General features: G+C 38.1%; 1 protein-coding gene and 1 pseudogene across 3 annotated transcripts; one reads left to right on the forward strand and one right to left on the reverse strand.

Annotated features, from left to right (window-relative positions):
* The first annotated feature begins 183,748 nt into the window (after positions 1 to 183,748).
* On the forward strand, positions 183,749 to 482,847 carry GHR (growth hormone receptor). 3 transcript variants are annotated; one of them, XM_054488655.2, is made up of 10 exons: positions 183,749 to 184,227; positions 327,228 to 327,308; positions 390,227 to 390,292; positions 449,803 to 449,932; positions 455,850 to 456,022; positions 460,739 to 460,917; positions 471,497 to 471,662; positions 473,697 to 473,787; positions 479,072 to 479,141; positions 479,476 to 482,847. In XM_054488655.2, the coding sequence occupies exons 2-10, from the start codon at positions 327,239 to 327,241 to the stop codon at positions 480,445 to 480,447; spliced, it is 1,917 nt and encodes a 638-aa protein (XP_054344630.1). In that variant the 5' UTR covers positions 183,749 to 184,227; positions 327,228 to 327,238; the 3' UTR covers positions 480,448 to 482,847. The 3 variants fall into 3 exon arrangements, with proteins under 3 accessions (XP_054344630.1, XP_063520851.1, XP_054344629.1); XM_063664781.1 differs by lacking the exon at positions 183,749 to 184,227 and adding an exon at positions 184,491 to 184,867; XM_054488654.2 differs by lacking the exon at positions 183,749 to 184,227 and adding an exon at positions 310,113 to 310,397.
* On the reverse strand, positions 227,435 to 230,920 carry LOC129036158 (SERPINE1 mRNA-binding protein 1-like; annotated as a pseudogene).
* Positions 482,848 to 517,976: the final 35,129 nt, after the last annotated feature.

A 517,976-nucleotide genomic window follows, 5' to 3' on the forward strand; every position in this document is an offset into this window, starting at 1 on the left:
AACAATTGCCAATCCACCACCAAATTCCCACTGATGACTTCACATAATATAAACATGTTATTTAATAACTGCCATGTTCAATACCTGTACAATTGCTTTTCTATATATCTTTCTTCATCCACATTTATCTATTTCCATTTGTAAACCCCTGGGCTATGAGATTTCTTTTAATGAATTGGTGCCAAACTTTGCATATGGGTACTTAATGATTTATTTATTCAGAAGTGAATTTACCTCACCATCTATTTCCATCTACTTGTTTCTTCTATCAGAAAAATATTCCTGGTGGAATTTCAGATGGGTTAGGCACTTCTGATTGTCCATGTCTAGGCATTTACCTTCACTATAGTCTGGACTCAGTGAAGTATATTGGATCCCTGTTATATGTCAGAAATTTCATCTTTTTCTCTGGTATAATACTATGTATAATGAGGCTTCCAATTCTCATTTCAAAAGAATGAGATCTCATAATTTGGATTAGAGAGCAGAATAGTTTGATTTTTAAAGAAAATTTAATTTTATCTTGTTTTGCCAGAGGCACAGGAAACTGCCAAGTTAAAAAAAAAAAAAACCTAACTAATCTTCCAGTGAGATTATTCCTCCAAATCAAAACATTCTTTTAGAATTTGGGGCAAATTTTGAAGAACCAATAAGGCCAGACGTAATCAGATGATGACTATAAGTATAAAAGTGACTGGGTTGTTGACAGGCTTTTTTAAATGTGTATTTGATTCACAACAGAAATTATTTATGAATTCAGCTCTGGAATTGTACTCTATACACACATTATTTTTTTTCTTTCTTCATTTCCTTGTTTCTTTTCTTTTATTTTTTGAATAAGCTTGTTTAAATACTTGTTGGCCTTTGAGTCCAGTAAATAAATCTTGTTCTCATTTGGAGTGCACTCAGATATACTTTACTCTTTGCTTAGAATCATTTTAGACAATAGGAACATCATCTGTGTGGTATTTGAATAAAACCCAGACCATGATAAGCATATTCCTTTATATTGTCCCAAAATCTCACCAAATACGCAGTCCTGTGATTATGTTATCTTCTGTAGTGAATCTCCTAATTTTCCCTCAGAAAAACATTTTGCAACTAGGAAGTTTGCTTCCACCTTAGAAAAATCAGTTTTAACTATTACGTTTCTGATTCTTTCCAATTACCATGAATGATAGGAACCTCACTTAATATCATCAAAATGGGGAAAACAACAACAGGAATAATTATAAATATTCTTATTATTTTAATGTGTAAAATACATAAAGATACTGTATATACACTCCGAAAATAAAAAGATACCTGTTTAAACAATGACATTAGAAGAAATTAATTGCATCTTAGAAAAATGCAACACCACAGTAGTGACCATTCCTATTAATGAAAAATAAAACTGTCTAGACAGAAGATCTTCTAGTGCTTTTAAAGGGCACCGTCTGTGAATGTAATGGGCCTGAGAAGGGAACACACTTCTGGGATGCCTGTGGGAGCCAACTTCTATAGCCCAGACCACAAAAAAAGGGGTTTCAATCAATCAGGAGTAACTCATAATGAAGCTTCATGGCCCTGATCCACGTCACGGTGCTAATCTTTTAGGCACCATCAGTTTGTGCTTTAAAGAGTCGTCCCCTGTGCAGAGGTCATTGAGGTTGTCATGGGTATCCTATTAAAATAAGAGTTAACTGCTCTGGAAGCTCCATGGATGACTGAAGGGAACTCTTTTACCACAACATTGGTTCTAGTGGTTTTAAGGGGATGAAACCTCTGTCCCCTATGTAGCAGAGGACTCACAGATGGAGGATTTAAGTGGTGTACCACTGTGCACCACTTACTGGAAGTGTCCTGTCTTTTTTTTTTTTTTTTCTTACTGGAATAGTTTCTTGTCTAGAAGGCATTTTTTTTTCTGGCTTCACTATTTTGAGTTGGGTAGCATATAGACCTATTTCTCTAGTCTTCCTGGAGATTACATGAACTAATTAATGTTCTGCAGTAAATTTCTCGTTGCTTAAACCTGCTTAAATCAGGCAGAGTAGAATTTATTGCTACTAGAACCTTGACCTATGCAATGCTCTCTCTTATGCTGCATAGTCCTGAAGTAATAACAGGAGTTTATTTAAAAAATGTGTTCCCTTTAAAGAGGGAAGATGAAAAGTGTCTGCAAAGAACTCAAAATTCAAGTAAGGAAACTAGTCAGACACAGCACTCTAGTACACATAGCAGCAAGAGAATGCCAAGGATTGTATCTTAGTCAAAACATCTGCAACAGTTATGTGCTGAACAAGGGCTAGTGTAAAAAGCATTGCACTATCTCAGGAAGCCAATAAGAAGAGAGAAGATAAAGAAAACAGAGATATCAGTATCTGATGTAAGGTAAAGAACTCTGAATTGGGAGTCAAGAGTACTGAATCACCTCTCTTAGGAATTGACTCTACTTCTGAGCCTCACTTTTCTCATTAGTTCAATGTAGTGGCTGAATTAAAGGACTGCAAAGACCCCTTTGAGCTATAAATCCCCACAATCTAAAAAGAAGGAGGTACAGCATATATCAAGGAAGACAGAGATGTAGAAATAGATGTTTCTAAATTATTTCCACAAATATTGCCATTTAATCATATACATGAAAATGTTGTGTGCATGCATATTGTAAATGTTTTCTCAATTTGAATTTTGAGAATCAGGCTAAGGAGAAAAATTGGAGGACAAGCAAAGTTGTTTTTACATCAATCATAAAATCTCACCTGTAAAAACTTATTTTTTTTTAGTTTTATTTTCCTTTTGACATGTAATCATTATACTTATTTATGAGGTACAGTAAGATATTTCAATACATGTGTACATTGCATAACAATCAATCAGGGTAATCAGCACATGCATTACTTCAAACACCTGTCATTTCTTTTTGGTAAGAACATTAAAAATCCTTTTCTAGCTATTTTGAAATATACATTATTAACTATAGTCACCCTATTGTGCAATAGAACATCAGAATTTATTCCATCTAACTATAATTTTGTATTCATTGATCAATCTCTCCTCATCCTTTCCTCCACCCTACCCTCCCCAGCCTCTGATAATCACTTTTCTACTCTCTGCTTCTATGAGATCAACTTTTTTAGATTCTACATATGAGAGAGATCATTTGATATTTGTCCTATGTTTGGCTTATTTCACTTAACATAATATCCTTTATCCATGTCATTGCAAATAAAAGGATTTCATTCTTTTTATGGCTGAATAGTATTCCATCATGTATATATTTCACTTTTCAAAGTGCATTCATCCGTTGATAGACTCTTACATTGATTCCATATCTTGGCTATTGTGAAAAGTGCTACAGTAAACATAGTAATGCAATGTCTCTTTGACGTGTTAATTCATTTCCTTTGGATATGTACCTAGTAGTGGAATTCTTGGATAATACAGTAGTTCCATTTTTAACTTTTTGAGGGGACTCCATACTGCTTCTAGTCCACAATGGCTGTACTAATTTACATTCCTACCAATAGTATATAAGAGTCCCCCTTTCTCCACATTCTCACCAGCATTTTTCATTTTTTGTTTTTTTGATAATAGCCATTCTAACCGGGGAAAAGTAATATCTCACTGTGGTTTTAATTTGAATTTCCCTGATGATGAGTGATGTTGAACATTTTCTCAAATACTTGTTGACTATTTGTATGTCTTCTTTTAGAATGCACACTTTTTAATGAGTTTATTTTCTTGCTATTGAGGAGTTTGAGTTTCTTATATATTCTGTATATTGACTGTTTGTCAAAAGCCTAATTTGCAATGCTTTTAAACTTTGTAAGTTGTCTCTTCATTCTGTTCATTGTTTTTTGCTGTGCAGAAGCTTTTTAGTTTTATCTAATCTCATTTGTCTATTTTTGCTTTTGTTGCCTGTGCTTTTGAGGTCTTACCCAAGAAATCCTTACCCAGACCAATGTCATGATCCTTAAGGAAAAAAAAAAAATCTTAACACTGCCCTTTAAGGAAAATAACTGTTCCAAACATTTGCAATAATGAAGGTATTCAACAATTTTAAACAATTGCTTGTTGAAATACTGATGGTTCATACTTAGTTATGATTACCCAGTGTAGCATCAGTGTGGCTTAAGAATTGATTTATTAGAAAGAGAAAACACCACACTCATTATATTATCTCTGTTTGTTTCCAGACTTGAGTTTTAAAACTGATAAAATTTCAGAGACATATAGGTCATTCATTCTTATAACCTGCCTGAGGCTTGAATTCCTACCATAAAACACCCTTGCCAAAAGATTGATCAATTTAAGCTTAGACACCTGTGGAAGAGAGGCCCTTCAGGAAGATTTTGTATAACCAAATCAAATTATTTCTCTCCATAGTTTTTACCTGCTAATACATACTGAATGATTTGAAATCACAAAGAATGAGAATATTAGTTCTTTCATAAGTCCGTTTTTCATGAACTTTCATATATCCTAGTGACTCTTCCCTGAATGCTTTTGAATCTGCATCTAAAACTAAATTCAAAATTCCATTTGTAGTCTTTAGAGGTTGCTGAACAGGGACTTCTTAATTTTGACATTATTAATACAACCTAATATTTTATTAAGCTTTCAAAGTACACTCATTGAGCTCACTTTTAATTGTAATAAAAATTTTTTTCAGATTTCTTAGTCTTCATTCCTCTATCTTGTAGTTATGAGATACATTTTTAACCTAAATGAAAAACTGTACATTTAATCTTATATTTATTCTAATATATTTGGTTTGCCTTTAAAATAATGTTTATAAGAAAAGATACATATATAAGACATATACAAAGAAAATCACTACAAATCACCTAAAAACAGCTACAAGGAAGCCACAATCTTAATACCCAGGAATAAGTTTATGAGATATGCTGAACATCATCCCAGATATATCTCTATGTATATGTTCAGTTGAGTAAATGAACAAGTAGATATAGCTAGGAAAAATTAATGGGAATATAATCATACTATGCATATGACTTTAAAATTAACAGTATAAAACATATTTTCTTGAACTTTAAAAAGGAAAGAAAAAATTAAAACTGAATTGTAAACTTTAAATAAATATTATTTATACAAGATATTTTTTAAGTTAAGAAAAATAAAAACTTTGAGGGATGAAAGCCATATAAATATTTTATATGTTTTTATATAGTATCAATTAAATTATTTGCTTTAAAAGACTATGGAATAGTAAAAAGATTAGTGGTCTCCAGAAAAATGAGGAAGGGAGGGCAGGACAGATAAATAGGTGGAGACAGGAGATATTTAAGACAGTAAAACTCTCATGAATGATACTATAATGGTGGGTACATGTCATTATACATTTGTCAAAACCCATATAATATATACAACACTGAGAATGAACCCTAATGTAAACTATCGGCTTTAGTTAATGATAATCTATAAATATGGGTTTATCAGTTGTAACAAATGGACCACACTAATATGAGATGTTAATTTTAGGGGAAACTGTATTTGAGGAAAGAGGTATGTGAAAACACTATTCTTCCTGCTCAATTTTTCTGTAAGCCTAAAACCTAAAGTTCATTTTTATTTGAAAAATATATTAATTAAATAAAAACTAACAAATAAATGAAAAAGGCCTAAGGTATTTTAAAAATGAAAATAATTATGTGTCATTAAGAGGATCATGCACCATTATCAAGAAGAATTCATCCCAGAGATGCAAGGCTGATTCAACATACACAAATTAATAAATGGACATAACACATTAACAGAATAAAGAATTAAAAATCATATAATCACATCAATAAATACAGAAAAAGCATTTGACAAAATTTAACATCCTTTCATGACAAAAAAAAAAAACTCCCAACAAATTAGGTATAGAAGGAATGCATCTCAACATTATAACAATCATATATAATAAACCCACAATTAAAATCAAACTCAATGGTGAATAACTGAAAGCTTTTCCCCTAGGATCAGAAACAAGACAAGAATGACCGCTTGCACCACTTCTATTTAACATGGTAGTGGAAGTCCTAGCCAGAGCAATTAAGTAATAAATAGAAATAAAAGACATCTAAATTGGAAAGGAAAAAGTGAAATTGTCTTTGCAGATAATATGATCTTATATACAGAAAACTCTAAAGGCTCCACCAAAAACTTTTACAACTGATAGATTCAATAAAGTTGCAGGATACAAAATCATAATACAAAAATCAGTAGCATTTCTAAACAATAACAATAAACTATTTAAGAAAGAAATTAAGAAAATAATCTCATTTACAACAGCATAATTAGGTTAAAATATTTAGAAATAAATTTAATCAAGGAAGTGAAAGATCTGTACATTGAAAACTATAAAATGTTGATTAAAGAAATTAAAGAAGATGCAAATAAATGGAAATACATTTCATGTTCATAGATTGGAAGAATTAATGTTAAAATATCCTATCCATACTATCCAAAGGGATCTACAGATTTAATGGAATTTCTATCAAAATCCAAGGGCAGTTTTCATAGAAATAAAAAAAAAATTCTGAAATTTGTATGAAACTACAGAAGACCCTGCATAACCAAAGCAATCTTGAGCAAGAAGAACAAAGCTAGAAGCATCACACTTTGTCTTCAAAATATAATAAAAAGTTATAGTAATAAAAACAGTATGGGACGGGCCTAAAGACAAACATACAAACCAGTGAAACACAATAGAGAGCCTAGAAATAGTCCATGTATGGTCAATTGATCTTTGATGAAGGTGCCAACAAAACACATGGGGAAAGGACAATTTCTTCAAAAGTGGTGTTGGGAAAACTGGATATCCACATGCAAAAGAATGAGATTGGGCCCTTACCTCACACCATATACAAAAATGAACTAAAAATTGATTAAAGACTTAAACATAAGACCTAAAACTGTAAAACTTCTAGTAAAAAAAAGAGGGAAAAAATTTCTTGATGTTGGCGTGGGCAATGATTTTTTTGGGTATGACCCCAAAAGCACAGGCACAAAAGCAAAAATGAACAAATGGAATTGCATCACACTAAAAGGCTTCTGCACAGCAAAAGAAATAATCAACATAGTGAAGAGACAGCCTATAAAATGAGAGAACGTATTTGGAAACAATACATCTGATAAGGGGTTAATATCCAAAATATATAAGAAACTCAAATGACTCAGTAGCAAAAAATCAGTAACATATATATATATACTAAAACTATATATATATAGTTTTAGTCCTTTTTGTGCTGCCATAAAGGAATAGCTGAGACTGGATAATTTATAAAGACGTTTATTTGGCTCATGGTTCTGCAGACTGTACAAGAAGCATGGTGCCAGCATCTGCTTCTGGTGAGGGCTTCAGGGAACCTCCAATCATGGCAGAAGGCAAAGGGGATGCAGGCATGTCACATGACAATAGAGGGTGCACGAGATGAGGTGAGGTGTCCTGCTTTTCTAAACACCAGCTCTTATGTGAACTAATGGGGCAAGAAGTCACTCATTACCCTGAAATGGCACCAAGCCGTTCATGAAGGATCCGCCCTCCTAACACAAACACCTACCACTGGACCTCACCTCCAACACTGGGGGTTGAATTTCAACATAAAATTTCGAGAGGACAAATATCCAAACTATCTATCTACCTGTCCATCTTTCTATTTATCTATGTAGAAATAATATTCCATTATATTTATATAAATTGTATGTGATCAGTCATTCCACAGTTTTTTGGGGGGATTAGTTCCAGTACTTACCATGGATACCAAAACCCATGGATGCTCAAGTACCTGATATGAAATAGTGTAGCATTTGGATATAATCTATGCACATCCTCCCATATCTTTAAATCATCTTTAGATTACTGAGAATATCTATCATAATGCATGTAGTTATTATACTGTATTTTTTAGGGAATAATGGCAAGAAAAAAGTCTGTACATCTTCAATACAGATGCAGCTTTTTTTATTCATTTGTTTGGATTTTGGTATTTTTGATCTGTGATTGGTTGAATCCATGCATACACATATATATGTATATATGTACATATACATGTATGTATATGTAGATACATATAGATATACATGTATGTATATGTAGATATGTATATGTATACATATACATATACATATCTACATATATACACACACATATGTATATATAACAAGTAATCACATTGCACAGATTATACAATCTTTTTTTAAATTATACTTTAAGTTCTGGGGTACATGTGCAGAATGTGCATGTTTATTACATAGGTCTACACGTGTCATGGTGGTTTGCTGCACCCATCAACCCGTCATCTACATTAGGCATTTCTCTTAATGCTATCCCTCCCCTAGCTCCCCAACCCTGACAGGTGTGTGATGTTCCCATCCCTGTGTCCATGTGTTTTCATTGTTCAACTCCCATTTATGAGTGACAACATGAGACGTTTGGTTTTCTGTTCCTGTGTTAGTTTGCTGAGAATGATGGTTTCGAGTTTCATCCATGTCCCTGCAAAGGACAAGAACTCATCCTTTTTTATGGATGCATAGTATTCCACGGTGTATATGTGCCACCTTTTCTTTATCCAGTCTACCATTGATGAGCATTTGGGTTGGTTACAAGTCTTTGCTACTGTGAACAGTGCTGCATTAAACATACATGTGCATGTGTCTTTATAGTAGAATGATTTATAATCCTTTGGGTATATACCCAGTAATGGGATTGCTGGGTCAAATGGTATTTCTAGTCCTAGATCCTTGAGGAATTGCCACCCTGTCTCCCACAATGGTTGAACTAATTGACATACCCACCAACAGTGTAAAAGCATTCCTATTTCTCCACATCCTCTCCAGCTCTGTTTTTTCCTGACTTTTTAATGACCGCCATTCTAACTGGTGTGAGATGGTATCTCATTGTGGTGTTAATTTGCATTTTCCTAATGACCAGTGATGATGAGCAATTTTTCATGTTTGTTGGCTGCATAAATGTCTTCTTTAGAGTAGTGTTTGTTCATACCCTTCACCCACTTTTTGATGGGGTTGTTTTTTTCTTGTAAATTTGTTTAAGTTCTTTGTAGATTCTGGATATTAGCCCTTTGTCAGATGGATAGATTGCAAAAATTTTCTCCCACTGTGTAGGTTGCCTGTTCACTCTGATGATAGTTTGTTTTGCTGTGCAGAAGCTGTTTAGTTTAATTAGATCTCATTTGTCTATTTTGGCTTTTGTTGTCATTGCCTTTGGTGTTTTAGTCATGAAGTCTTTTCCCATGCCTATGTCCTGAATGGTATTGCCTAGGTTTTCTTCTAGGGTTTTTATGTTTTTAGGTCTTATGTGTAAGTCTTTAATCCATCTTGAGTTAATTTTTGTATAAGGTGTGAGGAAGCAATCCAGTTTCAGTTTTCTGCATATGGCTAGCCAGTTTTCCCAACACCATTTATTAAATAGGGAATCCTTTCCCCATTGCTTCTTTTTGTCAGGTTTGTCAAAATCAGATGGTTGTAGATGTGTGGCATTATTTCTGTGGCCTCTGTTCTCTTCCATTGGTCTATGTATCGGTCTGTTATCTAAACCATGCTGTTTTGGTTACTGTAGCCTTTTAGTATAGCTTGAAGTCAGGTAGGGTGATGCCTTCAGCTTTGTTCTTTTTCCTTAGGATTGTCTTGGCTATGAGGGCTCTTTTTTGGTTTCATATGGATTTTAAAGTAGTTTTCTCCAAATCTGTGAAGAAAGTCAATGGTAGCTTGATGGGGATAGCATTGCATCTGTAAATTACTTTGGGCAGTATGTCCATTTTCATGATATTGATTCTACCTATCCATGAGCATGGAATACTTTTCCATTTGTTTGTGTCCTCTCTTACTTCCTTGAGCAGTGGTTTGTAGTTCTCCTTGAAGAGGTCCTTCACATCCCTTGTAAGTTAGATTCCTAGGTATTTTATTCTCTCTGTAGAAATTGTGAATGGGAGTTCACTCATGATTTGGCTCTGTTTGTCTGTTACTGGTGTACAGGAATGCTTGTGATTTTTGTGCATTGATTTTGTATCTTGAGACTTTGCTGAAGTTGCTTATCAGCTTAAGGAGATTTTGGACTGAGATGATGGGGTTTTCTGTATATACAATCATGTCATTGGCAAACAGAGACAATTTGACTTCCTCATTTCCTAATTGAATACCCTTTATTTCTTTCTCTTGCCTGATTGCCCTGGCCAGAACTTCCAATACTATGTTGAATAGGAGTGGTGAGAGAGGGCATTCTTGTCTTGTGCTGGTTTTCAAAGGGAGTGCTTCCAGTTTTTGCCCATTCATTATGATGTTGGCTGTGGGTTTGTCATAAATAGTTCTTAAGTTTTTAGCATGAAGCGCTGTTGAATTTTGTCAAAGGCCTTTTCTGCATCTATTGAGATAATCATGTGTTTTTTGTCATTGGTTCTGTTCATGTGATGGATTACATTTATTGATATACGTATGTTGAAAGAGCCTTGCATCCCAAGAATGAAGCCAACTTGCTCGTGGTGGATAAGCTTTTTGATGTGCTGCTGGATTCTGTTTACCAGCATTTTATTGAGGATTTTTGCATAGATGTTCTTCGGGGATACTGGCCTAAAATTTTCTTTTTTTGTTGTGTCTGTGTCAGGTTTTGGTATCAGGATGATGCTGGCTGTATAAAATGAGTTAGGGAGGATTCCCTCTTTTTCTATTGTTTGGAATAGTTTCAGAAGAATGGTACTGGCTCCTCTTTGTACCTCTGCTACTGAAGGAGATAGAGACATGAAAAGCCCTTCAGAAAAATCAATGAATCCAGGAGCTGGTTTTTTGAAAAATCAACAAAATAGATAGACCAGTAGCCAGATTCATAAAGAAGAAAAGAGACAAGAATCAAATAGATGCAAAAAAAAATGATAAAGGGGATATCATCACCAATCCCACGGAAATATAAACTACCATCAGAGAATACTATGACCACCTCTATGCAAATAAACTAGAAAATCTAGAAGAAATGCATAAATTCCTGGACACATACACCCTCCCAAGACTAAACGAGGAAGAAGCCGAATCCTTGAATAGACCAATAACAAGCTCTGAAATTGAAGCAGCAATTAATAGCTGACATATAAAAAAAAAAATCCAGGACCAGATGGATTCACAGCTGAATTCTACCAGAGGTATAACTTTTATTTGTCAATTATATATGTACCTCAATAAACTTCAGAAAAAAAGTTATGTGATTAGTTTCACAACTTACAATTATGTATTCTCTCTCCTTAATTCCAAATTTTTATTTCTTATTTTCTTATTTTTAAAGAATTTATTACATTTATAGTCTATTTGTTGACCATCAATGTATTAGTTCTGAGATTTCTGTTTAAATGAATTCAATGCTTTCTCTCAGGCCTTTTTCACACATTCCCAGATTGAGTTATTTATTTTAAGTTCTTTTAGTTTGTTAGATTTCATTTTCAGAAGAACTCACAGGTGTGAGTTTTCTTCATATCTTCCTTTTCTGAGAACGAAGTTTCTCTTCCTTTATGCTCACTCAACAACTTGGCTGTAAGTAAAATTTCTGGGTCACTCTCTTCCTCAAATTTGAGAACAAGTCTTGTCTTTGGGAACTGAGTGTTCCTAGAGAGAAAACTGAGCCAGCCTGATTGGTCTCACTTGAAAAACAAGTGTCCAGCTTTCTTCCTCAGTTTTTCCTGGCAAACACTGTAAAAAAAAATTATCTGTTCATTTTAGGAAAAACAAATCATATACTACAGCTCCACATATATTTCCTTTTACATTTATTAGAACATCTACTTTGAGGATAACATTATTCTTATGTTAGATATTTTTTATCTGTCAGTTATAGCATCTTTTTTCTTACAGCTTTGATTTGTCTGTTTTCTTGTAGCCTGTGACAATCTTTGGAGCTTCTAATTTTATCTTTTAATACTCTATCTCTCCAGACTGGTTTTTGTAACCTCAAGTTAGACGAACATACCTTCTATAATCTTCATCTAAGTTATGATAAACATTGGCCAAAACAGAATCTTGTTGCAAGTTTAGATACTTTGATTTTTTTAAAAAAAATTGATTCAATTACATAAATTGTACTTTAATAAATACCATATTTTTCTATCTGTTGTTTTGCAAAATGTTGTAACAATAGATTTTGTCAAATGTCTTGTGAATTTAAATTTCCATTAATTGCTTTCTCTGTTCTATTAATTAAATAATCTTATCAAATAGGATTTAATTTATTTTTGGTGACCCCCTAGTAATCTCTGCTTCTACTTCTAGGTGCTCGCAAAACATTGCTTCAATAATGTTTCTTAAAAACCTACTTAACATTGCCATCACATGTACTAATTGATGTTTTATGAGAATGACACCTAGTTTTTTAGATAATCTGAAGACATTTCTCTGTCTTCAGTCTCCTAATTATTCGCCCATTCTACAAGAAAAATGTAAAACTCAAAACTATAAAAACTCTGGAAGACAACCTAGGCAGTATCATTCTGGACATAAGAACCGGCAAAGATTTCATGATGGTGATGCCATTAGCAATTGCAACAAAAGAAAAAATTGACAAATTGTATCTAAATAACTAAAGAGCTTCTGCACAGCAAAAGAAACTATCAACAGAGTAAGCAACCTACAGAATAAGAGAAAAAGCTCAGTATCGCTGATCATTAGAGAAATGCAAATTAAAACCACAATGAGATACCATCTAGCACCAGTCAGAATGGCTACTATTAAAAAGTCAAAACAAAACAAAAAAACCATCAGATGCTGGTGAAGTTTTGGAGAAAAGGGAACACTTATACACTGTTGGGGGGAGTGTAAATTAGTTCAACCATTGTAGAAAGCAGTGTGATGATTCCTCAAAGAGCTAAAAGCAGAACTACCATTTGATCCAGCAATTCCGTTTCTGGTTATGTAAGCAAAGGAATATAAATTGTTCTATCAGAAAGACACATGCACATATATGTTCACTGTAGCATGATTCATAATAGCAGTCATGGGGTCAAACTAAATGTCCATCAATGGCAGACTGGATAAGGAAAATGTGGTCCATATATACCATTGAATACTATGCAGTCATAAAAAAGAATGAGATCATGTCTTTTGCAGAAACATGGATGGAGCTGGAGGTCATTATCCTCAGGAAACTAATTCATGAACAGTAAACCACATACCACAAGTTCTCATGTATAAGTTGAAGCTAAATGATGAGAACACATGGACAGAAAGAGGGGAGGAACAGACACCAGGGCCTACCTGAGGGTGAAGGGTGGGAGGAAGGAGACGAGCAGAAAAAATAACTATTGGGTACTAGGCTCAGTATGTGGCTGATGAAATAATCTGTACAACAAATCCCCGTGACGCAAGTTTACCTGTATAAAAAACCCACCCATGCATTCTAAAACCTAAAATAAAAGTTTTAAAAAAACAGTCTCATTTATAAGCTTGTTCTTTATTTTCTATAAACACCAATGAGGCTGGGCCAGGAAATGAAGACTCCTTATTTCCCCCTTAGCCTAAATCGATCAAATTGAAAACTCATTTTTATTAGCCATGTCATAAAAGTAAGAAGATCCAGATTTTGAATCTTCCCCTGAAAAAACATTTATCTTAACGTCTCCCAATTATCTGGTATTTCTTGTCTCCCCACTAAACTATAAGCTTTTTCATAGCAGGCATAGTTGTTTTTTTTTTTTTTATTTGTGGTGGTATTCTCAGTGCTTATCACATCACAGTGCCTGACCCATCACGAATACTCGACAGATAGTTGTTGATGAAATGAATTACTCAAGAAGTTTGGAAATATATAATATAGGCTTTTTTGGATTAGGCTAGCTGCTGACTGAACAACCACTATTGACGGACCAACTATCTAAGGCATGATTACTTTAAATAAATTATGTTCCAAGCTCTAACCAACTAACTTTCAAAATATAACTCATTTGTCTTCTGAATATTTTCTCAAATTTATTTCGGGACATTTGAATTCCCTGTTTTTTCATAATTTTTGCTTTATATTAGCCCAGGGATTGATCAGCAGTATAATAACAGAAGGGAAGAACAAGTGGCGAAGGAGAAAATGAAGAGAATCAAGACTGACTGCATTGTTTGGTGACAGAGCATTCTAACTGCACAGAACTCTATGCTAACTTTAAAGACAAAACAAAACACAAAACCAGGTTGCTAAATAGTCTCACTAGGCCATCAGACTACCTCAGATCATGGATCTTGGGTTGTGTGTGACTTTCCAACATCCAATGCTTTTTTATTTTCATGACCTTTAATCTTCGCATTGTAATACTATACAAAACACTATTGAAAAACAGGACCCTCAAACATGTATTATGAATTTGTCTCGAGAACATTCCAAATCTTCTCTTCTAGGTATTTTGAAATATACAATAAATTATTGGTAGTGTTTGAGGTAATATATATCCCAATTACCCTGATTTGATCATTTCACATAATATGTATGTATCAAACTATCATATGCACCCCATAAATGTGCATGATTATTATGTATCAATTTAAAAATAGAACCCTATATAGTATCCAGAAAATGTCTTTTGGCAAATACAAATTGTAGCAATTATTCTAAAGGTATGTAGCTGTGGGTACCACAGACATGTCTTTTTGGACTGTTGATTGAAGTCATTTGAAATCGGATTTCAGATAGACCTCACTTTGTCTAGAAACTAAGGTTGGCTTGCTGCAGACTGCCTTCCTTCTAAGAACAAGTCTTAATCTGAAACTTTCATCATTTGTAGTTTCTCAAATATTATCCACTGAATATGCAAGTTCTGAAGTACTGTCTTGACAGGTAGGAAAGAAGAAATTAAACCATAGAAAATTGAGAGCAAGTTTCCAATTTATAATAGCCTTAGCTAGAAAAAATTACTAACTGGTGGCTCAATAGAAAAGCTCCAGAACCTAACTTTTCAGTGCCATTTTAGGGTTCACTTATCTCTCAGTAGCAAATGGAAAATATGCTTCACACCCAACTTCAGACCACAGCTCCTTCTCACACAGAAACAAACTCTTCTGCTGATAATAAAACCAAATTGCTGCTGTAGATTGTTTGCTATGCAAAGTAATAAAGAACATTTTTGGAGAGTTATGAGTCCAGTGTTAAAAGCAGATCTTGTAGCCAGCCATGGAGACCCGGGAGGCCTCTTTCCAGCCCTGAAAAGCCACCTGTAGAACCTAGTGAACAGGATGGAAGTATTTGGAAATGCAACTGCAAGGAAAAGAAATAAGCCTGATGACACAACAAGGGCTCTGCGTGGGAGTGCTAAATTAATTGGAAGTGTGGAAAGCTGTAGACAGTTTGTTGAAAGGGGATGTCCACAGATCCTGCCAAAGCTGTATATTTAAAAAAGCACAGTTCAGAATAATGTTTATTATAATGATTATTATTGCTATTTTGTGTTCTGAGTAAAAAAATAAAAGCAAAACTCAGAGACAAATTTGGTGAATTATAGGTTATTCTTAAAGAAATGAAGCATTGTTTCTTTCAGACCACTTAATTTCATAGCTGCCAGGCTTGCTGGTGTGAATAAATGAGGGCCATTTACCATTCCCACATCAAGGCACCACTGGCTCCACAAGCCATTTTCTCCATAAATAGGGACTTTTCACTGCCTGAATGATCACAAATTCCAAGCAAAAGAAACCTAAAGCCTAAAGTGGAACAATAGCTACATAAGGTGACGTGCTTGCCAAGCCTTGCATATTTTAAAGCATTACATTGAAAGTGTTATGAGCCTGATGTTCTACAAATTTGCCTTGAATTGGTTAAAGTTCAGATCTTAAAATAGAAACAGTCCTTAATGTAATTTTAATTCAAACAGATACATGATGCAGGACTTAACACTCTATCCTTAAAAGTAGGTATCTCATTTCTGTTCAAACATCTATTTGTGCTAGAAAATTTACTCAACCCTTTTTTTTTTTTTAGACAAAGTCTCTGTCACCCGTGCTACAGCACAGTGACACGATCATAGCTCACTGCAGCCTTAAACACTGTAGCCTCCTGAGGAGCAGAGACTACGGGGGCACCACCACACCTGGTTAATTTTTTAAAATTATTTTTTGTAGAGACAGGGTCCCACTATGTTTTCCGTGTTGATTTCAAACTGCTCACCTCAAGCAGTTGAACCATCTTTGGCCTCCCAAAGTGCTGGGATTACAGCCATGAACCACTGGACCCGGCCTACTCTCTCTTTTTGATTGTTAGTGATTTTATTGACATTGAGCAAAATATTATTTTTATAAGCCAGGCATTCTTCTACATATTTTAGAGATAGCTCATTTGATCCTCACATCACTCTGAGGTAGATCGTAACATTATCTCCATTTTACTTAGGCACAGTGAAGTTAAGTAGCTTATCTGAGGATATGCAGCTAGTAAGGGCCAGAACTGGGATTCAAAACAGGGTGGCCTACTGTTGGTAGAGCAAAACAATATGAATAAATGCCACAATGAAGTATTGCACTCCTAGGGTTTCTCCAGGGGATGTGTGCATCAGAATCACCCTAGAGAAGCTATTTCAGGAGGTGGCCTCCAGCATTTGCAGTTGTAAAAGATCCTCAGCTGATTCAAAAGTACATCCCTCATTGAAGTGTAGTGTAGATTCTCCAAAGAGCCAATTATATTTCTCTCTTAGTTTCAGCCCCTAGCAAATTAAAATGAAAAACAAACCCAAACAAATTCTTCCAGATGATATACATCTTAATACCTATGGCTATTGAAATTTACAGACTGAGTAAATAATAATCAATTATAAGAAAGGTGAGCATGTAATTAATATTTGATTTAATAAATATTTGATTAATACTTTACAATTTTTATGCATCAATGATCTCATGTGGTTCTCACAGCAACCCTATGAGGTAGTTTGTTATCATGAATAAAGATGAAGAAAATAAGTATCAAGGACACGAAGACTTACTCATGGTTTCATAAGTAGAAGGAGAAAATGACAATTGTTTCATTATTTTAGGTAAAAATAATTTTTAATGTTTATTTCTTACAGCTTTTTAAAAATTTCTAATTACTATGTCACACTTCACTTGTAAAAACACATCGTCTCACTTATGATAAACTATTCATTGTGTTTAAGCAAACAAACAAAAAGCAGGGTGGCCTGGCCCTAGAGTCTGTGCTCCCAAGCACCAGGCATATTGCGAAAATGTGTCACCCTACACCCTTGACATGTGTTGCCACGGTAGTCTTCATATCAATATCTGTTATTGCTTTTAATGAATTCTGCAATTACATCACTGTTACATGCATATTAAACAATTCTGTAAAAAGTCTAAAAAGAAGGAACAAGCACAAAATAACAGCTTTTATTTTTTTCACACTTTTTATTTTCTTGTAGAGATTAAAGGATAGAAGCACAAAAATATTTTAGCTCAATATGATGAACAAATAAAATATACCTTTTTAATATTTATCAATTTATTTTATTAATATTAATATTCTATGCTGTGCAAACATACAGTGAATCACTTGAGAAGTAAATGTGCCCTCCTTCACCAAAGTAACTTAAACAGGGGTTTGAATAATAATTCAAGAGATGCTGTTGAAGGCATTACAGTGTTTGGTCATAAGTTGGGCTCAGTGAACTCAGAGGTTCATATGACATAATTTTTGCTGCTATAATTTTCTGGCTATACCCTCATTGGGTGGCAGGAAGCTTTCTCTCATTTATCATCTTGCTCCATATCTGTCAGTTTTGATATGTCCACTGTAACATTTTTTCATTCAGGGTGTGCTGGGATATCAGAATAAAAACAACAAACCAAAACAGATCACAAATTCCAAAAAGGTTATGGCAAATTAACAGTACCGTGTTTTGGTATTCCTTTGAACACAATAAACTAGACAGACTTCAACAATATCTTAGATTTCTCAGTTATAGCAAAACTCTTTTGCAACTCCATTTTTGGGACTTAACTGCTGTTGCTAATATGCACATCTAGATGCCTAGAAATTGTAGCGGTCTGTTTTGGAAATAGGCTCTAGTTTGGTAATTCTTCACTCGGAGTCTGAGAGACTTCAGAGTCTTTTTAATTTGCTAAACTTTGGGCAAATTATTGTCCAATTGTGTGCTCTTATTTTTGCCACCATCAGACTCTCAGAGACGAGGCTCAGAAAAGTTTGGGAATCACTGTAGTGTATTAGATTTATACAAAGATTTGATGTCAGGTTCAGCATGTCCCAGGGTAGAAAGAGCTGCTTCCAGTTACCATGGAACTTTATCTAGAAAGAGACAACTTCAGATGAATGTTTCAAGATAGTCACATTTACGATGTAGTAGGAGTGCAAGTTCAGGCCCTACTCTATAAAATTCATGGGGAAATGTGGCAAGATGAGCAAAAGAATGAAGAAAACATGTGGCCCTTGGGTCAGAAAGACTAAGTTGCCCTTAGAGGTGTGAGTGAATTTAAAAAGTTCAAGGGTAATTAGGCCAAAGGCTGAAATTCCTTTCTTTGATAGAAATATTTCTGTTAAGGAACACTAAAAATCCAACTTTCAGTTGAAATTAACCTTTGAAAAGAAGTACTTGAAAAGGGGAGTCCTGGATTCCAGCAGTAGGTTTTGATTAGGTAGTAGTAGGTTCCAGTAACTTAATTTGATTAGGTCTTATTCAAATGCTAAGATTAACTTCTAAATGCTATCACTCTAAGGCTGCTCACAAATGTAATATTTTTGTATGCTGAGGAATTAAAGAGGGATTTCAAGTCATTTTTTCTGAAGAGTAACTGAAAATAAAGGCTCATTTGTTTTCTAAATGTTCTCTAAATAGTAAATTTTGTTACTTTTAGATTTGGAAAGTATTTCTTTTTCTTGTATTTTTCACCTCTGAAAAGACTTCAGTTTGCTAGGTCTACAGTAATAATGAATGTAATTACGTTTCAAGATCTAATTTTACCTCAATGCTGTCACAGCATAGATAATGTTTCACAATCTGTTTTGATAACTAGAAACATCTTAGACTCCTTAGGACTCATGAAATGACTAAATTTTGCATAGGTGCTCATTTTACTCTGTAATGTCTACCATTGTCCATAAGTCTAAAAGAGATAATTTTGTCCAACTAAAAAGAGACATCTAGGGAAATACTCATGGGTAATTTGGTGCAGCTTTTAAAACCCAACATGATTTCATTTAACTTGGTCTCATAATTTGAGGCTTCCAATCTGTGCTTAAATCAAGATGACTAGATGGCATTTAAAAAAGGATCTGAGTCTATGATGATGCCAAAAGAATTGTGTACTGAGAGATCCAGGCATTAAGCACATCCATTCTGCAATATATAGGCGACAATCATGAAATAGAATGGCAGTGCTCAGTCCTTAAGATCCCCATGGCCACGTGACTGTAACTGGATACTAGCTGCAATAAAAATGACCTAAATGTTAAATGCCTTTACAAAGACAACCACAAGTAGCCTGGCTCAAATTTCTCTGCAGTTCCCTTGTGCCAGCTCATTCTAACATATGCTTCTTTCCTTGCCAGTTTCCCTTTGAAGTTCCAGCATCCCTTGAGGATGAGGTTACAGGGTTCCCACAGATACAAAATCAACTAAAAATATTGGTCTATCTCTTACTATAATTTAAACCTAGGAAAAAAGTTTGACTAGTCATGGGAAGAAGAAAATTAGATAGAATTACTTTTATTTCTAAATTGTCTTTACAAAATTTATATTTCAACTGGATGAGTATCCATGCCATCAGGGCATTTTCATTACACTTAAAAGAGAAGAATGTGTTGAGACCAGAAGTCAGAAAACAGCCTGGGCAGCATAGTCAGCCTGAATGTCTACAAAAATAAAAATACTATACTTAGCGGGCATGGTGATATGTGCCTGTAGTCACAGCTACTGAAGAGGCTGAGGCGGGAGGATTGCTTGAGCCTAGGAGGTCAAGATTACAGTAAACTATGTTGTGCCACTACACTCCAGCCTGGGTGACAGAGCAAAACCCTATCTTTAAATAAATAAAATAAAATAAGAGACTTAGCTCTAAAGTGAGGGAGTAGAAGGCTTAGGAGAATATTGTCTTTGGAAATGCCACTCTGATGCACCATCTGCAATCTTTAACTTTTTTCTTCTTTTAACCTGCACGCACTCAGCACGCCAGAATATTTTTCCCAGTTCTTCCTTCTCTTCCTTCTTCTCTTCTTTCTCTTCTCTCTGTTGTTCTCCTTTGCTCAAACATGGTGAAGTTTGAACAAAAGGGAAATAAGGAAACATTTCTTTCTTCAAGTCTTTGGTTTCATCTTTTACAATAAATCTTGGACAGAAGCTCTTCACAGGGCATGGATCATGTATTCCTAGAGAAGCTATTAACATTTTGGTCTCTGAAGTGCATACATGCACAGGTTCATGTATTCATGCTTTCAAATACTTTCAAATTGAGTGCCTCTCTATTTCCAGGGATACATAAGGATACATGCTGCTGCCTAAGAGGTGCACTGCCTAATATCTCTTCCATAACATGAAAACCAGGTCTTAAAATAAGGAACAAAGAACAACAAAAATAGAATTGGTATGATTGCTTATTTCCCCTCCCCTCAGATATCAAATCTCTCCATGTCAGTATCTACTACCTTGGAGTTTGGAGGACACTGAATGAATGGATGGATGGATGGATGAACGGATGGATGGATTAATGAACATTGTTGACTGAGATTCAACATCCTTGCCAGTTAATCCTGCTTCTCCCAAAAGGGAGCCTAAGCTTGTAAGAAATCGGTATAGAAAAACTCAGAGCTTTCTGATGGCATTATAAATATATATATATAGCATTATAGATATAAATATAGATATGTATGATTATACATACCTGTACAAATGTATAAACACATGTATTTTTTACAAGTGCATTTATGTATTCAGGTATATATAGGCATATATAATTGCATAATAATTTCTAATACTCGATAGTTTATGGGACCAGTTCTACTCTTTAATTTTTCAGAGTTTTAGGTGACTTTGTCTAAGAAGACAGAGTTAATGTAAAAGTTGATACTAGAGTCTGATCCCTGGGCTTAATAACACAATGTTTTTACTTCTAGTTGTGTCATCTGCATCACTTTGGACATGTTTTCTCCTTTTTGAGAGAAAGGAGAACATTCCTGGGGTCCATCTCAGGCCCCCTTAAACATATTTGAGATAAGTTAATAATTATGATTCTTCTAATTTGGCCCCAGAAAGATAGCAGCTGATTTTTTCGAAGGCATGCAGATGATGTAGAATTAGAATTTCTCATGGTGGAAGAAATGGACAATTCTTTGTCACAAAGAGAGAATATTATGCCTGGGACATTTTCACATTTTCACAAGTCTAAATAAAGCTGGTCCTTCTCAAAAGGATGTGGTGTGGAATAGGAGGAGAAATAAGTATTTGTCATATTGAGACATGAGAATTGTTGGTATCTCATAGGCTTTTTCCAACCAGCTACAAAACTTATGAAGGAAAAACTGTATAACTCTATTGAAATGTATCTATAAAGAAGTCATTTTAAAGTAAGCAAGATTTGAGGTCTTAAAGCCATCAGAGTGTTGCAATTGGCAGAAAGGTACTGAAACAGTTTGAAATCGCACACACTTACCCTGAATTCTACAGAACTACATAAAAGCTATCAAGGGTTACTTGTGCAGACTTAATCCTGAGCTACACCAATTTATTGACATCTAGGCTAAAAATAATGGAATCTGACTGCCTCACTGAATCTCAGTCACTGGACAGTGTCCTGTCCAGATATCAGGGCTCTAGCTCCTTAATTCCTAGCCAGGTCAGACTTCCTGTTTCTCCTACGTGCTACAACATGAGAGGTCAAGCAATATCAAGTTCCCAGGTGAAAACTAATGCTGATGTAAGCAGTTACATTAAAAATAGAAAGGTGCAAACATGTTTACTCTGCCTGTCCCTTGTCCATCCTCCGTAGCGTAAAGAAATCTGTCTCTCCCAGTACCTTCCTTCCTAAGCAGCCATATTTTGAATCATGCTGCTGTCCTCCTTCCCATTCGTGTTCTCACCCACTCCCAACACAATTTATTAGACCAGAGATGGCAATCTGACCCACAAGATGGCCAACTTGGAAAAACACAAGCACTCAAACACGCAAACAAATGACTGACTTAGCTAGTTAGATTCCCAGTTTGGAAAACTGAATGGAAACCAAAGAAAGAAATAGCTATTTGAAAGCAGGAAAACTATATACAAGACAGGTGGAGCACTACTTTGTGTTAATAAAAAAAAAAAAAAAAGCCTTTTTATCTCCAATATCATACACTGGCATTTTTATAGTTCATCTACTTTTTACTCTGAGTGTCCTTATAGTAAACTTTCCTTTTTTTGAGCTAGCCTGAATGGTTCCTTCTTTCCAATCCAAATATCACTGATTAAGACAATGACAAGGAAGTTATCTCCCAAAATGCATCTCATTATCCTGTGACTGAACTCTGACTCTAAGAGTGAACCTTGCAGTTCTTAAGTTCCTCCTTCTTCTTAGATTGCAGCCCTTAGAACTCCCAGAGAGACATATGTCTTCTTGTGAATACCTCTCACTCATGCTCACTGTGTGCCCCTTACTCTTGCACGACACATTGTGGAGCAAGTCTGTCTCTCTTATCCTTAACTAATATGAACCTGACATTCTATTGTCTTCATGCTCTGCCAGGCCTGAATCTTTAACATGCCTGATAGGATAACCAGTCCTATAAATGTTTTTGCTTTAGCTTTGATTCTTTGTTGCTTTACTGGGAACGGAACTTAGTTTTCCAGGTTATTCTCAAACATCAGGGACAGAGCTAGTTAGAAATTGATTTTTATAGGTCTCATCCCACAGATTTTGAATCTATAAGCCTGACATGGACCCCAGAAATCTTTTTTTATCTTGTCTTCAGGTAGTGTTGACACAAATGATTCTTGAATCAAACTTTGAGAAATACTGCTCTGGGACATTGAATCCCAAATCCAGTAGGAAACCAGTGGATTATTATAATACCCAGGAGAGTGTTTTAAATGATCTCTTTCTGGGTCACACTGTGGATGTTCTAACTAAATAGTTCTGAATACAAAGATGGAATCATAAGGTATAATTTCTCCTGTATGTCTCAGAGTGTGGACAATTTTTCTGTGCCATGCTTATTGCACACAGTCTTGCTCTTCTCTGGACATAGCGGTCACTATTTCTGGCAGAAGGCAGAGAACCTGCTCATTTGAAAGGTTCCTCAGCCCAAGACTTATAAGGTCCTGTCTTTCCCTTCTTGCAGTCGCTAATCATCATTCAAGCATGAACACTACTGCATTTAAGGGTTGTTCCTGAATTTGAAAATGTCTCACTTGGCCACATGAAAACCATTAGAACTGAATTCAACTTTCTCATTTCATGAGGTATAATTTATGAAGTGTCCATCTGGATGCTCAGAACAGTTTCTACTTAAATGCTTTTATCAACATGAATAATGTGTAATTAGTCCTGTCTGGCTTGAAAGGATACTTTAGCATTTCACAAGAGTCTCTTGGAAGGGTATTAATTTATTGTGGCTCGCTCTTCTGCACAAACATCAACGGAGCAGAAAATGTCACTGGGCAGAGGTGGATACGAAGTACTTCCTCAGAGAAGATTACATTTGTTCAAATATTGCCAATTTTTCCTTTCTTAAAGCTATTTTAAGGAAGTAACAGTACAGATTGACTTTCAAGTTTACAAAATTACAAATGGTGACAACTTTCAAAGAACACATAATTTATATGCCACTAATTTCTTACTGTGTAACCAGCTCTCAATTTTTTTTTGTATGTATCTTTCCCAAAGAAGCTCCAATATCTGGTTTCTTGAATTACAAGAGATGGAATCACCTTGGGGGTTCACGTATTCAGCCTAGGGCAGACAGAACTTCTCGGTTTCCCAGGACAGAACCAAGAATTGGGTTTAAGTTTTCATCAGACAGATCTTAAGACTTAGTTATACAGATCTTTCTTAATTTTCTTCCTTGAAATTAGAAACATTTTTCTCAACAATTAATGGTCAAAGGGAATGATCAAGAAATAGTGATTTGGGTAAAACATCTTAAATTAGTGATTCATGTTTAACAGGGGTGATGACTGAGAATTTGGTTTAGCTCACGGCAGGATTCAGCCAAATCTCAACAAGTCTGAAGAATCCAGTGGCAGGTATGACCAGACTCTAGGGAATTTGAAATGAGATTCTGAGAATTGAGAACTGCCCCAACAGAAGACTGTAGACCACTTTTATCAACACGACTTAGTTGTTTCAGAAAATCCTTTTTTCTGGGAAAGATAAGACTGTAAGCCAGTAAATCCCTTTATTGTTTACTTTAGGGCATTCCCACAGATCAGTAACAGGAGACACTAATCTGTTCACCTTAGTTATAAAGATTTGCCTCAAGACCCTAAGCTTATCTATTCTAAACTATTTTATTATTAATTTTTCCCAATCCTAATTAGTTCCTTGACTTGAAAGATCTACTGTAATCCATTTGAACCCAGATGCCATCTGACTTTCCCCTTCTGATATGCTGCTAAGACTCTGTCAAGGTACTTTTCACCCTTACTGCAGCATGTTATAATAAATGTAGCTGATTTAATGGGTTTCCTGGTGACATATTAGGTAATTTGACCATTCTTAATTCAGCATAGCTTCTATCATTTAGATAGTCCTTCCAGCATAGAACACATATTTTGACCCATAAGAGATGCTGGAAAATGAGATCTAGCTACATTAATAAAAGGAAACCCAGTTAGGTAAGCGCAGCACAACATTCTGAGAATACGGTGGTGCATAATCCAGGTGATCAGTTGATTTAATAGCAAAGCACATCAATTATCCCTCCAAATGGAGATAAGAGGATGGTATCAGACAAGTTCCCAGGTGGACAGCAAGCATAATCATCAGAAATCCACATGGTGACCAGTGAAAAGGAAAAGAGCAGGGGCTGTTGGTCTAGAATGCCTGCATCCAAATCCTGACTCTGTCATTTACTAACCATGTGACCTTACAAGTTCAATTTCATGCAGATAATTGTTGTACCTGCCTCATAGGGTGGTTATGAGATGTGTGTGTGTGTGTGTGTGTGCGTGCACATGTTCATGCACATAATAAAAAGTACTATATAATGTTTGACAGTATTTTATATTATTTATTGGAAAATATCAAATCTAAAGAAATCTTATATTTGAACAAAATAAGGAAAAAAATTAAACATTTATAAGGTATCTTGGGGTAGGGGACAACTGATAATAGTGAAGAGAAACACCATCTTTATTATTTATAAGAAGAATGAAACTCTGAAAACAATTTTCTGTAGGAACCAAAACAAGTATTTAGAAGGCTATTAAGGATCCCTCTCATGAAATGTGGCACACAGCACTCTGCTGGCTATAAGCAGCTCCTAGCAGAAAGCTACTGTCCCTACCTAGTTGAGAAGGATGGAGTAGCCATAGCATCACATAGCATATTATAAATACTGTAGAAATAAACACAGCATCTCTGGGGGATTCCAGAAGTACCTTGGAATGGGGACGATTAGGAATTCTTCAGGAAGTTGCAGACATATATTAGGGGTCAATGCCAGAAATATTTGGATACAGGTGCTTCTATAACATCATTTTTATCCAGACTGATAAGTCCTGAAAACATTTTGAGTATGCAAAGATTATCAACACATGTTTATTTAGCAGTTTTTAGTTTTAATTTGATGACTACTAACTTTCACATTTTTCATATTATATGTCATATAATTCTCACCCACTGAGGTAGTGATAATTATTATTAGAATTTACTACAGTTATTAAAATGAGAACATCGAAACTCAAAGATTGTGACAGGCGTATTTTCTTAAAATGAACACAATGCTATTTCTTGCCCCATATGCTGTCTAGGCCTTTGCCCCACTTCCTGGGGCAAGAGGTGGTGATTAGTCTCTCCCCCTTCCAGTAACTGAGCTGGCCTTTGTGGCTGCCTGGACATATAGGATGAGACAGATGTGAAACTGCATAACTCCCAAGGTGGGATCACAAAAAGCAATGTGGCTCTTCTGTAGCTCTCTCCATCTCAGCACTTGTCCTTGAAATCCAGCCACCATGTCTCAGGGAAGCCTACACCACATGAAAAGTCCACATACAAGTGTTGTAGTCAACAGCCCCAATTAAATTCTCAGTCAGTAATCATCAACTGCCAGACACATGTGTGAGAAAACCTTCAGATGTTTCCAGCTTCTAGTTTTCAAGCTGCCTCAGTTTACACCAACTATAACTATCTCCACAAAGCCCAGCCCAAATTGCAGGTTCATGAACAAAATAAATGTTTAAGCACTGTTTTGAGGTAGTTTTCTATTCATCATAAACACCTGGAACAGAGATCAAGCATTTGTATTTGAAAATCTGAGAACAATGTATTTGTAGGGGAAAAAGTATTTGTATTGAAATATAGGTCAACACAAAGTGCAGCATCTTTCTGTTATGGCTCTTCTAGCATTTACTATGCATACCATTTGTTGACACTTAGCCTATATGTGATGTGTGGTACTTGTTTATTTTTATTTTTAGGCATTTACATTTTATTTTTCCAGTTACATCATTAGTTCTTTGAGGAATAAACTGTTACTTTTTAATCACAAAATATCTGGATTAATATCTTAAATACAAAGCAGCCCTTACCCTATTTACTTTTCTATCTTTCTCATAGCATACTTAAATACATTGTATAATTTACTTATGTTTTTATTGTCTGTCTCATATCATGAGCTTCTTAAGTGCAGAAGTCTTTGTTTTGTTCACTGACATACGTCATTTAACTAAAACAGTGGCTGGAAAATAGTAGGCACTCAATATAGTTTTAATAAAAAAGTGAATAGATTAATTTTTTTCAGAAGACCTCTCTGCATCAAAATAAAGTAATAACATGCTCATCCTTGGGAAATTACTGAAAAACCTTGAATTCTTTAACTCTCAAAACCTTTACTAATTGGCTTTCAGGAGCTTGTTATTAACACCTATCTGTGTAGTTTGAAAACATCTTTTGTTATTCTGTAAGGTGAGAGTAAAAGTTTTTATAAAAATGTTCTTGGTCACAGCAATTTTTTTTTCTACACGATTAAAATAAATGTAACCCAAAAGGTGAAGAATAAGGAAAGAATGTTGAAGAAATGTTTGGAGGAGGCATGCCAAAAAACCGTATGTATCATGCCATTTTTATTTAAAGTAAATACACTAATTTTAAGTATGTATTTCATAGCTTTTTTCCCTCATTTTTCACATCATGCTGGAGATAACTCTGTTTACAAAACTTACCTGAGACACCACAGAAACTGAGTCATGATCTGGAAATAGACAAATGCAGAGACTGGGATAAATATGAAGAGAAAAGGGTGGGAGGAACTCAGCATGGATCATAGAGGGAGGGAACAAAGTAACATGGAAGTGCCCAGAACCCAAGAAGCAATGTGACTCAGTGTAGAATTCCCACTTGTAGGATGGCAGAAAGACATTTAAAAATGGAAACACAGTAACATTCATTCAAAGATGTTTGTATTTGTGAAAAGCACACCCCCTCATATGTCTCAAATCTTCATTAAAATCTGTCAGCATTTGCATAAGTCCCCATAGGGTAAGCCAGGATATTAAAGAGAGAGAGCATTTGATTACAAAGCAAGAAAATTCTCAGACTTGGTTGATTTAACAGAAGCAGGAACTGCACACTCCTTTTGGAGTCCACTGGACTTAGAGTCCACTGCATTTGGAGTCCACTGTATATGACTCCAAGAAATGTAGCCCTTGTCTCAAGGAATCCCTGGAGAGAACAGGAAAGGAGTTGAGTCTCATAAAGCATGTGTGATTGAGCTAATTCCATTTGAATTTCAAATTATAAGGTAGTGTCAGGGGCTTAGTTTTCTCTAGGTATTATACATTTCTTTCTATTTCCCTATGGCCCATGTTTTAGAAACCTAATTTTTCTATTTCCATACCCTCTACCTAAAACATTCTACACAAAATTAGCAAATCTGATATTTTTGGTAAATATCCCAACAATGGGCACAGTATTCAGTAAAATCTCATTTACCTAGGCCCCAGGTAACCATCAATTCACTTTGATTTTCTACAATTAACAATAGAAGGAAGAGAATGCTCAAAATTAAAGCTGTAGAAGCCAGAGATTTGGTTAGAAAAGTAATTTTTCCTGGCCAGGTGCAGTGGCTCATGCCTGTAATCCCAGCATTTTGGGAAGCCAAGGCGGGCAGATCACCTGAGGTCAGGAGTTTGAGACCAGCCTGGCCAATATGGTGAAATCCTCTCTCTACTAAAAATACAAAAAATTAGCCAGGCGTGGTGGCGGGTGCCTGTAATCCCAGCTACTCGGGAGGCTGAGGCAGGAAAATCGCTTGAACCCGGGGGGCGGAGGTTGCAGTGAGCAGAGGTTGCACCATTGCACTCCAGCCTGTGCAACAAGAGTGAAACTCCACCTCAAAAAAAGGAAAAAGAAAAAGAAAAGAAATTCTTTCTGCTGTATGCCAAGTCTTAGGGAAATAGTTGTAAATATGGTAAATGTGTGTTCTAGGCACATGAAGTTTACTAGCCATTGCAGAATTTGTCTATTTTGTACAACTTCAAACCTAGGATTGTACAAAATACATCCAAAATACTCCATCAATGGACCAATTAATTTTTATTTCTACTGAGACAAAAGAAAAATCATTGAATGAATTTAATGCAGAAATAGTATTTTTAAAAGCTTTAGAGACCAAGTCTCAAGCCTAACATTTCAATTTTCATTTCACTGAAGAGTCACAAAAGATAAAAATAATACGTTTAATTATTATTAGAATTGTGTAGAAAAGATAAGAATGTACCATTCTTTCAAGTTACCTCTAATTAGAAAGTTACCTTTCAAATTAAGTACTGGCCACTTAACTTGTGGACCAGTACAAAATAAAAATACAGGGATTTTGTTTAAAAAACCTTATTTAAAAATTTAAGACAGTGATAGCAGAGCATTAAGAGAGCAAATAGTCCTTCTAAGCATGGAGCCCTAATGCAAATGCAGAGCTTGCACAACCATGAAGCCAGCTCTGTCTCTAAGCTCACAATTCATTTAATCTGTTCTAGCATTGTATTTGATATTTAACAAAGCAAACACCTAACGGAGGGGAAAATCTAGCTGTAACCAAAAAGGCAAGTAAATAGTATCACCTAAGAAACTGCTATTGAGACATAAAAATAAGTGTTTTCATCCAATATTTACAACTGTTAAGTAGCCGCAAAATTCCAAAAATAAGCTTAGGAATGCATTTCATGGACATGTAGAATCTTAAGGTTTAATGGGTAATCAGTCTGCAGATACTTACTCTAAAACAAGAAGGAATTATTAAATATATCCCTAAACGCAAATGAACCTAACATATTTTACTTTGTACTAAAAAAAGAAAAATTATTTTGGAAATAGAAATTTGTCAGACAAATTCATAACACAAGAAGCCATCCTGTAAGAGAAGTTGATTGTTAACAAGCAAGGTTTCTTAATTAATTATGGGCAATTTACTGTGTAATTGGATTTAGGTAATTGCACAAAACAGACTGGAAATAAGTTGTACTTAAGTCTTTTTTTCATTTTAATTTGTGCACATTTTGTGGTTACTCCATCTATAAATAATTCATTTCCTACCACTCAGGGCTTCAGTTTCTTCATCTGAAAGATGAGAAGTTTCAGCTAATAGAGTTCTGAATGCTTTCCCAGCCCTAATTAAATTCAGCATTACTTGTTAGTAACACACTGCCTACAAATTCCTGCACTGCAGAATGTATGAAGAGTAAGCCTCTGTTTCTTAGCACAGACAGTTTATAATCCAGAAGGCAAAGTAAGCAAGGCAGTCAGAATTATAATGCAAGACAGCTGCAAAATTCTTAATCTTTTATTTTAACAAAATAATCTTACCAAAGATACACAGAAACTTTCAAGGTTTGGGAATGAGGCAAAATTAATAGGCTGGAAGCATCTAACACAAATCAGTATCCCTAAAAAATGTAGATGTACATGCCAGAGGCTTGAATGAGGTTTTCATGCTAGTTTATAGCCAGTGTTTGTGCTGTTGTGTTGTCATGCATACAAATGCCCAGAGTCAATCTTACCTTACAAGTAAGCTTCCTATATATTAGGATGTGTTGATGAAATGCATAACATGGCCACTATTTCAGAACACATTTATCACTGACTATTGCAGTAAAATGACCGTAAGACAAAACGTTGCCTTTCTTAATCCGCTTGTTTTGTACCCTGGGAAATTTTATTTGGTTGGCAGCTTTTTCAACATACATTGCTTTCATCTCACATATTTGGTCCAGCTGATTGAATCAATGATATAGGATCATCATTCATCTTTTAATAAACAATGAAAATCAGGAAGATTAAAAAGTGACAGCTTGAAACAGAGCATTAAATAGATCTGAAGTAGCAGAAATTGAGTTACCATGGTTTTAACTCTTTAAAGATTTTCAAAGGTCTCCAGTCTGGCTTTGGGGCCCCATTTCCTGGCTTGTTTAAAATGAAACCAAGGATCTTAAATGATGTGCCGGAGAGGCCAAGAGTCAGTACCTGAACCAGCTGGGCCTGTGAGCAGAGAGACAGCAAGAGACAACAAAAGCAATATATGTTCTGAAGCTTAAAAGAATTAAGAGTAGAGTTTTGATAAAAAATTAAATTCATAAAAATGTGCTTATTTGGTTTTAGGATTTGAAATGTTACATCCCCAGTTATCAACTTGAAAAATGTTGTAATATTGAATATTCTAGTTTGAGATCCCATGAAAATAGACACTGGAATAGGGAATTGTAAGCTGGTGGTTGTTGTAGAGTGTCTTAGAGAAGACAGAGAAGGAAGCAGGACTAGGCTAGGGGAGAAGTCGAACTGTGATGTCTTTGCAACAGAGGCCTCAGCCATTCCCACATGGAGTCCAGAGGCTGGTTTGGTTCTTCACATATGACCCAACTTGAAGGAAAAGGCTAGGCCTTTCTGCCCCCAGGAAGGCCTCAGCTGCAAGCAATCAGCAGGCAACACTCCTGACAGGTGGGGGTATGGGTGCCTTGGTACTAAAGAGGGGATCTGGGCCATGCATCCCTGTATCCATGATATTGTTGGGCTCTGTGTCCCTACCCAAATCTCATCTCAAATTGTAATCCCGACATGTCAAGGGAGAAATGTGTAATCCCCACATGCCAAGTGAGGGAGGTGATTGGATCATGGGGGCAATTTCCCCAGTGCTGTTCTCATGATAGTGAGTGAGTTCTCATGAGATCTGATGGTTTTATAAGCATCTGGCATTTCCCCTGCTTGCACTCACTCCTTCGTGCCACCTTGTGAAGAAGGTGCCTGCTTCCTCTTAGTCTTCTACCATGATTCTAAGTTTCCTGAGGCCTCCCCAGCCGTGTGGAACTGTGAGTCAATTAAATCTCTTTCCTTTATAAATTATGCAGTCATGGGCATTTATTTGTAGCAGTGTGAAAATGGACTAATACAATCCATTAGAGTTGTGAAAGAAAAATATCTTGGGTCCTTTCAAGCTGGGAACCGCTCAGGGCAAATCTGCCTCCTATTCTATTCAAGTCACCCCTTTGCTCACAGAGATAGATGCATTTTCTGATTGCCTTCTTTGCAAAGACTTATCAAAAACTCAAAAGAATGCAACCATCTGTCTCTTACCTACCTGTGACCTGGAAGCCCTCGATGGGGGGGCCTTGCTTTGAGCTGTCTCTGCCTTTCTGGATGGAACTAGCAAACTTCTTACATACTGATTAATGGCTCATCTCCCTAAAATGTATAAAACCAAGCTATGCTCCAACCACCGTTAGGAAACATGTTGTCAGGACTTCCTCAGGCTGTGTCACGGGCACATCCTCAACCTTGGCAAGATAAAATTTCTAAATTAACTGAGACCTGTTTCAGATTTTCTTGTTTCAGAGTTCACCCATTGCATTGTTCAGATCCACTTGCTTCATCCCATCTGGGAATTGCTCCTCTAGGATTGAGGTCAGTCTGTCTTCCTGGGAAAACTTATACAAGGAAGGTTAGTAAAATGAACTACAGCCTCCATAATTACAACTGGTCTCAGGGCTGTAAATAATACTCATCATTTTCTTGCTCAGCTACCCACTTTAGATTACTCTCACCCTCATCTAGCACCTCTGCTAGTCTGAAAGATTTATCTGAGGAGGTGACCCTGACTCTCATCCCTAAGTTTTACAGCCCCATGATCCTTTCAAAAAATTGTTTTTGCACTTGTCTATTTACTATCAAAATTAGAAGAGAAACAAGAGAAGCAATTAGCTAGTTAATCCTGGTTAGAAGAGAAGCAATTAACTAGTTAATTCTAGTTAATCATATGGATGCCAAATATATATTTTTCCCTGCCCCCATTGATTAACAACAGCCCTGTCTCTTGATGATTACAGTCAGTTATCACAATTAGGATGGTGCTTCTTCTCGCCAGCTGGTGGTCTTGGTACAAGGGGGCCAAAGTGTCCAGGGAGTACACTAGCTGTGTTTTCTCACTGAAGCCTTTTCCCTCATAGAACCGGATCCTTTGGACCAGTAGAGACTTGCAAAGAAGAAAAGCACAATTATCCAAGTGCATCTTTGAAATTAATGGTAGCACAAAGAAGGAATAAGAGGAAGGATTAGTATAGAGATTGTTTGCATATAATAATATGAGTATTAGTATAAAATAAAGTCAAAGATTGATAGAAAAGTTAAAATGATTATTTTAGCAATCCAGGCAAAAAAATGATGAAAGCCTAAAGTAGGACAGCAGCAATGTGGAAGAATGGTTGGCATTTGAGACTTTCTGAAAAGAGAATCAATGAACGGAGATAGGGGTGGGGCCGTTTTATAAGATTTGGGTAGGTAAAGGAAAATTACAGTCAAAGGGGGATTGTTCTCTGGCTGGCAGGAATGGGAGTCACAAGATGCTCAGTGGGGGAGCTTTTTTGAGCCAGGAAAAGGAATTTCACAAGGTAATGTCATCACTTAAGGCAAGGACCAGCCATTTTCACTTCTTTTGTGGTGGAATGTCATCAGTTAAGGCAAAGATTGGCCATTTTCACTTCTTTTGTGGTGGAATATCATCAGTTAAGGCAGGAACAGGCCATTTTCACTTCTTTTGTGATTCTTCAGTTACTTCAGGCCATCTGGGCATATACGTGCAGGTCACAGGGGATGCAATGGCTTAGCTTGGGCTCAGAGGCCTGACAGAGACATTTTTAAAAATGGAATAAACCAGATTCATTCGTAGAAGAAGAGTCCTAAGATAATTCCCATGATTCTAGCTTAGATTATCACAAACAAAGATGGAAGATACAGGAAAAAGAGTAGATCTGGTCCTTTATTTGGTTTGTTTTCAAGGTGGCACAGGAGACTCTTGATATTTTAGTGTCCTATGCTGATCAGCGAAAATGAGGAACCCCTTGATTCTTTGCTAGTTTCAAACTTCAGGCCTCCTTTACATGACCTACATGTGAAAGTTAGCTGTGTCTGAATTTCAGAAACCGTTAAGAAGCATAACTTCATATTTTATATCTTTTAAATTTTCTATTTAGATTACATTCCTATAGAAATTAATTTAGAGTAAAACTAACATGTCAGCACTGTGATGACTACTTCAAAATTTATATCTCTATCCTGCTTTTTCTTCCAGCTCCAACTGCATATTCCAATCTGCCTGCTGGACATTTTCTCATGGGAAGCCTGCCGGAGTCTCAAACTCAGCACATCCAAATTCAACTCAGCTTCACCTCTGCTACCTCTTCGCCTCATCTGCAAGCAGGCTGGAGCTCTTTTTCTGATAGAGAAACCACTGTCCTCTGAGTCAGGTCAGCAAACTACAGCCCACAGGCCATGTTCAGCCCACCGCCAATTGTGTGAGTAAAGTTTTATTGCGATATAACCCCACTAATTCGTTTACATATTGTCTATGGCTGTTTTAAAACAACAGTGGCAGAGGTGAATAGATGTGACAGAGGCTACAGGGCCCACAAAGCCTAAAATATTTATTATCTGAACCTTTACAGAACAAGGTTGCTGATACCCACTCAAAATCAACTAGGATTAATTTCTCAAAATTAAATTAAACTTACCACCCCCTTCTCATCCCATCAGCTCCCTGCCCCTTTCAATGTTACTACTACCAGTGTTTCTCACAATTGTCTCCCTGATTTAACCAAGTCTAACATATTTCTGGACATTCTGAAGACTGTTAACATGGTCTCCCCCAGCGATACCCTTGCAAATCTGTCCAGCTTCCCTCTCTATTCCTGGTGATGTTACAATATCTTAAAAAAAAAAAAAAAAAAAAAAAGAGAAAGAGAGAGAGATAATCAGACTAGAGGCAGGGAGGACCATTCTAGAGGCTTTGTTCAAGCTATTTTTCTACCTATTATAAGCCCCAGCTTTTAATCACTATTCTATGCTCAGCTATGACACCCTCTCTGATTTCTCCCAGTCAAGTCTGCCCTCCTTCCGCCAGACTCCGATAGTAATCCTAATCTCTCCCATAATCCTAACCTCTGCCATTTATCCCTTTTTAACTTGGGTGGCAATACTGCAGAATAAAGGCCCAAGATTTGTTATGAGTAGATTGAGTACAGTTAGTAATTCTCCTCCTTTACTGCCCAAGGGATGGTCAGCAGTCCCCTCCTTTTCCTAGGTCTTGGATTCTTCACATACAATTTGGTAACACCTTAGGAAGCAGATGAAGCTACTGTAAACTGTGAAGTGCTAAAGACATGAAAAATAACAGTGGTATGGTATTTAGTAGAGATTTATAACTGGAAGAAACACTTCAGGTCCTATAAGTTTTCAGAGTGAAAACTTTGTTGTTTATGTCCATTACTGGACTATGAGATAATGAAAGGGCAGACAGCAATTGTATTTTGTGCATTTTTATATCTTCAGCACATAGAGTACTCAGTACATGGTTATTATATCAAATTGTCCCATTGAAATGAATACAAGATCTGATCATAATAGCACTGATTATTTGTAATCCATGCACCAAAAATTATGGTTCAGCTCGTATTCTTTCTCTCTCAATAATGACTTTAGAATATTCAAGATACTCAAGGATATTCAAGTGGCATCTTAAATTATATTCTCATTGATCAAAATAATTGTGAAACTCCTCTTTTGAGTCACTTGACAAGGATGTGGCACATTTTTATAAGACTATCTTGAGTGTCAGAAAATATTCATTCTTTGAGGATGAATTTATTTTTAGGAAAATAACCAAAATGATTACAAGCCAAGTATGATTAATAAGGTGATTTATCACAATACATGATAATAAGTTAGTTAAAAATGACACTTTAGAATGAAATAATAAAAATGATGTTATTTCTTGCAAGCCTGATTGAAAGGCAAGTCCAATACAGAAACATTTAAATGTTTGAAGCAACAGAAACAACATTGCAATAAGCACTTATTTTGAAGCATTCAGGATTTCTTTGGAAGGCTAAGAACCATCTTTGTAAAACTCCAATCCACTCCTCTAGAGTCACTCATCTTTCTGCTGATGAATAATCCATGATAGCTTGCTCCAATTGGCAAAGTTGACTAGATGGAAATCATCGAGTACAGAAATTTTGTTAAGGAATCTGGTCTGGCCTAACATTGCAGAATTTTCAGATAATTTGATAGTAGGCAAATATTGACTTTGTTTTTAAGTGCATCTCTGGGCCTAATTCTCAGATCACAAACCCCTCCTCCATCGTGATTCCTATTGGTTCTCATAACCCTATCACAGTGCTAACATCATAATTTATATCTCTGTAACCAGGAGTCTCTGACATATCTCTCTGTACCTTCGAGTCTTCCAGATATTTTTCTACCTGCCCAGTCCTGACTTCTCTCTAGAGCCATACTGTCCAATACAGGAGTATAGTAGACATCCTCCCCTACAAGGATGTCTGCATCTTAATTCTCAGAATCTGTGACTACATTATGTTACATGGCAAAAGGGACTTTGCAGATGTGATTAAGGACCTTAAGATGAGGGGGAAATTATTCTGGATTATTCAAGTGGGCCTACTGTAATCATAAGCATCCTTATAAAGGAAAAAAAAGAGGCAGGAGAATTAGAATCAGAGAAAAATAATTGGGACAATGAAATCAGACATTGCAGTGATGTGGCCATGAGCCAAGGAATGCGGGCAGCCTCCAGAAGCTGAACAGTTTATCCCTGAAGTCTCTAAAAAGAGCACAGCTCTGCCAAAACCTTGATTATAGCATCATAGGACTCATTTTGGACTTCTGACCTCAGAACTGTAAGATAATATAAATGTGTTGTTTTGAGTCACTGCATCCATAATGATTTGTTATAGCAACAATGGGAAACTAATACAGGCAGCCATTGTTCTTATGGTGCTATTTAAATTTAAATAAATTATAAGTTTATAAAATTAAATTCCTCACTCTAGCTATATTTCAAGCCCTCAATAGCAACCTGTGACTGATGTCTACCATATTGGACAGCACATATCCAACAGCATTGAATTGTGCTGTTACAGAGGTCACTTTGATTTATCCCAGATATCTCACCACTACTGTAGATTTAATAAAGCTAAACCAAATGCCTCCCCTTTAATTTTAAACCTCCTTGTCAATAGTGATGTCCCAGAAGGCTATCCTAAGCAGTAGACATTATCTTGGCTCAAAAAGTTGTTTGTTTGTTTGTTTGTTTGTTTTTGAGATGGAGTCTCACTCTGTCACCCAGGCTGGAGTGCAATGGGGCGATCTCAGCTCACTGCAACCTCCGCCTCCCAGGTTCAAGCAATTCTCCCACCTCAGCCTCCTGAGTAGCTGGGATTACAGGTGCTCGCCACCACACCTGGCTAATTTTTTGTCCTTTTAGTAAAGATGGGGTTTCACTAAGTTGGCCAGGCTGGTCTTGAACTCCTGACCTCATGATCCACCCGCTTCGGCCTCCCAAAGTGTTGGGATTACAGGCATGAGCCGCCGCGCCCGGCTTGAAAAGTTATTTAATGCAGTTTTTTCAGGAATCAAATGACAGCCTCAGATAAAAGAAGGAAGAGGTGGCTCAGTTTCACTGCAAGTTGTGCTCTCATCGGCCACATGAAAAACACATTATAAAATCATAGAGAATGTTCAAGTGGGGTGGAACTTTAGAGATCTCATGAGGAACCTCTCCTAGCTTTAATTTCAAAGATTTTTCTCTTCCTTTCTATACTGCTGTAAGAGTTGGGTTGTTTGATTATTGATGTGCTGACACTGTTTTTAAAGCAGAATATGGGATCACGTTTATTTGTGATAATATATCTTGATAAAATATAAGGATACAATATTACAATATCTTGGTATCCTAAGACTAAAAGGAGACATGATGGATTTTTGATTATCCAATTATGCTCTGAGTAGAATAAAAACTGGAATAACAATTTCTGGAAGTATTTTCCACTGCATCCTACAAAAAAGGAACCTTTGTCTGATTAGAATTTCTTTGATGTGTTAGAACACTTTACATTTAAAAAAGTAGCTGAGAGCCATTAAGCAGTAGCTGAAAACCAACTAAATTTTATTCTCATTTAATATGTTTCTGCCACAGGACACTTTCTCCCCACAGTAAATACAAACCAGGAAGATTTGCTGTCTTAAGAGAAATAAGACAGTCAAATTCATTCACAAAAACTGTGTTGAACATGATGTGCTAAGCAATGGAAAATGTTCTTTGAGAGGTTATGAAATACCTGATTAAGTAAGACAATTATATAAAAAGTTTATATAAATCCATATTGTAAGCCTTATTAATACAAACATTTGTCAACACCCATGTGATTATGGAAAAAGACCATTACTGTAAGTACCTACTCCTAGTTCATCTATTTATATGTAGGTATAGCACTGTCTTGTGACCTTTAAAAATTTCTTTAGACTTTGTCACTTAAATAGTATTTTCAAATAGCATTTTCCAAACTATCGCCACATATTTATCTTACAATAAATTCATAGTTTTTTCTTTTAATGGAAATAAATGTCATTGCATCTTTGTCCTCAAATCTGTTCTCTGCACTCCTCTTGTTCCAATATGGACTATTATATACTCTGTTCCCCAGGCTTTCTTACCTTCCGGTTAAGTTTGGCCACTTAGAGGCTGTGGCAGGAGATTGGAGGGTTGGAGGAGAGGAGAAACCACACTATTTCTCTACTGCCCTCTGCTTCAGGTGACATATCTACCAGTGGCTGTGTCTTTTTCATTTCTAGTATCTAGCTACCGTGTGTTTTCCATGAGATACTCCTGAATCATTTAAATAAATGCCTACTGAAGTTTGAGTGTATTTTTATCACCAGTTATTACAATGACCTTGTCCTGGACACTTTAATTTTTTCAACGTTTAACCATACTCCAATGTATCATCAGACACTCAACGTTCTTCAGCAGGAAGTGATTTATCATTCTCTGGCCTTATAGTTAATGGCAAGAGGAAGAGTTGATTTACCCTATGAACGTCAGTTCCTGTATTTTCATAATAAGCTAATTTTTCTAACTCTGAGCTAAAAAAAAAAATGGCTCCATCTTTCATGTGTTCCCGTATCTTATAATTCCCCAATGACTCTTCATAGAAGACCATTGGAGAAAGCCTATTATAATTCATAATGGAGCTGAGGAAGAAAAATTGAAAGTCATTAAATAGCCTTAGTATAGGTCACATTAGTGGAGATGAATTTCTAAACTCTTGAAGAAAAGCATAAAACCAGTATTTTACATTGTTTTTTGTCCATATGTTTCTAGGAGCTATTAGTGCCTGGACAGGATCAATTGCCTTCAATAATTGTTTTACTACATCAGTCATAGGACTCTGCCAAAATGCTTTCACCTATAAAAAGTGATCACTAGTTGTAAGGATCCTTTTCTCAGGCCCAGGCAGGGGTGAGGCTTGAGGGACAGCATAATCCAAGTTGAAATACACATGCAGATTCCTAAGTATTTCAAGACAAAGTAGAAGACAAAGGTGGTTCCTTTGAACTAGGTGTATATCTCCTGTGGATATGATAAAAGAGATAACTGGGAGGAGACAGAAAAAGGAAAGTCTTATACGGAGCTGAAGAGTACTAACTAAAAGGACAGGAAAAAGTCTTCCGCTTCTGACTATTAGTGAGTTATCTCATTTTATATCAAGTCTCCCAACGAGAACAACTATAAATCTAAATAAAATATTTTTAAGGAAATTTGCTTGAAGGCATTAGAGACTTGGAAGGCCATGATTCCAGAAAGATGTTCAGAGAAACAAGTGCAACACCTAGCTCTGCTCTTCTTTTCTAGGTAGAGTATTTCCCCACTATTCAATGGAGATACGTTCTCAGTGGATGCCTGAAACCACAGGTAGTACTGAACTCTAAGCATACTATGTTTTTTCCTATACATACTTACCTATGACAAATTTAATTTATAAATTAGGCACAGTGAGAGATTAACAATTGAAACCAAGTGCTAGCCTGATTAAGCCTGTCCAACTTAACCCAGCTTGCCTGTTTTTAATTGCTTACTTCTAGTTGATCTTAAAACTTACAGCTAAAAGTCACATCGCCAAACAATATATAACTAAACTCCCACTAGCTTCCTTGTAGATAACATCTCTGACATACATGTATGGTAACAGTTGCTTAAAGCTATTTTTCAGGATTTTGAGGGCTGCTCTTATTCAGTTCAAACTAGTTGAAACCACTGACCTGCCAAATGGCCTGTTAAGGTGCTGAGGAGTGACCTTTTGACATCAGAAGGCCCAGAAGCCCACCCTCATATTATGCTAATGCCACTGTTTTTTGAACAAGCATCAGGGTTCTGCAAGTGTAATCAAGCTACATGTGAAGAACCACGTGGCTTGATTGCACTTGCACAACCCTGATTTTCTTACCTTTCCTACCTGCCAATAACCTTCTCCATGCTTTAGACAGCCCCATTTTTTTGTCCCATAAGTATCCTTAAGGCTTATTTTCAGAGAGGTGGATTTGAGAGCTGTTCTCCAATCTCCTTGCTTGGCAGCCTCACCAATAAACTCTCTTTCTTTTGCAAAATCTGTCATTACGGGGATTAGCTTGCTGTGTGCTGGCAGAATGAGCCTGGTTTGGCATCACAGTAACTAATAATAAAATAGAACAATTATAACCATATACTGTAATAAAAGTTACATGAATGTCTCTCTTTCTCTCTCTCTTTCTCTCCCAAAATACCCTATTGTATGTAATATTTTCAGACCATGGTTGACCATGGGTAACTGAAACTGCAAAGGGCAAAACCACAGATAAGGGGGAACTAATGCATTTGACAATTCATACATGGAACTAACAGCCTGGGAAGCTGGTGAGAGTTTGGCAGTCTCGAGGGATAGAGAAGGAAAAAAAAATTGAGGTCTGCTAAGGAGGAGAAACCCTAATAAATTATTTCAGGTTTTCAGTTGGGACTCCTAAAGAACAAAACGCAAGTAATAAAGGAAATTGACCACCTCTCTGTTGGCTCAATTAAAAACAGATGAAGTGACCTGCCCTTATCTGACTTTCTTCAAGAAGCAAAAAATTTTTTTTAATTTTTCTGGCTGGGCACAGTGGCTCACGCCTGTAATCCCAGCACTCTGGGAAGCCGAGGTGGGCATATCACGAGGTCAGGAGATTGAGACCATCCTGGCTAATATGGTGAAACCCCATCTCTACTAAAAATACAAAAAAAAAATTAGCTGGGCGTGATGGCAGGCACCTATAGTCCCAGCTAGTCAGGAAGCTGAGGTAGGAGAATGGCGTGAACCCATGAAGCGGAGCTTGCAGTGAGCCGGGACCGCACCACTGCTCTCCAGCCTGGGCGACAGAGCGAGACTTTGTCTCAAAAAAAAGAAAATTTCTGAGGAGAAAAATAATGTGATCCAGAACCTCTAATTATCTCTTCAATTTTCATACACAATGTTAAGCATACACTCAATTGCCAGGCACACAACAACACAAGGACAAATTATCTAAAATCAAGAGAAAAAAGAGATCATGAGAAAATGACTACCAATGAATAATTTCAGTAGAGAACTAGAACCTATTTTTTTAAAAGACTCAAATAGAAATACCAGAACTAAAAAAATATAATAACCCAATAGACAGTTTATAACAGAAGATCAGGCATGGCAGAAGAGAGTATTTTTCAAACTAAGATATAATCCCAGTTTATTATATTCAGACTTAAGTACAGAAAGAAAAAATGATACAAATATAGAAAGCTATTAAGAGACGTATAGGACACAGAGAGGTCTGAAATACACAATTTTAGTTCTAGTAAAAGAAGAGAGATGATGAGTAGAAGCAATATTAGGTGATGATGGCCAAACATTTTCTGAAATTAATGAAAGACGTCAAACTACAGATTCAAGAAATGCTGCAAATAAACAAGATAAATATAAACAAAATCTACCTAGGCCTATCACAGTAAAATCACTTAAAATCAAAAGAAATATCACTGGGTCAATATTTAAATGCAAATAAAGGACAGAAAAGATGTTGAATCCTATTCAATACAGTGTATATAGAAAATATCTTCTCCCATAATCTTTTCACTCTTTTAATGGTGTCTGAGTATGAGTTCTTACTTTTATGCAATTCAATTTACCAATCTTTTCCTTTTATAGTTAATGCTTTCTATATTCTGTCTAAGAAAACTTTGGTTATTATATGGTCATAAAAACATTCTCCGACCTTATAGAAGCTTTGAAGAACTAAAATTAAGTAATTTTTTAAAAATTATGTTATTATTATAATACATTAGAAAAGAAGAGTAAAGACAAGCCACCAACCCACTTTAATGAAAAGCTGCAGACCTGACCTAACTGAGATGGGGCTGGTGATAAAAGGACACTGCCAACAATGACACAATAACAAATTGTTTCTTTGATGCCCCTACCCAAACTGGTCAAGGGCAAGGGGCCTGGACTGACTACTTTCCTAGGTGTAAGCTTATTAGTGTGCTCCCCAAAATGTAAAAGCAAAATTTACTGGTCCCAGACTGCCCCTGAGAGTTTGGCAGAGGCTTTGTTTGGATGGAATTGCTACTAGACTTCTCTTTCTACTCAATTTGGCTTCATTTCCTTACCCTTCCCAGACATTGACCCCTGACAAACACTTTGTGCCTCAAAGCCCATCTCAGTGTCTACCTCAAGAGACTCTACCCTCTAACACTATTTTGCCACCTACCCCCATTTCAAAAAAAACAGAGGGCAAAAATAAAACTTACTATTCTTGGACTTTCTGCAGATTTCTCATTTTCTCTATTTTTATAAAACCATGCTTGTGTTATGCACATGTATATTCATTGCGGCACTAGCACAATAGCAAAGACTTGGAACCAAGCCAAATGTCCATCAATGATAGACTGGATTAAGAAAATGTGGCACATATACACCATGGAATACTATGCAGCCATAAAAAAGGATGAGTTCATGTCCTTTGTAGGGACATGGATGAAGCTGGAAACCATCATTCTGAGCAAACTATCGCAAGGACAGAAAACCAAACACCACATGTTCTCACTCATAGGTGGGAATCGAACAATGAGAACACTTGGACACAGGGTGGGAAACATCACACACCAGGGCCTGTCATGGGGTGGGGGGAGGGGGGAGGAATAGCATTAGGAGATATACCTAATGTAAAAGACGAGTTAATGGGTGCAGCACACCAACATGGCACATGTATACATATGTAACAAACCTGCACGTTGTGCACATGTACCCTAGAACTTAAAGTATAATAAAAAATAAAGAAATAAATACATAAAATAAGACCATGCTTGTGTTTGCTGATAGCAGTCTAATGACAGATATCACTTGTATATATGTGAGTAAAATATTTTTATGCCAATACTAACTAAAAATCTAGCAATCGTTCTTTTACACTACAGATTTGGAGAAAGAAAAACAAAATATATACATGAGCCTTTACAAATCTATATAATAAATACATAATGCAAAAGAAAACAGGCAAAATATTCATTAGATACTTCACAAAGTAGTATACCAAAAGGACAACAGATGTGAAAAGGTGACCAAAATTATTAGTCATCAATGTAAATTGAAACCACAATGTAATACCGCTAGACTCCAACAAAATAGCTAAAAGTTAAAAGTTCAACTATAACTACGTTGGTAAGGATATGGAGCAACTAAAATACTCACACAATGCTGATGGAAGTATAAATTGATTCAAACATTTTAGAAAATTATGTGGCAATATCTACTAAAACACCCCATGACCCAAGTATTCTACTACCGAGGATATACAAAACAGAAATGTGTGCATACGTTTACTAAATGACATGCACACGAATGTTCACAGTGGTTTCATTTAAAATAATGCAAAGCTGAAAAAAACTAAAATGTTCATTGACAATAGAATGGCTAAATTCAGACACAAAACAGTACATACTCTATGTTATGAACTGAATTTTGTCTCCCCAAAATTCTTGTGTTGGAGCCATACTCTCCAATGTGACTATATTTGGAGATAGGAGACAATTAAGGTTACATGAGATTATAATCCCCTAATCTAATGGGACTAGTGTCCCTGTAAGAAAAGGAAAAGATAACAGGAGTGCACATGCGCAGAGTAAAGGTCATGTGAGGACATATTGAGAAGCTGGCTGTCTTCATTCAGGCTGCTATAACAGAATACCACACATTTGAAGGTTTAAACAGCAAACATTTATTTCTTACAATTCTGGAGGCCAAAAGCCTGAGATCAGGATGCCAGCATGGTCAGGTTCTAGTGAGGGTCCTCCTCTGGGCTGCGTACTGCCAACTTTTCTTTGTATCCCCACATCGCAGAGAATGAGCCAGCACTCTGGCCTTTTCTTCTCATCAGGGCACTAATTTCATTTATGAGAGCTCCACCTTCAGAACCTAATCATCCTCCAAAGGTACATCTCAAAATACCATCACACTGGAAATTCCATTTTAACATATGAGTTTTCAGGACACAGACATTCAGACCATAACAATAGCCATCTGCAAGGTAGGAAGAGAGCACTCACCAGAAACCAACCCTGCCAGCACTTGGATCTCCAGCCTCCAGAACTGTGTGAAAATAAATTTCTGTTGTGTAAGCCACCCAGTCTCTGGTATTCTGTTATGGCAATCCAAGCAGTCTAATATACTGTATGAGTCTATTCATATATCAAGTATTTTTTAAAGTAATATATGAAATTGGAAGTGAGGTTAACTCCCTTCAAGGAAGGAAATTTATAAAGACTGTGAAAAGTCATAGTGGACTTCTGGAGTGCCGCTAATACTTTATTTCTTGGTCTTAGTGGTGGATACATGAGCACGTTTTTGTGAAAATTTTAAGGAACTTTAGATTTATGATACGTGGTGTTCATTCAATATTTAATTTAAATTTTATTTTAAAAATATACAAGAAAAGCAGACTCATTGGGTGAGGGTGGATGACGGACACCAGAAAGCTTCGGGGGAGTGGATAAAATAAAGCACCCCAATCCCCATGGGAACTGATACAAAACAGTTTCCTATACTCCTTTACTCTTCCATCTCCTTATTTTTCTCTTACTCTTCCAAGCATATGTCCCTTTAGCATAACCTACGCAAGCAGTTGTCAATGGTGTTGGTTATGAAAGGATGAGATTGGAAAAGGCAGTCACCCACCAAAGAGTGTAAGGCAAATTGGTATTTTTTAAGCATAGTAATGTTTCCAAAAACAATTTGCAAAAGTGGATGCTGTCCAGGCTGATTTAATAAACAGGGACCTCTAAATAAGTTCTCAATAAAAAAGAATTATTTTGAGAAAATACCAACTAAGAATTGATCACCATTTTGGATTCTACATGTCTTATAACGTATATGTTTTTTCTTTAGGTAAAGCTCTGGGGAGTGGCATGAGGAGCTGCTCTTTTTTCTTCTGAATGATTACAAGAAGTTTTGGCAAGAATTTTCATAGATCAGAAAAAACATGGCACATATTGTGTGTGTAAATATAAACATATGCCAGCTTCAGGAGAGCATCTGTTCTTCACACACCTCTACCTGAAGGTGCATTCAGCTTCACAGTTATCTCTAGGAACCAATTCCCTTTGAAGGCATCACTCAGCAATGTATATTTTACTGAATATTTGGGAAAAAATGGGAAAGCAGTTTTGTGTTAAATGCCATAAGCGGGCATTCAATAAACATCCCATTCAATCCATCTTTTCTGCACTCAGGCCTCCCTTGGTTTCCTACCATCCCGACATCTTCCCACCCCAATTCTTTCCCCATTTGCTGGCTAAAGGTCTTTTGTTCCATGTCCTTCCAAAAGCGCAACCTGAGACAGCTAACCCTCCTGACAGATACACAGCTTACTGGAAAATGTAGTCAAGTCTTTGCCCCACCCCCATTTATTTCTCCCCATTTTCCTACTGGCTTGACTAGCCTTCCATACCCCACTGGAGCTTTGGGTGATAAATTTTTGTCCAATGCATTACATGTATAAGCAGAAGGGTAGGAAACATCCTTTGCACACTTGCCCTGATTAACAAAAATTTAGCTTAGTATCAGGATTCCTTGGGCCTTAACTTCTCAGTGCTACACATTCCACACAAATTTGAATAACATCTGTGAAATATTTTGGGACACTTAAAAATTGTGGTTATATGAGAATACAAAGTGTCATTATTCTTCTGTCTTGCTCCCATAATTCTGGCCTAAATGAGGAAAAGCAATACAGAATTAGCTAATAAAAACACTTGGCCATAGTTAACAGTACAACATGCACACTGTGCAGGCAAAAGAATCTCCTTTTTATATGATGCTCATCTGAGAAATATCACCATCACAATTTGGCTCATATCCTTGTGATGACTCCCAAACATAGCAGTGACTAAGTTGATAAATGCTTTTCTTTTGGATAAATCAAAATGCCCTGTGACAAAATTGCTCTGGCCTAATGCAGTGCAGAGGGATCTATTTACATTCTGTGTAAACTGCCATTCTCGGAGGAAAAGTGTTCATACTTGAGTTCCTGCCATTCATCCTGTTTTGAAAATTTGGGCTGATTGCTTTCTTTGGTCCCATCTATGTACTAATTCATTACGGCAGCCCCATGTACTTGCACAGGTTATATCAAAGGCACATTTGGCTTTGTCCTGTCATTTCCATCATTTATCTATCCAGGCATTCATTCACAAAATGCTTGTTGGCTACCTATTATTTACAAGGCACCTCACAACAAGGCATCTTTATACTTTCTTACAGGGGTTATAAAGATACATAAGGTAATTCTCCATCTTCATTAAGTTCACATTTAATCAAGGAAGGTATACATACACACCAAACAACAGCAACAACAAAACAGACAACTATGAACAGTAAAGACAAAATTGAAATAGAAGAGGAGGTTGTTTCTTGCCTGAGGCAAGTACGGCAGCCAGAATAATCTTTTCAAAAAAGCACATCCAATAATGTCTGCCTTCTATCTAAATCCCTCATATGATTCTCCATGATATTAAGAAAAAAAACAAAAACAAACAAAAAGCCTAAGCACTTCAAACCAACATGCCACTTCCTAGCCAGCCTCAAGTTCTGCTCTTCTCTCTTATTCATTACACTTCAGCCGCACCAGCCTTCAACTCAAAGAGGATGTTGAACATAGATTTTTGTAAATTTGCTCACCTCTTGCCTGTCTTGTGTTTACTATGTCAAAGGGGCCCCACCTGTAACATGTCAACCCAGTGGAGTCACCATGAAAATACATTTGGTAAAAAGTTTAAATTCCTAACAGATGTCAAGGAAAGGAAGGAAGAATTTATGGCATGACTTTTGATCACACCCATAGCATTGTACTTTGGTTTTAAAGTGGAGCCCACAATAGCCCCAGAACTCAAAATTAGGAAAGAACTGTCCTGGAAAAGCATTCTCTGTTTATCTATATTTTAGAAGTTTTACCATTTTAGAAATGAAATGGTGTTTTTTATAATAACAATAGCCGCTGATTTTTTTGAGAACTTTGCTATGTATATATGGCAGTCTTTACACATATTATTTAGTTAATTCCCCCAATACCTGTGAAGTAGTGCTACTATTATCATTATCTTCTAAATGACGCAGCACACTTGAAGAGATCAATACTTTGCTTAAAAAATAATTTGTTACCTGGAGTGAGTTTTAAAAACTATACATCATTTAATACTGATAAAATAAATTTTTGTTAAACCATAGAACAGCTGGATTAGCTAAATCTTTCTGGATTGTTTATAATTCCAAGCAGCCTTTGCACCTGTGATGTACATTGAAAACCTAGAAATATAAAACTATTGTGAATGACAGTTCTTCTGTAGGCTTTGGCCTGGAGATGAGCACACAAACAAACAAACGTGGGCAAATTATTTGGATAGATAAAAACTATACCTCGGATGTTTTTTACAAATTTAATTAAATACAGGTATATATTTTGACAATTTTTAGAAAGGCTTTAGAAATCAATACTGTTATTTTAAATAATAAATAACATGACAAAAATTTAATAGTCTCTCAATTCTATCAGATCTTAACATTTCCTCAGAGTCTCCACTTGTTGAGGCCACCATTACTCAAGGTAATATGATGCAGTGAGAAAGGACACTCACATCAGGCTTTAACTGAGGCACAAATACCCTAGGTCAGAAGTCCCCAACCCCCAGGCCATGGATTGGTACCCGTCTGTCTCCCGTTAGGTACAGAGCTGCACAGCAAGAGGTGAGCAGCGGGTAAGTGAGCAAAGCTTCGTCTGTATTTACAGCTGCTCCCTGTTGCTCACATTACCACCAGAGCTCTGCCTTCTGTCAGATCAGTGGTGGCATTAGATTCTCACAGGAGCGTGAACCCTATTTTGAACTGTATATGGGAGGGATCTAGGTTGTGCACTCCTTATGAGAATCTAATGCCTGATGATCTGTCACTCTCTCCCAGCACCCCCAGATGGAACTGTCTAGTTGCAGGAAAACAAGCTCAGCACTCCCACTGAGTCTATATTATGGTAAGTTGTATAATTATTGTATTATATATTGCAATGTAATAATAATAGAAATAAATTGCACAATACATGTGATGTGCTTGAATCATCCCCAAATCATACCCCCACCCAACCAGTCTGTGGAAAAATTGTCTATAAAACTGGTCCCTGGTGCCAAAAAGATTGGGGACTGTTGCCCTAGATGTCATTTTTGTCTCATATTTACAGTGTGTAAGACTTTTTGGGGGTGCTTGAGAATCTTATTATTAAGCACTACTTAGGTGAGACCCATAAATTAGCATTTTAATCAGTATCCAGGTGAGTTAATTTAGTGACCAGGCAGAGCATCTTGAAAAATATTGTTCTAGGACATACTCAAAGTACTTCTTTGCTAAGACAAAGAAAAAAAAAATAAACCAAGCAACATCTTCTCATTTGATTAGAGGAATAGAAAAACAGGGACAGAAAGAAAAAATCCTGTCTTTGGCAGAAAAGGGTTGCCAGATTGAGCAAACAAAAATACAGGACACCCAGTTAAATGTGAATTTCAGGTAAATAGCAGCAAATGTTTTTACTATGCATATACCCTGTGCAATACTTGGGAGATACTTGTAGTAAAAAAATTATTTGTTACTTAATTAAAATTCAAATTGAACTGGGTATCTAGTTTTTTATCTGGCAAACCTATGACAGAGATTCCAATCAAGTTTTCATTCAGTGGATTTTTAAGGCTGTGCTCATGTTTGTCTAGGTCTAATTGGACATTTAAAAGGAAATGATAGCATTGTTTTATTTTTTACAAAAAATATTCAAAAAGAAACACAGAAAAACAAAAACAAAAATTCTGTGCCATTATGGGAGACATGTTGCTAGGTGCTTTCCTCCAGTTGAGTGTAGCTCAGTCTGATAAAGCATACTGAGATAGAATTCACCATCTTGCTTCATGTTACCTAGCAGATGATCTGTTTTCTGAAACAAGCTGTGCTGCCCTCCTCATCACCATGAAGATACCAAAATAAGCTCTCAAGAAAGAAGACCTTGATGCTTTTCAAATGGTAAATTTGAAATAAATTTATTTTTTGATTAAAATAAAAATCCCACCTAAACTTGATACAAGACTTTCAGCCAACTATTAAATAGTTGTAAATTCACAATTAAAGGAGAAAAGCCTCAGAAGTAGAAAATAGCTGGCAAATGTTCTGTAGCTATTGGCATGTAAGTAAACTTACTCTCCCTATCTTTAAAAATGGGGTCATGATTTGTTCTGGTCTGTGGCTTAGATACAGCAGAAAGGGTGTTGGTCGACTGTGAGAATCCAATACACTAAGACATTGTCAGGGTGGAAAAGTCTGCAAACTGAAGACCATCCCATGCTGGTTGGGGAGTGACCCTGGAGGACTCTACCCACTTAAAGTAAGATAGACCTTCGGCAATGGGGAAATGGCTACCTGCACTTTCAGGTTTCCCAGAAGCTAACTCAGGCTTCATTTCCTGATTGAACCTCCTATTCCTCTCCTTGCCAGTATGAGCAGGGAGGTAAGTGGTGGTGTTGCATGAGGACCCAATCTGGGTCCCCTGACTTCGCCCTGGCAGCATCTCACTGCTCTCACCTTGCCTGGTCCTCAGCTACCTTGCCTGGCTCAGCTCTGTTGGAAGTAACCTTCATACCCTAGCTAGTTTTACAATCACCTCCTACTCCATTTGTCTCAGAGAATCTTTGTAGATGTATTAGTTTGCTAGGGCTGTGTAACAAAATATAGAAAATGGAGTGGCTTACACAAAATAAGTTTATTGTCTCACAGTTCTGGTGACCAGAAGTCTGATATCTAACAAAACTCTGAAGAATAGTCAGATAAACAGTGGTCAGAGCCTTGTACTCCTGGTATACTCAGCAAAAATGTGGAGCGACTCTCAGGACTCACAGCAGATTGCCTCCCTCAACAAACAGTGGCAATAAGTCCTGATCCGCCTGACACAGTCCTAGATTATTATTATTGCCCATGCATAATTATTAATGTGGCCCCCTTACATTCTCAAAAGCAGGGTGGACTCAGAATTTGTGAAACCTAAAGATTATACAATGGAGGAAACTTTGAGAAAATAAAATACAATTTTGAATACAAAATGATATGCAAAAGTAAACACATGTGGGAGCAAATGAAAATTGAAGCTAGATTGCATATCCTTCTCTTAAATGATAATTTATATATTCATTGTATTTGAGGACACTCACCATGTGTCCAACACTGTGCTAAGCATTTTGTGTATGTTATTTTATCCTCATAACAACTTATGGGCAAGTATTATGATTCCCATTAAAAAAATAAAATGATGAAATTGAGGTTCAGGACTTGGAGATGAAAGCTACCCAGCTAGGCAGCACTGGAAATGGCAGCAGAAGTCTAGGTGTGCTACCATGGTTTTATCCACTATGCACTGAGGAGGGCTGAATGTGGGCAGGGTGAGTGGAAGATAGAAAGAAACAGTGACGGAGAAGGGGACAGCTGTAAAAGACATTGAAAAAGAGGAATTGAGGGAATTGGGAGCAAGCTAGGTTTAAGAGGGAAGAAAAGATTGGCAGGGTTTACTCTGAGGTTTTGAGCTTGTGGGACTGGAGAACGATGATAACTTTGACAGAAATAAAAAAGTCCAGAGAGGGAGCAATTGGGGGCAGGAGGCGGGAGAAGGGGTTGAGCTCAATTTCAAACATGGCTTGTTTGGACCTCATAATCCCAGGGTAATAGCCAGGGAGACCACAGTGCCAGCAGTCCAATAACCCACAGGCAGAGATGCAGAGGAAATGTCAAGTGTTGCAACAGACAAAGGAGAAGTTGGAAGGAAGTGAGAAACATCAGGTTTAAATTTTCCCAGGCTTGAATTTTGAGAACTTTTTCTTATAAGAAGCCATTTCAATCATGCTTACTGATGATTGATGAGAGGGTGGGGTGTGAATTATATTTGCTCACTGCTGCCTGGTTCAATTTAATCTTTGGAGATTAAATATTATCCCCCCACACTTTTTTCCCTCAAGAAATGCAAAACAAGGTAAATTACTAACTGACCAAGAAAAATAAAATGCTATTCCTTATTAACTTCCCTTAATGTCTGCCTTATTCAGTAAGAATAAAGGGAATTCTTTGTCTTATTACTTGTTTGTTGTGAGATATTGAGTGCTTACTATAATTTCTGTTCCTCATTTTTCTGGTTGTAAAAGAAGGCTGTAACCATAAGAGGATTTTGTGGATTTATGAGCATAAAACCAATTGAGCTATTTAATGTGCATTTTTGTGGAATAATTATTTAATGTGAATCCACATACATATGCTTTAAATGAACTCAAATGTGTATAAGAGGGAGAATATAGTACTAGATGGTCTCCCACAACATAAATTCTCATGCTTACCTCATGAATCTGGAACCTAAAATTACTGAGAACACATTGACATCTTGATACCTTGTAATATCTCCTCCCTGCTTTCCTACACTCACAAACACTCCTACCTTCTACTGTTGGTTGCCACAAACCCCCAGAATGAAAGCTTTCTGTATTATCTGTTCTTTATATCTGTCCTTGCTTCCTTCCAAAAGTTTAATAACTAAGATTTAAGTTCTTACTCTTCCTATTTGCTTTGTGGATACCGTGAAATACTGTAAAAGAATCACCTTGAAGAAGAATTTTTTCCAATTATTTCTTGATCACTGTTTTAATAAACCATGATCAGGTACTGATTGTTTCAGCTTTAGAGTGAATTGCCTATACATGAGAAAGAAAGACAGAAACTAATCAGTCCCAGTTGTCTTCAAGCAATGGGTCTTAGTGTAATCTCTAAAACAGCAGTACCAGTTTCACCTGCAAAACTTATTAGAAATGCAAATTCTTGAGACCCATCTAGACCGACTGCATCAGAATTTAAGGATAGATTAAGCCCAGAACTTTTGATTTTAACAAGCCCTCTAAGGTTAGGTAATTCTCATGCACACTAAAGTTTGAGAACCATTGTATTATAGTAACTGAATTTATTCAACATGGGATGGAAGACTATTCGTGACAGAGCAAAATTAATGTTCTCTGCCTTTCATCAGAAGGACTGGTTCTAAGAGGAAGGGCCTTCTCTGGGTTTTTCTTTAAAAAAAAAAAAAAAAACAGTGCCTTGCCTCTGCCATGAGCTAAGTACTTTTGGGCAAATCTATTTAATCTTTCTAGGTCTCATTTTCCTCATCTATAAAATTAGAACCTCAAACAATATAATCTCCATAATTTCCTAATAATTTATTTTCTAGATTTGAGTATATCAATCTCTTTTGTGGCTAACAGCATTTATTTGTAAGACGGCAGACAAGAGTCAGCATTATAGGGTTATATTAACATGTGCACATGGCAATGAAACCTGTATTCTTAGTCTCTAGACTAAGATCAAGCATATTTTGTGCCCCAAACAAACAAACAAGCAAACAAAACATTGAATCACATCTCTATAGCAGAGGTGAGCAACATTTTTCTGTAAAAGACTAGATAATATTTTAGGCTTGGGGGTGATTAGTCTGTGTTATTACTACTCAGCTCTGCCACTGTAACGAAAAACAGCCATAAATAATATAGAAAGGAACATGGCAAAATCCCCAGGAGACTTTACTTACGAAAACAGATGGTGGCTGAATGTGGCCCATGGGCCATAGTTTTTCCAAACGTTGCTTTATAAAGCCTCTATTTAAAAAAATAAAAATAAGAGATTTAACCACTTTGTAGTTGATTACTTAGTCATTAATCAGATATTTAATAACACATCCTCTAGTAATCCATTCACTTCTGCAATCTTCAAAAGCAACCAAACACATCTAATGTCCCTCTTTGGCTTTGCTAATGGTTGATCTGTAAACAATCAAAGTATAGTATTGACTAGGTCCAGCTTTACGCCTAATTCTCCTTTTTAATGTCCAATGGAAGAGAGTGTTCTGCTTTCATAGACATACTTTTAAATAGTTTGGGTTTACCATTCCTATTGTAACAAATATATACCCAAAGAGAAATTAATTTACCTCTGCAGCTATGGTTCCTTACAATGATCATTTTGATTGTACATTAGCCACTGGTTTACTGTACAATTCTTATCCAAAACTGCCTCTGCAGAATAGTGTGTAGGAAAAAAACAAAAACTCAATTTCTCCTATTGTATTCTCACCACACGGATTACTTCTGTGACATTTGGTCACCAAAATGTGCATGCAAATTTCTCCCCACCAGTAACCAATTCTGCAGCTGACATCAGATGAGTGTCCTGAAATTCAATTCAATTCTGACACTATCTATCTGGAGATAACATCAGATCCTACAGGTTGAGGGTACAGTCTCTAAGACTCCCCGACTTTAGATGCCAGTTACTAGTGCGAGCCTCTGGAACTTCTGGCCAACAGGCTACAAATCAGTTCTCACAACCCTCTCCTCAGGTTCCACTAATTGGCTAGAGCAGCTTACAGAACTCAGAGAAACACTTACCTGTGTCTACCAGTTCATATAAAGGCTATTACAAAGGATACAGATGAACAGTCAGACAGAAAAGATGCATAGGGTGAGCTACAAGGGAAGGGGTGCAGAGCTTCCATGACTTCTCCAGGCATACCACCCTCCAGGGATCTCATGTTCAGCTATCCAGAATCCCCTCAAACCCAGCTGTTTTGGGTTTTTGTGGAAGCTTCATTTTGTAGGCATGATTAAATAATTCATTGGCCATTGGTGATCAACTTAACCTTTAGTCCCTCTGCCCTTTCTGGAGGTTGTGGGGTGGGGCTAAAAATCCCAATTCTCTAATTATGCCTTGATCTTCCAGAAACCAGCCCCCAATCTAAACCTACCAAGAGGGTATGCCTGCCACCAATCTTCTCATTGGTACACAGAAGACACATTTATCTAATGCTTTCAGGAGCTACATGTCAGGGAACAAAGCCCAAATATATATTTCACAACATCACAGTAGGTTATTGGTACTGTCTTATCAAACTTATTGAAAGGACATCTTTTACAAGCCTCCTTTATTTTAAAACCTTCAATGAGAAATTCAATACCTGCTATTAGTGTCTTTTTCTAATTACTAGGTTAGTAAATGTGGGTAGAGAAGGAGAAAGGCCCAAGACAGTGCTTTAATTCTTAACTATGTGAAGCCATCCCAGAAACACAGCAATTGGGCTCATTTCATAAATGGAAAAGAAAAGAAAAGAAAAATACTAGTCATCTTTCCAAGTACAATAAGAAAACATGTTGGGTAATTTTGAAATTTCCCACTCTTCACTCTGGTCCCAAGTGGAAGCATATGCCAGACTAACAGCTTGAACTTATTCTGAACCTTAAGTTAGATTCATTCTAAACTTCCCTTATATTGTTATTCTCTCAATATTATTTATATTACCCTCTGTGCCCACTTATAATTAGTCCTCAGTTGAAATTTTGCAGAATACAATGCTTAAAAGAGAGCCAAGTCTTGGACTGTTGGTGTTTCCACCAACTTGATAAACATCTTGTCACTGCGTGCTGACTGAAAAACAGACACCACAAAGATAATGGTCCATTGTGTTTTAAATGGTTATAATATGCCATATTTCCAAAAAGTATATAAAATGAGAAATGGAGATGAGATTAGAATGATGTGATCGTGGCTACATACATCTTCATGTGCTAAAAGGGGCCTATGGTCCATCTTCCCCTGCATTTTATTTTCTTTACTTTTTTTTTCTTTTTTCTTTCTTTTTTTTTTTTTTTTTTTTTTTTTTTGAGACAGAGTCTCACTCTGCTGCTCAGGTTGGAGTACAGTGGTGTGATCTTGGCTCACTGAAACCTCTGCCTCCAAGGCACAAGGGATCCTCCCACCTCAGCCTCCCAAGTAGCTGGGACTATAGGTGTGTGCCACTACACCCAGCTAATTTTATAATTGTTTGCAGAGACTGGGTCTTGCCACCTTGCCGAGGCTGGTCTGGAACTCCTGGACTCAAGGAATCCTCCCACCTTAGCCTCCCAAAATGCTGGGACTACAGGCATGAGCTACCGTGCCTGACTCCCCGGCATTTTCTGATGTAAAATAATCTATTTCTTAAAGAATATTTCATTAGATAAATATATGTTATCACATTAGGGCACCACTCTTATGACATCCTTGAACCTTAATTACCTCCCAGGTATTTCTGATGAGAGCACAGGGAAGGTGGTCCAAAGGATTGTTAGGGAACTCAAAAGATCATCCCAGACTGTAGCTGGCAGAAGGTTCTAAAAAGGAGCTGTTTTGGCAGAATGGCAATATTGCTTTGCATTCAGTTAATTTGCTGCTGTTGGTATTTATAGAACTTTGTTTCAAAGCAAAAGTTAAATGGGACCCAATTAAATTCCCTGATCCGTGAAAATTCCAGTCTGTACCATACATGGGCTGAGAGAAAGCCATGTGGCAGGATATTGCAGTAGAATGCTGCCGGTATGAACTTGATCAACGAGTTTGAAGGGAATATCAGTGATGCCCACTCTAGCATGCCTTAGGATAAAAATATTAACCACTGGAGAGCACCTGGCCCAAGAATGTGATTCATGGAACTGAGGCCACAGCTCTCCACTAGGCATGGCTGAAGCTGAGGGGTAATAACTTCTTCACCTGTCAGATGTGATAAATCTAGGTGTGACCTAGACCTAGTTCCTCAGAGAGACTGAACTCCAGTGCTCCCAGCAATAACATGTTTAATAATGTACTTCCTTTTCCTCCCTGTCTCATTTTCTGCTCACCAACTGATTGCCTTTGAGATTACCCCTCAAATAAACTATTCGCTCTCAACTCTTTGTCTCAGCATCTGCTTCTGGGGGAACCCAACCTAAGACACACACTTTGGAAATCTTTTATATATTCCTACAAGCATTCAGTAAATTTGAACTGGACTTTCTTCTCTTCTTGATGTTTTATTTTTGAGGTAAACTGAGAATAAGATGGATTTTATAATCTAAAAATGGTTTTCACTAAAGGGGTCTTGAATCTCTATCCCTGAATTGTCACAAGTTGAGATAGATGTTTTGCTGCTTGAAATGGTTGTGATAAATGCTACCTGAAACTCTGGGAAAAGATTTAGATTTCCAATTTATATGACCTAGCCAGATTTGACAAATCAAAACATTAGGACCAGTCTGCTAGTCAGAATTAATTTTGGTCTTCCTACCATCCATTTACTGAATTCTATTGGCCGAAAATAAAGAGATAATCAAAATCAGGGTTAGGGGAATTATTCTGAAACACATTGAGTTTATATATGCGCCAGAGCCTCATTGACCCTTATAGTGACCTGTAAATTTAGTGAGATTATAACTTCTATTTTACAGATGAGGAAACTGAGGCTAGGACAGGTTAAGTAACTTGTCTAAAAATTACAGCCAGTGGAGCCACGTTTCTAAACCATCTCAGTCCAGGATGCAAACTCTTACCCACTAAACTGTGCTGCTTCTGCAGAGGCTCCTTAACTATCAATAGTGATAAAGCCTGTCAGTGATACGTGATGAGAACAGTCTTATATGGAAGAACCATGACATAGGGAGAACAACTTTGGACCCAGAATAAAGAAATATAGAATTTAGGGCCAGTCTGTTGTATGATAGACAAATTTTTCCATTCCTCTTGGTCTTTTTTCTTCTATGCAAAATGAAGAAGTTAGAATAAATAACTTCTAGGGTCCTTTGTGGTTATGAAATTGTACTGTTCTACCCTAAGAAGCTTCTTTTCAAATTGAGCATTAAAATTGAGCAAAAAAAATATGGTTTTATTAATATAGCATAATTGTAGTAGTCATAGATTCAGGAACCCCGCCTAAGATGTAGCACTAAGTTAAAGAGTTAAAGAACACTTCTGTTGGATTGAAATATTAGGATGACCATAGATTAACAAGAAAACTTTAGGCATAAAATGCAATTTAAATAGGCATTTAGATGGAGAAATTACCCCAATTGTCCCTAAATCAAAGAGAATTTTACATTTTAATTATTTCTATTAAACTACTCTACATTCACGTCACACTGTACTACCTACTTCAATTTTAATATTATTGAAGAGGAGATAGCTAGCTGAAAATCCAGCTGAGGGACTGAGATACTGAGGTAGAATTCAGAAGTCTCGTCACTGGGTATTCTTACTGTGGCTTCCATGTATTTTAAGGTGTTAAGAGATGAAAAACAGAAGCAACAAAAAAAATTTAACAGATGCTGATGCCCTCCCATTCTTGACCCTCCAGAGAAAAGGAAAATGCTGTCCCTAGTGAAAAAGTTAACCTGTTGTTTAAATCATATAATCCTTACCTGCACATTTCAGTTCTCTCAGAACTCAGATGTTTGAGGTTGGAATCTGGCAGCTCACAGGATTCATTAACATTAGAAATACATAGATGAGGCAGTAGGCCTGGTACAGAAAACCACATGGATAAACTTGTTTTGCTAAGAAGAATCGGGAGTACTCACATTTTTATCTTCATGTAACAATGTAGTCTTGACTTCATTTTATAGTCACAATACCATGGCCATCTCTGAATATGGAAGAATCTTTAGATGATAGGATATTAGTATTTTAGTATTTTCAGGACCTCTGGCTCACTATACCTCTGAGGATACACCAGAATGGAAGCTTGGTGTGCCAAACATTATAATCTTTTGAGAACAAGTTAAAGTAAGACAAGTAACTTGAAAAAACCAGTTGTGAAACAAATTTAGTTATAATTTTTATTTTAAGTTCAGGGGTAAAAGTGCATGTTTGTTACATAGATAAAGTTGTGTCATAGCAGTTTGTTGTACAGATTTTTTCATCACTCAGGTATTAAACCTAGTATTCATTAGTTATTTTTCCTAATCTTCTCCTCCCTCCTACCCTCTGCCCTCCAAAAGGCCCCAGTATGTGTTTTTCCACTCTTTGTGTCCATGTGTTCTCATCATTTAGCTCCCACTTACAAGTGAGAATATGCAGTATTTGATTTTTCTGTTTCTGTGTTAGTTTGCTAAGGATAATGACCTCCAGCTCCATCCATGTTCCTGCAAAGGCCATGATTTCATTCTTTTATATTATTGCATAGTATTCCATGGTGTATATGTACTACATTTTCTTTGTCTACTCTATCATTGATGGACATTTAGGTTGATTCCATGTCCTTGCTATTGTGAACAGTGGTGCAATGAATATACATATGCATGTATCTTTATAATAGAATGATTTATATTCCTTTGGGTATATACCCAGTAATGAGATTGCTGGGTGGAATGGTATTTCTGTCTTTAGGTCTTTGAGGAATCACTACACTGTCTTCCACAATTGCTGAACTAATTTACACTCTCACCAACAGTGTATAAGAATTACTTTTTCTCCACAACCTCACCAGCATCTGTTGTTTTTTGACTTTTTAATAATAGCCATTCTGACTGGTGAGGGATGCTATCTCATTGTGAATTTGATTTGCAATTTTCTAATGATCAGTGATGTCGAGCTTTTTATATATGTTTGTTTGGCCACATGTATGTCTTCTTTTGAGAATCATCTGTTTACGTCCTTTGTCCACTTTTTAATGGCATTTTTTCTTGTAAATTTAAGTTCCTTATAGATGCTGGATATTAGACCTTCATCGGATGCATAGTTTGCAAAAATTTTCTCCCATTCGGTGGGTTGTCTGTTTACTCTGTTGATAGCTTCTTTTGCTGTCCAGAAGGTCTTTAGTTTAATTGGATCCCATTTAACTTTTGCTTTGAAACAAAGTTCTATAAATACCAACAGCAGCAAATTAACTGATGGCAAAGCAATATTGCCATTCTGCCAAAGCAGCTCCATTTTAGAACCTTCTACCAGCTACAGTCTGGGATGACCTTTTGAGCTCCCTAATAATCCTTTGGATCATCTTTCCTGTGCTCTCATCAGAAATACCTGGGAGGTAATTAAGGTTCAAGGAGGTCATAAGAGTGGTGCCTTACTGTGATAAGACTATGGCTTAATAAGAAGATGAGGGGAGTAAGATCTCTTCCTCCCTTCCTGCCATGTGAGGACAGAGCAAGAAGGCACTGTCTACAAGCCAGGAAGAGGGCTCTCACCAGGAATAAAATTGGCTGGCACCTTGATCTGGGAATTCTAGCCTTCAAAACTGTAAGAAAATAAATTTCTGTTGCTTAAGGCGAAAAAAGAAAGAAATATCCTTGATACATAAAGCACACTAGCCCATCTTCAGGCACAAACAACCACAAGCAGCTTATAGCAGAAAAAATATCTGGCTTCAGCTCTCTGGTAGGTAGATCCCCCTGCTTCTCATTTCAATATGGTTTGTTCCCTATTAACCAATATATAAAACACCTTGAGAATTAAAACATCCTTTAGTAATTTATTTTCAGGACTGATTGGTATAAGCTACAATAAACAATGGACCACACATTATTTCAATGAAGAGCCAATGTTATTTTTATGTAAATTGTTTTTCAGCAACCCACTAATGAGCACATTCAGTGAATCTAGCTTGCCTACTGCCCTCTTTAAAACCTGACAAACCCACACCACTAGACACACATGTTGCCTTTTCAAATTTTCTGTTGTTTGAGAAAATTTTCCTTTCCATATATTTAAATAGGCTCCTAGGGTGGTGAATTCATTCCTTGGATTTGGCATCTTCTAGAAAAAAAAAATCCTGATAAAAATCTGAAGACTGAACAAAGACTCAGCCTAGGACAAAATGATGGCAGAGGAAGCTTCTCGTCTCCCCCATCCCCTTCAGTGCCTTTCTCCATTCTCAATGTCTTTCTCTTCTTCTGATATCCTGGTCCCCACAGCATGGAAGGGAATGATCTATGAAAGGAAAATATCTTGGTCCCCCTAAATTACTAAGGAAAACTCAAGCTGGAAACTGCTTAGAGCAAATCTGCCTCCCATTCTATCCAAAGTTATCCGTTTGCTCACTGAGATAGATGCATATCAGACTGCCTCCTTTGGAAATGCTAATCAGAAACTCAAAAGAATGCAAGGATTCCTCTCTCACCTATCTGTGACCTGGAAGCTCCCTCTCCTTTCTGCCCTTACTTCAAGATGTCCTGCCTTTCCAGACCAAACCAATGTACTTCTTACATATATTGATTGATGTCTCATGTCTCTCTAAAATATGTAAAACCAAGCTGTTCCCTGACCACCTTGGGCACATGTCATCAGGACTTCCTGAGGTTGTGTCATGGGTGCATCCTCAACTTTGGCAAAATAAACTTTCTCAAGTAAATGAGACCTGTCTCAGATTTTCTAGGTTCACAGATCTAACCAACTCTACTTTACTGTAAGGGCAGTCATTCTTACCTGGGGTGATCTTGCACTTAAGGGGACATTTGACTGTGTCTGTAGATGTTTTTGCTTGTCACAACTTGGAGGAGGGGTGCTATTGGCATCTAGTGAATAGAGAGACCAGGGATGCTACTATGCACCCCACAATCCTACAATGCAAAGAACAGAACACCATAACAAACAAAAATCCTGCTCAAAGACATTAGTGATTTACCTGGTACTTTTTTTAGAGTTTCTTCATCTTTTAAAAGGGACCTGGAGAGAGACATTATTAATCTTATAACCCTATCTCCTATAGTTTCAGATGTAAAATAGGACACATGGCCCATCAGCTTTCAGAGATTCAAACATATTCGGAGATCTCTATCACATATGCACCTGCTGGCCCCTGCAAAACACACACACACACACACACACACACGTTTTAATCTCCAGAGAGGATAGGAGCAGAGACCAACACTGGCACTTAGAACTCTTACTCTCCTCCTAAGTTCCACCTTCCAATCCAGTACCTCCTTTTGCCATGGTGGGGAAATTTTCTCTTAAAACAAAGAATTCTTCCAGAATTTGTGGTTCTACATCTCCGCGTCAGGCTATAGAAGCTTTTGAAAGTGCAAATAAGTTCAGAAATATAAAGATAACTATACACAGATAAATGGTTTCCTCTTAAATGCTTAGCTTTAGCAATGTAAGTCAGCGATTTCAAAACTGTAGCTTCTGCTATAGGTTACAGATGACTTTATAAAGAATCCAAAAATAAGGATTTGGATTTTATTTTTGTGTGTCATTTCCATTCTAATGGTCACAACAATAGAACACCTTCACCACCATTATATGGTGGGAGAAATGTAAAAGGAAAATGAATGTGGAAATGTGTGTTTTAATAACAAGATTTACTCTATAAATTTTTCTTCTACTTTGCCTATAAGCCACCACAAAGGATGCTTATCATCTAATTTCTTCCCTTCTAAGCAGGTTGAACTATGTTTCTTTCCAGAATCTGTTTCTGTAGAATGTAATGCTAAACTCACCAAGATTGTAGCAGCAAGTTCTAGATACTGGACAAAATGTTCACCTCCCTCCACTATGAGCCACCGCTGCTCATTCCTCAGTGATTCTCACACCCATCAGCTCCCCATCCCTCAGAGATCCTGGCCTCAGGAGCTCAAGAGCCTCCCTGTATGTGACTGTGACTCCACTGGCCTTCACTGACGGGGGTGAGCAAGTCACTGCTCAGATCCCAAGCCATGCCTGGTCTGACCCAGGACCAGGGCTGTATTGCCTAGTTTCCCTCAGGCTTCCAGAGACTTCCAGACACCCACTAGTTCCTGTTCAGTTGCCCATTCTCTTTATGATAAAACTGCTGTCAAAGTTTCATTTTTTCTTTAGCAAACAAAAACTGAAAAGAAGGGCATACTACTGCTTGAAACTCTTAATGGTCATCATAGAAAGGTTCCCCCTCAAAGTCCTTCTCTCTTTTTAGTTAACATCACTGAAATCAGCCTTTCCTCTTAAAGGAAATTTCAATTCTTAAACTTCACAGTCCGAGATAGAAGACTTGTACTTCCCCCCACTTCCATACACACAGTTCCTTACTTCTGCTGATTATTCTTTGGAAAGCTAAAACATTCTGTAGTAGATTTTCAAGCTAAATATTAGTATGTCCACTCCTCTAAATCAAAATGTGGCTCCTCTCTGCATATACACACCATTTCTCTCCTAGAATTGAAGTCGGGGCCTCAAGCTGCCTTGTTCCAATTCTCATGAAGGGTTTGTGATAGTCCGTGGCACCCAAGAAGCTTCAAAAAGCTGGAAGAAGCAGATGTGAAGTGGGGAAAAAGAGGTTGAATCTTTTCCTATAATTGAATTAGACATAGCACAGAACTCTCAACCCCCTCCCCGTGGGTCTGAAATTGTGAGAAAGGAAGGGTGCCCAGAGGAAAATAAAATCTTTTGATGTTAAATGATATTAAATGATACTTTAGTGATTTTGATTCTAAATGACATGTTTTCTATTTCTTTTAAGTTCTTCTCCCATAATTATTTGATACTTCTCCCACCATTTAATTATCACTAATAGCTTTCTTCATTGTACTACCCACAAAAGGAGGGCGAGCACATCTGAAAACCAAGGGATAGACTGAATTTCTGAATGGACTCCTGTTGAACACATGGCATGGAAACAAAAGTAAGAGAAGCTTTATGAGAAGAAAAGAAATTTTTGTTTGATTTGTTTGGTTTGGGGACTTTGTTTTCTGAAATTCAGAAGCTTGACTTTTCAAAGCAAGAAGAAAGCTAAAAGCTAGATTTTAGAATTTCAAAAATAAACAATAAAATGGAAGTGTTTACAGAACGATAATGTTTTCCAATCTTCACCCAAAAGAACAGTTCAATTAGAAAGTAGGAAGAGGGAAATTGGAAGAGGTGTGGCTATGATTTGGATCCTAGCAAGAGTATCCCCAAGAAATAAGGCAGAAGGATTAAACTTTTAGTTTTTCCAAATAGTTTTAATACAGATTTTGTAGGAAACAGATGTCAAAATGGAATTAGATGTGAAAGATGTTTACTGGGAAAAAAAACAATGGTGAGGGAATATAAGGAGGAGGCCAGGAGAGTTGTCTGACCATGATGAAGCCCTGAGTCCTGTGGGGGAGAGGAAAGGGAGGCAGGCAGGCAGGCAGGCAGGCAGGCAGGAAGGAAGGAAGGAAGGAAGAGAGGGAGGGAGGGAGGGAGGGAGAGAGGAAGAGGGGGGAGAGGGAGAGAGGAAGAGGGGGGAGAGGGAGAGAGGGAGGGAAGGAGGAAATTAGGGAGAAAAAGAGGGAGAAATGGAGAACATAGGCAGTAGTATGTTCTAAGATTTTGGTAAAGCCTGTATAGGGAGTCCTTGAGTCAAAATCACCCATCAGATGAGCACCATATCTCCTAGGTGATATTCAGATATCGGGGGAATCAGCCCCCAATATTTCAACATAGGTTCTTTTCTATTTTCCCTAAGTCAGCATGTCTAAGAAATAAAAGGAAAGAGTACAAAAGAGAGAAATTTTAAAGCTGGGTGTCCAGGGGAGAGACATCACATGTTGGCAGGTTCCATGATGCCCCCTGAGCTGCAAAACCAGCAAGTTTTTATTAGTGATTTTCAAAGGGAAGGGGTGTACTAATAGGGTGTATGTCACAGAGATCACATGCTTCAAAGGTAATAAAATATCACAAGGCAAATCAGCAGGACAAGGTCACAAGGCCAGGGTGAAACTAGAATTGCTGATGAAGTTTCATGTCCCACTGTGCAAGCATTGTCATTGATAAACATCTTTACAGGAAACAGGGTTCAAGAGCAGAGAACTGGTCTGACTAGAATTCATCAGGCTGGAATTTCCTAATCCTAGCAAGCCTGGGGGTGCTGCAGGAGACCAGGGCATGTTTCATCCCTGTCTACAACTGCATAAGGCAGACACTCCCAGAGCAGCCATTTTAGAGGCCTCCCCCTGGGAATGCATTCTTTTCCCAGGGCTGTTAATTATTAATATTCTTTACTGGGGAAAGAATTCAGTGATATTTCTCTTACCTGTTTTCAGCAATAAGAGAAATATGACTCTGTCCTGCCCAGCTCCCAGGTAGTCAGACCTAACGGTTATCTCCCTTGTTCCCTGAACATGGCTGTCATCCTGTCCTTTTTTCAAGGTGCCTAGATTTCATATTGTTCAAACACATATGCTTTAGGAACAATTTGTGCAGTTAATGCAATCATCACAGGGTCCTGAGGCAACAAACATCTTCAGCTTATGAAGATGATGGGATTAAGAGATTAAAATAAGGACAGGCATAGGAAATTATAAGAGTATTGATTGGGGAAGGGATAAATGTCCATGAAATCTTCACAATTTATGTTCTTCTGCCATGGCTTCAGCTGGTCCCTCCGTTCGGGGTCCCTGATTTCCCACAACATTCAGACCTTAATATTTCTGCCATGGTCACTCATTGACTGGAAGCAGCTCCTGGGAAGTGTGGCCTCACTCAAACACAGGAATGCATTTCTGAACATGGAAGCTAGAATTATCAGTCACTATATACCTCACAGTCAGATCTGAGAGGCACATTTACATGATCCACACAGAAACTCAGATGGGTTTAGTATAAATCTTACAATAGAAAGGACTTGGGCCTTGCCTCTAGCCTGGGAGACTACAAGCCTAGGAGTAAAGCCTCAAGTCCAATACAGCACCTGGGTGGTAGAGTACCAATGACAAAAAAAGCGGTTAAGCTAGATAGGCCTAGTTTGGCATAGTAGAGCATCCACAAAGCTGGCTAGGAATGAGTTACGGACCCACAGGATTTTGGTGTCAATATGAGTATGACACCAAATGACCCTGTGACCATACACAATAGCAGAAATCACTGATATTAGTCAACAATGCCAGTACACAATGTCTGAAAATCCAGTGGCACTAATCACATCTTAGTTTATATCAGAGCTCATCACCCAATGTTCAGCTAAGAAGAGAAACTACACCATGACAAAGGTCAGTGCAGACAGGACACACCTCAGTACTTGCAATGGTAGATACTACGTTAAGTGTTAGAGACAGGTAATTAAGGATGGATGCAGATACAGATACCTGAATGTGGAAGGTAGGGAGGCTAAACAAATGTTCTCGTTTGGTGCAGAACTGTATTTGTGTGTTTATGGTTTTTCTTCCTTTGACCAAAATGAGTGTTATACGATTGTTAGATGAGAATTTGATCCCATAATGTTTGGGAGGCTATTGTTAATCAGTGTCACATATGCACTTAAACCATCAGAGTACTAAGATCATTATGTTCATCTTAATTTCATTAATCAACAAACAGGGAATTCATTGCAATATTTATTTGTTTTTTCTTTTTAATTTTATTTTAAGTTCAGGGGTACATTCTTTTTTATACTAGGTATGTTTTTAATTAGGTTGAAGCTAATATAACTGAATTGTTTGTAAGTTGCTAACAGTAAACTGGTTTGATTTCAAGAAAGAAAATCTATTTCAATAAGAGTTGACTCAAGTGTTTTCAGAAGAAGCTGAGTCTTAGCTCTATTTAAGCATGATACTTTTCATCAACTGGGGAAGGATTCTGACTTTTCAGGAACTGGTATGACAACAGAAATGAATGGGAAATAGAGTGTCAGGGCTCTCTCTGGGAAGCAGAGCTAGGAAGAAATCAAGACAGCATGCCCAGCTGTAAGCATGTGTTTCCATAGGCCTCACCATTCTGGTGAGAACAAATGAGCCCAAAGAAAACTTCGCTTCTGCTGGTTCTATGCTATCCACAATTCTGGGGCCTCCATTGTCTCCCATTCAAAGCCCTGTTTCTTCAGGTAAGATTATGTCTTCTAAGACAAGCACTAATTCGTCAATTGTTATATGATACTAGTCAGTATCAGCCACCCTCTTCCTTGCATGGAAGTGCTTTGCTTAATGCTCCTAATAAAAGTGGAGTGGCAGCTTCCACTCCTGCCACCCCACCTTAGTCCCAAGGAGAAGCACAATGCTTCCGCTTGAGCTCTGTTTCTCCTCTCCTCCTTATCCACATTATAAAAAAAAAAACATTTTCTTGAAGAAAAGAATGTTAAGAATCTGTCTCTGCTAAAGCCACTGTTGCCTAGCATTGAGAGCTTGACTTTGCCTGAGCAGAGTCTTGAGCAGGTCCCAATGCAGTGAAACAGTAGTTTGTTTTTAAAGAAGCTGTGCATTCATTGTTCTCTCCAGATATTGGAGAATCATGTGGTACTCACTAGAACATGGGCCCCAGGATGGTCTGAATTGTGTTAACTATTCTCACAGGAATTTCCATATAGCAGTGTTTTTTGTTTTTATTATCTCTCCTTTCTTCATAGGACTCAGGACTATTTGAGTGGCAGGCACCACCTTAAGCTCAATTGTTTCTCTCTCAAATTCATGGCAAACTCCTCACATCAGGGTGTATCGTAGGCTCCCTTCCTTGGGGATGAGTTTTCTGCAGGTAGAAGCCTCTGAGCTCAGGCTTCCTGCTTGGAACCCCCACACATGTCCCTGTGTTCCTGAGACTAAGTGTAAACATGGGCTCCAGAAGGAAGTCTGCTCCAACTCCTTTATCCTTTCATTTGAACCCATTTAGTGGGGTTCTTCTCTAATAAATACTAAACTGTGTACAATATAAGAACAAATGAGTGATTTCTTGCCTTCAAGAAATCTATGATCTTATCACACTGAAGAGCCCTGAACATAAATGACTTCTGATCATGTGCTATGGGAGATCAGAGGAAGAAAAGATAATTTTCCATTAGAGACATCTGAGGAGATTTGTGAAAAATTTGACATTCAGGGCAGGCCATGAAAGATAGGTAGAGTTTGGATAAATGGCAACATTGTTGATGTCACCATCATCATAACTTTTCTCAAAAATATTTTTCCATGTTTAACATGGAGAAGAAGAAAGCCATGTGGGGGTATGACAGTGTTCTTTAAATATTTGAAGAGTTGTCAGCATTATAGAAGGATTCTATTTCTTTGTAGCTGCAAAGAATGGAAAAACATCACTGGATGGGAGTTATATGAAGACAGGATTCAAAAAGAACTTTTTTAAAAATCATATCTACTGTTTTTTTAAAGGCTGCCTTGGGAACTACCTTATTAAGCACATGTGACTTCTTTAGGATACCACAGAGCAGTGGTTCTCAAAATGGGGTTTCGAGGCCCAAAGGTCCCTGAGATGTTTTCAGGGCATCCAGGAGGTAAAATCAAATATAATAATAATATTGTAGTAGGCAGAATGATGCCCCTCACTCTAATGATTCTAGTTTCAATAATAAGTGAATATATTGTAATACATTACATGGCAAGGGGAATTCAGCTTGTTAATCATCTGACTTTAAGATGGATTGTACAGGTGGGCCAATGTAATCATGAAGGTCCTTAAAAGTGAAAGAAGGAAGAGGGAAGGCGAGAGATGGTGGTATAAGAAGGACTGGGCCCAACATTGCTGGCTTTGAAGATGCACAAAGGGATCATAAACCAAGGAATATTGAAGCCCTTTTGAAGCTGCAAAAAAACAGGAAAACTGATTCTCCCCAAGTCAACAGAAGAAAACAGCCCTACCAAAACCTTTATTTTAGCTCAGTGAGACCAGTTTCATATTTCTGACCTCTAGAACTTTAAGATAATAAATTTGTGTTGTTTTTAAGCCACTTTGTGGTAATTTGTTGCAGCAGCAACAGAAAACTAATACAAATACTAAGATGTTAATTTGGCTTTTTCACTCTGGTTTTCTCAGGAGTGTACAATGGGATTTTACAGGGGCTATTTGAATGCGGTAATACACCAGACTGAATTCAGAAGCAGATGTAAGAATCCAGCTGTCTTTCATTAAAAAGACATTAAAATGTTTTGTAAATATGTAAAACAGTACCACTCTTCTAACAAATTTTTGAAAAACACAGTTATTTCCTATTAAAAATATCATTTATATTGACATGTGATGGGTCCAGAATTAAATTTCTAATACGATAAATCTTCACAGTTGTAACCCACATAAACAAAAGCTCTTTGGGGATTTCAATAATTTTTAAGCATATAAAGAGGATACTGAAGCCAAAGAAGTGGGAACTACTATTATAATAGGAATGCCTAATTTTGATGGATAGTTGTGTCCTTTCTATTTCCAGGATTATAAAATTATACAACAGAGACACAGCACAATGAATTTTCATGTGAAAGATGAATAGGAAAAGTCATAAATTAAAGTGTCATGTTGACACAAGAAGACCAGAGAGATGCACCACATGCATAATTCTGAAAGGGTATTGGGGTTTGATGGGACCATGGGAAGCCCCAACACCAAGTTGTTTGAAATGAACAGCTGAGAGGTGAATGAACTGCAAATTACAGGTCACCCTTCGCGTACAAAATATAATCAACATCTTGAAGAAATGTTTTCTTGGGAACATTTAGGAGGTTCTAAAACTTTTATTCAAGAAAACTTGAGAGCTGACCATTTATTTTCAATACTTCTTTACTCAGATATAAAAATGAGTGGTCTAGTGTGGAAGATTTCAATATTTCTAAGCCAAAAGAGAATTACACTTTAATCTAAAACCATTCCAATGGATTATTAAAGCTATAGTAATGTGTTACTTGGACATAGACCATTTACAGACTACTGTAATCAGCTGAGTACCAGGAAAAACACAAAAGAAGTTTTTCAGCAGCATTTAACAACATCCAACTCACCTCCTGAATGCTTTGCTGCTTAGAAATTTCTTTCACTAGATACCCTAAATCATCTCGCTCAAGTTCAAAGTTCCACAAATCTCTAGGGCAGGGCAAAATGCTGCCAGTCTTTTTGCTAAAACATAGCAAGAGTCACCTTTGCTCCAGTTCCCAACAAGTTCCTCATCTCCATCTGAAATCACCTCAGCCTAGGCCTTATTGTCCATATAGCTATCAGGCTTTTGGTCAAAGCCATTCAACAAGTCTCTAGGAAATTCCAAACTTTCCCATATTTTCATGTCTTCTTCTGAGCCTGCCAGACTGTACCAACTTTGGCCTGTTACTCAGTTTCAAAGTTGCTTCCACATTTTCTGGTATCTTTTCAGCAATACACCACTCTTCTGGTACCAACTTACTGTATTAGTCCACTTCCATGCTACTAATAAAGACATAGCTGAGACTGGGCAATTTACAAAAGAAAGTTTTATTGGACTTAGAGTTCCATGTGGCTGGGGAGGCCACACAATCATGGTGGAAGGTGAAAGGCACATCTCACAGGGCGGTGGCAAGAGAGAGAATGAGAGCCAAGCAAAACAGTTTCCCCTTATCAAACGATCAGATCTCGTGAGACTTACTACCAGGAGAACAGTATGGGGGGAAACTGCCCCCATGATTTAATTATCTCCTACTGGTCCCTCCCACAACATGTGGGAATTATTGGAGTACAACTCAAGATGAGATTTGGGTGGGGGAAACAAGCCAAACCATATCATATCAAACAAGCCAAACCATATCAAAGTGCTGCTGATTTTTGTATGTTGATATTGTAACCTGCAAAATTCAGATTGATTACTGAATTTATCAGTTCTAACAGTTTTTTGTGAAGTCTTTAGGGTTTTTTATATATATATATATATATTTATTTATTTATATATATATTTATTTATATATTTATTTATATATATTTATTTATATATATATTTTTATATATATATATGATCATGTTATGAGCTAATAGAAACAAATTTACTTCTTTTTTTTTTTTTATAGATGCCTTTTATTTCTTTTCCTTGCCTAACTGCCCTAGCTAGAACTTCCAGAACTATGTTGAATAGAAGTTGAGAGTGAAGATTCCTGTTTGTTCCTGATTTCAGAGAAAAAGGTTTTAACTTTTCACTAGTAAGTATGATGTTATCGGTAGGTTTGTCATATATGGTCTCTATTGTGTTGAAGAAGTCATCCCTCCATATGAATGGGATCAACATTTGTGGATTTAACCAAACACAGATTGAAATATGTTTTTTAAAAGATGGTTGTATTTATAATGAACATGTATATATTTTTTCTTGTTATTATTCCCTAAACTCTACAGTATAGAGTTTAGGGAATAAACTATTTTTCAGTGTAGAGTTTAGGGAATAAAACTATTTACATAGCATTTAAATTGTATTAGATATTATAGGTAATCTAGAAATAATTTAAAGAATAAAAGAGAATGTGCATAGGTATATGCAAATACAGCACCATTTTATATAAGGGACTTGAGCATCCATGGATTTTGGTAACCTCAGGGTCCCTGGAACCAATCCTCCACAGATACCAAGGGACAACTCTATATTCCTTCTATACTTATTTTGTTGAGAGGTTCTAGTAAAATAATTGTAAACAAATAGTGAATTTTCTCAAATGTCTTTTTTTGCATCTGTGGATTTTTGTCCTTCATTTTATTAATATGGTGTATCACATTTACTGATTTATGTTGATTATCCTTGCATCCCTGGGATTAATCCCATTGATCATGGTGAATGATTTATTTATTTATTTTTATTTATTTATTTTTTTACAACTGTGAACAGTTTATTTATTTTTTTCTATACTTTGGAATATTTACATCAAAAGTAAACGGTTTATGGTAATTAAAATTTGTGATTAAAAATTTTTATTATTATTATTATTATTATTATACTTTAGGTTTTACGGTACATGTGCGCAATGTGCAGGTTAGTTACATATGTATACATGTGCCATGCTGGTGCGCTGCACCCACTAACTCGTCATCTAGCATTAGGTATATCTCCCAATGCTATCCCTCCCCCCTCCCCCCACCCCACAACAGTCCCCAGAGTGTGATGTTCCCCTTCCTGTGTCCATGTGTTCTCATTGTTCAATTCCCACCTATGAGTGAGAATATGCGGTGTTTGGTTTTTTGTTCTTGTGATAGTTTACTGAGAATGATGATTTCCCATTTCATCCATGTCCCTACAAAGGACGTGAACTCATCATTTTTTATGGCTGCATAGTATTCCATGGTGTATATGTGCCACATTTTCTTAATCCAGTCTATCATTGTTGGACATTTGGGTTGGTTCCAAGTCTTTGCTATTGTGAATAATGCCGCAATAAACATACGTGTGCATGTGTCTTTATAGCAGCATGATTTATAGTCCTTTGGGTATATACCCAGTAATGGGATGGCTGGGTCGAATGGAATTTCTAGTTCTAGATCCCTGAGGAATCGCCACACTGACTTCCACAAGGGTTGAACTAGTTTACAGTCCCACCAACAGTGTAAAAGTGTTCCTATTTCTCCACATCCTCTCCAGCACCTGTTGTTTCCTGACTTTTTAATGATTGCCATTCTAATTGGTGTGAGATGGTATCTCACTGTGGTTTTGATTTGCATTTCTCTGATGGCCAGTGATGGTGAGCATTTTTTCATGTGTTTTTTGGCTGCATAAATGTCTTCTTTTGAGAAGTGTCTGTTCATGTCGTTTGCCCACTTTTTGATGGGGTTGTTTTTTTCTTGTAAATTTGTTGGAGTTCATTGTAGATTCTGGATATTAGCCCTTTGTCAGATGATTTATTACATCTCCCTTTATAGAAGGAATTCAGAGAAAAACTATTTAAATAAGAAGCAGATTATTTTAACAAAGCTATGTTTTAAAATACTGTATTCATTTTAACTAATTTGATCTCTTTTAGAGGTAGTTCAGAAATACTTTTCTTACCAAAGACTTACAAAGCCAAAATTTCTAGAGTTCATTGAAAAGAAGGGTAAAAGCCTCCAGTAAGATGCTTTGGAGAAAAGCCAAGTAAGTGGCCCAAAGGACGCAACCTGTGCTCCACTAGAAAATGCCTCCAAGAATGAGGATAGAGCTGGGTAGGAAAATGAAAGAGGAATGCCTGGTTTCTTTCTATAAGTTTTTTTTTCTCTTTTAGTGGCTGTTTTCTCCCCTTTGGTCTCAGAAAATCATTGGTTATTTCTGAATCCTCTTTCCCCCTGCCCCCCCAAACTTCTCCCCTTCTCTCTCTTCTCTTCCTCTCCCCTTCCATCCTTTTCCTTTTATCTTCATTTTCTTCTAGAAGGCATTTCCTTTATTCTCATAAAGGAATATTATGAGAATATTATTTGTACTTTTTTTTCACTTTTTTGTTTTTCTTTTTTTTTTTAGATGGAGTCTCGCTCTGTCCGCCAGGCTGGAGTGCAGTGGCACAATCTTGGCTCACTGCAAGCTCCGCCTCCCAGGTTCACGCCATTCTCCTGCCTCAGCCTCCTGAGTAGCTGAGACTACAGGTGCCCACCACCATGCCTGGCTAATTTTTTGTACTTTTAGTAGAGACGGGGTTTCACCATGTTAGCCAGGATGGTCTCGATCTCCTGACCTCGTGATCCACTCGCCTTGGCCTCGCAAAGTGCTGGGATTACAGGCATGAACCACCACACCCGGCTTTTTCACTTACTTTTATGCCCTTTTTTTTTAATTTTTATTTTTTGAGATGGAGTCTTGCTCTGTCACCCAGGCTAGAGTGCAGTGGCTTGATCTCGGCTGACTGCAACCTTTGCCTCCCCGGTTCAAGCGATTCTCCTGTCTCAGCCTTCTGCGTAACTGGGATTACAGGCACCCACCACCACACCCAGCTAATTTTTGTATTTTTAGTAGAGATGGGTTTCGCCATGTTAGCCAGGCTGGTCTCAAACTCTTGACCTCAGGTGATCCACTTACCCCGGCCTCCCAATGTGCTGGGATTACAGGCATGAGCCATCACGCCTCAGCCTTAGGCGCTTTCATTTTTTTCTTTTCTTTGTCAAATGTCTTTTCTGCATCTGTGGATTTTGTTATTCATTTTATTAATATGGTGTATCACATTTACTGATTTATGTATGTTGAATTACCCTTGCAAATTTCTATAATTTGGCCAACTACAATTTTTAATTTAGACCAAAACACTAAAGAAATTTTAAATTGAAAAGGCTTTAAATTGTATAATAGTTCAGAAAAGAAATTGATTCAATTTTTTATTTATTTCTTTGCTTCTTATTTTAATTGTTAAGAACCTAAATGGTAAAAAATTATATATTATACAACTTCTCTTAGCCAGATAACTAGAATATATAATTAATATGATTTTTAAATTGTACTTTTAGGAAAAAAGACACGTAGAACACAAAACGCTAATAGTGAGATATTGAAGGAAACTATATCTGACTTCTAAGAATGTTTTGGTCAATATATACTATGCGAACAAATCTATTCTAATGCATCAACATCCAGAGATCACTGCTAAATACACTGGGAAATAAAGGTCTCTACAGTTAATGTGTCTGCCCTAAAATATCTCCCCATCTCTGCTGTGTGCATATATGCATGTGTAGTGACTTGCTGACTGTAGGAATATGTGTCTCTTTGTCAAAATTACATTATAATCCTAAACTTTACACTATCCCTCTCTATTTAAAAAGGATATTTCCCAACCTTACCTCTCTGAATCTACCCAGTAAAGTATTGAAACTTTTAAAAGGAAGGTGCTTCCTGGCTGGGTAATCCCCAAGTCAAAGAGAATAATGATTAATACAATTTTTCTTGTCCTCAGGGATGAACAGAAAACCAGCACACTGATGTAATACCGGTCTCATAGTTTTTATAAAAACCAAATCACTGAGGGAAAAAGACACATTAGTGAATCTAACAGTGAGTGCACAAACAGCTGTAGAAAAAATTATCACAGGTGCCAATATGAAGAGACAGGATAATTTGAGTAGGCAAGTAGTTTTTTTGTTTGTTTGTTTTTGAGATGGAGTCTCACTCTCTCGCTCAGGCAGGAGTGCACTGGCGCTATCTCGGCTCACTGCAACCTCCGCCTCCCAGGTTCAAGCAACTCTCCTGCCTCAGCCTCCTGAGTAAGCTGGGACTACAGGCACGCGCCACCATGCCTTGCTAATTTTTGTATTTTTAGTAGAGACAGGGTTTTGTGATGTTGGCCAGGCTGGTCTCGAACTCCTGATCTCAGGTGTCCCACCCGCCTCGGCCTCCCAAAGTGCTGGGATTACAGGTGTAAGCCACCGCACCCGGCCAGGAAGTAGTCTTTTTAAAGATAAAATATCAAAGTCTCTTGAGTTCGCAAATACATAACAATATATTCTTTTTTCTAATCTTTTAAAATCATTTAAATTATTAAAGCTAAAGCATAGTATTATACGTAAAACAGAGAACAAAGCTCTATTTAAAGTTGTTCTGACCCTGGGTCTTAGGATAAATTCATAGTTTTAAAGCCCATGAAATATTTGAGAATTTCTGTTTTACTGTCTTTTTCTTTTCTTTTTTTTTCATTTTTTTTTTTTTTTAGACAGAGTCTCGCTCATTGCCCAGGCTGGAGTGCAGTGGTGCAATCTCAGCTCACTGCAAGCTCCGCCTCTGGGTTCACGCCGTTCTCCTGCCTCAGCCTCCCGAGTAGCTTGGACTACAGATGCCCGCCACCACGCCCGGCTAATTTTTTGTATTTTTTTAGTAGAGACGGGGTTTCACCGCGTTAGCCAGAATGGTCTCGATCTCCTGACCTCGTGATCCACCCACCTTGGCCTCCCAAAGTGCTGGGATTACAAGCCTGAGCCACCACGCCCAGCCTACTGTCTTTTTCTATAAATATAAATCATCATGCTACTAATGTACCTGGGTTAGTCTGGGTGAGCTCAGTTGACCCAAGGCCTGCGATAAGGAGCCTAGTGTTGTAAAGGATTGGATCTGAGCCCTTTGAGGCCAGATTGCTTTTCTCTGTCCTTGCCACAGTCTGTACCATTTCCTGATACCAAAGTCAATATTATTTTCAAAGCCTAATGATTCTGCTTTATTAACCTTGAAGGGAAAAGGGCCAAATGAGGATGAGCACTTAGCTTTTAAGAGAGTCACTGCAATCATCTTTATTAAAATTTAAACTGTAACCACCTTATCAAAATTTGATTCCATTAGCCATTTATTGAGATTATGCCTTTTCTCTGAATAACCCAGGAACTATGAAAATGAGCTCCAGAGATGAAACACAAATTCAGTTAAAAACACAACAGAGGACAAGACAGGTGAAAATCCCAGAAAATGGAAAGGGGACTCAACAGTGGAATAGCTGCCTATTGTCCACAAGACACCATATACCCAGGATTAAAGGAATTCTGCAGCTCTGTCAAGTTTCTTCTCTGACATAAGACTTTGGATCCCAGAATAAAGTCTTCAGGGAGCCTTGTCCTTAGGATTTTAGGAATGGTACTACTAGTATGCAGGAAATATATTCTGTTCTTTGGCAGATTAGGGTAGTTCTACACCCAGGGAGTACCAATAATTTTTTTAAAAATCTCTAAACAGTAAAATGACACTACATAGGGGACATTGCAGCAGAGACTCCTGGCAGTCCCCCAGTCTAGTCTCTTTCTACTGAAGTTTTATATTCCGATTTTTAACTTGGCAAATGACTATACTTAAAAATGACTGCAGTTTTCAGCTTCTTTCTTTCTACCTAAGGAGGGAAATGCCGCAAAACATTTTGGTAAAATTCAACAATGTGAGGAAAAAAAGAATTCTCAGTAATTAAAAATAGACATGAACTTCCTTAATCTGGTAAATGGTATCTGCAAAAAATATTTAAAATCCTACAAGAAGCATTATAATTAGTATTAAAAATTTAGAATCTTTATCTTTGAGATGAGGAATGAGAAAAGAATTTATGTTGTCACCACTTCTAACCAACATTGCATTGGAAGGCCTAATGAGCACCATGCAATAAAAAATTTAAAAAGAAAACAAGTTGGAAAGAAAGAAAACAAAACTGCCGTTATTAACAGATAATATGATGATGTGCACAGAAAATCCAAAGACGGTAGTAACAGAGTTGATCAAAGTCCCAGAATGAAAAATCAATATACAAAATAAACTATTTCACACAACAGAATCAAACAGAAAGTGAAACCTTTAAAATACCATTTGTAAACATATGAACAAATGTAAAGTGCTTAGAATAAACCTGACAAAAGATATACGAGACTTTTACAGATTAAATTACAAAATGTTTCTTATTAAACATATTAAAATAGAATTAAATAAATGGAGAGATATAATTTGTTTATGGAAAGGAAGACTCAATATTATAAAGGGATAAATTTCCTTCAAATTGATTTATAAATTCAATCCAATCTTAATCCAAATACCAACCACTTTGTGTGTGTGTGTGTGTGTTTGTGTATGTGTATGATTTCAAAAGTTGTTTCCAAAAATGTGTATGAGAATGCAAAAGGCACTTCAAAATAAGGATAAAGGTGGAAAAATTTGAATTACCATACAGCAATATGTATTACAAAACTGTGATAATCAAGACAATGTTTATTAACAAGATACAGACAAAAAGATTAACAGAACAGAATAGATATCCAGAAACTGTGCCTTGCACGTATTATTTATAATAAAAGTGCCACCTCAGAGAATGGGGGAAGACAGAATTTTTTGTAATTTAATAGAGTTTTTTTCTTAGCAGTTTTAGGTTTACACAAAAATTGAGCAGAAAATACAGAGTTCCTATATGCTATTTCATCCAATCCCTGATTTCCTCCATTATTTATATCTTGCAATTATAACATTTCTTACAATGCTGAGCTAATGTTGATAGATTATTATTAACTGAAGTCTATAGTTTATATCAGGATTCAATCTTTTGTGTTGTATATCTTGTAAGTTTTGACAAATATATAATGATATGTGTTCATCATTACCATATTATTCTGAACAATTTCATTGTCCTGTGCTCTACCTATCATCCTTCCCTCTTTCCTGCTAGCAACCACTGGAAGCCTCTAGTCTTTTTACTAAAAGGCACATCTTTAAATAAATGGTCTCAAGATGCTTAGTTACCCATAAGTAAAAAAATAATTTTAATTCAAAGCCTTTCTCATATCAAACACAAAATCAGTGACAAATGAATTAAAGGTCTAAATGTATAAGACAAAACTGTATGTTTAAAAAAGAATGTAAGAGAATAGCTTCGTGACTTTGTGGTACAGGCGAATTTCATAAACACAATGCCAAAGTACCAACCATAGGAAAACATTGTTAATTAAAATCAAAACTATGGTTTATCAAATGACTTATTAAAAAAGTGAAAAGATAAGTCAGAAACCAGGGGAAGAAAAATATTTCCAGCAACATAACTAACAAAGAACTACCAATATGTAAACAAGATATAAAGGACTATAAATCTGTTGCAAAGATGGTAAAACCAGTATTTAACTCCAAGAGTTCAATCAGGTTCTCACACTAAATATTAGAGAAAAATCCCCTCTTACTTCAGGCAGGGAGAGAAGAAAAAGAATCATTTTTAAATACACAAAACACTCTGTTTAACAAGGTCTGCTTCTAGTAAAAACTCCTTAACCAGAGAATAACCTATCACGCATTGTAAGAGTCCAGGAAGGGAAATACCCAACTTCACTCAGCTTATTGTCCTTCCACATAAGAGAAGGACAATACCAAATACAGCCTACTCCAAGGAGAGAGAAAAAACTGAGGAACACTTATGAAGTCTACAGTCTAGAGGAATAGGCTCTCTAAAATTTAAGACCTAATCACGGGACTAGTGAATGCTTCCCCTCTCCCACACTTCATCACCACATTACTAAAGACTTCTTTACAGCAATTTCTTTTACTAAAAATCACAATTTGAAAAGAGCAAGCAGCAGAACCAGACATGGCAGGGATGCTGTAATTACCAGAATGAGAATTTAAAATAATTGTGATTAATATGCTGAAGGCACTAATGTTTAAATAGAAGAAGAGATGGGCAATGTAGGCAGAAAGATTAAGTGTTAAGAAAAAACTAAAGGAATACTATAAAGTACTGTAACAGAAATAAAAAAATGCCTTTGATGGACTAATTAGTAGACAGAGCACAGCTGAGGAAACAATCTCTAATCTTGAGGACATTTTAATAGAAACCTCTAAAACCAAAAAGCAGAGAACAAACAGTAAAGGAAAACAAAACAAAACAAAAAAAACAGAAGACCCACAGACTGTGGGATAACTGCAAAAGGCATGAAACATAAGCAATGAAAAGATCAAAAGGAAAAGAAAGAGAGAGAAACAGAAGATGAAACAATAATAACAATTGCTTCCAAATTAATGTCAGATACTAAAGCACAAATCCAGGAACCCCAGAGAACACCAAGCAGGTTAACAAAAACAAACAAACTAACGAAACACCCACAAAAACCATATACCAGAATGAGAATTTAAATTTAATTGTGATTAATATGTTAAAGTCTCCAATAGTTAAACAGAAGAGATGGACACTTTAAGCAGAATAATTAAAATTTTAAGAAAAAAAATACTAGAAATAGTAGTACTATAAAAGAAATTAAAAATGCCTTCAATAGGCTCATTAGTAGACTAGGCACAACTGAAGAAAAAATCTCATATAATTTTCAAACTACATTAAATCAAGGATAAAGAAAAAATTCTAAAAGAAGCCAGAAGAAAGAAAACACCTTATCTATCAAGGAGAAAAGATAAGAATCATATTCAACTTCTCCTCAGAAACCATGCAAGCAAGGAGAGTGAAGTAAAATATTTAAAGTGTTAAGAGAAAAAAAAACCAACCGAGAATTCTATACCGTGAAAAGTTACCTTCAAATGTTAAGAAAAAAAATACATTATTAGACAAATGACAGTTGAAGAAATTGTTGCCAGTAGAACTGCCTTGCAAGAAGTTCTTTAGAGAGAAGAAAAAAAATATGTCAGAAACACAGGTTGATCATTTTAAAAGAGAATTAAAAAAGGAAGAAGTGGAGGTCAAATAAAAAACTTCTATTTCTTATCCTGAATCAATCTAACATAATAGCTTATATAAAATACTGGCACCAATGTATTCACTTACATATGCTTATGCATATGCATATACCATATATATACTTATTTACACATATATATACACACACATTTATGTATGCATAAATGTAACTGAAATGAATGAAAGTAATGATACCAAGGATGAGAGGGAAAAATTAAAATTATTTTATTATTATAAGTTATACTATTTATAAAGTAGTATAATGTTATTTGAAAGGGGACTTGGATTAGTTATAAATGTATATTGCAAAACATAGGCCAACAAGTAAGGAAGTAAAAAATAAGTTTTAACTAATACATTAAGAAAGGACAGAAAAAATAAACATACAAAGTGCTAAATGACAATCAGAAAAAGAGTAGAAGACAAAAATAAGAGAATATAGGGACTGTTGGAAGGGCATGATTGTGTTTTGAAATGGAGGACATGAGATTTCAGAGGGGCCAGGTGTGGAATGATATGGTTTGGCTGTGTCCCCACCCAAGTCTTATCTTGAATTGTAGTTCCCATAATACTCACGTGTCATGGCAGGAACCCAGTGGGAGGTGATTGAATCATGGGGTTGGTTTCCCCAGGCTATTCTCATGATAGTGAGTTCTGATGATCTGATGGTTTTAAAAGGGGCTTCCCCCTTTGCTCAGTTCTCATTCTTCTCTTTCCTGCTGCTCTGTGAAGAAGGATGTGTTTCCTTCTCTTTCTGCCATGATTGTAAGTTTCCTGAGACCTCCCCAGCCATGCTGAACTGTGAGTCAATTAAATCTCTTTCCTTTGTGAATTACCCAGTCTTGGGTATGTCCTTGCAGCAGTGTGAGAACAGACTAATACATGTATACATTATTTCATCTAACAACATCAGAATACACATTCTTCTCAAGCTCACATTTACCAAGATAGACCACATTCTGGGCCACAAAATGCACTTTAACAAATTTAGCATAATAAAAATCTAACAATGTCTGCTCTCAGATAACAATGGAATTTAACTAGAAATTAGTAACAGAAGGATAACTGGAAATCCCAAAATGCATGGAGATTAAACAAAACACTTCTACATAACATTTGATCCAAAAAAAACTCAAGTGAAATTTTAAAAATTTTGAATTAAACATAAATGAAAGCACAACATATCAAAATAAATGGAAAGCAGTGCTTAGAGAAAAATTTATAGCATTAAATGCCTATGTTAGAAAATTTAGAAAAAATAAGATTTAAAATCAATTATCTAAAGTTTCCACCTTAAGAAACTAGGAAAGAAGCAAATGAAATCCAAAGTAACCACAAGAAAACAAATAATAGGAATTAGAGCAGAAATTAATGAAATTGAAAACAGGAAATCAGTGAAGAAAATAAAATTAAAAGCAGAAAATATTAATAAAAGCTATAAGCCTCTAGGCAGGGCTAACCAAGAAATAAAAAGAAAGGTTACAAATTACTAATATCAGAAATAAAAGAGCTGATATCACTGAAGATCCCATGGACATTAAAATGATAAAGGAATACTATGAACAATTTTAGTCTCCCAAATTTGATAACCTAGATGAAATGAACTAACTTTGAAAGATACAAACTTTTAAAATTTACACAAGAAATAGATAATCTGAATAGTCCTATGTCTACAGAAGAAGTAAAATCAATAATTAATAGCCTCCCAAAATAGAAAGCCATAGGCCCAGATGCATTCACTGGTGAATGCTACCAAATATTTAAGGAAGAAATTATACCAATTCTTTATAATCTCCTTCAAAGGACAGAAGCAGGTAGTAACTCATTGTATGAGTTACCAAAACCAGATAGACATTACAAGAAGAGAAAACTATAGACCAATATCTCTCATGAACATACGTGTAAAAATCCTCAACAAAATATTAGCAAATTGAATCGAGGAATGCATAAAAATTATACACCACAACTCAGTGGAATTTATCCCACATATACAAGGCTGTTTCAACATTCAAACATCAGTTAATGTAAAACATATCAATAGCTAAAGAAGAAAAATTGTGTGCTCATTTTAATGGATGCAGAAGAAGCATTTGACAAAATTGAACACCGATTTATGATAAAAACTGTTAGTAAACTAAAAATAGAGGGGGAACTTTGTCAACCCGATAAAAAGTATCTACAAAAAACCTACAGCCAACACCATGCTTAATGGTGAGAAATTTGAAGCTTTCCCACTAAGATTAGGTACAGACAATGATGTTCCCCCTAATTACTCCTTTTCAACATTATCCCAGAAATTCTAGCTAAAGCAATAAGACAAGAAAATAAACTGAAAGGTAGGCAGATTGAGGAGGAAGAAATACAACTTGTGCACAGATAACATGATTTTCTATGTAAAAAATCTGAAGGAAACAACAAAAAAACTTAACTAATCGCCATTATAGCAAGGTTTTAGAATACTAGATTATTATGCAAATGTCAATCACTTCTCTATATAACAGCATTGAACAATTGAAATTTAAAATAAAAAACACACTACCATGTACATTAGCATGGCAAAATAAAAAATACTTAGCTAAAAATCAAACAAAATACATACAATATCTATATGAAGAAAATTACAAAATTATGATGAAAGAAATCAAGCAAAAATATAAACGGGTATTCCATGTTTATTATGGATAGGAAGATTCAATGTTGTCAAAATAAAAGTTCTTCCCAACTTAGTTTATAGATTTAATAAAACCCCAATTAACATCTCAGCAGGTTGTTTTGTGGGTACTGACAAACCAATTCTAAAGTTTATATGAAAAGGCAGAAGACCCAGAATAGCCAATGGAGAGAGGAGAGGCTTCATGAAGACAGCTGACTAGTGGCACGTTGTACTGCCCTTTTCCACAATGAAAAGAAACAAAATAGTAAGTAGATAATCACACTTCAAATATGTCATCTAAGAGAGAACACTGGAATTCTACAGAGAAGTGACAGGAAACACCAAAGTAAGTAAGGAGTGGAAAGCTAGACAGCCTGCTCAGTCAGTACAAGCTGAGAGCCTGGATGAGCTCCCTAATGCAGGGAAGTGATAAGTGAGTGAACCTCAGCAATCATCCAAGCCACAGGAAATCTTCTAGCCTCTCATGGGGTCCAATCTGATATAGAGAGCTGCCTGGAGATTGCATAAAAATGTTTATTCAAAGAAGGAGCTCACACTGGGTCCCATATACTTCCTGAGCACTAAACAGCTACAGCAAGGTGCCAGATTGAGAGCCCACCCTTCACCAGACTGCTTCCTGCCTAGGGGCCCAACAGCCTCTGCAGCTCCACATCCCTGGAGCCCAATAAACATTCCCAACCCACAGCCTCTGCTACAGCTGCCTGCCACCTCTAGGGCTAAAGTGTGAACCATTAGCAAAGACCCTGCCGCCCCCAGCAGCAAAGCCACTACATCATTTCAAGCACCCTAAGGACAGAGTTCTCCACCCACAGCAGCCACAACAGCAAGCTGCCACAGCTGGGGCTGAAGCACAAGCAAAGTGAATGTTCTTCAGTCACCTGCATATAACTGCTGCCATTGAAAGCTACCCCACCCTCCCCAGTAGCAAGGCTGCTGTGCAGCCACTGCTACTCCCACCCAAGCATTCTACCTTGGGCCTAGAGAATGTCTTGCTCCTGCTTCCACAGCCAGGACCTGCCAGCACCAACTGGAGACTTGAGAACAGGTTCACCTGGCCCCGCTCTTTCCCCTACCCAACATGCTATATGGGGCCCTGGGAACTATCCAGCCAAACCCTTTACTGCTGGCAGCTGAGCACTCTTCCTGGGGCCTGTAGGAACTACCAAACCAGGTGCTACCACCACAGGAGGTACCCACTAAAATGTACCACCTGTGAGCCTGATGACTGTCCCACCCAGTATGTTGCAGCCACTGGCAACACCAGCACAGACCACTGGGAGCCAAAAGTTATTTCTATCACTACTATAGTTATTACCCATTCCAGATCCACTGCCCAGGGACCCAGAAACCCACCAAATTCCCCAGCCTATCTCTGCCACTGCCAGCCACCTGAGCAAATTGCCCAGAAGCTCAAATATAAGTCCCCCTGGACCCATTAACACCTGTGCATGTATACACTACCATGGGTCCCTAACACAGCCACACATGGCTCACCACTACCATACTGGGGCCCAAAGACAGACCCACCTGTCATCTCCAACTCCAGCAAAACTTCAATACAGCTTATACTAAAAATAGCACACTAAGCCACTGAGGAAACCACAGACACCACCAGTGCTCTTTACAGCCAAATAAAGCATACGAAATAATGCCTATACTACTGAATGCACCCAAAACCACAGCCAAAGTACCCTACCCAACCAACATGATAGATACCTTTTCAGCAAAAAGACCTCTCCCACAAAAGCAAATTCAAAACAACTGTTACACCACATATGCAGATATCAACATAAGGACATCAGAGATATGAAAAAAAAAAAAAAGAAAAATGACACTTACCAAAAAAAAAAAAATCCAGTAATACATTCCAATAAAAAAATAAAATCCCAAATAAATAATTCAAAGTAATGATATTAAAGAAGTTCAATAAAACACAAGAGAAAACAGAAAAACAATACCAATAAATCAGAAAAACAATTTAGGGAGAATATACATCATAAAAAGAACCAAACAAATTCTGGAACTAAAAATTTCATTAAATGAAATACAGAATACATAGGAAAGTTTCAACAATGAACTAGATCAAGCAAAAGATATAATTTCAGGATGTGAAGACAGGTATATTGAAACAACTCAGACAAAATTAAATAAAAGACTAAATGGGAATGAACAAAGCCATATGACATATGGGACACCATAAAACAACCACATGTTTAAATGTTCAGTGTCCCAGAAAGTAAAGAGAAAAAATAAAAGACTTAGAAAGCCTATTTAACAAAATAATATTTTAAAAAATGCTCAAATATAGCAAAAGATTTAGGCATTCAGATACAAGAATATCAGAGATTCTCAAACAGATACAATGAAATTATATCTTCTCCATGGTACATTATAGTCAAGTTATCAAAAGTCAAAGACAAATATAGAATTCTAAAAACTGCAAAAGAAAAGTGTCTGGTCACTTATACAGAAACCTCCGTCAGACTTTTACGGTGGATTTCTCAGAGAAATAGTACAGGCCAGAAGAGACTGAAATAATATATTCAAAGTACTGGAAGAAAAACTTGCCAGCTAAAGATACTGTATTTGTCCATTTTCACACTGCTATAAAGAACAACCTGAAACTGGGTAGTTTAAAACAAAAGAGGTTTAATTGACTCACAGTTTGGCATAGCTGGGAAGTCCTCAAGAAACTTATAATCATGGTGGAAGGTGAAGGGGAAGCAAGGTATGTCTTCTCATAGTGGCAGGAGAGAGAGAGTGCAAGGCAGGAACTGCCAAACACGTTTAAACCATCAGATTTCATGAGAACTCACTCACTGTCACTAGAACAGCATGGGGGAAATTACCCCTGTGATCCAATCACCTCCTACTAGGTCCCTTCTCTGATACATGGGGATTACAATTCGTGATGAGATTTGGGTAGGGACACAGAGCCAAGCCATATCATTTCACCCATGGCCTCTCCCAATTCTCATGTATTTTTTACATTTCAAACCAATCATGCCTTCCCAACAGCCCCCAAAAGTCTTAACTCATTCCAGCATTAACTCAAAAGTCTAAATCCAAAGTCTCATCTGAGACAAGGCAAAGTCCCTTCTGCCTATGAGCCTGTAAAATCTAAAACAAGTTAGTTACTTCCAAGATACAATGGAAGTACAGGCATTGGGTAAATGTTTCTAAATAGGAGAAATTGGACAAAATAAAGGGGCCACAAGCTCCATGCAAGCCTAAAACCTGGGCAGGCACTTATTTAATCTTAAAGCTCTAAAATAATCTTCTTTGACTCCATGTCTCACATCCAGAGCATGCTGATGCAAGAGGTGGTTCCCATGGCCTTGGGCAGCTCCACTTCTGTGGTTCTATAGGGTACCGTGTTGCTGGCTGCTTTCACAAGCTGGTATTGAGTGCCTGGGGCTTCTCCAGGTGCATGGTGCAAGCTATCAGTGGATTAACCATTCTGGGGTCTGAAGGATGGTGGTGCTCTTCTCTCAGCTCCACTAGGCAGTGCCCCAGTAGGTCTTTGTGTAGGGGCTCCAATCCCACATTGCCCCTTTGCATTGCTCTAGTAGAGGTTCTCCATGAGGGCTCTGACCCTGCAGCAGATGTCTGCCTGGACATCCAGATGTTTTCATACATCTTCTAAAATCTAGGTGGAGCTCTCAAAGCTCAACTATTGTCTTCTTTGCACCTGCAGGCCTGACACCATGTGGAAGTTGCCAAGGCTTGGGCTTGCACCCTCCCTCTGAAGCCACAGCCTAAGCTTCACCTTGGCCCCTTACAGCCACAGCTGGAGCTGGAGCAGCTGGGATGCAGGGCACCAAGTCCCAAGACTGCACAGAGCAGTGGGGTTCGGGGCCAGCCCTGCCCATGGAACAATTTTTTCCTCCTAGCCCTCCAAGCCCGTGATGTGAGGGGCTGCTAGGAAGATCTCTGACATTCCCTAGACACATTTTCCTCATTGCCTTGGCTATTAACATTTGGCTCCTTATTGCTTAAGCAAATCTCTGTAGCAGGCTGTAGCAGGCTTTAATTTCTTCCCAGGAAATGGGTTTTTCTTTTGTACCATGTGGTTAGGCTGCAAATTTTCCAAACTTTTATGCACTGCTTCCCTTTAAAATATAAGTTCCCATGTCAGGTCATTTTTTGTGAACTCATATAACCATACACTCTCAGAAAAAGGCAGGTTACCTCTTGCATGCTGCTTAGAAATTTATTCTGCTAGATACCCTAAATCATCTCTCTCAAGTTCAAAGTTTCACAGATCTCTAGTGCAGGGGCATAATGCCTCCAGTCTCTTTGCTAAAGCATAAGAAGAGTCCCCTTTGCTCCACTTCCTTATAAATTCCCCATCTTTACCTGAGGCCAACTCAGCTTGGACTTCATTGTCCATATCACTGTCAGCATTTTGGTCAAAACCATTCAACAAGTCTCTAGGAAGTTCCAAATTTTCCCACATCTTCCTATCTTCTTCTGAGCCCTCCAAACTCTTCCAACCTCTGCCTGTTACTCAGTTCCAAAGTTGCTTCCACATTTTTAGGTATCTTTATAGCAGTGCTCCAATCTCCCAGTATCAATTTTTTGTATTAGTCTGTTTTCACACTGCTACAAAGAACGACTTGAGACTGAGTAATTTAAAAAGGAAAGAGGCTTCTTTGACTCAACTCATTGCAGCAGGAGAGATAGAGCACAAGGGAGGAAATGCCAAACACTTTTAAACCATCAGATCTCATGGAAACTCACTATCATGAGAACAGCATGGAGGAAACCACCTCCATGATCCAATCACCTCCCACCAGGTACCTCTCCTGACATGTGAGAATTACAATTTGAGATGATATTTGGGTGGGGTCATGAAGCCAAATCATATCAGATACTGTAGCCAGAAAATATTCTTCATAAATAAAAGAGAAATAAAGTTTTTCCCAGATAAGCAATAGCTAAGGGAATTAATCACCAATAAGCAGTTCTACAAGAAATGCTTAAGTGAATCCTACACCTGGAAGCTAAGGGACAATATCTACAATCATGAAAATGCATGTAAGTATAAAACCCATGGGAAGAGTACACATAAATAGGAGAGAAAAAAGACTCAACTTTTACCAATACAGAAAAGACCCCAACAACAATGTTAAATAGTAAGAAAAAAAAAAAGAAACAAAGAATATTGAAAACAATCAAAAAACATCTAACAATATGATATAAAAAAAGCCTCACATATCAATAATAAACTTCAATGTAAGCAGATTAGACTGTTCACTTAAAAGAAATATATAGAAACACTGAATAGATTTTTAAAATAAAAAGAAAAGAAAAAGGCTCTAATTATATGCCGCTCACAAGAAATTCACCTTAGTAGTAAAGACACTTATAGATTGAAAGTAAAGTGATAGAAAATGATATTTCAAAACAGAAACCAAAAGTGAGCAGAAGTAGCTATACTTTGACAAACTGACTTTAAATCAAAAACAAGGGAAGTTTGTAGTGATAAATGAATACAGTAAAAAAGGTAGAAAGATTTTAAATAAACAATCAAGCTATGCATCTCAAGGAACTAGAAGAGCAAGAACAAACCAAACCCAAAGATAGCCAGCAAGGAATTATAAAGATCAGAGTAAAACTAAACAAAACAGAGACTGAAAAACAATACAAGTAATCATTGAAACAAAAAGTTGGGTGTTTGAAAAGATAAACAAAATTGATTAACCACTAGCTAAAATAACCAAGAAAAAATGAGAGAAGATACAAACAAAAAAAACTTAGAAATGGAAGAGGAGACATTATAATATAAATACCAAAGATTATCAGAGAACTATTATAAACAACTATAAAATAACAAACTGGAAAGCCTAGAGAATAAATTTCTGCACACATAAAACCTATGTAGATAAAATCAGGAGGCAATAGAAAATCTAAAAAGACCAATTATGAGTAATGACATTGAATTAGTAATAGGAAAATCTCATCCGCCCAACCCCCCAAAAAAGTCCGGGACCCAATGGCTTCATTACGGAATTCTCCCAAACTTTCAAAGAGCATATAACCTCAATTCTCCTCGAACTCTTTTAAAAAATTGAACAGAAGGGCATTCTCTCTAACTCATTCTACAAGGCCAGCATTAGCCTGATACCAAAATCAGATAAAGATGCAACACCACTAACAAAACCTACAGGCCAATACCCTGATGAACACAGACACAAGAATCCTTAACATAATGCTAGCAAACCAAATTCAAGAGCACATTAATAAACTAAAATACACCACGATCAAGTTGGATTTATCCTAGAAATTTGATGATTGTTCAACGTATGCAGATACATAAATGTGTTATATTACATCAAAATAATGAAATACAAAAACTATATGATCATCTCAATAGATGAGAAAAATCATTTGATAAAATTCAACATCCCTTTATTATAAAAACTCTCAAAAACTAGGCATTGAAGAAACATAAATCAACATAACAAAGGCCATGTATTATTACAAACCCACAGCTAACATCATACTGAATGGGGAAAAGCTGAGAGCCTTTCCTCTAACAATGAAACAAGACAAGAATGTCCACTTTCAAAACTCCTGTTCAACACAGTGCTGGAAGCCCTTTATAGAGCAACCAGGCAAGAAAAAGAAATAAAAGACATTCAAACTGGAAAAGAGGAAACTGTATTTTCTCTTTTTGCAGATAAGATGATCTTATATCTAGAAAATTCTAAAGACTTCCCAATAAATTATTAGATCTTATCAATGAATTCAGTATATTTGCAGTAAAAGCAACATACAAAAATCAGGAGCATTTCTATACACCAATTATGAACTAGCTGAAAAATAAATTAAGAAGGCAATCACATGTACAATTGCTACAAAAAAGATAATAAAATATTTAGGAATAAACTGAATGAAGGAGATAAAAGATCTCTACAAGAAAAACTACAAAATGGAACCAAACAAATGGACAGACATCTCATGTTCATGGATCAGAAGTATTACTATCATTAAAATGACCATACTGCCCAAAGCAACCCACAGATTCAATGCAATCCCTATGAAAGTGCCAATGTCATTTTTTCTCAGAAATAGAAAAAATTATATCATTCCTATGAAATCAAAAGAGAGCCCAAGTAGCCAAAGCAATCCTGAACAAAAAGAACAAAGCTGAAGGCATCAAATTACATTACTTCAAAATATATTACAAAGCTATATTAACCAAAATTGCATGATATTTGTTTTAAAACAGACATATAGGCCAATGGAATGGAATAAGGAACTCAGAAGTAAATCTACGTATTTATAGCCAACTGGTTTTCAACAAAGATACCTAGAACATACATTGGAGAAAGGATAATCTCTTCAGTAAGTGGTGCTGGAAAAACTGGATATCCATATGCAGAAGAAAGAAACTATACTCATATGTCTCATCATATACAAAAAGCAACTCAAGATAGATTAAAGACTTTAAAATAAGACCTCAAACTATTAAACCACTAGAAAAAAAAAGCATACGGGAAAAACTTCAGGACATTGGTCTAGGCAAAGATTTTACAGCCAGACCTCAAAAGCACAGGCAACAAAACAAAAATAGACAGATAAGACTATATTAAACTAAGATGCTTCTGCTTAGCAAAGGAAATGATCAATAGAGTGAAGAGATAACCTGTCGAATGGGAGAAAATACTTGAAAACTATTCATCTGACAATGTAGTAGTATTCAGCATATAAAAAGAACTTAAACAACTCAATATTAAAAAAAAGACAACCCTATTAAAAATTGGGCAAAGTACATGTACAGACATTTCTAGTCAAATGACCCACAGGTATATGAAAAAAAGGTTCAACATCATTAATCATTAGGGAAATGCAAATCAAAACCATCATGAAATACCATCTTACCCCAATTATAATGCCTATGATCAAAAAGACAAAAGATAACAAGTACTAATGAGAATGTGAAGAAAATGAAACCATTGTACACTGTTGTTGGTGGATTTTGTTCACTCTCTTTTATTCTTTTATTAATAAATGAAAGTATAAATATATTTATATAAAAGTATATAAATGAAATTATTAATCAGTACAGATGCTATGGAAAACAGTATGAATATTTCTCAAAAAAAAAAAACCCAAAAACAGAAATATCATATAATCCAGCAATCCCACTGCTGGGTATTTATCCAAGGGAAAAGAAATTAGTATATCAAAAGGATACCTTCACCCCAGTGTTTATTGAAACACTCTCCACATTTACAAAGATACTGAATCAAACTAAGTGCCAGAAAATGGATAAGTGAATAAAGAATATGTGGTACATATACACAATTAAATACTATTTAGCCATGGGAAAGAATGTTACCAAGCCATTTGCAGCAATATGGATAGAACTAGAGGTCATTATGTTAAATGAAATAAGTCAAGCATAGAAAGACAAATATCTCATGTTCTCACTCTTATGTGGGGGCTAAAAAAGTTGATCTCATGGATGTAGAGAATAAGATGATAGTTACCAAAAGCTAGGAAGGGTGTATGGGGAGGTAGTGGTAAAGAGAGGTAGGTTAATGGATACAAATATACAGTTAGATGAAAAGAATCTGTTCTAATGTTTGATGGTAACAATGTATTATACACTTCAAAGTAGCTAGAACAGAGGACTTGAAATGTACCCAATCCATAGAAATGATGAGAGCTTGAGTTGGTAGGTCCCTCAGATACCCTGACTTAATCATTACACAATCTATGCATGTAATAAAATGTCACATGTACCCCATAAATATGTACAAATACTTATATCAATAAAAATAAAATAATTAATAATATTAAAGGAGAAGAACAAAGTTGAAAGAGTGATATAATTTGAATTCACGACTTATAAAGATATGAGATAATACTGGTGAAAGCATAAATACATCAACGGAAAGCAATAGAAATCCCAGAAATAGGCATTATATAAACATGAACTTATTTTTAACAAAGGAGCAAAGGCAATACAATGAGGCAAAGATAGTCTCTTCAACAAATGACTGAAATAACTGGATGTCCACATGCAAACAAAATAAATAAATCTAGACACAGATCTTATACCTTCCACAAAAATTAACTCAAGATAAATTATACACCTAAATGTAAAATGCAAAAATATAAAACTTCTAGAAAACAACAAAGGGGAAAAACTAGAAGACCTTGGATATTGCAATTAGTTTTTAGATACAGCACCAAAGATGTAGTCCATGAAAGAAATATTTGATAAGCTGGACTTCACTGAAATTTTAAAAATTATCTGTAAAAGACACTGTTGAGAGAATGAGAAGACAAGCTATAGACTTGGGGAAAATATTTGCAATAGACACATCTGTTAGAGAACTGTGATCCAAAATATATGAAGAACTCATAAATCTCAAGAAAACAAAAGCAACCCAATTCAAAATGGGCCAAAAACCATAAGAGATACATCACCAAAAAATATATAGAAATGGTAAATAAGCCTATTAAAAGATGTCCCACATCGTGTCATCAGAGAAATGCAAATTAAAATAACAATGAGATACCACTATGTATATATCAGAATAGCCAAAATCCAGCACACTGACAACACCAAATTCTGACAAGAATGTGCACCAATAGAAACTCTCCTTTGTTGCTGGTGGAAATGCAAATTTGCACAGCAAATTTGGAAGACAATTTCACAATTTCTTACTCAACTAAATAGGATATGACCCAGTAAGAATGCCCCTTCGCATTATTTGAAAGGGGTTTAAAATTATATCTACAGAAAAACCTGCACATGTGTGTTTAAAGCAGCTTTATTTATAATTTCCAAAACTTAGAAACAACCATGATGTCCTTCAGTAGCTGAATGGGTAAATGAACTAAGGTACATCCAGATAATAGAATATTATTCATCCCTAAAAGGAAATGAGCTGTGAACCCATGAAAAGATGTGGGTTAAATATATATTACCAAGTGAAACATTCCAATCTGAAAAGGATATATTACATAGGGTTCCAACTATATGAAAATTTCCAAAGACAAAACAATGAAGACAATAAAAAGCTCAGTGGAGTGGGCAATGGGATAAATAGACAGAGCCCATAGAATTTTTGAGGCAGTGAAAATACTCTGTATAATACTCAAAAAATGGATACATGTCATTACATTTTTGTCCAGTCTGTAGAATGTACAACTAAGAGACTCAGCTCTAATGTAAACTATGGACTTTGAGTGACTATGATGTGTCAATCTAGATTGTAAAAAATGTATCAATCTGGTGGGGAATATTGATAACTGTGAAGTCTATGCATGTGTGGGGGCAGGGAATACAAGGAAAATCTGTCTCTTTCTATTTTGCTGTGAACCCAAAACATCTCTAAAAAAAAGTCTTTTTATAAAGTGAACAAAGTAATTGAAAAGTAAAAATAAATAAATAAAGTGGGGAAAATACATAAAATCTCCCCAAGTGCTTTTAAGATGAGGCAAAGTTTGATGTGTAAAAACCACCAATATACTGCTGATATTCTAGTTTTATAAAATGAGTAAAAGAGCATTTCTTCTTTTCTATTCTTGGAGCCCCTTTGTATAAATAGAATACCTGTTCTGTGAATATTTGGTCATGCCTATAAGATCATTTGGGAGTACAAATCCCCACTGATATGGATTGGCTGTGTCCCCACCTAAATCTCATCTTGAATTGTACCTCCCATAATTCCCAAGTGTTGTGGGAGGAACTGGTGGGAGATAATTGAATCATAGTGGTGGTTTCCTCCATAATCTTCTCAGGGTAGTAAATAAGTCTCCTCAGATCTGATGGTTTTATAAGGGAAAATCTCTTTCACTTGATTCTCATTCCCTTTTTGCCTGCTACCATGCTTTTTGACTTCTGACATGATTGTGAGGCCTCCCCAGCCACGTGGAACCATGAGTCCATTAAACCTCTTTTTCTTTATAAATTACCCAACCTGAGGTATGTCTTTATCAGCAGTTTGAAAATGGACTAATACAGTAAATTGGTACCAGTAGAGTGGGTGCTGCTTAAAGATACCCAAAAATGTGAAGCAACTTTGGAACTGGGTAACAAGCAGAGTGTGGAAGAGTTTGGAGGGCTCAGGAGAAGACAGAAAAATGTGAGAGTTTGAAACTTCCTAGAAACTTGGAGAGCTCAAAAGACAGAAAGATGTGTGAAAGGCTGGAATTCCTAGAGACTTGTTGAATGGCTTTGGCCAAAATACTGATAACGATATGGACAATAAAATCCAGGCTGAGATAGTCTTGGATGGAAATGAGGAACTTGTTGGGAACAGGAGTAAAGGTGACTCTTGCTTTGTTTTAGCAAAAAGACTGACATAATTTTGCCCCTGCCCTAGAGATTTGTGAAACTTTGAACTTGAGAAAGATGATTTAGGGTATCTGGTGAAAGAAATTTCTAAACAGCAAAGCAGTCAAGAGGTGACTTGGGTGCTGTTAAAAAGCATTCAGCTTTAAAAGGGAAACAGAGCATAAAAGATCAGAAAATTTGTAGCCTGATGATGCAATAGAAAAGTAAAACTGGTTTTCTGAGAAGAAATTCAAGCCAGCTGCAGAAATTTGCATAAGTAATAAGGAACCAAATGTTAATGCCAAGACAGTGGGGAAAATGTCTCCAGGGCATGTCAGAGACCTTTGTGGCAGCCCCTCCCATCACAAGCCCAGAGGCCTAGGAGGAAAAAATAGTTTTATAGGCCAGGCCCAGAAACCCCCTACTATGTGCAGCCTAGGGACTTGGTGCCCTGTGTCCCAGCAACTCTAGCCATGGCTAAAAGGGGCCAAGGTATAGCTCAAGCCATGGCTTCAAAGGGTGCAAGCTCCAAATCTTGGCATTTTCCACATGGTGTTGAATGTGTGGGTACACAGAAGTCAAGAATTGAGGTTTAGGAAACTCTGTATAGATTTCAGAGGATGGAAACACCTGGATGTCCAGGCAAATCTATATTTCATAAAGAACCTCTGCTAGGGCAGTGTGGAAGGGAAATGTGGGGTTGAAACCCCCATGCAGAGTCCCCACTGGGGCAATGCCTTGTGGAGCTGGGAGAAAAGAGCCAGCATCCTCCAGACCCCAGAATGGTAGATCTACCATTGGTAGACCTACAGTGCAGCTTTCACTGTGCACCTGGAAAAGCGGCAGACACTCAATGCCAGCCCATGAAGGTAGCCAGGAGGGAAGCTGTACCCTGCAAAAGCACAAGGGTGGAGCCGCTCAAGGCCCTGGGAACCCACCTCTTGCATCAGTGTGACCTGGATATGAGACATGGACTCAAAGGAGATAATTTTGGAGCTTCACAATTTGGCTGCACTGCTGGATTTCAAAATTGCATAGGGCCTTTACCCCTTTGTTTTGGCCTATTTCTCCCATTTGGAATGGGTGTATTTATCCAATTTCTGTATCCCCATTGTATCTAGGAAGTAACTAACTTAATTTTGATTTTACAGGCTCATAGGCAGAAGGGACTTGCCTTGTCTCAGATGAGACTTTGGACTGTGGACTTTTGAGTTAATGCTGAAATGAGTTAAGACTTTGAGGGACTGTTGGAAAGGCATGATTAGTATTGAAATGTGAAGACATGATATTTGGGAGAGGCCAGGGGCAGAATGATATGGGTTTGCCTGTGTCACCATCTAAATATCATCTTAAATTGTAGCTCCCATAATTCCCATGTGTTGTAGGAGAGACCTGGTGGGAGACAATTGAATCATGGGGTGGTTCCCCCATTGATTTGTTCTCACGGTAGTAAATAAATCTCATGAGATCTGATGGTTTTATAAGGAGAAACCCCTTTCACTTGGTTCTCAGTCCCTCTTTACCTGCCACCATGTAAGATGTGCTTTTTCCCTTCCAACATGATTGTGAGGCCTCCTCAGTCAAGTGGAACTGTGAGTCCATTAAATCTCTTTTTCTTTATAAATTACCCAGTCTTAGGTATGTCTTTATCAGCAGCATGAAAATGGATTAATATACTCACCTTAAAAAATAATGCTGTAATCACATCCTTATGAGCTGGTAGCAGGTTTTCTTTGGAATATATGTGCAGTAGCAGAGATTCTGAGTCATGAGATATTCATACACTTAATATGACTGACTTCTGCCTGCCTACTCTTTGACATGACCACTCCAGCCCACATTTCACCAGCCAGGTATGAGGGTTAGAATAGGTCCCATGGCCCTACCAATACTTGTCAGTAAAGGGCTTTTGAAATTTTACTACTCTAACAAAGTTATATCTCTATTGTTTTCACTTGCATTTATTAGACTACTAACAAAATTGAGCCTTCCCTAATATGCCTGTTAGTTTGTCAATTTTCTCTTTTACAAATTCCTTTATTCATTTTTTTCTTTGGAGTGGCTTTCATTTTTGTTGTTGTTGATCTGAAGATTGTATATTCATCTTCTGGATATTAATCCCATATTCATTTTGATTTTGCAAATATATTCATATTTTCTCATTTCAATATCGATCTATGCCTTTGACTATTTTCCAAACCTTTTTAACAGAAAACCTTGACTTTAATCAAGGTTATCAATCTTTTGCTTTAAATACTGATTAAGAAGTTCTTTTTGTCCCAATTCATTAACCACCTTTTCATTTTCTTGCTTGTTTCCTTTGCTGTGCAGAATCTCTTCAGTTTGACATAGTTCCACTTACTTATTTTTGCTTTTGCTTGCTGTGCTTTTGGTAAAAATACTCAAAAAATCTTCCAAAGGCCAATATCAAGGAGGTTTTTTCCTATGTTTTCTTTCAAGGGTTTTACAGTTTCAAGTCTATGTTTAAGTCTCTAACCCATTTTGAGTTGATTTTTGTCTATGATGTAAGAGACCAGTTTCATTCTTCTGTGTGTGGATTTCCAATTTTCCCAACAGCATTTATTAAAGAGCCTGTTCTTTCTGTATAGTGTCTTCTTATCAGCCTTGTAGAAAAGTCAAAAATTAGTTGACTGCATATACTTGAGTTTATTTCTCATCTCTCTAGTGTTGCATTGGATTGTGCATCTGTTTTTATGCCAGTACCATATTGCTTTAATTACTATTGGTTTGTAACATAATTTGAGATCAGAAAGTATGATGCTTTCAACTTTGTTGCTTTTTGTTTCTTTTTTTTTTTTTTTTTTTTTTTTTTTTTTTTTTTTTTTGAGACGGAGTCTTGCTCTGTCGCCCAGGCTGGAGTGCAGTGGCTCAATCTCGGCTCACTGCAAGCCCCGCCTCCCGGGTTCACGCCATTCTCCTGCCTCAGCCTCCTGAGTAGCTGGGACTACAGGTGCCCGCCACCGCACCCGGCTAATTTTTTGTATTTTTAGTAGAGACGGGGTTTCACCGTGGTCTCGATCTCCTGACCTCGTGATCCGCCCTCCTCGGCCTCCCAAAGTGCTGGGATTACAGGCTTGAGCCACCGCGCCCGGCCTGCTTTTTGTTTCTTAAGTTTGTTTTGGCTACTTGGAGTTTTTTGTGTTTCCATACAAATTTTAGAATTATTTTTTCTATTTCTGTGAAAAATGCCACTGGAATTTTGATAAGGATTACATTGAATCTGTATATTACTTTGCATAGTACAAACATTTTAACAATATTAATTCTTCCAGTCAACAGATGCAGGGTATCTTTCCATTTATTTGTGTCTTCTTAAATTACTTTTATGAATTTTTTATAGTTTTCAGTGTACACATTTTTTACCTCTTTGGTTAAATTTATTTCTAAGTATTTATTCTTTTTGGTGCCATGATACATAGGATTGTTTTCTTGATTTCTTTTGTATTGAAAGAAAATATTTGCAAACCATACGTCAGATAAGAGGATTCAGATAAGGGGATAATACGTAAATATATAAACAACTCATACAATTCAATAGTCTAAAATCAAATAGCCTTATTAAAAAATTGGCAAAGACCTGAATAGAAATTTTTTCCAAAGAAGACATAAAAACATCACTAATCATTAGGGAAATGCATATAGAAACCACAATGAGATATCATCACCTCATATGTGTTAGAATGGCTGTTACCAAAAAGACAAGAGATTAAAAGAGTTGGCAAGGGTGTGGAAAAAAGAGAACTGTTCTACAATGTTGGTGGGTATGTAGATTGGTGCAGTCACTGTGGAAAACAAAATGGAGGTTCCTGAAGAAATTAAAAGTAGAACTACCATATTACCCAGCAATCTCTCTTCTGGGTATATACTCAAAGGAAGTTTACCATCTTGTAAAGATATCTGCACCCCCATTTCATTGCAGCATTATTAACAATAGGCAAGATATGGAAACAATTTAAGTATCTATTGATGGATGAATGATAAAAAATTGTCAGATATACACACAGACACACATATGACTGAATATTTTTCAGCCATAGGAAAAAAATAATGCCGTTTGTGACAACATAGATCTGGAGAACATTATGCTAAGTGAAATAAGCCAGACACACAAAAATGTATGACATAATTTCACTTATATGAGGAATCTTAAAGAAAAAAACTTAAATCCTTATAAACAGAGAGTAGAGCAGTGATTTTCAGGGGTGGGGTGATGGGAGTAGCATGAGGAGATGTAGGTCAAAGGGCACAGAGTTACAGTTATATAGGGTGAATAAATCTAGAGACCTAATGTACAGGATGAGGACTCTGGATATTTCCTGAGAGTAGATTTTAGGTTCTTTTCACTTATACACACACAGACACACAAGGTAACTATGTAAGATGAGGGATATCTTAATTTCCTTGGCTGTAGTAATTATTTCACTATGCATATCAAATCATCATGTGGTACAATTTAAATAAATACAGTTTTTAAAAAGTTCTTTTTGATTCAGGGTTATAAGGATATTCTCCTATACCCTACACATAAGCTACTCATTCACCTCACAGCCATTCAAGATGATTTTGAAATAAATCCAAAACATCATATTATGAAATCCACAAATATTTTAGTATATATTTCCAAAATTGATGACTCCTGAAAAATAAATTCACAATACTGTTATTAAGCCTTAAAAAGCAATTCATTAATATCATCCAAGCAGCTTATCTTTAAACAGGAAAGATTAGGAAGTTTAGACATAGAGAGTTACAACACAGGACTCAATGTGTTAATGGCGTACAAAAAGTACAAAGGAGCTATGGGAGTTCAGGGAAAGAGGAAATGATTTTCATCACTAAAGAACAACTCACCCAGGGGAAAGAATCAATGTTTAAGAAATTTAACAACTGTTTGCTTTTGGCTTTTCTCAGAAAAGTGGTTCTGAAATAGTACACAGAAGGAAGTTTCTTTTCTACACAGAACACTTGCAGATTTTTGTGTTCTTTCTCTTTTCCCTAGTAAACAGGAAATAACAGGAAGAAGGATTCAGTTGAAGCAAAGAAGTTGTACCTTCTCACTTTTGAACAAATTCTAAGCATTCAAAGCCTCTGGATACTATATTAGAATCATCATCTTCCTAACTAAATGTACTTTCTTTTTCCTAGTTTTCAAACTTTTATCTCTAGCCATTGAGGGTATCTTTGAATTGCTTGCTTGAGCCAAGCTTCTCCAGAATTATGTATTACCAAAAGTTTGTCAATGTATTTCAGCCACCCTAGCATTTCTGAAAGATTCATTCAGGCCTTGCACTCAAATTTAGTATCTTGATATAGGTGAGAGGATCTACTTTTTTCTTATATAATTTTTGCCTTTTAGGACCTCAGAATGCATGAGGTTAAAAAAATAACCTACTCCATCAAATGATGATAATATTGGACTATAACCTATAGAACAGGGGGGAAAAAATCTATGAGTTCCTGCTGATGTAAACAAGTAAGTAAAACATATTGACACAATGCATTGGAAAAGGTACAACATCATTTCTATACTATTTTTGCACAAAATGCACAACTTCAAAGAGGAACAGTCTATAAAAATACTTACCAGTACTCCCCAAAAATGTCAAAGTTATGAAAGACAAAGAAAGACTAAGGAATTGTCACAGATTGGAAAAGACCAAAGAGATGGGACAGTTAAAGGTAACATGGGATCCTGAATTGGATCTTGAAACAGAAAATGAACATCAGGGGAAACTAGGGAAATCTGAGAAAGGTCTGTATGGTATTGTACCAATGTTAATTGTCTGGTTTGGCTAATTTTACTGTGGTTGTTTAAAATATTAACATGGCAGAAAGCTGAATAAAAGGTACATGGGCACTTTCTGCATTATTCTGCAACTTTTCTTTAAGTCAAAAATTATTTCAAGAGGGAGGCTTCCAAGGTGGCTGACTAGGAACAGCTCCAGTCTGCAGTTCCCAATGAGATGAACGCAGAAGATGGGTGATTTCTGCATTTCCAACTGAGGTACCTGGTTCATCTCATTGGGACGTGTTGTACAGTGGGTGCAGGCCACAGAGGGCAAGCTGAAGCAGGGCAGTGCATCGCTTCAACCAGGAAGCACAAGGGGTCAGGGGATTTCCCTTTCCTAGCCAAGGGAAGCCGTGACAGCCTGTACCTGGAGGAATGGTACACTCCTCCCCAATTACTGTGCTTTTCCCTCAGTGTTCACAACAGGCAGACCAGGAAATTCCCTCCCATGCCTCACTTGGTGGGTCCCAAGCCCACAGAGCCTTGCTCACTGCTAGCACAGCAGTCTGAGATTGACCTGTGATGCTGCAGCTTGGTGGAGGGAGGGGCGTCCACCATTGCTGAGGCTTGATTAGGTGGTTTTGTGTTCACAGTGTAAACAAAGAGGCCAGAAAGCTCAAACTGAGTGGAGCCTACCATAGCTCAGCAAGGCCTACTGCCTCTCCAGATTTCACCTCTGTGAGCAGGACATATCAGAACAAAAGGTAGCAGACAGCTTCAGCAGACCTAAACATCCCTGTCTGACAGCTCTGAAGATAGCAGTGGTTCTCCCAGCACGGTGTTCAAGCTCTAAGAACAGATAAACTGCCTCCTCAAGTGGGTCCCTGACCCCGTGTAGACTGACTGGGAGACACCTCCCAGTAGAGGCCGACAGACACCTCATACAGGCAGGTGCCCCTCTGGGAGGAAGCTTCCAGAGGAAGGATCAGGCAGCAATATTTGCTGTTCTGCAGCCTCCGCTGGTGATACCCAGGGAAACAGAGTGTGGAGTAGACCTCCAGCAAACTCCAACAGACCTGAAGCTGAAGGCCCTGACTGTTAAAGAAAAACTAACAAACAGAAAGGAATAGCATCACCATCAACAAAAAGCACATCCACACCAAAACCTCATCTGTAGGTTACCAACATCAAAGATCAAAGGTAGATAAAACCACAAAGATGGGGAGAAATCAGACCAGAAAAGCTGAAAATTCCAAAAACCAGAATGCCTCTCCTCCTCCAAAGGATCGCAGCTCCTCACCAGCAAAGGAACAAAACTGGATGGAGAATGAGTTTGATGAGTTGACAGAAGTAGGCTTCAGATGGTTGGTAATAACAAACTTCTCTGAGCTAAAAGAGCATGTTCTAACCCATTGCAAGGAAGCTGAAAACCTTGAAAAAATGTTAGACAAATGGCTAACTGGAATAAAGAGTGTAGAGAAGACCTTAAATAATGTGATGGAGCTGAAAACCACAGCATGAGAACTTCATGACACACGCACAAGCTTCAATAGCTGATTCGATCAAGTGGAAGAAAGGATATCAGTGACTGAAGATCAAATTAATGAAACATTGTAGATTCTGGATATTAGCCCTTTGTCAGATGAGTAGGTTGCGAAAATTTTCTCACATTTTATAGGTTGCCTGTTCACTCTGATGGTAGTTTCTTTTGCTGTGCAGAAGCTCTTTAGTTTAATTAGATCCCATTTGTCAATTTTGGCTTTTGTTGCCATTGCTTTTGGTGTTTTAGACATGAAGTCCTTGCCCATGCCTATGTCCTCAATGGTAATGCCTAGGTTTTCTTCTAGGGTTTTTATGGTTTTAGGTCTCATGTTTAAGTCTTTAATCCATCTTGAATTAATTTTTGTATAAGGTGTAAGGAAGGGATCCAGTTTCAGCTTTCTCCATATGGCTAGCCAGTTTTCCCAGCACCATTTATTAAATAGGGAATCCTTCCCCCATTGCTTGTTTTTCTCAGGTTTGTCAAAGATCAGATAGTTGTAGATATGCGGTGATATTTCTGAGGGCTCTGTTCTGTTCCATTCATCTATATCTCTGTTTTGGTACCATTACCATGCTGTTTTGGTTACTGTAGCCTTGTAGTACAGTTTGAAGTCAGGTAGTGTGATGCCTCCAGCTTTGTTCTTTTGGCTTAGGATTGACTTGGCGATACGGGCTCTTTTTTGGTTCCATATGAACTTTAAAGTAGTTTTTTCCAATTCTGTGAAGAAAGTCATTGGTAGCTTGATGGGGAAGGCATTGAATCTGTAAAACAAACAACCCCATCAAAAAGTGGGCAAAAGACATGAACAGACACTTCTCAAAAGAAGACATTTATGCAGCCAAAAAACACATGAAAAAGTGTTCACCATCACTGGCCATCAGAGGAATGAAAATCAAAACCACAATGAGATACCATCTCACACCAATTAGAATGGCAATCATTAAAAAGTCAGGAAACAACAGGTGCTGGAGAGGATGTGGAGAAACAGGAACACTTTTACACTGTTGGTGGGACTGTAAACTAGTTCAACCATTTTGGAAGTCAGTGTGGCAATTCCTCAGGGATCTAGAACTAGAAATACCATTTGACGCAGCCATCACATTACTGGGTATATACCCAAAGGACTATAAATCATGCTGCTATAAAGACACATGCACATTTATGTTTATTGCGGCATTATTCACAATAGCAAAGACTTGGAACCAACCCAAATGTCCAACAATGATAGACTGGATTAAGAAAATGTGGCATATATACACCATGGAATACTATGCAGCCATAAAAAATGATGAGTTCATGTCCTTTGTAGGGACATGGATGAAATTGGAAATCATCATTCTCAGTAAACTATCGCAAGAACAAAAAACCAAACACCGCATATTCTCACTCATAGGTGTGAATTGAACAATGAGAACACATGGACACAGGAAGGGGAACATCACACTCTGGGGACTGTTGTGGGGTGGGGGGAGGGGGGAGGGATAGCATTGGGAGATATACCTAATGCTAGATGACGAGTTAGTGGGTGCAGCGCACCAGCATGGCAAATGTATACATATGTAACTAACCTGCACATGGCACACATGTACCCTAAAACCTAAACTATAATAATAATAAATGAAAATAAAAAAAATTTATGAAACAAAGTGAGAAGACAAGATTAGAGAAAAAAAGTGAAAAGAAATGAACAAAGCCTCCAAGAAATATGGGACTATGTGAAAAGACCAAATCTATGTTTGGTTGGTGTTTCTGAAAGTGGTGGGGAGAATGGATCGAAGTTAGAGAACACTCTTCAAGATATTATCCAGGAGAACTTCCTCAACCTAGCAAGGCAGGCCAACATTCAAATTCAGGAAATACAGAGAACGCCACAAAGATACTCCTCAAGAAGAGCAACCCCAAGACACATAATCATCAGATTCACCAAGGTTGAAATGAAGGAAAAATGTTAAGGGCAGCCAGAGAGAAAAGTCGGGTTACCCACAAAGGGAAGCCCATCAGACTAACAGCAAATCTCTCCACAGAAACCCTACAAGCCAGAAGAGAGTGGGGGCCAATATTTAGCACTCTTAAACAAAAGAATTTTCAACCCAAAATCTCATATCCAGCCAAACTAAGCTTCATAAGTGAAGGAGAAATAAAATCCTTTACAAAAAAGCAAATGCTGAGAGATTTTGTCACCACCAGGCCTGCCTTAAAAGAGCTCCTGAAGGAAGCACTAAACATAGAAAGAAACAACCAGTACCAGCCACTGCAAAAGCATGACAAATTGTAAGGACCATCAACACTATGAAGAAATTGCATCAATTAATGGGCAAAATAACCAGCTAACATCATAATGACAGGATCAAATTCACACATAACAATATTAACCTTAAATGTAAATGGGCTAAATGCCCCAATTAAAAGACACAGACTGGCAAATTGGATAAAGAGTCAGGACCCACTGATGTGCTGTATTCCGGACACCCATCTCATGTGCAAAAACACACATAGGCTCAAAATAAAGGGATGGAGGAAGAACTACCAAGCAAATGGAAAACAAAAAAAGCAGGGGTTACAATCTAGTCTCTGATAAAACAGACATTAAACCAACAAAGATCAAAAGAGACAAAGACGGCCATTACATAATGGTAAAGGGATCAATTCAACAAGAAGAGCTAACTATGCTAAATATAAATGTACCCAATACAGGAACACCCAGATTCATAATGCAAGTCCTTACAGACCTACAAAGAGACTTAGACTCCCACACAATAATAATGGGAGACTTTAACACCCTATGGTCAATATTAGATCAACAAGACAGAAGTTTAACAAGGATATCCAGGACTTGAACTCAGCTCTGCACCAAGTGGACCTAATAGACATCTACAGAAGTCTCCACCCCAAATCAACAGAATATACATTCTTCTCAGCACCACATGGCACTTATTCTAAGACTGACCACATAATTGGAAGTAAAACACTCCTCAGCAAATGCAAAAGAACAGAAATCACAACAAACTGTCTCTCAGATCACAGTGCAAATCAAATTAGAACTCAGGATTAAGAAACTCACTCAAAACTGCACAACTACATGGAAACTGAACAACCTGCTCCTGAATGACTATTTGGTAAATAATGAAGTGAAGGCAGAAATAAAGATGTTCTTTGAAACCAATGAGAACAAAGACACAATGTACCAGAATCTCTGGGACACAATTAAGGCAGTGTGTAGAGGGAAATTTATAGCACTACATGCCCACAAGAGGAAGCAGGAAAGATCTAAAATCGACACCCTAACATCACAATTAAAAGAACTTGAGAAACAAGAGCAAACAAAATCAAAAGCTACAGAAGGCAAGAAATAACTAAGATCAGAGCAGACCTGAAGGAGATAGAGACACAGAAAACCCGTTGAAAAATCAATGAATCCAAGAGCTAGTTGTTTGAAAAGATCAACAAAATAGATAGACTGCTAGCAGGTGTAATAAAGAAGAAACAAGAGAAGAATCAAATATGCAATAAAAAATGATAAAGGTGATATTACCTCTGATCCCACAGAAATACAAACTACCATCAGAGAATACGATAAACACCTCTATGCAAATAAACTAGAAAATCTAGAAGAAGTGGAAAAATTCCTGGGCACATATACCCTCCCAAGACTAAACCAGGAAGAAGTTGAATCTCTGAATAGACCAATAACAGGCTCTGAAATTGAGGCAATAATTAATAGCCCAACAACCAAAGAAGTCCAGGAGCAGACGGATTCACAGCTGAATTCTACCAGAGGTACAAAGAGGAGCTGCTACCATTCCTTCTGAAACTATTCCAATTAATAGAAAAAGAGGTAACCTCCCTAACTTATTTTATGAAGCCAGGATCATCCTGATACCAAATCCTGGCAGAGACACAACAACAACAAAAAAGAGAATTTTAGGCCAATATCCCTGATGAACATTGATGTGAAAATCCTCAATTAAATACTGGCAAACTGAATCTAGCAGCACATCGAAAAGCTTACCACCATAATCAAGTCGGCTTCATCCCTGGGATGCAAGGCTGGTTCAACATACGCAAATCAATAAATGTAATCCATCACATAAACAGAGCCAATGACAAAAGCCACATGATTATCTCAATAGATGCAGAAAAGGCCTTCAACAAAATTCAACAGCCCTTCATGTTAAAAACTCTCAATAAACTAGGTATTGATGGAATGTATCTCAAAATAATAAGAGCTCTTTATGACAAACCCACAGCCAATATCATACTGAAAGGGCAAACACTGGAAGCATTCCCTTTGAAAACTGGCACAAGACAAGGATGCCCTCTCTCACTACTCCTATTCAACATAATGTTGGAAGTTCTGGCCAGGGTAATCAGGCAAGAGAAAGAAATAAACGGTATTCAAATAGGAAAAGAGGAAGTAAAATTGTCTCTGTTTGCAGATGACATGATTATATATTTAGAAAACCCCATCATCTCAGCCCAAAATCTCCTTAAGCTGATAAGAAAATTCAGCAAAGTCTCAGGATACAAAATCAATGTATAAAAATCACAAGAATTCCTATATACCAATAACAGACAGAGAGCCAAATCATGAGTGAACTCCCATTCACAATTACTACAAAGAGAATAAAATACCTAGGAATCCAACTTATAAGGGATGTGAAGGACCTCTTCAAGGAGAACTGGAAACCACTGCTCAACAAAATAAAAGAGGACATGAACAAATGGAAGATCATTCCATGCTCATGGATAGGAAGAATCCATATCATGAAAATGACCATACTGCCCAAGGTAATTTATAGATTCAATGCCATCCCCATCAAGCTACCAATGACTTTCTTCATGGAATTGGAAAAAACTACTTTAAAGTTCATATGGAATCTTAAAAGAGCCCGCATTGCCAAGACAATCCTAAGCCAAAAGAACAAAGCTGGAAGCATCATGCTACCTGACTTCAAGCTATACTACAAGGCTACAGTAACCAAAACAGCATGGTACTTGTACCAAAACAGATATATAGGCCAATGCAACAGAACAGAGTCCCCAGAAATAATACCACACATCTACAATCATCTGATCTTTGACAAACCTGACAAAAACAAGCAATGGGGAAAGGATTCCCTGTTTAATAAATGGCACTGGGAAAACTGGCTAGCCATATGTAGAAAGCTGAAACTGGATCCCTTCCTTACACACTACACAAACAGTAACTCAAGATGGATTAAAGAGTTAAATGTAATACCTAAAACCATAAAAACCCTAGAAGAAAACCTAGGCAATACCATTCAGGACACAGGCATGGGCAAAGACTTCATGACTATAACACCAAAAGCAATGGCAACAAAAGCAAAATTGACAAATGGGATCTAATTAAACTAAAGAGCTTCTGCACAGCAAAACAAACTATCATCAGAGTGAACAAGCAACCTACAGAATGGGAGAAAAATTTTGCAATCTACCCATCTGACAAAGGGCTAATATCCAGAATCTACAAAGAACTTAAACAAATTTACAAGAAAAAAAATGAACAACCCCATCAAAAAGTGGGCAAAGGGTATGAACAGACACTTCTCAAAAGAAGACATTTACGCCACCAACAGACATATGAAAAAATGCTCATCATCACTGGTCATCAGAGAAATGCAGATCAAAACCACAATCAGATACCATCTCACACCGGTTAGAATGGCGATCATTAAAAAGTCAGGAAACAACAGATGCTGGAGAAGAAGTGGAGAAATAGGAACACTTTTACACTGTTGGTGGGAGTGTAAATTAGTTCAACCATTGTGAAAGATAGTGTGGTGATTCCTCAAGGATCTAGAACTAGAAATACCACAAGACCCAGCGATCCCATTACTGGGTATATACCCAAAGTATTATAAATCATGTTACTATAGAGACACATGCACACATATGTTCACTGCAGCACTATTCACAGTAGCAAAGACTTGGCACCAATGCAAATGTCCATCAATGATAGACTGGATTAAGAAAATGTGGCACATATACACCATGGAATTCTATGCAGCCATAAAAAGGAGGAGTTCATGTCCTTTGCAGGGACATGGATGAAGCTGGAAACCATCATTCTCAGCAAACTATCACAAGGACAGAAAACCAAACACCACATCTTCTCACTTATAAGTGGGAGTTGAACAATGAGAACACATGGACGCAGGGCAGGGAGCGTCATACACAGGGGCCTGTTGTGGGGTGGGGGCCTGGGGGAGGGATAGCATTAGGAAAAATACCTAATGTAAATGACGAGTTGACGGGTACAGCAAACCAACACGGCACATCTATACCTATGTAACAAACCTGCACGTTGTGCACAGGTACCCTAGAACTTAAAGTATAATTTAAAAAAATTTTCAAAATAAAAAGTTAAACATAAAAAAAATCTGTTCCAATAATACACAAGTATACTGTGGCTTGGGTCCTCCTTACAAACATCTTACCCTTTAAATAAATACTGGGCCAGATTGTGACAGAGCAGATTTGCTACACAGAGGCCTTTTTCTTGGAGGCCCCGAAGTCTCTCCCACTATGTACTGTGTATCCCTCAGGATCAGCAATAGAAGAATAAAAGTTGGAAAAATTTTTTTATGCTTCATGAATGGCTTACAGCACCTCAAATACCTCATGGAATAATTTTTATTTGCTCTAGTTGGAGACAACAAATAATTAGAGACAACAAAAGATGGTTTTAGACATAACTGTGGACTAGAGGGAGGTTTCTATGACACATGCAGACTTCTCTTTCTGGTTCCTTATGCCTTGAGCATCTCTCCTTTACTCTTCCCTCTGTCCATGTTCTGCCTTTAATTAACAACACTCTCAAGACTCTATTCTCTGAAGTGAAATTAAAGCCAGCAGTCGTCAGAAAATTCCATTGAACATGTGCACATGTGTGCATGCATGTGTGCATCTGTATGTATGTGTGTCTCTCTGTGTGTGTGTAGTTTAGGAAGTTCTCATGGCACCAATCACCCAACTTCTATCTGTCCATTCACAGGAGAGCATGGCTGGACCTCAGCACAACTGCAATTAGGTGTTTGTACCTGCTGCTGTAGTCTCCCTTTCTGTCCCTTTTCTCCTTATATGACATCTCCCCATCTGCCTTTCCATTTTACATGACTAGCTCACCCTCTGCTACAGCAGAAGGAGATCCAATAACATTAATTATACTGACAGAGTGTCTGTCGCATTAATATAATCATCCTTTCCATTCATGGACAGCATGAACAATTTAAGCGCTCAGGAAATTGTACATCCTGCCAAAATACTAAGTCTTGCACTGACCTCAGTGAGCAAGAAATGCTCCTGGCCACACAATAATTTGGGGATGGGGATAAGTATTTTGAATCCATAGCCTTGAAACAAGATCTTTGAATTTGGAAGTTAACGAGTTAATTACTTTGAAAGTAATGAAAGTTAATGAAGTCTCCTTCCAAAGCTTGGTCCTAACTTGAACCTCTCACAGACATAGAGGAGTGTGGAAGACAATTTGGTCTGCCTCTGTGAACTGTTCAATTCAGATGTAGAAACATCCAAAGAAAGCTGTTTTGATGCTAATTGGTACTGCTTCTAGCCTTGCTCTGCTATCCTTGTTTCCAGAGACAGCAAATGTGGAAACAGCATCAGAAGATGTCCTTACGTCGTTGATTAATAAAAGAATGTTTGAGGTGAAAGGAAGATGAATATGTACATATTGATTTTTTAATAGTTCAGTTTTTAGTGTAGGCTTCTGACCTCCCTACATTTCTTCCTTATCCCACCATTGCTACAATACTGTAACTAATCTATAGCCCTTATTCAAATTTCACCAGTTTTTTCTGCTTATGTCCTTTTTTTGCTCCAGGATCCCACAATGAATGTAGTTATCATGTCTCCTTGGATCTCTTCTGATCTCCATATCCTTTGGGTTCTTTCTTTACCCCACTAAGATGGTATTTTCACTGTAGATTAAGCTGAGTTTCATTAATTGTCTTAGCCTGGCTGGGGTCAGTAGGGTCTCTTTAAAGAAGCTGCCGTTCTGCAGGTAAACATGGGTCTGAAGTGCAGAACTGCTTTGTTTCTCACACATATCCACCTAGTTTGCCTAATAGGAAACTGGCTCATATATCAAGGAAGTACTGGGGCATCAAACTACAAGCACACAGATACTTTTTAAGTCTCATGCATTCTATTTAAAATTTTTAGATATTTTATATTTTACTCAATAAATTATACATACTTATTTTAATTCAAAAAAATATTTTCCCAAATACTCTAAACAAAGTTGACATACCAGAAAGATGCACTATATTTAGTACATGGCTTGAAGTACTCATTGGCATGCTTCTGCATACTTCAGTTTGAGAAACTCTAACAGTGTTATTTTACTGTTTCAAATGTATGATACTGGATTACACAAGCCATTGTGACAAACTGCTGGTGTCCGGACATTACTTATAACACTGTTCCTATGAGTAAATGCTTTCCAAGTTACACACAACTGGCTCACAAATAAACTTTTGGCCCACAATCCATTTATATGTTGGGGACTGTTTGTACTAATATAAGATCCTTGCCACAGGATTTTTAAAAGTCATTGCAACAAATAATTCTTTTAATTTCTAAGAAAACCCACCACTTCTGCAAGTTGTATGTTGTTTTTATCTCTAGATATTGAATTGCCTTAAAGCAAAACTTCCCAGTATGGATATCTAGTTGGGAAAATAGTCTGACAACAACAAAGAGAAGATAAATGAGAAAGCAAGATTGAACATAACTCATTTACAAGAAAAGGCCTTTGATTCTGTACTTTGTCCTTCAGCTTCAGAATTCAATTTTCCTACTCAATTTTCTGCTGTTCAAATGCTGCAGTCGTTTTGTTGCTTGGATATAAACGGTGGACTCCAGCTCTGAAAGAAACAAAGTTGGTGAAAAATTTACAGGAAGCCAACTCCTTCTTTCAGTTCTTTGTCAAAGCCCTTTGTATTTTCAAAGTGATCAAAGGCACTTACAGGTGAAAAGCCGAGAGTTGTCAGTGGTGCTAGGGAGGGCGTGCTGTGGAAATGCTATCCTTTTAGGAATACAGTTTTTTCTGAAGGAGGAAGAGTGAGGGAATTGTATAAATAATCCTAGAGGCCATTGGAGTACAATTTTAACTTGTCAGCCCTATTTAAATTTGGGTCACTCTTGTTACTGGTTCTGGTTATAAAAAACCTCCCTCAGGGGGTAAGAATCCTTTCCTCTCCTCACAAGATCTTTCCTATTTCTCCTGCCTCCCCTTGTTCAGGCATCGTGCTTGGAGGAGAGCAACATCATTTATGTAGCAGCCCATTTCAAGCTTCTTTTAGATGGAGATAATTACAGATGGAAAATGTGCCACAGAAAGAGACCACCTGTGGTCAGTGCCTTACAAATGGAAATGTAAACGGTGACTTGTATGGATCACAATGCTCTGCAAAGCTTACTTCCTAAGTAATTTTAAATTCTTTTAAGATGGAACATCTCTCTCTCTTCAATTATGATTTGGGATAATCGAATATTATAAGGGAGCCTTGGGACATAGCATATTTAAAGAGACTCGCCTGTGTGCACAACTCATGCTGAAATAGAAGTAGATTAAACTCCATACCACTTATATAAAATCTCTAACCTGTGAGAGTTTATTATTTATAGTAGTGGGTCTGCAAACTACAGCCTTCAAGCTAAATCTGACTCATAATCTGTTTCTTTGTTGTTGTTTTTTTCAGCTTACTGGTTAAGAATGGTTTTTATACTTTTACGTGGTTGGAAAAAAACAAAAGAAGATAATGTTTTGTGACACATGAAAAGTATTTGAAATTCAAATTTCAGTGTACAGGAATATAGCTTTGTTGGAACATGGCAATGCCCACTCATTCATGTGTTGCTTATGGCTGGTTTTATCCTACAACTGCAGACTTCAGTAGTTGCAAGGGAGACTGTATATGGTCCTCAAAGCTTAACATATTTACTATCCGGATCTTTCTGAAAAAAACTTGCCAATCCCTGTTTCATGTTCACTGAGAATTCACTTTTTCTAGTGATGTGCTGCAACGAGGTAGGGCATTCTTGGGGCAGGAGACAAATGTTACAAAGGAGTGGGGGAAATAATCCCAGAGAAGCATGAGGGCATCGGAAGGCACACCTGCCAGCATCACAGGTTGTCTCAGCTAGGGCTGTGATTTGGTTTTCTCTGAAGAACTTCATGCCTACAGCCTATATTTTTAATAGAGGGAACTAGGACACAGCGAAAGTTGGACAAATGAGGACACAGAAAAAGAGGACAGAATAGTGGCAGCTGTAACACAGACATACATTATTTTCTGTCTCTGACTCCACTTCTCTCCCTCACTATCTTTAGTGGTCGCACTTGAGATACGAAGAGGCGGGGGAAAAAGAGGGTGGAAAGTAGGAGGGAGACGGAGGTCAGGATGGAAAGGTGGAAAGTAGGAGGAGGAGAGAGAGAATTGTAGAAAGAAAACTCAGTGTTAGAGTAACAGAGTAGAAAACAAAGCAGAAATCAAAGTGGGGAAGGTAGAGAAAAAGAGATTATGGAGTAGTGAAGAGGGCCTTCCAACTATCTATTCCTACCACAAGTTAAGCTTTCTAAAAGGAGGCCATAGAAGCTTTGTGAATTAATTGATTGACTGATGATTGATTGAAATGAAGATCAAGACACAAAAGACAGAGGATATAGAAAGGTGATAGAAGAGAGATGTGACATGAAAAATTAATTTAAAAAACTATAACGTGTTCAAAACCAGCTTTTGAATTCTTTGCAATTGCACTTTTAATTCGAATAAAAGCTTATACATGGGCCTAATATGTAGACAACATAGTTAGATAAGTTCTGGCCTGACCTCCAGCCATGCACCACCTCTCTCCCCCTACCAGGGGTTTCCACAGAGTACAGTGCAAGGACCCCCTACCCTACTTTGAAATAATAATCATCACTTCCTCACCTGGGGTTGGGGGGTCATTCTGATTTTACAGGAGGGAGTCGTTCTGAATCTAGTTACCTGAAAGAGAGAGGACGCAAACCTGTATTTGCAGTCTCTGTCCATATCGAACTTGTATAACAGTCATAAAATCGTTTACAGTTTGGTAATAACACAGATGAATTTGAAGCTCACACATTTTTAAGCTATATTGTAATTCTCACATGGAACCCGAAAACACTAAGTAAAGGGTTAAAGCATGACGCATATGAAACCGTCATAGGTGTTTTTCATGTGACGTGGGGCAATTTTTTAGGGCATCAGATATCTAGAAGAGAAGTAACATTAATTCTGAATTTTAAAACAACATTAGCAGCACGAGAACTACGTGAATAGGATTCCTTATAGCCTTAATCCATTACAAATTTGGATTTATAAAGGTGTTTGCCATAATATTCCTTTTTTTCTTTCTTTTCTTTTTCCTTTTTTTTTTTTTTCCCCAGTGGCGCGATCTCAGCTCACTGCAACCTCCGCCTCCCGGGTTCACGCCATTCTCCTGCCTCAGCGTCTCGAGTAGCTGGGACTACAGGCGCACGCCGCCTCACCCGGCTAATTTTTTTTTGTATTTTAGCAGAGACAAGGTTTCACCTTGTTGCCCAGGCTGGTTGCGAACTCCTGAGCTCAGGCAATCCGCCCGTCTCGGCCTCCCAAAATGCTGGGATTACAGGCGTGAGCCACCGCGCCCGGCCAACATTTGTTTTTCTTTGAAGAATTTTCCATCCTTGTCCACTCTGGCACACAGGTCAACTTGTTAGAAGACCAAGAGACATGGGGTTTTTTACACCCACTTTTGCCACTGTGTGGTTTGGTTCAGACCACACAAACCAAGCACGTTAGAAAACACAAATGTGCCAAGTGTGCCTGCCTCCCTCTCCATCACATTTGCAGCCCCCCTTTCCTATTTGAGCATGGAATGCCATAACCTTACGACACATCAGGACTACTTAAAAGGGCACCTAAATGTTCTAATGAAAATAAATTTGAATGTCACTCATTATTTTGCATTGAGAAATGTACTAGAAATATTTGTGGTCAAAGAGGAAGTTCTACTACCCTGAAATGTTGCCTTGGAGATGCACAGTGAGGAACAGGTAAATGAAAGATTTTCCCTCTAGTTTCATCTCTTCTCTGTGGCTAAAGGAAGTGTTATATAGAAATATCATCATCAGCTCTATCCCAAAATCAACAGAAAAAATGTTAAGGACTGGACACAGTGGCTCATGCCTATAATTCCAACACTTTGGGAGGCTTAGCAGGAGGATTGTTTGAGCCCAGGAGTTCAAGACCAACCTTGGCAACATAACAAGACCCCATCTCTACCAAAAAAAAAATAAAAATAAAAAAATTAGCAGGCGTGGTGGTGCAAGCTTGTAGTCCCAGCTACTTGGGAGGCTGGGGCAGGAGGATCTCTTGAGCCCAGGAGTTCAAGGCTGCAGTGATCTGTGATTGTGCCACTGCATGGCAGCCTGGATGAAAAAGTGAGACCCTTATCTCTAAAAATAATAATGATAATAAAGTTAAGCACAAATTACAAATTGTCTTCTATTTACATAAAGAAGACTTCTTTGTGGATCCTACTACTGCAAATATGAGTTATTCTAAAGCAAACCATACCCCTTCTGGGTAGGCAGGTTATCTTGGAAATCAACAGATGTCAGGTTAAAATAGAGAATCACAACCTCACATTGAAACCTTCATGATAGGATTAGTCAGTTCCCTTATAAGAAGAGACACAAGAGAGCTTGCTTTTTCTGTCTCTGCTCTCCTTTATGTAAGTATACAAAGAGAAGACAGCCATCTGTAAATCAGGAGGAAGGCCCTCACCAGACACTGGATCTGCTGGATTCTTGATCTTGGACTTCCCAGACTCTGGAAGTGTGAGAGTAAATGTTTATTGTTTAAGCTGCCCATTATATGATAATTTGTCACCACTGCCTGAACTAAGACAACCATCTTAACCATTTTTAAGTATACAAGTCAGTAGCATTTAAGTACATTCACATTGCTATGCAACTATCACAGCCATCCATCGCCAAAAGTCTTTTCAACTTGTAAAACTGAAATTCTGCACCCATTACACAATAATTCCCCATCCTCTCCTCCCTCATTCCTCAGGAACCCCCATTCTGACTTCTGTTTCTATGAATTTGATTACCCCACATACTTCATATAAGTGGAATCATACAGTATTTGTCTTTTTGTGACTTTATTTCCCTTAGCATAATGTCCTCAAGGTTCACCTATGTTGTAGCATCCATCGGAGTTTACTTCCTTCTCAAAGCTGAATAATATTCCATTGTATGTATACAGCACATATTATGTATCTATTCATCCATCAATTGATGCTTAGGTTGTCTCCAGCTTTTGGCTATGGTGAATAATTCTGCTATGAAAAGATATTTATAAATGTATAAATACCTTTTTGAGATGTGGGATATTTTTATCACTACTGGGCCCCAATTTCTTATTTATTTGCAAGATGAAAATATGAATTATTTCAAGTTTCTATCAGTTCTCACATTCTGTGGTCTTTTGACCTTAGATTTTGACATTAAACATGACTGTCACACACCTAAATGAGGACATATAGATACTTGGCAGTCGCTACTGAAAAACCTGATCTTTGGAGAGCTTGTGAAGTTGGTCAAGTTTGACTTGATAATCTCTCAACTGTCCTTATGTCAGTACTTTCCCACCAAGCACCTGCCCATGAACATTCTTATAGGTTCCTGGCTGCCTAAAACTTCCTGAGGTACTTTGACAGGATTTGCCTTTCCAGAGCCATACCCATGCCCACAAATATTTTTCATGTTTCTATCAATTGATAGAAATAATTAGCTACTGCCGCATAACAAACTATTCTAAAACCTAGTGGCTTATATTTTAAGACTTAAAATAATAATCAATTATTACTTCTCATGGGCCGTGGGTGGGCTGGGCAAAATTATTGAACTAGAATGATATAAGCTGATCTCAACCAGGCTCACTCATAATTCTGTAGCCAACTAGCTAATCAGCTAGGGTTGGCTGGTCTAGACTACCCTGAGCTGTTTTCATAGGTGTGGCAGGGTTTCACAAGAGCAGAAACAAAGCCTCTTAAGGCGTAAACTTGGAGCTGGCATGCTGTCATTTCTGTCACATTATTAGCAAGTAACAAGGCCAGGCTCCATCTCTTAATGAGAGACACTTTCAAAGTTACACTGCAAATACATGATCACAGAGAAGAATAGAAGAATTGGGTCATTTTTGCAACAAATATACTATTAAAACTTCATGTGTCCTCCAGTCTACTCTCAGGAAATAGCTAAGTGACAGCTCGTACTATCACACTAATCAAGACCATGAATTCCTCAAGAATTAGGATAAGTCTTTTATCTTGGTAATCTTGGTTATATAGTATAAGAGTTAAGGCAAGCCCTGAAGAAATATTTGTTGAAATGACATGAAATCCATTTACAAAGGCATTTTAATAGTTACCACAGAAAGTGTTTTTCTGACCCTTTCTTCTCTAAAAGTTAAGTAGGCAATTTAAGGATGTGCTTTATAGAACGCTATTGTGTTGATTTGGACTGTTACACATCATTGAAAGAACTAAGTCTGTGATTGTACTATACGCATATTTTTAAAAATCTTATTTAGCTTGTAACTCTTTTATACCATGAAGAGGACTCAATATTTCTTCACTAATGAGCACCAGACTGCTGTCAGTTAATAGCTGGACAAAAGCAGCTAAACTAACATGACTAGGGAATTCTCAAAGCGAAGAGGTGGAACTACTCTAAATTAACATATCATGTGGCTTTAGGTTTCTTTGGTTTCAGCCCAAAACTGGTTTTTCTTTCCTCCCTGCCCTGAATATTTTTAGAATATTTTACTCAGTGATAAAATATCTGTTGCAGTTTACTCAACATGCATCTTCTCTCCTCTTACGATAGAGCCACCTTTAAAATCTTATCCACCACTTGGCCCTTACTGCCAATGATTGGATTAATTAGGGCTTGCTATTTTGATTAAAAAAACAAAACGTCTAACAATGTGTCTTGTCTTTAACACACCAGAAATTATTCTTAAGGTCAGGTAAAACATTGAACTATTTGGAACAATTTAGTAATTCTTGGGTGATTACAGACAAAATTACTGTAAGAAACAAATAATTTAGGCAGACCATTTCCCATTAATTTTGCAAAAAGCACTTCTCTAAGTAACAATGAAGACACTGGAACAAATAGGATGTTAAAACATTTGGCCAGGAGGAGCCAAGATGGCCGAATAGGAACAGCTCCGGTCTACAGCTCCCAGCGCGAGCGACGCAGAAGATGGGTGATTTCTGCATTTCCATCTGAGGTACCGTGTTCATCTCACTAGGGAGTGCCAGACAGTGGGCGCAGGTCAGTGGGTGAGCGCACCGTGCGCCAGCTGAAGCAGGGGCGAGGCATTGCCTCACTCGGGAAGCGCAAGGGGTCAGGGAGTTCCCCTTCCAGAGGTGACAGACGGCACCTGGAAAATCGGGCCACTCCCACCCGAATACTGCGCTTTTCCGACGGGCTTAGGAAACGGTGCCCCAGGAGAGTATAGCCCGCACCTGGCTCAGAGGGTCCTACGCCCACGGAGTCTCGCTGATTGCTAGCACAGCAGTCTGAGATCAAGCAGCAAGTAGGCAGCGAGGCTGGGGGAGGGGCGCCCGCCATTGCCCAGGCTCGCTTAGGTAAACAAAGCAGCCTGGAAGCTTGAACTGGGTGGAGCCCACCACAGCTCAAGGAGGCCTGCCTGCCTCTGTAGGCTCCACCTCTGGGGGCAGGGCACAGACAAACAAAAAGACAGCAGTAACCTCTGCAGACTTAAATGTCCCTGTCTGACAGCTGTGAGGAGAGCAGTGGTTCTCCCAGCACGCAGCTGGAGATCTGAGAATGGGCTGACTGCCTCCTCAAGTGGGTCCCTGACCCCTGACCCCTGAGCAGCCTAACTGGGAGGCACCCCCCAGCAGGGGCAGACTGACACCTCACACGGCCGGCCAGGTACTCCAACAGACCTGCAGCTGAGGGTTCTGTCTGTTAGAAGGAAAACTAACAGAAAGGACATCCACACCAAAAACCCATCTGTACATCACCATCATCAAAGACCAAAAGTAGATAAAACCACAAAGATGGGGAAAAAACAGAGCAGAAAAACTGGAAACTCTAAAAACCAGAGTACCTCTCCTCCTCCAAAGGAACGCAGTTCCTCACCAGCAACGGAACAAAGCTGGACGGAGAATGACTTTGACGAGCTGAGAGAAGAAGGCTTCAGATGATCAAATTACTCCGAGCTACGGGAGGATATTCAATCCAAAGGCAAAGAAGTTGAAAACTTTGAAAAAAATTTAGAAGAATGTATAACTAGAATAACCAATACAGAGAAGTGCTTAAAGGAGCTGATGGAGCTGAAAACCAAGGCTCGAGAACTACGTGAAGAATGCAGAAGCCTCAGGAGCCGATGCGATCAAATGGAAGAAAGGGTATCAGCCCTGGAAGATGAAATGAATGAAATGAAGCGAGAAGGGAAGTTTAGAGAAAAAAGAATAAAAAGAAACGAGCAAAGCCTCCAAGAAATGTGGGACTATGTGAAAAGACCAAATCTACGTCTGATTGGTGTACCTGAAAGTGATGAGGAGAATGGAAACAAGTTGGAAAACACTCTGCAGGATATTATCCAGGAGAACTTCCCCAATCTAGCAAGGCAGGCCAACATTCAGATTCAGGAAATACAGAGAACGCCACAAAGATACTCTTCGAGAAGAGCAACTCCAAGACACATAATTGTCAGATTCACCAAAGTTGAAATGAAGGAAAAAATGTTAAGGGCAGCCAGAGAGAAAGGACGGGTTACCATCAAAGGGAAGCCCATCAGACTAACAGCGGATCTCTCGGCAGAAACCCTACAAGCCAGAAGAGAGTGGGGGCCAATATTCAACATTCTTAAAGAAAAGAATTTTCAACCCAGAATTTCATATCCTGCCAAACTAAGCTTCATAAGTGAAGGAGAAATAAAATACTTTACAGGCAAGCAAATGCTGAGAGATTTTGTCACCACCAGGCCTGCCCTAAAAGAGCTCTTGAAGGAAGCGCTAAACGTGGAAAGGCACAACCGGTACCAGCCACTGCAAAATCATACCGAAATGTAAAGACCATTGAGACTAGGAAGAGACTGCATCAACTAACGAGCAAAACATCGAGCTAACATCATAATGACAGGATCAAATTCACACATAACAATATTAACTTTAAATGTAAATGGACTAAATGGTCCAATTAAAAGACACAGACTGGCAAATTGGATAAAGACTCAAGACCCATCAGTGTGCTGTATTCAGGAAACCCATCTCACGTGCAGAGACACACATAGGTTCAAAATAAAAGGATGGAGGAAGATCTACCAAGCAAATGGAAAACAAAAAAAGGCAGGGGTTGCAATCCTAGTCTCTGATAAAACAGACTTTAAACCAACAAAGATCAAAAGAGACAAAGAAGGCCATTACATAATGGTAAAGGGATTAATTCAACAAGAAGAGCTAACTATCCTAAATATATATGCACCCAATACAGGAGCACCCAGATTCATAAAGCAAGTCCTGAGTGACCTACAAAGAGACTTAGACTCCCACACATTAATAATGGGAGACTTTAACACCCCACTGTCAACATTAGACAGATCAACGAGACAGAAAGTCAACAAGGATACCCAGGAATTGAACTCAGCTCTGCACCAAGCAGACCTAATAGACATCTACAGAACTCTCCACCCCAAATCAACAGAATATACATTTTTTTCAGCACCACACCACACCTATTCCAAAATTGACCATATCCTTGGAAGTAAAGCTCTCCTCAATAAATGTAAAAGAACAGAAATTGTAACAAACTGTCTCTCAGATCACAGTGCAATCAAGCTAGAACTCAGGATTAAGAATCTCACTCAAAACCGCTCAACTACGTGGAAACTGAACAACCTGCTCCTGAATGACTGCTGGGTACATAACGAAATAAAGGCAGAAATAAAGATGTTCGTTGAAACCAATGAGAACCAAGACACAACATACCAGAATCTCTGGGATGCATTCAAAGCAGTGTGTAGAGGGAAATTTATAGCACTAAATGCCCACAAGAGAAAGCAGGAAAGATCCAAAATTGACACCCTAACATCACAATTAAAAGAACTAGAAAAGCAAGAGCAAACACATTCAAAAGCTAGCAGAAGGCAAGAAATAACTAAAATCAAAGCAGAACTGAAGGAAATAGAGACACAAAAAACCCTTCAAAAAATAAATGAATCCAGGAGCTGGTTTTTTGAAAGGATCAACAAAATTGATAGACCGCTAGCAAGATTAATAAAGAAAAAAAGAGAGAAGAATCAAATAGATGCAATAAAAAATGATAAAGGGGATATCACCACCGATCCCACAGAAATACAAACTACCATCAGAGAATATTACAAACACCTCTATGCAAATAAACTAGAAAATCTAGAAGAAATGGATAAATTCCTCAACACATACACCCTCCCAAGACTAAACCAAGAAGAAGTTCAATCTCTGAATAGACCAATAACAGGAGCTGAAATTATGGCAATAATCAATAGCTTACCAACCAAAAAAAGTCCAGGACCAGATGGGTTCACAGCCGAATTCTACCAGAGGTACAAGGAGGAGCTGGTACCATTCCTTCTGAAACTATTCCAATCAATAGAAAAAGAGGGAATCCTCCCTAACTCATTTTATGAGGCCAGCATCATCCTGATACCAAAGCCGGGCAGAGACACAACCAAAAAAGAGAATTTTAGACCAATATCCTTGATGAACATTGATGCAAAAATCCTCAATAAAATACTGGCAAACAGAATCCAGCAGCACATCAAAAAGCTTATCCACCATGATCAAGTGGGCTTCATCCCTGGGATGCAAGGCTGGTTCAATATACGCAAATCAATAAATGTAATCCAGCATATAAACAGAACCAAAGACAAAAACCACATGATTATCTCAATAGATGCAGAAAAGGCCTTTGACAAAATTCAACAACCCTTCATGCTAAAAACTCTCAATAAATTAGGAATTGATGGGACGTATCTCAAAATAATAAGAGCTATTTATGACAAACCCACAGCCAATATCATACTGAATGGGCAAAAACTGAAAGCATTCCCTTTGAAAACTGGCACAAGACAGGGATGCCCTCTCTCGCCACTTCTATTCAACATAGTGTTGGAAGTTCTGGCCAGGGCAATTAGGCAGGAGAAGGAAATCAAGGGTATTCAATTAGGAAAAGAGGAAGTCAAATTGTCCCTGTTTGCAGATGACATGATAGTATATCTAGAAAACCCCATTGTCTCAGCCCAAAATCTCCTTAAGCTGATAAGCAACTTCAGCAAAGTCTCAGGATACAAAATCAATGTGCAAAAATCACAAGCATTCTTATACATCAATAACAGACAAACAGAGAGCCAAATCATGAGTGAACTCCCATTCACAATTGCTTCAAAGAGAATAAAATACCTAGGAATCCAACTTACAAGGGATGTGAAAGACCTCTTCAAGGAGAACTACAAACCACTGCTCAAGGAAATAAAAGAGGATACAAACAAATGGAAGAACATTCCATGCTCATGGGTAGGAAGAATCAATATCATGAAAATGGCCATCCTTCCCAAGGTAATTTACAGATTCAATGCCATCCCCATCAAGCTACCAATGACTTTCTTCACAGAATTGGAAAAAACTACTTTAAAGTTCATATGGAACCAAAAAAGAGCCCGCATCGCCAAGTCAATCCTAAGCCAAAAGAACAAAGCTGGAGGCATCACGCTACCTGACTTCAAACTATACTACAAGGCTACAGTAACCAAAACAGCATGGTACTGGTACCAAAACAGAGATATAGATCAATGGAACAGAACACAGCCGTCAGAAATAATGCCACATATCTACAACCATCTGATCTTTGACAAACCTGAGAAAAACAAGAAATGGGGAAAGGATTCCCTATTTAATAAATGGTGCTGGGAAAACTGGCTAGCCATATGTAGAAAGCTGAAACTGGATCCCTTCCTTACACCTTATACAAAAATCAATTCAAGATGGGTTAAAGACTTAAATGTTAGACCTAAAACCATAAAAACCCTAGAAGAAAACCTAGGCAATACCATTCAGGACATAGGCATGGGCAAGGACTTCATGTCTAAAACACCAAAAGCAATGGCAACAAAAGCCAAAATTGACAAATGGGATCTAATTAAACTAAAGAGCTTCTGCACAGCAAAGGAAACTACCATCAGAGTGAACAGGCAACCTACAAAATGGGAGAAAATTTTTGCAACCTACTCATCTGACAAAGGGCTAATATCCAGAATCTACAATGAACTCCAACAAATTTACAAGAAAAAAACAAACAACCCCATCAAAAAGTGGGCGAAGGACATGAACAGACACTTCTCAAAAGAAGACATTTATGCAGCCAAAAGACACATGAAAAAATGCTCACCATCACTGGCCATCAGAGAAATGCAAATCAAAACCACAATGAGATACCATCTCACACCAGTTAGAATGGCGATCATTAAAAAGTCAGGAAACAACAGGTGCTGGAGAGGATGTGGAGAAATAGGAACACTTTTACACTGTTGGTGGGGCTGTAAACTAGTTCAACCATTGTGGAAGTCAGTGTGGCGATTCCTCAGGGATCTAGAACTAGAAATTCCATTCGACCCAGCCATCCCATTACTGGGTATATACCCAAAGGACTATAAATCATGCTGCTATAAAGACACATGCACATTTTTGTTTATTGCCGCATTATTCACAATAGCAAAGACTTGGAACCAACCCAAATGTCCAACAATGATAGACTGGATTAAGAAAATGTGGCACATCTACACCATGGAATACTATGCAGCCATAAGAAATGATGAGTTCATGTCCTTTGTAGGGACATGGATGAAATTGGAAATCATCATTCTCAGTAAACTATCGCAAGAACAAAATACCAAACACCGCATATTCTCACTCATAGGTGGGAATTGAACAATGAGAACACATGGACACAGGAAGGGGAACATCACACTTCAGGGACTGTTGTGGGTTGGGGGGAGGGGGGAGGGATAACATTGGGAGATATACCTAATGCTAGATGACGAGTTGGTGGGTGCAGTGCACCAGCATGGCACATGTATACATATGTAACTTACCTGCACATTGGGCACATGTACCATAAAACCTAAAGTATAATAATAATAACAATAATAATAATTATTACAATAAAAGAAAAAAAAAGAAAAAAAAAATTAAAAAAAATTAAAAAAAAAAACAAAAAAGAAAACATTTGGCCAATATATTTTTCAATGGTGTGGTTTTGGGCATGGTCAAAACTAACTGCTGAGACTAGTATTATGTCTCTTCTGTATCCTCTGGAAAAGAGGATAGTAATAGAACTTATCTCAAAGAATATTTGTGAGGGTTAAATTATCTAATTCAAGTAAAATATTAAGTAAGTATAATGCCTGGCACATAGTAACTAATCATCACTATCAGCTGGAGTTCCGTTAATTTGCTTCACTGATTAATAATTGCTCTTACACAAAATCAACGCTTGATTCTTATTCTGAACAAATGATGACTTTATTGCATTCCAGCTGAGCATAGAGCATGGTACTATTATTAACAATAGTAATAATTATAATATCAATAATGGTATTGTGAAAAATAAAAGATCAATTTATCCAAAGTTTCTTTTTAGAAGGAACTTACCTTCTAAACAGGGATATGAAATATTACTACACCATGACCCCCCAAAAGTGAATATTTAATACCGATGAAAATTAATTATAAGTAAATATCAATATCCAAATAATGTTGATGATTCCCAAGGAGATCTAAAATTGATTGTTTACATGAAAAAAAAAGTTAAATATCTATGTCACAGTGCACACAAATAAATGCCAGATGGAAAAACAAATCTCTATGACCTTGGGTAGAAAAAATATCTTATTAAGAAACAAAAAGTGCAGGCCAAGCAGGAAAAGACTAATATATTGAATTCTTTTAAATTCAAGAACTAAAAAGAACATTTTGTGTGAAACAAATGGTGCCATAAATAAATTTTAAAAACAAATAATTGGCACAGAAAAGATAATTGTAACATAAATAACTGTCCAATAATTAGTATTCAAATATATATAAATAAATCTGCAAATGAATAAAAGAAAGTCAAACAACCTAATAGGAAACTATTGAAGAATATGAATATACAATTTACAAAACCAGAAAACTGAATAGCCACTAAACATCACAAAAAAAATGCTCTACTTCCCTGGTACAAATTAAAACAATGGCAACCTGTAACACATCATCAGGGTAGCAAAAAATATTTAAGTCTGACAAAATCAACAGTTGACAAGGAATTGAGAAAATGGGATTGCTCAGGCATTGCTAAAGGGAATAAAAATTGGCATCACCTTGAGAGTACTTTGCCATATCTAGAGATTTCTATAGCCTATCTATACCACTACCTACTATACACCCTAGAGAAAATCTCCCACATGTATAATAAGATATAATACACATAATGAGACAGGTATAGGAATATTTATAGAAGCATTGTTTATAAAAGCAAAAAAAAACTCATATTAATTATACTAGAGTCATATAATGAAATATTACATAGCATTTAAAATTAAGAACTATAACTGCATGTTTATGTATTGTTTATAAGTTACACAGCCTGAATGAGCTGCTATAACAAAATACCTTAGACTGGGTAACTTATAAACAATAGAAATTTATTATATACAGTTGAGGAGGCAAAAGGTCTAATTTTCACATGTCAGTAAATTCAGTGTCTAGTGGAGGATTGCTCTTTGTTTCAAACATTGCTCCTTCCCACTGCATCATCATGTGGAGGAAGGAAAAAACAAAACCCCTCAAGCCTGTTTCATAATGGTTCTAATCTCACACATGAGGGCAGTACCTTCATGACCTAATGGTGTCTTAAAGGCCCCACCTTTTAATACTATCACATTGGAGATTAGGTCCCATCATACGAATTTTAGGGGAGCACCAACATTAAGACCATAGCATGTATTGTATAGATCAACCTTGAAAAAATAATTCTAAATGAAAACAAATTACAAAATACTACATATAATATGACATTCACATAAAATTTAAAAACATACAGCTATATTATATAAATGAACTGTGAATGCCTGCCAACTTCAGACAAGTGGCTATATCTGGAAAAGAAGAAAGAGGAGGAAATCTGTGAGGAATTAAAAAAAAAAAACTTTAGTTTCTATAACATTTTATTTTTTTAATAAAAACCCTTAAGTAAATACAGTATGGGAGAAATTAATATTTTATATAATCTGTTTTGGATATATACACATTAAAAATAATATTTGGGAGGAGCATTTTTGGCTTTTTTGAAATATTTCATAATAAAAGGAAAGGTAAACCTTACCAATCCTTTAGGAATACTCATAAAGCCATTAATAAGCCAAAGCCCATTATGATAACATCGCACCTCTAGAGCTGTCATTCATTGGATGATTTTGATCTTACAGAAGACAACCAAGACCAAGAAGCATCTAAGTTGTCAAACCAAGCTCCAAAACTATGTGTCCAAACTCTTAATTGTTATTCTTAACAGAGATTCTCAGTTCCTTATATAAAGCTACTAAATCTTACTTTATAAGCTTGGTTAAAAGTTGTAAAAAGCAAAATATTACTAGAAAGAAATGGAGAAGAAATAAAAATATATTAAAGGGACATGAAATTATTAAAAGTTAAATGGTGGCTATTAAATATACATATATATATCTGTATATATGTATACAAATGTAAATCCATAAAGCCAATAGTAGTGTACAAAATGACACAAGAATATATGCTGGTAATGATATCAAATAATTGATAATATTTGTCATCATGCTCTGTGTACTCTAAAAATAGAGGGACATCTGCAATACATTTTAGAAAAATGCCCATCAAAAATGTTAACATTTTTTGTTTTATGGGCTTCATTTCTATTGTGTACATGGTAATAAAACATTTAACCCAAAAGTGTGACTCTAATGATGGCAATTTCAAACACAGTATAAGGTTGTCAGCTTTTTGGAGTTGTGGGACATATATTTCATCTAGATGAAGTTTGCTTCTTTTACACGTACAGCTTCCCTCAAAGTGTGACTGCAAGTAGACTATCTAAAGGACAGTGGAGGAGGATTGCTCTCAGAGAACAAAAAATAATTATAAAACTCTTTATGTACAGAAAGCATTTGTCAGCATTTTAACCCCTGAATGTCATACAATATATCTATGAATCTCAACAACAAAGATTAAACATAAATGCCATTAATATCAATTTTATAAATTTATTTTTTACCTCAAATTCTAGTTCTTAGTTTAACTGAAGTTATATATAATACACAGAGAAAATATTTTAATAAAGGAAAATGGATCCACAGATAATTTGCAAGAGATGGAAAGGAGATTATGATGATAACTTTGGTAGTGTTATAAATTATTTTTTTAAGTTAATAGGAGAAAGGCTTGCCCTCTAATGCTCATGGTTAAGAGTTTGAAGAAAGCTGTATCTCTATCAGATAATGTAAAATCTAATGAAAGATTCTAGGAAACCAATGGACTATTTTATTGATATGAAATCTCAATCTAAAACTTTTAAAAGTTTCTTCATTTTCTTTACTATAACACTCCATCGTTTGGCTGTATAATCTTCAATAATATTTGACTAATATTTCATAAATTTTAAAAAATGTATTTTATAGTCCTTCAGAATTAAATGCATAATCAACCAGTTTGCTTGCAACATGCATCTAAACCAGAATGAAGAGCCACATTCTTTGGTCTATTTCATGTTCTCTCTATCTTGATCTTAATTGCATTATTGCTAATATTAGTATATTAATTTTTTCATCTTACATTATTTATTTTAAGTGGTGCAGGAATGTGTAATAAAACACTCAAATGTATCTGCAAACAAGTTCCATTTTTATATAATGATGGTTGCTTGATGGAGGCTGAAAAAGTTGACTAGTAGGCAGAGAGGGATGACAGTGCTTGATATTCACTTGCTGGATGAAAGTCTAAAAGAAATAAGAAAAGTGAATTAAAGGTAGCAGAGTAAAAGTTGAGGTCCCATAATACACATAGATGAGATGGGTTCTAGAAATAGCCTGCCTGTATATTTTGATTAAAGAGTAAGATTTAAATATCCTGGCTGTTGAGAGAAGAAAAACTAAACACACACACACCAGTTGTTGAAAGGTGTGGAAATCTCTGCTTTAGAATTTGATATCAGTTCTGAGAGAGTGGCATCTCTTATATAATACTAGTAAGCTATACCACATAGTTTGATTCTGAACTTGGCATAGATATATGACATGGGAATAAATGTACACCTGTAAACCAGCTCATTTGATGAGGTCAAAATGAAGCCTTCTGACTAAAACTACCAGCTTTTGACCAAAGGTAAGTTGTCCTTTCCCACTAGCTTTTTATCCAGTGCTACCACCTTATTTTGATTCCTCAGTCTGGTGGACTGTGGTCATTAGTAAAATACTGTCATCAAGCAGAAATCAATGAACCCCACTTCAAGCAGTTGGACGTGAAGAATGTCTTCAGGGAGAACTACAAACCACTTCTCAAATAAGAGAGGACACAAACAAATGGAAAAAACATTCCATGCTCATAGATAGGAGCAATCATATGAAAATGGCCATACTTCCCAAAGTAATTTATAGATTCAATGCTATTCCCAGAAAGCTACCACTGATTTTCTTCACAGAACTAAAGAAAACTACTTAAAATTTCATATGGAACCAAAAAAGAGCCCACATTGCCAAGACAATCTTAAGCAAAAAGTACAAAGCTGGAGGTGTCACACTACTTGACTTCAAACTATACTGCAATGCTACAGTAACCAAAACAGCATAGTACTGGTACCAAAACAGATACATAGACCAATGGAACAGAACAGAGGCCTCAGAAGTAATGCCAAACATCTACAACCATCTTATCTTTGACAAACCTGACAAAAACAAGCAACGGGGAAAGAATTCCCTATTTAATAAATGGTGCTGGGAAAACTGGCCAGAAATATGCAGAAAACTGAAACTGGACCCCTTCCTTACACCTTACACAAAAATTAACTCAAGATGGATTAAAGACTTAAACATAAAACCATAAAAACCCTAAAAGAAAACCTAGGCAATACCATTCAAGACATAGCCATGGGCAAAGACTTCATGTCTAAAGCACCAAAAGCAATGGCAACAAAAGCCAAAATTGACAAATGGGATCTAATTAAACTAAAGAACTCCTGCTCATGAAAAGAAACTATCATCAGAGTGAACAGGCAACCTACAGAATGGGAGAAAATGTTTGCAATCTATCCATCTAAGGTCCAGAGTATACAAAGAACTTAAACAAATTTATTAGAAAAACACAGCCCCATAAAAAAGTGGGCAAAGGATATGAACAGACACTTCTCAAAAGAAGACATTTATGGGGTCAACAAACATGAAAAAACGCTCATCATCACTGGTCATTAGACAAATGCAAATCAAAACCACAATGAGATACCATCTCACGCCAGTTAGAGTAGCAATCATTAAAAAGTCTGGAAACAACAGATGTGGCAAGGATGTGGAGAAATGGGAATGCTTTTACACTGTTGGTGGGAGTGTAAATTAGTTCAACCATTGTGGAGGACAGTGTAGCATTTTCTCAAGGCTCTAGAACCAGAAATACCAATTGACCCAGCAATCCCATTACTGGGTATATACCCAAAGGATTATAAATCATTCTTCTATAAAGGCACATGCACACGTATGTTTATTGCAGCACTATTCACAACAGCAAAGACTTGCAACCAACCCAAATGCCCATCAATGATAAACTGGATAAAGAAAATGTGACACATATACACCATAGAATACTATGCAGCCATAAAAAAGGATGAGTTCATGTCCTTTGCTGGGACATGGATGAAGCTGGAAACCATCATTCTCAGCAAACTGACACAGGAACAGAAAACCAAACACTGCATGTTCTCATTCATAAGTGGGAGTTGAACAATGAGAACACATGGACACAAGGAAGGGAACATCACACACCAGGGCCTGTCAGGGGGTTGGGGATAATGGGAAGGAGAGCATTAGGACAAATACCTAATTCCATGAGGGGCTTAAAACCTAGATGATGGGTTGATGGGTGTAGCAAACCACCATGGCACATTGTATACCTACGTAACAAAACTGCACATTCTGCACATGTATCCCAGAACTTAAAGTGTAATAATAAAAAAAAATCTGAATAAAAGGATAAAAAAATGGTATTCTTAGTTACCAGATCTCAGGCATAGTAAAAGGCATGAGCCATCAGTGCAGTAAAAAGGAGACAAATAATAACCAAATAAGCTGGCTGATACTGACTCCACAGGTGAGGTCACAACAGGCATTTGGCACTAAAAAGAAATGAAGGAATAGAAATAGTGGGCAGATCTTAATATACTCTGCTAGAATGCTTTTGTAGCTACACCTATCAGTTAGAGTTTTCATAAATCCTTCTGCTTCCATTTTGGCAACTGTTCAAACATTACTATACCACCTTATCTGTTCCTCTTATACAATTGTCCCTGCAACAGAATAATCACATTCAGGACCTCATTAGCATCCCAGTAGCCAGAGCAACTAGTAGAAGAACTCTTGCATCCAAGTCTGTCTTGCTATATTCTTTATTTTACAGTAATGTCCAAACAGTTGTCAATACCTGCTATGTGGTTTACAAAGGTCAGGCATGGATGTGCCTCTTATAGATCTATCTCTAGGCTATTGCATCTGTTCCCTTGGGTCATATGATTCCTCCTTATACGTCTGAGAGACAGGCTTTTCCTGTCTCATGGCCGTAATCTCACATATATCATTTGGATAGAGCTCCTTGATAACAGGGACTATTTTTTTTATTTTGATGACAAACACCCAAGTGCTCAGGATATAGTGTTATGTGCCAGATATGTGTTTCTGAACTGATTGAAGGTAATTTCCTTCAATTACTTTAAATATTTATAAATCAGTGTTCAGTGGCTTTGTTTTCCAACCAGCTCCATTGACAGCCTTCATACTGAAATGATTAGCTATTGCTTTGGGTGTTGAATAGAAAGAACACAACTTCTAGACCATGATTATTCATTTAAGAGGGCTTAGATACAGAATTAGTGTCATGATTGATTCAGCCTTCACGTCATAAAAAAATGTCTCAGCCACATATGGATAATTCAGAATGCAGCAGGAATTCTAGAGCTGCTGAGAACCTTGGTCATGGCTTTTAGCAGAACAGAACACAAGAAGTACCTGATCTCTTGCTGGATGCTGTAAGGGTAAATGGATCTGGGAGAGTGCCACATCACATCCCTTGAGATGTTAAGATGCTTACACTCAAGGGATAAGCTAGACATTCAAATATATCTGAAGTTTGAGTAAGATTTTGAACTCCCCAAAAGCTTGACAGTTGACTGATCTATGTTCTGTAATATGAGGGGTTTTCAAAAAGTTCATGAAAGAAATGAAATTAAAAGATAAAAAGTAAAAGATATAAACTTTATTTCTCAACATAAGCTCCACAAAGTTCGAGGCACTTTAGTAAGAAATGATACCAGCCATTTGGTCCATCACTAAAGCATTGAGGATCCTAGGAATTTACTCATATCAATGCAGTCTTTTGTACATTATTAACTGAAGAAAAATGAATGTCCTTTATAGATTTTTTAAGATTAGGAAACAAAAAGAAATCAGAAGGAGGCAAATCAGGATTCTAAAATGGTTGCCTAGTAATTTCCCATAAAAAATCTCATAAAATTATCCTTGTTTGGTGAAAGGAATGAGCAGGAGCATTGTTGAGATGGAGAAAAACTCTGTTGAAAATGTAATGGGCATTTTCCTGCTAACATTTCAACTAACTTTCTCAAAACACTCTCATAATAAATAGATGTTATCATTATTTGGCCCTTGAGAAAGCCAACAAGTAAAATTCCTTGAGCATCCCACAAAACTGTTGCCATAATCTTTGCTCTTGACTGGCCCACTTTTTCTTTTACTGAACAACTTCCATCTCTTGGTAGTCATTGTTATGATTTTTCTTTCTCTTCAGGATTGTACTGGTAAAGCTATGTTTCATCAGCTTTTACAATTCTTTGAAGAAATGCTTCAGAAGCTTGATCCCACTTTTTAAAAATTTCCATTGAAAGTTCTCCTCTTGTCTGCAGCTGCTCTGGGTACAATACTTTTTGCACCCATTGAGAGGAAAGTTTGCCCAGCCTTAATTTTTCAGTCAAAGTTGTGGAAGCTGAATACATTGAGATTTCTATAGTGTTGTCTATTGTTTATTCTGTTAATTGTCATTCTTCAGTTAGGGCACAAACGAGATGACTTTTTTCCCTTACCAATCAATCTGGATGGACTGCAGCTGCAAGATTAAGCTTCAACATCATCTTGTCCCTTCTTAAATTACATTATCAGCTTGCAAACTGCTGATTCCTTTGGGGTATTGTCCCCATAAACTTTTTGTAAAGCATCAATAATTTCATCATTCTTCCACCCAAACTTCACCATGAATTTTGATGTTTGTTCTTCCTTCAATTTTGGCAGAATTCATGTCGCTCTGACGGGGGCTTTTTAAAAATTGATGTATTATACTTAGTGCCTCAAACTAGATTCTGTCCAGACATGATATAACAAGTTAGTACAAGTTTATTTTGATGCAAAAATATTTTGAGATCCATGCAAAGTTTTTTTTAATATATAATAGGTATTTTTCATGAACTTTTTGGAGACCCCTCATATAATAGGAACAAATATGCAGGTAAGAATGGGCCAGTGTTTATGGCTATTCTTACTTCTTTCCCTCCTAGATTCTCAGTCTCTATCTCATTCAGCTGCCTTAAATCATTTGAATTATCACTCATGCTTCGCCTCAACACATCCTCTATCTCTCTCTTCTTGCTCTCTTTTTTCTAAATTACCTACTAATCTATTTTGAGTAAAGTGTAAAAAACATTTTCTTCTTAATTCATCCAAACTAACATGAAAAGTTTTTAAAAGAAACTTTCAGGGAAAATAAAATCTAAGGAAACATAAAACAAAACAGTGTCCAAATATATGAGGTTCAGCCTGGTACTTGCATAAAAACAGACACATAGACCAATGGAAAAGAATAGAAAACCCAGAAACAAATCCACACACCTACAGTGAACTCATTTTTGACAAAGCTGCCAAGAACATACACTGGAAAAAAGACAATCTCTTCAATAAATAGTGCTAGGAGATCTGGAAATCTATATGCAGAAGAATGAAACTAGACCTGTATCTCTTGCCATATACAAAAATAAAATCAAAATGGATTAAATATTTAAATTTAAGACCTCAAACCATAAAACTACTATAAGAAAACATTGGAGAAAATCTCCAGAACATTGCTCTGGGCAAAAATTTCTTGAACAATACCCCACAAGCATAGGCAACCAAAGAAAACATGGACAACTGGGATCACAAAAAGTTCAAAACCTCCTGCACAGCAAAGGAAATAATCAACAAAGTGGAGACAACCCACAGAATGGGATTAAATATTTGCGAACTACCCACCTGACAAGGGATTAATAACTAGGCTTTATAAGGAGCTCAAACAATCCTATAGGAAAAAAAGCAAATAATCTGATCAAAAGATGGGCAAAATATTTGATTACTCATTTCTCAAAAGAAGATATGCAAATGGCAAACAGGCACATGAAAAGGTGCTCAATATCATTGATCATCAGAGGAATACAAATAAAACAATAATGATAAATCATCTCACCCCAGTTAAAATGGCTTATATCCAAAAGACAGGCAATAACAAATGCCGGCTAGGATGTGGAGGAAAGGGAACCCTTCTAAACAGTTGGTGAGAATGTAGATTTGTACAACCACTATGGAGATCACTTTGGAGGTTCCTCAAAAAACTAAAAATTGAGCTACTATATGATCCATGATACAGTTTTGCTGTGTCCCAACTCATATTTCATCTTGAATTGTAACTCCCACAATTCCCATGTGTCATGGGAGGAACATGGTGGGAGGTGATTGAATTACGGGGGCGGGTCTTTCCTGCACTGTTTTCATGATAGTGAATGATTCATGAGATCTAATGGTTTTACAAATGGGAGTTTCCCTACACAAGCTCTCTTGTTTTGCCTGCTGTCATCCATGTCAGACATGACTTGCTCCTCCTTGTCTTCTACCAGGATTGTGAGGCCTCCCCAGCCACGTGGAACTGTATAGTCCATTAAACCTCTTTCTTTTGTAAATTGCCCAGTTTCAGGTATGCCTTTATCAGCAGCATGAATATGGACTAATCCAGCAATCCCACTCCTCTGTATATACCCAAAAGAAAGAAAATCAACATATTAAAGAGATATCTGCACTCCTGTGTTTTTTGCAGCACTGTTTACAGTAGCTAAGATTGAAGCAACATAAGTGTCTATCAGCAGATGAATGGATAAAGAAAAAATGGGGTACTTATATGCAATGGAGTACTGTTCAGCCATTAAGAAAAAATGAGATCCAGTCATTTGCAACAACATGGATGGAGATCATTATGCTAAGTGAAATAAGCCAGAAAGACAGACATCACATGTCCTCACTTATGTGTAGGATCTAAAAATCAAAACAATTGAACTCATGGACATAGAGCATAGAAGGATGGTTATCAGAGGCTGGAAAGGGTAGTGAGGGACTTAAAGGGGAAAAGGTGGTGATGGTCAATGGGTCCAAAAAAATAGAAAGAATGAATAAGACCTACTATTTGATATCACAACAGGGTGACTATAGTCAATAATAACTGTACGTTTTAAAATAACTTAAAGAGTATAATTAGATGGTTTGCATCTCAATGGATAAATGCTTAAGGAGATGGATACTCCATTCTTCACGATGTGCTTATTTCACTTTGTATGACTGTATCAAAACATCTCATGTATCCCATGAATATATACACCTACTATGTACCTACAAAAATTAAAAACAAAAAAAAAATTTCAAAGGATGAGTTTCATAGGGCATATATTTATGAGCCAAATTTACTAAATTAAACAGGTCAGGTTGGCTGGCACCACTTGCTTTCCTCCCCACACTCAGAACATTTACCATCAAAAGAAATAACTTTAAATATGACTTACAGTGGCTATATATCCACCAAAATGAAAACAAAACCAAAAGATATAAAAAAGTCTTTTTGTAACTCCATTTACCACAAACTTCCTGAGAGACAAGGCTAACCTCACTGCCTTCCCTCCACTTAACCATCTGCCACTCACTCCTCGACCCACTGGGTTTGGCATCTGCCTCCAGGGCTCCTCTAAAGCTGCTTCCAGGAAGGTCAGCAGCAGCTTCCTGATTGCCAAATCCAATTCCCAGATCTCTTTAACTTGTTCTTTCACCTTGTTAACCAATTCTTCATTCTCAAACCTCTCTTTCCTTGGTTTCTGTAATCCTTTTAGTTAAACTTTTACCAGTGAATGTTCATGTTTGTTAGTTTCAAAATAGACTTGAAAAGACTAAAAAATAATATGAGTTTCTACCACATGTCCTTCTCCTACCTCTCCCCAAACTCCTCTCTCTCTTGCTGGTAGTGATTACCACTTATTAAATCAATCTCTTTATTTTACTCTCATTTGTACTCACTTTCCCTCTTCTTACCCCAAATTTCTTCTACTTCCATACCTCCAATTTCACTTACTGAGAAGAAAGACTTATTAATTGACTTAACAAATCCTGGTCTCTTGGCTCCCATTTCCCACTGTCTGCTGACCAACTGCATTTGCTGAATGGCATTATTCCTGCTACTATCTTGGCCTAGAGGAATAAATTGAAAGGGCAGTCTACCCATCCCATCTGCAGCCATGGCTTTTTGCATTTTAAAAGTTTACTTACCCTTTAGGGTATAATTTGAATTATAGGGCTTTGACCTCATCAGTCAGAATTCATCAGTCTTTCCTATGAACTGAAATAACCCTTGTATTTTCAGACCTCTCATGTTAGCATATCATGAAAACTAGCTCCTTTTTGCTCCCCAATATGACTGTTAGTAGATTTTAAATTCTCTGAGAACAGAAATCTATCTTGAACATGTGTTATGTAGCTTAGTACAATACCTTGCATTAATTTATTCACATATTCACTTATTTTTATCATGAAATATTTATTGAACACCTACCTGTGCTAGAAACAGTTCTGGCCATTGGAAGCACAGTGGCATATAAGACAGAAACAGTCCTGATCCTTAAGGGACTAGTCAGACAACATAGCCATATGAAAGGAAACAAGCTAATTACAGAGAGTGACAAGTGCTATGAAGAAAACAGTGTAATAAGAGAGACACTAATGTGCCAGGGGACACTCTCTATATGAAGTTTAGGAGGCCTCTCTGACAGCTCAGCTGAGGTCTAAGTGATAAGGACAAGCAAATCACAAAAAAAATCTTGAGGAATAACATTCCAGAAAAAGAGAATAACAAGAACAAGTGTCCAAGAAGAGAACGGAGAGGTAAGCAAAAAGGAAGTTAAAGGGTTTTAGTTTTTTTTTTAATGCATGCAATGGGAAAATATAGGAGGGTATTAATCAAGAACATTATGTGATCTGAATTCCAGTTTTAAAAACCTGGTTTTCAAAAACACTCTGGCTGCTATGTGAAAAAGAAACTGAAGAGCAGATGCAGGAGACTAGGTAAAAAATGGTGCAGGAGCCTAGGCAAGTATAGTGGTGGAAACTAGTATGAGCTAGGCTGGGACTGAGAAAACGGTGGAAAACAGTTGTATTTGTGATAGATTTTAGAGTTGACATCAACAAGATTTGCATTGGATAAGGTGAGGTGTGAGAGAGAATTATTACATAGTAGTTAATAAAGGTTTGTTGATTCAATGATGACTTATGTGTTCAGGTACTTCCAAGCTAAGTGATCTTGTAAAATCCTCCAAATATGGTTTAAAAATAGAAAAAAAAAAAGTTAAGCAGATGTGTATGTATGACTGCCACCAAGGGAAAAAATGGCATTTCAATGGCAACCTAAGTCCAAATATCACACCCGTCTTCCCTCCACACATACACACCACTCTCATATTTCTATATTTCTTGGAGAAAGATTTGTGCATTTTTAAGTGGACTTAAAAGGAACATAGAATGAAATCTAAGGAGAGATATATATATGTAGAGGTGTCTGACTATCTTTGGAGGTGTGGGAGGAGGATCATTTTTTGTTCCTAACAACACAAAGGACTCCAGACTTTTAAAATGATTTGACACTTTAGCCTGGAATCAATCAAAGGGTCAAACAACCATGATTACAAGAAACTCAGCTTTGACAAGTTCATAAATACACATTTTAGTAGTTCTTTAAAGTTGTGAGAAAAAAAGTTTCTCTACGAATGAACAATTTTTATGTAAGTTATATATAAACATCCTAATTGTCCCCAGCCCATCTGTTTCCACAAGTAAAAAATAAAAATACTTAGAAGGAAAGATTTTAGTGATTTGGGAAAAAAAAACCCTGAATAATAGTTCAATTCATATTAGGTTTCAGAGTGCACCAGACCTATACATATACTTCTTGCCATGTTTGCATTGACTGTTCTTATAGTAACCAATACTGCCTCCATGTATCTAAGAATGTGTATATGTAGTAAGCTAATTGAGCTTTGAGAAGTGTTTTTAAAATAATTTTTGAGTTACACAAGAGTTGCAAAATAGTAGAGTTTCTATATACCATTTCCCCACCTTTCTCTAATATATACATTTTTTATATAACCATAAAGAATTTATGAAAACTAAGAAATTAACCTTAATACAATACTATCAACTAAGGAACAGAACACATTCAGATTTTATCAGTTTCATCCACTAACTGTCCTTTTTCAGTTCCAGAATGCCACATTGCATTTAGATCAGAGATCAGAAAACCATGGTCCCAAAGGCCAAATTTGGCTCATTGTGTCTTTTTGTAAATGAAGCTTTTTTGGAACATAGCCATGGTGACTTATTTACATGTTATTTCTGACTGATTTTGCACTAAAATAATAGCAGTGAATAATTGTAAGAAAGACTGTATGGCCTACAAAGCCTAAAATATTTACTATCTGGCCTTTTACCGAAAAAGTTTACCCATCCCTGATTTAGATGTAATGTCTCCTTGATCTCCTTCAGTCTATGACCTTTCCCTAGCCTTCTCCCATATTGCATGACTTAGATTTCTTTTGATTAAATTGTGGTTACGTAGTTTCACGAAGGCCACCATGGAGAGGATGTGCTCTCCTCACTGTATTACTGATTATATTAGCCTTGATCATTTGGCCAGGGTAGAAAGTTTCTATTTTTCCTTTTGTAATTAATAGATATTTTAACAAAGATAATTTGAGATTATGCAAATATCCTGTTTTGACTAAACTTTAGCGAATGAATGTAAGCATTCATAATGGACTTTGCCTGCAGTAGTTCTTACTATGATACTCTGATGGCAATTTTTGTATTTGTTTCATTCCTTTTACATTTATTAATTGCAATTCTTCTATAAGGAAGAGTTGTCACTTTGTCTTTATTTTTAATTATGTCGGTATGCATTTATATTCATTTGTGTTGTAATCTAGTACTATCATAATTTATTTTGTTGTTCAAGTTGTTCTAAATTTGGTCATTGAGAGCTTTTATAGATTAGTTCCTGTGCCCTTTTGATATGCCACAATTTTTTGAAGACTTTATTTTAAACACCACAAGATATTCAAGCTAATTTGTGTTTTCTCTGGCTCAGTCCTGGAATAAAACAGTTCTCCAAGGAGTCCAGGTTCCTTTTATTAGGGAATGGTATTTAGAAAACAAAATCTGCATGCTAATTGTGCCCGTTTCAACTGAGGTATGACTATTCTAGCCACTCTCAGTGGATAAAGCTAATATAGTAAGCTTACATGTTTATCTGTATACATATTCTTTAAAAGACTCCATATTGATACCTCTGATATCAATCCACCTCTATAGGGCTTAATCTATTTTTTTCTTTTTCTTATTTTCAAATTCCACTTCTGACAGTGAGAAATATGGCCCTTTTTAATCAATTATATATATATACACACACACTTATTTATAAACTATAGTATAAAAATAAAGTAGTTTCAGAATTCCTAACCCATACCCCTGTGAGGGACAAAATTGCCAATTACAGTACAGTGTTTATGTACAGGTTTTTTTAATCATTAGCTTTATAGTTTGCAGTCAAAACACTGTTTCCCAAAGTTACTTGGGTCAGTCCTTTTCTTCTACCCCCTTTGGTTTAATTTTTTTGTCTGTATTATGTTGCTTAAAAGAAAGTCAAATTCCTACCTTTTGGGACACAAGACCCCAGGGCAGAGTTCTTATATATTCTATATTTCCCACCCAACCACTTAGGACTAATAACTTCACAAATTTGATTATTAGGTCATACTTGTGTTTCATTGATTAATCTTTAATTTTTTAACTTATTCAGCCAATAATGGAAAATTGAAGTGACAGCACTATGGCACAGGCATCCAGTCCCTTCAACTCTTTTTGAGTCACTTCAACTCTTTTGACTACTTAAGAAACTGCCTTGATTCTGCTAGAACTGACTCAGGCACTTCTGTGCAGACAAAGCACAAGAGGCCATAAATGACCTTTTATAGCAGATATATTCTGCTTGAGTTTTCCCTTTAACATCAATTCCTGCTCAGGTCAAGCTCAGAGAGAAGAGAAGAGAGGACATCTGAGAGACATTGTCTAACTTTTACATTTTTTTCCTGGCCCACATTCACTTCATTTATATATTGGATATGTTAACTAAAAGTAATTTTCATAATCATATAAGCTGGGGACCATGATGAATTTTAATACATCTACATTTCACATTACATTTTAGATGGAAGGGCTGCCCTAAATTTGCTTACATTTCTTTCAGTCTTTATGAGGAAACATACACAAAGCATTGGGGATTATTGTCAAGCCTCTTAGGGTTGAGACTCTTCCAGAATAAAATGAAGAACAAACCCCCTTAGAGAAGGCAACAGGCTCACCATAAGCTAAGAGAGTCATGGAATGGTATCCTGCCTTAGGGCAGAGCAGAAAAGCTAGAAAGTTTAGTTCCCCCATTAAACCTGAAGTAGGGTTAAATGAACTAGAAGAAGCTGTTTAACTTCAAGGCTGCTGTGAGATAAAGACAGCCACTGCTACATCTTACTGTGTAGAAACCTTGAAAGCATAACTCTGAGCTGTCCCCTCACTCACTTAGTGATCTGGCAGCAGGCCCATAACTAGCTCTAGGCTCAGCCCTGTACTCTGAAGAGTTTGAAAGAAATATGAGAAAGCCTTGCTTTCCAAGGACCTTAGAGACTCACCTTTACTTCCTTCATGGTCTGCCACCAGATGATAGTAACCAGAATAACCTTGATAAGGAGGTTTAACTACTCTTAAATACCTGCTGAGAAGTTAACAGTAAGTAGAAGATAAATCACTGCATATTTTTAAATTGAAATATGCATGAAAAGGAAGATAAGTCTGTGCTGCTTAGGATAGTGGAGATGGCCAGGATAAAGAAAGATGAGAAATTGAGTTATATCGCTCAATCTTTGGCAGTGTTTCTGAAGACACAGAAACCAAATGGCATGTGAATCAAAGGGCCCTAATGTTTCATTTTAAAGTGGAACCAAATCAGACACTGAAGATGAGGCAGGCAAAAATTTTCTAAGACCACAGAGCTAAGAAAGGGAAACTTGAATAACGGGCACTGTTTGAGTGTTTTAAATATATATTCAGTTGTTTGAATTACGATTGGAGCAAAACATATCAGGCTGAAGAATCTTACAGCCACAAAAAGGCTAAAGGGAAAGGAGAGGATGAGTGTTTTTTCAGAACTGCAAACTGGAACATGGGTCATCCAAACCTGATGAAACTAGGGTAACCATAATGGGCAGAGCTATAAAGGGGCAGTTAAAAAATATAGTGGATGAAAGCCAGCAGAAACCAAGATCAAGAACTGAGTGCATGACAGAGCTACGTAAATGAGTAACTTCCCTGTTCTGGGTAACAATAAAGGTTAAATCAGAGAAACTACTTTAAAAGCATACAGTAAAATTTCAGTCATCTTTCATATGCCTATAGTGAATTATGCTTTCCAAAGCACATTCACATCCCTTGACTGTGTTCTCACAACTACAGTAAGGTGTATTATCCATGTTTTACAGATAAGGAAGTTAAAGGTCATGAATGCCAAGTAGTTTATACTGTGTCACCCAGCTAGTTAGTGGCAGAAGAGGGTTGGAAATCTCTTACTCTTTTTCTCCAGTACTCTGTCTAATATATCATGCTGCATCCTCCTAGCAAACAGAGTCATCATCCACAAGCCTATTTTTGCAATCTGGGAAAAAATCTAAAAATGTTCCACAAGCCCCACATGGGCAGGCTCCTTCCAACTCTGTGCCAAATATCCCCACACCACTGTCTCAGCTGATGGCATGCACTGGACTTGCTGCAGGGCTTAGCACATGACATTCCTTCTGCCTAGAAAAGGGATCCCTCCATATTTCTCCTAGTTCATGGTGACTCCTCTTTCAGCCTAAATGTAATTTCCTTCAAGGAAGTCTCCCCTGAACTCTAAGCTGCCTTAAATATTTCTATATGATATGGTTTGGCTGTGTTCCCACCCAAATCTTATCTTGAATTCCCACATGTTGTGGGAGGGACATGGTGAGAGGTAATTGAATCATGGCGGCAAGTGTTTTCTGTGCTGTTCTTGTGATAGTGAATAAATCTCATGAGGCCTGATGGTTTTAAAAAGAGGAATTCCCCAGCACAAGTTCTCTCTCTTTGACTGCTGCCAACCATGTAAGATGTGACTTGCTCTTCCTTGCCTTCCACCATGATTGTGAGGCTTCCCCAGCCATGTGTAACTGAAGTCCAATTAAACCTCTTTCTTTGTAAATTGCCCAGTCTAGGGTATCTCTTTATCAGCATCATGAAAATGAACTAATACACTATATTATATTACTCTATAAACACTTCATAGCATAACATCGTTTTATTTTATATTTCTTTAGATCAATAATTGATCAATCATTTACTCTCCCATTAGTCTAAAAGTCTGCTTTGCTCACTTTTATATAGTAATTATTCACTAAAAAGTTGTTGTTTAAGGAAATGTCTGCTGGAATTTCTTCTCACGTGGACGGAAATTACTAATTTTCTGAAATAATTTATTCATGTTGAATATTATGTCTAGGTCACGTCCTCATGTGTGGCAATCAGCTGGTGTGGTTGCAAATATGTATCTGAATTCCCAGAGTTTTAGATTTGGTTTATATCAAGTGGATCCCAGAAGTATTCATTTTTTCATTAAGCCTCTCAGGTCTTTCTGCTATGCATAGTCCACAGACCATACTTTGAGACACACTTCCAGGGTAAAGATGTTTCCAAAGAAAATGAGTAGAAAGCTGTTCTATCTTTAGGCTAGATTCAATGAAAGACAATTGATATGAAGGATAAAGCATGGATATATACAGAGATAGAGACAGGGATAGAGACAAAGACAAAGATAGAGATAGAGATAAAGAATAGAGACATAGAAAGATAAATAAGTGATCAAAATCTAAAAGGATTCAGAACAACTCTAAAAAAGAGGCAGTTAAATCATGAATTATAACAGTATATCTTCATTGTCTCTTCAGTACAATCTGGTTTTCATGGGAATCCATGTGTACATCTGCTTGTATATTTTTGAATACATCTTCTTTCTCTAGAAAATACAAAGAGCAAGGGAAATGTAGTGGAAATTGACAAAAGGTGAGTTTTTCTGGGAGCAGTTCCAATTTGAAAGCCATATAGTGTCTTCATAGGCCAGGTGGTCTTAAAAACAACAGCAACTGCATCAACGAAAATCATATTTCTGCAGCTGAAATAGCAGGAGAAACTGAATAATTCCCTATGGAAAAAAGTGGAGGTAGTGTTCAAATTTAGTTAGTGCCTGGACATTTTGATACAGATTGCTGGGATGCATTATCCTTACTACCAGTAGCTCGACCTCAAGGTATTTCCCCAACCTATAACTTCCTGCCCAGATGGGGAAGCCTGGCTCCTATTTCCTCCTACAGATTCTCTGACTTAGTATCAATGCAAGCCCTCTTTCATTCATGAAAGAAAATGATAAAGAGATTAGAATCCTACAAAACAATCTTCCCCACCTTCTTCTCACCTCCAAGAGATCTTTTTCTGCAATTAATTTTTCAACTGATCTTAGTTATCCTAGGGTCACACAAAAAAGACTAAAGAGACTTTACTAACACATTAGTTAAATAAATAAGTTTTCTCATCTATTTTCTAAGTCTAGAAAAATTTACCTAAGTAGAAACCCATAGGATCTCTATTTCCAAGAGGCAATTCTTCACTACCATTAAAATTTTTAGTGAAAGTACCTTATTTGCTATTCTGAGCCAGGCATATCTTCCCTAGAGAGTCTATGAAGTAGTTCCTCTTTGCTATCAGATACTTTTAGAATAACTGATGAGGTAAAACATGCCTCAAAGTGAAAAGATTCATATTGAAATAATTGCTTCATACAAATGGCTAAGATTCGTTTCCAAAGCTGATATGAGTTGACTTCCCAATTGCTATTCTCTGTCAGCTCCACTATAACATCTCTATTCCTTTCCCATGATCAACAGCCATGGAATGAGTTTCACTGCTGTGGTTATAACTTTTAGACAGTGGAAATTGCTGAGCAAAGGTGTCCTTCAACAATTTCCAGTTAAAGAATTTGTTTGTTAGAACTGGTTAGGACAAACACCTTCAGTGCCAAGGTCTTATACAATGAAACTCCTTCCCATTTCCTCCCCATGAATGGCATGCAAAGGTCAAGCATTTAACCACCTCTGGAATTCCAATTGTTGAACACCATCAAATATGTTGGCAATGATCACACCATTAGGTCTTCTTCCTCTCTTTCTCTTTAGCTATCTAGATGTATCTTCACAGAGTTTTGGCATTATGTTATTTAGAACAGATAAAATATGATTTAGCTAAGAAATTAGTGTTTTAAGTTTCAGAAAGGGATTGTCTTACCAGAGGAAAGTAAATGTATTGGAAAAAATAGTCAGTTGACAACTGAACTGTAGATTACTCTCACATGTACAGGGTGGGATATTAGGAAGCGTCCCAACAGGAATTGGATGTCATATTTAAAGGAATGACTGAGAAGACTATAAAAATGGGGGAAGGGTTAAGGAAAATCCTAAGAGATGGTTTTCCTGAAGATTTTACAGGAGGAAATAAATGAGTAGAGGAAAAATGCAGAGCCTAAAACCCAAGAAGAGCTGAAAACATGGGACAAGGGTCACACTCCAGGAAGAATGAAGGGACACAGCCATTGTCAGTCCAATAGAGAAAGCCAGGGGAATAAATACTCAGGCCATTCTATCTTCATGGCCTCTAGTTGATCACCAACATCTCCCATTGGGTGAACCCAACTGGAAGCCTGAGGACAAGATAACTTCGTTGATGCAGTCCGTACAGGTCAGCTACCTGGTCTGAAAGCATGGCAGAGAAGAGTGGATACTGGTTCTGGAAGTAGAAACAAATTATCCAGGAGAAAGAAAACAATCTCTCTCTTTTTGTGTTTAGTACCCCTCTTACTAAATTCTTTACTTTACAATTTCTCCAGTGTCATAACTAAATCTTTTTACTACACACACACAGCACAAACTTAGATACTATTGGCATCTTTGGGAAGCATGCAAGTGGGCTTTTTTTTCAGAATTAAGTTTATTTTTAAAGAAAATATATTTTATATTTAACTTCATGCACAAAATCTCGATTTTACAAGAAAATTTTCTCAAATAAGTACAAGACACTTTAATATTTTGTTTAAAGTACATAAGTGGATGAATGATAAATTTGTATACTAAAAGCAGACATTAAAAGTTTGGAAATTTCAAATATTTTTATGTAGTAATGCATGTAAAATATCTAGTTTTTATAAAGTCTGAAATTTATCTTAGATTCATTTCAAAAGTGAAAATTGTTACAAGAACAAAAAAAATGGAAATTATTAATAAGTTCCACTGGCACCAGCATTCTCTCATTCACTATTTCTTGAAGTAACCAGTGATAACACCATGGTGTTTGTCCTTGCATACATTACTTCATCCTCATTAAAATGCATATATATGTAATACTTATTATCCCTCAACTTGTTTTTTGTTTTTCTTTACTTAAAAAAATGCAGCAATTCTGCAAGGTCAATAAATGTAGATGTAGTTATGAGTCCTTTTTAATAGTAGCATTATGTTTCATTGTTTCTTTGTTTGAGACAGAGTCTCATTTTGTCGCCCAGGCTGGAGTGCTGTGGGGCAATCTTGGCTCACTGCAACCTCCTCCTCTTGGATTTAAGTGATTCTCCCACCTCTGCCGCCTGAGTATCTGGGATTACCGGCTGCATCACCAGGCCTGGCTAATGTTTTGTATTTTTAGTAGAGATGGGGTTTCGTCATGTTTGCCAGGCTGGTCTTGAACTCCTGGCCTCAAGTGATCCACCCACCTCGGCCTCCCAAAGTGCTGGGATTACAGGTGTAAGCTACTGCGCCCGGCCAAGTTTCATAACGTTAATGCATTATAATTTGCTCTGCAGTTCTATTATTGATAAAGATTCAGGTGATCCCCACTCTGGCCATATATACAGAATTCTAATCAGGTTAGTGTTGTTGAAGAACCAGTTGTGTCAACACCAGAGTGTATTAGAATATTTTATCTGTCTCACTGATTTATTTGCTTTTAAGAGACTGCATAATATATTTATCAAGGCCACGTTTGAACCTAGACTTCACTATGTATCGGCTATGTGACCTTGGGCAAGCTTCGCAGTTTCTTCACATGTGAAATGGGAATAATAATAGTATCTCTCTGTAAGAGTTAAGAATTAAATGAAGCCTGGTGCAGTGCCTCACGCCTGTAATCCCAGCACTTTAGGAGGCCGAGGCGGGCGGATCATGAGGTCAGGAGATTGAGACCATCCTGGCTAACACAGTGAAACCCCATCTCTACTAAAAAATACAAAAAATTAGCCAGGAGTGGTGGTGGGTGCCTGTAGTCCCAGCTACTTGGGAGGCTGAGGCAGGAGAATGGCGTGAACCCAGAAGGTGGAGCTTGCAGTGAGCCAAGATAGCGCCACTGCACTCCAGCCTGGGCGACAGAGCGAGACTCTGTCTCAAAAAAAAAAAAAAGAAAAAAAAAAAGAATTAAATGAGTTAATGTTTGCAAAGCATTTAGAATTATTAACATAATAAGAATTACATATGGTTTGTTAAATAAATGGAAATAAATTCCAATGGCATACCTTTCTACTTCTGTTCTAGTAAACTTTTAATATCTGATAACACTAGTTTCTTTCACCAGTACTCCTTATTCTAAATTGTCTTGGCTACTCTTAGGCAATTATGCTTCCTTTCATATGTACTTTAAAATACTTTTGTCTTAACCAATTGGAATTCTGATTGGAATTGTCTTAGAATATTATGTTAATTTGGAAAAGATTAATATTTTATTATATTTTAAAAAATACTTTTGTCTTAACCCATTGGAATTCTGATTGGAATTGTCTTGGAATATCATATTAATTTGGAAAGGATTAATATTTTATGATATTAAATCTTCCATCCAAGAACACAAGTTTCATTTATTCAGGTCTGATTTTATGTTTTAAAGGTGTATTTTGTAATTTTCTTCATAAAAGTTCTGCTCCTTTCCTGCTAAATTTTCTTCCTATGCATGTTATAATTTGGGGGACTTTTGTGAATAAAATGATTTTTCATTTCTATGTGTTTTAAAATTTTTATTTATTTTGAAATAGATAATATATATACAGCTCAAAATTCAAAATGCACTCAAGAATATACAGTGAAAGCCTTCCTCTAATCCCTTTCCCTAGTTTCCTTTCTCCTGTAGTTTTTATTTTTTAAATTTTTAAATATTTATTTATTTATTTATTTATTTATTTATTTATTTTGAAATGGAGTCTCACTCGGTCGCCTAGGCTGGAGTGCAGTGGCATGATCTCAGCTCACTGCAACCTCCACCTCCTGGTTTCAAGCGATTCTCCTGCCTCAGCCTCCTGAGTAGCTGGAACTACAGCATTTTTGGTAGAGAGAGGGTTCCACCATATTGGCCAGGCTGGTCTCGATCTCCTGATCTAGTGATCTGCCAGCCTCGGCCTCCCAAAGTGCTGGGATTACAGGCGTGAGCCACCAAACCCATCACTTTCCTATGGTTTTTAAAAGGCCCTTTCACAACTTTAAAAGTAAATAGGTTTGATCTTCATATCATAGAAATGCATTACATGCAAAAACGATATATAGGGCTTTCAACCTACTGCCCTTTAATTATACTTGGATTTCAACATAGCCGTCATCTTTTGTGGTTCAATATTTTCTCTGATTTACTGAAAATGTTTGTTACTTAATGTAGGATGTTTTCATCAACTTATCTTGATGAGCAAACATCTACTCTTTGATGAGTAAACAACAGCTTGCAATGTCATTATAAAATGTCAGTGAAGGTTAGAAAGAATATAAGGTAAATAAGCAATATTTGCATCAATGTCTAAAATGGCTTTAGTGAAATGACACTACTCAAAAATTGTCACACATTCTAACTAAGAAGTGTCATGCTAGAAGAATGCTTTTTTAGGTTCCTACCTCTGCAACTCTTTTCCATAAATAGATAGGATTATTTGGCCTCATTTAAACAGAAACAGTCTTTTCCATCTTGGGACTATTCCTGTCTGAGGTTGGATATTGTATGCATTGCAGCCCCACATCTCTCTCTTCCCTAAAGCAAAACTGTCTTTCCCCACCTCTCCTAGCTAGGTTAATGCCTACACCATGTACCAGTTCCCCAGCTGGGAAACCCTGGTGATGGAAGTCCAGCTCACAGTGAGCCCAGAACCAGTAGAGACCACCAAGCACTGTGCTTTCTTCTTTATGGTGGTGAAGGCATGTTATGGCAATTTGACTTCTATTTGGTATGGAGTATCATAGCATGCTGTTGACCATGGACTCTTAAGATCTTCACTGAATAGCAGGTACCTGAATCTTCAAAAGGTTTATACACACCCTTCACAATGTGTGTATCTTCCCAGGGCTTCCAGCATATTAGTCGCCTCTTGCTCATCTTGCCCAATTAGCATATGTCATTGATAGGACAGATCTGTGTGAGGTTCTGTGGCATATCCAGGCCAGCCAGATTACTTAGATCATATGATGACAAAAATCAGACTTAACAGGGCCCTAAGGCAAAACTGCAAATGAATATTACCATCTGCTTCACATAAATGTAAACAGTTTCTGATCCTCTCTTCTGATTCAGACAGAAAAGAATGTGTTTTTTACATGAATGACTGCATATTACGTACCTGATGTCTTATTAACCTGTTCTAGCAACAATACCCTTCTTGCTACCCAAGCGCTGCACTGTACCAGGGCTATTACACAGTTTAGTTGCTGTAGTCTTTAATTATTCCCCAGGATCCAACCAGTTTCTGCTGAGGCCAGACTGGCAAAGCTAATGAAAATAAGATAGGGAACACTATCTCTGCATCTCTAAGGTTTTTAGCTGGAGACACCTAGCTCTGCTCTCTCACCCAAGTGTCATGTTTTTGGTTTACTCTTTTAACCACAGTGGGTGGCAGTTTCAGCATTTTCTGCTTGACTTTCTCCACTATGGTGACTCTTACTACATAGGCAAAGGACCAAACTGTGTGTTGGGGTTTGGAGGAGCAAAAGTGTAACTCCAATGTGAAGTATAATAACCATAACTATACATTCAGGTAATGGGGAGATAATCATAATATGCTCACTGGGAGTTGAACTTTAACCGTAATTCCAGAATTCCTTCTTGCTATTGTTGTACATGATAAGCAGCACACTTGTTGGTTGTCCCTCTCTGGAGGGACATTCCGTATGCCTCTGGAATAACACACTATCTACCAGCTCTGCAACTCCCTGTCAGTCAACCTTTCTTGGCTGCCTCTATAACTTTGCCTTTCATGATAATTTCATTATCATGGCTCCTATCAGTTAAGTGCTGCCAACTTGCTTTTATTGTTACAGGTCCCATCATTCCAATGATATTAAGCCCAGCTCTGTGACCATCTCCACTACCAGCAGGCCTGGCCTGTAAAAGAGAGCCATTACGCCCCTCACCTTCTTCTGGTAGTCTTGACTTGTGTCTTCACCAGTGCATTCTTGATGGTTTTGGTGAATGGTATGTCCTCTGGACCCTTGTGAAATATCAAATTCTGTTGGCTTTTCTGGCCTCATATAATATATCCATTCTGGTATGCCCACTTTCTGGAACCTCTTCATTCCTTTATATGTTGTCTGACAGGGCATTTTGGGCAGTTCTATTTTATTCAGCATTGGTTATTATTTCTCGCAGACCTATAAGAGACACGCTAGCAATGACTGTGATCTATCACTTGAGGCTTTGCCAGGGTGATAAATCCTGTGTCTTGAGAAACTAACCCTAAGTCAATAAATTCTTGCTTATCTAGTTTTACATTCTGGCCCCCTTGATCATGTACCCTCAACATCCCAGTGGTACTCCAATGGATTTTGCCAATACAACATAGCAAATTCCTGTAGCTCTTTCTATGGTAATCTTTTCCCTCCCTTTTCAGATCCAGCACTTCCCCAGGTAGACCTTGCCAGTTTACTGACTTAGCAGCCAGGAGAGGAGGTGGGGGGCAATTCCTAGAGGCTGGCAGGGAAGTGTAGTCATCTTTTTAATCTGTGAGGGTTCAGAGGAGTCTGCAGAGCCAGCATCCTCAGGGTTATCCATCCAAATGTCCCCATCCAGTATTTCACGGTCTCAGGTTTGCCCAAACAGGGTCTGTTAGTGTAAGAGTTCTGCCTTGGTTGAACATCCAAACACCTTTGTAGTTAAGCAACTCTAACTACCATTTACGGCTCAACTGTATCAGAAATCTCATAAGATATGGGGCTTTTTGTTATTTACCAATGAGGCACTCTGGCCCTCAAAATTAACCGGTGACTACATATTAATGGATCTCAGTTTCTCATTAGCTTTGTGCAAGGCAATTTAGTAGTAAGCAATTCGCTCTGCTATCCCCATCACCACCAATGTCTTTTAAATTCCTGAATTACTACATTTGCAAAGGCATTCCTGTCTACTAATGAGGTTTTTTCAGGTCATCACTAGTGAAATTTGTAGTGTTATACCACTACCAAGTGCCAGGTCTATCTACATCCCACATTTCACTTAGGACAGCATCCTCTTTGCCTACCAGGCAGTGAGAAAACTAGTCCCAGATTCTCATCATACCACCTGTGTGGTCAAACCACTTCTGGCACCACTTGTGTTAGCTGAGGATTTCTAAGAAGCAAATGTCAAGATGGGACTAGATATACAATAGATTTATTGGGGAAACCTGTCTTTGAGGGAAAATACAGAGAAAGCCTTAGGAGGCTGGGAGAACCATCAGACTAGGATGCATGTCTGGCCCCTATGAAGAAGAGAGGGAAGAAAAAAAAGCCAGATTGCAATGAATTTCCATGAAAGTTTCAGCAAGTCTCATAGAAAATCCTTGAGCCAAAGTCACCTGCAGAAAAGTCACACATTTCCCTGGAATAGGCCTGCCTTAGTATCTTCTTTGTGCTCAATCATTGGCTGAAAGAAGCCTGTGGGAAGTCAGACTTTAGCATGAAGGTGGTGGTTAATTCAAAGGGCAGCAACTGGAGCCTTTTATGGCCATGATAGACATGTTGTCTTATATTTTTATTACTATAAGCAATTCCGCAATTGATATCCTTATATATGTTTTCTTTTATACACATATAAGATTTATATAAGTAGTTGCAGGTTACTGGATCACAAGTTATATGCCTTTTTCATTTTACTAAACCCTTTAATGACATTCTTCAAAATAGTTGTAATAATTTAACCTCCCAGTAGCATGTAACGAAAACTTCCGTGTTTTGCCAACTCTTGATATAATACATTTCAAAACATTTAGCTGACTTTAATGGTTAAATAGTAAAATCGAATTTTTGCTTTCATTTGTATTTATCTGATGTCTAATGAAGTTGAATATCTTTTTATGTGTCTATTGGTTATTTGAGTTTTTTCTTCTGTGAATTCCTTGTTCTTGTCTTTCCCCTATTTTTATTTGGGTAGTCTTTTCCTTTTTGATCTTTAAAATCTGCTTTAATGTACTCTAGAGACTGGTCTTCTATCTGTTGTACATACTGAAAATATTTTTTCTCCAAGTTTAATGATTATCTTTTCATTCTGTTTATGGAACTATTCATTATACAGAAGGAGTAATTCTTGCTATACTCAAATCTTACTATTTTGATTTGTGCTCTTGGGACCCTGTTTTAAAAACCTTTCTCCACCAAAACATAAAGATTTACAGCTGTATTTTCTTCTAATAGCAGATTAAAAACTTGCTCTTCATGCTTAGTTCTTTCTGTCCATGTGAAACTCATTTTTTATATATGTTGGGAGGTAGAAATATAATTTCGTTCTTTGATGTGTCCAAGGTTATATTTATAATTCATGGCCATTTTCAGATTTTCAGTGAGTACTACTCTTTAAAGAGTAGTAGAAACAAGTTTGAAACAAGTGCACCACATGGGCACTCTGCAGAAAAGAATGAGTGAGAATATTTCAGATACATTTGCCTCATTTTGGAACTTCTTACATTTATAGTAAATTGTGGGGCTACAGGAAAATAAATGGGTAAATAAGCTTTAGAATATATTTATTGACAAAACAACTTCCCACTGACCTGTTAAAAGGATATTTAGCTAAGATATTAATAGCGCTAACAGTATTTAGCTGTTACTTGAATTTGATTATAAAGATAAAATTTGATATATAATTTGATTTGTAAAGATAAAATTCAAAGTTACATTTATTTGACTTTAAATCAGTTGTTTCAGAATTTATTTCAGTGTGAAATGCTAAATTATGTAAAATGGAATATGTTCAAAATATTAAACCAGTTTGTAAAAACTAAATAAACGTGAAGGTTTCCATGTAAGATTACGATGAGTTCAGCTTTTAGTCTCTTTGTTAATCGATTAAGAACTCAGTTACAAGTAAAGGGAACTCAAGTCAAGCAGTCTTGAGTCAAAAGAGGCCTTAATTGGCTCACATACCAGGACAGTCTATAGAATAGAACTTCCAGCATTCCAAAACTCAAAAGCACCAGGCCTCTAGTTTGAGATTTTGCCGCAGACTATGTCAAGTCTACTCGTAGCCTCTCTCTTCATGATTGCAAGCAGCATTGATATAGCACCTCTAACACCTTGTTCTCCCAGAAGCAGATTCTGTGGGAGAGGGCAAGGACTTCTTCCCAGAAGCTACAGCAAAAGTTTTGCAGTAACTCACTTTTTGTTTCTGAAGTAAAAGAACAAAGATTCGCTCCCCAGAGGAAAGGTGGTTTATAGTTAGAATAAAAAGGTGACTCGATGCAGGGCCTCCCGAACAAAAGGTGTTCACTATGTTCCCTCATGCTCAGATTCCCTTCAAATAACCATCTCAAATAACAATAGAGAAAAAGTCCCCTTAACCCCAGAAATTGGAGAGCGGTAATATTCCCAAGTGAGAATATTTGCAGAATTTCTCTGAATATTGTGAAGATGTGAACAGGCTGAAAAAGAGCCCACCCTAAACCTTATTTGGGAAAGGAATAACAGAACACCTGGCAGAAACCTGCTACCACTCCCTAAATCAACGAGTCAGGAGTGGAGGAGAAGTGAGAATCAGCCCAGAAGGACCCCTCCATAGTATCAGGAAGCATAATGAGTTCCAGAACCACAGAAGGTACAAAGCACACAGTTCTTATGGCCTGATTTACCCTCTCTATGGTCCATCACAACTGATGAGGAGTATCAACACCACTGCACTGGGCTCCTAATAAAGGAATCTTTTCAGGCAAAGAATGGAGATTCTGCTTTGATTAACCCCTGGACACCACAACAATCATGACAGAAATAATTCCTTACATAGGTGGAGGTTCCTATAACAACTTCATCTAGTTCTTTCTCTCCCCACTCTCCACACTTTTAGATTTCCAAAGTAGCAGTTAGCTACATAATCTCAATTTTTTCTTCTCTCTTTCTCCAGATCATAAAAAAATGAACAGAGATTTATTTACATGATCTCTGAAAAAACACATTTAAACTCCCAATTCTGACACTCATAGATCTCCCTTTATAAGCATGAGAAAAGAGTTATTAAAAAGCAACCTCTGAACATACAAAAGAACATATGCATTCAACAGAGGTTTGTTTTAATTTTCTTGAGGAATTAGCAGATGACCACCATTCCTCATAGAATTACTACAAAAAAGAAAAGTATATCAAATTCTTTATTATGTGGCATAAAGGTTCAGTAAAGTATTTTGTTCATGGACTAAGAACAGGAAATCAAAATAATCACGCTATGAGACTAAGAAAGGTTTCATGGAAATCTGATTCCTGAATTTAAAATTGTAAAGGAGGCAATGAAAAGCAGATTGGATGGATGCTATAGATTCCAGACTTCAAGCCTTGGATCAACCTAGCTACTTATTTTTTTTCTGTAACAGCACCCAAGCAATCAGGAAAAATAAAATTGTCTAAGTGGTTACACTTCAAATTGATGATTGAAGAACTCCACTTGGACACTCAATAGCATCTAACAATCCGACTACATGTTCCAAATGAATGTGGTTTCCCACTAATTGAGCTATTTCACGCCTTCACTTAGAACATTCTACATCAGCAAGACTCATGCTAAAATCAATGTAGAACAGGAAATGAGGATGCCAGTATGTAATCTGATTCCAAAGTTTAAGAGGCTGTGCAGTGGCCAAAAAACCACCATATCCCATTTGTGAGTAATTGTTATTGTTTAAGAATAAAATTTTTTTTATTTTAAAAACATTTTACATATTTTCCTTAGTGAATAATCTCACCTTATCTTTATTGAGAATATCATGAACATCAGTTTGGAAACTCCCTCATACCTTCACTTCAAACACACAAAACTGTCTGGGTTCTTACACTTTCTTCTCTCTTTTTATAGTGAAGTACATGTTCCTCTTCACATCAAAGATCAGTATCTCAATCCTTCCACCCATGCTCTGCCTTTTATTCCATCTAGTCAAATCAAGAACTTTACTTCCACAAATTTCCCCTTTCTCTCCTGCATCAATAACTTTTTTTTCTTCTGGAATATTCTCATAAGCCTAAAGACGTTCTACACTTTCTTTTATTTTTAAAAATAATTAAATAAGGTGCTTCATTTTACCATAGCTTTCACACCATTTTTCTGATTTTTATAGCAAAATGTCTCGAGTTACTTAAGCTCATTTTCTCCAGTTTCTCACCAAATTTTCATGCTTCTGCCTATGTCATCTGGCTTCTGTCCCAACCTCTCCACTGTCACTATTTTTATTGAAAATAATGATTATCTCCTTATTGTGAAACTCAAAGGATGCTTTTTTCTTCTTGCTTGACCTCGCAGCTATCCTTGGTAACAGTTGTTCACTGCCTTCTTTATGAAATCTTTCCATTCTCACGTTTTTTACATTATATTCTTTTGGTTATTTTTCTTATAATATTGACCATTCTTCTCCAGCTCCTTCACTGTCAGCTCTTGTAGGAGACCTCTCAGTGCTGAAGTTCTTCAGCAATTGAACTTGAATCATTTTCCCTTTTCTATCGGCATTCTTCCTTCAGATCTTTTCTTGCTTTAAACATCATTTATGTGTTAACAGTGCTCAAATTATATTTCTAGAACTTGTCTAATATTCCATCTTCTCAACATATCCATAAGGCATACCTGTTTTACCCCATCATTGTAAATTGTTCCATTTGCTCCAGCAAGAAGTTTTGAAATCTTTTTCCCCTTCACCCTCACATCCAATAAGTCAGCACATCTATCAGAAAAAATATACTGCTGCTGCCCTAATCCAAACCAGATCTCTCACATAGATAGTTGCAATGCCCACTAACAGGACTGCATTTTCTCTTTGGCCTTTCTACAATCCTTTCACCCTTTCTAGAGCATTCAGAACAACCCTATAAAAACATCTATCTCTTCCTGCTAATAACCCTGGAAATAGCTTTCCGTTGCACTTTAAATTCTTATCTTTATACTTATCTCATGCCATGACCATCCTTTCTTACTATGTGTCAGTCATGCAGGATGTTTTTTTTCAGTCCCAGACTATCCAAAAGTCTTTGCTTTACAGTTCTCTTTACTGAGAATATTCTTTCTTCATCTGGCTGGTTCCTGTTCGTTGTATAGTGTAAGAGTCACCTCCAGAGGGAAGTTTTCCTTTGTTCATGCTTTCTAAGTAGCTTACTGAAGGTATTCTCTATCACAGTACTCCATTTATTGACTCATAGAAAATATTAAAGTTGGCCAGGCATGGTTGCTCACGCCTGTAGTCCCAGCACTTTGGGAGGCTGAGGTGGGCAGATCACAAGGTCAGGAGATAGAGACCATCTTGGCTAACACAGTGAAACCCCATCTCTACTAAAAATACAAAAAAATTAGCTGGGCGTGGTGGCAGGCACCTGTAGTCCCAGCTACTCAGGAGGCTAAGGCAGGAGAATGGTGTAAACCCAGGAGGCGGACCTTACAATGAGCTGAGATCGCACCACTGCACTCCAGCCTGAGTGAAAGACTGAGACTCTGCCTAAAAAAAAAAAAAAAAAAATTAAAGTTGTAATTATTTAATTTATATGTTGTTTATATTACATTGTTTATTTATTTTTTCCCACTAGCCATGGAAAAGGTGCAATCCCAAAAGGAGCTGTGACATTTGGTAGAGGAATGCCACCCTCTATTCCAACCAAGTTCTGTTAGGAAGAAAGCAGGGTGAATAAACACCTCAACCTCAGTCCCCATCTCCTCTTATCTCTTTCTGTTTCCTTTTGTCAATCAGAACCAAAGAGCAAAAGAAGCTAAGCTAGGTGATGTAGACCATAGAGATCAGCATCCTAAGAAACATAACAGGACAGAGGAGGGCTGAGCAGGAATCTGAGAGGCAAATTGAGACTACCCAGGACATAGATTGAAGATAGAATGAGCTGAGTTTAATGGGAAGTCAAGAAGAAAAGTATAGTATGGAGGTTCAGTCATGGTGGTGGGAAAGATTTTAGAGGAAATAAACACAAACCTTCTTGGAAGGCCGAGATGTTTGCATAGCTTTAGTAAAAGTCTTGGCTGAAGGCAGCTGAGTTCTCTTAAAAGCTCAGGGCATGGATACATAGGAATGTAGAGGAGTTTATCTAAAGAGCTTGCTTACTCATGTGGTCCTAAAACTGACCTTTGATCACTCATGGGCAAGATGGCTCTCCCAGGGTGGGGGTGACCAGATTAATTACCCACAGGTGTGTTGACTCAAAGACAACCGTGCTAAATAAATGCCCGCAGGGTCAGCTAGTCAGGGCCGTGGCTTCTGACTCTTTACAGCACCTTCCTTGGTGTCTGTGAGTGGCTCGGACCCCTAGTTGCTCTTTCACTGAATATCAGTGTTTGAGTACGTTATTCATCCGTCGTGCAAGCTGGGGTCTGCAGAACAGACCCCCACAGTATAGAGCATTCTGTGGAAAGGGTGTGATCAAATCAACAATAGGAAAATAAAATATTTCCTGAATTGAAGAAAGGCTTGAGTCTACCAGTCAAATAACAGAAATGCAAAGGTTTGAAAATATACTTTATAGATAATATCCCTTAAAGCACTAATCAAAGATTTACCAAAGGTCTCCAAGAAAAGAGAATAAATAAACAACTCAGAAATTAGCAAAATAAATGAACTGGAAATAAGCAATAAAACTAACAAACCAGAGACTCATATTTTAGTTATTTATAAATGTTTAGAAAATTTAATGCAAATATTAAAAATAAACCCATGAATCATAAGAATCTTATAAAATAGATTCTCAATTTCAATCATAGATGATGTTAATAAGATTGAGTAATAGAATAAGAAAAGAGCAAAATTATTTTACAGGGATGTCAGTAGAAAGAATTTTATTTTTGGCATTTATAGGTAAGGAAAAAAGATCATTTTTAAAATAAAAATGATAATGCCAAACAGCTATAAATAGAAAGAAAAAAGAAAACATAATCAAATATCAGAGAGTACATAAAAATAACCTCTAAGAAGTATTAACACAGAAAGTTATAATAAGTATAACTGGGTTGACATTCTCTATTATAAAACAAAGACTAATATATTTATCACAGCTCACTAAAATTAAAATTAAAGTTCAGTAAGAGAAAGTTTTAAAATATTCTCTCAATCTGTGTTTGGGTCTGTATTAGTCTGTTTTCATGTTGCTATAAAGAAATACCTGAGACTGGGTAATTTATAAAGGAAAGAGGTTTAATTGACTCACAGTTCCACATGGCTAGGGAGGACTCAGGAAACTCACAATCATGGCAGAAGGCAAAGGGAAAGCAGGCATCTTTTTTACAAGGTGGCAGGAGAGAAGAGTGAACAAAGGCAGAACTGGTAAACACTTTTAAAACCATCAGCTCTCATGAGAACTCCCTCACTATCATGAGAACAGCATGAAGGAAACTGCCCCCATGATCCAGTTACCTCCCACCAGGTCCCTCCCTGAACACCTGAAAATTACAATTAGATTACAATTCAAGATGAGATTTCAGTGGGGACACAGGGCCAAAGCACATCATTCTGCTCCTGGCCATTCGTGAATCTCATGTCCTTACATTACTAAACACATCATGCTATTCCAGTAGTCCCCTAAAGTCTTAACTCATTCCAGCATTAACTCAAAATTCCAAGTCCAAGGTCTCATCTGAGACAAGTACAAGCCCCTTCCACCTATGAGCTTGTAAAATCAAAAATAAGTTAGTTACATCCAAGATACAATGGGGGTACAGGCATTGGTTAACTTTTCCCATTCCAAATGGGAGAAATTAGTCAAAACAAAGGGGCTACAGGGCCCATGCAAGTCTGAAATACAATAGGGAAGTCATTAAATCTTTTTTTTTTGTTATACTTTAAGTTTTAGGGTACATGTGCACAATGTGTAGGTCTGTTACATATGTATACATGTGCCATGTTGGTGTGCTGCACCCATTAACTTGTCATTTAACATTAGGTATATCTCCTAATGCTATCCCTCCCCACTCCCTCCACCCCACTACAGGCCCCAGTGTGTGATGTTCCCCTTCCTGTGACCATCTGTTCTCATTGTTCAATTCCCACCTACGAGTGAGAACATGCGGTGTTTGGTTTTTTGTCCTTGCAATGGTTTGCTGAGAATGATGGTTTCCAGCTTCATCCATGTCCCTACAAAGGACATGAACTCATCATTTTTTACGGCTTCATAGTATTCCATGGTGTATATGTGCCACATTTTCTTAATCCAGTCTATCATTGTTGGACATTTGGCTTGGTTCCAAGTCTTTGCTATTGTGAGTAGTGCCACAATAAACATAGGTGTGCATGTGTCTTTATAGCAGCAAGATTTATAATCCTTTGGGTATATACCCAGTAATGGGATGGCTGGGTCAAATGGTATTTCTAGTTCTAGATCCCTGAGGAATCGCCACACTGAGAAGTCATTAAATCTTAAATCTCCAAAATAATCTCCTTTGACTTCATGTTTCACATTTGGGCACACTAATGCAAGGGGTGGGCTCCCACAGTCTTGAGAAGCTCCTTCACAGGCTGACGTTGAGTGTCTACAGCTTGCCCAGGCACATGGTGCAAGCTGTTAGTGGATCTACCATTCTGGGGCCTAGAGGCTCTTCTCACAGCTCCACTAGGCAGTGACCTAGTGGGGACTCTGTGTGAGGACGCTGACCCAACATTTCCCTTCTGCACTGCCCTAGCAGAGATTCTCCATGAGGGCTCCACCCCTGCAGCAGACTTCTGCCTGGAAATCCAGGTGTTTCCATACATCCTCTGAAATCTAGGCAGAGGCTCCTAAACCTCAATTCCTAACATTTGTGCACCTGCAGGCTCAACACCACATGGAAGGTGCCAAAGCTTGGGCTTTCACCCTCTGAAACAATGATCTGAGCTGTACCTTGGTGCTTTTTAGCCAGGGATGGAGCTGGAGCAGCTGGGACGCAGGGCATCAAGTCCTGAGGCTGCAAAGAGCAGCGGTCCCTGGGCCCAGCCCATGAAACCATTTTTCCCTCCCAGACCTCTGGGCATGTGATGGGTGTGGCTGCCTTGAAGATTTCTGACATGCTCTGGAGATGTTTTCCTCATTGTCTTGGCTATTAACATTAGGCTCCTCATTACTTGTGCAAATTTCTGCAGAAGACTTGGATTCATTGCCAGAATTTTTTTTTTTTTTGGCTACCACATGGTCAGGCTAAAAAATTTATCTTCTGCTTCCCTTTTAAATATAAGTTCCAGTTTCAAACCATCTCTTTGTGAACACATAAAACTGAATGCTTTCAGAATAATCCAGGTCACCTCTTTAATGCTTTGCTGCTTAGAAATTTCTTCCACCATATACCCTAGATCATTTCTTTCAAGTTCAAAGTTCCACAGATATCTAGGGCAGGGACATAATGCCACCAGTCTCTTTGCTTAAGCATAGCAAAAGTCACCTTTACTCTAGTTCCCAACAAGTTCTTCATCTCCATCTGAGACTACCTGAGCGTGGATTTCATTGTCCATATCACTATCAGCATTTTGCTCAAAACCATTCAACAAGTCTCTAGGAAGTTCCAGTCTTTCCCACATCTTTCTGTATTCTTCTAGGCTCTCCAAACTGTTCCAACCTCTTCCAGTTACCCAGTTCCAAAGCCACTTCCACATTCTCCAGTATCTTACAGAAATGCCTCATTACCTCAGTACTAATTTTCTATATTGGTTCATTTTTACACTGCTATAAAGAAACTCCAGAGACTGGGTAATTTATTAAGGAAAGAAGTTTAATTGATTCACAGTTCCACATGGCTGGAGAGGCCTCAGGAAAATTACTGTCATGGAAGAAAGCAAAGGGGAAACAGGCACTTTGCACAAGGAGGTGGGAAGGAAGAGTGAATGAAGGAGTAACTGCCAAACACTTTTAAAATCATCAGTTCTCATGAGAACTCTCTCACTATCATGAGAACAGCATGGGGAAACTGCCCCCATGATCCAATCACCTCCCACCAGGTGCCTCCCTGGATACCTGGGGATTACAATTCGAAATAAGATGTGGGTGGGGAAAAAAAACCAAATCATGTCAATGTCGAAAAAGAAAATCAAACAAACCAATTACATTGCAAACACTATATTAAAATAATATATGAGACTATCCCAAACCTTTACTTAGGAGTATATTTGTAACCTAAACTTATTTTATTCTTAAAACGAAGAGAATAAAAATAAATGAATTACGCATTCAACTCCAGAATTTAGGAAAAGGAGGAGGAGAAGCATAAGGAGAGTGCAAAAACATAAAACAAACAAACAAAACAAAACAAAACAAAAACATGTCTACAGAAAGCAAGAAGGACAAAAGCAAAAAAAATACATTGGAAAATATGTTGTTTTAAAGAGAGAATGGATATGTAAATGCAATTTCTACAAACACACAGATGCACACACAGAGCTGTACTGAAAATTTTCATGAAAAATGTTTAAATGTATCATGTAATACTCTCTGATGTTATTATTGACAAATAAGCTGCATACATTTAATTTCCACGTTTGATAAGTTTTGAAATATGTATACACCCATGCAGCCATCAACACAATCAAGATGATGAAAATATCTAATGTACTCAAAAGTACCCTCATGTCTCTTTGCAATCTCTTCCCATCCCCTCTCCTTCCTCCCCCATCCACAGAGAAACACTGATCTTCTTTCTATCACTGTGGATTAGTTTTAATTTCTAGATTTTTAAAAATACAGAATCATAAAGTATGTGCTTTTTTGTTTGACTTCTATAACTATGTGTAATTACTTTGAAATCTTTCCATGTGGTTTCCTGTATCAATAGCTCATTCTTTTTTATTGCTGAGTAATATTCCATTGTATGGATACACCACAATTTATTTGCTCAATTATATGTTGATGGATATTTGTGTTGTTTCCAGTTTGAAGCTATTAGAAATATTATATTCCTGTTTAGTTTTCTATTTTTAATGTGTCCATAACCTTCTTAAACTGATGGTACAGCCACTAATGAGATATAAGCCATAGATTTAAATAGTGTCTTAAGACATAAAATGTATATCAAGTATATCAAGGAGAAGAGAGGAAAATAATAAGAGGTTATTTCTACTATGACACAGTTTAAAGATACAGTTTAAAGATCTCCTTTAGATCCACCTCTTTCTTTAAAACCTAGCAGATGAACAATATTAACAGTTCACTTTTAACATTCCTGTTAATCGGCTATTAATTCTTAAGAGGGAATTAATAGAAGTCAACATAGAACAAGAATAGAACATAAGAAGATGGGGTTGGGAAGACGAATAGGGACGGGAATGATAATAGGGATTACAGAAGGAGAGACACGTTGATGAAGGCAATTGACAAGGTGCAAAGGACAAAATTCACCTATGTGCCAATTTCATTTAAATTGTCTCCCTTGACCCTTTGACATATATGATGCAGATGCCATCTCTTTTCCTAAATTTCCTAATTTCTTTTGCTTTCACCATATAGACTGCATTCAAACAGCAGGCCTTCATTTTTGTTAATATTCCTCCCCCCAAATATCTTCACATGGTAAAAATTATCAATACAAAATGAAATGGTGGCAGTTGGTATTAGGTTCAATATATGTACAATCAGCCATCCATATCCACAGTTCTGCATCCATGGATCCAGTCAGTTGCACATTAAAAATATTCAGAAAGAAACTGAAATAATAGTAAAACAATACAAAATACAAATAAAAAACAATACAGTATAACAGCTATTTACATAGCATTTACATTGTATTGGGTATTATAAGTAATCTAGAGATTATTTGAAGTATATGGGGAGGGTGTGCACAGGTTATATATAGATACTATGCCATTTTACATAAGGGACTTGAGCATGTATGTGATGGCAGCAGCAGCCCCCCTACAGCAGCTGCTGCCATGACCCTGGCTGCAGGTGGGGAGGCGTGGCCAGGAGCAGGCCGGAGCCCCACCCTCCCAGGTGCAGCTTCAGCTATCAAAGCCATGGCTACAGACTTGGACGTCTCTGCACTCTTGGGGGCCCAGAAAGGCCCCCGAGGCCCCACAGGCTCGGAGGTATCTGTTCCTGCTGCCTGGTCTCTCACCACTCCTGGCACCTGCTCTGGTCTCAGAGCAAGGTTGGCCTGAGCCCAGGCACTGTCACAGCCTGACTGGATGTGCACATGCTTGGGGCAGCACTGACATGCCAGCCCCCTGCTGCATTGGCCCCCTCTCAACTTTGGGCATTGATATGCACAGGAGGGAGGCTGAGGGGGGCTGAGGGCAACTCGGTGCTGGCCTGCAGGCACCCCATGGTACAAACAGCCTGGGCACCATAAATGGCAGCAAGAGGCAGACAGGCTCCTGGATTGAAGGGCACAGGCCCAGTGAGCCCCACCCACAAGCCAGGGGAGGCCTGAAGCCTGGGGGCCAGGCTGAGAGCTTGTGGTGCTTTCTCTGGGTGAGCCCATGGCTGCCCATGGACCAATTGCCACACACTTCCTCCCCTCTTAAGCTCATATAAACCTCAGACTCAGCCAGACTTGGGGAGATGACAGGATGACCAGCTGTGGAGAGCAGCTACCCACCCTAGGGTCTCTTCTCTGCTGAGAGCTGAAGAGATGACGGGATGACCAGCTACAGAGAGGAGCTACCCACTTCAGGGTCGTCTCCTCTCTGCTGACAGCTGAACACTCAATGAGAAAACCTGCCTGCGGAGAGGAGCTACTCACTCCAGGGTCTCTTTTCTGCTGAGAACTGAGTACTAGTTGGGACTCCCTGCCTGCAGAGAGGAACTACCCAATGTTGGTCTCCTCTGAGCTGTTCTGTTGCTCCATAAAGGTCCTCTTTGCCTTGCTCACCCTCCACTTGTCCATGTACCTCATTCTCCTTGGCCACAGGACAAGAACTTGGGAACTGCCATAGTGGGGCCAAAAAAGCTGTAACACAAACAGCGTTAACACATGCCCCTGGCTCACCACACTGTGGGCAACAACAAAGAGAGAAGAAAAAAAGAAAAGAAGAAAGAAGGAGAGAAGAGCAGTGGCCCTTCAGGGAGCCCAGATCTAGGACCTCCTGGTGCCAGGGCTGTGACACCCTCTTTGGGGCTTTGTGGTTCCTGGCATCTCCAACCCTCCAGGTGCTACCATTTTCCCCAGTGCCAGCTGTGGAAGCTGCTTGTGGTATGCTTCGTCCAGCCACAGCCTCACAAAAAGCTGGCACCCGTGCTGACATTCCTGGCTGTGAGCAGTGGCCAGACCCCATACTTTCTAACACACCCTTCACCACTCTGTGCCTGGCTTGCCCTTGGCAGGTGCAGGGTCCAGGCCAGTAGCACGAGCTGAATGCAGCCTGCCAGGACGAGTAGGCCCTGCAGGCCTGAGCAAAACTAGGGCAAAGGCGCCACTGGCCACAGAGGTTTCTGACTGGCAAAGCGACACCCGAAGCATTCTGTAACACATGGATTTTGGTATTTGCAAGGGGTCTTGGAACCAATGCTTTGTAAATACCAAAAGATGACTGTGTATTGGCATACAATTTATAATATATGTATGATAACTAATAATAACAATAGCTTAAACAAAATAGAGTATTATTTTTCTTGCACATGAAAATGTCTGGAGTAGGCAATCGAAAGCTGATACAGTATCAGCATGGTATTAGGAAACCCTATCCCTTCTATTTTATGCCTTTCTAGCCTTAGCCTGAAATCTTTTGTTCAGAGGTAGTTTATTGGTTATCTGTGTATATGTAAGCCTATGAGGATCTGTCTGTATGTGCTCTCTCTCACTCTCTTCCTCTCTCTCTCTTTCCCTCTCTCTCTCTCTCTGTCACACACACGCACATACACACACACACGAGTATGGTGTAGTAATGTAACAGTGAAAGCACAAAAATAATTAATACAACTAACTCCATTTTTGTTTAAGGGGTCTTTACCAATCTCTGCACATAGACTAAGATAATTTTAGAGCACCGGGGTAATATGCAAAAACAGTAAATGTGTAGTTTTAAAAACTAAGTCTGGGATTAAAGGAGAAGTACGTAAACCCATAAAAACTGATACGCTATTCAGCATCTTTTTTACTGAGAGGTTCCAGTCACACATGCACACACACACTTTTAAAATTTTAATCAGATACATATTTAATGATCTACCATTTGATCACCTCCTTTCTAGAATCAGTGTTCCTTTGACCCCAAGATACCTGCAGGTATTGCCTCTTTTAATAATCACAGCATTTGTATGAAGTATACGTTATTATTTCCATTTTGAGAATAAAACAACCTCTAGCATCACTTTTTGGGTAAGTTTTTATTGAAGGATGACATACATAAAGAAATGTGAGCAAATGTTTATAATTCAATTTGTTCTTACATGCCTTTTAGCCATCATCTAGATCTGGATTTAGAACATCTTCAGCATCCCAGTAGCTTCATTTATGCCCTCTCATAGTCAATAGAGAGGTCTAGCCTACAGATGGAACCTATGAGATCCGGACAAAATCATTAAGGGAGTGTCATCATGGTAGGAGAAAAAAACATTTGAGTGCAGAAGCTCTAGGAGACAATTGATAATAAAGGAGTCTCATGCACGTACTACTTGTGAGCACCATGTTACACACAGAATAGGTTTTATTGGGAAAAATCTCACAAATGGAGACATAGCAGAGCACACATGATCCCCTAAGCTCTCATCTCCACAGGCAGGACTCCAGGAGAAGAACACCACTCCCATAGAACTCTAGTATGTGTAAGAATAGGTAGGAACACTTAGATTCCTAGGTAACCATGGAAACTTCCTCCTTAAAGAAGTGACTCTCCTAGAAGCAGCTGGTATCTGCTAGTTCTTTCAATTAGTTAATTCAGCCTTGCTAAACTACCAAAAGAGAAGAAACAAGCCTCCAGAACCATCTAGATGTCTCTCCTTGCCTAAAGAAGAAGCAGTATTAAGGAGTTGAGAGCAATCAATTATTTCAAATGCTGCTGATAGGTCAAGCAAAAGAACTGATGATTGGATTTAGTAACAGGTAGGTCATTGACCATGTAGACAAAGCCGGTTTTAATGGAGTGCTGGAGGAAATGCCTTAGTGGAATAAAATTAAGAGCAGTTGAAGAAGAGGAATTGGAAACAGTGACTATAAAGAACACTTGCAAGGAGTTTTGCTGCTAAAGGCAGAGAACAAATGGGTGACTTAGCTGGCAGGGGAAATGAGATCAAGCACAGTTTTTCTTCTTAATATAAAAAATAAAACGTTAAGTCAGCCTGCTTACAGGAATGATGCAGAAGAGAGCAAAAACTGATAGGAGGAGTAAAGGGAGACAGCAATGTCCTGAGTGAGACGACTTGGGATCTTGTGCACAAGAAGGGTGTATGACTTTAGAAAGAATAGAAAGGTTGATCTATCATAACAAGTTTGAAGACAGATTGCATGTGGAAAGATGCTGGAAGGAGGGGTTAGATGTGGTGGTTGTGGTGGTGGTGGAGAGTGGGTCCATGAAAGTTCTTCTCTGATTTCTTCAATCTTCTTAGAGAACTAAGAAGCAAGGTCACCAGCTGAAAGTGAGGATGACAAGAAGGTGTTGGACATTTGAGGGGAGATGAGAGGCATGAAATAATCATATGAAATTATATGCTATTGAAAATAATTGGTAAGCCATTCTCAGTGGGCTCACACTAGGAGTATAGTAGCATTTGTCAGAAAATTAAACAGCTAAAATCCTAAGCATTATTCACCCAGAAAAAATATGGGCATGCCTGAACTCATTACTCCCACATAGCCCAAACCTGACAGTTTTCTTCTGTAACTTAACATTTAAGATGTTGAGTTACAACATGTTTGCTATGTTTGCCTTTCATTACAATATTTCATGTTGACTATTGAGAACTATAAGCCAATTTCCTTTTAGACTCTTGACATTTTGCTATTAGTTACTGTTTAACAAGAGCCATATCAGCTGTGCAGCACCTCCAGGGAAAGGCTGGATAAGTGTGTCTCCAGCAAGATAGAAGAAAAGCTACTTGTTAGCTTGTGTCTTCTATTTCCTTTTGTTAATTCTTTGTTTCAACTAGGATGAAAAATCTAGACCTCTTTGCTTCATTTTGGTGACTGTATTAAAAGGAGACCATCTAAATCAACTGAGATAGCTCAGTGTTCCCTTACAGGCACATTTATCAAGTTAAAATCTAGGTCATCTCCCCTCATGCAGAAGACAAAAGGAAATTATATTTTCAGGTCTGTCTTGATGCGTCCATTAAAAAAAAGGAGTAATTTTTTTTTCTGTTCGTTAAAAACATGAAAGAGCCTCTATTCCAGCTGTCACTGGAACAAAATAGGAAAGACGGACTGAGCTTTTCGGATTTATTTCATTTTGATCATTCAATATGTTTTCAATAAGATGCTAGATTTGGTTTTAAAATAAATATGAAAAATGTAATGGCAGATCCATCAGGCAAAAGGTTTGGCTTGAATTCGCAGTGGATGATAACATAGGAATACCAGATGTGGAGGGAATACATGAGAAGAAGAGCAATTTTATAAGCTAAAAAGTAGTGGGCTCAGCATTTTTTAGGACTCTTAGTGCTTTGACTATTCTTCTTTTAATAATAAGTAGAGGATGAGTAGATTATTCAGCAGTAACCTATTATAGCCAAAAATTCCAGAAAACCCATATAAGGCTTCTTGTAGTCTACAATTATGCGAATGCATGCATAAAACTAAAGAGAACTCTGAGGAAGAGATGATATGATTGTGCCCCAGTGCCTCCTGGCTTATACAATAATACTCGGCCCATGTTGCATCAATTTGCTAATATAAACATGATATTGACTACATTTTATATGGTAATTATATATCTTCAAAAGGAAGATAAATTTGAGATGCCAATGATTTAAAGAGGAAAAACAATTTATATCATACTATACATAGGAGACTTTCCATCTGGAGCATTCACTGATTTTTGAACAGTTTGAAGTGACTACTGAAAGATCCAAATGAACTTTATCTCCGATATAACTTGATAGAGTTATCAGACTAGAAACTTTAGAAAGAGTGCAAGTGAAGAAATGCACATATCAGAGAACTATCACCCCCAAAACTATTTCTTGAATTAGAATTTTTAATAGGAAACACTAATTAAAACCTTGTAGGATATTTGGCTTTTTCAAACCTTTGTATAAATTCCATTGCATATATATGCATAAAATATATATAATACATGTATAATTTCTAGTGATTTATTACTTTTAGATGATAATATCTGTTTTAAGATTTATTCATGGCATTAAACTTAAATACACTTTCCAAAGGAGCCCAGGACATTCATCCCGTCATGAAACTTATAAGATTTTTATTTTCTTGCCATATATGCTCTATTTTAATGTAGAGAGAGAAATAGAAACTTAAAGTTTCAGAAGACTTGGCACACTCAAAAGCATACATGGAGGCTTGTATCCTACATTGCATATAATTACTATGTTTCCAAATTATGTTTTGGTAGGAGCTTATCCAGATTAGCTATAGAGCAAAGGAATGTTGGGGCAGGAAGTAACCCTAGAGAGGGTCAGGGCTCTAGGCCAACTGAACTTGTTTTATGAGTAAAGAAATTCTCCTGGGGAAGTTAAAGGTCATCACCAGTGTTACATTATTGTATAGCATGGTCTCTGTCTTCCGTTGTATAGTATATTTGGGAAAGTTTACCAAGCATATGTAAAGACAGACTTGGGGTCAGTCTAGTCCACATTAAAATCTCTGCTAAACTAATAGCTATGTACCTTTGAGTGTTATTCAGCTTTTCTGAAACCCAGCTCCTATATCTTAAATCAAAGATAATAAATAGCATAACACATAGAGTTGTAATAAGAATTAGTGGAGGTAATCATTGTAATAGGTCATAGCACATATAAAATACATAATAACACAGGAAATGTATAAATCTAGTATGCTAAAATTCCCAGTGGTATTGTAATAGAGAATAAAATAGTCTTCTATAAATAGCTTAACAATTAAATTTGAGTGGAGTTTTATGAAAAAATTCTTCAGACTCTTTATATTCATGAGTTTCATTAGTTGCAGACAGTTTAATATTTAATATGAGGCACTTAGGTACTCTACGTGTCTATGCAAAACCAAACCACTATGAAGGAGGTCTATGCAGATGAAACAGTGGGTGATCCTATGCACCTATTTGCAATGCAAATGAACATGATATATATTCATATACACCTGACTGAAAAAACTTGAAGTAAACTGGCCCTCTTGATTTATCCTTTTTCATTAATTGAATCTGGTAATACTAAAATCAGAACTTAACATCTTCAATGAATAGATTATCATTTTAAATACAGACAAAATATAAGAAAAACACTATATTGTACTCTTATTTGTTTGAATTTAGTCAATCTAGATGTTCAAACTCTGCATGTAAGAATTCTGAACCTGAACATCAAAGATTTTTGCAAAGGACACCCAGCGAGATGCCAACCAAGAATTATGACCAACTGGCACCAAAACAACTCTTTTTGGCTGATAGGCAAATTGTACTTGGATCAGGGAGAAAGCCAAAGCACTGAAGATTCTCTCACAGCATTCTAAACAGCAAATAGTTTTATTCTTCAGAAAAGGGGCTCCTTCCTCAAAGCCTCCTTGTAAACAAATAACCCAAAACATATACAGACAGCAATGGCTGTTACTGGAGCAAGTTTTTAAACAATATTTAAAAGTTCTTCAGGCTGGGCGCAGTGGCTCATGCCAGTAATCCCGGCACTTTGGGAGGCCAAGGTAGGTGCATCACTTGAGGTCAGGAGTTCAAGACCAGCCTCGTCAACATGGTGAAACTCCATCTCTACTAAAAATACCAAAATTAGCCATGCATGGTGGCACATGCCTGTAATCCCAGCTACTCGAGAGGCTGAGGCAAGAGAATTGCATGAACCCAGGAGGTGGAGGTTGTAGTGAGCTGAGATCGCACCACTGTACTCTAGCCCAGGCAAGAAAGCAAGACTCCATCTCAAAAAAAAAAAAAAAAAATTCTTCAAAAAGGGGCTTAAAAGTTTTAAAGAACTATTACTGCTATTGCACATTGGGATCCATTTAATTTATTGTATCATTTCAAGTCCTTTGAGAAAGAGATGTCAAAATGAATTAAATGTTTGAAGGATTTATGGGAGAAAACACCTGTGCAGGATATAGGAGAGAGAAGCAGGGGAGCCTTCATACCAAACTGCAGGTTTAGCATCTGTCTAAGGAAGAAGGAAGAAAGGATGATTGTGTACAAGGAGACTCAGACTATAATGAAGCTCTGAGAGTATCTCAATGAGATCAAGAGGGAGCACTAGAGCAAAGATTCACCTGTAGAGGAGTCCAGTGTCAGGCAGAAATGGCCCAGCTCTAGTAGCCAGTTGTTGGCTGGATGCAGCCTGCAAGAAACTGTGGCCTTGGCAAAAACATTATGAATCCAACATATTTTTGAATTGTTGTCCACTGGAGACTGTCAGCCAACCCCAGTACTTGCAGGAAGTTCTCTCGAAGGGATATGGGAGCAGTGCATCTTCATAGCTACCATAGTTGCCTCCCTAAAACACCACCCACAAGGATTCTCTAATCAGGCTACTTAGAAAGACAAGAGAGTTAAGAACAATTAAAACAGTTATATGCAGCTTTCCATATATAGCATTATATACAATACATTATAGGCAATAGTTAGGGCTCTGATGTTAATTTCCAGTTCCTATGAAATAAATTAGTAAAACCTTTGGTCCGGCATGGCTTAAAAGATTATAATTGCTTCAGCTGTGGTACAGCTCAGGTTTCTTTCTTAGCCATTTGTGGTCCAGGTTTCCTTCATGTGAGTTTCATGCAGTTATAGGCTGAAATGGATTTTCCATTGAATAATTGACCATATTACTAATACTACTAGAGAAATGATCAGTTCAACTGCGTAAAGTTCTTATCTCATAAACATTTCCATAACTATTTTCATAGTCTATTCATATAACTTTTCATACACTATTTCAATAACTTTGTGACTCCTTTATTTTGTAAAACTTAAAGATTATTCTTTGTTCTTTCTTGACAATTATTATTATGTGGGAATGGTGACTTCCCATATAAGATCTTGTGAAGTTCATGACTATTTTTCTTCTAATAATAAGTGGAGGATGAGTAGGTCATTCAACAGTAATCTATTATAGTCAAAAATTCCAGAAAACCCATACAAGGTTTCCTGTAGTCTACAGCTATGAGAATGTATGCATAAAACTAAAGAGTACTTTGAGGAGGAAATATGATTGTGTCATATGATGAGAATGATGACTTCCCATATAAGAGCCTGTGAAGTTCTCCTGTTACTTACTGAGGTGCTTCTGTTGTTCTGCACACAGAGAAGTGTAGAGCATTCAAGAAGAAACGTTATTATGTCTTCTTTGAAGTTCGCTAGGGAGCAATAATTCTAGTATTTCCTCGGTAAATCCTGTATCTAGATGAATCAACAAAGTACAGGCTGTCTCTTGAGCTAAACTTTTTACCGTGATGGTATAATCTAACCTTAACCCAGAATGTGCCAAGAATTTTGACAACTCCTCCACAGGAAAGAATGCATTCTGTTACAAGATTCCTCCCTGACTTACGCTGAGGTAATTCTCTGCCAAGCAAGCACAGAAATCAGGTGCCAGCCCTTATGAGAAATGAAAGAAATTAATCTATAATGGGAGTTGGAATAGTGACCGGCTTTATTCCACTTTGTATCCTTCCTTTCCCCAAAGTATGTGAATCAACTGGGTCTATGTGAACCTGAGAGAAGCCTTGTGAGGATTTTTAACACAACTACCATTCTCTCAGACTCATTTTTGCTTTAACCATATTAGGACATACCAAGAAAGTTGGATTAATAACAATGCCAAATTTTAATGTAAATAATTCCTATTGAAAAAAAGACTTTTAATGCTTTGCTTTGTGTGTTAATGAAAGTTATCTTTCAGTCTCAGATTGCTTCAAGGGTTTATCACAGTTCTTGGACTACACAGCTTGGTCACATTTCCTTATGCAGAGGAGAGGCGGAGAAAATGTCTAAAGCAGGCAGCCAGTTGCCTCTTTTAGTTTTTTCTTTTTGCAATACTCTCAATGACCTGTTTCTTAAACTAAACCAGAAGTATTACTTTCATCTTTATACAAATCATTGCTTTTTAAAAAGTTGTCCTTATTAAAAAGTATTAAAAAGTTGTCCTTATCACTAAAAAATCTAATAAAACTAATATAAAGAGTGAATTTATAAAGTTTTACATACTCATTGGGAAAAAAGTCAAACATTACAACAAAGTGTGTAAGAAAAAAGAGAGAGAGTGAATATTCATCTTTTTCCACTTCCCTCTTCTCCCATTTCCACCCTGTTGGGGTAACTGGATCTTTTGCCATACATTTTTATGAAAGTTCATTCGTATTTTAGTTATTTTTCTGCAACTATTTTTCTTTAACAACATATCACTGACAGCCAACTATATTAGTGAATACTTGTCAATCTCATTCTTTTAAAAGTAGTATAACATTCTGTTGTATGAACTTTTAATTTAAGTGATCTGTATTAAGGAGCATTTTAATTGTCACCAATTTTCCTCTATTACCGTTAAAACTGGAAGAAATATCTTTTTCCCTATGTCTTTGCACTTGGGTAAATGTTACTGTAGGATAATCCCAGCAGTGAAATTGATGGATCAAAGGGTAGACAGAATTTAAATTTTAATATATATTGCCAAATTGCCTTTTTAAAATGTTACTAACCATACATTTCCATAATCATATGTACGTTTATCTTTCCCCATGCACTTGTCATCACTGGGCGTTATCAATCTTTTTGATGTGTTGCATTTCCCAATTGTAAATTGCTGAAATCATTAATACCTTCAGGATATATTTTTAAAGATGGAAATGTGGTTTCACCTGCTTAAGCATTCTAAGGTTCAGCAATATTTTGATGCATATTTTATAAACCAAAAACTAAGAGGTAGAAAAAATGACTCCACTAAGCAGACGATGCCATCAGCTGCTAGGAGTAGTTTGCTATTGGGTGGTCCCCAAACTGGTAGGAATTCAAACAGTTAGTGGTGGTGATCGCAAAGTTACTTTCAATGTTACATTCTTTTCAACACTTCAAGACTGGGTTTGCTGAAGTGAAAATAGCACAGGCTTTGAAGTCATTTAGAACTAAGATCAAATTCCTGCTCTCATTCTTAATGGGTGAACTCTCTGAGCCTTAGTTTCCTCAAATGAAGAGTAGTTGTGCTCTGTCCTATCTCACAACAGAGTTAAATATAAAAACAGCTATGAGGAACAAATAGACAAATGTGCCATATAAAAATTAAATATTCATAAAAACAATGTACCATTTTAAAAAGTCAAAAGACAACAAACGTGGGACCATTTTAAAATTTGCTTCCTTCATAATAAACGTACACTTCTAAAAGTGGAATTCCTGTATAAAAGGATACACGCATTTAAGTTTATAAATATGCCAAACTGTTCTGAAAATAAGTTTTACCTGTCTATATTCTCAATTGACATTGAATAAAAATACCAAGTGTTGGTAAGAATGTAAGCAATGAAAGTTTTCTTACACTGCTGGCAGAAGCACAAATTCATACAACCACTTTTGAACATCGTTTGGCTACATATATATATATATATGTACTCAAGAAAAATGTGGACGAACAGTCTCTAAAAGACATACAACAGAATGTCCATAGGAAAACTATTTGTAATAACCAAAAATTGAAATCTACCCAAATACCCATAGATAGTAGTATTTTGCTATCAAGCTGTTGCTGTCTTCTGCATATATGTTTCTTACATATTTCACATTGTATTACTTTTCTTTTAGCTTTATTTTCAATAATGAGCATCAGATTGCCCAAAAAATGAAATTCAACTTTTTAAACAAGGATTTGATAAGTTCTTAATACACTGAATTCTATACCGGGCTCCTCAATTGAAAACCCAGCCTGAACCTCTTTTCCAAGCTGCTCTTAGACCAATATCTGCCGACTTCCAGCCCTGTTCCCACTAAAGAAATGTACAGGGGTCTCAAGGAGATCGTACTGTAAATACCGCCCACTGGCTCATGCTAGAGAATTCCCGAGCTGTCTTTCCTCCGGCTATGTCCGCATTCACCAGACAAGGAAACTTTGGATGAATGAGATGTGCCTGGCCATGGGCTGTGGTTCCTCTTCAGACCATTCTTTGTGATATCTCAGACTTTGGAGATCCTAGCTAAAGTGTGCTAGAGTTCCAAGGTGGTGGAGGGAGAGGTTGGCTAGAGCTTGGACATGTATGCTCCTATACACACATATATAGGAGACGCTTGCTGAGCACAGTGGGAGCCAAGAGTGGGGAAAGTGGCAATGATTGGGGACTAAGAATCAAACTGGGGACCAGATATCCCTGCATGACTACCTTCTGGTGCAAAATTCTGAGAGGTCTGAGAAATCTAAATTCAAACCTGTCCTTTCAGGTCATTGTGAAGGTATATTTCTCAAGGTAAGAGGATAGAACACATTGTAGCCAACAATTCGTTAGACTGACAATACTTTAAAATATTAATATTTAGACTTATGGATTTACACTATGCGGGCTTCATTTGTCCTCTGGCTGTGGCTCCCACAAATGTTAGAAGTGGGCCTACATGTGACGGTAGTAAAATGCAATAGACTTTCCTTATGTCTTTCCCTGCTACCACTACCATTAGTCTGGTTCCTAGATATTGAAAGATAATTTTAAAGTTTTTGCCAAAGACAGATGCTTGTAGGGTGGTGGCCTGAAAACACAAATTGAGCAAGATGGTAGCAGGGCTACATGGAGAGGTATGGAGTTGTTCACAGAATGCTCTTGTTTCACTGGACTATATCAATCTCGTTGTGTGACTTGGTCTAGTTGATTTTCTTCTCCAAGCCACTTTCTTACTAATAAAGAAAGGATAATCACACCTTTTTCACAGGACTACTGTGAAAAAAACCTTACATAATTTATGCGATTTGTGCTTGGAATATTGCATAGTGTTAAAAAAAATATGGTAAACACATTTTATGAAGCAAATACAATTTGGATAATCTGATTTATTTTTGTCTACAACAGCTGAAACCTATTTTACTTAGCTTTTAAATTCTTTTATAGAGGTATCACTGTTTTTTATGTGGCTAGACATCTCAGCCTTACACCTGGTTCAGAAAGTGCTCCAGAGGGCCAGTGGCTGGGAGAAAAGTGCTATTACCTTGCTAGTCATCTTGTTCCTCAATATAGCCCTTACCCTACCTAAGGAGTTTTTCCAGCTGAAATTCTCCAGTAGTTCATACCCTCACTTGACCTTTTCTAGCTTCACTGGGTAGACATTGGGTAGGCAGAGCTGGGATTTTTTCAAGCTCAAAAGGGTTCAGTGTTATTTCTCTTGGGCATCCATGATGCCCTCAGTCAAGTCTGATTAGCAAGTTACATTGAGAGTTTATTTAGTAATTGGAAAGGATCTGTGTGCTTTTTATGAAGGAAAGCTGTTATGAGAAACTTTCTCATACCTGGTCAGATTACTTTCTCATTTATATCCTTTTTTTTTTTTGCTTTTATATTTTCACTTCTTTTAAAAATTAAGAAGATAGAGGTAAAGAAAAAAATCCTACAGTATGTGAAGATAGGAAGTAGGAAAGGATTGAAATGGAAAATGAAAGAAGGGATAGACATCCCTTTATCACATTGAGGTGCCTGAATTCACTTCCTGGGAGTGTAGGCTGAATAAGTAGCACAGGTTGTTTGGAACTGGGATCCCACCACATCTAACAGACTCCAGGGCTTCTGCCATTTCCATTACTCTATGGCACCTAGCTGAAAGCTTATGGTCTTCCTCTATCTTGTGGTGACCACAATGGAATTGAATTGGATACCGGGAACAGCAATTTATGAAGGAGTTTGATAAACTGGAGCACACACCAAGGAGGTAGCCCAGGATGGTGTAGGGTCAGCAAGTCTCATTGACTTCTCATGTCAATGAGAAGTAGTGAAAACACCTGTGTGTGTTTGGTCTGGAGAAGAGGTAACTGGCAGTATGACATGTAAGTGTGTCTCATGAAACAAACAAATTTAAATTTCTAATTTTTTCCCTATGAGAGATAGAATCAGGTACAAATAATAGAATAGCAAATTCTTAGCAACATATTTTTAACAAATAATGCAGTCATGCTGCCCAGTGAGGGAATTAGTGGGTTACTCATCAGTACAATTATTCAGAAAGCAGAAATCATCTCAATGTTTCTAATTGTTTCATCATCTTTGATAGATGATTGTCTATCAGATTGGTTTTTTAAACAGGTTTCTGCATTTGGTGAGAAGGTAAAGAAAATAATGTCAATTTTTTAAAATCTCCACGCTTAAATTATTTAAAGGGGAATGTTTATTCATGAGTCTCTTTTGAGACCTGTTTTATTTTGTTCCTCTCTACCAGGTGGCTGTATCTAATCTGGCATATCCCTGGCCTGGAACTTTCCTGTGGCTGAATCCACTAAAGAGCATAAAGGAGATCAGTTTTATTTATTCCTTTGAGTTTTTATAAACTCTGAATTGAAATACCTATTTTTTGAAATTCATAAAATAAATGGTAATTTTTGTTCATTTGTTTTTGCTTTTTTTATTATACTTTAAGTTCTAAGGTACATGTGCACAACGTGCAGGTTTGTTACGTAGGTATACATGTGTCATGTTGGTTTGCTGCACCTATTAACTCGTCATTTACATTAGGTATTTCTCCTAATGCTATCCCTCCCCCATGCCCTCACCCCATGACAGGCCCCAATGTGTGATGTTCCCCACCCTGTGTCCAAGTGTTCTCATTGTCCAATTCCCACCTATGAGTGAGAACATGTGGTGTTTGGTTTTCTGCCATTGCTATAGTTTGCTCAGAATGGTTTCCAGCTTCATCCATATTCCTTCAAAGGACATGAACTCGTCCATTTTTATGGCTGCATAGTATTCCGTGTTGTATATGTGCCACATTTTCTTAATCCAGTCTATCATTGATGGACATTTGGATTGGTTCCAAGTCTTTCCTATTGTGAATAGTGCCCCAATAAACATACGTGTGCATGTGTCTTCATAGCAGCATGATTTATAATCCTTTGGGTATATACTCAGTAATGGGATGGCTGGGTCAAATGGTATTTCTAGTTCTAGATCCTTGAGGAATCACCACACTGTCTTCCACAACAGTTGAACTAGTTTACACTCCCACCAACAGTATAAAAGTGTTCCTATTTCTCTATATCCTCTCCAGCATCTGTTGTTTCCTGACTTTTTAATGATCGCCATTCTAACTGGTGTGAGATGGTATCTCATTGTGGTTTTGATTTGCATTTCTCTGATAACCAGTGGTGATGAGCATTTTTTCATGTGTCCGTTCGCTGCATAAATGTCTTCTTTTGAAAAGTGTCTGTTCTTATACTTTGCCCACTTTTTGATGGGGTTGTTTGATTTTTTCTTGTAAGTTTGTTTAAGTTCTTTGTAGATTCTGGATATTAGCCCTTTGTCAGATGGGTAGATTGCAAAATATTTCTCCCATTCATGTAGGTTGCCTGTTAACTCTGATGGTAGTTTCTTTTGCTGTGCAGAAACTCTTTAGTTTAATTAGATCCCATTTGCTAATTTTGGCTTTTGTTGCCATTGCTTTTGGTGTTTTAGTCATGAAGTCCTTGCCCATGCCTATGTCCTGAATGGTATTGCCTAGGTTTTCTTCTAGGGTTTTTATGGTTTTAGGTCTAACATTTAACTCTTTAATCCATCTTGAATTAATTTTTGTATAAGGTGTAAGAAAGGGATCCAGTCTCCGCTTTCTACATATGGCTAGCCAGTTTTCCCAGCACCATATATTAAATAGGGAATCCTTTCCCCATTTCTTGTTTTTGTCAGGTGTGTCAAAGATCAGATGGTTGTAGATGTGTGGTATTATTTCTGAGGGCTCTGTTCTGTTCCATTGGTCTATATACCTGTTTTGGTACCAGTACCATGCTGGTTTGGTTACTGTAGCCTTGTAGTATAGTTTGAAGTCAGGGTCAGGTCATGTGATGCCTCTAGCTTTGTTCTTTTGGCTTAGGATTGACTTGGCGATGCGGGCTCTTTTTTGGTTCCATATGAACTTTAAAGTACTTTTTTCCAATTCTATGAAGAAAGTCATTGGTAGCTTGATGGGGATGGCATTGAATCTATAAATTACCTTGGACAGTATGGCCATTTTCACGATATTGATTCTTCCTATCCATGGGCATGGAATGTTCTTCCATTTGTTTGTGTCCTCTTTTATTTCATTGAGCAGTGGTTTGTAGTTCTCCTTGAAGAGGTCCTTCACATCCCTTGTAAGTTGGATTCCTAGGTGTTTTATTCTCTTTGCAGTAATTGTGAATGGGAGTTCACTCATGATTTGGCTCTCTGTTTGTCTGTTATTGGTATGTAGGAATGCCTGTGAGTTTTGCACATTGATTTTTTATCCTGAGGCTTTGCTGAAGTTGCTTATCAGCTTAAGGAGATTTTGGGCTGAGACAATGGGGTTTTCTAAATATACAATCATGTCACCTGCAAACAAGGACAATTTGACTTCCTCATTTCCTAACTGAATACCCTTTATTTCTTTCTCTTGCCTGATTGCCCTGGCCAGAACTTCCAACGCTATGTTGAATAGGAGTGGTGAGAGAGGGCATCCTTGTCTTGTGCCAGTTTTCAAAGGGAATGCTTCCAGTTTTTGCCCATTCTTTATGATGTTAGCTGTGGGCTTGTCACAAATAGCTCTTATTATTTTGAGATACATTTCATCAATACCTAGTTTATTGAGAGTTTTTAGCATGAAGCGCTGTTGAATTTTGTCGAAGGCCTATTCTGCATCTATTGAGATAATCATGTGGTTTTTGTCATTGGTTCTGTTCATATGCTGGATTACGTTTATTGATTTGCGTATGTTGAACCAGCCTTGCATCCCAGGGATGAAGCCAACTTGATCTTTGTGGATAAGCTTTTTGATGTGCTGCTGCATTCAGTTTGCCAGTATTTTATTGAGGATTTTTGCATCAATGTTCATCAGGGAGACTGATCTAAAATTCTCTTTTTTTGTTGTGTCTCTGTTGAGATTTGGTATCAGGATGATGCTGGCTTCATAAAATGAGTTAGGGAGGATTCCCTCTTTTTCTATTGATTGGAATAGTTTCAGAAGGAGTGGTACCAGCTCCTCCTTGTACCTCTGGTAGAATTCGGCTGTGAATCTGTCTGGTCCTGGACTTTTTTTGTTGTTGGCCTATTAATTGTTGCCTCCATTTCAGAGCCTGTTATTGGTTTATTCAGGGATTCAACTTCTTCCCGGTTTAGTCTTGGGAGGGAGTATGTGCACAGGAATTTATGCATTTCTTCTAGATTTTCTAGTGTATTTGCATAGAGGAGTTAATAGTATTCTCTGATGTTAGTTTATTTCTGTGGGTATCAGTGTTGATGTCCCCTTTATCATTTTTTATTGTGTCTATTTGATTCTTCTCTCTTTTCTTCTTTATTATTCTTGCTAGCAGTCTATCAATTTTGTTGATCTTTTCAAAAGAACCAGCTCCTGGATTCATTGATTTTTTTAAGAGTTTTTTGTGTCTCTATCTCCTTCACAGATCCTGTGTGATCTTAGTTATTTCTTGCCTTCTGCTAGCTTTTAAATTTGTTTGCTCTTGCTTCTCTAGTTCTTTTAATTGTGATGTTAGGGTATTGATTTTAGATCTTTCCTGCTTTGTCTTGTGGGCATTCAGTGCTTTAAATTTCCCTGTACACACTGCTTTAAATGTGTCCCAGAGATTCTTGTACATTGCGTCTTTGTTCTCATTGATTTCAAAGAACATCTTTATTTCTGCCTTCATTTTGTTATTTACCCAGTAGTCATTCAGGGGCAGATTGTCCAGTTCCCAGGTAGTTGTGCAGTTTTGACTGAGTTTCTTAATCCTGAGTTCTAATTTGATTGCTCTGTGGCCTGAGAGGCAGTTTGTTGTGATTTTTGTTCTTTTACATTCGCTGACAAGTGCTTTACTTCCAACTATGTAGTCAATTTTGGACTAAGTGTGATGTGGTGCTGAGAAGAATGTATATTCTGTTGATTTGTGGTGGAGAGTTCTGTAGATGTCTATTAGGTCTGCTTGGTACAGAGCTGAGTTCAATTCCTGGACATTCTTGTTAACCTTCTGTCTTGTTGATCTGTCTAATATTGACCGTGGGATGTTAAAGTCTCTCATTATTATTGTGTGGGTGTCTAAGTCTCTTTGTAGGTCTCTAAGGACTTGCTTTATGAATCTAGGTGCTCCTGTATTGGGTGCATATATATTTAGGATAGTTAACTCTTCTTGTTGAATTGATCCCTTTACCATTATGTAATGGCCTTCTTTGTCCCTTTTGATCTTTGTTTGTTTAAAGTCTGTTTTATCAGAGACTAGGATTGCAACCCTTGCTTTTTTTGTTTTCCATTTGCTTGGCAGATCTTCCTCCATCCCTTTATTTTGAGTCTGTGTGTGTCTCTGCATGTGAGATGGGTCTCCTGAATGCAGCACACTGATGGGTCTTGACTCTTTATCTAATTTGCCAGTCCGTATCTTTTAATTAGGGCATTTTTCCCATTTACATTTAAGGTTAATATTGTCATGTGTGAATTTGATCCTGTCATTGTCATGTTAGCTGGTTATTTTGCCCATTACTTGATGCAGTTCATTTTTTGCATCAATGGTCTTTACAATTTGGCATGTTTTTGTAGTGGCTGGTATCAGTTGTTCCTTTCCATGTTTAGTGCTTCCTTCAGGAGCTCTTGTAAGACAGGCCTGATGGTGGGTAAATCTGTCAGCCTTTGCTTGTCTGTAAAGGATTTTATTTCTCCTTCACTTCTGAAGCTTAGTTTGTCTGGATATGAGATTCTGGGTTGAAAATTCTTTTCCTTAAGAATGTTGAATATTGGCCCCCCTCTCTTCTGGCTTGTAGAGTTTCTGCCAAGAGATCCACTGTTAGTCTGATGGGCTTCCCTTTGTGGGTAACCCTACCTTTCTCTCTGGCTGCCCTTAACATTTTTTCCTTCATTTCAACCTTGGTGAATCTGATGATTATGTGTCTTGGGGTTGCTCTTCTTGAGGATTATCTTTGTGGTGTTCTCTGTATTTCCTGAATTTGAATGTTGGCCTGCCTTGCTAGGTTGGGGAAGTTCTCCTGGATAACACCCTGAAGAGTGTTTTCCAATTTGGCTCCATTCTCCCCATCACTCTCAGGTACACCAATCAGATGTAGATTTGGTCTTTTCACATAGTCCCATATTTCTTGGATGCTTTGTTCATTTCTTTTTACTCTTTTTTCTCTAAACTTCTCTACTCACTTCATTTCATTCATTTGATCTTCAATCACTGAAACCTTTTCTTCCACTTGATCAAATTGGCTACTGAAACTTATGCGTGCATCATGTAGTTCTCATGCGATGGTTTTCAGTGCCAGGAGGTCATTTAAGCTCTTCTCTACACTGTTTATTCTAGTTAGCCATTCGTCTAATCCTTTTTCAAGGTTTTTAGCTTCCTCATGATGGGTTCGAACGTCGTCCTTTAGCTCGAAAAAGTTTGTTATTACTGACCTTCTGAAGCCTACTTCTCAACTCATCAAAGTTATTCTCCTTCCAGCTTTGTACTGTTGCTGGCGAGGAGCTGCAATCCTTTGGAGGAGAAGAGGCACTCTGGTTTTTAGAATTTTCAGCTTTTCTGCTCTGGTTTCTCCCCATCTTTGTGGTTTTATCTACGTTTGGTCTTTGATGTTGGTGACTACAGATGGGGTTTTTGTGTGGATGTGCTTTTTGTTGATGTTGATGCTATTCCTTTCTGTTTGTTATTCTTCTACCAGTCAGGTCCCTCAGCTGCAGGTCTGTTGGAATTTGCTGGAGATCCACTCCAGACACTGTTTGCCTGGGTATCACCAGCAGAGGCTGCAGAACAGCAAATATTGCTGCCTGATCCTTCCTCTGGAAGCTTTGTCTCAGAGGGGCACCTGGCTGTATGAGGTGTCAGTCGGCCCCTACTGGGAGGTGTCTCCCAGTTAGGCTACACGGAGGTCAGGGACCCACTTAAGGAGGCAGTCTGTCCATTCTCAGAGCTCAAACACCATGCTGGGAGAACCACTGCTCTCTTCAGAGCTGTCAGACAGGGCCATTTAAGTCTGCAGAAGTTTCTGCTGCCTTTTGTTCAGCTATGCCCTGCCCCCAGAGTTGGAGTCTACAGAGGCAAGCAGGCCTCATTGAGCTGCAGTGGGCTCCACACAGTTCAAGCTTCCCAGCCACTTTCTTTACCTACTTAAGCCTCAGCAATGGCTGACTTCCCTCCCCCAGCCAGGCTGCCATCTCTAGTTTGATGTCGGACTGCTGCACTAGCAGTGAGCATGGCTCCATGGGTGTGGGACCTGCTGAGCCAGGTACAGGAAGGAACTTCCTGGTCTGCTGGTTGTGAAAACTGAGGGAAAAGCACAGTATTTGGGCAGAAGTGTACCATTCCTCCAGGTACAGACTGTCGCGGCTTCCCTTGGCTAAGAAAGGGAAATTCCCCAACCCCTTGCTCTTCCCGGGTGAAGCAACGCCCCACCCTGCTTCAGCTCATTCTCTCTGGGCTGCACCCACTGTCCAACCAGTCCCAATGAGATGAACCAGGTACCTCAGTTGGAAATGCAGAAATCACCTGTCTTCTGCATCAATTACACAGGGAGCTGCAGACGAGAGCTGTTCCTATTTGGCCATCTTAGGTTGTTTTCCAGTAAATGGTAATTTTAAGCTTTCACCTGGCTCTGGGACCTTCTCATAAATTTTGGCTAAGAAGTCCCAGATCATGAAATAGCATTTTCCCTGTTACCTTCCAATATAGGGGGAAAGCAATAAATACTTCCCTAAGTCGTTTTTTTCTCTTCATGATTCCCTTGCCATCCTCACCCAAGGCAGTTGTGGGATGGAACTAGGGGACTAAGGTAAAGAGATTACCCTAGTCAAAGAGCTCTCACAATGTGCTCATAAGCATCACATGCTCAATTCCATGCTATGCTGAGTCCTGGGCAAGGAAGGAATTCTCAGCACTCTTATACCTGCTACCTGACATTCTTGAGCCTCTTACCCTGCTATGGTTGTCTTTAATCAGCACTTCAGTGATTTACTTATTATGTTTATTGTTCATAGTCTCTCCTAACTAGAATGCAAGCCCCATGAGGGCAGCATCTTTGTAGATGTGTCGTATAAATTTTGTTCCCTGATGCATGCTAAGTTTTTAGAACAAAGTCTGTCATAGTGTAGGCTCACCAACATTTGTATAAATGAAAGAACATGGTGAATGGGAATTCAGTGTTAGTTTAAAAAAATTCATTAAAGGGATAATGTTTTATTAGAATCTTATTAATTTTACCAGTAAACATTGTATTATTAGGGAGATATATATATATGTCATATTCATGAGATGTATATACAGAGACTTATTTTGAGAAATTTGCTCACGTAATTGTGAAAACTGAAAAGTCAAATATCTACAGGGTAAATTGGTTGCAGATTTAGGGAATAGTTGATATGCAGTTTGAGTCCAAAGGCTGCCTGCTGACAGAATTTTCTCTTGTTTGGGATAGGTCAGTTTTTTTCTCTTGATGCCTTCAACTGATCTATTGAGGCCCACCCACATTATGTAGGGCAATATGATTTACTCAAAGTCTAGCAAAATTGACACATAAAATTAACCATCTCAATGCGTCAACTTTGCTAGGGCATGGTACCCAGACATTTGGTCAAATATTATTCAAATAAATTTTGAATTTATCACAAATGATTGATATCATAATTTGATTTACAAATATCAATCTAATACTTTATTTTACAGCTGAATGATCTCAGAGAGCAAACCCTTCCTTCTATAGGCCAAGAAATGGAGTCATTGTGAGATTAGTAACTAATTTACCCAAAATCACAGAGGACCTACACAGGACCCCAAGGCTCCAGACTAACAATCCTATGTTCTTCAACTACAAATGCTATAAAACAAAACAGCTATAAAATGCTACTTTAAGTGTTTTGGCGTCTTTTGTTTTGTTTTGAGAAGAAGCTTTGGCACTTTATAGTACAACAGAGTGACCAAAGCCATGCTCTAACCTCAGATAACTGTAGATTTAGGAAGTTTATACTGTGGTGTTTTATGGTTTGGGGAGATGGCGATCAATCAGAATTATTTTCTAATTGTTTCTATTGTCTTCAAGGCAGTTTATATTTTTTGCTAAGCCCTACTGGGGATGTATAAAAAAGTGGGGAGGGTGGGCCATAATAAGGTAAAATAGGTTGGACAAGATAAGTTGGCCAATATCTGAGTAAAGACCTCAAGGAACTATAGGAGGAAGCAAATGAATATTTGAGGAAGGGTGTTTAAATCAGAGAGAAAAGCCAGCAAAAAGGCTCCAAGTTAGGAGTCTGCCTGGCCTGCTTAAGAAACAGCAGGGAGGCCGGTGTGCTGGGAGCAGAATGGATGACCCAGTGATGGGGAAATTCATGGGAGATGAGGTGTGGGGCAAAGGTACATAGCTCATGTAGGGTCTCATGGGCCATTTTGAATTTTATTCTGATTTGAATGGGGAACCATTGGAGGGTTTTGAGCTGAGGAATGACATGATATTAGTTTTAAAAGGAATGACTATGTCAACTGAATTTACACTTTGGGTTGTTGTTGGTGTTGGTTGGGGGTTAGGGGTGGGGTTTGTCAAAGCAAGGAGACCAGTTGAGTTGAGAGACTACTGCAGTAATCTGAGAAATTCTGGTGGTTCAGACCAGGTGTCTCTGGACCTCTCCAAGAAATAGACAGAGTTTTGAACGTGGAATGTGATTGGCAGAGAAGAATTAAGGATGATTTCAAAGGTTTGTGGCCTGGGTAACTGGCAGGAAGTAGTTGCCATCTACTGAGATGGAAATGTCACCCACTGTGATTGGAGTATGTTTAAGGAGAAAGAACCAGTGTTCAGATGTGGACATGTCAAGTTTCCACTTGGAGATACTCCATCCAAATGGAGACACCCAGTTGTTAGCCTGGAGCTCTGTAGAGAGGTCTGGGTTGGAGATATAAATCCAAGAGATACAAGTTTTCATTCAATTTGATTATTTATTGGACACTCTATAAACTCTATAAATACTGGGCACTAACCTAGCATTGCAGGTACAGATATTAAGAATATACAGTTTCTTCCTCAGAAATCTCTTAATTAATGAGAAAAGCAGACATATCAACAAAAACTGCAATATTTAATAAAAGAAGGTATAAAGGCCTATAAAGGTGCTGCTACAGGGAGAATTAACTAATTCCACCCTGGGGAATAGTCAGGAAGAGCTTCAGAGAGAAAGTAAACAATTGATTGGAACTTTAAGGTTAAGAAGGATTTCTCTGGGTGGACAAAGTAGGATCTTCCAAGCAGAATGGAAACCATGAGCAAATGCAGTTTCACTCTTCAGAAGGTAAATGTGCTCTGGCATGCCTTAACTTATAACAAATTAATCAACTCAATACCTGCTACATTTTCCCTCACAATTTGGAATATATAAAGAGGCACATACTACTATAGACCAATACCTGGTCATATATGAGACTGAAGGACCTTTATTTATGAGGCTTAAAAATAAAGACTGCCCTTCATGTCAGTTGCAGGTTTATGTCTAGTTCTATAATATTAACCGAGGTGTCTTTTCCTATGTTTTCTGTGCATGATGACTTTTTAAAAATCAAAGACAGAGAAGCAGCCAGAGTAGTCTAGTTTCATGGCACACAGAATGGAGGATATTGCTGAACCCAGATTTTTTTTAAAAAAAGAAGTCAATTCTTACTTTTTTAAGTATGGCCCTGAGCTCATCTCAGAGCATAAACAATAGAATTTAGAATATCTTTTATGACTCCGTCTGGCACCTCCTAAACTAGATCAAGATTCTCTAGCTCAGGGAAGAAGGGCAAAGGATGAGAAGGCACAGAGAGGATATAAACAGAGAGGTTGGTAGTGCCAGGCTCTGAAGAAGGTCCAACTTGGAAGGTCATTTCAGACAGGCGTGGAGTCAGCATTTGAGGCCTGTCTGGTCTCTACTCCTGCCAGGACTACCCTGTCAGCCAGCTTGGCATGTATGGACCACCCAGCAGGAGTTTTTCTTGACTGTGCCCTAATCTTTTACTTTCTCAAGTTTCTCTATATGGGTGCCTCCCCTTTTAAAAGCTCCAGACACAGCCAAGCACCACTATTGCTCCAGCAAAGTATTGAACCCCAGAAATCAATGGTTTGGGGAAGAGTCTTAGGGGAACTAAAAGCCTCCTTATTTTTAGATGTGATAGAACAAGAGCAGTTCAGGATCAATAACCATCCCACCCCATGATAAAACATGCCCCTTCCAGAATCTTTCCTTTTTCGTTCATTCTAGGTGTCTGTCTGGAACAGCTGGGGTATTTGAGCCACAGCTGAGCTTCTGAAAGCATTCTAAGGAACAGTTTTTCACTTATTTGATTCCTTTGAAAATAGGGGTATCTTATGTGATATCTGCTATCCCAGAGTCTTTGGTCCTCTGTTCCTTCTCAAGTCTTGGCTCCCGTGTACTACTTCAAAGCCCTATAGATATTTTATTCTAAAGAAAAGAAACTTGGTTCCTTTAAGCTGTTGTTTAAACATTTCTCTCTGGGTATAAACTTGGGTTTGTGTCTGGGAGCTCTGTTAAAAAAAAAAAAAAAAAAGTCTTTAGTAAGCCAAAGCTGTTAGAAGCTTATAAGTAAGTGACATTACAATTGACGGTCAGTAAATAGTGGAAAGATCGGATGACTAGCTACTCCTTCATATCTGAGACAACCTGGAGCTAGACTTTTGTACTCTCCGCTCAGAAAAGCATATAGCGACTCGGGGTTTGATGCTGTACAAAAATGACATGCTTATGCACAACTTTAACTTTCTGCAGCACTTTTACAACTTCTTGTGAATGAAGTAGGCAGGGCTCGCATTTGACAGATGAGCTATGACCAGCGTGAGGCAGAGTTAAAACCCTTTCCCTGGCTCAGGAACTTCAGGCTGTGGCCTGTGTCTGCTCTCCCTGCATCCCTGTCCTCTAGCAGATACCTCTCGGCTAACATGCTGAGCGTCCTTGGTAAATTACTCATTCTCTCTGTCTCCGTCTTCTAACCTCCACAATAAAGCCCTTCGTAGTTTTAACTATCTTTTCACTGTGCCCCAGTGAGCAGGAGTTTGGAACTTGATTGCTGATGGAAAAGCAATATTTGGATGGCTAAACACGCTTTCCAAGGTATCTTGCTGATCTTCCTCTCATTCCTGGAGATAGCTAACCTTTTTGTAAGTGTTTCTTTGAGTCTGTGGACTGCACTTAACGCTCTTGTAGGTCCTGCTTTCATTTGGGAACGGGCAGGCGGAGAGGAAGGAAGTGTATTGCAACTACCAATATTTTCCTCTAGGAGGAGCCGCGCAGCTCAGTTGAGAGTGACACGCACCAACTCCAGTCCCTCGCCGGGAAGACTTCATCCCAGCAACTCAGAATGCTTGGCCCCGGCGGCACTCGGCCTCTCCGCAGCAGTTCTCGAACTGGCCTCCTTGAACGTCCTCTTCCCCTTTGTTTCTGCAGCCTGGATCTGGGGGACGGCAGGCCAGGCCCGGCGTGACCCCTGGTGAACCGTGGCCGCCTTTTCCCACCCCTGCCCTCCCATCCTCCCTTCTCGTTTCACCCCGCCCCCTCTCTCCTCCCCAAGCCTGACAGCCCGCGAGCTGCCAAGCAGGGCGCAGCCATGGGAAGAGGAGGAGGGCTAGGGAGCGGCGGCGGCGGCGGCGGCGGCGGCGGCAGCAGCGGCTGCTACAGTGGCGGTGGCGGCGGCGGCTGCTGCTGAGCCCGGGCGGCGGCGGGGACCCCGGTCTGGGGCCACGCGGGCCGGAGGCCCCGGCACCATTGGCCCCAGCGCAGACGCGAACCCGCGCTCTCTGATCAGAGGCGAAGCTCGGAGGTACTGGAGTGGGGCTCCGGGAGTCTGGCTTTATTTTCCTCCTGTTGTGCCAGGGGGCCTGAGAGTGAACCCTGGGACTCTAGCTGTTTATGAAAATGGGAGGATCTGTCTTATATATTTACACGGATAATTTTTTATTCCGGATGACTTGGCTGTGCTCCCCTCCTCCTTGCGAAGAAGTTGTTTTCTGCTGGTGGGTTGTTGTAACCCAATCGTGTGTGTGTGTGTGTGTGTGTGTGTGTGTGTGTATGTGTGTGTGTGTCTGGAAGCTGGTGGGGGCGGCAGGGAGTTGCGGGCGACAGACGAACCATCCCACTCTGGCGTCTGCTCTGGCCCGCGAGTAGGGTGCGTGGAGGGGTTTACTCCGGAGACAGTTTTGTTAAAGTCATAAAAGTTTTGCTAGTGTGTTTCTGTTTGCCATCATCTGCCTGGCTGAGGCAGGAACTGCCGAGGCTGCTGCTGCTGCGCCGGGAAGGATCCCCGGCAGCGCGACTGGGAGACTGGGGAGGTCGAGCTGTGCGCGTGGACACAGCGCGCAGAGCGCGCGGTCTTTTGCGCGTTTGTGCGGGCCGCAGCCGCACATTGGCACCGATGGAACTGGGGTCAGTAGAGTGACGGCCACCAGTCCGCATGAACTAGGGTAAGTGGAAATTGTGGCGAGCCGACCTCCCCCAGCCTCTGACACACTAGTGGTTGTAAAATCAATCAGGTTTAAAGTTTTGACAGAACTGCCAGAGGCTGCGGGTCAATGGGGTGGCCGCGTGTCTAGGGAGAGGGCGCTGGCGGCGCAGAGGGTGCGGGGCAGGGTCACCCACTTGCGAGTGCGCGGGGAAGTCTATTTGGGGCGAGTGCTTTATATATAGCTCGAGGGGATGCCTACTGAGACCGAGCTGCGGGGGCTCTCGGTCTGGCGCGGACTGTGTGTCCTGAATGAGTGTACGTGTGCGCTGTGTGTGCGCGCGCGGGTGTGCGCCTGGGGAGGCGTGTCGGCGCCTGAGCCAGTAGGGTGTGCAGGGTGGAAGAGGCCACAGAGGTGCCGCCTGCCTGTTTGTGCCGCCAGGAGACCTTGGAAGGGACAGAGAAAGGTAACGGGAGGCCAAAGTGTTGGGAAGTCAGAGTAGTTTCTGCATAGGATTAAGTATTAAGGGCTTTAAAATAACTAAACGCATTGCCCTGAGTGGCTGAGGACTGAAAGTGAGGGTTTGGGGAGTTCTCAGGAGAACTGCATGGGAGGGCGTTTGGGAGGTCTAAGAGATGTGTAATATGTGTGAGTACAGAACTTCGGAGACAGACACAGGTTGGAGCCATGAATTTGAAATTTTCAGGGTGCTGCTGTCCACAGTCCAGGGACCGGCTGGTTTCAGAGGTGTTCAGGCTCCCTGGTGTGTGTGCCTGGGAAGACACTCATCTTTTCATGCAGACATGGGATATTGTGGCAGGTCAGGCTCTGTTTCCTGAGCAACTGGTGTTCCAGGCTAGTTTCCACCTGAATCACCCTAGAAGTATCTTTTTTCTGATGATAAATGTTGAAACCTTTCCAGAAATTAAAATGCTGGATAGAAACAAAATTGATGCAGCAGACAGGATTGTTGGTTCTATTTATTCAGTGATTGGGAGCTCTTTTTCCTTTTGAGAAAAGCGAAGCTCAGTGTTTCCAGATTAGATTTCAAGGAGTCTTCAGCTATTTACAGCTTCCCTTCAAATGGGCCTTTGGATGGAGCTGGAAGGATGTGTTTTGGCCTAGAGACCTTTGGAAGACATCATGTGTAGCTTAAAGGGGTTGTCCCATCTCTCATCATCTTCTTCCACCCTTATAAACTTTTTGTTTTGTATTAATCTAAGGAAAGTTGGTGTGTCAACATTTAGCTTTTTTTTTTTTATTGGAGTAAATATATCACAGTGAAATTATAGTGATGGTCTCCTGAAGCCCATGGAAAGCCAACACTTAATGGGCAAAGGTGTGAAATGAAAGTCTATAAATGCAATTACAAAGTGACGAGATGAGTGCATTCCTTTTTCAAAATGAACATAACTGTGCTCACAAAAATTTGTTTTAGCCAGGGTTTGGGCCCATGTTTTTTATTATTAGTTTTTAAACAGCAGACTCCACATCATAAACCACTTTAAAATGGATACTAGAGGCCTCCTCTATGCTATCTCTGGCACCTGCTTAAACAGATGTTTACAGTGCTTGGTAACCTATGGGATTGTCATGTTGAGTATCTTGTTAGCTCAGGACGTAATGTTTATAGCATAATATAATAAATGGAGCCACAGTTGCAGCGTGCTTCTTCCAAGTGCATGAAGCAAATCTTGCAGCAGGGAAACAAATCTTGCAGCAGGGAAACAAATCTTGCAGTTGGTCCAGCTTGGCTAGCCTTCTTTGGCTATCTCCTGGTGAGCACTGTTAATGTAAAGATAAATGTGAGTGACGTAGTGAGAAAGTGGGACAGTAGATTGTTTAGCTTAGTGAAAAAAGCATGGATTATGTTTTTTAAATCTGCTAACCTGAACATTACACTTCTCAGGTCGTACCACTGGCAAATTGCACAACTATGGGAATTTGGTTTGCTTTTAAAGAGCAATTTTTAAAAACTATGTCAATAATGAAAATAACTTATATTTCTTAATGTGTTTACATGTGTCCATACAAGCCAATACTTTTTCTTCTTTAAAAAGAACCCTATAATTTCTGTGGTGATTATTTAAATATTATGAGCATTCAAATCACCTAATCACCTTTTCAATCTTCAATTGATAAGAATTGAAGTTTGGTAAGACTGGAGTCATCCCTCAGCCAATTGTGTAAACAAGACAGTACAGAATGTCTTTCTGGAAAGTAATTTTTTTCAACCTGAAACAGATAATATAAATAATATGTCCCATAAAAGAATTACTTAAGATGATAATTACTATAGAGGTAATTATCTGGTGCATGAACCTCTATCTGTGAAAATGGTCTAGTCTATCTCTTCTTGGAAATAATCAGTTGGAAATCTCCCGTTTTCATTGGTCAGTCCATTCTAGGAAAGATTCATTTCTAGAAAGTTCTGTCTTATACTGAATCAACATTTTCTTCCATCCACTTGCCTATCCTTCAGGAGCTGACCACAATGAATCCAGTCTCTTTTCCCCGTGTTTACCATACTTGAAAACAAACATTATGCTCCTTGCTGAATCCCCTTTTGCCTACTCTTGCAGCAGTTTTTCATCCACTATAGGGTTCCACCCTCCTCTGCCTTGAACCAGATGCCCTTGATTGTACATTCTCATTGTATTAGTCTGTTCTCATGCTGCTAATAAAGACATACGTGAGACTGTGTAATTTATAAAGAAAAAGAAGTTTAATGGATTCACAGTTCCACATGGCTGGGGAGGCCTCACAATCATGGCGGAAGGTGAAGGAGGAGCAAAGACATGTCTTACATGACAGTAGGCAAGAAAGCATGTGCAGGGGAACTGCCCTTTATAGAACCATCAGATCTCATTAGACTTATTCACTGTCATGAGAACAACATGAGAAAAACCCATTTCCATGATTTAATTAACTCCTACTGGGTCCCTTCCACCACATGTGGGAATTATGAGAACTACAATTGAAGATGCCATTTGGGTGGAGACAAAGCCAAACCATATCATTCCGCTCCTAGCCCCTCCTAAATCTCATGTTCTCACATTTCAAAACCAATCATGCCTTCCCAACAGTCCTGCAAGTCTTAACTCATTTCAGCATTAACTCAAAAATCCACAGTCCAAAGTCTCACCTGAACCAAGGCAAGTCCCTTCCACCTGTGAGCCTGTAAAATCAAAAGCAAGTTAGTTACTTTCTAGATACAATGGAGGTACAGGCATTGTGTAAATATGCCCATTCCAAATGGGAGAAATTGGCCAAAACAGAGGGGCTATAGGTGCAAGTCCAAAGTCTAATAGGGCAGTCATTAAACCTTAAAGTTCTGAAATGAACTCGTTTGACTTCATGTCTCACATCCAGGTCACACTGATGCAAAATGTGGGCTCCCATGACCTTGCGCAGCTCTGCCCCTGTGGCTTTGCAGGGTACAGGCCCTCTCCTGGCTGTTTTCATGGCTGGCATTGACTGTGGCTTTTCCAGGCACATGGTGCTAACTGTCAGTGGATCTACCATTGTGGGGGCTGGGGAATGGTGGCCCTCTTCTCATAGCTCTACTAGGCAGTGACCCAGTGGGGACTCTGTGTAGAGGATCCAACCCCACATTTCTTTTCTGCATTGCCCTAGCAAGGGTTCTTTATGAGGGCTCTGCCCCTGCAGCATAACTCTGCCTGGACATCCAGGCATTTCCATCATCCTCTGAAATCTAGGTGGAAGTTCCCAAACCTCAGTTCTTGTCTTCTGTGCACCTGCAGGACCAACACCACATGGAAGCTGCCAAGACTTGGGGCTTTCGCCCTTTGCAGCTATGGCCTGAGCTGTACCTTGGCCCCTTTTAGACATGGCTGGAGGGGCTGAGACACAGGGCACCAAGTCCCTAGGCTGCACCTAGCAGGCCCAGAAAACCATTTTTTCCTCCTAGGCCTCTGGGCCCGTGACGGGAGGGGCTGCCATAAAGACCTCTGACATGTTCTGGAGACATTTTCCCTATTGTCTTGGTGACCAACATTTGGCTTCTCGTTACTTATGCAAATTTCTGCAGCAGTCTTGAATTTCTCCCCAGAAAATGGGTTTTTCTTTTCTATGGCATCATCAGCCTGCAAATTTTCCAAACTTTTATGCTCTTTTCACCTCTTGAATGCTTTGCTGCTTAGAAATTTCTTCTGCCAGATACCCTAAATAATCTCTCTCAAGTTTAAAGTTCCACAGATCTCTAGGGCAGGGGAAAAATGCCACCAGTCTCTTTGCTAAAGCATTAACAAGAGTCACCTTTGCTCCAGTTCCCAACAAGTTCCTCATCTTCATCTGAGACCACATCAGCCTGGACTTTATTGTCCATATCACTATAAGCATTTTGGTCAAATCCATTCAACAAGTCTCTAGGAAGTTCCAAACTTTCCCACATCTTCCTGTTTTCTGAGCCCTCCAAGTCTCTAGAAAGTTCCAAACTTTCCCACATTTTCCTGTCTTCCTTTGAGCCCTCCAAACTGTTCAAACCTCTGCCTGTTACCCAGTTCTAAAGTTGCTTCCACATTTTTGGGTATCTTTACAGCAGCACCAACTCTACCACCACCAACTTACTATGTTAGCCCATTCTCATGCTGCTAACAAAGACATACCGAAGACTGGGTAATTTATAAAGAAAATTAGGTTTAATGGATGCACAGTTCCACATGGCTGGGAGGCCTCTCAATCATGGCAGAAGGTGAAGGAGGAATAAGGCACTCTTACATGGTGGCAGACAATAAAGCATGTGCGGGGGAACTGCCCTTTATAAAACCATCAGATCTCATGAGACTTAATCACTATCACAAGAACAGCATGGGAAAAACTTGCCCTCTTGATTCAATTACCTCCCACTGGGTTCCTCCCATGACACGTGGCGATTATGGGAGCTAGAATTCAAGATGAGATTGGGGTGGGGACACAGCAAAACCATATTACTGACCGTCCCTCCTAATGTGTGTTTTCTAAACAAAAGATTTATAATTTGTAGTTCTGAACGTTCTATATCTATTAAGACAGTTTAATATTAATGAAATTCTTTAGCCATTTCATTACGCTCTTGATTAATTTCATACCTATGAACAAGATAACTTGTTCTTTTCAGATTATTAATCATCCATAGTCAAAGCATTTTTATAATAGCTTCAAAACGTTTTTTCATGACTGAATGTACTATAAATTTATGGAAAGTAACATACTGTGCAGGTAAATAAAATTCTATAAACAGTGCAAATAGTGCCTTAATTTCTCCTTATCAAGGAATATCAACTCCAAAATACCGGAAGTAGAATGTTCCAAAGATAAACAAGTTGAAGCTACATGCTCTAGACAGGTAGGGACTATGATGTATTTTTTTCATAGGCCTCATTGTGTCTGCTTCCATGAACATGAGTCAGTACTAGCAATCAGGCATTTATTGAAGGCTTATTCTGCCAAAGTCCCGGAGAGTATGCCATCTGGCCTTAAGTGAAGTGAAACTATATCAAATAAAGATACTTCCTTGGGCAACTGGGATTTAAGATGTACATGCAGGACATGACTAAGTCCACCATCTACTTTTTCTCAGGTGGTAAATGGCTTGCCAATGCCACAGGAAAGTCTAAAGTGTTCACACTCCATAAGCAGGTCCCATGTCCTGTTGTAGGTCTGGACAGGAGCTGGACAAAGGCCCTGTTACTCTTAGCTTACCAAGTCTTAGCTGCCTTGGAAGAAGATAGCAAATCTGGCTTATCCAGAGGAGAGGCCTGAACTGTGCATTGGGCACCTACCTGGTGTGATTGATTTCTCTTTTATGTATCTGTCTTGGGCTTCCAGCTAAATTATGAATTCCCCTTGCCACCAAGCTAAGAATCAGCCACAGCATTGTCTGCCTGCATGCACACACACACACACACACACACACACAAACATTTATGTTGGATGACGAAGACAATGTCAGTTTTTCAGCAAGTCTGAATGTGAAACAAATGACTATGTTTCTTGCTGCAGTGGGGTGGGAGGATGAGAGAGAAAAAACCAACCTGTGATATAAACTGACATCTGAGCCTACCAAAAGCCCTTTGAGAGACCTTTGATCAAGACAAGTGGATAATCATAGTCTTGTGCACTTAGATAAAATTGTCCATGCTAGTCCCGTGTGTGTGTGTGTGTGTGTGTGTGTGTGTGTATGTGTGTGTTTCTTCACTTTATCCCCAGCATTATGGTCTCAATTCATACACATTTGCTTTTTTGCTTTATTCTATTCTGATATGAAGGGAAGAAATAAACAATGATTCAGTTCCTTTTTTTACATTTCAAAAATTTGTTTCACTAGTCTCCATCTCCCAGTCCTCACCCCCCAAAATTACAACAGACCCATTGGCAAGTACTTGGACACGCAATTTTCAAACCAAAGGTTTACTTTGCTATAAGAAACTTCTAAGTTAGAATGATATAATATGAAATAATAGTAAATTAGATGTCAAGAAACTTGGGTCCTCTCCAAACTCTGCCTTTAATGGGCTTTGCATTTTTTGCCAACTATTTAACCTTCCTGGGCTTCATATTTCTTGTATGTTAAAAACAAGCAAAAAGGAGAAGTAAACAAAATGACCCCTTAGAATTATCTTCAGGGCTATTGTTTGAGTCCATTTAATTATTGAATTTTTCTCTTCTTTTAAATGTAAGCATCAAAAAATGTTTGCCTATTTTATTCTCTCATCATTAATTTTTAATCAATTAAGTAAAATAGATAAAAATTTTATCAAAACCATGCTTCTTGCTTTCATTCTAAAACAATGCAACTCATCACTATCTGATGCAGAAAGTCTTTCTGAAATAGTGTTTTTCTCTTTTGTTGTTGTTTTTTCTTTGTGCTAAAGAAAATTCATTGATGAGTACCAGGTTCTTAAAAGAAGGATGGAAAAGTCATTGTTGTTTAGTCTCAACTTCTTTCTTCAGTGCTCTTCCTACCTTTTAATATAGGCAAATAAAGCCTTAGGCCAGACACTAATTGTACTTAGTAATGATTCATAAGAAGGTAGTGATTTTGTCAGAAATTGCTGGGCTGCATACTTTTAATCAGCATCTAAACTTACCTTCAAATACTCCATTCTAAAATCAGCAGATAACTTCTTCTAAAGAGTCTTTCAGACTTCCAGATGTGTTTACTGTTTTGATTAGGGCTTTCTTCTTTTGTTGTTGATAAGACTTCAACCAGTTTTCTTTAGACTAACATTATTATATTCCCAATGAATTATACTTCTTAGGTTGTGAATTTGTTTAAAGATAAATCTATCTCCAGCTGGCTGGCTTCTAAGTAAAAAGGTATCCTAGGGAAGAAGTGCACTTCACAGGGATTCAGTACAGGTGTAGAGAATTCCCTGATAGAGAATTGGAACACATCAAGAGTTTGCTAATTGAAAAGGTACTTTTATGTACTTATCCATGGTGGACAACCTGTGTCCTAGGGAAGAAACGCATTTCACAGGGATTTAGCACAGGTGTAGAGAATTCCCTGATAGGGAACTGGAACACACCAAGATTTTGCAAACTGAACAGGTACTTTTATGTACTTATCCATGGTTGACAACCTACTGTGCTAGACATTTGCTGTAGTAACTCCTTGATTTTTTCCTCGGTTGTTTATGAAATTAAACATTTGAAGTAGCCTATTGAAAAGTCTTAAAAGAGGCATCTCCTCTATTCCTTTAGAATACAGTATATTAAACAAGTGATAAAATCCAAAGAAAAATCCTCATTCTTTTCTTGCTTTAAAAAATGCACTTTATTGTATTAAGCATTATATCTATCTTTTAAAACTTTGAATTGCCATATCAATGAAAGTAGAATGTTATCATTACAAAACAGAATCACAGATAGTTCTTTCCCTGTGCTTATTGAGAGAAAAGGTGCATAATTGATGCTATAAATCCTCATCTTGAATTTGATGATGGCTGGTGAGAAACCTCAGTCAGACATTCAATTTTGATTGCCATTGGTCAGAAAGGCAGCCTTTGTTCTTCGTCAGTATGTGGCACATGATCCTAATTCACCCTATCAGCTGCTTCTCTGCACATTTTCAAGCTATGTGATTGTTATACTAGAAAGCCTCTAAGTTGGCCAAACTAATGAAGACTAATCTGACAAAGCATATGTGAATGATAAATTGTGTAAAGACCCTGAAGATAGAGCCTCTGCAGTGGCTTCTTCCCCTGGGTGTAGAAGAAGATGCCAGAATCCCTGGGCAAGATGAAATAGATAAAGGAAAGGCATCATTTTTATACCCAGCAAATCAGAAAGATTAAAGAAAGAGAAGCAAGAATAAACAAGAACTACTACTTTCATAGTTCATTCTTTCAATGTAGCACCTTATTTCCCATAGAGACATTGGTGAAACCATGCTTTGCTTTGCCATAGAATAGGTGTTCAGTAAATATTTTGCAGGTGGCCTTAATATATAGTAAAACAGAGAGAAATATGGAAGCATTGACAAGAAGTTTGTGGATAATTTGAGGGCAAAAGGATGTGGATAGGATCAGGTTCATAATGCAAATTTGCTATTATTCTCCTTAGATTAATGACGTCACCCAAATTTCATGACCTGCTTTCCAAGGTGTATGCTGTTCACAGCCTTGGAAACACTTAGAAGTTTTTAGTACTTGGAGCAAGATGGATATATGTTTCATATTTTATCTAGGACTTAGTAGGACTTGGGAGACATATCTACTTTGCTAGATCTTAATATACTTATTATGGAGCATGACATATTAATTCTCTTTGCTTTTGTCCTACAAAGTTTAGTGTTTTAATTTATTTTTCTCAGTGCATATAGGGAGAGAATTATTTATATAATCTGAAAAGTACTTTAAAAACTACTTGGGAAAAGATGTTGAATAAATAAGTTTTTTTTTAAATTAGCCTACAGGATGTAAGTCTGGCCAGGCTAGTGGTATTTTTGGTATCATTGTGAAAAATCAAAAACAGAACATGTATTTATCAATCCATTAGTGTGTTCCCAGGACTGTGCTAGACACTAGGGACTACAAATGTAGTATAAAACATGACTCTTGACTTTAGTACCAAACATTCAAACTAGAAGGCAACACTATTAATGTACATTCATGGTGTGATTATGGAACAGTTGATGACTGTACAACTTAATGAAAAGTTCATTACAGACTATAAATGCTACATCGATTTAGAGAGAAGGACAATCTGTTTGGACTGAGGGATTGGAAGAGTGGCCTTCATGGGCAACATGGCTCCTGAGCCAGGACTTAAGATATGGTTTTTTTTTTTTTTTTTTTTTTGATAGGTAGAAAGGTTGGAGAGGTTTCATGCAAGGGGTTAGGAACTGAGGACCAGGAGGCATAGTATCTTGAGTTCACTGGGGTTACTGGTAACAGGGAGCAGGCAGAGAGTACAAGGCTGTGGATTTGTTATCCATTGGAAGCTCTTCCCATTGCTTATTATGGTCGCTGCATATAGGCTCATCCCTTGGGTAGGGCTATTGGAGTGGCCACCCTGAGCCCATTGCTGATTGGATAGTGGTGGCTGCTGTGTGGTATTTCAGCACATTTATCTTTTCTGAACATTATGTAAATTCAATCTTAAAATTTCTTTCTTAAACAATGTTCCAAGAGGCCTATTAAGGATGCCAACAATATGACTTCCATTCAAGAATATGATCTTGAATGGGCTTTACAATAGCAGAGCTGACCTGAGATTACCTCCTCTACTCCTGCTCTCAAGCCATGTGCTGATGCTGACAGTCCTGGCCCAATAGAGCCATAAGGCCTCACAGAACTTGAGATCATCTACCAATGGCTCTCAACCAAGCCACTGCCTTTCTGCTAGGTAGTGCATAGGGACATTGGGAAATACAGTTATTATAAGAACTGGAAAGAGTTGTAGGCTTTTGGCGCCTGAAGTCAGAAATGCTAAATTTCTGTGATGCCAGGGGCAGTCCTGTATAAGAAATTATTATGCCTCCTCAAATGCCAGTAGATCCCTATTGAAATATTTGAGTCTCATATCTTCACTTTATTTATAGGTGAGGAAACGGGAGACCCTGAGGAGTGACAAAACTTCCTTCTAGGATTAAACTTCACAGTCTCAGTGACAGATTTATAACTCAATTCTTTTAGTTTTCTTTCAAGAGCTCTTGTTGCAGCACCACAGTCCCTCCTATTAACATGGGCTATAACTATGGAATAGCATGTTGTTTATCTCTGTCATTTTTATGGAAGGATGATAGTTAGCTGTGTTAACTATCTGAATGGGTGGAATGTGAATTGAGATAACTGGTACTTGACCAGCAGTTCTTTCCCCTGGGAACACACACAGATTCACCTGTAAATTAGGGTTGGCAGATGCCTGTTGATATGTCAACCATAGCCAAAGCTTACAAATAGGTTGACTTTTTGGAAAGGGCATGGAGTAGGCTTTGGATTCACACAAATCTGCTTGTCTGACAGGATTTGAATACAGCCCTTCTTATCTTTACTATCTTTGTGACTCTCAGCCAATTAAACTCTCTGAGCTTTATCTGCAGAAAAACAGGTGATGATTCTTATTTCACAAGGAATGAGTCAAAACAGTGCCTGGCACATATTGGGCACTGCAGATATAAAGAATTCCCTACAGTATCTTTTTGAGAGTAAAGACTTGAAACCTTCACTTATATTATAAAAGACCCTCTTGATAACAGTTGCTATTTTTTTCTCCTCCTTTCCCCAAACAACCAAACTAGGGCTTTAATGAGTCCCTGAAGTGTTTATTTTGTTTGAACGGTTGAGATTTCCCTCCTTCAGAAGAGTTCTGCTGGGCAGAGATGAGTTTCTTTTGACTTCTCTGTCAACGTGCCTGTATTATTGTCATATAGTAAAAATGGAGATATATCTAGATGGTTATTAGCAGGTTATGAAACTTAGATTTTAAAGTCAATAATAAAAGCCATTCCTGGGTAGAGAAGTTTTTCAGAGAGATTTCTACCTTGCCAGCGATGAGAGAGCCTCCTTAGGTGAGGTGAATACTTTTGGCAAGTTAAGGGATAACACAATATATTATTTAAGTAAGTTTTTTTTATCTGGGACTAATTTCAGGTTTGCAGAAAAGTTGCAAAAATTGTAGAGGCCCTGTATATTCCTCACCTACTTTCCCATGTTAACATCCATAATAATGATGTATTTGTCAAAACTAAGAAACCAACATTAGTACAGTACTATTAACTAAAATCCAGACTTCATCCTAATTCCCCCAGAGCTTCCACTCACATCCTTTTTTCTGTTCCAGGATTCAATCCAGAAGAATGCACTGCTTTTGATTTTATGGTTTTTAAATACTGTGCATATGCTTTTTTAATTTGGGCCCTCTTATGTGTTAAACTAACTGGCCTTTGTAACCAGATAGCAAGTTCTATAACAGAAAATACAATGATGTTGAATCCAATATCATGCTGGACACAAAGTATGTTCTCCAAACTAATTAAATTTATCACAGCAACTAGAACAAAATTTTACTCAGTGTACATATGTGTAGCTGAGTCCTCATTGGTAAGCTAAGAGGTACTCATAAGAGTGGGATAACTTGGAAGAAATTTGATTTTGAATGTGTGCCCTGAACATTGGTGTAAAGCAGGACCCCCTAAATCATACATGAACTGAGTCTGTACAATGTGCCTAGCATTGTGTGTGCATATCACACTTACTCCTGATAACTGTAAGACACATAGCCTTAAGTAACTTAGCTGAGGAAATGAGACCAAGGGAAGTTAAGTTACTTGCCCAGGGATTCACAGCTAGTAACAAAGCTGAGATTAAAACATATGTTTTTCTGGCTTCAGAGCCTACACTCCTAATACTGTATTCAATTACTCCCACATTTCTCCACTTGCTTAACCCCTATTCTTGGTGTCCTTTTTCTAGGTATACAGAATTTGAAAACTCTAACTCTATATTGTCAAACTGCAGCAGACCTGGATGCATGGTATATACTTCTTTGTGAGATGGAATAAGTTTCAGCCTGGAATTTGTGGATTATTTTCAAAACCTACCTAACATCTGTAAAACATGTTATTTTTTAATATGTAGATATCCACATAAATTGACCACAAAGCTCTTCAGAAAGTCCCATAATCCAATAATAACTAAATTTTTGATACATGGCTAATAACAGGCACAGAAGCATCTCCAAAGGGCAGGACATTGATATTGTGTAATAATTTAAAGTATTTTATTATTGTATAATGTGCCTGAGTTTTGGATAGTTGACCTCTATTTCTCAGTCTTTACATAGTTACTGCTTTTTGAAGTGTTACATGAGGGATGTGGAACATTCAGTGAAACATTTGACCAATCGTTATATTTTGAGTGGCCCAGTTGAAAATTACCCTTGGTTGCCTCGGAACTGCGGGCATGATGTTCAAAAGTTGAAATTCTTGCAAATTATTTGAGCTTTGGCTCTGGGAAGATAAACAACATGAATAACTAGGTTAACCAGGGCTGAAATTTCTCTAACCTATAATTCTAAATTCAGAAAAGAATGGGCTTTAGGGTTTTTTTGTTTATTTTTGCTTTGATTACAAGTTGTTGGAAGCCTAGAGTTAGTATCTAATAACACAAATTATTGGCTCAGAATGATATCTAATTTCTAAGAAGATATGAGGAGGCAATCATGTAAAAACATGCTTTTCTTCAAAGAAGGAATAAGCTGGGATTGGCCAAAAGGTAGTCCCTTTAGAGTCAAATGTTTAGAGCATTGCATATTTTTAAAGAAGACATGTTACCTTTTAGAACATATGTAGGAAACCATTTTCTTTGCTTATATGGCTACATAAAGTTGTCATGGTTTTAAACCGTTACCTTAGATACCTTATAGAAGTAATTACAGGCACAATCTGTGAATGAAGATTTGCAAACTATGCTTCACCAAGCCTCAGGGACTATTGGATGTCCAGAGAACACAGCCATGTTGGATATCTTATGGGCCTTCAGTCCTGCAAAGTGGTGTGCTTTCATGTTTTATACACAGCAGTTCTGAGAAAATTTAAGTTGAAAAAACAGCCTCTCTTCTTCTTATTTTTATTTTTATTTATTTATTTATTTATTTATTTATTTATTTATTTATTTATTTATTTTAAACAGAGTCTTGCTCTGTCGCCAGGCTGGAGTGCAGTGGCACGAACTTGGCTCACTGCAACCTCTGCCTCCCGAGTTCAAGCGATTCTCTTGCCTCTGCCTCCCGAGTAAGTGGGACTACAGGTGCAGGCCACCATGCCCAGCTAATTTTTGTATTTTTAGTAGAGACAGAGTTTCATCATGTTGGCCAGGATGGTTTCAATCTCTTGACCTCGTGATCCGCCCGCCTTAGCCTCCCAAAGTGCTGGGATTACAGGCGTGAGCCACGGCACCTGGCGCACCTGGCCTATTTTTATCTTTTAAAGGGTCTGGCTCTGTGGCCCAGGCCTGAGTGCAGTGGTGCAATCTTGGCTCACTGCAACTTCCACCTCCTGGGCTCAAGTGATCTTCCTACCTCAGCCTCCCAATTAGCTGAGACTACAGGTGCATGCCACCACGCCCAGCTAATTTTTGTATATATATATTTTTAATAGAGACAGGGTTTAGCCAGGTTGCCCAGGCTGATCTTGAACTCCTGAGCTCAAGTGATCAGCCCACCTCAGCCTCTCCAAGTGCTGGGATTACAGGTGTGAGGCACCGTGCCGAGCCATCCTCTCTTCTGGGGAAAAAAAAAAAAAAGCAAACAAAAATGTTTAAGCCTTGTATATATTTTCTTATATTGCATAAGCTACTTTTCTGACTGCCTCTCTTTAGAAATTCCTCTGATTTCTAGAGAAAAAAAAATCACATTAGCTTTTCAGTTTCTAAATTCAGGCTTACTTTAGTAACTGCTAGATTATAAACTCTTAGAGGGCAAAGGGCTATGTATTCTCTACTTAAGGACACTCAATTAGTTTGCTTAAGCAATTACTTCTGTGTAAGTAACATTAATGAAGTGCTTACTATGATCAAGGGCTATACCAAGTCCTTTTTTATATTATTTAATCCCACACAAAACCCATGATCGACCTAATTGTACACTTGGTGAAACTATGATGTAGGGAGGTTAAATAATTTGTTCAAGAACCCACAGCTGGTAAGTCGCACAGTGTATTCAAACCCAGATCTTCCTAATTGCAAATGTGTCCAACTCCCATGCTTCTAACCACTGCCTATGTGGTGGTTCTTTGATATTCCGCCCTCCAAGAAGTGGAATTTAACTCCCCCCGTCCATTGAATGTGGGCCGAACTCAGGTGACTCATTTCTATTAAATGGAGTAAAGTGGAAGTGAAGATGTGTGGCTTTAGCGACTAGGTCATTCAAAGGTCATTCAAAGTGGCTTCTGTCTTGGTTGTTCTGTCTCTTATACCTATTGGGCATTTAATCTGGGGAAAACCAGCTGCCATGTTTTGAGCTGCTCTATGGAGAGGCTAACATGAAAAGGTACTGTGGATCCTACAGGCAGTTTCAAATGAGGACCTGAGGCCCTCAGACCAATAGCCAGTATGAAACTGAAGCCTCTTGACCACAGCCTCCATGAGAGTAATGGAATCTTGACCCCCTAGGGATGAACCACAGCCTCCATGAGAGTAAAATTCAAGATGGAGCCTTGACACCCAGTGGAGCCTCGAGATGACTGTAGTCTTCCACCAACAGCTTGATTCATGAAAGACCATCAGCCAGAGCCACCCAGCTAAGCTGCTTCTAGGCCCCTACTCCTAGAAAATAAATATTTGTTGTTTTGACTGCCAAGTGTTTGATTAATTTGTTACGCAGCAATAGATAAATAATGCAGCCTAACACTGTCCTGGTCATTTTAAAAAAAGAAATTGTTTTAATTTTACTAAATCACAAATTTTAAAACGTTGATACAGCAAGGAGTAACTTTCCAGAAAAAAATGCTGCCAAATGTAAGTAGTAAAATATTAATGTCCAAAAAACATAATAGTTACAATGACATCTCTAGGATTGAGGATTTGGTAAGTCAAAGGTCAGCTGCTTAAAAAACCCATAATTTTAAAAGGAAGGATATTAATAATAACTGCATTATTGAACATAGATAGCATTTTGAACTTTTAAGAAATCCTCATGGGAAAACTCAGGAAATATTCTGTTTGGTAAGTTATCACTCATAATCTTAAATTGTTAGGCACATGTTTGCACTTTCCATGATTTGAAGAGGAATATAAAGCAAAGTTGAATTTTAACCTCTTCGCTAGTGATTTTACTCAGCTTTTCAAAGGGGTCCTAAAAGCTCAGAGGTCAAGTCATTTCTTGGTTTGCTCTACCTGACAAATTGCATTAACTCTGCTTTATAGCCACTTGCAGTTTAATAAATGACTTGGACTTTGATTAATATCTTTAGTGCTTAAGCCCAAGAATTTGTATAAGACTTTGGGATATAGTACTGTAAATTTATCTAAAGATGGACACTGGAAGGTAGAAGGAGATATATTAGTGTTGGTTTGGGTACATGTCTAGGTACTGAATTTGGATCATCATAAGTCCTTACAGAAGATACTTGTTGACTTGCCTTTTAAAAAATATGTGAAAGTGATTTTTTAATATATTTACAAAGTGATTTAAGTGATTTAAGGAATTCATTCATGAAGTGGATATAACTAGTTCTTGTTTAGTATTCAGAATGACTGTAAAATAGAAATGCTGATTTTCCTTGCCCAGATTGTAGAACACAGATCAAACCCTCCTAGTCCTTCCCTTAAATGTTTTTTCTCCATACTGCTTATGCCCTGAGTTCTCAAAACATTTGTTATATTGAACTGGACTGGATAGTATATGCCTGACCCTGATTCTTGGGATTATGCTGCAAGGGAATATAAAGATGAATATTGATAGCCTGAGTGTGAAAATTTATCATTACTCTCATCCTCATTCATTAATTCATTTGTTCATTAACTCATAAACACACTAATTGATTCAACAGATATTTATTGAACATTTACACTTTGCCCAGCAGAGCACTGGACTAGGTGCTAGCATAGTATAATAAGCAACCCAGAAATAGCCTCTGCCTTGCTGGATTTCATAGTCTAGGATGGAGAAAGGCATTAACCAAGTATAATTTAAAATTGGTTTAAGTAATGTGAAATAAACATGTATGAGAACCTGACTCAGGCTGGGATTTGATGGTTAGGGAAAGCTTTCAAAAAAGGGGTATTTGAGATCTAAGTAAGAGAGAAAAGAAAGAGCATAATGGGTAGAGAAAAAATAGGATCCAGGAAGATACTTAGTACTTCTGAGAACTAAAAACAGTTGTCAGTGTAGTCAGAGTTCCAAGAGGGAGAAAGAACATGATCCAATAAGAAGCCAGAAAAGTAAGCAGGGACTACATCTTACACGATGATGTAGGCTGTATTTTAGTTTTTACTTATCTTAAGAGCAATAGAAAATCATTGAAGGGTTTGAAGCAGGGGAGTGACATAATCAGGTCTGCATTTTAAGGAGGTCACCTGCTCTATTCTGAAGCATGAATGGAGGAGGATGGAAAGAGATATTCAGGGAGCTGGATTATGAGTCCGTTGTAGGCCAGAGGTATTGGTAGCTTGGACCAGGGTGATGATGCTGAAGATTGAGAGGAGTTAATATATTTATAATATATTTGTGAAGTAAAGTTGACTGTACTTAGTGCTGACTTAGATAGTACTGGTGAGGGATGTCATGGTAAACTCCAAGGTACTGGGCTTCTTCAACTGAATGGAAAACACTAGAGGGAGACCAGGTAAAGGTTGAAGGAAAGTGAGCAACAGTAGTTCAGTTTGGGGATATTTTGATTTGGAGGCCTTTTTAAGACATCCTCAAGGAGACACAGTGCAGTCTTGAGTCCTGGATCAGAAGAGATACCTGAATGTATAAATTTGTAAGACAATGGTTTATGCACACTATTGAAGCCACAGAGGTAAGTGAGATCATGTACAGAGTGAAAATGGAGTGAGAGAAGAAAGCATAAGTCTGAGCCATGAGAACTCCAACATTTAAAGGCCAAGTGGAAAAGTTGACAAGAGTGTGAATTGTGACTGGGGTAGATGCTAGAGTGGCATCTCAGAGGCCAAGGAAAGAGAATCATTTAAGGTGCTGATGAGGGGTAAAGTAAGAAGGTCCTGTAAATGTCCTCTTGGATTAATGAAATTGATGTTTTGAAGGACTTTAGGGAGAATGAGTTTGTTGTAGTGATGGGGGCAGAAGCCAGAATGAAGTGTCATGGGAAATGGGTGGAAGTCTTGAAAGAGAGACAATGAATATAGATAACTCAAGATATGTGGTCAAGGGGAACAAAAAGGATAAGGCTTTAACTAGAGGAGGAAATAGAGCTAAAGGAGGAGTTTTGTTGTTGTTGTTGTTGTTTGGTTTTTTTTTCTTTTTGAGACGGAGTCTCGCCATGTCACCAAGGCTGGAGTGCAGTGGCATGATCTTGGCTCACTGCAAGCTCCGCCTCCTGGGTTCATGCCATTCTCCTGCCTCAGCCTCCTGAGTAGCTGGGACTACAGGCGCCCGCCACCATGCCCAGCTAATTTTGTATATTTTTAGTAGAGACGGGGTTTCATTGTGTTAGCCAGGATGGTCTCGATCTCCTGACCTCATGATTCACCCGCCTCAGCCTCCCAAAGTGCTGGGATTACAGGCCTGAGCCACCGACCCCGGCCAGGAGGAATATTTTTTAAAGATGGGAGACTTGAGCACATTTAAACACTGATGGGGAAGACCAGTGGGGAGGATCAGGGGTGGCCTGAAGATAGACAGAGGGTGGATAAATAATCATGTAGGATTCCTGAGAAGATAGAAGAAGTTGGATCCAGAGCACAGCAGGGGGAATTAGTTGGCCTTGGAGAGGAGCAATGATCTCTATCCTCTGTTCTAGAAGGAAGCCAAAGGTGATCTGTGCAGATGCAGAGGTGTGTTTGATGTGGTGAAGCCAAGTCAAAGGAGTTTTTGTTCGATGCCTTATATCTGCTCCAGAAAGCAGTTGAGTCACCAACTGAGAGAGGGAGAGAGAAAGGGGCTGGCATACTAGGAAAGAAAGGGGATCATTTCAGATATTTGAGGAGGACAGAGTAAGTTGGAATATGAAAGGGAGTAAATTAGTAAAATTTAGTAGGATTGCTAGTCACTGCTTGAAGGCTCAGCTGAGGCTGATGATCATGAATTCATGGTGATACTATTGTTAGAATTATTATAAAATATATGAGCCTTTTTGGAGGTGCTCAGCAGTTTACCAGACACAGAAAAACAGAGTCATCTAGGCTTAAGATTTTATCAGAGAGGTATGATGAAAAGATTGCAAAGGAGTTTAGGATATTGGCATGGGCAAAGGAGCTTCTGGAGTGATAAACCAGGAATCTAAGCCTGCTAGGGAGGGACATATAGACAGGAGAAGGAGAGTATAGAGATCTTTCTGAAGGTTAGGGGAAATTTGTAATCAAAGTGGTTGATTAAACAAGACAGAAGTATAGCAGTTAGTGATCAGCCCAGGATGCTGCACCCCAGATCAATTAAATCTGTATCTCTGGGTGTAGGGGCCATCCCAGTTTCTCAGGAGATTCCAGTGCTTTCCTTAAGGCAGAATATCGATGTAACTGTTATTAAGACTATTGTGAAAAAAGATATTAGCAATGTGAAATCAAAACAAAAACACAAACACAGATAGAAGTTAGACAAAAACAAAAAACAGAAAACACTGAAATTACACATTTTCTTTTTCACAATCAAAGTCAAATTCATGGGCCTTCTTCCCTGACTCATTCTCCCTGACATTAGAAGTCCAAAGGGAGTTAAGTTAAGTCTTTATGGGGAAGATGGTGTAATTAAGCACCAATTACCTAGGGACCAGATGCTTTGGGATTTGACTGATGAAAACAGATTAGAAGCATGGTGTACTTGTTCACTACAGTCTTTTTGGAGGGGCAACACTCTTGGCTCACTTGGCATGAGGTAGTGTCAGTCTGGCTACAAAGATTTGAATGTGGGGCTTGAGTTTCTAAAAAGGGACTGATTGGCTTTCTCTTAGCCAGGATACTCGGACTTGGTGCCTATATCATGGCTCACACTGTCTTGGAATGGTCTTGAGCCTAGTTGAAATTTGTTGAAATTACATATGAAGATTCATTAATGTATTACTTGGAACTCAGTGAGAAGGATCATCACTGCCAGATTTCCTAGTTAGGAAAACTTACCTTCATTCCTTCCAGTTAAATAGAAGACCATTGTATAGTTCATTTTGGGCTAAGTGGAGTGTTTATGAAATGTGTAGGGCTTATAGGCATAACTATTGCTAAAGAAAGCGCAGTAACGCTTGACATCCCCTCTGTTGCCCTTGTCTGTCATTCCAAAAATTTAATGTCAAGAGCATTTTTAGAGAAGATGATCACAGGATGATTCAGGTAGACATGGAGCAGGTTGTGAAAACACTGGCATGTTTCACCAATGTATTAGTCAGGGTTTCCAGAGAAACAGAACCAGTAGGGTGTGTGTGTGTGTGTGTGTGTGTGTGTGTAGATTTATTTTAAGACATTGGCTCACACAATTATGGAGACTGGCAAGTTCAAAATGTGCAAAGTGGGCTAGTAGGTTGGAGACCCAGAGAAGAGCTCATGTTGCAGGTCAAGTCCAAGTCCGCTGCAGAATTTCCCTTTGCTTGGGAGGTCAGTCTTTGGCTCTATTAAGGCATTCAACTGATTGGAGGGCAGTTTACTTTACTCAGAGTACATCATTTAAAATTTTAATATCATCTAAGAACACTCTCATAGAAACATTTAGGATAATGTTTGACAACGTATCTGGGCACCATGGGCCAGCCAAGGTGATATAGATATAGATATAGATAGATATAGATATAGATATCGATATAGATATAGATAATGGATAGATAATGGATATATAATGGTTATATAATTAACCATTACACCTGGGAAGATACAGCACTATCTTCTCTGGATTAAACAACAATAACAAAAATACTCAGTCCAATTCATGATTTGTTGAGGGTCTGTGTAGAATATAGAAATTACACTACAAGTTTGGTTTTCTTTAGGATGGTGAGCATTTTATAAAATATGTACATATAAACAGAGGCATTCTCTTGTAACACTTAGAATAGTCCTGTACACATAGAAGGCACACAGAATGTCCAGTGCCAGTGACATGAGACTTCGTAATGATGTGTTTGAAGCCAAAGCTTTGTGTAGTAAGAAGCCATGAGCAGTTAATAAATTTCCATTTGATGGCAGCTATAAATATTAACCAGAAGACTCATAACTGTGTTTTCAACTCACATACCTGGGTTGGGGCAGAAGCAATAGTTTCAGCAGCCTTTATTTATCTGTTTTTAATTCCATCTCACCATTGTTAAATTTACCTGAAATAATTGCCATTTTGACAATGCCCTCAAAAATCATCTTATTGCCTGTGGACTGATTTTCAGATTCCTGAGCCTAGTATTCAGAATCCTATATATTCCCTCAACCTATCTTTCCATGTGTATTTTCTGTTGAGCTTCAAACTGAACTACCTCTTTGCTCTCAACATATTCTATTTGTTAACTTTTGTTCATGTTATTCCCTCTAAAATGACTTTTCTCTAGTTTTTTTTCATTCTCTCATTCTTCTTGTCTTTCGAGGTGGAACTCAAATGCCACAACATCAAATGCCACAGTATCTGCTATGATCTATGATCCTTCCCCTTTCCAGCTACAAATTTCTCTTTCCTCTACCACTTCTTTGGCACATTTATTAAGACTCATGATTTCTCTCATCTAAGTCTCTTGTGCAATGTCTTACTGTATGTGGCCTGAATTCAGGATCTATGTCTACAGCCTCCCCTTTAGCCTCACTCCAGTACCTTGCAGGTGGGCAGTCCTCTGTAAACACTTGTTGAAAAAGTCAAAACACATTTTTCAAATCAGAAATAACCTAACATACAAAGCCTCATTGTCATTTTTAAATTTCATCAAAGAGCTATACATTGAATTTTTTGTGTGTTCTCTATAATACCTAGCCATGTGCTGGACAGTGGACCCACAGTGGTCATTCAGTAATCAGTAATTGATGGATTTATTCTGTATTTAACAAAATTTTCTGGATGCTTTTAGACTGAAGAAGATTGGTTTGATGACACAAGTTTCAAAAGACAATGTTATTGCTAATGCACATTACGAGGGAACTATGGTATATTTTTAAGTCCACCAAATAGAAAAATGAATCAATCACGAGTCAGATTTATTGATGGAATTGTGCCACCATCAAGTTCTAAAGTATTAGTAGTGATGTTATCAGAAAATATCCCACTCTGAGATCATCTGTAGCCAGCTTTATACTCTAAAAGAATAGTCTGAGTATGTTCTTCTGCTAGGAAAAGGGCTCAGTGGTCTAGGAATTATTGTTTTTACTTTTTTAAAGTTTATAAACTTGGCATGACTGTGCTTTTCTGTGGCTTCCAATCTCTGGTGATAAGTTTTCTCAAAATATTCCTGATTTATCCTGATGTAAATCACAACTCATAAATATCAAGAGAGACTGCCTACAGTACCATCTTCTGATTTAAAAACACATTTGAATCAATATTTACTTATATATAATACATTCTGCTGAATAAGGAAGTTCTGACTTGTTAAGCTCAGTATGCTTCGATAAGAAAGCAAAATTTTTTGTTGGGTTTTTAAAATGTATTTTAAGGTCCTTATCTCTTGGTGATAGTTCCTTACATATTGAAGTGCCAGGGAATAACTGTCCAGTAGCTGGACAAGGGAGACTCATAATATGGCAGTTAAAGCCAAAACATTAAGCAAAAACAGCTATTAATATTAACAGGCTCACTGTAGAGAGAAGCCATAGTTGTCAGGGGAGGCAGAACTGCCCAGGAAACCCATCTTTGTCCTTTTGTCTATACAGGTTGGGGCAAAAGCAGCAGTTATTTGAACTCAGCAAACCTGTGTTCCATATTGAAGGCCTGCATAAGTCAGGGACCAGGGATGTGATGAAGACCAGACATGGACTTTAGGAGCACACAGTGTAGAGATAAAACTGCACTCACAATGTAAGCTAATGGGAGGCAGGAACGATGGAAGCAGCAAAGACTCGCTACACCGGGAGGAGTTATGAGAGACTTCCCAGAAGATATGGCATCTGAGCTGATTCTTAAAAGTTCTGTAAGAGGCCAACAGGCAGAGAAAAAATGAAAAAATTCTATTAAACGGGATAGCCTATAACCATGGAGATATACCAGAGGATGATGTGTTAGGGAAATGGTAAGTACTTTAAAGTGGCTAGATCAGAGAATGTTTGAGGGCAGGTGAAAGGAAAAGTAGGCAAGGTTCTTATATTTATATCAGTGATCTTGGACTTTGTCTGGGGACCAGCAGGTAGCTGCTACCAGAATTTCTTATATCAGTAAGTAACATGATCAGATTTGTTATTTTAGCAAGACAACTTACACTATGAAGTATAGAGAGGTGTTTGGAGTGCACTGATTTAACAGTAGTGTGGAGGTGTGTTTTTTAATAATAAACCAAATGAGTAATAACATGTCTTACTCTTACATAATTAGTAAGATCTTGCCAACATCTTTGTTGGATGAAAGGAAGCCTAGTGTTTATCACCAAATCTTTTGAGATGTCAGTATAACACAACACTGTATTCCATTTTTGAAAACAGCCATCCCTATAGTGTGTGAAGAGAATACTTCAAGTGCAGACAGACAAGTGAACACAGCACTTCTTTGTCACATGCAGTCAAGAAACCAGACAAGATATTTAAGCTATGATTATTAGTATTGGCAAGGGTTCAGCTCCAGGGAAAATAGATACACTGAGTTAGTGGTGGTGATGAGATTGACACGAATAGAGTTGTATTTTCCTTTTTGTGCTGTTGCGAGGGAAATTAAGCTTTAAACATAATGAAATGGGTTCTTGTGAACAGCAAATCTGCTATTTCTTCACTTTTTATGGCTTTGTCAACAGTGATCTAAGTTTCGCTTTACTTATTTATTTTAAATTTTATTTTATTTTAATAGTTTTTGGGGAAGAGATGGTTTTTGGTTACATGAATAAGTTCTTTAGCGGTGATTTCTAAGATTGTGGTGCACCCATCACCCAAGCAGTGTACACTGTACCCAGTGTGTAGTCTTTTATCCTTCACCCCCTCCCACCCTTCTGCCTGAGTTGCCAAAGCCTATTAGATTATTCTTATGCCTTTGCATCCTCAGAGCTTAGTTCCCACTTACAAGTGAGAACATACAATATTTGGTTTTCCATTCCTGAGTTACTTCCAACTCCATCCAGGTTGCTGCAAATGCCATTATTCTGTTCCTTTTTATGACTGAGTAGTATTCCACAGTATATATATGCCACATTTTCTTTATCCACTCATTGGTTGATAGGCATTTAGGCTTGTTCCATATTTTTGCAGTTGCAAACTGTGCTGCTGTACAAATGCAGGTGCAAGTTGTGCAACTGCCTGCCTCCCTCCCTCCCTCTCTCTTTCCTTCCTTCCTTCTTTCCTTTTCTTCTTTCCTTCTTTTCTCCCTCCCTCCCTTCCTTCCTTTCTCTCTCTCTCTCTTTCTTTCTCTCTTTCTTTTCCTTTCTTTCTTCCTTCCTTCCTTCCTTCCTTCCTTCCTTCCTTCCTTCCTTCCTTCCTTTCTTTTTCTTTCTTTCTTTTCTTTTCTTTCTTTTCACTTTCTCTTGCCCTGCCACCCAGGCTGGAGTGTGGTGGCGTGATCTCAGCTCACTGCAACGTCCAACCTCCGCCTCCCAGGTTCAAGCAATTCTACTGTCTCAGCCTCTGGGATTATAGGTGCCCACCACCTTGCCTAGCTACTTTTTCTATCTTTAGTAGAGATGAGGTTTCACCACGTTGGCCCGGCTGGTCTCAAACTCCTGACCTCCAGTGATCCACCCACCTCAGTCTCCAAAAGTGTTGGGATTACAGGCATGAATCACCATGCCTGGCCCAAGTGTCTTTTTCATATAATGACTTCTTTTCCTTTGAGTAGATACCCAGTAGTGGGATTGCTGGATCGAATGGTATTTTTACTTTTAGTTCTTTAAGAAATCTCCATACTGTTTTCCATAGCAGCTGTACTAGTTTACATTCCCACCAGTAGTGTAAAAGGGTTCCCTTTTCACTACCTTCATGCCAACATCTATTATTTTTTGATTTTTTAATAACGGCCATTCTTGCAGGTGTAAGGTGATATCACATTGTGGTTTTAATTTGCATTTTCCTGATAATTAGTGATGTCAAGAATTTTTTTTCCATGTTTGTTGGCCATTTGTATATCTTCTTTTGAGAATTGTCTATTCATGTCCTTTGCCCACTTTTTGATGGGATTTTTTTTTTGTTTTTTTCTTGCTAATTTGTTTGAGTTCCTTGTAGATTCTGGATATCTTACCGATTCTGGATATCAGTCCTTTGTCAGATGCATAGTTTGCAAAGATTTTCTCCCAATCGGTGGGTTATCTGTTTACTTTTATTATTATTATTATTATTATTATTATTATTATTATTGCTGTGCAGAAGCTTTTGAATTAATTAGGTCTAATTTGTTTATTTTTATTTTTGTTGCATTTGCTTTGGGGTTCTTGCTCATGAGTTCTTTGCCTAAGCCAATGTTGAGAAGAGTTTTTTTGATGTTATCTTCTAGAATTTTAATGATTTCACGTTCTAGATTTACATCTTTGGTCCATCCTGAATTGATTTTTATATAAGGTGAGGGATGAGGATCCAGTTTCATTCTTCTAGATGGGGCTTGCCAATTATCCCAGCACCAGTTGTTGACTAGGGTGTCCTTTCCCCACTTCATGTTTTTGTTTGCTTTGTCGAAGATCAGTTGGCTGTAAGTATTTGCCTTGATTTCTGGGTTCTCTATTCTGTTCCATTGGCTTATGTGACTATTTTTATACCAGTACCATGCTGTTTTGGTGAATATGGCCTTATAGTATAGTTTGAAATCAATTAGTGTGATGCCTCCAGATTTGTTCTTTTTGCTTAGTCTTGTTTTGGCTATGTGGGCTCTTTTTTGGTTCCATATAAATTTTATGATTTTTTTTCTAGTTCTGTGAAGAATGGTGATGGTATTTTGATGGGAATTGCATTAAATTTGTAGATTGCTTTTGGCAGTATGTTCATTTTCACAATATTGATTCTACCCAGCCACAAGTGTGGGATGTGTTTCCATTTGTTTGTGTCATCTATTATTTCTTTCAGCAATACTTTGTAGTTTTCCTTGTAGAGATCTTTCAACTCCTTCGTTAAGTATATTCCTAAGTGTTTTGCAGCTGTTGTAAAAGGAATTGAGTTCTTGATTTGACTCTCAGCTTGGTCATTGTTGGTGTATAGCAATGCTACTGATTTGTGTACATTGATTTTTGATCCTGAAACTTTACTGAATTCATTTATCAGATCTAGGAGCTTTTTGGAGGAGTCTTTAGGATTTTCTAGGTATACAATCATGTCATTGGTGAACAGTGACAGTTTGACTTCCTCTTTTCTGATTTGGATGCCTTTATTTCTTTCTCTTGTCTGATCACTCTGGCTAGGACTTCTAGAACTACGTTGAATAGAAGTGGTGAAAGTGGGCATCCTTGTCTTGTTCCAGTTCTCAGGCGGAATGCTTTCAACTTTTCCCTATTCAGTATAATGTTGGCTGTGGGTTTGTCCTAGATGGTTTTTATTACTTTGAGGTATGTCCCTTCTATGCCAATTTTGTTGAGGGTTTTTGTCATAAAAGTATGCTGGATTTTGTCAAATGCTTTTTCTGTATCTAGTCAGATGATCATATGATTTTTGTTTTTAATTCTGTTTATATGGTATATCACATTTGTTGACTTGGGTATGGTAAACCTACATCCCTGGTATGAAACCACTACATCCCTGGTATGAAACCCACTTGATCATGATGTATTATCTTTTTTGAAATGCTGCTGGATTCAGTTAGCTACTATTTTGTTGAGGATTTTTGCATGTATGTTCATTAGGGATATTTGTACTTTTAGTTTTTTGTTATGTCCTTTCCTGGTTTAGGTATTAGGGTGATACTGGCTTCATAGAATGATTTACTGAGCATTTCCTCTTTTTCTATCTTCTTGAATAGTTTCAGTATCCAATTCTTCTTTAAATGTCAGATAGAATTCAGCTGTGAATCCATCTGCTCTTGGATTTTTTTATCGGCACTTTTTCTTTTTTATTACTGTTTCAGTCTCACTACTTGTTACTGGTCTGTTCAGAGTTCCTGTTTCTTCCTGATTTAATGTAGGAGGGTTGTATATTTGTAGGAATTTGTCTATCTCCTCTAGATTTTCTAGTTTGTGTGCATATAAGTGTTTATAATAGCCTTGAATGATCTTTTGTATTTCTGTGATATCGGTTGCAATATCTCTTGTTTCATTTCTTATTGAGCTTATTCGGATCTTCTCTCTTCTTGGTTAATTTCACTAATGGTTTTTCAATCAATTTTGTTTATATTTTCAAAGAACCAGCTTTTTGTTTCACTTATCTTTTGCATTTTTGTTGTTGTTGTTGTTTCAGTTTCATTTAGTTCTTCTCTTATTTGGTTATATCTTTTCTTCTGCTGGGTCTGGGTTTGTTTTTTTCTTTCTTGTTTCCATAGTTCCTTGAGGTGTGACCTTAGATTGCCTATTTGTGCTCTTTCAGACTTTTTGATTTAGGCATTTAAAACTATGAAATTTCCTCTTAGCATCACTTTTGTTGTATCCCATAGGTTTTGATAAGTTTTGTCACCATTATCATTTTGAAAGAATTTTTAATTTTCATCTTGATTTCATTGTTGACCCAAAGATCATTTAGGAGCAGATTATTTAATTTCCATGTATTTGTATAGTTTTGAAGGTTTCTTTTGGAGTTAATTTTCATTTTTATTCCGCAGTTATCTGAGAGGATACTTAATATGATTTTGATTTTCTTAAATTTATTGAGATTCGTTTAGTGGCCTATCATATGGTCTGTCTTGGAGAATGTTCCATGTGCTGGTTAAAAGAATGTATGTTCTACATTTTTAGGTAGACTGTTCTGTAAGTACCTGTTAAGTCAATTTGTTCCAGGGCATAGTTTAAGTCCATTGTTTCTTTGTTGACTTTCTATCTTGATGACATGTCTAGTGCTGTCAATGGAGTACTGAAATCCCACACTATTATTATGTTACTGTCTATCTTGTTTCTTAGGTCTAGTAGTAATTGTTTTATTAATTTGGGAGCTCCAGTGTTAGATGCATATATATTTATGATTGTGATATTTTCCTGTTGGACTAATCCTTTTATCATTATATAATGTCCCTCTTTGTCTTTTTTTTTCCCCACTGTTATTGCTTTAAAGTCTGTTTTGTCTGATATAAGAATAGTTACTCCTAAACTGGGCACAGTGGCTCACATGTGTAATCCCAGCACTTTGGGAGGCCAAGATGGGCGGATCACAAGGTCAGGAGTTCTACTAAAAATACAAAAAAATTAGCCAGGTGTGGTGGTGTGTGCCTGTAGTCCCAGCTACTCAAGAGGCTGTGGCAGGAGAGTTGCTTGAACCCAGGAAGTGGAGGTCATAGTGAGCCAACATCGCACCACTGACTCCAGCTTGGGCAACAGAGCAAGACTCCATCAAAAAAAAAAAAAAAAAAAAAAAAAAAAAGCTACTCCTGCTCACTTTTAGTTTCCATTTGTGTGGAATATCTTTTTCCACCTCTTTACCTTAAGTTTATGTGAGTCCTTATGTGGTACGTGGATCTCTTGACAACAGCAGATACTTGGTTGTTGGATTTCTCTCCATTCTGTCATTCTGTATCTTTTAAATGGAGCATTTAGGCCATTTGCTTTCAATGTTAGTATTGACATATAAGGTACTGTTCTATTCATTATGTTAGCTGTTGCCTAGATACTTTTTAAAATTATGTTATTGCTTTATAGGCCCTGTGAGATTTATGCTTTAAGAAGGTTCTGTTTGGGTATGTTTCAAGGTTTAGTTTCAAGATTTAGAACTCCTTTAAGCAGTTCTTGTAGTGCTGATTTGGCAGTGGCAAATTCCCTCAACATTTGTTAGTCTGAAAAAGACTTTATCTTTCCTTCATTTCTGAAGCTTAGTTTTGCTGGATGCAAAATTTTTGACTGACAGTTATTTTGTTTAAGGAGGCTAAAGATGGGACCCCACTCCCTTCTGGTTGGCAAGGTTTCTCTTGAGAAATCTGCTGTTAATCTGATAGGTTTTTCTTTATAGGTTACCTGATGCTTTTGTCTCACAGCTCTTGATTTTTTCCTTTGTCTTGACTTTAAATATACTGATGACTGAGTGCCTAGGTGATTATCTTTGCAATGAATTTCCCAGGAGTTCTTTGAGCTTCCTGTATTTGGATATCTAGGTCTCCAGCAAGGCCAGGGAAGTTTTCCTTAATTATTCCCTTAAATAAGTTTTCCTAACTTTTAGATTTCGCTTCTTCCTCAGGAACACCATTTATTCTTAGGTTTGACCGTTTAATATAGTCCCAAATTTCGTGGAAGCTTTGTTCATTTTTAAAAATTCTTTTTTCTTTGTCTGATTGGGTTAATTCAAAAGTCTTATCTTTGAGTTCTGAAGTTCTTTCTTCTTCTTCTTCTAGTTTGTTGCTGAAACTTTCCACTGAATTTTGTATTTCCCTAAGTGTATCTTTCATTTCCAGAAGTTGTGAATATTTTTCTTTATGATATCTATTTCTCTGGAAAAAATTTCATTCATATTCTGTATTAGTTTTTAAATTTATTTAAACTGTTTTTTGCCTTTTTCTGGTAACTCCTTGAGTAGCTTAATAATTGACCTTCTGAATTCTTTGTCTGGAAATTCAGAGATTTCTTCCTGGTTCGCATCCATTGTTGTGGAACTACAGTAATCTTTGGGGGTCTTATAGAACTCTGTTTTGTGATATTACCAGAATTACTTTTCTGGTTCCTTCTCATTTGGGTAGACTATTACTTAAAATTGTTCTTGTGGACTGTGTTTTGTTTCTTTTTAATTTCTTATTTTTTCTTTCTTAAGGATCAGACTCTAATGTTTATTTTAGCCTAATTTGAGTTTTGGTGCTTGTAGGGGTGAAGACTCTGTATGAGATCCTTAGTTATAGAATCTTCATGCACTGGTTTTCCCCAATGCTGATTTTAGTAGTTACATTCTTGGTGTATGGGTGAATTCACTGTCTCCTGTGAAGCTGGAATGGTGGGGATCCCTTGACGTTTATGTCCTTGTCTCATGGTATACAGTTTATTTACTGGTCTTTTATTTACTGAGTTGATGATTCAGCCTTCAGGACAATTGCGGAGGTATCCCCGGGCAGGAACCAGTTGTGGCTAAGGCAAGTGGGTAGATGTAATACCCAATGGTGAGCCGAGGTCACAGCCTTGATGAGGGTGGCTGGAGGAGCTCTCAATTAGGCGTGCTGAAATTTATTCAAGGTGAAGAGTGGGAGCTACCTCAGCTCCCCTGCCAGGTCAGAAAGAAAGCTATTCACCTCACAGCCTCACTCCTGTCCTAGCATTTCAGCTATTCAGATCAGACAGGCACCTCTTTTCATCTATAGGAATGTTGTTGTTCCAAGTAGGGAGGAATTGTGACTCTGCCTCTCATGCAGGCCTGAATCTGGGGTGTGCTCCCTCTTGTGGGCTATACTCACCCTGGAGTGTTCCAGAAAGGCTGTATACAGGTGTATCCATGCTGCGTTCCTGTTGGAGAAGCCCCAGCTGTGTCTGCAGTGGAGTGCCAGGGAGAACAAGGACTCCTTTTCCAAGGCCCTTCATGGTCACAGAGGCTGCCTGCCTGTTGGGGCATAGGTGCAGACTTTCCCTATTGCACCTGGCACTGCAATTGGATCTCTGCTGTGAGAAACTACCCACTAGCAGAAAGGTCTGAAACTCCTACTATTCAGATTATTTTGTCTCACATAGTGATTCCTTGATGTGGTGCTCTCCTCTTTCCCCTAGGGATGGGCTTCCTGAGAGCCAGATTGCAGTGACTGTTATTGTTCTTCTGGGTCTAGCCACCCAATGGAGTTACCAGGCTCTGGGCTGGTGCTGGTGAATGTCTGCAAAGAGACCGGTGATCTGATCAGTCTTCAGGTCTCCTAGCCATGGATACCAGCACCTGCTCTGGTGGAGGTGGCAGAATAGGGATGTAGACTCTGTGAGAATCCCTGACTGTAGATAGGTGTAGTGTGCTGGCTTTCTCAAATGCTAGTTATGCTACTATTGAAGTTGTCACGTGGACAGACTAAGGACCTCTGGTTAGCCAGGATGTTGCAGGCAGTGATATTAGCTGTTGTTTTCTCCTTCCTGGGAGCAATATTATTGTCATGAGTATGGCCTGAGTTGGCTGGCCTCCAGCCAGGAGGTGGTGTCTTTTGTGTTTGGCTGCCAAGGCAGATAGAAAAATACCATCAAGTGGGGGCAGGATTAGGCGGGTCTGAGCTGAGACTCTTCTTGGGCTAGGCTTGCCACAGCCACTATGTAGGATGGGGAGGATGGTTTTCAGGCTGATGGGGTTATGTTCCAGAGGGGATTATGGCTGCCTCTGTGGCACAGAATAGTTCACCAGGGAAGTGGAGAATAGCCAGTAGTGAAAGGCTTCACCCAGCTCCCACACAGTTGGTGAACCCAATCTCACTCCTGCAATGCTGTGTTAACAGCACCAAGTTTAGATCCACGCATGCTGCTTGTGGAACTCAGTCTTACTCCAGGCCATACGCTTCCCCACTGAGAAAGCAAGCAAGGCTTTCAGGCCACAACCCTCCCTGTCTGCCCACAAGGTTCCTGTGCTCATATCTGCTGCAGTTCCCATTCACCCACCAGATTCTGTTCACGCGGGTTCATGCCCACTCAAAATTATCACAAAATTCATTTGGAAGCTTCTTTCACCTTGTGCCCCCTCCCTAATTCTGCTGGCTGCCTCCCCTGAGGGCCCCTGTGAGACGCAGTCAGGGATGGCTTCCCTGGGTTTGAGCTGGAGACTGGGAGTGCCTACAAGACTCTTCCTGCTGCTGCTTCTACTTTTGTATTTCACGTGGCTCCCTAAATTCTGTTCCAGCTCTATGTAAGGTTAAATCCTTCTCTCATGATCTGGATTTTCAGATTCCCCAGTAAGGATGTGTGTTTGGAGGCAGGTTTTCCCCCATTCACACTTTGGGAACTCATTGCTTTTTGCCTCTCTCACAGAGTTTGCAGTAGCATGTCACTTCTTTCAAAGGATCTGTGAATTCTTTCCATTTTCCTGATATGATCCTGTGGTGGTTCTTGGAAAAAAGTTCACAGTCTGAGTCTCCACACACTGTTCTGTCCATCCAAGCAGGAGATGTATGTTAGCCCTGATTGCTATCCGCCATCTTTCTTCTGTCCCCAATCCTTCTCTTTAGATAGCTGAGATACCATCTTTTGTTTCTTCTGACTTGGTTCTATTCACTGACATTCCTCTCTATCAAGTAGATTTTTGAACTTTCATGGAAATTTATTCCCAATTTATATGGAAGTAATTCCCAGTTTATATGAAAAGCTTATAAAGTGATTCATTAACCAAGTATTTACTGAGGTGCTAAAAGTATACACTGATGCAGGAGTGGCAAGTCCTTTGCCTTCATGGAGATTACATTCTCTTGTAAATGTTGCATGATGGTCACTAGATTTAGGAATAAAAGACTCCAGCATAAAATACTGACACTTCTGCTGGAGAAATATTTTACAAACTATATATATTGAAGCCCAAACTCCGGTTTATTGGTAAAGGAGTAGCACTGACACTAGAATTTTGTCATCAACATGTTGGGATAAGAAGTCAGAAGACTTAGATCTGTGTTCTTTTTCTCCTGCTGGCTATAGGTTGCTTTAATCTCTGAGCTGCAGTTTCCTCATCTATAGAATAGGTTAGACCAGATTAGGTCTTCAACTTTGGTTGTATATTAGAATTATCTTACTCTTGACCAATTAAATTAGAAATTTTGGGCCAGGCACAGTGGCTTACGCCTGTAATCCCAGCATTTTGGGAGGCAGATACGGGCGGATCACGAGGTCAAGAGATGGAGAGCATCCTGGCCAAGATGGTGAAACCCCATCTCTACTAAAAATACAAAAATTAGCTGGGCATGGTGGTGCACGCCTGTAGTCCCAGCTACTCAGGAGGCTGAGGCAGGAGAATCGCTTGAACCTGGGAGGCAGAGGTTGCAGTGAGCCGAGATCAAGCCACTGCACTGCAGCCTGGTGACAGAGCGAGACTCCATCTCAAAATAAATAAATAAATAAAAATTAAAATTAGAAATTTCACTGGGCGGGGAGGAAGGCAGAGGTATTTTTAAAGCTCTCAGGTGATATATTTCTGTTTTAAGGTAGGACTAAAAATCATAGGACTATGTCAGAAGTTCTAATTATAAATCTATAGGTTAGTTTTCTCCAGGCATGGGTACAGTGCTTAAATGCCTTTTAAATTTGTTACCAACATAGAAAAAAAAAGGTTTCCAGCTTCTCTTGAAAAATGGAAATATTAGGCAACAGTTGGGCTTATGTTTCTGAGTGGTAAAAATTAAACAAAGTAAACGAGTCTCCATTTCATTCGTTCCTGTTGCCTTCCTGGCTCTTGAAGGCATTGTCATTTGTGAAAACTAAACTAGATGGTCTTTAAAGTCTCCAATTATTTGAATTGCTTATTTCCACAGCCAGAAAAGAGATGGTAAACAAACTATACTTTTATCTGTAAGCTAGTTAGTTTGTGAAATCAAAGGGAACTTAATCTTTGAATATGGAAAAATTCCAGGGTCCAATGGAAGAGAAACTCCATCTCATTAATAGCAGGACTCCACAGACTGCTATGGAAAAGACACCCACCCAGGGCTAAGAGGGAGGGAGGCGGAAGAGGACTTAATTCATTTTCTGGGCATTTTTAATGAAGCTTTCCCCTCTTTCATTATTTCTTATTTGGGAGCTGGATCATTAGTTGGGATGTGACTGGCTTTCCCTGGGGAGCAAAAAGGAGATTAACAGAGGTTTTGCTCGCTTCTTCCTGTGATTTACTGTGGGAAGCCTCCCAGGTTCTTCCCTTCGCTTCTCTGTGGCCTTCGTCTTCATGGTTTCTTGCTGTGTCTCTCTGAGAGCAAGTACCTGGGTGAAAAAGCCTGAGTGTGTGGTTTATTGGCAACTGCCTGGCATTGGATTTAAGTGGGTATATTTGAATTACTAGAATTTTACATTTTCTAGATTCAAAATATGCACTTGAATTTTGTAGGACCTCTTACCCAAATTGAATAATCCTTTGTGCCTTGTTAAATTTTAAAAAGTCACACTATCAACATTATGACATATGGTATATATGATGGCAATAATAAAAATAACACTTATTGTCCACTTTAATGTGCCAGCAGTGTTCCAAGTGATTTGCATAAATATCAAATTTGTTCCACACAATTATCCTATGAACTAAATGTTATTATTTCCTGGTTTATAGGTGAGGAACACAGAGGCTCAAAGCAGCTATTTGATTTCTCTTATTTCAAAATTAGGGGAACTGAGATACATTAACCTGTATAACCAGATCTTGTTAACTGTTTTTGGTAAATTCCAATATGTATTGATTTTCACAAAGACAAAGCACACCATTGCTATATTAAATATTAATTTTTTCATAGTCCCTCAAGGTGCTTACTGGCTATATTTTTATTGTCTGTTGATGTTGTTTGTACATGGTGGATTACAGAATTCCATGAACATAAAAAATCTTGACTTTATCCTAGCTTATTGCCTATTCTTACCCCCTGCAAAGTAAAAAGTTCAAAATAGCATTAGTAAGCCAAGCAAACTACTTACTAGCCACATGAACTTACTAGCCTCTCTGCCTCAGTTTCCTTGTTGGGAAATGGACAATACCTAACTCAACTCATAAGGATATTTCTAGAATCAGGTGTAATATCAAATAAAAATATATTTCATTTTTCCTAGAAGATACCCATGTATATCTTAGGTACTGATGTATTCATAGTGATGCAAAACATAAAATGTTTATTCTTTTGCATAGCAACAACTATCCATAGAGATTTTTCCACTTTAGAGATTTAATCCCATTAAAGGTTTTTAAATTGATTGGACAATGAGAATGTTTTTGTCTCTCTGAAACTGAGGCTGAAAGTTGATTTCATTCTCTCACTTGTTCCCAGCAAAAGCTCATTCCGTGCTATCACCAGCTAACTGCTGCCAGGCTCTTTTCAGTGCAGATGGACAACATGATGGAATAATTTCTCTTGCTGAAGTCATTTCTACTCTTCATTGCTGAAAGTCTGCTTATTTGTGTGCTCAGCTTCTTGAATAAGTTGGCACATTCAGTGAATCTCCCCTTGTATAGTTCATACTCACTTGTCAGTAAAAGATTTGTTGTGTGCAGGAAGGGAGTGGGGGGACAATAGCTCTTGCCTGCTAAGCAGTCTAAATTATGAGTTGAGCCTTTCATTCATTGCTTTACATGTGGTTGTATGCTTGCTATTAACTAATTGTTGCTGTTAAAAGAAAAAAACTGAAAAGAGGCATCCATATTCTCCTCAGGTCTTAGTCCCTGGGTGAGTGGGTATGTGCATAAACATATCTATACACATGTATATGTAAATACAAATTTATATACGTGTGGTATATGTGCATACTTAGTGTAACTAACGCTATATATAATTCATGCAGCAAATTCAATAAGGACAACAGTAACAAAAAGGCCAGGGAATGTAATTTTCTCCCCTGAAGACTTCAGCTGCCCAAGAAACTTATTTGTCTTTCATATTGTGGAGTAAATAAAGTTTTATTTTAAAGCAACTTTCTCAGATCTTTAAAATTTTTTTTTTTTTTTTTGATACAGGGTCTTGCTCTGTTGCCCAGGCTAGAATGCAGTGGCAAGATCATGACTCACTGCAGCCTGGAACTCCTGAGCTCAAGTGATCCTCCTGCCTCAGCCTCCTGAGTAGCTGGGACTACAGGTGCAGGCCACTGTGTCTGGCTAATTTTTTTTTCATATTTTTGGAGATGGGGTCTGGCTATGTTGCCCAGGCTGGCCTTAAACTCTTGGGGTCAAACAATCCTTCTGTCTCTGCCTCCCAAGTACCTGGGATTACAGGCATGAGCCACTCAGATCCCTTTGTGCTGCACGTATAAAACCAATATTTTAAAACTCAGAGCAATCTTTTTTAATCCTTGGAGTAACCTTATGAAGATAGTAAATAAATAATAAATGCTCTGAGATCTATAATGTCTACTACTTTAAAGATTTATTAAAAATTTGAGTTTTTATTTTCATAATTAGTATTTTATATAGTTATAGTAAATAGTATTTTATAAATGTATAAATATATTAATGTTTTTAAAATTTATTTTGGAGTTTTATGTTGGCTTCAAGATAATGTTAAGTCTTTTAAGGGTCACTTATCAATACAATTTTCAGCTTTTATTTGTTCAAACTCAAGTAATGAAAATTTCTGCTTAAAGGAGAAGGTTTTACTTCCAGCCTCTTCAGGATTAACTTGAAAGAAAATGTCATTAAACTCAAAAAGCTATACATATCACACCACCAAATACCTGCTTTCTGGCACTAATGAATTAGTTTTTTGAATGCATCCACCTTAGTAATGAATTATCTGCCTGTATATACTTCCGTTTTAAAGGATAAATGCTATTTGTTAACTGTGTTTCAGTCACAGATTTTTTACCAAACTTTGCTCCCTGGTATAAAACACAGAATGGGAATTTGCAGTATAATCGTGAAAAAAAATCAATTTGTTTCTTATATTAAGAGCCTATAAGCAAGGTAGAGATGGTTAACTGTGGAAATTGAATGATAACATCCAAGCTGAGAGCCAATTCAAGAATACAATCCCATTCTCAATAGCCACAGAAAGAATACAATACCTAGGAATACAGCTAATCAAGGAGGGGAAAGACCTCTACAACAATAATTATAAAACGTTGCTCCAAGAAATCAGAGATGACACAAAAAAATAGAAAAACATTCCATGCTTATGGGTAGGAAGAATCAATATTGTGAAAATAGCCATACCGCCCAAAGCAATTACAGATTCAGTGTATATCAAACTACCCATGACATTCTCCACAGAGGTAGACAAAAATTATTTAAAAATTCATACTGAACCAAAGAAAAGCTCAAATAGCCAAGGAAATCCAAGGCAGAAAGAACAAAGCTGGAGGCATCATGTTATCTGACTTCAAATCATACTACAAGGCTACAGTAACCAAAACAGCATGTCACTGGCACAAAAACAGACACATAGACAAATGGAACAGATTGGAGAACCCAGAAATAATGCCACACACCTACAACAATCTGATCTTTGATAAAGTTTACAAAAACAAGAAATGGGGAAAGGACTCTCTATTCAATAAATGGGGCTGGGAAGCTAGCTAGCCATATGCAGAAGATTGAAGCTGGACCCCTCCTTGCACCATATAAAAAATTAACTTGCGATAGATTAAAAACTTAAATGTAAAACCTAAAACTATAAAAAACCCTGGAAGATAACCTAGGAAATGGCATTCTCAACATAGGACCTGGCAAAGATTCCATGACAAAGATGTCATGACAAAGATGTCAAAAGCAATTGTGGTAAGCAGTTTGGTAATTTCTCAAAGAACTCAAAGTAGAATTACCATTAGACCCAATAATCCCATTACTGGATATAAACCCAAAGGAATATAAATCGTTTTACCATAAAGACACATGCATATGTATTTTCATTGTGGCACTATAACAGAGACACAATAACAAAGACATGGAACCAAACTAAATGTCCATCAATAGTAGACTGGATAAAGAAAATGTGATAGATATATACCATGGAATACCATGCAGCCATAAAAAGAAATGAGATCATGTCCTTTGCAGCAACATGGATGAAGCTGGAGGCCATTATCCTAAGTGGACTAACACAGGAACAGAAAACCAAATACCATATGTTCTCATTTATAAGTGGAAGCTAAACATTGAGTACATATGGACACAAAGAAGAGACCAACAGACACTGGGGCCTACTTGAGGGTAGAGGGAGGGAAGAGGATGAGGATTAAAAAACTACCTATCAGATACTATGCTTATTACCTGAGTGGCAAAATAATCTGTACACCAAACCCCTCTGACATGCCATTTACCTATATAACAAACCTGCATAGTACCCCTGAACGTAAAAGTTAAAAGAAAAAAAAATGATTAATGAGTATGATACTAGAACAATATTATGATGCAGGGCTATTTTTTGTGTGTTTGCTAGCTGGGCTTGAGATTTGATAAATAAGTCCCATGGTCCTAATCCACTAGTGATGATGTTCTAGCCTTTGAAATTCAAACTACCACTACTCCACTTTGAGAGAGAATGCATGAGAATTGGACCCAGCCTTGGGCTTTAGACACCATGGTTCAAATCTTGGCTCTTATCATTTTTTAGCCACGTGTTGTGGACTCAATGTTTGTGTCTCCCAGCTCCCCAAATTCACAGGTTGAAGCCCTAACCTCCAATGTGGCTGAATTTGAGATTAGGGCCTGTGAGGAGCTGGTAAAAGTTAAATGAAGTCTTAAGGATAGGTCTCCAATCCTATAGAGTTGGTGCTCTTACAAGAAGAGGAAGAGACACCCAAGTTCTCTCTCTTTGCTATATGAGGACATGGTGAGGAGTGGCCATCTGCAAGTTCAGAAGAGAGCCCTCACCAGGAAGTTAAGTGTCTGGCACCTTGATCTTGGACTTCCCAACCTCCAAAACTGTGAGAAATAATTTTTTGTTGTTTAAATCACCCAAACTGTAGTATTTTGTTATGGTAGCCCAAGCCAATTATTATACCATGTAAGCAGGTTACTTAAATTTACTAAATATGTAAGTTACTTAAAATTTCAAATCCTGGTTCTAACTTTACTAGCCATCACTTTTACTAGCTAACACATTACATTTTCTTTAACTTGCCGCATGCTTTTGCTGTGAGTTTTAAATGAAATTGCTTAAGTACTTTGCTTATCATACTGCTGATCCATAGTAGGCACTTAAAGTTAGTTTCCAGGAAGTTTGGAATGGATCTCACTTATGCAAATGGTTGACTTTGACGGTGCTTGTTCCTCTCTGGAAAGGGTTCATCTCCCATTAGAATAGTCCTATGACTGCAGTAATTTTGTATGTTAAACTTACATGTTTATCTGCAGAATGTTAAATCTGCAAACACCATCCATCAACCCAAAAGCAAAAAAGAGTGTTTCCTAGTAGTTAATAGTTGGTAGCTTAATAGGAAATCTAGAAAAAAAAATGTTTAATAATGAAGGCTATATTAATACCAAGTCTCATTTGAGTGCCTGCCAGTAAGGAAATAGTTATCTTTCACTGTTAATCCCAGTTGCCATAATTAGGGCTCTGGTGTGTTTTCTTCAAATGGTCTTCTAGGACCTAATGTAATATCATTTGAGAGGCTCAAAGAGGATCCCATATTCCCAAAGGTATCTTAGAGTCCTCAGCCGCCCAACATCCCACCATTAATCATGCTTTGCAGATAAAAATTGAAGACTCCTTGTCTCTGAATATCTGGGATATGCTTTCATTCCTAGGATGGACACTTTCCTTCTTCATCAATAAGGAAGAAAAAGGGACAGAGGTGATTTATAAGAGCAGTTCTACTGAGTGAAATGTGGGTCCTAGCAAAGGAGGACACAGCTGCCCCTTGTAATACTGGAGGGAAGGAAGGAGGCAGGCTGGCTGTACTTTGCCCTCCTCAACCCTAAACCCTGTCTGTTTACCACAGTGGACCTTTTTTCTGAACTCTGACCTCATTATTTCATTCATTATCCACATAATATTCATCAATGTTCTCCAAGGCTCTTAGAATAAATCTTTAACATTTCCCCAAAAAGTCACAAGGTCTGACACCTGCCTTCCTTTTTCCAGCTTCCTATCATAATCCTCCTTTTTGGCAGTGGCCACACTGATCTTCTTTCAGGTCCCCAAACTCAGCATTTGCTTTCCATTGTGAGCCCCTTACATCATGACTGTCAGCCCGATTGTCATTTCTTTGGGGAGGCCTTCCCTGAACCCTAGAACTGGATCGTATACCCCTATCATGTGTTTTCATAGCACCATGAATGTCTCCTTGGTGGCAGTCCCCAGCAGGAGAATTCTGTGTTTATCTGTATGGCTGTTTCATAAATGTTTGTCTTCCTCCCAATAGTCTGTCAGCACTTTGGCAGCCAGTTGTGTTTTGCTCTTGATTCTACCTCCAGCACAGAATGTCTCTTGGTATTTATGGAAGGGGACATGAAAAAAGAAAAAGTCCACTGCATAAAGATTTAATCCAGCGAGACTGAGGCCTGAACATCTAGCTTTAGGGAAGCCAGCTGCTAGCAGGTCAGACTGGTAGGGACTAGGTGAGGAGAATGGAAAAACACAGGGAATGAGCATCACTTTCTTTAAGATTTTGCCTCTGGCAGACCCCTCCAAGTAACAGATTCCAAAAAGATTGTGAATGTTCTCCCTCTGGTATGGAGTCTCCTGTCCTGTCAGAAACATGGTACCCAGAGGCCAAAGCTGCTGCATAAGCAAGTTATCATGAAACTATTCCAGGACAGGTTTCAGAAGTAGGGTCTTAAAAATGAGTATTAAATCTAATGTTCCCCCAGATACATTTCCAACCCACATATAGACACCGAATTTAACAATGAAAGTGGAAGTTACTCTGTTGAGGATTTATTTGAAATGTTGGTTTTCTTTTGTCCATCTGATACAGGTCATAGCTCTGTTTCTGTCATTAGATTGATTTTCATGTTTCTCAACACAGACTCTCTGTGAGTCAGAGATAAGTTTAATTTTTCAGCATGGCCATAGGAATGATGAAGTCATTCCTCATTAAAATGAAGCTAAGCAAAATTTAATAGTACTTGTTTAAGATTCCTCGTTTACTTCTCTACACAAAAAGAGTTGCAAGGGGAAAACAAAAACTTCCTTAATTCAAATATAGATTTAAACCACTTTGTCATAATATGTAAATGAACTATTGCTTTTTTCACCACAGGTCTGTTTTCAAATAGATAATGAGATTATATAAATAATTACCTTATATAAACATAAGGTTACTCATTATTGAAAGCAATTTTCTTTTTTTGTTTCTGGTTTATTATGGTTTAAGAGTGAGTCTTTGTTTTAGATATTTGAAAACAAAATGTGTGTGTGCATGTGCACGTGTGTGTATGTGTGTGGATATGTATATCTAGGGAGGTCCTCAAATTCAAAAATTATAATACAAGGTTGTAATGTCAGCACTTCCTATTGCATAGTTTTATAATGGGGATATATAGCTATGCATTAAAATGCATTACTGAAATGGAAAATCAGAATGTGTTAAAAATGAATTAGTAATTATATTAAGATCTGAATGGGAACCAGCATACAATGTAACTTAAGCTTCTGAAAAATAAAAAAAAATCCAGAAAATAATTAATGATAAGTTAGTTTCAGTATTACATTGATAAATATTTCAAGAATAAGCTATAAAAAATAAGGAGGTAGATTTATTATTTTAAGGTTCATACTAAAAGATTGTAATATTTACTTAACCTTTCTTTATTTAATTTAGAATAAGATTACTGTCATCTCTCTAAGCATTTATGTAATAGTGTTTTATTTACCTTTCCATTAAATATTACTGAGATAAATAAGGAGTCCTGGTGAATGAAATATAATTTAGTAAGCAGGGTTTTCTTAGGTGAAAACTAATCATGTCCTGCTATAAATGTATATTGAGAGAGAAGCTGAATAGACAAGATCCATGATTTAGTCAATGATATGACTTCAGGGAAAATGTTTTTATGCCTTATTGACCATATCTTTTAATACTTGCATTGAAAATAAAATTACATCCCAAGATTATGAGGGTTGTGAAATTTTATAATTAGATATTTAAGTCCTGAATTGATTAGCAGCAGTATAAACATAGAAATGGATTTTGGGTTAAATCTGAGAACCATTTTTTTGTACTAAAATTTGCATGCAGATGACAATGGGAAAATCAAATGTTTTCCTGGAAAATTTTCAAATGGGACAAATAGTCATCTTCCTGGAAATATGAAATAAAGGGAGTGGTAGTGGTTGGACTATAAACCTCTTTGAAGGCCTTTTAATCTTTAGCTGTAATTCATGTTTTATCATCATTGAATTTTCAAACGGAAAATACCTTAGAAATAATTTAGTGTTACCTTGTTGATATTACCAAAAAAAAAAAAAAAAAGTGCTCAGAGTCACATAACTTGATTAAGTCAGAGCTGGTACTAGATGCTCAGTCTTCTGACTTCTAATTCAGTTTGCTTTCATTATCTACTACCTGCTGCTGACTCAGAGCTCCTCAGCTATCTGCAAGTGGATGTGTTTACTGAGCATTTATGATGTACATGTACTGCTCTCAATGCGGAGGATGCAATGGTGAATGGGAGCTTACTTTCTGACTCAAAAATTAGTTTTCTCTCTTTGTGTTCTAAATGAAAGTGTCCTTTTGCTTTATCTGAGCAGAAATTTGTAAGTTTGTTTATTTTACTTTTGAAATTTTAGAGAATTGGCAGTGGGGTCATGCTATCAGAAACACATACATGCAATGCATGGATGCACTGTGTGAATGAGCTCTCTCGAAGGTGGTAGATTATGGGAAAGAAGGAAGCTCAGAAAGAGAGTGGACCAAGTCAAGAGGAAAGAGAGAAGAAACAGGCAAGTGTGGAGCAGAGGAAAAGTAGGAGGGTCATGAATCCATTCTGCAGGTGTGTGCTGAGTGACTGGAAGAAGGAAAAGAACCAAGGAAGTCTCCGCCATGTTATCTTAGTTTTGTTAAGGGTATAAAGAGATTGAAGAGGGTTTAACTAGGCCATCCTTAACCCTAGGTCATCCCTAGAGTCCCTGGCAGAACTAATAATCTAAATTATGAATGGCTGTGTGTGCACACACACAGGATGCACTTAGTAATGTCTATCATTATGAGTATCTTCTGTCTTCTCCACTACAAAGAAAGGAAAGGAATGTAACTCTCTTTCCAGATTAGAAGTAACGGGGGCATAGTAACACAAATGGATGAATTAAACTGTTTGAAATGGTGCACTGGAATATATTTATTTTGGGGCAAATCATGAAGAAATGAAAAAGGAAGAGATTCTCTTTTGAGAAAAAGTTTGTTTCCTATTGTCAATTGAGCAACTCTGTGAACATTCTAAAGATAAAGAATGATTATTCTGTAAAGTGCTGGTATTTCTGGTGCTGTGTGACAAAGTCCGGTTCCTTTTGTCTAAGTTACTTATAATAATCTTTAATGAAAAGCAGAGGGGTCCCATGGTTTGGAACGAGTATCTGAGTCAAGAGTTGACAAGTAGAATAGCTGGGCCCAGAGGCTGCTGTCGAGTTGACAAAGCCAGAACAGTACATTTGGACAGAAAGAATTTGATTTTCTTATACTGAATGTGATGATCTTGAAGAACAGATTTTTTTTTGCATGAAAATAAATCTTTATTTTCAGTTATTACCCACCAGTAAGAGAAAGTTAGGTTAAGGGTATAAGGGGATTGAAGAGATTTCTACTTTTGCCAGGTCCTTATTTTGAATAGCCTTCCACTCATCCAAAGTCATCTCTTTTGGACCCTCCTCTTTTACCTCTTCAACTTCATTCTCCTTATTTTCAGTGTCTGCCACTGGATGATGTTCTTCACCTTCAGGTGTTTCCTCAGTCACATTTGATTGATCCAAGTGACTGCAATTATATTTGTTTCTGAATGTATTTGGGGGACTCTGTTAATACATCTTTGACAATTCCCCAGTTGTGAGATCTGCTACCTCCACGTTACAGGTCCTCGTGCTTCAGGCCACTGTAATGTGAAAAAAAAGATCTATCACTTCCACTATACCTATCAAATTCACGTTTGCCACGAGAATCAAATCCATCTCCTTGGCCCATTTCACATCCACTGACCTCTCGACCTCTTCCAAGACCACCATGACCTCGAATAGGTCGGTCAATAATCTGTCTATCAACTGAAAATTCACCTCCTTCCCCTTTTCATCAAGTGGCTTTTCAAGTCTTCGTTCACAAGGTGGTCTCCTTTCTGGTCTTCTATCAGTTATTTTCCCTTCATCCTGAAGTTGTTGAGCAGGTCTTCTTCCAACTCGTCTTATTCCTTCTTCTTTTTTTGTTTTTTCTTTTTCCTCTAGGCAAGCTTTATTCTTTGATTCCTCTATCCAGGAAGGGGGCTGTTGGTTGCATCTTCCCCAAATGGAATGCAATGGGAATTGGGAGCTTGAGTTGTGTGGAGGAGGAGTTATCAATCTTAACAAATGACTATAGCTGGTGTGTGGTGTCCATCAATCCTTGAGGGCTTGGCCATGCAGACTAGGGAATGGTCAGAACAGACTCATCAGAGGTCTCCAGAGCTTTGCAATATCAAGGTTCAGGGGGTATAGATAGTAAGGAAAAAGGCCATTTCCTGTTTCTATCCATTTTTGGTATAGTAGACAGTTAAGGCTTTTTCTTTTGACTAGCTTTTAAAAAATTACTTAGGAAATGGAAAGCTTATAAACATTCATAAGTGAATTGTTGAATTGCTAGCCCAAGTGGTTTCCTTACCTAGTCACCACTTAACCAGAAACACTAGAATACACGGTTCAACCAGAATTCAACCAGGCAGTTAACCTGCCTATTGCTCAAGCAATCATCAGAGTTTTTAAAAACAAAATTAAGCAAAAAAGACCTTTCCCCAAATACAATCACTACTTTGTATGACCCGTTCCTAAGAAAGCCACATTCCATTTCAGAAAACATGACCACTTAAGGTACAGTTAAAACAAAGTCCTTGCCTTCAGGTGCTTACTTTCTGTTTTCTTTAAATTAACTTCTGAAATGTTTATCTTGTGTTTTGTGCTGCATTCCTGAAAACTGTAACTTTTAAGGACATAGGCCTCATCTTTATAAAGGAAGAAGAAAACAGCAAAGAGGTGTCTCATTTGGGAGGCAGAAGGTTATGACCAATGCTGGAAGTCTTCCTCTTCCTTACTTGTTATTCAACAAGATGGGTTTTGTGGTGTCGCGTGAGGTGTGAGTTGGAAATGAAAGCTGCACCACACTTCTTATATTCACAGGGCTTCTCCCCAGTGTGGGTTCTCTGGTGCACAGTGAGGCTCAACCTCTGTCTGAAGGCCTTCCCACACTCATTACACGTGTAAGGTTTATCTCCATTATGGATTCTCTGATGAATAAGTAGGTATGAGCTACATGTGAAGGCCTTCCCACATTCATTACACACAAAAGGAAGATCTCCACTGTGAATTCTCTGGTGGACAAAAAGGCAAGAGAGCTGACTGAAGGCTTTCCCACATTCACTGCAGTCATAAGGTTTCTCTGCAGTGTGAATTATCTGGTACATAATAAGGTGTGAACAACAACTAAAGGTTTTCCCACACTCTTTACACTCATATGGCTTCTCACCAGTATGGCTTCGCTGATGTACAATAAGATTTGCAATCTGGGTAAAGGCTTTGCCAGAATCGTTACAGGCAGAGGGCTTCTCCCCAGTGTGGTTCCTCTGGTGGACAGTATGATTTGAGCTCCCAGTAAATGTTTTCTGACACTCATTACATTTATAACATTTTTCTGTAATGTGGACTTTCTGGTGCTGAGCAAGTTGTGAGCTATAACTAAAGGCTTTCTCACATTTACTGCACCTAAAGGTTTTTTCTAAGGAGAGGTTTTTTTGATGTACAGTCAGATTTGAACTCTGAGTGAAGGCTTTCCCACATTTTGAGCAAACATAAGGTTTCTGTCCAGTGTGGATTCTCTGATACACATCAAGGTTTGCACTCTGAATGAAGGCCTTCCCACACTCATGACATTCAAAAGGTTTCTCCCCAGTGTGGATTCTCTGATGCACAGCGACGTTTGCACTCTGACTAAATCCTTTCCCACACACACTACAATGTAAAAGACTTTCGCCCAAGCTGGGTTTTTGGATTTTTAACAGTGTCAGAATTAAGGCTGTATTTTCCCACAGATTTCTTACATTTCTGGTCTTCCTCTTCTTTGAAGCTTTCAGGTAAGTGACAGTCATTCACTATCACTTATCTGAAATCTTTCCTTTCCCTCCTTATTCTCTGCCTCTTTAACATGTTTTCTTTTTCACAAGCTTCTCTTAACTCAGGTCCTTAAGGATCAGCTTTCTGGATTCTTCCTAATATGATGAGGGGGTTTTCAGCTTCCTCACATATCTCTGTTTTTGGAACCACTAACTGAAGGTTCTTGGTTTCAGCACCTTTTCTTCCTCTTCTGATCCATCAAGGCCTCTCTGACGAAACTCCCCTGGGGCCCAGACTTTGATGTTCTCAGAGTGCACTTGTTGGCTGGGTGCCTGACCTGGGAAGTTTTCTTCTTCCTCCTCCTCCTTTTTCACCTTCACTGGGCCGCATGGGCCTTAGGACCATGGCTTCTCTCAATTCTGCAGTCATCTTCTCTGCTCAGCAGGGGAACGCCTATAGCTGGGAGCTGCCCAGCAGAGGTCAAACCCCATCTAAGCTTTATGTTTCAAAAGCTTCTTCTTGAGTTTCTTCCCAGGGCCAAGATGAGTATTGCCTACGTGCACAGCTGAGAGGCCCGACCAGAGTTCACTGGCTCTGCAGCAGGAGGCTGGCGGACCGGGACCTCAGCTCCTACTGGCACGAGAACAATGACCCTTATTCCTTCTTTCTTAAGCGCCACAGACGGCTGCGTCTTCTCTTTCCTGTCAGCCACGCCAACGCTGGGGGGCAGCCGGTTCTTGCTGTCTTTCTGGGACTCCTTGCGCAGCTAGCTATTTGCCTGCCACCTTGGAGTTGGTTTGGGCCGCAGCCTGAGCTGCCGCTCTTGGCCCCAGGGACGCCGCCCCCGCCAGCTTCTTTTTTCTTGTTCTCCGCTGTCTTCAGCACCTCGAAGGGGTCCGATTCGTTGTCAAATAACTGGTCGAATCGGTTGGTGACCACGCAGCTGAAGCCTTCCTGTAACTGCCCAGGCATGATGGTTGCTCGGCCGCACATTCCTCCACGGATGGCAGCGGGCTCCGCCGAGCCAAGAGCGCGTGCTTCAGCTCTTTCCACAAATCGAAGAACAAATTTTTTGAAATCTGCCTGTAAATGTCAGGCAAGGTAAATTTCAAAATGAATTTTTAAAGTCTCTAAAATGGAGTTATGTTTAATTATGACTTTGTGACAAATTAAAAGATAGTTCTAGGTAATGTTATTCTAGAAAGAAGCTTCTCTTGTTCTGGGAAAGAGACAGTTTGGAAACTTGAGGCAAGACCCTTATTGTCTTTTATTATTTACTGCTAACAAACTGCATTCTCTCACTGTTCACTGGAATAGATGGGTCCAGGGAACTTAGGAAAGCCTAATGGGAAGTGAGAAAAGTAAATTATTTCTTATATTTTTATATGTACAAATAGTTGATAAAGGAGGAAGTGTAGTGGTGTGGTGGATCATGCATATTGGGATAGAAGAGATAGTATAATTATTAAAAATTATAGATAAGGAGATCTAGGCTTCACATTTTCACTTCTGGAATATTCCACTTTGACAGACAGTCTATTGTCTGCCTCAGCCTATCCTGGAGATGTCCTGGTGGTGGGAGAGAACCTGCTTTCTCCTTGCTGTGCTCCTACAGTTTGTCTCTGCCAGTCATGTCCAAGCCCCTTGTCTTAGTGCCTCACAAGACTTCTTCCTCTGACCAGGATTCAGGCACCTTCTCAGAACCTTCATTCCCCTGACAGCAGGACCAGCCAGTCTCCCAGACCCGGGGTAGTGCAAAAAGGAGAGCAGACTCCTCAGACCCAGAGTCCCAGGACACTTGGCCTCAATTCCTGTGACATCTATATCACCCAGACAACTGGTAAATGGAGGTGCTGGTGCCAGAACAAAAGCATAAGCTGTGTTTCTCAAGCTTGGACTTTACCTGGGCTGTTGCTTTATTTTCTAGCTGTTTACTGATTTTTAGAAGCATAAAGGTTTCTTTCTGTGAAGTTCCTAGGGACACACGGAGTGGGGACAGGTATTCCTTTTGTCTTTCAGAAAGGCATGTCAAGAGTTAGTCTCACAGTAATTTAAGTCTCACCTAAATGGGGTAAGAGTGGGGAGAAATATGTAAGTGTGTATATTTGTGTGTGTATATAAACAATATATATACTACCAACATAATTAATAATAATGTGTGTATAATATGTAAATAACATATTATATATCAATAATAAAATATTATATTATTAATATATTATGTATGTTATTATATTAATATATTATATATTGTCATAATATATATCATTATATATTATATACTATTTATTATATAATATATAATATATTATATATTATATATTTATATATCATTATATAATATATTACGTGTATTAATGTATAATATATTATCTATATAGTAAATATATGGGGGTGTGTATTTGTGTATACACACACGCACATATATATCCTGCATTGTTTGCTTAGAAGCATGCCTTGCAATTATTATCTGCTTTTTCTTCCTTCCCTTCATCTAATACACCAGAAGAATATTTGTTAGCCAAAGGTGAGAATCCAAATTAATATTTGTATTCCCAATAGATTTCCCCCAGAATCTTGGGGTATCATTTCATCAATAACAGTTATGCAGATGTTCTATTGCTGTGTCCAATGCTTGCTTCGTTCATATGAAATTAGACTTTTGGCCATTCAAAAAGCAATCAGTGCCTTCTTGTTGATTAGCACTAATCACCACAAGATCCTTCCAATAGTAAATTTTCCAGAGCAAAATTCTAAACTTACAGATTAGTTTGCCGCAGCCCCTAGCTCTACACTGTAAGGATCTTGCTTTTCCATAAGGTCCGTTTTTAAACGGAAATGTTCCCCGGGCTCTATGCAGTGCTCAGGTGTTTCTTACTCAGCTGAAGGACTAATGAATTTAGTTTGAATCTAAATTTGGAGTAAAAAATGCCACTCAGGAGAGCTGCTTCTGTGACTACATTGTCTTCCAACCTGCTTTTCCTTTTTTCCTTATTACTCCACGTCCTTGAGGAGTTTATTCCTTTATAGCTTTTGTGATCTGGCTGTAATTATTTTGAAAAAAATTTTCATTATACTGGACATTTTGGATTAAGTCCTCCAAATTTTCTTATTTGTGAGAGTACAAGTCACTATTTACACTGTGGTAAACTGCATGCAAACATCTGAGTACCTTTCTGTTCCTATCTTCAGCTGGGCCAGCACTAAGCTGGAATAGCCTGTACTTAGATGTTTTTCTGAGGAAGTATGTTTTCCTTTTCCCTCAGATTCCTGGTGCCTGGTATAGCACTTTTTTGATTTGCTCTTATTCTGGCAATAGGTCAACTGGCTTTCATGGTCCTTAACATTTCAGGTAAATAATTCCAACAGTTGTGACTAGAAGGAATCCAAATCAACTCAAGGCATCCACTCTATGTTCAAAATGCCATGTTTTGAGTGATTTGTCCTTTGGTTAGTAACTTTAAAAAATATGAGGACTGGAAGGAGAAGCTACTATTTGAGGAACTAATGGAAAATCAAGCAATTTTTGATATACTAAGATATTCACTTATGATGCAAGGAGTGTGACCATTGACCTTCCTACTTACCTAAACATTATGCTCTCAGAGCATGTGGATAGGTAGCATAGCCTAGTGGTTAACACACATAGAAAAGTTGGACTGCCTAGTTCGAATCCCAGCTTCATCACTTGCTAGCTATATAATCTTTATCAAATTAGTTAACTTTCCTGTGCCTCAGTCTGGTTTTCCTGAGGATTAAATGATTTTATATTTGTTAAGTGCCTAGAACTGTAGCTGGTCTGCAACAAGTACTATACGTCTTTGTTTAAATAATAAATAAAACGACAGTATTGTTCAGATGGAGAAACATGTGTCTTAGGCAGCTTAGGAGTTTTTCTAAAGTAACAGAATCATTTAATGGCAGAAACAACAATATTATCACTGCCCAGAACCCTAATGGAGAACTATAGCTCTTAAGGGTGATGTGGGGAGAAATACACTGATGAAAAACAACCAACATTATTAAAGACAGGATGGGAGAGAGTGGGAACTCGTCATTCATTTATCTAATGGCTTAGTCAGCAAGTAACTAATGCCTACTTTGGGCCTGGACACTATACCAACGTTGTGCAGAAAGTGATTAAAATGCAAAAGAACATTCACTTAGGCTGGGATAAACAAGAAGTCTTTTGCAAAATCTGATGATGAGCTTGTTGATGTTGAGTTGACAAACTATGGAGCAGGTCAGTGGAGGGGGGGGTTATCATAAAATTCCATCCCTTAAACATCTACAGGGAGATAATTATTTTAAGATGCTTTACTTCTGGAGATGTATGCTTTACTTCTACTTAGAGAATCTGGCTTATGTTCTCATGTTCTGGTTTTATATGTAATTGGTCATGAGCTTAATTTGAACCAAGCATTTGGCACAGTTGCCCCCAGAAGTTAACTCATTTGTGGATTGTATAAATGCTATTGCACAAAAAAGAAGTATATATATACAACTAGTCATAGTAGACCACATCTTGGTTAATGGCTTCGAGTCTAGATGAAATGTTTTAAGAGGGATATTGACAAATTAGAGAACATTAGAAGCATTTGCCAGAATACTGACAGGGCAAGAAATTATACCAAATAGTAGAAAGAGAATTAGATGCCTAAGTGGAACATGGTATATAGCCCATAAGAATTTGAAGGATTGTCATTGGTAGAATAAGATGTTATTCTTGGCTGCTTCCAGCTGAGGAGTGGTGGATGGGTGACTAAGGCCTATAAGAGAGCAAATATAAGGAAGAGTTTCTAAATATTAAAATCAATTTCCAAAGAAACAGCCTGGCCTCTAAAGGAAAGAGCTTCTTGTGATTAGATGTGTTTAGGTGGGGCCAGCTGAACAAGGTCCTGAGCTCTAGGGATTAGACTCCTTCTGCTGGATAGGAGGTACAACCAGGTCATCTCAGCGGTTCCTTGTGTTCCAAGATTCTGTTACTCTGTGATTTCATGAGTTGGATGTCACCTGCCTTAGGTTGGTTACTCTAAATAATGTTAAAAGTCAGTGTATGCCTTAAGATTGGGTGAATTGCTATGACAGAATGATTTTTACCAGAGAAACAGTTGAGTCTAAGAATGAAACTACTGCTTCTAAGTGAAAGAGGTATGAATAACCTAAAGATAATATTTTTCTCTGTAGACAGAAAGAATTTGTATTATAGGTCTGTGTTGGGTGTATAGCAGGGCATCACCAGAATTCACCCTAACTGGGTGAATTCATGGCAGTGATCAGTAGAATATGTAGTTTAACAATGAGGCCTTATCATTTCTAAGTAGTTTCTTTTTTTTTCTTTTTTTTCTTTTTGAGACAGAGTCTCACCCTGTCACCCAGAGCTTTGCCCTGGAACTCTTGGAGTGCAATGGCACGATCTCAGGTCCCTGCAACCTCTGCCTCCCAGGTTCAAACAATTCTCTTGACTCAGCCTCCCGATTTCTAAGTGGAGAGTTATGAATGGCCCAAAGATAATATTTTTCTCTATAGATAGAAATAATTTGTATGCTAGGCATGTGTTGGATATATAGCAGGACATTACCAGAATTCAGCCTAACTCGGTGAATTCATGGCAGTGAACACTGCAATATGTGGTTTAATAGTGAGGCCTTATTCTTAAGGCAAAGCTCAGAAAAGCTGATAAGCAAATTAGAAAGGTCTATTGAAAAGTGTCTGTCGGCTGGGCGCGGTGGCTCACGCCTGTAATCCCAGCACTTTGGGAGGCTGAGGCGGGTGGATCACGAGGTCAAGAGATTGAGACCATCCTGGCCAACATGGTGAAACCTCGTCTCTACTAAAAATACAAAAATTAGCTGGGCATGGTGGCATGCACCTGTAGTCCCAGCTACTCGGGAGGCTGAGGCAGGAGAATCGCTTGAACCAGGGAGGCAGAGGTTGCAATGAGCTGAGATTGTGCCACTGCACTCCAGCCTGGTGACAGAGCAAGACTTTGTCTCAAAAAAAAAAAAAAAAAAGAAAAGTGTCTGTCTGGCTAGGCGTGGTGGTTCATGCCTGTAATCCTAGCACTTTGGGAGGCCAAGGTGGGTGGATCACTTGAGGTCAGGAGTTCAAAACCAGCTTGGCCAACATGGCGAAACCTTATCTCTACTAAAAACACAAAAAATTATCAGGGTGTGGTGGTGCACACCTGTAATCCCAGCTACTTGGGAGGCTGAGGTAGAAGAATCGCTTGAACCCAGGAGGCAGAGGTAGTAGTGAGCCAAGATTTTGCCACAGCACTCCAGCCTGGGCAACAGAACAAGACTCAGTCTCTGAAAGAAAGAAAGAAAGAGAAAGAGAGAGAGAGAGAGAAAGAAAAGAAAGAAAGAAAGAGAGAAAGAAGGAAAGAAAGAAAAGTGTCTGTCTGCCAACCTGCTTCCACGAAGGCCCCTCTTCTGATTGTAGAAGTGCCTGGTTTAGGATGGCAGTGTGCTCTACCTGCTGTCTGGTGAGTAGTCAGGATTGGACTTCTATAAGACAACCTCTATGAGAGGCTTGCAAATACCTTCAGAATCAGGCAGAGGTCTTTGGCCAGTTATTTCTGAATGAAGCATATCTGCGTGTCTGTCTGACCTAAGCCTGGGAACCACGATGGAAGATACTGTTTGAACAACAACAACAACAACAAAAAGGCAGGGAACTTAAGAGAGAAATGGATTTTAGTCACTAAGAACACGAAGAGGAACATTTTGATAATATGTACTCTATACGAACAGAATGCTTATACAAGACAATCAAAGAGGAATGGGTAGTTTTCTAAAGAGTAAAACCTGTATTTTTAGGAACATATATTTGTTTACAATATATTTTTTCTTTTTTCACCCTTGATTTTTAACTATTTAATAATTTTCTACAACATTTTTTTCTTTTTTTTTTGCCCTTGTTTTTTTTTTTTTTTTTTTTTTTTTTAGACAGAGTCTTGCTCTGTTGCCCAGGCTGGAGTGCAATGGTGCTATCCTGGCTCATTGCAACTTCTGCCTCCTGGGTTTAAGTGATTCTCCTGCCTCAGCCTCCTGAGTAGCTTGGATTATAGGCACCCACCACCACACCTGGCTAATTTTTGTATTTGTAGTAGACACGGGGTTTCACCGTGTTGGCCAGGCTGGTCTGGAACTCCTGACCTCAAGGCCCACCTCAGCCTCCCAAAGTGCTGGGATTACACGCATGAGCCACCGCGCCTGGGCTGCCCTTGATTTTTAACTATTCCTCCTGTGAAAATTTAAGTCTTTCTGTGGGTTAAAGGTAACTGGTAAAGAGCACTGGATTTATGCTTGGGCTGGAATTTCCCTCTAGGTTTGGATGTAATGAAGGCAATGGAGATTTGGGTTTATAACAGAGGCAGATTTGTGAAACTATAGAAGTTGAAGCCTCAGGGTCCCTCACTTGCAGAGACCCCTTCCAAGGTCCTGGAAGGAACCCTGCTAATGTGTTATTATGGTCATTTTTTTTAATAAAAATTGCAAAACATAATGTGTTTCAGCCATGACTTGTCTTCTTCCAATTTAACTTTCCCTCCTTTCTCCTTCCCTTTCTAGTTGGGTGGCATTAAAGTGGTCATGCGCATTTTGTATTTGTAATTATGTATTTTTTTTTGTTGTTAAAAAGGACCCCCCACCAAATTGTATAAGTTTCGGGCCCTAAAAACATGGATCTTCCACTGGGTGTAGGAATGGAATGAGTAACAATTTGGAAATTGCCTGTGTAGCAGAATCAGCCAAAAGTCAGAGTCAGCAGTCAAAATGTTGTGATGGGGTGAGTGACAGTAAATTGGAATCCATAATCCCAAAAGCATTTGACAGTGGGAAAATGGGGCTTTTTTTCCCCCCTCTTTAGGGTTCATTTTAAAGAAGAATTCCATGCAAAGGATATCATGAATTGAGAAATATACATCAGATTAAATTTTTTTTTTTTTTTTCTTTTTTTTTTTTGAGACGGAGTCTTACTCTGTCGCCCAAGCTGGAGTGCAGTGGCGCGATCTCCGCTCACTGCAAGCTCCGCCTCTGGGGCTCACGCCATTCTCCTGCCTCAGCCTCCCCAGTAGCTGGGACTACAGGCACCAACCACCATGCCCGGCTAATTTTTTGTACTTTTAATAGAGACACGGTTTCACCGTGTTAGCCAGGATGGTCTGATCTCCTGACCTCGTGATTTGCCCGCCTCAGCCTCCCAAAGTGCTGGGATTACAGGCGTGAGCCACCACGCCCGACTTTTTGTTGTTGTTGTTGTTGTTGTTTCTGTTTTTTTGAGATGGAACCCTGCTCTGTCGACCAGGCTGGAGTGCAGTGGCACAATCTCGGCTCACTGCAACCTCCACTCCCGGGTTCAAGTGATTACCCTGCCTCAGCCTCCCGAGTAGCTGGGATTACAGGCACGCACCACCATGCCCGGCTAAATTTTTTGTTTTCTAGTAGAGACAGGGTTTCACCATTTTGGCCAGGATTATCTCCATCTCCTGACCTCGTGATCTGCCTGCCTTGGCCTTCCAAAGTGCTGGGATTACAGACGTGAGCCACTGCACCTGGCCTAAATTCTTTATAAAAATAGCAAATTCTTAAAAATAATGCAAATTGGTGATGAATTATGAAAATCATGATGAGAAACTCCTGAATGAAGAGAGAAATTGTTCGAAAACGATTCTCCTTTTCCTCTACTACTTTATGTAATTATAAAGCCTTTTTCTAAAGTTCCTTTCTGACACAGAAATACTGGCCAACAGAAATTCAAAGGAAAGTTGAGACTTTTGAAGTTCAGGCAATTTATATGGTGTTTCAGGTGTTACTACCTCTAATAGTCTATCAATAAAACCCCGATAGGGGATGGTCTCTCTTTTTTGCCTTCTACTCCATCTCTTCTCACACACACTTGTGATTCTTTTTCTTTTTTTTTTTTTTAATTTTATTATTATTATACTTTAAGTTTTAGGGTACATGTGCACAATGTGCAGGTTTGTTACATATGTATACATGTGCCATGTTGGTGTGCTGCACCCATTAACTCGTCATTTAGCATTAGGTATATCTCCTAATGCTATCCCTCCCCCCTCCTCCCACCCCACAACGGTCCCCAGTGTGTGATGTTCCCCTTCCTGTGTCCATGTGTTCTCATTGTTCAATTCCCACCTATGAGTGAGAACATGCAGTGTTTGGTTTTTTGTCCTTGCGATAGTTTGCTGAGAATGATGGTTTCCAGTTTCATCCATGTCTCTACAAAGGACATGAACTCATCATTTTTTATGGCTGCATAGTATTCCATAGTGTATATGTGCCACATTTTCTTAATCCAGTCTATTGTTGTTGGACATTTGGGTTGGTTCCAAGTCTTTGCTATTGTGAGTAGTGCCCCAATAAACATACATGTGCATGTGTCTTTATAGCAGCATGATTTATAATCCTTTGGGTATATACCCAGTAATGGGATGGCAGAGTCAAATGGTATTTCTAGTTCTAGATCCCTGAGGAATCACCACACTGACTTCCACAATGGTTGAACTAGTTTACAGTCCCACCAACAGTGTAAAAGTGTTCCTATTTCTCCACATCCTCGCCAGCACCTGTTGTTTCCTGACTTTTGAATGATTGCCATTCTAACTGGTGTGAGATGGTATCTCATTGTGGTTTTGATTTGCATTTCTCTAATGACCAGTGATGATGAGCATTTTTTCTTGTGTTTTGGCTGCATAAATGTCTTCTTTTGAGAAGTGTCTGTTCATATGCTTCACCCATTTTATGTTGGGATTGTTTTTTTCTTGTAAATTTGTTGGAGTTCATTGTAGATTCTGCATATTAGCCCTTTGTCAGATGAGTAGGTTGCAAAAATTTTCTCCCATTCTGTAGGTTGCCTGTTCACTCTGATGGTAGTTTCTTTTGCTGTGCAGAAGCTCTTTAGTTTAATTAGATCCCATTTGTCAATTTTGGCTTTTGTTGCCATTGCTTTTGGTGTTTTAGACATGAAGTCCTTGCCCATGCCTATGTCCTGAATGGTAATGCCTAGATTTTCTTCTAGGGTTTTTATGGTTTTAGGTCTAACATTTAAGTCTTTAATCCATCTTGAATTAATTTTTGTATAAGGTGTAAGAAAGGGATCCAGTTTCAGCTTTCTACATATGGCTAGCCAGTTTTCCCAGCACCATTTATTAAATAGGGAATCCTTTCCCCATTTCTTGTTTTTGTCAGGTTTGACAAAGATCAGATGGTTGTAGATGTGTGGTATTATTTCTGAGGGCTCTGTTCTGTTCCATTGGTCTGTATCTCTGTTTTGGTACCAGTACCATGCTGTTTTTGTTACTGTAACCTTGTATTATAGTTTGAAGTCAGGTAGCATGGTGCCTCCAGCTTTGTTCTTTTGGCTTAGGATTGACTTGGCAATGAAGGCTCTTTTTTGGTTCCATATGAACTTTAAAGTAGTTTTTTCCAATTCTATGAAGAAAGTCATTGGTAGCTTGATGGGGATGGCATTGAATCTATAAATTACCTTGGGCAGTATGGCCATTTTCACTATATTGATTCTTCCTACCCATGAGCATGGAGTGTTCCTCCATGTGTTTGTATCCTCTTTTATTTCATTGAGCAGTGGTTTGTAGTTCTCCTTGAAGAGGTCCTTCATGTCCCTTGTAAGTTGGATTCCTAAGTATTTTATTCTCTTTGAAGCAATTGTGAATGGGAGTTCACTCATGATTTGGCTCTCTGTTTGTCTGTTATTGGTGTATAAGAATGCTTGTGATTTTTGTACATTGATTTTGTGTCCTGAGACTTTGCTGAAGTTGCTTATCAGCTTAAGGAGATTTTGGGCTGAGACGATGGGGTTTTCTAGATATACAATCATGTCATCTGCAAACATCTGCTTAACAGGGACAGTTTGACTTCCTCTTTACCTAATTGAATACTCTTTATCTCCTTGTCCTGCCTGATTGCCCTGGCCAGAACTTCCAACACTATGTTGAATAGGAGAGGTGAGACAGGGCATCCCTCTCTTGTGCCAGTTTTCAAAGGGAATGCTTCCAGTTTTTGCCCATTCAGTATGATATTGGCTGTGGGTTTGCCATAGATAGCTCTTATTATTTTGAGATACGTCCCATCAATACCTAATTTATTGAGAGTTTTTAGCATGAAGAGTTGTTGAATTTTGTCAAAGGCCTTTTCTGCATCTATTGAGATAATCATGTGGTTTTTGTCTTTGGTTCTGTTTATATGCTGGATTACAATTATTGATTTGCGTATGTTGAACCAGCCTTGCATCACAGGGATGAAGCCCACTTCATCATGGTGGATAAGCTTTTTGATATGCTGCTGGATTCGGTTTGCCAGTATTTTATTGAGGATTTTTGCATCAATGTTTATCAAGGATATTGGTCTAAAATTCTCTTTTTTGGTTGTGTCTCCGCCAGGCTTTGGTATCAGGATGATGCTGGCCTCATAAAATGAGTTAGGGAGGATTCCCTCTTTTTCTATTGATTGGAATAGTTTCAGAAGGAATGGTACCAGTTCCTCCTTGTACCTCTGGTAGAATTCAGCTGTGAATCCATCTGGTCCTGGACTTTTTTTGGTTGGTAAGCTATTGATTATTGCCTCCATTTCAGAGCCTGTTATTGGTCTATTCAGAGATTCAACTTCTTCCTGGTTTAGTCTTGGGAGGATGTATTTGTTGAGGAATTTATCCATTTCTTCTAGATTTTCTAGTTTATTTGCATAGGAGTGTTTATAGTATTCTCTGATGGTAGTTTGTATTTCTGTGGGATAAGTGGTGATATCCCCTTTATCATTTTTTATTGCATCTATTTGATTCTTCTCTCTTTTCTTCTTTATTAGTCTTGCTAGCAGTCTATCAATTTTGTTGATCCTTTCAAAAAACCAGCTCCTGGATTCATTAGTTTTTTGAAGAGTTTTTTGTGTCTCTATTTCCTTCAGTTTTGCTCTGATCTTAGTTATTTCTTGCCTTCTGCTAGCTTTTGAATGTGTTTGCTCTTGCTTTTCTAGTTCTTTTAATTGTGATGTTAGGGTGTCAATTTTAGATCTTTCCTGCTTTCTCTTGTGGGCATTTAGTGCTATAAATTTCCCTCTACACACTGCTTTGAATGTGTCCCAGAGATTCTGGTACATTGTGTCTTTGTTCTTGCTGGTTTCAAGGAACATCTTTATTTCCACCTTCATTTTGTTATGTACCCAGTAGTCATTCAGGAGTAGGCTGTTCAGTTTCCATGCAGTTGAGTGGTTTTGAGTGAGTTTCTTAATCCTGAGTTCTAGTTTGATTGCACTGTGGTCTGAGAGACAGTTTGTTATAATTTGTGTTCTTTTACATTTGCTGAGGAGTGCTTTACTTCCAACCATGTGGTCAGTTTTGGAATAGGTGTGATGTGGTGCTGAAAAGAATGTATATTCTGTTGATTCGGGGTGGAGAGTTCTGTAGATGTCTATTAGGTCCTCATGGTGTAGAGCTGAGTTCAATTCCTGGGTATCCTTGTTAACTTTCTGTCTCATTGATCTGTCTAATGTTGACAGTGGGGTGTTAAAGTCTCCCATTATTATTATGTGGGAGTCTAAGTCTCTTTGTTGGTCACTAAGGACTTTCTTTATGAATCTGGGTGCTCCTGTATTGGGTGCATATATTTATTTAGGATAGTTAGCTCTTCTTGTTGAATTGATCCCTTTACCATTATGTAATGGCCTTCTTTGTCTCTTTTGATCTTTGTTGGTTTAAAGTCTGTTTTATCAGAGACTAGGATTGCAACCCCTGCATTTTTCTGTTTTCCATTTGCTTGGTAGATCTTCCTCCATCCCTTTATTTTGAGCCTATGTGTGTCTCTGCATGTGAGATGGGTTTCCTGAATACAGCACGCTGATGGGTCTTGACTCTTTATCCAATTTGCCAGCCTGTGTCTTTTAACTGGAGCATTTAGCCCATTTATATTCAAAGTTAATATTGTTATGTGTGAATTTGATCCTGTCATTATGATGTTAGCTGGCTATTTTGCTCGTTAGTTGATGCAGTTTCTTCCTAGCCTTGACGGTCTTTACAATTTGGCATGTTTTGGCAGTGGCTGGTACCGGTTGTTCCTTTCCATGTTTAGTGCTTCCTCCAGGAGCTCTTTTAGGGCAGGCCTGGTGGTGACAAAATTTCTCAGCATTTGCTTGTCTGTAAAGTATTTTATTTCTCCTTCACTTATGAAGCTTAGTTTGGCTGGATATGAAATTCTGGGTTGAAAATTCTTTTCTTTAAGATGCTGAATATTGGCCCCCACTCTCTTCTTGCTTGTAGAGTTTCTGCCGAGAGATCAGCTGTTTGTCTGATGGGCTTCCCTTTGTGGGTAACCCGACCTTTCTCTCTGGCTGCCCTTAACATTTTTTCCTTCATTTCAACTTTGGTAAATCTGACAATTATGCATCTTGGAGTTGCTCTTCTCGAGGAGTATCTTTGTGGCATTCTCTGTATTTCCTGAATCTGAATGTTGGCCTGCCTTGCTAGATTGGGGAAGTCCTCCTGGATAATATCCTGCAGAGTGTTTTCCAACTTGGTTCCATTCTCCCCGTCACTTTCAGGTACACCAATCAGACGCAGATTTGGTCTTTTCACATAGTCCCATATTTCTTGGGGGCTTTGTTCATTTCTTTTTATTCTTTTTTCTCTAAACTTCTCACTTCATTTCATTCATTTCATCTTCCATCACTGATACCCTTTCTTCCAGTTGATCTCATCAGCTACTGAGCCTTCTGCATTTGTCACATAGTTCTCGTGCCTTGGTTTTCAGCTCCATCATGTCCTTTAAGGACTTCTCTGCATTGGTTATTCTAGTTATCCATTCATCTAATTTTTTTTCAAAGTTTTTAACTTCTTTGCCATTGGTTCCAACTTCCCCCTGTAGCTCGGGGTAGTTTGATCATCTGAAGCCTTCTTCTCTCAACTCATCAAAGTCATTCTCCATCCAGCTTTGTTCCATTGCTGGTGAGGAGCTGTGTTCCTTTGGAAAAGGAGAGGCGCTCTGATTTTTAGAGTTTCCAGTTTTTCTGCTCTGTTTTCTCCCCATCTTTGTGGTTTTATCTACCTTTGGTCTTTGATGATGGTGACCTACAGATGGGTTTCTGGTGTGGATGTCCTTCCTGTTCATTAATTTTCCTTCTAACAGACAGGACCCTCAGCTGCAGGTCTGTTGGAGTTTGCTAGAGGTCCATTCCAGATGCTGTTTGCCTGGGTATCAGCAGCGGTGGCTGCAGAACAGCGGATATTGGTGAATCGCAAGTGCTGCTGCCCGATCGTTCCTCTGGAAGTTTTGTCTCAGAGGAGTACCCGGCCGTGTGAAGTGTCAGTCTGCCCCTACTGGGGGGTGCCTCCCAGTTAGGCTACTCGGAGGTCAGGCACCCACTTGAGGAGGCAGTCTGCCCGTTCTCAGATCTCAAGCTGCGTGCTGGGAGAACCACTACTCTCTTCAAAGCTGTCAGAGAGGGACATTTAAGTCTGCAAAGATTACTGCTGTCTTTTTGTTTGTCTGTGCCCTGCCCCCAGACGTGGAGCCTACAGAGGCAGGCAGGCCTCCTTAAGCTGTGGTGGGCTCCACCCAGTTCGAGATTCTGGGCCGCTTTGTTTATCTAATCAAGTCTCGGTAATCGTGGGCACCCCTCCCCCAGCCTCGCTGCCACCTTGCAGTTTGATCTCAGACTGCCATGCTAGCAACGAGCGAGACTCTGTGGGCGTAGCACCCTCTGAGCCAGGTGCGGGATATAATCTCCTGGTGTGCCATTTTTTAAGCCTGTTGGGAAAGCACAGTATTAGGGTGGGAGTGACCCAATTTTCCAGGTGCTGTCTGTCACCCCTTTCTTTGACTAAGAAATAGAATTCCCTGACCCCTTGCACTTCCTGGGTGAAACGATGCCTCGCCCTGCTTCAGCTTGCACACAGTGCGCTGCACCCACTGTCCTGAACCCACTATCTGGCACACCCCAGTGAGATGAACCTGGTATCTCAGTTGGAAATGCAGAAATCACCTGTCTTCTGTGTCACTCATGCTGGGAGCCATAGACCGGAGTTGTTCCTATTCGGCCATCTTGGCTCCTCCCCCAGATCACACACTTGTGATTCTTGCTAGCATTCACACTTACTCTCTCTTTGTTTATTTATTTTTTGAGACAGGGTCTCACTTTGTCATCCAGGCTGGAATGCAGTGGCGCCATCTCAGCTCGCTGCAGCCTCCACCTCTGGAGCTCAAGGGATTCCAGTATCTAGGACTACAGACGTGTACCACCACCCCTGGCTAATTTTTGTATTTTTTGTAGAGCCGGGGTTTTGCCGTGTTGCCCAGGCTGGTCTCTAACACGTGGGATCAAGCAGTCTGCCCACCTTGGCCTCCCAAGGTGCTGAAATTACAGGTATGAGCCTCCATGGCTGGGCACTTACTCTCTTTGTAATTATCAGCTTGCAAATGAGAAATCTGCCCAAGGAGCCTGAGCTTGGTGAATACAAGTTCATTTCAGCCCCATTGGTGAGTTTATGATTCTATGAGACTTTAAAGATGTATTTTATTTGGACATGTTAAAAAAAAAAAAAAACTGTGTTTTTCTTCTTAACATCCAAAATAATTATTTTATTGGTGTTGATAATTATTATTGAGGAATAGGGAAGTCATGCATGTTATCAACCATTTCCTAAATGATACCTAGTTAACATGTTAGGGGAGGGAATTGAATCTGAAAGTGATGCCCATTTAGTGAATCCAAGTGATGTAGCAAGAGTTGAGAAAAACTTATAAAGGGACCTCTTAGCCCATGTCCATAACATTGTCATTAACATAAAGATAGGTTGCCAGAGAAAGGGTAACTGTATGGTCAGTTTAGCCAGATCTGAACTCTCAAAAACCAAGCACTCTCATTCTGTTAGGGTGAAGTCAGAGAAAAGAACCTTCACAAGGTTTGAAAACACAGTTGTAACATACTGGGCTGTGTTCCAGGGCTAGCATTTGACTCAGATTTTTATCTTGTGCTTAGAACCAGCCTACTGTTGTCTCTGTGCAGAGAGAGCACTAAGTAGGTACTTAATAATACTTGCTGGCCAGCACATAGCTCTGTGCAGAACGAGCACTAAGTAATAATGCTTGCTGGCCAGCACATGGATGGATCATGCTTATAAGTGTGTATCATAAAACACTTTGCCTTGAGGAAATTGTTTCCTTTTTAGAGTTTTCACACTGTGGACATCCTTAAAAAGCCCAGAAAATGCATCTTTATGGATTGACATGTGACTCCTTACATGTGAAGTTAGAACCCAGTGAAATGCTGTTCTTTGGACTAAACTTTCAAGACTCATGTGTGTGGTGTCTAATTCATTAACTAAAAATATGATTCATACTTTATTTTATGTAGGACCACAGGTATCCATATATCCACCACTAGGATATTCTTTAAATCTGGTAGTTTGGAAGATTTCCAGACATTGTAAACAGTAAATGCATCAGAAATAAGCGTTTTCCAGAAGAGGGAGGTATGAAATTGTAATAATCAGCCTGTTGCTTAGTCCTGGAAATGTGAAATCAGATCAAAATGAAAAAGATGCTTTCCTTGCATTCTCTTCCAGAAATATGCAGCCTGCTGCTCTTTTGTCTTCAGTGTGACCATGCTGCCCTGAGGAGAGCCCAGAACTGTTTTTAAATTCAAAAGGACAACTGCTTTCTGCTCACTCAGGTCCACTGAAGCATGCTCCAAGACAGGAAAAAGGTGCTTAGCAGGGGCTCTTTGATAGAGATTCAATATATGAATTTTACTTTGAGAATAAAAAGTTCACCCACTTTTAAAAGGTTAATCAAAAGCTCATTGTAGTGTATTCTTCCTTTCCTATGCAGTTTCCTATGGAATCAATTTAAATTCTGGCCTCAGAACAGCAATATTTTTCAAAGAGGCAGTCCTTCTGCCAAGTGGCTCTAGAAGTACCCATAATATCCATGTCAGGAGTATGAAAAATGAAAGAGATGAACACTTCCTTCAGAAATTATACCTTTGATTCCTTTACTTTACAGGCAGGCAGGAAGAATCCTGAGAGAGGTCTTTACTGAAAGTTCAGTATTTATGAACTACATACTGAAAAATGAAAAACGATTCCTAGCACTGAGTTGCTTACCCTATCAAGTTTGCCCATTATTTTCAGGCTGTTGAGCATTGTTTGAAAAATCGATCTGGGAGCTAAATGAGACTCTGTCCCTTACCATGGTCTTGCTGTTGTAAATTCACACTGGACTATTTCCATTCCCTAAGTTTGCTTTGCCCTTTCCTACCCTTTACCTTTATGGTCTTCCATCCGGTAAATTTTCTCTCACCCTTCCTGGTCTAGCTCTATTTCATCTTCACTTATGAAGGCTTCCTTGTTTTCCTTTTTTAGAATTAATTGCTAATTCTTCACTGCTCTCTAAGCATTAATACCCCCATCATAGCCTTCATCATAGTATGTTTTGTGCTGTAGCTATTTATGTACTTATTTGTTTTTCCCCCTTCTTTGCTCTTTGATTAAATGCATGCCAGATCCAACTTTACAGTTGAGAAAAATGAGCTCTGACGTTCAATAACTTGCCCAAGGCTACCCAGTTAGAAGAGTTATGGACTTCACTCTGAATATGGTGACTTTTGTTCTAGTGTGTTGCCTTCTCTAGTCTTCTTAAGAAAAACCTTGCCTTCGTTTCTTTTTTCCTTAGCTTGACTTATTCTATACATTAGAAGTTTCTAAATTATAATCAAACTGTCATTACAGGGTCATAGTCAGCCATATGTAAATCAGAATGCAGTTTTACATAGATTCATTATTACTGTGCATGGAGATTAGAAAGCCAGCTCACAAGAAGACTTAATTTGGAAAGATATGTAACCAACTTCACATAAGTGCTAGCCTTTCATTGATTTCTCACCTCCATTCTATATTCCTCCTGGCACTTGTTTTAAATCTGTTCTACTGAAGTCCATACTCTACCCCCTTGCTCTCAGCCGATGATCTGTTTACCTGCTCTGAGAAGATTTAGATCAGTAGTTCTCAAACTTTAATATGTATAAAAATCACATGCAGAGCTCTTTCTAACATAGTTTCCTGGGACTTTTCCCAGGAATTCTGATTCAGTAGGTCAGGGTGGGGCTCATGAATGCTCCGTTCTAACAAGCTCCCAGGTGTTGGCAACACAGCTGGTCTGAGGACTACACTTTGAGAACCTCTGATTTAGGCCATCCTCTGCAATAGGATGTCTTCTCCAATACGTCTTCTCTGGATATTTATCCTTCCTCTCCTTCTGTGAGAATTCAGTCATTCTATTCTCAGGCTGAACCCTCTCACCACGAGCTTTTATCCCATCTCACTTCATCTATTTCAGGACCTTGCTTCAACTCGGCTCTCTTTGAATCTTTTATATCACCCTCTCAATTGCTTTTTATTCTCTATTGCTTTACTAGTAAAACTGTTCCTTTCTCAGTTGTACTATTTAAGATACAACTAATGATTGTAAGCAAAATTATTTTCTATAAGAATGGTCGACAATTTCAGATTCAACCCAGTTGGCTAGGAACTAAGTTTCTGTAATTTGGGAATTGGCTTGTAGGGAGCAAAATTAAGAAACCAAGTTTGGCCGGGCACGGTGGCTTACTCCTGTAATCCCAGCACTTTGGGAGGCCGAGGTGGGTGGATCACCAGGTCAGGAGATCGAGACCATCCTGGCTAACACGGTGAAACCCCGTCTCTACTAAAAATACAAAAAATTAGCAGGGCGTCATGACGGGCGCGTGTAGTCCCAGCTGCTTGGGAGGCTGAGGCAGGAGAATGGTGTGAACCCAGGAGGCGGAGCTTGCAGTGAGCGGAGATCGCGCCACTGCACTCCAGCCTGGGCGACAGAGCGAGACTCCGTCTCAAAAAAAAAAAAAAAAGAAACCAAGTTTAACTTTTTTTAATGGATGTGAGTAGAAGAGACTAATGAGATACCACAAAAGAGTTAACTTCTTACATTTCTGTAGTCTAATACGAGATAGTTTCTCCAGGAATTAACACAGCACATCTGTTCACTGACCTGAGTTTGTTTCCTGGTGAGGCATTGCAGTATCATCCATATCTCAGGCAAAGCTACTCCAGCATTTTGTAGTTAAGCAGTTGGAGGAGGAGTAGGGAGAACTTCTGTACTTTGAAACATTTCACAGTGAACTACTTTGCATTCCAATGATGTTCTCCTTACTTAAGGACTTTGTTATGTAAGGATGCTTTGTCCTTCTGATAATCACTTACACTTTTCTTTTGTGTTCATGTCACTTCATTAATCCTGATTATTTGTAATGAATCATAATCTTACCCATTTATTCTTGTGTGACTCATTCCTACTTGTATTCTTAATAGTATTTTCTATGTCTGATAACACATTGTCAGTTGACTATGCTATTTTTAACGTAAGCGTTGGCAAAAAGGTTTACTTAGAGAAAAGCTCTACATTTAATTCCCCCGTGCCTCAGTTCCCAAATTTGCTAATAAAGATTATACTTAGCTGTCACTCCACGTTTCATCAGTAGGATTAAAATCAATAGAGATCATGAAATAAGACAATGAAAAAAGATAATTATAATGGACCAGATTGAGAAATCACTACAAATCAACACAGGTGACCTGCCATGTTAGATTCCTAGATGCAGTTTATTTAGTCAGTGGGCCATAGTTCTTCCTTATTCTTTCTTTTTCCAAGATGCCTTCCAAAACTACATTTTAACCAAGAGGGAAATACCATTTGTCTTCTGATATAGGAAGATCTTACTGAGAGATTATATTCATATATTTCATCCATCAGCCTGTAGGTGGAATCGTATTTAAAATACTAATAAAGGTTATTATTGCTTATATATCTAAAAATGCTCCAACTCTCCAAACAAAGCTTATACTGTTGATGATATTTATCAGTGGCTCTTAACACTTGCATATCATAAAACTCTCCCTCAAAATTTAACCTTAAAACTCTTTCAGGCTTGTCTTGGTCACAGTGGGAGCTGAGGACAGCTGCTCATGTTTTTTGATAGAACAGCTCTTAACATGCTTTTGCTCTTGCCTCCCACTGCCCAACACCAGCTGCATACACACAATCTACTTGCTGTGTGCATGCTCTGGCTCCTGTCTCTTTTTCCTTCAGCCTAGTTAGCCTGGTTTTATTTGGTTTCATCATACAAAGTATCTATTAGTAAAACTTTTATGAACTCTGATTATAGTACTAAACTCATAATAAAGTAATCAGAACTTCATTTATTAAAACACTGTCTTGAGCTTATTTTTTAATTTAGTACACATGACAATTTGGTAAGGTAGGAATTTTCATTCCCCTTTTATAGATGGGAAAACTGAGGTCCAGGATGTAGGTAACATTTTCAAAGTTAACTCGTAAGTAAATGGCTTAGCTGGAATTTGAACCCAGGTTTCTGCAATTCTAAAGCCCACCCTTTTAACTGCTGTGCGCACAATTACTGTATTCTTATTTGCTCTCTGAAATACAACACCTTATTCTCATTTCATCTGCTCTTTCTGCCCTACACACTTCAGTTTCTGCTCTATAGATACCTGCTCGTATTGTGACATCTCAATTTTTTTTGTACCTTGGCAGGGTTTTGATTGATGTATTGGTGTTCTGAACTCTTTAGCGTACGTATTAATATGAAAGACCTACCAAATATTTCGTGTAATAGAGATTATTTTGTCTACCTATTTTATCTTTCTTTATAATGTAAGTTTGTAGAGGGCAGAAACTATAAATTGCTCAATTAGGGACTCCACATTGAGCCAAGCACATATATACTTGACCCAGAGAAGTCATCACCATCTTTATCACCACAGCTAACATATGGGTAGTGCTCACCATCTACCAAACATGTGCATGGATTATTTTATTTACTCTTCACAATAACCCTATAAAGTAGATTATGTTGCCGTCCCCAAGGTTAAAAAACTAGCCCAAGTTCATTGCATGATAGAGTTCGAGTCTAACCAACACCAATCTATCCACACATCTGTCCACACAGTTAACTCACCCCACACTTCTCAGTGGAATCTAGAGTTCCACTTATTTCCTATTCCTTCCTTTCTTCACTATATGTCCTCTTTGCCTTCTTATCCTGTTTCTCTACTTCTCACTTTCTGCCCTATTCATATCTGCTCAATCTTCAATCTTCTCTGCCTTACCCTCTCTTTTTCAATTTTGTTCTTGTTCTGTCCTATCCTGCCTCCCCACTCTTCTTACCTCATTTTTCTAGTCCCCTTTTCTTCTTTTTTTCACCTTTTTACCTCTTACATATTTCTTTTTTAAAAGTAACTTCAAGCTTGATAATAGATTCTTCAACTCTCTTAGCAGTATCATATCCTAACCATAATAAAATGATAGTGTGCTAGGTGTAAACAGAAGTAGAATATGAAATTGAAATGAAGAATCTCTTTACTTTTTCTATTAGAAACATAAATGATGAGTGACTATAACATCTTGGTCTCCATAATTTCTAAGTGTTAAATAAAACACATTTTTTTATTTAACACACAAACATCCACACACACATAAATTTGTTTTATGCATTGATTGCCATTTATTGAGCAGCATATTTTTGGAAATGCAACAACTACAAAAGAATTTTTAAGTTATTATCATACAGTGACATTAATAGGCTCATCACTTTGCCTTCTTTCCTTTGTTCTATCATATAGAGAGTTGCTTTAGAGATCATTGTGTATTGATATGAATTATCATTGAAGTTTTATTAGTCTAGATGTCTCATCTTGGGCATTTTGATAAATTTCTTTTGCTCCAAATCCAGAAGTTATGGCCATTCATCTTTATAAATAAGACTTTTTAAAAAAGGCAAAGTCGCAAAATAAATATTTCAAAGCAGTGTTGGATATAGCCAGCTGAATAAACTGCCGTTTCTACTTAACTTTGAACTCTAAATCTTATTTAAATATCCTCCCTTTTTTCTCTAAAGAAGATGAGAAAAAAAAATTACAGTAGATTCTAAAAGAAAATATAGCAAGAACATTTTCATAAGAGATATCTCACATAGAAAGCTGTAAAAATTGGGCAAGTATTTGCATCTAACCAGTAGAACTTAGAAGAGAAAACATGAAATGAACTTCTTAGCTTATGGAATGGTGTGGATAGGTTTGCATTACTTAGATGTTCACAGAGCTCTAGCATTTACTTACTGAAACACTGGAATGGTTCATATCCCTGTGGTTTCCACCTTATTTCTTCCAGAAGGATTAGGTTGTATGCTGCCAGAGACCATATTGACTCTTAGTAATGGGATCACCAAATTCTCGTTCACAATTTTGTGCATAGAGATTGCACTAATATCTCAAAATTGTAGCTATGATTATAACCCTGGTATAGAAATCTGAGCTATGCTGGCAGTGCCATGCTGTACAATCGAATCCACCTGATTATATCTGCATTTGTGACAGCTGGGCTGGCCTTCATTGGCATATGCCTCTTTGCTGCGCCCAGGGATTTGAATGCAAAATGAAAGATCAGCATGACATTAGGGGCCCATGATCCATAGATGTAGCTTCCCAAGTAAACAGTGTCTCAGCTTTAACACGGCCCACAGTATCCTGCTTTATCTTTCTGGACTGAAGTTCCTATGACAGAATTTGTTGCTTTAAAAAAGTAATTTTGCAGATTTATCCTTTTTTAAAAGAAATAAACATTGCCTTCCATTTCCTACTGAAAGTGATATGGTAGTATCCATCTTATAATTGCACAGATTCAAAAATAAGCCACAAGTATGTTTGCTGAAGTATAACTGTGGACTATGAAATACAGATATCATAGCCTATAATATGGAGGGTAGTGTGATGTTATAAAGCCATTTTTCTGTGTTTTACATTATCATAAAGTTTAACTACTGAAGGGAAAGTGAAGGTTTTAATATTTAACTAAGCCTAGCACTTGAAGAGAAACACATATATTTTACTTGGAAAAAAAGGAAGTTCCATTTTGGACACTGCAAATGACAGTGCCAGCTGTTGTCATAATATTTCTAACATCCACTGAGGATTAATTTGAGGCCCAGCAAATTCACTGGATGAGCAGAAACAGCCAAAGAAGTAAACACTGGTGCTTATGCTGTGATATTATTAAATTAGGCATGAGACTTCTACAGAGTTGAATATCTAGTGAACACTGGATTATCATGCCTGAGGATCATTCACTTTGTGTATATCTGTAGAAAATTGAATCCTGAACTTGCTTTCTTCTGCCTCTTGGCCCTCTTCCTCTGTAGAGTTATACTCAGAAAATGTGATCTCATTTGAATATAAACTTTTCTATTAATATTCATTAAGTACTCATACAATATAAGCTGAGGAAACAAAGTGGTGGGTGTAAAACACAGGCCTCATGTAAAGAGCTTACTTTCACTATAGAGGCAGTAGCATAATGAAGCAGAGATGGGTTTCAGAGGCAGGTAGACCAGAATTCAAATCCTACTTCTCCTAAGTATGGCCTTGGGCCCATCACTTAAATTTCTGAGACTCAATTTCCTTTTCTATAAGAGGTAGATACTAACCATGCTACAGAGTTCTATTGAGAATTAGAAATATTAACAGATACTTAGACCACTACAAGGTAGCTATTTTTCTAGAACAGGCATACCCTATTGTATAGATTCTATGTTTCTAGAACAGGCATACCTTATTGTATACATTCTATGAAACAGAATATGGAAAGTGCTAAATGAAAGGTACAATCAGAGAATTCCCCAGGCCCTCAAGAAGGAAGGCAGAATGGATGAGGAAGTCTGCTGTCCAAGGGGTGGGCTGGAGCTAAGGCAAGATTTGTGGGTGGGCCTTCACTAACCAGGCACAGGGAGAGGGCATTCCAGGAGCAGGTGTAGATCTGGCCAAGGAATTAAGACAGGAATGCAAGTGGTGTTTTCCAGGCAAAAGATTAGGAAGTTTTAGATCAGCCTGGATATGGAGACCTTGAATAGCAAGCCGACTGAGGAATGCATGGAAGAATGACTACTAGTTAGAATAAAAGATAAATCTCAAGGCCTCTTTTCTCTTTCACCTCTCCTCTTGCCCACATCATGGACAGACAGTTCTGGCTTTTCCTTATACTCTGTTTCTGTGAGCAATTTTAAGAAGGCAGAGTGCATAACAGTATTACTTTTATGTCTGCGTGTGTATTGCCACCATGAAGCCTATAGTTTTGCTTTTCAAACTACTAGATTGTGACCTTGTAATGATCGGGCAAAAGGCTGATTGAATTTTTAAGAGCAGTAAATCCACATAGTGGATAATATTGGGAAAAAATTAGGGCTAATACTGTGGAATGAGAAGATTAGGAAAGAGATAAATAAAATATGGGTGGTATAAATAAAAATTAAAGTGAAAATATGGGGAAGGGACTGCTTATGATTCACCTTACAAAATTTCTACCTTATGTAGAAATTTTGATTAATAGAGCAGTTTATCTGAGGTATGTTGTAAAGAATGGACTGGGGTCTGTTTTCATTGTCAGTTCTTTCTGTGAATGCATGTTCATGAAGATACTGAAGGCTGTTTTTCTATAGGCAGCTGGTGGTTTTCTGCTGCAGGCAGAAGTAGTTGAGGTAATCCTAGGGAGGTGATGCTGAATGGGGCTGTGGTCCTACTTTATGTAAGGATATTATATGTGAAAGAAAGAGTAATTTTTAAAAGTAATTAACTAGTGGTAGATTCTGAACTAACATTAGCAAAGGTTGATTATAAAACAGATTTTATTTTTACTACTGATTTAGAAAACATCTTTGGAGAAATAGATTTGAAATGGTTAAATATCACTTTAGGGAGCACATTTTGGTATCACAGCTTAAAGGTACTCTTAAGAGGAAGCTTTACAAATGGGGCAACCTGAAAAGACACATTTCATATGCATTCAAATTCAAGATAAGACCCAAAGTTGTTGCCAGGGTAAAGGTTTTGAGATTTAAATGGGAATTTGGAAAATAATACGCAAAAATTGACTTAAAATGTAGATAAGCCTACAAGTATTTACAGGGTGGAGACATCAAATAATGTAAGAAATAGTTTGGATCACTAACAGGAATGTGTAATGGGAAGTCAAAATCTATGCTGTCAGGAAAAATTCGTATTATTGGATAGAAACTCTATTATTTGGTACATTTAAGATAAAATGAAAATTGTGTTTCCAAAGGGTTACGCCTTGCAGTGGATGAGTGATTGGGGCGTTTTCTGGTTTCAGTGATTCTGTAGGCAGAAAACAGTTTTTACTGCCAAGTGTGTCAGTGGAGGTGGGGAGCTAGAGACCTTGCTGTGTTAAGTGAAATCTGTTGCTTAAGAATAAAGCTGGGATTTCTGTAGAATGGAGAAGGAATTTGGTATTATCATATTATCAAAAATAACTGCTCTTTGAAAAGTAGATTTTTTAAAGTTTGATTATCAAGTATTTATTTAAAACTACTGCCTAAGTATTTAAACAGTTTCAGGCTCTGATTTTGTTTTTTTTACAAAGGAAACCTATGCCTAAAAATTATTACTTTTTTTTTGGATAGATGAGCTACACAGTTTCAGACCTGTGTATGTGACTTTCTAAAAGATCTATGGTATCCAATAATAAGTGATTTTATGCAGGAATTTAACACATAATGGGTCATGCATTATCTATACCTTGTTAATGGGATCTGTATAGAGTGATAGCAGAAAAGAAAGTTAATTTTAGGATCCTATTAATGCCTATAAATTTAGAGCAAAAGAAATATTTCTAAAAGCTCAACTTTTGTATACATATGCCCAATCACAAGTTTTACAGACATTTTTACACGTTTAGGCCTGAAATATTTGATTCAGCTCTAATTTGTCAAGATACAATATAATTACATTAGTGAAATGCAAACAGGACAGATAAGTTTTCCTTGTTTTTCCTATGCTATAGTCATGCTGCAAACCCTCCATTACAGTTTTTTGGCTGAGGTAGGTCTAGATGTCTAGAGGCCAACTAATATAGTTTTATATAATCAACATAGGGAAGTCATTTCAGAGACTGGCATTGAGCTCTTGGAGGGAAGAAAATGAATCTTAAAGCTTCTTGGGAATATCCTTCACTGCAGCAGAGTTTATGTGCTCTAATGGATGCTCTGTAAATGCTTGAGAGAATATAAGTCCCATAGGTTAGCATATACTTAATTCTACCTATCATGGAAACCTCCCCATACATTCTATAGCTGAAATATTTTAGAAGCTCAAAAGGAGTAACAGAAACTAAAGGGAACACCAGCTCCAAGATTGGATTTTTAGGCTTTCTTGCTAGCGTAACACTTCCCTTCCTGTTGGACTATCGGCAACCATATCCTAACTAATTAGAAGTGATTTTCAGGGGAAAGGAAGAGGTTATAAGTTCTTGCCTCCCTATTTTCCTTCTTGTTGGATTCTAGTAACTTACCTTAAGAAGTAATGAAGTCCTAGTCAAACTCCTAATATTCAGAAACCAACTCTCATTATTCAAACATGTTGAGGAAAAAATGTCTCCTTGCGTCCTCTTCTGCTTAAAACTTCTCCAGTACCTTCAAGCATGGACAGATATATGATAGTGGCAGTATCCAGAAGACACACCATCTATGTAACAAACCCTAGAAATAAAGTATGGTATAATCCTAAGCATTCGCTCGGCACTCTCGCTTCTGGGAATTTGCTATGAGTCAGCCACAGGCATCTCTGTGTACCTTCAAGCCCAGCTTAGCACGTATGGGAGGATAAGAGAGAAAGTGTACTTCCTGAATACATCTTGGGTAGAGTAAACTAATCCTTAGCTAGGTTGATGACATCCTTACCCAGAATTTAAAAGTTCAGTAGAGACTCTTCTTGTAATGTTGAATTTTTATTTCTGCGTATTGCCCTCTATAGATGAGTGAAATGCAATGAAGATATTCACTGCTACTATAAAAATGCATTAGTTCTTTTTGATGAGCTACTTGACTATCAGGGCCAAATATGTAGGTAGTTGGAATTAAATTTCCAATTTAGCATCCCCCTTAGAAGGGTGTTGGAAGCTCCCATATCTTCGTGTTTCTCTTTCTGAGTATCTGCTGTCTCACTGAGGCAGCATGCTAGCCTCCATGTTGTATTATTTCACAGGTATAGAACTAAGTGACACATTGCCAATTCCCACCCCCCCATTTTCTTTGATGGAGGTAGATTACATTTATAAGGTGTAGATATTGCTTGAAGGTATTTGTTGTTCTTTCTTATAAGTAAGCAAGAAAGAGAGCAGCAAATAATAGCTAGAAGGAAGATGTGCCCACACCACATTCAGGCCACTTAGTCTATCTAGTAATATAGAGTGTTTCAGGCATCAAGCATGTACTGGGAGACATGCACACAGAAAAAGGACAAGCAATAGACTCCCTTGAGAGTGACATGGTAGGTCTGAAGAGTGAATGTAACTTTTTGTCTCCATCCCCTCAGTGATTCATGAATTATTCATTAGCTATTTTTTTCACCAGGATTACAATCATTTTACCTATGCTTGCCAGCCTAGTGGGTTATTAACAGTGGTTACTCTATGTATTTACACATTTTCCTTATGTATGTTATTCATCCTGTATTAGTTCACCCCCACCCCTAGTCACCATTCTTTTTTCTTTTGTTTGGACTTTCATGGCTACCGTATTACCATGTGATCAGAAAAAAGATGCATTGGTGTCAGAATCAGGCCAACACAGACATAAGGGATGGTAGGTTCATTTGGGTTGGATAGAGAGCTGTTTGAAACTTGTATACACATTTTTCAATTTCAAGAAGAAACATTTGCAGTAAAGGAAGCATGATAGCCATAGTTTGCAGTGGTCTAATGGAGGTGAGCTCAGGAATCTCAGATGCATTTAGCTCTACAAGTCTCCATTACACAAATTATGTTGATTATTTCATCTCTTGCTACAGATTACTTTTGGGCCATCATGAAAAACTTTCCTGAAGATTAAGTCAAACTTATCTATGCATGCCTTCTTTGGATACATAGATCCACCTTTGACAGCTACTCTGTCCACTAATTCTGTCAAGTAGGACTAAGCTTTTTTGAACACCTCTCCTTTTGTTAACAAGAAGGAGAAGAAGAAAATTGAACACTCCTGACATCTGCCTGGCTGTATTTAGCCCTTGGTAAAAAGTATTACAAATTGAGACGGTGCCAGACTGCTTCTGTGATTCATCTCTTCTCCTGTCAAGACCAGTTGAGGCGATGCAATTGGAAACCTCTCTAGTTTGTGAAGAGACACTTTATGTTGGAAGGAACAGCATAAGCACAATAGTACTTAGGCTTTCAAAGCAGAGAGAATTGGTTCCTCTTGATTGGGTGAACAATCACTGCAAATTAAGGTCAAAAGTATTGTCAACTAATTCAGTGTACTAGGCTTCTTCATCATTTCCTGTGACTTGTTCTCTCTTAGAAGATGGTTTAGCAAATTGGAGCAATTATTTTTTTTTAAATCTTGGTGCAGAGTTAGTGATAAAACACAAGAAAGTTTAAGGCTGGATATAGCATGTGCATCTATATCAAGATGCAGATCCACAGAGAGGTGTGCTTGATCTTGGGATGCTGGATGAAAATCCAGGCACTGTGTTGTGGGAGCCTGATTTCTGAAAGTTGGGGCATCATTGTTTGGCCTATGACGTTTATAAGTGTCAGGTATGTCTTGTCCCACAGAATACTTGTTATAGCTGTTAAAGGACAGACTGTCTTCAAGACAATTGGTACCCATGCCAGAGTAGGGTATATTCTAACAGAAAATCCATTTACTCTCATCTGTAATTTATCCCCTTAGGTGAAACATGATCCCAGTGTAGGACATTTACTTTTCACACTCCATTTAAATCAGTGTGGTTTCTTCCTACCTTAATGAATTTTACCTCATTTCTTTGTCTTGCAAAAACCCAGGGCAGAATGGTAAAATTTCAAAACAAATCTTTCACAAGGCTGGAACTAGACACTCTGTTGGGTCACATGCAAGTTATTTGCAGAAGAGGAACACTTTGCATGTGAATAAGAGAAAGCAAAGCACTTACACCAATACTCAGTGCTCTTGGGGCCAGGAGTGAGGGGCCTTCCATGTTTGCAGGACATCTGTTTGGGCCTTATGTTCTGCTACAGCCCCAAGTCCTTACCTCATATCTGCCTGGTGTCCTATTTTTCTGCTTAAAGAGTCAAAGACTGAAATTCTTATCCTTATTTCCCATTCATTCCTAAGTTACTTTGGCCTTCACATGGAGCCACCATGCTGTGGCCCACAGAGTGTGCTATTCACTTAAACTTATTTATCTTAAACTTTTTATGAAATATGGTTGCATTCTTTGACTTTCCTTGCTTGTCACAGTTTACATTAATCCTGGAACATTTGAGTCTTAAGCGCTACATGATAGTACTCTTTCTAATGGTTTCTAATGTTATATGAATGCCTCTCTTTCCCATTTCATCCCTTTCTCTCTGTTGGTTTTGACTTTAAGCTCTCTGGCTGTTTCATGGCAAGGATTATTGGTGAGAGTGCTGTCTATTACCAAGTGTTTCTTGTTCACTTTTGCATAGTTTCAATGTCTTTTTAAGCAAGGATTGCCAAACTACAGGCCACCTGTTTTTGGAGATGCCATTGAAGTGGAACACTGCCATACCCATTCATTTACATATCATCTGTGGCTCCTTTCTCACTACAAGGGCATTGTTTAGTAGTTAAAACACAGATCTTATGTACCTTCACCTCAAAACCTAGAATATTTACTATCTGACTCTTTACAGAAAAAGTTTGCTGATCTCTGCTTTGAAGAAGAGAAAGTCATCAGATACATACGGTGCCAAAGAATTGCTGGCTATGAAAGAGATATTGTAGAATTCTACAATTTTCTTAAAGAATGGAAAACACTGGAAAAGAGTCACCTGTTTACAGGTGATTTGCATTTCTATAGGTATCAGAATAATATGGGTGCTTGTAGGTTGGGGAAGGAATGGCAGGCCTTCTCTTTCTGTCAGTATCTTCAGGCCCTGAAGTCATACAGTCAATGGATTGCTTTTCCTCTTCACTTTTCCATTTTTCCATAATTTTGCCAAGGGGGAGGTTGGAAGTGGGTTAATATTTTGAGTTAGAAGAGCATTTGGATATATCCTGATAATTACTTTATCTCAGATATTCTTAGATTCTCTCTAGTGAAGGCCACACCTTCTCTGTGCCTCAGCCTGGCATGGCCCAACTGTGCTACTTACCTTGGGTTCCTGCTGCTCAGCTTAAAGGGAATCTCTTTCATATGCGTAGAGCCTTGTTTACTCAGTTCAGGTCTGTGCCAGTTGACACCAAGTCAAAAAGCACTTTAGACAGAAGCCTGCTTTGAAAGTGCTAGCTAGCAGCAAATAAGTCTGGCTTAATTCCCCCTTGAGTCTGGAGATCTGATTGGAAGGGTAAAAGGGAGAAAGGGATGATTTATTTGTTGACTGGATTGACTACTTTATATTAGTAATTATGAGGGAATTCTACCCACATTATCTCATTTAACTCCCCATAAAAACCCTACAAGGGAAGTAATATACTTTGGAAAACTGAGACTCAGAGAAATTAAGTAAATTGCAAAGTCCCCAGGCTATAAGCATTATAGTCTCATAAGCAAATGTCATGAGCTTCTTCTAGCTTTTTCCTCATGCTCACAAAATGGTTGAAGGAGATCCAAGCATCATGTTTCTAGTTAAAAAGAAGGTGCAGAGTAAAAGGCAAAAGGCAAATGGACAAGCCAACCAAGTTTGTTCTCTTTCCTAGATGTCCTACTTGGTGACTTCAGCTTGTATCTCATTAGTGTGCATCATAGAATTATCTCTGCAAGGGAACCTGGAAAATATAGAAATTTGTTTGTGTTAAGCTGGGCACCTTGCCACCTCCATAAAAATGTGCTCTATAGGTACAGAGCAGGAGATAATCATTATTAACAGGCAACTTATAGTCTCTGTTTCAGGAGGTCATTCTGGTACCTGAGAAGATTGACAATCTCTGGTCTAAACTCGTACAGGCCTCTCTTGCCTTCATTTAAGATGAACTTGCTAGAATAAAGATTATTGTTGTTCTCTAATCTCCTGGGTATGAGACAGACAGGTAACAGATGGAATGATTTCCTTCTGGCTTCCATAGCAAACCAAAGCATGTGCCAGTGAAGAGTGGCAACTGCTACAAATACTTAGCCAAACGTGGGGAAGAGTGTTGATGCTCTAAGTCTCCTAGCTATGTCGAGGCAGCAGGTGTCTCTGTAGATCAGGGCAGCAATCCCTTTGATAAGGGCATGAAGAGGGCACTTGGGACTACTGGATTGCATCAGCTTGGCAGAGAAAAATGTAGCATATACTGGAACTGTAGCTGGGTAGGGAATTGACAAGTTGAACCACAAGTTGACTACTGTTTAGTCAGCACTAGCTTTTGTCTTCCAGTCACCGTTCCCTGTGGCTCTTCATTGATCGTCCACAAGCTCCAGGCCTGGGTGGTGCCTGTTGTGATATAAGAAGGGAACAGTGATGGTTTCCAAAATGTGAACACTCATGTGTACAGTTTTCATGTTGATAAGGAAGTGCTAGAAGGGGAACAGCTATCAGATGCCTATGTCTTTTTCCATACCTGGCTACCCATGGCAAAGTTGTTGTTGTTGTTGTTGTTGTTGTTTCCCTCCAGGCATAGAGCCGCAAGAGTAGAAAACAAGAATTTCAGCCTGCAAAAGAAAACTGAATCCCCCTTCCTTGGTCACTTACGGAATCAAGCTCAGGAGGGCTGGACATGTTTTCTGTTGCTCTGCAATAGGGGCTGAAACTTAGTTCAATTATGGTGCTTAGCTGAAGCACCATGACTGAATCTTTTTTTGAGAAGGGGAAAGGAGAAGATTTTAAAATGAAATGCCATAAGTGTAACGTAGTACATATAGAGGTCACAAACTTGGAAAGCCTGTGGTGTCTTGGAAGATCACGTAAATGTGTGAAACACGCCAATTGCACACAGGCAAGCACACAGGCAAGCACATGTCCCTTCTAGAGAAATTATTGCCACAGAGGAATGCTGGTTCTAATCTCCACCCTCCCTTCCCCTCCCCTCCGCTCCCGTAAAAACCAGAGGTTTGGAATTTTGCGTGAATAACTCAGTTTGTTAGTGTTGACAACCAGGCATGACAGTAGCTCATTTGGACCCTTTGTCCAAATCAGGAAACAGCAGCCCTTCCTTCATGGCAGCCCTGTAGCTGTGCCAGTCGAGTGTGGGCTGAATTTCAGCCCTTACTCTCCCCCTTAGCTGAGACTTTGTGCCAGACACAAGCTGCCCAACTGTAGACAGTGGGCCCAGAAGTTATCAGTGTTACATGAGCAAAACAAAACATATCTATGGGCCATACTCAGCCCATAGGTTATTATTTTGCAGCTTCTGCAGCTGTGGTTAAAACAAAGCTCTGGGGTCAGATCACCTGGGTTTAAATCTGGGTTCTGGCCTTCAGGCAAATGACTCAGTATTTCTTGGCCTCAGCCTCCTCTATCTGTAAAATGAAGATAAATACTTGTAGCTACTTAACAGGGTTATTATGAGGATAAAATCAATAATGTGGGACAAACAGCTCTACAGAGGGTGGCACATAGCACTTTATGTTATATAATACCAAAATCATGTGAAAATCTGATTTTTTCACACTTAGAGAATTCACAGCATATGAAATGGATGGGGGAGTGCATGTCAGACCTTCATGATTATTTTCTGCTTCTTGGGGAAATGCTTATGCCTCTTTGGTCACTGTGAAGACAGAGAACTCAAAATAGTAAGCATTACTTACTAGCTGACCTACTAAGGCCACAAGAACAAATGAAGTAAACACTCTGCTTGAACCACTGATTTTGTTTGCCTGCATGAAACACTTGTACAGGTTGACAGCTGACATCCGTAACAATGACATCCTAAAACCATTAAGAAATGATTACATTAAGTTTAGTATCATCTGTTGCAAAAGACAAAGATGTGTGAGGTACGTTTTAGAATAACTTACAATGAAAACAACTAAAAAGTGTGGAAGTTTAAAGTGGTGAGTATTCAATTGCTTGAGTTCATTTTCTACACTGGCTCATTATCTGGAAGCTGGGCCACAGAGTTAATATTCCATCTTTAAAGACTGTCACAGTTGTTTGCATCTAAGATGCATCAGGTTCTGCATTAAAAATTTGGTTCCTGGCACTGAGACTATGCTAGGAGGAGGGTGTTAACTTAGTACTGACCATAATGAAATCTGTGGTTGAATGCAAGGACTTGGGTTGAAACAAGACTAAATCCAATAGTATTGCTCTGGTAGGTTCAATCATATTCAAGTGTTCAATAATGATTATAAAGAAGGGTCAACCTGTCATACTTACTTTAAAACATATCCAGAAAAGAGAATCCAAGGAAGTTTATTTAGTTCTACCTGCATTTAAATTAGCCTTTTTTTTTATCGTTACGTCAATGTCATTAGGCCCTAAATGATATTAAGAGTGTCTATGAGACCTCAAAGACAAAGATTGTCCCCTAAACTCCTATTCTTGTTTGTTTAACATGGACTTGGCCCAGCTACCTTCAATCTAAAGCTTCTTTCTCTACAGTAAAGTATCTCAATCTGTGCACTGTTGACATTTTGGGCCAGATAATTCTTTGTTCTTGGGGCTACCCTGTGCATTTTAGGATGTTTAGCAGCATCTCTGGTCTCTGCCCACTAGATGCCAGTGACTTCCTTCCCCTCAACTCATGACAACCAAAAATATCTGTAGACATTGCTGTAATGTCACCTGGGGAGAAAATATTCCTGGTGACAAGCACTACTCTAGACTAAGAAAAGTAGCCAGATTTTTAAACACAGAAGTGTTTTTCCTCCCAGAGGCAAAAAGTGCCCTAGAGATGGAAGAATTTTGAAAATAAGCTTTTCCACAAACTATACTGCCAAAATGGTTAGAGAAAGATCCTATAATCACCATGCTTGACAAATGGTGTTTTTGCTAAGCCTCACAGCAGCTTTGTTCATGTACTGTGTTAATTGCAATTAAACTAGTCTAGAAGTGCGGGTCATCATCCAGCCCATTCGTATCCCTCCTTTACAGTACACATCCAGACTTCTTTCAGAGTTTTGCTTGCCCATTGGTGCTCACATATAAAAACTCAGCGGGTAAGAGTTAGGGATTCATAGAGCAGAGAGGGACCTCAGCTCTTCATGTCCACTTTTCTGTTTTAAAGGACAAGGCACTGAGGTCCAGAAAGTGGAATTTGCAGCACAAATTGCTATGATAAACTTCAGTGATTCAGCCCCTGGGATCTTCAACAATATAGGCGCAGAACATGTAACTGTTACTGAGTAAAATGATTAAAATTATGTTTTTATGGCAATGTTCAAGGTTTTAGGCATAAGTAAGACAAAGCAGAGACGAAATAAAAAATACTTTTCAAATTGAAGGCTTAAAAAATTAAGGATACCCTCTATGTGCCTTCTGCTTTAGGATCCAGAATCTTATGTTTGTTTGCTCTTTGTAACACATGACTGTGTAATATCAGTCAATTGTGACTGGTAAATTTCCATTAATTTGCCTAATCATATTTAGAAATTATGCCTACTAAATAAATTATGATTGGAACTTGAAAGGAATAATGGCTTAAATAAGTGATTTGTTCTTTAGTCAGAAAAATATTCTCACTCTCTCTCTTGTACCCTCATGAAGAACTGTCATCTCCACCTAGTTTATAATTAAGGCAATGGGACCAAAGTCATCCTGTTGGCACAGTATGGCCGTCCCTGCATCCAAATTTCTTTTACTAATTGGAGAAAACCACTAATTGTACATTTTAAACTCAAAATGTCTTTAAGTATATATATATTTAAAATATTTTATTATTTTTATTAATTCATTAGTTATAATTATATTTAAAATTATAATTATATTTATTAAAATTATTTTTATTAATTTATACATATATATAATTTATGTTTTCTCCATGTGGTTAGCTATTGATCTAAAGGAGAAAGAGCAAGGCAGGAAAATTATCAGGTTCAGTGTTTAACCAGGAGATGAGGACATCACTAAAATAAAGGTACAGCATGTTCTACTGGTATGTACAAGTTTTGATTACAAGGTGTACTCTTGCCACCTGGTGTGGTGTCTCAGCTAACTTTAGTTTCTGATTACCGGGGTCTCTGAGACAACTCTCCAGGGTCAGGTATAGAGCTCCTTTTGCCCTTGGCATGTTCCAAATCGCTTCCTTATGCTCAACCTTCTGAGCAATACAAGGAAAACTTCGTACTGTGGCATGTTATGAAGGTTATTGAAATACTTTAGGAAATGACTTTGACCTTGTTTTGTACTTAGAGGATGATCTCATTCAGAAATGGGTATAGTGTCAAAATATGGAATGTGCTAGTAAAATAAGCACACAGTTCACTTAAAGAAACAAAAACAATACAAGACAAAACAAAACAAAACTTGTTTGGGATGGGTGAAAGGCATGGGGCTGCAGTTCATCCTAGATTTTAAGGTGAGAAGTGGTTGAAAGAAATGTGATATTTTTACCTAAACCATGATCGACTATACTTTCACTTTTTAGCAATGATGTGAATGAAGAATGGCTTTGAAGACTGTTGGTGGATTTGACAAATATTTATCAAGAGCCTGCTATGAGTGCCACCATTATAGGTGGTAGAGATTCCACAATGAACAAAACAGAGTCCTTTCTTACATTTTGTGAAGGGAGACCACCTCTAAACAAATACATGTCATGTCAGGTAGAGATAAGTGCCATGGGGAAAAACAAAATTGGGTAAGGGGCTAGGTGGGGCAGGATCAGACCAAGGAATTTATATTTTATATAAGATTGTCAGGGAATGCCTCTCTAATTAGATGACTTTTTTTTAATAGAACTGAAGGAAATAAAAGGACGAGGCTTATGGATATCTGGGGGAAGATGTCAGAGGCTGTTATAAAAGTTGCAACAGGAAACTGATTAGGACTCTTAGCAGACTTATATATGCTTAGAATGAAAGGGACTGGGATAAAAGAAAAGAGGGGGGCTTTGGGAAAGCATTAAACTGTGGCCACAGCACTGATTGGATAAACCATAACATTGGATTATGTGTCTGAAAATTTCTTGCATTTTTTTTGAAGTATCAGACCCATAGCCCTAGTAATAAGCAACATGGTCTTTTCTTTTAGCATGGTTGTAATGAACATGTTATTCTTTTGGAGTTATCCTGCAAAGCTCATCAAACTCAAGAAGCAATAGTTTATATGCATTGCCCAGGTTGAATATTATTAATTTGGGTTGGGAAGTGATATGACCACATTCTGACTGACTATAGGCCCTAGTTCAGTTCACCTGATTTTATGCCCAATTTTTAATGAGAAGGGAGATTGCTAGGCCAGGCAGGAAGGAAGAAATGGGGACAGTGTCAAGGAGGAAATGCAAGACTTGAGTGTAGGTAAATCCCATCTTTCCTGGCTTTACGCTGCCTTCACATCCCTCATATGATCTTCTACCCCAGTCTTCAGTATAAGCAGTATGTTGTTCTAAAGGTATGAAGTCTTGGCCAGGCACAGTGGCTCACACCTGTAATCCCAGCACTTTGGGAGGCCGAGGTGGGTGGATCACGAGGTCGGGAGATTGAGATCATCCTGGCCAACATGATGAAACCCCATCTCTACTAAAAATACAAAAATTAGCTGGGAGTGGTGGTGCACACCTGTAGTGCCAGCTACTCGGGAGGCTGAGGCAGGAGAATCGCTTGAACCCAGGAGGCGGAGGTTGCAGTGAGCCGAGATCACGCCACTGCACTCCAGCCTGGGAACAAAGCAAGATTCCGTCTCAAAATAACATAAAAGTAAAGGTATGAAGTCTTTTCCAAGCTAAGGCAAGAATGCTGAAACCTCAATCATAGCACTTTTCCAAAAGAGTCTTACCTTATATTCTGGATCTCTTCCTTATCTCAAGAGGGGCTTCTTTCTCTTTAAATGTGAAAAGAAGAGAGGCATCAGCTAGCCCTATTAGCCCAGGGCTAAGAATTGCTCCAGATTTTTGAATGCTTAACCTTAAACAAGGTCACATGTACCAGTGGAAAGTGGCTCCCCTGTTTTCAAGGACAGTCAGATTTTAACTACATTCCTCTTAGGCTTGCCCTGTCTTTGGGGTTGTTAAACATGCATGTTGGGAGCTGTTGACTTTTTTTTTTCTTTCTTTTTTTTTTTTTGTCTTATAATTTACTTTTACATACTTTGAACCATTGTCTGTTAGAGAAAGCAGTACTGGCTTAGGATCAGTAGAGAATATTCTTGAATTCTATTTCTTAAACTGAGGAGAATTTCTGTTTGAGCCCAGTCCAAGTCATTACTTGAGCAATTTTTTGCACATTTTGCTTGCTTAAGTGTGTATGGTTTTTTTTTTTTGCTTTTACAAGTAATTTTTTTTAAAAAGTTATCATAACACTCAGCAAACATTTTTTGAGCATGTACACAATGCCCAGCCCTGTGCTATGCATGTTCAAAAAAAAAAATAGGTAACATTATATCTGTGCTTGTGGAATTAATACATTTGTTAGAAAGATAAGACCTCAATCAGTAAAGCAATCCAAGAAGGAACAAGTATAAAGCCAGGTAGGAGACATTAGCTCAGTGGAAAGAGTCCACTGAGGTAGACCTGGGTTTGAGTCAGAAGCAAGAGTGTGCTTTTGTGAGATTTTGCTTATCCTGTATGGGCCTCAGCTTCCTCTTATGTAAAATGGGATAATAGTACCTATTACATTGTCACATTGGATTGCTGTGATGACTTGATAATATTTATATACAAAGCAACCAGTATAATGCATGCTCATAGTAAGCACTTATTATATTATTATTATTTATTGGACAAATAATTAGAAGGTCTGGGTTATAATCTTGATTCTACAATTATTTAGTTTTGGTAAGTCACTTAACTTTATCATACCATTCATGCATATTACCTATAAAGTGAAAGGAACAGAGGTTCTACAATTTATCTCCCAAATTCCATGGTATTTTGAACCAAAATGTATTGAATAAGTATTTGATGTATGCTTCTCCTTCTTGTTAGTGATGTTAACAATAGCAATAAAACATCAATATTTATTTAGGACTTGCTCTGGAGCCATGAGCCATGGTGAGTTCTTGTTATTTACTCCATGCTGCATACTCAGTGAGACGGATAACCTTGTCTTGTTTCCTAGATCCTAGGCCATATTTTATCCAGTTTAATATTTCTGAAATCAGAATGTATTATGTAGTATTATGTAGTTAATAAATATATTTAATGTGGAAATTTTTTCCCAAAAGCCCTTTCTAAGTGAGATGGACCCTCTTATGATTGAGGATGTCTTCCAAGGGAAATAAATATTTTTTCTATATTTCTGATGGTAAAGTTGAAGCATAGAGAGGATAATTTACATGACCAAGATTAATGAACTAACAAAAGCAAATTCAGGACTTGAACTTAGGTTTGTTTGATTTAACAATGCTCACCCTACCATACTTCTTGGGAGCAAAAAGTTTAAAAAGTTTCTAACATATATTCATTAGTTCTTTCCATTTTTTATAGCAAAATATATTTGATCTATCTCTAGAATGAACGATAGATTCACTATTTGTTAACTTTTAACAGGAATATATTTTAGTCCCTCTAGCCTGACTTTATAGGCTATGTACCAGTACATGAAAATATATAGTAGCCTCAATTTAATGTTGATGTTTATTTGATGTTGACATCACTAGTGACACTGGTCAAGCATATCCTTTTAGATAAGAGCCTACTAGAATTATATATTCCCTGTAGAAATCTTACCTTGACCATAGTACGTTTAATAGCAGATTTTTCTCAGACTTTCAAAATCCTGAAAGTCTGGGTCATTACAAGAAAACAAGGATATGGTCATAAACAGTTGATTATTAAGCAAATTCATTGAAAATTAACAGCAGTATTCTTTGACCTCACTCTTTATAGCCAAACTGCTAATCTTGGGTAAATATAAGATTATATTACTAATCCATTGACATTTAGCACAAATTAGCTATCAAATGGGTCAGTTGTTACTGTTGGAAACTTATGAAAATACATTAAATTTCTTCGCATTTCCTGTATGTTTCTTTCTCTGACACAGAATCTTAGAGGCTTTTATTAGGCTGGGAGAACTTCCCAAATAATCTAATAACTAGTTGAATAATTGTTTATGATATAAAATCAGCTTTGTTGTCAAAATGATTAAGTTTCAGGGTCATAGTTAATAGAAAAATATTTCAGTGAAGGTTACCATTAGTCGTTGTAAGTATCCTTTGATTCAAGAAGTGAAACTTTTATTGAAAAACCTATTTGCAGAGCTGGTGCCCTGATGGGCCTTTCTGAAGTTTTTAAAATTAAGAAATCCTATCTCTACTTTTAACAAGACATGAATGTTAGTATATTCACCTAGACTAAATGAATGAATGAATGATCACATTACACATGCTTGGGATTTGATTTCCTTCCTCTGGTGTTCCACTGGACTAGCAGCTTCAGTACTTAAGTGAGAGATTGTAAAATTACACATGGTGGAATTCAAAATGGTATACATCAGTCAGGTCCTGGAAAGACACACAATCTAACTCAGAAGTTTCAAGAGACTTCAAGGGGAAATGTACAGAAGTATGGGTAGGATTAAAGTAGCTAGCAAGGAATGCTGAGTCACTCGGACCCTAGCTGCCATGAGAAGCTGTTATCTCCTCTGGACCTGGAGCTGCAAAAGAAGGAAACCGTGTTACTCTAGTCCTGAGAGGGCTGGAGCCATGGAGGAGGGGTCTTGTGACGGAAGCTAGAGTTCTGGAGAGACGTAGGCTAGGCCAGAGCATAGGAATGTGGGGAAGACATCCCTGACCTCTCTGTCAACCTTCTAATCTCCATTGTTCAAACCCAATAGGAAGTTATCCAGCATTGGGCCTGGAGAGTCAGCCCACAGCAGTCAGCCTCCTGAGTGCAGAGCAGAGGAAGACCTGGAATGGATATGCTATAGGAGGAGGGCCAAACAGAGAGTAACTGGTCCAGATGGGAAATGCTATTTTAGACCTCATACACTGCCAAAAAAGAATGGCATATTCAAGGAATCCAGGGCCTTGACCTCATTTGATCTTGGATTTGCATCCATTTTCTGATACTTTCTTCCGAATACCCTTGTAAGCATCTGACAGCAGCCAGGAGAATTGCTGGTCAGTTCAGCCTGTCCCAGCTTCATTGCTGAGGTACATATGTAGTTAAGGAGCTGAGAGAACTGGTCTGATAGCTCACCAAAGGGGGACTTTCCCAAGGAAAATAAAATAAAGAGAAAATTCATTGAGAATCTGTCCAGAAAGGACAGTAAGTAGGCACGGAATCATAGTAGTAAGGAAGCATGGAGGAGGCAGGTGCATAAAAATGACTTGTGATATTTTTGAAGCTATATGATAATGTTCTGACCCACACTCTTGCCAGCCTCTGCAATATTCTGGAGGCTTCATATGAAAGCAGGATTGGTATGCTGTTTATTATAAATAGTGAGACCTAAGAGATGATTACTGTCAGCATAAATGGAGATATTACACATTGCAGCTATCTCCCAGCAGGAAGTTTGTTTGTTTGTTTGTTTGTTTTAGACGGAGTCTTGCTCTGTCGCCCAGGCTGGAGTGCAGTGGCACGATCTCTTCTCACTGCAAGCTGCGCCTCCCGGGTTCACGCCATTCTCCTGCCTCAGCCTCCCAAGTAGCTAGGACTACAAGCACCCGCCACCACACCTGGCTAATTTTTTGTATTTTTTAGTAGAGACGGGGTTTCACTGTGTTGGCCAGGATGGTCTTTATCTCCTGACCTTGTGATCCACCCAGCTCAGCCTCCCAAAGTGCTGGGATTACAGGTGTGAGCCACCGCACCCAGCCAAAAGTTTGTGTTTGATGTCACTGTTTTTTCACCAATTTAAAAGAAAATGAATATTTTTAAAGGAAAAGAAAAAGATATCACACTGTGTGATAAAATTTGTAGCTATGGGTGGTCATTTGCTACTTGGTAAATAATTAAAGCCTGTGCTGGTTAACTTTCCTTTGGCAGCTGACAACAAATAAACATCCTCACCGCACACCTTATACACTTTACTCCATGGTTCATTTTCAGTATTATTTTGTACTTCTCTTGCTTCATCATACTATTGCCTGGCAAAATTCCAACCCAGATTTAATCCTGCTTTCCATCTATACCCTGCCTACACCTGAGAGCTCAGTGTTACTGTGGAAAATGCACACTGTGGTGACTTGTTTCGCTTTAAATGCATGGGCCCTAACCTCACTGAGCCATTTATTAGTAATGATTGGCAACTCCTCCATATTTCTCGAATCCACTCACTTTCCTAGTCTCCTAGACAACTATGTGACAGCTCCTCTATCCTCAAGCCTCCAACAATTACTTCTCATACCCTAACTCTGTGCAGATAACTTTTTTGCCTATTTCACTGCAAAAAGCCCAGAAGTAATCAAAAGTGAATCTACAAGCTTCCACCACCACATCTACTCCTCCCAGTCTCAGTGACAATATGGTTTGCCTTCCTTCTGTTAACAGAGAGCTTCTATCAAAGATGAACCTCTCCACTTGACACTTTATTTGCCTCTTGCATATTCAAGGACATTAGCTCAGCAATTTTCTTTCTTTCTCCTTTCTTGTATTATTTATTTTCTCCCTCCACCAGATCATTGCAATTGCCATATAAACACACTGAAATATCCCTAATCATATTTCAAAAAATAACATACACTTGTTAATCCTGTGCCTTACTTTAGCTACTACCACATTTTTCTGTCCCTATATTTAGCAAAACTTATTGGGAGAGTTTTCTATACTCCATTGATTTTGGTGGGACAGCAGATGGAAACTGCTTGGCCGCTGTGGCAATGGCTCACCCTATCCTGGTTGCTAAATCTAGTACCAGATCCTCAATTCCTATGTTCTTTGACCCATTTAATCAGCCACCCTTCTTTACTTGGTCTCCAGACACTACACTTTCCTGATTTTCCTCACACCCCAGAGGTCCTTCTTGTCAGCTCCCTCTGCTCTTTTTGCTCATCACCACAACTTCTATTAGAATGACTTAGGAAGCGCAGGCCTCAAACCTATTTTTTTTTTTTTTACATGTCTACCTCTATTAGCACTCCCTGCTCCTATTTTAGGAATCCAGGCTTTAATGCTAACAATTACAAATTAAGCCACAAGCTTTGTAAGTATTCGCCTGTGCTCTAGCTGCTAGTGGGTTTTTGGAAAATCAGTATTTGATGGGCATTTGAATACATTTGCTCTTGTGGCTTTAAACAATGTCTGTACAATAAAAACTTGAGAATTTATCTCCTCTGAATTCTAGACATTTCTATTCAACTACCTAGCTGGCATTTCCACTTGCATGCCTTAAAAGCCCTCAATCTTATCTGTACTGAATCGATCACCCCCCTAACTGCCTCATCCGTCAGTTATCCCCGTTGCAGTTGGTGACATTCCATACTTTGGTTGCTTTGGTTAAAAAATGTAGGAGTCCCCCTCGACTCCTTTCTTTCTCTCATTTCCCAAAGCCAATTCTTTGGCAAATAGTAACCATTTATCACATTTTCCACTGCTACTGTCCTGGTCCAAGCCACCATCCTCATTCACTTGGATTATTGCAAAGGCCTTTACCTATTCTATCTGCTTTTATATTTGCTCATTTTTCTCCCTTCACCCCTATTTTGCTTTCAGCACATTATATCATCTCATGCATCTACTCAAAGCCTTCTAATGCCTTCCCATCTCATGATGCCCTATAAGGCCCTTTGTGATCTGGTTCCCTGAAATCCGTGACTTCATTTGGGCAGATGTTTCTGCTATAACACTATTTATGTGTTCTGTAAAACTTTTTGGTCTGCAAGATGTACTTTGAAAAATAACAGGTCTTATGGTAAAATTACGATTGGAATAGAACTCTCATATCTTATACAACATAAAAAACGATACCACTAACCAAAGCAATAATAGATACCTTGGGAGATAACAGGCAGGCAGGCAGCTCAGATTGACTGGAGCTGACTCAAGGAATATTAAAAATGCACAAAAACAGTAGCATGCAGATGCCGGCTGGGGAGCTGAGATGAGACAGATGAATGGAGCTCTGAGCCAGAGGGCCTACCACTGAAGTGGTCATAGGAAGAAGTTCAGCCTGCCTTGAACAGATAGCTTTGCCTGGTGGGAGAGGGCGTATTTCTTGGGAGACACCTCTGGGTACAGGCGCTTGTCTTTAATTCCCTTAAGAGAGCTGAAATCACTGCAGTCTGTGCAGCAGCCAACTTCAGGGATTTTTCCTTTTCTGCTAAGGTTATAATTCTGTTCTTGCTATTGTTGCTCCTCTTGCCTAAGAAAAATCTTGTTTCCATGTTATACCAATATTATCCCACTATTTACCAATAGCATATGAGCTGCTTGCTGTTACAGAAACACATGCTGTAATAAAACAGACTGTACTCCTTGGGTCATCTTTGCTATTTCCCGTGTGTCAGGTGAGCACCCACCTTGTGACTTTTGCTACTGGTCTTTCCCTACCTGGAATGCTCTCCCTCCAGAAGTCCTCACGGATTTCTTCTTCTATTTCAGATCTTTATTTAAAAATTATTTTCACAGTTTGAACCTCTCTACCCAGCTGATTTAAAAGAACAACACCACCCCAACAACATTCTCTACTTTACATCATAGTTTAATTTTCTCCATAGTATTTATCATCATCTGATATATTATAATACTCATGTATTGGCTGAACCACATCCATAAGTATTAAGATCCGTGAGGGCAAGACTTGTGGGTTTTTAAACTTGTTTTCCTCCTTTGTTTTTCTCTATTATATCTTCAGTGTCTGGAATAAGGTCCAGCACATACAAGGCATTTACTAAATGTTGAATGAATGAATGAATGAATGAAGCTCAAGCTCCATTACCAACAGTCCTCTGTTTTTTGTTTTTTGTTTGTTTGTTTATTGTTTTTGTTAGCTGTCATCTGGCTTTTTTTTACTGATTTTGTTTATGTGTTTGCAGGTGTGTGTGTGTGTGTTTGTGTGAAAGAGGAAAATGACTTTTATCAAACCTGGTTTTATGTCTTCCTTAGGATGCATCAGAGTTTCATGCTGTTTACACTACCCTTCGGGATATTCAGACATTTAAAGTCTTAATATTTCGCAATAAAGTCTTAATATTTCTGGCCTGGAAAAATACTGTGATGTGGGTTGAATTCATCTTGTTGCACCCCTCTATCATCATAACCACTCCCTGCCCCCATTCTAGGAATCCAAGCTCTTATGCTAACAATTACAAATTAAGTCCACAGACTGCAGATAGACCCTACGCTTGAGCTGCTGGTGGGTTGCTGAAAAATTAATATTTGATGGAAATTTGAATTAATTGCCTCTTTACCCCCTACCAATCCCTGTGTATGGTCAAAAAATAGGACATTCCAATACTCCACAGTGATGGCCACAGTGCTGGTTTGTGCTGATGTTATAAAGGAGCAGGAAGATGGTAATGAACTCTCTCTGGTGCTGAACAAGGCTTCACAAGGGTGGTGATGAAAACAATGTGGGAAAATGGACTCAGGAGTTCTCAAGGCAGAGAATGGTGGGGGATCCAGGAATCCACATATTCAAAGACACAAAGAAGCACAGATTTCTGATGTGTTCAGGGAATGGTGACTCATTAGGCATGGGGCTGGGGGTGGGGCACAGGGTAGGCAGAGGAGAGAGCAGTAGGTGCATATGCCATGAAGATTTTCGAATCGATCCAACTATACAGCTATCGAAGGTTTTTGGTGATACAACAAGATTTGTCTTCTCACTCCTTACCTCTCTCACCTGATCTCCCCCTGGCTTTTCCAGACTGTCAACTATAAGGCTGTGTGACCAGAGAGCATGCCCCTGTCCCTAGTACTCAGATGAGTGCCTGATATATATGTGTAGAGAAAACCTGCTTGTTTGTGTGTCTGAACAAACTATCAATATTCATTTCTGCATTTTCTTTTCAGCAATGCTTACACTGTCTTCAAATCCTTTAGGGCCCTACACTTGACTGTCAGGCTGCCCATTGAAAACTAACGTTACAGACTGTTCATTGATTACCATGGTGGCACAAGTAACCATTCAGTAACTTTTTTTTTTTTAACTAGAATTGAAAGCTTTGATCCATTCTCTTTTTCTGGTCTCATTTCCCTTCTACCAGGTCTGATTCATGGTGTAACTTTGGTGGCATCACCCCTTACTCCAGTAACATTTTTGTATACCCTGAGGTTATTACTTTGATGTCCTGAACTTATGGCTCTGGGGGATATTTTTTTAAAGGGGTCAGAGAAATAAGGTTGAATTAGAGAGATTCTTAGAAGTTTATGATTAAAACACTATCCCCTCTGATCTGAGTCCCAGCTCTGCCATTGACAGGTTGTGTATCATTAGCAATAGCAAGCTACTTCACATTTCTGAATCTCAGTTGATTGAGCAAAATTTAGATAATCAAAGACTACTGGAGAAGTGACGCTTTGACACAAAGAAATCTACCTCTTTGGTGAAATTTCAATTGTGTAGGAGCAGTTATTTGGGAGAAAACTGCCCTCTCACCTTCTTAAATCATATCCTAGGGCTATAATAGGAAATATGCAGCTTTTGCTGAGAACCCAAATGACATTGTGGATTATCCAGCTCTAGTCTTCTCTCTCCCACATAGAGGCCGATTATCTTTGCCACTTCACAGCTCATTAGCAGCCCAACTCAGGTCCATGGAGAGGAAATAGATGAGATGAAGCTTAAATATGTCACATTGGTTATTTCTTAGCAGCTCTGATAAAAGGCTTAGCAGGGGCCAGGCACGGTACTGTACACCTGTAATCCCAGCACTTTGGGAGGCCGAGGCAGGCGGATCACCTGAGGAGTTCCAGACCAGCCTGACCAACATGGAGAAACCTTGTCTCTACCAAAAATACAAAATTAGCCAGGCGTGGTGGTGCATGCCTGTAATCCCAGCTACTCAGGATGCTGAGGCAGGAGAATCGCTTGAACTTGGGAGGCAGAGGTTGCGGTGAGCCAAGATCGCGCCATTGCACTCCAGTCTGGGCAACGAAAGCAAAACTCCGTCTCAAAAAAAAAAAAAAAGGTTCAGCAGGGTGAGGTTGAAACTCGAATAAAGAGGTCTGAGGATTATCTGTGATGTTAGCTCATGTGTGTTACCTTCCTCTCTTCCCTTCTTTGTTCTTATTTCTAGGGATTAGTTGACTGCAAATATTAATGGGTTAAATATAAAAAATATTTTCTATCCTGAAGGTCCTTGAAAAAATGATTGTATTACTTACTGGAAAAGAAAAATAAAACAAAGCTTGCTTCACCCAGAATTTATTTATTTTTTCTTCTAGTAAAAATGAGCAACTTCTTTAACCAGAACTGACCTTGAAGACAAATGGCTAAAATAAAACATTTGCTGAATTCACTGGGTGCGTCTTACAAGTAATTTTTGGATTCTGCATTGACTGCCTACAAGTGCCTTCTGGGTGCAAGTCCACAGGCAAGATTTGTTCTGCAAATCTTCCATGACCAAGGTCACCTCTTTGGATTGGCAGACCCAGGGAGTCCATATTGGGAAGATAAATTCACACTTCACCCCTTGTTGAGATCTCCAGCCTTGCTCCTCTGATAACCAGGTCTCTCTTCTGTCCTATTATAATTTATGACCTTTGAAAAGTGAGTCATATCTGGGGCTATTCAAACTCCCAGCTATCTATGACCATATACATAAATGGTTCTAGACTTAAAAAAAAAAAAAAGAAGCTATTCAGAGATATTGGGATACCCTATAACCAATATAAATGGGTAATTCAGCAGAACCAGTTGCTGGGGTTGAGAAATAGACGTGGACAATTGGGGCAGGGCCTAAGAAAGATTGGAGGCAAAGACAGTGACTAGATGGGGAGCTCTGATAAGGTAATGCCCAGGCATGTGCTTGGAATTCTGCCACAGTGGGGACATTAGTGGGGGTCTGTAGTCATTGCAGGGTGAGAGGAGGATAGAAAGAAAAGATTGTGTGAAGGTCAGTGGAAGGTCCCACATTTCATTGGTAAGAGAACTATGTATGCACATTTTCCTGTGTTTAGTCTCACACATAATTGTACCTTTAAGAACTGATCACACACTGCATTTCCCTGGCAGTTTTTAGCATCTCAGATGAGGAAGAGTGATGGGCGACAGGTGATGGTGACAGCTATTAATAAGATCTGAAAGTAAACAGTCTCATGAAAGGTGGCCAGGAGAGGGCAGTCACCTTTTATCAAGAGCACAGACTGAATTTGCAAAGGGTACTTAGGCTACAAGGCTATAAAGCATGATGCAGGCTTAACCAAAATGCAGTGTCTTGAGCATAGTAGACTTTTAGTGTATGTTTGCTAAATATACCTTAGCTGCTGCTTTTCCCCAGAGCTCATCAGAGTTCCCTAGAAACCTGGTCCCTTCCAGAAAACCAAAGAATGACTAAAGAAAAGTGATTGCAAATCCAGAAAGCAGCTTTGCCTTACTGGTTGGTAACAGCAGGATTTTCTTTTCCTTGTAGTTTATTTTGGCTTAGGCTAGTGTCTCTTTCATGAAGACAGCTACTATTTACAATTGTTGTTAACATGTTTTTCCTTTTTCATCTCCCAATATACTCTCTTCCTGTCGTTAAACACAGTCAATTTACCAATGGAATCTGCTTTATAAGCTGCTGCATTTTCTTTTTCCACAGATGGGATTAATGCCATTATGTTCTATGTCATCCAAATAGTCTTGGCTTCTAGGCACCAAGGTGTTGTTCTAGAGGAAAGAAGAGTAATGGTGGACACAGGCAGGCTGAGGGCTAACCTAATGATTTCATGCATTTAATGGTAATCCTTAATTAAGATCCCAGTTTTATTCTGTTGGGTTTAGTCTATAACCTGCTGGAAATCATTCTTGAATTAATACTGGGTGGATATAAAAGCAGAAAGCCAAGGAGTTTGCACTTTTCTCAGCTGTAGCTGTTTATTTAGCTGGAGAAAATGTAGTGGGTGGTCCAACCTTCATAACCAGGAAGAATAAAATAGAGGTGTAAAGGCCTTGGTAGAAGAAGGACAGTAGCAACCTTTCCATTTCTTCAGTTTTATCACAGCCTATAAAATTAGTTCCTTAGGTATGTTGATCTTGTAGGAGCTAGTATTTTAACATTTGTTCCATCAAGTTGTTTAGTTTAAATCTAAGAATAAGCCCACTGAAAACTATTCCTAATTTGTGAAATGAATAACAATAATAGATGTTAATAGAAACAAAGACTTCATTTGGTTTGTTTTTAGAGGGGGCACAGAGAATGTAGTAACATAATAAGTTAGATTTTTGTTGTTTTCTTTTCCTTTGTTCTTTGTAGTCTTTATATAATCTCTAATTGGCATTTGTTCCTGACTTTTCTTAGTGTACTTCCACATGGAAGAGACAAAAGTCTCAAAGCTGGTGTAGAAAAACCCTTAAGAAATTGCCCATTAATTAGCCACCTTGATTTCCACCTTTAAAGCAGTTAAGTGAAGTGAGAATTTGTTAGATTTTTCTCAAGCATAGCAGAAATTAAGATTAGTTTCTTAGGTGTCATTGCTACTTGCCTACTTAAACCACCAGTTCATCTTTATCATAAATACTTAAGCCAAAAGTCACATTAGAGGCAATATGGCACAGTGATGGTGGACCCCGGAGTCAGGTGAGCTGGTTGAAATCCTGGCTTGGCTACTTCCCAGCTATGTGACCCTGGGCTTCAGGGTTCCCTTTTGCAACATGACATGATTGCTGAGCTGCTTCTTAGGGTTGTGTGTGGCTCCAGTAAGATAATACAGGAAAAGAGCTGAAAGCAGTATCTGATGCTGGAGAGAAAGTAGGGAAGAGACAATAGAGGAAAGAGGACAAGGAAGTGGGAGATGGAGAGAAAGTTCAAGAAGGAAAGTGGAAGAATCTCAAATAGAAAATTAATTTTCAGTTTTTCCTGAGAAGAGATATATAGACGTCTTCATGTGGCTTTGGAGAGCCTTGGAGCCCATCAGCAAGACAGTTGGAAATTATACTGAAACAGAAATGTAGACCTATGTGACTTATGTCCTGGCCAGTTGCCTCATGTCCTCTGTGGTCAGGTTGATCTCTACTGGCACTGTCAAAAGATTTTTTATGGACAGCTGGTTGGGGTAAACTTTGAAACCTGATTGTTTGCAATTGAGTGCCAGAGTGTGTAATTATTTACCGGTGTTCACTAAGGATGTCAGTGTAGCTTTTTAGGGGGAGAAAAAACTTAAGTTTAAAATTTGGAGGCATCTTTTTCAGTCTGCCTGCCCTGGTGTTTGTTATAACACTTAGTTTGGCATGTAACAGCTGAACCTACTGGTTAAATCATTAAGCATTTATTATTTGAAAACTCGTCTTCTCAAAGCAAAAAATAACTATCACGTTGAAGTTCTTTCCTCTAAGAATGACATTTACTGTGAGTTTTATACCAATGGACTAATTGGAGGGTTGAGAAAATAAATTTTGGAAAGACAACAATAACTTCAGAATTTTCCTTGGATGGAGGTTTCCTTTTTAAAACCTGAACTGAGCTTTATCAAAACAGTAACTGAACTTTGAAACGAAACAAGAGTGCTGAATTGAAAGCTCCAGGAAGGCAGGGATGTGTCTGTGTTGTTTATGACTATAACCTCTGGGCCTAAATCAGTACCTATCCCATAGTAGGCACTTGGTAAATACTGAATGGATGAGTACAGTATTAAAATTAGCATGGCTGATCCTTGGAAAAAAAATAAGTCAAAAGGGAATAACATGCATATGTAACTAAAACATCAGTCCACATGCTTGAAATGTCATCACTTTTTTATGGTCAGGACCTGTTTTTTTCTGCTCCAATTAAAGAAGAAAATTGTAATGTAAAAGAAGCAAAAAGTGAAGTATTTGGTATTTATGTGTTTTGACATCTGCAAGAAGTTTAAAATTAATTTCTAAATCTTATTCTATTGAAATTGTATGAGTTTCTTAAGTGGTATTATTCATTCAGACTTAAAGTGAAGTTAGGTTGCTGTCACTCATAGTGGACATTTTTTTTTTTTGCATTATTAAAACAACATGTCTTCTGGGTGTTGTCTTGTATTACAAAAGCTTGTGTGTTTTCTCTTGATGCTGTGCCCTGTCTGTTGCCATTGAGGGGTCTAAGGACCAGATGAGATCTTGTTTCCTTCCGGATATTCTTTAGGCCAGTTTAGAATATGCCAGGTCCATTCACACAACTAACTGGCTCAGTTCTCTCAGTTCCCTGGTCTTCTCATATTAGATTGTTATCCATGAGCTTGAAGTTTAGACATGAAAAAGAATGGTTGTAATCCTCTTCCTTCACTCCCCCCTTCCCTTTTTTTCTTAAGTTAGCCTTTTGAATTCATGATTCTAATAATTAATATTATATATTATTATATAATATAGTATATATTCATAATAATGATTAATGATAGTATTAATACTTTTGTGTATGTGTGGGAAGCTACTCATACAGAGGAAAACAGATTGATTGGTGGAAATTACATTAATTTCATAACCTCCTATTAAAAGAGTTTGTGTGTGTGCTGTTGTTGCTTGTTTGTTCCCTTTGCAACTCAACATGGTCTTCTTGAGGTATAGGGAAAACATATGCTTAGGAAACAGAGCCTCCTTTTCTCCTTTTGGTATGGAAGACATATGCAAAAAGAATGAAGGAACTCATTGTCTCTAGCCAGGGCTCTGCAAAAATAGTACTGGTAGAGAAAAAGCTCTAAAGAAGTAAAAGTTTATAGTGCTTTCTCCTGGCAGAGTTAACCTCATCTTCATCAGCTTTTCCCCTGCCTCAGAGAGGCAGTTTTGGAATGACCAAAGCAGAGTGCCCAACCTCTCTGTTCAGAGTTAGCTAGCATTTGGATCACTGTCTCTCTCTGCCTCAGTATGAGTGGAATATTGCATGACCATTTCTGACTTCTGCCATGAGCACACTCGGCCTAGATGAATAAATCCTCCTTGAAGAAGGCGGGGCATTTTGGCATTCACAAGAAACCATGTTGATATCTGATCCTCCCACTGGAGAAATGTGGCAAAGTGAGAAAGACTCACTCTTTGGGACTCTGAAAATATAAACACAAATAACAATTCAAGCTGAAGAAGTCACTTGAAGTAGAAAAAAAAAAAACGTGTTAAACTCTCTGTTAGTCATGTGACTTCTTGGCATTCAAGGAGCCAGGAGGCTCTTGTGGTCTAATCTGGAAAGAGTCGCTAATCGCTGTGTCACCTTGGCAAATTGGTTGATCTCCCTGTGCTGGAGTGTTTAGTCCAGCTGCTGGATGGGATGAAAGCAAGACCTCACTGAAACCAGATGCTGTCTCTCTGAAAAGATTTCAGCAGTAAATAATATCGTATATACTTTGTTCCTGGCAGCAAATACTGAACTGTTATAACCCCCTGTTTTCACTTGCTTCTAAATTTCTGGAAATATCTCCTTTGGGCTTGAATTTTTCCATGCTTGTCTTCAGCCCAAAACTTTTTGGAAAGTTTGACCAAAATTTCACTTAGCTGTTTTTCCTGAATTATGGGAGAATAAGGGCAATGCATTGTTTTTCAGCTCATAAATTCTAATTTTTCCCATTATTCCTCAGAAAAATAGCTGAGCTGCTACATTTAAAGTGTTTAGAACTAGTGAAGGAATCTTGGTATGGTAAAGAATACTGGCAGAAGACAAATTTAAGTCTCTCAGTATTTCCTTCTAACTTTAAACATGACCCCACACAATCAGGACACACATAAAAAGCTCTGGTGTAATTTTATAGATGGCCAAAGAGAAGATTCTGCAAATTCTCTCAGTAACTCATCCCAAGTTACCAAGAGGCAACTTTAGCTACCATCAGTTGTTACCTTTCTCAACCACTTGCTCTGTCTGTGGATCTGATTTCTAAAAAGATGTCATGGTTATATGTTGGCATTGACCCCTTGTCTACATTTTAAATAAAGTTGACCATTTCTTTTAGGTAGCCTTCATGTGTGATGACCTTGGTCACATCTGCTGACCTACTAGACTCAAAACTCCTTTACAGCAGGGCCTAGGTCTGCCTACCTCACCATTGACACTGTAGTGCTCAGCAGGGTATGACACATGTAGTAAAAAATGATTGTTGAATGAATTAAATGACCATAAGTACAATTGTTTTTGCTGCAATTGGTTCACTGATTTGTCTACTAAGACATGCATGCATGTATTCAGTGAGTATCACTGAGTCTCTACTTTACACCAGGTATTGGTATGAATGTTGTGAATATTTCTTTGCTTTGATGGATAACACAGAAGTTTTGCTGTTACACAACAAAATAATTATATTATTTGAGTACAATTACTATGCCTGTATTTGGAATATTAGTCCAATATAGCCAAAGGCGATCCCAGGGAATTTATCACTTACTGAGCATCCATGATGTGCCTGGCCTTGTGTTAGGTACTGAGAAGAGATCAATTAGACCAGTTTCTGCAGGAAGTCACACATAGGTTAACAGTGGCAAGACAAATCCTAAAGTACCTATTATACAAAGGGAACTATAATAAAGAGCCAGGTGAGTTGAAAGCAGGAGAGGTATCATTGTACCACAAGATACCTTGTGGTCTTGTGTAAATTCCCTGAACAATCAGGAAAAGCTTTATGGCATAGCTTTATGGTCAGAGATCTCATGGGGACCGGCAGTTAGTTGCAATTCCTTTTATAGCCGCATCCTTCACTCCTTAACCCTGCACTGTCTGCCATTCATTCTCTCTGTGCTTTCAGCCTTGAGAAGCTGGCCAAATGTCCCAGGACTGGAAAATAAACTGGAATGACACTCAGGCACTTGCTATCAAGATTATTAGGGTCATGATTGTGTGTATAAGACCACAAGACCTCTTGATGCTTTTACAAGAATGGGTACTTTTTTTGTCCCTATATTTTCTTCTTTTGCCCCAAGTTTCAAGAGCATGTTACAGCAGCAGTATAAGCATACACAATCAAAGGTGATTGAAGTGAGGACAATTGGCTCAATGAGCTCCAGCCACTTCAACTCTCCTTCTAGTCCCTGTCCCCTTGCCTGGAATGCTTCACCCTCAGATTTTGACATAGCAGGCTTCTTTTTGTCATTCAGATCTCAGCTCAACTGCAAAGATTTCTCTGACCTGAAGTTACATATGTGTCACCCCTTCTGGTCTCCGTTGCTCTCTATCACATCACCTATTGGGCTACCTTTATAGCATTTATCTCCACCTGATTGTGTCCTTTTCACTGTTTTTCTTTAAACTTTTTATTGTCAATTTTCTTTCACTAGATGCCAGTTCCATGAAGTAGGAAACCTTTACCACTGGTCTTGAGTGCTCTTGAAAGTGTATGTGTGCAATAGGCACTCAAAAATGTTTATGGAATGATCAGCTGGATGCGTATATGGCAAGTGATGAGAAGCCAAGGGAATAGGACAAGAGTCCTGTTGTGCTCCTTGCCTGAAGAAGACCTCTTGCAAGAATCATAGGCTGTTCTTGAGGGTGCCTTTGCCTTGGATTCAGCCGAAAATTCTTCCGTTTGTTTTGTGTGAAAATTTTCCTCTCATACACAGCAATGGGCACTAAGAATGCATATATCCAGGCTTTTCAGGTTACAGGATGGCATCTCAGATATAGTCTTCCTTTGATCTATATACTATGAAGCCATAATTGCTTAAGCCAGTTTCTTTTTCAGGATTTACTCCATGTTTCTTATTCTAGGCCTTTCAGGTGGCCACTGCACTGGCTTTCAGATATCATTTAGAATTTAGCTTCGGATTTGTAAAGCTACTCATGCTGCAGATCTTCTCTGAAACATTTCTGTCACATTTTAGAAAGCTTTACATTTTTGTTTGCTAATGATTTTCATCTGCCAAAGAGCTCATCTACTTAAAAAGCAGATCACTGAAGCCACACTTGGCACATATTACTTTGGCTTATTTTCTTTTGATTTTTTTTTGCTTTTCTGGGATTACTTATTTATGAAGAAAGAGAGAACATTGACTTCTTATTTTAGGAGAGAGGATATTACTTGGGTTGAGAGTTCTAGTTATATAAAATGTATTTATCTAAGTTGTTAATTATATCAAAAATGGAGCAGTCAATCTTTGGAAATAGTTCAGGGTGAAATGTTTTTAGCATGTTCACATATTCTCTTTGCTGTTTTTAAATAATTTTGCAAAGCTTATTTGCATTTCCCAAATTAACAATTTTGGCCAACAGGAAAAGCTAAAGTGTTGGTTTTTCTCAGCTCAACTTTTTGGGTGTAATTAATTTATAAGCAGGATTTTATGAAGGGAGAACAGAAAGGACCTTTCTACAAAGTCCCTGAGCCAAAATAAACACCCCATTGTTCCATCGTTTTGTATTGCACATAGGAAGACATCCATCCCTATCATTATTCTGTTAAAGGGACACAGATTACCAGATTTGTAATTTTAAAAAAGGCCATTTGTTGACTGAGCCACTTTGCGTATAAAGGGTGGTATATGTTGCCTGCCAAATTTCTGTCAACACAAGAAAAAAAAATCATATATCAAAAAAAATTTTCTCATTCATCATGTAAGAAATTTATGCATTTTAGTATGTACCAGAAGAAATGGCTTCGGCATTTTCTGTTTTTAGCAGTCTGTTGAAATTTCTTGATTAAAGACATTTTCTATTTGAAGGTTAAAATGACCATATAAATACAGATTAATTCAGTTTTAATAGGTGCGTCTTCCTGTCATTTACCACTTTCTCTCCTCAATATCAGCTGCAGTGATCAACATATATCTAGCAGTGAAACTGATATATTCTGTTTATCTTCAAATCATAAGCTTTTTGTTTAAATACAAAGGAAAATCTTATACCTCTGATTTTAATATGACAAATCAAAAAGTCCACACCAAACTCCCAACTCATCCCAAAAAAGAGATTGCTATCTACTCATCACTGTTCTCTGCTTCTAAGATTTGTTTCCCTTGGGGTTACTGTTTGAGCAACTTTTCTTACTTCCAAGATTATTTTTGTGGTTTTAAGAAAGAATCTGAATTCCAAGATTATTTTTCTGGTTAAGAAAGAGTCTGAAAATCTAGAGATTACTTACCTTGTGGTGAGGTGGTTGTCTATGCTTCTGTTCAACAAAGGCCTCATATACTGAATGGAAAAAAAGCATCAGGGCCTATAATTTTCTAGGCATTATGCAAGATAATAGAGGAGACGAAAATGATGTCTTGCTTCAGAAGTCTTAGATCTATTTCCCTTTGGGAGTTGAGGAATGAGAAAGAGATTTTCAGATGAAAAACAGGAAGCCCAGTGAGGACTGTGTGGCAATAGTTCCTAAAATGAGCAAAGAGATAAATTTACTCTTTTATATGATTACAACCAAATCACACACTGGTGAGTTTCGAAACAGTAGTTTTCATTTAGAAAGCAAATTAAGTGGAATAATTCAACTGAGTTTCACTGCAGTGGGATTCATTCTAGATGGTTCAACTGTGGAATTAGAAACAATATCTAAGGATGTTGCTGATAGTAGTCAGCTGATAAATACCAGTAAGCCATATACAGGTATACATCATTTTATTGTGATTTGCTTTATTGTGTTTTGTAGATAATTGTGTTTTTACAAATTGAAGGTTTGCTGCAACCCTGTAACGAGCAAGTCTTCTGGCTCCATTTTTCCAATGACTTGTGCTCATTTTGAATCTCTGTGTTACATATTGGTAATCCTTGCAATGTTTCAAACTTTTTTATTATTATTATATCTGTTATGGTGATCTGTGATGAGTGACGTTTGATGCTATTATTATGTTGTTTTGGCACACCATGAATTGCACCCATATAAGGTGGGGAACTTAATCACTAAATGTTGTGTGTGTTCTGACTGCTCCACTGAATGGCTCTTCCCCTATCTCTCTCCCTCTCCTCTGGCTTCCCTATTCCCTGAAACACAACAATATTGAAATTAGGAGAGTTAATAATGCTACAGTGACCTCTACGTGTCTGATATGGTTTGGTTGTGTCCCCAACCAAATCTCAACTTGAATTGTATATCCCAGAATTTCCATGTGTTATGGGAGGCACCCAGGGGGAGGTAATTGAATCATGGGAGCCGGTATTTCCCATGCTATTCTCATGATAGTGAGTAAGTCTCACTAGATCTGATGGGTTTATCTCATGAGATCTGATGAGTTTATCAGGGGTTTCCACTTTTGCTTCTTCCTCATTTTTCTCTTTCCACCACCATGTAAAAAGGGCCTTTTGCCCCCAGCCATGATTCTGAGGCCTCCCAAGGCATGTGGAACTGTAAGTCCAATTAAAGCTCTTTTTGTTCCCAGTTTCCGGTGCATCTTTATCAGCAGCATGAAAACAAACTAATACAGTAAATTGGTACCAGTAGAGTGGGGTATTGCTGAAAAGATACCCAAAAATGTGGAAGTGACTTTGGAACTGGGTAACTGGCAGAGGTTGGAAGAGTTTGGAGGGCTCAGAAGAAGACAGGAAAATGTGGGAAAGTTTGGAACTTCCTAGGGACTTATTGAATAACTTTGACCCAACAGCCTGATAACGATATGGACAATAAAGTCCAGGCTCAGGTGGTTTCAGATGGAGATGAGGAACTTGTTGGGAACTGGAGCAGAGATGACTTTTGTTATGTTTTAGCAAAGAGACTGGCAGCATTTTGCCCCTGCCCTAGAGATTTGTGGAACTTTCAACGTAAGAGATGATTTAGGGTATCTGGCAGAAGAAATTTCTAAACAACAAAGCATTCAAGAGGTGAATGCTTGGGTGCCATTAAAAGCATTTCATTGTGAAAGGGAAACAGAGCATAAAAGTTCAGAAAATTTGCAGCACGACGATGCAGTAGAAAAGGAAAACCCATTTTTTGAGGAGAAATTCAATCCGGCTACAGAAATTTGCATGAGTAGCAAGGAGCCTAATGTTAATCCCCAAGACCATGGGGAAAAACGTCTCCAGGCCATGTCGGAGACCTTCATGGCAGCCCTCCCACTACAGAACCAGAGGCCCAGGAGGAAAAAGTGGTTTTCTGGGCCAGGCCCAGGGTCCCCATGCTGTGTGCAGCCTAAGGACTTGGTGCTCTATGTCCCAGCTGCTCCAGCTGTGGTTGAAAAGGGCCAACACGGAGCTCGGGCTGTGGCTTCAGAGGTTGGAAGCTCCAAGCCTTGGGAGCTTCCATATGGTATTGAGCCTGTGGGTGCACAAAAGTCAAGAACTGAGGTTTGGGAACCTCCACCTAGATTTCAGAAGACGTATGGAAATGCCCGGATGCCCAGGCAAAAGTTTGCTGCAGAGTTGGGGCCCTCATGGAGAAGCTGTGCTAGGGCAGTACAGAAAGGAAATGTGGGGTCAGAGCCCCCATACAGAGTCCCTGCTGGGGCACTGCCTAGTGGAGCTAGAGGAGAAGAGGGCCACTCCACTTCTCCCTAGTGGAGAAGAGGACCACTGTCCTCCAGACCTCAGAATGGTAGATCCACCAACAGCTTGCACTGTGCTGCTGGAAAAGCTGCAGTCACTCAATGCCAGCCCATGAAAGCATCCAGAAAGGAGGCTGTACTCTGCAAAGCCACAGAGTGGAGCTCTCCAAGACCATGGGAACCCACCTCTTCCATCAGCGTGACCTGGATGTGAGACATGGAATCAAAGGAGATCATTTTTGAGCTTTAAAGTTTGACTGCCCTGCGGGATTTCAGACTTGCATGGGCCCTGTAATCCCATTGTTTTGGCCAATTTCTTCCATTTGGAACAGCTGTATATACCCAATACCTGTTGTATCTAGAAAGTAACTAGCTTACTTCTGATTTTACAGGCTTATAGGCAGAAGAGATTTGCCTTGTCTAAGGTGAGACTTTGGACTGTGGACTTTTGGGTTAATGCTGAAATGAATTAAGACTTTGGGGGACTGCTGAGAAGGCATTATTGGTTTTAAAATGTGAAGACATGAGATTTGGAGGGACCAGGGCCAGAATGATATGGTTTGGCTGTGTCCCCACCCAAATCTCAACTTGAATTGTATCTCCCAGAATTCCCACAGGTTGTGAGAGGGACCCAGGGGGAGGTAATTGAATCATGGGGGCCAGTCTTTCCTGTGCTGTTCTCATGATAGTGAATAAGTCTCATGAGATCTGAGGGGTTCATCAGAGGTTTCCGCTTTCGCTTCTTCCTCATTTTTCTCTTGCCGCCACCATGTAAGAAGAGCCTTTTGCCTCCTGCCATGATTTGGAGGGCTCCCATACATGTGGAACTGTAAGTCCAATTAAACCTCTTTTTGTTTCCAGTTTCAGATATGTCTTTATCAGCAGCATGAAAACATACCAATACAGTGTCCAAGTGAAAGGAAGAGTCACATGTCTCTCAGTTTAAATCAATTAAGCTTAGTGAGGAAGGCATATTGAAAGCCAATATAAGCCAAAATCTAGGCCTCTTGCACCAAAGAGTTATCCAAGTTGTGAATGCAAAGGAAAAGTTCTTGAAGGAAATTAGAAGTCTACTCCAGTGAATACACAAATGATTAAAAAAAAAAAAGGTGAAACAGCCTTAGTGCTGATATGGAGAAAGTTTGAGTGGTCTGGATAGAAAATCAAACCAGCCACAACATTTTCTTAAGCCAAAGCCTAATCCAGAGCAAGGCCCTGACTCTCTTCAGTTTTATGTAAGCTGAGAGAGAAAGCTACAGAGGAAATGTTGGAAGCTAGCAGAGGTTGGAAGTTTAAGAAGCCATCTGTGTAATAACATAAAAGTGCAAGATGAACCAGCAGGTGCTAATTTAGAAGCTGCAGAAAGTTATCCAGAAGATATAGCTAAGATCAGTGATGAAGGTTACTAACAGATTTCCAGTATAGACAAAATAGCCTTCTATTGGAAGAATACATCAATAGAAGATCTAAGACTTTCATAGTTAGAAAGGAAAAGTCAATGCTGGGCTTTAAGACTTCAAAACTTCAAAGGGAAAGCTGATCCTTTTTTATGAGTTGATGAAGTTGGTGACTTTAAGTTGAAGCCAGTTCTCCCCAGCCTTGCTAGAGAGACCAAAAGTCAAATTCAGGAAATACAGAGAACCCCTGCAAGATTCTACACAAGAAGATCATACCCCAGACACATAATCATCAGATTTTCCAAGGTCAAAATAAAAGAAAGAATGTTAAAGTCAGCTAGAGAGCAAGGGCAGGTCACCTACAAAAGGAACCCCATCGGGCTAACAACAGACCTCTCAGCTAAAACCCTACAAGCCAGAAGAGATTGGGGCCTATATTCAACATTCTTAAAGAAACAAATGTTCAACCAAGAATTTCATATCCAGCTGAACTAAGTTTCCTATGTGAAGGAGAAAGAAGATTCAGAGAAGCAAATGTTGTGGGAGTTTGTTACTACCAGACCTCCCTTATAAGAGATCTTGAAAGGAGCACTAGATGTAGAAAGGAAAGACAGCTACCATCTAATACTAAAACATACTTAAATACACAGACCAGTGACACTATAAAGCAACCACAAAAGCAAGTCAGCATAATAACCAGCTAACAACACAATGACACTATCAAGTTCACACATATCAATACTAACCCTGAATGTAAATGGGCTAAATGCCTCACTTAAAAGGCACAGAGTGGCAAGCTGGATAAAAAAGCAAGACCCAATGGTATCCTGTCTTCAACAGACCCATCTCACATAGCCTCAAAATAAAGGGGTGGAGGAAAATCTACCAGACAAATGGAAAACAGGAAAAAGCAGGGGTTGCAATCCTAATTTCAGACAAATAGACTTTAAACCAACAAAGATCAAAAAAGACAAAGAAGGGCATTACATAATGGTAAATGGTTCAATTCAACAAGAAGACCTAACTACCCTAAATATATATGTACCCAACACAAGAGCACTGTATTCATAAGGCAAGGTCTTAGATACCTACAAAGAGACATAGACTCCCCCACAATAATAGTGGGAGACTTCAACACTCCACTGACAGTATTAGATCATCAAGGCAGAAAATTAACAAAGACATTTAGGACCTGAACTCAACACTGGACTAAATGGATCTGATAGACCTTTACAGAACTCTCCACCTAAAAATAACAGAATATACATTCTTCTCATCACCACATGGCACATACGCTAAGATTGATCATACAATTGGAAACAAAACAATCCTCAGCAAATACAAAAGAACTGAAATAATACAATTTCAAAAATCAGAGGGCCCTTAAGAATTATGCTAAATCTACTCTGTCTATACTCTATAAATGGAACACAATACATGTGTAATAGTACACCTGTTTACAGTATGGCTTGCTGAATATTTTAAGGCCACAGTTGAGACCTCCTGCACAGAAAAAAAGATTTTTTTCTAAATATTAGTCCTCATTGAGAATGCAGCCAGTGACCAAAGGGCTCTGATGGAGATGTACAAGGAAGTTAATGTTGTTTTTGTGCCTGTTAACACAATGTCCATTCTGCAGCCTATGGATCAAGGAGTAATTTTGGCCTTTAAGTCTTATTATTTAAGAAATACATCTTGTAAGGCTATAGCTGCCATAGATAGTGATTCTTCTGATGGATCTAAGAAAAATACATTAAAAACCTTAAGAAAAGGATTTACCATCCTAGATACCATTAAAAACATTTATTATCCATAGGAGGAGGTCAAAATATCAACCTTAACAGCAGTTTAGAAGAAGTTGATTCCAATTCTCATAGATTACTTTGAATTGATTCAAGACTTCAGTGGAGAAAGCCACTGCAATTGTAGTGGAAATAGCAAGAAAACTTTAATTAGAAGTGGAGCCTGAAGATGTGACTGAATTTCTACAATCTCATGATAAAACTTGAACAGATGAGGAATCACTTCTTATGGATGAGCAAAAAAATAGTTTCTTGAGATGGAATCTACTCCTGGTGAAGATGCCATGAACACTGTTGAAATGGCAAAAGATTTAGAATATGACATAAACTTAGTTGATAAAGCAGCAGCCAGATTTGAGAAGATTGACTCCAATTTTAAAAGAAGTTCTGTGGGTAAAATGCTGTCAAGGAGTATCACATGCTACACAGAAATCTTTTATGAAACGAAGAATCAATCAATGTGTCAAACTTTACTGTTGCCTTATTTTAAGAAATTACCACAGCCACCCCAGACTTCAGCAACCACCACCATGATCACTCAGAAGGTGTCAACATTGAGACAAGACTCTCCACCAGCAAAAAGATTATGACTCACTAAAGGCTCAGATGATGATTAGCATTTTTAGCAATAAAGTATTTTTAAATTAAAGTATATACATTGTGCTCTTTTTAGACATAATGCTCTTGCACACTTACTAGACTACAACAGATTATACACGCAACTTTTTTTTTTTTTTTTGAGACAGATTCTTGCTCTGTTGCCCAGGCTGGAGTTCAGTGGCGCAATCTTGGCTCACTGCAAGCTCTGCCTCCCGGGTTCACACCATTCTCCTGCTTCAGCCTCCCGAGTAGCTGGAACTACAGGCGCCCACCACAATGCCCGGCTAATTTTTTGTATTTTAGTAGAAACGGGGTTTCACCGTGTTAGCCAGGATGGTCTTCATCTCCTGACCTCGTGATCCACCCTCCTCGGCCTCCCAAAGTGCTGGGATTACAGGTGTGAGCCACCGCGCCTGGCCAAACATAACTTTTATATACAGTAGGAAACCAAAAAATTGTGTGGCTTGCTTTATTGAGATATTTGCTTCATTGCAGTGGTCTGGAACTGAACTGCAGTATCTTCAAGGTATGTCTGTATTCAAGTTTATATTTTGGCATACATTCTTCTTCACTTGTTAAAATCATGGTCATCTCATTATTATATGACTGATTAGAATTTGCAGGGTTGCTTTGACCATATACCATTGTTCTACAACTACACAGATGTCTGAGTCCTAAAGGTGAATCTGTCTGGCCAATTCTGAGTTTAATGGCCTATATGAAAAGTAGATGTTACACACCTTGTAAAACTGAAGCCCCCTATCACGGACACAGCTTAACTCTTGGGTGGGTCACTTAGTCTTCTTGGTTGAGGTTTCAGTGCTTTTCACATCTATAGAAATGTCCCATTTGTCTAAGGCAATTTTATGAAGTAAATTTACTCTTGTCATCTTTTCCGACCTGAAAATAGAGGATATATAATTTTTAGAGTTCCATTATTACCTAGGGGATGCTCTTCAGTCATTCTTCCCTGAATTTATTACACTGGCCCTATCTTCTTCACCTGATATAAGTTAAATGTAAAATTAGCACTAAAGAGAAATAGAATGAACTTCTTCCGGAATGGGAATAGGAAATGAAAGAGAGTAAATCCGAAGTGAATCACTTCTTTTTTTTTTTTTTTTTTTTTTTTTTTTTTGCTTTGCAAATCTATATTTTTTTCCAGCTTTTATGATTGGCAAATAAAAGTTGTATATATTCAAGGTGTATGACATGATGATTTGATATATGTGTACATTTTATAATGATCACCATGATCAAATTAATTAACACATCCTTCACCACACAGTTATCATTTGTGCGTGTGTGTGCAAGAGGAGGTAAGGGAGTTTAATCATTTTTGAACACTAGCTACAACATAATTCAATTAAAATTCTGAGAAAGAAGAAAAATTTTCATGCAGCTGTTTAATTTTAGAAGCATTAACTGACAAAATCCAAGTCTTATGAGGAATACTCAGTCAAATTTTCATGAATGAATGGGAGCCCTTACCTCTGAAATTGTTGTCATGGAAGAAAACGCTAACACTGTCTTACACAATAATTCAAGTTACCAATTGATTAAAGTAGCAAGATGAGCCGTGGTTGTAATTGAGAATGGCAACTATGGTGTTCTTATCTAATCTGCTACCTAGTTTGCCTTTTTGCTCTAAAGTGGGGACTATGTTAGAATTCAAAGAATAAAAGGCCTTTATCCTTTCATGGGAAATACAAGTAACAAGTTTAATTTTTTTTTTCTTAATACTGATGCAACTCATTTGGGGCTGTGGAAATTGCTGCTAGCATTGAACCTCTTATTAACATTCAAGGTGTGCCAGTTTTGCACAAGCTGTGTCATATTCAGAGATAGATTGTTGGCACAAACTAAGGCACTTATTCTCTTGTTTTTTCACTTCTTTCAATAAGAACAGATAAATATACTATTTCTAGATAAGCAGTTGAAACTGCTCTGCTCATCTCTTTGGAATAGGTTTGTGAGGGGTATTACTGTATGACATGCAGAATAAATATACAAGGGAAATGCTCCCACATACATTGAGATATAAATGGATGTCTATTTTAGAATATGTTATTTCTTAAAAGTAAAATAAGTTTTGGCTGGGCGCAGTGGCTCACGCCTGTAATCCCAGCACTTTGGAGGCCAAGGTGGGTGGATCACCTGAGGTCAAGAGTTCAAGACCAGCCTGGCCAATACAGTGAAACCTCATCTCTACTAAAAATACAAAAATTAGCCAGGCGTGGTGGCATGTGCCTGTAATCCCAGCTACTCGGAGGATGAGGCAGGAGAATTGCTTGATCCCAGGCAGTGGAAGTTGCAGTGAGCTGAGATAGCACTATTGCACTCTAGCCTGGGCAACAGAGTGAGGGTCCATCTCCAAAAACAAAAAACAAAAAGTAAAATAAGTTTTTAAAGTCACTGATTCTGTTTCTAAGGAATTCTCAGCTGGGGCTTCTGAGTTAATTCTCGATGGTTAGCACTTATGAGTAGCAGAAAAAGAAAACTACTATGGATTTTCTCTACAATGATTTGAGACAGTGAATGGGGCTTTCTGGCAGGTTTGCAGTTAGGAACTCAGAAGACCATAGATTTTTTTTTTTTTAGAGTGGGTCTCGGTCTCACTCTATCACACAAGCTGGAGTGCAGTGGTGTGATCATAGCTCCCTGAAGCTTCGACCTGGGCTCAAGCGATCCACAGATTTTTGAAGTTCACCCTGGATTGTTGTGTTTTATACAGAGGTTCCACCTTTTGCTGCCTTTTATGGTTACTATATTATTATTTTGATGTTTCTTAACCAGCTGAATCACATTGTAGTATATGAAATATGTTTTGGCTCTTGTTTTAATGGTTATTTGCTAGCAGATTTCACAATGGCCCAGTGAACCAACCCATTCATTGCTATTTGTTTCACATCATGGTGACTAAACATGACTCCATGGTACAGCTCACCAAAGTCTTGGTTTATGTGTGACTTCCAGGGGAGAGAGATTGAGAACCATCTGTTAATCATTGTGTCCCTAAACTAGAGTTTTTCACTGGAGTACTTGGGCAGTTGAATTAGAATGTTTCTCGTAGGCTAGTGAGAAAAACAGCTTTTTTTTTTTTGGGGCATTAATCAGACTCTGCTGACCCAGATCTCTGGGAAGACTTGTGACAAGATCCAGCCTGTACAATATCACATATGATTTGCTTTTCTTCTTGGAAGGGACACATTGTGGCTTTTCTCTGGAATCTGTGAAGAAAATGCTCCTGAGCCTAGAAACTGGAATTGAGAAAGCTCTTCCTGGTCATATAACAATAAGTCTTGTGAGGGTCAACCCTTGAGCCATGACGGCAGGTTGAAGGAACATGGGGTTGAGAGTCATGGATTCAGTGATTGGAACTCACTTGACTAACCAGTCTAGCTCAGCCACCCCTCTTAGGATTGTCACAGGGATATGTGCCTACATATAGAAAGTCACCAGAATTTCTGTTTATTTTTCTGTGTAATATTTATGGACTTGTTATGTTTAACTCTAGGCAAAGGTATAGATTTGGAGGTCTTTGATATATGTAGATAGATAGATAGATAGATAGATAGATATAGATAGATAGATAGATGAAATATATTTCAGCATACAAAGGAGGCTACAATACACACTCATGTACCTGTCACTCCAATGAATTCATCAAATGTAAACATTTTCCCCAAATCTGCTTCTTAGCTGTTATTTCTAAAGAAACAAATTATACAGAAAAATTTGATAGGCCCCCGTCTTACCTTCCCCAGTCTCATTCTTTTCTCTGCCACCCCAGAGAAAACAACTGTCTTGCATAGGTATTTATATAATTCTGTCTTATACTTTGCCATTTTTACTACATATATGAAGCATGCTTGTTACATACATGAACATAAAATATACATGTTTTGCTGTAAGTGTGGAATGCATTCTAGAATTTGCTACTTTTACTACCAAATATTTTGTTTTCAGAATTTACCCATGTTATTATATAACCCTAGTTCATTTTTTTAAAATTGCCGTGTATTGCTCCATCTTATGAAAATACCACAATTTATTTATTCCCATACTAATCAGAATTTGAATTGATACAATTTTTAATTAAAATTAATGATGCTGAAAGAAATGTTCTTGTTATACATTTCCCTCAGGGTGCATGTGATAGAGTTCTTCTCACATATATATCAGTGTACTTGCTGTGTCTTAGGATATGTACAATTGCATGTCTATTAGATATGCCAAATTGCTCTGCAAAGTACTCATACCAGTTTCCACTCCTACCAGCAATGAATGAGAACTTTTTTTCACAGGTCATTGCCAACACTTGATTATTATCAGATTTAATTATTTGCCAGTTGATGGATGTGAATTGCTCTATCATTGTTTTAATATTCATTACTTTGATTATTTATAACATTGGGTATACTTTTTATGGGGCCATTTAAATTTCCTCTCATCTGAATTGCCTATTTCTCCTCTTCATTGATGCTTCTATTATCTTTTCTTCTCTTTATTAATTTATAGAAATATGTGTATGTGTGATCCTAATATGTGTCATAATATCTATGTTCATATTTCATATATAAATATAATGAAATATTTGTCTCTGTTATATATAGGTTGAAAAGTTTGCTCCCCATCTGCTGATTGCATTTTAATTTTGTTCATGACATCTTTTAACACACATGATTTTTAATTTTGATATAGTTAATATTTTTATTACTCTACATTTTGAGAATTGCTCAAGAAATGACTTTATTTCGCATAGTCATATGCTCTAATTTTTTTAATCTACTTACAATACTTTTATGTTAAATATGTCAACCTTTGTTTCACCTGGAATTTTTTTATATGTATGGTATAAAGCATAAATCAATTTTTTTATTATTGAGAATGCTTGTATTATATTATATCTTATTCTATTCTATTTTTATTTTTTCATAAGTTATTGGGGTACAGGTGGCATTTGGTTACTTTAGTGGTGATTTGTGAGATTCTAGTGCACCCATCACCCGAGTAGTGTACACTGCATCATATTTGTTGTCTTTTATCCCTCATCCCCCTCCCACCCTTCCCCCAAAGTCCCCAAATTCCATTGTATCCTTCTTATGCCTTTGCACCCTCATAGCTGAGCCCCCACATATCAATGAGAACATACCATGTTTGGTTTTCCATTCCTGAGTTACTTCACTTAGAATAATAGTCTCCAGTCTCATCCAAGTCACTGCCATTAATTCATTCCTTTCTATGGTTGAGTAGTATTCCACCATACATATATAATATAGTATATGTATGTATATATGTGTATATATGTATATGTGTATGTATATATACTATAGTTTCTTTATCCACTCATTGATTGATGAGCATTTGGGTTGGTTCCATGATTTTTCAATTGCAAATTGTGCTGCTATAAACATGTGTGCAAGTATCTTTTTCATATAATGACTTATTTCCTCTGGGTAGATACCCAGTAGTGAGATTGCTGAGTCAAACGGTAGTTCTACTTTTAGTTCTTTAAGGAATCTCCATACTCTTTTCCATAGTGGCTGTACTAGTTTACATTCCCACCAGCAGTGTAGAAGTGTTCCCTGATCACCGCATTCATGCCAACATCTACTGTTTTATTATTATTTGTTTTATTATGGCCATTCTTGCAGGAGCAACATGGTATCGCATTGTGGTTTTGATTGCATTTCCCTTATCATTAGTGATATTAAGCATTTTTTCACATATTTCTTGGCCATTTGTATATCTTCTTTTGAGAACTGCCTTAGCCCACTTTTTGATGGGATTGCTTAGTTTTTTATTTTCTTATTGATTTGTTTGAGTTTGTTGTAGATTCCGGATATTAGTCCTTTGTCAGACGTATAGATTGTGAAGATTTTTCTCCTACTCTGCGGGTTGCCCATTTACTCTGCTGACTGTTCCTTTTGCTGTCCAAAAGCTCTTTAGTTTTAGTCCCAACTATTTATCTTTTGTTTTTATTTCATTTGCTTTTGCATTCTTGGTCATGAAATCCTTACCTAAGCCAGTGTCTAGAAGAGTTTTTCCAATGTTATCTTCTAGTATTTTTATAGTTTCACGTTTTAGATTTAAGTCCTTAATCCATCCTGAGTAGATTTTTGTGTAAGGTAAGAGATGAAGATCCAGTTTTATTCTCCTATATGTGACTAGCCAGTTATCTAAGCACCATTTGTTGAAAAGGTGTCCTTTCCCCACTTTATGTTTTTGTTTGCTTTGTCTAAAATCAGTTGGCTGTAATATTTGGATTTATTTCTGGGTTCAATATTCTGTTCCATTGGTCTATGTGCCTATTTTCATACCAGTACCATGCTGTTTTGGTGACTATGGCCTTATAGTATAGTTTGAAATCAGGCAGTGTGATTCCTCCAGACTTGTTCTTTTTCCTTATTTCTTGCTTTGGCTATGCAGGCTCTTTTTTGGTTCCATAAGAATTTTAGAATTTTTTTTTCTAATTCTGTGAAGAATGATGGTGGTATTTTGAAGGGGAACGTTTTGAATTTGTAGATTGCTTTTGGCAGTGTGATCATTTTCACAATATTGATTCTACCTATCCATGAGCATGGGATGTGTTTCCATTTGTTTGGTCATCTACGATTTCTTTCAGCAGTGTTTTGTAGTTTTCCTTGTCGAGGTCTTTCAACTCTTTTGTTAGGTATATTCCTAAGTATTTTATTTTTTATTTTTTTGGCAGCAATTGTAAAAGGGGTTGAGTTCTTGATTTGATTCTCTGCTTGATCGCTGCTGGTGTATAGAAGAGCTACTGATTTGTGTACATTAATCTTGTATCTGGACATGTTGCTGAATTCTTTTTTCAGTTCTGGGAACTTTCTGGAGGATTCTTCAGGGTTTTCAAGTTAAATGATCATATGATCAGCAGACAGTGACAGTTTGACTTCCTTTTTACCAGTTTGGATGCCCTTTATTTCTTCCTCTCATCTGATTGCTCTGGCTAGGACTTCCAGTACTATGTTGAAGAGGAGTGGTGAGAGTGGGCATCCTTGTCTTGTTCCAGTTTTCAGAGGGAATGCTTTCAACTTTTCCCCATTCAGTATTATGTTGGTTGTGGGTTTGTCATAAATGGCTTTTATTACATTGAGGTATGTCCCTTGTATGCCAATTTTGCTGAGAGTTTTAATCTTAAAGGGATGCTGGATTTTGTCAAATGCTTTTTCTGCATCTTTTGAGATGATCATGTGATTTTTGTTTTTAATTCTGTTTATGTGGTGTATCACATTTATTGACTTGCATATGTTAAACCATCTCTGTGTCCCTGGTATGGAACCCACTTGGTCATGGTGGATTATCTTTTTGTTATGTTGTTGGATTCAGTTAGCTAGTATTTTGTTAAAGATTTTAGCAACTATGTTTATCAAGGATATCGGTCTGTAGTTTTCTTTTTTGGTTATGTCCTTTCCTGGTTTTGGTACTAGGGTGATGCTGGCTTCATAGAATGGATTAGGGAGGGTTCCCTCTTTCTCTATCTTGTGGAATAGCACCAAAAGGATTGGTACCAATTCTTCTTTGAATGTCTGGTCGAATTCTGCTGTGAATCCATCTGGTCCTGGGCCTTTTTTTGATGGTAACCCTTTAATTACCATTTCCATCTCACTGCTTGCTATTGGTCTGTTCAGGTTATCTAATTTTTCCTGATTTAAGCTAGGAGAGTTGTACTTTTCCAGAAATTTATCCATCTCTTCTAGGTTTTCTAGTTTATGTGCATAAAGGTGTTCATAGTACTCTTGAATGATCTTTTATATTTCAGTGGTGTCAGTTGTAGTATCCGCCATTTTGTTTCTTAATGAGGTTATTTGGATTTTCTCTCTTCTATTCTTGGTTGATCTTACTAATGGTCTATCGATTTTATTTATCTTTTAAAATAACCAGCTTTTTGTTTTATTTATCATTTGTGTTTTTTCTTTTAATTTTTTTTCGTTCTTCTCTGTTCTTGGTTATTTCCTTTCTTCTCCTGGGTTTGGGTTTGGTTTGTCCTTGTTTCTCTAGTTCCTTGAGGTTTGACCTTAGAAAGTCACTTTGTGTTCTTTCAGTCTTTTTGACATAGGTGTTAGGGCTATGAACTTTCCTCTTAGCACTGCCTTTGCTGTATCCCAAAGGTTTTGATAGGTTGTGTCTTTACTGTTGTTCAGTTCAAAGAATTTTTTAACTTCCATCTTGACTTCATTTTTGACCCAATACTCATTCTGGAGTAGCTTATTTAGTTTCTATGTATTTGCATGGTTTTGAAGGTTCCTTCTGGAGTTGATTTCCAGGTTTATTCAATGTGGTCTGAGAGAGTACTTGATATAATTTCAATTTTCTTAAATTTATTGAGGCTTATTTTATGGCCTAGCATATGGTCTATTCTTGGAGAAAGTTCCATGCACTGTTGAATAGAATGTGTATTCTGCAGTTGTTGGATGAAATGTTCTGTATATATTTGTTAAGTCCATTAGCTCCAAGTACAGTTTAAATCCATTGTTTCTTTGTTGACTTTCTGTCTGGATGACCTGTCTAGTGCTGTCAGTGGAATATTGAAGTCCCCACTATTATTGTGTTGCTGTTTCTCTCATTTCTTAGGTCTATTAGTAATTGTTTTATAAATTTGGAACCTCCAGTGTTAGGCACATATATGTTTAGGATTGTGATATTTTCCTGTTGCACAAGGCTTTTTACCATTATATAATGTCCCTCCTTGTCTCTTTTAACTGCTGTTGCTTCAAAGTTTGTTTTGTCTGTTACAAGAATAGCTACGCCTGCTAGCTTTTGGTGTCCATTTGCATGAAATGCCTTTTTCCACCCCTTTACTTTAAGTTTATGTGAGTCTTTATGTGTTAGGTGAGTCTCCTGAAGGCAGCAGATACTTGGTTGGTGAGTTCTTATCTATTCTGCTGTGCTGTATCTTTTAAGTGGAGCATTTAGGTCATTTACATTCAATGTCAGTATGAGATGTGTGGTACCATTGCATTCATCATGCTATTTGCTGCCTGTGTACCTTGGTTTTTTGTTTTTGGTTTTTGGTTTTTAACTTGTATTTTTGTTTTATAAGTCCTATGTGATTTATGCTTTAAAGAGGTTCTGTTTTGATGTTTCCAGGATTTGTTTCAAGATTTAGAGCTCCTTTTAGCAGCTCTTGTAGTGCTGGCTTGGCAGGGGCCAATTCTCTCAGCATTTGTTTGTCTGAAAATGACTGTATCTTTCCTTCATATATGATGCTTAGCTTGCTGGATACAAAATTTTGGGCTAATAATTGTTTTGTTTGAGGAGGCTGAAAGTAGGGGCCCAATCTTTTCTAGCTTGCAGGGTTTCTGCTGAGAAATCTGCTGCTAATCTAACAGATTTTCCTTTATAGGTTACCCAGTGCTTTTGCCTCACAGCTCTTAGAATTCTTTCTTTTGTCTTAACTTTAGATAACCTGGTAACAATGTGCCTAGGTGATGATTTCTTTGCGATGAATTTCCCAGGTGTTCTTTGTGCTTCTTATATTTAGATATCTAGGTCTCTAGCAAGGCTGGGGAAGTTTTCCTCAATTATTCCCTCAAATATGTTTTCCCAAACTTTTAGATTTCTCTTCTTCCTCAGGAACACCAATTATTCTTAGGTTTGGTCATTTAACATAATCCCAGACTTCTTGGAACCTTTGTTCATATTTTCTTATTTTTGTCTTTGTCTTTGTTGAATTGGGTTAATTCAAAGACCTTGTCTTCAAGTTCTGCATTTCTTTCTTCTACTTGTTCAATTTTATTGCTGAGACTTTCCAGAGCGTTTTGCATTTCTATAAGCTTGTCCAATGTTTCCTGAAGTTTTGATTTTTTTTCTTTATGCTACCTATTTCCTTAAATATTTCTCCTTTCCCTGCTTGTATCATTTCTTTGTATCAGATTTCCTTGCCTTGGGCTTCGCCTTTCTCTAGTGCCTCCCTGATTAGCTTAATAACTAATCTCCTGAATTCTTTCTCAGGTAAATCAGAGATTTTTTTCTTGGTTGGGATCCATTGCTAGTGGACTAGTACTACTTTTGGGGGTCTAGCCGGGCAACAAGTCTACCTGGCTCTGAGCTGGTACTGAGGGTTGTCTCCACAGAGTCCTGTGATGTGAACCATCTATGAGTCTCTCAGCCATGGATACTAGCACAGTATTTGGAGTGCCTCCTGCATCCTGCAGGAGCAGTCCACTTTCTTCGGAGGGTCTATGGGTCCTCTCGGGATTCCTGGTTCATTCTTGAAGTCTAGATCTGTTTTTTAATAGTCTAATCCTAACACCATTTACTGAGGAACATTCTTTTTTTCATTGTTCTGTAATGCCTCCTCTGTTGTATATTAAGATCCCATAAATGCCTTAGTCTTTGCTAGATTTTCTTTTTCTTCTGTTGTTTTAAAATTTTCTCTCCCAACAAGATAAAATATTGTGTAAATACTATATGTTTATACTAAGCATTTTTATCTTGTACTGAATAATAGCGAGAATGCTTCAAAATTTCACTGTAAGTATGCTACTAAGTACTGTATAGGTTTTTGGCTGACTTATTTTTGTCAGGTTAAGAAAACTGCTCTCTATTTCTAGTTTATTAAGACAGTTTATCCAAGCATTAGCCCATAAATAATGGTTTTTCTGCACATTAGAATAATCATTTGATTCCCACTTTTAAATTATTAATGCTGTAGATTATATTGATAGATCTGCCTGATATTAAACTATCCTTACATTCTTGATCTAAATCTTACTTGAATGGGATGTGTTACTGTATTCTCTCTCTCTCTGTCTCTGTGTCTCTGTATCTCTCTTCCTCTCTTCATCTCTCTTCTGGAACATCTTAAAGCATATTTTGGTAAATTTGCTTTTTATAGTTACTGATTTTCAGAAATATTTCTTTGAGAAATTAAAAATGCAAAGGTTTTATTTCACCTTGTTTCAAATATAGTAATTATCTAGGAATAAGAATTGTCCATTTTCTACCTATTGAGAATCAAAACATTCACAGAACATAAACCTACTTGTTTCAAATATAGTAGTTATCTAGGAATAAGGATTGTCCATTTTCTACATATTGAGAAAAAAACATTCAAAGAACTTAAGTCTAAAACATCTCTTTCTTTTGTTTCTAACCTATGGGAAGCCTGTCACTTTTCTAAAAGTTATGATCAGGCTGAGCTTCTCTCCCCTTTCCTGGGCTCTCTGGTAGAATATGCCCTCCCAAGTCCTCCCTAGTGTGAGTCTGCCCCTGTCCCCACCTATCCCCTCCCTCCACCACCACCCCCGCTCCCAGGCTGCCCTGCAGTTGTTTCTTAATGCAGCAGAAGGCTGCAACAACCACAAACTACATTGCCCATGCTCAACCCATGCCCATGTCCTCCTGCACCCCCCAGTCAGACTACCCACTCCCACAATAACCAATATCAGTGTTCCCACATTTCAAGCATTATCTATCATTCTCTCAAATAAAGCAGATCTAGCACATTTTATTTATCCTTTGTGACAGTCTCTACTATTTTCCTTGTTTTTTTTTGGTCTACAATTCACTTTCATCTTCTGATTCACAGGAAATTTGTTCCATGTTGTTTTTTTACAAGCAATATCTAGTTGAATTACCCACCATGTTTTACTTTTTTCCTCACCATTAGTTCATTCACCTAATAAATTCTTATTGCATGCCTTGTGTTGGCCTGCTATTGTATGTGCCTGGAAATATAGGAGTCAACAAAATCGTCTCTGAGCTCATGTAGTTGACAATCTAGTTAGAGAACAGAGATGATAAACAAGTAAACAAGTAAATATATATCAAAAATAAGTGCCATGGAGAAAAATTAAGTAGTATAAGGGTTGTTATTTATCTAGGTTGTCAGGGAAGAGCTTACAGATTGGTGACATTTGAATGAATACTTGAAAGAAGTTTGGGAGAAAAGTATCCCAGGTAGAGGGAATAGCATATACTATTTGGGATCTTCAAGGAACATCAAAGAGGCCAGTTTGTTGGAGCAGGATGAGCAAGAAGAACGTAGTGGTAAATGGAGGCAGAGATAGTGGGTGAGAGTGGGGTTGGGAAAAAATCAGATAGGACTTTCAGACCACTGTAAATACTTGGTCATTTACTCTAAGTGAGATAGGATGCCATGACAGGGTCCTGAAAAAAAAAAAGGGACACATTCTTATTTTAATGAGACCAATTTGGGTGTTGGGAATAAGGAGATTCAAAAACAAAAGCAGGTAGGCCATTAAGAAACTGTTATAATAATCCAGATAAATATTGGTACCTTGGTTAAGGGAGATAAAGATGGAGATGGTAAGAAGTGATCGCATTCTGGATGTAATTTGAAGGCATGTCTGAGAGGATTAGTTGATGGAGTGTAAGTTATGGGGTATCAGTGAAAGAATGGAGGAAAGGCCTGAGAATCTGAAAAGATGAAGGTGATATTTACTGAAATGGCCTACACTCTTGAATGAGTAGATTAGGAAGTAAAATTGAAAGTCTGGTTATGGGTTTTATAAGTTTGAGATGCCTATAAAGCATTCAAAGAAATTATTAAATAATGAACTGGATATATGAGCCTGTAGTTCAAGAAAGAGGTCTGGATTGAAGTTATGATTTGGACAACATCATCATATATGTGGCATTAGTGTCATGATTCCAAATGAAATAATCTAGGGAATAACTATAGAGAAAAGAGGAGAGGAGGATAATTTCTGGTGATATTTCAATGCTAAGTGGTTGGGAAAATGAAGAGAACACAGTGAAGTTGACCAGGATGAAGTACTTACTGAGGTGGAATAATCAATGGAGAAGGGTGTTCGAGATACAAAATTAAGATAGTGTGTCAAAGAAGGGGGAGTGATCCATTGTGGCAAGTGTTATTCATTGGTTAAATAAGATGATTAAGAATTTGCCACAATGTGGAAGTCATTGGTGACTACAGCAAAAGCTATTCCATTGATGTAGTGGAGATTAAAGCCTGATTTCAGTAAGTTTAAGAAATTGGGCAAGGAGGAATTAAAGACAGGAGAATAAGACAATTTCTTCAAGAAGTTTTGATTTAGAGGGGAGCAGAGAAATGGGTCAGTAACTTCATGGGCAGTAACTGAAATAGGAGAAAAGGTCTTTTCCTCTTTTTTTAAAAGGAGATAATTTTAGTACACACTTAAGGTGATTCTTATCTTCCTGCAAAAATAGCTCCTTTAGGTATTTTTCAAAATTTTATACATTTATATTTCTATTCCAATCATTTTTGGGGTACAAGTGATTTTTGGTTACAAGGTTGAATTCTATGGTGGTAGCGAAGTCTGAGATTTCAGTTCATCCATCACCCAAGTAATGTACATTGCACCCAATATACACCTTTTTTTATCCCTCAGCCACCCCTACCCCCTCCTCAGTCTCCAGTGTCCATTATATTACTCTGTATGCCTTTGCATACCCATAGCTTATCTCCCACTTATAAGCAAGAACTTCATCATATTTGGTTTTCCATTCCTGAGTTACTTCTTTTAGAATAATGGCCTCCAGCTCCACCCAAGTTGCTGCAAAATACATTATTTCCTTCTTTTTTATGGCTGAGTACTATTCCATGGTGTGCATATACCACATTTTATTTATCCACTCATTGTTTGATGGGCATTTAAGTTGTTTCTACATCTTTGCAATTGTGAGCTGTGCTGTGATAAACATACATGAGCAGGTATCTTTTTGATATAATGACTTATTTTCCTTTAGGTCGACTCCCAGTAGTGAGATTGCTGGATTGAATGGTAGATCTACTTTTAGTTCTTTGAGAAATTTCCACATTGTTTTCCATAGAGGTTGTACTAATTTACATCACTACCAGCAGTGTATAAGTAATCCTTTTTCACTACCTCCACACCAACATTTATTGTTTGTTTTTGGGGTTTTTTTGTTTTTGTCTTTTTATAATGGCCATTCTGGCTAGGAAAAGGTGGCATATCATTATGGTTTTAATTTGCATTTCCCTCCTTTAGGTATTATTTAATGAGAGTCTTTTGGTGGTAAAGTATCTTAGTTTTCATGTGTGCTAACACATACACAGAGTCTTTAGTGGCAGGCTAGTTGGGTATCAAATTCTGAATTGATGTTTTTTTCTCTAATACTTTTAAAGTTTATTTGTATTCTGGCATCTGTTGTTACTAAATAAAAATCTTCCGCCAGTCCATTTGAGTTCACTAGCAGGTAATCTGCCTCTTATTTTAAGCACTTTTAAAGATTTTTCTGTATCTTGATGCCATATGATAGATCTACTTTTTATTATACTTTCCTCTGTAATTACTGTGGGCTTTTAATCTGCAAACTCAATCAATTATTTGATTTTATAAAATTATCAGTAATAACCTTTTCTATAACTGATTATTTGCAGTTGAATTAAATCCTCTCTTTCTGGAATTCCCATCATATGTGTGTTGGAGCTTCTCAATCTGCCCTCCAAGGCTCGAAACTGCTCTTTTAAATTTTTCAGTACTACTGTCTTAATTTAAAAAAAAAAAAAAACAAACCTAATATTGCAGTGTTTGGCACAGAAGAAGAAGTTCAAAGTACAACTTTGCAGTGCCACGTTGACCAGCTATTCTGGCACTGGTTATTCTTTAAAGTTATTTTTAAGGTTAATATACCTTATCAGGCAGCAGGTCTCAAAACCTAGGGAAGTTTAAAAGCCTAAAGGCAGCCTGGCAAAAATCAAGCTGATTAAAATGCTCTTTCCCATTTTCACGTCCTCCTATGCCCTCATCCCTAAAGAATAGTGAGAGGTCCTTCCTTAAAAAGATATGCATAAAATAGCAGAAAGAAAAAGGGGATCCAGCAAACGTGAGAAGACATACTTAGATAATTCACAGTAAATGTTCCAAATAATATTCAGCCTCGCTAATTCTCAAATAAATGTAAAACAATGGCAGATCATTTTTATCCATTAAATTAGTGGCAATAGGAGGAAAAGAACATTTTGCTGACAATTGTAACAGTGAAACTGAAATTCTGTTCTTGTCTAGTTTTGGTCTAAATTAGGACAGTTTGAAAGCAATTGGGTGATATCTATGAAAAATCTCATAAACATTCTACGCTTCCATGTAGCAACATTGCTTCTGTGAATCAACCATTAGGCAAATAAATGGAAATCACAAACTAAATTTCCCTCCATCTCCCAAGAGATGTTTATTGTAACATTACTGATAATATTGAAAAACTAGAAGCAATCTATATCAGTGACCCAACCTTGTTTTGACTGTCACTCACCGTAAGAAAATATTAGGTATACAAAGTAACCCAACAGACACACCCATGCATCAAAAAGTTCCGTATAAGGAAACTGTTCAATCCATTCCATTTATTTAAACAAGCCAATAAACAAAGCTGGCTTTGATCCACTAAATTGATCCTACAACCTAAGAGTAGGTTGTGACTCAGTTTGAAAAGCACCAATCTGAATGTCCTATAAAAGACATATGATGGAATATGAATTAAATTTGATATTCACAATTTTTTATTTTGTTTTTGTTTGGGGGTAGTTGGAGGGGTACTATGTTTCTTCAGCCAGCAAGGAAGATAACGTTTCCAGATAACTCCATATAATGGTGATTTACTGTAATGATACCAGATCTGTTCTACGATGCCCAGCCATTCTTATGTGTCTGTCTCTCAATGCATCACGGGTCCTTTATGGATTCTTTTGTGATGTCCTCAAGCTTCCTGTCCACTCCCTAGCAACTTCTCCAAACTGATAGAACCTGCCTGAATCACTCAACATCTGATTTCAAGCATTTTGTCTTGGTCAGCCTTTGGTATTAGGACTTTATTCTCAATCTAATCAATTAATATTAGCTGAGCTAGGTTGATTTCATTTGAATCAACAAAGAATTGCTAAAAGCTGCATTTCCTAGAAAATGTGGCAATGTAATTGGCAGGTACTTGAGAGTCTTTAATGTTAAATGGAAAAAAAATAAAAAATAATAAGAGAAAACTTTTTATATGGAGCATGTTTTCAGTTTTCTTTAGATATTTTGTTAGAGACAAAAAAGGAATCCAGAATTTATTTTATACTATATTAGTACTTAACAGATTTCTACATAAGCAAGTCTTATGCATTTGTAATCAGAAAAAAATATCAAAATTAGCTCTGTGGAAAGTGATCATCTTTCAAGCAAGCATCATATACCCCTACTTTTGATTTAGCTCATCTACTTGATGTAAATATGAAGTGTCTGCAGTTGAAATTCTGTTTGAAGCGGAAATCTTCATGTTTGTCTTACAAATACCATCTCAGAGTACATTGCTCAGTATAAAACTTGTTTTGGGGGTTGGGTACAAAAACCTGCAAAGATATAGTCCAGGCTCCTTTTCCCAAGGTCCTTCACTTTCCTACTCTTAGTATAACAATTATTTTGTAAAATTTAATAAGGCCCCTAATAAATTGGGGTTTGGGAATTTGATTTGAGGTAACATGGCTCAGAGTATCACCTATTTTTTATTAAACCAAAAAATTTCTATCTGACAAAGATGTGCATTTATGTGGGCCTTAATAATTCCCCCAAATAAAACTATTCATAAGTTCTAACAGTTCCAAATACTTTTGGTTTCAGCACACTAATAGGATTTATAGCTGTCTTAGATAAGGAGCAGTATCTTCTAAAGCTCATGAAAAAGCCATATCAGAATGCAATGTGTTCAGGTATATTTCCTTTTCTTTATGATATCAAGAATAAAATCTCAGCTTATGTTTTCACACAAGTATTGTGTGATTACTCTTTCCCATTACTCTTCGATTGAGCCTGACAAATGAGGTGAAAAAATCTTTCTCTTTCAAGGATGAACTAGAAAGATCTAGGCTGGCTGGTCACAAAACCACTGACTAGTTGGCCCTTTGTCTTTTTATAATCCCTCATTGTCTGGGATCCAACATCATAGTGAGTCTCAGACATGTTCCACAAGTCTAGATAGCCCTCATCCATGTGTTCAGTGGTCCAGCCCATCAGCATCCAAGCCAGCAGGGTGAGGAGGGGAACTGTAGGGGATGTTCATTGCCCTGAAGGATGCATATGCCACTTCCATCCAGGTCGTGCTTGCCAGAACATAGTCATGTGACCACAGTTAGCTGCAAGGTTGGCTGAGAAATGCCTTTCACTGGGTTCTATTACTAACTGAAAATGGGAAGAGTGAAAGTTGGGAATACCTAGTATAGTTAGTCGAAGTCATGGATTGTGGTATTAATTCCATGAGCAAGGAAAGTCATTTAAATGTTGTATGCAGAGGGAAGCCATGATGATAATTATGTTTCAAAGCATATTTCTGTGTGTGAGAGAAAGACTGAAAGAAAGAGTGAGATAAATGGATTGGAGAGAATTTGTCTGAGTGTTAAGAGGCCATTCTCAAATCCAAGTGGGAAATGGTGGCTGGTAACAGTAGTGAGGATAAAGGGGGATGGAATGGACTCAAAAGATACAGAAGAGATAACATCAAAAGATGAAACAGGGGCAGAGGAGGAAGAAAACACATCCAGATACCTCCTAGGTTTCTGATTTATACTGCAAATTCTGGGGATCAGGTGTTTATGGGACCACTGAGTTTACTTTTAGAAATGTGATTTAGAGGTATTTGTCAGATAGGTAGTTTCTACACATTCAAAATAAGATTTCAAAACATATTAGCCACAATTCACAATCAGCAAAATTCTCAAATCTAGTCATTGTCAACTAAACTATTAAAATGAATTTTCCCCTCTGAGTGTTTCTCATCTTAAAGGGTTTGTATGTATTACATGTCACAGAATGGTTTATTGCATATAAACATGGGAAAGCAAGCCAGGCAGAAGGAGTCTTGTAACCAGCTAAAGGCCCAGCTAATTCTGGAAGCAGTCATAAATCATGAACAGTCTTCTTGTGTTAATAGTGTGGACAGGACTGTTGGTCACACACAGGAAAATGAGTCACACAGTCTTGTGTGTACAGCAACTCACTCCACACTCAATGATGGGAATGGTCATGATTGTTCTGTGTGAGCAGCTACAAGAATTATGGGAAAGCTCCAGAGCTAGAAAGCTGGTCTTTTTTTTTTTTTTATGTCACCCGAGTATGTAATTCACTAAATGTTTAGTATTTTGTACCTTTTAGTTGACTTGTGAGCCCTTTCTAAAAGAGAACTATTTCCCTCTATTAAAAGGTAATCAGAAAAACCCTAAACTACGTTTTCTAAATGCTGTGCTCTTCTGCCCAATTGACCAAAATATACTTCGTTGATTAGGACTTTGAAGGGATGAGATGAGGGGACTAAATTAAGATGCAGGAATTTCAGTTTTCTAGGGGTTTTCTGTAAACTACTTTATACTGCTGACAAATGGTTAAATGTTTACAATGAGACTAAGTATGCTAGGATTTCTAATGAACAATGAAATTTTGGAATTCATTTACTCATTAATTTCTTCATTTACAAGATGTACAATGTGCTGTCTTCTGGGCATTTGGGGTACTTTAATGAGGTAGCAGTGAGTACAACAGATGGTCACTTCTGCCTTTGTTCTTGTACTCCTTAGAGATGGGAAAGGACCAGATTCAGATACCCTATCACTGCTTTCAACCCATCCAGATCAGAGCCTTTGTTGAGTTCTAACGCTTAGCCCTCTTCTCAGCTGATTTGGCTGCCTCCATTGTAATAGGCCTCATGAGACTCCAGCCCAGGCCTGGCCTTCGATTCAGCAGGCAGAGCCCAGAGATGTGCTGGGCAAAGGTCAGGGGATTTATTATATGAGGCAATGGTCTGATGTGATTTAATTTACTCCTCTGGTACCAGATATGTGTGTGTGTGCATGAGAGAGAGAGATTGAGAATGACTGATTTTGGAGGGATTTTGTGAAGGTTTATATATCAAAGCCGAAAGACCAAGAATTTAGAGATTAATACATGCCAAGTGGTGACCAAGAAACTTCTGTGGGATCCCACCTCCAACCCCTCCCTCTCTGCCAGATTTTAACCAAATCAGTGTGATGTGATCTGCTTGCATATATGAGTGAAAGAAAAAGGAAATTTAAAAAGTTCTTGATATAAAGCCTGGAGGAAACAATGCGAAAATCCAGCCTCTATTTCAGCAATATCTGCCGGACTATTGGTTAGTATTCCCTTCCTGTTATTTATTGTTTGATTAAAAGGCTGATAGTCAGGGTTTTTTTTTCTTACTTTTGCATTTTTTAGATATAAATCTTTAACATGGCTTTGACCAGATGTTTTCCTTTCTCCTCCCACTTCATTCTTCCCTCTTCTGGGTTAATTTCTCATTGTTCTCTCTTCCTCTTACTTCTCTGCCCTTTTCCTTTCTACTCTAAGCGAAACTTCTTTTTTTCTGTGCTGGAGTTTATAAAGTATTCTTATTAGGCAAAGAAAGCCTTTGGCTGTCTTCCTCCTTGTCTGGTCACCATCAAGATATAATTTTGGTTTTCAAATTTGTTCTCTGAAGGAAGGACTAGTTTTCTGAGCATTTAGAGAGCAGATACATTTCGAGAAAGTCAACAGAGATGGTAATTTGCACTCAGGAAATACTTAAGTGTTTTAATTCTGTTCCATGTGTTACATTTCAACAGTTTACATTAAGAAAAGTATTGTAAAGAGAAGTGATACCACAATTGCATGTTTATTTTGCATCTTTAGTCTGAGAGATGGTCAGTACTTCGAAGGAGAGAGAAATAGGGCTTTGTCTCCTTCTGCTTCTTGCTATACCTCTTTGCAGATTAACTCCGATACTTTGGGTTTCTTACTGCATGCCTGATTAAAACCCATCCCATAATGCCTGATGTGATGGGAACCACCACTTATTCTATCTCAATGGAAAGTATTCAGATGAACTTTCAACAGAAGGACATTCTCCCACCTCTTCCAAACACCTCTTTTAGAACCATGTCCATGGGCCTTTATTCATGTCTTCAACAATTTGTTTAAAACTGGTCGTGCTAGGTAGTGGGCAATATAAAGATGAGCCACAGGAGAGAGATGACAATATCACTGATTCCTTATAGTGCTGTAATAAGGGTTTGTTAAGGCTGTGATAGAAGAAGAAAGGAGAGGCACCTGACTTCACTTGGGAGTGGGGTTGTTGCTAAGGTGCTTCTAAGTTGAAGTGTCCTTGAGCTGAGGTTTAGAGGAATGAGTAGCAAAGATGCATTAAGTGAGAAGAGGATAGGAGGCAGCCGGGCCAGAGGTGTGAATAGCCTGGAACCTTCTGAGAAGATTCCTTTGTGGACAGAAGAAAGGGGAGGTTTGTGGAAATGGTGGAAGATAAGGTAGGAAGAGGCCACATCAGATCACACATGGCTGGATGTACCTCTCTAAAAGTTTATAATTTGTACTGGGGGGTTTGAAACAGGGGCTATAAATTGGCAGTTTAAGAAAATCACTGTGGTGTCAGTGTGAAGAATACATTTTTGCAAGATTCTAACTAGGATTATTTTCAGAAATTTAGGCCCAGTTTAGTCCAGATGTCGGGGCTAGTTTGGAGTAAATCTTTCTTTAATTACTCCAGGGCTCTTGTATTGCTTCAAAGAAAGTAGAAAGTGGAACTCACCCTCATTCAGGGAGGGTGGGTGAGCGACCAGGCAGCTGGGGAAGGCCAAAGAGCCAGGTCACCTTGTGCCCACACTTGTTATGATTTGTTTGTATTGTCTGCCTGATGATCAATGATATTCGCTATGACAGCATGTATGAGCCTGGGGTAAGTGTGTCTTCTTGCTACTTGAAGTGCTTCTTGAAAATAGTGGCAAGGCTGAAGACAACAAGGAATACTGAAAAAGCCCACTGGACTGGGGACAGACCTGGTGCTGCTCCCAGCTTGGCTAGCACCAGCTCCTGGGGCTTAGACACATTACTTCACCTCTCTGGGCTTAACTTACCCCATTTATAAAATACAACCTTTAGACTAACACTGTTCTCGGGGCCATGTTCAGCCCGTGGCTTCTGTCATTGTGATCCTGCATCCCCAAGGTTCCCCTGGGCCCCATCACTACTAATCCTAGGCTTCTAGACATTCTGATTTATAGAGAAATAGGAAAGCCCATTTATCTTCAGTTAATGTCAGCCAGAAGTACAGTTGTGTCTTAAAGAATCTAATCTAGTGAACATGGAAAATAATTTTCTAAGGAAAAAAAATTGTGATTGGTGTTCTGTCCTGAACTGATGGCAAAAGGGAAGCAGAACCACTTCACACATCTCAATCCCTCTGTTTTTTCCTTTTTATTCTCTTGAATTTATCTGCCTGTTTGTCTTTGAAAAGTAGAGAGGAGTTTGAATAGGGATGTTGAGGAGACTGAGGGTAGCCACCGATGGGAGAAGCTGGACTGTGGGAAGCCGAGTTCTGCCACCTGACAAAGGGGCACGTGTTCAGCATTTATTTGGCATAGCAGCTGTTCAGACGGAGCCCAGGCAGAATTTTGACGTCGCTGGGACCTTCCATACCTTTCTGAAATTCTTTTGCACCAACACCTGGCACCCTCAGGTTATGTTCTGCTGCCCAAAGCCCGAGGCTCAACTTCTAGCCCTCTCTTTTCTCTTTCACCGGAACTAACTTCCAAAAATCCAGAAACGACAACTAGATGGTGGTCTGGATGTTCCTGAGGTGGAAAGAGAACCTCTAGTGCCTCTGGCTGACATTATATCCACTGACAGGTCCCCTCCTGCATGCATACATGTAACACGTTTCTGCTCACTTATCAAATACAGCCCACGCTTTGGTGATTGAGAGCAGAGTGGGGATTATAAGTTGATGCAGTAGGTCTGTGTCTTGCCCTTAGAACTTTACAAACAGCAACACAGGCACCAAGAGCTCATCTGTTCCACCCACAGGGATTTATCATCTTGTGACTTGGATATTGTGAAATATTTTATAGTAAAGGTTAAAAAAAAAACAATGTAGGCACAGAGGAGTTAACAGCTAAGTCACGGTGGGGAGTATGGAAGGCTTCATGGAGGTGGTGATATTTGAACGTGACTTTGAATGGTAGGTAGAGTCCTGATTTGTCTGACAGTAGCCTTGAAAGTAAAGGAAACTTGACCACAAAGAAGGCTGTTGAAAGTCTGGAGAAAAGAAAAGGTAGGGGACTAAGACTCTAGGAGAAGTTACTACATTCCAGAGAGAATGCAGAGGTAGAATCCTCCCGCATGGTAACAAGTTAAATGTGAGAAGGGATGGAGTAACCAACTGGGTGAACCCTGATCTCATTAAGCAAAATAAGAAATAGAAGAAATGAATCTGCATGTTCATAATGTAGGGATCAGAAGCAGGTAGGAAATGCTGACTTTATTTCAGACAGAGGTTATTTTAGGTACCTGTGGACATCCAGTTGTATTATTTCCCTATGTCTGAAGCACACGTGCTTTGGTTCTTTAGCATTTTGATGATGATGCTGCATGTAAACTGCCCCCTAGGGATTTTCTATAAGTTTTCTTCCTCATTCGAGAGTAAAATTTTAACTGATAACATGATCACAAGTGGTTGAAAAGTTAAAATGTTATTCATATAACTTTTCAATGAGGGGAGCATGAATGGTTTGGTACTGTTTTACAAGATGTGAAAACTGATTTCACTTAAGTAGACTGTAACATAAAGTTTATGTGTCTGTCCCTTTGGCTTCCTCGTAGGTGGACAGTCTCTCTGAATCAATAGTGGCTCAGCCTTCTGATTTCAAACCTCTTCGGCCAGCCAACTGGTTTAGGAGAAACATGGCCAGGTCATTGAATTATAATTTCCTGAGTTATGGTGTGGTGGTCCCATAGGACAGTAAACATAAGCCTCCTGGGAGCTGAACTTTTAATTCAGGAGGACTGAAAACAAGCTCTTCTGAGCCAAGCTTTGCAAGGACATGTTACAAAGATAGACTGGCCTTCCCGCTTCCACACCATTTTTTCCTCCATAAATACATGCTCCTTTTCCTTATTTTTCTTCTACCCTAGTCTGTTGTAGATTTTGACCTTGGCTGTTACTTTCCTACCAACACATTGCCTGCTTTTAAGTTTCCTGGTTTGACCTGATGTTGAGATGGAAAGCAAAGCTAGCAAACTGATGGAGATAGGGCCTTCCAGCCTTTCTCACTTTCCCTGGGATCATCTCATGTTGATTTACTGTTCAAAAAATTTTTAAATAAATAAATTGCATCAGTTGATCCAGAGGTGATTAGACTCTAGGGGCCTGATTTATCTTAGCCAAACTTAAGAGATGAGCCCATACACCAAAATGCCAATATATTTGTTTGTTCTCTATGGCACTGTCAAGCAATTTCATTTCATCTGATTATTGTGTTCATTTTCCTGAAAGATAGTGAACCCAGAAAACAAGAATCAGAAGGTCATTTGACAACTGTGGAGTTGGAATAGAGGGAACTGAATGACCTTAGGGGAGAGCATCATCAAGCTTTGAGAAATTATTGCACCTGTCTCTGTGTTGGGACCTTTTTTTGGTCCCAGGTAGTTGGAGGAGACAAAGCTGTAAATTATTTACTAGTTTTTCAACATTTCCTTATCAGTTATCGTTAACTGATGGAACTAAGTTGTCTCTAAAGTCCCTTATGAATAAAATTGCTAGACATTGCAAAAATTCCCTCTCAATATTGACATGTTTCAGTGGTGATTATTATCTTCCTGATTAATGTTTATGGTCAATCTCAAGCTCTATAATGGACTCTTAAAGGCTGTAGTAGTTTTCTATTGTTTCCATAACATATTACCACAAACTTAATGGCTTAAACAATACCCATTTATTGTCCCACAGTTCTATATGTGAGAAGTCTGGGCACACCATGGCCCAACTGGGCTCTTGCTTAGAGTTTGCAAGGCAAAAATCAGTGTTGTTAGGGCCTCTAGGGATGAATTTGCCTCCAAGCTCATTCCAGTTGTTTTCATGAACTGAGTTCCTTGTCGTTGTTGGACCATGTTCCCCATTTCCTTGCTGGCTGTCAGCTGGGAGCCAATTTTTGCTCCTAGAGGCTGTCTGCATTGCATCTCATGGTTTCTGTGTGCCCTCTTCCAGCAACAAGATTCTATGTACCCTCTTCCAGCAACAGAAGATCAAGTCTCTTTAAGTTTCTAATCTCTCTGACTTCCCCTTCTGCCATATCTCATTCTGCTTTTACAGGCTCAGGTGATTACATCGGTTTGTGCAGATAATCCAACATAATCTCCCTATTTTAAAGCCAGTGGGTTCGCCATCTTAATTACATCTTCAAAATTCCTTCACAGCAGTACCTAGATTAGTGTTTGAATAACCCGGGATGGTAATCTTGCGGGGGATCTTTTGGCATTCTGTCTACCCAGTCTCATCAGCAACACTTTGAAATATTGTTGTTGAGTGATCATTTCTGTGGCTGGCTGATTTCTTCTATACATGTGTATTCTTTTTATTTGCCATTTTATAGGATAATATTTTCTGATCTTAATTCCATATTTCAGTATTAAAATTACTTGACATAGATCCATAAATCATCATCTGTTGCAAAAAAGCACATTAATTGGTTGGTTGAATGGGGAGATTGATATTTCTTTTCTCTTCTGCTCAGATGAGGGCAACTTTTGGGGGCAGATAAGTTCTGTTGTCACAAAAGTTATATAGCACATTCGGTTTGCACTGAATCAGCGATTCTCAATCCTGGCCATGCTTTAGAATTATACAAGAAAAATCTTCAAGTATCAATACTCAGTCCCTACCCTACTGATCCAATTTATCTATGATAAAGCCAGAGCATTGATTTTTAAGTTCTGCAAGTGACTCTAATATACAGCCAAGGCTAAGAACTACTGATATGTTCCAAACATTCTATTTTGGAGATAAAGAAGTTGAGGCTGAGGATGAGAACTTAGTCACATAAAGTTCCATAACTAGTGACAGACAGAAGTTCTGTCCTACAAAAAAAAAAAAAAGTGATGCTTTAATTGTATGTAGAGTTCAGTGCTCAGTAATTATGTACAAAGTGAGTGTTGAGATGATCTGGAACACCCTACTTCTTGCTTTAGTAGGAAGACCATTTCTTTCTACTGCTTTAAAAGATTATCAGACCTTGCAAAATAACTGTATGAAGGTCTCTTCTCAGCAGCTTTGGCCTGCCTTGTGAGTAGTAATAAACACAGATCTATTCTACACTAGCTAGGGAGCTGGCCGCATGGACTTCTACTACCTCTCTGTGTTCCAGAGCTTCATGGAACAATGCAGTAGCCACTAGCCACATGTAGCTATTAAACACTTGAAATGGGACTAGTTTCAATTAAGATGTATGTGAGTGTAAAAGGCATACTAGAATCAAAGATTCAGTATGAGAAAAAGGGTGCAAAATATCTCATTAATGCTTACTTGATTACATGATGAAATAATATTTGAATATATTGAGTTAAATAAGATACATTATTAAAATTAATGTATCAATTTTTAACTTTTTAAATGCAGTTACTAGAAAATTTACAACTATGTATGTGGTTGGTATTTGTGGCTCACATTATATTTCTGTTAGACAGCACTTTTCTAGGGAGTATTTCCTATTAAAGCTATTAACAATGAATGGTCCAAGTCCAAGCTATTACACCTCCTTTGATCTTGAAGAGTGAAGGGGTACATTGTAAACTTCCTGGAGATGAGACATGATATTGATCTGCCCTGTGTTTGCCATCTATCTGGCAGCCAGTCAGTCTGGCCAAATAGACTCCTATTTTTACATAGAAGCTTAAAGGAGACAGGATAATGCCCCATGTCATGGAGAGAGCACACTGCATAGCTCTTGAGTAATGTACCCAAAAGTAGACCAGATGCTATTGGAGGTTCTAAGGCTTAGCAATAAATATTACATCCCTTGAGCAACGTAATACAGCCCTTGAAGAAACTGCCATGTCAGCACTTATGAATTATCACTGTCTTTGACAGGCCCTATGCACTGAAAATATTATGGTGTCTACCTCTCTTTATAATTCACATCTAAATATTACTCTGTCTTTTTCTTGCTCCCTGTAGTTTGTTCTGATTCACTGCTACCCTGATTGTGTGTTTAGTGTGCCTAGTTCACAATTTAAGAAGCATGGGAAAGTAAAGGCAGGCCTTGGAAAGATCAAACACAGTTTGAAACCCTACCCAGAAATATTCTGTCTGTGTGAGCTTGGGAGGAGATTTACTTAACCTCTCTGAGCTCCTCTAAACTTCCATTTTCTCATTTGTGAAATGAGCCTTTCTCTTGCAAGGTCTGTCTGAAGGTTGAATGAAATAAGAAGGTACCTGGCATACTTATTTGTTGGGTAGATGTTGTGGTGAACATCTACTCTGTGGCAAGCCTATGGCTAATTGTTAGGATGTAATTGTGAGTGAGACACAGCTACTGCTTCCAGCTATAAGAAAAGACAAGGAGCCTGGTAACATCGGGACATGAATAGCCGTCAATGAAAGGCAGCTATTATTACACTGCACAGTGCAGGATTTGGCTTATAACAAAATTTTAGAAGGGTGTTCAGGTGAGAGAATTGAGACCCATAGTGATTAAATGACTACCTGAGTCACCAGCTCGGGCAATGTTGGGCTGGTGTCATGTTACGGGATTGCTGACTCCTCCTCTAGTAATGCCTTTCCTAGGAGATCACATTGCCTCACTCTTGGTTTCCCAACTTGTTTGCTTTAAAAGAATAACTTTACCATGTTGGACTCGATAAAAGGAAAGAGGGGTTTCTTCCAGTTTTTGCTCCATATGTTATTAGGGCATGCTAGTAACTAACTGTCTTTGAAAACCTACACTTCTGTTAACTCCAAAGAAGGCAGGAACACATGCACTTCTTTAAGATATAAAAAGCATTTACTATACTACAAATTATTATAGTAATCATTGTTAGATTATATCTCACCAAGATAATGAATGTTTTTGTTTGAAGACTTCACTGTATGAGAAATTGTCTCCTATAGTTTATTTATCTCCTTTTAGATTAGGTAAAACAAAATTTTCAAATTTTAGTCTGAAGAAAATTCCAACATCTTTAAATTTGTTTAAGGAACATTCTCCATGATCTATATGATCTATCATAGTAATTTAAAAAATCAGATTTTAGAATGAGCCATGTGTAGAAAGAGAAAAAAAGGTAGAAAGTCAATAAGAGGTTTCATTTTTCAAATTTCGTTTTGGAAAAAACTACTTGGTAGGGACAGTGGTGTAAAGTAAGATATAAGAAGGAATATACTGTTGAAATAAGCGGCCATGCAATTGATTTTCTCTTTCATGTAACAGTCACATCTGCATTGTGAATCCATTAATGCACCAAGTGAATCAAGCTTAGTGAGTTGACAAACATCCACAGGGATAGTTGCGGGGAGGCATTGTAAAGTGCAATGTGGTCCTAGTGAAACAGAATGCTTCATTCTTTAAGAAAGTTCCACTCTGAATAGAATAACTATGCATACCAATATTGGAGTATGGCCAAGCATTTGGCTACTGACATGCCCCTTCTTCTTTCACTCCTCCATAAAGGAAGAGACAGAGACTCAGGTTCTTATAACTCAGCTGCCTTTTTTGAGTTCTCCCAAGAAAAGTTCTAACTTCAAGCCAAGCGTCTTGTCACTGGGATTTCTGTATCTAATTTTTAGTTCTAGAAATTCATGATTTCACAAAACAAATTATCCAAACCTAACAACAACCACATAGAACTTTCTTAAAGTAGACGAGGGAGGAATTAGCCCCTCAAGTATTTCCTACACAATTGGAACTCACTTTATAAGATGTACAATTGCCTATACACCCAAGCACAAATGGGCTGTATTATTGCCTTATCCTAGGAGATATACACTTTACATTATGATGGTCCTTCCCTTTCCTGGACCTTCATGTGATGTAAGTGCTTGATTTAGGAATAGGGTCTTACATATTGTGGCTGGCGAAGAGCACATTTGCTGATTGCTTTACCACCTGCCTAGATGTCCTCTTCATGATATATAAATGAGGGTCCCTACTCTCAATATACCCCATAGGAACATTATAAAACATAAATAGTCTGTTTGTTACTACTACCAAGAAGACTTTAGTAAGTGCAATACGTAACCCTTTTGGATACACGCAGAGGGAATGCCAAATGCTTTAAATAAATCATCTCATCTAATCCTGATTTTTTTATTTAAAAGGGAAAATCTTACCATATCAACATTAGAGATGAGTAAACTGAGGTTTGGTAGAGCTGGGATTTGAACCTAGCCCTCTGTGACTCCAAAGCACATTCACTTAACCCCAAGCTCACCCTCTCTGTAAATGAAGATTAATGATAGCATCTGTGGTGGAAGCTAATGACTCCTGACCTGGGAAAGTATCTTTCAATGATTATTAACTAAATGTGATTAGCTGCCAGTGGATCAGATGTCATCAAATAAAATCGAGTGTCCAGGGTTTACTCAACAGTACTGTCTTTTACATTTTTTATCAATGTTAGTAGATTGCTTAATCTTTGTACCTGTTACCTCACATGAAGCCTAGATAGCATCAGTCCCTTCCCCAGCGAGTATGTGCTGGGTCCAGCTTCTGGCTTTTGAATCCAGTCAGTGAATTAATGTTGGTAGCTTAAAAACAGCCTTGAGAGAGGTATTTACACCACAGAAATTGGCAAATGATACAAATCATGGCCCTTTTCTTAAATTCCAGGGAGACAGGTGTTAAACATTTACCAGTACAGCACTGTCTATGATTCAAATCGGGACATAATGTGGATAATTGTATTTCTGAAGGTAAACAAATGCACACTGAGTACCCTTGAAAAAAAACAACCTTCCACAGATACAATCACAACTAAGTCACCTAAGTCTTTAGTGAATTTTTTGTCCCCATCATTCTGCATTTGGGAGGACCTTTTACAACATAACCATAATGATTTTATATGTCATTTGAAATTTTAAAAAATTACTTTATTTGTTCATTTTTGTTATGAAAGCAAATATGCCCACAGTAATCATTTAATGTTTTTGAATGCAAGTGCAGACATATAAACCATAAAATGTATATACGAATGCTACCAGTAGAAATAAAATGCAAGCCACATACGTAATTTAAAATTTTCAACTACAGTCATGCACCACGTAATGACTTTTCAATGATGGACTGGTCCCATAAAATTACAAAATCATGTTTTTACGATATCTTTTCTATGTTTAGATATGTCTAGATACATAAATAATATTGTATTAAAATTGCTTATGGTATTCAGCAGAGTAGTAACCTGCTGCACAGATCCGTAGCCCAGAGCAATAGGCTATCCCATATATCCTAGGTGTGTAGTAGGCTATACCATCTAGGTTTATGTAAATACACTCTGTGGTGTTCACAGAACCATGGAATTGCCTAATGATGCATTTTTCAGAATGTATTCCTGTCATTAAGTGATGCATGACTGTAATCACATTTAAAAAATAAGAAATATTTGTTTTAATAATGGATTTTATTTAACTCAGCAGTCAAAAATATGATTTCAACAAGTAGTCAATGTAAACATTATCAAGATATTTTGCATCTTCTTGTACTAAGCTTTCAATTCTCTGTATATTTTATACTTATAGCACATATAAATTTAGATGCTAAATTTTAATCATAAATACTTGATCTGCATTTACATTTCATAAAATGTAAAGCTTAAAAAGTGGGTTCATATATCCAACCTGATATAGACTTACATATATTAAACTTACGTATATTAGACTTACATATATTTAAATGTAATTAAATTAAATTTAAATTGTCATTGAATTCCTCAATTGCATTAGCCACATTTTAAGTGCTCAATAGCCACATGTGACTTATTGTAACAGAACTGGTTGGTTCAGGTACATACCATATATCCTTATTTCATAAAATTGGAAACCTAGGCTGGATGTGGTGGCTTATGGCTATAATCCCAGCACTTTGGGAGGCCGAGACGGAAGGATCAAGTGAGGCCAGGAATTAGAGATCAGCCTGGGCAACACACCAAGACCTTGTCTATAAAATAAATAAATAAATAAAAACAGCTAGGTGTGTTGGCACATGCCTATGGTAGAAGCTATTTGGGAGGCTGACGAAGGAGGATCCCTTGAGCCCAAGAGTTGGAGACTGCAGTGAGCTATGATTATGCTACTGCACTCCCAACCTGGGTGGCAGAGTGAGACCCATGTCTCTTCAAAAAGTAAAAATACAAATAATATAACAAATAAATAAATAAAATTGGAGACCTACTATATATACTTCTCCCAAAAGTCTTTTCCCCCCTCACACCTTACACATTTAAAATTCCCATCCTGCATTCCCTGCTGGATCTCCAAGAGGAGAGAAATCTCAGCAAAAGTAGTTATATCAAAACTATCTGTGAGCTTTTTCTTCCTCACTCATAGGAAGGAAATAAATTCACCTAAGGCATTTTGGATCTGACCATTTTCCAAATTATCATCACCATAAAAAGTTGGTAACAACATGAACTCTGAAAGCAAGCTGTTTCAATGCATGCCTGGTGCTATTGAAAACCAGCAGTTTTAAATGCCCTTTTGGGTTAGCCTCTTCCTTTTTCTGTGCTATATTATTAGAAAAGCTTCACCAAGGAGATCAACTAGATACAATTTCACAGTATTTCTTAGTAATCAATGTTGGCATTTACTCTTCCCATATATTAATATATTAACATCACGCTTCTAAGTATGCTTTAATCACTTTTTTAAAAAAAATACTTGATACAAATTAGAGGGTGTTAGTTATTTTAGGTGGTGATTTGTTTTGTTTCTGCAAAATTACAAACCAGATATGAGCATATTATTCCCTGTGTGGCTTAATAAACTTTTTTTTTCTTTTTTGAGACAGAGTCTCGCTCTGTTGCCAGGCTGGAGTGCAATGGCACAATCTCGGCTCACTGCAACCTCCACCTCCCGGGTTCAAGCGATTCTCCTGCCTCAGTCTCCCGATCAGCTGGGACTACAGGTGTCCGCCACCACACCCAGCTAATTTTTGTATTTTTGGTAGAGATGAGGTTTCACCATGTTGGCCAGGATGGTCTCAATCTTTTGACCTTGTGATCCACCTGCCTCAGCCTCCCAAAATGCTGGGATTACAGGCGCAAGCCACCATGCCCGGCCAATACACTTTTAATATAATTTTTGATAAAGGTGTTATGGAGACTTGTCACCAAATAGTCTAGTCTTCACATTAAATTCACATGATACTCCTCATCTCTATTTAGCTCTCTCTCACCTCCAGTAATGACCTCCCTTGTCTCTCAGTCTTTGGTCTCTTACCTTCAACTTCCCACTAGCTGTTTCTCACATTTCCAAAAGTCTTGTAATTGCCTTAAAACACCAAGTATCCAAAGCAGTCCTATGACCTTCTCCTCCTGCTAACCAATTCAGATCCCCAAATCCTGTTTTCTTTCACTAGCACTATCTCTCATCCACACATACTCAGTTATTTGTGATAGACATGTCTCTATCATCTCTCATATCCAATCATCACCAAATCTTATCAATACTTCTCAGTGATATTAAGTTAAGAAGGCATGAAGGGCAGCTGTACCCTAAGGAAAACCCACTTTTGCACCAAACCTCTAGTGAATTTCTGATCAATCTGAGTTCAGAATGCTGTTTTAATCTGGTCCTACCTGACCAATCTAATTTTAGGCCCTTTTATTCGTGAATTTGAACCTTGTTCTCTATTCACCAGCTTCCTCAGAATATTGTCCAAAACATACTCAGAATTCATACTCATATCCAGAACATTTGCTCTGAGCTTTTACCATACAAGTTCACCACAGTTTCTCTCCCTTTTCCATATCCACCAAAGCCTTATCTGTCATTTAGTTTTAATTTTAAGCCCTTCAGTTTGATAGCTGATTTTTCCCTAGTCTGACCTTCTATTTTCGGGTATGCCCCTTCTTTTCACAGTTTCATGTGTTTGTACTGCCTTATTCTTGAAGAACCATTATTTTGATTGCTTTTGCATTAATCTCCATAGTGCCTTGCTCAGTGTTAGCAGGAACTAGTAGTTTAACAAATACTTGCTAATTCTAAATTAAAGAGAATGAAACATATTGTTTTCTTTGCCTGGAGTTGGTTATAGCATGCTGGAAAAAGTATTATATCTAACCTTCATCTTTTCTCATGTGTTTATGAACTGTTTTATAGCCAAAGAATAAGTTAGTATAACATGGGCCTAATTATGTAATTTGGAGGCCTCCTCTGCTGGGCAGTCTACAGATTTAAAATTCATGCCAGCTGCATTACACTGGTTTTGAACTTGCTTTTTCTTGAGAAAGATGGGGAGCAAGCAAAATGCCTCAGGCTTTGAGGGTAGAAATGGTGTGAGTTCCATTATGCAAGAATAGAACCCCATTTTTTAATCCCTCCTGCTGAAAATCTTGCCATGAGGCTATAGCCAAAGAATGTGTATATATCAAAAGAAATTTAGAGAGGGATTTTCCCTAGGAAAATATTGCAAGCTTAAAAAACCCAGTGGGCTAAGGTCCAATTTAGTAGATTCCTCCGAACAATGCCATCCTGTACTTAGATTATTACAGAACTTCTTATGACAGCATTTGAGTGGACTCCTGTACCTCTGGGTTACTAGGTACACATAATAAGTTTAGGTACCTGGGCAAAAAGGGCTTGGCAGAGTGGAATAGAGGGACTTTCTTTTTCTCACATCTAGCATATCATTACATTGTAATGTTAGATAACATTAAAGTTCCCAAACTTCATGTGTCAGCACTCTGACCTTTCCTAGGGACATTTTGTCTCAGCTAGAACCAATAGAGAAGGATTCCCTCATCTAGAAGCTGCCATGTGGGGCTCTGCAAAGATGACGTGGACAGCTTACAATCCAATTGAATGTCACGTCTCGTGGCCTGGCTCATGTGAAGGCACTAGAGAGAGTTCTCCAGAGGATTGCAGACGGGGCTACTTTTGGAATCATTCCCATTGAGCCAACATCAGTGGAAGAGAAGGGGAGGACTTAGATGCTAATAAAGCACTTATCTTCTGCTGAATCCATCCACATTTTTTTATCCTCCTCCTGGCCCCTGCACTTAGTTAGAGTCGGGTCCCTATGCAGTGTTCCAGGCGGCAGTGAACTGCACTCTCCTCCTATTTGGGAGCATGGCAATTTTAAATACTCTTTTCTGCTGTAAGAGTATGCAAACAGATTTCTGGTTAATTTTGTGTTAAGGATTCTTGTTTGTTTTTTGTTTTGATAGAGCACATTCTATGGACATATGTTCAGGTTGTAAAGGAAGCGTTATAGTTCCTTTTTTTTTTTTTTGGAGATGGAGTCTTGCTCTGTCACCAGGCTGGAGTGCAGTGGCGCAATCTCGACTCACTTCAACCTCCACCTCCCTGGTTCAAGCGATTCTCCTGCCTCAGCCTCCCGAGTAGCTGGGATTACAGGCACGCGCTGCCATGCCCAGCTAGTTTTTGTGTTTTTAGTAGAGACGGGGTTTCACCATGTTGGCCAGGATGATCTCGATCTCCTGACCTCACGATCCGCCTGCCTTGGCCCCCGAAAGTGCTGGGATTACAGGCATGAGCCACCACGCCCCACCTAGTTCTTTATTTGGAAGAAGTGAAGTTCATTTGCAGGCAGCTGCTTTCAAAAGTTTGGGGATTGGAGGAAGGTCATCTTCTATTCAACTGAAGCAAATGCCACTTGTTTGTGGCATCTGCCAGGTATCCTTGAGATGTCTGAAGAGGTGACTTCCAAACCAGAGGATGCAGCCTTCTGAGAAATGCAAACCTGTTCACACTCTTGCTCAGACGGGAAGCAAAAAAGGCTGCGTGGGAATTGGGGATTTACTGTTATACCCTGACATCGGAATAGCAGGTGCTACTGGAAACTTCTTTACCTGACACTAAGTGTCTTGGGAGATAACAAGTAAAATTAACACTGTATACAGCATCCAGTTCTTCAGTGCTTTCTCCACTTAAAAAGAATCAGGCTGGGCGTGGTGGCTCATACCTGTAATCCCAGCACTTTGGAAGGCCAACGTGGGTGGGTCACTTGAGGTCAGGAGTTTGAGACAAGCCTGGCCAACATGGTGAAACCTCATCTCTACTAAAAATACAAAAATTAGCTGGGCATGGTGGCGCACACCTATAGTCCCAGCTACTTGGAAGGCTGAGGCAGGAGAATCGCTTAAACCTGGGAGGCGGAAGTTGCAGTGAGCTGAGATCGTGCCACTGCACTCCAGGCTGGGCGACAGAGTGAAACAAAAAAAGAAAAGAGAAAGAATCAAATGCAAAGTAAATATTTAGTTACCAACAGGATGGCATTTTTAGCCTATAACATTTTTTCAGCCTTTTAATATATTTCTGCTGGAGGTTTCCAGCTTTGATTACATAGCCTGTTCACCTAGGAGTAAAGGACATTGGGAGGGAGAGATGCTCAGTTGTTCTCATTTGCAAAGTAGATGAGGATGATGCAAGGCCATCAGCTCAAGGCCTTCCAGGTTAGAAATTAAAAACATGGATGTTGTAAAAACCACAATTCATATTTATTTGAAATCTCACCATTGACAAAGTGTGTTCATCTGCATGTTTACACTCAATCCTATGAACGACTCCATGAAGCAGTGTATGGAGGAGAGTTCCTCATGCATGTGGGTTTGCACATGGGGATTCAGATACAAGAAGATAATTTAGTTTACATAGAGATGTGTTTTTTAAAATTTTTAAGAATATAAAATTATATGGAACAAAAAAAAGATAGGTCCTCTGCTGTCTAGAAATTAAAGTACATCAAGAATTTTATCCCTAGGTAGAATTACACAGCCATTCCCAGAGGGCCACATCTATAGGCCCATGAAAACAAACATCTTTGCTCATTACTTCAGCCTGATTAGGGATACCATGAAGGGCTATTCCGTTAGGTCAGGTTTGCACAGTAATAAAAATGAAGCCAGTAGAGGACCTGGTGGAGCTCCTGGTATGATGATAAGTGTCTGAGTAACTTGTAAATAGTGCAATTTTATGGAAATGTTGCAGCTAAGCTTTAAAGTAGCTGGCATTAGTTGTTAGACACAGCAACAGCTCTACAAAAGGCAATACACTGAGTTCATTTTCAACCAGCTCAAACTTGCCTCAAAAGATCCGGGATGTGGACACCCTGGTATATTTTTTCTAGAAAAGCTTATTTCCTTCCTCCAGGTAAAGGTGTATGGTCACCTGAGGTGTTGTGCTGACAGATGTGTTGATCTACTCTCTCCATTAGACTGAAGGGCTCCAGGTGTGGCCACACTGGGCTTCTAAATGTCTAGCAAAGCCACAAACGCATCCCTTTTGGTGTCTGAGGTGTTCTCATTCCTAGGTCTTTCAGATCTGTATTCCTCATGAAAATAAAACCTCTCTACGACACACTGTGTCCTTGTGGGTTTTTAGTTTTACTAGGGAGTTTTTGTTTCCTTTTGCTTCCCGCCTTCTTTCTGCTTCCCTTCTAGTTAAACCTCTTTAGGATGGCTCATTAGCAACTCGTTTTGAGTGGTTTGAGCTCTTTTGTTCACTGGGTAACAGATTTATGAAATGTTACTATTACCACGATTGTTCTGTTTTTCCTTTTATGGCCTGTCCAGCTCAAGGCCCCATGCTTGCTGATACTGCTGATAAGGTTTTCTATTTCCAGATCAAATTAAAGCAAACCTTACTGGCCCTGTTACTGAAGCTGTGCGTGGGGGTCATTTGCTGTGAGGTGTTTCTATGGCTTTGAGCCAGGATGTGAACATCTCTAGTGTTCATGTTATTTCCTGAGACGAGCACTCACGGGAAGTAGAATTTATTACAACCTGCTGTTTGAGTTCATGAAAAGTAGGACAATATGAGACTCTGGGGCAGTGAAAGACTTACTAGGATTCCTTCTGGAACTGACTCGTCAGCTCATTCATGTCTTACCCAGTCTTTAAACAGTATTTCATGATAATGGTCTGCTTTTAATTGCTGGGCTTTACCTTACCCTTTTTGTGATTGCAGGTCCTACAGGTATGGATCTCTGGCAGCTGCTGTTGACCTTGGCACTGGCAGGATCAAGTGATGCTTTTTCTGGAAGTGAGGGTGAGTTCTGCTTTTCCATTTCCACCCTCAGTGTTTTGAAACAACACTGAGCTGTATTTGCTACATCCAAGTTTTTTGGATGATTTTATTAAAAGATGCAAGTTTGACATAGCAACAAATAGGAAACTTGACTTAGCTTTAAAATCAGAAACTAGTAGGACTTTTCTGTGCATGTTTAGGAGTAATGCAGTAGTCAGTCAACTTCGGCATCTGATGTTTTCATATCAAAAATTAATACTACAAATCATGCTGAGGACATTTATGTTGAAGACAAGCCAGGTCTCTTGTTCTCAGGCTCTGGGAGAGATATTGAAATTACACTGAAGGGTTATTAGCTTACTGTTCACTCAGCTCATCTGTGACTAAGGATATCTAGTCTATTTCCAGAGCTCAGAATTCAGGCTTGTTAATCATATTCTTGGAGAAAAGAAATTGCAGGTTTCAAATGAATTTCACTTCTCACTCTCTGAGTGATTACCATTTGGCTAAGCTGAGGAAAGAGACACCTGAAATAGTTGAATGATATACCCAGAAATTATGAGCTTCCTTCCCCATCTCTATAATTCTCCCTCCCTTTTTTATATCCCTCTCCTTGTAGAGAAGTCTCAATATGTTTAAACTATGTTTCATAGCAGACCTAACTAAAACAAGGAAGAGTAATGGAAGGGAAAGGAAAGAAGAATTTTTGTGTCAGAAAGAAAACTGTGCTCTCTAATGGATGGAAGACTTTTTTTTTTTTTTTTTTTTTAATGAGTACTTGATGTTTTTCCTTGCCTGGGCTTCTACAGAAGAAAGAAAGAATATATTTCTCCCATGCTATGACACTGAATTTAGTTGTTGCTTTAAGAGTGTCTGACTCCCCTTCTCACCATTCAGCTTATGTTGGAAAACACAGTTTAACAGCAGACTTAGCGCCTTAAGATGTCCTCCCTGACCTTCTAGCCAAAAATAAATCCGTAGTAGTGAGCTGCTGAGGGTGACCACAGTCACTTAGAAAATGAGAAGAGTAAAATATGTTATTTTATCTCTTAAAGCAATTTAAAAATATTTATAGAAAAGAGTCATAATTGTTGGAAATATTTTTTGGTCTCTCTGGCGTTATAATGTCAACATTATGCAAGTCAAACATGGAGAGAATTGCAGGCTCCATTTCAGCAGCTTTTCCCATGGCTGGTTTTAGACCTTGGTTCTGAGCCAAAGAATTGCAGCTGAGGTCCTCTGCTGTTCCAAAGTCATGGTGGCTTAATCTCTCGTTTCTTCATTAAGGTGACTTTCACTCCACTGGGCAAGATTTGAGGAATATAAAAAACTTGTGAAATGAAAAGTATGGCATAGGAAATCTTTAAAGAAAATTAAAAATGCATCCCCAGCTGAGAGATTAGAGCTCAAATTACATTTTAGAACTAGAAAGTCTGCAAGAATCATCTGTTTCAGCTGCTTCGACATTTTACTAAACCTTTGAGTTCCTGAGTGAAGAGAAAACATCATTAGTTGCTTTTAATGTTTGCTTTTTGTTTTTCTTTTTAATAGTTTTGTTTGATTCATTTATTTGTTTAGGGAGAGCAGAATATAAGCAAATGCAATGGTTTATACTAAACGCAAATCACATATCCTACCAGTACTTACGCATAGGAAGTAATTTAAGAAAGAAGAACATTTTTGTCTCTTTTTTTTTTTGTCTTGTTGAGCTAACCAATATTTCTTTTTCCTTTGGAATATATGCATATTCCAGAATCCTTTCTTAAAATGATCTAAGGATTAAGGATGGGGCATGATGTTTACGTAAGAAGGCATATGTAAGCACGTTCCAGCGTGTGTGTGTATGCTTGCCTCTGTGTGTGTGTGTGTGTGTGTGTGTGTGTGTGTGTGTGTGTGTATTCTAGTTCTGGCCACTTATCTGATGCGTTCATGGGTTCAGCCAAAGTTACTGCATAACATGACATGGGTCAGTCTCAGATGACATTTATGGACCGTGTGTTTGTTTTTCTGCCAGGTCTGGATTGTAGCCAAATCATTTTATTTTTATTGTGTCTCCTATTGAATAAGGCAGACTAAAAATATAGGTGAAATTTTTAAAAAGAAAAGATACTGCTATTGAATTCAGTTTGTTCAGTGAAAGATGTGGCACTGATGGGTAAGTGATCTTGGAAGCATCACCTGGAGAAAAGTCACCCAGGAGCTGGTAGAAGATGACAGACCTGTATGCGTAGGGAAGGGTAGCACTTGAGCAGGGATTTTCTTGCTTGGGCAGATGAGCAATTAGAAATATACTGGCCCTGAAAGGATTTTTTTTTATTAAATCTAATTGCCCTGTAGGAAATTTAATGAGAACTAAATTTGAACAGTGCCATTATTGTGTTAGCTAAAGTGTTGTAATAGATGTTTTCTGTCTCTCATCCTTAACATGAAGCTCTCGTCCTTAATATGAAGCTCTATATCTGCTCCTCAAAGCCAGTTACATAGTCTAGAGGAGAATTTTTTATTCTAAAATCAGGAATGATCCACAATGCCTTGTTTTCAAAGGACTTCACATGGTTGACCTATCAACTGATTGTATCAAAATTGCTGCTGCTGGAATGATGCTGCTAATGAGAAATGTGCATAAAGATCTGATGGATATAAGTATTCTTCCAAGGAGTGCCTGTTATAAATTAGGTCGTATGTCTCTACTATTTCAATCAGTCTACCCTTGAATATACCCTTTGACCTCAGTAACCTGAGGTGGAAGTAGGCAAGCCCCTGTCTTGTAGTTCAGTCTAGCTGGGACATGAGGAATGTCTTGAAATTAATGAGAGACTGTATACCTTTAAGGTCTAGATTGTGTGATGAAGAGAAATGGTCAAGATGCCCTGAAAAAGAATAGATCAAGGTGGACTAGAATAGTTAATTCAACAAATTCAATGTACTGATAATTCTTAAGAGCTCCCTATTTTCAAAGCCTGCACCTATGGCTATGAGGAATACATTGATTCTTCCCTCAAGGAACTTTTCATGGGTTAATAAATCAGGCATGTACACCAAGAATTACAATATCAGGCATTGTATATTAACTATCAAAATGGCTTGAATCACACTTTATAGAAGTGATGATGACGGGAGGGATACCTCAGCTGTGGTGAATTACAGCTTCATGAAGGAGGTTGACAGTGTTTCAGTAGAGACTAGAATGTCAGGTTTAAGATTTTAAAAGGCTGAGAAGAACAGAAGGCTATTACAGGGATAACTTATGTGATAAAGCAACAACATAAACAGAAGTGTACAGATGTAGATATGAGATGTCTATGGACAACAATTGATTCACTTACTGTGCTAGTCAATGGATGGTTCTATTTTATGCATTTAACATTCAACAAATATTTCTTGAGCACTTACTTCGTGGAAGGCATAGGATTAATTTGGCCAGGGTGTGTGGTACATAGGTGCTATATTTGTAATTATTCCATTTGGAAGCAAACTTAGGTCAGTAGGTTTGAGTCAAATTATAGAAGGCCTAGAGATAGCAAAGGCATTATGGAAAAGGCAAGACTTGCTGGGCCCTTGAAGAATCGGTAGCATTTGGACAAGAAGAAAAGAAAGAGGAAGTGTATGCCATATCCAGCAAGTAATAGTCCTCAATATTGGAGGCCAGACAAAAGCGCTACCTGCATGATGGAATAGTGTGTGTGTATGCATATGTGTGATATTTATATGTAACATATATAGTATCTACATATAATATTGATATATAATATTTACATACAACATATTTATATTTGTATGTGTGTAATACATATACTATATATGTACATATATACATATACGTGTATATATATGTACACTATATATATATAGTATATATATATGCACGCCAGTTAGGTGTGGCTTGCAGGCAAAGCACATAATTGACATCACTCAAATTCTGCAAAAGGTGTTATATCATTCTGTACCATTCAAGGTAAGAGACTTAGGAATGAGATGCCACATGCTAAGGGAACCAAGAGCCCCAAAATAATTTTTTCTGTATATTTTGAACATTTTTCATAAACCTATGCACATTGACAAAACACTTACTTGAAAGGAAAGACACTCCTGTTCTCATTGCTATCAGACAGGAAATAATGGCACAGTGGACAGAACAATTTATTTTTTAAAATAAACTCTATCCCACCACAGTTGAAGTTCCACAAAGCCCTGAGAAGATGTCAAGACATGTCAGATATATTTCATACAAGTATTAGAGTCATGGTTTCAGTTAGTAAACAGTAATGAATGCATCTGTTAAATGTGTTCAAGAATGAACAATTCAAGGCTTTCCATTCACAGTGAAGGTGGGGAGAAAAGCCACAGAGCTTTTGATTGCTGCTGTCTTGACCATCATCCAGAGGCAAGAAGAAATCTTACGGTGTGTTTTAGTGCAATGGCCTGCGTCCATGTACATCAGCAATCCTCTGTCCGCCTGTCCTCCTGATATTGCAGACTTTATTTGATGTTGGAGTTCAGCAGGTCACAGCAAGCTGGGTTAATCTAGATGGTGCCAATGTAGATAATGACACATAAAAAGTCTTTCAAGAAGCTTTTATTAAGTCATTTTACAGATTCAAGGAGGAATTCTATGTATTTATTTATTTATTCATTCATTTATGTATGCATGCATTTATTCATTTTTTTGTTTTAGAGATAGGAACTCACTATGTTGTGCAGGCCCTAAACCATTCTACTAGTTTCAAACAATCCTTCTTCAGCCTGCAGAGTAGTTGGCATTATAGGTATGAGCCACTGTGCCCAGCCCAAGGAAGAATTTTGAATGTATATTCCTGCTTTTAAGGAGCTCACAGTCTTTAGAAGAGAAAACAGAAAAATAAACATAATTTAATTGTGATCCTCTTAGATTATTAAAGGGTTTTAATCTAGGTAATAATACTGTTAGATTTTTACTTTGTCAATAATACTAGTAATAGGATAAAAGTGAATTCGAAAGGGATGAATTAGAGGAGGAAGTTGATGACAATAGGTCAGGAGAGAGATAATCCAAGTGTCACAGTGATGATAAAAAATAGATGGATCACAAACACAGGGATGTTAAGAAGACAGAATTACCAGTACTCAGAGTCCAATTAACCTGTGGATTTTTGACTCGGAGAACTATCAGTGCCTTCTTTTCCATCCATTTCTAAGTTTCTGCATTTTTAATTAATGTGATCATCAGCAATGACTCACGTTTAATGCAGTGAAGTCCTGGTGCACAGTTCAGCCTATTAGCACTAAAGTGGTACTTGCACAGAACAACTCTGTAGGGGAGGAAACATGCTGAGGCTGGATGACAGCAGAGTGTCTAAGCTACGCTTCTTTTGTACCATTTCTCTGAAATCCTCCTGCCTGTGTCTACCCTGGGTCCCGCAGCTGTCTGCTCAGCTCTGCAGTATGGCTGTGGTATGGCTCAGGCTACTATGCAGTGAGGGTCTACAGCAAGGACAAAGGTCTGAACTCCCTCCTCATTGTAGTCTCTGGACATGTGTGATTCTATCCCAAGACCTTGACAACCCCCCAGATATTTTGTCATTGATAGAATATGTACTTACTCATGGGATGCAATAAAATATATGCAGGATGAGTTGAGAACAGCAAAGCCATGTGCTGGGCGGAGTCTGGGAGGTTGGTTAGGCTCCCACAGAAAATGAGTGACTCACCCCTACAAAGAAGCTGGCAGTGTGAGTGATTAGATTTGTGCCACAGCTAATTAGTAAATTGAAGGAGTGGGACCACCCAAGAATACTCAGAACCCTGAATGTTAGTTAAATTCACACATGCCAGTGATAGAGTATATTTCTGGTCTTCCACATTAGATGCCAGCTCTTATGGGAACAGAGCCAGTCCTGGTTATATAATAGAATGTTTCCACACCACTTTGGTTTAGTATCCTAAATTGTGGCTCTTGTTATGGGGTAGACAGGAATGAAGTCGACTCAATTGGTGTTTGGTGATGGCAAAGAGTACCTGTTCATAGACACACCTGGTTGTCCACCTCTGGCTAGAGACCAACCCAAGTTCAACTGTGCAGAAGTCCATGTTGGCCTTTATTGGCCCAGCCAGCCTCTACCTGAGATCATTCCCTACAACAAGGGGTCCAGGATTCCTCAGTCACCCCAGCAGCTTTTCCCGAGGAAAAACATCTCATGAAGAACTTGCCATTGATGATTTTCTCCTCACTGTGCATCGAAGTCAATGGGCTTCTTACTGAGAGTTGGTTCCTTTTAAACCTTAACCTTACACTGTATATGATATAGAACTGTAGGCAGTCCAGGGTCATCAATAAAGACATTTTTTGGGGCCTCTACTTGGCTTGTAACCACCTGCTTATCCACAGTACTATGCACCTAGCTTGTCATCAGGCAGAGTCACCAGCAGCCACAACAAAAGGGTACACCTTCATCTTTTCCAAGCAGCAGGCAATGTGGCTTCCTTTTAACTTTTCTGGCAATACTCACATGGATTGTTAAATAATGCTGTCAACAGTGTCATCTTCAAACCCGTAGCAAAGCTTCCTCATCATCTGTAGTTAGCAGCATAAAGACGGTGATGATGTGTAACATAAACACACTTTGAAATCTGATGCAATTGACCCTACGAAGAGAGTATTCCTTAGTGCCCTGTCTGGCAACTTCTGGACAGACCAGGAGGCCTTGGGGCTTAGAGCACTTCTTCAGCTTCAGCTGCAAATCCATATTTCTAGTCCCTTGCTCCCAGGAACAAGCCACAGTGTTTCATCAGATACATTTATCAGGAATCTCTGTTTCTGTTTATATAACAATTTAACTTAAGCGTCAACCTTCACAGTGTACGCATCACATTTCCATGGAAGGATTGCAGGTATTAGAAGATGGTGGATCATGTCTTAACCATAGGGGAAATGTTTCAGGATGTTTTTATAGAAGCTTTCACTAACAAGCAGGACACAGGATTGGCAGAGAGGTGGGAGTACGAGGCAGGTGAAGGGTGGCATTTGTTGTGTGTCCCTCTTCTAAATGAAGTTATAATGACACTGTGTTTCAAGAGTGTGGCAAGTTTGGACTGAGCTTGAAATAAATACAATTTAATTGGTTTCAAATAACTGAACAAAATGACCATTCCATGCCCTGTGTAATAAAATGTTATGGAATTAAAACTCACCAGACGTTAAAATCCATGAAGGATATTTTGCTGGATGCCCATCCTTCAGCATTCTGATGAGGATCTTCATGTATTTGTTCAATGAATAAGTGAATCAGCCGCTAAATCCTGACCTTTGATTTCCTCAGTTCTCTCCTGCAATTGTCACCGATGCTCTCATCCCCAGTCCTGAGCAAGGCAGGAGTTGAATTAGTATCCCCTTATAGTGGGAGGGGTCTAGAAATAGCTGTGCCACTTTAGAAACTAGGCTTTATGGGCTTTTCCGGGGGATGGAATGATTTTATTTTCCTGCTTTCTACTCCAGATACCACCAAGATCAGAATTCTGCCCTAAACAGTAATGTGCGGGAGCCTGATGTCCTTCCTAAGTCTTGTCAACCTCTTTCCAGGTGACTGAACTCCGAACCCCATGCACCAGTCACTGGCCAACATTCTGCATTAAGTGACCTGGTCACCTAGCACCATCCCCTGATACCACCTTTATCTCTACACCACCTACCTGATTAAATCTCCTCAAATATTGACAGACATAATGATACTTGAAGGTCTCAATTCCAAATTTTCTTTGCCCCTTTGGACATTGAACTTTAGATTACAAAAGACCCTGACTAGGGATCCTGTGGATAGCTGGGTCAATTTTCTTAGCCCCATTCCTTAAATATCAAGTCTTTCTAATTTTCCAATGAGAGTACATGAAACTCTCGAGGTTAAAAGTCAATTTATATTAATAGAATCTTTAATTTCTTGATTTCTGAATATGAAAAATGATACTTTGTGTATCTTTTAATTTTTTGGCAAAACCTTCCAAATTTGTGGAAAGAGAAATAATATTGACTACTGGATAACCATGTGCTAAGTGTAAATATTAACAGATTCACCTTAGTGGACACTGAATTGATGATGTTTGCCACATTGTATTTTCCAGAGCCTTGGCTCTCCCAAAAGATGAGAGGTCATTTTTCGGGGGAGGACCATTTTGTGTTTGGCTAACATTTAGGACATATAATTTCTTCTCCTCTACATGCCACTGACCCACTGCATCCCTGATTGGAGCAAGAAGAGCCATGCTTTCCTTAATAATAGCTAATGGTGAAAGGAATAGGGAATAGGGAAACAAGAGCAGAGGAATAGGGAAACAGGAGAAAGACAGTCAATTGAAGAGTCCTGCCCTGTCTCAGGGCACCGTTTGGCCAGCTGGGCTTGCTAGGAGTAGAATATAGAAAGTACATGAAGTGCCACACTCATACAGCTCTGGCTAAGTTGACAAACTGGTATATCGTGGTGCCCAACTTTCTTTGTTAGCTGGGCCAGCATCATACCCTCTAGTATTTGCTCTGAACTTCATAAGCACGGTTGACTAGCTTTCTTTTCCTCTGCAGTTATCATTCAGACTGAATAGTTTCTAAGAAGGCTCTTATTGAGAAATAGAAGGAGATAAGTTAACTTCTGTGCATACCTTGGCCACATTTGCTTGACAAACTGATGTGTACGCTAAAGCCATTATGGGTGTGAAAGGCAAAAGTGTAAGTGCTCCCTAGTATGACCTGGCTATTTTGTCTTACTTCTATATTTGATTGCTAAAAATATATATTCTTAGGTCAAAAAACTCACTTTAAGGGAAAAAAATAGAAGAATATTAATAACCAAAATAGAAGAATATTAAGAACTTTAACATGAGACGTATTTAGATTAAAACCATCTCTTTTTGGATTTTGGGGGGTGATTTCTCCAACATGTTTGGAACTGGGTTGCTATTCACTCAAAGGTGGAAACTTTTCATGTTGGGGAATACCACTGATGCCTTAAAGCAGAGGGTAAAAGGAAAAGACTGAAATTCCAGGCTAAAATGAGGAGAGTATGGCCACCACTGAGCCCAAGTTAGCATTCAATAAATACCATATAAATTACTGATTTATTTCTGCAGTTGGTTGATAGAAGCTTACTATGATCTGCCTAAGGGTGCATCAAATTCCTCTGGTACTTTGATCCCATTCTTGACTATCACTTCCTTGGGGGCAGCAGTTCATCAGGTAGAGGCTTATCCTGTCAGAGAGTAAAGGGAGCTATGGAGGAGCTCGCTGGGAGGAGAAGCTGGTCCTCAGAGATGCTTAGGGCTTAGGACCAGTAAGAGGCAGGCTCCACACCACCCACATGTGATTCTTGTTTCCTTCTTCTCTGCTTTGGTCAGGAGAAACAGTTTAGATTAGGGATTTCAGAGCAGTGGTGTTGGATTTTGTCAAAACTGCATTTGAATCCCATTTATGAATTGTGTGATATTTTTAAGGTTGAGTTCCCCAGAATTAGGATGCTGAGACAAGGATTCCTATGAAAGTGAATTATTAGAAAATGGTCCAGGGAGAAAGCGATAGGAGAGTAGGAAAATGAGACGGGGAAGGTAAAGAAACCAGCCAAGGATACAATATCAAGTAGTATCCAACAGTGGTGTGGGTGGGTAGAAGTATCTGTCTCAGCAGATTTTGAGTTGTCCAGATTATCCTCAGTTGGTGGTTAAGGTTAAATTTGCATCCTCAGGAGGATGCAAATTTCTACATACTATCAGTTGTCCAAGTGCAGGTAAAGCTGGCTCCAGCAGCCTGAGGGCAGCCGACACAGAGACACAGGTCCTGGGTGTGGTAGTGAAACCACACATGAAGCCTGCATGTAATAAAAAAAAGGTAAAGAGGGGCTGGGCGCGGTGGCTCATGCCTGTAATCCCAGCACTTTGGGAGGCCAAGGCGGGTGGATCACGAGGTCAAGAGTTTGAGACCAGCCTGGCCAACATGGTGAAACCCTATCTCTACTAAGAATACAAAAATTAGCTGGGTGGAGTGGCGGGTGCCTGTAGTCCCAGCTACTCGGGAGGCTGAGGCAGGAGAATTGCTTGAACCCAGGAGGCAGAGGTTGCGGTGAGCTGAGGTGGTGCCATTGCACTCCAGCATGGTCAACAGAGCAACACTCTGTCTCAGAAAATAAATAAAATAAAATAAAATAAATAAAACAAAATAAAATAAAAATAGTAAAGTAAAGTAAAGTAAAATAAAATAAAGGCAAAGAGATCAATCTACATCACCAAAGCACTGACAGCATCTGCTACAGTGACTTTGGTAGTTTCTTACATTCTCTGAGCCTCAGTTTTCTTATCTGTTAAGTCAGAGGAAAATGACTTGTTTAAAAAGGCTTCAGTGAGGTAACACAAGTAAAGCAACTATTGAGATTACTACACAGGAAAAGCAGTTACTGAATACAATTAGTCAATTGGTAATTGGTAATACTTATGTATAATTCCTATAATTATAGGGAGCGCTATATAATTATTATATATAATTCCTATAATTGGAATTACCAATAGGCTAATTGTATTTAGTAACTACTGTTATTGTCCTCAAGTTGAGTTATTATTGCAAACTCTGAGGCCTGAATAAACATGCAAACTAAACTGACATGTAGAATTTTATTTATAAAAATATATACCTAAAAGAAGCGGTTTATTTGCACAAGGAAGTTTTGGAAGCTGCAGATAATTTTAATAATGACTACAGAAAACTATCTTGAAGATGTTTCTAATGTTTAAGACATAATAGCATCAACCTTTATAAAATGGGACACTGTTCTATAGTTATAGTTGTAAGAATCAGTGTTTAGAGGATGGGTTTGATGAAATTGTACTACTCTAGTTCCTGTGCTTCTAATAAAATTAAATCTGATTAATACAGCAAGTAGGTCTTTGGTGAGTTGATTCTGATGCTGGGAGTGATTTTCTTAATTCTTGCTCAGAAACCCATCCATGAGAATTAAATGAGATAGCATGTACAATACCTGTTATAGTTACTGGTAAGAGGTTTTCAGTAGAGACCAATCTCCTATTTGTTTACCTTCTCATCAAGAGAGGAAGAACAAGGAAAATTAGGTTGCTTTTTTGAGAAAATACTTTAGGCCAATTACAATTATCTGAAAGTAGAATGAATTTCTAGGTTAGGCAAGACTAGAGTTAAAGCGTGGGTGTGCAGAGCTGACCTGCCAGGATACTCTGCAAGAAGTACATGGAAATGTATGCCCAAATACAGCTTCATATAATTATTTTGATCACACACAGTTTCCACATGAGATTATATTTGAATGACTAATTCAGCAAATATAAAAAAGGCAGAAAACCAGTGGACAAGATGATTCCTAAGGTTCCTTTCTTCCTGGTCTATGCCCTAGTGTATTATTTGAATTGATATTCACTGGAACACACAGTTACTGCTGCAGATTGAGTTATAAAAAGATTCGAATGGGTTACTCCATTATATCTACTTAGGAAATCTTTTTTTAAAATAGCTGATAGATGTTCAGTTGTGTGAAATGAAAGGTATTTCTGGCTACCCCTTTATAGTTGTGTATATGACTGCAGAGCCATCATTTCATGCTTACTTCCCCACATTCATGTACCATTTTCTCAAAGGAAAATGATTGAATGAACTTGCTAGTTTTGATTCTGGGGTTTGTTTTAAACAACTGATATTTAAATCCACCTAGTCCTCTTTAGCTGTCCTCCTAGGAACTTTAATATTAACAAACAGCTGAACTTATACATTTTGTAAAAGAGTTTAGACAATGAATTCATTCTTCTTGAAATGCATGGAAGTACCCAGGTGCTAGCTACACCCAAAAGCCTTTTCTAAATACAAAAACGATTGACAAACCAAGCATTCATCCTGTCTGGGTCCAACAGTTCGGAATCAAACCATGAGCTTGCTATTCCTCTGTTTGTGGTTAGCTTGTTTGTATATTTCTGAGGAAGATGATTCAATGCAAGAAGTAGTTTTATATAGTACATTAAGTAAATTTCCTATACGATATACTTAATCAGAAAAATATTTTTGAACTAGAGCTCACAGAACATATGATTACAATAGTTTTCAGAAAGCAAGGGGCTAAATGAGGATATCTCAACCTTGGCACTATTGAGATTTTAGGTTAGATAATTTTTCTATGGTGGGAGGCATGTCCTGTGCATTGTAGCATATTTATCAGCATTTGTGACCTTGTACCCCTAGACACCAGTAGCCCCCCTTCTCAGTTGCAACAATCAAAACAACTATAGACATTGCTAAGTGTTCTCTGGGGGTCAAAATGGCTCCTGCTTGAGAACCACAGTCTAGATCTGGTAGTTGCATATTGAACTGACAGTCCCCAGGATTGTTGTGGGGATCAAATTAGATAAAACTTGTTTACGTTTTTTAAAATGTAAAACAAATACATATAGTTACATTACATCTCTTCTTTTCATTTGTTACTCATCTAAGATTTTTTGAACCAGATGATGGAGACCCACAAATAAATTAACCTTAAGAGGCTCAAAGGTTTGCCAGGTAAACAAAGAGGTTAGAAGAAAAAGAGAGATCATGTCAGATGTGCCTTAATGAATGTGTGTATGTAACATGTACAAAAAGTTATGGGAACCCCAAGAAAGGAAAGGCTCCTTTTGAATGAAATCAGAGAAAACCAACTGGACCATACAGTTGAAGCTCTATAATAGGAATTACCAATTAACTAATTGTAACTAAATACTCTTTTATACAATGTCATATATTCATGTAGTTTTTAAATCTAGAAGTAGTTAAGGTTCATGATTGTCATTTCTCAGGGACACTACTGAAGTGGTATCAAATCTAAATAAACAACTTAAGAATTGAAGTTGTCACAGACAGCTGTTAATTCCCTTTTTCATACCTGCTCCAATGATAGCCAACAATCAAACGAAAATAATAAAATAAAAACAAAAGCAAAAAATCCAACTCAAATTTCACTAAGTACAGCAATAAATATCAGAGACATTAGGGAATAATAATAGGTCAAAGCAGAAATTCGTTCCTCAGAGTGTTCTTCAAGTGGAAGAATTAGGTCTGTTTTAGTTCTGTTGATTCTGAAAGAAACATTCAGGCTATCAAGAAAACCTGTTTTAAACTCTAAATCTGACACTGTAGATAGATAGATAGATAGATAGATAGATAGATAGATAGATAGATAGACAGATAGAAAGATAGATAGATAGATAGATATAATTCTGCCTAAGTAATTATCTGCTGGTACCAAAGAGATTGACAAAGAGATTCACTAACCTACCAGAATTTCCCAACCTTGTTCCAGGGTATTCTACATTAAATACTCATTACCAAGGAAATTCCACATAAAAGCTGTCGTGCTTGATGGAGCCATATTTACATGAAATGTTGCAGCATTTTCTTCTTTAAACCTCTTCTACAATTTGACCAATTCCATGTTCCAGGGAGTACTCAGAGGTTGATTAGGACACGAGTTGTTAGCGTGTGCTCCGCTAATGGTTATGAGTCACGTTTGTTTTGGAAGATCACCCTTAAAGCCTGTCACTCATGCTTGTTTATGGGAAATGCAACAACTCAAACATCAGTTAACAAATCCCCATGAATGCATGGTCATATTTGAGTGCTTCTAACAAATGCTTCCTTTCATTTCTCCCTTGACAGCCCTAAGAATCAAAGGCTGGTAGAGTAAACTGGGAGACATCCATGAACATTTATTAAAGGAAGCATAGGAGAGTATGATAACTGCAAAGCCAGCTGTTGATATTATTGGTGTGAGATTAAATTTCATCAGTCTTAAAACCTGCTTTTTACCACCAGAGAAATCAATCTGCCATATTTAAGGTTACATTAATGTGGAACATTCCACATACTGAACTGTCACATGCCTTTAAAATAACCATGCCATGCTGGGTTTTTTTTAAATAATTACAAGTGAAACAAACAGTTGACAGGTGGGGATCTATTGGTATATTCAAGTTTTTCATGTGAAAATTTCCCCCAACATTAGTTGTAATCACAACTTGATTATGAGAAACAAACATACCATATATAGGCAGAAGTATATATCAGTAGCCTTTATATTTGACAGCTCACTGTAAAATCCATACTACGATTCAGTGAACATATTTATGTCTTATATCTGGGTTGATCTGGTTGCCTTCAGCTTTCCTCACTTGAAAAAACTATACTTAAAAAACTATAATTTAATGTTAAAGTTAATTAACACAGCAAATACTTATTGAGAACCTATTATTTACCGGGTACTATTCTCAGTGCTTGAAATGCCTCAATGAACAAAAGAGATAAAAACCTCTACGGTCATGCTGCTTTCTTTAGTGAGATATATGTGTGTTTGTCGGGTGGAGGACATGCATGTGAGGCAGACAATAGGCTACAAAAATAAGAAATTATCTAGTATTTTATAAGGCGGAAGGAGCTATGGAAAACTGCCCCATTTGTTCCTCATCTGAGTATACCCAAAAGTTGATCTTTAATATTTTATATGAATCTCCTAGGTTCTAAATGTTAGAAACCAATTAAAATTAAATTGAAACTAAACTAAATATCTTTGTGATCTCTCTGGCTAGAAGCCTCAGGACCAGTCCTCACTGTTTACTGATGAGGAAGCCGAGGCCCAGAGAATTAAATGATGTAGCCAAGATTTCAAGCAGTTACTGTCAGAGGTAGGACCAAGACACACAACCTCCTTCTCTGGTGTGTTTTTCTCAATCAGTTAGCATTTAACAGCAAGTGTTTCAGTTGAAAAAATTTATTTGAAAATCTGTTTGAAACATGACAAAATAGGAAATACCTGCTTATTCCCTCACTACAGAGTGGTTCTCAGCAGAAAGAAGATTTTGAAGTTTATGAATTATGTTCAGACAAGACCCTTATAAAATCACTCTCCTCTCTCCAGTGGCAGAAGTGTGGCCCCTGACTCCTCACCCACCCTCATTCATCTTTCCTTGAAAATTACCACTGAGTATTTTCCTTCTGCTTCTTGTAGCACCAGCAGAAAAGATGAGGATGGGTCTCTTGATTGCCATCACAAATCTCTTTCTTATGCTTGCTTCCATTCTTATTCTGCACATAACTTGGACTTGGCCATCATTCTTAGAGCTCCTCTAAATTATTTGATTAAAAGATTGTTTATAAGTCCAGAGTCAGAACAGAATTGAAAAGGCACTGCACATTATGATGGAGAGGAATAAACTCCAGTCAAAAGTCATGGCTTCTGGACTCACCACCCTAAGGCAGCCTCACTGTAACTTGGTTTTCCAACTGTCAGTGGAGTTTTAGAATTTTCCTACTTGCAAGCTTGTTGTGAGGATTAAACGGTTAAGAGAGATTGTGTCTGTTATGGAATTGTGAAAACTGTAAGTTGCAGTCCACACTATAGAAATCTTAGTTACCTCTGCCCTTTCTTTCTCTAAAGACAGGTTGCTAGTGGAATAGACAAGTTTGCCATTATTTTGAAGGTTGCATTAAGCATATATTATGTTAGTGAAGTTGGTCTTCTGAAAGTTGGAAAGGACCTCAGAGGTCCTATATTAGACCAACTGTGGCTGTTCCTTAGAACAAGCTGGGAGTTTTCTGAAAAATACAAATTCTGAAGCCTCATACATAGAGATTCTGATGTGGAAGATCTGGAATTGATGGCAGCAGCGGCCCATCTGGAGCCGCTGCTGTGAAGATGCCGGCTGTAGTGGGAGAGGTGCGGCTGGGGTTGTGCCCTCCATAGAGCTGCCAGGTGGGAAGCCTGACCCTTCTGAGTTGGCAGGTCTGAAGCCCAGTGCTCTTCAGGCACAGTTGCAGCTGCCCATCTATGGCTCCAGACCTGGGCATCCCTGTGCTCTTGGGGGCCCAGGAAGCATCCCCTGCTCCTGCAGGCTTGGAAGTGCCCGGTATCACTCCCTGGCCTCTCCCTGCACCTGCACCCAGCACCCGCTCTGGGGTGAAGCAAAGTCATGGCCAAGCCTGGATGCTGTCATGACCTGGTCAGGTGTGCACACACTCGGGGCAGTGCTGACACACCAGCCCCCTGGCACATTGGCGCTCTGTGGACTTTGGACACCAACCAGCATGGGAGGGAGACTGAGAGGGCACTGAGGGGTGGTTCAGCACAGGCCTGCAGGCGCCCCTTGGCATGAACAGCCTGGGTGATGTGGATGACATGTAGATGGTGGCAGAAGGCAGACAGGCTCCTGAGCAGAAAGAGGCCAGTCCCCAGTGAAGCTCCACCTTCAAGACAGGAATGGCCGGAAGCCTGGTGGCTGAGCTATCAGTTCCAAGTGGAGTCCTTGTCTGGGAGTGAGAACTTATGGTGCTTTATCCAGGCCTTCCCATAGCCACCCATGGACCAATAAGCACACACTTCCTCCCTTCTGATCACATAAAATCCCTGGACTTATCCAGACTCGGGCAGATGTCGGGATGACCTGCCTATGGATAGGAGCTACCCACTTCAGGTCTCCTGAGAACTGTACTGTCACTCAGTAAAGTACTTCTTCACCTTGGTCACCTTCCAGTTGTCTGTGTATCTCATTCTTCCTGGATGTGGGACAAGAACTCAGGACCCACTTAATAGCAGGACTGAAAGAGCTGTAACAAGAACAGGGCTGAGACATACCTTCCCTGCCCACCACATTGTAGGTGACAAGAACAGAAGATCTGCAGCCCTTTGGGGAGCCCAGACCTGTGTGACACCCTCTTTGGGGGCTCTGCGGTTTCTGTCATCTCCAAGCTCCCAGGCGTCACCACATTCCCCTCGTCCAGATGCAGTTGCCCACAGTGGAAGCCATTTGCATACATTAGATGCAGCCGCAGGCTTGCATGGAGCTGGTGCCTGTGCTGGTGCCTGGAGCTGCTCGACCCACCATGGCAGCTGGTGTACCTGGCTGTACACAGTGGCCAGACCCCATGCTTACCCACTCACGCATCCCTCATTGCTCCACGCCTGGCTTGCCCTTGGCAGGCATGGGGTCCAGGCTGGTAGCGCAACCCGAGCATAGCCTTCCAGGCCATTGGCAGAACAAGCCCAGTGGGCCCGAGCAAAACTTGGGCAAATGTGCCACTAGCCACAGAAAGGAAACACAAAGGTTTCTGGCTGGAAAAGCAACACCTGAAGAATCTTGCAACAGAATGATGCTCTGGAGTGTTTTCTGTGTTAGGTGTGCTTGTTTGTTTGACGAAAGCTCCAAACATGAGTCTGAAGATTAGCCAGTTTGGGAAGCCTTGCTTCAGCTTTCTACTGACATTAAACTCCTTCTCCTCTCCCATTTCTGTCTTCACTTAGAAATGGAAACCCACTAATTACTCAAGATCTCACCTTTTCCATTCAGTCAACTAGGCCCTTCCAGCCCCATTACTTCGCGTTCCACCTTGACAATTGCTATTAGCAAGCATTGACATTAATCTATTTTGACATCTTCTTTCCACCTGCTGCCCTCTAGTGGAAGTGCTGACAAGCAGCAAAATATTTAACTGGGAACAACAGGAAAGTGACCAGTTTGAGCTGGCCAGTTCACACAAGTCAGCGCAGGTCCCCAGCATGATGTCTACAGACCACAGCTATGCCAGAAATCGTTAGGATGGCCTCCAGCTGTTTGGACGCTATTTGCACACAAGTTACATTTAGAGCAGAACTTTGTAAAGACTGTGGCATTTATTCATGGGCTTTTTAAAGGTTTCAAAAATCAACCTGGAAAAGATTATCCTTGGGATATTTTTGTTTCTTTGTCCCTCATTTTCTTCTTTTGTCACTTACCCAAATTCCTCTTCTTGCAAAAGAAGGTGGTTCTTTCCTGCCTTCCCTAACCTTTGAATTTTCCAAATCTTGCAAAAAACAAAGTTATATATATATATATAAATTCTTACAGTTTAGAAGCTTCCAGTCACCAGGTGAAAGGAATTCACATGAACTGAAAATTGACAATGTAAAGGACACTGTGTTCTCCTACCGTTCCTCCAAGTCTCTTTGAGGTCCAGGAGACACTGAAGTTAAGAGAGTTTAAAAAGATTGTAGTATGTCACAAAGTGGAAAAGCTAGCACTAGAACTCAGGTCTGGCTGATAGAAAACCCTTATGTATTTTTTTTTAATGTGCTTGTTTGGTGTTTAGTGATTATTTAGTCTTCTATGAAGTAATAAATAATAACTTGCATGGTAAATGTTATTAAGGCTCATGGTACTAAATTTATAGCAAAAATCATTCAGCTTTTTTTTAAATGAATGTTTAATAATCAGTGTGTCTCTGCATAATCTCCAATTACTCCTTTTAGCAGAGGAACATGTCAGGAATGAGAGTAAGTTTGGGTAGGAGGAAAAGACAGCAAAAGCCACAGCACTGATGCAAAGTTGAGACTAGATTTCACAGGGCAGATGCCATATACTCCCTCAAGCTTTGAAGAAACTAAATAGTTATCTATGTTAACCAATAGGGCAGAACTCATACTCCAAACACTGATATAAACCGTGTGTGTGTTTTGTGTGTGTGTGTGTGTGTCTTTCCCCCACAGAATTCTGCACAATTATTAACCCTTTTTGTGTAGCGGTTTTTCATAGTTTTATCCTTGATTGTTAATATCATGGTAAGTGATGTGTTATAAATATATTTTTCCTTAAGTATCATAAACAATCTAAGATTTCATTTGGCTGATTTTTCTTTTCTTAGTATTGCATATCATTATTGTTGTTAGAACACTCATACAGATTATTCAACTTCTTAACTAGAATGTACACACACACACACACACACACACATGCATGTACAGAACTGCCTTCTTTCTCTTTGATGGTAGAAAATATAGCTCTCTATAGTAAGAGAATTTGCTTTGAGTCTCAGACATACCCTTTATTCTCTGCATGACTGGAAAAGTGCGGAAAGAGTAATACTTAGGATCTGGATTCCCGTTCCCTGTTCTCTGACCATTTAAAAATGTTGTTACCTTGGCCAGGTAAATACACTTCTATGAACATCAGTTGTGCCTCAATTGAGCAGGCTTCTCCAAAGGATTCCTCAAGGATGAGGTATCCTTTCAGCTGTATGAGCTGAACCTTGATTTGTGCAATAGTTTAAGCCCCTGAATAGTCAGATAAAAATCATGTTAATTAAAATTAAGTAGCTATTGGTTGGATCTGGTTTTCCACTGGCTTGCATGAATGACGTTTTGCCTTCCTTTCTGATACTCAGCTCAGAGGATTCCTTCCATTGGGTTTTCTTTCTTGTAGTTTTTCTGGTTCGTAAATAGCCTATAGACAAACACTAAACTGTTACAGGTAAAAGGACCCTAGATTAAGCCTTTTATAAAACAAATAGTCCTGTGTAAATAATATCTTATTTTATGTGTGTGAGTTTGAGTTTTAGGGTGTAGGGTATGTCTGACTAGATAGCTAAAGGCTGAGCTCCAGGCAGCCAGCTGCTATCCAATCTCCACCCCTGGAATGTTCCAAAAAACCTCCTGTGTTTTCTTTCTGCAACTAAGCACTGATGAGCAGGATTTAAGAAGTACAGCCACACACTTTTTACTGCACATTTTTTAAAGTTTGTTATTGTTGTCATAGATTACTTGTTTTGAATTTAAAATTTTTAAAGAAAACTTAATCTCCCAAATTTTAACCCCCTTGAAGTTTCAGAATTCCAAGGAATATTTTTATTTTAAGATGCATAAAATACTCAGTACATGTACAAAGGTAATGCTTATAAGAAACTTAGAAAAAAAAAGGAGCTAGTAAGATGGAGAAGGGGAAGAATATCTAAGCTAACATTACTAACCTGGCGACTATTATAGGTGGCTGGATAGCATGGAGGCATAAAGCCGAACACAGTTAAGAGAATAGACTAGATTTGAATCCTGGCTCTACCTGGATTAGTTTTGTGACCTCAGAGAAGTTGCTTCCCTTCTCTGTGCCTCAGTTTCTTCATATGTAAAAGGAGATAACTATAGTGTCTAACACAGAGAATTATTGCGAGGATTAAATAAGTTAATACACAAAAAGAAAGTCCAAAACTATGGCACACAAATGCTTAATATATGTAAGCTATTATTGTTATAAAACTAAAGAAAGAGAACCCAGAAGACATTCAGTTTGGTGGGATTCAGATATATGTTTCCCTTTCCTCCTCCTCCTCCTCTCCTTCTCTAACCCCACTATGCTTGCCTCCCAATCTATCCCTGCCTATTTTTCTTCCTCCCAACTTAACAATTGTCACTAAAAATATTTAGAAAAAAAGAAAAGGTGCATACTTCAGGGGGTGCCAAACTTTTGGGTAAAGTACACTTTTCAGCTAACATGACTGTATCCAACAGTAATGGGCTTTATGGCAAGAAAAAGCTTTTTTCTCAATAAATGGGTTTTAACTTTTTAATGGATTATTCTCTTTGGATGGATAATTCTTCTGGAAGATGGAAATTGGCTCAATGATAAGATAGGACAGTTGGACTTAGGGATCTAGATTAAGGGACTATCATGTATGCTTTTAGGAGAGAAGTTTAATCTGCAAAACCTACTTGTCTTATTTAATTAATTGTTGCTCTTAGCTGCTCAATTTTGTACAGGTGACTTGCATGAAAGCAAAATGTATGTCAAAATCCAAAAGCAGAGTGAAGCCACGGGACTTCAGTGCTTTTAGGTGTCTTTCCAGACCTCTGCTCTTCCCCCACCCTCACCAAGGCCCCACTGACCTCAAAAGGCCCTTCTTGCCAGGCCATGAATTATGTCTGAGCCAGAGGGCTGGGACTACAGCCAAAGCCAAATGAAGGTGCAGAATTTAGGACTAAAAAAAGCCTGAGCACGTGGCACTGGGTATAGCAGATAAATTTGTTGGAGAAATGGTTTATAAATAACATGAAAAGGGGAAGGGAATAGAGGATCAAAATATTGAGCTGTTGAGAGTTGTTCAATATTTGAGGTCAGTCTCACCATTTTTAATACTGAACCCAAAAGTAATACACACTGAAAAAAAAAAAACTCCCTGAATAAAATTAACTACAGCTGGGCTTATTTTTTCTTATCAAGACATTTGTAAGTTTGGCAGCAAGCATTTTTAAACAGGATCTCTTTTATATGAAATAAATTTAAAAGCATGTGTCTACAGTCAGGACAAACAAGTGAACAAAAACAAAGCAAAAGCAATAAAGAAGCCCCATGAAGGCATTATGCTTTTCTGAAGACAGTATAAGGCTAGGATACTGCAGAAACTGAAATGCTTAGGGATCTTATTGAAATAGTTTTCTTTTCCTCCAAACAAAGCAACCATCTCAGAGGGATAGATGGGCTAAAAGACAAGGAATAAAGTAAACAGAAGATTGGTAACTTGGGAGGTTTTCTTTTCCCTTTTCTCTTTTTGGTTTTGATTTGCTTTTCCCTTGTTAAAGCCAGGAAGGATAAATTTTGGTCCAGAACTCCCAAGACCAGAGGGTCAGGGAAAGCCACCCTGAGGCTGGAAGCTATGAACTTATTGCTAGTCTAAACTCCACCTCCTTCTTCCCTGGGAGTCCTGCACAAATATAACTGCCTGATCTTTCTGTTTAGTGGCAAAGGTTTTGCCCCCTTCTCTTTCGTATAGGAATGTGAATTTGGGGAAAGGTTTGTTTTTTTTTTTTGCTTTTTGTTTTTTTAAGAAACCGAGACTTGACTTATTCCTCCCACAAACTCTTTCCCTGGCACAGGGAGACCACAAACTAAGTGAAAACAAGGTAAGAAGTTTAGACAAATGGGACCATATGCCCTCCCCAGAGCTGAACCATGTTCCCTGTCCACCATCACCTTGTCTTCCCATGTCTCTTCCACACTCTGGGTCACATGTCTACCCCTTTACTGTGAGTTATAATCGCCCAGTAAGGGTAACCCATTGACTGAGGGCCAAGCTTCTGATAAGTGAATGAACTTGTCTTTTCTCCTTGCCAGATATCTGTCTTTGCCAGAGAGGGCTGAGTCAGGGAGACTAAGATTTTCAATGTCAAATTGTATATTGTTTAAAATTGTGAAAATTTGCTTTCTGCATTGAATCTCATTTTCAAAATAAAATTATGCCTTAAGTCAGATCATACTGATGCAGATTCTGCAGATGTTAAGAGGCTTCTGTGATTGTATTTGCCAGCTGCAGGTCAGGCAGTGGTGGATGGTGGTGAGAAGTAACCTGTACTTTTGGCTGAGAGCTGTGGTTCATGCCTGTAATCCCAGCGCTTTAGGAGTCTCAGGCAGGCAGATCACGAGATCAGGAGATCGAGACCATCCTGGCTAACCCAATGAAACCCCATCTCTACTAAAAATACAAAAAAATTAGCCAGGCTTGGTGGCACACCCCTATAGTCCCAGCTACTCGGGAGGCTGAAGCAGGAGAATCGCTTGAACCCGGGAGGCAGAGGTTGCTGTGAGCCGAGATCGCGCCATTACACTCCACACTCCAGCCTGGGCAACAAAAGTGAAACTCCATCTCAAAAAAAAAAAAAAAAAAACCCTATACTTTTGCAGTAGAATTTTGAATTCAAACTCAGGCTTTATATTTTTTCCAAAGTAAATTGTATTTTGTTCATTTTAATCCATTGGTTGACTCTAATGAGATCTTTCTGACTAGAAATTCTGCCCTTTTTTTCCTCCGTAACTGAATTACCAGTTATCTCTCATCCATGTGTTTGATAAATCCATAAGAATGTCCTTTTTTGTTTTCTACCAAAGCCTTTATAACAAAACCAAATTCATAGCTTTGTCAACTACACTTGAAAACTATGCCCCAGGCTTTTCAGGATTCTCTAATTAACTTCTTGAGTCATTTGTTTAACCATTGGTGAATTCATTTATCTTTACTCAGGCCACAGTAATGTATTTTACTTACAACATACTATGAGAAACTACATCACCTGCTTCACCAAAATTGAAAAACATTAGATGAACAACACTGCCCTAAACCATATTTCAATAATCCTTTCATGAAAAGAAAGGAAGTACATTTCCTATAATGATTTGTTCTTAGTGAAGCCATGTTGACTCCAAGTGACCTGTTGTTTCCTTTCTGGGCTCATAGAAATAATCTAACCATTCTAAAATATTGATGGGGATTCAGGTCAAAGGTATAGTTTTAAAAATTCACCATCTTTAACCTGTTAAACATTCAGTATCTCCTACCTTCTGTCTTCCAAAAATCCAAAGAAATAACCATTTATTGTTCCATTTATGCTTTCAGTATCTAGGACATAACTAATCTGATGTTGAACATTTGAACTTATCATTAGCTTTGAAAATATGCCGTATTGTCCTGTTGGCTTTATACTAAAGTTTTATTAATACATTCCCTCAATAGTCTCTAGTCTTTGCCTGAGAAGAAGAAAATTCTGTAAGAGTTTCCTTTTACCTTCCTTTCTTCTCTGAGTGGAATAATCTTTTTTGTTGTCTTTATAGTATTTTAGAGTTTTGTGAGATCAGACAAAATTTACCTCAGCTTATAGCTTTATCTTTTAAGTGGAAAAACTCTGAACTATTGATTATTGTGTCATCTTGAAAAAATAGTCTATGGAATATATATAGGTAGTTGTGTTATTTTTTTCAGTGTTAAGTTGACCTTTTTCTTTTAGTGCATTGTGAATATTTAAAAGGTCATTTGTGCAACATATAAGAGGATTGACAGGTTTCCATGCATGATGCTTAATGTGGAGGTGATTTCTTTCCATCAAGTTATTATGCTTGGAATAAGTAACACATCTTAAAATTACAACCTTGATGTAGCAAATCATCAGATGGGTTACCATTACGTGGAAAGACCCAGTGAAATAAAGACCATTAAGTTCAAGTAGACAGAGATGGCGGTGAGAAATTCACAGCCAAAGAGGGCCATATGGAAGTGAAAACACTGGTGAATGACTCTGGGACCCTAGGAGTCTACAGTAAGTCATTGGGAAGTTGGAGAGGAGAAAGGCAACGTTAGCTAGGTATTTCATTCATTCCTCCATAAATGCTTATTGGGAGCATGTTGTGTGCCTGGCATCATCCTAGCTTCACTGAAAAGAATGAGGGACATATAAAATGAGAAGGTGAGAATAAGTGAGAAGTAATTGCTTTTTACTCTCAATTATAGCTGGGCAAGTACATATACGAATATGCTTTTGTGTTCTGAACACACACTAAGCAGTTGGTCAAAGTATTAAGCTAGAGACAACTTCTACTTTCAAATGTAGTATTTCAAAACAATAATAATAATAATAAAGATTTCAGTACAGTTTACAGTTTACATATAACCATTTAGAGATTTAAGGATTAAAATCAGGAGGGAAGGAGAAATGTTTCTGCTGGGGAAAGTTTTTTAAACTAGTGTTTTCTACTCAGCTACTCAATGTGATTTTTTTTAATTTTCTTCCTTCCATTGCTTATTGGCATTTACTGTGGGGAAGACTGCTGTGTTGGCAGCACGAGAGAGATGTGAATCAAGAAAATGGAAACACCATTCAATATTCAAAAGCCACTATCCCCTTAAAAGCAACCACAGATCATTCAGTTTTGCCACATACTCAAGATTGCACACTAACTGGAGGATGTTAAAAAGTGTTCTATTACAACCAGTTATCCAGTTTTTGCCACTTAAACTCTGCTGTGAGAAATGTGACTGTAGAGCAGCCTTAAAAAGAGATCCTCTTGATATTAAGCAGTGTTACTCATACATGCTTATTGACATTCTAACAGGTGACTTTGAATGGATCTTCAGGCTCAGAAACACGGTTGTGTGCCTAGAACTGGTGAGGCTGGAACAAGGTGTACAGAAGTGAAATGACCACTTGCTTTCTGTATTGGATTTCTTTATCCAGCTGTGCAATTGTTTCAGGGACTACAGTTGATTTTCCTGATGCAAGCCTAGCAACTTCTTTTTCAGTTCAGCACAGTAAAATCTGAGCAGGAAAGAACTCCCTGTTGGCCACCCACCTCACAATCTTTAAAAGGGAACTCTGTTCAGAAGCATTCTGCATTAGGCAAATGTACACTTCTGCAATCAAAATGAAAAACACTTGAGCTGAATCGTTTTCCGTTAACTTTAGTTTCCAGCCCTGATTAAAAAGAATGCAGGGAACCCTGCAAGTTTAAGCGGTTTTGGCAGGCGAGGAAACAGCTGTGACATTGTCATGGGTTGTCTGTAGGAGCTGTGCAGGCTGCTGACAGCACTGATAATGCCCAGAAATGGGGCAGACGCTTTTCACATTTGGTCACCAAAGGAGTGGCAGCGGCTAGGTTCAAGAAGTGAACTTTTGACCCTGTCTGAGACAACTGGCTCTCATGGATCTTGTTCTGTCATTCTCCAGTCTGATTTTCTCTTTCAAAACAAGCGGGTAGGATCTTTGGTTTTTAAACTGTTTGACTGTTATTAAAAGTAAACTAGTTCTTACAGCTGCAATTGGAAGGGATGGAAGGTGAGGAAGAAGAGCTGGCATTCCCCACTATCCTGAAGGGGTGGGAAAATCCATCAACGCCTGTTCCACTAATCTGCGGATGAGTTATCTAGGGAGTATCATGCAGTTGCCAAAGTTTTCAGCATCTAAAAGCCTCCAAAGTTCTCTCTGTGAGGTTCTACCTCCCCTGTCTCCAGATCCTTCCCATGCCCCTCAGACTCAGCACTTGTTGTCCACTGTCCTTGCTACCAGGGAATCCCTCTGCAGCCCCCTTACCCTCCTGCCCCTCCCAAAAGAGCTCCAGACTTTGACCTTTCTCTTCCACCTCAACATCTGTTTGTGTCTTAAACTGATGTCCATTGAAAGAAACAGATAAACTAATTAATGCTGAGGTATGACTAATTAAGTATTATGAATGTGCTAACTCTCTCAGGGGTATGTGCATTTTAATAGAGGACCAGCAGTCCAAAGGCTGGTCTCACTCCACTGTGCCCCTCTAACAGCACCGAGCTATTTCCAGGCAGCCAGTGACCAGGCCTGAGAACTTGCCCCAGACCACCAGCGTCCGCACTGAGAAAGCAAGCAGACTCAACAGTTTTTCAGTGATTCAGGGAGCCTGCAGCAGCAATCCAGTTCCTTCAAAGGGTCTGTGGATTCTCTCAGCTTTCCTAGTATGTTGCTGTGGTAGTTCTTGGAGCAAAAGTTCACGATGTGAATCTTCACATGCTGGTCTGTGTGCCGAGCGGGTGCTGCAAGCTAGTTCTGCCCCTATCTGCCATCTTAATCCTAACACCTCCCATGTTTTTTTAATTTAACTTTTATTTTAGTTTCAGAGGTACATGTTCAGGTCTATTATATAGATAAATTGGATGTCATGGGAGTTTGGGGCATACATGATTTCATCACCCAGGTAATAAACATGGTTTCCAATAGGTTAGTTTTTATGTCCTCACTTGCCTCCCATCCTCCACCCCCAAGTGGGTGCCAGTGTCTATTATTCCCTTATTTGTGTTTATGTGTACTCAGTGTTTAGCTCCCACTTATAAATGAGAACATGCAGTGTTTAGTTTTCTATTCCTGTATTAGTTTGCTTAGGATAATGGCTTCCAGCACTATCCATGTGGCTGCACGGGACATGATCTCATTTTTTATGGCTGCATAGTATTCCATGGTGTGTATGTATCACATTTTCTTTATCCAGTCTACTGTCAATGGGCATTTAGGTTTATCCCATGTCTTTGTTGTTGTGAATAGAGCCTCAGTGAACATACGTGTGTGTGTGTCTTTATGGTAGAGCAGTTTATATTCCTTGGATTGTTGGGTAAAATAGCAGTTCTGTTTCAAGTTATTTGAGAAATCTTCATCCTGCTTTCCATAGTGGCTGAACTAATTTACATTCCTACCAGCAATATAAATATTCCTTTTTTTCTGCAACCTTGCCAGCATCTGTTATTTTTTTGAGTTTTTAATAATAGCCATTCTCACTGGTGTGAGATGGTATTCATTGTGGTTTTGATTTGCATTTCTCTAGTGAATAGTGATCGTGAGTATTTTTTCATATGCTTATTTTCCACGTGTGTGACTTCTTTTGAAAAGTATCTGTTCAGGGACATCATTCCTATGAAAATGCTAATTATACAAGTATTACTTGTTTCCAATAATCGATTTTTTTAAAAACCTTATAACCAATATTGCAGTATAATTTTCAGCTGTGTGTTTCCTTATCATGTTCTTGGATGCAAATGCCTTGTGTCAGGTACTATATCTCATAAATCTATATTGCATCTAACAAAGTGCTTTGTGTAAAGTAGGCAATTAATAAATGCTTGTTTAACGAGTAGATTTGTTTTTGTTTTATTTTGCTTTCTATGTTTTCCTTAGGATGTGGGGCATTAGGCCAAAGGAAACTGTCTCTTAAAAGTTCTTATATATAAATATTGATGTCAAAGTCACTATTTTTGTACAAATAAACACATTTACCTAATTTGGTGAGCATTTATAGGTCCTGCCTATATTCAAGGGCCCTGTGCTGATCACTGGGCAACTGAAGAAGTATGAGGCACTGTTACTGCTGTCTCCCTTCCCTAATTGGGTCCTAGACCTTATCTTGGTAGAGCTACCTCCTAAGGAGGCCCACCTGTGCTGTTGAGGGTACATCTGAAGGCAGTGCACTGGAATGTATAGCCTAGGACTGGAATTTGGAGTGAGGCCCTGAGAGATCATACACATTTTTCACTTGTGGGGGAATGTCCTTAAGTAGAAATAGATGGTGATTTCAGATATTTGATCCAAACCTAACTTCCTCATTTGAATTGAGTATGCTAATAACTATTCTTGAAGCTCTGGAATAGTGATGAAACTTCCTGGTTGGGAAATCAGATGCTGATTTCTGCAGCAGAGTTTTAGAGTTGAAAGATGAAAAGGGAACAGAACAATAAACACAACCTTAGACTGAAGGGTCATTTTTCTAATTCAACTTCCCTCCACCTAGCTGCCACCCAAGATTGTCCCTCAGCCATCCTTAGAATATTAAAATAAATCCATTGCAGTGCTCAAATGACTTGTTTCTATTTGAAAATCCCTGCCATTGGAGAATTTTTCTATATATCTTACCTAAATGGCTCTTCATGAATTTTGTCAACAGTTTGTCAGCAATGTACTCATGAAAATATCTCATATCTATGTGTATTCTATCACTTTAGCCTCCTTGACTTCTAGACCAGCAGTTCCCAAACTTTTCAAATGTGACCCCTTTTGGTATCAACTTCTGTTTATAAAAGTACAAAAGCCCTCACATCTTATACTTTCTTTTATGGTTTTATTTATTGAGATATTAGACAACACATACTTGTAGGTGACATGGATTCTTAGATCTAAATAACTCCACTCTCCATGGTCACTGTCACTTCAACACAGGTTGATGCAGTCCTTAGTTTGGAAAACAGTTTTGGCATAAATAATCCCAAACCTTCCTATCACTTTTTGGAGCTTTTTTCTTCATGCTTTCCTTGCATCTTTCTTACAATGTGAAGACTACATTGGATATATTATTAAAATAATGTCATTATTAGTGCTATGTTTAAAGCTGACTTTTTCTTCCTAGCCACTAATATAGCAGTGCCAACTGTGGACTCTCTTTAGAATGAACACTTTAGTAATAATAAGTCCTCAGAACACAAACACTGTCACTTGTAAATCACTTTTCTGTACTTACTTGGTAACCTATACAGAACAGCAGTTCCCAGACTTTTTTTTTTTTTGTCTTGTGGGTCCTTTATATATTCTTACAAATTATTAAAGACACTAAAGAGCTTTTGTTTATGTGAGGTTTTGTTATTGATACTTACTGTCTTAGTAATTAAAACTAAGAAAATTTTAAAACAACACATCCCATTAGCTGTCAGAGCATCATCAAGTCTTGTAGGCTCTGGAAAACTCCACGGTACGCTTATGAAGAATGAGTGTGAAAGAGACAAATAGTAGCTTAATATTATTATAATAACAGTTTGACTTTGTGAACTCACCAATATAATACATATTCATGACACAGTCCCTAACATCTAAAAACTTACAATCTAAGGCCCAACATGAATACTAATAGATGATGCTAAATTCTGGCTTCACAGTGCTTCCTACAATAATACTAAAAATGTATGAATTTAGACAGAGGCCTAAATGTGTTTATTAACCACTTGGCTTTGCTTAGTGTTTTGTTACCCACCTTGGAGAACTGACTCTGCTGATATACACTTTATAAGAAGTAGCCCTATGAAATGTTTTATCATAAGTTTAACAATGATTTAGAACATACTGTTTCATTTTATAATGATCCTTGGGCAAAATGGTATAATATCTGTGGGAGAAATGCTCAATGCTGCAGTGAAAACTATACTTCTCCTCAGAATCAGGTATGTTCTTATATGGTCAGTATAAATCTTGTAACTATGCTTTCTGATCTCCTTTGGCCACCAGGAAGGCAAGAGCTGACAATCCAACTTATTATAAATTCTTCAGGGTCTGATGTCATTATTTCTATGTAAGATTTTCCCTGGCATTATCTTATTTCTCAGGTCTCATTTTTCCTTTGTTCTGATTTATTTTTCTTAATATGTTTTACTGTGCATTTGTTAATATGTTTTATTGTGTATTTAATTGCCAATAGGGATGAATGAATAAATGAGAAAGAAAGATACTTGATCCCATTGAAGGGGACTGCTTGAGTACCTGGAGTGGTGCAGACCAAGCAGGGTAACTGTATCAGGTTTCATTAATGAAATGGGTCTTAAGTGGAGATTAGGAAGGAAAGGAAGTGGGTTGCTAGAGAGGCGGGATGTTTTATGTGACAGATGGGCTGTAATAAAGATGCAGCTGTGGAGTGAGTGAGTGATGTCCTGAGCACAGTAAGGAGATCTGGCTGACGTGGCACTGCACCTCATTGCCTTAATATCTTTTCATTTGATTGAAGAGGCAGCTGAGGGATAGGTGCTCTTGAAAAGTGGAGTAACCATTTCCAATTAAGGAAGGACTCTCTCACTTTAGTTTCTAAAATAAATTAGAAGGGAGAAAATATGAAGTCTGAGAGATCAATTAGGAGAAAGTTCTGGTGCTACATATAGAAATAGGCCTATCTGCATATGCAGGTGAGAGTATGAAGAAGAATCTGTGAATGGCAGTCATTTTTTGTAGCTGGTTCCAATTAAAATTGATTCTCTATAATGACTACTTATTGGCTGCTGCTCACCAGGTCTGCCTTTTTCATCATTGTGTGTAGAACATACCACAGTATACAGCACAGAGTAGGTGCTTCATAATGTGTTGAATGGATGAAATGGGTTCCTACCTCCAAAGGAGATGGAAAAAAAAACAGACAGGCAAGTAAATAAAGTGAAATATGTATAAATTGCTTTGAGAATGTTTTATAAAAAAGGGCAGTAGCCAAACAGCATTCACAGTAGGCTGGCTGGAGTAGCAGTCATTGAAGAAACCCATGAAAACAGTGGCAGAAGCAAATGTGCAACTGCTCTGCCTTTTCACACTGTAGGGCAGCACATGAATAGTCCTGGAGCACCAGGGCCCTTAGACTATGGTATTTTTAAGTTACCTAGTTGGCACAGCATTGGCTCCTCCTCTGGTGTGATTAGGGGCCAGGATACAATAAACATATGTTATGTTGGAACTTTGATGCCAGCCTAAACTTGCCAGTTCAGTGTTTGTGGTTGCAGGTAGTATCAGCTCCTCTCCTGGTATGATTGAGAGACTGAAGTCCAATGCTTCAGGTTGAACAGAATTGATTGCCCTAAGGATTGGGTTAGAACTCTTCCATAGCACTTGGCAGGAAGCCAGTTTACTTTTCTTGGATGCCAGCTTCCAAGAAAAGATCAGTCTTGAGCAAAATAGTCCTTCACTCTCAGCTCAGAAGCCTAATTGAGAGGGTATCCTATAAGTATCACAACCCACTCTGCTAGTAACCTGTTCTACTTCAACCTGTAAGGCCCATGAGGCTGGCCAGTGACATCACTACAGGACACAGTGGAGGATGTTTAGGAATGGCTGGGTGATGACCAGGGTGCAGAATGTGTTTACTCAAGGCTGATTGAGAAATACTGTTTTCAGTGGTGTGCTTATAAATGTTTAACAGTGGTGGGTTGAAGGGGAGGTCTGGCTTGTAGCATTTTTCTAGTGTCCATGGTGTAAATACTCCCAACATGACCAACTTTAAGTTACCAATGTGACTGAAAGAGTTTGGAAGAGAGGCACAGTAGCCCACTGTTAACGTAGTATTTTTGCCATACAGATGCATAAGAGACATAAGTAAACTGAAGAACATAGATAATTATTAAATGTAGTAAAATGATCATGAAGTGACAGATTTTGAGTGTTTTATCACATTTGTTTTTAATATAATTTAATTTTAAGTTGCCATAATTTAATTTGTAATTAAGACTATGTTAATAATTGGCTTATGGAATTTCTGAGAATTCAAAAACCAGTGCCCATAGGTGGATCCAGTACACCACTAGGTAAGAACAGCCTAGAAGTACTTCTAGGCTCTTGTTCTGAAAGGTGCCAAGACTGACATCCATGGTTCCAGTGCCAGGGTCGAGGAAAGACTTACTAGGTCCTGCAGTATTGCTCCCAAATCTCTTTCAGTGGCCAGGGAAATTATCAGCCTGAAGGCAGAGTGAGTTGTGCTGAATGGCTTGCTTATGTTCAGGTCCTAGTATCTACGATTGACAATCGGCTTCATTTGTAAGTACCAGATGGTGCAACTCCATGTATCCAGGAGGCTGGGAGGTACTGAGAGCAGACTGATAGTGTCAAGAGACACTGAAATGACTGCCAGCTCTCTCCTGACATATCCACTACTAAGTGAGAAATCCAGTGACATAGTCACTGAGGACTCCACCCCTGCTGGGTGTTGGGGAGGGCACACTGAGTATTTCAAGACAATCTGGGTAAGATTTTTCTTGGAGGGATTCAAGTACAAAATAGTTAATATGCAGAAATGAAGCAGAAATTATTATACCTCAGAAATGAGTCAGATAATACTAAAGAAAGGAAGAAAGGAAAGTATGACTTGAATTGTGTCTTTAATGATGACCAAAGAAGTTGGGTCTTTAAAGATGACAAGAGAAGACTGATCAGGTAGCAGTGAGGTGGAAGGGGAAAGATGAGAGAGGGGACATTCCTGGTAGAGGAAGCAAGGTAGACAAAGTGTAGGAATGTGAAAGAGCATAATGTGTGTAAGTATTGTTCAGGTGACTTTTTGGGTACCTAGATAGTAGACAGAGAGGAATTAGAGGTAAGAATGGAGGAAGGGGAGATTCAGGGCCAGGTTGTTGAGAGCATTTTGTGCCATGCTGAGGAGTTTCCAATTTTTCCTTTCAGTAATAGCAAGAAACTTAAAACGAGCAGGGGTTTGTGTTTTTGAAAGAACTGGGAAAACACCTCTGGGCACTCCATTACCTGGGGATAATAGGTGAAATTTCCCAAGTTAGTGCACAGGCTGCTGGGTAGCGCTTGAGGCTTTCCTCTTGCCTCCTATTTCAACACTGTGGTCTTTTAGGGCTTGTCCCCAACATGTTCTTAAAAGGAATGTTTGCTAACTGCCAAAACAGTAGTCTTCATATTTATTCTGTTCCTTTCCAAAAGGTAAATTGAAAAAGCAACATACCCTCAGCCAAGGGAATTAATCTTTTATCACCTAAGTTACTGCCCACTGCCTTTCAGTTTTAAAGTTAATTTAGTGTGCATAAATGGCTATGAGCCCCTGGAACTCTCTTTATGTTTGCATCTTAAATTTACCAGACCCTCCTTCTGCCTCTAGTTCCAGAATTTTCTTTGTTTTATTTTCTTCAAGAAAGTATTTCTTTAAATTGGATTGCAAATTTGGAATACACACAGCCAAAGGCTTTTAAAACCATTGTTTTAAAAAAGGACAAGTTACTTGAGAACATTTTTAAAGGAAAAAGTTAAAATAGACGTCAATGGAAGATGCAAATATGAATATAAAATATGAAAAGCATCTATAGGCTGGAGCTTCTCAGGAGAGCTCTACTTCATTTAAAGTCATATTATCTGGCACCATTTCAAAGCTTTTGGTTACTCGATTTTGTAGTTAGAAAAAAAGTATAAAGTGGAAATATTGAGCTCTTTACATGACCATTTTGCTAGGAGCAGTGGATGAAGCTTTTCTCTAAGAGATCAATAGCTTTAGTGTAAACTTGGTCAATACCTTACTGGAAGAAGTGACTATGTCAGATTAGGTAGAAACTTTAAAAGCCAGCAAGTTTCCAAATGTCCTTCCGGAATTGGCCTCCTAGGGCCATGTGGACCAGAGAGATCTTATCACAGAAGTCATAAACTGATATCTGTGAGCCAAATCTAGCTCATGGGCATGTTGTTTGGCCTACACCACATTTTTTTTTTTTTTTTTTTTTGAGACAGAGTCTCACTCTGTCACCCAGGCTGGAGTGCAGTGGCACAATCTCGGCTCACTGCAACCTCTGCCTCCCGGTTTCAAGCAATTCGCTGCCTTAGCCTCCTGAGTAGCTGGGATTACAGGTGCCCACCACCACGCCTGGCTAATTTTTGTATTTTTAGTAGAGACGGGGTTTCACCATCTTGGCCAGGCTGATCTTGAACTCCTGACCTCGTGATCCACCTCCCACCCCTTGGCCTCCCAAAGTGCTGGATTACAGGCGTGAGCCACCACGCCTGGCCCACACCACATTTGTATGAAGATGAATTGGTTATTTTTAAAACTTTGAAGAATTTAACAACAGAAACAACAACAAACTTTTGTGTCCAGCTTTTTTTTTTTTTTATTGTCCCAATAGTTAAGGACAATCCTGGGCCTGCATTCTTTGAACAATTGGCTAGACTTAAGTAGCTGCTGCCCCTTTTCGATGGGGCAAACATTCTCTACTTTTTCACAGTCCCCTTCAAGGGTGCTTCAGCCATTTTTGCTGCTCACTTGGCTTCAATAAACCAAGGTCATGTTTAAAAGATTAAATAACAGTTATTGCATGCACACCGAACCGTCACAAGGAACCAGACTTGTGTACCAGAACAGAGTCCTGGAGCATATCTCTGTTAGGCTAGACATCACTCTTTTAGTTATGGGATCATGGAAAGGTGCAGAAAGTTCCAGGGAAGGGGTTGGGAGGGATTTTGGTGAGTGAGGCACTTGGAGGCATGGGTCAATAGCTTTTCACCAGCTAGCATGGAAGTACTTTTAGTGTTTAAAAACCTATGGCACAGTGTGATCTTCTAGGAAAGTAGACCCTGGAGATGGAGATTCACATGTAGCACATTTGTTAAGGGGTGCCACTAGGATCAATATCTGTAAAAGAGAGAGAAAGGATGTAAGAGTGGGCGGAGGGAGAAGTTGAGCTGCAAAGCAGACCCAGTGTCAGCCTCAACTGGCTCCATAAGGAGCTCTGGCACTGGAATGCCCTTTTATATTTGTTTCCCATGGGACCAGGATGGCTAGGCCATTCTACTCTGACATGCATCACTCACTGAAAGTGGGAAGAGTCTTGCTCTTGAGTGAGGCAATCTCCTGCCACTGAGGCAATCCCTCAAAGGAGTAAGAAATGAAAGCTCCTGGCCTGGAGCACCTGCAGCATCTGAAACAAGAAATCCTTCATTGAACAGGATCTGGGCAGCACACCAGAGTGATCACAGTCAGCAGCTGTACCAGTGACAACAGATGAATATCAACTCTGCCTTTAGCCCCTAGGGTGTGACACTTGGCCTACCAAGGCTGTGCCTAAACTCTTTGGACGGATTCAGAATCAAGCAAGTCCTAGCCTAAAGAGAGGAGTTTAATGTCATGCTATGCTCTAGCCCAATATTTGCTGACTTGTAATTCAGTCATTAAAAAAATTCTCTTTATCTTCACATAGTTTTAGATTGTCAAACTGTTACCGTTCTGTGTCCAGAAATGAAAATCTATTCTTTCCATTCTTTTTTTTCTTTCCTTTTTTTTTTTTTTTTTTTTTTTTTGTGATGGAGTTTTGCTCTTGTTGCCCAGGCTGGAGTACAATGGCACAATCTTGTCTCACTGCAACCTCCGCCTCCTGGGTTCAAGTAATTCTCCTGTCTCAGCCTTCTCAGTAGCTGGGATTACAGGCGCATGCCACCATGCCCGGCTAATTTTTCTGTTCTTAATAGAGATGGGGTTTCATCATATTGGTCAGGCTGGTCTTGAATTCCCGACTTGAGGTGATCCGCCCCCCTCAGCCTCCCAAAGTGCTGGGATTGCAAGTGAAATCTACTCTTATATTTTATTGTAACCTCAGAAAAGAATGCTTTTTTGAGGACTAGAATTCTGTCTCTTTTATTGTCTTCTCCTTTCTCTTTCCCAAACCTATAACTCTATTGTGCTTACCACACAGTGAATAATCAGATGTCTTAAATTGTGGCTTACATAATTACTAATATAACTTTTTTGCTTTTTTATTTCATTTTAATCTGTTCATGAGGACAGTTACCCAGGTATTTAAAAAATCTCACTCCATTGTTTTAAGCTTAGTGGTTCCAAAGGGATTTTAGAGACCCTGACCCAATAATGGTTATATTTTTCTAAGTGGTTCTGAAGCAATGGTCACAAGTAAGAAACTGCTGTTCAAAACACATCATAGGTTTGTTATTTTCCAAATTCTTATTAAAGCATTAATGCAAATGGAATTTTCCTACTAGTCTTCTGCTTTCTCTAATCCTTGACAGGATTAATTGCTAAACTATAATATGATTTATTATAATTTTATGTTTATATTAAAAATATAGAATATGATTGCCCTTTGATGTCAAATACTAAAGATCCTGCTACTATTTTAGTTGTGCTGGTTCTTATCTTCCTTGTCTTTCATTCACCTTTTCAATTCATCTCATAAACATTTAATGGAAAACTTATTGCATATCAAGTGTTGTTTATTATAGGATTTGTAATTCAAAAACTTTCTCTGGTCTGAGAATTTTAGAAACATAAAAAGAAAGAGGGAGGGAGACCAACTGAGAGTATAAAAATAAGTCTGGCATTTATTAACAGTTAACCAATTTCTTTTTTCTATAATAATTTATCTACTAAACTGTATTTTTTAAATTATTGTTTTAGTTTTTGTTGCATATATTTAAGGTATACAACATGATGTTTTTTATAATTACTAGAGTGAAACAAATTAACAAACTCATCTCCTACATAGTTATCTTTTGTGTGTATGTGTGTGGTAAGAACTCCAGAAATCTACTCTATTAACAAATTTCCAATATGCAATACAACATTATTAATGATAGTCCTTCTGCTGTACATCAGATTCCTAGACTTATTCATCCTTCATAACTGCTACTTTGTACCATTTGAACTACGTTTTCACATCCCCTATGAAAATAGGAGGGGGGAGGTACCATTTGCATGGAATATCTTTTTCCATCACTTACCTTTTAGTGTATGTATGTACTCAGATCTAAACTGAGTTTCTTGTGGAAACCACACAGTTGGATCTTCGTTCTTTACCCATTCAGCCATTCTGTATCTTTTTTATTGAGGAGTTTAGACCATTTACAATTTAAGTAATTATTGATAGGGACAGATTTAATCTTGCCATTTTGTCAACTGTTTTCTATTTGTTTATAATTCTGTTTTCTCTTGCTCTCTTCTTCAGTGTTTTGTTGGTCTTTTATGCTGATAGGTTTTGATTTCTTCTCTTGTGTAACTTCTATATATTTTTTCTTTGTTGTCACCAAAGGGCTTACATAAAATATTTTAGAGTTGTAACTGTCCAATTTATGCTGATAGCAACTTAGCTTCCTTTGCTTATAAGAACTCTCTGCTTTTACCTCTTCTCCCCTATTATATGCTATTAATATCCCAATTTACATCTGTTTATATTGTGTATTTAGTAACATAATTTAGTTATAGTTGTTTTAATACTTGTCTTTTAATTTTTATAGTAGAATGAACGTATTTATCTACCACTATTTTAGTAATACAGTATTCTGTATTATTTTTTACCAATGTGTTCCCTACTCTGCTGCTTTCTTTTTGTTTCAATTTTAAGAGCTATCTTTGGCATTTCTTATAAGGCAAATCTAGATAAACTCTCTCAACTTTTGTTTGTCTGAGAAATTATTTATCTTGCCTTTATTTTTGAAGAACAGGATTGCTGGGTATAGCAGTCTTTGTTGTTAGGTTTTGTGGGTTTTTTTCTTTTTTCAGCGCTTGGAATATATCATCCAACTCCCTTCAGGCCTGCAAGGTTTCTGCAGAGATTTCACTATAAGTAGCAAGTCAGTTTTCTCTTGCTGTTTTCAAAATTCTCTTTGTCTTCAACTTTTAACAATTATAATGTGTCCTGGTGTGGGTCTCTTTGGATTCATCTTATTTGGTGTCCTTTGGGCTTCCTGGATCTGGATGTTTATTTTCTTCCTGAGACTGGAAAATTTTCAACCATTATTTCTTTGAATTTTTTTCTCTCTCTTTTCTCCTTTTGTATATTCCATAATATGTATATGGGTTCACTTGATGGTATTCCATAATTCCCTTAAGCTATCTTTACTTCTTTTCATTCTTTTTTCTTTTTGCTTCTCTGACTGGATAATCATCAATAATCTGTTTTTGAGTTAGCTGATCTTTTCTTCTGTTTGATTTAGTCTTCTCTTGAATCCCTTCTGAGTAAAAACAAACAAACAAACAGTTTTTCCTCTGCTTTCACGGTTCAACAGCAATCAGTAAAGAAGCCTTTTGTGACAAAATGTGTGTTTAGGGAAGGGGTGGTTTCCTTCACACAACAAGTAAGCAATCAGTTCTGCAGTAAATACCAGTTGGGTGTCCTCTAATTCAATTCCAACAGTTCTACTGAGAGATCCTGCAGACTGGGGGCTCAGTCCCCGAGACTGTCTTCCTCAACCAACTTCCAATGCCAGTTGCAAACCCCAGGTTATTTTGCCTGTACTTCTTACTGACTGGCTATAAACTGGGGTTCCCACAACCCCCTTCTGAGGTTCAATTAATTTGCAAGAGCGGCTCATGGAACTTGGAAACACTTTCTTATGTTTATGAGTTTATTACAAAGGATATTTTAAGGGATACAAATAAACGGCCAGAAGAAGAGATGCCTAGGGTAAGGTCAGGAAGGGTCATGAGTACAGGAGCTTCTGTCCTTGTGGAGTTGGGGTACACAACCCTTCGGACATGTAGATGAGTTCTTGTTCACCTTCCTGTAAGCCTTCACATGTATAGCTATCTAGGAGCTCTCTAAATCCTGTACTCTTTGGCCATTTATGGAGACCTCATTGGATAGGCATGATTGACAATCATTTGGAAATGTGATTGGACAAAAAGAGTATTAGCTAGTGCTAACAGACTGAATGGAAAACCAGGAAGGCCTGTCTGTTCAGATTCTTCCTGGTCTCTCTCTGCAGCATTCTTTCCTCCAGGGAATGGAGCAGGACCTTTTTTGAAATGAAAATCTTATGACCTACAATCAGACAAAGTAGGTCAGAGAATTTCTTTATGGCCAGAGGCAGGGGAAGACTGAAGTGTATTTTTAGTTTCTGTTGCCTGCCTTATGGAGAAAAAGGAACAGGTGAATAGAGAGTAAGAGAAAGTTATAGGCAGATTCTGTTTTTTGAGGCCTGCTTCTAATGTCTAAAGCACCCCAGCATTATAATAAAAGACTGTAATAAGAGCTAAGGATGTTATGAGCCAGGAACTGTGGACAAAATAATATTACATCCCTCTATTTTTTTTTTAGTTTACTTACTGTATTATTTATTTCTATGATTTCTGTTTGGTACTTTTTAATATTTTCTATCTTTTTGTTGAAATCTCACTTTGTTCATGCATTGCTCTCATAAACTCAGTGAGCATCTTTATGGCTGTTATTTTTAATTCTCTGTTTGTGAAATCAGTTACCTCCATTTCATTAGGGTCAGTTTATAGAGAATTTATCTAGTTCTTTTGTTTGAAACATATTTTCCTATTTCTTTATTTTCCTTGACTACCTAGTGTTTTCTTTAAATTATATAAAATAACCATCTCTCCCAATCTTGTCAGATTGGCTTTGTGTAGCAGAGGTACCTCACCAATCAACTTGACCAGAGATTTGTGGTGTCTCTTTTTTTTTTTTTTTTTTTTTGAAACGGAGTTTCGCTCTTGTTGCCCAGGCTGGAGTGCAATGGCGCCATCTCAGCTCACCCCAACCTCCGCCTCCCGGGTTCAAGCGATTCCCCTGTCCCCTGTCTTAGCCTCCCAAGTAGCTGGGATTACAGACATGCACCAACATGCCCGGCTAATTTTGTTTTTTTTTTAGTAGAGACGGGGTTTCTCCATGTTGGTCAGGCTGGTGTCGAACTCCTGACCTCAGGTGATCCGTCTGCCTCGACCTCCGAAAGTGCTGGAATTACAGATGTGAGCCACCGCGCCCGGCCTGGGGTGCCTCTTAAACTTTTGTGCTTATTCAAACCACCAGTTTTGTTCTTAGTGGCCCTCGGTAGGAATGTCCCAAGTCCTAAGTTAGTGACCGAGGTAGAAACCTGTCCCTCAAGAAGCAGCTAGAAATATTGGGGCTCTAGATGAGTGGTCCACCTTCCTCTCTCCTCAGGGATAAGCTGGGAGCTGGACTTTATACCCCACTCACTCTGCAGTAAGCCAGATAGAGGATCTGTGCCAAATGCTTGTGCTCTATTTCAGACAATGCTCTCTTTAAACATTTACTTTCCTCTCTCAAATGGCAGGTCTCATTAGCTGTCCTGGATAAGTGAATTAGCTGGAAGCTTGGTTATGTTTCTGGAGTGAGGAGCTGCAGGAAGTGCCCTCATGCCTGTTCACACCCCCGGAGTTCTACTAATTGCCTGCTCCATCAGCTCCGTGATGCAGGCTAATTAATAGCTTAATCCACAGACAGCAGCTAGGAAAGTCAGAATATTATGTATGTAGTCTAACTCCATCCAGGGAGAAACTGAGAGCTGGGTGTTTTTGCTTGCTCAGTTTTCACTGAGCTTGGGGAACTAGCTGCTGGTTGTGCACTTGAGCTCATTTAAAACCACTTCTTTGTTCCTTGTGGTCTTGGGGGACACATAAATGCCAGTCCCCCTTAGCTCCTAGAGCTAGGTGATTTCAGAGCCAGTCTCTTAGGTGGGAGCTGTAAAAGTTGGGGTGCTCAATATATGGACAAACTCCTTCCAGGGACAGGAGAGATTAGATGCTTGATTTTATCATTGGATTGAGCTGGGGGAGAAGGCACAGGAAGTGCCCACACACTAGTGCCCACATACCCTTTCAGGCTCCCAGAGGTCTTACTAATTACCTGCCCCACTGGCTCTTAGTTCACTTAGTAATACTATAAGGAATACCTGTTGCTGGGTAATTTATGAGGAAGAGAGGTTTATTTGGTTCATGGTTCTGCAGGCTGTACAGGAAGCATGATGCTAGCATCTGCTTCCAGTGAGGGCTTCCGGCTGCTTCCACTCATGGTAGAAGGTTAAGGGGAGCTGGCATGTAGAGATCACATGGCAAGAGATGAGGCAAGAAAGAAAGAGGAGAAGGTGCCAGGCTCTTTTCAACAATCAGTTCTCTCATAGAAACTAAGACTGAGAACTTACCCACTGCCCTGACAAGGGCACCAAGCCATAAATGAGGGATCATTCTTATGACCCAGACACCTCCCACAAGGTCCACCTCCCACACTGGGGATCAAATTTCAACATGAAGCTTTCTGGGGCCAAACAAACCGCATCAAAATCAGGCTCCCAGTTTTAGACTATGTAGAACTTTAACCCTTGGGCAGCAGCTGGGAAAGTGCAATAAAACCCCTACCAGAGAGAAACTAGGAGCTGGGCAATATCGCCTGTTCACTCTGTACTGAGCCTGAGGGAATTGGAGTAGGAAGTTCTTGCACACCTGTTTAAAATTGCCACCTTGTTCTCTGTGGTCCAGAGATACTTGCAAATGCTGAGCCTATCTGCTCCCAGAGCTAGGTGAATTGGTGATTATGGTTTGGCTCTGTGTCCCCACCCAAAGATTGATCATGGGGATGGTTTCTTCCAAGCATTCTCATGATAGTGAGTGAGCTCTCACGAGAGCTGATGAAGTTTTAAAGGTGTTTGGCAGTTCCCCCTTTGCTCACTTTCCCTCTCTCCTGCCACCATGTAAGATTTGCCTTGCTTCCCCTTCACCTTCCACCTTGATTATAAGTTTCCTGAGCCCTCCCCAGCCATGTGGAACTGTGAGTCAATTAAACCTCTTTCCTTTTTAAGTTACCCAGTCTCAGGTAGTTTCTTTCTAGCAGTGTGAAAACAGAATAATATAAAGAGCAAGTCCCTCAGGGAGGAACTGTAAAAGTTGAGGCGCTATATGTGTGGTCCCAACCCTTTAACTTCTAAGAAGGTAAAGCTAGGAGTTGGGTTTCCTTCCTAATTACAAACTGATGTGCCTGGGTGGGGCTTTTGGTGTGAATTAACCAATTTCTTAAACATCAACTAGGTGTTCCAAACTGTGCTAAGGGCTAGGGAAAAGGCTTTGTTATCCTTATTCTGAGAGAGCTTATAGTCTAATTAGGAATAAGAAAATTGACGCAAAATGACAGCAAATAACAAAGCAACATAATCAGTTGCTACATGTTATGGTGGTATATAAATGATGGTAGAATTTAGAAAACTGAAAGGGGACAGGGTAGACAAGAGTGGTCAGGAAGGCTGCATGGAAGAGAAGGAACTTGATTTGGGTATAGAAGAAGGGGCTGGGATTTGGGAAGACAAAACGAAAGAAGAGGGCCATTCCAATATCCAAGTAATGACAGATAGAGGCACAGGGCATGTATTAACATGAGAATAGCAGAAGTTTGATGTTGGTTAGAACTTACTACCAACTTCTTACAGAACTTTCCTTTAAGAATTCTGAGTTTGAAAACATTCAACACCTCAATCTACTTTCAAGATTTCCTGGCAAAGTGAAGGAAGCAAATACCTTTATTATTTTACAACTGAAGTTACCTGCTTTGTCAGTTATGATCTAGGCTGATTCTAACTACCTATTGGCAACCTAGAACAGTCAAAAGAGCTAGGAATTCATTCAAAAGACCAAAATCTGCATTGTCTGATAGTGTGAGCATGAGCAAATCACTTCATCTCCTTGAGCTGCAGTTTTCTCATCTAGGAATGAAAAATAGAGCCTTATCTATCTGACCAGGTTATTATGCTATTAAGTTATATAAGTAGATGTGAAAATTCTTCTTAAACAATAAAACAATACAAATTTTAGTTGGTACTTTTGTTAACATCTACACTAGACCACATTTATATAGGTAATTTAAAAATAAAAAAGAATGGGGAATTCATTCCTATGTCATGGATTTAGATTTTTTCGTAATACAAAGTTAATTGCTCAGCAGTGTTTTCTACATTTCAAGTAGCAACCATCATATTGCCATGAAATTTATTTAGTAACCCCTAACTAGTTTTTTTTTAATGAAATAGCATAGAATGAAAGTATAGTGTACATTGTACTTTTTAGGGCAGTAGATTATATCACTTGTCATAAAGATAAGTGTCGTTTAGTGACACACAAAGGCATAACTGACATACACACTGGTCAAAATGTAAAATATATTTCTTTTTGTGGATTGTTGTCAAAGAAGATTGAAAGACACTAATTAATAGTATAGTATTTCAAATATAAAATCCTCAGTCTTCATATTTTGAACCCTCAAATTAAACTAACCAAAAAGATAAATTTCAGAGAAAAGTTATTTTATGTAAAGAAAGTGAGATTTTGATGAAATGAGACATGCTACCACATATTCTTTATTTTCTTCTTATGTCACTTGCTGAAACCCAAATTCTGTTTTCACTTCTGCTACCCAAATATAGAAAGCAAAGGGATTTTTTGTGTGTGTTTCCATCAAAATCTACATGCCTAGAAACTCATTGTACTCTTTTTTTGTGGTAGCTCTTGAGTTGTTTATTTTAACTATCAATCAATATTATATAATTTTAAAAAACTTAATTTGTGACAAAGTCAGTTTTCAGTCTGGGTTCAGGAAAGAAAGGGATGGCATATGCAAAAAGGATGTAACCAGGAAGAATGCAATAATATGTCTATATACAAGAGGGGTGATAGAATTAAGGAAACCAACCAAGGATGGTGAAGAACCCAGAGCTAGGAAAAGGGTACTAGCTCCAAGGTCTGAAAGGGCACAGTGTTCTAGGTTCCAGAAGTGACACTGAGCAGTGGGAGAGGAGCAATATGACTAGTGCCATCATGGGAAACCACAGTCTTTTCAGGAAAGAGAGAGAGGCGTGGAGGGGACAGGTGCCAATGGCTGAACCCAATGAAGACCAAGAGTTCTGGGCAATGTCATCTGTAATGGCCAACTTCCTGGGGCACAGAGCAGGGAAGAGGAGAGTAGAAAATGAGTGTGGGGCAACAAATGGGGAGTAACCAGCAACCTATTGTATGAATGATCATTTTTCATGTCAGATGGTGGCATATAGCTTTTCTACTCAAATTCAGTTTCCTTCCTCTGTTTGCTAACTGGCCTAGACCAATCCTGATCTAGCCCATGGTAGGGTACTTTGGTTCCTAGCTGTTGGGTAGCCAACCAGTGGTGTCTTCCTGCAGGAACTTCTTAGAAGGGCCAAAGATAAAGGATGAAGTGTCCTCATTGATTTCATAGACACAACAAGTTCTAGATCACTGGTTCAAAGAGGGTAATAAATTAGTAAAGTGGGAGAACACGAAATTAGGAAGATTCATTTCTGCTTTATTGTGAACCAGGTCAATTTTTGTTTTCTCAATATTAATCTTGAAAAAGATATCCTTTGAAATCTCAAAATCCTTTTCTGTAATTTAAAAACAACCTTACCATCTGTGTCCTCTGTCATATGGTACAATATTCAAGAGGGTGAAATAATGGTCCAGTGACTAAGAAAAACCTTAGAGGATGAATTGGCCTTAGTGACTGTCACTAAAATGTAAACATGGCTTCAAAAAGTAAATCAGGAGGCATGAAAGGGCCTTGACAGCTAAGGCTCTCAGGAAGGTTCTAGAAAGACATGAAGCACAATTTTCTAAGTGTGATACAGGAGTTACTCTTCTTTTTTTATTCATGTGTCATAGAAGGGAAAGGAAATTTCTAAAGGAGTAAGACCAGCCAGATATCACAAGAGTATAGAGGAATGTAAGGATAACATGTTCAAGGGCAACATGAAGAGTAGGAGAAAATGTCCTGGATGCCAAGACTAGCTGTCTTCTTGCAGCTGCTGGCTCCTCCTTGGCAAACACACCATTGGCAATGAACTGATCTGATCTGAACCCCTCTAAGTACTTGAGACTCTCTTTTTATTGCAAAGCTTGCCAGCCTCTTTACCCAGTACATGTACTCCACTCTAAGAAGAAGAAACAAAACTAAGTGACTGCTAAGCTCGTGGACAATGTTTTTGGGTCTCTCCAGCAGCCAGCTAGTGGCTGAGTAGGTAAAATCATTTATTTTTCTCAAGATGTTGTGATTCTGGGAATGCAGGGTTTGGCTGCCATGTTAGCCTGGATTTTCTGAGATGCATCCCTGTAAGAGATTCACTGGGAAACTAGATGTGCAAGAGATTTATCTGGGGAAATGCCTATGAGGGAAAATGGAGAAGGAGCTGGAGGAGGCTGGAAGAGATGACCACTGCAGTACAGGTCTGATCCCAGTGAAAAAAAAAAAGGAAAGAAGGAATGAGAAAAGGGAAAGAGAAAAGGAGGCAAGAAAGGAAAGAGGTAGGAAGGGACGGAATGTCTTAGACATCAGTGCAGTGCCAAGAAAGTTTTGGCAAGGCTGATGGGGAGTCCTCAAACCAAAGTCACTTGAAAGAGGAATCCCCTCATCATCCCCCTAGGAATGGGCCTGCCTTGGTGTCCTTGTCATGCAAAGTCACTGGCTGGGTGGATTTCAGAGCATAGCAGCTGAGGGCATAGGCCAGTTACACTCTGCCATAGAAGGCTTGAGAGATGCATTTTCATAGCTACCACATTCGCCACTGAAACCTTCTGGGAGTGATGGGTTGTGCTGGAATAATTTGAAGATACTATCTTATGCTCCAGATAAAGAAATGCACTGATGAAGGCCCTTCACTATTAGATTTATTTTTGTGTGTCCCAACTATTATATAAATTCCCCTATCAAGGAATTTTCAAGGTTTTCTCCTTGCCCTTAGATATGTGATCTTATATCCCAGGTTTGCTGAGACATTCCTTTTACAGATAGTTCTACTGGCTCATGAGTGTAATGTGTCTAAATATATGGTTGGAAAAATGTGGTTATTAGATCTAAATTTTAAGTCCAAATTTCCTTATCCTGAAGTTTAGAGTCTTCCACAGTCTAGTCCCAACCACTTTTTCCAACCTTAATTACCATTGCATTTTACCCTATATTTTAATTCATTTGAAATATTTGCTCCTTTCTAAATTACTCTTGCTTACCCACCACTATCTCTTTGTTCATACTGTTCTCTTCAACTAAGGTTAATTAATCAACATGTATTTATTGCCCCCTTCTCATGGGCCAAGCCCTGTGCTTAGAACTGTATGTTAGGGGACAAAACGCACATGGTTTCTGTCTTCTTAGAGTTTGAATTTAGTAGAAGAGGAACAGACAAATACCCAGGTCAATGGACAGTGCATGCTTACAAATCATGTGACAGTGTCAAAAGTAAACAAAGAGGGTTCCCTGACAGAGAATTAGAGGAAGGTTTTATTTTAGATAGAGCTATCAGGAAAGAAATGGCGTTTCAGCTGGAACTTGAATGATAAAGGGAATGTAGTTACTAAGGACTTAAGTCCTGCAGGTACCAGTTCCATCATCTTCAAGATACTGACATGATCTTCACAAAATCTTTCCTGACTCATCATTGGACTCTCAACCAATTTTAGCCCTGTGCTATCTGCATCTTGTATATCACAGAAAGTGTTGAAGGTCATACTATATACTAAATGTGTTTGTCTCCAATCAGACTATAAGATTGTGGAATGTTAGGTCCATGTGTGATGTACGTCTTTGTCTCCTATCAGATTATATGATTTTGGAAGGTTAGAGCTATGTCTGTATCCAGCATAATATTTATCTCTGTATCTGCATGATACTTAGGATAATAGTATGTGGCCACATCCAACAAATACTTGTTGAATGAATAAACAGTATTCCACTCTCTGCAAGTTTGGCCTTTCTGACATTTGTCTGAATTATAGAAGGAGAAGGAAGCTTTACATAATAGTTGAAAATTACTGTTCATGTAATACAGAGTTCTGAACTTCAACCAGAAGCAAGTCTACAGCAGATGAAAACATTTTTAATGAGGGAATTAGCTGTGGATAACTTTCGGATAGGATGTTATAAGTTTAGCATTTATATTAAATTCCACTATTATATGCATAATTAAGTTTTAGGAAGAAAATCTGGCTGAATAGTAAATCAATTAATATTTTCAAACAGTTCTTCAGTAGTTAGTTACCACTGGCTTCTAGAATTTAACTGGTCTTTTTTTTTTTAAATATATCAAACTAACATGTGGGTTGAGACACAACATCACATTACAATTGGGTAGTCCCTTCACTCGTAGATCAATCAGTAATAATATAGATACTGACTTTTACAGTTTATAAAATTATTTGTCATTTCTTTCTCTTATTATCTGTATTCTCAGAAACAAAGAGTATAAACAAAGAAAAAGGACATGATGTATTTTTGATAGGCTACCATCTCAAATTTTCATTTCAATGCTTATTTGGAGAAACACTTTTATCTAAAATGGACCTTTTCCATTTTACAATTGCACTTGCTCTCAGAATGAGAACTGCGCCTTCCTGGAGAGATTTCCATCTGACTCCAAAGCCTTGACCCTCACAAACAGTGTTGTTTGTAATGGCCCCTGGTTAGAAACTCTCAGCCTAACAAGCATGCAGCATAGCCCCTGAAGTCTCTCCTCCTATCTGCATAAATTTGGGACGTAGAACTCCTGCACATCAAGCCTCACTTACTCATAAAATGCCGGGAATCATTCCAAATTGCTCTTCCAGAGGAGAGTTTGTTTTTATAATTATTTCAGATAGAGATGTTTCAAAGTCTACATAAATGCATAATATTATTTCTGATTGTGCTTTCTTGGTATTTCTCTTCCTGTGACACCTATTTAGCCATCCTCCAGGGACCACTTCAAGGACTTTTGTAATCCATATAGCTTTCCTAAGCTGTTCTAACTTTCAGCAATCCCAGCCACATCACTGACCTAGTTTGTAATGACTCACCAGACAATGTTTTGTGTCCTCTAGTAATACTTTGTGAATTCCAAGTTATCCTTGCTGCTGTTGTTTCTCAGTGTGTGTTTCTATCTGCGCTCTCCAGTTAAGCTGTAATCGACTTAACCACTGGGCTTTGTCTTATACTCTACTTCTCACAACGCTTGCCTCTTAAATTGGTTAATGTATGTTTGATGACTAATTGTACACATAATAGCTACTTGATAAATGTTCTTAAGAAAGGGACAAATTAAGTATTTTCCCTGGTAATCCTCTATACCAGGCATCGCTGTGGAAAGCTGCATAGTTGGGAAAGCATCATTTCAAAAACAGGAAAAATCACCTGTAAATTATTTCAGGGATTTGACTTTGACATTATGTTGACATAAAAGAGTCTTAAGAACAGCTATTAGAAAATAGACAAAAGTAGAAACAAAGAAATGAATGAGTGAACGGCATACCTAAATGCCATGAAATGTCAAAATGATACAAAATGTTAAGCTAATCCTTTTTTCTTCTCTAATTAATCTCCACTGGGTATGGGGACTAGGGAAGGACTGGGGTATTCGTAACAGGCAGACATTCCTGATTCTTGCCCTACTAAAGGTAGGGACATCAGGAGAAAGGGTCATCTACTTGGAGAATAAACTGGCATTGCTAAGTCTAAATGATTGAGTCAAATGCAAATTTTATAGGCCAAATAGAATTTTCACAAGTCCATTGACTGTTGAAAACTACTTGTACCCTGGCTTAAAGGGCATTTTCTTGCTGTCTGTAGTAAGCGGTCTGTAAATTGTGTTTAGGACCTGAACCAAATGCTGGCCTTTCATTTCTCAAACTATAGCTTAGTAATCCCAGCTCAGAAGTCCCTCCATACACAATTTAGTAAAATTAACAGCAGAGCATAACTATGCTTTGTTCCCTCCAGAAGTAAAATGTGAAGTTTCTTCCCATTGGAAGTCTATTTATTATTAATTTCAGATGTTGTGACACCGTTTTCATCCAAATGTTAGAGAACAGAAAGAAGCCTTTTTTAAAAGCATAACTTTCATTATTCATCTAGGTTTTTTTCAGGGTCCTTGAGAAATGCTAAGATTATGCCTTGTGTTTGAGAAGTAGAAAAGGAAAAAGGGAGGAAAACCACCTAGAGAAGTGCTTCTCAAACTTTAAGGCACACATGAATCACCTGGGGACCTTGCAGATTCTGATTCTGAAGGTCAGAGGTGGGGCCTGACATCCTGCATTTCTAACGAGCTTCCAGGGGATGCTGATGCTGCTGGCCCACAGACCATATCACTTTGAGTAGCAAGCTTTATAGGCCACAGAGGACATTTTTTTTTTTTTTTTTTTTTTTTTGCGTGGAGCACAGATTACTGCTCCACTCTAGGTTACAATTCCAAGGAAATAATGACTAAAGAAAAATACTGCTGTTTCAACACTTCTGAGTCATTTATTAAGAATGGAAGGTTAACGTTAGCAATTTAACATTTCAAATGTGGTGGGAGTATTTATTGATGTACTAATTTGCATTTTGTTCCTGCCAAATCTTTTTACTCTGTTGGCTCCAGGGAGTTTGAAACTCTAGGACAGAATTTTTCTTCCTAGGTTTGTTTACATATTGTGGAAAAGAAGTGAGCATCTTTGGAGTTAAGGAGAGTTAAGACCCAAGGAGAAGAAAGAAAAAGACTATGAAAGCTTTTTAAAATGTTTATCCCTGTGTAAGATCTCCAAGGCCCCTCCCTTGACCCAGTAGTAGCAAATGGAACCACAGTGATGGCTGAAACTGAATATCCCACTAACTTGGTAAAAGTTGGGCAGGCTCACAGTCAGACTTCAATCATTTTGGAGAAGTACAATAATGTGGCATTCCTTGCACCCTGGTGATATGCAGAAAATACATAGCTGCTTCCGACGAAATTTAAACATGGACTGTTAACAAGAATGTACCCTTAAAGTTTTGTAAACTCTACAGCAAAGAAAAAAAAAAAACTGCTACAGAAAAAATAAGGATTTTTTTTTCTAGCTTTACCAGTGACCAGTACTTTCATTTCTTCATGTTACTAATTACAGAAACTTTCAGCAGAAATGTATCACTCTTGGGCATCAGTGAGTTCTAAACATTCTAGCTCTTAGGAGACTCTGATGACATCTGTTCTGTTGTTAGTTTTGCTCCCTGACTAGATTGTAACTTCTAAGCCCAGGAATCATGTCTTCAACTACTTTTCTTTAGTACTAACCTAACCAAGAGCTAGGCATTTAGGAAATGCTCAATATAAAGGTATTGACAAATGATTATGTATAATTAGCTCTTCATCACAATATTTTTCATTATCAAGAAATAGATTTAAAGGAGATATTTTCAAACAGTGTGGATGTATCATCCCCTTACCTTTATGTATGTGTCTGGTTGTGAATAGTCAGCACGTATTATGGTTAAACTCAAGAAACAAGGGAGGTTATTTTCTAAGCCTGCATCATAGCAGTAGAAATTTGAAAAAAAAAAAAAAACATAGAATTAATTGTGTTGTAATCAAAGAAAATTACGTCACTATAAATTGTAATATTTCTAAAATATACCCACATATGCCAATCTATTGTAAGAAAATGTTCACAGAGGGAAAACGATGGAAATTCCTGGAAGCTTTAGACAGATTCTAATGATTGGAAATAAGTATTACAAATGGTCCACATTTTAATGTGACTTCTAGAATTTTTTAGAAGTCATAGTATCCTTTCACGCTCTTATGCTGCTTGCTTACAACATACACTTGGTTCACGTTTTTCTGTTAGGAAGTATCATACTAATGATCTGTGATCATATTTACCACTTGGGGATCTTGGTGGCCATGATAAGGAATTTGGACTTTATTCTGATTTCATGGGAAGCCACTAGAGAATTTTAGCCAGTGAGGTAGCATGATCTTACTTATGCCTTAAAAAGGTTAATTGTTTTGGTAGTTAACTGAAGGAAGGCAAAAGTGGAAGTAGGAAGACTAGTTAGGAAACTATTTGATTGTTCGGGAAAAAGGTGCTGGATGCATGGGCTATAATAATAGCAAAGGAGATGGAGAGAAGTGAATGGATTGAGATGGAACTGAAAGAACTTGTTGATGGTTAAATGAGTTGGAAGGAGTTAGAGAAAGTGAAGTGACAAAGATGACTCAGAAGTGTTTGGCTTAAGTACCTGAGTGGATGGTGAAACAATTTTCAGAGATAGAGAAGAATTTAGGAAGAACAGTTTTTTCAGACATTACTCGAGAGTTCTGTGTTAGGATTGAGATACCTATTAGATACCAACTGAAGATGCTGAAGAGGCTGAGTAGAGTCTGAAGTTCAATGGAGAGGCTCAGACTAAGATAGAAATTTGGAACCATCAATGTGTAGATGATATTTAAAGCCATGAGACTCGATGAGATTCCCTTTGCAGGGGAAAAAAAAAAAAGCTAGAATATTGGAGGGAAGAGTTTTGTGACAGGACAGTATTTATGGGTCGGGCAGAGGAAAAGAAGCTGGTAAAGGAGACCAAGAAAGAACAGTCGGTGAGCTAGAAGGGACACCAAGTAGATCAGGCATCCTCAAAGCTAAGCAAAGAGCATATTTTTAAAAGACAGTAATGTACTGGGTCAAATGCAGCTGAGAAGTTAAGTAATATAAGAAATAAGAAGGGACTATTGAATTTGATATGAACAGGTTTAGTGGAATGGAAGGATTAGAAGTAAAACCAAAGTAGATTCAGAAGAGGAGAAATTAGCAAGTAGAGACAGCCATTCAGACAAGGACTTAAAAGATCCAAGAATGGACAGGAAATTCCTGGGAGCGCAACCCCTAAGAAGCCAAAAATAGAGTATGCTTTCCATGTAGATTTTTAATTCTTTTTTGGTGGTGTTCTTTAGACAGAGAAATGTCTGTTGGGATTATTGTTTGAAATGGTGTTGGTGGCCCAACCATTTCTGGCTTCTATAGATCCCTTTTTTGTACATGCTCATTCCCTTAAAAAAAAAAAAGAAGAAGAAGACGACTAGATTTTCTAATTTAGGGCAAGGGGCTAATAGCAAACCAAACTCATTTGTAATCTAAATGGTCACACATTATTTTGGTTGCCCTTCAGTGGCACTAACTGCTGGTAGGAAGTTCATTTTACACACACACACACACACACACACACACAGCATTTGCTGCAGATCCTAAATTTGAAGCCCTGGATCTTCCTTACATCATTTACCCAGAGGTATCTTTGTCAACCTTCTTAACTTACATCCACCAGAAAGTAGAACAAGGCAGAAGTTGTGTGGGAGTTCTGTTCCTCCCCATTTCCCCCCTCACCTCCTGGCCTCAGCACAATAAATACTGTGTTCAGAACTTGGCTAACTGCTTCTTTTCCCACATTCGATCAGAGAATACTTAAAGCCATACAGTGTCCCTGTTCTGCCAAAAAGCATATGGGGCAGGTTGCCCCTTCAGGCTAACACAAAGACACACTGTGCAAGACATCTATGGCCAGTGGAGTGGCCGTGTATGGGTTATCAATGAGGCTTTTGACTTTTTTCTTTATGTCATATTGTCATCACATTAAATAGAATTCAAACAAGGAAACAAAATTTATATTCTAGAATTTTAAGGCATTGCCTGCCCTATAGCTATGAAACTTTTCTTTTTCATACCTGGTATAATTTTCCACTTTAAACGATGTTGTGTGATTTGATTACCATTTTGACTCTCATTTAATTGTCCATTTTAAAAATTTTAACTGAAGTTAGATTTAGATTTACAGTTCAATACCCATAAAGGATACTTCTCGATAGAGCCAAGAACTTCAGAAGGCACAGCAAAAAAAGGGCAAAGTTCAAAAAACTAAGCATCAGGTAGGTACTTTACTGCCCAGGGACATGTCTAGGTAGACTGTCGTCATATCCATCTACACTCGCTTTCTAGTAGAGCTTCCGTTTTCTACTGCAAAATAGTTTCTGGAACCACTTCCATGTTGGCCAAAAGAGAGTGTCAACAATTCCTTCCCAAAATTGACCTTTAGAAAGTGAATCTAAAATGTTTGATTCAAGTATGTGAGGGGAGCTGCATCAAAGTTTTCATTTTTACTACATACAAAAGTGACAGATAAATCCGTAAAATGTAGGCATTTTTCTACTAAGACTGCTAATTAATTTAAAAAGAGGTTGTTAGAATAAAAGGTCAGAGAGTAAACATATTACAGATATTTATTGAGAGCCTGCTATGTGCAGAGTTAGAAAAGATAAAATGAGGTTTCTCCTTTCAACAGACTTACAATCTAATTGAGGGAGCAACAGCATAAACGTATGCAAAGCAAATAATGCAAGATACAGCATAAGACATAATTAACTATCAGATGAGTGACATATATAATAAATACCATTAATTCACAGGTAATCGTAATCAGAAGCACTTAACTTACTATGTGCCAGGCATTCTGCTCAGTACTTCACATACATTATTTCATTTTTTTGAAATATTATTTCTACTTTATAGATGGGAATTGCCTCTGATCTTCCCCCTATTCTGGAGAAAGCAAGGATAATGGTATAAGGTAGACAAAGACCCAAGCAGACATGTTGGTCTGGGGCAAAGGTCCATTTAAGGGAATGGAGAGAATGAACCCTGGGGCCAGCATTAGTCTGTTTACAACCATATCCCAGTGCCTAGTATAGTGCCTTGCACACAACAGGTGCTCAATAATATGTCTTGAAAAAACAAATGGCCCTCTGGTCTGTGCCTGTAACCCAGATCAAGTACCATGGAATAAAGTTAATTAGTGAATTAAAGCCACATACCACATAGCTTAAGGACCCATCCCCAAGACCTCCCAATTCCCAACTATGACAGTAAAGGATTGCAGTGGAAAAGATACATCATAAGGGGAACAGCAATAGCAATTCCAGCTCACTGGGGTCTATTTCATGGAGTCTGACATGGTGAACAGTTCATAAGTTTATTTCCAGGCTGCAAGACCCTGCAACATCTGGCCTCTTGCACCTCCACAACCTCAAATCCTTCTGTTCTTCTCTCACTCTCTCTACTCCTGCCACACATACCTCCCTTCTACTCCTCCAATCCATTTCAGGGCCTATATTCTTGCTTCGTATTGCCTGGAATGTTCTTCCACAAAACATCTGTGTGGCTCATTACCATACCTTCAGATCTATAAGAGCCACTCTCCCCACATCTTCCCAGCTGCCTGCCATTATAATACACATCTATTTCCTTATGTGTTCATCCCTGTACACACTAGAACATGGGTCCAGGAAGGCAGAATTCCATCTGCTGTTTTTGCCATTGAATCCCCAGCAACTAGGACAGTGCCTGGCACACCGTAAGTACTCACACACAGCAACTCTAACTCAGGATTACTTTTTCTAGCTCTGAAATACCTACTTCCAAGAGAATGAAATTTATTCAAGAAATGTTGGATGGAAATTGAAGAGTGAGCTTGGAAATGAGAGACAGAGTGGCAGGAGCCCAGACCAACCTGTTTATGAAAGATGCCTTTGCCCATAGAGGGAAAAATACACCTTAAAACCTCTGCCAAAGTATATGCTTTCTTAGGACACCTCTGACATGCTGAATGGCACCTGGTCTGAACAAGAAGATCTATGAATTTGCCAAAACAACTAATTCCTGTGACTTAAGAGTCACTACTACCAGAATCAGCCTAGTAAACAAGTACCAAGCAACGAGCACCTCATATGTCAGTATCCAAAGACAAACATGCTGCTGCATGCAAAACCAGACAAATGCATTCATGCAGGTGACAGCAAGTGGAAGAAATTAATCCTATTTTTATTATTTTTTCCCTTATCAAACACTAACAAGGGACTAGATGTCATAAACCTAGTTAAAATATGTTGACTTTGCCTCAAATTTGAGTATTCATGGTTCCAAAAGGATGCTTGTTATAGGATCTGATGATGTACTTTAGAATCTTCTTTTGTGCAAATTGAGACTTCAGAGAACTCAAAATATATGGTAAATTCAAAGTAATATTATAAGTAAAATCATAATGCCTCACAACATTTTTTGAAAGTTAAATATTTAGTAGTTTTACAAATATGTATTGAGCACTCCCTATATTTAAGGAACTGTGCTAATGCTGTGATGGATCAAAAGGAGAATGAGCCATGATCCTTACCTTCAGACTTCAAGCTTATTATCCATTGGGCAGTTAGATAACTAACATATCAGACGTGGAATAATAAGTGCCATTGTCCAGATATTAAAAACAAAATTGGTGTTGTGGAAGCACAAAGAATGTAGAGATGGATCCCAACTGGGAGAAAGAAAAAGTGCTTCCTAAAGAAGACACTCAGATTGACCTTGAAAGGTGAATGGTTTCACACAGGATTAGAAGGTAGGAATTCTTCATTTGCTGGACTTGCTAATTTTTTTTTGGTGTAAATATTCCCACTGTGGTTGATTTAAAGTTGATAATGTGATGCAACTGAACACAGAATTGGGAAAAGAAGGTGGCTTCAGCATACTACCTATGAGTCACCAGCTGAGCTCCAGACTTAATTAAATCAACCTCCTCACTACTATTTTGAATGAGTGAATTCACAAGTCTTAAAAAATCTATGATAACATCATAAGGGAAGAGATAGTCACTTCTGTCATTCTCCCTTACATCTCCAACTAACCTTCTAATAGTCTCTTTGAATATCCTTCCAATTTCAGTCATATGCTCCTGGCTGGCCTACCTAGGATTAATCTTGGCCCAGTGCCAAAATGTAATTCTGTTTATTCTTTTTAGCATTGCTGTGATTAATCTGTGCTCCTGTTATCCCATGGCATAGCAAACTCTCTTACTGATTATGGCCTGGTGTTGACACCTCTGCTGTTCTCCATAATGAAAAGCAGCTTTTGGGGTGGCTAGCTGGGCAGGATGTTTCGCTGCTTTTGTAACAGTAGGAAGGAAAAGCTAGAGGAATTACTGGGAAGCTTTGCAGAAGGAAGATACAGGCCAGCTGAGAGCCAGCATTCATATTGCCTGTTTCTTTCAGTATTCTTTGTGAAAACACCACCACCAGTGTGTTCCCCGGATGTCACTACTGCACCTTTAACTGTCCTTATTATGCTAGGGACTCCATTTGAAAAGCCAGACTCTAGTATCTGTCTGTAATTGCAAGTGGATGTCTCAGCACATGCACAAGCTTATGTCAGGAGGATGTTTATGAAAAACTCACCAAGCAGAACACTGCTAGACAGGAAATAAATACGTGAAGCTTGAAGTTGTTAGGAAACTTCCACATTTGTCCCTCTAAGCCAGAGATAAGACCTGTGAGAAAAGAAGGTCTTTATCATTGCACATTGATTCTTGTTGAAGCCCTGCTATTCTCAAAATACACTTACAGCAAAATGTGGCTGCTGCAGATTTATTTAAACATGTGCTTTTTTAAAGGACACTGGTTTATCTTCCAAATTTGTTATCTATTATTTTACTATAAAGCATTAAAAAGTGTTTGAAACCACCAGCACCATTTCACAGTTCCTGTTTTATTTGTTTAAATTCTCTAGCTCATGCAATATGCTGTATGATTTACTGTTCAAGTACAGAAGAAATACACTCCCTCATGGAGATGTGGGGAGGTAATACTGTCTCTTGGAAGGGCTCAGAGATTTCCTGTTTAGATTACACAGGCTTCTTTAGAGCTGCCAACAGTCATAACATGTACGAGATAATACACTTTGGTTCAGGAGAAACTATGGATGGGAATGTAATTAACTCACTGAGCCACAAAAGATATTCCAGCTTAGAACTGTCACTGCACTCAGGCCTGGTGGACTCAGTATGCCAAGGGGTAGCCATGACCAAAAAGAGGATGGCAGCCTGAGGAGCCACTGAGTAGTATCCAACCACAGAGCAAAAGGAGAGGGCCTGGCTGCTAAGGACATCACACATCTCACCTGGTTCTTTGAGAATTCATCCCTGAAGGGTATTTCTGCCCAAAGCCTCAGCAACCTGGCTTCATCGATATAACTTTGTGATGCTTGTGACATTGAGATAAATCAATCAGCATGTACTTTATCAAGTGCCTCCTCATGAGTACCAATTGTGGCACATAGTGGGGAAACCCTAGAGGCAGAGCCCTGCAGAGGATATGGTGATTCAGACCAGAGCAAGAAGGTATAGTGAAAAGTTTCCTAAATATATTTTGTGTCTTGTCATAAGAATCACCTGGCAGGGAGGGGTGTGGAAGGGCAAGGTAAGCATACACATTGCCAGGACCTTTCCAAAATGTAGAGTGACCAGGGACTTAGAGATTCAGACTCTATCAATCTGGGGCAGGGCCCTAGACTTGGTATATTTAATAACTGCTGTGTGAGGCCCTCTACATGCATTACCTCCTGTAATTGTATAGAACGGTTGCTGTATATGGTACTATGTTTACTTGTGTTTGCACTGTCTATTCAGGGGTGTTTCTAAATGCCATTGCTACACAACTAGTGAATTATGATTCTTGCCAGAACATTGATTCTCCTACTCTTGCTCCCTTAATGACACACTAGAGAACTGGGATTGTCTGCATTTAGTCTCAGGCTGAATCATTGCCATAAGTAGATTTCCATCCCCTACTCCACCAACACATTTGCCAAACACCCTTAAAGAACAGAACCCACTGCCTACATACAGCCTGCACCGGGAGGGCCTAAATAGTCTAGCTGGGTTTATGACAACATCCCATCTTCACATCAGCAAAACCCTAAGTGCACAAAGTCTAATGTAAACACATTGTCAAGCTCTCCATAGGAAAAGACATGCCCCTGCTGTCAAGGTAGTGACTAGCAATAATAACAATGACAAAAACAATAACAATGATAAGCATATATAACATTTGCTTATCACTAATTGTATTGTAAATGAAATGATTTGCGTGTGCTAACTGATTTAAACCTTATATATATATATATAGATACTTTTACTCTCTCAATTTTAAACACAGAGAAACCAAGGCCCAGATACGTGTTTCTGTTGAGAAGTTGAGTACAAGGTTGAGTGTAAGTAGGGAAAGTTCAATTGCAGTCAGTTCTAGTCTTGGTAAGTACACTGTGAGGCGCTCCACCTCCGAGCATAGCAAATTAGTAGTTCCCCAGTGTTTGCAGAACCAAAATTAAGTCCTTTGGCTACGTTCTCCCTGAGGTGCCCCTGCTTCTTCCCTAATTCAGCACATCCTCAGCTCCATCCATGCACTCCCAACACATCACAGCTCTTTACATGCCCAGGCTGTGTCTTCTGCACCTTTGTACCTTCTGTACCTTTGTTTCCTTGGCCCCACCTGCCCTTTCTTTTCCTCCACATTACCCTTTATCCCAAATTTAGCACCTGTCTCAAGGAGTCACCTTCCCAAGGAAGTTTGTCCAAATTTGTTAACAGATATTCCATTGTTCCTCCAATGCTTGACTACTCTTTCTTTATAGATCCCTGCCTAGAAAAATGTGGGCTCACTGAGGCCAGGGGCTGCAGCTAGTTTATTTTATAACCCAGCATTTAAAAGTGCCTATTTATTGATTTGTTGGGAATAGTTAATAAATGGAGTCCTTGCAGATCATAACCAAGACCACAGTTCGTAATGGTTTCATTAACTTTGTTACTATTGGATGTGATTCTCTGCTTATGGTCTTCCTTTACTTGTTTTTCCCTTACTGCTCAGCACCTCTAGACATTAGGTACATGGCTCTGACGCTAATTAAAATTGATGACTGAGAATGACACTTCCATTTGCTAAGCCAGCGCAGTTTTGTTCAGTGTGCTCTACTTTTTAACCAGCACCCTCTCAGCAGTAGCAAAAATCTGTAGTCTTTCCATGAGGGTACCATTTGTTCCTTTTATGTATCGATTCATTACGTATTTTCAGGAGTGTTGGCTGACTAAGACTTTTTGCTTTGTGAAAATGTCACCAAATGCACGATAAAGGCAAAGTCACCAGATGTCTGTTTGCAAAAAAAATTAAATGCTGGTTTGTGAAGATTCAAGGCTGGCCAGGGCTCCCCAAGCATTTCCAGGCCTGAGCTTTGGCTCTGCACTCTCCTTAGGGTCTCATAACTGACCCCCACATTCCATTTCTGCCATCGTGGAAAAATTTGTCAACTTTACTGCTGATGTTAGGCCTGGAAATTGTCGTCCATTAGTTTTCTCAGATTCAAGCTGAAAATTGAGACAAACTTCCTACGTAATTTTGACCAAAATAACACATATGTTTATGTATATCCCATGATTAACATATTTTTAAAACCACTTTACTGAGGTATGGTTGGCATACAAAAATCTGTGCATATTTAATGTATACAGCTTCATGAATTTGGAGATAAGTATACATCCATGAAATTATTACTGCATGTATGCCATAAACCTATCACCTACAAAAGTTTCCTTTCACTTTCTTTGTTATTATTTTGATTAACTTAATTTTTTTCTTCCTTTGAACTATCAAAACTTTCTCAAGTAATACATAGTTGTCAGTTATACAAACTTGCTGAACCTTGACCAAAGGTCCTCTTTTAGTGCTCAGAAGTAATGAAACAAAGTGTTCTCTGATTTGTAGCAAAGATCTGTGATGGTGGTGGGAATGGTTCTAGAAAATAATGGTAATAATAAAAACTTAGAGTATCAAAGCAGCAAGTAGATTTGAAGGAATTGTTACAATGCAATTTTGCTTTCCGGCCACTTTAAAATCAAGGTGTAGTACTTTATTTATTTTAGGAAAATGTTTGCTTTTTGTCATAATTCCTTATTGCATATGAGATTAAATGATCTATAGATGAAGATAATAATAAAATTTAGAGAGAGAATAAAAAAGAAACACTTTCACAGCTGAAAGGCTGCTTCCCAGTTAGCTAACTGGGAGGAGTTACTGAAAAAGTACATTGAAAAGCGGCTCAGGGGCAGGTGAATTGGACTCACCAGGCTCTGACATTCAGAGAGATGGGAATGAGTCAGCTCACTGTCCAGTACATCTTTATTTTCTTTCTCTTTCTTGTTTTATATCAGAAATAGATTTCTTGGCATTGTTACTGTGGGTTTCTATTAAGGACTGAAACAAAAGTATTAATAATCTGAGAGTATGTAAAAAAAAAAAATTCATTTTCTCCTACTATACTCTCATAACACAGAATATTTTAGTGACCAGAGATCACCAAAATGTGTGTGGTGTCAATGAAAAGAGTCAAACTCTGTAAAATGTTTGAAGAGATTTTTTCTGAGCCAAATGTGAGTGACCATGGCCTGTGACATAGCCCTCAGGAGGTCCTGAGAACATGTGCCCAAGGTGGTCAGGGTACAGCTTGGTTTTATATATTTTAGGGAGGCATAAGACATCAATCAAATACATTTAAGAAATACATTGGTTTGGTTCAGAAAGACAGGACAATTCAAATTGGGGGCTTCCAGGCTATAGGTAAATTTAAGCATTTTCTGGTTGACAATTAGTTGAGTTTGTCTGAAGACCTGGGATTAATGGAAAAGACTATTCAGGTTAAGGTATGTTTGTTATTGGACCTAAAACTGTGCCTGACTCTTAGTTGATGACTGCCTGGATCTGGGAAGGAAGAAAGGAAAACAAAGGGGGAAGGGGATTCTCTACAGAATGTGGGTTTTTCCCATAAGAGACTTTGTAGGGCAATTTCAAGGCATGGCAAGGAAATATACTTTGGGGTTAATATTTTTTCCTTGTCTCATAATGCTATGCCAGAGTCAGATTGAAAAGCAAGTCACAATATACAGGGTCAAATAAAGCCCATCTGATGAGAACCCATGGTTTGTAGGGCATGACTCCCCAGAACCCTTAGGTAGGAATTTGGGCAAGATAAAAAATCGGAACTTAGTCCTCGGCGGGAATCTCTCCCCACACAAATTCTCCAACAGATTTTTCAGTGGGACACCAACTGGGTGTTCTCTAATTCAATTCGATTCTGACAATCTACCTATCTACCTGGAAATAGCATCAGATAACCACAGGTTTAGGGCTCATTCCAACACCACCACCCCCCACTTCAGATGCCTACTGCAAGTAATAGGTTGTTACCTATACTTCTAGCCAATCAGCTATAAATTGGGGTTCCCACAACCTCCGCCTCAGGTTTGATAATTTGAGACAGCTTGCTTACATTTACCAGCTTATTAGAAAGGATATAACAAAGGACACAGATGAAGAGATGGATAGGGTAAGGTATGTGGGTTGGAGTTGCAGAGTTTCCATGACCTCTCTGAGTGCAGCATCTTCATGTGTTCAGCTATCCAGAATCTCTCGGATTAGGACATTGGCCACTGGTGATCAAATTAACCTTCAGTCCCTCTCCCCTTCCTGAGGTTGGAGAGTGGGGCTGAAGTGTGTCAACCTCTAATCAACTCTTGGTCTTTCCTGTGACCATGCCCCATCCTGAGGCTCTCCAGGAGCCCCCAGGCATCAGTCAACTCATTAGCATACAAAAGACACTTATCACTACAGAGATTCGAAGGATTTTAGGAACTGTGTCAAGAAACGGAGACAAGGTCAAATATGTATTTCACAATATCACCAGTAGTTTCACTGGGAGGTAAAACTCAATGTTTACTGTGGGCCTGAGCCATGCTGACCCTCTAAGAATAACTTAGGGGTAACGTGATCAGATATGGGAAATTCTGGAGAAACACCTTTCACCACCAAGCCCAGACAAGAGATGCATACTTTTCTAGCTGGGATGCTTACAAAGCAACCCACTCTAATACTTCAAGGTAGAGTGACACTACATTCATCATTTTTCATTTTTTCCTGTTTTTTATGCCACCTACTACTAATGTCAATCAAATTATGACTGTGTTTATAATGGATGAATTATAGACCATCTCACATCATAAAGTTCTGTTTCTCTCATGTTGAGCTTTTCACCTCCCTTCATTCCCTCCCTACTTCCAGGATCATTCACATGTTTATTTCTAAAAATAAACTTTTTTTACTGAACTTTTTTTCATGCCATTTAAAAAGAATTTATATTTCTCCTCATTCGTACAAATAAGATTCAAGTTTAAACTCAAATAATGTAGGAAATCTTTTTTAAAAAAATTGTTCCCTACTGTGCCTAGGCTTGAGACCAAAGGTAATTAAGACCAGGTTTTCATTTGCTGTGATTTTTATGAGTTCTTTTTAGAGGTTAGTGCAATTTTAATTTTTAAAAGGGGGATTATTATGAGAGGAGAAATCATACTTTATCATTTGAAAATGATGCCATAACAGGTGTTAGCAGAAAAATCAAACTGTAAAATATTTTAAAGAGATTTATTCTGAGCCAATATATTCTGACTGTGTCACAGATTTATTCTGACTGTGGCCCCATTGAAATGAGCGAGTTCCCTGATCCCTCTCACAGAGCTTGTGACAGGGGTGTGGCTCACCTGTTCAGTTGCCCCACTGCTCAAACCCCTAGGGGGAGAATACAGACAGTCAGGTGCAGAGGCTGGGGCAGGTGCCTTGGCCCCTTAGCCCCGAGGTAGTGTCTAGGGGTGGGGTGCCTGCAACCCCAGTGTTACAAAGTTCTTTCAGCTTTGCAGTCCACAGACAGCTTGAGTGTTAATCAGCTCAATGGACCCTCTGCCTTATAGCAAGGGCAGAGGGCCAGTGTGACAGCTTTCTGTATCCCAAGCTCTTGCTCAGTGTCCTAGAAAAAACAAATCATACAGGGGCTCAAAGGACGAGTGCAAGGTTTTATTGAGTGGTAGAGGCAGCTCTCAGCAAGATGGATGGGGAGTGGGAAGTGGGGATGCAGTGGGAAGGTGAACTTCCTCTGAAGTCGGGCAGCCCAGTGGCTGGACTCTTCTCCAACCTCCCCCAGCCAAGCTCCTCTCAGCATCCAGATGTTCCTCTTCTCTCTCTCTCTGCCGCATCATTTCACCATCTGTCTGCTGGTCAGCTGGCTTGCTGGTGTGCTGGTCTGTTGGTCTGCTGGTCTGCTTCTGGAACCTTGGGTTCAGAGTTTATATGAGTGCAGGGTAGGGGGTGTTTTGGGCCAAAAGGCAGCTTTTTGGACATGAAAACGGAAATGCCTGTTCCCATTTAGGGCTGCAGGTCTTCAGGCTTGAGGGTGGGGTCTTTGCCCAGGAACTACCCTCTTCTACCCAGTGTTTCCCTGCCTCCTGTCCATATCACCTGTATACACAGTCTCAGGGAGTCCTGAGAAAGTGTGCCCAAGGCCATCAGATTCAGTTTGGCTCTGTATGTTTCAGGGAGGCAGGAATTACAGGCAAAGACATAAATCAGTACATGGAAGGTACACATTGGTTCACTCTGAAAAGGCGGGATGTCTTGAAGTGGGGACTTGCAGGTCATAGTTTGGTTCAGAGATTCTTTAATCTGCAGTTGGTTAAAGGAACAAAACTTTGTACAAAGCTTAGAGTTAGCAAAAAGAGATATTTAAATTAAGATAAGGATGCTATGTCAGAGTCAGCCACAAAATGACCTGTTTAGCAAGATTAATGGCCTACAGGTGTGACTTAACCCTTGCCTTGCATGGCCTAAGGTCTTGTTTATAATTTAGTATCTTATTGCCCAAAGAGTCTATTTAGTCAGTCTTATGATCTCTATTTTAACATTAATGCTGGTCACTTGTGCCTAAACTCCAAAGGGGAGGTATATCCGACCTGCCTTCCCATTGTGGCCAGGAACCGTTCTCTGGAGTCCCCTTGGCCAAGAAGGGATCCATTCAGTTGGTTTGGGAAGCTGAGGATTTTATTTTTAGTTTACACAGGGTCATATCAGATTGTTTTGACAGGGATGACTAATGGTTTTCTTCTCTTTCTGTTTCAGCCACAGCAGCTATCCTTAGCAGAGCACCCTGGAGTCTGCAAAGTGTTAATCCAGGCCTAAAGACAAGTAAGAATTTCAGTCCTTTTTCTTCCTTCAATGATATTTTCCATGTTTTAGTGTAATTAAGCTACTATCCTTTCTCTATTTTATTTGGGATGTTAGTAACTGGAATAGTGACTGAGTTGAAATTTTATAGGCAAGCAAAACATTTTTTAAGGATTTACTTTTAACTTCTGATATAGTTTGGATGTTTGTCCCTTCCAAATCTCATGTAATCCTCAATGTTGGAAGTGGAGACTGGGAGGAGATGTTTGGGTCATGTAGGTAGATTCCTCATGAATGGTTTAGCACCCTCCTCTTTGTGCTGTCCTCACCATAATGAGTGAGTTCTCATGAGATCTGGTTGTTTAAAAGTGTGTGGCACCTCCCCCTTCAATCTCTTGCTCCCACTCTCGCCCTGAGACACCTGCTCCGCTTCACCATGATTATACACTTCCTGAGGCTTTCACCAGAAGCAGATGCTAATACAGCCTGCAGAACTGTAAGCCATTTAAATCACTTTTCTTTATAAATTACCCAGCCTCAGGTACTTTTTTATAGCAATGAAAACAAACGAATACAACTTCTCTGCAAGGCTGCTTTTTTCTATTTTTGCTTATGCTTGGAGGTTAAGTAAGGCCAAATTAATGAAGGAGGAAAAAAGAGGAAATGATACATCATGGATCAACAATTATTTATTGAATTTAGGAAACTGCCTCTTTTTATAAATTCTTTTTAAAATTATTTTCATTATTATCTTGAAGTATTTATCTAAGGTTTACACTGGTAGAAAGTTAAACTTGTCTCTCCAACCAAATTGCCTTAAGCTTCAAAATTATGCCTTCTTGTAAGCTCTTTCTTACCCTTAAAATGACTTTACGCATTCCCCCCGGTCCTTTGACAATCTCCTTTCAACCACAAGACAGAACCCCAACATCAACTCTGTGGGGAAGCTTCTCCAAATTCTCTAGTCTTGAACAATATTCTGCCTTCTCTGCTTCTGCGGAACTTTGTCCTTTACAACATGATAGCATTTACCTCCTGACATTTTAGTGTGTGTGTTAGCCCTGCATATAGAACTCACCAGATTGTGTGGACTGCATGAATGAATTAATTCTATTGAACTTTAAGGCAAAGCGTAAACTTTATGCTTCTTCTAAATCCCTTACATCTCCTAAAAAAAATTCTGATCCATAGTAGTAGGTACTTGTTTGGTTAAATGTTAGGGATGGATATTTTTCATCAGTGGAAGTGTATGCTAGAGTCCATATTATGCAATAAGGGAAGGGAAGACAGTGTACCTAAATCAGTTAAGATATTGCTATTCTTGTTGTTATTCTGGAGTCACGAAATCATAATTTGAATTTTATGACTAAATTGCAGAATTAATTTCCAATGTGAGATTTTAACATTATTTCCTTGGAGGTGACCAAAAAGGAGAGTTGGTACTGTTTTTAACAACTGTCATTCAATTGTCAGTTGTACCAGACCACAAATCCTTTATAGCCCTCCTGTTTAAGAAGCATCTGACATGTTAAGCTGCTCCCTAATTAACAAAGAGGTTGTAAAAGAAGTGGCTGTTTGGTTCTGTTTGGGTTTCCCAGCCAGTATATTCCAAAGCCTTTTTTCACTCAACAGATGAGTGACGTGCTTTATATTCTGTAAGGAAATGAGAAGTAATCAGTTGAAAATGTGTTACTAATGGTAAATGCTTCACATTGAAACCATCCTCCTGACACAAACATAATACTTTGCCCTCCACTGTCCCCCAAAGTGGCAGTAGGATTTCTCTAAGTAATTTTCTTTATTAGGTCACAGGGTCTAAGAAGCGTAAACATTGTGCCTTGTTGAAATATAGCCTCTAGGTATGGAGGATGTGTTGAACAACTTCCTACCAGTCATTTGGCATATGTTGATTTCCTGTCTTCATGATACGTAAGACGACTAGCTAATTATCATTCATATGTGGGAAGTCACATAGATACTGACTTCCCCTATCTTTCCAGCTTTTTCTCATCAAAAGTCACCTGCTCTCTGTCCCAGGAACGACTGGCTAAAGTAACCTAGATCAGTGTCTGTAACAGTGGGCACCTATCATAGTGCACATGCTTGAACATATCATTGCCTTTTATCATCACGAGCCTCACATCCAGATGTGACAGACTCAAGTGCTCACATCACCTCACTCTGTCACTGTATACGTTGTTACCGTGTCACAAATATTTAACAGTCTGCTGTGTACTCAACCTTTAGCTGTGTGCCCTGAGGGAGACAGAGTAAGATACTGCCCTGACATCAAGGAGCTCACATTCTCCCTAAAGAGATAATTTCACATGAAAAGTTAATGTTTAACATGAAAAGTTAGTGTTTAACATGAAATGTCCTGAGAACATACAATTATAATTTACACGTTTCCTGTGTGTACTTTTCTAAGTTCTCACATTCAAAACAAAACCCTATGGAAGAAAAAATGAAATAAAAACCCTGTCAGGACAAATCCTAGCCAGAACTGACCAAACATAAAAAAATAAATGCCACTGCCCTCTCCAAGCCACCTTTACTTTATACTTGGGCCCAAGAAGCCGAAACATTGTTCCTTGTTGAAATATAACCTCTAGGTATGGAGAATGTGTTGAACAACTTCCTACCAGTCAGTGCCGTGCAGTGATTATGTAGCAGCATCTCCCTCCTCTTTCCTTCCACCCCCTGCCCCATCTCTCCTTCCTTGCGTCTATCTTCCCCTGCCAACAATAATTTTCTTATGTTCTAAGTAAATATCTTTAGTGCTTTCCCTACTACCTAAACATTAAACTTCAAACCTTTCCCAAGACCCTGAACACCCACCCCAGCTTGTAAGTTCAGGCTACTTACCATTCCCCAGGCACACTGTATTTTCCCTCCTCTGGTACACTGCTCATGTCATCGAATCTATCTTCCTCCCACCCCGCCCTGGATTCTGTAAATATAAATCAGTCCTGCCCACCTTTAAGTTTCAGTCAAAACCTGATACTCATGGCCTCAAGCAATCCCTCCCTTCTCCATGCTGGTCTGAGAGAGGTCATATTTCAGTAGCTCTGGAGAGACACATATGGTCAAACCAGATCAGCTAAAATTAACCCATGCTATGCACAACCTAAAGAATCACCTCTTGCTGTAACCTCTTTCTTCTCTTGCTCACCAAAAATTATCTGTTCTATTTGCTAAGTAAGCCCTTAGGGCTTTGCTCTGCTGGCAAAAGGTCTTCATCCATGTGAATGTGCATTTTTGTGTTAATGAGCACATGCTAACATGCCTTCCACAGATTAGTTTCTTAAGAAACATTTTCTGGGAAAAAAAAAAAAGACCTATTTTTGGTTAGTAACCCCAAAAGGACCTTTCAGTTCACATACGTGGGTAGCAGCATACTCCACTTATGCAAAGGTCAGCCCGGGGTAAATATGAGCAAAAACACATACTTAGGATAAGAAGAATGTTGAGGGAGTTTACAGTTTAAAGAGATATCCAGATAACGTTTTTATATTTTAAAGAAGTAATGCTATAATTTTACTACAAAGAAAACTTCTTTTTGTTTCTGGGGAGAAGAATAGGAAGAGTTACAATCTCCTAGAGAAAAGCAAAACATTTTTAGTATTCCCAAATAAGACAGGCATCTCAACTAGGGTGTTGTGGTTGCACGTTCTTTGTGCTTTTTCAAGAATTTTATTTCTCTGTCATAATTATTTACTGGCAGAAGATTTGTTGGGCCAAATATATAAGGCTTTCTTAAACACATATAGAGAAAAAAAATTAGATGATTGCACATCTTTCTGAGGGAGATTTTTCCCCTATTTTTAAAAGTCATTGCTTTTCACTGAATTTGTCTTGTATTCCTATAAAAGTGTAAATTTTGTGATTGACAGCATTTTTACCTCAAAATAAAATGAATATCCAACTGGAGCAAGCTTTATTGACTGCTTATTGGAGCATAAATTAGTCTAAGGTTTCATGAAAATAGGCATTTGAACGTGAGTATTAATGGCTGAGATCAGAGGCAAGTTTTGAAAGGATTCCAAAATATTATCATATTAGATAGGCAAGCAAATGAATTGCTTGAATGCTAGAAGTTCACAAACATTCAAATAATTGTGAGTTACATTAACTTCAATAAAAACTTTTGCAGGACAAAAATTTAATATAGTAAACTTCATCTTGCTTGTCCAGGTCCATATACATTCTTAGCTGGACTCTTGTCCTAGCTTCCTAATTTTTCTTCCTATCTCCTATTTTTCCCTATTCCAAGCCACCATAATCTGTTCTTGATTAATTCTTTCTGCCTACCTCTGATTCAGTGATTCATCTGCCCAATCATCTATAGTAGCTCCAAACTCTTTTCTAAATTATGAATAAACTTATCTCCCTGGCATTCAGAAAATTCAACAGCATTCATCGTATACACTTTTCTAGCCTTATCTCCCTTTTCTCTTATGTACTCGTATGTTTATATTCCCTGCATTCTTGCTTCATTATATCCATTTACATTGACCCTTTTACCAGTAATTTCCTCTTCTTTCCTCTCAGTCTGAAACAGTCCTTCATAGATTTTGTCCTATGAGCCATATTTCAAATATAACTTTATCCACAAAGCTTTGTCCAGTTTCCCCAACAGGATGCTGCTTTTGCTTTAGAATTGTAGCCTTTTTTTCCTCTCTCACAAGGAGAGAGAGTGTAGCACCGCAGTTTAAGTACTCAGCCTCTGGAGTAAGCGTTAGTTTAAGACCCAGTTCTACTGCTTACTTCCTGTATGATCTTCTCTAAATTTCATAACCTCTGTGTCTTTTTTTTTCAACCTCTAAAATAAAGATGCTAATAGTACCTACCTCAAGATTGTTGTGAGAATTATAAGTGTTGATATATTTAAAGTAGTTAGAATAGTATCGGGCTCTATAGTAAGCTTACGTGGTATTTATTGTATTCTCTTATGGCTCTTATTTTATTCCAATGTGTATTAAATTGAACCGTATGAAATTGCCCATGTCAACTCTATACTGGATCCTAAAATCATTGTGTCATTTGGTTCAACCAAATGTAGTGCTTTTTGCACCCCCCGTTAATAAATTGAACTATCTCTAAAGATAGGGACAATATCTTACACATCATTATATCCTACAGTACCTGCTACATACTTGACACATGCTGAGTATTTCATGGATGGTTATTGAATTTTGCACACACACACACACACTTCAAAAAACAAACAGAAGCCAAGCCCTCCCCACTATCTTAAGTACTCTTTGGCTACCAGGGAGTTTCCTACACGCCATTCAGCAGTCATTTATGAAAGGAGAGTGATAAAGATATAGAGGAGGAGAATTTTATCTTGTCTATTGCTGAGTATAAATACTATGCCTTTCCCAAAAGCCTTCCACAGAACCTTTCCTTCAGGTCAGGGACCTAGTGTCATGGGTCGGTCTTGGATAACGTTGCAGGACATATCAGTTCAACTGCCAAGGGAATCATAAATAGTCCTACTCCTGCCTGCGGCCCACCACTGCCTCTCTGCTTTCATTCTTTTTTATCAGATATTTTCAACATCAAGAACTTATTAGCTGATAATGCAACTAAATTAAGTATAACATAAGGGAAATGTGTCCTGGCAGGAACGGTATCTTAGAGTGAATGCACAGTCTTTATTGGTTACCAAAAAACAAAACAAAACAAAAAAAACTTGAGCTTTGGACAAGCAGTAGAGAGCAGAATTGATACTGGGTTCTGACACGGAAGCTGACATTAAATTATTGACAGTCTACTTGTTTATAAACTATTCAATAAACAATTTAGTAAGTAAACATAGATTCTTGCAATCCCTTTTAAGGAAACAGTGTTTATGTTGGCTCTCTTGTACCCAACCTAGAGCTCAGCCTTTCCTGACTCACATAAGCACTAATCTCCAGATAACACCAAGCATCCTAGGGTTATTATTTATCCCCCTTCCTTGTTCTCTGAAATAAGAGAAAGGCAGGTAAAATTATGCACTTTATGTAAGAAGAAATGGAGGTACAGAGAAAACAGCTTAAGTCTCTTAACAGCCCGAGAGAATGAAGAAGATATTGCCAAGGCAATGAGTTGTATCTGTCCCTAGGTAAGTAAAATATTAATTAAAGCATACAACTATATTAGTAATTCAAACAACAGTCTTTGCTTATATGGACTTTGCAGTGACTTTTTTCCAGCCTGAAATACTCAGATAATGACTGCCATTAGTTTTACACATATTAGTGCTTTATTATATACTGCTTTGTTTTCACACAAAATTGTTGGGAGATAAGAATTTTTTGTAAGAAATATTTGGTCTTAACTTTTTTATCCCCCTTCAACTTCAAGCAATTTTCTGAGCAATGATAAGTGGTAAGTAGATATTTACCACTTAGTTTACAAGAAACCTGTTTCTCTCTGTGCATTGGCTTAGGCACTATTAATGAAACCTTTGGAATGCAGGTCCCTTCTGGTTGTAAACATATACTGAGGTCTTCTATTTCTTTTGGAACTCAAACAATAAGAAAATAGTTAGAAATCTGTTTGTGGGCATAGGTCTCTAAAAGCCTTAATCTTAGAAGTGAGTAAAAAAAAATTTAGGCCAGACGCCGTGGCTCATGCCTGTAATCCCAGCACTTTGGGAGGCCCAGGCGGGTGGATCACGAGGTTAGGAGATGGAGACCATCATGGCTAACACAGTGAAATCCCGTCTCTACTAAAAATACAAAAAATTAGCCAGGCGTGGTGGCGGGCGCCTGTAGTCCCAGCTACTTGGGAGGCTGAGGCAGGAGAATGGCGTGAACCCGGGAGGCGGAGCTTGCAGTGAGCCAAGATCTTGCCACTCCACTCCAGCCTGGGCAACAGAGCGAGACTCTGTCTCAAAAAAAAAAAAAAAAAATTTAGAGCCTAAGAAGGATGATTAAGCATCTTACTTAAATTTTCAGTATGCCTGTGTACACTCTATATACTGACTTCTAGCATGGTTTCTTTTCCAAAGCATAACACACATTTTTTAAAGGGATAATTCAAGACAAACATTCTTTCACCCTGGGTGACCCCAAGGGGTGGTGAACACTTTTTAGTAACTCTTGAAAGTTAAAGCATCCAACAGTTGGTTGTGACCTTTGAGTTCTTCTAGCTTGTAGCCCACTGATTTGCTGCTTAGTTCCACAGCTTCAAAACCAACTCTAATCACTGCTCCCCAGAGAGCCCTAGCTTCTGCGTACAGGAGCCTCTCACCAGGAAAGGATACCTGAACTCCAGAAGGCCCTTTGTTCACACTGGCTCTTCCTAGTGGGGAACAGTTTTTTTTAAATAATGTACATTTATGCACTGGGAAAATATCTTGAATTTATTATTTAGGTGTAAGCAGACTTTAATACAACTTAACCTACACACTGAGAAAGCAGACACTTACAAAAAGATTTATGGCTTTGACAAAGCGTTCAAGTGTAGTTACCATTAAATAGTAGTTCAAGTAATTGTGTGTCTCATGGCAAATACATGCAATATAAGGTAATATATATTTAAACCAAAAATAACAAGAGGTGATCATTTGCTAAATAAAGAACTTATTACTTAGGAAAAAAATGTTACACAACTTTCAAAGGACTTTTAAAAATATAATATGATTTATAGGAAATTTATTTGCATATAATTCACAATATCTGGTACAAGGTAAGCTACCTCTGTGTTTTTTTTCTTTAGGTCAACAAATATTTAAACCAAGGGTTGATAAACTGGCCCTCAGACCAGATGCTTGTTTTTGTAAATAAAGTTTTATTGGACCACAGCCATGACTGTTTGTTTCAGATTGTGGCTACTTTGAGGCTACAGTGGCAGAGTTGAGTAGCTAAGACACAGAGCATAGGTCCACAAACCTAAAATATTTACTCTGGCCCTCTAAAAAAAAGTATGCCAAACCATTCTAAACAGAAAAGCAATTAATTCTTTTTTTTCAACTCTTATTTTAGATTTAGGGGGTACACGTGCAGGTTTGTTACATGGGTAAATTGCATGTCTCTGAGGTTTGGTGTACAAATAATCCCCTTACCCAGGTATTGAGCATATTACTTGATGTTTTTCAACTCACACCCCGCTCCCAATCTTCCCCACTCTAGTAGTCCCCTGTGTCTACTGTTGCCATCTTTATACCCATGTTTATCCAGTGTTCAGCTCCTGCTTATAAGTAAGAACATATGGTATTTGGTTTTCTGTTCCTGCGTTAATTCACTTATGATGATGACTTCCACATGCATCCATGTTGCTGCAAAGGACATGATTTTGTTCTTTTTTGTGGCTGCATAGCTTTTCATGGTATGCATGTACCACATTTTCTTTATCCAGTCCACCATCAATGCGCATCTAGGTTGATTTTATGTTTTTGCTATTATGAATAGTCCTGTGATGAATATATGAGTGCATGGGTCCTTTTCGTAGAATGATTTCTTTTTCTTTGGGTATATACCCAGTTATGGGATTGCTAGGTTGAATGGTAGTTCTGTTTTAATTTCCTTGAGAAATCTCCACACTGTTTTCCACAGTGGCTGAACTAATTTACATTCCCACCAGCAGCTATAATATGGTTGTTTGTTTGTTTGTTTGAGACAGAGTCTCGCTTTGTCACCTGGGCTGGAGTGCAGTGGTGCGATTTCGGCTCACTGCAACCTCCGCCTCCCAGGTTCAAGCAATTTGCCTGCCTCAGCCTCCTGAGTAGCTAGGATTACAGACATGCACCACCACGCCCAGCAAATTCTTTTAATTTTTAGTAGAGATGGGATTTCACCATTTTGGTCAGGCTGGTCTCGAACTCCTGACCTCGTGATCTGCCCCCCTCAGCGTCCCAAATACTATACCTCCCCTCAGTATAATATGGTACTTTAAGGAACTAATCATCAAGTTTGTACTAGTTACCATCTTTTAGTCTCCTGTTATCTTCAATTTCATAATTGGCATTAATGACAATACAGTATTCACTTTATAAATTTGCTTCATAGTAAACTCTTCTGAAATAAATTACAGTCATGCATCACTTAACAGTGGGGATAGGTTCTAAGAAATGCATAATTAGGTAATTTCATCATTGTGTAAACATGAAGCGTACTTACACAAACCTGGCTGGTGCAGTCTGCTGCACACCAGCCTTTATGATATAGTCTATTGTTCCTAGGCTACAAACCTATACAGCATGTTACTGTACTGAATATTCTCAGCAATTGTAACACAATGGTAAGTATTTATGTACCTAAACATAGAAAAGGTACAATAAAAATATGGTATTGTAATCTTATGGGACGACTATCACATATGCAGTCTGTCGTTGACCAAAACATCGTTATACAGCACAAGACTACAGTTGAAAATTTTAAATTACATATGTGGGTTGCACTGTATTTCCGTTTGCAGCATTGATATATACATTTAATGGTTTGTATGTTTGTGCTTGCATTCATAAACATTAAACTGTTACAGGGAGCATATTTGCTTGTGTAAAAAAATAAATATTTTTTATTTCTAATGATGTATAAAATTATTATGGTTATGTTTAAAGAGGCTTGAAGAGGTATTATGGTTATATTTGAAGAGGCAATGGAAACGTCACCTTTGTCACTGACCAAAACATCATTGTGTGGTTCATGACTGTAATAGTGTAAAGTAAGGATTAAATGTATCAGCTAATCAATGTGGACATATCATTCAGTATTATTAAAGATACTCCATCCAATGAAGCCTGAACACCTGTAAATGCTTGGTGATGGACGGAAAGGGCAATTATTTGCAGCTGGACTGTCTGAGACATGTCATCATTATTGCATAATATTTATTTAATGAAGGATCAATGCACCATACAGCTCCAGTTTGAGAGCACACTTGACATTGTAGTTTGTAGATCTTTTATGAACTGTCTGCTATCACTGAATTTTTGCTGAAGAATAAAGACAAAAGATTCTCTCTTTAGGAAATTGTGCACTTTAAAGACTCATAAACCTGAAACCTCATAGAATCATAATAGATGTATTTTCAGAGACAATTTCTGAGTCCTTGACATATTCTCAAATGTCATTCATGTCTTCACTGCCGCAGGTTATCTTTTTATTTTTATCTGTCATGGAAAAGCAGCCTTTTTCTTTTTTTATCTCTTACTATGCCTTAACAAATAGAATTTAAAACCCCAAATTTGAATTATTTTGAAAGCCAATATTTGTAGCAAATCCATCTATGCTCTGTGTTGTCAGCACATATGGTTTTGTGCACCTGCTACCATGAAATTCTGCCAGGGTTATCCTCAGAGAAATGGAGAGACACCTGATGCCATCCTTACTCTGACAGAAGTTTTTCTTCCTGTGAATTCCAAAAACTTTTGAAGTTATGCATCTCTTGAATTGAACTTCAGTGGCTTGTGTTCACATGGTATCTTCCTTTCTAGATTGTAAGTTCTTTGAGGGCAGGGACTGAGTCTTTCTCATCTTTATATGCTCTGCTCCTCCGCTCTTGGTTTAGCCAGAGCCTTACAAAAAGTAGAAGCTTAAATAATGTTTATTAGATGAATATCATACTAAGTTCCAGAAATTACCTGAGAGCAATTGAAGAAGGGAAGTGTGGAGGGAGAGGTGTTAGCATAGATTTCATAGTGTTTGAGTTTGGCATCCTTTTCCTCAACACTAATACTAACACAGATAAGTAACCTAACTGCCTTCTCAAATCTGAGAGCAGTAGATGCATTTTCTCTTTTGGGACTTTTCTATCTCATGTGGGAAAAGCAAACAAGAAAGTCCTGCAAAAGTCTTGTAGGTATTTATTCTTATCAGTGGTTGTGGCAAACTCTTTTACTGGTTTCAGTTGGTCCCACAGGCTATGTGATGAGGACTTTGGGGTTTGGGGAGCTGGGAACCATGAGTTGTCTCTTACGTATGACCTAACATACTGCTAATACCCCACAAGCTTCAATTTATCCACCTCGAAATGGATATACTAACATCTATCTCAAAGGGTCATTGTGAGGAGCGAGTAGGAACATAGAAAAGTTCCTAGCACAAAGTAGATATGGAGGATATGGAATAAGATGTTAGGTATTTTATTATTTTTACTGCTGCTCCTGCTGTTACTACTACTGCTATTATTATTACTACTCCTGGAAGAGTAGGACTTGCCTGGGACACTGACCCTACTTACCCCTTCACCTCATTCACCAAAACTTATCTCCTATATAAATTCATGTATATTTTTCTGGAAGGATAAGAAAAATCCTTCATCTAGGTAGCATATTTTATATTTGAATAGTTTATGTTTCAAATCCCAGAGAAGGCCTTTACAGCCAAATTTGAAAAAAAAATAAATTTAAAAATAAATATTCAGTGTTTCGTATATAATAAAATACCTAACATCTTATTCCATATCATATGGGGGGGTGTGTGTGTGTGTGTGTGTGTGTGTGTGTGTGTGTGTGTATCTTTTAATTGCCATGTATTTCTACCAAAAAATACAAAACTTAATTTTATATGCTGAAAGACCCTCGTTTGAGAATCGCTGCTTTTATGTTCTGCTTTAGTCTGGGCAACAGATAGCTTAGGTTGTCGCTTTACAACTGGAGAAGCAGGTAGGACTGAGAGGCTCACAATACTCCAAATTACCAGTGCCAGTCCCATGGCACCAAGACAGGAAAGGCAGGCACCCAAACAGAAAGGTAGTGCAATTAATTGCTTCAAATTCTTTACTCAGGGCTGCCCTTAGGCATGATCAGATAAAATGTACACATTGTTTGGCACTTGGTAAAATGTTGTTTCCTTTCCTTCCTCCTTCCCCTGACAGACTCTCCTTAGGTACAAAAAAGATGAGGCTGTACACATAGCTGTACACATAGCTAAAAGCTATGCCATTAAAACAAACTTCTTCTTTTTCAAAGAGCAACTTCGCCCCTTACTGGACTAAACTCAATCCAAAGCTCTTTTCTCTAAGCTTTATAACACTTACTGCCTGGATGAGTCATTTGTCAATAAATACAGAATATTTGTATAGGTGGGGTTCTTGTATATATGTATGAGCCCCTAGAGTATCTAACTTAAAATTTATTTTTGCTTTAGAAGTTCAGGAATAAGGAGGCTTTGATGATCAATTTTAACAACCGCAATAAATAATATAGTAACTAATGGTTAGGTGTCCAGGCTAGCCCAGGGCAGCCTGTGTGATTCATGCTGCTGGTGAACTGCGGCTGGCTGGGTGAACTAGATCTGGAATTCTGTGGTGCCTAAGGAAGGGAAGGGAATATTTCCCACACTATCTCATCCTGCCCTCACTATCCCTACCCCCAATCTCTCTCTAGATTGTACCCCACCTACCCTGCTTTTTCTGTGAAAGACCAGCTGGGGCAAATATTTTGGATTAAGTAAAATTTGTCTTGGGTAACTTCCCAAAAATTTAGTTTTTAACTGAATAATCTTGGTTAATCCATGAGTAAATAAGCTTGTAGAGTATAGTCAGCCTCACTGTGAGAAGCCGACAAACCAGAAAACCAGAGGAATATACACCAATTCCTTCCTGCCCTGCAAACCTCTGCTTCTTGAGGTTTTTAAAGAGTGGGTGCTTAATTGATTAGTCATTAGTTATTGACAGGACCAAAGAGATATGCCTGGCTCCTCTTGGAAAAACCAAAAGACTGAGAGGGAAAAGTACACCAAAAAGATACCCAAGGAGGCAGACTGCTATAAAGAAAATAATTAGGAGAAGAAATCATATGTTTTCAGATGAACAGAATCTGGGGATGAAAAAAGCAGCCTTTTCAGGCAGATGATGGAAAGATAGAAACTAAATTCGGAAGGATTAGAAGACGATTAGAAGGGCGAGAATTCATAGAAGACCAAGATTTCCCAAATTACCAAAAGAAAGCAAGCCCAGCCTTGTTCAGGCTGCAGAATGAGAAAGCCCTTCTAGTAAGATCCGTACAATGAATTTCACAAATGTTGATTTCTTTCTCTCCTCTTTGAGCCCATAATCACCTCCTTCTACTTGCACAACCTTGACCATCACCACTACCTATAACTAATAACCAGTTCTTATGTTCCCCTCAAGGCATAACACAAAAATGTTTTCTTTGTGATTACTTTCTCTACAAAAAAGAGGGAGAGAGAGAGAAACAAGTCAGGGGACTTCGTTGGTGAGTGTAGACCACAGCAAGAACCTAAAATCCTAGTGGGTTGTCAATATAGACAGGCTGAAACCACTATCCTGAAGTGGTGGTTCTAGGTAGGTATGCCCATGAGAATCATCTGTGGATAAGTATTTTCAGTAAATACACATGCAGGACCTCTACCTCAAATGTACTGAATTGAACTTCATTGCTGGAGCTCAGGCATTTCGTATTTGTTTCCTAAGCTGCTATGACAAATTACCGCAAACTTGGTGGCTTAATAAGAGAAATGTATTCTGTCAGAGTTCTGGAGGCCAGAAGTCCAAAGTCAAGGTATGACCAGGATTGGTTCCTTCTGGAGGCTCTGAGGAAAATCTGTTCCATGCCTCTCTCCTAGATTTTGGTGACTGCCAGCAATCTTTGGTGTTCTTTGATTTGCAGAAACATCATTCCAATCTCTGGTTCTGTCTTCACTTGACCTTCCCTATGTCTGCGATTGGTCTCCTTTCTGTCTCTTATAAGGACACCCGTCACTGAATGCAGAGCCTATCCTAATGCACAAGGAGCTCAATTATACCTTAATTATATCTGTAAAGACCCTTTTTCCAACTAAAGTCATATTCACAGGTACCAAGGTTTAGGACTTGGACATATCTTTGGAAGATACAGTTCAACCCATTACACATATGTATTGAAGGGAAAAATTCATGCCACAACTGATTATCCTGTAAAGAATGTTGGCTTAACTTAATGCATTTAATGCACCGTTTCTCCAGCACTTAGGAAATGCTAGGAGATGCAAAGCTAAAGCTAAATAGGCTTCTTTATTGCAGAACCTCTCAGAGGCTCTCATCTGTTTGTGTGCATTATAAATGTCCAAGAGAAAGAAAAGAACCACAACATTTCCTGGAAATAGTTGACCAGGGAACTTCTTTTCAAGGGATTACCTATGAACTACCTCAGTGGACACTAATGACTAAAGAAATACACGCTGCTGGTGATCATGGCACTTCCAAACTATGCTCAATGGTGTGGGCATGAGTCTACCACAGTGTCTAAACACTTAGAGTGTTAATGTCTACACGACCTCTCCCTGGATATGAGCACACATCCTTCATCAAATATCTACAGTGGTTTCCCTAGAGGATTTGCATATGTGCATGGATTTTTAGATGTCTAGTCTCTACTCTTGTCTTCCGCCATTTTTGTAGAGAGAAATTGGCAAAATATTAGCATGAATGGAAGGGAAAGGTGGCCAAGATAATACATTATGCCTTTTTTTTTCCCCTGAAAACAGCCCAGAATATCTGAAAAGGGAGAAGTGACTTAATCATTTCTATTCCCACAATTCCGGTCCTACAAAATTGATATCAGTATATGATTCATCCAGAAGTTCACAGTGGTATTTTTTAAAAAAACACTTTTAGAGGTTACCAGGGCATCTCACTATTTTAAAATTTAATACCTCAAGGGAAATAAGCAACTACCTTGAATTTTTGCATGAATTGCATTCGAGAATAACTGAATAGTTGGTGGAATAAAGTTGTTTTTTTAAAAGTAGGCATATTCTAGTTAATAAATGTAAAAGAAATGGTAGGATTAGAAAAATCACTACGTTACAAACTCTAGTGACATAGTAGATTTGAGCAAGATGATCAGTGAATGATAAAATATTTAGGTATGCTCTCTTCTAGGTGAATCAAGCTGACAACACCTTGGACCCACATTTGTCTTACCACATGATATTATATGTCTCCTGATACTTAAAATAAATATCAAATAAATGTTGATAATTGTTGAAAATTGGTGATGAACATATAGTTCACAGCACCACCCATGATGGATTCTTTCCATGAGAATTGATCTGAATCAAAGTAAGCCTCTAGGTCTAACTCTAGGAAATAACAGGGATAGAGGAACATTTTTAAAGTCTTTAAGAATGCAGTAAGCTGAAAGAAATTGTCTGGTTTCTGCAATAACAGCAACAAAATTATGTAATAAGAAGAGAGAGGGAGAATCATGGATTTATACAAACTTAAGAGACACTGTGTGAGTCTAGTTTGTATCCTAATCAAACAAATTAACTGTCAAAAGATGTCTTTTGAAACATGATGGGAAATTTGAGCATAAACTAAGTATTCTACAATATTCAGGAATCATTACTAATTTGTTAGATATGATGTTGGTATGATTTTTTTAAATGAGAAAGTTTTTAGCTTTTAGAGATACATACCTAGATAGTTATGGGTGAAAGCATGTGATTAAAAAAAAAGATAGTGGAAGTACACAAAACAGGATTGCTAAATGTTGATAATTGTTGAACCTTGGTGATGAACATATAGGAATTAATTAAACCATATTTTCTATTTTTATGCTTATTTTGCAAATTCCAAAATAGAAATAGAATAATCCCTCATGAATGGATGGTCTCAAATTTCATCCCCAAGTAAACACCATTCACATTCTCAGTGGAACCCATGAGAATATTATGAAGTATATGTCTATCTCATTTCATTATATATGGAATCCTACCATTCCTTTTGTCTTTATTAGTAGTGGCCAGAGTTCTATCTTGAAATGTGGGAAATGTCCTTATATGAACAGATTAGTTTAGAGAATTATTGTGAGAAAACCAGAAAATATTTGAGTTCTAGCTAACTGGATATTGAATGAGTTGTGCTGAAATATGTGGTCATGAAGGGTTGATAATGAAATACTTGCTTTCCAGTGGCAAGGAAAAATAAATCTCTTAGCTAGAATTTACAAGGTCATTCTTGAAATCAATCAACCTGGGCTGAAGATCTCATTGCTGCTGTTATCTGGCATGATGGTGTTTGTTTGTGCACAGCTCTGTTGATGTGAGCTATCAAATATTTCTTAGAACTGAAATCATCTAATAGCAAACACTGCTATGTCCCAGTGGAGATTCCAAGACTCTTTGGCCATGGAACATTTACATTCTATCCCCTTTCATCACTCCTGAACAAACAAAAACAAAAAAAGGAAAGATAACCCATAGGCTTTTTATTTCATTGAAAACCAAAGAGAGAGAGAGGAAAGAACCAGTTAGTTGCCATTTTCTAAATGCAAGCTTTTGTTGTTTCTGCCTTCTGATTCTTTGCTCTTAAAGCTATAGCTTTCAAGCTTGTGTATACAGGCCCAGAGAGAATATTTGAAATGTGGCCACCCTACCCATGTCCATGCTACTCTTCCTGCCTTTCTCTCTGCCTACTTCTGCTCCACCATCCCAGGTCAGGGGCTTGGAGGCTGACAGCATTACAAGTAGTATAGTGGTTCAAGCTCACATAAACAAGATGAAATCCAAATAATAACCAAAATGTATTTTATTTCAAGGACTGGACTACTCAGTTCCCTTAGTTTCGCTGACCAATTTCTAGGAGCCCTAGGCTCAGCTCTTGGTTGTCTCAGAACAACCAATGCAATGAGGAGAGTACTCATTTGCACCATATGCATCTGCTTGTTAGCCTGTGCTACCAAAATTGATTCATTACTTGGCCTTCTCTGAAAAGAAAAATGAAAACAAAAATGCACTCTTAAAAATAATTCTTAAAATACAACCAGGAGGCATGTGCTTAGACATGGCTCACCTTCTACCAAATCACACTTTATGATTTTCCACAATATTATCTGCTATTCCTCCTGCTCCTAAGGTTCCATGGAACAGAACAAGTTGAAGAATGTTAAGGTTTTACTAAACCTTTTAGAACAGAGGCTTTGGGGAAGCAAGAGAGAGGTACACTGAAAATGAAGTGTCTGTCTCTGCTCCTATTAATGTCATAGGACTAGAAGTTGACCTTATAGCTGATTACAAATGAACCCTGCAAATTGAACCCCAGCACATGCCTCTCATTATCCATTCTTCTCTTTGCAGGATGGGGTCCATGCTCACATATCAAGAAAATGGTGGGTTTCAGTGTGGCTCACTGGGTGAGGTTTTGGCATGCAAACTAATATGGGTTAGTGTACATCACCCATAATAAAAGTAAAAGCTTTTTTTTTTATTTGCCCAGGTAAATAAGCAAAAGGCAGATCTAAAATACACTAAAGTTAAGTTCCATGGGGACAGAAATGTCTGCTTTGTTTGTTGTTATACAATTGACACCTAGAATGGTGACTGGACCATAGCGACTACAAATGAAATATTTCTTAAGGGAATGAATGATTCTGCAGGATAGATGTTCTCTGCATTTGGATAAGTGATGATACTATAGACTCAGAGCCTAGGTAGAAAATGTTGTCCCACTTTCAGTTCTGCAAACTGACTTGAGGTGCTTGGTGACATCCTGCAGCAAGCAAACCAAATGAAGGCATCTCTGAGACCCCATAGTCACCACCAGCATGCTAGCCTCCCATTTCCTTGCCCACCCTCGATTTTCAAATCGGGAATCACTGTGGTACCAGACTGGGAATCGTGACCTGCATACTTTCTCATATTGGGGCTTGGGATTTTGAGATCTTATTTCCTTTTTTGGCTTCTTGAGATCTGAAATTGTTGTTCAGAGAAGCATATTAAGACAATGACTCTTCCATTACCATGCATTTCTGTTACCAACAGAGGAGGTAAGTGAATCACTTAAAATGATACAATTCCATCCACTTCAGTACACCATAAACATATCCTTAGCTTTGACTATAATTATAGTATGTGGGTGATGCCGCTGAGAAAATGGTATAATTATAACATTATGGTTGAGAATTGTCTGAGTAGAAAACACTGAGCTGTACTGTGCAAAGTTTAAGGCGGAATTATGGGTCCCTTTTCAATATGAATAAAATTGATTAGCCAATTGCAACTGAGAGCTTTATACAATGATATTAATAATATAAAAATCGGCCAGGCGTTGTGGCTCACGCCTGTAATCCCAGCACTTTGGGAGACCGAGGCGGGTGGATCACGAGGTCAGGAAATCGAGACCATCCTGGCTAACACAGTGAAACCCCGTCTCTAATAAAAATTAAAAAAACTTAGCTGGGCGTGGTGGCAGGCGCCTGTAGTCCCAGCTACTCTGGAGGCTGTGGCAGGAGAATGGCGTGAACCCGGGAGGCGGAGCTTGCAGTGAGCCAGATCCTGCCACTGCACTCCAGCCCGGGTGACAGAGGGAGACTGCGTCTCAAAAAAAAAAAAAAAAAAAAAAAAGGTCAAGGGCCAAAGTAACAATGTAGGAAAAATGTGATGCTTTTAAATTCATTTACTTCTAGTAGTCTTATATGCAAGCCTAATGCAGAGTAGAGAAGCTCACCAACTTGAAGGAAGCATGAATTAAATTACAAGGAAATCTAGCTTAGAAAAATTAACCCTGTAGCTTGGTTTTTCCACTCTTTGCTCTTGGCAAAAGGATCTTACATATATATACCAAATGTCTATTTGAAAATTTTGTTTCTCTGAATATAGCTTTCTTTTCTCTTTAACAGACTGGTCCAATGGTTCTAGATTTTATGCTACCATAAATTAAATAAGACAGCATTCTATATCATGACTGAGGTGTTAATGACATTATGCAGTTGTCACATTTTGAAATATAAACTTAAATGTGAGCTTTCCACTGTGTGTAAAGTTTATCTGTATTTTAAAAAACTTTTTTTAAAGACCAGAGATTTTCAGCAACAAGAAACATAAAGAAGTAAAAAGAGTATAGGCACCAACCCAAATGTCCAACAATGATAGACTGGATTAAGAAAATGTGGCACGTATACACCATGGAATACTATGCAGCCATAAAAAATGATGAGTTCATGTCCTTTGTAGGGACATGGATGAAATTGGAAATCATTATTCTCTGTAAACTACCGCAAGAACAAAAAACCAAACACCGCATATTCTCACTCATAGGTGGGAATTGAACAATGAGAACACATGGACACAGGAAGGGGAACATCACACTCTGGGGACTGTTGTGGGGTGGGGGGAGGGGGGAAGGATTGCATTAGGAGATATACTTAATGCTAAATGACGAGTTAATGGGTGCAGCACACCAGCATGGCACATGTATACATACGTAACTAACCTGCACATTGTGCACATGTATCCTAAAACTTAAAGTATAATAATAATAAAATAAATAAATAAATAAACAAGTTAAAAAAAAAAAACCCTGCCCTAGAGGACCTGCTCCACCACTTAAAAGCCATGTACCTCTTGAAGCCTATTTCCTTTATTTCCAAAATAGGAATTTTTATATTTACACCCTAACCAGCACATGGGTCACATGTGATAACCATGTGCAAGTTTCTTACAAGTGTTCTAGGAATCTGTAAGTCTTAGAGTTCTGAGGTTTACTTGCAAAGGAGAGGAAATTGTGGGTTGCACCAAACAGTTAAACAGGGTGGCAGGGAATCCCTGTCACGTACCCAGGCCTTTGGGTTATTTTCTAGGGTGAGGGGACATGGCCAGTAGTACAAAGAGCATGTGAGTGCATGGATGTGGGTGTGTGTGGTCATGAGTGGGTGTGTATGTTTATGTACAATACATGTATTGGAAGATAAAATGGAAAATAATTTGTCTTCCTGACTTCATCTCTATTCGTGGCTTTTCTTAGAGTGTTATTCCTCTCTACACAAAGCGTCAAAACAGAAACCCCTCCCCTTCTTTATTATATCGGAAATCTGGGAATTCAGTTTTCCTTGTCTTATCCTACTCCCTGTTCTGTTCTAAATATATAATAATAATAAGTACTAGTACTAGTAGTAGTAGTAGTAGTGGTGGTGGTAGTAATGGTAGCAGTAGTAAGAGGATGAAAAGATGGAGGAGGAGAATTGGAAATAGGGAGGTTTCCTGTACCTGACTGGCAGTTTATATAGCAACCGCCTGCAGATTTAGGTTGTTTCTGACTGCGCTTATTTTGTAGCAACCTCAATAAGCTGTGACGACGGGCAATATCTTTAGCCCTAAGATACTGTCTCTTAAACCTGACCAATATTTCTTATTTCTCAAAGAGTAATGATAATCTTTTCTGTCTGATAAGTTCAAAAGGCACAACTGATTTTCCTAACATTTCCCTCAAATGAAAGGAGTATTTGAAAAATGGAACTCAAAGGAGGAGCCACCTCAGAAGCCTAACTGGAGCATTCAGACTGCATCAGACAGACTTGGCTTCAGTTCCGACGCTGATACTTGCTAGCTGTGGGATTTTTGGACAAGCTTCTCATCTGTAAACAAGTATAAATACTACCTACTTTATAAGCTCATATGAAAATTCCCACAAAGTATGATGTTAGTTTCCTTTCTTTTTGTGCTCAGCTCTAAAAATATGCAGTGTAGTGAGTCATTAATATTTCATTAACATAAGGGAAAACTATATACCCAACCCAAAAGCTGAGATTCTTCAGAACATTTTTTAAAGAGGTTCTAATTAGGAATTTTATGAGTGGAATACAGAGTACTTTTTAAATAATAATAACAATGATTAATTTAAAGTTACTAAACAAAATACCTTAATGAATTTGAGAAAAATAAACTGAAGATAAATATTAAATGTTAAAATAAAAAATTATTAAAGTAATAACATGCAAGTCACTTGATACTTACAAAGTAACACAGAATTAGACATAAAGCCACATTTAAGAGGCAGCAAAGCCAAAATGGCTGGCCCCCTTTAAAAGGCTCTTGGCAATAGACATACGGAAAACTGTCATCTCTTCCCTGGGCCTTACTTCCTACTCTGGATAAGCAGCATCATTCACACAAAAGAACACCCAGAATAACTAAGAAAGAGATGAAATGATTTATCGGAGCTAGTTAAAATAATTAAATCTTAAAAACATGTTCTCCTGGGCATAGAGTGGGGTGATTTCTGCAAACATTTTGAAAATAAAGTAACCCTAAAACAAGGATTTGGTTTAACTGCTAGAAAACAATGTGACAGGTTGAGAAAACTGAAAATGTTCTTAAAATCTTGTTTATTTGAATGGTGAGCCAGCCATCCAGGGGAGAAACCAGAGCTCTTTCCTTTAAGAAATATAGACTTCAGTTGGAAGAAAAAATTGGTAGGTTTTAACATTCAACCTACTAGTGAAGTGAGAATATTGATTGAGCACCTATTATTAGGATAAATTTATCTTAAGTGACCAAGGGAAGGGTCATGGGTGACGGGAACTGTCAAGAAAGAAAAAAAATATGGCTGTGGATCTTAAGTACTTACAATCTACGGAGGGCTCTTGTCTCCATTTTCCTTAGACCGTGATGTTGCTCAAAGTCACATAAGAGGGCACAAAATTTACTGAATAATATTACAAAAAGCAGCAATGACACTGAAATGCTTGCATTATATTCACTATCCCAGTCATCTGCAGTTGCCTGGGGGATTTACAAGCAAGGACAGGAAAATGCTAGTACCAACCAGTTCTAGATAAAGAATTTATTTGCTCCAAAAACTTTCACTGTGTTCAATAAATTAGATTGGCCGGAATTAAAAGGTAATAAGGCCCATTTTCTTATGTAGGTCATCAATTAATTTAACTCTAAAGATAATTCCAAAAGAAGAGGTTTAAAAATCGTTTGAGTAGTAGTAACATCATTGGAATTTATTTAAAACTTCCCAATGTACTCACTTTTACAGATAACATATATATATGTATATGACTGCTGGCATAATGATCAAAATGATCAGTTTTATTACTTTGTAATCACATCAAGTAACACTGATGGTTGAAATAAAATGTGTTAGATGAGTGAATGCAAAGATAACATATAGCAAATGAAAGTCTTTGTCTATGAAGCACATGATTGTTATAATTGTTGCTGCCCTTTTTGGATCCTGAACCAGATTCCCCAAATAAGTAGGTAACACAGCATTTGTCTTTAGCACTTTTTCAAGCATTGTAATCCATGCACTGAAGTAGGCTTAATCGGCCTACAGCTATAAACTCCAAGGTGATTTTAAAGCCTGAAGGTTTATAGGTCTTCATTAGGATAAGCTGGGCTTACCATATAAATCTATGAGAACTTTGCTAGAAAAATAGTGGAATTGTTGAATAGGGAAAAGAGATAATGGTAACGGGATTGGCCTGATGTCTTCATCCTAGAAAAAAAAAAGATTTCTGCTTGGGCATTAAGGACTCCAGTGATGATTCTGGGAGACTTTCAGGAATGTTGACAAGGCTTGAGCTACTCAGGATTTGATGCCAAAGAAGCCACACTGCACATGTGTTCCTCTAAGGTGTACTTGGTTCTCATCTGAGAGGCAAATGCTCTACTTCTTTTTTAATTGTTTGGTCCTAAGTTACCTTCAGACTCCACCTAACCACATCTCTAATCCTGTGTATTGCCTTTCTAGCATCTTGTAAATTCCAAGCGGTTGGGGGAACCTTTAGGTTCCAAGGCTGAGCTAAGTTATAAATAATACCCTGTGCAGTGTTGAGAATGAAACAGAAGCTTTGGTGCATGGTAGCCCACTGTGAGTGAGGTTTCAAAGGAGCAGTCCAGGGGCCCTACATGAATAGGCATATATGGGCCAAGAGACAGGCTTCTCTCAGCCATACCATAGTATACTGGAACAATGAGAAATGGGAGAGGACATACTTCTTAAAGTGACACACTGACCTGTTTTCATTCTCTCCTCTCTCTGCTTCTCCATTTCCACTTATTGCCCCTATTGCATCTGTCCAGTAACTGTTTCTTTAACAGTTTTCCAGACTGACATTATTAATCCAGAAGATAGATGGTGGTTTTTTAATTAAAAGAGAAAACTGATTTTATTTGGTGAGACTTCTGCTATCACCTTCAGTATTATATCCCAATATGAGTACTTTTTTTAATGTTCTACTAAATCCAATAGTATATTCACCTCACTCTCAAGTTAAACTCTTGGCTTTAAAAAAATTAGCCAGAAAAAATTCATAAGAAAAAATACAGTATTTTAAATTCTGTAAATGAGCTATATCTTAAAATATTTGGGAGCATAATTCAATTATATCCATTTTAGTTTAAGATCATGCAAAAAGGGAAAGGTATAGATGCTATTTTATTGATATGCTGCTCCATGGATTTCAAATTCAGCATCATAAGCCAAGATTTGTGGGACCAGAGGAATGTTCAAAAGTATAATCTGATACATTATCTGCTGCAGGAATTAAGTAAAATATTGCATACATCTCACTTCCTATACCAAAGAGATAGAATGAAAGTACTAGATTTTGTATTACCGATAGTTTAGACAACTATAGGGAATTCTGAACTTTCAAACTTTTATATCCTAAACTCAAGATTTGGGCCTTGAAAAATAAAACTGATAAAACTGCTACAGTGTAGATTTTTAAAATTACAGTTTTCTTGTGGTGGAGTTGACACTTTCTGTTGGTATGGCTAGAAGTCAAATAGATGCTTAATTTGAAAGACCATGCTTTTATTTCTTCTCTTTTTCTTACCCTATGATTTCATTGACCTGAAGTGGCTTTTAGTGCTGTTCAATTCACACAAAAGCCAAAATTGGTTACTGTATTAAGAAGAAACCAAGATGTTTTATTTAGTTTATGAAACACTAGCAAAATTACTGTTTGATGCAAAACTGTAAGGAAGTTTTGTAGTCATTGAAAGGAGCAAGAATATAGACTGCTTGCAGTTCCAGTATCGAGACATTCATTATCAGATATACCACTTGAAAATATTATCAAGATAGTATTTATATTGTGTTTACCAGGTAAACTAAGCACTTTAGTTCTAAGCACTTTACACATTTAAATCATTAATAGTGCTGTAACAAGCCTCTGAGCTAGGTACTGTTATCTCTCTTTAACAGATAAAGAGATTGAGGCACAAGGAAGAGAAGTGACTTGCTGAAAGCACACACAGCTGAATGTGGACCCTGATTCAAATCCACACATCCTGACTCAAGCATCCTTGCTCTGTACTACTGTGCTACAGTGCCTCTTTATATCCTCCTGATGTAGAAATCTTCTTCTAGAATAATAAGAAGCAGTGTGAGCTTTGAAGTAGGACTTCCTGGGCATGGTGCTTTCCATCTCTGGGCCAAAGTTTTCTCATCTTTACAAAAGGATTACGATCAACCCCCATCTCATACTGTGATTAGGAGAATTGAACAAGACCATATAGTAAAAGATGTCAGAACAGGGCCTGACAGATCATAGTGCCCAATAAACATTGGCTCTTATTATCATCATAAATATGTTAAAATGAGCTTTAGTATGTGAATAATAGGAGCAGAATTTCCTGAATGAGACATGTTAAACATTTATTAAGCAGGCGCTTTTTGGAGTTTATCTTATAATAATTCAGTAAGGTTACTCTTGTCATCCCTATTTCACTGAATTTGAGGAATCTCAGGCTGCAAGATAACACATTAGTTTTCTAGAATCAAATAAGCAAGGATTCAAACTCAGGATGTATTGACCCCAAAACTTCAGATCTTTCTGCCATCCCCATCTTGTTCTAAAGCCCAGGTTTGCTCATCCAGGCCCTAGTCATTGATCAAAAAGCACCAATACAAATCAGAGTAGAGAAAGTCATATTGAGCTTGTGAGATTGCATTATGGGCATGGTAACCAACGTAATTCAGCTGTATTGGCGCAGTGCACAAAAACCACACTTAATTTCTGTGCTAAGACCTGTCTGAGCCCATAAATAAAGTTACATTAATAATTACGGAATGGTAAGGGACCACTCAGAAAATCTTGGTTGATATAGGAAGTGGCATCTGTGGCTTCTAATTGAGAGATATTGCTTCTTGAATCAGTGCTAGACCATTGCTCTAGAGGGATATTAAGCCTTCTCTGTCCATGGGAGATGTGAAATTCAACAGCTGACCTGACTGCTTGTCGCTGTTGATGATCCTATAAAATTTCCTCTAAGACACAAACTCTGTGTTCTAGTCCAAATCAAATGAATATTTCCTGTTTGTTGACCCACAACTTCAAGGGTATGAAGTCATAAGTTTAAAAAGATTCCTTTTCTCCCCATTGTTGTAAGAGTTATTATAGTTCTATCAAATGCTCCAAGTGAATACTGCATATTTCCTTTTTGCCATATACATTAGCTATTCACTCTTTTTTCCTATCTCTTCTATGCTTTTATTTTTTCCCTCATCTGTTTAACCAATGGTACCCTGAATTTTAGAACCAGGCAGGTAGTAGGACAAGGCAGGTGAAAATGCACAGGTTGTAAATTTCAGAATGCACATTCAAATTCCATCATTGTCTCTTACCAACTGAATGAATGTAGGTAAGATGCTTTACCTCTCAGAGTCTTACTTACCCCATCTATAAAATGAGAATAATACAAACTGTCTTCTGTGGTTTTCTTGAGCATTAAATGTCTCTATTTATGGAACATAGTTTCATATAGTAACTGATTCTGTACCAATGCCCTGCCCCGCATGTAGGCAAATGCATGTCCCAAAAGACCCAAAACAAGTTGTCCCTCTTTTCAAGATGAAGATTTGTAATCTCTCCTTAAATTTATCCAGTTCTGGTGTTTAATTTCCTTTATAAGCCAGAAGTTGTTTTATGTCTCACCAAATCTTATAACACAAATATTACACTGTCTTCCAAATGTGAGCCTCTAATTACCTTAGGCCAATAGCAGAGCCTCTGATCTTGTCTTTTCTCGTTTTCTGCTTACCAGACAGCACATTCTGCCTGAGAGTTGAGACCCAAAAAGATATGAATCAACTAGGGGGCAAAAATGGAGATTCCTAAGCTCGTCCCAGAGTTCTACTCAGTAGGCCTGAGGTGGAATTCAGGGGCTTGATGTTAAAAACAAGCTACCCCAGTGGTTCTGCTGCAGGTGGACCAGACTCCCAAGACCACATTTTGCAAGCACTGGCATTTAGGAAAAGCACGTACCTACTCTAGCAGAGTTTATGCAGACTATGATTGCAGCCTAGTTTGTGCAGTCTATTGATTGCAGCCACTTGGCAAGGCTCTATAAGAAAAAGGGAGCCAACATGTAAGTAAATTATCACGGCCGTGAAACTCCTCATCTGAAAGAGTTTCCTCTCATCCCCTCATCCCCTTGTGTCTGCCCCTGAATGCCAGACTATCTTCTCCAGCCCCAAGTCAACCTCTCATTTTTAAGCCATTCCTCATTCTCCTATATAGTCCAAAATAGCGAATACATTTTTAGGAATTCTCTTGCTTTATGGGTGTTCATCCAAAAATATTTCATTATAAAAATAAGTGCTTAGCTTATCCTGTAGTGTCTTTCTGCTGTAATATTTGGGCCCTTCCTTTCCATATAGTTGCATTTTCTTTGTTTTTTTTTGGATATGAGATTAGATTTTTTTTTTTTTTTTTTCTTTTTTTTTTCTTTTATTATTATTATTATTATACTTTAGGTTTTATGGTACATGTGCGCAATGTGCAGGTAAGTTACATATGTATACATGTGCCATGCTGGTGCGCTGCACCCACCAACTCGTCATCTAGCATTAGGTATATCTCCCAATGCTATCCCTCCCCCCTCCCCCCACCCCACAACAGTCCCCGAAGTGTGATGTTCCCCTTCCTGTGTCCATGTGTTCTCATTGTTCAATTCCCACCTATGAGTGAGAATATGCGGTGTTTGGTTTTTTGTTCTTGCGATAGTTTACTGAGAATGATGATTTCCAATTTCATCCATGTCCCTACAAAGGACATGAACTCATCATTTTTGATGGCTGCATAGTATTCCATGGTGTATATGTGCCACATTTTCTTAATCCAGTCTATCATTGTTGGACATTTGGGTTGGTTCCAAGTCTTTGCTATTGTGAATAATGCCGCAATAAACATACGTGTGCATGTGTCTTTATAGCAGCATGATTTATAGTCCTTTGGGTATATACCCAGTAATGGGATGGCTGGGTCGAATGGAATTTCTACCTCTAGATCCCTGAGGAATCGCCACACTGACTTCCACAAGGGTTGAACTAGTTTACAGTCCCACCAACAGTGTAAAAGTGTTCCTATTTCTCCACATCCTCTCCAGCACCTGTTGTTTCCTGACTTTTTAATGATTGCCATTCTAACTGGTGTGAGATGGTATCTCATTGTGGTTTTGATTTGCATTTCTCTGATGGCCAGTGATGGTGAGCATTTTTTCATGTGTTTTGTGGCTGCATAAATGTCTTCTTTTGAGAAATGTCTGTTCATGTCCTTCGCCCACTTTTTGATGGGGTTGTTTGTTTTTTTCTTGTAAATTTGTTGGAGTTCATTGTAGATTCTGGATATTAGCCCTTTGTCAGATGAGTAGGTTGCGAAAATTTTCTCCCATTTTGTAGGTTGCCTGTTCACTCTGATGGTAGTTTCTTTTGCTGTGCAGAAGCTCTTGAGTTTAATTAGATCCCATTTGTCAATTTTGGCTTTTGTTGCCATTGCTTTTGGTGTTTTAGACATGAAGTCCTTGCCCATGCCTATGTGCTGAATGGTAATGCCTAGGTTTTCTTCTAGAGTTTTAATGGTTTTAGGTCTAACATTTAAGTCTTTAATCCATCTTGAATTGATTTTTGTATAAGGTGTAAGGAAGGGATCCAGTTTCAGCTTTCTACATATGGCTAGCCAGTTTTCCCAGCACCATTTATTAAATAGGGAATCCTTTCCCCATTTCTTGTTTTTCTCAGGTTTGTCAAAGATCAGATACTTGTAGATATGTGGCATTATTTCTGACGGCTCTGTTCTGTTCCATTGATCTATATCTCTGTTTTGGTACCAGTACCATGCTGTTTTGGTTACTGTAGCCTTGTAGTATAGTTTGAAGTCAGGTAGTGTGATGCCTCCAGCTTTGTTCTTTTGGCTTAGGATTGACTTGGCGATGCGGGCTCTTTTTTGGTTCCATATGAACTTTAAAGTAGTTTTTTCCAATTCTGTGAAGAAAGTCATTGGTAGCTTGATGGGGATGGCATTGAATCTGTAAATTACCTTGGGAAGGATGGCCATTTTCATGATATTGATTCTTCCTACCCATGAGCATGGAATGTTCTTCCATTTGTTTGTATCCTCTTTTATTTCCTTGAGCAGTGGTTTGTAGTTCTCCTTGAAGAGGTCTTTCACATCCCTTGTAAGTTGGATTCCTAGGTATTTTATTCTCTTTGAAGCAATTGTGAATGGGAGTTCACTCATGATTTGGCTCTCTGTTTGTCTGTTATTGATGTATAAGAATGCTTGTGATTTTTGCACATTGATTTTGTATCCTGAGACTTTGCTGAAGTTGCTTATCAGCTTAAGGAGATTTTGGGCTGAGACAATGGGGTTTTCTAGATATACTATCATGTCATCTGCAAACAGGGACAATTTGACTTCCTCTTTTCCTAATTGAATACCCTTGATTTCCTTCTCCTGCCTAATTGCCCTGGCCAGAACTTCCAACACTATGTTGAATAGAAGTGGTGAGAGAGGGCATCCCTGTCTTGTGCCAGTTTTCAAAGGGAATGCTTCCAGTTTTTGCCCATTCAGTATGATATTGGCTGTGGGTTTGTCATAAATAGCTCTTATTATTTTGAGATACATCCCATCAATTCCTAATTTATTGAGAGTTTTTAGCATGAAGGGTTGTTGAATTTTGTCAAAGGCCTTTTCTGCATCTATTGAGATAATCATGTGGTTTTTGTCTTTGGTTCTGTTTATATGCTGGATTAAATTTATTGATTTGCGTATATTGAACCAGCCTTGCATCCCAGGGATGAAGCCCACTTGATCATGGTGGATAAGCTTTTTGATGTGCTGCTGGATTCTGTTTGCCAGTATTTTATTGAGGATTTTTGCATCAATGTTCATCAAGGATATTGGTCTAACATTCTCTTTTTTTGTTGTGTCTCTGCCAGGCTTTGGTATCAGGATGATGCTGGCCTCATAAAATGAGTTAGGGAGGATTCCCTCTTTTTCTATTGATTGGAATAGTTTCAGAAGGAATGGTACCAGCTCCTCCTTGTACCTCTGGTAGAATTCGGCTGTGAACCCATCTGGTCCTGGACTTTTTTTGGTTGGTAAGCTATTGATTATTGCCACAATTTCAGCTCCTGTTATTGGTCTATTCAGAGATTCAACTTCTTCCTGGTTTAGTCTTGGGAGGGTGTATGTGTTGAGGAATTTATCCATTTCTTCTAGATTTTCTAGTTTATTTGCATAGAGGTGTTTGTAGTATTCTCTGATGGTAGTTTGTATTTCTGTGGGATCGGTGGTGATATCCCCTTTATCATTTTTGATTGCATCTATTTGATTCTTCTCTCTTTTTTTCTTTATTAATCTTGCTAGCGGTCTATCAATTTTGTTGATCCTTTCAAAAAACCAGCTCCTGGATTCATTTATTTTTTGAAGGGTTTTTTGTGTCTCTATTTCCTTCAGTTCTGCTCTGATTTTAGTTATTTCTTGCCTTCTGCTAGCTTTTGAATGTGTTTGCTCTTGCTTTTCTAGTTCTTTTAATTGTGATGTTAGGGTGTCAATTTTGGATCTTTCCTGCTTTCTCTTGTGGGCATTTAGTGCTATAAATTTCCCTCTACACACTGCTTTGAATGCATCCCAGAGATTCTGGTATGTTGTGTCTTGGTTCTCATTGGTTTCAAAGAACATCTTTATTTCTGCCTTCATTTCGTTATGTACCCAGTAGTCATTCAGGAGCAGGTTGTTCAGTTTCCACGTAGTTGAGCGGTTTTGAGTGAGATTCTTAATCCTGAGTTCTAGCTTGATTGCACTGTGATCTGAGAGACAGTTTGTTACAATTTCTGTTCTTTTACATTTATTGAGGAGAGCTTTACTTCCAAGTATATGGTCAATTTTGGAATAGGTGTGGTGTGGTGCTGAAAAAAATGTATATTCTGTTGATTTGGGGTGGAGAGTTCTGTAGATGTCTATTAGGTCCGCTTGGTGCAGAGCTGAGTTCAATTCCTGGGTATCCTTGTTGACTTTCTGTCTTGTTGATCTGTCTAATGTTGACAATGGGGTGTTAAAGTCTCCCATTATTAATGTGTGGGAGTCTAAGTCTCTTTGTAGGTCACTCAGGACTTGCTTTATGAATCTGGGTGCTCCTGTATTGGGTGCATATATATTTAGGATAGTTAGCTCTTCTTGTTGAATTAATCCCTTTACCATTATGTAATGGCCTTCTTTGTCTCTTTTGATCTTTGTTGGTTTAAAGTCTGTTTTATCAGAGACTAAGATTGCAACCCCTGCCTTTTTTTGTTTTCCATTTGCTTGGTAGATCTTCCTCCATCCTTTTATTTTGAGCCTATGTGTGTCTCTGCACATGAGATGGGTTTCCTGAATACAGCACACTGATGGGTCTTGAGTCTTTATCCAATTTGCCAGTCTGTGTCTTTTAATTGGAGCATTTAGTCCATTTACATTTAAAGTTAATATTGTTATGTGTGAATTTGATCCTGTCATTATGATGTTAGCTGGATATTTTGCTCGTTAGTTGATGCAGTCTCTTCCTAGTCTCGATGGTCTTTACATTTCGGTATGATTTTGCAGTGGCTGGTACCGGTTGTGCCTTTCCATGTTTAGCGCTTCCTTCAGGAGCTCTTTTAGGGCAGGCCTGGTGGTGACAAAATCTCTCAGCATTTGCTTGTCTGTAAAGTATTTTATTTCTCCTTCACTTATGAAGCTTAGTTTGGCAGGATATGAAATTCTGGGTTGAAAATTCTTTTCTTTAAGAATGTTGAATATTGGCCCCCACTCTCTTCTGGCTTGTAGGGTTTCTGCCGAGAGATCCGCTGTTAGTCTGATGGGCTTCCCTTTGATGGTAACCCGACCTTTCTCTCTGGCTGCCCTTAACATTTTTTCCTTCATTTCAACTTTGGTGAATCTGACAATTATGTGTCTTGGAGTTGCTCTTCTCGAGGAGTATCTTTGTGGCGTTCTCTGTATTTCCTGAATCTGAATGTTGGCCTGCCTTGCTAGATTGGGGAAGTTCTCCTGGATAATATCCTGCAGAGTGTTTTCCAACTTGTTTCCATTCTCCCCGTCACTTTCAGGTACACCAATCAGACGTAGATTTGGTCTTTTCACATAGTCCCACATTTCTTGGAGGCTTTGCTCGTTTCTTTTTATTCTTTTTTCTCTAAACTTTTTTCTCTAAACTTCCCTTCTCGCTTCATTTCATTCATTTCATCTTCCAGGGCTGATTCCATCTTCCAAGGCTGATTCCCTTTCTTCCATTTGATCGCATCGGCTCCTGAGGCTTCTGCATTCTTCACGTAGTTCTCGAGCCTTGGTTTTCAGCTCCATCAGCTCCTTTAAGCACTTCTCTGTATTGGTTATTCTAGTTATACATTCTTCTAAATTTTTTTCAAAGTTTTCAACTTCTTTGCCTTTGGTTTGAATATCCTCCCGTAGCTTGGAGTAATTTGATCGTCTGAAGCCTTCTTCTCTCAGCTCGTCAAAGTCATTCTCCGTCCAGCTTTGTTCCGTTGCTGGTGAGGAACTGCGTTCCTTTGGAGGAGGAGAGGTACTCTGGTTTTTAGAGTTTCCAGTTTTTCTGCTCTGTTTTTTCCCCATCTTTGTGGTTTTATCTACTTTTGGTCTTTGCTGATGGTGATGTACAGATGGGTTTTTGGTGTGGATGTCCTTTCTGTTAGTTTTCCTTCTAACAGACAGAACCCTCAGCTGCAGGTCTGTTGGAGTACCTGGCCGGCCGTGTGAGGTGTCAGTCTGCCCCTGCTGGGGGGTGCCTCCCAGTTAGGCTGCTCGGGGGTCAGGGGTCAGGGACCCACTTGAGGAGGCAGTCAGCCCGTTCTCAGATCTCCAGCTGCGTGCTGGGAGAACCACTGCTCTCCTCACAGCTGTCAGACAGGGACATTTAAGTCTGCAGAGGTTACTGCTGTCTTTTTGTTTGTCTGTGCCCTCCCCCCAGAGGTGGAGCCTACAGAGGCAGGCAGGCCTCCTTGAGCTGTGGTGGGCTCCACCCAGTTCAAGCTTCCAGGCTGCTTTGTTTACCTAAGAGAGCCTGGGCAATGGCGGGCGCCCCTCCCCCAGCCTCGCTGCCGACTTGCTGTTTGATCTCAGACTGCTGTGCTAGCAATCAGCGAGACTCCGTGGGCGTAGGACCCTCTGAGCCAGGTGCGGGCTATACTCTCCTGGGGCACCGTTTCCTAAGCCCGTCAGGAAAGCACAGTATTCGGGTGGGAGTGGCCCGATTTTCCAGGTGCCGTCAGTCACCCCTGGAAGGGGAACTGCCTGACCCCTTGCGCTTCCCGAGTGAGGCAATGCCTCGCCCCTGCTTCGGCTGGCGCACGGTGCACTCACCCACTGACCTGCGCCCACTGTCTGGCACTCCCTAGTGAGATGAACACGGTACCTCAGATGGAAATGCAGAAATCACCCGTCTTCTGCGTCGCTCGCGCTGGGAGCTGTAGACCGGAGCTGTTCCTATTCGGCCATCTTGGCTCCTCGCATTTTCTTTGATGGGCGGATGCTGCTTCTTTAATATTTTTCACACCTTTGTGCTTCTAACAGAGCAATTATTTCAGGATGAGGGCACTTGGAGAGTTGTAAGAGGATAAGGAGCCCAGGCTCTGCCTTGGATTAGTGTACCTAAATGTTACCTAATTAGATAAACCTGAGGAAGATGTGGAAGCAAAGTAGAATGGAACAGAAAGTGTTTGAACAATAAGAATTTGGACATTGCTGCTCCATGGTGACATTGGCAGACTCTAAGCCTCTTGCCTCATTTTATTCATTCATGTATGAGGGGGTTATGCTCAGTCATAAGTCACTAAAATTTGTATTCTACATCCCATTAGTAAAGTAATTTTTGAACACATGATACATATGTTTAAATGTTTGTAAGTTATATATATGTACAAGGTTCTAATATATTCTGTTCATTGTCAAACATAAAATATATATAAATTTGGTTTAATATAAAATATAAAATTGGCATTAGTAGACACTGTCTACTGAAATGAGACACTGTCTCATTTCTGAAAAAAGCACAATATATACTAAGTTAAAGGTTCATTCTTAATAGCAGTAGGAGTAGATCTTTATTTCAAATAGTCTTTGGGATAATTTCCTATTTTGGAATACAGCTTATCAGATTTGGTTAGAGTTGATGAAAGCTTATTCTAGGGTTAAGAAAAGTATTAGCTCAGCCATTTTCTTATTGTTGATTTGGGCTTGCATAATTAGTTTTACCTTCAGTATGAAGTTTCTTTACATGAATCTTTTTAACCCACTTATTTGTTATACAATTATTACTTAAATCAATATTAAATCAGTACAATCTATCCACAAAATCAGTCACAGAACCTGCAAAAAACATGTTCTAACATGTTAAATGAAGAGATAACTAAAGATACTACAAACAACCCCTCTGAACGGTAACACTCCCACTCTTCCTGCAAAATTCCTCTCATAGCAAATGCAACATGTGACTCAGACACAGGCTGACTGAAGGCTTTATGCAACTCTTACATGCTCAATATTAGAAAACCTTCATTTCTTTCCTATTTTATATAAACAACACATATAAATAAACATTTTAGTATCTTCTCATTACCCAGTGGATTGTCTTGCATGGTCCATTTTGAAGACAGTAAACTGTAGCCTCTATTTTTATTTAATTTCAAATACCTGTTTGCCAATATTCACAGCCGGCTCTTGTTAATGTTCTTTTCTGCCCTGTGAATCCTGATGTCGTATCTTGCAACATCACCTCTAAAGCCTATCTTTGCCCTCCTGTCCATCCCCCATTCTCTGTTATTATGCTGCCTCTGATGGCCAGAGAAAAAAAATCTTGAAAATATATATTGTATTGCCCTACCTGGTGAGGAACGAGCAGTTATACAATTCAAAGTTGCAGCAATTCACCACATTGTTTAGCACCCTACTATGTGTAAGGAGGAAGCTTGATTTTAAAAATATATACAATCATGCCTTCTTCAAGAATGTTTGGGAGCATGCAAGAGCTTAATGCTCATGGACATTTACTTTATTCCAGCAAATTTAGACCCAATCTCTGTAGTTTCATTTTGTTTTCCATTTCCTGATTAACTGACTATATATCTAGCTACTTATTTGCTGCCATCTAGTGTAATAAAATATGTTGATTATACATGGAATTTTGAGCCCATTATGTAGTTGAATATCAGTACTCAAAATGATTCTTTTTTTCTGGTTTCTTATAAGTTTACAAAATGCCTAGTCAGGGACGTGTCTTATCACTGTAACCCTGAACGTGGTCTTACTCTTGTGTCATAGAAGCTAGGGCTCAGGATCAACCTTCGTTCATTTTCTATAAACGTGACATTTGGAAACTGGGTATGGGCTTAGCAGTTGGTGGATATGAAGTAAATATGTAAGAGTAATCATTAAGAGATCATCTCAGTTTAGTGACCATGATTTTTACTTCATGGAAACAGCAAAACACAGCATGGATTCTTACCAGTAGTGTGACCATGGGCAATTTATTTCTCTCTTGGAGGCATCATTTTCTTCATATCTAAAATGAAATGGTAGGTCCAGGTGACTGTTAAGGTCTCTTCTAGCTCTGAGAGTCTGTGTCTACATATAAATGATTTTCTCTGCCAAAGTAGTGTTTTTAGAGTCCTTTTTAATGCCAGAAATGAATACAGCTTCTCTAGTTCTTCTAAGTGGCTATCTATCCTTTGGTGATGGTTAGAAGTAAGCAGAGATCCTGGCTAGAAAGAGAGAGAGGAAAATGTGGACCATGATTTCATTTCTTTTATTCTTGAGAGTTGTCCAGTGGGATATTGTCCACTAGTGGATAAGTAGATACTTGCCAATATGCACCTGAACTCTTCTCTTCACTCATAATGGGAATTTAGAAGTATAATACCTGTTATAATCAACTTCCTAATCTCTATCCCTTTTTTGTCACTCTATTTCCTATTGTAACTTCTCTATGAAGTACTATAAGTCTACAGTAACATACTGGTGTTTCCCTTTCCTTTTGAAGTTTTATATAGCTACTCCAGTATATCCTAAAATGTTCCTTTTTCTTGCTTTTATAGTGGGATCTTGCTTGTTGGCCAGGCTGGCCTCAAACTCCTGAGCTCAAGTGATCCTCCCACCTAATAGTAGCTGGGTATTCTTCTGAGTAGGTGGTCCTAAAATGTTTTATTTTCAGATTATTTCATATGTATAAGTCTTATTTTCCCAACCAGGCTGAAAACTTTTCAGAATCAGGAATTGTCTTTAGTTTCTTATTTTTTTAGGAGGGGATGTGGCATTATTGCTTAGGGAATTCATATATTTCTGATAATAAAGATGCGTTTCTGTTTGTTCATATAAATTAGGGTAAAAGAGGAAGTACAAAACTATCTCAAATCAAGTACAGGACTCTAATTATTACTAGCTATCTAACAGCTCCTAGAAACCAATGAGTCTCTGAACCTAATGCCAAAAAAAAAGCAACCTTACCATAAAGAGAAAATCCAAATAAAACTGAAAGAGGCAGTGGTCAGTGCTACCTATGGGAAGAAAACTTTGAAGTGGGAAAAATCTGGCTTCACATCCCAGCTTTGCTACTTATTACCTTTGTGTTTTGGCTAAAAATTATCAAACTTTCCTGAAGTTAAGTTTCCTCCTCTGTAAAATGAGGGTTATAATAATATATACAACATACTACACAGAAGAGTTGTGAAGATGGAATGAGAAAGCAAATGGCAAAAACTTAGCACAAAGTAGGAGCTCAATCAATCATGGTTAAAAAGAACTTTTATCCATTGTTATTTTTGCTTATATACAGTAAAAATTATCCAATACAAATGTAATCAGAGCATCTGCAATTGAGCTTTATAAAGTGAATTATAATTCTCATGCCATAGTGGTTCTCATCAAGGGTGATTTTTTCCCCCAGGGGACATTTGGCAATGTCTAGAGACGTTTTACTTTTCTCACTGGAAAAGAGGGGAGTGCTACTGGCATCTAGTAGGTGGAGAGTAGGAATGATGATAAGCATTCTGTAATGCACAGGACAGCATTCCACAACAACGAATGATCTGATCCAAAATACCAATAGTGTGGAAGTTGAGAAACCCTACCGTAAAGCCTAGGGAGTCCATTACTTCTGGCCTAAATTTGTTTTATATTTAAGAGTGGATGTGGATTAAAAGTAGCTTCCATTTTGGTAGGTTATGAAGAGAGTTGTCTAATCTGTGCTTTAGATTCTAATTTTGAGGCATATTTTTAGGCTAAGGCATTGCAATATATAAGGCTTTCTAAGTTTCAGACATTTTCTTGGAGGTCAACAAACGAAGGCTTGGGGATCTATTAACCCACTAGAGTAGTGTAATAATGGTGGTGGTTGTTTATTGAAGACTAACCATGTGCCAAGTACTCTATAATAATCTGATTTATTTTTCAGCAACTGTATAAGACAGGTATTTTGCTCTTATTTTACACAGGGGAAAACTGGAGCTTCGAGAACTTATGTAACATTACTAGCAAGTTGCACAGCTGGGATTCAAACTGAAATCCAGCTAGCTTCAAAGACTGTGCTCTTTCTACTGCTGCATACTAACCCTACCTACTAAGGCTCTCAGATTAGAAAGCAGGATGGGTGTGTTTTAAAGGAAATAAGGTAGGAAAGTTTTCAAATATTAGAAACTCTGCACAAGAAGATTAGGTCAAGTTTCCTGCTGAGGGGCCCTTGAGTATCTATGAACTCGATGAAAACTCTGAGCTTCTCAGGAAGGTAGACAAAAGGGAAAGGATTCATCAAAATGGATGTTAGCACTATGCCATGTGTATTACTCCATCCTCACACTGCCAAGAGGACATACCCAAGACTGGGTAATTTGTAAAGAAAAAGAGGTTTAATGGACTCACAGTTCCACATGGCTGGTGAGGCCTCACAATCATGGTAGAAGGTGAATGAGGAGCAAAAGCATGTCTCACATGGCGGCAGAGAAGAAAGCATGTGCAGGGGAACTGACCTTTATAAAACCATCAGATCTCATGAGACTTATTCACTGTCATGAGAACAGCACAAGAAAAACCTGCCCCCATGATTCAATTACCACCCACCAGCTCCCTCCCAAGACACATGGGGATTATGGGAGGTACAATTCAAGATGTGATTTGTATGGGGACACAGCCAAACCATATCACCATGACATACAATTTGCCAATTCAGCAACAGTTTTCAGGTCTTCTATTTTTAAGCCTAATGCAATATATTTTATGAATTCTTCCTATTTATATGTTTTTCCTTTTAAATAAGTTCTACTATCTTAAATATCACTTTGAAATATAATGCAAGCTACATATGCTATTTTAAATTTTTTAGTAGTTATATTTAAAAAGTAAGAGGGTGAAATTAATTTTAACAATGTAGGTTATTTATCCCAATATATCCAAACTATTATCACTTTGACATGTAGTGAAGCTAATAAAAGCATTCATTATTAATGATCTATCTCTTACATTATTTTTTCCTAATAAATCTTCAGAATCTGAGTGTGCATTTTAACTTTCCAGCACATCTCAACTGGGATGTGAAATTTTCAGCAATTAAAGTGAAATATAGCCCTCTCAAAACTATTAATGTTGAATTTAGGAAAAAGATATTTTTCACTCTTTTTATTTTTAAATTTGAGTTTAAATTAATTAAAATGGAATAAAATTTAAAATTCAATTCTCAGTCACACTAGCCACATTTCAAGTGCTCAATAGCTATGAAAGACTCATGGCTACCATATTGGACAGCACAGATCTAAGCTCTTATTGCTCAGAATGTGGTCCCCAGACCAGAATCAACAGCATCTGTGAACTTATCATCAAAAGTGCATTATTTCAGTTCACACCTACTGAATCTGCATTTTAACACGATCAGGTGATGCTTGTTCACATGAAAGTTGTGTCTCTCTAAATCACAGATCTTTCCAACAAAGAGCCCAGAAAAAGCACATGAATCAATAACTGTGAGGAATAAGGAAACTTGCCACAGGAGAATGGTGCCAGAGTTGGTATTAATAATGTGCTCTGGTGAAAAGTCGTAAGTTTCCCACAAAGGCAACCATGGCTATTCTATTGTTTGAACTGACACAGAGCCATTCTAGAGCTTGGAGTTGGCTCTGCTCCCAGAATCTACATCAAATAATCTAACACTAACTTGCATGACTACCACAATTAAGGCAGTTGCACACCCAACCACTATATATATATTTGAAATTGCAATTTTAGAACCCCTGTAACACAGCCGTGAGCACGTTTCTGCTACCCACAAGTGGAATTTAAGGTCGAACCTCCCTGGGAGACCCCAGGAAGATCACCCACAAGAGTGGTTTTTGTTGTCTCCCTCACTGTCATCCTCTGAGAGCTAACCCAGACAGTCAACATCCTCTTATATGGAGGTTGACTCAGATGCCCCTGGGGATTCAATGCATTCTGCTTCACCTCACTAATCCTTATTTGGTTTGTTTTTCACAGAACTCAGTATTTGATGGGCCTTTCAATATTTTCCTTTAAGGAATTCTTTGTACTAATATAACATAGAAGCTCATTGTTCTAATAAGTGGTCCCCAATGTTGGCTGCACATTAGAATCACCCGGGGCATTTTGAAAAATACCAATGTCCAGGCATCACCCCAATCTAATTAAATTAAACCTGTGGAAGGTATTTTGTTAAAGATCCCCAAGTGATTATAATGTGCAGCCAGAGTTGAAATCCACTGGTCCAATTAGAAGGAGGCCTTAGCTAGCAGTCAGGTGCCCAAGTAAATGCATCTTAAGTTTTAATGCGCATACAGATAGCTTGGGATTTGTTAAAATGCAGATTCTGATCCAGTAGGTGTGGGTGGAAATAAACCCACATTTGTGTACAGATGTTTCTCTTGTGGTATGTGGTTGGTGATCGTCCTCAGTGTGTTTCCATTTCTGGCATACTGGGTTGAGTTGATGACCCTATTCTTACTCCTCCCTGAAACCTTTTTCTCTCCCTCAGGCTCCCAGTTCTCATTAATCACTACTTTCTGTGATATTCTGAAGCAATTATTATCTTTAACTGCCTTTTTTCATTAGCTACTTCTCTATCTGCTTATGTACATGAGTTATTTCCTCTACTGGATTACAGCTCTTCAAGGTAGATCCACATATCATGTCACTTTTATAATTTTCACTGCACCTAAAGAGTGCCTTACACACAAATGCCACTTGTTGATTAATTGAAACAGGGAATAGCTGATGTGATCATCTCAAAAAATATCAAAAGGACTTAAAAATGCAAGATGTTTTTCTTTGTTGGACAGAAAAAGAAAGTTCAGACAGGCAAGGGAGGTAGGAGATATTGAGGCTTTCAATTTTTATTTCACTCTGGGTACATATTTAAATTTTGAAGAATTATTTTGTAATTTAGTGATTTTAATTATTTGTTTGGAATAGGGCACTATTGACATTTTGGACTAGATCACTCTTTGCTGTGGCTGTCATCCTGTGCATTGTAATATGTTTCACAGCATCCCTGGCCTCAACCCACTAGATGCCAGTATCACCCTTTACCCCAGTCTTGAGAACCAAAAATGTCTCCAGTCATTGCAAAATGTCTCCTGGGAAACTCATTCGTGGTTGAGAACCCTTAGTTTAGAAGAATGGAAATGTGACACAGCTGTCTTACCGCACTAAGATATACCTGAAAAAAATAAAAATTAAAAACATGCACAGAAGAGAATGACAAGCTATGTTCTGAGCAATATGTGCATATATAAATATTAATATAAAAATGTTCTCTGTTCCTGCATTTTGGAGGCCATGTGCTTGTAGACCACATTTGTCTTTGTATTTATCATCTTGGTCATTCTCTTTATAAAAAGAGAGGTATATTGCATGCCAATGCTCCTCAGCTTATGAGGTTACATCCCAATAAGCCTGTTGTAAATTTAAAAAAATCATAAGTTAGAAATGTCAAAACTTGAAAATGCATTTAATACCCTGATAAACTCATCATAAAGTTGAAAAATCCTAAGTCAAACCATCATGAGTCAGGAATTATTTGTATATGAAACATTTTTAAAATCTGAACATAGATTTAGGAATTTTAGTATGTAGTGGTAGTAATTCCACCAAGCAAGAGAATGTACGTAGAGCAAAAATCATTAAGAAACGGTGACTGAGATGATTCTCTTTCTCAGGAAACTGGCCCAGCCCCTTTACATAAAATATTCTGTTCAGTGTGCTATGATCCTTGGACTGAATATACTGTTTTAGCAAGCAGAGTTGTTAAGCTAAAGCCTGCACATCAACAGGTGTTCAATGACTGTTGAATAAATGAAGAATGAATGAATATTAACGGCACCTCTAAACCCTAAAATTAAAAAGCTTTAATGTGCTCATCACAAAAGACCCTATTTTGTTGCATTTGAAATTTCAAGCTTCAAAAATGAAATTACGTGCAAGAGTATATTATCATCAATGAGAATAAATGGCCTCAACAAAATTACAAGATAGAAAACAAAGTTTCATTTGTCAGTTGCTTTCTTCAGGCAATAGAAGGCTCCCCTTAGACTTCATTAGCTTCAGATATTTCAGTGACAGAAACTTAATGTTGGCAAAGCATTGCTATACTTTCAGGCTTGGATTGGAATGCCCCACATTTACTTTTTCCTACCATTCCTGGCTAAAAACTTGACATGTGAGAACCAGACACAAGGCTCTAGTGGTAGCAAGCAGAATGTCTCCTAAGCTCCGAGGGGAAAAAATGATATAAGTCAGTGGTTCCCAAATTAACCATCAAATGCTACACATTAAAATCACTGGGGAACTTTTAAAAATTAAATGCCCAACTAACAACACACTGTATGAAAAAGAAATTTAGAAAACAATCCCATTTTTAAAAGCATCAAAAAAATAAAATACTTAGGAGTAAATTTAACCAAGGAAGGGAAATATCTGTTTACTGAAAACTGTGAAATGTTGGTGAAAGAAATTGAAGATGATAAAAATAAATGAAAAGATAAATGTTCATGGATTGGAAGAATTAATATTGTTAAGAGATCTATACTACCCAAAGCAATCTATAGATTCAATGCAATCCTATCAAAATTCCAATGTCATTATTTATAGAAGTAGAAAAAAATCATAAAATTCATATGGAACCACAAAAGACCCTGAATAGCCAAAGCAATCTTGACCAAAAAGAACAATGCTGGAAGCATCACATTATCAGATTTCAAAATATATTACAAAGCTATAATATTCAAAATAGCATGCTACTGGCATAAAAACAGACCTATCAACTAATGAAACAGAATAGTGAGCCCAGAAATAAACCCACACATCTATGATCAATTGACTTTCAGCAAAGGTATCAAGAACATACAATGGGGAAAGACAGTGTCTTCAATAAATGGTGCTGAGAAAACTGGATATCCACATGCTGAAGAATGAAATTAGACCCTTATCTCATCCCTTGCACAAGAATCAACTCAAAATGGATTAAAGACTTAAACATAAGCCCTGAAACTATAAAACTAATGCAGAAAATATAGGGGAAAAGCTCCATGATATTAGTCTGGGCAGAAGTTTCATGGATATGACCTCAAAAGCACAGACAACAAAAGCAAAAATAGACAAATGGCATTGCATCAGACTAAAAAACTTCTGCACAGCAGATGAAACAACAAATAGAGTGAAGAGACAACCTACAGGAGAAAATATTTCCAAATCATGTATTAGATAAGAGGTTAATATTCCAAAAGGTACAAGGAAATCAAACTACTCAATAACAAGAAAGCCAATTACCCTATTAAAATATAGGCAACAAACTTAAATAGACATTTCTTAAAAGAAGCAAGTATCACCCTGATTTAAAACCTGGCAAAGACACAATGAAAAAACAAACTACAGGCCAACATCTCTGATGAACATAGACACAAAAATCCTCAACAAAATACTAGCAAACTGAATACAGCAGCACATCAAAAAGTTAATTTGCCATGATAAACTAGTGTGATAGGGTGTTCTAGCATGCAATTAAAAAAATACCCAAGACTGAGTAATTTATAAAGAAAAAAGGCTTAATTTGTTCATGGTTCTACAGGCTGTACAAGCAAGGTGCCAGCACCTGGCCAGCTTCTGGGGAGGCCTCATGAAATTTTCATTCATGGCAGAAGGTGAAGCAGGAACACGCACATCATACAGGGGAAGCAGGAGTAAGAGAGAGTGTGAGGGAGGTGCCACACACTTAAACAATCAGATCTCACAAGTACTCACTCACTATTGCAAGGACAGCACCAAGCCATAAGGGGCCCACCCCCATGATTCAAACACCTCCCACCAAGACCCACCTCCAACATTGGGCATTATATGTCAACATGAGATTTGAACAGGTACAAATATTCAAACTATATCAAGTAGGCTTCATTCCTGGGATTCAAAGTTGGTTCAACATACAAAAAATCAATAAATCTGACTCACCACATAAACAGAATTGTAAACAAAAACCACATGATTTCAATAGGTGTGGTAAAAGCTTTTGATAAAATCCAACATCCCATCATGTTAAAAAAAAAAAAAAACCTTAAGAAACTAGGCATTGAAGGAATATTCCTCAAAATAGTAAGAGCCATCTGTGACAAACCCACAACAACATAATAATAAATGGGCAAAAACTGGAAGCATTCCCCTTGAGGACAAGAAAAGGATGCCCTTTCTCACCTGTTGTATTCATGACAGTACTTGAAGTGCTAGCCAGAGCAATCAGGTAAAAGAAAGAAATAAAAGACATCAAAATAGGAAAAGAAGAGATCAAACTACCTCTCTTTACTGACTATATAATTCTGTGCCTAGAAAAACCTAAAGGCTCCACCAAAAAACTCTTGGAACTGATAAACAACTTCAGTAAAGTTTCTGGATACAAAATCAATGTGCAAAAATCAGTAGCATTTCTGTACACCAATAGTGTTCACATTGAGAGCCAAACCAAGAATGTAATCCCATTTACAGTAGCCACAAAAGAAATAAAATACAAATAGGGATACATCTAACCAAGGAGATGAAAGATCTGATACTGCTGCACAAGTACGGCCATTTGATCTTCAACAAAGATAACAAAATTAGCAATGGAGAAAGGACTATCTAGTCGGTAAATGGTACTGGGATAAATGTAAATGTCAGTAAATGGCTAGTCAGTAAGTGATACTGACTAGCCATAAGTAGAAGAATGAAACTGGACCCTTACCTTTCACCATATACAAAAATTAACTCAGGACGGATTAATTATTCAAATGTAATATCTCAAACTATAAGAATGTAATATTCAAATATTATGTCTCAAATGATATACAAACTATAAGATATATATTACATCTCAAGCTATATACAAACTATAAGAATGTAATATTCAAATGTAATATCTCAAACTATAAGAATCCTATAAGAAAACCTAGGAAACACCATTCTGGACATCAGCCTTGGAAAAGAATTTATGACTGAGTTCTCAAAAGCAATTTCAACAAAAACAAAAACTGACAAGTTTTTCTGTGTAGAAGCTCTTAGTTTAAGAAAAAGAAACTAACAACAGAGTAAACAGCCTACAGAATGGGTGAAAATCTTCACAAACTGTGCTTCTAACCAAGATCTAATATCTGGCATCTGTTAGGAACTTAAACAATTGAGCAAACAAAAAACAACCCCATTTAAAAATGGGCAAACAGCATGAACAGACAGGTCTCAAAAGAAGACATATAAACAGCTAACAAACATGAGAAAATGTCTCACATCACTAATCATCAGAGAAATGCAAATCAAAACTACAATAATATGCTATACCACACCAGTCAGAATAGCTATTATCAAAAAGTCAAAAACAACAGATGATGGCAAGGCTGCAGAAAAAAAAAGTGAATGCTTATACACGGTTGCTGGGAATGTAAATTAGTTCAGCCACTGTGAAAAGCAGTTTGGAGATTTCTCAAAGAACTTGAAACAGAGTTACCATTCAACCCAACAATCCCACTGGGTATATATCCAAAAGAAAGTACATTGTTTCTTTTGGATATTGTTCTACCCAAAAGACACATACACTCACATGTTCATCACAACACTGTTCACAATAGCAAAGACATGGAATCAACCTAGGTGCCCAACAAAGGTGGATTGGATTAAAAAATGTGGTACATGTCCACCATGGGATACTACACAGCAATGAAAAAGAATGAAATTGTGTCCTTTGCAGCAACATGGATGCAGCTGGAGGCCATTATACTAAGTGAGGTAATACAGGAACAGAAAACCAAATACGCATGTTTTTACTTATAAGTGGGAGCTAAACATTGGGTAAACATGGATTTAAACGTGGCAACAATAGAAACTGGGGACTAACAGAGTAGGGAGGTAGGGAGCAGAGAGAGGACTAAAAAACTATTAGGTACTATGCTCATTCCCTGGGTGATGGGATCAATCATACCCCAAACCTCAGCATCATGTGATATACCCAGGTAACAAACCTGCACATGTATTCCCTGAATCTAAAATAAAAGTTGAAATTACGATTTGTAAAAGGATGGAAACTAGTCATCAGTGTGTTTTTTAATTTTCCAGGTGACTCTAACATTCAATAATTATTTTAAATAATTATTTCTGTCTGTAGATCTTCTGCCAGCTACTAAGTTTCAGGAACTTTGATGGTCTCATTAAAGAGAACCTGACAACCCCATTTACAAGTGCTTCAGCTAAGTTTCATTTATAATATTTTCATATTGCCAAGGATCCAGTAGTGTCTTTTTTACAGTGAGTTACAAATTCCTGGTTTTGTGACTGTGACAGGCCAAAATTAATGAGCTATGATTTTTAAATTGAAAAAGTGACTGTCCAATAGAGACTAAAAAGAAAACTAAAATTATATTTAGTCAATTTTAGTGTTAAGCATGATTTTTTGCTTTGTATGTTTTAGATAGATTTTTTCATTGAGATAAAACCCAAATACCATAAAATCCACCTTTTTAATCTCAAAGTGGTTTTTGGTATATTCACAATGTTGTGCAACAATCACTACTATCTAACTCTAGAACATTTTCATTACTTCATCATGGAACCCTGTACCCATTAGTAGTCACTCCCAGTTTCCCATTCACCTCATTTCCTGGCAACCACTAATCTACTTTTCTGTCTCTCTGTATTTGACTATTCTTAACATTTCATGTAAATCAAATACTATAATATGTGGCCTTTTATGTCTGACTTCTATCACATAGCAACATGTTTTCAAGGTTCATTCGTGTTGTAGCATGTATCAGTATTTTAGTCCTTTTTAAGACAATACCTTATTATAGGATTATACCACATCTTGTTCATCCACTCATCAGTTGATGGACCTTTGGGTTGTTTCTACTTTTCTGTTATTTTAAATAATGCTGTTATGAGCATTCTTGCACGTGTTTTTTTGTGATCATATGTGTTTGCTTCTCTGGGCATATACCTAGGAGCAGAATTGCAGGGTCATATGGTAACTCTGTATTTAACATTTTGAGGAATTCCCAAATTGCTTTCCCCAGTAGCTATACCATTTTACAGTCCGAACAGAAGTGTGTGAGGGTTTCTATTACTTCATATCCTCTTGCTTTCTATTTTAATTATTTAATTATTTAATTTAATTATCTAAGATGCCCTTTACTCTAACCAACCAGAAAATAAACTTGACTGAATTTAGTGCTAATTGTTTTTGCATAGTCATTCAGTATAATTGTCTTTGACATCTCAAAACACTGCTTATGCAGAATACACTTTTTAAAACAGTGAAATCATAGCAATTCTATTTCCTAAGTCAGTTCTTCTTCAGGGTAGTAAGTTATAGGTCTTTGAGGTCATGTTCCTGTTTCAATCTTCCAAAAGGCAACATTATTAGAATCTTGTTGCTGTATCTGCCTTGGCATATCCCCCTCTCTATCCAGAGAAAAGATCACTGACAGAATAGTGTCCTCACCTTTCTATCTTAGAGGCCTCATTACAAGTCACTATGCTTTTAAAAGAATTAATGGATACAGAGCTAGACATCAAGAAGAAGAGAGAAAATTTTAAATAAGACAGAGGAGTATATGATCACTTTTTCTAAGATGATTAAATGAAATAATTTGAAAGGCAATAAACTAACTGCACCAAGTAAATCTTGTGAAAGCAAAAGGAAAGAGGAGAAGGAAGATTGAGTGTTGAAAACTAGGATAAATTGTATTCAACTACCAGCATTAAGGGAAGTACATACAATACATTTTATGAAGAAAGTGTTCCATGAAAATAAAACAACCAAAAGTAAGTTTGGTGAAGATTTAAATGGTAAATGCCAATAGTAGTATATGTGCAATTATCTCCTGACACTGCTATACAAATGAGCTATCTATATAGGCTGTTACCACTTAACTTCACCTGCCAAACCACAGTATTATAAATAAATACTTTTTCCAGACACTACAGAGCTCAGTTGACTTGAGATTCATCTTATGGTAACTGGAAATGTAGACTGTGCCTTTATTTGGGTCAATCCTACAATTTTTTTAAATATACCAGGAATTCATTATTTAAAGTTTACTAGAGTTTAATTTAAAATTATAAAAAAGGAAGAAATTGGCTGGGTATGGTGGCTCACGCCTGTAATCCCAGCACTTTGGGAGGCCAAGGCGGGCAGATCATGAGGTCTGGAGATCGAGACCCTCCTGGCCAAAATGGTGAAACCCAGTCTCTACTAAAAATACAAAAATTAGCTGGGCATGGTGGCACATGCCTATAGTCCCAGCTACTCAGGAGGCTGAGGCAGGAGAATCGCTTGAACCTGGGAGGTGGAGGTTGCAGTGAGCCGAGATCGCACCACTGCACTCCAACTTGGTGACAGTGAGACTCCATGTAAAAAAAAAAAAAACAAAAAGGAAGAAATTAATAGTTCAGGTGAGAACTTGTTAATTTTTATTCTCAACTCTAAGCTAGTAAGTGCTTAAATAGAAGACTTCACAACGAGCTGTACCTTCTTAATTCTACAGAGAATCATGAGGAAAATCAAGTATAAATGTGAATTTCTTATGTTCAGTATTGTCCAAAAGAAAATATTTTATTAAATTTTTTGTTGGTTGCCACCATTATTTAAAGCCTTCCTGCCAGTAGCCTATACTATTTTTGGAATGGAGTGTTTGTAGTTTCATAACCACTTGATAACACCAAAGGTTAAAAAAAAAAAGTCTACCAGTCTTTTTCAGATGGCCTCTTTGACACTGCATTATTTATAGAGAAGTTCAGTTACTTTTAACAATAAAGAGAAGCCAAAAAAAATTACAGATATCTTTTAACATATTTTGATATACTAGCAGCATCCACTCAGGACAGGACCTTTATTAAAAGGGGGCTTAAGGTACTTTTAATTGGAGGAATTACTGAATTCCTGAAGCTCTTCAAACAAAATAGCACTTGGGATATGACAAGAGTACTTTGGAGAAGGCTGCTTGGTCCCAAAGCAGAGATTCAAGAGGAGGACTCCAGCTAGCTGGGTAAGGAGTTCCTTCCTCTCAACCTAAAGTGTTTACATAAGCCTGCTGGGGGCCAGGAACTGTGTAAAACTCAGTAAGCTCAGTACTTCTCAGCATAGAATCCAGTCCCAAGGAAGCACCCAGCAAAAATTTAGGTTGAATTTTCTTTAAGATAAAATAAAGAAAAAAGTAAAATTAAAAAAAAAAATACAATTCAACTACTCAGCCCATTCTGTTCAGGGTAGCTTTGGCTCAGAATGGTGGAAGAGTTGGATAGGCTATCAGTGAGAGAACTCAAAAATCCCCAAACTCCAATTCAGCACTCTTCCTTTATAATATATTTTTTCTGAAAAAGAGTATTGCCAATATATCAATAAAGCTTTTTGCTATGACTTCAGAGTGCCCAGGTCACTAGGGAAAAGTATCAAGTAGCATCCTGAATCCACAAATCCTTTGAGAGCCAGCCACACAGTATCTGCGTGAGTCTGGTCATTCTCTCCCCTTACAAGTGTCATCACAGAATTGCAGCATTCTCTTTTCATTGTTTTTCTCAGGAAAACATAGACAAAGGCTCTGCTTGGATTTTTTTTTTAATTTTAACACTAATATGTAATAATATAGCAACATCTCCTAGTTATCTAGAACTCAGGCTTCGATAGCTATGACTGTCTAGAATACAACCACAGAAAATCACCTCTGAACAGTGAGGGAAATAGCTGCCACAGTATCACCACCTACTTCAAGCTTGAAACTCTCAACCCGCAACCAACAGGCTGCAAGTAGTTCAGTACAGCTTTGAATGCAGCCCAAGACAAACTCGTAAACCTTCTTAAAACATTATGAAATTTTTTTGCAATTTGCTCATCAGCTATCATTAGTGTTAGTATATTTTTTGTGTTGCTCAAGACAATTCTCTTCTTCCAGTGTGGCCCAGGAAAGCCAAAAGATTGGACAACTATACTCTGGATGTTTCATCTAGTACCAATATACTTATAATTACATGTTTCAACTAGTACTAATGAACTTATAGTTACAGGATGAAATTCCAAATTAGCAATGTTCGTCATTTGCTCTTCCTAGGTAACAACAGTTAACAAATCATAAGCTGACAATCACAACTGATTGTGAGGATGGAAATAATAACAATGAGCATTTACATAATGCTTACTCTATACCAGGCACCTTGCTAAGAACTTTACATAGATTAGCTCACTTAATCTTTACAATAACCCTGTGACATACCATTATTATCCCCATTTTACAGGTGAGGAAACTGAAGAAGTTAAGTAATTTGCCCAAGATTACAGATTGTATGTGTTAGAGGTAGGATTTGAACTCAGGAGTTTGGCACCAAAATCAGCACTCTCAGCCTCTACCCAGTATTATCAAAAGTAATTTCCTGGTAGCTTCTATCAGTTGTCATGGCAACTCTCAAGATAAAGAATTATTGTTTTTAATAAATAATGTCATTCCCAGAAATGAATTATGTGTGAATCATACTAAGCTGCAGTGAGAGAATGAATATCACCATCACAGTGGTGAATCTACTTAGTGTAGGGGTAAAAGGCCAGTCTCTCCCAGAAGCCCTACACATAGGTACACCATAATTCAGTAGGATAATCCCTGATCCCCATGCAGTCATAAAAAACGTTAAATGATGTTTAACAGGTTTCATTAATGATTCAGAGAATCTTAAAATACATCTTAGGAAAAATAATTTCAGGAGTAACGTTCAGTTAGCTAGAAAATACAGTTCTGTTGAGCATCTCATAATCTATGCCAGACAAAGGAAACATTCTTGCTTTTCTTTGAGGGAATTATAGACCAACAATCTTATTAATTTTCAACTTTCGTCGAGGCAAGATTAGCTTCATGCACAATGTTTCTCAAACTGAAAGTAGTGACCTGTATTAGTAAATCAATTCATAGGGTTGCAAGCAGCATCATTTATAAACTGAAATCAGAATTCATTGCAGGCACTAATTTTGAGACATTTTATTTTACATGTGCGTGTGTGTATCTATCATATAAATAAGTATGTGAGAACATTTTAAAACATTTAAAATATGTTTATATATCTAAAGTTTAAACATGTAAATATATATTTATATTAATAATATAATTAATATGAATTAATAACATATTAATTTATATTAACTTATATTAATTTATATTGACAATATGTAAACAATATATTAATTAGTAATATATTATACTAATATTAGCATATATTAATATAATTATATTAATATATTCTTATTATATTATATACTAATTAATATATTATAAGAATGTATTAATATATTAAATATATTAGTAGAATACATTTAATATATTAATTAATAACATACTACTATATATTATTAATATTTTAAATATATTTTACTATACTTAAATTTATACTTAAAATTTACATATATATTTAAATAATTTTCCTGAAAGTCACTTTCAAAAATTTTGAAAGCCACCAGTGCAGTGGTTAAGAATACAAATTTTGGGCTGGGCATGGTGGCTCACACCTGTAATTCCAGCACTTTGGGAGGCCGAGGTGGGTGGATCCTGAGGTCAAGAGATTGAGACCATCCTGGCCAACATGGTGAAACATCGTCTCTACTAAAAATATAAAAATTAGCTGGGCACGGTGGCACACACCTGTAGTCCCAGCTACTCGGGAGGCTGAGGCAGGAGAATCACTTGAACCCAGGAGGCGGAGGTTGCAGTGAGCCGAGATCATGGCACTGCATTCCAGCCTGGCGACACAGCGAGACTGCATCTCAAAAAAAAAAGAATACAAATTCTGAAGCACAGCTGTTGAGTTGGAATCATGGCGGTGCCACTTAATAACCAAGTGACTTTGGGCCAGTTATTTTACTTCTCTATGCCTCAGTGTCATCTATTCAGTAGTGAGAATAATAGTACCTACCTCATTCTAGTTTTGAGAATAAACACTTTTTATATTACATATAAAGTGTCAGAGATCCCAAAGAAGCCGTAGTTGCTGTCATATTGTTATTCTGTTCCTGCTTAAGAGGGGGACTTGGAAAAATAATGATGTTGAATGCAGTAACTTCTTTCACTCATGGAAGAATTACATATTCACATCTTCTTTGCTTATCAAATCTTTGAAGATCATGCATGTCTCATTCTGTAACATTGCCTTAACCAAATATAAAGGCTAAATACAAAGGTGTTTTTAAATAACGGATACATTTAGGCCAGTCACCCAAAGATTTTACCCAAAGCCTATGCAGTCATAGTCCAAGAAGTAGACTAGCTCTACTGCAATCACCATCTCTTGTTTGTTATTTGTGAAAGGAACATTACAGTTTCACCACAGTTGGCCTGGCCAACGTGCTTATGCAGTCCTCAGAACATATGAAATTGATTTCAGCTGACAATAAGTATTTCCTCACTTTGGCTTATGTTCAATAATAGCCATTCTTTATCCAGATCAGGGTGACTGAGCATGCTGTAACCATTCTTCTCTTCTAAAACTGACCCTTGTTTGACTGCATATGCAGATTGCTTAGCAGAACCCATACCCACCGTAACGAGCCAAAAGTCATTTGATCCAATGTGCTTTTCTTTTTTTTTTCTTTCTTTTTTAACTCCATGAAATTTTATTAAGTAAGATAAATTAATTATAAACATTACAAAACACTTTTTTTTGAGACAGAGTCTCACTCTGTCACCCAGGCTGGGGTGCAGTGACGCGATCTCAGCTCACTGCAACTTCCGACTCCCAGGTTCAAGCGATTCTCGTGCCTCAGCCTCTCTGAGTAGCTGGGATTACAGGTATGCCCCACCAGACCTGGTTAATTTTTGTATTTTTAGTAGAGACAGAGTTTCACTATGTTGGACAGGCTAGCCTCGAACTCCTGGCCTCAGGTAATCCTCCCGCCTCAGCCTCCCAAAGTGCTGGAATTACAGGTGTGAGCCACAGCTCCCAGCCCCAAACATGATTTTTTCATTGAATGCTTAATGTCTTTCTATTATTATTATTATTATTTTTATTATACTCTGTTCTGGGGTGCATGTGCACAACGTGCAGATTTGTTACATAGGCATACATGTGCCATGTTGGTTTGCTGCACCCATTAAAAATTAATTCAAGAAGGATTAAAGACTTAAATGTTAGGCCTAAAACCATTAAAAACCCTAGAAGAAAACCTAGGCAATACCATTCAAGAAATAGGCATGGGCAAAGACTTCATGACTAAAACACCAAAAGCAATGGCAACAAAAGCCAAAATTGGCAAATGGGATCTAATTAAACTAAAGAGCTTCTCCACAGCAAAAGAAACTACCAGCAGAGTGAACAGGCAACCTACAGAATGGGAGAAAATTTTTGCAATCCACCCGTCTGACAAAGGGCTAATATCCAGAATCTACAAAGAACTTCAATAAATTTACAAGAAAAAAAAAAACCCCATTAAAAAGTGGGCAGAGGATATGAACAGACACTTCTCAAAAGAAGACATTTATGCAGCCAACAGACACATGAAAAAATGCTCATCATCACTGGTCATCAGAGAAATGCAAATCAAAATCGCAATGAGATACCATTTCACACCAGTTAGAATGGCAATCATTAAAAAGTCAGGAAACAACAGAGGCTGGAGAGGATGTGGAAAAATAGGAACACTTTTACACTGTTGGTGGGAGTGTAAATTAGTTCAACCATTGTGGAAGACAGTGTGGCGATTCCTCAAGGATCTAGAACTAGAAATACCATTTGACCCAGCAATCCCATTACTAGGTATATACCCAAAGGATTATAAATCATGCTACTATAAAGACACATGCAGCTGGGCGCAGTGGCTCACGCCTGTAATCCCAGCACTTTTGGGAGGCAGAGGCAGGTGGATCACAAGGTCAGGAGATCGAGACCATCCTGGCTAACATGGTGAAACCCCGTCTCTACTAAAAATACAAAAAGTTAGGTGGGCACAGTGGCGGGTGCCCATAGTCCCAGCTACTCGGGAGGCTGAGGCAGGAGAATGGCATGAACCCGTGAGGCGGAGCTTGCAGTGAGCCGAGATAGCACCACTGCAGTCCAGCCTGGGCAAAAGGGCAAGACTCCATCTCAAAAAAAAAGACATATGCACACGTATGTTTACTGCGGCACTATTCACAATAGCAAAGACTTGGAACCAACCCAAATGTCCATCAATGATAGACTGGATAAAGAAAATGTGGCACATATACACCATGGAATACTATGCAGCCATAAAAAAAGATGAGTGCACGTCCTTTGCAGGGACATGGATGAAGCTGGAAACCATCATTCTCAGCAAAGGATCACCAGAGCAGAAAACCAAACACTGCATGTGTGTTCCAACTTAACTCATTGTTCTTAGTGATAATTCACTTAGGGACAAAGTTAGGCTCTCTTGTTCATTGCAACATTCCTTTCAGAGGTGCTATAAATGGATGTTGAACTATACTATTTTTAGATTTAATCTTTAAAAATCATAAGAAAACAAGAAATATTACTAGTTCAGAAATGATTTTCTGTTCCTGGCTAATCAGAGAAGGCCTAAGAGTCTATAGTAGTCATTTGTTGTCTTCGTAGTAAAAGTAAGATTCTAATAGGATTTTTAGACATAGTGAGAAAGGTGTTCATTTTAAGATTATGGCAGTTCCTCTTAGATTTAGAAAGCCTTAAGATGACACTAAGGAGTTGGACTTTAGGAATGCTGAGTGTCTTCAGCCACAGTGGCACAATAGTACTAGATGGGACAGGATGTGATTAAGGAGAAACTAAACGGCCAGCCACAATATAGTTCTTCTTGCCCCCAAAAGAGGAGTTACCCACTTTCTCACACTCACTGTGATACATTCCATTTGCTAAGAAAAGTGGCTTGTGTCATTCTTGAGCACTACTTTTAAGTTCTGTTATATTAGATTCATTTACTCTGTATTAATAGCATTCAAATATTTAGTAAAGTTAATATACCTCTCACGCTTTTTCCAAATTAACCCACCAGCTGTGTCCTGTGCTTCAAGCTATCTTATAAGACTGCAATCAAAGTGTCAGCCAGGGCTATGGTCTCATCTGAAGGCTGGATAGGGAAAGATTGGCTCCCATGCTTACTTATATGGTTGTTGGCAGGATTCAGTTCCTCAAGCATTTTTTTTTTTTTTTTTTTTTTTTTTTTTTTGAGACAGAGTCTCGCTCCATCACCAGACTGGAGTGCAGTGGTGCGATCTCGGCTCACTGCAACCTCCACTTCCCAGGTTCAAGCAATTCTTCTGCCTCAGCCTCCCGAGTAGCTGGGATTACAGGCGCGTGCCACCACACCCAGCTAATTTTTCTATTTTTAGTAGAGACGGGGTTTTACCATGTTGGTCAGGCTGGTCTTGATCTCATGACCTCATGATCCACCTGCCTCGGCCTCCCAAAGTGCTGGGATTACAGGCATGAGCCACCACGCCCGGCCAGTTCCTCAAGGGTTTTTATACTGAGGGCCTCTGCTTCTTGCTGAGTGTTGGCCAGAGGCCATGCTTAGTTCTTTGCTGCATGGTTCTCACCACACAGCAACTTACTTCATCAAAACCAGCAAAAGGGTGAGTCTGCTACTCAAAAAGAAGTCTCAATCTTTTGTAACCTAATCATAGAACTGATATCCACTCCACGCTGCCATATTCTTTTGATTAGAAGCAAGTTACTCAAGGGAAGGAAATACATAAGGCTGTGAATGAGAGAAGACAGGAGTCACTGGAGGCCACTTTAGGGGCTGTCTGCCACAGCACTTAACAGCACATACCCAGCCATAAAATTTTAAAAAGCAGGAAAGAGAGAAGGGGGGTGCAGGGTAAAATAAAGAAAAGAGGAAGGTGGAAGGGAAGAAAGGAAGGGAAAGAAAGACATTTAAAAAGACAAGAACAAAACAGCTCTGCTGCACTACATCTGTATCAGAGTCCCATGTGCAGACACACACTTCATCACATTAGCACCACACCCATAAATTTCCTATTTCTTATTTACAACAAGAATATAATAAGGACTTTCTATGCATCTGGAGTTAAAAAGGAAACAATAAATCTAAGAACACTAAGTTTAAGTAAGCAAAATGTGTTTCAAATTAGTTATTTTTTCTTTTTAAGTTGTTTTTTTTTGTTTCAGCTGACAAAGTTTTTTATTTCTTTCTGTTTCAGGTTTTGAAGTTGAGTTTATTATTCTTGCTATTATGTAACAGGCATATTTTACAGAGAATATAGGAACCTGATTGACATTTGTATTTGGTGTTCTATTATTGTTTCAACTCAAATGCCAAAATTATGTTTTTGTTGTGTACGTTATTGTTCATAATTATACATGCCTCTTAATTGTAAAAGTGAAGCTGTAAAATTGTAAAGTACTTTGTATCTCATCTATTTCAGGCATCCTACTAAGGAAATCAAGACCAAATGGCTTGGGAAGGTCAACGTTAAATAGTTTCAGAGCCAGAACTAGAGTACACATCTCTCAATTTCTAATCTAGTGCATTTCCTTTTCTTATTTCTATGCAAATGAACAGTTAGAATATGAAATAGTCTCCTCAGATATACCGGCATTAAAACAGTTGTGCTTTAAATATTTAGTTTTAATAATTACTGACTTTGTAGAAGGAACTAAAATAGTGTTTGTTTTCAGTGCTTCAACTAATAGTAAAAAGGAATTTTTTCAGTACTTTACTGTATGAGAGGTGCTTGCCTAACAAAATACACATCTTTTTCACTGTAGTCATTTGCAACAGATAATGTGGGCTCCTACACCTCAGTGTTCTGAGAGGGGTTGGTAAACACTGACCACATAGAGAGAGCTGCCCATCTGCCCTCAGTACCAAGGCACATCCCATCCTTGCCCTAAAACTCTTGCAAATTTCTCCATTCATACAGGAAAATGAGTATTTCTTACAACAATATGGCCATGGAATTTGATTACAAAAACACTCCTGCTATCCCCAACACGTGCTCCTAGGGCTAAAGACATATCTGCAACTCAGGATTTTCTGAAGATTCACTTGTTTGTACTATTGAGGGCAACAGTTGTTCTCAAACAAGAATGCGGTTCCTTTCTTCTTACCCTGCTTATTTTTCTTTTTTATTATTATTATTATTATTATTATACTTTAAGTTCTGGGGTACATGTACAGAACATGCAGGTTTGTTACATAGGTATACATGTGCCATGGTGGTTTGCTGCTCCCACCAACCCGTCATCTACATTAGGTATTTCTCCTAATGTTATCACTCCCCCAGCCCCACAGCCCCTAACAGGCCCCAGTGTGTAAAGTTCCCCTCCCTGTGTACATGTGTTCTCATTGTTCAACTCCCACTTATAAGTGAGAACATGCGGTGTTTGGTTTTCTGTTCTTGTGTTAGTTTGCTGAGAATGATGGTTTCCAGCTTCATCCATGTCCCTGCAAAGAACATGAACTCATCCTTTTTTATGGCTGAGTAGTATTCCATGGTGTATATATGCAACATTTTCTTTAACCAGTCTATTATTGATGGGCATTTGGGTTGGTTCCAAGTCTTTGCTATTGTGAACAGTGCTGCAATAAACATATGTGTGCATGTGTCTTTATAGTAGAATGATTTATAATCTTTTGGGTATATACCCAGTAATGGGATTGCTGGGTCAAACGGTATTTCTAGTTCTAGATCCTTGAGGAATCGCCACACTGTCTTCCACAATGGTTGAACTAATTTACACTCCCACCAACAGTGTAAAAGTGTTCCTATTTTTCTACATCCTCTCCAGCATCTGTTGTTTCCTGACTTTTTAATGATTGCCATTCTAACTGGTGTGAAATGGTATCTCATTGCAGTTTTGATTTGCATTTCTCTGATGACCAGTGATGATGAGCATTTTTTCGTGTGTCTGTTGGCTGCATAAATGTCTTCCTTTGAGAAATGTCTGTTCATATCCTTTGCCCACTTTTTCTTGGGTTTTTTTTTTCTTGTAAATTTATTGAAGTTCTTTGTAGATTCTGGATATTAGCCCTTTGTCAGATGAATAGATTGCAAAAATGTACCCCCATTCTGTAGCTTGCCTGTTCACTCTGCTGGTAGTTTCTTTTGCTGTGCAGAAGCTCTTTAGTTTAATTAGATCCCATTTGTCAATTCTGGCTTTTGTTGCCATTGCTTTTGGTGTCTTAGTCATGAAGTCTTTGCTCATGCCTATTTCCTGAATGGTATTGCCTAGGTTTTCTTCTAGGGTTTTTACGGTTTTAGGTCTTACATTTAAGTCTTTAATCCATCTTGAGTTAATTTTTGTATAAGATGAAAGGAAGGTATCCAGTTTCAGCTTTCTGCATGTGGCTAGCCAGTTTTCCCAACACCATTTATTAAACAGGGAATCCTTTCCCCATTGCTTGTTTTTGTCAAATTTGTCAAAGATCAGATGGTTGTGGATGTGTGGTGTTATTTCTGAGGGCTCTGTTCTGTTCCATTGGTCTATATATCTTATTTGGTACCAGTACCATGCTGTCTTTGTTACTGTAGCCTTGTAATATAGTTTGAAGTCAGAGACACAATAAAAAAAGAAAATTTTAGGCCAGTATCCCTGATGAACATCGATGCAAAAATCCTCAATAAAACACTGGCAAACCTAATCCAGCAGCACATCAAAAAGCTTATCCACCCCGATCAAGTCGGCTTCATCCCTGGAATGCAAGGCTGGTTCAACATACACAAATCAATAAACGTAATCCATCACAGAAACAGAACCAATGACAAAACCACATGATTATCTCAATAGATGCAGAAAAGGCCTTCGACAAAATTCAACACCCTTTCATGCTAAAAACTCTCAATTAACTAGGTATTGATGGAATGTATCTCAAAATAATAAGAGCTATTTATGACAAACCCACAACCAATATCACAATGAATGGGCAAAAACTGGAAGCATTCCCTTTGAAAACCAGCACAAGACAAGGATGTCCTCTCTCACCATTCCTTTTCAACATATTATTCAAAACTCTGGCCAGGGCAGTCAGGCAAGAGAAATAAATAAAGGGTATTCAGTTAGGAAAAGAGGAAATCCAATTGTCTCTGTTTGCAGATGACATGACTGTATATTTAGAAAACCCCATCGTCTCAGCCCAAAATCTCCTTAAGCTGATAAGCAACTCCAGCAAAGTCTCAGGATACAAAATCAATGTGCAAAAATCACTAGCATTTCTATACACCAATAACAGACAAACAGAGAGCCAAATCACAAGCAAACTCCCATTCACAATTGCTACAAAGAGAATAAAATACCTAGGAATCCAGCTAACAAAGGATGTGAAGGACCTCTTCAAGGAGAACTACAAACCACTGCTCAAGGAAATAAGAGAGGACACAAACAAATGGAAAAACATCCTCATGGATAGGAAGAGTCAATATCATGAAAATGGCCATATTGCCCCAAGTAATTTATAGATTCAATGCTATCCCCATCAAACTACCATTGACTTTCTTCACAGAATTGGAAAAAAACTATTTTAGATTTCATATGGACCCAAAAATGAGCCTGCATAGCCAAGACAATCCTAAGCAAAAAGAACAAAGCTGAAGGCATCACGCTACCTGACCCAGCTTATTTTTCTACATAGGATCCCCACATCCCTGCCTTTGCTAGAATGGAAACTAGACAAGGACCAACTTTTATCAACTTGTTCATTTCTCTATTCCTAGAACACAGCCTGGTACAAAATTTGCGTTTAATAATGTTTGTTGAATGAATTTGAATGATGGATTTGTTTGGAAGGTTTAATAACATCCCATCCCTTATGAGTTTGTTGCCAGAGGAAAAAAGAAGCGTGTTTTTGGTTCATAACATCAGGTATGTAACCTGGAATTTGGAACCATGAGTTTTTATGCATTTGCTTCATATTATTTATTTTTAAGTGATCTTTCAAAGTATTGACAAAGCTACTTTAAGATTGAGAGCCTCCCTGATAACCCAGGAATGAGAGTTTTAGATTAAGTTTACAATCTGATTGAAGGCTAATCATATAAGGAGAAAAAGATAAGAAAAAGAAGAGAAATTTGAAAAGAAATCTCCAAAATGGCCATGGACATCAGAACACTGAGAATTCATATATAAAAATGTGTTTTGCTTCATACCTGTCTGTTGCACATCTATAGCAGCAGATTTTGTAGATGCAGAGGAATTTTGTCTAAAATCCTAACACATAAAGGGGCATTCTGCACTTACTTCTCAAATTAGAATTAACACGTGTATGTATAAGTTGTTTAGACTGGGCATCTATTTAATGAGTTTACTGGCTGAATCTTTTAAAAGAATGCAAACATAAGTGCCTTTTATCAAAAATCAATGAAAAGATAAAAGGCCCTGTAGTGCATGCTGTGGTTCCCACACTACATCGCCCACATCCACCTGTCATCACAACCATCTATGGTGTCCATTTGCCACTATGCAACCTGCCGGGCACACTCAGGTGCCTGCCTCGGCAAAGACCCTCAGCTCATGTGCAGGTACAGCCTAGAAGTGCATGGGGGTGAACATCTCTGAGGCACCCTTCAACCAGTGAGTACTGGGAGTGGTAGATAAATGTCCTAGCCTCTCATCTTTCTACACAACAATGGTGGTGCATATTCTACACAGCTTCTCAGAGGAGCCTCAGTGGGATTGGGCCCCATTAGCCACTGTGATAACCAGCTCAGTAACACACACATATTAGTTGTTCTCCTTTTCCTTCCCACCCTCCCCATTCCCTGACTGCTAGATCCGGAAGTCACCTTCCAGATGAACTACCTATATCCAATTCCTAATCTCTAGCTCTGGTTTCTTAAACAGGTCCTACGAAATGCTTGAAATAAAAGGAAAAATGGTTTGTGTCTAGAATCAAAGGCTGACAATGGCAAGCAACAGGCTCTAAAACTATGACCCAGGAAAAATGCTTTTCTGGAAGACATCGGCATTACCTCCTAGACACGGAATACTCTGGCTTCATCCCAGTAGTTTCTTCACACACTTTAAATACGTGTCTCATTAGGATCACATATGACCCACCTGATTTCATGCCTTGCCTTTTCTTTTTATTCTGCAGATTCTTCTAAGGAGCCTAAATTCACCAAGTGCCGTTCACCTGAGCGAGAGACTTTTTCATGCCACTGGACAGATGCAGTTTATCATGGTTCAAAGAACCTAGGACCCATACAGCTGTTCTATACCAGAAGGTGCCGCCATCATGCCTTTCTGATTTTCCTCTCCATGGATGTACCTACTAAAGTACACTGAGTCATATGTAGTGTGGGAATGGAAGTGATTTGTTGTGATTTATGCAATCAATGAATATTCATTCACTCATTTATTGAAAAAAATATTAATCAAGCCCATCCTATGTGCTAAGTACTATTTTAGGCCCTGGAGATATAGCAATGGTTACAAAAGACAAAATCCCTGGTCTCATGGAGATTTCCTTCCAATGCAGGGAGACAGGCAATAAAAATTGAATAAAATGTCAGCTAATAATATAGGTTATTAAGAAAAATAAAGCCAGAAAGCAGTATGTCAGCAGTGTCTGGGAGTTTGTGTATGTGCATGAGAATGTGTGAGAGTGTGTCAAAGTGTGAGTGAGAGCATGTATGGATATACGTGGGCATGTGCATGTGGATGAGAGTGTGTATACGAGGCTTGAATGATATTGAAATGTGTGGTCCTAGGAGGCCTCTCTATTGTGGTGTCCTAGACCAGAGACATAAGTGAAATGGGACAGGCCATGTGAATATCTGGGGGAAAGGCTATCCAGGCAGAGGAAATTGCAAGTACAAAGTCCCTGAGGCAGTCTTGGCATATTTGAGGGATGAAAAAGGCCAGCACTGAAGGCACAAAATTGAAAGTGAGGAGAGTGATATGGGAAGGGATCAGAGAGTTACTTAGGGACTGACTATGCCAAACCTCATAGGCAAGGGCAAGGCTTTGAATTTTACTTTATTTGTGGTGGAAAGCTATAGGTGTTTTTGAAAAGATGCATGTTTTAAAAGATGTAGCTTGGTTTCTAACCAGATAATACACTCCTTCTCTTAAATATATTCAGTAAAAGACTGTAGTACTTTTTCATTTTTACCAATGACACTCTAAAATAACAGAGGAAGCGTGAAACAAAGACCTCTCAATATAGGTACCACCCAAGTTGTTTATTTCTTCCCCTTCACCTGGCATTATTTTCCTTTTTGTTTACTCTCACTCTTTATTTTTCCCTTTTTTACATTTTAGGCTTAAACACTTCATTATCTCCTCTTTTCCACCCAACACCCAGAGAAGGCCTAAGCCAAGATGCAGGGTTAGTGAGGACCCTTTATCCTTGGCTCAAGGTGTCGTTAGTCAGAGGATGACATTGTCTATCCAACCGAAGAGCTGGAATAGGGAAGGAAGATGCAGCCAGCAGTTAAGGGTATGAGCTCAGGGCTAACAAACCTGCACTTCAGTGTAGTTCTGCACTTTCTCACCAAGGAATACTGGGGAAATTAGCCAGTTTGCGTACAACTCAGCCTCCTCATTTGCAGAAAGGAGATAACGGACTCGCCTCATGGCTTCTTGTGAGGATCGTATGAGATAACCCATGAAAAATACTTGGCAGAGTACTTGACACATAGTAAGTACTCACTAAATGGTAGCTGGTATTCTTATTATCGGTAGTATAGTGATAATTTTAAAATAATTATGATATAAAAATCCAGTTTCTGGACTATAAAATGACTATAAATGGTATAAGATCATTTATACCAATGAATTGTTATAATTATTGTAATTATTGGTATAAGAGCATTTTAATGCAGAGCTGCTGCTTAATTTGCAGATAAAAAAATACTTGGAGTTAGCAACCAAGCGGACCTTCCCCACCTTTCAATGTAAGAGAGGTCTCCTGGATGAAGTGAAGTGAAGATGAAATGTTTGGGCACCAAGTATATTATATTTTTCCTTAAGGCTGACACCACAGAGAGGTTGGGGCCAGGAAACAGAGTTGATTTCTATAAATACATTCAGACATGAAGTTAGTATGTTTGATGACACTTTTGAAATGTGTGGAATCATTAAGTTATTTATACAGGCACAATTAGCCAAACTGTAAAGAAAAGTAGCAGAATAACCTCTTAAGCTGGGCCCACTTTATGAAAATAATCTTTTGCTACCTCAATATTTACCAAATTTGATGAGCAAAAAGAGAAACCCAAAGGAATGAAGGCTTGATAAATATATATCCCTTGCCATCATCAATCAAGGTCACATAACTCTGTCCACAGGCGTCTTATGCACACTCCAGTCATTTCAGCATCCCTGGTTCAAATCCAGGATCTACACTACCAAGGACGCTGCTGAAAGTGTGACTGGGTAAAAGAAAACTTTCAGACATATTCAGAAAGATGTCTTAGATTTTGCCCTGGTAGTGTTTGGAATCCCAGGAGGGTAAGTACAGCTTCATGATTAAGTGCCAACCCAAACTTACAAAATTAGATATTTGTGTTTTTTCTATAAAATATAACTATTCTGAATGTCTTAGCCAAACTACTGTGAGCCCACAGCCCAGTTTATCCAAGAAGGGTAAAACTGAGGGATTAGGAGTATCAGGACTGGACTGGACTGATTAGTGTACGGATATATTTGATTTCTCATTGCCCACTTCACAAAGAAGACAATACAAATGCACTTTCTGACTCTTGTCACTGTTTCTTAGAACTCAGTTGCCAGGCAACTCCTGAAACTATAGAAACATGCTTCGCATCCCTGACACATAAATAAAACTGTGAGATGATTTTATCCAAAGCCAGAGTCAGTGGGCGGTGCAGTTGTTTCAGTTTGCTGGCCTGGCCTGAGTATCTAAAGCACAACGGAATGTGAACATGTCAGGCTGTCAACAGGACAGTTCAGGCACAGCCCTACAGGCAGTTGTGTGTTTTGCCTGGCTCTGCTCCTTGCCAGGTAGCTGGCAGAAGAGGCAGCCTCCACATGTTAGAGCAGCTGATTCAAAACAGTGTCTGCCATCCTGTGATGGTGATAGTGCCAAATTCAGCCTCTGAGCTTGCAGGGGACTCAGAATGAATGCACATTACAGGCATGGTAAAAACAGGCTCTGGGAAGCATGTGCGAGCTGCTCTGCTCTCAGCTCCTTGCATGTAAATGCTGTGTTTTTAAAGGAAGTGGGCATGTGAACACTCAGTCCTTAAGGCTATATCCCCCACGTCTTCCATACCCATTCAACCCCACTTCAAAAATTACCCTGGTCTTAAAAGAAATTTCATTTTCTATACAAGGTTGTGTGGAAAATCAGTAGGGAGAAAGGGCATTATTACTTTCATTTTTCTTAAACAAAAGTATTAAATTTAAAGCCAAAAACATTTGCGCTTTCTGTCATGAAAACAGCTGCCCTTAAAAACATAAATGATATTTTATTTTTATTATTTTTTTCCAGTTGGTTGTCTTTAGATGAAAAACATTTCTTCTACTCTTTATTCTTATTTTTAATGATAGTCTCTTTCTATGGTTCTCACCCCTTCCATTTCACAAGATAGTCTGGGAGCAAACCTAAAGCACTTAATTTTTGGGAGTAAGAGCAGAGGGAAGCTTCCATACATTGATTTTGGTCATCTGTAGAGACTTTCAACCCAGAGAAGGCAAGTGACACAGTATCTGTTTTATGAGCTAATTTGGGTTCTTGTCTACATTTAATAGTTTAAAATATAAGTTATAAATATTTATTTAAAATGAAATTCAACATTGGTTCATGAAGAAAGAGGTTGAAAGTAGTGTTTTGAACTAGCTGTTTCTGATCCATCATGCTTAAAATAAATGCTTTGTTTGTCCTGTGGAGTTCATGGATTTGGGATAATCTAAACAGGGTTTTTTAAACAGTCCTCATGGGGACCAAGGTACTGACATGTACTGTTGAGAAATTCTGTGAGTCATGAAAGAGCTAATCTTTTAGAAATCCAGACCTGTTAAGCACTAACTACATCTTTGGAACATCTTAATACTTTGAGTTTTCTAACTTTTATACTATCACTTATGCTAAGTACATTTGACATCCCTTCTATTACGTGAAAGCCTCATTTTCTGGGCAATCTTCTTACAACTACTCTCTTTAATGCACTCTTACTTAGTTTGAAAGTAAATATCAAATTAAGCATACTACAGTTCAATGAACCACTCACCTATTCCTAATTTTTTTTAACATTTTTCTTCTGACTTTACATACACACATACTTACACACACACACACACACAAACACACCTTATCTTTTCTTCTGCCTTTTGCCCATATACTTTTTGCATCAGAAATGAATCTCTCATTCAAGCATATGCAACTTTTTTGTTGTTGTTGTTGTTGTTTTGAGATGGAGTCTTGCTTTGTCGCCCAGGCTGGAGTGCAGTGGTGCGATCTTGGCTTACTGCAAACTTTGCCTCCTGGGTTCAAACAATTCTCCTGCCTCAGCCTACCTACTGAATAGCTGGGATTACAGAAGCATGCCATCACGCCCCGCTAATTTTTGTATTTTTAGTACAGGCGTGGTTTTACCATGTTAGCCAGGCTGGTCTCAAGCTCCTAACCTCATGATCCGCCTGCCTCAGCCTCCCAAAGTGCTGGGATTACAGGCATGAACCACCATACCCAGCCAGCATATGCAACTTTTAAGAGTCTCAACCAAAGCAGCAATTCACTGTCTCAGACCCTGGAGTCTCTGCCATTTAAATCCCAATTTCCTTCCAACAGCTGAGGAGCAGCTGTCTCAAGGACCCTCTGATACTACACAAGTTTTCTCCTAGTGCCAAGCAGACCAGTCTGAGAAACAGCTACAAGAAGGAAATAGGCGTCTTCTCCCAGCTTTGCATCCTTTCCTTCCAGGCCCTGCCTTCCCTACAGCCTGCATTGTCCTCATCGTCCCCTGCTGCCCAGCACCCATCCCACAGAGGGATGGTTCCAAAGCTTCACAGTCTGGCCTGTGAGTCACAGGCGCCTCTGGCTGCACAGGGCCATTCCTACCTCATCTTCCACAACCACAGATTACGTGGTTTTATGTCCCTTTGACTTATATATTGTCTTCTCAATTAATAGGCTAGTGAATAACAGGGAGATGATGAACTACCTCACCCAAGTAGCAATTCTAATTTAAGAAAATTTTCCTGTCATTCCATTGCCTTTTACTTCCCTTACCACACTCATGCCCATACTTCCTTACCTCAATCCCTTTGACCTCTCTGTTTCTTCCCTTCCTTGCCATATTGCCATCTATTAAACTTTTACCCATCCTTCAAGAATGCTAAAAACATACCTCCACCTTGAAGCCTTCCATGAAGAGCCAGAGCAATCATTCCCTCTTCTGAACTTTTAAGGACCCTAAAGAGCACTACTAATGAGCACTTACCCACATTGCTTTGTAATACCGTTTTTTACTCTTTCCATCTGAGGCAGAAGGAATTCCTTAGACATCTATGAATCCCCCATAGTGTCTGTCATTATGTTTTAGACATAACCAATTCTCATTAAATATCAATAGAATGAATATAAGAGGCCCAAAAAACTACTCAGATGGGAATTTGAGTCTTATTTTAGCCTGAAATTAGGGGACCACATCTTACTTATCTTTATATCTGCACAGCATTGGTGCTGGATATAATGCATCACTCTGCCTGGAGCACACATCAACTTGTCTCCTCAGTTTCTTTCACCATAGGCTGGCGAAACAGCCAGGTCTAAACCCTCACTGTTCTCTGGTAATCTCTAGTTTGGGGGTGATTCTCTGTACTGTTTTAATGAACATTTTTAAAATGTCCCTAAGTCTCAGAACTTTCATCTATAGAACGGGCATAATAAAGTACCTACCATAAGAATCAATTTATGAGCAGGCATAGCATATGCATTCAACAAACGGAAGCTTTTACCGTAGGCAGAAGTACCAAACGGCCTCGCAGCAGTCTTCAGACACTGATGATATTGTCCACCGATGTGATATGTCTCAGAAATGGTGTTGCTAAAATACCTCTTCACAAAATATTTGTGGTCCAATTTATTGAATCAGACTATCAAGCACCTTACTTGGACTTAAGCTACAACATGATTTTTGGAACAATTAATCTTTTTTTAACTCTCCATTTTAGGAACACTCAAGAATGGACTCAAGAATGGAAAGAATGCCCTGATTATGTTTCTGCTGGGGAAAACAGCTGTTACTTTAATTCATCATTTACCTCCATCTGGATACCTTATTGTATCAAGCTAACTAGCAATGGTGGTACAGTGGATGAAAAGTGTTTCTCTGTTGACGAAATAGGTAAATCACAGGTTTTTGTTTCATTTGACATAGTTTTAGACTAAATAAATGGGAAAAGGTCCAAGTATAATCAAGTAGGATGGGAATTTGAGTCTTATTTTAGCCTGAAAGTGTTCTATAGATACATGGAGATCTGTTTTACAGGAGATGGAATCAGCTGGTGAACAAGAGGAAAAGGGCAGGGAGAACTTAAGCTGACTTTAACATAAAGCAGCCTGGCAGTTAATGTTGTGAAGAAAAGAATAGGAACCTTGTGGAGTCTTTTCCTTTAGGATATCTTTGAAGCTGTGTTGTGTTCTTATGTTCCACTGAAAAGGGTGAACTTAATATATTCTTAGGATTTCTTACTTCCTAATTATTTGATAGGATGCTTATATTCAGATTCACTGAAATATGTTGGCCTTTGACCTCTACCATTGCTATAATCAAAGCCTAGATTTTCTTTATCACAAAGCCTAATCATTCTGGAATTTTACATTTACAAAACAGCCACAGTCACTTTAAAGACATGTTTGTTAGATCTCAGAACAAATACTGGAGACAATCAGCTCAGTGAACTAAGCAAAAGATCCAAACAGAGGATCCTTTGCCCATCATATGGACACAAGGTGGAAACAAAACAAATAAAACAAACAACTGTAATTAGAATAGCCATGTTTATACCTTAATAGTATAAATAGCAAAATAGAAAGAATCAAAGAAGGACTTTGAGTAGCTGAAATTGGTGCCTCAAAATCTATCCACAAAAGCTCATTTGTTGCTTATAGGAATTCCTTGTTGCTTCTCCCAAATGTGTTGTTCTTTTTATGTGGTTTTCTAGGCATAAGCTGACTGGAAGACATAGGAGTATGTGGCTAGAAATTACAGATAGAAACAAATAAAATCTAATAGGCTGACTTTAAGGGAGAAGATTAAGAGGACTGTATCAAGCAGTAAAGATAACCCAATTGCTTTGCAAAGACAATTTAGTATGTGTCCTAACATCAGTGGGTATAACTGTTGAGCTGAAATGAAATGGGATAGCAGAATGGGATAGTAGCAAGAACACTGGGTTAAAACCCATGTTCTAGCCCTGTTCTCTGCCAATAGCCAGTCCTACTCATTTACCTGACTGACATGTGCCTGTCATGTGTCAGGCACTGTTTTGGTGATGGTGGTTATAGAATAAGTACAATACAGTCGAATAGGGAAGTCAGGCATGTTCACAAATAATTGCAGTGCAGTGTGATAGGTGTTAGCCTGGAAATACATGGAATGCAGAGCTGCAAAGGTGGTGGCCAAAGGCGTGAATGGCTGACAGGCCTGAGGGATGAGGAAGGGCTGCACAGAGATGGTGACAGTTTAGTTACCTCTGAACTGGAATTGGACTCTCCCTATTTTTAAAAAAGTGGTGACCCACAGTGGTCAAAAGCATGAGTGAGTATCGTCAGGTACCACAGTGGACTTGCCTTTCAGTAACTACTAAGTTCCAACAGTAACAAATAGCACATGTTCAGGGACTCAGGAGCAGTTAGGAAGCCCTCCTAGTCAGCTGGAGAAATCACCAGTAGTTGTTTGTGCCCCAAAAAGGAATTTGGACTTTAACTGTCATGAGGTACCTTTGAGGATGTTTAAATAGGGAAATTACTTGAGGATAGTAATAGCTAACAGTCACAAAAGACTCACCATGTGTCAGGTATAAAAACCATCTTTTGCAATCGCACTTTACAGATAATGAAACCAAGGCACAGAGCAGTTAAAGGACTAGTTCAAGTCAAACAGCTAGTAGGTAGAGCTGGGATTTGAACTTCCAGCCTCCATGCTCTTACTCTTGAGGCTTTGCAGTACCACTTGTCTCATTATTAATGCCTCAGAGAAATTAATCTTGTTGCAATGTGAAACGTAGATTGGAGTGGGACGGACTAGAGGTAGAAGAGGTTAAAAGACTGAGATGATCAAGGTAAAAGATTATGACAGGTAGCTACAACTAGCACAATAGTTGTGGGGCAAGGTGCTGAGAGTGAAAGAGAACAAAGAACTAAGGTAACCCTAGTAGATCTCAAGATCTACTAGGGTTGTCAATCATCATAAGCCTCAGCTTCCTCGTAAAATATGTATGCATGGCACTACCTCACAGGGCTGTTCTTTGGATTTGAAGTACTATATTAGTTAGACATTTGTCATTCATTCAATTCATTCAGCAAATATTTATTATGTTCTTCTCTCAGGCCAGTCAGTGTTCTCCATGCTAGGGATAGAAACTGTCTTCTCTGGTGGGATTTAATCCCAGTGAGGGTGGAAAGTGACAATGCTATGGAGAAATATAGGAAAGGAGAATAGGAGTGTTGGAGAGGTTGCAGTGTTGAGTTTTCAGGATTGGCATCCCTGAGTCAGTGGCATTTGAATAAAGAAGGATTGGAGAGGATAATTATGTGTGTGTCTCAGGGAAGGGCATTTCAGCAAGGGGGCACAGCCAGAGGAAAGATCTCAAAGTAGGAGCATGCTTTTCCTCACTCAGTGAACAGCAGGCAGGCGGTGGAGTGGGCACAGAGTGAGCGAGGAGACTGGTATGAGACCAAATCTCACAGACAAGACAGTCAAATCTACCCAACCGTTGCCAAAGACTTTGGCTCTCACTTGGAGTGAAGTAGGAAGCCTTTGGAGGGTTTTAGATGATGAGTGATGTGATCTAACTTAAGTGTTAGGATAACCACTGTGTCAGTTTGCTTGAGGATTGCATGGAGAATAGACTGGAGGGGGACAAAGACCAAAGGAGTACAGTGGGAAGACGAATGAAGCAAGAAGAAAGAAAAAGGATAATGGCTAGGACCAGGTTATAGTGGCGCAGGCGGTGAGACATGGTTGGATTCTGTTATATCTTGAAAGTACAGCTGACAGAATGTGGATTAGTGAGGAACAGATGAGCTAAGGACAAGTTCATTGTTTTTATCCTGAGCAACTAGAGGAATTGAGTCCTCATTAACAGAGATGGAAAAGAGGAAAGGAGAGCAGGTTTTGGAGAGGAAGAGCAAGGGTTTGTTTGGGGATATATTAAGTTTCAGATATTTTTAAAATATCTCACAGGAGTTGTCAATATAGCATGTAGATTTATGTATAGAGGTAAAGGAGAGGTCATTATTATGCGTGTAATGGTATCTCACAGGAACTCATTATTATGCCTGTAATGGTGGTACCAAGCCTTTTCCAAAAGGACCTTGTCTCATATCCTCTATTTTTCAAATGCAGCATAAGTAATAAGTTATAGAAAATCTTCCATTAAAAACAATTTTATAGTTTGATCACCTTAAATGGTTAAGCTTTGATTATCAGGATTCCTGAATCTCCAACAAATCCAGAAGGGTGAGGAATTATTGCCATTACATTGGCATATGTAGTTTGGCCATTTTGCATATCCTTCCAATTTAATTTTCAAAATGTAGTCATGATTCATCAAATTTTGACTCTCCCTGTTTTTCAAAAGGTGGTGTCGACCCCACAGAGGGCAACAGTATGCTCCTCCACCATAAGGCCTATTTTCACTGCGAATGCACACAAGAGCGTCCCTCTTTGGCCACCAGATTTGACAGCCAGTAAGAGCTCCTCACTGTGTACATCTGTAAAGTTATCTCCAGTCAACCCTAGGGATGCACACTTTGCAACATGCTAGGTGGCCTTCTATGTATATGGCAGAAAAAGAAAGTAAATTTTACTCTGTGTCTGCAAGTGATTTTCAAAACCTTCAGTAATGAGATCCAACCAGCAATAATTTACCAGGAACTATCTAGAATATAAATTTAGACATAGTTCCTAGCTTTGGAATCCATATTTTTCTTCATCAGCCTCTGAGAAATTGTGGTCTTTGAGGTCCTACTAAGCAGAATGCAACAAATTTTCCCGGGACTGTAGAGTATATCAATAGAACCTGAGGAAAACAATGTTTCAAGTTGTTCATGTGACAGTTAAGAAAAAGACAGAAAACACTGAATCGTCACCATTTATGAGACTAGCATAATGCCTTCTTCCTTCTTATGTCAGAAGAAAACATCACATGTGGCTAGGAAGACCACAAAGCTAGGGAGCAGTAGCAGAGTGTGCAGGAAGATTGTATGAGAAGATTGAAGAAGAGTAAAAAAGGATAATGGCTAGGACCAGGTTTTAGTGGTGCAGGCGGTGAGATATGGCTGGATTCTGTTATATCTTGAAAGTACAGCTGACGGAATATGGATTAGTGAGGCAAAGATGAGTCTTTCAGGGAACAACAGAGAAATGAGGTAGATGAGGTCTCTACCCCCAGGCCATACATAGCTGCAAGAAAAAAGATTTCTCTACCCCTAGTTCCGAAGCAGCCCCATGTCTAAATTCTGTAAGTCTTTCTGACTCTCTGTTTTTTCAGTTTCAAGTGAAAATGAATTCCTTTGCCAAAATCCCAATGCATTTATGATATCAGAGCAAAAAGAAATATAAAACATGGCAGATCTTGAAAACAGTGATCAGATTTTTTACTCCAAAAGGAATTTTTGTAAGGGCTTATTTAAAAGTTAAGAACAAGTCATCCTTGAGTTAAGAAAAAAAAGTTACTCTCTTATAAAGTGAAAGTTATAATAAGAAAAATACTGGAAGAAATAAGAGCATGAATGATCAAAAATGTAGAAAGTAATTTGGTCTTCTGAGAAGAATGCCTTCCATTAATATTAAATTGTGTCTGTCTGTGTACTAATCCTCTGTTGAATTGCACAGTGCAACCAGATCCACCCATTGCCCTCAACTGGACTTTACTGAACGTCAGTTTAACTGGGATTCATGCAGATATCCAAGTGAGATGGGAAGCACCACCCAATGCAGATATTCAGAAAGGATGGATGGTTCTGGAGTATGAACTTCAATACAAAGAAGTAAATGAAACTAAATGGAAAATGGTAAGATGTTGCTATACCTTATACTTTTACTTTTCTTTCTATTTCATCATACTCTCTCTCATTTATCATTAGACTTTCCTTTGACCTAATACCACATGTTCATGCTGTATGCTCCATAATTTCTTATTTGAGAAAACATTATTTAATCGGTAAAATATTATCTTGAAATTCTGTAAGACAGGAGATGCTTATGTATATATGGAGGCCTGTGGAAGGAAAGGAAAACTATTTCTCCATTCATTCTTGCTGTCCAGTTTAACATTAGAGTAAAATTATAGACTGGCCACTTAGCTGTCTTTGGGGATGTGCATAAAAATGGGAAAGTTGGTGATCAAGTCAACAGTGACTATGGCCAAATATTTTCCCATGATTTCAGTTGCTGCTACTCAAAAGACTCCCATTAAAACAAATTCATACGTGTCTACAGGAAAACAGAAGGAGGGAATTTGTCTCTTAGAGGTTTCAGAAGGATGTTTTGTTACATACCTCAGAGAAGAATCAAACTGAGATTCTTATGTAGGCAATTAGAGAACATGGTACCGGTTGACCTCTGAATCCCTCTCTTCCTTATCAAGCATATGGAACTCAGCATTTTGATAAATTTCCCATGGCACATAACAAGAGGAAAAACAGGAGTATCATGCTGCTCCCAATATAACTAATTCTAAATCTGTCTAACCACAGCCACAGCCACAGCCAAGCCAAGCAGTTTCTGGCCACTCATCAGGTGATGCCCAGCAGCCTGGCACAGATCACTCCCAGAATTTTGAAACACCAGGGCATTCAGTGAGCCACTGAAAAAGATGCCAATTTTTTCATTAGAGGAAAGTTAAGTTTGGAGGAACTTTGAGTAGTTACAATACTGGGCTTTGAGGCTCTATTTTCTGAATCATTTTAATTTAGATATCTGTTCTGTAACTTGGTACAAATAAAATGCCTGGTTGGATGCTAAGTCAAACAACACTGTCTAAATCCAAGCTACAATCAAACATTATTTAACAACAGGTACTGAAATAACTACTATGCAGAAGGCACTGTGCTAAATAGCTGAGGTGGCGGTTCTCAAAGTGGGAACCACAGACCCCTGAGGGTCCCTGAGACCCTTTCAGACAGTTCAGTACTATTTTCACAATGCACTAAAATATTATTTTTTAACTTAATGGCACAAAAGCAATGCTGGAAACACTGCTGGCACCTTAGCACGAAGCAAGGCAGTAGGATCAAATTTTACTAATAGTTATGCACTCCCGGTGAAGGAGGAAAAAGCCAGTTTCACGTATGAAGTTCTTGATGAAGCTGTTAAAATTGTTAATTTTACTAAACCTCGACCTTTGAGTACATAGCTTATTAATATTCTGTGTGACGTATGGGAATTACACCTTAAGCATGTCTGCTACATACTGAGGTATTGTATTTGTCTTGAAGAAAAGCGCTTAAATGACTGAGTTGCCAGCTGAACTAGTTGCTTTTATTGCTTGGAGCACCATTTTTACTTGGAAGAGCAACTGATAAACTGGCAGATGGTTATTCATATTTGAATTGGCAAACATTTCTCAAAAAAGAATGAGGCGAGCTTGTCGCTTCAAGAAAAACAACTGACAGTATTTTTTGCAATGGAAAAAATTTGACTTTTCAAAGCAATTCATTTTGCCTTTTTGGAAAATTTGTGTCTCCCACCGTGAGCTTGATAGTGTTTTAATATTTGAAGACTTTTCTTGAAGAGATTGATGGTGATATTAATGAAAGTGACTTTTTAATTGTATTGTGTAATAAAATGTATGAACATTTAGAAAAATCTACAACTCAGTGAACCAATATTTTCCAAATGACTAATACATGATGTAATCAAATCATGCATGGGGAAATGATCCATTCAAAGAACTAGATAGAATGGTGAATTTTTTTAATGATCAAAAAATTTTTTGTATATATATCATGTACAACATATTTTTTTGAAATATGGATACATTGTAGAATGGTTCTATCACACTAAGTAAGGTATGCATTACCACACATACCATTTTTTTTGTGTGTTGAGAACACTTAAAATCTACTCAGAGATTTTCAAAATACAATACGTAAGCATTAACTGTAGTCACCATTTTGCACAATAGATTTCTTAAACTCATTCCTACTAACTGAAAATTTTAATTCTTTCATCAATATCTCCTTAACTCTGCACCCTGACCACAACCCCTGATAACCACCATTCCAACTCTCTACTTCTGAGTTCAACTTTTTTAGATTCTGCATGTAAGTGAAATAATGTGGTATTTGTTTTTCTGTCTCTGGATCATTTTTCTTAATATAGTATCCTCCAGGTCCATCCACATCATCACAAGTGACAGGATATCCTTCTTTTTTTAGGCTAATAGCATTCTATTGTATATACATACCACATTTTCTTTATCCACTTATCCATTAATGGAACATAGGTTGATTCTATTTCTTGGCTGTTATAAGTAATGAATATGGGAGCCCAGATATTTCTTCAACATACTGATTTCATTTTCCTTGGATATATACTTAGTAGTGGAATAATATAATGGATCACATGGTAGTTCTATTTTTAATATTTTGAGGAAGCTTCATATTATTTTCCATAGAGGGTATACTAATTTACACGCCCACCAATAGTGTGCAAGGGTTCCCTTTTGTCCACATTCTCACCAACACTTGTTATCTCTTCTTTTTTTGAAAATAGCCATCCTAACATCTTTGTGCACTCTATGCCTTCTGTGAGCTGATAGCTCATTGTGGTTTAAATTTACATTTCCCTGATGATTAAAGATGTCAAGCATTTTTCATATACCTGTTGGCCATTTCTATATCTTCTTTTTAAAAATTCATATTCACGTCCTTTGCCCATTTTTTAGTTGGGTTATTTATTTTCTTGCTATTGAATTGTTTTAGTTCCTTATATATTTCAGGTATTAACCTCTTACCAGATGTATGCAAATATTGTCTCCCATTCCACAGAGTGTCTCTTTACTCTGTTGATTTTTTCCTTGGCAGTGCAGAAGCTTTTTAGTTTCATGTAATCGCATTTATCTATTTCCACTTTTGTTGCCTGTACCCAATGGAGTCATATCCAAAAAATCATTGCCCAAACCAAGTCATGGAGCTTGACATATTTTCTTCCAGTAGTTGTACAGTTTCAGGTTTTACATTTAAGTCTTTAATCGATTTTGAGTTTATTTTTGTATATGAGGTAAAATAAGGATATAATTTCATTCTTCTGCATATGGATGTCCAATTTTCCCAACAACATTTAAAGACAGAGTCCTTCCCTTACTGTGTATTCTTAGCACCTTTGTGATAAATCAATTTACTGTAAATGTGTGGATTTATTTCTGAACGCTTTATTCTTTTACATTGGTTTATGTCATTTTTATGCCAGTACCATGCTGTTTTGATTACTATAGCTTTGTATTATGGTTTGAGGTTGGTAGAGTGATTATTTCATCCTTGTTCTTCTTGTTCAAGATTGCTTTGGCTATTCATAGTCTATTGTGGTTGCATACAAATTTTAGAATTGCTTTTTCTATTTCTGTGAAAAATGACATTGGGATTTTGATAAGGATTGCATTGAATCTGTAGATTGCTTTAGGTATTAGGGACATTCGAACAATATTAATTCTTCTAATCCGTGAACATGGGCTATCTGTTCATTTATTTGTGTTGTCTTCATGTTTTACAGTTTTCAGTGTACAGATCTTTCACCTCCTTGTTTAAATTTATTTCTAGGTCTTTTATTTTATTTTTATTTTTATAGATATTGTGAAAGGGATTTTTTTATTTCTTTCTCGGATTGTTCCTTATTAGTGTATAGAAATGTTACTGATTTTTGTATGTTGACTTTGTATCCTGCAGCTTTACTGAATTTATCTGTTCTAGCAATTTTTTGTTGAAGTCTTTAGGGTTTTCTATATATAAAATCATGTCATCTGTAAGCAAGGACAATTTAACTTTTTCCTTTTCAATTTTGGATGCCTTTTATTTCTCTCTCTTGCTTAATTGCTCTGACTAGGATTTTGAATCGAGTAGAATAGAGTAGAGGAGTTACATTGAATAAAAGTGGCAAGAGTAGGCATTTGTCTTGTTCCTCATCTTAGAAGAAAAGCTTTCCACATTTCACTGTTTATTATGATGTGAGTTTGTTATATATGGCCTTTATTGTGTTGAAATACATTCCTTCTATATCTAATTGTTAAGGGTTTTTATCATGAAAGGATATTGAATTTTGACAAGTGCTTCTTCTGTATCTATTGAGATGGTTCCATGGTTTTCTTCTCAGTTCTAGTAATGTGATGTATTGTTTATGTATTTGTGTGTGATTAACCATCCTTGCATCCCTGGGATAAATCCTACTTGATCATGGAGAATGTTCCTTTTAGTGTGCTTTTGAGTTAGTTTCCTAGTATTTTGTTTAAGATTTTTACATCTGTATTTATCAGAGATATTAGCCCATAATTTTATTTTCTTGTAGTGTCCTTTCATGGTTTGGGTATTAGGGTAATGCTAGCATCAAGAAATAGTTTCGAGGTATCCCCTTTTCTCCCACTTTTTGGAAAAGTTTAAGAAGGATTGGTGTTCCAGTGAAGCTTCCAGTGAAGCTGTCAGGTCCTGGGCTTCTCTTTGATGACAGACTTTTTATTACTGATTCAATCTCCTTACTTATTATTGGTTTATTAGATTTTCTATTTCTTCAAGAAAGTCTTAGTAGGTTGTTGTGTGTAGGAATTTATTCATTTCTCATGCATATAATTTTTCAGAATGGTCTCTTATGAACATTTGTATATCTATGGTATTGATTGCAATGTCTCCTCCTTCATTTCTGATTTTGTTTTTAATTTGGGCCTTCTCTCTTTTTTTATTACTTAGTCTAGCTAAAGGTTGGTTGATTTTGTTTCTCTTTTCAAAAAAACTTGTTTCATTAATATTTTCTACTGTTTTAATGTGCTAACTCAAAAGCACATTAAAAGGATCATTCTCCATGATCAAGTAGGATTTATCCCAGGGATGCAAGGATGGTTCATCACACACAAATACATAAACATAATACATCACATTACTAGAACCAAGAACAAAACTATGGAACCATCTCAATATTTTCTATTCTCTATTTCATTTATTTCTGTTCTGATCTTTATTATTTCCTTCCTTCTATGAACTTTATGCTTAGTTTATTCTTTTTCTGGTTTCTTCAGGTAAAATGTTAGGTTATTAATTTGAGATCTTTCTTTGTTTTCTGATGGAGGCATTTATTGCTATGAACTTCCATTGCTCTTAGAACAACTTTTACTGCATTCCTTAAGGTTTGGTATGTTGTTTCCATTTTTGTCTCAAGATATTTTTGTTTTCATTTTTTATTTTTTAACTATTATTTTAGATTCAGAGGTACATGTGCAGGTTTGTTATATAGGTAAATTGCATGTCACAGGGGTTTACCATATAGATTATTTCATCACCCAGGTAATAAGCATAGTACCCAGAAGGTAGTTTTTTGATCTTTGCCTTCTTTCAACCCTCTACCCTCCAGTAGGCCCTGGTATCTATGGTTTCCTTCTTCATGTCCATGTGTTCTCAATGTTTAGCTCCTACCAATAAGTGAGAATATGTGGTATTTGTTTTTCTGTTCATGCATTAGTGTGCTTAGCATAATGGCCTCCAGCTCCATCCATGTGACTGCAGAGGACATGATCTTGTTCTTTTTTATGCCTGAGTAGTATTCCATGGTGTACATATACCACATTTCCTTTATCCAGTCTACCATTTTCTTTATTCCGTGTCTTTGCTATTGTGAATAGTGCTATGATGAACATACGCATGCATGTGTCTTTATGGTAAAATGGTTTATATTCCTTTGGGTATATACCCAATAACGAGATTGCTGGGTCAAATGACAATTCTGTTTTAAGTTCTTTGAGAAGTTGCTAAACTGCTTGCCACAATGGCTGAACTAATTTGCATTATTACCAGCAGGGTATAAGTGTTCCCTTTTCTCTGCAACCTCACCAGCATCTGTTATTTTTTGACTTTTTGATAATAGCCATTCTGACTGCTGTGATGTAGTATCTCATTATGGTTTTGATATGCCTTTCTCTAAGTATTAGTAATGTTGAGCATTTTATCATACACTTGTTGGCCTATGTTTGTGTTCTTTGAAAAGTGTCTGTTTATGACTTTTGTCCATTTTTTAATGGGACTGTTTGTTTTTGGCTTGTTGATTTAAAGTTCCTTATAGATTCTGGATATTAGACCTTTGTCAGATGTATAGTTTGCAAGTATTTTCAGCCATTCTATAGATTGTCTGTTTTTTCCATTGTTTCTTTTGCTGTGCAGAAGCTCTTTAGTTTAATTAGATCCCATTTGTCAATTTTTGTTTTTGTTGCAATTGTTTTTGGCATATTTGTCATGAAACCTTTGCTAAGGCCTATGTCCAGAATGGTATTTCCTAGGTTTTCTTCTAGGGTTTTTATAGTTTGGGGTTTTGCATTTAAACCTTTAATCCATCTTGAGTTGATAGTTGTACATGTTGAAAGGAAGGGGTCCCGTTTCAATCTTCTGCATATAACTGGCCAGTTACCCAGCACCATTTATTAAACAGTGTTTTCCTCATTTCCTGTTTTTTGTCAACTTTGTCAAATATTAGTTGGTTGTAGGTATGAGGCTTTATTTTGGGGTTCTCTATTCTGTTCCATTGATCTATGTGTCTTCTTTTTTAACCAGTACCATACTGTTTAGGTTCCTGTAGCCTTGTAGTATAATTTGAAGTCAGGTAATGTGATGCCCCTGAGTTTATTCTTTTTAGTTAGGATTGCTTTTACTATTTGGGCTGTTTTTTGCTTCCATATGAATTTTACAATTGTTTTTTCTAATTCTGTGAAAAATTACATTGATAATTTGACAGGTATTGCATTGAATGTGTAGATTGGCTTGGGCAGTATGGTCATCTTAACAATATTGATTCTTCTAATCCATAAGCATGGAATGTTTTTCCATTTGCATTATCTGTCATTTTCTTTCATCAGTGTTTTATAGTTCTACTTATAAAGATATTTCACCTCCTTTGTTAAATGTATTCCTAGGTTTCTGTGTGTGTGTGTGGCTATAATAGGCTATTTTAACCTGATAACAATTTAACTTTCTTGCATAAAAAACTCTACACTTTTACTCCACATACCCCCCACACACACACATTTTAAATTTTCGATGTCACACTTACATCTTTTCATATTGCATATTTCTTAACAAATTATTGTACCTACTATTATTTTTAATAATTTTATCTTTTAACCTTCATTCTAAAATAAAAGTGATTTGCATATTACCATGAAAATATTAGACTACTTTAAATTGGACTGTGTACTTACTTTTACTAGTGAGTTTTATACTTTCATGTTTTTATGTTACTTATTAGCCTCCTTTTCTTTCAGCTAAAGAACTCCCTTTAGCAGTTCTTATAAGATAGGTCTGTTGGTGAGGAATGGTTAATTTTAATATAACAAAGTACAAAAAGTTCATTGGTAGAGTTTCAGGTTTCATATTTCCACTAACCTGTAAGAAACTATCATTTGAGTTTTAGTCTATTGTTAAACAGAAATGTTCACAATTATGTGAAAAGTTTATTAAAATATTCATCGTTTTCCTCGTTATTTATCTGTGTGAGGCCAGGTTTATTCATTTACTTCAACCAAAATAGCACATTCTAATAGATTTAATTCAGAAGCAGTTATAAAAATACAGTCATCTTCCTTTAAGTCTGACATTAAATAAATTTGCAAAAATGTAAAACAGTGTCACTCTTCTCACTCTATTTTTTGTTGTTTGGGAAAGTACAATAATTTTTATGAAAATACATTATTTTAACAAAATCAATTTATTATTTTCATTTCAAAAATTAGGATTTTAAAATGTTTTCGTTTCAATTTCTAATACGGTAAATAGTGATAGGTATAACCTAACTAAACCAAACTCTTTAGGATTCTCAAATTTTTAAGAGTGTAAAGGAGTCCTGAAATAAAAAATTAAACAACCTAGAAAAAAACAAAGATATAAATCAGCATGTTAGCATTCATCAATTCAGTTACCATCATTTCATCCCTAAAAGCCATGGCATATAGTTACATCTCACTGAGCCACCACTTTGAAACTCCTACCCTGTGCCAGGTACTTGTGAGCATGTAACTTTGTTAATCAACTGTTCAGGGCTGTATCCCAACATGGCTTTGTTGCACTTTTCGTGGCACCTCTGCTAAATCTCATTAGGTAGACCAAAGGGGTCAGTTAACTTTTTCTTTATTCCTTTTTTTCATGATATTTATAAGTTTGGTAATTTACAAAGGTCTTGGACAAAGACCAGGGGCTTATCTATAATAATTTATTTATCTCTTGAAGAAACAAACAATATAATTTGTTATGAAGCACAGGCATCATAAGCAGAAAACAGGTTTATAAGTAAAGAGGGAAAACCTAGTGTGTGTTGCTTGCATCAGGAATTCATGTTACCATTTGGCAATATGAATTTGCTTAGCAGTGTGCTTCCCCCCCCCCCCCCCCGCAGGATCTTGCTCTGTCCCCAGGCTAGAGTACAGTGGCCCAATCTCGGCTCACTGCAACCTCCACCTCCAGAGTTCAAGTGATTCTCATGCCTCAGACTCCTGAGTAGCTGGGATTACAGGCGCAAGCCACCACACCAGCTAATACAGCTAATTTTTGTATTTTTAGTAGAGATGGGGTTTCATCATGTTGGCCAGACTGGTCTCGAACTCCTGACCTCAGGTGATCCGCCAGCCTCGGCCTCCCAAAGTGCTGGGATTATAGGCATGAGCCACTGTGCCCAGCCGCCCTTTTTAGTAAATACATTTTGCATGACCATGTAGTCGTTTACAGCTATTTATCTAGTAAACCAAAAACTTACAGTTTTTTAAAGGCTTAATGGATAGCATGGAATTATTCATGATATCTGTGCCATATCTTGAGCACCCACTGTATACCTGATATTGTACTGGGCATTGGAAATGAAAAATAATGAGTGATCTTGGGGAATTTACAATGTAACATAGAAAGCTGTGTATAACTAAATTTGCACAATGAAATATAATTAATAATAGAAGAAGTATATTATCTGGCAGAGTAGAGTTGGGAAAAGTACCAGCAAAGACTTAGAATACCAGCTCTCTTCAATACTTGCACTTAGACTTGGATGAGAAACAGTTCCCCAGACAGGCAGATGACAGGGTTAGGTATGATAGGAGCCACGTAAGTAGGAGCCACTCGAAATCTGAGTTTGGTGTGGCTGGTGTGGAGGGTTGAGGGAATATGAAGAGAGGACCACAACTTGAATCACTGAGGGCCCTTTTTTGATTCTATTAGTGAAATCTTTAAAGAAATTGTATTGGTGACAATAACAGAGAAATAAGGGCTTTGAGGATGAAAACACAGGCTTTTAAAAAAAACTTAAGAAAAAATAATAAAGTAAGTTCAGTATTCAGTGTCCTGCCTTAAAGAAAGCATTTTAGGCATGCAAATATCCCATATATTCAGAGGCTTCTATAAAAAATACAAACAAACCCTGTCATATACACATGAGGCAAAAAAAGATACTTTGTAAGTAGGAACTAATTGAGGTAAAAGAAAAACTTGTTTTAGAAGCTCAAGGCCCAGCTGCTGACTTAATAAAACAAATTATGAGAATTTTATTTATGTGAAAATCCATGCTGTCGAAAAAGCGAGTGTTTAAAGTTTTCTATAAACAGGAACAAGGTGTTCTACCAAAAAAAATGTATGAAAAGCACATTGAATACCTGCTTTGAGTATTTGACTTGGAGGCAAATACCATCACTAGTTGAGTATACCTCTTTGATGGCAATTATGTGTTAAAAGTCTGTCTCATTCTACCCCTCCCCGAGAAGGTAAAGGAATATGTTTCTTACCAAAGAACTCCTGTGACTTTTCTTTGCAGATTTTAAATAGCAAACTATTTTGTGGTGGCTTTAAGCCTTCCAGAACAAGCAGATTAGGTACGTAGTTCCTTTTAATCAAAGTATTTGGAAGTTCATAAAGGCAATTATGATTTTTCTAGGACTTTTCCAATTCTGTGATTATGTGAATGACTACCCAGAATTTCCATCAAACACTGATATACAACTTGCTATGGCTACAATTTATTTTGGTGTGAAAACATGTTTGTTTTTCTTTTCTTATGTCTCCCTTCTTACAAAAGTATAATATCCCAGATATGTAGGCATATAGTTCTGCCATTCAGAGTAATTCTAATATGCTTTAATCTTATTAACTATCTGGAAGACTAATGCACAGTTACAGCTGCATTTCTTTAAGCAAGTCTATCATATCTTTGGGTTTATACCAAACTAAATTTGTGAACTATTATCCATTTACAAAATGATTATTTACATCAATCTTCCTTTAAATAGCAAATGCTCACAATGCATTTTAAAATATGACCTACTTTATAAAAATCCATTCTGAATAAAAATGGGAGAATACCTATAGTGTTCATTGCATTGAGTTGTTGACTCTTTAGCCAATATGCGTTTATATTTTGTCTTGAAAGATGGACCCTATATTGTCAACATCAGTTCCAGTGTACTCATTGAAAGTGGATAAGGAATATGAAGTGCGTGTGAGATCCAAACAACGAAACTCTGGAAATTATGGCGAGTTCAGTGAGGTGCTCTATGTAACACTTCCTCAGATGAGCCAATTTACATGTGAAGAAGGTAAAAGAAATAAAAGATTCAAATAGTAGCTAACCTGGCTTTTGTCAATATACCAGTTGATTCACCCCTGCATTGGTAGTGTGTTGTCCAAATCAAAATATATTAGCATCAGTTATCAGGGTGAGAGACCTTGAGCTCACTATCTGTAACAGATATTGTTCATTGCAAAAGCAGAAGGAAGATTTAGTTTCCAAATTTTTCATTCAGGAAAAGTCCGGCGGGGCAGGTGGAAGTTTAGAGACAGGAATTTGGTGGCAATCTCCGGATGGTAGAATTCAGATGATTCTTTTCTTTATATATTTTTATATTTCTAAAATTTTCTATAGTAAGTTTGTTTTGAACTTATAATCAGGGAAGAAACCATGTATCTATATGAATGGATAGATATGTGGCATCTAAGAGGAAACCCAATACTGAGTCAGCATAGGTAGTCAACAGCAGGTACATACGGTTTTAGAAAGTGGAGGTGTGGCTTTTACCTAGAGGAATGCCTAATAAGTAGTGAGGCAGTCATACTTAAAGGAGACGTGGAACATTTGAAAACCCTATGTAGGAGAATCACAACAATGATTAAAGTTTTTAAAAATGCGACCTATGAATTTAGAATAAAAGAATTAAAACTTTTAGATACAGAAATAAAGAAAACTGATTAATAATGAGCAGAAAGTATAGAGTATTATTATTCTCAAATGGGAATTGGCTCTATTCCATCTTCATTGAAAACAGAAGTTTACAGGGCTGTATGTTTGTTAACGAAACAACCACAAGCTACATAGAAAATAAATTTATATTTCTGCATTTACTATACGGGTAGAATCTCATGATACTAAATAGCACTAGGATGAAAATTTCTATGGCACCATTTTCTCTAAACTCTAGTTAACTGAATTCTTGTTTCCAAACTATTTGATATTATGCAATTCTGGTCTTAAAAGTATGATAGCTATACACCCTTAAGCTTAGTGTAGTGGCATTTAATTCACTTAACATATATTTTTTTAACTGTCTTTTCCTTCTGTTACTAACAAAAAAAGAAGCTCTAACTTTATGTTATTTTCCTGAATATGTCACTGATATGAAATTATAGACACTACAAGACAAAAAATGATTTTTTCTCCCCCACCAATTCTTTAAAATGCTTATAATATCTCCCTAGGGGATTTTAATAACTTTTTAAATAAGAAAAGACTATTTCAGCATAAAGGCCTACATTTTAAATGGCAATGTTAAGGTAAATTTCATCTGTCATTTTTATGAAAAAGTGGTTAGCCTCTGCCTCTGTGGTAAGAATACTGGCTACCAACTGCAAAGTAGCTGGCAGGTACTCATTCTTAAGGAATGAAATAGAAGTTCTACAAACAGGTTCCCCCAAGTCTCATACAAAGTGTACTAAAACCTGAAGATGGGAGCCTCAGTAGTGATCTTTCTGTCAATTTTTATGTATATAATATACATTAGATATATTTATTATATTTTAATAATTTAATTTATTGATACAAATATGTATATTTATAGCTGTAAAATATATGTTATTTGTGTCTAAGAAGTTTCTGTCATGATTTATCAATAAAAACTCTGCCTTCATCTTTTTGATAAATCTTCAATCTGGAGGCTAAGAAAATCACCACACTTAAAAAAAAATAGAAAAGAAACCGAGTGGGCATTATTTAGGTAGTGTGTTAATAAGCAACACTCTTTTCCTGGAGCTGAAACCTTTATGATACTCCCTGGACACATAGTATGCTTAAAGCAGATTTTTTGTTTTCATAAAACACACATTGATTTTGAACTATATGCTGTTTCTTTATTTTATAGTTTTTTTTTAATGTGAGGAGATTTGAAAAGTGGACAGAGATGTTCATAAAACAGAAAAAAACTAAGTCATTGCATTCTGTTTCAGTGGTTATCAAGAGAAATCACTGACTTTATTAGATGAACACAAATTATGAATTTTTTGTGAAAAGGGAAAGGGAAATGTAAACTGTGCTTCAACTATTCGTAATTCTGAGAGTGAAATATTCTTGTGTGTTTCAGATTTCTACTTTCCATGGCTCTTAATTATTATCTTTGGAATATTTGGACTAACGGTGATGCTATTTGTATTCTTATTTTCTAAACAGCAAAGGTAGGTGTGAAGTAGTATTCTTTGGTATTTTTTGCCAGTTGTTTAGATTTCCATATGTGTTTCTATTTGTTATTTGATATTTTCTTTGTCAAATTATGAGTGGAAATTTTAGTTAACCCAGTAAACTTTTATCTCCAGTTATATATTTACCATTCATATAAAACTCAATTTGTTGTATTTATCATAGACAACTTAGAGGTTTAGATTCTATCTGGAGACTTGTACAGGACATTAAGAGGCTTAGGCTGGTGACTATGCATACCTTGTGATATGTACCTCTTTATCCAAGAGCTAGCTCTTTCCCTCAAGTCCTCAACAAGTTGACCCATTCATTCCAGGACTTCAAAGTATCACTGAGCCTTTGGCTGAGTCTGATACAGTCCTTATATACAGACAATTTTTTTTTCCTTGAGATGGAGTCTCACTCTGTTGCCCAGGCTGGAGTGCAATGGCACAATCTTGGCTCACTGCAACCGCCTCCCCCCAGGTTCAAGTGATTCTCCTGCCTCAGCCGCCCGAGTAGCTGGGATTACAGGCACTCACCACCACGCCCGGCTAATTTTTGTGTTTTTTTAGTAGAAACAGGGTTTTGCCACATTGGCCAGGCTGGTCTTGAACTCCTGATCTCAATATACGGACAAATTTAAGTGGCAAACTACCCAGGTAGATAATTAAGTCTAATAAAACTTTTTTTAGACTTCATATGATGGTGATTTCAAGTAAATTCGGGTTTAATTTAAATTATTTGGATATTTATGATTTTATGTTTCACCCGCATTTATAAACACAGCTAAAACTCTTTAAAAGTGTAAAGAGGTTCCATTCCACTTTCTCTTGGATTCAAAGGTCTTGAGTTCCAGTTATCATTTTGCCATTGCTGTTTGACCTTGTTTGAGTCCCTTAATCTCTCTAGGCCTCCATATTCTTGTGGTTAATATGAGGGTATGGGTTGTATAATCTTTAAATTTTCCTTGAGCTATACTATATATTATTTATATTATTTTGTTTTTCTTCCTGATAGAAACTCACTACACACTACAGGAAATTTTTTTTAACAAAATATGGGAAAAATGATTGGTACTGATTGCCGGTGTCTTACATTTAAAGTTTTTTTGTTTGTTTGTTGTTTTTCTTTGTTTGTTTTGTTTTGTTTTGAGACAGAGTCTTGCTCTGTCACCCAGGCTGGAGTCTGGAGAGTGCAGTAGCGCAATCTCAGCTCACTGCAACCTCAGCCTCCCAGGTTCAAGCGATTCTCCTGCCTCAGCCTCCAGAGTAGCTGGGATTACAGGCATGCGCCACCAAGCCAATCTAATTTTGTATTTTTAGATACAGTTTCACCATGTTGGTCAGACTGGTCTCGAACTCCTGACCTCAGGTGATCCACCTGCCTCAGCCTCCCAAAGCGCTGGGATTACAGGCGTGAGCTACCGCGCCTAGCTCCATTTAAGGTATTTTTAAAGTCCCAGTGGTTAATCTTGCTGCTTCTCCTAGAATTAAGGTGACTAACACTCCCAGGTTGCCTAGAACTCTCCTGGTTTTTAGCAATGCATGTCCTGTGTGCCAGGAAATCCCTCAGTTCCAGGTAACCAAGACAGTTTGTCCCCTTACCTAGAATTGAAAATAGGTTCTCCAGCTGAAGCCAAGAGGCATCTATAAATCAAAATGAGATCTATGTTAACGTATTTTAAAAGATTTTAATTTGTTTTGTAAGGTAGTATAGCACTTGTAAACTTCAAAATAGAATTTTATTAGGAAGAAGAATTATTGGGATGCTAGATTTCTAGAGTGTCAAGCATGCTAAAGGTCTAACTGAATGCAGAAAGGGTTATTTTCAGTAGAGCTTCATGTCCAATTTTATAATATAAACCAATTGGAAAGTAAAATTCATTCTGAATTCCATTTTGCACCTAACTTTCTGGCAACATTCCTGTTTTCCAAAAAAGCAGCTATTATAAATCACAACACAATTTTCTGTTGTTTCAGAAAAATAAATAAATATATTTTTAGAATTTTAATTTGTGTATTTAAGTAATGCCAACAACAAAAGAGCCAAATTATTCTGTTGATTAATTTCAGTTTATTAATCTATATATTTGGTGGGAAAATTTAAACATAACTTCAGTAGATAAACTCACAAGGTATGTAAAGTAATTAGCTCTTAGTATTAGCTGTGAATTTCTAGCCATTGTGAAGGCCAAGTCAATTTGTTATGTTGTTTAGTTATATTACTTAACAATATTAGGAAGAAAAAATTATCCTCTCAAAAAGTAGGATTTCCAAAAAAACATATTACTTCTAATACAGTGCTTTTTATAAATAATGAAATTCTTAACTATAATGTTTAGTCAAAATCACCAAATTCTACAATTGATTTGAAATCTTCATTGTTCTCCTAAATTTCCTGCACTAAATTGAATTTTCTGTAGGAAAGAATTAACTTTTTTTTCATTTGCCCATTAAAAACCCCTATCATTGTCTAAATTTGCATGTTCTACTGAAAGTGGGAAATAGTAGCAAATATTTGTCGGCAAAGTATGGACAGAACATGTAGTTTCAACAATTAAATTGATACTGCAAAGAATGAGATTTTTCCTAGAACTGTAGGGCTGTAAAGTGGCGTCAGGTCCTACATGCCTTTGAAATTTTCTGAGTCCACAATTCATTATCCAACCCACTTCACCCTGCTTTAATCCAGTTAATTGAGTCAACTCTAGCAAAATTTATAATTTTATTTGTATCTGATACAAAATCAGAAACATAGTTTCAAGTGAGGCTATTATTATACTGGTTCCTACCACGCAACTCTCCCAGCCTTTGAGCTGTTACCAATTGAAAGAAATAACTGAATAAGCCTAAAATAGAACTTCCAAACCAGTAGCCAAATTCAGCCTACAGATTCATATTTTGTTATTTTATTTTAATTAGTTTTGATTTCAGAGTGAAGATTTTCCTACAAAGTGTTTGTAAAATAGAGAATTTTCACACAAAAATCCAGATTTGGGGATTATCTTTTAAAAAATGAAAGATGTAGTGAAACTGAACAAGGCAGCATATGCTGCAGCAGACAACCAGCTGTCCTATTTGGGATTGGCTCACGTTCTTTAATTTGCCACCATCCTCATTCCTCCTAATGACTTTGCAACTGCTTGCTTTAGTCATCTGCATGACCTGCTTGGGCCCCTTAGATTTACGGTCTGCCACTGTGGCATAAGGTCACTACAACCCCTAGAAAACCACTAGCACATGCCTGAATGCATCATCCTATTCAAAAAGGAAAAGCACACGTCACAAAGTCAAACATCAGCCATTTGGAAAGCTTTGCTTCCTGTAATTAGAGTTATGTTCCATCTTTTTATGTTTTTGGGAATTTGAAATATTGATTTTGAGATGCAGAATCAAAAAAAAAAAAAAAACAGCGAAACAGCAGCATGACACAAAGAACCTGGGTTTTGGTTTGGAGTCAGGTTCTCTGAGTTTGAGCCCCAACTGTGCCAACTATGAGTGTGTGATTTAAACATGTTCCTTAATTTTCCAAGTTTTTGCACAGATATATCATCTGCCTCCCTGGGAGTCATAAGGATTAAATGAAATGTTTAGTGCAGGGGTCACAAACTTATTTCATAGAGTCAGAGTCCATTTTTAGGCTTTTCAAGCCATACAGTCTCTATCACAGCTACTCAACTCTGCCACTGTGGCATGAAAGTGGCCATAAACAATATGGAAATGAATGAAGATGCTTGTGTTCTCATAAAACTTTATCTACACAAACAGGTGACCGGCCAGATTTGGCCCACAGACCTTAATTTAGTGACCCATAGTTTAGTGCAAAGTATATCCCACAGTATCTGATGTATCAGAAGCACTAAAAAATGATAGTAGTTATTATTAATAACTTGTGTTGCTTATTTCTATATCTGTAATTCATCAGTAACAATTTGCTTTAACATTTGCCCCACTGAGTAGCACAGGCTACTTAATGCAATTTATAAAATGGAATTTTGCTTATTCCTTGGATTAGGTAAAAAAGCAAGTGGAAATACTGAGAAAATGTATTCCTTATGGGATGGACTAGACTGACCATTCACACTGAGTGGAAGAGCAACTGATGTCCAAAAATCCGGTTACTACCTCTTCATGACAGTGTCATCTCTAAATGAATAGTCAGGAGTTTTTTAAAAAATTAAATGAATTATTTGCAATAATCTCTGAGCCTTTTTCCAGTGCTATAATTTGATTTTAAAAAATAAACTCCAGGCCAGATACAATGGCTTATAGCATATAAATCCAGCACTTTGGGAAGATGGGGCGGGAGGATTGCTCTGAGGCCAGGAGTTCCAAACAGCTCGGGCAATGACTGGAGCAAGACTCCATTACAAAAAATGAAACAACAAAAATTAGCACATCCTGTAGTCCTAGCTACTTAGGAGGCTGAGGCAAGAATATCGCTTGGCCCAGGAGTTTGAGGCTGCACTGAATTATGATTGCACCACTGCACTCCAGTGTGGGCAATAAAGTAAGACCCTGTCTCAAAAAGTTTAAAGAAAAATTAAAAACACCATAAACTCCAATTACACTATTAATTGTACAAAATAGATACATGATTTATTCATTTTTATGACCAAAAAATAATTTAAAGATTTGGAACAGAAAATGTAAATGCATCCTAGAATTGTATATATAAACCCATACTGATTAGTTAGAGATAGTTCAAATTTAGTCTGTCCTATCTGAAATGAATCCTGTAGTAAAACCCTAGTTAATAAGATCATCTTAGATAATTTCGTAATTAATATGAACTATATGGCTAACCTACCCAAGTCTACTCTTTTTCAAGGGTGCAAGTAATCTTGGCTCCATGTGGATTGACTCTTTTTTCTTTCTTTCCTGTACAAATTACTGATGAGATGTACACTAGAATTGCCTTATAGCTGAAATGGAAATCAGCTTCAGAGGAAATTAAATTTCTTTCTTTCAAATACCAAATCTAGCTGAAAATAAAAAGCATTAAGAAAAAAAGGATTGTGGGAAAACCACATTTTCTTTTAATAGACCTCAGATGAGGCTTTTTGGGTTTTTTAGTTGTTGTTCTTCTTTTTCCTTCTACAGTTTTTCTTTCTCATTTACTGTCTAATATTTTCTTCTGTTTCTCATACTCCAATTATATAAAGTACCAGAATATTTGGAAAAAGTAATAGTATTGCCAATATTTTATTTCTGTCTTTTGCTATAATTGAGAATATGTAGCTTTTAAGATGTCAAAACCAAAATTTTATATGTTTTCAAGGATTAAAATGCTGATTCTGCCCCCAGTTCCAGTTCCAAAGATTAAAGGAATCGATCCAGATCTCTTCAAGGTAACTAATAATTTTATCTAAATTGTAGCTAGTACTAATTAACACCTGAAGACTCCTGTCATATATGTTGAAGGTTTTCTGTAAGTTATATATATCACATTCAATTTTCTTGTATCTCATCTCCTGGAGAAATTTTTTTTTAAATATTCTATCTCTTAAAAATAAGAAAATGTCATATGTATTTAAAAAGTTACACACTAATTTATGTTTTGTTATATGTTTTGTTACTGTTGTTCTTATTGTAACCATAATTAATCTCTGAACATTATTTGCTAATTCATTTAATTATTATGAGTTTCTTTTCATAGATCTTCATTTTCTTTCTATTTTCTAGGAAGGAAAATTAGAGGAGGTGAACACAATCTTAGCCATTCATGATAGCTATAAACCCGAATTCCACAGTGATGACTCTTGGGTTGAATTTATTGAGCTAGATATTGATGAGCCAGATGAAAAGACTGAGGGATCAGACACAGACAGACTTCTAAGCAGTGACCATGAGAAATCACATAGTAACCTAGGGGTGAAGGATGGTGACTCTGGACGTACCAGCTGTTGTGAACCTGACATTCTGGAGACTGATTTCAATGCCAATGACATACATGAGGGTACCTCAGAGGTTGCGCAGCCACAGAGGTTAAAAGGGGAAGCAGATCTGTTATGCCTTGACCAGAAGAATCAAAATAACTCACCTTATCATGATGCTTGCCCTGCTACTCAGCAGCCCAGTGTTATCCAAGCAGAGAAAAACAAACCACAACCACTTCCTACTGAAGGAGCTGAGTCAACTCACCAAGCTGCCCATATTCAGCTAAGCAATCCAAGTTCACTGGCAAACAACGACTTTTATGCCCAGGTGAGCGACATTACACCAGCAGGTAGTGTGGTCCTTTCCCCGGGCCAAAAGAATAAGGCAGGGATGTCCCAGTGTGACATGCACCCGGAAATGGTCTCACTCTGCCAAGAAAACTTCCTTATGGACAATGCCTACTTCTGTGAGGCAGATGCCAAAAAGTGCATCCCTGTGGCTCCTCACGTCAAGGTTGAATCACACATACAGCCAAGCTTTAACCAAGAGGACATTTACATCACCACAGAAAGCCTTACCACTGCTGCTGGGAGGCCTGGGACAGCAGAACATGTTCCAGGTTCTGAGATGCCTGTCCCAGACTATACCTCCATTCATATGGTACAGTCCCCACAGGGCCTCATACTCAATGCGACTGCCTTGCCCTTGCCTGACAAAGAGTTTCTCTCATCGTGTGGCTATGTGAGCACAGACCAACTGAACAAAATCGTGCCTTAGCCTTTCTTTGGTTTCCCAAGAGCTACGTATTTAATAGCAAAGAATTGGCTGGGGCAATAACGTTTAAACCAAAATAATGTTTAAACCTTTTTTGGGGGAGTGACAGGGTGGGATATGGATTCTAAAATGCCTTTTCCCAAAATGTTGAAATATGATGTTAAAAAAAAAGAAGAATGCTTAATCAGATAGATATTCCTATTGTGCAATGTAAATATTTTAAAGAATTGTGTCAGACTGTTTAGTAGCAGTGATTGTCTTATTATTGTGGGTGTTAATTTTTGATACTAAGCATTGAATGGCTATGTTTTTAATGTATGGTAAATCACGCTTTTTGAAAAAGTGAAAAAATCAGGTGGCTTTTGCAGTTCAGGAAAATTGAATGTAAACCATAGCACAGGCTAATTTTTTGTTGTTTCTTAAATAAAAAACTTTTTTATTTAAAAAACTAAATTAAAACTAGAGGTGAGAAATTTAAACTATAAGCAAGAAGACAAAAATAGTTTGGATATGTAAAACATTTATTTTGACATAAAATTGATAAAGATATTTTTAATAATTTAGACTTCAAGCATGGCTATTTTATATTACACTACACACTGTGTACTGCAGTTGGTATGACCCCTCTAAGGAGTGTAGCAACTACAGTCTAAAGCTGGTTTAATGTTTTAGCCAATGCACCTAAAGAAAAACAAACTAGTTTTTTACGAAGCCCTTTTATACCTCCCCAGACTCCTTCAACAATTCTAAAATGATTGTAGTAATCTGCATTACTGGAACATAATTGTTTTATCTGAATTTTTAAACAAATATTTGTTAATTCAGAAAACTTTAAAGTGTTTGCACAGATCAACTTACCGGGCACCAAAAGAAATAAAAGCAAAAAAAAAAGAAAACCTTTTTTCACCAAATCTTGGTTGATGCCAAAAGAAATACATGCTAAGAGAAGTAGAAATCATAGCTGGTTGATACGGACCAAGATGCTTAAGTGCTGCAGTTGCACGCGGAGTGAGTTTTTTAGTGCGTGCAGATGGTGAGAGATAAGATCTATAGCCTCTGCAGTGGAATCTGTTCTCACCCAACTTGGTTTTGCTACATAATTATCCAGGAAGGGAATAAAGTACAAGAAGCATTTTGTAAGTTGAAGCAAATCGAATGAAATTAACTGGGTAATGAAACAAAGAGTTCAAGAAATAGGTTTTTGTTTCACAGTCTATAACCAGACACATACTCATTTTTCATGGTAATGAACAGAACATAGACAGAAGAAACAAGGTTTTCAGTCCCCACAGATAACTGAAAATTATTTAAACAGCTAAAAGAAACTTTCTTTCTCACTAAATCTTTTATAGGATTTATTTAAAATAGCAAAAGAAGAAGTTTCATCATTTTTTACTTCCTCTCTGAGTGGATTGGCCTCAAAGCAAGCATTCAGAAGAAAAAGAAGCGACCTCAGTAATTTAGAAATCATTTTGCAATCCCTTAATATCCTAAACATCATTCATTTTTGTTGTTGTTGTTGAGACAGAGTCTCGCTCTGTCGCCCGGCTAGAGTGCAGTGGCGCGATCTTGGCTCACTGCAATCTCCACCTCTCACAGGTTCAAGTGATTCCCCTGCCTCAGCTTCCTGAGTAGCCGGGACTACAGGCACGCACCACCACGCCAGGCTAATTTTTTTGTATTTTAGCAGAGACGGGGTTTCAACCTTTTTGGCCAGGATGGTCTCGATCTCCTGACCTCGTGATCCACCCAACTCGGCCTCCCAAAGTGCTGGGATTACAGGCGTGAGCCACCGCACCCGGCCCTAAACATAATTCTTAAGAGCACTGGGATATCTCCTGAAAAGGTTTATGAAAAAGAAGAATCTCATCTCAGTGAAGGATACTTCTCATTTTTAAAAAAAGCTTAAAACTTTGAAGTTAGCTTTAACTTAAATAGTATTTCCCATTTATCGCAGACCTTTTTTAGGAAGCAAGCTTAATGGCTGATAATTTTAAATTCTCTTTCTTGCAGGAAGGACTATGAAAAGCTAGAATTGAGTGTTTAAAGTTCAACATGTTATTTGTAATAGATGTTTAATAGAATTTCTTCTACTTTGCTGCTATGGTTTTCTCCAAGAGCTACATAATTTAGTTTCATATAAAGTATCATCAGTGTAGAACCTAATTCAATTCAAAGCTGTGTGTTTGGAAGACTATCTTACTATTTCACAACAGCCTGACAACATCTCTATAGCCAAAAATAGCTAAATACCTCAATCAGTCTCAGAATGTCATTTTGGTACTTTGGTGGCCACACAAGCCATTATTCACTAGTATGACTAGTTGTGTCTGGCAGTTTATATTTAACTCTCTTTATGTCTGTGGATTTTTTTCCTTCAAAGTTTAATAAATTTATTTTCTTGGATTCCTGATAGTGTGCTTCTGTTATCAAACACCAACATAAAAATGATCTAAACCACTCTGTATACTGTGAATTATCATTGTAAGGAGAGCTTAGCACCACTGGAACAAATACATCAGCATTGGGTATGGAGATTTTTATGTGCTGGGATATAGGGAGGGAAACATATCCCCCTTCCCGTATTTTTTGAGGAGACAAAAGCCCAACTCAGAAATATCCCACTGGCTTGGCCCTCCCCTTAGGCTGTGACTCCCCATGGGCAAAAGTTCACAGAGCCGTGTATTTGATGCATCATGGAAAATAAATGACATGGGTGTGAAATGAGGGAGAGTGATATGTGAGCATTATCTTTACATTTCCAGCTTGAGCATGTTGTCTGGAAGGAAGGAAAGCAACTCTTCCTCTGCCATTCACCCATTGGCCTAAGTCAGTTTATTGGACTAGCTGCTTGTTATCATGGGAATCAGCTAATAAGTCAGGCTTGGGAGGAAGGCTGATTAGGTGGGTTGTGTAGGAGCCTGAGAGAGCCATGAAGTTTAGATTCCTGCAGCAGGAGGCAGGATGCAGGTGAGGTAGCTGCTGAACCCTAAGCTTCTGAGCAGGCACTGGATTCTGAGATGTAGGAATCTGGTGAGGACAATGATAAACCTACTAAACAGTGAGGTATTGCTTCAGCAAGTCGAATGCAAAGTGCCACAACTTTTTATAATACTCAAGTGTTATGTTAAAAAAAAAAATGTCTTCACCTGCTGCCTTCTGCCCTGTGAGCAGCCATTACCTGAAAGAACTATGGAGTGAAGCCTCAGGGCTTCTTCATATAGATGCTTTAAGGTATGAGGAGTACGGGGAAAAGAAAGCCTGCCTGTTTCCATGGATTGAAATAACACAATTCTATTTCAGAAGATTAATGGTGTGTTGAAAATGGCTACACACATCTTTCAGCATTTCAATTTCTCAAAGTTTCTACTAACACTTTATTCAAGTGCTATAATATTTACATATTTACATATTTTTATACCAAAATATGTCTTGTTATGTGCTCATTTTAGGGTAAGAAATAGTGACCAGGAAAACTGAAGTTACTTAAATCTAAACTTTCTAGTTTGGAATCCAAGATCCCACATAATTTGCCCCAGTCGCCTTTGAGAGTTTAGAATTTAAGACCTAGATGTAAAGGGCACAGCTTCTGAAGAAGAATTTGACGTTTGGTTAACATTCAAACTCTGTTGCTGTGGAAATCTAATGAGCATATGATGTCAGCTATGTTACACAGGAAACATTGCTCATAGTTTAAATGATCCCTGACTGATAAATGACATCTGGATAGGGAGAAACTATAACCACCTGGAGATAAGTTATACTTTGGACTTGAGTGTAGTGACTCTTGTAATTAAGCATTTCCCCTATAGAAACTCTGGAAGCTATGTTTCTGGAGATGTAACAAGAGTAACTGGCTCCAGTGAGGCATAGAGCTTCTAAGCCTGGGCGACTCCTTTACCTGCCCAATACCTTCCCTGAATCTGAGCTGTCAGTTGTAGGAGGAGAGGAAGGAAAAGAGCTTCTGGATAGCTATATAAACAGCTGTTTAGATTGCTTCATGCACTGTTATCATTACTGTGACTCTAAAGCAGAAAGCCTGATACTGTATCCCTTCTGTCCTACATCCCTCTGAGTAGACTGGAACCAAGTATGATGAATCTGGGAAATGTCTCGTTGAGCCTAAGAAGATCCCGTTGCATATGTAGCAAAAGACACTTGCCATTTCTTGAACAAAGTTTGTGCTTTCCCATCTCTATGTTCTTGGTCACGCCTCCTCCTTCAACTGAAAAGCTCCCACTTACCAACCCTGCCTGTCAAGATTCCCCTCATCCTTCATGGCCCAGCTCTAATGCCTCCTGCATGAACTCTCCTCTGATTCCCACCATCCAATCAGTGATCTTTTCTTCTGAACCGTGTTTAATGGTGTTTATCACATTACTTTGGTAGCTCACCTAACAAACAGCTAGTATAGATTTGCCAGTATGTACGCTGGGGAATATCTAGCTCCAAAATGCCCTTGAATGGATAATTTTGTGGTAAAATAAATTTGGAAAGCATCTCATACTACACTCCCATCTGGGAGAGTCATAGTGCATTTTGACATTTTAAAACTTCTAGAGTTTAAAGAAATCCATTTAAATTTAACACATTATTTCCTAATTAATAATGAGAAATAGTTAAAGAATACCCAGTATTATATTATTAACACTTAGGAAAAACTGTGTAAGGAGAGTAACACACCTGGCACAAAATAAAGTTATATTAAATTGCAGATGAATGTGAATTTGAACAAAACCTTTTATATGATGTCATTAAATTGTTATTCTCAATAAAACTTCCTAAAAATTGAATGCAAAGGAGCTGCATGATTAAAATAAACACAGATTCTTCTCAACTCAACTCAGATATGACATTTTTCTGAAAGTCTGGACGTCTTAGAGCATTCATTATCTTCTCTATGACAGTGACTTTTTATATACTTGCTGAAACAGATTTTAACTATTTCCCTTTTTCAGTCCAAAGAATGATTGACATATGGAATGTACCAATATTAGCAAATTCTGATTCTTATTTAGGACACCTATTTTTCTATGAAATCTGAGCTTATAACACCAAGAAATGCTTATATCACTTCTCATAAGAAGGAGCATATGTTGCTGTGAAACTGCAGAATAATATTTATCTGTTATTAGCTGAACAAAAATAACTCACTCCTAATGCTGCCTGCTAAGTTAAAAAAAAAACAAACTTGGAATATGATAGATTTTTTCACAGTAGTCCCAGGAAGCAGTCTTTGTAGGAATATATAGAAATCAATTTTGTTGATCTCTTGTTAGAAAAGAATCTTTACACAATTGTTCTGTGGGCATTAAGAGATGTTACCAGCTTTTTCTATAAGGATAAAATAATTTGTGAAGAAATTGTACTCACTTTGGCTTTGACAATGGTACTGTATTCAAAAATTCAAAGTAGAAAGATTTTTATTGTTACCTTTCCTTTAATGGTACCATATGATAAAAAAATAACTTGCATATAAGGACTTTATAAAGTACTTTCAAAGGTATTATTTCATTTAAACTTAAGAAATCTGTGTTGTAGGCTTGTCAGATATTATTCTTAACATTTTATTGGGAAAAAAAGGCTCATAAAAACTAAGAGATTTCCCCAAAGTTAATAAACTAGTGAGTGATGAAGTCAGGATGAAAACCCATGTTGACTAGTCCAGAGTTCCCAAAACAATGCAACCTATATAACATTACTGGATGGGGGAAAAGCTTTGGATCCTATTCACAGTCTGAAGAAAATGCAAAGTTAATTGTTTTGTAATAATTATTATTCAAAGATAATAACTAATCTTTGAATTATTATTATTCAATATATAGTGAATATATTGAATATATATTGAATATATTATTCAATAGATAGTGAATATATATTCAATATATATTGAATATAGTTATTATTCAAAGATAATAACTAATCTTTGAATAATCTTTGGTAATAATAATTCTTTGACTCCTTTGGTAGAACTCAAAGAATCACCTGCCAAAGACAAAAGATTCTTCTCTGATAAGCATAACCAGCTAGTAAATGTCTAACAACCTGTTCTGGAGTCGGGGGGATCTAGATTTGTAACATTTGCCAATTTCAATGGTGTGAATACACAAATATGGTGATTTTAAGCTATTATCTCATCACTCCGCATGAAGTTGGGAAAAGATGGCACAGTCAGCTCTCATAACTGTACAGACCAGCTCCAGGAAACCACTGAGTCTACACAACCTTACAATTTCATCTAATGCTGACATTTTTTATAATGGCTAGGTAGCATTTTTAGCTAACATTTATCAAGCACTTACCATATGCCAGACACTCTTCTAAGCACTTTACATTAATGAACTTATTTATCCTCACGACAATCTCATGAGGTAAATCCTATTTTCCCCAGTTTACTGATGTGGAAACTGAGTTATAGATCACTTAATTAACTTGACCAAAGTCACAAAATTAATCAATATTAGAGCCAGAATGCAAACATAAGCACTCTGGCTTTAGAGCTTGTGCTCTACATTTAGTGCTATCCTACCTTCGAATAATAATTGTGTCCAGATTGGATGCACATAATGACAACAAAAGGCAGCTGATTGCTGAGCACTCCAGGCAGGCAGTTCATATTCAGTATTGCTAATTTTTATATAACACAAGCATCATCTTTCCATGCCTTCAAGACAACTATCTAGATTCGTATGTGGGATAAACAGAGATTACCAAATGTCTGCTTCTGAGTCTTCCACAATGCCGTGGAGACATCATTGCATGCTCTCCCCTTGGCTCCAAGTGTGCTGCTGGCCACTGAGCAGAACCGGACTACAGATTTCTCTAAACCAGTGATACAGTGCATCCAGGTCAGCCAAACTCCTCGATACTCCTTGTTCTCTTTATTCACCCAAACACCTCCAAACAAGGCTGTGCGGACGGGCTGTGAATAACTAGAGAGAATTAAAATATGACTGGGAAATATCATTTTTACCCACAGGACCATGTAAACAACCATGAAAAAGTCAACCCTTAATAGGGATTCCTCTCACAGACACACCCCAAATCCCTGCCTTCCCCACTTCCCATCCCCAGGCTCACCTTTCTCTCTAGAACCCCTCCTTCTCCAAACCATCAAAATGTGATCATTTCACTTCCTTAGAAAAACCTTATCCCACTTCCACAAAGGTGGGTTTGTCTCATCCCTCAAATCTAATCCCAGATAATTGGTGATACAGTACTAGATAAGTGTTATCCTCCTTCATCATTGAAAAATAGACATTGAGTTGAATTTCAGAAGGTTTCTTGATGTATAAAGCGTTCTGGTAAGAAGCAGAAGCAGGATTTTCCCTCTGTCTCCAAAACCAGCCTTGTTACTAAACCATAATTCTTCCTGTCATTCCTCCCTGATCCCAATGACAAGCATGTTCACACATATTCATCTAGGAGCTAATACCATAAAGAGGTTTGAAGAATAGTTACCAAGCACCTACTGTGCACCAAGGATCTTCTAGATGAAGAGAATGTGGGTACAACATAGGCTCTGCCTTCAAGATTACACCTAAGGCAAGGTCAAATCCTTGTGATATAGTGACAAGTCAGTATTAGCACTATATGCTGTGTACAAAGTGGGAAATAATCTGTCTGGGGCACTTGAGAAAAGAGTGGTAGGAAGTGAAAATAAGTGGGCAACCAAATGTGCTACTCACCTTACTGCCCATTGGAAGGATTTTTCTTCATCTTCGTCTTTCTAGGATGCCCCTGATTTGATTATAAATGTAGCTGGTGCCAGCATGTTAGGCAAAACCATTTGTACCAGACTGAATTTTTCCCTTCTAAGTCAGTTGATTGTGAGAAACTGCCCATGAGGCCATGAATGCAGACTCAGGAACAGGAAGCAATGTAGAAAGACAAGCTATTGTAGGAGTCAGAACTATCTGTTCATGCAGATTCCTTTTGTATTCCATATTTCTTAGAACATAATCTCTTTCCATGTGTTGATGGATTGTTGCTGCACATTCTCACCCTTATAAAATGATGAGCTAATTAACATATAGATCATGAGTGGCAACTTAATTGTATGGTCACTTGCTGTCCCATGGTTAGGCATTCAGATTCTGCCAGTGTCCAATATCAAACCAGAACTATTTCTAAAAGACTAGTTGTCTGCTGAAGAGAACATGGTTTGCTCCAAAACTCTAGGGGTCTACAGTGTGATTCCCTTATTGGGGCTATCCAGAAACTCCTTACAGAATCACTAATTACCACAGAAATGTCGAGTGTTGTTGATTTTGCTGGGTCATACTCCCAATGGACATAGTGTGTCTGTGCTCCCAATGGACGGAGCAGCTTGTATTGTATCCTAGACTTGCTAGAGTATATTTTCTTACTCTAGGCTCACTTAAATCCAGCAGTCTTATAGGTTACTAATGGTACTGGTACCAAAACAGAGATATAGATCAATGGAACAGAACAGAGCCGTCAGAAATAATGCCACATATCTACAACTATCTGATCTTTGACAAACCTGACAAAAACAAGAAATGGGGAAAGGATTCCCTATTTAATAAATGGTGCTGGGAAAACTGGCTAGCCATATGTAGAAAGCTGAAACTGGATCCCTTCCTTACACCTTATACAAAAATCAATTCAAGATGGATTAAAGACTTAAATGTTAGACCTAAAACCATAAAAACCCTAGAAGAAAACCTAGGCATTACCATTCAGGACATAGGCATGGGCAAGGACTTCATGTCTAAAACACCAAAAGCAATGGCAACAAAAGCCAAAATTGACAAATGGGATCTAATTAAACTAAAGAGCTTCTGCACAGCAAAGGAAACTACCATCAGAGTGAACAGGCAACCTACAAAATGGGAGAACATTTTCGCAACCTACTCATCTGACAAAGGGCTAATATCCAGAATCTACAATGAACTCCAACAAATTTACAAGAAAAAAACAAACAACCCTATCAAAAAGTGGGCGAAGGACATGAAGAGACACTTCTCAAAAGAAGATATTTATGCAGCCAAAAAACACATGAAAAAATGCTCACCATCACTGGCCATCAGAGAAATGCAAATCAAAACCACAATGAGATACCATCTCACACCAGTTAGAATGGCAATCATTAAAAAGTCAGGAAACAACAGGTGCTGGAGAGGATGTGGACAAATAGGAACACTTTTACACTGTTGGTGGGACTGTAAACTAGTTCAACCATTGTTGAAGTCAGTGTGGCGATTCCTCAGGGATCTAGAACTAGAAATTCCATTCGACCCAGCCATCCCATTACTGGGTATATACCCAAAGGACTATAAATCATGCTGCTATAAAGACACATGCACACGTATGTTTATTGCCGCATTATTCACAATAGCAAAGACTTGGAACCAACCCAAATGTCCAACAATGATAGACTGGATTAAGAAAATGTGGCACATATACACCATGGAATACTATGCAGCCATAAAAAATGATGAGTTCACGTCCTTTGTAGGGACATGGATGAAACTGGAAATCATCATTCTCAGTAAACTATCGCAAGAACAAAAAACCAAACACCGCATATTCTCACTCATAGGTGGGAATTGAACAATGAGAACACATGGACACAGGAAGGGGAACATCACACTTCGGGGACTGTTGTGGGGTGGGGGGAGGGGGGAGGGATAGCATTGGGAGATATACCTAATGCTAGATGACAAGTTGGTGGGTGCAGCGCACCAGCATGGCACATGTATACATATGTAACTTACCTGCACATTGCGCACATGTACCATAAAACCTAAAGTATAATAATAATAATAATAATAATAATAAAAGAAAAAAAAAAAGAAAAAATAAATAAATAAATAAATAAATAAATATTTTAGAGCAGCATATTCAAATGTAATGTATATTGTCTCTAAAATCCAAATACCATCAAGTATTTTAGTGCTCACAGTTTAATGTGCAAGTATTACACTTTGGAAGGGATAGTTTGACATATTCCAGATCTCTGGACCTCCAAAATCTGCATCTCTTATGTTCTCATTCAGCCCATCCAGGCTAAAGAATAATGCAAAGTGATATAAAACATGGAGATGTGACTCTTAACACACATTTGTCCTGGGACTGGTTTTTTGGACTCTTGGCTACATGAATTATTATTTGATCTCTCTATATGTGTTTTACTTCCTTCTCTCTTGGTTAACCTCATTGGTCCTTTGTCGTAGATAAAACTCTTGGTTTAAAGTAATAGAAACCAAAAATTGGCTTAAGAAAAAAGGAGAATATATCTATAAAGTTATGGTAGTGTCTCACAAAAATTCAAAAAGAGGAATCAGGAACCTCATGATGAATTGAAATGAGAGATTAGAAAGTTGCCAAAATGCTGGAAGAAATTTCACTCTATTGTTTGGCTTTATTGATTTTAGACTCTCTCTCTCTCTCTCTCTCTCTCTCTCTCTCCCTCTCTCTCCCCCATACACCCACTTCCCTATCCCCAGTCCCTCTCCACTGAGAACTTGAATTTTTCTTTTCAGTGCAATTGGAAGAAAGAAAGCAGCCTCTATACTGCCTCCCAGTTGATATCAGCTTTCATTTTCAGTTGCTCTAAAAGAATAATTGATGATGCCCAAATAAATACCTCTTTCAAATATTCAGGGAGGAGAATTGATTTAGCTCAGTTTGGATGAAATTTCCATGTTCATCCAATCAACTGTGTTGATGTAGAGAGGGGAGAGTCACATATCACAAAGAAGAATGCTGAGACCAGCCCCTGTGATAAGAAAGAACATTTTCAGAGAAAGTAGTTTGGGTTGACATCAAACCAAATTACCTATGAGAATCTTTTTCCTCAGTGAAGAAGTTTCTTTTTTATTCTAGACTTTCTTTTTTTTCCTTCATTTTTCTTATTTCCTTTGGATACTAAGCAGACATCTATGCCCAGCTTCTTTTAAGTTTATTACATTCTGAATTGACCGTTTGGATATTTACAGATGGGATTTATGTTGGAAGAGCAAATGATTACTAGGGTCAACATGTGGAAAGGAGTGCCCACTCACCAAGGTTGAGCTACTGATACTGGACCACCAGTTTAGAAAATGGAATCCAGCCAGTTGTTGTTGTTGTTGTTGTTGTTTGGTGGTGCAGCCAAAAGGTATTGATCAAGATATGTCTGCTCAATTTTAGCTGATTGGAGTACATAATGAAATGTATTTCTTTCCTGATTAACTTTCAAAAGTTAAATTCTTTAGTTAAAAATAACGTTAATTTGTATAGTTTAATTTACACAGTAAGTTATTCACCTACCAAATATTCTGCATCACTATTTAGTCTGGCAAGGAGCATTTCAGAAGAAATTATAACTCTTACAAAATCAACATAGTGACAAAATCAAAGGAAAAGTTGGTGACTTTCAGCTAAATGTGGTATGAAAAATAATCTAAATTTTTATGGTTTGGGTGGACATGACAGGATTTGAGTGCTCTACTTGTCATCTCATCTTTGAAGAACACATATTTGAGAAGTTAGATGCAATCACTGACAAGAAGAATAACAAAATTAATCTGGCCTATGGAATGATGGACACATCTCAGACAGATCTGTTTGACAGAGTGTGTGAACAATTTGAATCTCTGAGTACCTGAAGCAGTAATCGATGCCAGAGAATTCATTGCTCTGGGCACAAACTTCCAAAGTACAGTAAATAGGAATATTTTCATGATATTTTACCTGTGTTTTTACAACTCTAATTTCTTATTGTAATTAAAAGGCAACATAGAATAAGAATTTTTTTCAGTTACTAGCTTTAATATTTTAATTCATCTTATGTGACTACTGAGTTTTATAATCCTAAAAATATGTGGTCTTTATTTTGATTAAACTATTAAAATGATAAACAAATATTAAGGCAAAATGAATATAATACCTTACACATGACTATTAACTTGTATTTGTTTACTAACTTTATCCAAGTGTGTTCATATAAAGCTTATTTTCTACTTACACATAAATTAGGTAAAAGGGTTACTATACTGGCCAGGCACAGTGGCTCATGCCTGTAATGCCAGCACTTTGGGAGGCTGAGGCGGGCAGATCATGAGTTCAGGAGATCGAGACCATCCTGGCTAACGTGGTGAAACTCCTTCTCTACTAAAAATACAAAAAATTAGCCAGGCGTGGTGGCATGCACCTGTAGTCCCAGCTACTCGGGAGGCTGAGGCAGGAGAATCGCTTGAACCTGGGAGGCAGAGGTTGCAGTGAGCCAAGATTGCGCCACTGCACTCCAGCCTGGGCAACCGAGTGAGACTCCGTCTCAAAAAAAAAAAAAAAAAAAAAAAAGAAAGAGTTATTATACCCATTTCAGGGTTGAGGCAAAGAACTTAACTTCCTAGAGCCATTCCACTAATTAGAATATCTGATACTAGACTTCATGTCTCCTTACTACAAGCTCTGTATTCTTTCTTCATTTAAACTCTACATTTTCTACATTAAACTATTCAACTTATTCAGACTGAAACTGAAAAAGTTGTGAATGTCCCATCAACAACAATAATCAAATGTGAATGTGCACAGAAAAATATGTAATCTCTAAGTGAATTATTAATTTCAAAAAGAACTACCAACCTATGTTAATTGAATTTTTTTAATTTGTATCATTTAAAAGTATAAGTCTGCATATAGGCATTATAACATTGTATGAGATGTTAAATCTTTCTTCTGATTAAAAATGGAAGAACAAACTAAAGAAAATATATATCTTCATCATGTTCCTTTCTAAGCAGAACGGGCTATATCTTAATTAGTCTGCCACTAAAATAATGCTTTTAAATAAAAATAGAGAAATTTGACTTTATTCTCTGGAATAATTTAAGTAACAAAGGACTTCTTTAAAGTTGTGATAGACCTTGACCTAATACATTTATGGGAACAGATAGCTAACAAAGTTTTCGATTTCTTGTACTTTGTTGAATTTGTAAAATTTACAACTGCCTCTTGAGTCAATGTTACTTTTTATACTTTTCTAAAAGTCATTCCTTCCCTCTAAATTTCCAAATTCATCATAAGTGTTATCAAATGTAGCTGCAGTTATGTACATTTTCTCACTTATTCTACAGGCATTTTGTTCTTTCTCTTTTTTCTTAGTTGAACTTGTCAGACATTTGTTTATTTTACTGCTCATTTTGAAATTCCATTTTAGGCTTTAATAAAAATTCTAATTTTGTTGTTGTTGGCTAATCAAATTATTTGTTTTTGCTATTTATCTCCTCCTCTTCATATTGTTTCTCTTTTTCAAGCTTCTTGATTTAAATGTTTCCTGAGCTGAATACTTGGTTGACTTATTTTCAATCATTTTTGTTTAAAAATAAAATAACAAGAGTCTTTGCTTGCCTATGGGCTGTGGTCCTACATGCAGTGTTTTTATATATAGTGTTCTACTTTTCAATAATGCATGTATAACCTATAATCTCACTTTTGAATTCCTATTTGGTTGAATAATTGTTTATACTGTTTTTCTTAAAGTTCCAAGTAACTGGAGATATTTTAAGTTAAATTTTCATTATTGGCATCTAAATGTATGACATCATGAGCAAAGAAAATCGATAAGAGCACCAAATTTTTAGAACTTACTGAAATTTACTTTGCATACTAACACATGATCAAATTACATAAATGGTATTTGGATGTTTAAAAAAATGTGAATCAGACCAGGCAAGTGGCTCATGTCTGTAATCCCAGCACTTTGGGAGGCCAAGGTGGGTGGATCACTTGAGGCCAGGAGTTTGAGACCAGCCTGCACAACACTGTGAGACTTGGTCTGTACTAAAAATACACAAATTAGCCACTCACAGTGGTGCACCTAGGAGGCTGAGGTGGAAGGATCACTTGAGCCTGGGAGGTGGAGGTTGCAGTGAGCTAAGATCGCACCACTGCACTCCAGCCCAGGTGACGAGTGAGACCCTGTCTCAAAAAAAGGGTTGGGGGGAGGTGGGTGGTATCATTTATTTTTAGGTACAAAGTTAAAAATATAACTACTAAAGATTACTAACAGCCTCATTCAAATCTAAATGCTTGATATTTACTCACTTGATCTCTCACAACCTGAGAGAAGTAAATTAAAATTCTTCACCATGCTTATGATTTCTTCTGGTCAATTCATTTATATATTCTGATGTTGATTTCCTAAAGGCGTATATTTCATTACTGTAACAAGCAAAAGAACTAATACATTAAGTAGGTCACTTTTAATTTCAAATAACAGAAGCAGAAAATGCTATAGTACAGTGCCCTATACACAATTCAAAGTCAGAGAGATGGCTAGGCCTCAAGAAGGTAATAGAATCAAAGACTTATAGCTACACAGAATTTATTTTTGCTTCTATCAATCTTTTTCACTCTTCCATTTCTTTCTGCATGTATATGACATTACATGATGATACATGTGGCATGTGTACAGCACATGGAGGATGCTCCACTCACCACAGCTCCCAAGCACCAACCCTTCTGAAGTTACCTGTCAAGCTGTCTGAAACATAATCACTTTTTCTTTTTTGTAGTCTCGGAACAGGAATGCTGACTGACCCATCTTGGGTTAATTACGCACTCTGGTCCAATTAGCTGCGACAGTGAGACTGGGCAAAATCACACTGTTTAAAGTAATTGCTGTTACCCAGCCTTGTCCATGGAAAGAGGAAGCCGTTGCCAGAGAAGAAGGGTGGGACAAACAACCGCTATGTGTGCCCTAGAATAGGAAACCACTTTGAAGGCCTAAGATATATTCAAGGCACATAGTGAGAGTAATAAATTAAGTACATTTAGAAAAATGAAGATAAATATTATTCCAGAGCTGTCACTGACACTTCATACAATGCAACTCAAAATATTTCTATGGAGAACATTTATAGTGATTCATATCCTCTCAACACAGTGGACAGCAGAAGAGAAAGAATAAAACAGAAAATAGAAGGGATATAATCACAGGAGAATTCTAGACACAACCAGAGAAAAGTTAGGAACAACACTATCTTGTAAATATTTCAAACCAGGCACGCAGGCAAAATAGTAAAAATAAATGACATCAGCAGTTAAAAGGAGAAAAGAATGGTAAATGTTTGCGTCTTGTAGCTAATTTTATAATTTGGAATTTATATCAATTTTATTGATCTCATAATGCTGGCAAAATACAAGTCTTATAACACCTACATAACACCTTATAACACCTATATAACCCCAGGTGTTATAGTCTTATAACAGCTATAAAACCCCAGAAGTTGATTGTCTAAAATCTCACACACACAGGGGCAAAAACTTATATCCCAATAGATATATTTCTGAATGGTGCTCAGATGGGCTTAAATGAAAGGTGACTTATTTAATAGTACTGAGTTTTATTATGCTACTAGTCTCTGACTAGCATTCATACTGAATTTAAAATAATGGACTATTTCCTTTTAGATTAGTATCAGAAATATAATTTATTGACTTGTAGATGACTCATTACAAATAATAAATTTCAATTGTAATAAATATAGTACTAGAGTCAGAAAATGAACTTTTTAGCTTATTACTATTTTATTTCTTTTTATAAATCTACAGGGAAGATGTAACTAATTTTTCAAAAATATAAAAAGCAGAAGAAAATTAAAAACAGAATATATTTTCCTAAAAACAAGCATTTCAATAGCTCAGTGGAATAAGGTAGCCTCCCCATGAGTGTATTGTGTCCATTTATTAAGATTGAATATTCAAATAAGTTAATATAATTTAATTACATGAAATTGGTTGCATTTTAAAGTCTAAAAATAACATAGAGCACACTCTGAGCAGAGTTTATCACGTAGAATATTTATTGGGGAATGTCCTTAGGATCAACATCTGTGGCAGGAAGGGACGGAAGCAGGATTGGGCAGAAGGAGAAGTCAGGAGAAGACTCAAGAAAGCCTTGACTGACCCCACAAGGTGGTTTTGGATCTGGACTGGCCTTCAGAATTACCCTGAATTGTCCTGAATTGTCTTAAGATGTCCAGGCCTTCATACACCTACCTCAATTAGGGGGCAATATATTTGCAACAGCCATTCTGGAGAGCAACTTAGCAGTATTTAATAGAACTGAGTAAGCAGATACTCTGTGACTTGCCATACTTCTTGTTTGCGTGTGCTCCAGGAAAATTGAAGGGAATTGGAGTTTATTATGGACTGAATTGCTTTCCCCTCAAAATTAATATGTTGAAGCTTCAACCTCCAATATGACTATATTTGGAGATAGTGCCTTAAGGAGGATAAGGCTAAATTAGGTCATACGAGTGGAGTCTCATCCAATAGGACAAGTGTCCTTATAAGAAGAGGAAGAGACACCAAAGATCTCTCTCTCTCGCTCGCTCTGTCTCTCTCTCTCTGTGTCTGTCTCTCTCCCCTCTCTGGCTTGTAGAGGTCTCAGGTTTCCAATGAGACCTCTATAAGCCAGAGAGGCCTCAGTGGAAACCACCCCTACTGGAACCTTGATCTTAAACATCTAGCCTCCAGAAGTGTGAGAAAATAAATTCATGTTGTTTAAGCCACTCAGTGTGTAGTATCCTGTTAAGGCAGCTCGAACTGACTAATACAGCGTCTATGTGTTGTCCAACATTAGGGAACTGGATGAACAGAATGGGGTGGATGCATATGACAGTCCAATTCAGTGGTCAGAAATGATGAACTAGGTGATGATGATAGCAATAGCAGCAAACATTGAATGCACTTCTAGGAAATGACAATAATAAAACTAATATTTACTGAACACTTATTATTTGTCAAGCTTTTTTTTAACCTGCATTATTTTCATTCAGTCCTATGTTATCTCCATTATAGTGTATCTAAATGAAGAAACAGATATTGAGAAGTGTAATAATTTGTTCATAATAACATGGCTAAAAAGTCACAGAGCCAGGTTTTGAATGCAAGAATTCCAGTCTTGAGAGATCATGCTTTTTACAACTACCTCAGGCATAGATCCTTTAATGGTTAAAAAAAAGAAAAAAAAAAAAAAAAAAAGAAGAATGAAAGAAAACAAGATCTATCATAATACTCTTTATGTAAATGTAAAGCACAGTAGTATATAAATTAATATCATATATATTTGAATGATACTGGCTGTGTTGGTTAATTGTATATGTCAACTTAACTGAGCTAAGGGATACCCAGATAGCTGGTAAAACATTATTTCTGAGTGTGTCTGTGAAACTATCTCCAGAAGAGATTAGCATTTAAATCAGTAGACTGAGTAAAGAAAATATGTCCTCACCAATATGGTGACATCATCCAATCACTTGAAAGCCCACCCAAATAGAACAAAAAAAAAAAAAGAAAAAAAGAGTGAGGAAGAGCAACTTTTTTTCTCTCTCTCTCTCTTCTGGAGCTGGAACATCCATCTTCTCCTACTGTCAAATACCATGAGCTCCTGACCTGGGCCCCCTCTTCTGTCTCACTCTTAAAACCCTTTCTCTCTCCCGTAAACATTTTGTAACATTTTCCCAACAGTACCTTCCCAGATCATCTTTCCTCATTCTGAATGTCTGCTTCTTCTTTCCTCAGCTTGGCTATGTCCTGCCCATTCTTCAGTCTGTGCTGAAACATCCTTTTTTTCAGGGAGATTATCTTGGCTCCCAAACCAGATTGGCTCTTCATAGCATTTATCACAATTTTATTATGTCTTTTTTGTGCCATTATGTGTTTTCCTGTCTTTCTTCCACCTAATCTGAGGGCATACATTTTATCTACCATGTTCACCATCTCAAAGCCTAGCAGAGTGTTTAACATATTAGGTGTTCAGTTAATATTAAATGAATGAATTCCACATTTGTAGTTTTTAAAAAATAGATAGAAATATTTAGGCACTTTTCCCTTTAAGAGGCAGAATCTACGCTTTCTCCCTTTGAGTCTGGTGAGCTTGTGACTGCTGTGACAAAGAGTAGAAGTCACACATATGATTTTGAAAGCTAAATCATAAATAGTAATGCACCTTCCTTCTGGCTCTCATGGTGTACTCTCTTTGGAGGAATTCATTCACTATGTAAGAATGCTGAAAACACTGTAAACACCATGCCTAAGAGGCCTTGTGTAGGCACCTGAAAAACAGACCTGGCTAACTCCAGCCTTCCACACATCTCTGCCAAGAAACCAGAGGATCAGTAACACCATAGTTGGCCCTTCACACCAGGCCATCCACTGGCTGAGTGCCACTAAATGACTCCAGTTGATGCTACAAAGAGCAGAATAATTGCTTAACTAGCCCTATCCAAATTTCTGATCTGAATATGTGTGCTATATTAAAAAGGTTATTGTAAACATCACTAAGTTTGGGGTAGTTTGATTTGCAGCAATAGCAACTAGAACACCTGGAGACTACAGAAGAGTGATATAAAGAAATCCTGAAAACTGAGAGCACCTGTGTGTACCACCATCTGAAAAATAAAAGAGAGTTACACATATACAATACAGCTACACATACTCTGGTAAAATTTTCACATTTCAAAGAAACCTAAAATTGCCAGGATTTCAGATATAAGTCTGTCTCCTGCATTATAGAATGTTTAGCACCTCTGGTTTCCAGATACTAATTCTAGTAAAGCCAGCAGGCATTGTGACAATCCATAGACATCCTTACACATTTGAAACTGTACAAATAATAAAACTCATTTTTCACTAATCTTACAAATTAAATTGCATTCTTTCTACAACCACAAACATTTGAAAAAGATATTACAAGAATATCACATCATAAAATTTTTCAGCTATCTTAACCAAAAGCTTTTTACAGCTTTGAAATTTTTAACACTTTGTTTTAAAAACTTCTTAGAATAATTTTAAACTTATATCAAGAATTTGAGTGTGGTATCAGTGTACAGGTTCAGAATTGCAAGCCCAGGCAACTCCCTTTGGGAGATGAAGAGGGAAAAGAAAAATCTCTACCATTAGGAAGGATTTTTTGAGGTGCCAAATCCTGGTAATTTTCTTCCCAGTTTCATCTTGAAAAAAGAATACATTCTCATTACTACTTAATTTTATATTACAAACTTGCAAGGTATCAAAGCTATCACAAATGCTCTGTAAAGCAAATCTCATTGCCACTCTAAGCAATATGCAATTACACTAGAATTCAATAAAACTTGTTTTAAGCTGGAGGCATCATGCTACCTGACTTCAAACTATACTACAAGGGTACAGTAACCAAAACAGCATGGTACTGATACCAAAACAGAGATACAGACCAATGGAACAGAAGAGACGCCTCAGAAATAATATCACACATCTACAACCATCTGATCTTTGACAAACCTGAGAAAAACAAGCAACGGGGAAAGGATTCCCTATTTAATAAATGGTGCTAGGAAAACTGGCTAGCCATATGTAGAAAGCTAAAACTGGATCCCTTCCTTACACCTTATACAAAAATTAATTCAAGATGGATTAAAGACTTAAATGTTAGACCTAAAACCATAAAAACCCTAGAAGAAAACCTAGGCAATACCATTCACGACATACGCATGGGCAAGGACTTCATGTCTAAAACACAAAAAGCAATGGCAACAAAAGCCAAAATTGACAAATGGGATCTAATTAAACTAAAGAGCTTCTGCACAGCAAAAGAAACTACCCTCAGAGTGAACAGGCAACCTACAGAATGGAAGAAAATTTTTGCAATCTACCCATCTGACAAAGGGCTAATATCCAGAATCTACAAAGAACTTAAACAAATTTACAAGAAAAAATCAAACAACCCCATCAAAAACTGGGCGAAGGATATGAACAGACACTTCTCAAAAGAAGACATTTATGCAGCCAACAGACACATGAAAAAAGGCTCATCATCACTGGCCATCAGAGAAATGCAAATCAAAACCACAATGAGATACCATCTCACACCAGTTAGAATAGCGATCATTAAAAAGTCAGGAAACAACAAGTCCTGGAAAGGATGTGGACAAATAGGAACACTTTTACACTGTTGGTGGGACTGTAAACTAGTTCAACCCTTGTGGAAGTCAGTGTCGTGATTACTCAGGGATCTAGAACTAGAAATACCATTTGACCCAAACATCCCATTACTGGGTATATACCCAAAGGACTATAAATCATGCTGCTATAAAGACACATGCACACATATGTTTATTGCAGCACTATTCACAATAGCAAAGACTTGGAGCCAACCCATCAATGATAGACTGGATTAAGAAAATGTGGCACATATATACCATGGAATACTATGCAGCCATAAAAAAGGATGAGTTCATGTCCTTTGTAGGGACATGGATGAAGCTGGAAACCATCATTCTGAGCAAACTATTGCAAAGACAAAAAACCAAACACCGCATGTTCTCACTCATAGGTGGGAATTGAACACTGAGAACACTTGGACACAGGGTGGGGAAGAACTGTACCTAGAATTGCCCATTTCCTCAATTTTGGTAAAAACAAGTTTTAGTTTTTATTTTTTCATTTTTTATTTTTATTTTGTTATACTTTAAGTTCTAGGGTGCATGTGCACAACATGCAGGTTTGTTACATATGTATACATGTGCCATGTTGGTGTGCTGCACCCATTAACTCGTCATTTACATTAGGTATATCTCATAATGCTATCCCTCCCCTCTCCCCTAACCCCACGACAGGCCCTGGTGTGTGATGTTCCCCACCCTGTGTCCAAGTGTTCTCAGTGTTCAATTCCCACCTATGAGTGAGAACATGCGGTGTTTGGTTTTTTGTCTTTGCGATAGTTTGCTCAGAATGATGGTTTCCAGCTTCATCCGTGTCCCTACAAAGGCCATGAACTCATCCTTTTTTATGGCTGCATAGTATTCCATGGTATATATGTGCCACATTTTCTTAATCCAGTCTATCATTGTTGGACATTTGGGTTGGTTCCAAGTCTTTGCTATTGTGAATAGTGCTGCAATAAACATACGTGTGCATGTGTCTTTATAGCAGCATGATTTATAGTCCTTTGGGTATATACCCAGTAATGCGATGTTTGGGTCAAATGGTATTTCTAGTTCTAGATCCCTGAGGAATCGCCACACTGACTTCAACAATGGTTGAACTAGTTTACAGTCCCACCAACAGTGTAAAAGTGTTCCTATTTGTCCACATCCTCTCCAGCACCTGTTGTTTCCTGACTTTTTAATGATTGCCATTCTAACTGGTGTGAGATGGTATCTCATTGATGGCCAGCGATGATGAGCATTTTTTCATGTGTCTTTTGGCTGCATAAATGTCTTCTTTTGAGAAGTGTCTGTTCATATCCTTTGCCCACTTTTGATGGGGTTGTTTGATTTTTTCTTGTAAATTTGTTGGAGTTCATTGTAGATTCTGGATATTAGCCCTTTGTCAGATGAGTAGATTGCAAAAATTTTCTCCCATTCTGTAGGTTGCCTGTTCACTCTGAGGGTAGTTTCTTTTGCTGTGCAGAAGCTCTTTAGTTTAATTAGATCCCATTTGTCAATTTTGGCTTTTGTTGCCATTGCTTTTTGTGTTTTAGACATGAAGTCCTTGCCCATGCCTATGTCGTGAATGGTATTGCCTAGGTTTTCTTCTAGGGTTTTTATGGTTTTAGGTCTAACATTTAAGTCTTTAATCCATCTTGAATTAATTTTTGTATAAGGTGTAAGGAAGGGATCCAGTTTCAGCTTTCTCCATATGGCTAGCCAGTTTTCCCAGCACCATTTATTAAATAGGGAATCTTTTCCCCATTGCTTGTTTTTCTCAGGTTTGTCAAAGATCAGATAGTTGTAGATATCTGGCGTTATTTCTGAGGGCTCTGTTCTGTTCCATTGATCTATATCTCTGTTTTGGTACCAGTACCATGCTGTTTTGGTTACTGTACCCTTGTAGTATAGTTTGAAGTCAGGTAGTGTGATGCCTTCAGCTTTGTTCTTTTGGCTTAGGATTGACTTGGTGATGAGGGCTCTTTTTTGGTTCCATATGAAATTTAAAGTAGTTTTTTTCCAATTCTGTGAAGAAAGTCATTGGTAGCTTGATGGGGATGGCATTGAATCTATAAATTACCTTGGGCAGTATGGCCATTTTCACGATATTGATTCTTCCTATCCATGAGCATGGAATGTTCTTCCATTTGTTTGTATCCTCTTTTATTTCATTGAGCAGTGGTTTGTAGATCTCCTTGAAGAGGTCCTTCACGTCCCTTGTAAGTTGGATTCCTAAGTATTCTATTCTCTTTGAAGCAGTTGTGAATGGGAGTTCACTCATGATTTGGCTCTCTGTTTGTCTGTTATTGGTGTATAAGAATGCTTGTGATTTTTGTACATTGATTTTGTATCCTGAGACTTTGCTGAAGTTGCTTTTCAGCTTAAGGAGATTTTGGGCTGAGACAATGGGGTTTTCTAGATATACAATCATGTCATCTGCATAACAGGGACAATTTGACTTCCTCTTTTCCTAATTGAATACCCTTTATTTCCTTCTCCTGCCTAATTGCCCTGGCCAGAACTTCCAACACTATGTTGAATAGGAGTGGTGAGAGAGGGCATCCCTGTCTTTTGCCAGTTTTCAAAGGGAATGCTTCCAGTTTTTGCCCATTCAGTATGATATTGGCTGTGGGTTTGTCATAGATAGCTCTTATTATTTTGAGATACGTCCCATCAATACCTAATTTATTGAGAGTTTTTAGCATGAAGTGTTGTTGAATTTTGTCAAAGGCCTTTTCTGCATCTATTGAGATAATCAGGTGGTTTTTGTCTTTGGTTCTGTTTGTATGCTGGATTACATTTATTGATATGCATATATTGAACCAGCCTTGCATCCCAGGGATGAAGCCCACTTGATCATGGTGGATAAGCTTTTTGATGTGCTGCTGGATTCTGTTTGCCAGTATTTTACTGAGGATTTTTGCATCAATGTTCATCAGGGATATTGGTCTAAAATTCTCTTTCTTGGTTATATCTCTGCCAGGCTTTGGTATCAGGATGATGCTGGCCTCATAAAATGAGTTAGGGAGGATTCCCTCTTTTTCTATTGATTGTAATACTTTCAGAAGGAATGGTACCAGCTCCTCCTTGTACCTCTGGTAGAATTCGGCTGTGAATCCTTCTGGTCCTGGACTCTTTTTGGTTGGTAAGCTATTGATTATTGCCACAATTTCAGCTCCTGTTATTGGTCTATTCAGAGATTCAACTTCTTCCTGGTTTAGTCTTGGAAGAGTGTATGTGTCAAGGAATTTATCCATTTCTTCTAGATTTTCTAGTTTATTTGTGTAGAGGTGTTTGTAGTATTCTCTGATAGTAGCTTGTATTTCTGTGGGATCAGTGGTGATATCCCCTTTATCATTTTTTATTGCATCTATTTGATTCTTCTCTCTTTTCTTCTTTATTAGTCTTGCTAGTGGTCTATCAATTTTGTTGATCCTTTCAAAAAACCAGCTCCTGGATTCATTTATTTTTTGAAGGGTTTTTTTTTTTTTGTCTCTATTTCCTTCAGTTCTGCTCTGATTTTAGTTATTTCTTGCCTTCTGCTAGCTTTTGAATGTGTTTGCTCTTGCTTTTCTAGTTCTTTTAATTGTGATGTTAGGGTGTCAATCTTGGATCTTTCCTGCTTTCTCTTGTGGGCATTTAGTGCTATAAATTTCCCTCTACACACTGCTTTGAATGTGTCCCAGAGATTCTGGTATGTTGTGTCTTTGTTCTCATTGGTTTAAAAGAACATCTTTATTTCTGCTTTCATTTTGTTATGTACCCAGTAGTCATTCAGGAGCAGGTTGTTCAGCTTCTATGTAGTTGAGTGCTTTTGAGCGAGTTTCTTAATCCTGAGTTCTAGTTTGATTGCACTGTGGTCTGAGAGACAGTTTGTTATAAATTCTGCTCTTTTACATTTGCTGAGGAGATCTTTACTTCCAACTATGTGGTCAATTTTGGAATAGGTGTGGTGTGGTGCTGAAAAAAATGTATATTCTGTTGATTTGGGGTGGAGAGTTCTGTAGATGTCTATTAGGTCCACTTGGTGCAGAGCTGAGTTAAATTCCTGGATATTCTTGTTAACTTTCTGTCTCGTTGATCTGTCTAATGTTGACAGTGGGGTGTTAAAGTCTCCCATTATTATTGTGTGGGAGTCTAAGTCTCTTTCTAAGTCTCTAAGGATGTGCTTTATGAATCTGGGTGCTCCTGTATTGGGTGCATATAAATTTAGGATAGTTAGTTCTTCTTGTTGAATTGATCCCTTTACCATTATGTAATGGCCTTCTTTGTCTCTTCTGATCTTTGTTGGTTTAAAGTCTGTTTTATCAGAGACTAGGATAGCAACAACTGCCTTTTTTGGTTTTCCATTTGCTTGGTAGATCTTTTTCCATCCTTTTATTTTGAGCCTATGTGTGTCTCTGCATGTGAGATGGGTTTCCTGAATACAGCACACTGATGGGTCTTGACTCTTTATCCACTTTGCCAGTCTGTGTCTTTTAATTGGAGCATTTAGTCCATTTACATTTAAAGTTAATATTGTTATGTGTGAATTTGATCCTGTCATTATGATGTTAGCTGGTTATTTTGCTCGTTAGTTGATGCAGTCTCTTCCTAGTCTCGATGGTCTTTACATTTTGGCATGATTTTGCAGCGGCTGGTACCGGTTGTTCCTTTCCATGTTTAGTGCTTCCTTCAGGAGCTCTTTTAGGGCAGGCCTGGTGGTGACAAAATCTCTCAGCATTTGCTTGTCTGTAAAGTATTTTATTTCTCCTTCACTTATGAAGCTTAGTTTGGCTGGATATGAAATTCTGGGTTGAAAATTCTTTTCTTTAAGAATGTTGAATATTGGCCCCCACTCTCTTCTGGCTTGTAGAGTTTCTGCCGAGAGATCCACCATTAGTCTGATGGGCTTCCCTTTGTGGGTAACTCGACCTTTCTCTCTGGCTGCCCTGAACATTTTTTCCTTCATTTCAAATTTGGTGAATCTGACAATTATGTGTCTTGGAGTTGCTCTTCTTGAGTAGTATCTTCGTGGCGTTCTCTGTATTTCCTGAATCTGAATGTTGGCCTGCCTTGCTAGCTTGGGGAAGTTCTCCTGGATAATATCCTGCAGAGTGTTTTCCTACTTCGTTCTATTCTCCCTGTCATTTTCAGGTACACCAATCAGACGTAGATTTGGTCTTTTCACATAGTCCCATATTTCTTGGAGGCTTTGCTCATTTCTTTTTATTCTTTTTTCTCTAAACTTCCCTTCTCGCTTCATTTCATTCATTTCATCTTCCATCACTGATACCCTTTCTTCCAGTTGATCGCATCAGCTCCTGAGGCTTCTGCATTATTCACGTAGTTCTCGAGCCTTGGTTTTCAGCTCCATCAGCTCCTTTTAGCACTTCTCTGTATTGGTTATTCTAGTTATACATTCATCTAAATTTTTTTCAAAGTTTTCAACTTCTTTGCCTTTGGTTTGAATTTCCTCCTGTAGCTCAAAGTAGTTTGATTGTCTGAAGCCTTCTTCTCTCAGCTCGTCAAAGTCATTCTCCGTCCAGCTTTGTTCCATTGCTCGTGAGGAACTGTGTTCCTCTGGAGGAGGAGAGGCGCTCTGATTTTTAGAGTTTCCAGTTTTTCTGCTCTGTTTTTTCCCCATCTTTGTGGTTTTATCTACTTTTGCTCTTTGATGATGGTGATGTACAGATGGGTTTTTGGTGTGGATGTACTTTCTGTTTGTTAGTTTTCCTTCTAACAGACACGACCCTCAGCTACAGGTCTGTTGGAGTTTGCTAGAGGTCCACTCCAGACCCTGTTTGCCTGCGTATCAGCAGCGATGTCTGCAGAACAGTGGATTTTCGTGAACCACGAATGCTGCTGTCTGATCGTTCCTCTGGAAGTTTTGTCTCAGAGGAGTACCCGGCCATGTGAGGTGTCAGTCTGTCCCTACTGGGGGGTGCCTCCCAGTTAGGCTGTTCGGCGATCAGGGGTCAGGGACCCACTTGAGGAGGCAGTCTGCCCGTTCTCAGATCTCCAGCTGCGTGCTGGGAGAACCACTGCTCTCTTCAAAGCTGTCAGACAGGGACATTTAAGTCTGCAGAGGTTACTGCTGTCTTTTTGTTTGTCTGTGCCCTGCCCCCAGAGGTGGAGCCTACAGAGGCAGGCAGGCCTCCTTGAGCTGTGGTGGGCTCCACCCAGTTCGAGCTTCCAGGCTGCTTTGTTTACCTAAGCGAGCCTGGGCTATGGCAGGCGCCCCTCCCCAAGCCTCGCTACTGCCTTGCAGTTTGATCTCAGACTGCTGTGCTGGCAACCAGCGAGACTCCGTGGGCGTGGGCGTAGGACCTCCGAGCCAGGTGCGGGATATAATCTCCTGGTGGGTGGTTTCCTAAGCCCATCGGAAAAGCGCAGTATTCGGGTGGGAGTGACCCGATTTTCCAGGTGCCGTCTGTCACCCCTTTCCTTGACCAGGAAAGGGAACTCCCTGACCCCTTGCACTTCCCAAGTGAGGCAATGCCTAGCCCTGCTTCAGCTCGCGCACGGCGCGCTGCACCCACTGTCCTGTGCCCACTGTCTGGCACTCCCTAGTGAGATGAACCCGGTACCTCAGATGGAAATGCAGAAATCACCCATCTTCTGCGTCGCTCACACTGGGAGCTGTAGACCTGAGCTGTTCCTATTCGGCCATCTTGGCTCCTCCCGGACATTATTGCAACTTTTATCAGGACATTTTGGTCATCATATATCTCAGCTATATTCTAGTCCCTTTGGCCTTATTTAAAGAACAAAATGTCCTTATTGGACAATATCTGTTTACTTTTTCTTGAAAACTTCAAGAATTATGATAGGCTAGATCTCTAATGATGTGGCTGCAAATTGTGGAAGTCAAAAGGATAAACATCTTTGTTACTGTCTTGCTGTGTATTAGGGAAACCATCCCACCTCCCCCAAACTCATATCTTCAGACAGAAATTTTATTGGATGATTTGTTCTTTCTGTAGTACTCCTTATATCAAATAATAACATCAGCATTAGAGATGGTCCAAGTTACAAAATATGAAATCTCCCTGGCCTCCAAATATTCATTCTGTCACCAAGATTCAGCTTCTGCCTATCCCTAAAACTTTCTCTTCCTTTTTTAAAAGTTCAGACTTTTCACAACTACCCCTTCTATAAGGTCTGGTCCCACCAAAATTTTCTTTCTAAAATACATACCTACTCATGCCAAACCTTTGGTTAAAACATGTTGATGCCATCCTATTGCCATAAAAGTAAAGTCTATATCCCTTAGCCTGATATTCAAGGCTCATCACAAACCTGTCTTCTAGTCCTAGCCTGTTGTAAAGTTTACTTTTGGGCACTTCTAACCTTATCACCACCTACAACCAACCCTTAATCAAAACTCTGAGCTTTAACTTTGGCACGATGATTTTGATGGACTTTGTGGATTTTATTTTTAAGGAATGACTTAGTGGACTTAACCCTGTTTTGTATCCTGACTTTTCCTGGCCCCATCAAATCTGACCAATAGAAAGAACCATGCCTCCTCCCTTGACCACAGCAAAGACATTTCTGAAATAACCAAATTCATCTGTATTCTTTTGAATAACCATTCACACAGCATTTTTCTGAGCTCATTTTAAAGAAATGTTTACACTGGTCCATGGGTATAAAAACAGGGGATGTCAGTGAGAAAGCACAAGAGACATCCTGAGAGATGCCTGCCTTCTCAGGAGTTTGTACAAAATTTTGATGCAGTCAATAGGGGGCGCTGCTCCTCTTTCCTCCTCTGCATCTCAAGCATTCCCAGCATACAAACTCCTGTCCCTAAACTTCCAAGCCACACCAATAACAGGGAAGCTAGAAAAAGGTAAAAAATTGTCAGGGTGAGAAGGCAGGAGTCAGAAGCAGGGCCAGCTTCATGGGTGTGTGATAGCACAGAACCCCTACATAGAAAGGGTATCTAAGTCCATTCTGGCTGCTATAACAAAATACTGTAAACGGTGTAGCTTTTAAATAACAGAAATTTATTTCTCACAGTACTGGAGTCTGGAAGTTCAAAATCAAGGTGCCAGCAGATTCTGTATCTCTGTATCTGGTGAGGGTCTGCTTTCTTATTCAGATGGTGCCTTTAAGTTGTGTCCTCACATAGTCAAAGGGGAGAACTTTGGTCTTTTCAGCCCCTTATAAGAGCACTAATCCCATTCATGAAGAAGAACCCTCATAACCTAATCGCCTCCTAAATGCTCCGCCTCCTAATCCCATTACATTGAGGATTAGGTTTCATCATATGAATTTGGAGGAGAACACAAATATTCAGGCCATCTGCAAGGGCCCACGGTTGATTTTATGTTCTGCTGTTCCATCTTGAAATTCTTAATAATTGAATAGGGGTCTCACATTTTTATTTTGCACAGGACTCCACAAATTATGTGGCTAGTTCTGGCCACAGGGTTTGGGGCCTAGCACTTCTACCCACAGTTAGCCTCCAATAGCAAAAGGTTTGATATTGGATTTTCTTTGTCAGCTTCTTTTTACCATCCAGGCTCAGATATAAAACATTTTAATCTCATCTACCCCTAAAATTGGTTATAAGGTATTTTGTCAGTGCTCATTTTATATTACCACTTCCTAGCTCAGCAGCTGATTTTCTGCCCAGAGCCTTCAGTCAAGGGAACAGGCTGTCATTTCTTTCTGTTTGACCTAGATTCTTTCTTTAAAAATCCTAACATAAACTCTGTCGGGATGACTATAATGACTTAAATGGAACTGGAAATCACTTTTCTGCAGCAATATCACTCGAGACATGGGAATAAGGTTTTTATAAAGCACATTATGTAGCTGAGGAGACAGTGACACTAAACAAATTGAGAACCATTCAATGCCATATGAAGTCAGTGGATGAATTGTTTGGTAAAAGTTATAAATGATATAAATTAATAAATTACTATTTATATCTTTAATTCTCTTTAAACTATATACACAATTGCCTGGGAGATTCTGGTCTCTGCTACTATGATCCTTTCTAATAGTAAAAAGTCAACATACTTTAAAAAGGGAAAAAGAAATAACTGAAGGATTTTCTGCCCTAGTTGAAGAATATTGTAAACCCAGTGAGATTAGATTGATTATTCAAGCCCAAGAAGCCCTGAAGTTATTTCCAGTGGAGGCATGTCTTCTGAGGTTACAACGCTGAATTTGGCAGCACTTATGTTAGTAAAAATATGAACATCTTTGATCAAGAATACACTAGACCTTCTCAACAAATAACATAAAATAGAGCTCTCTGAAGTTTCGTTTCATTCGGTGATGATGGCTCTCCTTCAAAAACAGACATTGTCATTCAATGATGCATTAAAATATCTCAAATCCTAAGTGACTGTCAAAAAAAAAAAAAAAACCCCTCTTGAAAGAATCTCGGAAGGATGGAGTCCATTTTAGAGGAAAATAATGAGTTGTGTGGATGAAAAGCTCATCTTTAAGAAAACCTAAAACTGCTTTCCCAAGAAGCCAGAAGGTGAAAATAGTAGTGCAGGAACCAAAGGAACAAATAAAAATGTTTAACAACTCTAACATGCAAATGGTACAAGTTGTAAGTGACTGAAAACCACTTATGGTCCCTAATTAGATTAGATTACTAGCTTTCTTTAGAATCAGAATATGGAAGCCACTATTGATAATCTTTATCAATCAAAAGTCGACTTGAAAAAAAACCTCATTGATGGTGTTAACTGAAATGTTTCCTTTAATAAGGCTTGAAGAAGAAAAACAAAAGATATTTTTAAAGTTTCTGTGAAGAAAATAAAAGAAGCACTTAGAGTTCAAATGAAAAGTTTCCCAACTGGGCAAACATTTATAGTCTGAAATACACAGCTTGAAAATGAAATTCAAAAGCCTCAGCTCAAACTTCAGATAGTGCTTGAATTGCATCAAGAACACGTAATGCAACTTTGCAGAAAATTAATGGAGGAGGGAATTTACCACTTACAAGAGAGAAACCAAAAAATTTCCCAAAATATATAAAAACATGGCCACATACATCTGCAGACAGCTCCTACAGGGAGATGGCTGAAAGCCTGGGGTAATAATAAACTCCTTCTATCAAAGGAGTATTCTCTGCCATGAGGAAAAAAACTCTAGAAAGATCGTTGGAGCTTTGTGAACTAACAAGATGTTCAAAGAGCCACGAAGAGAAAATGGTCACAACAGTCAAAATTTGGTGGAAGTAGAGTTTAAGTTTCAGTTTTCTCCAGGTGGCCCCTTTTGTCATTGCAGTTCCACATACAGTCCCAGGCAGAGGCCAGAGAGGATCAGGAGATCCGCTAGACTCTCAGGTCCTCAGAGAAGGAGGATTGCATTGTGAGGACTCAAGGATCTGGTGTCACATACAGGCTGACAGCTTTCACAGCTGCCGACTCTGAACATCTACAAGACATTTGACTGTGTTTTCTCCCTCAAAAATAACTTTATTTCTTTTTCGTTTAATTTCAGTTATTTAATTAATGCTACATTTGCTGTTATTGAAGTTTGATAGAATCATATTTTCCCAAAATACTGTTTTGTGAATATAGGTGGTTTAAATATAATGCTTATGAACATATTATTTCAACTTCCTTGAACCCTCTAGAATTAAACAGTTTAATTGCATTAAACAGGCCACTACTCCTTAAACCACAAACCACTGTTACATGACCAGGTGGGGCGATTTGAAACAGCAAACCATTTTTATATGCTAAGAGATGTTACTTAAAATACCTAAAAATAACAATATTCACCTCAATAAGTTTTCATTGGTTTTAAAAGCAACACACATACACGCAAACACACATACACACACGCTCTAGTTAAACAATTTTTGTTGATTTAGCCCTAAATCCATAGATTAATCTGGAAGATTGGACATTTTGCAACCATTTGCTTTGTGTTTTGTAATTTCCTTTTCATCTTTGTTATTTTGTTTAGGATACCCTATACTGTTTAAATATTTCTAGGTATTATGAAGTCAAACTAAGAATTTTCACTTAAAAAATTAATCTAATTTACTTATTTTATATCAAATGAATTCATCCCAGATTTTTAATTTAGTTGTTAAGCATTCTGGATGTATTTTTCATAGGAAGATTATCAGATCACCACTTGATAAGAACACAGTTTTGAAAGTATCTTTCATTTCACGTTGGAGAAGAACACTTGACCAGAAGAGAACGAGGAGGCAGATGGTGGCTTCTGTGAGAATGATGAAGAAGACTCACAGACACTTCCAAGGTCTGCAGCATTGGTGGTAGTGGTTTCCTATTTCATACTTTCTTTTATGTGAGTCACACTGCATTTATTTGCCACAATTTCATTTTCATAACATAGGAATGAATCCGAGAGAGAGAGAGAGAAAGATTCCTTAAGGCTAGTGGGCACAACCTGTGTACAGTAGAAAGATGTGGTTATAGAGGTGAGAAAGCAGTTGCCTGAGGTAGAATTAACTGGATAGTGACAAGTAAAATGGCAAAGAGTAGGCCTCTCACTGAGGGTTTGGGCTTATCAAACAAAATCTTGATCCTTTCTCGCCTGATTAAGTGTCTTTTCAAGAAGATATGATATCCTCAACGTTTATAGACACTCTGCTGTGTCTTATACTGCCTATTCATATATCTAGCTTCAATTTGTTCATTTTTTGCTTGTTTTGTTTTGGTTTTTACTATAATCTTTTCTGGACACACTAATGGCAGGGCTATGAAATACTTTTTTTGTAGGAGTCAGAGGGTGAAGCACATCCAAATTGGATCTGTTCACTGTGGTTTTCTTTTTCTTTTTTTATTACTATACTTTAAGTTCCGGGGTACATGTGGAAAATGTGCAGGTTTGTTACATAGTTATACATGTGCCATGGTGGTTTGCTGCACCCATCAACCATCATCCACATTAGATATTTCTCCTAATGCTATCCCTCCCTTAGCCCCCTGACCCCCCAACAGGCCCCAGTGTGTGATGTTCCCCTCCCTGTGTCCATGTATTCACATTGGTCAACTCCCACTTATGAGTGAGAACATGGGATGTTTGGTTTTCTGTTCTTGTGTTAGTTTGCTGAGAATGATGGTTTCCAGCTTCATCCTTGTCCCTGCAAAGGATGTGAACTCATCCTTTTTTATGACTGCATAGTATTCCACGGTGTATATGTGCCACATTTTCTTTATCCAGTCTATCATTGATGGGTATTTAGGTTGGTTCCAAGTCTTCACTATTGTGTTCACTGTGTTTTATGAGTCACCTACCTCTACAGTTTCTCCATTTCTTTTTTGATATTGCTCAAATATTGACAACTGCATAGGAAGATATGTACACTCCTATATATAGATGATTTTTAAAAAGCATTATCTCAAAAGTTATTTTATTTTGCTACCTACTATTAGAATGAATGAGCAAATTTCAATTTTTCTTACACAAAAATCATTTGGCAGATGTCCTCTCTTAACTAATACAACAAACTATTTTTCCCCCTTTACTTAGGCCTGCATAATGGAACTATGTTATTTTGACAGGTTTATGTAAGGGTAATTATTGGTAAACTTTTTGCAAAGTGGCTATAATGATTACCTTCCTGTATTTACCCGCTTTGCAGCTCCTGCCATCAATAGATGGAGTCTGTTTCTTCGCTACTTGAGTCTGGGTGGCCTTGTACCCTGCTTTTACCAATAGAATGTGTGGAAGTTGCTGTAGGCCAGTGCTGAACCTGGTCCTCTAGAGCAGGGGTTCCCAATCCCCACACTACAGACTGGTACTGGTCAGTGGCCCATTAGGAACTGGGCTACACCACAGGAGGTGAGCGGCAGGCGAGGAAGCGAGGCTTCATCTGTATTTACAGCCACTCTTCATTGCTTGCATTATCGCCTGAGCTCCACCTCCTGTAAGATTAGTGGTGGCATTAGATTCTCACAGGAGTGCAAACCCTATTGTGAACTGTGCATGCAAGGAATCTAGGTTGCACTGTCCTTATGAGAATCTAATGCCTGATGATATGTCACTGTCTCCTGTCACCCCCAGATGGGACCATCTAGTTGCAGGAAAATAAGCTCATAATGATTCTACATTATGTTGAGTTGTATACTTATTCATTTTGTATTACAATGTAATAATAAAATAAATAAAGTGCACAATAAATGTATTGTGTTTGGGTCATTCTGAAACAATCCCCCCCATCCCAGTCTGTGGAAAATTTGTCTTCCACAAAACCAGTCCCTGGTACCAAAAAGGTTGGGGATCACTGCTCTAGAGGGCCTTGCATGTCTGTGATTTCTTTCTCAGGATGATTAAACTCCTTAAGAACAAGCCTGGCTGAGCTTGCTAGAGGATGAGAGACCAAGTGGCAAAGTGACAAGAGTGATCCCAACTAAGTCTCCAGAGACTGAGAGCCCAGCCAAGATGAGTAAAACTAGCTAAGCCACTTACCTGACCAGTAGCTAGCAACCAGTGCATTAAGAACCCAGCCAAGATGAGAAAACTTGCCTGCCTGATCCCAGTTTAAACTGCTGACCTTAAATAGCATGAGCTAAATAAATGGCTGTTTCAAAGCACTGCATTTTAGAATGGTCTATTGTATCACAAAAGCTTGCTGATATAGGAACTAGCATTGTTCATTGGTTCATTCTTTCTTTTATTCAACAAATATTTATTTCTGGCCTACTCAAAACCAACCCAGGTTTGACACATTTATCCTAATCTTCAGAGGTTTGTTCTCATTTTATAAAGATGAAATGGAAGGGCAGAGAGATAAATTGACTTGCTGAGGACCACACAACTAGTAGGAGCAGAGCCAGGATCTGAAGCTAGGAATGTTGAAAGGCTCATTAACCTGCCCCCACCAACAATGTTATCACTAAGAAGGTAGGTTATGAAAAAGTTGGTGTTCTCTGGGAGCAATGGAATATTTTAGGCCCAAATTGTCAAACTTATGCTCTATTATGACATTGAAGCCATCATGGATCACTTGTTTATGTACTGGAACAGACTTAAGACTAAATTTTGAGAAAAAGTCTGACTTCTTCTGAGAGTACCACATAGCCACCTCCAAGTAGTTGTTGAATACAAGGCCATTGAGAGCTGGTTAGACTATCTTATTATCACAAAAATATCACCCTTACCATAGACTCACTATCTAAAGTATATTTATGTCAATAAATTAAGTAGAATAGCTTCACTTCCTGTCCTCATCCAAAATACAAACTCTGCCCAGATAGCAACATTGATTCTACTCTTAATGAAGCTCATTAAAAGATGGAATATTTATATATCTAAGTAGGATTGTTTCAGGAAAAGTAATCCAAGTACTGCATGGTTTAGACTTTATTTTAGAATCATGTTCAAATTCCTCTGTCCATTTGGAAAAGGATGGGGGTGAGTCTAACCAACAGTGTTCCATTGGGTCATAGACCTGATGCATGGAATGTATTTTACCTAATTACTGCAGGAAATGCTGAGAGCTAGAGATCTACAGAACTTGAAGCCAAAGTTGCAGTTGAAGCCAAGACAATATGGTCCAGAAACAGATACTGCAATATGGGAATTACGTAGAGAAACCAGAGGAGGGAGATAGTGTATCAAGAGATCAAGTAGAGGTTAAAAGTAACCCTAGCATTTAAATGTTGCCCACAGCTAACTTTTTTTTTTTTTTTTTGAGACAGTCTCACTCTGTCACCCAGTGTGGAGTGCAGTAGCGTGATCTCGGCTCACTGCAGTCTCCACCTGCGGGATTCAAGGGATGCTCCTGCCTCAGCCTCCCTAGTAGCTGGGATTAAAGGTGCCTGCCACCATGCCTGGCTAATTTTTTTTTTTTTTTTTTTTTTTTGTATTTTTAGAAGAGATGGGGTTTCGCCATGTTGGCCAGGCTGGTCTCAAACTCCTGACCTCAAGTGATCCACCCGCCTCGGCCTCCCAAAGTGCTGGGATTATAGGCGTGAGCCATCATGCCCAGCCACCCACAGCTAACATTTTGATGGAGGACAGTCTCTGAGTAAATAAAATAAAAGTGAGACCTGAAGGGTACATTAAAATGTTAGCGCTTCAATTGTCACTTTTATCTTATCTACTCAGAGACTGTCCTCAATCACTGTAACTGAAGCACCTCCCACTCACTTTTAAAATCGATATCATAGATTTGTGTTTCTTCGCACTTACTACAATTTTATGTATAGGTAATTTACTCAATGTATTACCTCTTTCCCTTTTAAACTATAAGTCCTCTAAGGTCAGGGGCCAATCTGTTTTGTTTATTCCTAGTTTTCTCATAGACCTCAGGACATAGTTGGTGCTCAAGTATTTATTGAATAAATAAATGTGTAATTACTGATAATCTTAAAAAGGCAAAGGAAGAAATAAAAAGCTCTAAAAGCTTTGTACATGGAAGATCAATGCTTCTCAAACATTTATATGCACATGAATCACCTGGTAATGTTGTTAAAATGCAGACTTTGGTTTAGTAGTTATGGGATAGAGTCTGAGACTCTGCATTTTTACAAGCCCACAGGTGATGCCCATGTTACTGGTGCAGAGACCACACTTTGAAAAGCAGGGGCCTAGATCATGATTCATTATGATTGCCATTTCTGATCTAATCTAGCCTTTTTCATAGAGATACTTCAAAAGTGTCTTAAAAAGCTCATTTCCACCTTTACTGTCAGGCTAATATTGAGGAAATTGCCTATTAAATTATCCAGTGCCTCCTATATGAATCTTAATGTGAAAATTAAGAAGTTAGAGTTAGGGAACATGGTTTCTCCTGAGAAACTTGTATGTTTTCTCCTCTTTTACAAAAATAAATAAATAAACTAAGTAGTTAAGCCTGTATCCTTTTTTATTCCAACCATCAGGAAATTCAAAGCCAAATTTGTAGCAGAAATATAAAAACTTTATTGACCTACAGGCCAGAGTATTTCTGTTTTATTTCTCTACTGCTCTTCAATTTCTAATTTATATTTCACCTTGTGTAGGTGAAATATGTATGTAGCATTTTTAAATAAATATTCATGGAAATGAGAGTGAGCTGAAATTTCAGCAGTTGGTGAATTTGATTCAACAGACGAAAAACATGGCCTAAACAGAGGTAAGAATATCGAGAGAGTTAAATAATAGGGCTGGAACAAAGGACTCAATAGATTAGCCAAACCACTTATAAACATTTGCTGTGATATGGGAGCAACACCATAATATTTTGTTGTTATAATACGCAGGTGATAGTAACTAAAATAATCAAGTGAGATTCCAATGCCAGAGCAATATTGCCAATAACATATACTAGATTTCAATGCTCTGCTAGTTTCTCCTTTGAGACTGTAAGCTCCAAGGCAAAAGGAGAGTCTCTTATTTGTCTTTGCTCTCCTTAGTGCCTAGACTTGCAGCAGTTGATGTTTTGTAAGTACTTAAATATTTTAGAATGAATTAATGAGTGAAGCTGTTTTGAACCTAAAAAAATCAATGTATCACTCATTTTAAGATCCTTATGTGCATAAACCGGTAGCTTCTGATTTTTTTTCAGCTGCCTAGGTACATACGCGTTTCTCTTCCAAATCAGGGTATTTTTAATGGATTCCAGTGTTACTTTCTTTGTTAGTATGACAAAATATTGTAATTTGTTTCTCTATTTTGGTTTTCCAGGCAGTCTTAAAATACATATTAAATAAATCCTTGATCAATCAGAAAATAAATATTCTCTTTTTTCCCAACTTTTATTTTGGGCTTGACGGGTACATGTGCAAGTTTGCTACATGAGTAAATTGCATGTTGCTGACATGTGGTGTATGAATGATCCCATATCCAAGTAGTAAGCAAAAATGAATATTTTCTGAGCAAATATTTGATGAATTCTGTTTCTCAGTTGGATGGTATCTGAAGAATAAGACTGTGAATACAACTGTGAAACACATTCACTTTTTAAAGATGAAATCATGACAAGTTCATTTAGTTTCTCATTGAAAGACATACTTTAAACCTACTAGAATTCTTTGAAAAAAATGCTAACATCTATAAACTGGAAGATAAACTTGCGACCCATTCCAAACTATAAAAATTAAGCTAAACTTTTCGGATTTATTCCTGATGTGTTGGTTCATTTTTATTTTCTCTATGGTAGGCTCTAAGGAGAAATACACACATATACATATATATGTGTGTATATATATATATACACATATATGTGTATGTCTGTGTATATATATATATATATAATATTCCAACTTTCTTAGTCTCTACATCCCAAAATCATTAGATAGTCAAAGCTTCTGTATTTCAAATATTGGAACATCCAGAAGATTTGGAAGTACAGATGAGGCAGGGGATCTAGGGAGCTCCCTCTCCACCTTACACATTCCAGTCACCACATATTTTCAAAGGACTCCTGAAATTTGCCAAGGATGGGCCTAGGTGGAACTTAATACATACATACATACATACATACATACATACATACATGCGTGTGTGTGTGTGTGTATATATATATATATATAAATAAAATAGAGTTTCTTCTCCCAAGAAGCCAATAATAAATACAGCAAAAGAGGTAATACATCAATTCAGTCTTAACAAATGCCACAGAAAACTAGCATGTTCCATAGAGTAAGGAAAGGTAGATCACAACTGATTGATACGATCAATGAA

Source organism: Pongo pygmaeus, chromosome 4, assembly GCF_028885625.2.
Source record: "Pongo pygmaeus isolate AG05252 chromosome 4, NHGRI_mPonPyg2-v2.0_pri, whole genome shotgun sequence".
NCBI lineage: Eukaryota > Metazoa > Chordata > Mammalia > Primates > Hominidae > Pongo > Pongo pygmaeus.

Bases quoted from the DNA above. Each gene is read 5' to 3' on its own strand.
- GHR (XM_054488654.2), top strand. From the start codon at position 310,352: ATGCGAAAATCCAGCCTCTATTTCAGCAATATCTGCCGGACTATTG. The intron at 310,398-327,227 runs GTTAGTATTCCC...TTGTGATTGCAG, and splicing joins CAATATCTGCCGGACTATTG to GTCCTACAGGTATGGATCTC. The intron at 479,142-479,475 runs GTAACTAATAAT...TCTATTTTCTAG, and splicing joins TCGATCCAGATCTCTTCAAG to GAAGGAAAATTAGAGGAGGT.